This window comes from Salmo salar, chromosome ssa15 (assembly GCF_905237065.1).
Source record: "Salmo salar chromosome ssa15, Ssal_v3.1, whole genome shotgun sequence".
Lineage (NCBI taxonomy): Eukaryota > Metazoa > Chordata > Actinopteri > Salmoniformes > Salmonidae > Salmo > Salmo salar.
The window spans coordinates 60,051,932-60,528,633 of NC_059456.1; the positions used below are offsets into that span (position 1 = coordinate 60,051,932).

General features: G+C 45.8%; 6 protein-coding genes across 21 annotated transcripts; 5 read left to right on the forward strand and 1 right to left on the reverse strand.

Moving 5' to 3' along the window:
* The first annotated feature begins 15,822 nt into the window (after nt 1-15,822).
* On the forward strand, nt 15,823-81,348 carry LOC106571828 (T-complex protein 1 subunit alpha-like). The gene is made up of 5 exons (XM_045696079.1): nt 15,823-15,861; nt 16,120-16,217; nt 19,271-19,381; nt 23,210-23,391; nt 81,158-81,348. Exons 1-5 carry the CDS (start codon nt 15,823-15,825, stop codon nt 81,346-81,348), a joined length of 621 nt encoding a protein of 206 aa, XP_045552035.1.
* A 6,365-nt stretch (nt 81,349-87,713) lies between these two features.
* Nucleotides 87,714-227,678, forward strand: LOC106571792 (serine/threonine-protein kinase WNK2). 12 transcript variants are annotated; one of them, XM_014145239.2, is made up of 31 exons: nt 87,714-88,007; nt 88,821-89,614; nt 151,912-152,084; nt 152,392-152,612; nt 152,738-152,895; nt 155,998-156,086; nt 156,660-156,879; nt 168,665-168,944; nt 169,209-169,324; nt 169,711-170,694; nt 171,743-173,128; nt 177,468-177,506; nt 178,055-178,216; nt 178,521-179,051; nt 188,507-188,860; nt 189,128-189,177; nt 211,733-211,895; nt 211,993-212,109; nt 214,410-214,580; nt 214,866-214,917; nt 215,515-215,613; nt 215,979-216,781; nt 217,193-217,244; nt 217,377-217,441; nt 217,682-218,313; nt 218,597-218,817; nt 219,071-219,298; nt 220,059-220,157; nt 221,596-221,640; nt 222,301-222,581; nt 222,747-227,678. In XM_014145239.2, exons 2-31 carry the CDS (start codon nt 88,985-88,987, stop codon nt 223,068-223,070), a joined length of 8,745 nt encoding a protein of 2,914 aa, XP_014000714.1. In that variant the 5' UTR covers nt 87,714-88,007; nt 88,821-88,984; the 3' UTR covers nt 223,071-227,678. The 12 variants fall into 12 exon arrangements, with proteins under 12 accessions (XP_014000714.1, XP_014000718.1, XP_014000715.1 ...); XM_014145243.2 differs by having other exon boundaries at nt 219,086-219,298; XM_014145240.2 differs by having other exon boundaries at nt 188,510-188,860.
* Nucleotides 227,679-229,060: 1,382 nt separating this feature from the next.
* On the forward strand, nt 229,061-399,798 carry LOC106571880 (peregrin). Its single transcript, XM_045695903.1, is given in 18 exon segments — nt 229,061-229,466; nt 230,740-231,521; nt 389,987-390,176; nt 390,649-390,936; nt 392,764-393,281; nt 393,448-393,646; nt 393,965-394,096; nt 394,225-394,353; nt 394,438-394,837; nt 394,987-395,295; nt 395,522-395,604; nt 395,606-395,650; nt 395,652-395,754; nt 395,870-396,017; nt 396,157-396,290; nt 396,596-396,711; nt 397,335-397,489; nt 398,027-399,798. Coding segments are annotated over 17 exon segments (3,870 nt in total). The 5' UTR covers nt 229,061-229,466; nt 230,740-230,784; the 3' UTR covers nt 398,211-399,798.
* Nucleotides 399,799-414,108: 14,310 nt separating this feature from the next.
* LOC106571879 (uncharacterized) lies at nt 414,109-425,712 on the forward strand. The gene is made up of 17 exons (XM_014145400.2): nt 414,109-414,499; nt 414,735-414,750; nt 414,911-415,027; nt 415,966-416,060; nt 416,410-416,490; nt 416,577-416,688; nt 416,856-417,025; nt 418,700-418,768; nt 418,896-418,962; nt 419,243-419,439; nt 419,539-419,586; nt 419,687-419,732; nt 420,980-421,131; nt 421,216-421,284; nt 421,384-421,435; nt 421,553-421,660; nt 421,990-425,712. The coding sequence occupies exons 1-17, from the start codon at nt 414,386-414,388 to the stop codon at nt 422,859-422,861; spliced, it is 2,385 nt and encodes a 794-aa protein (XP_014000875.1). The 5' UTR covers nt 414,109-414,385; the 3' UTR covers nt 422,862-425,712.
* An 11,773-nt stretch (nt 425,713-437,485) lies between these two features.
* Nucleotides 437,486-446,227, forward strand: LOC106571877 (protein disulfide isomerase Creld1). 2 transcript variants are annotated; one of them, XM_014145398.2, is made up of 11 exons: nt 437,486-437,671; nt 438,399-438,521; nt 438,727-438,809; nt 439,234-439,344; nt 443,466-443,557; nt 443,675-443,854; nt 443,977-444,072; nt 444,176-444,259; nt 444,374-444,469; nt 444,893-445,033; nt 445,142-446,227. In XM_014145398.2, exons 2-11 carry the CDS (start codon nt 438,411-438,413, stop codon nt 445,360-445,362), a joined length of 1,215 nt encoding a protein of 404 aa, XP_014000873.1. In that variant the 5' UTR covers nt 437,486-437,671; nt 438,399-438,410; the 3' UTR covers nt 445,363-446,227. The 2 variants fall into 2 exon arrangements, with proteins under 2 accessions (XP_014000873.1, XP_045551860.1); XM_045695904.1 differs by having other exon boundaries at nt 437,486-438,521.
* Nucleotides 446,228-447,849: 1,622 nt separating this feature from the next.
* mbd4 (methyl-CpG binding domain protein 4) lies at nt 447,850-454,403 on the reverse strand. Of its 4 annotated transcripts, none has more exons than XM_014145394.2 (15): nt 454,151-454,403; nt 453,472-453,965; nt 452,474-453,306; nt 452,226-452,285; nt 451,977-452,111; nt 451,745-451,894; nt 451,433-451,536; nt 451,211-451,272; nt 450,736-450,839; nt 450,469-450,597; nt 450,200-450,333; nt 449,986-450,113; nt 449,784-449,843; nt 449,498-449,687; nt 447,850-448,837 (listed from the first exon to the last, which is right to left on the reverse strand). In XM_014145394.2, exons 2-15 carry the CDS (start codon nt 453,828-453,830, stop codon nt 448,727-448,729), a joined length of 2,559 nt encoding a protein of 852 aa, XP_014000869.1. In that variant the 5' UTR covers nt 453,831-453,965; nt 454,151-454,403; the 3' UTR covers nt 447,850-448,726. The 4 variants fall into 4 exon arrangements, with proteins under 4 accessions (XP_014000869.1, XP_014000872.1, XP_014000871.1 ...); XM_014145397.2 differs by having other exon boundaries at nt 453,472-453,961; nt 454,189-454,382; XM_014145396.2 differs by having other exon boundaries at nt 454,189-454,382.
* Between the last annotated feature and the right edge of the window lie 22,299 nt (nt 454,404-476,702).

Sequence of the window (476,702 nt, forward strand, 5' to 3'; positions counted from 1 at the left end):
ATTATATAAAGAATTATAGATAGACTACTCCTGGATGCAACCGCTTTGTCAGATTTTAACATAGCTTTACAGAGAAAGCAAATCTTTCAATATTCTGAGTACATAGCTCACCATTACAGCAAGCTATACAGACACCCGCCAAGTTTGGGCAACCTAAACTCAGAATAAGTATTAGAAATATTGTCTTACCTTTGCTGACCTTCGTCAGAATGCACTCCCAGGACTGCTACTTCCACAAGAAATGTTGTTTTTGTTCAAAATAATCCATATTTTCGTGCGTACAGATCACTTATCCAAAGGCATAACGCGCGAGCGCGGAACCAGAGACAAAGTCAAAATGTTCCATTATCGTACTTAGAAGCATGTCAAACGCTGTTTTAAATCAATCATTATGGTATTTTTAACATAAAATTGCGATAATATTCCAACCGGACAATAGCGTATTCATTCAAGGAGAAAAAGAAGGAACGGCGTTCTCGCGTGACTGCGCATATCCAATCCCTTTGTCCACAGGCAGTCCACTCAGTAACTGAGCTCCTATTATCTGCCCAGTAACAGGAGAAGGCTGAAACAACTTTCTGAAGGCTCTTGACAGCCAATGGAAGCCTTAGGAAGTGCAACCTAACCCCACAGATACTGTAGTTTTGAAAGGGACTAGAAAGAAGAACTACAATTCTCAGATCCTCCACTTCCTGGTTGACTTTTTCTCAGGTTTTTGCCTGCCATATGAGTTCTGTTATACTCACAGACACCATTCAAACAGAAACTTCAGAGTGTTTTCTATCCAAATCTACTAATAATATGCATATTCTAGTTTTTGGGCCAGAGTAGTAACCTGTTTAAATTGGGTACGTTTTTCATCCGGCCGTGAAAATACTGCCCCCTAGCCCAGACAGGTTAACAAATGGGTCTATATGTTGGCTAGGCCTTCTATAAGTCAATAAATTCACCTTATTAGCCATGGTCGGGTCCATTTGGGTCCACTCGGGTCTACCAGCTGAAGTTCCATAGACCCGAAATCTGATGACAATCAAACAAGACCCCACTCCGACACAGACCTAAGGTATAAGTTAGAATTTCAGATCCGAACCCGATATGTGTATTTCTCCAAAGCTCAGTTATCCTGAGTGTGCACAACACTGCCAGGACCTAGGATCAAGGGAGACACTCAAGTTTTTTAATACTATATCTCTTGACACACTGATGAAAATAGTCATCGCCTCTAAACCTTCAAGCTGCATACTGGACCCTATTCCAACTAAATTACTGAAAGAGCTGCTTCCTGCACTTGGCCCTCCTATGTTGAATATAATAAACGTCTCCATATACACTGGACGTATAACAAACTCACTAAAAGTGGCAGTAATAAAGCCTCTCTTGAAAAAGCCAAACCTTGACTCAGAAAATATAAAAAACTATCAGCCTATATCAAATCTCCCATTCCTCTCAAAACATTTTTAAAAAGCTGTTTGCGCAGCAACTCACTGCCTTCCTGAAGACAAACAATGTATACGAAATGCTTCAGTCTGGATTTAGACCCCATCATAGCACTGAGATTGCATTCGTGAAGGTGGTAAATTACCTTTTAATGGCGTCAGAGCAGGGCTCTGCATCTGTCCTCGTGCTCCTAGTGCTGCTTTGATACCATCGATCACCACATTCTTTTGGAGAGATTAGAAACCCAAATTGGTCTACACGTACAAGTTCTGGCCTGGTTTAGATCTTATGTGTCAGAAAGATATCAGTTTGTCTCTGTGGATGGTTTGTCTTCTGACATATCAACTGTAAATGTCGGTGTTCCTCAAGGTTACGTTTTAGGACCACTATTCTTTTCACTATATATTTTACCTCTTGGTGATGTCATTCGGAAATATAATGTTAACCTGTCTGGGCTAGGGGGCAGTATTTTCACGGCCGGATAAATAATGGACCTGATTTAAACTGGTTACTACTCTTTCCCAGAAACGAGAATGTGCATATTATTAGTAAATTTGGATAAAAACACTCTGAAGTTTCTAAAACTGTTTGAATGGTGTCAGTGAGTATAACAGAACTCATATGGCAGGCAAAAACCTGAGAAAATTCCAAGTAGGAAGTGGCCTGTCTGAGAAATTGTAGTTCTTCTTTCTAGTCCCTTTCAAAACTACAGTATCTCTGGGGTTACGTTGCACTTTCTAAGGCTTCCATTGGCTCTATAAAGCCTTCAGAAAGCAGATTGAGGCGTCTCCTGTCTGTGGGCAGAGTATACTAGCACAGTTTGTCAGTGGTCTGCCTAGTGACAAAGAGATTGGAGATGCGCAGTCCCGCGACCATGCTGTTTTTTCTTTTTCTCTTTGAATGAATACAACATTGTCCGGTTGGAATATTATCGCTATTTTACGAGAAAAATATCATAAAAATTGATTCTAAACAGTGTTTGACATGCTTCTAAGTACGGTAAAGGAACATTTAGAATTTTTTGGTCTCGAAATTCGCTCGCGCGTTACCCTTTCGATAGTGACCTGAACGCACAAACAAAACGGAAGTATTTGGACATAACTATGGATTATTTGGAAGAAAAACAACATTTCTTGTGGAAGTAGCAGTCCTGGGAGTGCATTCTGACGAAGATCAGCAAAGGTAATACCATTTTTCTAATAGTAATTCTGAGTTTAGTGAGCCCCGAAGTTGGCGGGTGTCAAAATAGCTAGCCGTGATGGCTGAGCTATGTACTCGGAATATTGCAAAATGTGCTTTCGCCGAAAAGCTATTTTAAAATCTGACATAGCGATTGCATAAAGGAGTTCTGTATCTATAATTCTTAAAATAATTGTTATGTATTTTGTCAACGTTTATGGTGAGTAATTTAGTAAATTCACCGGAAGTTTTGGGTGGGAATGCATGTTCTGAACATCACATGCTAATGTAAAAAGCTGTTTTTGGATATAAATATGAACTTGATTGAACAAAACATGCATGTATTGTATAACATAATGTCCTAGGGGTGTCATCTGATGAAGATCATCAAAGGTTAGTGCTTCATTTAGATGTGTTTTGGGTTTATGTGACATATATGCTTGCTTGGAAAATGGCTGTGTGATTATTTGTGGCTATGTACTCTCCTAACATAATCTAATGTTTTGCTTTCGCTGTAAAGCCTTTTTGAAATTTCTGAGGTTGTGTATTTCGCGCCACGCTCTTCCACTGGCTGTTGAATAGAGTGGGACAGTGACGTGCCACCTAGCCCATAGAAGTTAACTTTCACTGCTATGCGGATGATACACAGCTGTACATTTCGATGGAACATGGTGAAACCCCAAAATTGCCCTCCCTGGAAGCCTGTGTTTCAGAAATAAGGAAGTGGATGGCAGCAAATGTTTTACTTTTAATCTCAGACAAAACAGAGATGCTATTTCTAGGTCCCAAGAAACAAAGAGATACTCTGTTGGATCTGAAAATTAAACTTGATGGTTGTACAGTCATCTCAAATAAAACTGTGAAGGATCTCAGCATTACTCTGGACCGTGATCTCTCTTTTGACAAACATATCAAGAATATTTCAAGGACAGCTTTTTTCCATCTACGTAACATTACAAAAATCAGAAACTTTCTGTCCAAAAATGATGTAGAAAAACGTATCCATGCTTTTGTCACTTCTAGATTAGACTACTGCAATGCTCTACTTTCCGGCTACCCGGATAAAGCACTAAATAAACTTCAGTTAGTGCTAAACACGGCTGCTAGAATCTTGACTAGAACCAAAAACTGGCTTCCTGTTAAGGCTAGGGCTGATTTCAAGGTTTTACTGCTAACCTACAAAGCATTACAATGGCTTGATCCTACCTATCTTTCTGATTTGGTCCTGCCGTACATACCTACACGTACACTACGGTCACAAGTCACAGGCCTCCTTACTGCCGGTAGAATTTCTAAGCAAACAGTTGGAGGCAGGGCTTTCTCCTATAGAGCTCAATTTTTATGGAATTGTCTGCCTATCCATGTGAGAGACACAGACTCGGTCTCAACCTTTAAGTCTTTATTGAAGACTCATCCCTTCAGTAGGTCCTATGATTGAGTGTAGTCTGGCCCAGGGGTGTGAAGGTGAACGGAAAGGCACTGGAGCAACAAACTGCCCTTGCTGTCTCTGCCTGGCCGGCTCCCCTGTCACCACTGGGATTCTCTGCCTCTAACCCTATTACGGGGGCTGAGTCACATGCTTACTGTTGTTCTTCCATGCCGTCCCTAGGAGGGTGCGTCACTTGAGTGGGTTGAGTCACTGACGTAATCTTCCTGTCCGGGTTGGCGCCCCCTTCGGGTTCGTGACGTGGGGGAGGTCTTCGTCGGCTATACCCGGTCTTGTCTCAGGTTAGTAGGTTGATGGTTGAAGATATCCCTCTAGTAGTGTGGGGGCTGTGCTTTAGCAAAGTGGGTGGGGTTATATCCTGCCTGTTTGTCCCTGTTCGGGGGTTTCGTCGGACAGGGCCACACTGTCTCTCAACCCCTCCCGTCTCAGCCTCGTTATAATATATATTTCACCATATACAGTCTTATGTATATATTGGGTTCGTAATGAAAAACGATGTCTGTATTGTTTTAAAGTTTAATTTAATTCTGGAACATTCCGGTCTCTTCTCGCGTCTTAATCTTTACCCAGAAGCCCCACCGGGTTTCCCCATAGTTAATTACTTCGGTTCCTTTCTTCTGTGTCTTTAGTTTGTCCAAAATGTCGTTAATGGATGGAGCGTTGAATGTGTTCGGCACGAGAACGACCGGCGAGTCCGTTCGTTCTCAAAATGGTGAGCTATTTGTTGTTTCCTCTTGTGCCGCAGTTTGTGTTTGTGTGCTTATTGGTCTTGGAAGGAACTTTTGCAGGCGGGATGTATAGTTACTTAGGTCTCCGCACGCAGCACGTGCTGAAAACATATTCGCCTCTCTTTTCCTTGCAAAATATCGAACGGTAACGTTAATCAACTAACATTAAACATTATGTGTTGGCCACGTTCATATAAAAGGCAGGACCCTGGTGATTCCAGCTGTCCAAAAATGTTGCATTGCTAATGCAATAGCCTACTAGTTCGTGCTAACTAGGCTTGCTACCGCTAACGTTGGCTAACAAGCGTCTGTCGTTAGAGAGTGTCGCTAAATAGCTTGCTAACGTAGTTAGCTAGCTATCCCTGTGTTAAGTTGTTTAACCTGTTAGGGCTAGGGGGCAGTATTTACACGGCCGGATAAAAAACGTACCCGATTTAATCTGGTTATTACTACTGCCCAGAAACTAGAATATGCATATAATTATTGGCTTTGGATAGAAAACACCCTAAAGTTTCTAAAACTGTTTGAATGGTGTCTGAGTATAACAGAACTCATATGGCAGGCAAAAACCTGAGAAGATTCTGTACAGGAAGTGCCCTCTCTGACCATTCCTTGGGCTTCTTGACTCTTTTTATTGAAAACTTAGGATCTTTGCTGTAACGTGACACTTCCTACGGCTCACATAGGCTCTCAGAACCCGGGAAAAAGCTGAATGATGTCGAGGCAGCCCCTGGCTGAAAAACATTAGCGCCTTTGGTAAGTGGTCTATCAGAGGACAATGAGACTGAGGCGCGTGCACGAGGCGACCCCATGTTTTTATTTTCTCTCTCTTTGTACTAAAACACAGATTCCCGGTCGGAATATTATCGCTTTTTTACAAGAAAAATTGCATAAAAATTGATTTTAAACAGCGGTTGACATGTGTGATTAGATTAACGAGAGTCTTGTCTTTAAAATGGTGTAAAATAGTCATATAAATGCTGTTTAAAATAATTTTTTTATGCGATATTTCTCATAAAATACCGATAATATTCCAACCGGGCGACGTTGTATTCATTCAAAGGCTGAATGGAAAAAAATTTAGAATTCTCATGAACGCGCATCTCCAGTGTCACTGTTCCCAGCCTGACCACTCACAAGCAGAGCTCCTGTACTTCGCCCAGAGACTGCAGACACCCCATTCCACTTTCTGGCGGCTTTAGAGAGCCAATGGAATCCTTAGAAAGTGTCACCTTACAGCACAGATGCTGTATTTTTGATAGAGATGCAACGGAAGGACAACAAATTGTCAGACAGGGCACTTCGTGCATGGAATCTTCTCAGGTTTTGGCCTGCCATATGAGTTCTGTTATACTCAGACACCATTCAAACAGTTTTAGAAACTTTATAGTGTTTTCTATCCAAATCTACTAATTATATGCATATTCTCGTTTCTGGGCAAGAGTAGTAACCAGTTAAAATCGGGTACGTTTTTTATCCGGCCATGCAAATACTGCCCCCTAACCCAGACAGGTTAATTAACAAACACATTGAGCATCTTCTGGCTTCTACGCATAGCCTACAAGCCACTGATGCAGACCTTTAGAACATCTACATTTTAAAAAGTCTTATCAATTTAATATAGCCTACACCATTACAATAAATCCATTATTTTAGACGGGTCTAAAGAAACATGAAATTAAGAATTTAATATATTTCAGAATAACAGAATAGCATACTCTGAGTTGTCCTTATGGTTGGCACTAGTTCATTTAAGCAGACCAGATTTGCTTAGAATTCCATGACATTATTTTAAAGTATGAAGAATACAATATAGAAAGGATGTTTTCCCCAAACGTTTTCTGAGAGATTGTGCACACGTGGCTGTTTTGAGCAGTTGACAAAGAAACAGGTCCTCCTATATGCTTCATTTAGAGTTATTTCAGCAACTTTAATTGTGATGCAAATGTTGGGCTATATGTTTTGATTTTTAATACATTCTAAGGCTGTATGATGCAACTCCTAATGATTTGAAAAAAGTTGCATGAAAGGCATGAGCTCTGCTTTGTTTCTTGCACAGGCTGCACACACTTCATCAGTCTCTCATTCACAAGTTGACAACCACTTTGTAATGCCTCGAATTTCCGCCTGGCATCCCCCTAGTGTGGCCGTAATGCCCCATTAAAAAAAAAAAAAAAACATGCCTTTTGTGGCCGTTGTGCCTTGGGCTGACTATAATAATTATAATTCCCTTCTCCCGGCGTGTTCCGAAGCACCTCTCACTCACTTGGCTCTCTCAGATCTCAATTCTTATTAGCCAATACCCTTCAGGTGATCGGGTCCTTCTCACAGCCATCTCAGCTCTGAAGTAGACTACAAGTGAAGACCGACACAGCAGGGATGCAACTGCACGTGTTCTTATTGAATTCTGAGGGGCATGTTAAAAGATATTAGAACTGTCCACATTTACTTTTCAGCCAACTAGATGAGTCGGCCTAACAAACAACATAAGCACTAGCCTATGTCAATTTACTATCCCCCATAGTACACAATTTGACCTATTCTGTTGGTCAACATGTCCTTCTGTGCGAGAAAGAAATATTCACAACATGGTCTGGAACAGTTGTGGGATGCGATATATCCCAAATGGATACAACCACTCCAGGGTTGCAAAGGGTCGGAAACTTTCAGGTAAATTTCCTGTTTCTATTAGAGGAAGCCTAGCTTGATTTTTAGCCATTTACAAAGTTCGTGAACATGCATTTTAACAGACAGTTTATCATCCAACCATATCCGTAAGTATTTATATGCAGAGACCTGATTAATTCAAGAGCCATCTAAGCTCATGTGTATTGTCAACCAACTTTTTAGAACTATTAAAAATCATAATGTGTTTTCTTTGCATTTAAAACAAGTTTCAGCTGTTGAAGCAATAGAGTACATGAGTGTCATCAGCATATACAGTGGGGGGAATAAGTATTTGATCCCCTGCTGATTTTCTACGTTTGCCCACTTACAAAGAAATGATCAGTCTATAATTTTAATAGTAGGTTTATTTGAACAGTGAGACAGAATAACAACAAAAAAATCCAGAAAAACGCATGTCAAAAATGTTATAAAATGATTTGCAATTTAATGAGGGAAATAAGTATTTGACCAATCTGCAAAACATGACTTAGTACTTGGTGGCAAAACCCTTGTTGGCAATCAGAGGTCAGACGTTTCTTGTAGTTGGCCACCAGGTTTGCACACATCTCAGGAGGGATTTTGTCCCACTCCTCTTTGCAGATCTTCTCCAAGTCATTGTTTCAAGGCTGACGTTTGGCAACTCGAACCTTCAGCTCCCTCCACAGATTTTCTATGGGATTAAGGTCTGGAGACTGGCTAGGCCACTCCAGGACCTTAATATGCTTCTTCTTGAGCCATTCCTTTGTTGCCATGGCTGTGTGTTTTGGGTCATTGTCATGCTGGAATACCCATACACGACCCATTTTCATTGCCCTGGCTGAGGGAAGGAGGTTCTAACCCAACATTTGACGGTACATGTCCCCGTCCATCGTCCGTTTTGATGCGGTGAAGTTGTCCTGTCCCCTTAGCACAAAAACACCCGCAAAGCATAATGTTTCCACCTCCATGTTTGACGGTGGAGATGGTGTTCTTGGGGTCATAGGCAGCATTCCTCCTTCTCCAAACACGGCGAGTTGAGTTGATGTCAAAGAGCTCCATTTTGGTCTCATCTGACCACAACACTTTCACCAGTTGTCCTCTGAGTCATTCAGATGTTCATTGGCAAACTTCAGACGGGCCTGTATATGTATTCTTGAGCAGGGGGACCTTGCGGGCACTGCAGGATTTCAGTCCATCACGGCGTAGTGTGTTACCAATTGTTTTCTTAGTGACTATGGTCCCAGCTGCCTTGAGATCATTGACAAGATCCTCCCGTGTAGTTCTGGGCTGATTCCTCACCGTTCTCATGATCATTGCAACTCCACGAGGTGAGATCTTGCATGGAGCCCCAGGCCAAGGGATATTGACAGATCTTTTGTGTTTCGTCCATTTGCGAATAATCGCACCAAATATTGTCACCTTCTCACCAAGCTGCTTGGCGATGGTCTTGCAGCCCATTCCAGCCTTGTGTAGGTCTACAATCTTGTCCCTGACATCCTTGGAGAGCTCTTTGGTCTTGGCCATGGTGGAGAGTTTGGAATCTGATTGATTGCTTCTGTGGACAGGTGTCTTTTTTACAGGTAACAAGCTGCGGTTAGGAGCACACCCTTTAACCTCTTACATCTAGACGTTCCGCTAGCGGAACACCTGCTCCAATATCCAATGATAGGCGTGGCGCGAATTACAAATTCCCCAAAAATACAAAAACTTCAATTTTTCAAACATATGACTATTTCACAGCATTTTAAAGACAAGACTCTCGTTAATCTAACCACACTGTCCGATTTCAAAAAGGCTTTACAGCGAAAGCAAAACATTAGATTATGTCAGCAGAGTACCAAGCCAGAAATAATCAGACACCCATTTTTCAAGCTAGCATATAATGTCACAAAAAACAAAACCACAGCTAAATGCAGCACTACCCTTTGATGATCTTCATCAGATGACAACCCTAGGACATTATGTTATACAATGCATGCATGTTTTGTTCAATCAAGTTCATATTTATATCAAAAACCAAAAACCAGCTTTTTACGTTCAGAACTAGCATACCCCCCGCAAACATCCGGTGAATTTACTAAATTACTCACGATAAACGTTCACAAAAAACATAACAATTATTTTAAGAATTATAGATACAGAACTCCTTCGTGCAATCGAGGTGTCCGATTTTTAAAATAGCTTTTCGGTGAAAGCACATTTTGCAATATTCTCAGTAGATAGCCCAGCCATCACGGCTAGCCATTTAGACACCGACCAAGTTTAGCCCTGATCAAACTCCGATTTACTATTACAAAAGTTTCATTAGCTTTGTTGTCTTCGTCAGAATGCACTCCCAGGACTGCTACTTCAATAACAAATGTTGGTTTGGTCCAAAATAATTCATCGTTATATCCGAATAGCGGCGTTTTGTTCGTGCGTTCCAGACACTATCCGAAGTGGTAAAGAAGGGTTGTGCGCATGGCGCAATTCGTGACAAAAAAAATCTAAATATTCCATTACCGTACTTCGAAGCATGTCAACCGCTGTTTAAAATCAATTTTTATGCCATTTTTCTCGTAGAAAAGCGATAATATTCCGACCGGGAATCTCCTTTTCGGCAAACAGAGGAAAAAATCACAAAGACGGGGGCGGCCAGGTCACGCGCCTAAGCCCACAGTCCCTTGATCGGCCACTTGAGAAAGGCGATAATGTGTTTCAGCCTGGGGCTGGGATGACGACATTCAGGTTTTTCCCGGGCTCTGAGCGCCTATGGACGACGTAGGAAGTGTCACGTTTGAGCAGAGATCCTTAGTAAAAGATAGAGATGGCAAAGAAGTTCCAGAAATGGTCAGACAGGCCACTTCCTGTAAAGGAATCTCTCAGGTTTTGACCTGCCATTTGAGTTCTGTTATACTCACAGACACCATTCAAACAGTTTTAGAAACGTTAGGGTGTTTTCTATCCATATATAATAAGTATATGCATATTCTAGTTACTGGGTAGGATTAGTAACCAGATTAAATCGGGTAAGTTTTTTTATCCAGCCGTGAAAATACTGCCCCCTAGCCATAAGAGGTGAAGAGTGTGCTCCTAATCTCAGCTCGTTACCTGTATGAAAGACACCTGGCAGCCAGAAATCTTTCTGATTGAGAGGGGGTCAAATACTTATTTCCCTCATTAAAATGCAAATCAATTTATAACATTTCTGACATGCGTTTTTCAGGATATTTTTGTTATTCTGTCTCTCACTGTTCAAATAAACCTACCATTAAAATTAGACTGATCCTTTTTGTCAGTGGGCAAACGTAGAAAATCAGCAGGGGATCAAATACTTTTTTCCCCCACTGTAGATGAATTTTACACTTTCTTACCCTATCATCGATTTTGTTTATGTAGAGTGAAAAGTAATGGACCAAGTATAGAACCTTGTGGGACCCCTTTAACCAACTTCAATGGCTCCGACTGGATGCCGTCGACTCTAACAGCCTGACTTCTAACCTTTAGATGGTTATGAAACCAATGACAGTCATCTGATCCCAGTCCTATTAACGACAGCTTCACAAAGTATCGCATGGTCTACAGTGTCAAAGGCTTTAGACAAATCTAAAGGCGGCACAGTACTTTCTATAATCTAGGGCATCAGTAATATAATTTACAACACGTACAGTGGCCGTAGTGGTACTGTGTTTAGGTCTGAAGCCAGATTTATTGTTAACAGTTAAAAATTATTGCAGTTTCCTATTCACCAATGACTAGAATTTTTGCCGAACAGGAGAACTTAGAGATGGGCCGATAATTATCCAATTCACTACCATCACCTCCCTTGAGGAGTGGGAAAACAAAAGCTGTTTTTCCAAGCTTTAGGAATCTTTGCTACAACTGTTTGATTGAAGATGTGCGTCACTGCATTAGCAATGATGGATGCCGCACACTTGAGTAAATATGGATATGGATTATCAGCACCTAACGATTTCTTAGAATCTATAGCAGATAGTCCAGATAAGACCTAATCTTGTATGACTTTTTGGAAATGAAAAACTGGCTTACTGTTTTCCACATCAGTTGAAGGCAGAGGGGCTGAAACAATAGACCGGTCAGGATCATGTTGGCCATTTTTCTTTCAAAAAGAAAACCAGCAGAAATAAAGGGCTTATTAAAAACATCACATTTTATTTTGGTCACTGATGCCAGATTCTGATGTAATTTGCTTCGGCAGTGACGTCGAAGTTTCTTCGTTTAAGTGAGTTAACATCTCTGGGATTTGTGGGGCTAGTGTCCCACCTCGACAACAGCCAGTAAAATTGCAGGGCGCCAAATTCAAACAACAGAAATCTCATAATTATAATTCCTCAAATATACAAGTATTATACACCAGTGTCCGATTTCAAAAATACTTTATGGCGAAAGCACACCATGCGATTATGTTAGGACAGTGCCTAGCCACAAAAAACCATACAGACATTTTCCACCCAAGGGGAGGGCTCACAAAAGTCAGAAATAGCGATTAAATTAATCACTAACCTTTGATCTTTATCTGGTGGCACTCCCAGGACTCCATGTTGCACAAATGTTTGTTTTGTTCAATGAAGTCCCTCTATGTCCAAAAATCTCAGTTTAAATTGCCGCATTATGTTCAGTAATGCATTGTCTCAAATAACATCCGGTGAAATTGCAGAGAGCCAAATCAAATTACAGAAATACTCATCATAAACATTGATGAAAGATACAAGTGTTATATATGTACATAGGTTTAAAGATAAACTTCTTGTTAATCCAGCCGCTGTGTCAGATTTCAAAAAGGCTTTACGGCGAAAGCAAACCATACTATTATCTGAGGATAGCTCCCCATCAAACAAACACAGACAATCATATTTCATCCCGCCAGGCGCGACACAACTCAGAAATAACGATATAATTCATGCCATACCTTTTGAAGATCTTCTTTTGTTGGCACTCCAATATGTCCCATAAACATCACAAATGGTCGTTAATTCTGTCGTTATATATCATAAATGTCCATTTATTCCGTGCTTTTGATCCAGAAAAATACTGGTTCCAACTCACGCAACATGACTACAAAATATCTCATAAGTTACCGGTAATCTTTGTCCAAACATTTCAAACAACTTTCCGAATACAACTTTAGGTATTTTTCTTACGTAAATAATCGATAAAATTTAAGACGGGATATACTGCGTTCAATACCGGATGAAAACAAAGTGAAGCGTGCTTTCAGGTCACACGCCTCTAACAAACAGTACACTTCACTCGACCCTCGTTCTGAACAGCAATACTTCTTCATTACACAAAGGAAAAACATCAACCAATTTCTAAAGACTGTTGACATCCAGTGGAAGCGATAGGAACTGCAAGCAAGGGCCTTAGAAATCTAGATCTCCATAGAAAACCCATTGAAAAGAGTGACCACAACAACAACAAATGTTCCTGGTTGGTTTGTCCTCAGGGTTTCGCCTGCCAAATAAGTTCTGTTATACTCAGATATCATTCAAACAGTTTTAGAAGCTTCAGTGTTTTCAATCCAAATCTACTAATAATATGCATATCCTAGCTTCTGGGCCTGAGTAGCAGGCAGTTTACTTTGGGCATGCTTTTCATCCAGACATGAAAATACTGCCCCCTAGCCTAGAGAGATTAACCTGTTGGGGCTAGGGGGCAGTATTTTCACGGCCGGATAAAAAAACGTACCCGATTTAAACTGGTTACTACTCTTGCCCAGAAATGAGAATATGCATATAATTAGTAGCTTTGGATAGAAAACACTCTGAAGTTTCTAAGACTGTTTGAATGGTGTCTGTGAGTATAACAGAACTCATATGGCAGGCCAAAACCAGAGAAGATTCCATGCAGGAAGTGTCCTGTCTGACAATTTGTTGTCCTTCTGTTGCATCTCTATCGAAAATACAGCATCTGTGCTGTAACGTGACACTTTCTAAGGCTTCCATTGGCTCTCTAAAGCCGCCAGAAATGACTATTTTACACCATTTTAAAGACAAGACTCTCGTTAATCTAACCACACTGTCCGATTTCAAAAATGTTTTACAACGAAAGCAAAACATTAGATTATGTCAGCAGAGTACCCAGCCAGAAATAATCAGACACCCATTTTTCAAGCTAGCATATAATGTCACATAAACCCAAACCACAGCTAAATGCAGCACTAACCTTTGATGATCTTCATCAGATGACAATCCTAGGACATTATGTTATACAATACATGCATGTTTTGTTCAATCAAGTTCATATTTATATCAAAAACCAGCTTTTTACATTAGCATGTGACGTTCAGAACTAGCATACCCCCCGCAAACTTCCGGTGAATTTAATAAATTACTCACGATAAACGTTCACAAAAAAACATAATTATTTTAAGAATTATAGATACAGAACTCCTTTATGCACTCGCTATGTCCTTTTCGGTGAAAGCACATTTTGCAATATTCTGAGTAGATAGCCCGGCATCACAGGGCTAGCTATTTAGACACCCACCAAGTTTAGCCCTCACCAAAGTCAGATTTACTATAAGAAAAATGTTATTACCTTTGCTGTTCTTCGTCAGAATGCACTCCCAGGACTTCTACTTCAATAACAAATGTTGGTTTGGTTCAAAATAATCCATAGTTATGTTCAAATATCCTCTGTTTTGTTCGTGCGTTCAAGACACTATCCGAAGTGTAAAGAAGGGTGACGCGCCCGACGCGTTTCGTGACAAAAACATTCTAAATATTCCATTACCGTACTTCGAAGCATGCAACCGCTGTTTAAAATCAATTTTATGCCATTTTTCTCGTAAAAAAGCGATAATATTCCGACCGGGAAACCGTGTTTACGTTCAAAGAGAGAAAATAAAAACATGGGGTCGCCTCGTGCACGCGCCTCAGTCTCATTGTCCTCTGATAGACCACTTACCAAAGGCGCTAATGTTTTTCAGCCAGGGGCTGCAAAGACATCATTCAGCTTTTTCCCGGGTTCTGAGAGCCTATGGGAGCCGTAGGAAGTGTCACGTTACAGCAAAGATCCTACATTTTCAATAAAGAGAGTCAAGAAGCCCAAGGAATGGTCAGAGAGGGCACTTCCTGTACAGAATCTTCTCAGGTTTTTGCCTGCCATATGAGTTCTGTTATACTCACAGACACCATTCAAACAGTTTTAGAAACTTTAGGGTGTTTTCCATCCAAAGCCAATAATTATATGCATATTCTAGTTTCTGGGCAGTAGTAATAACCAGATTAAATCGGGTACGTTTTTTTATCCGGCCGTGCAAATACTGCCCCCTACCCTCAACAGGTTATTTTGAACCGGTGCAAATATCTATACACATGAAAGCCTCTGAGTCAAAATGACCCACAACATAATGTTTGTATACAAAATCTACAGATATCCCACAAGGGTCCACATTTTAAAATTAGGTTCATGACCATAAAATGAGGGAAAGTCATTTAATTTCATGGAGAAAAGGTTAACTAGTATTTTAGACAACTCAAAAGTGGAAATGGGTCAAATTGGCCTGCAACATAATAGGAGGGTTAAGTTGTGATACAAGCCTGATCAAAACATATAGGCCTATGGGCTAGGCTACATGAGGTGTGGGACTGATTTGAAAAATTCACAAAAGACACGTGCTGTTTCTTGCCTTACTGCACACAAGCTGGGCATCATTAACAAGTGGTGAAAGACCATTCACATGTGGCGATGGACTAAAATTGTCACCCGTCAGACTATTCTTAATTTGTCTTTACATATACTAAATAGGTGTGATAGGTGTTAGAATAGACCATTATCATGCACAAGTCTCGGGGCAGGGGGGAAATATACATGTCATCTATGCACTTAAATAGCGAATGGAGGACACTTTTCCCATGGTCAATTTTCATGACCGCCAGGTTGGCTATAATCCTGTTGTAAAGCGAAGCAATATGCTTAATATTAGGAAAGTTATGTAAATATAGTAGGCCTAGCCTATTGAAAGCTGATGGGATCTTTTTAATAGAGGCAATCAACTGTTTCTCATGCAACTGCATAGCCCATAGAAATGTTGCGTAATGTGAGCTCATGAAGTATTTGATTTTCGATCACATTTGCGTTGACGTCAGCGTGATTAGAGGGACAATAGAGTGCTGAATACCAGGCAGTTAGTAAGTTTGGTAGGCTACTAAGGACCATCAGCAGCATCAGAGCTTGGAGAAGCCTAGTTACCGTGACTAAATCATGTGGAATTTTACTGCGATCATGACTCGTAACTGCCGGTGTGGCGGTAATAGTCACCGTAACAGCCGTAGGTGAGTACTGCCAACAGCTGCTCAGAGGTCAAGGGAAAGGACCTGTGGCCACTGACCTGAATGTTACAGCTTCTGAATTAGTCCAAGCTGAAAGACCATCTTCAAAATGTTTGATCTTGCATTGAGGAAATCACATAAGGTGAAGGTTGGACTGAACCTGCTTATTCACACTAGTGGTTCAAATGACCTGTTTCCTGATATTAGTACACATTAGCCCATCTTCCTCCTCCAGATGTTCAGCTATGCCAGCAGGATAGTCTGTCCGTCATTGTCTGAAGGGGTTGGACCGCCTCCATGCCGACACCTCTGAAATGACAGACAACAAAATATTTTGTTAGCAATTTTTTTATATCATAAAAAATAATCTTCCTTGGCTTGTTCATCACTTTCTTTTGTTTTATAGGTGATCATTGCAGCAGAGTTTCTGAAGAGCGCAGATGAACTGGTGAAGCAGAAGATCCACCCCACGTCAGTCATCAGTGGATACCGTCTGGCCTGCAAGTAAGAATCTGTCCCTTTTCCCCCAATGTTATGAACGTTGCATCATTTCTGGATTATCAAGCTTTTGAGATCCTTTTCCCCTCCACACTCTTGACTCTTGGTTTAGAAGTACACGGTTGTTTGCCTTTGTTCCTTTTTCACTGTCTCCAGAGTGAATTAGGTGTCAATCAAGGCATACAGTCAATTTGGAAAGTATTCAGACCACTTCCACATTTTGTTACGTTAAATAAAGCCTTATTCTAAAATTGATTAAATAAATAAATGCTCATCAATCTACACACACTACCCCATAATGACAAAGTAAAAACAGGTTTTTAGAAATTTGTGCAAAATGAATTGCCTTATTTGCATAAGTATTCCGACCCTTTGTATGAGACGTGAAATTGAGCTCAGGTGGATCCTGTTTCATTTTTTTTCTCCCTTATCAATCTGCACCCCATAATGACAAAGCAAAAACAGGTTAGAATTTTTTGCAAATGTATTAAAGAAAAAAATTGAAATATCACATTTTTATTTTATTTGACCCTAATTTGACCAATTCGGTTGATTGAGAACACATTCTCATTTACAGCAACGACCTGGGAGATGAAGGATCCATTTGTAAACTGGGGATGATTAGGTGATCATGATGGTATGAGGACCAAATACGAAATTTGGCCAGGACACTGGGGTTAACATCCCTACTCTTACGATAAGTGCCATGGGCTCTTTAGTGACCACAGTCAGGACACCCATTTAACGTCCCATTACCAATTTTTCTTTAATACATTTGCAAAAAATTCGAACCTGTTTTTGCTTTGTCATTATGGGGTGTAGATTGATAAGGGAAAAAAACGTAAATTGTAGAATAAGGCTATAATGTAACAATGTGGAAAAGGTCAAGGGTTCTGAACTTTCTGGTGTGTGTGTGTGTACACTCACTCACTACCGGTCAAAAGTTTTAGAACACCTACTCATTCAAAGTTTTACTATTTTCTACATTGTAGAATAATAGTGAAGTCAACTATGAAATAACACATCTTCAAATAGCCATTTGCCTTGACAGCTTTGCACACTCTTGGGATTCTCTCAACCAGCTTGATGAGGTAGTCAACTGGATTTCAATTAACAGGTGTGCCTTAAATGTTAATTTGTGCAATTTATTTCCTTAGTTGTTACAAGGTAGAGGTTTTATAGAAGATAGTCATATTTGGTAAAATACCAAGTCCATATGGCAAGAACAGATCAAATAAGCAAAGAGAAACGACAGTCCATTACTTTATGACATGAAGGTCCGTCAACATGGAAAATGTCAAGAACTTTGACAATTTCTTCAAGTGCAGTCGCAAAAACCAAGCGCTATGATGAAACTGGCTCTCATGAGGACCGCCACAGGAAAGGAAGACCCAGACTTACCTCTGCTGCAGAGGATAAGTTCATTAGTTACCAGCCTCAGAAATTGCAGCCCAAATAAATGCTTCAGAGTTCAAGTAACAGACATCATGGCCTGCTCACCTCCCTACCTCTGCGGAAGCACAGTTCCCGCTCAGCCCAGTCAAAACTGTTCGCTGCTCTGGCACCCCAATGGTGGAACAAGCTCCCTCACGACGCCAGGACAGCGGAGTCAATCACCACCTTCCGGAGACACCCGAAACCCCACCTCTTTAAGGAATACCTGGGATAGGATTAAGTAATCCTTCTAACCCCCCCCCCCCAAAAAAAGATATAGATGTACTATTGTAAAGTGGTTGTTCCACTGGATATCATAAGGTGAATGCACCAATTTGTAAGTCGCTCTGGATAAGAGCGTCTGCTAAATGACGTAAATGTCAATCTCAACATCAACTGTTCAGAGGAGAATCAGGCCTTCATGGTCGAATTGCAGCAAAGAAACCACTACTAAAGAACACCAATAATAAGAGACTTGCTTGGGCCAAGAAACATGAGCAATGGACATTAGACTGGTGGAAATGTGTCCTTTGGTATGGAGTCCAAATTGGAGATTTTTGGTTCCAACCAAAAAATGGGGTGAACTGATCTCCACATGGCTATTTCCCACCGTAAAGCATGGAGGAGTTGTTATGGTGTGGGGGTGCTTTTCTGGTTACACTGTCTGACTTATTTAGAATTCAAGGCACACTTAACCAGCATGGCGACCATGGCATTTTGCAGCAATACACCATTCCATCAGGTTTGGGCTTAGTGGGACTATAATTTTGTTTTTCAACAGAACAATGACCCAACACACCTCCAGGCTGTGTAAGGGCTATTTGACCAAGAAGGAGAGTGATGGAGTGCAACATCAAACCTGGCCTCCACAATCCCCCAACCTCAACCAAATTGAGATAGTTTTGGATGAGTTGGACTGCAGAGTTTAAGGAAAAGCAGCCAACAAGTGCTCAGCATATGTGGGAAGTCCTTCAAGACTGTTGGAAAAGGATTCCCAGGTGAAGCTGGTTGAGTGTGCAAAGCTGTCAAGGCAAAGGGTGGCTACTTTGAAGAATCTAAAATATATTTTGATTTTGTTTAACACTTAAAAAGAAGAAGTTTATGATTCCATATGTGTTACTTCATAGTTTTGACATCTTCACTATTCTACGATGTAGAAAATGGTAATAAAGAACCCCTTGAATGATTAGGTGTTCTAAAACTTGTGTGTGTGTAGATCTCTCTTGTGGTTGTCTTTGAAAGGAATCACAACTGATTCCTTTCATTGAGATCTGCAAGAATACACAACTGTAGCTAGCAATTATAGAACTTGGACACAAATTGGGGGTTAATTAGTGCTCTGTTTCTGTGAATAATGGTGAATGTGTTGGTATTAAAAACATGAACTGATCTGTGTTCATTCAGAAAGCAACCAGTTGGGGAGTGACTGTTCATTTACGATCTGACTTGTCTGTGCTGTGTATTTTGAGTGGATCTTTTTGTATAAAGAAAAATAACAAATGCTGTGTCTTTGGCTAGAGGGTAATCTTGTGCTGGTTCTCCACTACAAGGCCGAACCAGGCTGAACTGTGAAATCCCTCATTCTGTTAACACAGAACTCCTAACGGCTCTTTCTTTCCCACCAGGGAGGCAGTGCGCTACATCAATGAGAACCTGACCATTGCAACAGACGACCTGGGCAGGGAGTGCCTGGTCAACACAGCCAAGACCTCCATGTCCTCCAAGATCATCGGAGTGTATCCTTTCTTCTTCCTCACTGACTAACCTGAAACCTTCCGTGTGTATCATTTGCTATAAAGGATCACATCAGTAGGAAAGGCTTTCTCCCGGTAGCTTTGGTCGAGTCTCTGCCCGACTAGATGCGCATCAACCAATGGTTGTGTGCCACATTTTCTACTGTATAGTTGGGTACTGTCATTATTGTTTACCTTTGGCCACACCAACATGCGCAGTTCAAGACTATACTTTAACAACAAACTACCTAGTTAGCTATTAAACATTTATAAGTTTTCCTATTCATATCTGGATCCTGCGATGCAGTAAACGTTAACGCTGGTACTGCTGATATAAACTCGTCCTTTTTTCAGGACCTTGTGTTTCAAAGATAATTCGTAAAAATCCAAATAACTTCACAGATCTTCATTGTAAAGTGTTTAAACACTGTTTCCCATGCTTGTTCAATGAACTATCAACAATTAATGAACATGCACCTGTGGAACGGTCATTAACCTCTCTAGGGTAGGTGGCACCAAATCGTCCCACCTACGCAACAGCCAGTCTAATCCCGTGGCGCGATATTCAAATACCTTAGAAATGCTATTACTTCAATTTCTCAAACATATGACTATTTTACACCATTTTAAAGACAAGACTCTCCTTTATCTAACCACACTGTCCAATTTCAAAAAGGCTTTACAACGAAAGAAAAACATTAGATTATGTCAGCAGAGTACCCAGCCAGAAATAATCAGACACCCATTTTTCAAGCTAGCATATAATGTCACATCAACCCAAACCACAGCTAAATGTAGCACTAACCTTTGATGATCTTCATCAGATGACAACCCTAGGACATTATGTTATACAATACATGCATGTTTTGTTCAATCAAATTCATATTTATATCAAAAACCAGCTTTTTACATTAGCATGTGACGTTCAGAACTAGCATACCCCCCGCAAACTTCCGGAGAATTTACTAACAATTCACTAAATTACTCACGATAAACGTTCACAAAAAGCATAACAATTATTTTAAGAATTATAGATACAGAACTCCTATGCACTCGATATGTCCGATTTTAAAATAGCTTTTTGGTGAAAGCACATTTTGCAATATTCTAAGTACATAGCCCAGCCATCACGGGCTAGCTATTTAGACACCCACCAAGTTTGGCACTCACCAAACTCAGATTTACTATAAGAAAAATTGGATTACCTTTGCTGTTCTTCGTCAGAATGCACTCCCAGGACTTCTACTTCAACACCCAATGTTGTTTTGGTCCCAAATAATCCATCGTTATATCCAAATAGCTGCGTTTTGTTCTTGCGTTCAAGACACTATCCGAAGGGTGACGCGCCGGCGCATATCGTGACAAATTTCAAAATATTCCATTACCTTACTTCGAAGCATGTCAAACGCTGTTTAAAATCAATTTTTATGCGATTTTTCTCGCAAAATAGCGATAATATTCTGACCGGGAGACCTTGTTTTCATTCAAACACTGAAAATAGAAAATGGCGTCTTCACATACACGCGCGCACCAGTGTCATTGTTCTCAGAACGACCACTTTCCAAAACCCCTACTGTTTTTCGCCCAGGGACTGCAGAGTCATCATTCCCCGTTCTGGCGCCTTCTGAGAGCCTATGGGAGCCTTAGAAAATGTCACGTTACAGCAGAGATCCTCTATTTTCGATAAAGAGGCTATAGAAGGACAAGAAATGGTCAGACAGGGCACTTCCCATATAGAATCTTCTCAGGTTTTGGCCTGCCATATGAGTTCTGTTATACACAGACACCATTCAAACAGTTTTAGAAACTTTAGGGTGTTTTCTATCCAAATCAAATAATGATATGCATATTCTAGTTTCTGGGCAGGAGTAATAACCAGATGAAATCGGGTACGTTTTTTATCCGGCCATGAAAATACTGCCCCCTATCCTAAACAGGTTAACAAGGTAGGCTAGTTGAGAACAAGTTCTCATTTGCAACTGCGACCTGGCCAAGATAAAGCATAGCAATTCGACACAGAGTTACACATGGAATAAGACATAGTCAATAATACAGTAGGTCAAAAGAAAAAAGATATGCGAAGAAAAATATATATACAAGGGACAGGACAAAGACGTCTGACTGCTACGCCATCTTGGATTCGAATATGTGGTCACCTCGTTCTCTTGCAGCCTTCATAGCTGGTATTAGTTCCTTCCTTTGACAGACTGCATCAGAGAAATCCTAATTGAAGAAGATGTAGGACCCTTTATGGCATTTGGCTTTTTCAAGGAGTGTAAGCTTATCCTTGAACCCGAGGAATTTCACTACAACTCAAGGGTTATTTCTCATTTAATGGTCTGATAATGGGTTTCCAGCATGCATACAAAGGGCATTCTACGAGCACAAATTTACACATTGGTTAGAGTATGAATGACAGGAACTTAGTTGGTGCAGTGTTGCTAGATTTCAGTGCTGCTTTTGATGTAATTGATCATGACCCATTACTAGGTAAATTCAAATGTTATGGTTTTAAGTCTGCTTTCCATCCAGGACAGAGCTGCGATCTATCCAGGAGAAGGCAAAAAGTGTTGTTTAATGGTAGCTTTTCAAACAGTAAAGATATACACTGGTGTTCCTCAAGGAAGCTACTGAGGTACTCTTCTTTATTAATGATTTACCTTCAGGAATGAACAAAGCAAGAGTGGTAATGTATGCAGATGACGCTACAATGTATAGCGGAGCATCAGAATGTAATGAGCTAACAGATGTACTGAGTAGTGAACTAAGAATGGTGTCTGAGTGAGTTGATAAGATGAAATTGGTGTTGAACATTTCTAAAACAAAATGTATTGTATTTGGTTCAAGATATATGCTTGCTGAGCGCCAATTGAATTTGTTGATGAATAGAACGCATGTAGAGCAAGTGAAAACGAAATTACTAGGCGTCATGTTGGATGCAGCGTTATCATGGTCAGAACACAGATACTATTGTTATGGGTAAGGGAATTGCTGTTTCAAGAAAATGTTCAGAGTATGTCACATCTAGCACTCTGAATCAGGTGACTCAATCCCTGGTCCTATCACACTTAAAGTACTGTGTAGTTATATGGTCATCTGCAGCAAAGAAGGATATAAAAAAGCTCAATCGCTCAACGGCTGATAGATTAGCTCTTTATTGCTCTATCCGTATGAATATGATCCAAATGCATCAATCTCTCATGGCTTCACGTTGAAAACAAATTACTATCCAGTCTTCTGATTTTCTTTAGGAATGTTATATTTAAACTTTATTTTATTTTTTTACCGTACTTTTCAGGCCAGTTAGTACATACTAGCAACATGCATAACCACCAAACCAGACGGGTAAATTCATGGCATTGAGGACAATCCAAGCCAAGAACAAATCGCCTTAATCTATATATTTTTTTATATAGAGCCATAGCTGAATGGGACTCTTTACCAATCCATATTTCAGTCAAAAAGTAAATCCACCTTCAAGAAAATAACATCTAATGCGATAGACCGTATGACTGGACAGGAAATAAAGCATCAACTGAATGTTACATGCGTTTCCTGTCAGGTATTTGTAAAATGTTTAATGTCTTAATTGGTTATGGTCCCCAGGAAGATTAGCTAACGTTACAGTGTTAGATAATGGGATCCTAATAAAAATTCACATTCATCAGGTGGTTATATCCATATGTGGTTAGCTGATATGTTAAATACTTATACAGGCTTTGTAAGGTCTGGCATGCGTCTGCAATGTAGTTGGGCAGGAACGTGACAAAGCTGTGGAACACTACTTCAGTCTAATAGAAAAGTGTGAATCCTTGACCTGTGATCCCTCAGTGATGCAGACTTCTTTGCCAACATGGTGGTGGATGCTACTCTGGCAGTGAAGTTTGCGGATCAGAAGGGTGTGGCGAGGTACCCCATCAACTCAGTCAACGTGCTTAAAGCCCACGGACGCAGCCAGAAGGAGAGCTATCTGGTCAACGGATACGCACTCAACTGCACTGTAGGGTCTCAAGGTACGTTTGTGTAAAACATTGATGGCTGTTTTGTGGATGATCACCAGTTTCATAACTACAACCATGAAATGACTCTGATGCAGTTGACCAGCTTCCAATTAAATTTGCTGCTATGCTTATCCTAGTCGTGTACGCGTGGGAGACAGAATGCTGGATTTGAAAAGTAGATGGTTGCTGTGCTTGCATGAACTGTAGCACTTTTCTGTCCAGACATGCCACCCGAGTAACACTTATCAGAATGCCAACGAGTGGTTGGCAGGTACCACAGCTGCAAAAAAATATTATTTACAAAGGTGTATTCCACCTCATTTACCAATGCAGCAATGGCTGCTCCCATTCAAGAAAATGGTCCTTATGTCCAGGGCCAATGTGTCCACTTTGGACACGTGGGGGGAAAAAAGCAGCGGCCAACATTTCAGAATTTTTACGCAACCGACATCGCTATATGATCAGTACAGTCGTGGCCAAAAGTTGAATGACACATTCATTTTCTCAGTCTGCTGCTTCAGTGTCTTTAGATATTTTTGTTAGATGTTACTATGGAATACTGAAGTATAATTACAAGCATTTCATAAGTGTCATGCTTCTATTGACAATTACATGAAGATGATTTAAAGAGTCAATATTAGCAGTGTTGACCCTTCTTTTTCATTACCTTAACTTCTGGGCCACATGCTGACTGATGGCAGCCCATTCTTGCATAATCAATGCTTGGAGTTTGTCAGAATTTGGGTTTTTGTTTGTCCACCCGCCTCTTGAAGATTGACCACAAGGTCTAAATGGGATTAACCTGTCTGGGCTAGGGGGCAGTATTTTCACAGCCGGATGAAAAACGTACCCAATTTAACCTCTTGACGGTCGCCTAGGATAGGGGGCGCCACAGTGCATTTTGAAAAAAATTAGTGCCCATTTTAAACGGCCTACTACTCAAACTCAGAAGCTAGGATATGCATATAATTAATACTTGTGGATAGAAAACACCCTAAAGTTTCTAAAACTGTTTGAATGGTGTCTGTGAGTATAACAGAACTCATATGGCAGTCAAAACCCCGAGACAGATCGAAACAGGAAGTGGAATTCTGAATTGCGAACTCAACTTCATCATGTTGCCTATTAATCACACCGTGAGCTATGGTTCATTGAGCACTTCCTATTGCTTCCACTAGATGTCCCCAGTCTTTACAAAGTGATTTGAGTCTCCTACTGTGAAAACTGACAGAATGACACGCTGTGGAACGTGGTCACACGGAGAGGGCCATCACCATTATGACGCCGGCGCCCCTGGTTACCCTCCCCTTTCGAAATGTTTTGAAACACAATGCAATCGTCCCCCTCGAATCTTATTGGAGCTCTCGTTGAAAAAGGCCCTACAGATTTATGTTATACAATGTTTGACATGTTTGAACAAACCTAAATAAGAAAAAAATGCATTTTGTTGAAAGAGTAGCCCCGCGCACGTCGGAACTTTTGGTTCAGCCTTCAGAACGCGCTAACAACAACAAGCTAATGGAACATAAAGGATGAACTTTTTCGAACGAAAATACATTTGTTGTGGACCTGGGATTCCTGGAAGTGCCTAAGGATGAAGATAATCAAAGGTAAGGGATTATTGACAATAGTATACAAGACTAGATGTGATATGCGATTGTTCCAAGATGGCTAGCCTATTGCTATTGCTAGCCTATTGTTCTGAGTATCGCATCCCCTTTTTATCGCAAAGTGTGATTACCCAGTAAAGTTATTTTTAAATCTGGCATTACAGGTGCTTTCAAGAGATATTCATCTATAAATCTTAGAATGACAATATTACATTTTAAAAATGTTTTCGAATAGTAATTTAGTAAATTGTAGCACTGTTTCACCGGATGCATTTGAGGGAAAATAGTTAGTCAACGTTATGCGCCGATGTAAAATGCTGTTTTTATATATAAATATGAACTTTATCAAACAAAAGAATGCATGTATTGTGTAACATGATGTCCTAGGAGTGTCATCTGATGAAGTTTGTAAAAGGTTAGTGCTGCATTTAGCTCTTTTTTGGTTATTTGTGATGCATGTGGTTGGTCGGAAAATGGCTATGTGGCTACTTTTACGATATACTCCTCTAACATAATCTAATGTTTTGCTTTTGCTGTAAAGCCTTTTTGAAATCGGACAACGTGGTTCGATTCAGGAGAGGTGTATCTATAAAACGATATAATTGGAGTAATTTTTATTTTTTTATTTTTTTTATAACCTCTATGGGGCAGGCGGGACGAATTCGTCCCACCTACGTAACAGCCAGTTGAATCCTGTGGCGCGATTTTCAAAACCTTTGAAATCCTATTACTTCAATTTCTCAAACATATGACTATTTTACAGCTATTTAAAGACAAGACTCTCGTTAATCTAACCACACTGTCCGATTTCAAAAAGGCTTTACAACGAAAGCAAAACATTAGATTATGTCAGCAGAGTACCAAGCCAGAAATAATCAGACACCCATTTTTCAAGCTAGCATATAATGTCACAAAAACCCAGAAGACAGCTAAATGTAGCACTAACCTTTGATGAGCTTCATCAGATGACACACCTACATGCATGTTTTGTTCAATCAAGTTCATATTTATATCAAAAAACAGCTTTTTACATTAGCATGTGGCGTTCAGAACTAGCATACCCCCCGCAAACTTCCGGCGAATTTACTAACAATTTACTAAATTACTCACGATAAACGTTCACAAAAAGCATAACAATTATTTTAAGAATTATAGATACATTACTCCTCTATGCACTCGATATGTCCGATTTTAAAATAGCTTTTCGGTGAAAGCACATTTTGCAATATTCTAAGTACATAGCCCGGCATCACAGGGCTAGCTATTTAGACACCCAGCAGGTTTAGCACTCACCAATATCAGATTTACTATAAGAAAAATGGTCTTACCTTTCCTGTTCTTCGTCAGAATGCACTCCCAGGACTTCTACTTCAATAACAAATGTAGGTTTGGTCCAAAATAATCCATAGTTATGTTCCAACAGCGACGTTTTGTTTGTGCGTCCCAGACACTATCCCAATGGTAAATAATGGTCGTGCGCACAGCGCATTTCGTGACAAAAGATTTCTAAATATTTCATTACCGTACTTCGAAGCATGTCAACCGCTGTTTAAAATCAATTTTTATGCCATTTTTCTCGTAAAAAAGCGATAATATTCTGACCGGGAATCTGCAATTAGATAAACAGCCGAAGGAAAATATATCACTGGGTCGAATCGGGCACGCGCCTAATTCCATTGTCCTCTGATGGGCCACTTGGCAAAGGCGATTATGTGTTTCAGCCTGAGGCTGCCTCATCATCGTTCAGGTTTTTCCCGGGCTCTGAGAGCCTATTGGAGCCCTAGGAAATGTCACGTTACAGCTAAGATCCTGACTCTTCAATAAACAGAAGCAAGAACAACAACACCTTGTCAGACAGGCCACTTCCTGCATGAAACCTTCTCAGGTTTTTGCCTGCCAAATGAGTTCTGTTATACTCACAGACACCATTCAAACAGTTTTAGAAACTTTAGGGTGTTTTCTATCCATATGTAATAAGTATATGCATATTCTAGTTACTGGGTAGGAGTGGTAACCAGATTAAATCGGGTACGTTTTTTATCCGGCGGTGTAAATACTGCCCCCTAGCCCTAACAGGTTAAATGTTGTTATGCTAATGGCGATATGATTTTTCGCTGGATGTCCGTCCCACATACGGGACGGAGGCCGCACAGGGGTTAAACAGGTTACTACTCTGGCCCAGAAACTAGAATATGCATATTAGTAGTAGATTTGGATAGAAAACACTCTGAAGTTTCTAAAACGGTTTGAATGGTGTCTGTGAGTATAACAGAACTCATATGGCAGGCAGAAACCTGAGAAACTTCCAAGCAGGAAGTGGAAAGTCTGAGAATATTTTTTTTTCTTTTTGATTCTCTATCAAAACTACAGTGTCTGTGGGGTGACGTTGCACTTCCTAAGGCTTCCATTGGCTGTCAAAAGCCTTCAGAAAGTGGTTTGAGCATTTTCCTGTCACTGGGCAGATAATAGGAGCTCAGTTACTGAGTGGTCTGCCTGGCAACAAAGGGATTGGATATGCTCGTTCCTGCGAGCGCGCCCCTCCTTTTTCTTCTTGAATGAATATGCTATTGTCCGGTTGGAATATTATTGCAATTTTACATAAAAAATACCATAAAGATTGATTTTTAACAGCGTTTGACATGCTTCTAAGTACGGTAATGGAACATTTTGACTTTTCGTCTCTCGTTCCGCGCTTGCGCGTTATTCCTTTGGATATGTGATCTGTACGCACAAACAAAACGGAGGTATTTGTACATAATCCATATTTATTTCGAACAAAAACAACATTTCTTGTGGAAGTATAGCAGTCCTGGAATTGCATTCTGACGAAGACGGGCAAAGAGAATAGTTTAGGTTGCCCCGAGTTTAGGTTGTCCCGAACTTGGCGGGTGTCTGAATAGCTCACCGTGATGGCTGAGCTATGTACTCAGAATATTGAAAAATGTGCTTTCTCCGTAAAGCCATTTTAAAATCTAACGCAGCGGTTGCATCCAAGAGTAGTCTATCTATAATTCTATAAATTGTTATATATTTTGTCAACGTTTATGTTGAGTATTTTTGTAAATTGATGTGCACATTCACCGGACCTTTTGGTGGGAATACATTTTCTGAACATCACGCGCCAATGTAAAATGCTGTTTTTGGATATAAATATGAACTTTATCGAACAAAACATGTATTGTGTAACATAATGTCCTAGGAGTGTCATCTGATGAAGATCGTCAAAGGTTAGTGCTTCATTTAGCTGTGTTTTAGGTTTTATTGACACATGTCTTTGCTTGGAAAATGGTGTGTGATTTATTTTTGTCTATGTACTCTCCTAACATAATGTAATGTTTTGCTTTCGCTGTAAAGCCTTTTTGAAATCGGACAATGTGGTTAGATTAACGAGAAGTTAATCTTTAAAATGGTGTAAAATAGTTATGTTTGAGAAAGTTGAATTATGACATTTTGTTTTTGAATTTTCCGCCCTGGATATTTCACTGGCTGTGTCCCGCGTCCCACCTAGCCCATAGAAGTTAACTTCTCTGGGGTCTGTGGGACACTACCATCCCACCTGGCCAACTTCCAGTGAAATTGCAGAGCGCCAAATTCAAAAACGGATTCTCATTATAAAAATTCATGATTCATACTAGTGTTATACATTGATTTAAAGAGTAACTTCTTGTTAATCCAACCACGGTGCCAGATTTCAAGAAGACTTTACGGCGAAAGCAAACCATGCGATTATCTGAGAACAGCGCCCAGCAGACAAATCATTAAACAGTAACGAGCCAAGTGGACGAGTAACAAAAGTCATAAATGGCGATTAAAATTAATTACTTACCTTTGATCTTCATATGGTTACACCCACAAAACTCCCAGTTACCCAATACATTTTCATTTTGTTCGATCAAGTCCTTCTTTATGTCAAAAAACCTCCGTTTTGTTAGCACATTTTGTTCAGTTAAACACTGTCTCAAACAGCCGGTGAAATTGCAGAACGTGAAACTCAACAAAACAGAGATTCTCATAATAAATATACATAAAATATACAAATGTTATACACCAGCTTAATAAAGAAATGTATTGTTAATCCAACGGCTGTATCAGATTTCAAAAAAGGCTTTACGGCGAAAGCAAACCATTCGATTATCTGAGAACAGTGTCCAGCAGACGACATCATTACAAACAGTTAGCAGCAAAGAAGAGGAGTAACAAAAGTCAGAAATGGCGTTAAAATGTATCACTTACCTTTGATCTTCATATGGTTGCACTCCCAAGACTCCATGTTAAACAATAAATGTTTGTTTTTGTTCGATAATGTCCCTCTTTATGTCCAATAACCTCTGTTTTGTTGGGGCATTTTGTTCAGCATTCCATTGGAACAAAGCACGGTCAGAAAGGACAGACGAAAAATCAAAAAAGTACCACAAAGGTTCGTAGAAACATGTCAAACAATGTTTATAATCAATCCTCAAGTTGTTTTTGTCATAAATGATCGATAATATTTCAACCGGACAAAAGCTTTGTCAATAGAAAAGGAAAAACAAGAATGTCTGAAAATTTCCTCTGTCCACTCATTGAATGTGCTGTTGCTCCCTCATTTTTCAGAGTAAAAGCCTGAAACAATGCCTAAAGACATGTTGTAGAAGGCAACTGCGTCACAAGTCTTTGTATGGTGGATAGGCTTTCAATGGAAAAACAGGCATTTCAAAATAGAGAGAGATGCGACCTGGTTATCAGAAGGGGAAAGGAGAAGATTAATTGTGTGTCGTCTGCATAGCAATGATAGGAGAGGCCATGTGAGGATATGACAGAGCCAAGTGACTTGGTGTATAGCGAGAATAGGAGAGGGCCTAGAACAGAGCCCTGGGGGACACCAGTGGTGAGAGCACGTGGTGCGGAGACAGATTCTCGCCACGCCACCTGGTAGGAGCGACCTGTCAGGTGGGACGCAATCCAAGCGTGGGCCGCGCCGGAGATGCCCAACTCGGAGAGGGTGGAGAGGAGGATCTGATGGTTCACAGTATCAAAGGCAGCAGATAGGTCTAGAAGGATGAGAGCAGAGGAGAGAGAGTTAGCTTTAGCAGTGCGGAGAGCCTCCGTGACACAGAGAAGAGCAGTCTCAGTTGAATGACCAGTCTTGAAACCTGACTGATTTGGATCAAGAAGGTCATTCTGAGAGGGGTAGCAGGAGAGCGGGCCAAGGACGGCACGTTCAAGAGTTTTGGAGAGAAAAGAAAGAAGGGATACTGGTCTGTAGTTGTTGACATTGGAGGGATCGAGTGTAGGTTTTTTCAGAAGGGGTGCAACTCTCGCTCTCTTGAAGACGGAAGGGACGTAGCCAGCGGTCAAGGATGAGTTGATGAGCGAGGTGAGGTAAGGGAGAAGGTCTCCGGAAATGGTCTGGAGAAGAGAGGAGGGGATATGGTCAAGCGGGCAGGTTGTTGGGCGGCCGGCCGTCACAAGACGCGAGATTTCATCTGGAGAGAGAGGGGAGAAGGAGGTCAGAGCACAGGGTAGGGCAGTGTGAGCAGGACCAGCGCTGTCATTTGACTTAGCAAACGAGGATCGGATGTCGTCGACCTTCTTTTCAAAATGGTTGACGAAGTCATCCGCAGAGAGGGAGGAGGGGGGTGGGAGGGGGAGGAGTCAGGAGGGAGGAGAAGGTGGCAAAGAGCTTCCTAGGGTTAGAGGCAGGCAGATGCTTGGAATTTAGAGTGGTAGAAAGTGGCTTTAGCAGCAGAGACAGAAGAGGAAAATGTAGAGAGGAGGGAGTGAAAGGATGCCAGGTCCGCAGGGAGGCGAGTTTTCCCCTAATACTACTCCTTTTGGCTGGACAAGTTATTTTCATTGATTTGTTCATGCACTCTGTTGCATCTTCATCACAGCTTGAGACACATTTACACAGGGCTGTGGTGGTCATGACATTTTGTCAGCCCATGATTGCCATGCAATTAACTGCCGCTCTCACGGTAATTAACAAACACATTTAGCATCTCCTGGCTTCTGCTCATAGCTTACAAGCCACTGATGCAGACCTTTTGGAACAGCTACATAAAAAATAACTCCATTTAACCTTTCTGGCGCAGGCGTTCCGCTAGCGGCCCACCTCGACAACATCCGGTGAAATTGCAGAGTGCGACATTCAAATGACAGAAATGGTCATATTTAACATTCATGAAAATACAAGTGTCATACATCAGGAAAAAAAGCTTAACTTCTTGTTAATCCAGTTGCTGTGTCAGATTTCAAAAAGGCTTTACGGCGAAAGCACACCATGCAATTATCTGAGGACAGCGCCCCGCACACAAAAGCATTAAATGTTTTTCAACCAGGCAGGTGCGCCACGAAAGTCAGAAATAGCAATTAAAATAAGATTTGAAGATATTCTGTTGGCACTCCAAAAGGTCCCAGCTACATCACAAATGGTCCTTTTGTTCGATAAAGTCCTTTATAGCCATAACTCAGTTTAGCTGGCGTGCTTCATTCAATAATCCACCGGTTTCCCTCCTTCAAAATGCATACAAAATGAATCCCATACGTTACCAATAAACTTCTCCAAACAAGTCAAACAACGTTTATAATCAAACCTCAGGTACCCTAATACGTAAATAAACGATCAAATTTAAGACGGAGAATCGTTATTGTCTTTACCGGAGATAATCAACAAAGAACGCACGCTCTTCCACGCGCATGAAAACACTACAGTCAAAATGGGAACCACTTATAAAAACTACATTCTAGCTCATTTTTCCAAAAACAAGCCTGAAACTCTTTCTAAAGACTGTTGACATCTAGTGGAAGCCCTAGGAACTGCAATCTGGGAGGTTTTCCCTTCATATTATACATGACAGCCATTGGAAACAGTGGTAGGCTGAAATCTTTTTTTTCTGGATGGTTTGTCCTCGGGTTTTCGCCTGCCATTTCAGTTCTGTTATACTCAGACATTATTTCAACAGTTTTAGAGACTTTAGTGTTTTCTATCCAAATCTACCAATTATATGCATATCCTAGCTTCTGGGCCTGAGTAACAGGCAGTTTACTTTGGGCACGCTTTTCATCCAGACGTCAAAATACTGCCCCCTATCCCAAAGAGGTTATTAATATAGCCTACACATCACAATAAATCCATTTATTTTAGACTGGTCTAAGGACATGTATGAGGGGGAAAAATTTACTATTTCAGAAGAACCAAATAATAGCATATTCTGAGTTGTCGTTATGTTAGGCCCTGATATGGCTGTGGGCTACACTAGTTAATTTAGCAGACATTTGCTTAGAATTCTGTGGTATTTTATAGTAAGAATTACAATTGAACATTGGATAATAAAATAGTATTTTCCGCAAATAATTTCCAAGGGAGCTTATGCGGCTATTCTGTTGAGCGGTTAACAAAAACGGGTACTCTTTAATATGCTTAATTTACAATTTATTATTCAAATTTTAGTTGTGATACAAATTGTGTGCGATATGGTTGTTTATACGATCTAAGGCTGCGATGATGCGACTCTAATGGGGGAAAAAAGTCACATTAACGGCATGAGCTCTGGTCTTGTGTAGGCTGCACACACTTCATCACTCTTTCACAATTTGATTTGACAAGCACTTGATAATATTCTCATCCATCAGACTATTTTCAATTTATTCCGGTCTTTGCATATAGCTACTGTGTGGAATTATTTTTTTATTTAGATTGACCTACAAAAAGTAATCCGTAGTCTGCAAGCATTAGCGGCACGTCCATAAGGCTAGGGGAAGCTAAGCTTTCCCTTAAATTCTTACGGATCTTTGGGACGCTAGAGTCCCACCTCGTCAACATCCGGTGAAATTGCAGAGAGCTCAGTTAAAAATACAAAAGTAGTAATATTAAACTTTCATGAAAATACATGTGTTATACACCATTCTTTAGCTTAGAATCTTGGTAATCTAACCGCTTTGTCCAATTTACACAAGGCATTATGGCGAAAGTATGGCATTTGATCGTCTGAGGACAGCGCCTCACCCACTTCCTGCATTAACATAAATTCATAACCTGCACAGGTGTCACAATTCAAAAATAGTGATAAAATAAATCACTTTGAAGATCTTCATCTTTTTGCAATCCAAAGGGTCCCAATTACACAATGAATGGTCGTTTTGTTCGATAAAGTCCTTATTTATATCCCAAAAATGTCAGTTTTATTTGGCATTTGATTCAGAAATCCACCTGTTCCAACATGCCTACAGAGGAATCTAAAAAGTTACCTGTAAACTTCGTCCAAACATTTCTAATCCAACCTCAGGTACCCTAATATGTAAATAATCGATACAATTTAAGGCGGAATATACTGTGTTCAATACCGGAGAAAAAGAACAAGGAGCGTGCGCCAAAAGACTTGAGTCCTTCTGAGGGATACTTCGAAAGAATACGTATACTTCATTTTTCTAAAAACAAGCATGAAACAATTTCTAAAGACTTGACATCTAGTGGAAGCCGTAGGAACTGCAATCTGGGTTTTAATTATTAGACTTTCCTATAGAAAAGCATTAAAGTCCAATGACCTCAAAAGAAAAAATTGTCCTCGGGGTTTTGCCTGCCAAATCAGTTCTGTTATACCCACAGACAATATTTTAACTTTTTTAGAAACTTCAGTGTTGTCTATATGCATATCCTAGCTTCTGGGCCTGAGAAACAGGCAGTTTACTTTGAGCACATTTGTCATCCAAACTTCAAAATACTGCCCCCTAGCCTGAAGAAGTTAACAAACAGTTTTCCATAAACAAGGTCTAAATCATGTTTGATGCACTCTGTAAGTAAACGTTCTGCAGTACTGTTTAAACTAGATGATAGGAACACTGTGGACACTTTTCAGCAAGTTGCAACCATGAAATACATTAACAAACAGTTTTCAATAAACAAGGTTTAAATCATGTTTGATGATCTCAGTATGTCATTTTTTTTACAGTACTGTTTAAACTAGATGATAAGTCCACCGTGGACACTTTTCAGCAAGTTGCAACCATGAAATACAGAAATAAACCGTTTTCCATAAACAAGGTCTAAATCATGTTTGATGCACTCTAAGTAAACTTTCTGCAGTACTGTTTAAACTACATGATAGGAACACTGTGGACACTTCAGCAAGTTGCAACCATGAAATACAGATATAAACAATTTTCCATAACCAAGGTCTAAATCATGATTGATGCACTCTGTAAGTAAACTTTTTGCTGTACTGAATAATCTAGATGATTAGAACACTGTGGACACTTTTCTGCCAACGACAACCATGAAATACAGAAATAAACAGTTTTCCATAAACAAGGTCTAAATCATGTTCGATGATCTCAGTATGTACATTTTTTTTGCAGTATTGTTTAAACTAGATGATAAGAACACTGTGGACACTTTTCTGCCAACTGCAACCATGAAATACAGAAATAAACCGTTTTGCATTAACAAGGTCTAAATCATGTTCGATTATCTCAGTATGTACATTAATTGGAAGTATTGTTTAAACTAGATGATAAGAACCCTGTTGACACTTTTCAGCAAGTTGTAACCATGAAATACAGAAATAAACAGTTTTCCATAAACACGGTCTAAATCATGTTTGATGCACTCTAAGTAAAATTTCTGCAGTACTGTTTGAACTAGATGATAGGAACACTGTGGACACTTTTCAGGAAGTTGCAACCATGAAATACATCAACAAACAGTTTTCCATAAGCAAGGTCTAAATCATGTTTGATGATCTCAGTATGTAAACTCTTTGCAGTACTGATTAAACTAGATGCAGGTTGGTTATATTACAACAGCTTTAGGGTGTTTTTAACCTGTTAGGGCTAGGGGGCAGTATTGACACGGCTGGATAAAAAATTTACCCGATTTAATCTGGTTACTACTCCTGCCGAGAAACTAGAATATGCATATAATTATTGGCTTTGGATAGAAAACACCCTAACGTTTCTAAAACTGTTTGAATGGTGTCTGTGAGTATAACAGAACTCATATGGCAGGCCAAAACCTGAGAAGATTCCATGCAGGAAGTGGCCTGTCTGACAATTTCTTCCCCTTCTTGATTATCTCTGTCCATTACAAAGGATCTCTGCTGTTACGTGACACTTCCTACGGCTCACATGGGCTCTCAGAAGGCGGCAAAAAGCTGAATCGTGGCTTTGCAGGCTCTGGCTGAAAAAAAGTAGCGCGTTTGGGTAGTGGCTGGTTACAGTACTGTGAGACTCAGGCGCATGCCCGCGTCGACCGAATGCTTTGTTTTCTTTCCTCTGTTTACCAAAACGGAGATTCCCGGTCGGAATATTATCGCTTTTTTACGAGAAAAATTGCATAAAAATGGATTTTAAACAGCGGTTGACATGCTTCGAAGTACGGTAATGGAATATTTAGACATTTTTTGTCACGAATTGCGCCATGCTCGTGACCCTGATTTACCATTTCGGATAGTGTCTGGAACGCACGAACAAAACGCCGCTATTTGGATATAACGATGGATTATTTTGGACCAAACCAACATTTGTTATTGAAGTAGCAGTCCTGGGAGTGCATTCTGACGAAGACAACAAAGGTAATCAAACTTTTGTAATAGTAAATCTGACTTTGGTCATGGCTAAACTTGGTGGGGTCTAAATGGCTAGCCGTGATGGCTGGGCTATCTACTGAGAATATTGCAAAATGTGCTTTCACCGAAAAGCTATTTTAAAATCGGACACCTCGATTGCACAAAGGAGTTCTGTATCTATAATTCTTAAAATAATTGTTATGTTTTTTGTGAACGTTTATCGTGAGTAATTTAGTAAATTGTTAGTAAATTCCCCGGAAGTATGCTAGTTCTGAACGTCACATGCTAATGTAAAAAGCTGTTTTTTGATATAAATATGAACTTGATTGAACAAAACATGCATGTATTGTATAACATAATGTCCTAGGTGTGTCATCTGATGAAGATCATCAAAGGTTAGTGCTGCATTTAGCTGTCTTCTGGGTTTTTGTGACATTATATGCTAGCTTGAAAAATGGGTGTCTGATTATTTCTGGCTGGGTACTCTGCTGACATAATCTAATGTTTTGCTTTCGTTGTAAAGCCTTTTTGAAATCGGACAGTGTGGTTAGATTAACAAGAGTCTTGTCTTTAAAATGCTGTAAAATAGTCATATGTTTGAGAAATTGAAGTAATAGCATTTCTAAGGTATTTGAAAATCGCGCCACGGGATTCAACTGGCTGTTGCGTAGGTGGGACGAATTCGTCCCGCCTAGCCCAGAAAGGTTAACTTGGGTCCATAGTAAGGTGCTCCCATAGCGGGCATTGAGGTCTAGATGCCTTCTGAATGCATTTAAAAGTTTTTTGAGTGTTTTGTTCCCATTAAATCACCAGGCCGACAAAAGTATGTGGACACTGACAGACTATGTTTTTTTCAAAACCTCCGTAAATCACTCGTGCCGGCCCCCATTGACTTGAGCCCGTAGTAGGGTGCTACCATAGCGGGCATGGAGGTCTAGATGCCCCCTGAATGCATTTAAAATGTTTTTGAGTGTTTTGTTCCCTTTCAATCACCAGGTCGACAAAAGTATGTGGAAACTGACAGACCATGTTTTTTCAAAACTCCATAAATCACGCACGCCAGCCCCCATTGACTTGAGTCCGTAGTATGGTGGTCCCATAGTTGGCGTGTAGATCTAGATGACACCTATATGTATAAAATATCATTTTGAAAATATTGCTTTCCATTCAATCACCAGGCTGACAAATGTATGTGGACACTGACAGACTATGTTTTTTTTTAAACATCCATAAATCACTCGTGCCGGCCGCCATTAACTTGGGTCCATAGTAGGGTGGTCCCATAATGGGCATGGAGGTCTATATGCCCATTGAATGCATTTAAAACCTTTTTGAGTGTTTTGTTCACATTCAATCACCAGGTCGACAAAAGTGTGTGGACACTGACAGACTATGTTTTTTTCAAAACATCCATTAATCACTCATGCCGGCCCCTTAATACCTTGGGTCTGTAGTCGGGTGGTCCCATAGCGGGCATGGAGGTCTGGATGCACCCTGAATGCATTTAAAACGTTTTTGAGTGTTGTGATCCCATTCAATCACCAGGCCAACAAAAGTATGTGGACTCTGACAGACTATGTTTTTTTAAATCCTCCATAAATCACTGATTCCGGCCCCCATTTACTTGGGTCCGTAGTAGGGTGCTCTCATAGCAAGCACGGACGTCTGTATGCCCACCGAATGCATTTAAAATGTTTTTGAGTGGGTCTGTAATATGGTGTTCAAATAGTGGGCATGGAGGTCTAGATGCCCTCTGAATGCATTTAAAACCTTTTTGAGTGTTTTGTTCCCATTCAATCACCAGGCAGACAAAAGTATGTGGACACTGACAGACCATGTTTTTTTCAAAACTCCATAAATCACGCATGCCAGACCTCATTGACTTGAGTCCGCAGTAGGGTGATCCCATAGCGGGCATGGAGGTGTGTATGCCAACCGAATGCATTTAAAACATTTTTGAGTGGGTCCGTAGCATGGTGTTCCCATTATGGGCATGGATGTCTAGATGCCCACCAAATGCATTTAAACCGTTTTTGAGTGTTTTGTTTCCATTCAATCACCAGGCCGGCAAATGTATGTGAACACTGACAGACTGTTTTTTTCAAACCTCCATAAATCACGCATGCCGGCACACATTGACTTGGGTCCGTAGTACGGTGCTCCCATAGCAAGCATGGAGGTCTGTATGCCCACCGAATGCATTTAAAATGTTTTTGAGTGGGTCCATAATATGGTGTTCAAATAGTGGGCATGGAGGTCTAGATGCCCTCTGAATGCATTTAAAACCCTTTTGAGTGTTTTGTTCCCATTCAATCACCAGGCCGGCGAATGTATGTGAACACTGACAGACAATGTTTTTTTCAAAACCTCCATAAATCACGCATGCCGGCACACATTGACTTGGGTCCGTAGAAGGGTGCTCCCATAGCGGGCATTGAGGTCTGTATGCCCACCAAATTCATTTCAATCGTTTTTGAGTGGGTCCATAGTATGGTGTTCACATAGTGGTCAAGGATGTCTAGATGCCCCCTGAATGCATTTAAAATGTTTTTGAGTATTTTGTTCTCATTCAATCACCAGGCTGACAAAAGCATGTTTTTTTCAAAACATCCATATATCACTCATGCCGGCCCCCATTAACTTGGGTCCGTAGTAGGATGGTCCCAAAGTGGTCATGGAGGTCTAGATGCCCCTTGAATGCATTTAAAACCTTTTTGAGTGTTTTGTTCCCATTCAATCACCAGGTCGACAAAAGTGTGTTGACACTGACAGACTATGTTTTTGGCATATGTTGCAAGAGGTTCAAGAGGTCCCTGGTTAAAACATCTATCATTTTAATCAGTACCTTCAGATTAGTCCCGTGACACTTGTGGGGAACGTAGGGCAAAACTGAGAACATTGTGACAAGTGGGGTCACATTAGTTTGTAGCCCAAAGATTTTGGATTCTACAAACAGATGTTGGCACATAGACGATTCCGAATACAGACGAGTCCCCTGATACTTGTGGGGGACGTAGAGAAAAACTGAGAACACCACCGTGTTGGTCACACGATTTTGTAGGTCAATTGGTTCGGAAGCTACAGATTTTTTGTAAGACCGATTATATGTATGTCTCATGGTTTGACAAACACCGCTCTAGCTCCACCACCTTTCACTGCAGATGCGGAGGTGTAACATTAGCAGTTATGGAGGGTTGAGACGGATATGACGCATCTCAATCTCTCTAGTTGAAAACTGATCGATATTAATGGGGTTTTTTTTACATTAATTTACTTTGATTCATGTACTGATGCGTCAATCGACTCAAAATAAATGAGTTCCATTCTTTTTGAAGTCTTATTTTTTCATTTTCTCATTTAAAATATTAATTGATCTCATTTTGCTCTTTATTCATTTGTCAACACATCATCAGTTTGCTGTCGCGGCTGAAGAAGACAGAATATGAAAGACACAGCAGATGAACTATAGAAGATTTGAACTGAAGCCTGGTCAACAGTTTGGAAGACTGTTATGCTCACAAGTATAGCACAAACACTCACATGAGGTTCAATCTTTACAAGCACCATGGACATGTCAATCGATATCCTCACTATCATTGCTGCAGAGAGCAAAACAATACTGTCTGTTATGAGGCTTGTTGGTCTAGGGGTATGATTCTTGCTTAGGGTGTGAGAAGTCCTGGGTTCAAATCCCCGAAGAACCCTTTTGCAGAGCCTTTAACAAGCTCAGACAGGCAGATCTCGGGCCACTGGTCAGAGCACCAACTGCCACCTCTTAGGCGCAGGATAAGGTGGCTGAATAGTTTAGGCGATGGACTGCTAATCTATTGTGATCTGCACTAGTTCTTTCAATGTCACACAACATTTATTCATTTAGAAAACCTGCAAAATGAAGAAGCAAATCTGACTTCCACGAACAAGGATATTGATTCAAATGTAATACACTTGAAATTTTACATTTTACATTTTAGTCATTTAGCAGACGCTCTTATCCAGAGCGACTTACAGTAGTGAATGCATACATTTCATACAATTTCATACATTTTTTTTTTTTTTTTTGCTGGCCCCCCGTGGGAAACGAACCCACAACCCTGGCGTTGCAAACACCATGCTCTACCAACTGAGCTACAGGGAAGGCTGAAATGACATCCAGCCCGTTAAAACTAGTGATTACTTCATGCTCTGCATTGGCCGGGAATCAAACCCAGGTCAACTGCTATACAAGCTATCTTTAGGCAGATTCAGAGGAATCTAAGGTTGATCAGGCCTGAGAACCTCCCAGACAAATACGATGCCAAGTAGATCATACAACACTTGTCCTCACATCACATTGTCCCTTGACACCACTCTATACATCACTTAGATGGCTTTACATATCTTCTTAAGGGCCGGGGGCAGTGATCGGAAATTTGGATGACTGACATGCCCAAAGTAAACTGCCTGTTACTCAGGCCCAGAAGCTGGGATATGCATATAATTGGTAGTATTTGATAGGAAACACTCTGAAGATTCCAAAACTGTTAAAATATTGTCTGTGTGTCTAACAGAACTGATATGGCAGGCAAAAACTCGAGGAGAATCCACCTGGTAATGGTTTATTTTGAGGTGACAACAATTTAAAATGCCTGTCTATGGTAAAATCAAAGAAATACCTCGCATATTGCAGTTCCTATGGCTTCCACTAGATGTCAACAGTCCTTAGAAAGGGTTTCAGGCTTGTTTTTGCAAAATGAGCTAGAATTTGTAGTTTTTCTAGGTGGCTCATATTTTGACTGGTGTTGTGGCGCGCATGGATGAGGGCGCGCACTTTGTTATTTATCTCCGGTAATGAACATACTATTCTCCGTCTTAAATTTTATCATTATTTACATATTAGGGTACCTGAGGATTGATTAGAAACGTTGTTTGACTTGTTTGGATGAATTTTATTGGTAACTTTTGGGATTCCTTTGAATGCATGTTGAACTGGTGAATGGGTGGATTACTGAATCAAATGCACCAACTAAACTGACTTTTTGGGGATATAAAGAAGGACTGTATCGAACAAAACTTCCATTTGATGTGTAGCTGGGACCCTTGGGATTGCAAACAGAGGAAGATCTTCAAAGGTAAGTGATTTATTTTATAACTATTTCTGACTTTTGTGTCGCCTGTGCTGGTTTGGAAAATGTTTTTAATGCTTTTGTGTGTGGGGCGCTGTCCTCAGATAATCGCATGGTGTGCTTTCGCTGTAAAGTCTTTTTGAAATCTGACAAAGGGGCTGGATTAACAAGACGTTTAGCTTATAAATGATGTAGGACCCTTGTATTTTCATGAATGTTTAATATTCCAATTTTTTATTTTGAATTTGGCGCACTCCGATTTCACCAGATGTTGTCGAATTTGATCCCGCCAGCGGGATCTCCGCACTAAGAGGATAGCCATGAATATTTCTCAGAACAACAGAATAAATAAAAATTTTTTTTTTTTAAAACAGAGTTAGAAGAGACTGGGACTTCTTTCCTAGTTTGGTGGCTAAGCCCTCCATAGTGAATGGTCTCTGAGCCATTGTCTCAATAAGACGACTTACAGATTTCACTACCCTGCCAGTGCGTGTTCTGACCACATCTTGCGAATCACGTGAACCCGGTCTTTTTAATTCTTGGTCACTAGCTAAATCAGCTGGTGCAACTGAGTCAGGAATATCCAAAGGTTCTGTGTCAGGGACTACAGCTACATCTGGGATTTGAAGCTGGGACCTCTCACACCCTCACCAAGAATCATACCCCTTGACCAACGAGCCAATTGACAAAGTATAATTTTTGCTTTCTGTACCAATGACGGTGAGGATATGAATTGACGTGTCTATGGTGCTTGGAAAGATTGAACCTCATGTGAGTGTTCGTGTTATACTTATGGGCATAACTATCTTCCAAACAGTTGACCAGAGTTCAGTTCAAATCCTCTGTAGTTCATCTGCTGCGTCTTTCACACTCTGTCCTCTTCAGCCGCAACAGCAAACACCTTATGATGAGTGTTGACAAATGAATAAAGAGCTAAATTTGATCAATTCATACCCTAAAAGAGAAAATGAAAAAATAAGACTTCAAAAAGAACGGAACTCATTTATTTTGAGTTGATTGATGCATCAGTACGTTAATCAAAGTAAATGAATGTAAAAAAATAACCATTAAAATCAGTTTTCAACTAGAGAGATTGAGACGCGTCGTATCTGTCTCAATCCTCCATAACTGCTGATGTTACACCTCCGCATCTGCAGTGAAAGGTGGTGGAGCTAGAGCGGTGTTTGTCAAACCATGAGACATACCTATAATCGGTCTTCTCACAAAAACATCTGTAGCTTCCGAACCGTTTGACCTACAAAATCGTATGACCACTCTCTGAAAGGGGAGACCCTGACGAACACAGTGGTGTTCTCCAATGTGCTCTTCGTCCCCCACAAGTGTCAGGGGACTTGTCTGAAGTCGGAACCGTCTATGTGCCAACTTCTGTTTGTAGCATCCAAAATCTTTGGGCTACAAACTAATGTGACCCCACTTGTCACAATGTTCTCCTTTTTGCCCTACATTACCCACAAGTGTCACGGGACTAATCTGAAGGTAACCGGTACTGATTAAAATGATACAGTTTTTATCCAGGGACCTCTCGCACCCTAAGACCGAATCATACACTTATATTAATGAGCCGTTTGGTCAAAGAATTTTCGCTTTCCACAAAAAGGCCTGTCGTGTATAGCAGTAACATCCATTTTGGTGACCTTATTTGACCTTTTGTGCTGCTTTTCAGACAGGGTTCGATCCCTCCTTGGGGCACTACTTGATTGAGTAAATAAAACACTAAACAATCCCAATACAGAAACTGTTGGTCACTCTATCATGTATTATTATTCTAATATGTATTCATTATATAATTGGGTCAGTTATTAATGATAAACCTTTTAACTGCACTCTTCCTCCCCTCCCTTATCTCTCCCCATCTCTCTATTTTTCAGCTCCAGATGACAAAACCTACACACATTCCAAGGGTTCCAGGTCTGCTGACTTCCTTCTGGTCACACATTGTATTCAGAGAAATATCCAATAAACCAAAGACATTGCTTTAACTGTGAATGTACTTTTTTGCAAATATTTTCCTCAAATAAAATGGAGCAAACATAAAATAAACATGTTATTACAATGTATTTACATTGCGTCTAGTGTGTGTGTGTGTGTGTGTGTGTGTGTGTGTGTGTGTGTGTGTGTGTGTGTGTGTGTGTGTGTGTGAGGGAGGCATGTTTTTCAACTCAGAAAAAAGCACACAGAATTTCCTCAAACTGTACATATTAAGCGATAGACTTTTACAATATTATCAATCACAATTTTATTTGATAGATCTTTAGAGTAATTATGTATATATTGTGAATGGATATGAAGGAGTAGTTATCTCAAATCCTAAAATTAAAGGGAGCAAACATTAAATAAACAAGTAATTACAACTTATTTACATTGTGGATAATGTGTTTGAGTGCATGTTGTTTTATTTTTTATAGTCAACCAGCCATCTCTGCTTTGTCAGTCTTAATAGGCCCAGTGTATTCATTTCAGGGTGAGGCTGAAAGGCATTGGTGGAATGCATGGCATATCTGAAGTATACAGCTCAACAACATGTCTGTGTGTACATCTGTTGGTGTGAGTGAGCATATGTAATATTATTCTGAATTACCTGTATCCATCTGGGAATCCTCAAAAGTTTCTCCCTTCACGGCCAGTGTAGTAAGAACTGGTGCAGCCGGTAAATTAAATACCACAGCAGAGGACTGCTGTGACTGCAGCTGACCTGCTGGGGGTGGCAGATCTAAGCGAGAGAGGCACAATTTTCTTAACTGACAATAATCATACAACTAAATAAACTGAATGAGTGTTAGGCCTAGAATCAATCAGATCAAGCATTAACTGGCGACAGCCGACTCCCGCGTTGCTGATGTTTTGTTCTTTCTTAAGTTCAAATAATTATACAACAAAACAGAGTGAGTGATTGAGTGAGAGTGTATATGTGTTTTTGATAATTACCTGGACCACATCACACTGCTTCAGGTCTACAAGCCTCTGGAAGTTCCAGCATGCCACTCCAGGCCTGGAACAGCTTGGTGGAAAGACAGTTGCCTATCACCCATGAGCAGGTTGACAGATCTGAAAAATAGACACAATATAATTTTAATGACAAAGCCTTGACTACACACTAACCTAAACAGAACAGACTATGGAAGGCGCACGTACACAAGGATTTTGTGTTGTCGATATGTGGTAGTAGAGCAGTGGCCTGAGGGCACACACTTAATGTGTTGTGAATGTATTGTAATGTTTTTTAAATTGTATAACTGCCTTAATTTTGCTGGACCCGAAGAAGAGTAACTGCTGTCTTGGCAGCAGCTAATGGGGATCCATAATACACTGCTCAAAAAAATAAAGGGAACACTTAAACAACACAATGTAACTCCAAGTCAATCACACTTCTTTGAAATCAAACTGTCCACTTAGGAAGCCACACTGATTGACAATACATTTCACATGCTGTTGTGGAAATGGAATAGACCACAGGCGGAAATTATAGGCAATGAGCAAGACACCCCCAATAAAGGAGTGGTTCTGCAGGTGGGGACCACAGACCACTTCTCAATTCCTATGCTTCCTGGCTGATGTTTTGGTCACTTTTGAATGCTGGCGGTGCTTTCACTCTAGTGGTAGCATGAGACGGAGTCTACAACCCACACAAGTGGCTCAGGTAGTGCAGCTCATCAAGGATGGCACATCAATGCGATCTGTGGCAAGAAGGTTTGCTGTGTCTGTCAGCGTAGTGTCCAGAGCATGGAGGCGCTACCAGGAGACAGGCCAGTACATCAGGAGACGTGGAGGAGGCCGTAGGAGGGCAACAACCCAGCAGCAGGACCGCTACCTCCGCCTTTGTGCAAGGAGGAGCAGGAGAAGCACTGCCAGAGCCCTGCAAAATGACTTCCAGCAGGCCACAAATGTGCATGTGTCTGCTCAAACGGTCAGAAACAGACTCCATGAGGGTGGTATGAGGGCCCGACGTCCACAGGTGGGGGTTGTGCTTACAGCCCAACACCATGCAGGACGTTTGGCATTTGCCAGAGAACACCAAGATTGGCAAATTTGCCACTGGCGCCCTGTGCTCTTCACAGATGAAAGCAGGTTCACACTGAGCACGTGACAGACGTGACAGAGTCTGGAGACGCCGTGGAGAACGTTCTGCTGCCTGCAACATCCTCCAGCATGACCGGTCTGGCGGTGGGTCAGTCATGGCGTGGGGTGGCATTTCTTTGGGGGGCCGCACAGCCCTCCATGTGCTCGCCAGAGGTAGCCTGACTGCCATTAGGTACCGAGATGAGATCCTCAGACCCCTTGTGAGACAATGCTAGACCTCATGTGGCTGGAGTGTGTCAGCAGTTCCTGCAAGAGGAAGGCATTGATGCCATGGACTGGCTTGCCCGTTCCCCAGACCTGAATCCAATTGAGCACATCTGGGACATCATGTCTCGCTCCATCCACCAACACCACATTGCACCACAGACTGTCCAGGAGTTGGCGGATGCTTTAGTCCAGGTCTGGGAGGAGATCCCTCAGGAGACCATCCGCCACCTCATCAGGAGCATGCCCAGGCGTTGTAGGGAGGTCATACAGGCACGTGGAGGCCACACACACTACTGAGCCTCATTTTGACTTGTTTTAATGACATTACATCAAAGTTGGATCAGCCTGTAGTGTGGTTTTCCACTTTAATTTTGAGTGTGACTCCAAATCCAGACCTCCATGGGTTGATAAATTGGATTTCCATTGATTATTTTTGTGTGATTTTGTTGTCAGCACATTCAACTATGTAAAGAAAAAAGTATTTAATAAGATTATTTCTTTCATTCAGATCTAGGATGTGTTGTTTAAGTGTTCCCTTTATTTTTTGGAGCAGTATATATACAATACAACAAATTAATTAAGTTTGTGTGTGTTTGTATATCTGGCAACCCACGCAGCAGACTTCATTTTCCCAACTGCTCATTGTACTTGCCCTTGCAATCTGATGTGTGTGTTTGTGTGTGTGTGTGTTCTGTGTTATTATGACTTAGAAGTGTCGACCTGACCACATTTCTATCAACAGTGTTCAGTAAAAAGGATATCAAATATTCAGATCTGGATTGACAAGAAGGCTATATCATGTGAAGACTAAATCTCTACGGCATAGTCTACACTCAAGTTAAATAAAGGATACAGGACATGAGCTCTAGGACCATGCCTCAGGACTACCTGGCCTGATGACTCCTGGCTGTCACTGTCTCCAGTCCAGCAAGACTTGCTGCTGATCCAGTCTCTGCTGTCACTGTTGTGGGCACATGGAAGATCAGGGTTCAATTCTCTGACAGGGAGGAAGTAGTAGGCTGTCCATGTAAATATGAACTTGTTCTTAACTGACTTGCCTAGTTAAATAAAGGCTTCACAAAGAGCATAATATTTCTACACCATAATTGTAGTCTAACCAATACCCAAATGGAGATTCAGTGAAAATAAAAATCTCATTGGTTTATCAAGACCAGTCCCCATGCTTGTCTCAGAGCAGTGTGAAACAGTGATAAAATAGTTGTAGGCTATTGCTTCTAACTTCAATATGCTCATTAAATAAATAAGACCTACAGCACATTACTCAACACTAGTGAGACTCATGTCACCTTCAGTAGGCCTACAGTATATAGAAAATATGACGTGACTATCCGCCAATAATTACATATAGAGGATTGGAGGATTCTAAATTAAAACCAAAAGCCGCCTCATTGGTCTGAATACAGGCCAAAATAATACTTGTAAAGGCCAAAACATGTATTTCTGTTTTTAGAGGGAGAGAGACGTTGGGCCAATTGTGCTCTGTCCCAATCACAGTCAGATGTGATACATAATAATAATAATACTTAACTTAGAACCTAACTTAAAAATACATTTGACAATAGAATTCTCCCCCTACCCTCCATCTAGGCAAGTCTATTGTCCAGCTACCTGCTTTAACAGCGGGAATGTTTCCCTAGTCAGCACCATTACTAGTACAATGCCCCTTAAAGTGTTGCTCTGTGCTACCCAGTGTGGCGGGGTGGGGGTCCACCCCCCCCTCCCTCCCTCCTCCTTCCTTCCCCATGGGCTAAGTCTGTCTTCTGTGCGCGGCTCTGCGGCCCATTCCGTGCCCCCGTGCCTTGAACCTTGCACGCTTTCAGTGGATACAGCTGGAGAACTGCAAGGCAATCCCATTGTGCGCCACTCGGGAGCCATGACCAATATGACCAATATATATTGTCCTGCTAATAACAGGGTTAATAATATATCTGTGAGAATATCCAAGGGTTTTATATATAATTTAAAATTAATAATAATAATAATAATTGCTTTGTTTAAAAAATAACAATATTTTTGAGATTATTTTGTTTTCAAATAACGTAAAATAAGCGAGAAAAGGGCCATTCTTGAACATGGGGTGAGACATTGTTACTAATTTGTAAATAAAGCCAGTTTGTTATTTAGAATTATTCATTTCTGTTTTTAGAGGGAAAGAAACCAAAAACCTACAGTCATCTTATGGATCTCCCAGTTGAGGACAGCACAGGTAATGTACCAGCATCTGCAGAAACACAGCTTGCACAGCTATGCAGTGTCTTAGACTGTTGCGCCACTCAGGCGCTGTACAATGTGACTGGTCGGGGGGGGGCTACAGTACATTTACATTTTAGTCATTTAGCAGACGCTCTTATCCAGAGCGACTTACAGTAGTGAATGCTTACATTTCATTTAATTTCATGCATTTTTTTTTGATACTACAGTAACTGCAAAATAATCCTAACAACATAAAAGAATAAAAACCTTAGTGTAACAACAGTTTTAATAAGTAATACTGAAGTCGTGCACAATGATCAGTTTCTATTTAGGTTTATGTCGCCCATTCATTGCCAGTTAGAGACACAGTAGGACCCAAAAGCATAATTTGTGCTCTAACTCCCCCTTGTTCTGGTCTGGAGCAATGAAGTGGTGACAGAGGGTACCGCACTAAACCACAAATTACCTCTAATCGTAAAACTTTGAGTGGAGTTACCACTGTATGTGAGCTAGGAGACTACAGGTTGTGTAGGTAGGCTGTCCCTAGGACTGACTAACACTGCAGTTTGGGAAACCTGCCTCGTCCAAACTCTTCCTTGCTTGCTAAGGCTGACCTGGCTGATACAACAGAACGTTAGTGGTATTTTGGTATGGTTGAACAATGGCATAGGTCCAAAGACAAGTGCACACCCAACCCCACACGCGTGCACACACACACTTATTAAAAGTACAGAAAGCAATGACTGACTGACGCAGTGCTGGATCTCTCGATTAAAAAACGCACTAGAACAAAGCATACATTTGCATATGATTGCGTGGATGTTCTCTAACCTCTATGGGCTAGGTGGGACACTTATTGGTGGGACGCTCATTGTTCTCAGATCGACCACTATCCATGGCCTGCAAAGTCACCATTCAACGTTCTGGCGCCTTCTGAGAGCCTATGGGAGCGTTAGAAAATGTCACGTTATGCCAGAGATCCCCTGTTTTGGATAGAGATGATCAAGAAGGCCAAGAAATAGTCAGAGAGAGCGCTTCCTGTTTGGAATCTTCTCAGGTTTTGGCCTGCCAAATGAGTTCTGTTATACTCACAGACACCATTCAAACAGTTTTAGAAACTTTAGGGTGTTTTCTATCCAAATCAAATTGTATGCATATTCTAGTTACTGGGCAGGAGTAGTAACCAGATTAAATCAGGTACGTTTTTTATCCGGCCGTGCAAATACTGCCCCTTATCCCCAACAGGCTAATGGAGAGTCAGTATAGTAATCAATCACTCAGCAACTGCAGGTCCATTGTCATTTTGCCTGACCAAAAACAGAGGGTCCTCATTAAGTCGATAGGATATCTCTCCTGATCATGGTGGGGTTGTTTGATGCTTATTTTATTTTTATGAATTATTCATCTCACAATCTCTGTACAAGTGGGAGGGAGGGAGGTTGTTTTAACAAGCCTATGTTAGGCTATACATTTAAGTGCACAGAGCTTCAGTTCATAATCCATGATATAATAAATGAAAGGAAAACAATAAAGCAAAATGTACAGTTAATTGTCATCCCCACTCTCGACTCATCCACAAAACAAAGTAGTTCATCCACCTCTGAAAAAACAGATCCCATAACATTTTGGTCTCAAAGCCCAAAATATCCTTCAGTGACAGAATATGACAATATCCAGCATAATTCCATCATTAGTCCTTAGAGAACAATCACCACATCCTGCCATTGACCAGACTCAAGTTTGTTTCATGCCTAAACCTAAATACACAGCTGTCTTTGCATGAGAGAGAGAGAGAGAGAGAGAGAGAGAGAGAGAGAGAGAGAGAGAAAGAAGAAGAAGAAGGAAGTGATGGATAAATTCAGAGGTGTCGTTGCAGCAGTCATTTATAATAGCAAGCCGGAGACTCCTGCCCATGTACAGTAGGTGAGTAATAAAGCTCAAAGGAAGTAATGTGGTGTCGCTCTCTGTCTGCACACCTCAACACTGCCTGCCCAACCCACTAGAGTTGGTGTGAATGCCCACTGGGCACAAACTGGTTGAATCAACATTGTTTCAAAATAATTTGTCAACATATTGTGACATGGAATCTACGTCGAAAATACACTGGGTTTGAAAAAGGGTTGTTTTGCAGGTGACATCTGAACCACAGGATTATGTCATCATGGATACCAAATTTCAACATATGTTGAATATGTTGAATTTGTACCTTTAAAACAAAGTCAGATCTTCAAAATTATATCCACTATCAGAAAACAAACTAATAGGCTGGGCAGCACCTCCTACTGGAGAATTGATCTGTCTAAATCTAGCATTTTGTCTCCTATCCAGAATTTTAACCAAGCCCAGCCCTGGTTAGCTATTTGTCACTGACTATTACCAATGTGCTATCACCAATGTGCTATCATGAGAGGGATTGTTGAGAGATCTTCACTTAAAAACGATTGGGGCCTCCCGAGTGGCACAAGAATAGGCTAAATCAAATAAAACTTTATTTAAAGTGCATTTAAGTTTGATTTGATTCAATTTTTCAGTTGAAATGGAGACTTGAATCCAACATATCAATTATACATTTGTAGACAAACTGGAATTAAAGATAGACTAAGTCAGTGGCACAGTGGAACTATCCAAGCAGAAGATACATTTCCTTCAAACGTTTATATTTGGTTGCATTGACAACCAAACACAATTCAATATCACTTTTGAAAATAGCCTATTAAGTTGTTGACAGGTTAATAAATGATATATTGGATTCAGTCTCCAACTCAACCAAAAATAAAAGTTAAATAATGGGATGAGCCAGTGGCTCAGATGGAACTATCCAAGTAGTATATACATCTCCTTTAAATGTTGATATTTGGTTGTGTTGTCAACCAAACACTATTCAATATTACCTTTGAAATACAGTAAATACCCTAAAGTTAAAGTTAGCTTACAAACTAAAGTAACATTCAAAATGAGTAACACATCCAAGGCCATATTTGAGGTTACTGTATCTAAACTGTACATTTCCTCTTATTGAATCATAAAGAGCATGCATGTTCAAGATAGCATGCATAGGTCATAACAGGTCTGTGGAGATCTTCACAATTGCTGTAATAATCTGCGCAGAATCTTGAACGTACTTTTAATGTAATTCCAACTGCAATCCAGGTCATTTGGTTATGCTATTTTAATTAATCACAGTGATAATACATTCGTCTTTGGTATAAGTAAACAAAATATCTGACATTGTATACTGTTTTTTTTATTGGAATTTGGTTGTGCTTTGTGATGGTTTAAAAGCAGAGCCATATAAATGGTTGGGCCAATACAGTTTCTGCATTATGATACATTTACTTGACTCTATTGCAGCCATGTTAGCTCCGCATTAACATTACATGGGGGATATTTAAACAATGCTATAGATGCAGTAAAGGGGTTGATGGAACGCAGACCGTTCCATTTACCCGGTTGGCAAACATTCAACAAATCTGATATAACAAAGTGGATATTCGTCAAATCCATCATGATTTACGTATCCAGACACAAATGAGAGAACATTTGTGTCTGGAGAACACCTCACTCTGACCATTTTACATGCCCTAACAGAGGTGGTTAGACTGTTTTCCTGTTGTCTAGAGCGTTGATGACTAACTGTGCTGCTGGCAACAATTTACTGACACCGGTCATATTCAACGGGTGTTGCGCATTCATAAATTCATCAGTTATTCTGCACTCTGGCACACGCGGACGAGAGTGCCCTGAAATCAGAGTAAATAGCCAGAGTGAATTTACGAACGTGTAGGACCTGACTGACCATAGAGTTCATAGTTTAATTATAGGACTACAATTACCAATGTTCATTAACGGAAGTAACGTTAACATCCGGACTGAGACGGATAGGCTAGTTAAAAGATAGCTTAGCTGACCACTATGGGAGTTAACCATGTACATTTCTAATTCTTATTAAACCCTGTTAAACAATAATACAAGTTGTGATCATTAGCCTGAGACACTCCTATAGAGTGCACCCTTTGTAACAGAATGTTCTTTTTTTCAATGATGGCCTAGGAACAGTGGGTAAACTGCCTGTTCAGGGGCAGAACGACAGATTCATACCTTGTCAGCTCAGAGGATTTGAACTTGCAACCTTTCAGTTACTAGTCCAACACGCTAACCACTAGGCTACGCTGCCACCAGAATGTCTAGAAATAGAACAATATTCAACATTATTGCTTTCAACTCTAGTTGAAAGCATAGTGATCTGGAGGCGAAAGAAACGCACACCTGTTCAGGCGAGGTGCTGGCTAGCGGAGTAGAACACTTGAAAAAGAAAAGGATAGCAGTACACTTGAGGAGCTCAGTTGCAATAATTTTATAACCTAATAACCTATGAAGACAGCTTGTCTGTCGAAATGTTGGATATTAGGATATTCAATTATTGCATCTGAGCTCCTAGAGTGTGCGGCTCTCCATTTCTTTTTGAAAGCATAGTGATAACACATTGGAAATTCAGCTGTCTTTCTGAGTACGTGAATATAGGTTGAAATGTCATTGATCAACGTCTCAACCAAATTTTATCCACGTTGAAATTACGTGGTGTGCCCAGTGGGTGGAATGTGTCGCTGATGGCAGCCCAAGCAGTACCTAGTGATCCCTGATCAGGCCATAAATCCTGTCCTCTTGTGTGTTACAGCACAGTTACTTGATGTGATTTGCAAGACTGCTATGTGGTGAGGAAGCCTGGTCCCAGATCTGTATACTTCAGCCAACTTGCTGGCTCACTCTGCAGCAGATTTTTTGGTTAAAATGTATTATTTGTCTAAAAACATGTATTTTCCTTGATGTGGGTACTCAGACTAGGCTGTAGATAGATACTCTGCACCCTTCAAACTCAACTCCGGACCTCAAAGCCAGTTCCATTTCATTGTCCCCCTCTTAACAGGGACTGATTTAGACCTGGGACACCAGGTGGGTGCAATTAATTATCAGGAAGAACAGAAAGCCATCAGGCCCCAGATACTCGTAGGGTAAGAGTTGAATTCCCCTGGTCTATACATTTACATTACATTTAAGTCATTTAGCAGACGCTCTTATCCAGAGCGACTTACAAATTGGTGCATTCACCTTATGATATCCAGTGGAACAACCACTTTACAATAGTGCATCTAAATCTTTTAGGGGGGGGTTAGAAGGATTACTTTATCCTATCCTAGGTATTCCTTAAAGAGGTGGGGTTTCAGGTGTCTCCGGAAGGTGGTGATTGACTCCGCTGTCCTGGCGTCGTGAGGGAGCTTGTTCCACCATTGGGGTGCCAGAGCAGCGAACAGTTTTGACTGGGCTGAGCGGGAACTGTACTTCCTCAGAGGTAGGGGGGCCAGCAGGCCAGAGGTGGATGAACGCAGTGCCCTTGTTTGGGTGTAGGGCCTGATCAGAGCCTGAAGGTATGGAGGTGCCGTTCCCTTCACAGCTCCGTAGGCAATCACCATGGTCTTGTAGCAGATGCGAGCTTCAACTGGAAGCCAGTGGAGAGAGCGGAGGAACGGGGTGACGTGAGAGAACTTGGGAAGGTTGAACACCAGACGGGCTGCGGCGTTCTGGATGAGTTGTAGGGGTTTGATGGCACAGGCAGGGAGCCCAGCCAACAGCGAGTTGCAGTAATCCAGACGGAAGATGTCAAGTGCCTGGATTAGGACCTGCGCTGCTTCCTGTGTGAGGCAGGGTCGTACTCTGCGAATGTTGTAGAGCATGAACCTACAGGATCGGGTCACCGCCTTGATGTTAGTGGAGAACGACAGGGTGTTGTCCAGGATCACGCCAAGGTTCTTAGCACTCTGGGAGGAGGACACAAGGGAGTTGTCAACCGTGATGGCGAGATCATGGAACCGTCAGTCCTTCCCCGGGAGGAAGAGCAGCTCCGTCTTGCCGAGGTTCAGCTTGAGCTGGTGATCCGTCATCCACACTGATATGTCTGACAGACATGCAGAGATGCGATTCGCCGCCTGGTTATCAGAAGGGGGAAAGGAGAAGATTAATTGTGTGTCGTCTGCATAGCAATGATAGGAGAGACCATGTGAGGATATGACAGAGCCAAGTGACTTGGTGTATAGCGAGAATAGGAGAGGGCCTAGAACAGAGCCCTGGGGGACACCAGTGGTGAGAGCGCATGGTGCGGAGACAGATTCTCGCCACGCCACCTGGTAGGAGCGACCTGTCAGGTAGGACGCAATCCAAGCGTGGGCCGCGCCGGAGATGCCCAACTCGGAGAGGGTGGAGAGGAGGATCTGATGGTTCACAGTATCAAAGGCAGCAGATAGGTCTAGAAGGATGAGAGCAGAGGAGAGAGAGTTAGCTTTAGCAGTGCGGAGAGCCTCCGTGACACAGAGAAGAGCAGTCTCAGTTGAATGCCCAGTCTTGAAACCTGACTGATTAGGATCAAGAAGGTCATTCTGAGAGAGATAGCAGGAGAGCTGGCCAAGGACGGCACGTTCAAGAGTTTTGGAGAGAAAATATACCATACTATACCATACGTGTAAGATTTGACAGACTCCAAAACAATCTTTACACAATATTCTCAGTTTAGGGAAGCCTGATGAAGACAATTTCGATTTTTGTGAAAATTGAAAACATGCATTTTCCTCGCTCTAGGTACTCAGACTATGCTGTAGCCTTCCATAAAAGCATTCACAATTTTGGGCTGACTCTGACTAAAAAAATCCACTCCGTGAGAAGTGATCTCATTTAACCCCAGACCAGCATCAATGAACAGCTATGCCTATTCTCACTGTTTTATGGTGATGGAGTTTTTCAAAGCTGCCAGACAATTGTGGTGCTAGTCCGGGTGTCCCTAGTAGACTGAGGGGCAGTTTGGGCTCTAGGCTATACAAAAGGGACACTCTAGGATATGTGCTGTACACTATGGTTACAATTCTGTCTCTTTAGCCAACTCTATTGTCACGTAAAAGAATGGCAACCATGCTAGGCGACCATATGCTTTCATCCTGACAAGTCCATCCTTATTGTAAGAATACAAGACAACGGGGTATAGCATTTATACAGGACAGGTTGCATTCATCATCGAAATGTATTTTATTCTATTCTTGTTTAACTTGCAGTATGCGTGGTTGCACATCAAGTGAAGAGGAGGCTGCTACAGGATGTGTCCCTCTTTGCTCATCTCTCTTTCTCTCTCCCTCTCCCGCTCCATCAGTACTTCTGTGTTCTCCATCCATCATGTCCCATCAGCCTCCTCGTTTCTCTCTGCTCACCTCAGATTCTGGCCCGTGTCCAGCCCAGAGATCGACCTAACTGTATAAATCTAATTTCCATGATTCTCTGAAGGGCTTTTCCTTTGACAGCCCACTGGAAACTGATGCAAGCATTGCTTTCCCAAAGCACAGTATACACTACCTACATAACAGGGGAAATGTAATGCAACCCAACCTAACTTGTAGCATATAACCTGTAGCTCTCATGCTCACATCCAGACCTCAAGGCTTTGTAGCACTGCTGGAGTACCATATTCCCCTTGAATCAAGGTGTGGCATTAATCAGTCGGTTAACTACCAGGGAGAAAATAAACCCTGCAGCACTGCAGACATTCCAGGCTGGGATTGGAGCTCACACAGTGCAGAGGAAATAAACAGAAAGCAATTTACAAAGCATCCATTGGACATGATTGACTCTCACTGTGGGGAGAAGTATTGTAAATGACACCAATTGCACATTTTATTGAGCGTAAAGATATTCCATGCTGTCCTCCATGACTGGGCTGTGACAGTCTCAGGAGAGTAGCTAGACACATTGGCTAGCAAATACGCAAGTACACATTTTCTCTCTCTCTCTCTCTCATTAAATTGAGCTTATAGGGGGACAGGGACAGACCATTGGGATGACACAGTGAAGCACATTTCCTCATTCTGTAAAGTGTAATTGCTTTGTGAGCAGCACTTAACTACCTCCCAATAACTGGGGAAATGGGTCCTTTGCTTTGCTGACATTGAGGGAGAGGTTGTTGTCCTGGCACCACACTGCATTGATATGTTACATGATTTTGACAATTCAAGTTAGAATTGAATAGTGTTACGCATCTGATATCTGTGCTATAAAAGGGTGTTGTAGGTTGTAAAAAAATGCAGCATTTCCTAAATTGCATCCAATATGGTTACAAATAACGCCTCATGTCCACCAGATGCATCAAACTCTTTGTGTTCTGGTGGAAGTTATTAAATGTCAATGAAGCAGTCCGCAACGCTACGTCGGGGATGCTGCACTATGCTGAGGTGCATTCTGTGTACTGCATGCATTCTATTTTTTCAACTCCTGCATTGCTTTACCATGCAGTAGTACAAACGGAAGTACACACAGACTCCAACAAGCTAACTTTTAGCTAGTTCAAATACAAAGCACATCTGCGTCAAGTTTGGGAAATCCGGGCTAGACATCTGGCAAAACAAGATGCATTTGCATCTGGTGGACATCAGACGTAAGGCAAATTTTTGTAAGGCTAAAGATTTTGTAGACACATAGACATTTAGAAAAAATTATGGTGAACCATATTATAACAGGTCATTTTGTAAGTGTAGATAAAATATTATCTTTGATACTATTTTGTTTTTTTCTTCATATCATGGCATCACCATCAATAATTACATTCCACAGAGTTGGTGAGGCACTTGTCCTGTGTGGGAATCTTACACCCCTGAACTCTTTTATTCCTAATTATATGTACATATTTACCTCAATTACCTCATACCCTGCATATCACCTCGGTACTGGTACCCCTTGTATACAGCCAAGTTATCGTTACTCATTGTGTATCTATTATTATTTTGTGATCATGCGTTTTACTTTTCTATCTATTTTCTTTCTCTCTGCATTGTTGGGAAGGGCCCATAAGTAAGCATTTCATTGTTATTCCACACCACAGGCTGCTGAGGGGAGGACGGCTCATAATAATGGCTAGAACGGATTGAATGGAATGGCATCAAGCAAATGGAAACCATAGCTGTGTTCGAATACTCATACTACCCACACTAACCGTACTATTTGTGATGTGAATTGAGTATATAATATGCTTATTGGTCATAGTATGGATATAGTTAGTATGCCAAAAGTTCCCAGATGTTGTACTAAAATTTGCCAAAATATGAAGTATACATGCAGAGGACACTATTTCCATACTTTAGGGCCCATAATGCAATTCTTCAAGAAATGGCTACACATCGTTTTCAGATTTGAAGAAAATGGCGGAAAATATGCAGCTGAGGTCCAACGATAGCGGATACAAATTCATTGCTTTAAATTATTATGACAAATGTTAACAAAATATTGAGGAATGTAATAAAGTCATTACTTTTCAAATAAGTTACCTTACACGTTATGTTATCTGACAATTTGTTAGCTACGCTGCCCTTAAGAACCACATAACATATCATTACAGCGGTATGTACCAGTATGTTAACTAGCTACCTAACGTTAGTTGGCTACTTATACATCAAACTTGCCAGTATATTAGCTATAGGCTATCTAACTAACTACCCAACGTTTATTTACTTGATTATTCACATCATTCTTAGCTTAGTTAAATGGACATTCTGGTGCTTTCGTAAATTCGCTCTGACTATCTACTCCGATTTCAGAGCACTCGTCTGAGTGTACCAGAGTGCAGAATAATGAATTTACAGCACTCAACACCGGTCAAAAAATAATAATTAAATTGTTGCCAGCAACACAGTTAGTCACCAACGCTCTGGAAAAGTGCTTGCCTAGAGAGCAGCAAGGGGAACCTTCACACCTCGAATAAACCTACAGCTTCATTGCGCAAAATGGTATGCAGCATCATCTGGATATGTGTGGAACAAAAGTTTAACATTCACCTTCTGCTACCATTTCTGTCAAGCCATCTACACATACAATGACGCTGTAGGTGTGATCGAGGCGTCAGGCTATGCTCAAACCCTACATCCCAACCCGAGCACTACGTTCCAACACCTCTGGTCTCTTGACCCTACCACCCCTACTGGAGGGCAGTTCCCGCTCAACCCAGTCAAAGCTCTTCTCTGTCCTGGCACCCCAATGGTGGAACAAGCTTCCCCCTAAATGCAGGACAGTGGTGTCCCTGCCCATCTTTCGAAAACGTCTGAAACCCTACCTCTTTGAAGAGTATCTTAAATGACACTCACGGCACCCCAGACACGGCGCCCCCAACACAGACCCCTGCCTATGTAACCGATGTGAAATGGCTAGCTAGTTAGCGGGGTGCACGCTAATAGCCTTTCAATCGGTGACGTCACTCGCTCTGAGACCTTGAAGTAGTTGTTCCCCTTGCTCTTCAAGGGCCTTGGCTTTTGTGGAGCGATGGGTAACGATGCTTCGTGGGAGGCAGTTGTTGATGTGTGCAGAGGGTCCCTGGTTCGAGCCCAGGTAGGGGCGAGGAGAGGGAGGGAAGCTATACTGTTACACCTAACCTAAGTACAGGGGGTCCCTAATGTAAACTGGATCTCTTTCCTCCATTGGAAATGGCTAAAAGACTTTCCCACTTTAGCTGCTAAATATTGTCCTACTTTAGCTAGCTATGGTTGGTAAAGCGGGACAACTAAAAATGACTGAATTACAAAATGTAAACATAATATTGGCAACTTTTTATGTACTTTGATGCACCAGTACAAAGTATGGACATTTACATCACAATTTGGCCCTGTGCATTATTTATGACAGGTTACAGTTTCTCAATTGCTAAAACACAATTCCTGAAACCTTGCTCCATTTCCTGAAAACATTAAACACAAAACCTCATCTTCAAGCACTATTTACATAACCTCTGACTCCTCAAAACAGTTTTACCTGTGTTCAAAATCAAACACTGCTCTCAAATCAAAAACAAAGTGATCAAAATGATATGCACTCTCAAGCAGTCAGTAAACAATACACCGAAAAATAGAAAACACATTGTTCAAAACATACAATTCTCAGGGAGAAGTACATTTTTAATCTAAAAAAATATTCATCTTTTTCCATCATTGTCTTTTGATGAACGAAAACATGTTCTATCATAGTAGCTCAAAATTGATCAGAAATTACTACTCTGCTTTGCTCTTTGCAATTTTATTTTTTGTTCTTCCTCCCCCTTGTACCCCTATTTTTAGAGTACTGTACCCTGCATCTCACAAACTTGTCCTTTGTCTCTGTGATACTGTAATTCTTGTTCTTTGTTGATATGAACCTGCAACCAGTCAAAATCTATTGAGCAATCAGTCCTGTTAATAAATGGAAAGCACAATGTTCAGGGCCATACAATTTGTCCATTGTTCAGTATACAGCCTACAATGCACTGTACTACAGTATACAATACTAAAAGGGACAAAAAACAAGGGGGTAAACATGTGATCAATGTGCTTCTTCTTGTCTTTGGGCTGAGTCAGGCCAGAGCACTTCGGCAATATCACAAGCAATATTGTCCCTCCTGAGGCAACGGGGGAAGAAGCCCCTTGTGTGCCGTATCCAGCCCTGACATGATTCCTCACCTATATCACCACAGGCTAAATCCATGGCTTGCAGCAGATTTACTCTGGTGTAGGGTTGTATATCATACACTTTCCATCTCCAAGAGGAGAAAAACTCCTCAATCGGATTCAGGAAAGGCGAGTATGGAGGGAGGTACAAGTTCATAAACTGCCCATTGATGTTAAACCATTCCCTTACCTGATCAGCTCGGTGGAAACTGACATTGTCCCACACTATCACATAGGTGGGAATGGGATTCTCATTTAGCTCTTGACCCTGCTGCTCTTGAACCTGTTGCTCAAATAAAATATCTCTTAGATTGGCAATAAATGTTAGAAGGTGCTGGGTGTTATATGGCCCGAGTGTAACATGGTAATGTAGAACACCATGGTTGCTGATAGCAGCACAGATTGTGACATTGCCACCTCGTTGACCAGGGACTTCAACAATGGCCTGCTGTCCAATCATGTTTCGGCCTCTCCTTCTCCTCTTTGTTAGATTGAAGCCTGCTTCATCGACAAAGATGAACTCATGGGGTCTGTCCAAGGATTCCAAGTCAAATATTGTCTGTGTAGAAATACAATATACTGTAGGTAGGATTTTGTAAGTCATACAGAGACAGTGCTATACTGTAGAGTACAATTAGGCCTACTGTATGCACTTCTGATTCACATACATTGTATGTACTGAAGAGTAATGTCATTCACATAGTATGTGTTAGTACTGTAGACAATCTGGATTACAGTAAATGTTTCTGAATGTACACTTACTTGCACATACTGAGCTCGCAGTTCTTTCACCCTTGGTGAGTTGCACTCAAAAGGTACTCTGTATACTTGTTTCATTCGCATCCTGTTACGATGGAGTACACAGTCAATTGTGGAAATGCTCACACTGTTGATTCCATTGAAGTGTGTGTTGTCTTGTGTCACTCGTTCCTGGATTTCTCTGAGTCGTATTGCGTTATCTTGAAGGACAATGCCAACTATAACGGCCTCTTGCTCCCGAGTGAATATAGCTGTCCTTCCACCTGCATGTGGCAGCCTTGCAATTCTACAAAAAGTAGTTGTGCAGTTACAAAACATATTCATGCATATCACATACAGTGATTAACTTTACAAATGTCTATTGAAACAGCTGCATATAGTGTAGTACAGTAAATTTGCAATTACAAAAATACAGTAGTATACTGTACCCGTTCTCTTCTCTGAATGTCCTTACTATGGTGGACACAGAAAATCAGCTGAAATTGGGTTGCACTCTAAGTCCTGCTTCCCTCATTGTCAGTCCATGGACAAGAACATGGTCTATAACTGTTGCTCGAATTTCATCAGATATTTCCACTCTTTGTCTTCCTCTTCATCCTCCTCTTCCTCTTTCTTGCCCTCCTCCTCTTCATCGCCCACCTCGCATACGCACTCGTCCTCTCACATTGTTTCTTCTATCCATTCTCAGACTTTCTCCTTCCCACCTTCAACAACCTGTTTGCTCTCTGAACTGGCTTATATTGGTTGTGTCGCATCATTTGAAACAGGTTAAATAAATTTTGAGTGGTTGTGTTCAATCAATGACATGTGTTCTCTATTTGTATTTCATTGTTGCCACTTGTGTTTACCAGTATGGATGACATGTGCATTAGAGTGCAGAATGTGTTTTGAGAATGAGAATGTGTTTAGAGTTTTGCTGAAAAGTCTAAGTGAGATCTGCAAATTGTGTTTTACCATGTGAAATGGTTTAAGGTATGTCAACAGACTGCATAATTAGCTAAATGTGTCCAGGCAACTGAGAACTTTGTTCAGCCAATGGGTTTTAGTGTTTTAGCAATTGAGAAAAACTGTAATAACCTAAACAGCAAAACAGAAAAAAATCAATGTCACTGATCTTACACTGTGCTTCGTGGGGTGAGCTTCCTGTTTGAAGCTTGCTCTGCCACCTTCTAAGAAGGCACACCAATGAAGTGATGTGATTTTGATTATGTGATTTCTCTGCTTAGTAACAATTGTGACGTTCATCATTAGGAGTAGACCAAGGTGCAGCGTGGTTTGGGTTCATCATATTTATTTCCTTAAATGTGAACCAGCAAAACAATAAACAAAAAAACGTGATGAAGCGTTAACATACAGGTATTCAAAAACCATCTCCCACAAACCCAGGTGGAAAAAACACCTACTTAAGTATGATCTCCAATTAGAGACAATGATGACCAGCTGCCTCTAATTGGAGATCATCCCAAACAAAAACCCAACATAGAAATACAAAACTAGAACATAACAACATAGAAAATCTAAACTAGAAAAAAAAACTATCACGCCCTGACCTACTCTACCATAGCTTTCTATGGTCAGGACGTGACAACAATAGTTTAGATTTGTTCTTGTCAGACCAAGAAATAAATGTGTCAGGATTAGGCAGTCATAGTTTATATGACGTCCCACTCTTTCCGAATTCACCCTATATTTTATGGTCATGTTTGTCACGTCCTGACCAGTAAAAGGGGTTGTTTGTTATTGTAGTTTGGTCAGGGCGTGGCAGGGGGTGTTTGTTTTGTGTGTTTCGGGGTTTTTGGTGTATGTTCTATATTTTCTATTTCTATGTGTTTATCTGGTTTTTCTATTTCTATGTTGGGGTTTTGGAACGACCTCCAATTAGAGTCAGCTGGTTGTCGCTGCCTCTAATTGGAGGCCATATTTAAGTGGGTTAGTTTTCTCTTGTGTTTGTGGGTGGTTGTTTCTGTAACGCCCTGGCCATAGAGAGGGGTTTTTTGTTCTTTATTTTGGTTAGGCCAGGGTGTTACATTGGGTGGGCCAGGCATCCTGCCCAGGGCCAGGCATCCATCATGTCTCCCCAGCCTGGTGAATCCTGGGTCAGTGTCGTCGGAGCCGCCAGGGTCGCCCGCCAGCCGGGCGCAGCCAGGGTCGCCCGCCAGCCGGGCGCAGCCAGGGTCGCCCGCCAGCCGGGCGCAACCATCGCCGGTCGCCAGCCGGGCGCAGTCAGCGTCGCCCACCAGACCTTCGGCGCGGCCAGGTGCGCCACAGAAGAGGGCGACGTCAAGGGTGGAGCAGAGGCCACGTCCCGCACCTGAGCCGCCGCCGTAAGAAGGCCCACCCGGACCCTCCCCTTCAGAGTCAGGTTTTGCGGCCGGAGTCCGCACCTTTGGGGGGGTACTGTAACGCCCTGGCCATAGAGAGTGGTTTTTTGTTCTTTATTTTGGTTAGGCCAGGGTGTTACATTGGGTGGGCGTTCTATGTTCCTTTTTCTATGTTTTGGTATTTCTTGTTTTGGGCCATGTGTGTGGCTCCCAATCAGGCACAGCTGAAGCTCGTTGCTGCTGATTGGGAGTCACACATAAGGAGCATGTTTTTCCTTTGGGTTTTGTGGGTAATTGTTTCTGTTTAGAGTTTTGTACCTAGCAGAACTGTTTGCTGTCGTTTTTGTTCATTTTGTAGTGTTCTCTTGTTTTTTTGTATTAAAATTCTAATGATGAACACATCCTCTGCTGCACCTTGGTTCCCTCTTACATACAGCCGTTACAGTTTCCTGTTTAGTCTGTGCACCTTACGGGACTGTTTTCGGCATTTGTTTTGTGTAAGTGTTTTTTTCCTTCGAATAAAGAAGATGTTCAAAATACCCGCTGCAGTTTGGCCCACTCCATACGACGACTGTTACAGAACCACCCACCAAGAAAGGACCAATCAGGGGAGGAAGGAGCAACAGAGGAGCTAATTGGAGTCATGGACATGGGAGTAGATATTAGATGGTAAAGGACCATGGCACCAGGCTGGGGAGTACAAGCGTCCGAAGGAGGAGCTGGAGGCAGCTAAGGCAGAACGACGGAGGTATGAGGCACTATATCCTCCATTTCAGGAGGAGAGGAGGCAGCCCCCCAAAAACATTTTTTTTGGGGGGGGCACACGGGTAGTTTGGCTGGGCCAAGGGTGAGCCCTAAGCCAACTCCCCGTGCTTATTATGGGGAGCGTTTGGCATGGAGAGCACCGTGCTATGTGGAAGTGCACACGGTCTCGCCCATCCGCACGCACAGTCCGGTGCGGTCGATACCAGCCCCCCGCAAGTGCCATGTTAGAGTGGGCATCCAGTCAGGAAGGAGTATGCCTGCTCAGTACATCTGGCCACCAGTGCGTCTCCTAGGCCCAGGCTACCCTGCGCCTGCTCTACGCACGGCAGCCATCATGCCTCAGCACAGCCCAGTTCGCCCTGTGCCAGCACTCCGCCCGTGCAGGGCTACAGTTACAATCCAGCCAGGACGGGTTGTGCAGGCTGTGCGCTCCAGACCTCCAGTGCATATTCAAGACCCAGTGTATCCTGCTCCTGCTCCTCGCACTAGCCCTGTGGTGCGTGTTACTGTTCTGGCACCTCCAAAGCCAGCCCCACACATCAGGCCTTTAGTGCACCTGCCCAGTCCAGTACATCCTGTTCCTGCTCCTCGCACCAGCCCTGAGGTGAGTGTCACTAGTCTGGTGCCTCCAAAGCCAGCCCCACGCATCAGGCCTACAGTGAGCAGTCCCCGTCCGGAGCTCCCGGCGACAGCGCCCCGTCCGGAGCTTCCGGCGACAGCGCCCCGTCCGGAGCTTCCGGCGACAGCGCCCCGTCCGGAGCTTCCGGCGACAGCGCCCCGTCCGGAGCTTCCGGCGACAGTCCCACAGTCCGGAGCCTGCAGAGACGGCCCACAGTCCGGAGCCTGCAGAGACGGCCCACAGTCCGGAGCCTGCAGAGACGGCCCACAGTCCGGAGCCTGCAGAGACGGCCCACAGCCCGGAGCCTGCAGAGACGGCCCACAGCCCGGAGCCTGCAGAGACGCACCTCAGCCCGGGGTCTCCAGAGACGCACCTCAGCCCGGGGTCTACAGAGACGCACCTCAGCCCGGGGTCTCCAGAGACGTGGTCTACAGCCATGAGCCTTCAATGGGGGTGGGCAGGTTAGAAGGGGGACTAAGGCCGGAGCCTGAGCCACCTCCATAGTTGGAGGATTAGGGAGGGGGGGTGTAGCACGGGAGCCGTCGGTGACGGTGGCCACCCTCCCTTCCCTCCCTTTAAGTTTGGGGTTATTTTTTGTGGGGGTTTTGTGTTTCGGTGCATCCGGGGTCTGCACCTTTGGGGGGGTACTGTCACGTCCTGACCAGTAAAAGGGGTTGTTTGTTATTGTAGTTTGGTCAGGTCGTGGCAGGGGGTGTTTGTTTTGTGTGTTTCGGGGTTTTTGGTGTATGTTCTATATTTTCTATTTCTGTGTTTATCTGGTTTTTCTATTTCTATGTTGGGGTTTTGGAATGACCTCCAATTAGAGGCAGCTGGTTGTCGTTGCCTCTAATTGGAGGCCATATTTAAATGTGTTCGTTTTCTCTTGTGTTTGTGGGTGGTTGTTTCCTGTTTAGTCTGTGCACCTTACGGGACTGTTTTCGTCGTTTGTTTTGTGTAAGTGTTTTGTTTTTTTCCTTCGAATAAAGAAGATGTTCAATATACCCGCTGCAGTTTGGTCCACTCCATACGACGACTATTACAATGTTAGAGTAGCAAATCAATCAATTATAAAAACATAAATATTCATGCCATATTGGTTAGAGTAGCAAATTAATTATATTAAATAATTCATTAATCATATTGATCGCAATAGGGTAACTTGAATCAGTGCAATTTATCTCTCCATGAGAGGGTTCTGAGTGCATTGTCTTTTTGCAGTTTGTTTAATGATTTCAATAGCAGCAGTTAACATAAAAACAAACATTATTATATAAAAGAAATGATGATACCACCTAAAATGTACAGTGATAAATGCACCAATTTGTTTTGTTAATCCATTATAGGCCTACAGAAATTATTGCCCAGGGTGCACCCTTGCAGGTCTGCTTTTAGTGTAGGGTTCAGTGGAAAGTATGCCTCCCTCTGGTTGCTTCCATGTCCAGAAGAGTAGATGATATAAAGACTGCCTAGAAAACTTAATAGAAGACTGCTTTCAGCCATGTTTCTTCTCAAATATGCATATTCAATATGTAAATGAGATTTGATCCTCTCTTGTTTGCTTTATTTGCAGTCATGAGTTTCAAGTTTTATTAGTCGTATGCTCCAACGAAATGCTTACTTGCAGGTTCCTTCTCAACAATGCAACAACGATAATAATAAAAGATAAGAATATGAACATAAATTAAATGGTTCAGTAGAAAATAATACATATTTTAGGCTAAGTATAATACAGGAAGTCACAATTTATAGTACAATATTTACACTTCTATTGGGGAAGGGGTGGGTGGGGGCAGTGTATACACTGAGCAGTATAATAAGAGTCTGGTAGCAGCAGGTGTGTAGCATGAATGTATGTGTATGTATGTCTGTGTGGGTGGGTGAGTGGGTGGGTGGGGGCAGTGTATACACTGAGCAGTATAATAAGAGTCTGGTAGCAGCAGGTGTGTAGCATGAATGTGTGTGTATGTATGTATGTATGTATGTATGTATGTATGTATGTATGTATGTATGTATGTATGTATGTATGTATGTATGTATGTATGTATGTATGTATGTATGTCTGTGTGGGTGGGTGAGTGGGTGAGTGGGTGGGCTGGTGGGGGCAGTGTATAAACTGAGCAGTATAATTAGAGTCTGGTAGCAGCAGTTGTGTAGCATGAATCTGTGTGTATGTATGTATATCTGTGTGTGTGGGTGGGTGAGTGGGTGGGTGGGGGCAGTGTATACACTGAGCAGTATAATAAGAGTCTGGTAGCAGCAGGTGTGTAGCATGAATGTGTGTGTATGTATGTATGTATGTCTGTGTGGGTGGGTGGGCTGGTGGGGGCAGTGTATAAACTGAGCAGTATAATTAGACTCTGGTAGCAGCAGTTGTGTAGCATGAATGTGTGTGTATGTCTGTGTGGGTGGGTGGGTGAGTGGGTGGGTGGGGGCAGTGTATAAACTGAGCAGTATAATTAGAGTCTGGTAGCAGCAGTTGTGTAGCATGAATGTGTGTGTATGTATGCATGTATGTCTGTGTGGGTGGGTGGGTGGGTGGGGGCAGTGTATACACTGAGCAGTATAATAAGAGTCTGGTAGCAGCAGTTGTGTAGCATGAATGTGTGTGTGTGTGTGTGTGTGTGTGTGTGTGTGTGTGTGTGTGTGTGTGTGTGTGTGTATGTATGTATGTATGTATGTATGTATGTATGTATGTATGTATGTATGCGTGTGGGTGGGTGGGTGATCACATGTGTGCTAAGGTGCGGAGAATCAGAGCAAGAGGTCAGTCCAGATCAAATGACAGAATCTGTCTCTGAGCCTGTTGGTATCGGACCTCATGCTTCGACACCGTCCGCCCGATGGTAAAGGAGAGAACAGCTTGTGTCTGGGGTGTGAATCCCAATATATTTTTTCCCCCTATAGAGTTTGAGGGTCCCTTGTGAGTGGTAGTATCTTGAGCTAAGCCCAAGCAATGATTAGGTCTACATATAATTTTACTTCGATGCAAGGAGGGACTGACAATTTGACAAAATAACAACACTTATATGCATTAAGGTAATCAGACGTCATAATTAATCCTATTCAAACGAACTGGGGGTACCGTGCGTAGAGCTGGCGCAGGATAACCTGGGCCGAAGAAACGCACCGGACACCAGGAACGCTGAGCAGGCACAATCCTTCCAGGCTGAATGCCAGCTCTAGCACGGCAACTGTGGGAAGCTTGCACCGAGCGCACCGGGCTGTAGCTGCGCACTGGCGACACAGTGCGCATCCCTGCATAACACAGTGCTTGCTCGATCACTCGCTCCCCACGGTAAGCACGGGGAGTTGGCTCAGGTCTCCAACCTGACTCTGCCAATCTCCCCGTGTGCCCCCCCCCCCAAAGAAATTTGGGGCTGCCTCTCGCACATGCCTCGTGGTTGGTATAGTGCCTCATAATAACGCCGCTCTGCTCTTGCTGCCTCAATCTCCTGCCTCGGGCGGCGATACTCCTCAGCCTGACTCCAGGGTCCTTTCCCGTCCAGAATCTCCTCCCATGTCCAGTTGTCCTGACCACGCTGCTTGGTCCTTTTGTGGTGGGATCTTCTGTGACGTTCGTCAAAAGGAGTAGACCAAGGTGCAGCGTGGTGAGTGCTCATGATAATTTATTATATGTAAACTCAGAACACTATAAATAACGGAAAACGAACGTCACGTTCTGCAGGCTTACTGAGCTGTACAAAAAACAAGATCCCACAACTCAAGGAGGGAAAAAGGGCTGCCTAAGTATGGTTCCCAATCAGAGACAACGATGGACAGCTGCCTCTGTTTGGAAACCACACTCAGCCAAAACAAAGAAATAGAAAAACTAGATTGCTCACCCCACATCACACCCTGATGTCATGACGTTGGCCTGTGGGTAAGGTTTATGACCCCCCCCCATAAATACCTTTCTCCCTTCCCCTCTCTTACTGACCCTACTGAAGGACTGCTGTCCTGTTAAATATAGAGAGTCTGGGAACATCAAACAAATGTGGAAAGGTACCACATATTTTGTTAATAAAACCAGTTGGAAATATGCTTGGGAACGTAATGAGTATGCATGTCAGTTCGGTTGTCATCTGAGACATTATGACTGATGACAGGACGACATAAACTGTATCTGAGAAAGTATACACCCCCTAGTTATCAGAGTCACATGGAATTGTTATGCAATTGAAATGTTTAATATTGAAAATGTTTGTTAGGAGATTAAATGTAATTTTAGCTTCCGAATGAGAGATTTGGGTTTTCATAAGGAAAGTGCCCTGCTCGATCAGTGGCCCAACCCTGTGAAGAGACCAAGGGGTTATAAACGATGAAACACCTCCCTCCCCCTCCCCACTATATAATCCTTTGACGAAAAGATAACCAGTAGTTCCAGTACGGGAGGGCTGCAGCCTCTACGTTAGAAGGACACACATGTCAACTAAGCCAACCTCGGCGTGAGCTATGGTATGAACTGGTATGAACTTTGAGCTTATTCACTACAGAAGTGCTACTTCCTAGCCGTTGAGTTAGCAGCGGCCGCTGTAACGTGGGCTAGGAAAGGACGGACAACGGATCCAGTCTAACAGACGGACGAAGATACCACCACGTATCCAATTGACCACCAGAGACATTCTTCCGAGTAACAGGAAGATCTGTTGGCCAACCCGGCCAGCATCTACGACCAATCTACCGAAGCGCAGCTCAGAGTAAATATTTATTGCATTTTCCTTTTCCAAATGGGCGGTAATTTAGAATGCATAAGATAATGTATTTACGATAGCATAGCTGCTGTTTCTCTGTTCCTAAATCTTCCCGCTCTTTCATTCAAGCCCAACCCCCTTTCCTTTGTGTAACCAGCCGTCATATCTGTTCCGTCTACCGGGACGTTTTCTGTATGACGACATTGTATTTGTGTATTTGTAATTCTGTGTGATTAGTTAGGTATTTAGTAAATAAATAATTAAACCCAATTTTGTATTGCTGATTCAACTTGTTAGCCACGGTTCGTGAAGATAGCCAAGAACTTACAACTTTCATTATGAGACTGAAAATAAGACAAGGGTTAATATTGACTGCTATCGAGGTAAAATATTACTAAGTATTTTAAGAGTTTATTCGGAAGATAACAGCTCTATAAACGTTCTTCCGTGGTGCCCCGACTTTCTAGTTAATTACATTTACATGATTAGCTTAATCAGGTAATATTAATTACAGAGAAATAATTTTATAAGTTAGCATGTCATATCACTTAATCCGGCATAGCCAAAGACACGACACTGACCTAACCAAACTAGAGGAAAATAAACGTCTCTAAGGTCAGGGCGACACTTGTTTTTGTTTATTTCACTTTTGTTGATCCATTTCACTTGCTTTGGCAATGTAAACATATGTTTCCCATGCCAATAAAGCCGCTAAATTGAATTGAACTGAGAGAGAGAGAGAGAGAGAGAGAGAGAGAGAGAGAGAGAGAGAGTCATCTGCCTTTGGCCGAAAGAGCAGGAACCTGGACATCACCAAATAATTCAGAAATACAGACTTTGTCATCCTACAAGAAACATGGTATAGAGGAGATGGACCCACTGGTTGCCCTCTATGTTACAGAGAGCTGGTAGTCCCATCCACCAAACTACCAGGTGTGAAACAGGGAAGGGACTCAAGGGGTATGCTAATTTGGTATACGGCAGACCTAGCTCACTCAATTAAATTAATCAAAACAGGAACATTTTCCATTTGGCTAGAAATTCAAAAGGAAATGATCTCAACAGAGAAAAATGTCCTCCTGTGTGCTACCTTTATCCCTCCACTAGAATCCCCATACAATAATGAAAACAGCTTCTCCATCCTGGAAGAGGAAATAAATAATTTCCAGGCCCAGGGACATGTACTAGTCTGTGGCAACCTAAATGACAAAACTAGACAAGAACCTGACATCCTCAGCACACAGTGGGACAAACAACTACCTGGAGGTGACAGCATTCCCACCCCATAGTCCCCCCTAGGCACAACTACGACAACATAACCAACAAAAACAGGTCACAACTCCTGCAGTTCAGTCACACGCTGGGTATGTACAAAGTCAATGGTAGGCTTCGAGGGGACTCCTACTGTAGGTACACCTATAGTTTATCTGTTGGCAGTAGTACTGTAGACTACTTTATCACTGACCTCAACCCAGTGTCTCTCAGAGCGTTGTTGTGGAAATTCAGTACTGAGAGCGACTTGGTCATTTCTTCAAACAATCATCTTATTTAATATCGATTAATTATTGCAATAATGAGGCTGGTCGACCCCCCACCCTTGAGTGTTGGACCGAGTAACCTAACCTTTACACAAATGCAAAGTACTTTATATAGCTGACACTAACAATGCTCAGTCATGGTTGGTTCAACCCCCTCATGCAGACCAAGTAGCATTATAACCCACTCTGGGTTCATCCTGTCATTATCTGCACATGGGTTGTTGTCTTAACCCCACCCTGGCTTAGTTTCCCAGATGCAAGGATGATTTAAAGACAATGAGGAATTGTTCTATACTCCTCCTGGCTATCTCTATCTCAGTTACATGCACCACATCTTGTCTATGTAATGCAGTCTTTAACTCATTTGTCAGCTCAAACCATCTCTAGTGACCATACGTGCAGATTAGCTGCAGGGAACTAGTGGAGACCATAAAACACAGCATTAGCAGGAAAGAAATATCTTACTGTTTGTTAACCTCTTGACGGTCACCTAGGATAGGGGGCGCTACAGCGATTTTTGAAAAAGATACGTGCCCATTTTAAACGGCCTCCTACTCAAACTCAGAAGCTAGGATATGCATATAATTAATACTTGTGGATAGAAAACACCCTAAAGTTTCTAAAACTGTTTGAATGGTGTCTGTGAGTATAACAGACCTTATATGGCAGTCAAAACCCCGAGACATATCGTAACAGGATGTGGAATTCTGAATTGCGGACTCAACTTCATCACTTTGCCTATAAATCACACCGTGAGCTATGGTTCATTGAGCACTTCCTATGACTTCCACTAGATGTCCCCAGTCTTTACAAAGTGGTTTGAGTCTTCTACTGTGAAAACTGACCCAAAGAGAGGCTGTTGATCTTGGTCACATGGGGAGGGCCGTTACCATTATGACACGGGCGCCCCTGGCTACCCTCCCCTTTCGAAATGTTTTGAAAGACAATGCAACCGTCCCCCTTGAATATTATTGGAGCTCTGGTTGAAAAAGGCCCTAAAGATTTATGTTATACAACGTTTGACATGTTTGAACGAACTTAAATATTTTATTTTTTTGCATTTTGGTGAGAGAGAAGTCCCGCGGACGACGGTACATTTGGAGCGCGCTAACAACGCGCTAACAACAAGAAGCTATTGGGACATAAATTATTAACTTTTTCGAACGAAAATACATTTGTTATGGACCTGGGATTCCTGGAAGTGCCTTCTGATGAAGATAATCAAAGGTAAGGGATTATTTACAATAGTATACAAGAGTAGATTTGATATGCGATTGTTCCAAGATGGCGCTGACCTGTAACGGTAGCCTATTTTTCTGAGTATCGCATCCCCTTTTATCGCAAAGTGTGATTACCCAGTAAAGTTATTTTTAAATCTGGCATTGCGGGTGCTTCACGAGATGTTAATCTATAATTCTTGGAATGACAATATTACATTTTAAAAATGTTTTCGAATAGTAATTTAGTAAATTGTAGCGCTGTTTCACCGGACGCATTTGAGGGAAAATAGTTAGTCAACGTCACGCGCCGATGTAAAATGCTGTTTTTATATATAAATATGAACTTTATCGAACAAAAGAATGCATGTATTGTGTAACATGATGTCCTAGGAGTGTCATCTGATGAAGATTGTCAAAGGTTAGTGCTGCATTTAGCTGTTTTTTGGTTATTTGTGATGCATGTGGTTGGTCGGAAAATGGCTATGTGAATACTTTGACGATATACTCCTCTAACATTATCTAATGTTTTGCTTTTGCTGTAAAGCCTTTTTGAAATCGGACAACGTGGTTCAATTCAGGAGAGGTGTATCTATAAAACGATATAAAATAGTCCTATATTTGAAAAAAAAATATGACATTTTTCTATTGTTCGGTTAGGCGAAATGGCGAAATGATTTTACGCTGGATGTTGATCCCGCATACGGGACGGAGAACTTCAAGAAATAATTGTTTACTATTAATATCAAACAAATCAGGTAAATGTTTAATTTTTCTATCACATTCCCCCATTTTGAGAATTCTCTCAATTTAAAAGTAAAATTACAAGGTTAAAAAAGAAATGTATTATGTTTAGTGCCTAATGAACATGACACAGGACAAGCATCATGATCCCACTATGTATAAGGCATCACCTATGGACTCTATGTCCATTAGCATAAACCTGTGTCGTGTCTTTGGGCACCATTAAACTGAAGACATGTTTATCAATTAACTCCCGGCAATTATTATTACGCGATTAAACTGATTAATCATTTAACTGTAATTAACTAGGAGATCGGGGCACCAAGGAAAATATTCAGATTACAAAGTTATAATTTTCCTAATATAACTTTCCTATATTATAACATTATATATTATATTATAGTATAGGCCGATTATCTTCTGGTTTAAATAGTGTATTTTACCTCACGTCCAGTCTCATTCCAAACGTCGTAAATTGTTGTATCTGCACAAATCCAGCCTTTACTAAAGTCATCCATACATCAATTGTCTTAAAATAATTTATTTACTGAACTAAGTAATTCACAGAAAGCATACAAACAGTAATTATCGTCACAAAGAATTGGTAGAGTAATGTGCCCTAGTGGGCTAAAGAGGCATGGCTGGTGTCTTGTTAAAACAAAGGGTCCTAAAGGGCAGCTGAGAAGGCACACAGAGTTGATAAATATTAACAATTGATATGCTAATCCTTTGCACATGAACGCTCACTCATTCGGAAACAATTGCAATCAATATATATATTTACGCTCAGTGTGTCGTCGTGATCTTCGTTGGAAAGGTCGTTCTGTTGGAGAGTTCTCTCTCTTTCTCTCTCGGTTAGAATGGATCTTTCAAAGCGACATTCATTAATGTCGTTATAGAATGGATGTTTCGTCGGTCTTCACGTTCAATGATATAATTTACTTAGCTGCAGACTAATAATTCATATCAAAGACTTGTTCTTATTCTGTCGGTATTGGTAGTCTAAAAGTTAACTTTCAGTAGAGGAATTGCATGGTCAAACCTATTGGCCAACTCGCAATGGAGTGGAGGCCTGGTCTGAAGAAAGTAAATCAGGGTGGGGTTTTATACGTGAACATAGAACAGGCTTGTCACATGACGCCTGGTCTTGTCTGTGTCCCTGGGGGGCGTGCCGATGACTGATTTAAGCTTTGAACAGAAATACATTCTATCACATTAACATCAGTACATAGCATCTCAACGTATTACAAATAGCTTTATCCTTATTAATACATTTTATACAACCATTTAGATGCAAGTCCCATAGCTGAGGCTATTATATAAACAGTTTTATGGTAATATGGCTATATTGTCTCTTCTGAGTATAACAAAATTGTACCAAGCGGACCAGTTCGTAGCTGGATTCTTCACCAATCTTTTATACCTTCTCCAGAACATAAATGTCGTTCGGTTCCCCAATTCTGTGAGTTGGAAGAATTTCCTGTGTCTCTCTATGAAACCCCTCTGTGTCTCAACTGGGCCAGGCGGCAGGACATTTCCTTTGGAATTTACGACCGTTTTCACAGGGCCTGGGTAGGGAGAGGTAGGTAGGGGGATGGTGCAAGGGGGAGGGGGTCAACTGTGCTCCCTGTTCCCAGAGAAAGGGCAACGTCATGACACCTGCTATGAACTAAACTGTAGTCACAATCCATAATCTCGAAAAAAGGACAGATCAAAACAACAGTTTAGTTCAGTTCATTTCTGATTCAGGAAATCCACAGAAGTATTCAAGAAATCCAAACAAATTTTCTACTGTATGACAAATTATTACTACTACCAATATTCTTAATGCAAATCTCAAATCTCTAAATCACATTCTGTTGAAACAATTTTTCAAATTAGCTTATCACACTGTCAACCACATCGCAGAGTCATAGGATCAGGAAATTATCCCAATCATCCAGCAGACCCAATCTGGTGAGATTTATCAAAACAAAACAGAACAAACAATGCAACAATACACTCCTTCATATATCACTCAATACATACCTATATATCACTCAAGGTGTGTAAACTTCAATCCAAAAACCTAAAAGAAAATGGTAATTCCCCCATTTTGACACATAATTCACATAGTGACTAATGTGTAAAAACAACAGCACTACAAATCAAATTCGAATTACTACCCTTAAGATACATAGGTACTAACCCATATTCATAACCAGTAAATTGTGTGTGCGTGCTGGTGTGTGTGTATGTGTGTGTGTGTGTGTGTTGTAAACCATATGGCAATAACAAACAAAAATGGCCATGCCTTATTTAATTTGGTAACTCCTCTTTACCACCGAATCCGGATACCTATAAAACTGCTGAATTTCACGCATTTCGTGACAAAAAATGTCAAAATATTCCATTACCGTACTTCGAAGCATGTCAACCGCTGTTTAAAATCAATTTTTAAGCCATTTTTCTCGTAAAAAAGCGATAATATTCCGACCGGGAATCTGCATTTAGGTAAACAGACGAAAGAAAATAAAGCATGGGGTCGACTCGGGCACGCGCCTAAGCCCATAGTACTCTGATCGGCCACTTGCCAAAAGCGATAGTGTGTTTCAGCCAGAGGCTTCCTCGATATCTTTCAGCTTTTTCCCGGGCTCTGAGAGCCTATGGGAGCCGTAGGAAGTGTCACGTAGAGCAAAGATCCTCAGTCTTCAATAAAAAGAGCCCAGATGAACAACAACTTGTCAGACAGGCCACTTCCCATATAGAATCCTCTCAGGTTTTTGCCTGCCATATGAGTTCTGTTATACTCACAGACACCATTCAAACAGTTTTAGAAACTTTAGGGTGTTTTCTATCCAAAGCCAATAATTATATGCATATTCTAGTTACTGGGTAGGAGTAGTAACCAGATTAAATCGGGTACGTTTTTTATCCAGCCGTGTCAATACTGCCCCCTACCCCCAACAGGTTAACCCCATTAACCCCACACTATTCAACAGCCAGTGAAAAATCAGAGCACCAAATTCAAATCAACAAAATGTCATAATTCAAAGTTCTCAAACATACGACTATTTTACACCATTTTAAATGTACACTTCTCCTTAAAGTACCCACATTGTCCGATTTCAAAAAGGCTTTACGGCGAAAGCATAAAGTTAGATTATGTTAGGACAGGTACAACACAAGAAAAACCACACAGCCATTTTCCAAGCAGGAGAGGGGTCACATATACCAGAAGTTCAGCTAAAATTAAGCACTAACCTTTGACGATCTTCATCAGATGACACTCCTAGAACTCAATGTTAGACAATACATGTATGTTTTGTTCGATAAGGTTCATATTTATATCCAAAAACAGCATTTTACATTGGCGCGTGATGTTCAGAAAATATTTTGCCTCCAATACTGTCGGTGAACCAGCACAACAATTTACAAAAATACTCATCATAAACGTTGATAAAATATTAAAGTGTTATTCAAAGAATTATTGATAACCATCTCCTTTATGCAACCGCTGTGATAGATTTCTAAAAAGCTTCACGGGGAAAGCACACTTTGCAATAATCTGAGTACTGGCGCTCAGAAACATACACCAGGCAATACAGATACCCGCCATTTTGCAGTCATCTAAAATCATAAATAGCATTAGAAATATTCACTTACCTTTGATGATCTTCATCAGAAGGCACTTCCAGAAATCCCAGGTCCACAATAAATGTTGTTTTGTTCGATAAAGTCCATAATTTATGTCCAAATACCTCCTTGTTGTTTGTGCGTTCAGTAAGCTACTCCAAATGGAAGCGCACCCAAAATTTCACGATGAAAAGTTTAAAAAAAAGTTCTATTTACGTTCGTTGAAACATGTCAAACGTTGTATATTCCAACCGGATTATTCCAATGTCTTGAAAAACGTTTTGGAACAGAGATACCTCATCACGTGAACACGCGCCACAAAACTCACGTCATTTTCTGAGTCACCAACTTCCCGGCCTTCTTGTTCGCTCTGTGTTCACTGTTCACTTCTTGTTCGCTCTGTGTTCAAACTAGGTTCTGAAGACTGTTGACATCTAGTGGAAGCCTTGGGAAGTGCAAAAGGAACTCTAAGTCACTGTGTGTTACATAGGCAATGACTTGAAAAGACTACAAGAACCAGATTTCCCACTTCCTGGTTTGATTTTTCTCAGGTTTTTGCCTGCCATATGAGTTCTGTTATACTCACAGACATTATTCAAACAGTTTTAGAAACTTCAGAGTGTTTTCTATCCAAATCTACTAATAATATGCATATTCTAGTTCCTGGGCCCGAGTAGTAGGCCATTTAATTTGGGTACGTTTTTCATACGGCCGTGAAAATACTGCCCCCTACCCAAGAGAGGTTAAAATAACATCAAATTGATCAGAAATACAGTGTAGACATTGTTAACCTCTCTAGGCTAGGCGGGACGAATTCGTCCCACCTACGTAACAGCCACTGCTATCCTGTGGCGCGATTTTCAAAACCTTAAAAATCCTATTACTTCAATTTCTCAAACATATGACTATTTTACAGCCATTTAAAGACAAGACTCTCGTTAATCTAACCACACTGTCCGATTTCAAAAAGGCTTTACAACGAAAGCAAAACATTAGATTATGTCAGCAGAGTACCAAGCCAGAAATAATCAGACACCCATTTTTCAAGCCAGCATATAATGTCACCAAAACCCAGAAGACAGCTAAATGCAGCACTCACCTTTGATGATCTTCATCAGATGACAACCCTAGGACATTATGTTATACAATACATGCATGTTTTGTTCAATCAAGTTCATATTTATATCAAAAACCAGCTTTTTACATTAGCATGTGACGTTCAGAACTAGCATACCCCCGCAAACTTCCGGGGAATTCGCTAACATTTTACTAAATTACTCACGATAAACGTTCACAAAAAGCATAACAATTATTTTAAGAATTATAGATACAGACCTCCTCTATGCACTCGATATGTCCGATTTTAAAATAGCTTTTTGGTGAAAGCACATTTTGCAATATTCTAAGTACATAGCCCAGGCATCACGGGCTCGCTATTTAGACACCCGGCAAGTTTAGCACTCACCATAATCATATTTACTATTATAAAAGTTTCATTACCTTTTGTTGTCTTCGTCAGAATACACACCCAGGACTGCTACTTCAATAACAAATGTTGGTTTGGTCCAAAATAATCCATCGTTATATCCGAATAGCGGCGTTTTGTTCGTATGCGTTCCAGACACTATCCGAAATAGTAAAGAAGTGTTACGCGCATGGCGCAATTCGTGACAATAAAATTCTAAGTATTCCATTACCGTACTTCGAAGCATGTCAACCGCTGTTTAAAATCAATTTTTACGACATTTTTCTCGTAGAAAAGCGATAATATTCCGACAGGGAATCTCCTTTTCGGCAAACAGAGGAAAAAATCCCAAAGGCGGGGGCGGTCGGGGTCACGCGCATAAGCCAGTGTCTCTTGATCGGCCACTTGAGAAAGGCGATAATGTGTTTCAGCCTGGGGCTGGAATGACGACATTCTGTTTTTTCCCGGGCTCTGAGCGCCTATGGACGACGTGGGAAGTGTCACGTTAGAGCAGAGATCCTTAGTAAATGATAGAGATGGAAAAGAAGTTCAACAAATGGTCAGACAGGCCACTTCCTGTAAAGGAATCTCTCAGGTTTTGACCTGCCATTTGAGTTCTGTTATACTCACAGACACCATTCAAACAGTTTTAGAAAATGTAGGGTGTTTTCTATCCATATGTAATAAGTATATGCATATTCTAGTTACTGGGTAGGAGTGGTAACCAGATTAAATCGGGTATGTTTTTTATCCAGCCGTGTCAATGCTGCCCCCTAGCCCTAACAGGTTAATGTTGTAAATTACTATTGTAGCTGGAAATGGCTGATTTTTAACCTCTCTGGGCTAGTCAACAGCCAGTGGAATCCCGTGGTGCGATATTCAAATATCTTAGAAATGCTATTACTTCAATTTCTCAAACATATGACTATTTTACACCATTTTAAAGACAAGACTCTCGTTAATGGAATATCAACATAGATGTACAGAGGCCCATTATAAGCAACCATCACTCCTGTCTTCCAATGGCACGTAGTGTTAGCTAATCCAAGTTGATCATTTTGAAAGGCTAATTGAGCATTACAAAACGCCACTCACTGTTTTCGTTGTTAATCTTGGCTAGCTTAAATGTTCCAGGCGGTAGCTAGCTAGCACTCACTAAAGTGGCTGCTAGCATCGTCATGAAAAGGGGCATGTGGGAAGACCTACAATATTACGTTTTTCTAAGTACTGAGAACGCTAGGGAGCAGGCAATGTTGTAAAGTAATCTTCAGAGATGTTGTACTTTTCTTAAATGTAGTTTTGTAATTGACTAAAACAAACAGACAAGAAAAAAGTTTTTTTTGCTGTGAGTCATATGGGGCAACCTAGGTCACCACAGGTTGTTTTCCCCACAAGTGGGCAGAGTTGCAACGCTCTATCGAATACCAACTGGGTCCATGGCTGCCTGGTATTGTGATGCAATGATTTCCATGGCTATGTAGAATGTTCATTCAAATGATATTACCTCTCTAGGCTAGGCGGGACGAATTCGTCCCACCTACGTAACAGCCACTGCTATCCTGTGGCGCGATTTTCAAAACCTTAAAAATCCTATTACTTCAATTTCTCAAACATATGACTATTTTACAGCCATTTAAAGACAAGACTCTCGTTAATCTAACCACACTGTCCGATTTCAAAAAGGCTTTACAACGAAAGCAAAACATTAGATTATGTCAGCAGAGTACCAAGCCAGAAATAATCAGACACCCATTTTTCAAGCCAGCATATAATGTCACCAAAACCCAGAAGACAGCTAAATGCAGCACTCACCTTTGATGATCTTCATCAGATGACAACCCTAGGACATTATGTTATACAATACATGCATGTTTTGTTCAATCAAGTTCATATTTATATCAAAAACCAGCTTTTTACATTAGCATGTGACGTTCAGAACTAGCATACCCCCGCAAACTTCCGGGGAATTCGCTAACATTTTACTAAATTACTCACGATAAACGTTCACAAAAAGCATAACAATTATTTTAAGAATTATAGATACAGACCTCCTCTATGCACTCGATATGTCCGATTTTAAAATAGCTTTTTGGTGAAAGCACATTTTGCAATATTCTAAGTACATAGCCCAGGCATCACGGGCTCGCTTATTTAGACACCCGGCAAGTTTAGCACTCACCATAATCATATTTACTATTATAAAAGTTTCATTACCTTTTGTTGTCTTCGTCAGAATACACACCCAGGACTGCTACTTCAATAACAAATGTTGGTTTGGTCCAAAATAATCCATCGTTATATCCGAATAGCGGCGTTTTTGTTCGTATGCGTTCCAGACACTATCCGAAATAGTAAAGAAGTGTCACGCGCATGGCGCAATTCATGACAATAAAATTCTAAGTATTCCATTACCGTACTTGCAAGCATGTCAACCGCTGTTTAAAATCAATTTTTACGACATTTTTCTCGTAGAAAAGCGATAATATTCCGACAGGGAATCTCCTTTTCGGCAAACAGAGGAAAAAAATCCCAAAGGCGGGGGCGGTCGGGGTCACGCGCATAATCCAGTGTCCCTTGATCGGCCACTTGAGAAAGGCGATAATGTGTTTCAGCCTGGGGCTGGAATGACGACATTCTGTTTTTTCCCGGGCTCTGAGAGCCTATGGAAGACGTGGGAAGTGTCACGTTAGAGCAGAGATCCTTAGTAAATGATAGAGATGGAAAAGAAGTTCAACAAATGGTCAGACAGGCCACTTCCTGTAAAGGAATCTCTCAGGTTTTGACCTGCCATTTGAGTTCTGTTATACTCACAGACACCATTCAAACAGTTTTAGAAAATGTAGGGTGTTTTCTATCCATATGTAATAAGTATATGCATATTCTAGTTACTGGGTAGGAGTGGTAACCAGATTAAATCGGGTATGTTTTTTATCCAGCCGTGTCAATGCTGCCCCCTAGCCCTAACAGGTTGATATTAACTGATGTGGCTCACGAAATGGAATGTGTTTTTTGAAATGTCAGTTGAATTGAATTAACAAATCACAGTACATATTGACAGGTATACTTCCTGCTTCGCGTCTTTGGGTAGCCTATTGGTTAGAGCTTTGGGCCAGTAACTGAAAGGTTGCTGGATCGAATCCCCGACCTGACAAGGTGAACATCTGTCATTCTGCCCCTGAGCAAGGCAGTTAACCCACTGTTCCCCGGGAGGCGAAGACGTGGATGTCGATTAAGGCAGCCCCACGCACAACTCTGATTCAGAGAGGTTGGGATGAATACGGAAGACACATTTCAGTTGAATGCATTCAGTTGTACAACTGTCTAGGTATCCCCCTTTCCCTTAGGCCATCATTGACTTGAATGGGGACACCTGCTCTATTTATTCTATTTCTATGGCAGCACATGCAGTCAGGAGCCGAGGAGAAACACAGGTGTCAAAAGTTTGGACACAGCTACTAATGGTGTGTCCAAAACACAACACGTACACACACGTTCAAAAGTTTGGGGTCACTTAGAAATGTCCTTGTTTTTGAAAGAAAAGCACATCTGTCAATTAAAATATAAAATTGATCAGAAATACAATGTAGACATTGTTAATGTAGTAAATTACTATTGTAGCTGGAAATGGCTGATATTCAATGGAATATCTACATAGGCATACAGAGGCCCATTATCAGCAACCATCACTCCTGTGTTCCAATGGTACTTTGTGTTAGCTAATCCAAGTTTATCATTTTAAAAGGCTAAATGATCATTAGAAAACCTTTTTGCAATTATGTTAGCACAGCTGATAACTGTTGTCCTGATTAAAAAAGAAATAAAACTGGCCTTTTTTAGACTAGTTGAGTATCTGGAGCATCAGCATTTGTGGGTTCGATTACAGGCTCAAAATGGCGAGAAACATATAACTTTCTTCTGAAACTTGTCAGTCTATTCTTGTTCTGAGAAATGAAGGCTATTCCATGTGAAAAATTGCCAAGAAACTGAAGATCTCATACAATGCTGTGTACTACTCCCTTCACAGAACAGCGTAAACTGGCTCTAACCAGAATAGAAAGAGGAGTGGGAGGCCCCGGTGCACAACTGAGCAAGAGGACAAGTACATTAGAGTGTCTAGTTTGAGAAACAGACGCCTCACAAGTTCTCAACTGGCAGCTCATTAAATAGTACCCGCAAAACACCAGTCTCAACGTCAACAGTGAAGAGACGACTCCGGGATACTGTCATTCTAGGCAGAGTTCCTCTGTCCGGTGTTTGTGTTCTTTTGCCCATCTTAATATTTTATTTTTATTGGCCAGTCTGAGACATGGCTTTTCCTTTGCAACTCTGCCTAGAAGGCCAGCTTCCCGGAGTCACCTCTTCACTGTTGATGTTGAGCCCCTCTCCATTCACATGGACATTAGAGCACTGTACGGGCACTCTATAGGCCGGGTCACCCACAATACCACCCCCCATCAACCTACATGTGTCAGGGAACTGCAGCGACTGGTCTGCTGATGTCATCATGGGCTGGAGCCCGTTCTGCCACGCCCATTGCCTGAAGTCAGCACAGCCTGCCCCGGGACGTCTTCCTGGGGACTCTGAAGTTGCCCCGGATCTCTTTGCTATTCCCGCGGAGGACCAGGACCTCCGGGAGGGGTTCAGTAAGGCCCAGGCCACTTCGCTTCTGCTGCACCGACCATATGACTGCAGGATGACCTTCTCCCAGGCACCACTCCTCCCTGGGGATGACTGTACTCTCTGTCGGGTCCGGAGACCAAGGCTATGAACTCCCTAGCTGCAGGGTTCATCCGTCCTTCTGCCTCCACCGCCGGCGCATGGTTCTTCTTTGTGGAGAAGAAGGACGAAACCCTGCACCCGTGCATTGACTACCAGGGTCTCAACAACATCACGGTGAAGAACCGCTACCCCCTACCCTTCATCTCCTCTGCCTTCGAGACGCTCCAGCGTCTCCAACGCTTCCTGTAGAACCAGCTTTTTGTAAAAGCAGAGAAGAACGAAATCCATCGCTCCACCATCCCCTTTCTGGGTTCCATCATCGCTGCAGGGAGTGTACAGATGGATCCCGGAAAGATGAGAGCGGTGGTGGATTGGCCCGAGCCTACATCCAGGAAGCAGTTGCAACTTTTCCTGGGATTTGCCAACTTTTATCGTCGCTTTATCCAGGGTTACAGCACCCTGGCTTCCTCCCTGTCTACACTAATCTCTCCCAAGGTTCCGTTCACGTGGTCCCCAGCTGTTGACCAGGTGTTCCGGGATCTCAAACACCGTTTCACCACAGCTCCCATCTTAGTTCATCCTTGTTCAACTTCTCCCTCTCATACCGGCCGGGATCCAAGAATGTTAAGCCGGATGCGCTGTCACCCCGCTATAGCCCCACGGCTTCAAACCCAGAATCCGAGACCATCCTTCCCACCTCATGCCCGGCGACGGCACTCAGCTGGGGAATAGGGAAGGAGGTTTGTGAGGTGCAGCGATCCAAGCCAAACCCCGGGTTGGGCCCAGATAACCGGATGTTTGTTCCTGTCTGCTTCTCAGTCCTGGAGTGAGCCTACTGCTCCAGGCTTATCTGCCACCCAGGCTCCCGGCGGACTCTGGCCTTTGTGCGACAACGCTTTTGGTGGCCTCCCATGCTTCCTGACGTCTACGCATTTGTCGCCGCATGCATGATCTGTGTACAGAACAAGACTCCTCAGCAAGCTCCGGCTGGTCTTCTTCAACCTCTGCCTGTCCCTTACCGTCCCTGGTCTCACATATCCCTGGACTTTGTCACGGGTCTCCCCCCATCTGATGGCAACACCGCCATCCTGACCGTAGTGGATCGGTTTTCCAAAGCCGCCCACTTCATTCCTCTATCCAAGCTACCCTCTGCCAAAGAGACGGCCCAGCTCATGGTGCAGCATGTCTTCCGGATCCATGGACTGCCTGTGGACATGGTCTCCAACTGGGGTCCTCAGTTCTCGTCCCGGTTCTGGAAGGCGTTCTGCACACTCATTAGGTCATTGGCCAGCTTGTCCTCCGGGTTCCACCACTGGTCCAACGACAAGTCGAAGTGAGCCAACCAAGACCTATAGACGACTCTGCGCTGCCTGGTCTCCGCCAACCCCATCCCCTGGAGCCAGCAACTAGAGTGGGTCGAATATGCCCGCAACACCTTTCCTTGCTCTGTCACAGGTCTATCACCCTTTGAGTGTTCCCTGGGGTTCCAGCCCCCGCTCTTCCCTGAGCAGGAGAAAGAGGTCGGCATACCTTTGGCCCAGATGTTTGTCCGCCACTGTCGTCGTACCTGGAAGAGATCCCGGTCGGCCCTTCTCAAGACCACCTCCGGGTATCGACAACAAGCGGCTCGCCACCGGACCCCGGTTCCCCGGTATCATCTCTGGCTGAAGGTATGGCTGCCCACCCGGGATCTGCCCCTCCAGGTGGAACCCCGCAAACTCTCCCCCCGGTTTATCGGCCCTTTCCCCATCTCCAAGGTCATTAGCCCCTCTGCTGTTCGTCTTCTGTTGCCTGTACCCTCCGTATACATCCCATTTTCATGTTTACAGAATTAAACCCATGTCTCACAGCCCTTTGTCTCCTATTTCCAGAACCACCCCTCTCCCCCGGCCAACCGGCGTACACGGTGAGGTGTCTCCTGAAGGTTCGACCTTGGGGCAGGGGGTTCCAGTACCTGGTTGACTGGGAGGGTTATGGCCTGGAAGAGAGGTGCTGGGTCCCTGGTCTCATCACAGATTTCCAATGCCGTCACCCCAGTCAACCAGGAATGCGCCCCCGGGGGAGGGGGGGGGGGGGGGGTGGTACTGTCACAACCTGATCTGTTTCACCTGTCTTTGTGTTTGTCATCCACCCCCCTCCAGGTGTCGCTCAATCTTCCCCGTTTATCCCCAGTGTATTTATACCTGTGTTCTCGGTTTGTCTGTTGCCAGTTCGTTTTGTTTCGTGAAACCTACAAGTGTTTCCCCCCTCTGTTCTAGTTCCTGTTTTCTAGTTTCTCCCGGTTTTGACCATTCTGCCTACCCTGACCCTGAACCTGCCTGCCGTTCTGTACCTTGCCACACCCACTGGATTATTGATCCCTATCTGCTCTGACCCAGAGACTGCCTGCCGTTCTGGACCTTTTGCACCCTATCTGGATTACTGACCTCTGCCTGCCCTTGACCTGTCGTTTTGCCTGCCCATATACTAGTAATACACTTTTGTTACTTCGACACTGTCTGCATCTGGGTCTTACCTGAAATATGATATCAACAAACTGTCAAGGGCACTAGAACAGTATGCAGCACCCGGCCTCACTCTACTAGAATCTGAAGTCAAATGTCTACTGTTTTCTGATGATCTGGTGCTTCTGTCCCCAACCAAAGAGAGCCTACATCTTCTGCACAGATTCTGTCAGACCTGGGCCCTGACAGTAAATCTCAGTAAGACAAAAATAATGGTGTTCCAAAAAAGGTCCAGTTTCCAGGACCTCGAATACAAATTCCATCTAGAAACCGTTGGCCTACAGCACACAAAAAACTATATATACCTCGGTCTAAACGTCAGCGCCACAGGTAACTTCCACAAAGCTGTGAACGATCTGAGAGACAATTCGACACATCAATTAGCATCTGGCTAAAAATACTTCAATTAGCTATAGAACCCATTGCCCTTTATGGTTGTGAGGTCTGGGGTCCGCTCACCAACCAAGAATTCACAAAATGGGACAAACACCAAATTGAGACACAGCATGCAGAATTCTGCAAAAAATCCTCTGTGTAGAGCTTAAAACAATAAATAATGGATGCAGAGCAGAATTAGGCCGATACCAGCTAATTGTCAAAATACAGAAAATAGTCGTTAAATTCTACAACCACCTAAAAGGAAGCGATTCCCAAACCTTCCTTAACAAAGCCAGCATCTACAGAGAAATGAACCTGGAGAAGAGTCCCCTAAGCAAGCTGGTCCTGGGGCTCTGTTAACAAACACAAACAGACCCCACAGAGCCCCAGGACAGCAACACAATTAGACCCAAGCAAATCATGAGAAAACAAAAATTACTTGACACATTGGAAAGAATCAACAAAAAAACCGAGCTAACTGGAATGCTATTTGGCCCTAAACAGAGAGTACACAGTGGCAGAATACCTGACCACTGTGACTAAGCCAAACTTAAAGAAAGCTTTGACTACGTACAGACTCAGTGAGCATAGCCTTGCTATAGATAAAGGTTAAAAAAAATAACAAAATATTGAGAAAGGCAAAGTACACGTAGGCTCTCAAGAGGTGGAAACTGATAGGGGTGTAAAGTACTTAAGTAAAAATACTTTAAAGTTCGACTTAAGTAGTGTTTTGGGGTATCTGTACTTTACTTTACTTTACTCTTTATATTTTTGACTGTTTTTACTTTTACTTCTCTACATTCCTAAAAAAAAGGTACATTTTACTCCATACATTTTCCCTGACACCCAAAAGTACTTACATGTTGAATGTTTAACAGGACAGGAAAAGTGTCCAATTCACACATGTGCTTCGTTTGTAAATTATTTCTGAGTGCCTCTGGCTATCCATAAATTTAAAAAACAAGAAAATGGTGCTGTGTGGTTTGCTTAATATAAGGAATTTGAAATTATTTATACTTTTACTTTTGATACCTAAGTATATTTTAACAATTACCTTTACTTTTGATACTTAAGTAAATTTAAAACCAAATACTTTTAGACTTTTACTCAAGTAGTATTTTACTGGGTGACTTTCACTTTTCCTTGTGTCATTTTATATTAAGGTATCTTTACTTTTACTCAAGTATTACAATTGGGTACTTTTTCCAACACTGGAAACTGAGATGCACTTCCTGCCAAATGTAGGACCATATTAGACGTGCTACCTTGTCCCGGACCTGCTGTTTTTCGAATCTCTCTCTCTACCGCACCTGCTGTCTCAACTGACATTTACTCCTGAGGTGCTGACCTGTTGCACCCTCTACAACCACTGTGAATATTATTATTTGACCCTGCTGGTCATCTATGAACGTTTCAACATCTTGGCCATGTACTGTTAGAATCTCCACCCGGCACAGCCAGAAGAGGACTGGCAACCCCTCAGAGCCTGGTTCCTCTCTAGGTTTCTTCCTAGGTTCCTGCCTTCTAGGGAGTTTTTCCTAGCCACCGTGCTTCTACATCTGCATTGCTTGCTGTTTGGGGTTTTAGGCTGGGTTTCTGTATAGAACTTTGTGATGATGTAAAAAGGGCTTTATAAATACATTTGATTGATATTTGCCTCAGATTACACAGACCCACAAAGAATTTGAAAACAAACCCAAATTTGATAAACTCCCATATCTAGTGGGTGAAATACCACAGTGTGCCGTCAGAGCAGCAACATTTGTGACCTGTTGCCACAAGAAAAAGGCAACCAGTGAAGAGCAAACACCATTGTAAATACAACCCAAATGTACATTTATTTATTTTCCCTTTTGTACTTTAACTATTTGCACATAATATGACATTTGAAATGTCTTTATTCTTTTGGAACTTTTGTGAGTGGAATGTTTACTGTTATTTTTGATTGTTTATTTCACTTTTGTTTTATCTACTTCACTTGCTTTAAATTGCCCTTAAATTGAAATTGAATTGAGAGAGACCTAGTCATGGGAAATAAACTTAGCAAAAAAAGAAACTGCCTCTCACTGTCAACTGTGTTAATTTTCAGCAAACTTAACATGTGTAAATGTTTGTATGAACATAACAACATTCAACAACTGAAACATAAACTGAACAAGTTCCCCAGACATGTGACTAACAGAAATGGATTAATTTGGTCCCCGAACAAAGGGGGTCAAAAATAAAAGTAACAGTCAGTATCTGGTGTGGCCACCAGCTGCATTACGTACTGCAGTACATCTCCTCCTCATGGACTGCACCAGATTTGCCAGTTCTTGCTGTCAGATGTTACCCCACTCTTCCACCAAGGCACTTGCAAGTTCCTGGACATTTCTGGGGGGAATGGCCCTAGCTCTCACCAACCAATCCAACAGGTCCCAGATGTGCTCAATGGGATTGAGATCCGGGCTCTTTGCTGGCCATGGCAGAACACTGACATTCCTGTCTTGCATGAAATCGCGCATAGAATGAGCAGTATGGCTGGTGGCATTGTCGTGCTGAAGGGTCATGTCAGGATAAGTCTGCAGGAAGGGTACCACATGGGGGAGGAGGATGTCTTTCCTGTAACGCACAGTGTTGAGATTGCCTGCAATGACAACAAGCTCAGTCCGTTGATGCTGTGACACACCGCCCCAGACCATAACGGACCCTCCACCTCCAAATCGATCCCACTTTAGAGTACAGGCCTCGGTGTAACGCTCATTCCTTTGACGATAAACGCAAATCCGACCATCACACCTGGTGAGACAAAACCGCGACTCGTCAGTGAAGAGCACTTTTTGCCAGTCCTGTCTGGTAAAGCGACGGTGGGTTTGTGCCCATAGGCAACGTTGTCGCCGGTGATGTCTGGTGAGAACCTGCCTTTACAACAGGCCTACAAGCCCTCAGTCCAGCCTCTCTCAGCCTATTGCAGACAGCTGAGCACTGGAGGGATTGTGCGTTCCTGGTGTAACTCAGGCAGTTGTTGTTGCCATCCTGTACCTGTCCCGCAGGTGTGATGTTCGGATGGACCGATCCTGTGCAGGTGTTGTTACACGTGGTCTGCCACTACGAGGACGATCAGCTGTCCGTCCTGTCTCCCTGTAGCGCTGTCTTAGGCGTCTCATAGTAAACATAGCAATTTATTGCCCTGGCCACATCTGCAATCCTCATGCCTCCTTGCAGCATGCCTAAGGCACATTCACGCAGATGAGCAGGCACCCTGGGCATCGTTCTTTTGGTGTTTTTCAGAGTCAGTAGAAAGGCCTCTTTAGTGTCCTAAGTTTTCATAACAGTGACCTTAGTTGCCTACCGTCTATAAGCTGTTAGTGTCTTAAGGACCGTTTCACAGTTGCATATTCATTAATTGTTTATGGTTCATTGAACAAGCATGGGAAAGTGTTTAAACCCTTTACAATGAAGATCTGTGAAGTTATTTGGATTTTTACGAATTATCTTTGAAAGACAGGGTCCTGAAAAAGGGACGTTTCTTTTTTTGCTGAGTTTAGTTAATTTAGCTGTCTTCAATCAAATGTATAGCCCTGTCATGCACCTCAATAAATTGAAAGAAGTAGGCTAGTATAGGGTTTTGAACAACTGCCATAGCCTATATCCCTATTTCGTGTATCCTTTCGGGACTATATTATTTCAAGCATATGGGCTGGGTCAACACGTCTCCCCTCCTCTGTTGTCACGTAGCAGGAGGTCCAGTCGTTACTAGGGGCGTGGAATCAATGTGTAAAAAGGGGACCTCGCAGTTGGATACATTGTGGGATGCAAAACGTTGGCAATTTAATGCTGAGAATATTCACCTGGACATTCAATCAACATTACAACACTACGTTGAAGATTCATCGCCTCTGAAAGCCGTATGAGACACTCGCGCCGGTAACCTGCAGAAAGCTCAGCAGCAGGGGAAGCTCCCACCACATCGGATGAGACAGCCTGCATAGCCGCTAGTCATTTGGCGGCAACAGGGCTATATAAGACGTAGGCGAGGGATGCAAGGTTGGTGATATTCCGTCCGAAATGGCAACAGTTTTCTCGTTTATGATTTATTAGCTACAGCTCGGACCCATCGAGCGAAAATAAGCAAATATGTATAGACCGATAAAAATAAAATAAAAACTGCACTAATTTTGCTGTCTCGTTGTTGTTTGTCGGACTGAGCTAGCGTCATCAGTCGGCTAGTAGGCGTCAGCCAGCTTCCAGTCATTTCTAGATGGGATACCGCTTTTGTCAAATATATTTTTGTTTCATTTTAGATAACCCTTGCCTAACTTTAATCTAATTAGCCTAACCTGCTGCGTAGTGCGTAAGTTCTCCTAAACCTGCTACGAGCATGTAACGTTACAAGTCAACTTTGACAAGCTGTATCCTAGACAAATCCCAGCTTCTACGCCTGCTCGAAATGTACATAAGCAGCTACAGACAAGCTACCATGAATATTTTTGAATTATTGGAGTGGGAGCTAGTTATTAGCTTTTTTTATGGGTAGTTGGATAAAGTTGTCACTTCATTAACTCCCTCGCTGACGCGAATCTCGACATTAAATTGATGTGCACCTGCTAAATCAGTACTATAGCTAAATGTATACGTTCATTAGCTAAATAGCTAGCAAATTACCTACACCTATTCAGCTATTTTTTTTTTAGTGTTAACCATTTGTTTTTAATTTCTCAACTTTGCTTGCTGATGACAGGAAGCAGAAACCAAGCTGGTTTAGCTAGTTAACATACCAAATGTGTTGCGAAATGCAAGGCCATGTCAATGATTTCATCCACTCCTTTTAAAATATTTTAACTCTTTGCTTTCGTTTAGATTGGATGTGCAGACTGACATCGTTCCTTTGATACCCCCATGCTGGAGAATTGCGTAACTGAGCGGGTGCTGCAGGTCTTCCATCCCCACTCCACCTTAGTGTCCGGAACAACCATATGGCATTCATCATCTAGAAACGTCAGTGATTCAAAAGTGAAATTGCCATGGAATCGGGTACCGAGCACGATGGCTTTAAATATCCATCTGTTCCCAATTCACAATGTGATCTCAACATAAATATTTATGAGACCATCAGTGACGGAAATGTCAATAATATGGGCACTTCGACAGTCGTGAGAAGTGGGAGCGACCCAAGTTCGTATCCTCCATCGAATTATCAGCTGATCGTACGTCAAAGATTCATCAGGAGAAGTTTGTGGTTCTCGGACTCGGATGAACAGGCCTTTGAGGTGCCAGAATGTGACAACAGCAGTAAAATCCTCAACATAAACCTGCGCACGATAGTTGACAGGACACGGGGAGCTTGGTCAGGGCCACAGGAGGGCTCCAGCACAGAGAGTCAAGGGGGGCAGAAAGACAGCGCAACAGAGAGTGCCAGCGCTAAGGAGAAAGCAGGGGATACATTGAACGTTGCATCCACCGACGGCAGTAAAAATGCTATCAGAACTGCCAGCGACGAGAACGAGGAAGAGGCCGAAATGAAAGCTGTTTCCACATCCCCTGGGGGACGGTTTCTCAAGTTTGATATTGAGCTCGGGAGAGGGTCCTTCAAGACTGTCTATAAAGGTCTGGATACCGACACATGGGTAGAAGTTGCCTGGTGTGAACTTCAGGTAAGATGCAGCACCTTTTTTGACCAGAAAGTATCCAGCAGTTTGTTGTGGATAAGAAGGCTTATTCGACCTGCTCAATCTTTTTTATGGTGATGTAAAGTTTAATTTAGACAACTGTAAAATGGGGAAACAATTATGCATGTTCCTATCAAGACTTAAGTCTGATTTTCCCTGAAGGCCTATTATGAATTATTAATGACTATCATAAAATATTAATAGGAATTAGGAATATTAAGTATCAACATGCCTCAAGGCTTTGTCTTCTGACCTTTTACAAATCCCAGCTATCTCTTGGTATGTGTGTGGGTCCTCCTGGACTGGTCGGTTTCAATGAATGATTTCCATTAGAGGGCTGATGCATGATGGCGCTCACAGGAAGTCCTCTCTCTTATGCAGTCAGCAAGCGTTCACACTTCATGACAGCATAATGGTGATGTCTATGGGGAGCTGTCAATCAGCTAGACTATAGGGAATCCATTAAATTATAAATGGGTTTCCATGCAAATTTAAATGGTTTAGAGGACTATAGCATTGACACGCTACCAATAATACAATGCATTTGGAGAGTATTCAAAACCCTTGACTTTTTCCTAATTCCCCCCCCTCCATAAAATAAGAAATATCACATTTATGTACAGTACCAGTTGAAAGTTTGGACACACCTACTCATTCCAGGGTTTTTCATAGTGAAGGCATCAACACTATGCAATAACACATATGGAATCATGTAGTAAACAAAAAAGTATTAAACAAATCAAAATACATTTGAGATTCTTCAAAGTAGCAACCCTTTGCCTTGATGACAGCTTTGTTGATGTACCTTTGGCAGCAATTACAGCCTCGTGTCTTCTCCTGGGTATGACTCTACAATCTTGGCACACCTGTATTTTGGGAGTTTCTCCAATTGTTCTCTGCAGATCCTCTCAAGCTCTGTCAGGTTGGATGGGGAGTGTCGCTGCACAGCTATTTTCAGGTCTCTCCAGAGATGTTCATGTCCGGGCTCTGGCTCCACTCAAGGACATTCAGAGACTTGTCCCGAAGCCACTCCTGTGTTGTCTTGGCTGTGTGCTTAGGGTCGTTGTCCTGTTGGAATGTGAACCTTCACCCCAGTCTGAGGTCCTGAGAGCTCTGGAGCAGGTTTTCATCAGGGATCTCTCTGTACTTTTCTCCGTTCATCTTTCCCTCGATACTGACTAGTCTCCCAGTCCCTGGTGCTGAAAAAATATCTCCACAGCATGATGCTGCCACCACCATGCTTTGCTGTAGGGATGCTGCCAGGTTTCCTCGGGCCAAATAGTTAATTATTGGTTTCATCAGACCAGAGAATCTTGTTTCTCATGGTCTGAGAGTCCTTTAGGGGCCTTTTGGCAAACTCCAAGTGGACTGTTGTGCCTTTTACTGAGGAGTGGCTTCCATCTGGCCATTACCATAAAGGCCTGATTGGTGCAGTGCTGCAGAGAGGGTTGTCCTGGAAAGTTCTCCCATCTTCACAGAGGAACTCTGTCAGAGTGACCATCAGATTCTTGGTAACCTCCCTGACCAAGGCCCTTCTCCCTCAATTGCTCAATTTGGCCAGGCAACCAGCTCTAGGAAGAGTCTTGGTGGATCCAAACTTCTTCCATTTAAGAATGATGGAGGTCACTGTGTTCTTGGGGACCTTCAATGCTGCAGAAATGAAATAGACAGGTGTGTGTGTGTCTTTCCAAATCATGTCCAATCAATTGAATTTACCACAGGTGGACTCCAATCAAGTTGTAGAAGCATGATCAATGGAAACAGGATACACCTAAGCTCAATTTCATGTCTCATATCAAAGGGTCTGAATACTTATGTAAATAAGCTATTGCTGTTTTAGTTTTAATAAATTTGCAAAAAGGTCTAAACCTGTTTTCGCTTTGTCATTATGGGGTATTGTGTGTAGATTGAGGAGAACCAATTTATTTCATCCATTTTAGAATAAGGCTGTAATGTAACAATGTGGAAAAGGTCAAGGGGTCTGAATACTTTCTGAATGCACTGTAGGTCAGCAATTTTGAGTTACCACACTTAGTCCCATTTTGTTTCCGTAAGAACCTACCTGTTGTAAGTGTTAACAGCCACTGGAAAATCACAATTTTGGACCACGCATGGGGTATTAAGTAATTATTTCCAAAGTCTGCAGCGCAGGATTATCATTCCCTCTCGCTCCCTGGAAGTTTAGGCTTAAAGGAACGACAGCTAGTAAGCATGACTGGGCTCCTCATGGACCTAGTGTCATTAGTGCAGACACAAACAAACGAACCCATATGACAATACATAGGTAATCAAGCACACAGGCACATTATGTGATGACAATGTCATACAACATTAACAAATAATAATTCCCTGACCTTTTCACAATATTGGGCTATAGCAGTGAAACAGTGTAGTTTAGGGCAGGGTGTCTGTTTTGACCCAGTAGTAAGACAGTGGGTCGTGAGAAGTAAATGCCCCCACTGTGCAACAGGAGGGCTGCTGACAGGAAGCAGCTGATGCATGCTGGTAGTGGTGTGGTGGCCCTGTGGCCTCGATAAAGCTCTGTCAGCTCAGGGTGCTGCGGCTGCCTGTTAGGTCACTGTGTGTGTGTGCGAGAGGATGAAATGATGTTGCTTGCTTACCTCATGAGTGGTAGGTAGCCTAGCGGTTAGAGCGTTGGGCCAGTAACCGAAAGGTCACTGGTTGGAATACCTGAGCCAACAAGGTTAAAAATCTGTCTGTGCCCTTGAGCAAGGCACTTAACCCTCATTTGCTCCTGGGTTGCTACACTACAATTGCAGGCTGACCCTATAAAACAACACATTTCACTGCACATTTCACTGCACCTATCTGTGACCATAACAAAAAAAAATGTTTTCATGAAAAGTTATCCTGGCAGTGAGTCTCAGGAGTGGCGGTGTATGTCTCCCTCCTATTCAGAGACAATATATTCAACTGCTTGGAGCTGAGAGACAGATTAATCTTTTCACAGTGATGAGGATGTCATGTACGTGATAATGGAATAGAGGAAATCCAATCTCTCCTCCAGCAAGCAGAGTATGACCCATAATTGGACACAGGATGAGGAGAGGACTTGGAATTGAATCATTCATTCTATTGCCTACTTCCCCCATAGACACATGCAAACACTCCCTCTAGTGGACAGTTGTTTGCTTCAATAACAATCAATCACCATTCAACAGGTCATTTTCCAATGACCATTTTCGCCCCCCATTGCTCTCTATGAAGGCCTATTGGGCTGTAGATTTTAACAGTATAAAGAAAGAGTGAAAATGTATGCACTCACTACTGTAAGTCGCCCTGGATATGAGCTTCTGCTAAATGACAAATGTCAAACGGATTGTTCCTTTCAATTGGCATGGTTAAGAAATTCTACCTTGATCAATGGTTTTCACAAGTGCTGATGCTGCCTGGTTCTTCTCTAGCCCCATCGATTGAGTCACATGTTGGTGCTTTTAGTAATTGATTAGAAATGGTAAAATGTTTGTTGTATACCACTATCGGGTTGGTCAATAAGTAAGTGGTCAGGTGTAACTCCCTGTGGTTTTGCTAACTGTTCAGGTAGTAGAGTGGACTGGCTCCTTATATTCAACTGTGAATTTGACAAAATAGGAGCCTGTCTGTTCGTGCTTCAGTCACCGTACTTTGGACGTTGTTGTTCCTCTGGCTAACACTGGCTTTGCGCATCGTTATGTCCATGATGGCAGAATCATAATGTCTGGAATTCATATGATTAGCTATGAGATTTGACATGCATCCTATCCATAGTTTGCACCTCCGTCACTCAGTCGCGTCATGCCATTGTTATGAACCTTCTCAATCTGCCCTCTGCCGGCAAAGCCATAGTGGTGATAGCCTCTGTCCAGAATGACTGGGTTTAACTACTATTTAGTCTAAATTACACCATAGTGCCTGGAAATACAATGACATTGCTAAAGTAGTAAGATATTTATTAGGAAACCACTGCCAGCATTATGTGGTCATATTTACTTTAGACAGATGACAATGTTGTCATTAGCGAGCAAAGTATGTCAAAAATAGCTAGCAATGCTAACGTTAGCTAGTTAAAATCCAGTGGCCTCCCCTCAATCTTAGCTAGCTAGCTAACGTTATACTGCATCTAAAGTCAATCTGGAAACATCAAAATTATGACAAGGTTTTCCTACTAATTATTTGCTTCCTTTTGAATGTCATATTATTTCCAAGAAACTGTAATGCACTTTTGATGCGATCTTCATCAGCGCTCATTGACGATGCATTGAGTAGAATGCTCAGTCGGGCATCATTCCAAAACGAACGTTCAAAACATTATTGTGACGAAACGTGCAACCCATGAATAGGACTTCATTTAGGTGTGTGTAACTTAATTACATCTAGGGCTGTGACGGTCATGGAATTTTGGATGACGGTAATTGGCCAGCCAAATGACCACGGTCTCCGTTTTATATTAGGGCTGGGCGACATATCAATAATTAGAGGTAATTACTTCCCTCAATAACGATATAAAAACATTTAGATACATTTCCTATAATGTCGATATAGAATAATTAGGTACAGCAGTCCATTTCACCTCTGACGCAGCAGGAACGTGTGGAGAAGTGACAATATGCACCTGGAGAGGTATACGCCCACTAAAAATCACTTAGCACCTCGTGATGGAGTAGCCACTATTAACCACGAAAAATTTGTAATGTAGGCAAAAACAGTGGCAGTGATAGCCATGGAGAAGGAGCAGCTTCCAAAGAATAAATTATTGATAAGGGGTTCAACTGTTTGTTATTTGGAAATGGTTTGGCTTTTTGAAGTCCAACAAAGAGCAGAGCAATGTTCAGTGCAAATTGTGCTGTAGACCGGTGGATACCAAGTCTGGTAATACGACAAACCTTTTTCACCATCTGTTGCAAAATCACACTTTGGAACATGCAGGAAGTTTGAGTTTGCGCCACGGTATTGATAAACATCCCTCAAGCACCAGCCAATCTAGGGATGTTCGCCGGAAGCAGTCAATACTGACGGCGTTTATTCCCTACGAGCAAACATCAAAAAGACAGACATTACAAATGCTATTATGCATTGAATTTTTAAGGACATGCTACCAATTAGCACAGTCGAAAAGGAAGGTTTCAAGAGGCTTATCAATTTAATTGACCCCAGGTACGTGCTCCCTGGCCACAAACATTTCTCACACCGCACTGCCTAAACTATATTTGACGTATTTTGCTACTACTACCGATCTGTGGTCTAGTCGCACATCAGAGCCTTATATTAGCCTCACTATCCACTATATTGACAGAGTGGAATCTTCAAAATAAATGCCTTCAAACATCATACTTTCCTGATGACCGCACGGGTGACGCTACAGTATAGCAGAGGGGCTCATTGACGCTCTCGCCTCCTGGGGACTCAGTCAAGACAGACAGGTCTGCATTACAACGGATAGTGGTGCGAACGTGGTGAAGGCTGCTCAAATCAACAAATAGATCTGACTGCAATGTCTGCACTTGGCCATTGGTAAGTTACCTTGTCAATTATGTATATTGAAGTGATTAGTTAGATGAACCTAAATTTGCATATTTGTTTTTCATCAACTCATTAAGTTAAATATTACATTTTGTACATAACTAAATGGATTGTGATTAACATTTTATTAAAATCTTTTGATTTCTCTTAGTGGGTAGAGACAAACGGGTAGATCGAGCAATTGGAGTGTGTAAGAAAGTGGTAGGTGCCTTTTCCTATTAATGGAAAAAGAGAGACCTGGCAGTTGCTCAAAAAGAACACAACCTACCACAGCACAAGTTGGTGACAGGGTTGCCTACCAGGTGGGGATCACGTCAAAAGATGGTGGAAAGAGTACTAGAGCAGGAGAAAGCCATTTCACAGGTCTTGTCCAGTGACAAGAAGACCCGGCACTTAGCTCCCACCCATACAGATATACAGTTGAAGTCGGAAATGTACATGCACCTTAGCCAAATACATTTAAACTCAGTTTTTCACAATTTCTGACATTTACTCTTAGTAAAAATTCTCTGTCTTAGGTTAGTATGATCTTTGTCCCCATGTGTAGTTGCAAATCGTAGTCTGGCTTTTTTATGGCGGTTTTGGAGCAGTGTCTTCTTCCTTGCTGAGCAGCCTTTCAGGTTATGTCGATATAAGACTCGTTTTACTGTGGATATAGATACTTTTGTACCTGTTTTTTCCAGCATCTTCACAAGGTCCTTTGCTGTTGTTCTGGGATTGAGTTGCACTTTTCGCACCAATATACAAAATGGGTCTCCTTCCTGAGCGGTATGACGGCTGCGTGGTCCCATGGTGTTTATACTTGCGTACTATTGTTTGTACAGATGAACATGGTACCTTAAGGCGTTTGGAAATTGCTCCCAAGGGTGAACCAGACATGTGGAGGTCTACAATTTTTTTCTGGGGTCTTGGCTGATTTCTTATGATTTTCCCATGAAGTCAAGCAAAGAGGCACAGAGTTTGAAGGTAGGCCTTGAAATACATCCACAGGTACACCTCCAATTGACTCAAATGATGTCAATTAGCCTATCAGAAGCTTGTAAAGCCATGACATCATTTTCTGGAATTTTCCAAGCTGTTTAAAGGCACAGTCAACTTAGTGTATGTAAACTTCTGACCCACTGGAATTGTGATACAGTGAAATAATCTATCTGTAAACTAGAGGTCGACCGATTAATCGGAATGGCCGATTAATTAGGGCCGATTTCAAGTTTTCATAACAATCGGAAATCGGTATTTTTGGATGCCAATTTGGCCAATTTTAATTATATATTAAAAAAAATTGCACCTTTTATTTAACTAGGCAAGTCGGTTAAGAACACATTCTTATTTTCAATGATGGCCTAGGAACGGTGGGTTAACTGCCTTGTTCAGGGGCAGAACGACAGATTTTTACCTTGTCAGCTCGGGGATTCAATCTTGCAACCTTACGGTTAACTAGTCCAACGCTCTAACCACCTGCTTTACATTGCACTCCACGAGGAGCCTGCCTGTTATGCGAATGCAGTAAGAAGCCAAGGTAAGTTGCTAGCTAGCATTAAACTTATCTTATGAAAAACAATCAATCAATCATAATCACTAGTTAACTACACATGGTTGATATTACTAGTTTATCTAGCCTGTCCTGCGTTGCATATAATTGCTTAGGTACACGTTGCTCCAACGTGTACCTAACCATAAACATCAATGCCTTTCTTAAAATCAATACACAAGTATATATTTTTAAACCTGCATATTTAGTTAATATTGCCTGCTAACATGAATTTCTTTGAACTAGGGAAAATGTGTCACTTCTCTTGCAACAGAGTCAGGGTATATGCAGCAGTTTGGGCCGCCTGGCTTGTTGCGAACTGTGAAGACTATTTCTTCCTAACAAAGACAGCCGACTTCGCCAAACGGGGGATAATTTAACAAAAGCGCATTTGCGAAAAAAGCACAATCGTTGCACGACTGTACCTAACCATAAACATCAATGCCTTTCTTAAAATCAATACACAGAAGTATATATTTTGAAACCTGCATATTTAGCTAAAAGAAATCCAGGTTAGCAGGCAATATTAACCAGGTGAAATTGTGTCACATCTCTTGCATTCATTGCACGCAGAGTCAGGGTATATGGAACAGTTTGGGCCGCCTGGCTCGTTGCGAACTAATTTGCCAGAATTTTACGTAATTATGATATAACATTGAAGGTTGTGCAATGTAACAGGAATATTTAGACTTAGGGATGCCACCCATTAGATAAAATACGGAACGGTTCCGTATTTCACTGAAAGGATAAACTTTTTGTTTTCGAGATGATAGTTTCCGGATTCGACCATATTAATTACATTTACATTTTAGTCATTTAGCAGAAACTCTTATCCAGAGCGACTTACAGTAGTGAATGCATATATTTCATAATTTTTTTCCCGTACTGGTCCCCCATAACCCTGGCGTTGCAAACACCATGCTCTACCAACTGAGCCACACGGGACTGTAATTAATGACCTAAGGCTCGTATTTCTGTGTGTTTATTATAATTAAGTCTATGATTTGATAGCGCAGTCTGACTGAGCGATGGTAGGCAGCAGCAGGCTCGTAAGCATTCATTCAAAAAGCACTTTCGTGCGTTTTGCCAGCAGCTCTTCGCTGTGCTTCAAGCATTGCGCTGTTTATGACTTCAAGCCTATCAACTCCCAAGATTAGGCTGGTGTAACCGATGTGAAATGGCTAGCTAGTTAGCAGAGTGCGCGCTAATAGTGTTTCAAACGTCACTCGCTCTGAGACTTGGAGTAGTTGTTCCCCTTGCTCTGCATGGGTAACGCTGCTTCGAGGGTGGCTGTTGTCGATGTGTTCCTGGTTCGAGCCCAGGTAGGAGCGAGGAGAGGGACGGAAGCTATACTGTTACACTGGCAATACTAAAGTGTCTATAAGAACATCCAATAGTCAAAGGTACAGTGGGGCAAAAAAGTATTTAGTCAGCCGCCAATTGTGCAAGTTCTCCCACTTAAAAATATGAGAGGCCTGTAATTTTCATCATAGGTACACTTCAACTATGACAGACAAATGAGAAAAAAAATCCAGAAAATCACATTGTCGGATTTTTAATGAATTTATTTGCAAATTATGGTGGAAAATAAGTATTTGGTCAATAACAAAAGTTTATCTCAATACTTTGTTATATACCCTTTGTTGGCAATGACACAGGTCAAATGTTTTCTGTAAGTCTTCACAAGGTTTTCACACACTGTTGCTGGTATTTTGGCCCATTCCTCCATGCAGATCTCTTCTAGAGCAGTGATGTTTTGGGGCTGTCGCTGAGCAACACAGACTTTCAACTCCCTCCAAAGATTTTCTATGGGGTTGAGATCTGGAGACTGGCTAGGCCACTCCAGGACCTCGTTGCCCGGGCGGTGTGTTTGGGATCATTGTCATGCTGAAAGACCCAGCCACGTTTCATCTTCAATGCCCTTGCTGATGGAAGGAGGTTTTCACTCAAAATCTCACGATACATGGCCCCATTCATTCTTTCCTTTACACGGATCAGTTGTCCTGGTCCCTTTGCAGAAAAACAGCCCCAAAGCATGATGTTTCCACCCCCATGCTTCACAGTAGGTATGGTGTTCTTTGGATGCAACTCAGCATTCTTTGTCCTCCAAACACGACGAGTTGAGTTTTTACCAAAAAGTAATATTTTGGTTTCATCTGAACATATGACATTCTCCCAATCCTCTTCTGGATCATCCAAATGCTCTCTAGCAAACTTTAGACGGGCCTGGACATGTACTGGCTTAAGCAGGGGGACAAGTCTGGCACTGTAGGATTTGAGTCCCTGGCGGCGTAGTGTGTTACTGATGGTAGGCTTTGTTACTTTGGTCCCAGCTCTCTGCAGGTCATTCACTAGGTCCCCCCGTGTGCTTCTGGGATTTTTGCTCACTGTTCTTGTGATCATTTTGACCCGACGGGTGAGATCTTGCGTGGAGCCCCAGATCGAGGGAGATTATCAGTGGTCTTGTATGTCTTCCATTTCCTAATAATTGCTCCCACAGTTGATTTCTTCAAACCAAGCTGCTTACCTATTGCAGATTCAGTCTTCCCAGCCTGGTGCAGGTCTACAATTTTGTTTCTGGTGTCCTTTGACAGCTCTTTGGTCTTGGCCATAGTGGAGTGTGACTGTTTGAGGTTGTGGACAGGTGTCTTTTATACTGATAACAAGTTCAAACAGGTGCCATTAATACAGGTAACGAGTGGAGGACAGAGGAGCCTCTTAAAGAAGTTGTTACAGGTCTGTGAGAGCTAGAAATCTTGCTTGTTTGTAGGTGACCAAATACTTATTTTCCACCATAATGCTCAGCGACAGCCCCAAAACATCACTGCTCTAGAGGAGATCTGCATGGAGGAATGGGCCAAAATACCAGCAACAGTGTGTGAAAACCTTGTGAAGACTTACAGAAAACATTTGACCTGTCTCATTGCCAACAAAGGGTATATAACAAAGTATTGAGATAAACTTTTGTTATTGACCAAATACTTATTTTTCACCATAATTTGCAAATAAATTCATTAAAAATCCTACAATGTGATTTTCTGGATTTTTTTTTCTTCTCATTTTGTCTGTCATAGTTGAAGTGTACCTATGATAAAAAATTACAGGCCTCTCTCATCTTTTTAAGTGGGAGAACTTGCACAATTGGTGGCTGACAATACTTTTTTGCCCCACTGTATATGAAATAGAAATCGTATAGAGAGAAATAGTACTATAATTCCTATAATAACTACAACCTAAAACTTCTTACCTGGGAATATTGAAGACTCATGTTAAAAGGAACCACCAGCTTTCATATGTTCCCATGTTCTGAGCAAGGCACTTAAACGTTAGCTTTCTTACATGGCACATATTGCACTTTTACTTTCTTCTCCAACACTTTGTTTTTGCATTATTTAAACCAAATTGAACATGTTTCATTATTTGAGGCTAAATTGATTTTATTGATGTATTATATTAAGTTAAAATAAGTGTTCATTCAGTATTGTTGTAATTGTCATTATTACAAATAAATAAAAATCGGTACCGGCTTTTTTGGGCCTCCAATAATCGGTACCGGCTTTTTTGGTCCTCCAATAATCGGTATCGGCGTTGAAAAATTATAATCGGTCGACCTCTACTGTAAACAATTGTTGAAAAAATTACTTGCATCATGCACAAAGTAGATGTCCTAACCGACTTGCCAAAACTATAGTTTGTTAACAAGCAATTTGTGGAGTGGTTGAAAAACGAGTTTTAGTGACTCCAACCTTAGTGTATGTAAACTTCCGACTTCAACTGTAGATGTTCTTGAGTCCATCAACCAGGCATTGACCCCACTCCTAGAATTCACAGATGCTCTGTCTGGTGAGTCTTATGTCAGTGTGTCTTTCTTGAAGCCAGTACTACACCTGTTCAATACAGAGGTCATGTAACCTGATGATGGTGAAACAGAGCTCACCCAAACCATCAAAATGACAGTCAGTGACTATCTGAATGAGAAATATGATGACCTAGCCACAGATGACCTCCTGGACATAGCCTCGGAGGTCGACCCTCGGTTTAAAACATTACATCAAAGAGGAGAAGGTGGGCCACATAAAAGCAAGAGCTGTCTCAGATGGTCAATAAGGGACATGAAAACCAAAGCCCAGCACAGGGAGACATTGCTGCTGATTCACCACAATTGCCAGCTAAAAAGAGAAAGTCACTGGGCAGTTTTTTTCCAAAAAGCCATTCTCCACCACCACAGGTCTTATTGAAATCCAGCTGGTACAAAAGGAACTCAGCTGCTACCTTCAGTCTCCTGATGCTGACAGTGAAACCAATCCACTGGACTGGTGGAAGATCTACCCAAAATACTTTCCCAAAGTCAGCCACCTGGCAAAGCGCTACCTGTGCATTCCTGCGACCAGCTCCCCCTCAGAATGTGTTTTTAGCACAGGTGGCAACATAGTGACCTGCCATAGGGCAGCTTTAAAGCCAGAGACCGTAGACAGACTTGTCTTTGTTGCTTGTAACTTGTAAGACAACAACTACCCCAACTACAACTGTGATGTGCCATTAGGCTAACAGTTATAATGCATATTGATTTGCACAATTTTTTTTAATTTTTTTTATTTCTTGTTCATTCCTTGAGGGTTTATAGCTTTAAAAAAAAGTAGAGTTAATGTGATTTGTGAGTTCTTAAACTTCTGACAATCAATAAGAAACATAAAAGCCTTTTGGTTTGTTCAGGCATTCTTGAGTCTGATGCACCTTTTAAACATAATTTGATTAATATTGTGATAATTATCGTTATCGAATGAAAAAATATATCTATCTCAGCAAAAAAAGAAACATCCCTTTTTTCAGGACCCTGTCTTTCAAAGATAATTTGTAAAAATCCAAATAACTTCACAGATCTTCATTGTAAAGGGTTTAAACACTTTCCCATGCTTGTTCAATGAACCATAAACAATTAATGAACATGCACCTGTGGAACGGTCGTTAATAAGACACTAACAGCTTACAGGTGGGCAATTAAGATAGTTATGAAAACTTTGGACACAAGGGACCTTTCTACTGACTCTGAAAAACACCAAAAGAAAGATGCCCAGGGTCCCTGCTCATCTGTGTGAATGTGCCTTAGGCATGCTGCAAGAAGGCATGAGGACTGCAGATGTGGCCAGGGCAATACATTGCAATGTCCGTACTGTAAGACGTCTAAGACAGTGCTACAGAGGGAGAGGATGGACAGCTGATCGTCCTCGCAGTGGCAGACCACGTGTAACAACACCTGCACAGGATTCGTACATCCGAACATCACGCCTGCGGGACAGGTACAAGATGGCAACAACAACTGCCCGAGTTACACCAGGAACGCACAATCCCTCCATCAGTGCTCAGACTGTCCTCGAGAGGCTGGACTGAGGGCTTGTAGGCCTGTTGTAAGGCAGGTCCTCTCCAGACATCACCGGCAACAACGTCGCCTATGGGCACAAACCCACCGTCGCTTTACCAGACAGGACTGGCAAAAAGTGCTCTTCACTGACGAGTCGCGGTTTTGTCTCACCAGGTGTGATGGTCGGATTTGCGTTTATCGTCGAAGGAATGAGCTTTACACTGAAGCCTGTACTCTGGAGCGGGATCGATTTGGAGGTGGAGGGTCCGTCATGGTCTGGGGCGGTGTGTCACAGCATCATTGGACTGCGCTTGTTGTCATTGCAGGCAATCTCAACACTGTGCGTTACAGGAAAGACATCCTCCTCCCTCATGTGGTACCCTTCTTGCAGGCTCATCCTGACATGACCCTTCAGCATGACAATGCCACCAGCCATACTGCTCGTTCTGTGTGGCTTTTCCTGCAAGACAGGAATGTCAGTGTTCTGCCATGACCAGCGAAGAGCCTGATCTCAATCCCATTGAGCACATCTGGGACCTGTTGGATCAGAGGGTGAGAGCTAGGGCCACTCCCCCCAGAAATGTCCAGGAACTTGCAGGTGCCTTGGTGGAAGAGTGGGGAATATCTCACAGCAAGAACTGGCAAATATGGTGCAGTCCATGAGGAGGAGATGCACTGCAGTACTTAATGCAGCTGGTGGCCACACCAGATACTGTTACTTTTGATTTCGCCCCTCCCCTTTGTTCAGGGACACATTATTCAATTTCTGTTAGTCACATGTCTGTGGAACTTGTTCAGTTTGTCTCAGTTGTTGAATGTTATGTTCATACAAACATGTTAGGTTTGTTGAAAATAAATGCAGTTGACCGTGAGAGGACGTTTCTTTTTTTGTGTGTTTGCATAAAGTTGAAGTCGGAAGTTTTACATAGACTTAGGTTGGAGTTATTACAACTCGTTTTTCAACCACTACACAAATTTCTTGTTAACAAACTTTCGTTTTTGGCAAGTTAGTTAGGACATCTACTTTGTCCGTGGAATAAGTAATTTTTTTAACAATTGTTTATTTCACTTATTCACCATATCACAATTCCAGTGGGTCAGAAGTCTACATACACTAAGTTGACTGTGCCTTTAAACAGTTTGTAAAATTCCAGAAAATGATGTCATGGCTTTAGAAGCTTCCGATAGGCTAATTGACATAATTTGAGTCAATTGGAGGTGTTCCTGTGGCTGTATTTCAAGGCCTACCTTCAAACTCAGCACCTCTTTCCTTGACATCATGGGAAAATAAAAAGAAATCAGCCAAAACCTCAGGGAAAAGAATTGTAGACCTCCACATGTCTGGTTCATCCTTGGGAGCAATTTCCAAACGCCTGAAGTTTCATCTGTACAAACAATAGTACACAAGTATAAACACCATGGGACCACGCAGCTGTCATATCGCTCAGGAAGGAGGTGCATTTTGTCTCCTAGAGATGAACGTACTTTGGTTTGAAAAGTGCAAATCAATCCCAGAATAACGGCAAAGGACCTTGTGAAGATGCTGGAGGAAACAGTTACAAAAGTATCTATATCCACAGTAAAACGAGTCCTATATCGACATAACATGAAAGGCCGCTCAGCAAGGAAGAAGCCACTGCTCTAAAACCGGCATTAAAAAGCCAGACTACTGTTTGCAACTGCACATGGGGACAAAGGTTGTTCTTTTTGGAGAAATGTCCAAAAATAGAACTGTTTGGCCATAATGACCTTGCAAGCATTAGAACACCTTTCCAACCGTGAAGCACGGGGGTGGCAGCATCATGTTGTGGGGATGCTTTGCTGCAGGAGGGACTGTTGCACTTCACAAAATAGATGGCATTATGAGGTAGTACAATTATGTGAATATATTGAAGCAACATCTCAAGACATCAGTCAGGAAGTTAAAGCTTGGTCGCAAATGGGTCTTCCAAAAGGACAATGACCCCAAGCATACTTCCGAAGTTGTGGCAAAGTGGCTTAAGGACAACAAAGTCAAGGTATTGGAGTGGCCATCAAAGCCCTGACCTCAATCCTATAGAAGATTTGTGGGCAGAACTGAAAAAGCATGTGCGAGCAAGGAGGCATACAAACCTGACTCGGTTACACCAGCTCTGCCACGAGGAATGGACTAAAATTCACCCAACTTATTGTGGGAAGCTTGTGGAAGGCTACCCTAAAAGTTTGACCCAAGTTAACGGGATTTGAGCCATAAGAAGTTAACGGGATCGATTTGACAACATCTGGTGAAATGGCAGAGCGCCAAATTCAAAACAAATTTATAAAAAATATTTAACTTTTATACAAGTGCAATACACCAAATTAAAGAAACTTCTTGTTAATCTAGCCACCGTGTCAGATTTCAAAAAGGCTTTACAGCAAAAGCAAACCATGCTATTATCTGAGGACAGCACCCCTTCAAACAAACACAGACAATCATATTTCATCCCGCCAGGCGCGACACAAAACTCAGATATAACGATATAATTCATGCCTTACCTTTTGACGAGCTTCTTCTGTTGGCACTCCAATATGTCCCATAAACATCATAAATTGTCCTTTTTGTTCGATTTTAATTCCGTCGTTTTATGTCCGAAATGTCAATTTATTTGGCGTGTTTTATCCAGAAAAACACCGGTTCCAACTCGCGCAACATGACTACAAAATATCTCATAAGTTACCTGTAATTTTTGTCCAAACATTTCAAACAACTTTCCTAATACAACTTTAGGTATTTTTTTAACGTAAATAATCGATCAAATTTAAGACGGGATAATCTGTGTTCAATACCGGTGGAAAACAAAGTGGAGCGTGCTTTTCAGGTCACGAGCCTCTATCAAACAGTACACTTCACTCTCCCCTCGTTCTGAGCAGGGCTACTTCTTCATTACACAAAGGAAAAACATCAACCAATTTCTAAAGACTGTTGACATCCAGTGGAAGCGATAGGAACTGCAAGCAACTGCCTTAGAATTCTGTATTCTCAATGAAATCCCATTGAAAAGAGTGACCTCAAACATTTTTTCCTGGACGGTTTGTCCTTGGGGTTTCACCAGCCAAATAAGTTCTGTTATACTCAGACATCATTCAAACAGTTTTAGAAACTTTAGAGTTTTCTATCCAGATCTACCAATTATATGCATATCCTATCTTCTGGGCCTGAGTAGCAGGCAGTATACTTTGGGCACACTTTTCATCTGGATGTGAAAATAGCGCCCCCAAGCCAATTGATAGGCAATGCTACCTAATACTAATTGAGTGTATGTAAACTTCTGACCCACTGGGAATGTGATGAAAGAAAGAAAAGCTGAAATCATTCTCTACTGTTATTCTGACATTTCACATTCTTAAAATAAGGTGGTGATCCTAACTGACCTAAAACAGGGATTTTTTATATTTTTTATTTTTTATTGTGGAAAACTGAGTTAAAATGTATTTGGCTGAGGTGTATGTAAACTTCTGACAGGGTCACTTAGAAATGTCCTTGTTTTCCATGAAAACATAGATGAAATGAGTTGCAGAATGAATAGGAAATATAGTCCAATATGTTGACAAGGTTATAAATAATGAAATAAAATTTTTTTTTAAATAATAATTGTCCTTCAAACTTTTCTTTCGTCAAAGAATCCTCCATTTGCAGCAGTTACAGCCTTGCAGACCTTTGGTATTCTAGTTGTCAATTTGTTGAGGTAATCTGAAGAGATTTCACCCCATACTTCCTGAAGCATCTCCCACAAGTTGGATTGGCTTGGTGGGCACTTCTTATGGTCAGGCTGCTCCCACAACAACTCAATAGGGTTGAGATCCGGTGACTGTGCTGGCCACTCCATTATAGACAGAATACCAGCTGACTGCTTCTTCCCTAAATAGTTCATGCGTAGTTTGGAGCTGTGCTTTGGGTCATTGTCATGTTGTAGGAGGAAATTGGCTCCAATTAAGCGCCTTCCACAGGGTATGGCATGGCGTTGCAAAATGGAGTGATAGGCTATCCTTGAAGAAGGAAGGCTTTCTTCTTTACCCTGTGCAAATCTCCCACTTTACCACCACCAAAGCACCCCCAGACCATCACATTGCCTCCACCATGCTTGACAGATGGCGTCAAGCACTCCTCCTGCATCTTAATTTTTTTCTGAGTCTCACGAATGTTCTTCTTTGTGATCCGAACACCTCAAACTTAGGTTTGTTTGTCCATAACACTTTTTTTCCAACCTTCCTCTGTACAGTGTCTGTGTTCTTTTGCCCATCTTAATCTTTTCTTTTTATTGGCCAGTCTGAGGTATTGCTTTTTCTTTGCAACTCTGCCTAGAAGGCCAGCATCCCGGAGTTGCCTCTTCACTGTTGATGTTGAGACTGGTGTTTTGCAGTACTATTTAATGAAGCTGCCGGTTGTAGATTTGTGAGGCGTCAGTTTCTCAAACTAGACACTCTAATAGGGGCTGCAGGTAGGCTAGTGGTTAAAGCATTGGGCCAGTAACCGAAAGGTTGCTAGATCAAATCCCTGAGCTGACAAGGTAAAAATCTGTCGTTCTGCCCCTGAACAAGGCAGTTAACCCACTCACTGTTCCTAGGCAGTCATCGTAAAAAATTATTTGTTCATAACGGACTTGCCTAGTTAAATAAAAAAAAATGTACTTGTCCTCTTGCTCAGTTGTGCACCGGGGCCTCCCACTCTTTCTATTCTGGTTAGAGCCTGTTTTTGCTGTTCTGTGAAGGGAGTAGTACATAGCATTGTACGAGATCTTCAGTTTCTTGGCAATTTCTCGCATGGAATAGCCTTCATTTCTCAGAACAAGAATAAACTTACGAGTTTCAGAAGAAAGGTCTTTGTTTCTGGCCATTTTGAGCCTGTAATCGAACCCTCAAATGCAGTTGCTCCAGATACTCAACTAGTCTAAAGAAGGACAGTTTTATTGCTTCTTTAATCAGGACAACAGTTTTCAGCTGTGCTAACATAATTGCAAAAGGGTTTTCTAATGATCAATTAGTCTTTTAAAATGATGAACTTGGATTAGCTAACACAACGTGCCATTGGAACACAGGAGTGATGGTTGCTGATAATGGGCCTCTGTATGCCTGTGTAGATATACCATTAAATATCTGCCATTTCCAGCTACAATAGTCATTTACTACATTAACAATGTCTACACTGTATTTCTGATCAATTTGATATTTTAATTGACAGATGTGTTTTTCTTTAAAAAACAAGGACATTTCTAAGTGACCCCAAACTTTTGAACGTGTGTGTACGTACGTGTCGTGTTTTGGACACACCATTAGTAGCTGTGTCCAAACTTTTGACACGTGTGTTTCTCCTCGGCTCCTGACTGCATGTGCTGCCATAGAAATAGAATAAATAGAGCAGGTGTCCCCATTCAAGTCAATGATGGCCTAAGGGAAAGGGGGATACCTAGTCAGTTGTACCACTGAATGCATTCAACTGAAATGTGTCTTCCGTATTCATTCCAACCTATGAATCAGAGTGGTGCGGGGGGCTGCCTTAATCGACATCCATGTCTTCACCCCCCGGGGAACAACTGCCTTGCTCAGGGGCAGAATGACAGATTTTCACCTTGTCAGGTCGGGGATTCGATCCAGCAACCTTTCAGTTACTGGCCCAAAGCTCTAACCAATAGGCTACCCAAAGACGCGAAGGAGGAAGTATACCTGTCAATATGTACTGTGATTTGTTAATTCAATTCAACTGACATTTCAAAAAATACATTCCGTTTCTTGAGCCACATCAGTTAATATCATTTGAATGAACATTCTACATAGCCATGGAAATCATTGCATCACAATACCAGGCAGCCATGGACCCAGTTGGTATTCGATAGAACGTTGCAACTCTGCCCACTTGTGGGGAAAACAACCTGTGGTGACCTAGGTTGCCCCATATGACTCACAGCAAAAAAACTTTTCTCTTGTCTGCTTGTTTTAATCAATTACAAAACTACATTTAAGAAAAGTACATCTCTGAAGATTACTTTTCAACATTGCCTGCTCCCTAGCGTTCTCAGTACTTAGAAAAACGTAATATTGTAGGGCTTCCCACATGCCCCTTTTCATGATGATGCTAGCAGCCACTTGAGTGAGCGCTAGCTAGCTACCGCATGGAACATTTAAGCTAGCCAAGACTAACCATGAAAACAGACTTGTACAGCTACAAGTAGTGAGTGGCGTTACAGACTGTACTATACAAGTTAAATGTCTATCCTGTGATGAAATATTTTCCACACACATAGCTACGTGTAGCCTACTTGGACACCGGGACCCCACATTTCCCACGCTGACTAGTCTGAAGCAACAAGGTTGTGGTTACATGTACATTGACCAACACAGCTTTTCGGCATGTTTCGTTATTTCTGTAAAAAATATTAATTTTAAATCGACAACGAAGTTACCTCTTTTACAATAGGGGTCAATTGGAAAGAATGTTAGTTCTCATTTTGTTGGAGTGGTCAAGGGGAATTCCTTTTTACGTGAATACCGACCGGGACTATTGCGAGTATACCTAATGAGGTTACCAGTGAAATTGCCAGGGTTAGAGGTTCCAAGCCGGTTCTATTCATTGTGTTTCTATGTGTGCTGCTGCTGCATTGTGAGGGGTGTTGCCTAAGCAACCAAAGACTTGGAGCAACAAAGTTTCATCACGTCGTTAAGTCCATGTTACCACAGAAACAGATTCGACTGCATGAATGCTCAAACGCCCCGTCAGTCAGCTGTTCATTTCAAAACCGTTAGTTATATGGTAACTGTGCCATCACTAATTACATGTGAGATTTGAACATGGATCCACTTGGCTAATGGCTGTATTGCAGTACATCTGTGAGATTCAGCAGCAATGCTGTCTGCTGGGTACTAGGGATGAAAAATGCCCTGGTGGCCTGTAAAGGCTGTGATTTACAGCTCACTGTCTGAAGGTCCCATCCAAGCCTCTGAAGGAATTGCAGACTGCCCTTCCACCACCCCGATGCCTCATTCACACCCAACCCGAAATCAGAGCGTGCACGTTTTGCCTTCAGCCGAACACATGGGTGGTGCCAGCCCTGTGGTGTTCAGTGGACTGTGGTGCTATGTGAACATTGCTGGAGCTTTTCTTGTTTAGCAGAGAAAGACTGAGAGGGGGATGTGTCTGTGATTTTCCACTGTTTCCCTCCCTCTGTTGGTTACGTGGCCCTTCTGCCTGGAAGTTTAATCTGGTCCCGTGGCCTCTCTCTCCCTGACTATCTCCTTGTTTTTTTTTCTCAACTCTCAAGCTTATCTCTCTCTTGCTTGCACTCAGTCTCTGCTTCTTTCTTTCTAAATTGAACAAAAATATAAAAGCACCATGTAAAGTGTTGGTTTCATGAACTGAAATAAAATATCCTAGAAATGTTCCATATTCACAAAAAGCTTATTTCTCTAAAACATTGTTCACACATTTGTTTACATCCCTGTTAGTGAACATTTCTCCATGACAAAGATATGCCACACCTATCAGATGGATGGATTATCAAGATGCTGATTAAACAGCACGATCACTACATAGGTGTACATTGTGCTGGGGACAATAAAAGGCCACAATGAAATGTGCAGTTTTGTTACACAACACAATGCCACAGATGTCTCAAGTTTTGAGGGAGGATGCAGTTGGCATGCTGAATGCAGGAATGTCCACCAGAGCTGTTCCCATAATTGAATGTTCCTCTACCATAAGCCACCTCCAATGTTGTTTAATAGAATTTGACAGTACATCCAACTGGCCTCACAACCGCAGACCACGTGTAACCACACCAACCCAGGACCTCCATCTGGCTTCTTCACCTGCGGGATCATCTGAGACCAGCCACCCAGAGAGCTGATGAAAGATTTTTGCACAACTGAAAGATTTCTGACAAAACTGTCAAACTGTCTTAGGGAAACTCCTCTGCGTGCTCGTCGTCCTCACTAAGGTCTTGACCTGACTGCAGTTTGGCATCGTAACTGACTTCAGTGAGCAAATGCTCACCTTCAGTGTGCAATGGCATGTTGGAGAAGTGTACTCTTCACGGATGAATCCCAGTTTCAACTGTACCGGGCTGACTGCGTGCATGGCGTTGTGGTTTGCTGATGTCAACGTTGTGAATAGAGTGCCCCTTGGTGGTGGGGTTATGGTATGGGCAGGCATAAGCTACGGACAACTAACACAATTGCATTTTATCAAGGGCAATTTTAAGGCACGGAATCCGTCATGAGATCCTGAGGCCCATTGTCGTACCATTCTTCTGCCGCCATCACCTCATGTTTCAGTATAATGCACGGCACCATGTTGCAAGGATCTGTACGCAGTTCCTGGAAGCTGAAAATGTCCCAGTTCTTCCATGGCCTACATACTCACCAGACATGTCACCCATTGAGCATGTTTGGGATACTCTGGATCGACTTGGGCGACCCAGCGTGTTCCAGTTTCCTAATAAAATACCAAAATATCCACCAACTTCGCACAGCCATTGAGGAGTGGGACAACATTCCACAGGCCACAATCAGCAGCCTGATCAATTCTATGCAAGGATATGTGTTGTGCTGCATGAGGCAAATGGTGGTCACATCAGTACTACTTTTCTGATCCACGCCCCTACTTTTTTTTTTTTAAAGGTATCTGTGACCAACCGATGCATATCTGTTTCCAGTCATGTGAAATCCATAGATCAGGGCCTTATTTCTTTACTTCTTTAACTTGACTGATTTCCTTTATATGAAGTGTAATATCTTTGAAATTGTTGCGTTTTATACTTTTGTTCGGTATACAGCCTCTCTCTCTCTACATCCCTCGCTCAATGTCTGCCTTGGCTCCACACAGATGGCACAGGAAGGGTTGCTGATCTGTGTGCAGAGAGAGGGATGCCCATGGTCCCTTTTCCACTTTTCTTTTTTTTCTATATTTTTTTTGTCAGTCACATGGTATGTTTGTTTACACAGAGCAATTGGAAGTTTCTTGACGTGACGATGCACTGTGAGGTGATGAAGTTGCACTTGAAATTCACTACTAATGTCTGCTTGCTAAATATCTTATAATAAGAAGTTAACTATCTAAGATGTGCAAAACACATTTTCTAGCTTGAAAGATCAAGTTTCTTGGTTAGCCCACAGCAGAGACAATCAATCCATTCCTGGATCAAGTGTGAGTAGCCCTTTTGAGATAGTTGTATAACTGGGTTGTCTGTCCTTGCAATTAGCTTGTTAGCTTGCGCTATTTAGCATTTTGTTAGCGTCTGCTATGGGAATTCACTAGTACTTTTGTTAGCATAATTATACACTGCTCAAAAAAATAAAGGGAACACTTAAACAACACAATGTAACTCCAAGTCAATCACACTTCTGTGAAATCAAACTGTCCACTTAGGAAGCAACACTGATTGACAATACATTTCACATGCTGTTGTGCAAATGGAATAGACAACAGGTGGAAATTATAGGCAATTAGCAAGACACCCCCAATAAAGGAGTGGTTCTGCAGGTGGGGACCACAGACCACTTCTCAATTCCTATGCTTCCTGGCTGATGTTTTGGTCACTTTTGAATGCTGGCGGTGCTTTCACTCTAGTGGTAGCATGAGATGGAGTCTACAACCCACACAAGTGGCTCAGGTAGTGCAGCTCATCCAGGATGGCACATCAATGCGAGTTGTGGCAAGAAGGTTTGCTGTGTCCGTCAGCGTAGTGTCCAGAGCATGGAGGCGCTACCAGGAGAGAAGCCAATACATCAGGAGACGTGGAGGAGGCCGTAGGAGGGCAACAACCCAGCAGCAGGACCGCTACCTCCGCCTTTGTGCAAGGAGGAGCAGGAGAAGCACTGCCAGAGCCCTGCAAAATGACCTCCAGCAGGCCACAAATGTGCATGTGTCTGCTCAAACGGTCAGAAACAGACTCCATGAGGGTGGTATGAGGGCCTGACGTCCACAGGTGGGGGTTGTGCTTACAGCCCAACACCGTGCAGGACGTTTGGCATTCACAGATGAAAGCAGGTTCACACTGAGCACATGACAGACATGACAGAGTCTGGAGACGCCGTGGAGAACGTTCTGCTGCCTGCAACATCCTCCAGCATAACCGGTTTGGCGGTGGGTCAGTCATGGTGTGGGGTGGCATTTCTTTGGGGGGCCGCACAGCCCTCCATGTGCTCGCCAGAGGTACCCTGACTGCCATTAGGTACCGAGATGAGATCCTCAGACCCCTTGTGAGACCATATGCTGGTGTGGTTGGCCCTGGGTTCCTCCTAATGCAAGACAATGCTAGACCTCATGTGGCTGGAGTGTCTCAGCAGTTCCTGCAAGAGGAAGGCATTGATGCTATGAATTGGCCTGCCCGTTCCCCAGACTTGAATCCAATTGAGCACATCTGGGACATCATGTCTCGCTCCATCCACCAACGCCACGTTTCACCACAGACTGTCCAGGAGTTGGCGGATGCTTTAGTCCAGGTCTGGGAGGAGATCCCTCAGGAGACCATTCGCCACCTCATCAGGAGCATGCCCAGGCGTTGTAGGGAGGTCATACAGGCACGTGGAGGCCACACACACTACTGAGCCTCATTTTGACTTGTTTTAAGGACATTACATCAAAGTTGGATCAGCCTGTAGTGTGGTTTTCCACTTTAATTTTGAGTGTGACTCCAAATTCAGACCTCCATGGGTTGATAAATTGGATTTCCATTGATTTATTTTTGTGTGATTTTGTTGTCAGCACATTCAACTATGTAAAGAAAAAAGTATTTAATTTCATTCAGATCTAGGATGTGTTGTTTAAGTGTTCCCTTTATTTTTTTGAGCAGTATATGTATATATATATATATATATTGAATTGTACTACACCGGCTCCGACGCTCGTCAGAAGTGGCAGGGCTTGCAAACTATTTCAGACTACAAAGGGAAGCACAGCCGAGAGCTGCAGAGGGACACGAGCCTACCAGACGAGCTAAATAACTTCCATGCTCGCTTCGAGGCAAGTAACACTGAAACATGCATGAGAGCATCAGGTGTTCCGGACGACTGTGTGATCACGCTCTCTGCAACTGATTTGAGTAAGACCTTTTTAAACAGGTCAACATTCACAAGGCCGCAGGGCCAGACAGATTACCAGGACGTGTACTCCGAGCATGCGCTGACCAACTGGCAAGTGTCTTCACTGACATTTTCATCCTCTCCCTGTCTGAGTCTGTAATACCAACATGTTTCAAGCAGACCACCATAGTCCCTGTGCCCAAGAACACTAAGGTAACCTTCCTAAATGACTACCGACTCGTAGCACTCACGTCTGTAGCCATGAAACGCTTTGAAAGTCTGGTCATGGCTCACATCAACACCATTATCCCAGAAACCCTAGACCCACTCCAATTTGCATACCGCACCAACAGATCCACAGATGATGCAATCTTCATTGCACTCCACACTACCCTTTTACACATGGACAAAAGGAACACCTATGTGAGAATGCTATTCATTGACTACAGCTCAGCGTTCAACACCGTAGTGCCTTCAAAGCTCATCACTAAGCTAAGGACCCTGGGACTAAACAGCTCCCTCTGCAACTGGATCCTGGACTTCCTGACTGGCTGCTCCCAGGTGGTAAGGGTAGGTAGCAACACATTTGCCACTTTGATCCTCAACATGGGGGCCCCTCCTGTACTCCCTGTTCACTCATGACTGCACGGCTAGGCACGACTCCAACACCATCATTAAGTTTGCCGATGACACAACAGTGGTAGGCCTGATCACGACAATGTTGAGACAGCCTATAGGGAGGTCAGAGACCTGAACGTGTGGTGCAAGGACAACAACCTCTCCCTCAACGTGATCAAGACAAAGGAGATGATAGTGGACTACAGGAAATGGAAGACCGAGCACACCCCCATTCTCATCGACGGGGCTGTAGTGGAGCAAGTTGAGAGCTTTGTCCACATCACCAACAAACTAACATGGTCCAAGCACACCATGGTCCAAGCCCCCCCCATTCTACGCTGCTGCTGTTCTGTTATTATCTATGCATAGTTACTTTAAAACCTCTCTAGGATCGGACCCTTTTTTTCAATTTTCGCCTAAAATTACATACCCAAATCGAACTGCCTGTAACTCAGGCCCTGAAGCAAGGAAATGCATGTTCTTGGTACCATTTGAAAGGAAACACTTAAGTTTGTGGAAATGTGAAAGGAATGTAGGACAATGTAACACAATAGATCTGGTAAAAGATAATACAAAGGAAAAAACCAACTGTTCCTTTATTTTTTTTGTATCATCTTTGAAATGCAAGAGAAAAGCCATAATGTATTATTCCAGCCCAGCTGTAATTTAGATTTTGTCCACTAGATGGCAGCAGTGCATGTGCAAAGTTTTACACTGATCCAATGAACAATTGCATTTATATAAAAACAAATCTATTAAGACTTTCCAAATGTGCCTAGTTGGGCACAATTTCATGTTCAAAACTGTGCCCTCTCAAACAATAGCATGTTATTCTTTCACTGTAATAGCTACTGTAATTTGACCAGTGCAGTTAGATTAACAAGAATTTAAGCTTTCTGTCAATATCAGATATGTCCATGTACTGGGAAATGTTCTTGTTACTTACAACCTCATGCTAATCGCATTAGCCTACGTTAGCTCAACGTCCCGCAGGGGACCCACCGATCCTGAAGAATAACTCTACCTACATGTACATATTACCTTGACACTGGTGCCCCCGCACAGTGACTCTGTTCCGGTACCCCCTGTATGTAGCCCAGTTATTGTTATTTACTGCTGCTCATTAATTATTTGTTATTTTTATCTCTTGCTTTTTTTGTATTTTCTTAAAACTGCCTTGTTGGTTAAGGGCTTGTAAATATTTATTTCACTTTTATTTCACCTGTTGTATTTGGCACATTTGACAAATACAATTTGATTTGAGATAGTATATCTCTATCGTACAAGTCAAACATTTGGGGACACCTACTCATTCCAGGGTTTATATATATAATTTGAGATTCTTCAAAGTAGCCACCTTTTGCCTTGATGACAGCTTTGCACATATATTTTTTGTTGTTGAAAGAAATGGCGTCCCATGTGTGCACTGTCGGTAATACCGTATACCCTGGTATGGTTCAGGAAGGGTATAAAGGTATGTAAATCTGGATACCGCCCAATCCTACTGCGCCCACTGAGCTACGAATGAATCAACCAGGTCTACTGTAGGTCTTGGAGTGTTGAAAGTGAGTGAACTATTGAAAATTCTCTGGTTCTGACTCACACTCCTTTCTGTTTTAAGATGGTGTATAATCAGGTCTTGCACACATACAGAGAGTGGAGTGTGTGTGTGTGTGTGTGTGTGTGCTGGTATTTGGCAGGGTGCACACTGCTCTGCAGATAAAATCAGCTGTTGTGCTTCTGAATGTGATGACACCATGGCAGAGGAATGAAGCTCTATCTCTTCTATATCTCTCTCACTCTCTCTGAGTGTGGGCTGAGATATGTACAGTAACTGCACACCGCTCTAACCAGTTCTACTTTGTACTTCCCTGATTTGGATTGGTGGAAATTGTTAAAGGAAATGCAAATAATTGTATGTATATTTGTTTAACTTTGTGTGTGTGCGTGCGCACTGGATGTGATGAAAGCAATCTACAGTACAGGCTCTAGCCCTACAGTACAGGCTCTAGCCCTACAGTACAGCCTCGCACCCTACAGTACAGCCTCTAGCCCCCTCTTGATCCACTGAGGTGGAAATATAAAAACAGAGTTGGTGATGTCCAAGTGGGTCACAGTCTATTGGGCAGTGAGAGAGGTACACATTGACTCTTAACAGGGCCTCATCAGTGTCCTCCAGCATGTTAGAGGTGAAGTGGGCCGAGCCTGTTACAGCTAGCCTCTATTTGGCTGAAGCACATATACAGTGCCTTCGGAAAGTAGTCAGAGCCCTTGACTTTTTACTCATTTTGTTACGCAATAGCCTTATTCTAAAATTGATTAAATTCATTTTTTTTTCTCTCATCAATGTACACAATACCCCATAATGACAAAGCAAAAACAGGTTTAGATTTTTTTTTGCTAGTTTATTTAAAATAAAAAACTGAAATATAACATTTACATAACTATTCAATCCCTTTGCTCAGTACTTTTGCTGAAGCACCTTTAGCAGCGATTACAGCCTCAAGTCTTCTTGGGAATGATGCTACAAGCTTGGCACACCTGTATTTGGGGAGTTTCTCCCATTCTTCTCTGTAGAAGATTGGTTGCTGCACAGCTATTTTCAGGTCTCTCCAGAGATGTTTGATCAGGTTTAAGTCCGGGCTCTGGCTGGGCCACTCAAGGACATTCAGAGACTTGTCCCGAAGCCACTCATTTGTCTTGGCTGTGTGGTTAGGGTTGTTGTCCTGTTGGAAGGTGAACCTTCGCCCCAGTCTGAGGTCCTGAGAGCTCTGGAGCAGGTTTTCATCAAGGATCTCCCTGTTCATCTTTTCCTTGATCCTGACTAGTCTCCCAGTCCCTGTCACTAAAAAACATCCCCACAGCGTGATTCTGCCACCACCATGCTTCACCATAGGGATGGTGCCAGGTTTCCTCCAGATGTGACGCTTGGCATTTAGGCCAAAGCGTTCAATCTTGGTTACATCAGACCCAGAGACTCTTGAGTGTCTTTAGGTGCATTTTGGCAAACTCCAAGTGGGCTGTTATGTACCTTCTACTGAGGAGTGGCTTCTGTGTGGCCACTACCAGAAAGGCCTGATTTGGTGGGTTGTCCTTCTGGAAGGTTCTCCCATCTCCACAGAGGAACTCTGTGAGGAAGAGGAAGCTCTGTCAGAGTGACCATCGGGTTCTTGGTCACCTCCCTGATGAAGGCCCTTCTCTCCCGATTGCTCAGTTTGGCTGTGAGGCCAGGTCTAGGAAGAGTCTTGGTGGTTCCAAACTTATTCCATTTAAGAATGATGGAGGCCACTGTGTTCTTGCGGACCTTCAATGCTGCAGACATTTTTTGCTACCCTTCCCCAGATCTGTGCCTCGACACAATCCTGTATCGGAGCTCTACGGACATTTCCTTCGACCTCGAAAGTCAAGGGGTCTCAATACTTTCTGAAGGCTCTGTTTACCGGGCGGAGGGAGCAGAATCGACAGTTGCATATCGGGATATTCTTTTTGTCTATGTATTGTTTTGACTATCGCAATATTATTTTTGCGCTAGTTGGCTCTAACTGCACCAAATCGTCAATATTTTTCTTTCATAGCTTGTTCTCCGTCTTCTTTTTAAATAGGGAGCCAATTTGTTTTTGGCACTTTTATTTCCATGACTGATCAAAACTTGTTTTTTCATGGCTCTTGTCCTTCTGCAGCTGACATTGTGAGCAATCTATTTGGAACAACGAATTGCAATAAAATCACATTATCGAATCCCAATGCATATAGAATCGCAATACATATCGCATCGGCACCTAAGTATCAGGATAATATTGTATTGTAAGGTCCCTGGCAATTCCCAGCCCTAGTAGCTAGGATGTATGAACTGGGTCCAAGGCACAAAGGTAGTGTGTTAACTATAGTCCAGGTCTTGACTAGTCAATGAAATTGAGTTATTACTTTTCATGGGCCTGCAGGTTTGAGATGGTGTAGCTTAGCAGTTGCAAAGAAATGGTTGGCCTAGTAATTGACCGAGGTTTGTAATGTGGGCTAAACGTATCAAAGAACTGATGTAAATGGGGTAAGTTTAACCTGAGTGACTCTCTGACAGAGATCCTGCAATATACTTTTTTTTCACAAAAGGGATATATTTGCATATCAGAGAACCAGGTGCACCTGAGCGCCTGTCTTCTCTCTCCCTCCCCTGGCTAAGGTATGTGTGATTTTGTATGTGTCATCTGAACAATGCAGCTCAGAAATATGAGACTAAAGCCAGTCTAGCTTGTCAAAACACAGTTCCGGTGCTAATGCCAACAAAAGATCAGCCAATTCTGACCTACTTGTACAGGATGCAAAAGGTGAAAACATTTCTCTGTTTTCATTTTTAGTAAACACTGAGAAGCCATTAGCGGACTGGAGTATTCTAATTTTGGTCTGAACTGTCCAGTTGTTCTTATCCGCCCACAGTTGGATTGTGTATTATTCAATGAAGGGGGAGCCCAAGCTATATTGTGTCCCAGTAAAGAGCTCTATATTTATTATGAAATTAATTATATGGAGGCTGCTGCTGTGTGTACAGTACCTTCAGAAAATATTCACACCACTTGACTTTATCCACATTTATCCACAGTCTTAAAAAAAAGAAATGTCAACAATCTACATAGAAAACTGTCAATAGATGGAAAAATTCTACTTTTCTTCTTAACATTCATGGAAAATGAAACACTAATATCTTGACTAGATAAGTATTCAACCCTTTAAGTCAATACATGTTAATTACCTTTGGCAACGGTTACAGCGGAGTCTTTCTTTCTCTATGTGCTTTGCACACCTGGATTGTACAATATGTGCCCATTTTTATTCTTGAAAAAATTCTTCATGCTCTGTCAAGTTGGTTGTTGGTCATTGCTAGACAGCCATTTTCAGGTCTTGCCATAGATTTTCAAGCTGATTTTTAAGTCAACTGTAACTAGGCCAAGCAGGAACATTCGATGTCGTCTTGGTAATCAACCCACTGTCTGTTGGAAAGCAGACTGAACCGACTGTGCTTAGTTCTTCTGTCCTAAATAACTCAATAGTCCTTACCGATGACTAACTAGCATACCCATACCATATTGCAGCCACCACCATGCTTGAAAATATTAAGTGATGTGTTGGCATTGCCCTGAACAACGCTTTGTGTTAAGGACAAAACGTTAATTGCTTTGCCACATTCTTTGCAGTATTACTTTAGTGCCTTATTGCAAACAGGATGCATGTTTTGGAATATTTCTATTCTGCACAACCTTCCTTTTCACTCTGTCAATTAGGTTAGAATTGTGGAGTAACTACAATGTTGTTGAGCCATCCTTACAGCCATTAAACCCTAGCTGTTTTAAATTCACCATTGGCTAATGGTGAAATCCATGAGTAGTTTCCTTCCTCTCTGGCATCTGAGTTAGGAAGGACGCCTGTATCTTTGTAGACACTGGGTGTATTGTTACGCCATACCAAAGTGTAATTAATAAATGCACCATACTCAAAGGGATATTGAATGTCTGCTTTATTTTTTTTTTTTACCCATCTACCAATAGGTGCCCTTCTTTGCAAATCATTGGAAAACCTCCCTGGTCTTTGTGGTTGAATCTTTGCATGAAATGTTTTTATTTTGTATTTATTTCTCTATTTCACCTTTTTATTTAACCAGGTAGGCCAGTTGAGAACAAGTTCTCATTTACAACTGCGACCTGGCCAAGATAAAGCAAAGCAGTGCGACAAAAACAACACTGAGTTACACATGGCATAAACAAACGTACAGTCAATAACACAATAGAAAAATCTATGTACAGTGTGTACAAATGTAGTAAGATTTAAGGAGGTAAGGCAATAAATAGGCCTTAGTGGCGAAATAATTACAAGTTAGCATTAACACAGGAGTGATAGATGTGCAGATGATGTACAAGTAGAGATACTGGGGTGCAAAAAAAGAGAAAAATAACAATATGGGGATGAGGTAGTTGGGGGGGCTATTTAGAGATTGGCTGTGTACAGGTACAGTGATCGGTAAGCTGCTCTGACAGCTGATGCTTAAAGTTAGTGAGGGAGATATGTCTCCAGCTTCAGTGATTTTTGCAATTCATTCCAGTCATTGGCCGGAAAGGCGCCCAAAGGCGGTGTTGGCTTTGGGGATGACCAGTGAAATATACCTGCTGGAGCGTGTGCTACGGGTGGGTGTTGCTATGGTGACCAGTGAGCTGAGATAAGACGGGGCTTTACCTAGCAAAGACTTATAGATGACCTGGAGCCAGTGGGTTTGGTGACGAATATGTAGCGAGGGCCAGCCAACGAGAGCATACAGGTCGCAGTGGTGGGTAGTATATGGGGCTTTGGAGACAAAATGGATGGCACTGTGATAGACTACATCCAGTTTGCTGAGTAGAGTGTTGGAGGCTATTTTGTAAATGACATCGCCGAAGTCAAGGATCGGTAGGATAGTCAGTTTTACGAGGGTATGTTTGGCAGCATGAGTGAAGGAGGCTTAGTTGCGAAATAGGAAGCCAATTCTAGATTTAATTTTAGATTGGAGATGCTTAATGTGAGTCTGGAAGGAGAGTTTACAGTCTAACTAGACACCTAGGTATTTGTAGTTGCCCACAAATGTACAGCTCGACTGAGGGACCTTACAATTATCTGTACAGTATGTGTGGCATACAGAGATTGGGTAGTCATTTAAAAACTGTTAAACACTTGCACACATCGAGTTCATGCAACTTATTATGTGACTTATTAAGCACAGTTTTACTCCTGAACTTTATTTAGGCTTGCCATAACAACAAAAGGGTTGAATACTTAATGACTCAAGACATTTAGCATTTCATTTAATTAATTTGTAAACATTTCTAAAAACAGTTCCACATTGACATGGGCTATTGTGTGTACATCACAATCTAAATTGTATAAATTTTAAATTCAGGTTGTAACACAACAAAATGTGAAAAAGTCCAGGGGTGTGGATACTTTCTGAAAGCTGTGTGTTTTTTCCAAACCTTTCCCTGGGAAAATAACAGATGAAATGTTGACTGTGATATGTATCGATTGTAATATTTTTCCTACTAAAATAAAATATTTTTGATCTAACCTGGGCCCTGTACTTTTATTTGGATGCTCTAGTCTAGTGCATGTAGAATGTCATTTTCTTGTATAGAGCCACATGATCAGGCAGATCACAGTTAAACCGGATGCAATCTTGAAGATGACATCATTGAGGCAGGACAAGGGAGGGTAAGGGCTGGGATAGGGCTGGTCGATGTGAACAGGCTGTATTCACTAGCTACGTTTGCTCTGACTTTTAGCGGGCTAGCTAGCTTGCTAAATGTACTAACTAGCGATTAGCAATACACATTATTTTAGCCACACCTTGCCAAGAAAAGACAAACTAGCAGACAGTAGTTTGCAGACACTAGCTAGGTTTCTATCCAATTGGCGACAGATTTTCATGTGACTATTCCAAAATCTGCATAAAGACAATATGCACATTTTCCCACCAGTGGTGCGTTTCCGCCAAACGGACAAGATACAGTGGGGGAAAAAAGTATTTGATCCCCTGCTGATTTTGTACATTTGCCCACTTACAAAGAAATTATCAGTCTATAATTTTAATAGTAGGTTTATTTGAACAGTGAGAGACAGAATAACAACAAAAAAAATCCAGAAAAACGCATGTCAAAAATGTTATAAAATGATTTCCATTTTAATGAGGGGAAATAAGTATTTGACCCCTCTGCAAAACATGACTTCATACTTGGTGGCAAAACCCTTGTTGGTAATCACAGAGGTCAGACGTTTCTTGTAGTTGGCCACCAGGTTTGCACACTTTCGATTAAGTTTTCATGTACCGAATAAAAATCTAAAGTTCAATGTTTCCATCGCATTTTCAATTCTACTGACTTTAGTTTTGTCACCACTGTTATGTTAAATAGCAAATCTACTTACTCTGGTGTAGGCATGTGCGCTCTAGCCAACAGCTTGTGGATATTGTGCGGGTAGGCTAGTTTACATGATGATATTATTATGGATAAAAGTGAGAATATTTTTATTTGTAAAAGCATCAATCAGCAGAATAAGACCCTCAATATTTATTGGAAAGGAGCATCAACATCTCCATGCACTTTCACAACCATTTGACGTTCATGATAAGTTATTTCATCTGTAGCTTAAATACTGAATGGTAACCTGAGTCATAGTGGGAGGACCACGCACCATGTCTTCACGTTACTCCAAGTTTACTCCGATATGATTGTTGTTATATCAATATTTGCACATAAATAATCTCAAATAATATATTTTCGACACAAAAAGAACAAATGATGTCTCGCCATTTTATAAAATTGTACCGACACTTCCTGTTTCCATCACAGCTGTCATGATAACTGGATAGAAACGTGGTTAGTAAGATGCACAAACTAATCGTGTAATTATAGAACACTTGTGGAAAGCAGCATCGTTGCATCTATCTGACCACGCAGAGTGAATGGCAAGAAAGTGCTCGTGACTGTGGTCGGGCAACTGCTCTCTCCTTGAGTGACTGGGCAGGACTTGGTGTGGGAAGCGGCATGCTGCAGGAGGAGAGGGAGAAAGAGGACTCAAACGGAGTAAACTATCAAAACTGACGTTGCACGTGCTGGAGTTGCGTATCACATTTAACAAACCAAACATTGAAATACCGTTATAGAAGGTAAAGTGAAAGGCTAATGGGTATGTATGGGCCAGGGGTGTCTCCTAGCGACAGTCAGGCGGTAGCTGGCTGTCTCTGTTTTGCTGCAGTCAGTCAGCTTCTACAGATCAAATATCAGGCACATGTGCACTGACTGAACACACGTGTGATGGACACGACCAGAGACTGAGAACACAGGAGACACACCCAAATCCTGCAGCAGTCCCCTCCCCCACTCCAATCACCAGCTCGCTCGCTCTCTTCCCCCCCCTGCAGGCCCATGGCATGATGTTGTTAGGGGACTCTAGAGACACACCACTCAACCCTCATCGCAGACCCACACACACTCTAACCCCCCCCCTTCCAGCATAGACCCACACACTACAGCCATACACTAATCCTCTCCATCGCAAACCCCTCATCAAACTCACCTCACAGATCATTCATCAACCCTCCACATCATATAGGCCTACCTGTATACCACCTGACTGCCCTATCACAAGTAGAGGTTGACCGATTAATCGGAATGGCCGATTTAATTGGGGACGATTTTTCAAGTTTTCATAACAATCGGTAATCGGCATTTTTGGACACCGATTGTGGCCGATTACATTGCACTCCACGAGGAGCCTGCGTGGCAGGCTGACTACCTGTTACACGAGTGCAGCAAGAAGCCAAGGTAAGTTGCTAGCTAGCATTAAACTTAGCTTATAAAAAACAATCAATCTTAACATAATCACTAGTTAACAACACATGGTTGACGATATTACTAGTTTATCTAGCTTGTCCTGCGTTGCATATAATCGACAGTGCCTGTTAATTTCTCATAAAATCACAGCCTACTTCGCCAATCGGGTGATGATTTAACAAGCGCATTCGCGAAAAAAGCACTGTCGTTGCACCAATGTGTACCTAACCATAAACATCAATGCCTTTCTTTAAAATCAATACACAAGTATATATTTTTAAACCTGCATGTTTAGTTAATATTGCCTGCTAACATGAATTTCTTTTAACTAGGGAAATTGTGTCACTTCTCTTGCGTTCCGTGCAAGCAGTCAGGGTATATGCAGCAGTTTGGGCCGCCTGGCTCATTGCGAACTGTGTGAAGACCATTTATTCCTAACAAAGACCGTAATTAATTTGCCAGAATTGTACATAATTATGACATAACATTGAAGGTTGTGCAATGTAACAGCAATATTTAGACTATCTAACGGATGCCACCCGTTAGATAAAATACAGAACGGTTCCGTATTTCACTGAAAGAATAAACGTTTTGTTTTCGAAATGATAGTTTCCGGATTTGACCATATTAATGACCTAAGGCTCATATTTCTGTGTGTTATTATAATTAAGTCTATGATTTGATATTTGATAGAGCAGTCTGACTGAGCGGTGGTAGGCAGCAGCAGGCTCGTAAGCATTCATTCAAACATTACTTTCGTGCGTTTGCCAGCAGCTCTTCGCTGTGCTTCAAGCATTGAGCTGTTTATGACTTCAAGCCTATCAACTCCCGAGATTAGGCTGGTGTAACCGATGTGAAATGGCTAGCTAGTTAGCGGGGTGCGTGCTAATAGCGTTTCAATCGGTGACGTCACTCGCTCTGAGACCTTGAAGTAGTTGTTCCCCGCGGCTTTTGTGGAGCGATGGGTAACGATGCTTCGAGGGTGGCGGTTGTCATTGTGTTCCTGGTTCGAGCCCAGGTAGGGGCGAGGAGAGGGACGGAAGCTATACTGTTACACTGGCAGTACTAAAGTGCCTATAAGAACATCCAATAGTCAAAGGTATATGAAATACAAATGGTATAGAGAGAAATAGTACTATAATTCCTTTAATAACTACAACCTAAAACTTCTTACCTGGGAATATTGAAGACTCATGTTAAAAGGAACCACCAGCTTTCATATGTTCTCATGTTCTGAGCAAGGAACTTAAACGTTAGCTTTTTTACATGGCACATATTGCACTTTTACTTTCTTCTCCAACACTTTGTTTTTGCATTATTTAAACCAAATTGAACATGTTTCATTATTTATTTGAGGCTAAATTGATTTTATTGATGTATTATATTAAGTTAAAATAAAAGTGTTCATTCAGTATTGTTGTAATTGTCATTATTACAAATATTTTTTAAATCGGCCGATTTAATCGGTATCGGGCCACCAATAATCGGTATCACATCGGCGTTGAAAAATCATAATCGGTCGACCTCTAATCACAATCCCATAGAAAACTCTGTCAACCCTATTGTAAGGGACTCTGGGCCATAATATTGTTCAAATAGGTCTAGACCCAACAGTAGTGTTACAGTACAAAAACAGTGTTACAGTACAGTATGACTGTTGATCCACTCAGTGACGATTTGAGGCATTTTTGGGAGCACGAGCCTAATTTATGTAATGCATCCTCCACACACTCAAAGTCTCCCGCTGTCAGGCCTGGTATTGTGGCAAGGGTTGCTTTGCTCGTGGCTTCTGCTGCTCAGTAAGTCCTTTATGTAATACCATGTAGCCTAGTGAATGGATGGTTTTAAAGGCACTGTACAATATATTACTAATCCTTTATTTATATTGACATACATTAGTCTGCCTGACATACATTAGTCCGCCTATGAGCAGATTATTTTCTCTTCTAGGGGTTTCTAGGAAGGTCAGGTGTTCCAGAGGCTTTGTTTGCTACTGTAGCAGGGGCAACAGCTTGGGGGCCCTACCCCTAACTGGACTACCGTAGCCAATATTGCATTCTTTCTCCAACTACCTCCCAGTTGTACTGGGTGACTCAAAGACATTTAGGGTAATAATCACTAGGGATGTAACGATTGTATGATACGCATCGGTTCCCGATTCATATGTTTAAGATACAAGTGCATCAGTCCGTAGACCCCCAAATCAATCCAAATGTAGCATGCATCGGTCAGAAAATCTATTAAAATGTACGAATCGCCAGTTCACATTTTTTGTTGTTGCTTATATTACGTTATTTTCTACCTTCCGAAAATACCTTGTGACAACTGATGCGTCCTCTCCTTCAGTGTCGAACTGCATGTAACTGTGTTGACAGTCGTTTTGCATGCCGAACAACCCCAGGCAATATCAGTAGCTGAGTCAAACTGCGCACTGTGCCCAGCTTTGCGCACTGACCAACGCAAGTTAAGTGGCCTGTTCTTGATCTTGCACATCTGCACTCCAGATACTCAACTAGTCTAAAGAAGGACAGTTTTATTGGTTCTTTAATCAGGACAACAAATTTCAGCTGTGCTAACATAATTGCAAAAGGGTTTTCTCATGATCAATTAGTCCTTTAAAATGATAAACTTGGATTAGCTAACACAACTTGCCATTGGAACACAGGAGTGATGGTTGCTGATAATGGGCCTCTGTACGCCTATGTAGATATTCCATAAAAAAATCTGCCGTTTCCATCTACAATAGTCATTTTCAACATTAGCAATGTCTACACTGTATTTCTGATAAATTTGATGTTATTTTAATGAACAAAAAATGTGCTTTTCTTTCAAAACAAGGACATTTCTAAGTGACCCCAAACTTTTGAACAGTAGTGTACATCATTCTCACACACACAGCATATGTTTTTATATCTTTGTGGGGACCTAAAATGTATTTCCATTTAAAGTCCTATTTTCCCTAATCCTAACTTCTAACCCTAATTGTAAGCCTAAACCTAAAATAGCCTTTGTCTTCGTGGGGTCCTGGGAAATGTCCCCACAAGGGCGAATTTTCCTTTTTTACTATCCTTGTGGTGACATTGGCGGATTTCTGGTACCACCCCACACACGTCAGCTCAGACAGATCCAGCTCAGAGAAGCCCAGCTCATGAGTTCCATCAGTAGCAGATTTGAATTTTGAATGGAAAAGGAATGTGTTTAATGCATCAAATGTTAGTGCACTGACTCGTATCACATCGATTCGTTCTCTAATCAAACCGAATCGCACCCAATCGTTTCAAACTAAAACATATCGTTACTGTATCGTATCAGAACCCATGTCTATATAGATACCTATCGAATAATCTTGAAAGGGAAAGATGCACATCCCTAGTAAACCCCACTAAAATATTCAGCTGAAAATTAATAATAGCAGGATGGGGGGCAACAGAGGTGGGCTGTTAATTAATTGTGTGTGTGTTTTATTCTGGGCCAGGTAGTGTTGGTGAGTCAAGCCCGTCTCTCTGGCTCTGCCGCTTCACTGCAGTGGGCGATAAAACCGGAGAGAGGGAGGGAACGGGGAGTTAGTCTGTGGTTCAGCTTAGGACAAGTCCCCAAAGCCCCAGTAGCGCTCTGACAGCCTCAGACCAGGACAATGTCCCCCAACCATCCTGACTCCAGACTATTTTCTGTCATAAAGGCTTCAGGATCTGAAAGGTCTTGACAGACCGTGACACCACAGTGAAATCCTTTCAAGACCTTATGGCAATTTTGACTCCAGCTAGGTCTCAAAGATAACTGACCTGGAAGCGGGGTTCAAGAGCTCTCTGTGTGCCCTGTCCCACTGTCTGGTTTTCACTGGTTTGACTGGTTTCAGATTGTTCATATTCACTTTGTAGGCTGAGCATCCTCCTACCTGAGACTGAGTGGGTCCCGAACAGATGGCTTTCTCTAAGCTCCAACTAAGGCCTCATAAGGGTTTCATAGTAACCCAGTTATTCCCTGTTAACTGTGTTTATCTTGTGTTTATTATGTGTGTTTGGTTAACTTTAGTACCACCAGCTGTTCGGTTGGTGAGAAATGCTGTGATACACGGCTGTACACATCCAGCTCTCTGGCTCCTGTTCCCCAGCTGTCCAGTGGGTTGGCAGTGGCATGGTGGGCTTTGTGTTGCTGGTGTTGTGTTCCTCCAGCGTGGAGCCTGGAGCTCTTATTAAAGGAACTTGAGCTGGCCGCTGAGAATCATGGAAAAACAGCAGAACCCCATGGGTACGGTCATCGGCCTCTGTCAATCAATTGTTCAATCATCAAGGTCTCCCTCCATCACTAGTTAACTCATTGAGGTGTAGCCTATAGGATGCATTACACCATTCCTTTCTAAATAGATGCCCACGGCTTGTCCAGTGCGCCAGGAATGAGAAGTAGCACCTATGACCAATGGAATACTTCAAAAAGAGACTGCCTACCAGGCAGGCTGATTTGATCTGGTGCCCAGCTGCTGCTCAGCAGAAGAGCAGTGGAGAGGGTGGGAGTGGAGCCAGCTAATTTGGGTCTCTGAGGCCTGCTGCCCTCTTGTCCACTGACTCTAATCCTCCCATAGAGGATGGAGAAGAGAGTAAGCCCCTGGCCTGTTCTGTACTGTAGAGAGACTGACCGCCTGGGGAATGGCGACGTGATTTGCCCTCCTCTCTGACCAAGTCCAAGCACTAATTGAAGCATGGCTGCTCTCTAGGCCAAATGACCCCACTGTCCTCAGCTTTGTGTGTTACCAGTATTTTTCCACTCTGTCACTCTCGCCCCCTCATTGTCTGTCAAAAGCACTGCAAGCTGTCAGACTCCATCTCTTTTTCTCTGACACGCATAGACCTAATAAGGTGGAATTTCTGCGACCCTGTCGTTGTCGGGCCCATTATATAATCAGTATTAGTCTGGGGAGGAAGGGGGATAAAGCTTATTATCACACATTTTTAGCAGTTTGTCTCTGTCAAAGGCAGTACTTGTTTGTCAGCCTCCAGGTTTAGTCTGTGACAGGAAAGAGGCTTATTGGGAGGGTTGCGTGTCGTAATCTAGGCTATACACACTTTCGCACACGCTCTTTCCCCAAGCGGTCTGTGTGCGTCATTGGACTGACACTGGTCAGTGTTATTTACCTATTTAGGTTCAGGCGTTGGATTTCGGAATGTGTGTGTACTGCATCTCTGTCCACATTTGACAGGATGAATGTGCCGGTATGCACGTGTTTGGATGCTCACACTCCTGGCCTTTTCCTGCTGCTGGAGTCGGCCCGACCATCTCATCCCTGTCTTCAATAATTCACCGCACCACCCTGGATGCCAATGTGCCAATTATAGAGGAGCCCTCAGCCCAACTCCACTGAAATAGAGATAACAGGCACATTGTTGCTGTTGCTGGCCAAAACTTTCTGCACTGGATGACTGATGGGACAGAATGCAGGGGCGGCTAGCTGTCTGCTTACTCATAGCTGGTCCAGGAGTAGGCCTACCACTCTCTGAACTGGTCTGAGCTCAAATTTAGTATAGCCTAACTACAGAGTGTTGATACAGTATTGCTTGTCACTGCATGTTTTAGCAGTGTCAGTTATGTCATTTTAAACCATTTCCTCTTTTCAAAATATTGTGGCATAGGCTAGTTGACTCCCAACCAGCGTTTAGTGAAGTGCTCTAGTGTATTTCATGCCACTAATATTACAAGAGGTGTGTGTGTAATCGTTTTTACACTATTGTTCTGATTTAAAAGCAGCTAATCTGTCTCTCGTGGTCAAAGCAGGATCAAACCGGAGCACGATGTTAATTGGGGCTTAAGAGCAAATGATGACCAGGCAGAAAGCCCTGTGATGGTGGTGGTGATGAAGAATTTAAAGGCCATGTGAGGTATTGATGTTTGGATGTGTAATAGGCTAATTAAACAAACATGATGTCATAAGTGATCTCCGTGTCCCCTTTCCTCTATATCTTATCCACTGACCTGAAGGCTCTGAAGTAAGAGAGACACTGGCATAACATCTGTGCCATCAATTATTTAGAAAATAGGTCTACTTGTCTTTGAGAGTTTGGGGCCTAATGCTTTACATTGGAATGAGCTGTAGGCTAGATCAGTATTAGTGAACTAGAAATGTGCTGTTAAGGTTAGAGAAAGTATTCAGGTAAATTGTGATTTCTAGAGGTCAGTTTCTTCATCGGCTGTGCAAATCTATCCTAATTCCACTCTGTAACCTGAACATGCACAGAGATTTTAAAAATTATTTAATTTCCGCTGTGAAATGAGGTGGATTCATCTTGGTAAATGACAGTACACGTCTTTTATCGCCTTCACAAAGCAATTGTGTGACTGTTTTCTTGGAGGTAAGCACGATTAAGTACTTCCTCCACGCCCTTAAATACACAACCCACATTTCCCCAGCCCCATGGCAGTATTCATTAAGATCTTTCTGCCACAGAAAGCCATTCATCACTGCTTGTGTGTGCGTTCGCATGCGTTATCTGAACATTGTCCCCACGATGGATCCTCCAGCGGGACGGCCCAGGCCTACCTCCAACGGAGTCCACACCCACAGACAGCCCTCTCCCTGGGTTAGTCGTGACTATCAGTGGATAGTTCAATTGGATTTCAGTAAGACTTAATGTATCCAGCTTTGTGATGGGCAAAATAGTGCAAATTTGATAAATTTGCATTATGAAAGGTTACATGCATTAATAAAAGCTGTTAACCACCAAGCAACTTTGCCCAACTGAGCTATGTTATTGTAGCCTCTCTGACCCTGTGGTGGTCTTTAGACAATGGGATGACATACTGGAGTCCACTAGAGACTACAGACTACGTTCTCCCACCAGGGTTTTAGTTCCCCCTTCAAATCACACTGTCAGGGGCTCAGAGGGCAGGCCTACTCTTTGTCCAGCCAGTCTGGGACAGCTATTGATTAACTTGGACAGTGGGAAGAATAACCACCCCGGACAGTAGGGAACAACACCGAATGCAAATTGGCTTGTTCAGGTCCTAAAGAAACATTTTTTTAAAGTACTTTCCATTTAGTGGTGGAAAAATACCTTTGGTATCAGAAGCCTTAGAAAAAGTAACGACCTCTGGAAAGTACTGTGGGGTGCCCTGTTCTCGAAACAGAAAGCCTGGGACACCACTGGAAGGGTTTTCACATGAGGACTGTTTGTCACGGCTCTTTAGAGCCCACCTCGTTACAGCGTTCCCTTTCTGTGTGTGTCAGTGTAGCTCCAGTTCCTCTGATCTTTACGTGACTCGGGTGGGTCACTAATCATTGCTTACATCATGTGATCTTCTCATGCACCCACTAATATTCTAAGCAGTTACATAATATGGCCCATTCACAAGTAACAGCTTAGAATAGTAGTGGGTGCATGAGAAGATCACATGATGTAAGCAATGATTAGTGACCCACCCGAGTCACGTAAAGATCAGAGGAACTGGAGCTACACAGACACTGACACAGGCATGGCATGGCTCGGTCACTACACATTGAGACCCATAATATGGGCCTATTCACGAGTGTCTCAATGTTTAGTGACCCAGCCATGCCATGCCTGTCTCCAGGCAAAGCCTGTGTTTTTGTGGTGATAAGAGTTCAGTAACTGAACTTTATCCTTCAATGTTCCAGTTGGACAATCATTTGAATTGTTCGACACAAAGCACTGGACATTGGCCTGGTTAAGCTGGTGGTGATGATTTAAAGGCGTTATGTAAGGGCTTTGCCGTTGTAAAAGTTCTACTGGTAGTTTTCCATGTTTCACCTACTTCTGCAGTTCTGGGAAACCAGCAGAGTTCGTTCCATAAGTGAGAACAATTACGCCTTCACTACCATGAAGTGTTATCGCTGATGAGAGTCCAATGGTTATGCACAACACACATGTACACACTCAGTGTGTGCTAGTCTCTGTTCCGTAGCCAGACATTCGGCCTTGGCCCCAATCTGTAATAATGGAGTTATACATACAGCCTCTAGTCGGGGGCGACCGAGTGGAACAGCTTTATGGATTACTTCCTGCTAATGTCACAATCCATTTTTCTGAGAGGGAGCACGGACCGATGGGATGGCTCGGTGTGCCTTCAACTCTGCCTGGCTCCCTCTGGGGTCCCCTATACAGCCTGTTTTGGAGGATAGCTAGGCTTACATTAGTTGGACCTCCCTCCTCACATGCGTGCTCACACACACACACACACAGGATGTTTACAGCACAGCTTTTAGAAAATGGCAGAATGATGAGTTTAATTCATGGCTGTATTGGAGGTTACAATACAATTTAGGGGACTATCTACAGTCCTATAAAATAACTAGACACTGCTGTTTTTGTAATGAATTGTTTTCATGATAACTGTGTGTCACCATGTGTGTGCCAGCGTCTTTGTGTATGCTCCCATGTGGTGTACAACACCTCAGAGCGTGTATGTGATTCCAGAATTATGCAGTAGCTCCTATGTCTGCTAAAAGGGAATGCAGAGAAAAGGGAGGGAGGAAATTAATGCGAAGATGGGTAGCAGGGACTTTTCCTGACACAAAGGGTATGACATTGGTGGGGGGGAAAGGGGATGAGAGCAGGGTTCTAAAGTGCGACCCTTTTGGTCGCATATGCTCCTAAATATTTTGCTCTGCGGCCTGGAATTTTCATTTGGGAGCACCAGTGTGACTAGGGAAAAAAAATTGTCATGATTTAGGCTTTGCTTTACTTCAGCCTCCGAGTGCCATAGAGTCCCCTCGCTCCCTTCCCGGCTGCTTGCTTGCAGTTCCCAGGCTACACACACCAAGCCCCGCCCCCTGTCACTCAAGCAGGCGCCACATGTTTTCTCCACGCTGTTTATTCTCTCAGCATGCTGTCAATTCATGCACCACAACACAGATTCTTCCAAAACAAGAGTGATGCTGCTTTCCACATTGCTTCTAGATATGAATCCAGATAATGTATCTATTATACTATTAGTTTGTGTATATGCTCTCTGCAAAATGTGAGTTAATTAGTCTAAGGACGCTGGCATACATGTGTCTAACATAATGCTAATTGTTAACTAACTACTGTAGCTGGCTAAATGCCATTTATTTAAATGCACAAGATGGGGCAAAGAAAAAGTTAACTATAATACAGGTTGCTACCAGTGGTGGTTTAGATCAGCATGTTTGTGCAACTACGTGTTCTGAATCAGATGGCCTATTCTAAAATCTTTGTCTCAATGCAACATCTATTCAAATGTGATTAGAGTCCCCTGGGAAACACTGACCAACGCTTTGGCTCCTACCCTGTCATAACTCCTACCTGGCTTTTTCATTTGTTGTCATGCCAAACAACACCAAACATATAATTATATTATTATGATTCCCACAGTTCACCCAAGTGTTTTGATCTGTATCGCAAGTCAAATCGCAATATTTGGTTGGAAAATGGCAGTTAGATGTTTTGCGCATATCGTGCAGCCTTACTAACAACCTGGGAACTTTACCAGTTTATGCAAACATTTGGTAGCACAAAAATAAAGTAAAAGTGATATTTTCTTCTTCTTGCTTCAAAAGTAAGTAGAATTCATATAGGCCCAATGTTGTCTGGATCTCAAACAATTTGAAAATATATTTTTCTGCTGCTCCTAAATTGTATATGGTGCTCCTAACTGTTTTAAGTGAACCAGTGCTACCAATGAACATTTTTAATTTAGAGCCCTGGATGAGAGGGGGGGGGGCTAGTGAGCAGGGTGAGGGAGAAGGAGGGATGTATAGCCTAAAGGGAGGGATCCTCCTGTGCAGTAAGTGCATTTGCGGACTGCCCAGCCCAACTCAGCCCTGCCTGGTGCCCACTGCTTACCATAGTTCAGCTCAGTAGAATTGCCTCTGCAGCTCTGAATTATTTATTGGACTTCAGAGTGCAGTGAAAAATCCCACCCCCCACACACAGACACACAAACCCTCCATCACCAGATCACTCCACCTCATTGCGCATTATATTGCATCACAGCTCATCTATTACTAAAATACCTTCAGTTTTTTTCTGACTCACACACAGCCTCTATTTTTAACAATCTCTGTTTCTCTTTGTTTTACTAGTCTCACACTCGCTCATTGAATTCCTCCTCTCTGTTCTCACTCTCCAATCTCCAATCAGCTGGTTGAATAATTGAATGGATTTTGATCTCCCTGGGTTTTTTGTTCATCAGATCCTAGTGTTAATTGCGCTGGGCTGGGTAACTGCGCTCACTATGTTACATAAGCCTCAGTACCAGTATTTATTCATATTTTTTCAATGCCAATAAATCCCATTGAATTGAATTAATGGGGTGATTCTCATGAAGCCAAGTTTTAACCATGGCAGTAGCAAATTGAGTTTGAAAACTATGATGCATCTGCAACAATCAACTATCATTCTGAAGACTAAGATGCCTAGTTTATGGTACATTGTCTTACTTTAAATGTTCACCCCAAATTCTCATTACCGAAAGATTACATTCTCGGGTCATTTTATACTATTTTACTTTTGAAAGGTTTGTCCATAAGTCATACAAATTGGATACTGGTGGAAATTTACATTAAACTAATATTGATGTAACAACGGTGTCTGTGGACTTGTTTCTCATTATGTAACTTTTTCAATTTGCTGTAAAAACTCCATTTTTTATGAAGTTTTATTCACCCATGATGCATCATCTAGAGAAGAAGTCCTTAGATGAGCACAAGTTCATTCAGTTTCTTCACTTACAGTGCCTTCAGAAAGAATTCATACCCCTTGACTTATTCCACATTTTGTTGTTACAGCCTGATTTCACCCATCTACACACAATACTCCGATTTATAGCTGTGAGCCTTTCTTGGTAAGTCTCCAAGAGCTTTGCACGCCTGGATTGTACAATATGTGCACATTATTTTTTTTTAAATTCATAAAGCTCTGTCAAGTTGTTGATCATTGCTAGACAGCCATTTTCAAGTCTTGCCATAGATTTTCAAGTAGATTTAAGTCAAAATACATGCATATAATTACAGTACTTATGCTATAACAAGGGTTATTTTAGTCAATTGCAGTAGGATCTTTGATTTTAGTATTATGTAAGTCATAACAAACGACACAGTTTGTATTGGGTTACTGAATCTCTATTAGAGCTCAGTACAGTTTTTCAGTAGCAAACTATGCAACACTCATTACCAAAACATGCATTCTCATATCCGAAACCTGCTCATCATTAACGTAATGCACCAATATTTATAAAGGATTAGGAAAAATAAAACTTGTCCATTAGTAATTTTGGCTCGATCTGACAGTGTGCCTTTTTGTTCTTTCTCCAAATATGTGTACATAAAAATAGCATGTATACACAAGTAATTATGACAAAAAAACAAGATTCAGAAAAGTGTTGCGGTAATGAGAGAAATTACAAAATACATTTTAATATTTGTTTTCATTATTATGTTTAACTCCAGCCTTTTAATTAGGTGAGAAATGTAAAAAATATACATTGATTTGTTAACTTAACAGGTCACAGTTGTAAATGAGAACTTATTCTCAACTTGCCTACCTGGTTAAATAAAGGTGAAATAAATGTTAAATACATTTTAAAAACTTCAAGTGCCAGTTCCGTGAGAATCACCTAACACGGAACCCAAACTGGCTGCGTGTGTGCGCGCCGCACACCAAACGCGATCACGACACACGTTAAAATATCAAAACAAACTCTGAACCAATGACATTAATTTAGGGACAGGTCGAAAAGCATTAAACATGTATGGCAATTTAGCTAGCTAGCTTGCACTTGCTAGCTAATTTGTCCTATTTAGCTAGCTTGCTGTTGTTAGCTAATTTGTCCTGGGATATTAACATTGAGTTGTTATTTTTCCTGAAATGCACAAGGACCTCTACTTCGACAATTAATCCACACATAAAACGGTCATCCAAATCGTTTCTAGTCATCTCTCCTCCTTCCAGGCTTTTTCATCTTTGAACTTATATGGTGATTGGCATCTAAACTTTCATAGTATTACCACGACGACCGGCAAAACAGTTCGTCTTTCAATCAACCACGTGGGTATAACCAATGAGGAGATGGCACGTGGGTACCTGCTTATAGAAACCAATGAGGAGATGGGAGAGGCAGGACTTGCAGCGCGATCTGCGTCAGAAATAGGAATGACTTCTATTTTAGCCCATGGCAACGCAGACGCTCGTTGGCGCAATAATTGAATAACATGGATTTTTAAATGTATTTTGTAACGCTCGCGCATGCGACGTGTCCGGTCTGGTCAGCATGTAATGGTGCTTCTTTCTCTGTGGTCAGCAGTCAGCATATGGAGGCATAGGGAAGAATGGGTTGAGAGAACAGAAAAGAATGTTGATAAGTGATGGTAGAGGTATGGGAGTGAAGAGAGGAGCAGAAGGGAGTGGTTGATGAAAAGGTGGAAGCATGGAGGGAAATGGAATGCAGAGGAGAGGTGGGGGGAGGTGTGGGGAGAAGAGAGTAGGAGGGTGGACAAGAGAGAGGGGAGAGCGATCGATTAATGGCAACCTTTTCTCACCCCTGCAGTGTGATGTGGGGTGTGTCTGCCTGTATGCATGCACTTGTGTACTCAACCCCTCTGTGTGTGTGTGTGTGTGTGTGTGTGTGTGTGTGTGTGTGTGTGTGTGTGTGTGTGTGTGTGTGTGTGTGTGGAAAAGTATGCAGTTTACTAGGCTACAGATGAAATTAGTTATAATGAACTTCACAGGGTGGTGAACGTGCATGGTATGAGCATGATGCTCCTTTCCATTAAATATCAAGGGTCTTATTCTGGTGACATGATGATGGTTCTTTTGTCCATGATAATCTCATCATTGTAACGGATTTTCTTAGAGAAGTGGAGGTGTCAGGCGCAGGACACAGGGATGAAGGTAAACAAAACGTGTTTACTAAAATGTATCAATCCATCTTCTCATAAAAAATACATAGTTAGGAGAAACACCTCCAACTACACAAAACAGACAAACAATCACCGACAAGACAAACAGGAAATGCAGAGGTGTAACGATCGTCGTCGGGTGACGAGGAAGCGGACCAAAACGCAGCTGGGAGCGAACACGTTTATTCTTTACACTGAAATAAACACGTACACAAAAACAAGACAAGGCCGATACGTTAACTTACTCAAACACAAAGAGACAACACCCCACAAACAGCTTGGGGGAAAAAGGAACTTAAATGTGATCCCAATCAGAGACAACTAGCGACAGCTGTCTCTGATTGGGAATCGACAGAACCCAACATAGAAATAACCCACATAGAGCTAACACAAGGCTATAACGCAAACATAGAAAACCAACCAAGGAAAAATACCCAACCTGACACACCTTGACCAAAATACCCGAGTTCACCTGGTCAGGGCGTGACAAGAGGTTTAAATAATGAACATAATTAGGGAAACTCAAAACAGGTGTACACAATAAAGACAAAACCAAACGAACAGTGAAACATCGATCGGTGGCAACTAGTAAGCCGGTGACGTCGACCGCCGAACGTCGCCCGAACAAGGAGAGGGGTCGACTTCGGCGGGAGTCGTGACAGTACCCCCCCTGGCCGACACCGGCCTCGGGGACGACCCGGAGGACGGGGAGCAGGGCGATCCGGACGGAAGCGATGAAAATCCTGGATTAACGATGGATCCAGGATGTCTTCCGCCGGTACCCAGCTTCGCTCCTCCGGGCCATACCCCTCCCACTCCACGAGGTACTGAAGGCCCCTCGCCCGACGCCTGGAGTCCATAATGGCTCGTACGGTATATGCCGGGGCCCCCTCGATGTCCAGAGGGGGCGGAGGAACCTCCCGTACCTCCGACTGCTGGAGCGGACCAGTTACCACCGGCCTGAGGAGAGACACATGGAACGAGGGGTTAATATGATAATCAGGGGGAAGTTGTAACCTATAACAAACCTCGTTCAATCTCCTCAGGACTTTAAATGGCCCCACAAACCGCGGACCCAGCTTCCGGCAGGGCAGGTGAAGGGGCAGGTTTCGGGTCGAGAGCTAGACCCGATCCCCCGGTGCATAAACCGGGGCCTCACTGCGGTGGCTGTCGGCACTCGCCTTTTGCCGCCTGATGGCTCGTTGAAGACGTACATGGGCAGCGTTCTATGTCTCCTCCGAGTGCCGAAACCATTCATCCACCGCAGGAGCCTCGATCTGGCTCTGATGCCATGGTGCCAGGACCGGCTGATACCCTAGCACACACTGAAAAGGGGTAAGGTTAGTGGAAGAGTGGCGTAAGGAATTTTGGGCCATCTCCGCCCAAGGGATAAATGATGCCCACTCTCCCGGCCGGTCCTGGCAATAGGACCGCAGAAACCTACCCACCTCTTGGTTGACTCTTTCCACCTGCCCATTACTCTCGGGGTGGAACCCTGAGGTAAGACTGACCGAGACCCCCAGGCGTTCCATAAACGCCGTCCAGACTCTAGACGTAAATTGGGGACCCCGATCAGAGACTATATCCTCAGGCACCCCGTAGTGCCGGAATACATGGGTAAATAGGGCCTCCGCAGTCTGTAGGGCCGTAGGGAGACCGGGCAAAGGAAGGAGACGTCAGGACTTAGAAAACCGATCCACAACGACCAGGATCGTGGTGTTCCCCCGTGACGGTGGAAGATCCGTCACGAAATCCACCGATAGGTGTGACCACGGTCGTTGCGGAACGGGAAGGGGTTGTAATTTCCCTCTGGGCAGATGTCTAGGTGCCTTGCACTGTGCGCATACCGAACAGGAGGAGACATAAATCCTCACGTCCTTGGCTAACGTGGGCCACCAGTACTTCCCCGTAAGGCAGCGCACCGTCCAACCTATACCAGGATGACCAGAGGAAGGTGATGTGTGGGCCCAACAGATCAAACGATCGCGAACATCAAACGGCACGTACACGCGCCCAACGGGACACTGGGAGGGAGTGGGTTCTGCACGTGACGCCCGTTCGATGTCCGCGTCCCTTCCCATACCACCGGTGCCACCAGGCATGAGGTTGGAATTATGGGAGTGGGCTCTGTGGACCGCTCCTCTGTATCATACAGCCGGGACAGTGCGTCTGCCTTGACGTTCTGGGAACCTGGTTTATAAGAAAGAGTGAAAGAAAAGCGTGTGAAAAACATAGCCCACCTAACCTGGCGAGGGTTCAGTCTCCTCGCTGCCCGAATATACTCCAGATTTCGGTGGTCAGTCCAAATGAGGAAAGGGTGTCTAGCCCCCTCAAGCCAATGTCTCCACGCTTTCAGAGCCCCGACAACAGCTAACAACTCCCTATCCCCCACGTCATAGTTTCGCTCCGCCGGGCTGAGCTTCTTCGAAAAGAAAGCACAGGGGCGGAGTTTTGGTGGGTTACCCGAGCGCTGAGACAGCACAGCCCCTATTCCAGCCTCGGATGCATCCACCTCAACTATGAATGCTAAGGAGGGATCAGGATGCGCCAGCACTGGAGCCGTGGTAAACAGAGCCTTCAGGTTACCAAAAGCTCTGTCCGCCTCAGCCGACCACCGCAACCGCACCGGTCCCCCCTTCAGTAAGGAGGTAATGGGAGCCGCCACCTGGCCAAAGCCCCGGATAAACCTCCGGTAGTAGTTGGCAAACCCTAAAAACCGCTGCACCTCCTTTACCGTGGTTGGAGTCGGCCAATTACGCACGGCTGAAATGCGGTCAGTCTCCATCTCCACCCCTGACGCGGACAAACGGTACCCAAGGAAGGAGACGGATTGTTGAAAGAACAGACGGATGGAGCATTCATTAACCCATACGGCATGACGAGGTACTCATAGTGCCCAGATGTAGTGCTAAATGCCGTCTTCCACTCATCCCCTCCCCTGATACGCACCAGATTGTACGCGCTCCTGAGGTCCAATTTTGTGAAGAAGCGCGCCCCGAGCAATGACTCTGTCATACTGGCGATCAGAGGTAGCGGGTAACTGTATTTCAGAGTAATCTGGTTCAAACCTCGATAGTCAATGCACGGGCGTAAACCTCCATCCTTCTTCTTCACAAAAAAGAAGCTCGAGGAGACAGGTGAAATGGAGGGCCGAATGTATCCCTGTCCCAGAGATTCAGCAACATATGTTTCCATAGCCGCCGTCTCCGCCTGTGACAGAGGATACACGTGACTCCTGGGAAGTGCAGCACCCTCCAGGAGATTTATCGCACAATCCCCCAGGTCGATGGGGTGGTAATTGAGTCGCCTTCCTTTTACAGAAGGCGATTGCCAAATCGGCATATTCGGGGGGAATGTGCATGGTGGAAACCTGGTTTGGACTCTCCACCGTAGTGGCACCTAAGGAAACACCTAAACACCTCCCTGAACACTGACAGGACCATCCCTTGAGAACCCTCTGTTGCCACGAAATAAGAGGATCATGAGAAGCCAACCAGGGAAGCCCCAATACAACGGGAAACACAGGAGCGTCAATCAGAAAGAGACTAATACTCTCTTCATGACTCTCCTGTGTCACCATAGCAATGGGAACTGTGACCTCCCTAATCAGCCCAGACCCCAAAGGACGACTATCTAGGGCATGTATAGGGAAGGGAACATCAACGGGAACAATAGGAATCCCTAATCTATTGGCCAAAGACCGATCTATAAAGTTCCCAGCTGCGCCTGAATCTACTAGCGCCTTATGCTGGGAATGCGGGGAAAACCCCGGAAATCTTATAGATAACCACATGTGAGCAACAGGGGAGTCTGGGTGAGTCGTGTGCCTACTCACCTGAGATGAACCACCAGTGTTCCGCCTACCACCTCGACTACCTGGAAAACCTCCCCAGCACCGACCAGCAGTGTTTCCTCTGCGGTCACCTCTGGTGCATGGAACGGTTTCCCCTCCGGTCTCCCTAGTACCAGCCCCGCCCAACTCCATTGGTGTTGGGTCTAAGGGACTGGAGGATGGAACCAACGGACCCCGATCCGGACGTCCGCGGGAGGCCAGCAGGTTATCCAGCTGGATAGATAAGTCCATCAGCTGGTCCAGGTGGATGGTGGTGTCCCTGCAGGCTAGCTCCCTACGAACGTCCTCTCGCAAACCACACCTGTAGTGATCGATCAGGGCCCGCTCATTCCATCCTGCACCAGCCGCCAGAGTTCTAAAATCCAGTGCAAACTCCTGAGCGCTCCTCATCTCCTGCTTTAAATGGAACAAGCGCTCTCCCGCCGCTTTTCCTTCTGGTGGATGATCAAACACTGCCCAAAAGCGGCGGGAGAAGTCCTCGTAGTTTTCCCGAGTCGGGTCTTCCACCTCCCAGATAGCGTTGGCCCACTCTAGGGCTTTACCAGTCAAACAGGAGATGAGGGCGCTCACTCTCTCGCGTCCCGAGGGCGGCGGCTGGACAGCCGCCAGGTAGAGCTCTAGTTGGAGTAGGAACCCCTGACACCCGGCAGCTGCTCCGTCATACGCTCCCGGGAGCGAGAGCCGAATCCCACCGGATCCAGACGGCGGTTGGATAGGATCCAGAGTTGTGCCGGGTGGTGGCGTGGCTGGGTCGACGGGACAGCCTTTCCTCTCCACTCTCTCCATGGTCAGCAGCACGCAATCCATGGCCGACATTAGATCCTGGATCATTTTAGCCTGCTGCTGAACGTGCTCCTCTAGATGACTAGGAGAACTGGCTGCTCCTGCTGACTCCATTTGTGGTCGGTGATTCTGTAACGGATTTTCTTAGAGAAGTGGAGGAGTCAGGCGCAGGACACAGGGATGAAGGTAAACAAAACGTGTTTACTAAAATTTATCAATCCATCTTCTCATAAAAAATACATAGTTAGGAGAAACACCTCCAACTACACAAAACAGACAAACAATCACCGACAAGACAAACAGGAAATGCAGAGGTTTAAATAATGAACATAATTAGGGAAACTCAAAACAGGTGTACCAATAAAGACAAAACCAAAGGAACAGTGAAACATCGATCGGTGGCAACTAGTAAGCCGGTGACGTCGACCGCCGAACGTCGCCCGAACAAGGAGAGGGGTCGACTTCGGCGGGAGTCGTGACAATCATGTAGTAGGCTATAGCTACCCGCACTATACAGTGCATTCAGAAAGTATTCAGACCCATTGACTTTTTCCACATTTTGTTACGTTACAGCCTTATTCTAAAATGGAATTGTTTTTTCCCCCTCATCAATCTATACACAATACCCAAAGCAAAAACAGGTTTGCTTTTTGCAAATGTATAAAAAACAAACTAAAATATTACATTTACATAAGTATTCAGACCTTTACTCAGTACTTTGTTGAAGCATCATTGGCAGTAATTACAGCCTCGAGTCTTCTTAGGTAGTGTAACGATCGTCGTCGGGTGATGAGGAAGCGGACCAAAACGCAGCTGGGAGCGAACACATGTTCGGAACTTAAATGTGATCCCAATCAGAGACAACTAGCGACAGCTGTCTCTGATTGGGAATCGACAGAACCCAACATAGAAATAAACCACATAGAGCTAACACAAGGCTATAACCCAAACATAGAAAACAAACCAAGGAAAATTACCCAACATGACACACCCTGACCCAAAATACCCGAGTTCACCTGGTCAGGGCGTGACAGTACCCCCCCCCCAATGGTGCGTACTCCCGGCGCACCAAACTTAAGTCTATTAGGGGGGGGGGACCTGGGTGGGCGCCTCACCCTCGGTGGAGGCTCTGGCCCCGGGCGTGTTCTTTCCCCCGCCTCCACCTTAGCCCTACCCCTCTGGCCCGGACTGGACCACTGTGGAGCGGCATGCTCAGGCTCTGGAGCGGAGCCATCGACCGGAACAGGATTGGGCACCGGTGGACTGGACACGGGCCGTGCCGGACTGGGAACACGCACCACTGGCTTGGTGCGGGCAGCAGGAACGGGCCGGGCCGGACTGGGGACACGCACCACTGACTTGGTGCGGGGAGCAGGGACGGGCCGGGCCGGACTGGAAACACGCACCACTGGCTTGGTGCAGGGAGCAGGAACGGGCCGGGCCGGACTGGGGACACGCACCACTGACTTGGTGCGGGGAGCAGGGACGGGCCGGACAGGACTGTGGACACGTACCGTGGGCTTGGTGCGGGGAACAGGAACGGGCCGGACAGGACTGTGGACATGCACCGTGGGCTTGGTGCGGGGAACAGGAACGGGCCGGACAGGACTGTGGACACGCACCGTGGGCTTGGTGCGGGGAACAGGGATGGGCCGGACAGGACTTGGGACACGCACCACTGACCTGGTGCGGGGAGCAGGGACGGCCGGGCCGGACTGAGAACACGCACCACTGGCTTGGTGCGGGGAGCAGGAACGGGCCGGGCCGGACTGGGGACACGCACCACTGACTTGGTGCGGGGAGCAGGGACGGGCCGGACAGGACTGTGGACACGCACCGTGGGCTTGGTGCGGGGAGCAGGGACGGGCCGGACAGGACTGTGGACACGCACCACTGACCTGGTGCGGGGAGCAGGGACGGGCCGGGCAGGACTGTGGACACGCACCGTGGGCTTGGTACGGGGAACAGGAACGGGCCAGACAGGACTGTGAACACGCACTGGTGAACTGAAGCGTGGAGCCGGTTTAGCCACTCGTCCTGGCTGGATTCCCATCCTAGCACGGCATGTGCTGGGCATGTCCACCGGACGCACCGGGCTGTGCGGGCGCACTGGCGACACAGCGCGCAATTCCGCTTCCCATGGCTTGGTGCGGGGAGCAGGGACGGGCCGGGCAGGACTGTGGACACGCACCGTGGGCTTGGTGCGGGGAACAGGAACGGGCCAGACAGGACTGTGAACACGCACTGGTGAACTGAAGCGTGGAGCCGGTTTAGCCACTCGTCCTGGCTGGATTCCCATCCTAGCACGGCATATGCTGAGCATGTCCACCGGACGCACCGGGCTGTGCGGGCGCACTGGCGACACAGCGCGCAATTCCGCTTCCCATGGCTTGGTGCGGGGAGCAGGGACGGGCCGGGCAGGACTGTGGACACGCACCGTGGGCTTGGTGCGGGGAACAGGAACGGGCCAGACAGGACTGTGAACACGCACTGGTGAACTGAAGCGTGGAGCCGGTTTAGCCACTCGTCCTGGCTGGATGCCCATCCTAGCACGGCATATGCTGGGCATGTCCACCGGACGCACCGGGCTGTGCGGGCGCACTGGCGACACAGCGCGCAATTCCGCTTCCCATGGCTTGGTGCGGGGAGCAGGGACGGGCCGGGCAGGACTGTGGACACGCACCGTGGGCTTGGTGCGGGGAACAGGAACGGGCCAGACAGGACTGTGAACACGCACTGGTGAACTGAAGCGTGGAGCCGGTTTAGCCACTCGTCCTGGCTGGATGCCCATCCTAGCACGGCATGTGCTGGGCATGTCCACCGGACGCACCGGGCTGTGCAGGCGCACTGGCGACACAGCGCGCAACTCCGCATCCCATGGCTCCTCCTCCAGATCTTCCCTCAGCAGGTCCTCAATCAACCGCCTCATCTTCGTCTCCTCCTCCGCCGTCATCCCCCACGAGAGCAGTGGTCTGGGCTCTTCCTCTGCCCTTCCGGACCACCCCATTAGCCCCCCAAAACATTTTTATTGGGGGTGTCTTCCGGGCCTCCTCGACCGCCGCCTGCGACTCCGTCCACCGGCTGGCATTACCTCCTCGACCTGGGAATCCTTTCGCCAGGGTCCTTTCCCCGACATGATCTCCTCCCAGGTCCAGAACTCCTTCCCCTCGCGAGCCCATCTCTCGCGCTCCTTATCCTCCCGCTACTTGGTCCTGGTTTGGTGGGGTGTTCTGTAACGATCGTCGTCGGGTGATGAGGAAGCGGACCAAAACGCAGCTGGGAGCGAACACATGTTTATTCTTTACACTGAAATAAACACGTACACAAAACCAAGAAAATGCCGATACGTTAACTGCTCAAAACAAAGAGACAACACCCCACAAACAGCGTGGGGGGAAAAGGAACTTAAATGTGATCCCAATCAGAGACAACTAGCGACAGCTGTCTCTGATTGGGAATCGACAGAACCCAACATAAAAATAAACCACATAGAGCTAACACAAGGCTATAACCCAAACATAGAAAACAAACCAAGGAAAATTACCCAACATGACACACCCTGACCCAAAATACCCGAGTTCACCTGGTCAGGGCGTGACAGGTAGGATGCTACAAGCTTGGCACACCTGTGTCATGACTTTCCCACTTAGGTGAGGATCATAGGCGCCAGGTCAGCCCCCCCCCCCCTCTCTCCCACCAGAGTTTTATGACTTAACAACCGGGTCGTAAATACCTTGCAGGAACTCTCTCCCCCATCTGCAAAAATCAATTTGTTACCACAGAGAGAGACTTTGCAGTACTGTAACATAAAAAGGTTGGACATTTCTAATGTAAATAATGTGGTAAATGGTTCGTGGGGCTCGAAACAATAATCATGTCAAATAAATTGTTGTTTGATATCATTAAGGACGGTATAACCAAATAACGGTAACTCTACAAATGTATACGTCCCAGTTGTGGAACTTCTATGATTTAATATAAAACTATTTGTGAGAAGATGAAATGTGATTTTAGCCTTCTAAATGAGATAATACTGTCATCAAAAGACTTGCCAAGTTAGTAACTTCGCCCACGTGAGCACAGACGTGGCAATGTGATGGGACCGCCCTCCAAGGCGAGGGCATAAAAGGTCTGCTAACGATATTTACATTAGACCAGAAAACGTGGAGCTGTGGCTACATGTTGAAATGGTTGCCATTTAAAAAGAGACCAGTGTGACCGACAGCGTGAGCTTGAAAGGTACAAAATGGTTAGAAACTCTGAAACTTTCAACAGAGAAGAAGAAAATCTCTACCAGACCAGACAGCGTGAAGCGGTGGCTACACGGCTGAGAAATGCTTTAAAACTAAAGACCAGCCAAAATACAGCACGAGCTGGATATGGCAAAATGGTTTGAAACTACAATACCAGAAAATAGTAAGATCCTCTGAAACTCTCTCTCTCGAAGAAGACTATACAGGAACATTGTCTGCAGCTGTTTATTCATTGTTAGCCTAGGAAATGCGACCGAAGACGAGAGACAAAGAACAATTTCCTCTCACCACTATAGGTATCTCTAGGGTAACTATTCTAAACAGAGTGAAGAATAAGGCCTGCTGAACACCGCGTGGTACACCTCTGGAAGATCCATTCTAACAGACACTCCGAGACCAACCTACTACAACTACTAAGGACATGGTGACCTCTGGTGGACAACCAGAGACTTCTGATGATCCATAGATGGACCGGTTCATTTCAACAAAGAGACAACAAGGACATACAAGCATAAATATGTGTTGCATTTCTAAATCCGAATGAGCGGTTGTTAGGGTGCTAAATATCCATATTTACGATGAGCGTATTATTCAACTGTATGTACGATTAGTTGAATTCCTCTCTCTTCTCCCGCCCCCCCTCCCCTTTTCATTGTGTAACAAGCCTGTCATATCGGGTTAGTCCACCAGGGACTTTTCATTGCATCATTTACATTTAAGTCATTTAGCAGACGCTCTTATAGTAACCAATGTATAATCTATCCTGTGTATGTGTTTATGTAATTCTGTGTGATTATTTAGCCAATTTGTGTATCACTGATTCATCATGGAGACTAGGGTTTGTGCAGATTTGAAGTCAACAATGTTCAGAATGAGACTGAGGTAACAATGATAATTAATGAATGACTAAGATGATAACTCTACAGATATAAATATATTGTTAATTCGAGAAACGGTAACTCATTAAACAAACTTTTTCCGTGGTGCCCCAAGATTGCTAATGAGTTAATTGTTACATGATTCATTTAATCATGTTAATAATTAAACAGTTAATTGACTTGATAAAATAATTAGTGATGCACCGATATGACATTCTTGGCCAATACGATATCCGATATTTTCCTTGCCAAAAAAATGTATACCGATAACCGATATTTAAACATTTTTGCGGCCTTTTAAGCATTCTAGTACAGTTAAATAGTTAACACACACATGGACGCAGCGGTCTGAGGCACTGCATCTCAGTGGAAAAGGCGTCACTACAGTCCCTGGTTCGAATCCTGGCTGTATCACATCCGGACGTGATTGGGAGTCCCACAGGGTGGCACACAATTGGCCCAGCGTCGTCCGGGTTTGGCCGGGGTAGGCAGTCATTGAAAATAAGAATTTGTTCTTAACTGACTTGCCTAGTTAAATAAAGGTTACACACACGACCCAAAAATATTTTGTTGGCATTTACGTATGTCCCCATTACCAGTAAAACATAATCAAAACCTTAATTTTGTTCAGTTGTTTCATTCTCAACCAGGATTTCTACGGAACGCCGTTTGGGTCTTGCGTGTCAAAAAAAAAGATACTCGTCAAATAACACTATTTGACATGTCAAATAAGCTTGTTGACCAATCATGACCTGAATATGACTGCACGTCACATTATAATTGAATGTGTTTTTTTATGTAGTTATTACACAGTGTAATCAATATCACTCGTATTTCATGTCACAACGATTCATCGATACGTATGCTATGATGCTGGTAAAGTTGTCTCGCGCACCTACAGTGCAGGTCATAAAAAAAGCTAGTTAGCTCATGGATGAAAACAATGATCTTCCCCAAAAACATAGAAAAAACGACAATCTGTTTCAGTTGCTGTAGTTAGCTAGCTAACTATATAGCTAGGTGTCATCATATAAAATAATCCTAATTTATAAGACAGTTCTTATTTGATTAATGGTGGTTGGAACCATCTATGTGAAGCTAGCCACAATAAGTTTTAGCCAAGGATTTGCGGTTAGCCTTCAAAATAAAAGTATGGCATAATTCTACTATTTGTATTCATTGCATCACTGTCAATGCCATACTTTTATTTTGAAGACAAACCACAAATTCCACTATTGCGCCTAATCCTTATTGTGGCTAGCTTCACAACACATAAACCGGTCCGGTCGAGTGTCAGTAGCCAGATGAAGCTAGCTGGCTTCATCTCATTGCAACCCCACGAGGTGAGATCTTGCATGGAGCCCCAGGCCGAGGGATATTGACAGTTCTTTTGTGTTTCTTCCATTTGCGAATAATCACACCAAATGATGTCACCTTCTCACCAAGCTGCTTGGCGATGGTCTTGTAGCCCATTCCCGCCTTGTGTAGGTCTACAATCTTGTCCCTGACATCCTTGGAGAGCTCTTTGGTCTTGGCCATAGTGGAGAGTTTGGAATCTGATTGATTGATTGCTTCTGTGGACATTTTACAGGTAACAAGCTGCGGTTAGGAGCACTCCCTTTAAGACTGTGCTCCTAATCTCAGCTCGTTACCTGTATAAAAGACACCTGGGAGCCAGAAATCTTTCTGATTGAGAGGGGGTCAAATACTTATTTCCCTCATTAAAATGCAAATCAATTTATAACATTTTTGACAAGCGTTTTTCTGGATATTTTTGTTGTTATTCTGTCTCTCACTGTTCAATTAAACCGACCATTAAAATTATAGACTGATCCTTTCTTTATCAGTAGGCAAACATACAAAATCAGCAGGGGATCAAATACTTTTTTCCCCCACTGTAAGGATTGGGGATCAATGAAATGGGGTAACAGTCTACTCAAAACCCAATATATGTTTTCCCAACGTCCTCCTCAGAACATCCAGACAGTATTGTTTTTCCTCTGGAATAGTGTTCAATACACATAGGTTGACAATACATGTGGCTCAATTCAAAGTTGTTACAGAGTCCCGCAATAAGAGCTATGATATTAATGTTCTCTGGGTGTCACTGAGTAGACTGATACCCCATGTCATTGATCCACAATCCATAGGTAAGGCTTTACAGTGAAATAAGTACGCCCCCAATGCAATTCTAAAGTATAATACATCCAGTGTGAATTCAACAGATTTTTGTCAAATTAACAAATTATTGTCTTTAGTTGATTTTATATAACATTCCAACCTCGTTTAGCATGATCTAGTCAATTATGGCATAATTCTACTATTTGTATGCATTTGCATCACTGTCAATGACATACTTTTATTTTGAAGGGTAACCGCAAAGTCCACTATTGTGGCTAATCCTTATTGTGGCTAGCTTCACATAGATGGGTCCGACCACCATTAATCAAATAAGAACTGTCTTATAAATTAGGGTTATTTTAGATGATGACACCTAGCTATATAGTTAGCTAGCTAATGAAACAGATAGTCGTTTTGCTATGTTTTTAGGAAAGAAAATTGTTTGCATCCATGAGCTAGCTAGATTTCTTTTTAATGACCAGCACTGTAGGTGCGCGAGAAAACTTTACCAGCATCATAGCATACGTATCGATGAATCGTTGTGACATATGAAATACAAGTGATAGTTATTACACATTGATTACACTATGTAAAAAAAATTATGAACGAGTTAAATTATTATGTGACGTGCAGTCATATTCAGGTCCTGATTGGTCAACAAGCTTATATGACACGTCAAATAGTGTTATTTGACGTATCTTTTTTAACATGCAAAGACCCAAACGGCGTTCCATAGAAATCCTGGGTGAGAATGAAACGACTGAACAAATGAACAATGAAACAGCACAGCAAGTAAGTGAAAGAAATAGGTTTTGATTATGTTTTACTGGTAATGGGGACATACGTAAATGCCAACAAAAGAACTTTTTGGTCAGTGTGGTGTGTGTGTGTAACCTTTATTTAATAACTAGGCAAGTCAGTTAAGAACAAATTCTTATTTACAATGACGGCCCAGACGATGCTAGGACAATTGTGTGCTGCCCTATGGGATCCCCAATCACACCCGGATGTGATACAGCCTGGATTCAAACCAGGGACTGTAGTGACGCCTCTTGCACTGAGATGCAGTGCCTTAGACCGCTGCGTCCATGTGTGTGTGTTAACTATTTAACTGTACTAGAATGCTTAAAAGGCCACTAAAATTGTAACTATCGATTATCGGTATCGTTTTTTTGGAAAGGAAAATATCGGCATCGGCCAAAAATGTCATATCTATTGCATCTTAGCCGCTCTGTCACTGCTCATCCATATATTTTATATTTATATATTCTTATCCCATTCCTTTACTAGATTGTGTGTGTTAGGTTTTATTGTGGAATTGTTTGATATTACCTGTTAGATACTGCTGCACTGTCGGATCTTGACGCATAAGCATTTCACTACACTAACAATGACATCTGCTAACCATGTGTATTTGACCAATAAAATTTGATTTGATCCGGTTCAAGTACGGGCTCTGGCTAGGCCGCTCAAGGACATTCAGAGACTTGTCCCGAAGCCACGTTGTCTTGGCTCTGTGCTTGGGGTCGTTGTCCTGTTTGAAGGTGAACCTTCAACCCAGTCTGAGGTCTTGAGCGCTCTGGAGCATGTTTTCATCAAGGATCTCTCTGTACTTTGCTCCGTTCATCTTTCCCTCGATCCTGACTAGTCTCCCAGTCCTTGTCCCTGAAAAACATACCCACAGCATGATTCTGCCACCACCACGCTTCACGTAGGGATGGTACAAGATTTCTTCCAGACGTGACGCTTGGCATTCAGGCCAAAGAGTTCAATTTTGGCTTCATCAGACCAGAGAATGTTGTTTTTCATGGTCTGAGAGTCTTTAGGTGCCTTTTGGCAAACTCCAAACCGGCTCTCATGTGCCTTTTACTGAGGAGTGGCTTCCATCTGGCCACTCTACCATAAAGGCCTGATTGGTGGAGTGCTGCAGAGATGGTTCTCCCATCTCCACAGAGGATCTCTGGAGCTCTGTCAGAGTGACCATCGGGTTCTTGGTCACCTCCCTGACCAAGGCCCTTCTCCCCAATTGCTCAGTTTGGCTGGGCAGCCAGCTCTAGGAAGAGTCTTGGTGGTTCCAAACTTCTTCCATTTAAGGATGATGGAGGCCACTGTGTTCTTGGGGACCTTCAATGTTGCAGACATGTTTTGGTTCCCTTCCCCAGATCTGTGCCTCAACACAATCCTGTCTCGGAGCCCCACGGACAATTCATTCGATCTTATGGCATGGTTTTTGCTTTTTGTGTGTGCCTTTTCACAGGTGTGTGCCTTTTCTAAATCATGTCCAATCAATTGAATTTACCTCAGGTTGACTCCAAGTTGTCGAAACATCTCAAGGATGATCAATGGAAACAGGATGCACCTGAGCTCAATTTCGAGTCCCATAGCAAAAGGTCTGAATAATAATGTAAATAAGGTATTTTTGTTTTTTATTTGTAATAAATTAGCAAACATTTCAAAAGAACTGTTTTCGCTTTGTCATTATGGGGTATTGTGTGTAGTTGGAGGATAATTCTTTTTAAATTCCATTTAAAAATAAGTCTGTAACATAACAAAATGTGGAAAATGTCAAGGGGTCTGAATAACTTCCGAATCCGATTTATTTGCGAGCTGTTGCTAGAGCGCACGTGCCAAGACCAGAGTGGCACATTTGCTAAATAACAGTGTTGTTTTGTAAATTAACAACCCATCAGTACAGTTAAATGCGATGGAATCCATTTACATTCAGGGCCTAACATTACATTTACATTTACGTCATTTAGCAGACGCTCTTATCCAGAGCGACTTACAAATTGGTGGATTCACCTTATGATATCCAGTGGAACAACCACTTACAATAGTGCATCTATATCTTTTTTGGGGGGGGGGTAGAAGGATTGCTTTATCCTATCCCAGGTATTCCTTAAAGAGGTGGGGTTTCAGGTGTCTATGGAAGGTGGTGATTGACTCCGCTGTCCTGGCGTCATGAGGGAGCTTGTTCCACCATTGGGGTGCCAGAGCAGCGAACAGTTTTGACTGGGCTGAGCGGGAACTGTGCTTCCGCAGAGGTAGGGGGGCCAGCACGCCAGAGGTGGATGAACGCAGTGCCCTTGTTTGGGTGTAGGGCCTGATCAGAGCCTGAAGGTACGGAGGTGCCGTTCCCCTCACAGCTCCGTAGGCAAGCACCATGGTCTTGTAGCAGATGCGAGCTTCAACTGGAAGCCAGTGGAGTGTGCGGAGGAGCGGGGTAACATAAGGACAGCTCAGAGTATGCTATTCTGCTATTCTGTTCTTCTGAAATAGACTACATTTTCTTTATATCATCTTTCTTTAGACCTGTCTAAAAGAAATCATGGATTTATTGTGATGGTGGAGGCTATATTACATGGATTTATTAGACTTTAAAAAATAGATGTTTCAAAGGTCTGCATCAGTGGTTTGTAGGTTATGTGTGGAAGCCAGGAGATGCTAAATGGGTTTATGTTCATTAACAGTCAAGAACCATGATACTGGCAGTTATTTGCCTGACAATCACCGGCTCACAAAATGAAATGACCGCCACAGCCTACTAGTGACTCCCACTGACATGCATAATGTGAAAGATCCTCTGCTCCTACTGAAGTAGACCACATTGTGCCTTGCAGCCAGTGCCTGTGTGATCTGAGCCATGCTTGCACCACTGATTTTCCACAGTACTGGTCCTCACTTCCCAAAGTAATCATTGCTCTGGGGGCTACTCAATTGCAAGTTCCTTTCGAGGGTGACCAGCTGGGTCAAACATATGGTCCAATTAGTGAGCTGAATATGGCTCTCAGACAGACACACTAATACCAGACAGACAAACAGGCACAGACAGAGATCAATGGAAGAGCCTCCTGCACACGGTCCCTCTCTCCCATCTGTTTGTTCTGCTTATAGGTCCCTCTCAAAAAAGCTCTGATATTAATTATCTCTTCATTTCACATGATCTCTGAAGTGTTTCCTTCCCTTTGTACCATATATCCATTGCTTTGAAAGAGTGCTTCACAAATAATTCTGTATAACATTGAAAATGATCTAGGTCCAACCAGGTATATTTTCCCTCATCATCTTTTGTCTCCTGACCACAGCCCTGGATTTAGTGTAACTTCTCTGTCCTCTCCCTCAGGACCGTAAGCTGACCAAAGTAGAGCGTCAGCGGTTTAAGGAGGAGGCAGAGATGCTGAAGGGGCTGCAGCACCCCAACATCGTCCGCTTCTACGACTTTTGGGAGTCACCCCTCAAAGGGAAGAAGTGCATCGTCCTGGTAACAGAGCTCATGACCTCAGGCACGCTCAAAACGTGAGTGTGCTGTTATACCTGCTGGAAATAGTCAAAAGAAGAGGCTATAATTGGGCAATGCGTGATCTAGTCATAAATGCAAAGCAACACCCTTTTTTTATATGCATTCCCCCTAACAAACTAGTTAACGTGTGCTGGAGTATTATTTATCATTGAGATTACTAAGCAATGTAGTACTGCAAAAAGAGGCAATGGAGTGATATGCACATGAATATTTGCTCTAAATTACCTAATTTTTGACTGGATTATCAATCCCAAAACTCTGAATATATGAATGGTGATACTGATGTCCTTTTCCCACCTGTAGGTATCTGAAGCGCTTCAAGGTAATGAAGCCCAAGGTTCTGAGGAGCTGGTGTAGGCAGATCCTGAAGGGCCTTCACTTCCTCCACACCAGGGCCCCTCCCATCATCCACAGAGACCTGAAGTGTGACAACATCTTCATCACGGGCCCCACCGGCTCCGTCAAGATTGGAGACCTGGGGTTGGCCACGCTCAAGAGGGCCTCCTTCGCCAAGAGTGTCATAGGTAGGAGATCCAATCAGACTGCATCAGTAACACCTGGTGTAGCATCTTTATCTTTCTAAAATTGACAACAGTCTCCAGATTCCAAAAATGTCCTGCTGTCTAACCTTTGACCCATGTCCTCCCAGGCACCCCAGAGTTCATGGCCCCAGAGATGTATGAGGAGCACTATGATGAGTCAGTGGATGTCTATGCCTTTGGGATGTGCATGTTGGAGATGGCCACCTCAGAGTACCCATACTCGGAGTGCCAGAACGCTGCACAGATCTACCGCAAAGTCACCAGCGTGAGTCCACATTTAATATGTAAACCAATTTAGCTCATATAGAGGTAACACTCACAACTAGGATAGACACAAAATTACCAATTTCAGTCATTCATGTTAGCACTGTGATTTCTATGAATGGCAGCCACAGATCTCAAGTAACCAGGGGTATTCAGCATTAACGATTTAAAGGCCGGAATCATTAGATCATTTGTTTTGGTACTGTCCATAAGTAGCTTGTTTTTGGTCGCATGTTCAGGAATGGCTGAAGAATTGCAGCATTTACCTTGAGTTAACTCTGCAAATAGCACTGCTGGATGGGGTGGTAGGTAGCCTAGTGGTTAGAGCGTTGGACTAGTAACCGAAAGGTTGCAAGATCGAATCCTCGAGCTGACAAGGTAAAAATCTGTCGTTCTGCCCCTGATGAAGGCAGTTCCTAGGCCTTCATTGAAAGTAAAAATGTGTTCTTAACTGACTTGCCTAGTTAATTAAAGGTAAAATAAAAAAAATTGAAAAGTCATAGTCAATTTATCAATAATATAATACTCTTAGAAAGAAAGTATATATTTAATTTACAATCTGTAGAAACTATTAGAATAGAAAGGTTCAGAACTTTTGTGAAAAATCACAGCACCGATGAAAAATATATGGCAAATAGAAATCGAAACTCGATGGTCTACAGAGATAGATGGGAGGGGTTGAGTGTAGCTGAAGGATGGGACTAAAAACGAACAAAAAATAACTAATGTAGAATATACTGTGTCTGTAAAATGTTTATAGTACGTTTCTCTCTCCAATTATTAGTAAGGTTTTCATGGTACGCTATTCCTCAATGGAAGTGGAGGGTAAGGAGATACAAGACCTTTCCATGGTAGGGGTATGTTACCAGAGCCCCATGGTTCTTGATACTTGAATAATTCCCTAGTTTACTGGACAGTAAAGATGGTCATGACGTGCCATATGGCACTGCTCAGGGAGTCCAGAACCCCCCAGTTCTTCACTTATATAGCCTTGTATTCCACTCTATGCCAGTGAGGAAAAGGGCATCACAGTAATGAATGCGGCAAACTGTTTTTAGATCAGGGGGTGTCCGGAGTCATGATATATTTGATTAAGGGTATTGATTTTGCACTCTTAAAACTTGGCAGGCACTGCTGAAGTAGGATGACTCATCTTAGCCTGGTCCCAGATCTGTACTTTAGCCAACTCCGCTGACTAGCATCGTCAATGATAATCAGAGGACTTGGCACTAAAGCACATGCATATATTTGCATGGTATGGTAAGGATAGTCAGAGGTGTTGGCTTTTGGCTAAAGCATATACAGTTGAAGTCGGAAGTTTACATACACTTAGGTTGGAGTCATTAAAACTCGTTTTTCAACCACTCCACAAATTTCTTGTTAACAAACTATAGTTTTGGCTAGTCAGTTAGGACATCTACTTTGTGCATGACACAAGACATTTTTCTAACAATTGTTTACAAACCCATTATTTCACTTATAATTCACTGTATCACAATTCCAGTGGGTCAGAAGTTTACATACACTAAATGATGTCATGGCTTTAGAAGCTTCTGATAGGCTAATTGACATCATTTGAGTCAATTGGAGGTGTACCTGTGGATGTATTTCAAGGCCTACCTTCAAACTCTGTGCCTCTTTGCTTGACATCATGGGAAAATCTAAAGAAATCAGCCAAGACCTCAGAATAAAAATTGTAGACCTCCACAAGTCTGGTTCATCTTAGGGGAGCAATTTCCAAACGCTAGAAGGTACCACGTTCATCTTTACAAACAAAGGTACGCACGTATAAACACCATGGGACCACGTAGCCGCCATACCGCTCAGGAAGGAGACGTGTTCTCTCCTAGAGATGAACGTACTTTGGTGCGAAAAGTGCAAATCAATCCCAGAACAACAGCAAAGGACCTTATGAAGATGCTGGAGGAAACTGGTACAAAAGTATACATTTTCACTGTAAAACAAGTCCTATATCAGCATAACCTGAAAGGCTGCTCAGCAAGGAAGAAGCCACTGCTCCAAAACCTCCATAAAATAGCCAGACTACGGTTTGCAACTGCACATGGGGACAAAGAGCATACTTTTGGGAGAAATGTCCTCTGGTCTGATGAAACAAAAATATAACTGTTTGGCCATAATGACCATCGTTATGTTTGGAGGAAAAAGGGGGATGCTTGCAAGCTGAAGAACACCATGTCAACTGTGAAGCACGGGGGTGGCAGCATCATGTTGTGGGGGTGCTTTGCTGCAGGAGGGACAGGTACACTTCACAAAATAGATGGCATCATGAGGTAGGAAAATGATGTGGATATATTGAAGCAACATCTCAAGGCATCAGTCAGGAAGTTAAAGCTTGGTCGCAAATGGGTCTTCCAAATGTACAATGACCCCAAGCATACTTCCAAAGTTGTGGCAAAATGGCTTAAGGACAGTAAAGTCAAGGTATTGGAGTGGCCATCACAAAGCCCTGACCTCAGTCCTGTAGAAAATGTGTGGGTAGAACTGAAAAAGCTTGTGCAAGCAAGGAGTCCTACAAACCTGACTCAGTTACACCAGCTCTGTCAGGAGGATGGGCCAAAATTCACCCAACTTTTATTGTGGTTTTTTTCGCTGTCTACTTTACTCTATGAATATCGGCATGCCCTGGAGAGACCACTGAAGTCTATTTATTTATCATTTCTCCACGGGAAACTTTCATAGCTATAAACCAGAATGCATACAGTGTATAAGTATCTGTATAAATGTGTCAGTTCCTGAAAATACTATTTTTAGTCCACAGAGTTTCAGAAAGGGGCTTGTTTAAAGCATTAACGATCTGACGTTGACACGAAGTGATGTTGACACCTCTTGAAATGTGATCAAGGTTTTTAATGAGTTGTTTGCGCATTGTTCAGAAAACTACTAAAGTCAGAATGTCATAACACTAACAATTTATGAAGTGTGCAAACAAAAACATTTGGAAAATTATGACAACTTTTGGTAGGCTATGTGAATACATGTGGCCATCTCTCTCCGTCTCCCTTTTTATTTCCTCCACCATACTTACTCATGGCTTCCGGCCATCCCTCTGAACTGTTTTTTTCACTTCCTTTTCTGTTATCAGGGGGTGAAGCCTGCCAGCTACAACAAGGTTGTGGATCCTGAAATCAAGGAGATTATTGGCGAGTGCATCTGCCAGAAGAAAGAGGAGCGGTGAGTGACTGTACCTGCGTTTCTGCCCACCGCTTGGCCATAGGGCCACCAAGGTGCTCCGTCACCCCTCCATACCTCGCTTCATCTGCCCACACCCTATCACCACATCGATGACATTAGGGGCTCTCAACAACATTCCAATCTCCCCTCCCGATCTGTAGGCCATCCTCTGTTAACTTGAATAATAATGGGTTTAATACAGAGGAGAAAATAACCCTTAAAACCGCCTCTGTGGCAGGTTTTCATACTGAGAGGTGATTGTGTACAGTTCTCTCTCATTCCTTGTCCTGGCAGCTAGTAAATGGAGGGTGTTCTTAGATAAGGGCTTATACTGTTCTTATGGCTCAGTCCAGACCGGAACACTGAGAACATTGGTGCTCAGGAGAGTCTTTCAGCTCCTGCATGACATAACTACTGAATTAGGTGGAGGGCATTAGGTCACTGTACTTGGAGTTGATATGACTAATTTGAAGATAATTTAGGCTAAATCTGTAAAATGACAGAAGGTCAAGTTGGAGCCATGCCATGTTAGCACAGTGATAAAGGGTTGTTTTTATTTTTCGTTCCTCCCAGGTACTCCATAAAGGACCTGCTGAACCACGCCTTCTTTGCGGAGCACACAGGGGTGCGGGTGGAGCTGGCCGAGGAGGATGATGGGAAGAAGACGGCCATCGCCCTGAAGCTGTGGGTGGAAGACCCAAAGAAGCTGAAGGGAAAATACAAGGAGAGCGGAGCCATTGAGTTTACCTTTGAACTGGAAAAAGAGAGCTCGGAGGGCGTGGCCCAAGAGATGGTAAGATGGATGGTGGGTGGATGGATGGATGGATGGATAGTTTGATGGTTGAATACATGGGTGGAGTGTAGCATTAGACTGGTTGAACAGACATTGCAATCCAAGGTGGGGTTTGAATTTGTCCTGAATAATGTAAATACTTGAGTAAATGCTGGTTCATGTCGGCTCTGTTATGGTGTGGGTTGCATTTTCCAGGCATGGTTTAGGTCTACTCAACCTCTTAGAGGGCAAGGTAAATGCCAGTAAATGCACAACCATTCTGAGTGATCACCTTCAACCTACAGTGCCTAGTGAAAGTCTACACACCGCTTGGACAGTCTTCACATTTTGCTGCTTTACAATCTTAAAAGGGATTAAATTAGATTGAAAATGTGTAGATCAGTAAGAAAACAAAGTGAAAGAATGTTTTAAAATTTTATATAACTAAGATGTCTTGATTGTATATGTGTTCACACCCCAGAGTTAATACGTGGGTGGAAGCACGTTTGGCGGCCATTACAGCAGTAAATCATTTTGAATAGTATTCCACCAACTTTGCACAACTCTTTGGGCAACATGTACATTGTTTTGGTCAAAATTGCTCAAGCTCAGTAACTTTGGTTGGAAATCATTGGACAGCATATTCAAAGTTTACACACAAGACAACACAATATAAATAATATATGCTCAACTAGAAAAACGTATTTCAACTATAAAGATACCGTACTTTAGACAAGTTAAACACACTGGGCAGAAAAGTACAAAGGTTAAAGGGCAATCTGTAGTTAATACAGGAACAGAGCGGTCACCTTGCCATTGTTCCCGTAAACAGACGAGGGATAGGGGTGAAGAAATGCAACCACTCACAGACAGTCATGGCCACAGACTGACCATCCATCTGACCAAAATTAAAGTTTACAATGCTATTTTAAAAAAAAACTATTTTTCTATACTTACATTTTTTACAAACAGGGCAAAACAAGCTCACATTTTAGGCTTTGACAGGGCAAGAAGAATAAGGCATCCACAAGTCACATTCAATAAGAATCAATAGGCACATCGCCAACCTCAAGGTCCTCACAGAAAAACACACAGAAATGCTCCTCCAACCAGTAAATCACAGGGGTGTCAAATACAGATTTATTTTGTTTTAATGAGAATGCCATCAGAGGGTGGTGGACTGTACAAAGTAAGACCGGAATGGAGACCAAGCATCATATAACAGTTTGGAGTTCTCATGTGTATTGAATTACATTTTTTTTTTACATTTCAGAGATTACAGCACACTTCCCACTAGGGCTGGGCGGTATACCGTATTTTACTATATACTGGTATTTATGCACGGACCTGTTTGGGTTTTTACTTTACCTTCTATGACAATATTTTAATGTTTGGTTTGTTAAATGTTAAATATTAGTTTGTGTTTCTTACATCTGCAAACAGCTAGTTTGTGTTTTCTTAGCAAGTTAAGCTAAATCGCTGGTTAGCTAACTAACTAATAAAAGTACTGAGTACTGATACCAGTACTGGTGGAGGCTTAAATCAGCATGTTGTTTGTGCAACAGTATCTTCTAAATCAAAGAGGAGTAGGCGAAGCATGAATATGTTGGCTATATGAATAAAGATTTAATGTAGCCAAAGATTATAGGGTCCCCTAGGAAACACAGAACATCACTTTGGTTCCTACCCTGTCACAATAACTCGTCCATGGCATTTTCATTCGTTGTCATGTCAAACACTGTATTCATAGTGCCCACTATTATTTATATTCATTCTATTTCCATGATTCCAAAAGTTCACCCAAGTGTTTTGATCTTCATCGCAATTACAACATTTGGTTAAAAATAAGGACTAGTATTTTTGCCCATTCCGTGGCAGTGTGGAAATGATCTCAAATGAGTGCAGGAAATGCAGAAATTGTTGAATTGAACAGTATAAACCAATCAGAATGGAGAAAGACCCATTGAAATTATTTAGAATATATGTGTTGCCACCCTCGGGTCACGCACTACTCATAAAGCAAATGTAAAACTTTTATTAATAAAAAAAAATTAAAAATACTGTCAAAAATTTGAAAAATACCATGATATGATTTTTTGGCCATATCGCCCAGCCCTATCTCCCACCCAATATTTATAAGATGGGGGAACTACACCTGTGTAATGATCATGCTGGTTAATCAGCTTCTTGATATGCCACACCTGTCAGGTGGATGGATTATCTTTGCAAAGGAGAAATGCTCACTAACAGGGATGTAAACAAATTCATGCACAATATGAGAGAAATTCGCTTTTTCTGCGTTTTATATTTTTCTTCGATATATACAGTTGAAGTTGGAAGTTTACATACACCTTAGCCAAATACATTAAAATTGTTCACAATTCCTGACATTTAATCCTAGTAAAAATTCCCTGTTTTAGGTCAGTTAGGAATACCACTTTATTTTAAGAATGTGAAATGTCAGAATAATAGTAGAGAGGGATTTATTTCAGCTTTTATTTCTTTCATCACATTCCCAGTGTTTCAGAAGTTTACATACACTCAATTAGTATTTGGTAGCATTGCCTTTAAATTGTTTAACTTGGGTCAAATGTTTAGGGTAGCCTTCCACAAGCTTCCCACAATAAGTTGGGTGATTTTTGGCCCATCCTCCTGACAGAGCTGGTGTAACTGAGTCAGGTTTGTAGGCTACCTTGCTCGCACAAGCTTTTTCAATTCTGCCCACAAATTTTCTATAGGATTAAGGTCAAGGCTTTGTGATGGCCACTCCAATACCTTGACTTTGTTGTCCTTAAGCCATTTTGCCACGACTTTGGAAGTATGCTTGGGGTCATTGTCCATTTGGAAGACCAATTTGCGACCAAGCTTTAACTTCCTGTTTCATGTCTTGAGATGTTGCTTCAATATATCCATATCATTTTCCTACCTCATGATGCCATCCCTGTGCTTCACTGTTGGGATGGTGTTCTTCGGCTTGCAAGCCTCCCTCTTTTTCCTCCAAACATAATGATGGTCATTATGGCCAAACAGTTATATTTTTGTTTCATCAGACCAGAGGACATTTCTCCAAAAAGTACAAACGTTTTTCCCCATGTGCAGTTGCAAACCATAGTCTGGCTTTTTTATGTTGGTTTTGGAGCAGTGGCTTCTTCCTTGCTGAGCGGCCTTTCAGGTTATGCCGATATAGGACACTTTTACTGTGGATATAGATACTTTTGTACCTGATTCCTCCAGCATCTTCACAAGGTTCTTTGCTGTTGTTCTGGGATTGATTTGCACTTTTCAAACCAAAGTACGTTCATCTCTAGGAGACAGAATGCGTCTTCTTCCTGAGCGGTATGGCGACTCCATGGTCCCATGGTGTTTATACTTGCGTACTATTGTTTGTACAGATAAACATGGTACCTTCAGGCGTTTGGAAATTGCTTCCAAGTATGAACCAGACTTGTGGAGGTCTACAATTTTTTTTCTCCGTTTTTGGCTGATTTCTTTTGATTTTTCCCATGAAGTCAAGCAAAGAGGCACTGAGTTTGAAGGTAGGCCTTGAAATACATTCACAGGTATACCTGCAATTGACTCAAATGATGTCAATTAGCCTATCAGAAGCTTCTAAAGCCATGACATAATTTTCTGGAATTTACCAAGCTGTTTAAAGGCACAGTCAACTTAGTGTATGTAGACCTCTGACCCACTGGAATTGTGATACAGTGAAATAATCTGTCTGTAAACAATTGTTGGAAAAATGTCTTGTCATGTACAAGGTAGATATCCTAACCAACTTGCCAAAACTATAGTTTGTTATCAAGAAATTTGTGGAGTGGTTGAAAAACGAGTTTTAATGTCTCCAACCTAAGTGTATGTAAATTTCCGACTTCAACTGTATGCCTTGGCCAACTGTTACCAGAACTAACCCAATTGAACACTTATGGGAGATTCTGGAGCAGTGCCTGAGACAGTGTTTTCCATCAACAGTAAGCCAAATGATGGAATTGTTTTGTGGAAGAATGGTGTCACCTTCCAATAGAGTTCCAGACACTTGAAGAATCTATGCCAAGGCGCATTAAAGCTGTTCTGGCGGCTTGTGGTGGCCCAACACCCTATTTAGACACTTTTTTTTATTATTTCTCATTATGCTCCCAAACATTTCGTTGGTATAGCAACCAACGTTTCGGCACGTAGTCCCTTTTTCAGGGTTGTCATTGTTCATCAAATATAAACATGTTGGGGTTTAGTCTAGTAGCTAGTTGTAGAGGGCAAGAGGTCTGTGTGTGGCGTTCAGGCAGACCGTGTGCCAACAGTGCTCCAATCTCATCATCAGGGAATGTGCCCTCTTGCAGATTGGCAGGGATACGCTCTGCACTTCCAGGAATCCAGTGATTGCGGTTTTATTTTTTCTTCCTGTTTACTTCTTTTTGCCCAACAAACGCCCACCATCAGATAAGACTTCTGTGTACTTAATCTACAATAAAGTGTTCCGGAGCTTTGTGCAGTTTTATCTAACACTTTCTGATGGACCCAGCTACTATTTCCCCCTCCAGATTGTTCTCAGACCTCAAATCTAACTTGTTTCAGATTTTGTCCAAGTTGTTTAACTGTAAACAGATATGGGCTTTATGCCCGTTTGAAGAGCACTGGGCTGAGACCCTGCCTCTGAAGTGAAAATCGAGATCTGCTCACTGGCGAAGAGGGTTATAGAGTACTAAAGTGGGGTTGGCAGTGGCACCGCTTGAGATCCCTCTGTTGTTTATTTTAGACAAGGAATTACCTTTGTCTTTGTTTTGCCCTGTCTTAGCTTAGTATGTTTGCCCTCTTCTGTTGTGTCTTAAGTGTTCAAAACAGCCCATAGCAGACGTCTTGATATCTGATCATGTCTAGGTGACCTGCATTTTATGGCTGTCTGTGTTTGTATTAGTGAGCTTGTGTATTTGTGTATGGTGTTTAAGCTGTAAATAGATTATTGAATGTTTATTTTACCCTTTAGGCTATTTGTGGGAGTGGGACAGGCTTGGCTTTGTGTGTTTTCAGTGTGTAAAGCTTTCCTTTTGTCAAAGGGGTCAGGCTGTCAAAAGTGTGTAACTTTATTGGTTTATTCGGATCCCCATTAGCTTTTGCCGAAGCAGCAGCTATTCTTCCTGGGGTCCACACAAAACAGCATTCATGACATGTTTAATCTCTTTATTTGTAAGGTAAATTTGCTGTTTGCTTGATTAATTGTAGATGGAAGGGAGTTTCATGCCATCATGGCTCTGTATAATACTGTGCGTTGCTGTGAATTTGTTTTGGACTTGGGGACTGTGTAGAGTCCCCTGGTGGCATGTATTGTGGGGTATTCAGAAAGTATTCATACTCCTTGATTTATTCCACATTTTGTTGTTACAGCCTGACACTTTTTTCTCAATGATCCACACACACAATAACGACAAAGTAAAACCATGTTTTTAGACATTTTTTAAAGTGAAATACAGAAATATCTCATTTAAATAAGTATTCATACCCATGAGTCAATACATTGTAGAAGCACCTTTTGCGGCGATTACAGCTTTGAGTCATCTTGGGTATGTCTGTATCAGCTTTGAACATCTGGATTTGGGGATCATCTCCTGTTCTTCCTTGCAGATTTTCTCAAGCTCAATTAAGTTAAATGGGGAGCTGTGGTGAAAAGCAATCTTCAAGTCTTTTCACAGAAAGCATCCCCCATAGCATGATGCTGCCACCACCATGCTTCACGGTAGAGATGGTGTTAGATGGTGATGAGCAGGGCCAGGTTTTCTCCAGAAATAGCGCTTTGCATTTAGGCCAAAGATTTACATTTTGTCTCATCAGACCACAGAATATTTTGCCTTATGCTCTTGTCTATCAAATAAAATTGTATTTGTCACATGTGCCGAATACAGGTGTAGACCTTACCGTGAAATGCTTACCTAACCAACAATGCAGTTAAAGAAATAGAGTTAAGGAAATATTTGCTAAGTAAACAAGTGTAAAATAAAAAGTAACACAATAAGATTACATAACAATAACGAGGCTATATACAGGGGGTACCGGTACCAAGTCAATGTGCGGGGGTACAGGTTAGTCAAGTTAATTTGTAGATGTAGGTATGGGTAAAGTGACTATGCATAGATAATAAACAGCAAGTAGCAGCAGTGTAAAAGCAAAGGGGGGTGGTCAATGTAAATAGTCTGGGTGGCCAGTTGATTAATTGTTCAGCAGTCTTATGGCTTGGTGGTAGAAGCTGTTAAGGAGCCTTTTGGACATAGACTTGGCGCTCCGGTACCATTTGCCGTGCGGTAGCAGAGAGAACAGTCTATGACTTGTGTGACTGTAATCTTTGACAATTTTTTGGGCCTTCCTCTGACACCGTCTAGCTTTTTTTCGTCTGGTAGGCTTCCGTCACTTGGCAGCTCGTGGCTGTGCTTCCCTTTGTAGTCCGTAATAATTTGCAAGCCCTGCCACATCCGACGAGCATCAGAGCCGGTGTAGTAGGATTGACGCTTTGCCTGTTTGATGGTTCGTCTGAGGGCAGAGCAGGATTTCTTATAAGCATCCGGATTAGTGTCCCGCTCCTTGAAAGCGGCAGCTCTAGCCTTTACCTCAGTGCGGATGTTGCCTGTATTCCATGGCTTCTGGTTGGGATATGTACGCACGGTCACTGTGGGGACGACGTTGTTGATGCACTTATTGATGAAGCCGGTGACTGAAGTGGTATACTCCTCAATGCCATTGGATGAATCACCGAACGTATTCCAGTCTGTGCTAGCAAAACAGCCCTGTAGCATAGCATCCGCATCATCTGACCACTTCCATATTGAGCGAATCACTGGTACTTCCTGCTTTAGTTTTTACTTGTAAGCAGGAACAAGGAGGATAGAATTATGGTCAGATTTCCCAAATGGAGGGTCAGGGAGAGCTTTGTATGTGTCTCTGTGTGTGGAGTAAAAGTGGTCTAGAGTTAGTTTTTTTCTCTGGTGGCACATGTGACATGCTGGAAGAAATTAGGTAAAACAGATTTGTTTGCCTGCATTAAAGTCCCCGGCCACTAGGAACGGTGCTTCTGGATGAGCATTTTCTTGATTGCTTATGACCTTATACAGCTCGTTGAGTGTGGTCTTAGTGCCAGCATTGGTTTGTGGTGGTAAATGGACGGCTACGAATAATATAGATGAGAACTCTCTTGGTAGATAGTGCGGTCTACAGCTTATCATGAGGTACTCTACCTCAGGCGAGCAATACCTCGAGACTTCTTTAATATTAGACATCGGCACCAGCTGTTATTGACGAATAGACACACCCCGCCCCTCATCTTACCAGACGTAGATGCTCTGTCCTGCTGATGCACAGAAAACCCCGCCAGCTCTATATTATCTGTGTCGTCATTCAGCCACGACTCGGTGAAACAAGATATTACAGTTTTTAATGACTCGTTGGCAGGATAGTCTCGACCGTAGATCATCCAGTTTGTTTTCCAGTGATTGCACGTTGGCCAATAGAACCGATGGTAGTGGTGATTTACTCACTCGCCTACGAATCCTCACAATGCACCCCGACTTTCGCCCCCTGTATCTCCGTATTTTCTTCACGTGAATGACTGGGATTTCGGCCTGGTCTCCAGGAAGCAGTATATCCTTCGTGTCGGACTCATTAAAGAAAAAATATTTGTCCAGTTCGAGGTGAGTAATCTCTGTTCTTTTCGGTCATAAGATACATTAGCAGCAACTTTATGTACAAACAATGCGAGGAAAAAAAAAACTAACAAAATAGAACAGTTGGTTATGGGCCCTTAAAACGGTAGCCATCCCCTCCGACGCCATTATATAATTGGCGCCATTTCACGTGCCTTTTTGCAAACTTGTGCTGTCGTGTCTTTTTCTCAGGAGTGGCTTCCGTCTGGCCTCTCTCCCATAAAGCCCAGATTGGTGAAGTGCTGTAGAAACTGTCCTTCTGGCAGGTTCTCCCATCTCCCTCAAGGAACTCTGTGGTTCATTGGGTTCTTGGTCACCTCTCTGAACAAGGTCCTTCTTGCCCGGCTGCTCAGTTTGGTCGGACAACCAGCTCTAGGCAGTCTTGGTAGTTTAAATGTATGCATTTCAATTTCCCAATGATGGAGACCACTGTGCTGTTGGAAACTTACAACACTCAAGAAATTGCTTTATACCCTTCCACAAATGTATGCCTCATCAAAATTCTACACTACATGACCAAAAGTATGTGGACACCTGTTCATCAAACATCTCATTCCAAAATCATGGTCATTAATATGGAGTTGGTCCCACCTTTGCTGCTATAACAGCCTCCACTCTAGTGGAAAGCCTTCCCAGAAGATGTTGGAACATTTCTGCGGGGACTTGCTTCAATTCAGCCACGAGCATTAGTGAGGACGGACACTGATGTTGGGCGAATAGGCCTTACTCGCAGTCGGCGTTCCAATTCATCCCAAAGGTGTTTGATGGGGTTTTAGGTCAGGGCTCTGTGCAGGCCAGTCAAGTTCTCCCACACCGATCTTGACGAACCATTTCTATATGGACTTCGCTTTGTGCACAAGGGCATTGTAATGTTGAAACAGGAGAGGGCCTTTCCCAATCCTCTTTGTTAACATGTCAGGCATTTCACACACAGTCTGTTACTTCTTGGTGACCTATAGCAATACACTAAAATAATAGACTTTACATGAGGCGGGTGAACCTGCAACCACAACACTTCAATAATACTGGACATGAGATCTTCCTTAAGATTTACAGGGATATGGCTCTGATATGGTGCCTATGGAAAGAAACCTTGACTTTTTCCACATTGTTGCATTACAGCCTTATTCTAAAATGTATTAAATAGATTTTTTCCTCATCAATCTACACACAACACCCTATAATGACAAAGCAAAAACAGGCTTTTAGAAACTTTTGCTAATTTATAAAAACATTTAAGTAACGTAAATGTCACATTTACATAAGTATTCAGACACTTTACTCAGTACTTTGTTGAAGCACCTTTGGCAGTGATTACAGCATTGAGTTCTCTTGGGTATGACGCTACAAGCTTGGCACACCTGTATTTGAGGAGTTTCTTCCATTCTTCTCTGCAGATCCTCTCCAGGTTGGATGAGGAGCATTGCGGCACAGCTATTTTCAGGTCTTTCCAGAGATGTTCGATCCGGTTCAAGTCTGAGCTCTGGCTGGGCCACTCAAGGACATTCAGAGACTTGTCCCGAAAGCAACTCCTGCGTTGTCTTGGCTGTGTACTTGTCCTTGTCCTGTTGAAAGGTGAACCTTTGCCCCAGTCTGAGGTCCTGAGTGCGAAGTTTCTTCCAGACGTGATGCTTGGCATTAAGGTCAAAAAGAGTTCAATCTTGGTTTCATCAGACCAGAGAATCTTGTTTTTCATGGTCTAAGAGTCTTTAGGTGCGTTTTTGCAAACTCCAAGCGGGGTGTCATGTGCCTTTTCCAGAGGAGTGGTTACCATCTGGCCACTCTACCAGAAAGGCCTGATTGGTGGTGTCGCAGAGATGGTTGTCCATCTGGAAGATTCTCCCATCTCCACAGATGAACTCTAGAGCTCTGTCAGAGTGACCATCAGGTTCTTGGTCACCTCCCTGACCAAAACCCTTCTCCCCCGATTGCTCACTTTGGCCGGGCAGCCAGCTCTAGGAAGAGTCTTGGTGGTTCCAAACTTCTTCCATTTAAAAAAAGATGGGGACCTTCAATGCGGCAGAAATGTTTTGGTACCCTTCCCCAGATCTGTGCCTCGACTCAATCCTGTCTTGGAGCTCTACGGACAATTCCTTTGACATCATGGCTTGATCTTTGCTCTGACATCCACTGTCAAATGTGGAACCTTTATATAGACAGGTGTGTTCCTTTCCAAATCATGTCCAATCAATTGAATTTACCACAGGGGACTCCAATCAAGTTGTAGAAACATCTCAAGGATGATCAATAGACACAGAATGCACCTCAGCTCAATTTTGAATTTTATGGGTCTGAATACTTATGTAAATAAAGTATTTAAGTAAAAACATTTTGCAAAAAAAACAAACTGTTTTCACTTTTTCATTATGGGGTATTGTGTGTAGATTGATGAGGAACATTTTCTATTTAATATACATTTTAGAATAAGGCTGTAACGTAAAAAAATGTGGAAAAAGTTAAGGGGTCTGAATACTGTTCATGTACTCTGTGTGTGTCACCCACTCACTCACACACCCACCTCCCCGTAGGCATTCCTGTCTCTTCTGTAGTTGTTATATCCTTGTATTGCTACTGCTGTATCAAAGGAATTATCTAAGTGTCTCTGAAATGGCTAATATATTAATTAGAGGTCGACGGATTAAATCGGTCTATGAAATACAAATGGTATAGAGAGAAATAGTCCTATAATAACTACAACCTAAAACTTCTTAACTGGGAATATTGAAGACTCATGTTAAAAGGAACCACCAGCTTTCTCATGTTCAGAGCAAGGAACTTAAACGTTAGCTTTTTTACATGGCACGTATTGCACTTTTACTTTCTTCTCCAACACTGTGTTTTTGCATTATTTAAACCAAATTGAACATGTTTCATTATTTATTTTCAGACTAAATTTATTTTATTTATGTATTATATTAAGTTAAAATACAAGGGTTAATTGTTCATTCAGTATTGTTGTAATTGTCATTATTACAAATATATATATAAAAATCGGCCGACTAATCGGTATCAGCATTTTTTGGTCATCCAATAATCGGTATCGGTGTTGAAAAATCATAATTGGTCGACCACTAATATGAATGCTATCTGATGTTAGCAAGTTATTGATTTCATGAACCGTACTTCTAAGGCTACTTGAAAACATTTTTTGCCCTTTCCCGTGTAGCTTATCAGAGATGGACTTAATATGGAAAAAAAAATATATACATTATTCAGCACTCCATGAATCAGTTGTTAGTGTGTGTGCCCTGTGAGGTTGACTCTATGAAACCTCAGGCTTGGCTCTCTCATTCCTTCCAGAGTGATCATTTTTGTTGTGAATGGGTCAGGCTGCAGTGCTTAGTGTTACTGAGAATCAGGGCCATCGATTATTTTGGCAGACAGCTAGCTGACCTGCTTTCTTCCCTCTATGGTGACATCTCCATCTGTCTGTGCTGGGTCAAGATAAGCTGGGGAAAATGTAAGGTCTTGCTGTAATGATAGAGAGAGGAGGAATGTGGCCCACAGCTCCCCATCTCCGATCACCCCTCGCCACTTTCGATGACTCATTTCTTCACAGACGGGCACCATGGGAGATGCAGTTTATCTTTATCGACGGGGCTGATGTGTCCATTCATGCACTATGCTACTTAGCGAGCGGAAACGCTGCTTCTTTGCTTTATTATTCATGTTTTATGACATGTTTTATTACGTTTGGGTTGATTAAATGACTACATTTTACATTGTGAACGACGGTCTTAAAAGCAAAGATCATGTTAAAGATATGGGACTCATACTCCGTGAAATAAATACATTTGTCAGGTTGTGCTAAAACAGAAACCATTTAAACATTCCATGGAAGGTTCAGGCCATAATGCCTATTAATGACTCCAAACCCCCCAAAAATCTAAACATTATTTCAGATGTATCTCTTCCCATGGTCTAAATGCACCTGTCCTGTATCCTGTCTCCAGTGCTGTTGTCCCAGACAGAGGCGGACTATTCTCTCTGAACCCAGCTGCTGCCCTCCTCAAGAAATTATTCTCTCTCCCTCCCTCTTCCTGGCTCTCTCCTGTTTTCTCTCTTCCTCTAACACATTGACTCTAAAAATACTCCTCTTCCCACACTCCTCCTCTCCCCGACAGGTGGAATCAGGGTTCTTCCATGAGAGTGATGCTAAGATCGTGGGGAAGTCGATCCGGGACCGCGTAGCACTGATTAAATGGAGGCGGGAGAGGACTGTGTCGGCCAGAACCCCAGTGAACCAGGGAGAGGCAGGACTCAGGGCCCAGGCCACCCTAGCCCAGGGGACCTCTGCTGGGGCTACACAGGCAGGACAGCCCCCTTTGATTGAGCCCAACGAGCCAGAGGCAGACCAGCACACCAGGCTATGTAACCTTCCGGCCAGCGCAACCTCTGTCACATGTGAGACACCACTGACACGCACATCATGTGGAAAGACACGCAACATTTAAAACCCCACAAGACATCTCCTTCCTGTCACACATTCGCATACATTTGATACAGTGGTCTCTGTGTCATGCGGTTGAATTGATCTTTGACAGTAGTGTTTATATTATGGGGGTTTGTACTTGTTTATTTGTGTCTAATGTGTAATCGCTCTTTGTCACTTTGTTCTAGTTGCCTGTGTGGTTAAAGACTAACCTCCATCTCTGTTTGTCTATGTAGCAGACAGTACCTTTGACAGCGGCCTGGGCTCCACTGTGTTTTCTGACTCCCACAGCAGCCAGCACAATGTCCTCTACCAGTCCCAAGTGGAGCCCATCACCATGGCAATGCAGCAGGTCTGTACCATACACATACAGATGTACACTTCATGTACACTCAACACATGTGAACTGCGCAGATATTGGACACATGCACATACACATGCACATCTCATTTACATAGAGATATGCATTACATGCACATGTATGTTACATATGCGCACAAACATGGTTATTTACCTTTATCCATAAATCTGTATCAATTTACACATCTGCTAACATTGGCACATGTATGTTTATGCGCAATGTATACTGATTTAATGCACACACACACACACACACACACACCTGTATCTCATTTACTCATCCCACTTCATTATCATGTTTTTGTTGTGCATATGTGTTTTGGTTGTGTGCCTTTTGAGTAAGGTATGTTTTGCCTGTGGGTCCCTGTATGGGCTCAGCGTCAGTGTTTGGCTTCAGCACGTCCCCGGTCCTGTGAAAGGGGCGAGGGGTGGAAAGCAGCCCTGGGGCCGGAGTTCCGAGTGGGTGCAGGGACACGGAGAGGGAGTGCCTCGGTCATTGACACTCTTAGGGACAACAACGACATCCCTCTTCATATGCTCCTGCAACCTATTACATCTGGGTCCTGCAACCAACAGAGAGCTTCCAGTCCCACCCCCACATCACCAGACGACCAATCAGAGAGCAGCCCCTCTGAGTTCCGCTCTGAGGCTGAGGACGGCTTCCCTTCCCTGAGTGCATTTCCTGCCCCCATCCTCCTGGCACCCCCATCCCCCACGTACTCTGAGGCCCGACGTCATAGTGACTCTTCTATAGAATCTCCGACGTTGGAAGCCACCAATGGAAGCAGGTTGAAGTCTGTGTCAGTGGAGGCAGCGGTGGGGCGGAGGCACTCGGACCTTAGCACGCTGCAGAGCCTAAACTCTGCCCTTCAACACCACCATCATCATCACCAAGGCGTGCCCAGAAGCCACCTGTGCCAGGCCTGCCTCTCTCTGCTGCTGCTGAAGTCACGAGAGGGGGGGCACAAGAAGCACACTGCTTTTCCCTTTCCACCACACCCCTGTGCTTGCCCCTACCGGCACCACCACTTCTCCAGTGGGATGACAACAACTGCAGGGTCAGGAGGGATGAAAGGACCAAGTCATACAGGAAGTGACTTCTCTGACCTCTCCTTACTACAAAAGAACCTGATGAACATCATCAGCCGTAAAACCACCCCATCCAACCAGGGCCAAGACTCCCTCCTCCACCTGTCTGCAGCCCAGCAGCCTGTACGGAGCTATGGGGATGGTAGTCTGAAGTTAACCCAGAGAGGCAGCTTCAGTGGTGACCACACAGCACCCCCTCTAGCCAGGCCCACACAGGACCACAAGGCCAGCTACTGTGCTGGGGAGCACCGAGCCACCGGTCCTCCGGGAGTGGTAGGTCCCACAGGGAGACTAGGACTGCATCTCAATGGTCTGAAGTGTCTTTCTCTCCATGTCTCCTTTCCTTCATCTGTACTGAACTGACAACAAAGGATAGGTGAACTTACTGTTGATACCAACAATGATTGTGCTTTCACCTGTCCAGTTCCTTGATGTCAGTGCAGATTTTGGTAAAGCAGATGAGAGGGGTCTGCTTTAGACTACTGAGAGGCTCCCAGACCCCTACCCTCAGCTCAAACTCTCACCTGTACAGCTGACTCCTCCCAGCTTATAGAAGGCACTACTTTGCATAAGATGGAGCTGATGATTGCTCTAGACCTCACTCCCTCCTTAGGCCAGTAGAGGGCGCTCTGTTTTAATGCAGCCATGGGACTGGACCCTGCTCTCTCTTTTCCGCTCAGCTTCAAACTACCATAGAAGTCCATGGTCCCTCCACTGATTCTGTTTGTGCGCTTTGGGACAAGCTGGTTCTCTGGAGGGCCATAGATGCTGCTGTCTACACTAACTCTCTAACCCTTTGCCAATTTCAGCTAGACTGTTTTAATGTCAGCGTCTTCTGTTTCTACTTCACTGACCAAATGCCAATACGCAAAACCCGCCTTTTTACACCCACTCATATCTCCCTGCCCATGGAATGTCCTCAGTGAATTGACAGATGGCTGCTGCAAAAGAAGGGAATGAAAGATGGCTGTGTCCCCTCTTCCCCATCCTCTGCCTCCTTATTTTAGTGCACACCTGCTGCCTCTTCTGTTAACCCTGCTCATTGTTTGGGTGTTTTTACAACTTTATTTTAATCCTTCATCCACGCATTATCATTGACATCCTTTGTTTTTGTCAACTGAACATTTTGGCTCGTGTTTTTCTCTTGTACAGGATGTCTAGCTATTATTGTTCTAGTTTGTAGATTTAGATATTTGTGTTCATTCAGAATATTTTTGCATCACTGTCAAATACAGAAACTTTTAACGGGGGCCTAAAAGCGCCGCCCAGAAAAGTGACTATCTCTGTCTGTCCTCTAACATGTCTCCATCTCTCCTCTCAGCCCAGTGCTGTGCATGCATTGCTCCAGAACCAGTCATCTCTCCAGGGCCAGCCTGCCTCTGCCCCAGCCCTGTACACGCCCCTGCAGTACCTCCAGCCTGGCCACAGCTATCCCGCCAGTCCCCTGGCAGCCCAACAGACACCTACCGCAGCCAGCTACTCAGCTGCAGCTCTACAACACACCCCAGCCTCAGCAACTTACTCAGCCTCAAACATTCCTCTGCAACATAACCATACTGGACATAGCTATCCAGCTCCAGCTCTGCAAAAGATAGCAACAGCAGCAAGTCATTCAACTGCAAATGTACCACTTCAACAGCCTGCAGCAAGCTTTTCAGCAGCTACCCTGCCCCTGCAACAGCCACACACTGCAGCAAGCTACACTGCAGCAACTATGCCAATCCAACAGACACCAACTCCACAGAGCTACATTGCCCCAACTCAGCAACAAATGACTCAAACTGCTGCAAGCTACCCAGTTCCAATTCTGCAACAGACCCCAACAGCAGCAAGCGTCTCAGCAGCAGTAGCCATGTCTGTCCAACATACTGTATTGGCAGCTAGCATAGGAACTGCAACAATACCCTCACAACCAGCTGCACAGAGCTACCCAGCTCCAGTGGAGCATCTGCAACATCTCGCTCCCCCACAGAGCTATGCATCTGCAGCCCCAACTGTGGTCAACACCGTACCTATTCCCAGTCTCCCTACTCAGGCTCCCAGTGTCGCAACACAGCCTCTAGCTGCTGCTGTGCTTCCCCCAATCCAGCCTTGCCCAGCGCCACACAGCCTCCCAGCCACAGCCAGCCTCCCAGCCACAGCCATGCCTCCCAGTCTGCAGCCAGGCCAGTCTAGTCCCATGCATCACAGCCAACAGACTGTGCCGGTCCCCATTCAACAGCAACATAGCCAGCCAATGCCACAGCCCTCAGCACAACATAGCCAACAGCCTGTGCAGGCCCCCATTCAGCAGCACAACCAGCAAACTGTGCAGGTCCCCCTACCCAAACACAGCCAGACTATGGCCCAGCCCACTGTCCAACAGGCTCCAGTCGTCCAGAGCTATCAGTCACCTGCCCATACTGTGCAGCAAGGTTCAACCCTCCAGAGTTACCCCAACGCTGCACCCCTAATGGGGCAACCGAACGCTGCTTCACAGAGCCACCCACCCACAGCCCCACACATAAAACAACAGGCTCCACCGGTACAAGGCTGCACGCCAACGAAACCCAGTGTGATGGGTCAGGCCTATCCATCTGCTCTGACTCCACAGCAGGCTGCAGCCCCTCAGACCTACCCAGTGGCCCCCATAGTGCAACAACAGACTGGGACTGCCACTCCACAGCACAGCCAGGCCCAGGCAGCTACACTACCACTAGGCCAACAGGTGAGTTTCGATATAGGAGTCAGTCTGAGGTTGACGCTGTGCACTTCTAACACTTTAACATCAAGGATCTGTTGATGCTCAGTTGCAGATCTTTATAGATCAAATAATCTATGAAGTACCTTGCTCAGGCTGACCTGAAAAGTAGTGCCATTCCCATCGAACCTGGTGGAGAGTAACATTTACATTTACATTTAAGTCATTTAGCAGACGCTCTTATCCAGAGCGACTTACAAATTGGTGCATTCACCTTATAATATCCAGTGGAACAACCACTTTACAATAGTGCATCTAAATCTTTTAAGGGGGGGGTTAGAAGGATTACTTTATCCTATCCCAGGTATTCCTTGAAGAGGTGGGGTTTCAGGTGTCTCCGGAAGGTGGTGATTGACTCCGCTGTCCTGGCGTCGTGAGGGAGCTTGTTCCACCATTGGGGTGCCAGAGCAGCGAACAGTTTTGACTGGGCTGAGCGGGAACTGTGCTTCCTCAGAGGTAGGGAGGCGAGCAGGCCAGAGGTGGATGAACGGAGTGCCCTTGTTTGGGTGTAGGGCCTGATCAGAGCCTGAAGGTACGGAGGTGCCGTTCCCCTCACAGCTCCGTAGGCAAGCACCATGGTCTTGTAGCGGATGCGAGCTTCGACTGGAAGCCAGTGGAGAGAGCGGAGGAGCGGGGTGACGTGAGAGAACTTGGGAAGGTTGAACACCAGACGGGCTGCGGCGTTCTGGATGAGTTGTAGGGGTTTAATGGCACAGGCAGGGAGCCCAGCCAACAGCGAGTTGCAATAATCCAGACGGGAGATGACAAGTGCCTGGATTAGGACCTGCGCCGCTTCCTGTGTGAGGCAGGGTCGTATTCTGCGAATGTTGTAGAGCATGAACCTACAGGATCGGGTCACCGCCTTGATGTTAGCGGAGAACGACAGGGTGTTGTCCAGGGTCACGCCAAGGCTCTTAGCACTCTGGGAGGAGGACACAAGGGAGTTGTCAACCGTGATGGCGAGATCATGGAACGGGCAGTCCTTCCCCGGGGGGAAGAGCAGCTCCGTCTTGCCGAGGTTCAGCTTGAGGTGGTGATCCGTCATCCACACTGATATGTCTGCCAGACATGCAGAGATGCGATTCGCCACCTGGTTGTCAGAAGGGGGAAAGGAGAAGATTAATTGTGTGTCATCTGCATAGCAATGATATGAGAGACCATGTGAGGATATGACAGAGCCAAGTGACTTGGTGTATAGCGAGAATAGGAGTGGGCCAAGAACAGAGCCCTGGGGGACACCAGTGGTGAGAGCACGTGGTGCGGAGACAGATTCTCGCCACGTCACCTGGTAGGAGCGACCTGTCAGGTAGGACGCAATCCAAGCGTGGGCGGCGCCGGAGATGCCCAGCTCGGAGAGGGTGGAGAGGAGGATCTGATGGTTCACGGTATCAAAGGCAGCAGATAGGTCTAGAAGGATGAGAGCAGAGGAGAGAGAGTTAGCTTTAGCAGTGCGGAGAGCCTCCGTGACACAGAGAAGAGCAGTCTCAGTTGAATGCCCAGTCTTGAAACCTGACTGATTAGGATCAAGAAGGTCATTCTGAGAGAGATAGCAAGAGAGCTGGCCAAGGACGGCACGTTCAAGAGTTTTGGAGAGAAAGGAAAGAAGGGATACTGGTCTGTAGTTGTTGACATCGGAGGGATCGAGTGTAGGTTTTTTCAGAAGGGGTGCAACTCTCGCTCTCTTGAAGACGGAAGGGACGTAGCCAGTGGTCAAGGATGAGTTGATGAGCGAGGTGAGGTAGGGGAGAAGGTCTCCGGAAATGGTCTGGAGAAGAGAGGAGGGGATAGGGTCAAGTGGGCAGGTTGTTGGGCGGCCGGCCATCACAAGACGCTAGATTTCATCTGGAGAGAGAGGGGAGAAAGAGGTCAAAGCACAGGGTAGGGCAGTGTGAGCAGGACCAGCAGTGTCGTTTGACTTAGCAAACGAGGATCGGATGTCGTCAACCTTCTTTTCAAAATGGTTGACGAAGTCATCCGCAGAGAGGGAGGAGGGGGGAGGAGGATTCAGGAGGGAGGAGAAGGTAGCAAAGAGCTTCCTAGGGTTAGAGGCAGATGCTTGGAGTTTAGAGTGGTAGAAAGTGGCTTTAGCAGCAGAGACAGAAGAGGAAAATGTAGAGAGGAGGGAGTGAAAGGATGCCAGGTCCGCAGGGGAGGCGAGTTTTCCTCCATTTCCGCTCGGCTGCCCGGAGCCCTGTTCTGTGAGCTCGCAGTGAGTCGTCGAGCCACGGAGCAGGAGGGGAGGACCGAGCCGGCCTGGAGGATAGGGGACAGAGGAAATCAAAGGATGCAGAGAGGGAGGAGAGGAGGGTTGAGGAGGCAGAATCAGGAGATAGGTTGGAGAAGGTTTGAGCAGAGGGAAGAGATGATAGGATGGAAGAGGAGAGAGTAGCGGGAGAGAGAGAGAGCGAAGGTTGGGACGGCGCAATACCATCCGAGTAGGGGCAGAGTGAGAAGTGTTGGATGAGAGCGAGAGGGAAAAGGATACAAGGTAGTGGTCGGAGACTTGGAGGGGAGTTGCAATGAGATTAGTGGAAGAACAGCATCTAGTAAAGATGAGGTCAAGCGTATTGCCTGCCTTGTGAGTAGGCGGGGAAGGTGAGATGGTGAGGTCGAAAGGGTAGAGGTGTGGAAAGAAGGTTGCAGAGAGGAATCAGTCGAAGGTAGACGTGGGGAGGTTAAAGTCACCCAGAACTGTGAGAGGTGAGCCATCCTCAGGAAAGGAACTTATCAAGGCGTCAAGCTCATTGATGAACTCTCCAAGGGAACCTGGAGGGCGATAAATGATAAGGATGTTAAGCTTGAAAGGGCTGGTAACTGTGACAGCATGGAATTCAAATGAGGAGATAGACAGATGGGTCAGGGGAGAAAGAGAGAATGTCCACTTGGGAGAGATGAGGATTCCAGTGCCACCACCCCGCTGGCTCGATGCTCTAGGGGTATGCGAGAACACGTAGTCAGACGAGGAGAGAGCAGTAGGAGTAGCAGTGTTATCTGTGGTAATCCATGTTTCCGTCAGCGCCAGGAAGTCTAGGGACTGGAGGGTAGCATAGGCTGAGATGAACTCAGCCTTGTTGGCCGCAGACCGGCAGTTCCAGAGGCTGCCGGAGACCTGGAACTCCACGTGGGTCGTGCGCGCTGGGACCACCAGGTTAGAGTGGCAGCGGCCACGCGGTGTGGAGCGTTTGTATGGCCTGTGCAGAGGAGAGAGAACAGGGATAGACAGACACATAGTAGACAAGCTACAGAAGAGGCTACGCTAATGCAAAGGAGATTGGAATGACAAGTGGACTACACGTCTCGAATGTTGAGGAAGTTAAGCTTACGTTGCAAAAATCTTATTGACTAAAATGATACAGTACTGCTGGCTGGTGGAGTAGGCTAGCTAGCAGTGGCTGCGTTGTTGACTTTGAACGTGTAGCTGGCTAGGTAACCTCGATAGTTTCAGTACTACACCTTGTCATGATACAAAGCAACTTTGTAGCTAGCTAGTTAACATAACACTAATCAAGACGTTCCTTGTAATGTATTTAGTTTCTACAATGCTGCTCGTCGGTAATAGTTGGCTGGGTTAGGAAAAATGGCGTCGCGGGGGACGGAAATAGCTGGCTAGCTAACCTCGATGGCTGGCTAGCTAACAATTATCAAGCTATGACAAAGACAACTAAGTAGCTAGCTAGGTAACACTGCACTAGTCAAATCGTTCCGTTGTAAAGTATTAGTATCTACAGCGCTGCTAGTCGGTAACGGTTGGCTAGCTGGCAGTGGGTTAATGATGACTAGGTGTGTTGAGTAAGTCTGGCGCCGCGTCGCGGCTGGCTAGCTCACCTCAATAATACTCAAACTCAAACTACACAATTATCTTAGATACAGAGACAACAAAGACAACTATGTAGCTGGCTAACTAACACTAACACCACACTAATCAAGTCGTTACGTTGTAATGTAATAGTTTCTGCAGTGCTGCTAGTCCGTAGAAGTTGGCTAGCTAGCAGTGATGACTAGCTAGCTAGCAGCTAGCAGTGTTGACTACGTTAGGAGGACGAAGATAGCTAGCCTCGATAATTACTCAATTACTCTAAACTACACAATTATCTTTGATACAAAGACGGCTATGTAGCTAGCTAAGAAGAATTGCTCAGATCAAACAAATCAAGCCGTTGTAATGTAGTGAAGTGTAATATTACCTGTGGAGCGAAGCGTGGTGCGACTGCTCGCTCCAAACCGAAGGGCTAACCGTACAGTAGTACAGTGTTCCCCTTTTGAGTCAAGTTTCAGTTCTCTGACCCTGTGTTTTCATTCTTCATAGAACCAACCCTATCTCTACAACACAGTTTTCCTGAACCAGGTAGATCTCCCTTCCTCTCAATACACACTGTCTAAATAACACTGTCAGAGGGAGATAAAACGAATACACGTTCTCTGTCAGATAAACATTTATTTATGACAAAGCTGTTGGTTTGTTTTGGTGCTCCTGGGATGAGGACCAGCTGTGTAAGTGTATTGTATGTTAGGTGAATCACCAAACTACTAGTAGCCTAATAAACAGGAGTTTCCTCTGAGCGTGGCCAAATGGAGAGATATTGGAAACTATAATGAAAACAATAATAGTTGTTTTATCCGCTGCATCCGCCAGCCCCTCAGTCCCTCAGGCCTGTTTTGTCTGTGGAGTGTGCAGCAGTAACAGTAGCAGATGCTGGCTGACTCCTGGCACAGAGACAGGGACAGGATGGGAAATGTAAGCCTGATTTCTGATTTGGGTCAATAGCAGGAAAAGCAGATGTCCAATTGAGAGATGTAACCAGAGACCTAGCCTTATCCCACTTAATTTCTCCCCTCTCTTTCTCTCTCGCTCTATTTTTCTATCTTACACTCCCTCGCTTGTGCTGTCTGTAGAATTTTCCTGCTGCTCAAAGCCTTTCCCAGCACCACCAATCATCATCTAGTCTGCCTTCCCAGGCATCGCCTTCTCAGCAGCTATTGGCTCAGGCCTCTGTCCTTCAGCAGCTGCAGCCACTGCAGGTCTCCACATCTCTGCCACCAACACACCTTTCCCAGGTAACCCCTCCCCTCTCACTTTTACTGCTACCTGTGATGGATCATTCTTTATTCCCTGTCTTTCTTTTTGGTACCATATGTAGCCAACTCTATGTAGGTAGATGTGCTTATTGCATTTGACCACTAAAAAGTATCAAGGACTTTGGTTCTTAGTTGAGCACAAAAGTTGTGCACTGTATTAGAAATATGCAATTTTTTGCAATTTGCCTTTTGCTTGCCTGATCGGTCTGCAGTATGGAGGTTCCATACTCCAAACCCTGGTCTCTGATTGCTTTCTTAGTCTACCCTTTTCTTATCTTCCCAGTTTTCCTCACCGTATCCCAACATTCAAGTGGTGACCTCTCTGACTGGATGTGACACCTACCCTCACCCCTGCCCTGTTCCCCAGTCCTACCCCTCCTCTCTGCCCCCTCTCTACGTCTCCCCAGGCCAGCCAGCCACTCTGCCCCCCTCTGTCTCGTCCCTCGCCCCCTTGCATATAGAGAATGCTCTGGCGCCCCCCACCTCTGTGCCCCCGATATCCTCACACACACCCCTGCTGGCCATGACAGCACCCACACTGCCACAGCATCAGCAGATGTACCCCGCTGCTCTGCAACAGAGTGTTATGACACACACACACCCTCACACACAGCTCCCCACTCTCACACACCCGGTTCACTCACACCTTGCCTCACTGCCTGGACAACAGAACACACAACCACAGAATACACACCACATGCACCCAAACCCTGCTGCTGTACGCCTACCTTTTCAACACGTCACACACCCCACATACTCACACCCCGCTGCTGCACCTGAACTTGCTCTGCCCAGCTTTCTGCCCTTAAGACAGGTAAATATAAGAGGAGGACAGGAATGGAACAAAGGTTTTTGTGTACATAGCTATTATTTTTCTGTTTTTATAGACATGATAATATGTAACTGAGTTTATGTATACAATACACTTACACAAACCAATGCCTAGGTTTACCTCCACCGTACCACATCCTACCATACCCTTATCTGTACATTATGCCTTGAATCTATTCTACCACGCCCAGAAATCTGCTCCTTTTACTCTCTGTTCCGAACGCACTAGACGACCAGTTCTTATAGCCTTCAGCCGTACCCTTATCCTACTCCTCCTCTGTTCTTCTAGTGATGTAGAGGTTAACCCAGGCCCTGCAGCGCCTAGCTCCACTCCCATTCCCCAGGCACTCTCATTTGTTGACTTCTGTAACCGTAAAAGCCTTTGTTTCATGCATGTTAACATTAGAAGCCTCCTCCCTAAGTTTGTTTTATTCACTGCTTTAGCACACTCCGCCAACCCGGATGTTCTAGCCGTGTCTGAATCCTGGCTTAGGAAGGCCACCGAAAATCCAGAAATTTCCATCCCTAACTATAACATTTTCCGACAAGATAGAACTGCCAAAGGGGGTGGAGTTGCAATCTATTGCAGAGATAGCTTGCAGAGTTCTGTCATACTATCCAGGTCTGTGCCCAAACAATTCGAGCTTATACTTTTAAAAATCCACCTTTCCAGAAACAAGTCTCACACCGTTGCCACTTGTTATAGACCCCTTCGTTGGTTGGCCCTCGCTTCATGCTCATCGCCAAACCCACTGGCTACAGGTTATCTACAAGTCTCTGCTAGGTAAAGCCCCGCCTTATCTCAGCTCACCAAAGCAGCACCCACTTGTAGCACGCGCTCCAGCAGGTATATCTCCCTGGTCACCCCCAAAGCCAATTCCTCCTTTGTTTATCTTTCCTTCTAGTTCTCTGCTGCCAATGACTGGAACGAACTGCAAAAATCTCTGAAGCTGGAGACTCATATCTCCCTCACTAGCTTTAAGCACCAGCTGTCAGAGCAGCTCACGGATCACTGCACCTGTACATAGCCCATCTGTAAAGATCCCATCTATCTACCTACCTCCTCCCCATACTGTATTTATTTATTTATTTATTTATCTTGCTCCTTTGCACCCCAGAATCTCTACTTGCACATTCATCTTCTGCACATCTATCATTCCAGTGTTTAATTGTATGTGTCGAATTGCTATGCTTTATCTTGGCCAGGTTGCAGTTGCAAATGAGAACTTGCTAATGACAACTAGCCTACCTGGTTAAATAAAGGTGAAATAAAATTTTAAAAAATAGACCCCCTTCAGCCCCCAGCTATGCCCTGGACACCATATGTGAATTGATTGCCCCCCATCTATTTTCAGAGTTCGTACTGTTAGGTGACCTAAACTGGGACATGCTTAATACCCCAGCTGTCCTACAATCTAAGCTAGATGCCCTCAATCTCACACAAATTATCAAGGAACCTACCAGGTACAACCCTATATCCGTAACCATGGGCACCCTCTTAGATATCATCCTGACCAACTTGCCCTCTAAATATACCTCTGCTGTTTTCAACCAAGATCTCAGCGATCATTGCCTGCATGCGTAATGGATCTGTGGTCAAATTATCACCCCTCATCACTGTCAAACGCTCCCTAAAACACTTCAGCGAGCAGGCCTTTCTAATCGACCTGACCAGGGTATCCTGGGAGGATATTGACTTCATCCCATCAGTAGAGGAAGCCTGGTTGCTCTTTAAAAGTGTTTTCCTCACCATCTTAACCTCTCTTGGGGAGGTGGGACGCTAGCAGTTCACACTATTCAACAGCCAGTGAAAAATCAGAGCGCCAAATTCAAAACCAAAAAATGTCATAATTCAAAGTTCTCAAACATACGACTATTTTACACCATTTTAAAGATACACGTCTCCTTAATGTAACCACGTTGTCCGATTTCAAAAAGGCTTTACGGCGAAAGCATAAAGTTAGATTATGTTAGGACAGTTCCAACACAAGAAAAACCACACAGCCATTTTCCTAGCAAGGACAGGCGTCACAAATACCAGAAATGTAGCTAAAATTATGCACTAACCTTTGACGATCTTCATCAGATGACACTCCTAGGACATCATGTTACACAATACATGCATTTTTTGTTCGATCAAGTTGATATTTATATCCAAAAACAGTATTTTACATTGGCGCGTGATGTTCAGAAAATATTTTTCCTCCAATACTTCCGGTGAATTAGCACAAAAATTTACAAAAATACTCATCATAAACATTGATAAAATATTAAACTGTTATTCAAATAATTATAGAGGAACATCTCCTTTATGCAACCGCTGTGACAGATTTCAAAAAAGCTTCACGGGGAAAGCACACTTTGCAATAATCTGAGTACTGCGCTCAGAAAAATACACTAGGCAATACAGATACCCGCCATTTTGGAGTCATCTAAAATCATAAATCGCATTAGAAATATTCACTTACCTTTGATGATCTTCATCAGAAGGCACTTCCAGGCATCCCAGGTCCACAATAAATGTTGTTTTGTTCGATAAAGTCCATAATTTATGTCCAAATAACTCCTTGTTGTTGCTGCGTTCATTAAGCTACTCCAAGTGTAGGAAGCGCGGCCAAAATGTCACGTCAAAAAAAGTTATATTTACGTTCGTTCAAACATGTCAAACGTTGTATAGCATCAGTCTTTAGGGCCTTTTTAACCTCTTGACGGTCGCCTAGGATAGGGGGCGCCACAGTGCATTTTGAAAAAAATGTGTGCCCATTTTAAATGGCCTACTACTCAAACTCAGAAGCTAGGATATGCATATAATTAATACTTGTGGATAGAAAACACCCTAAAGTTTCTAAAACTGTTTGAATGGTGTCTGTGAGTATAACAGAACTCATATGGCAGTCAAAACCCCGAGACAGATCGAAACAGGAAGTGGAATTATGAATTGCGCACTCAACTTCATCATGTTGCCTATTAATCACACCGTGAGCTATGGTTCTTTGAGCACTTCCTATTGCTTCCACTAGATGTCCCCAGTCTTTACAAAGTGATTTGAGTCTCCTACTGTGAAAACTGACAGAATGACACGCTGTGGAACGTGGTCACACGGAGAGGGCCATCACCATTATGACGCCGGCGCCCCTGGCTACCCTCCCCTTTCGAAACGTTTATAAAGACAATGCAATCGTCCCCCTTGAATCTTATTGGAGCTCTGGTTGAAAAAGGCCCTAAAGATTTATGTTATACAACGTTTGACATGTTTGAACGAACCTAAATAAGAAAAAAATGCATTTTGTTGAAAGAGTAGCCCCGCGCACGTCGGAACTTTTGGTGCAGCCTTCAGAACGCGCTAACAACAACAAGCTAATGGAACATAAAGGATTAACTTTTTAGAACGAAAATACATTTGTTGTGGACCTGGGATTCCTGGAAGTGCCTAAGGATGAAGATAATCAAAGGTAAGGGATTATTGACAATAGTATACAAGACTAGATTTGATATGCGATTGTTCCAAGATGGCGCTGACCTGTATTGCTAGCCTATTGTTCTGAGTATCGCATCCCCTTTTATCGCAAAGTGTGATTACCCAGTAAAGTTATTTTTTAATCTGGCATTACAGGTGCTTTCAAGAGATATTAACCTGTTGGGTCTAGGGGGCAGCATTTGCACGTCTGGATAAAAAAAATGTACCCGATTTAATCTGGTTACTAATCCTACCCAGTAACTAGAATATGCATATACTTATTATATATGGATAGAAAACACTCTAAAGTTTCTAAAACTGTTTGAATGGTGTCTGTGAGTATAACAGAACTCATTTGGCAGGCAAAACCCTGAGACATTTTCTGACAGGAAGTGGATACCTGATGTGTTGTATTGACTTTAAACCTATCCCATTGAAAAACACAGGGGTTTAGGAATATTTTGGCACTTCCTATTGCTTCCACTAGATGTCACCAGCCTTTACAAAGTGTTTTGAGTCTTCTGGAGGGAGATCTGACCGAACAAGAGCCATGGAACGATGATGTCCCATTAGACACCTGGCGCGGAGTTCATGTTGGGTACCCTCGTTCCAATACGTTATAAAAGAGTATGCATTCGTCCACCTTGAATATTATTCATGTTCTGGTTAAAAAGGCCCTAATGATTTATGCTATACAACGTTTGACATGTTTGAACGAACGGAAATATATTTTTTCCCCTCGTTCATGACGAGAAGTCCGGCTGGCTTACATCATGTGCTAACGAGACGGAGATTTTTGGACATAAATGATGAGCTTTTTTGAACAAAACTACATTCGTTATGGACCTGTGATACCTGGAAGTGACATCTGATGAAGAGAATCAAAGGTAATGGATTATTTACATAGTATTTTCGATTTTAGATCTCCCCAACATGACGTCTAGTCTGTATCGCAACGCGTATTTTTCTGGGCGCAGTGCTCAGATTATTGCAAAGTGTGATTTCCCAGTAAGGTTATTTTTAAATCTGGCAAGTTGATTGCGTTCAAGAGATGTAAATCTATAATTCTTTAAATGACAATATAATATTTTACCAATGTTTTCTAATTTTAATTATTTAATTTGTGACGCTGACTTGACTGCCGGTTATTGGAGGGAAACGATTTCCTCAACATCAATGCCATAGTAAAATGCTGTTTTTGGATATAAATATGAACTTGATAGAACTAAAAATGCATGCATTGTCTAACATAATGTCCTAGGAGTGTCATCTGATGGAGATTGTAAAAGGTTAGTGCATCATTTTAGCTGGTTTTATGGTTTTGGTGACCCTGTCTTTGACTCGACAAAACATTACACACAACTCTTGTAAATGTACTGTCCTAACATACTCTAAATTTATGCTTTCGCCGTAAAACCTTTTTGAAATCGTAAGACGTGGTTAGATTAAGGAGATGTTTATCTTTCAAATGGTGTAAAATAGTTGTATTTTTGAAAAATTTGAATTTTGACATTTATTTGGATTCAAATTTGCCGCTCTTGAAATGCACCTGCTGTTGATGGAGTGCACCACGGGTGGCACGCTAGCGTCCCACCTAGCCCCAAGAGGTTAATCTATAAATCTTAGAATGACAATATTACATTTTAAAAATGTTTTCGAATAGTAATTTAGTAAATTGTAGCGCTGTTTCATCGGATGCATTTGAGGGAAAATAGTTAGTCAACGTTACGCACCGATGTAAAATGCTGTTTTTATATATAAATATGAACTTTATCGAACAAAAGAATGCATGTATTGTGTAACATGATGTCCTAGGTGTGTCATCTGATGAAGATTGTCAAAGGTTAGTGCTGCATTTAGCTGTTTTTTGGTTATTTGTGATGCATGTGGTTGGTCGGAAAATGGCTATGTGGCTACTTTTACGATATACTCCTCTAACATAATCTAATGTTTTGCTTTTGCTGTAAAGCCTTTTTGAAATCGGACAACGTGGTTCGATTCAGGAGAGGTGTATCTATAAAACGATATAATTTGAAAAAGAAATTGAAAACATTTTTTTTATTAAATTTTGTTATGCTAATACGGGACGGAGGCCGCACAGGGGTTAACTTAGAACTTCAATAATATTCCAACTGGACGAAATTTGCATCCTGTAGCACTAATTCCAAAAAGTTTTGGGACACTGTAAAGTCTATGGAGAATAAGAGCACCTCCCAGCTGCCCCCTGCACTGAGGACAGGAAACACTTTCACCACCGATAAATCTACGATAATCGAGGGGTAGGGGTAGAAAAATGCTTATTGAAATGATCGATTATCGTAGATTTATCGATGGTGAAAGTGTTTCCTGTCCTCAGTGCAGAGGGCAGCTGGGAGGTGCTCTTATTCTCCATAGACTTTACAGTGTCCCAAAACGTTTTAGAATTAGTGCTACAGGATGCAAATTTCTGTTTGAAAAAGCTAGCCTTAGCTTTCCTAACTGACTGAGTATATTGGTTCATGACTTCCCTGAAAAGTTGCATATCGCGGGGGCTATTTGATGCTAATGCAGAACGCCACATGATGTTTTTGTGCAGGTCAAGGGCAGTCAAGTCTGGGGTCAACCAAGGGCTATATCTCAGTGTACCCCCTGCAGCAACTTTCCCAAGACCCCCCCCCACCGCTTCTCCTTCACCCAAATCCAGACAGCTGATGTTCTAAAAGAGCTGCAAAATCTGGATCCCTACAAATCAGCTGGGCTAGACAATCTGGACCCTCTCTTTCTAAAATTATCCGCCGAAATTGTTGCAACCCCAATTACTAGCCTATTCAACCTCTCTTTCGCATCGTCTGAGATCCCCAAAGACTGGAAAGCTGCCCCGGTCATCCCCCTCTTCATAGGGGGAGACACTTTAGACCCAAACTGTTATAGACCTATATCCATCCTGCCCTGCCCTGCCCTTCTAAAATCTTCGAAAGCCAAGTTAACCTCTTGGGGCTAGGTGGGACGCTAGCGTGCCACCCGTGGTGCACTCCATCAACAGCAGGTGCATTTCAAGAGCGGCAAATTTGAATCCAAATAAATGTCAAAATTCAAATTTTTCAAAAATACAACTATGTTACACCATTTGAAAGATAAACATCTCCTTAATCTAACCACGTTTTACGATTTCAAAAAGGTTTTACGGCGAAAGCATAAATTTAGAGTATGTTAGGACAGTACATTTACAAGAGTTGTGTGTAATGTTTTGTCAAGTCAAAGACAGGGTCACCAAAACCATAAAACCAGCTAAAATGATGCACTAACCTTTTACAATCTCCATCAGATGACACTCCTAGGACATTATGTTAGACAATGCATGCATTTTTAGTTCTATCAAGTTCATATTTATATCCAAAAACAGCGTTTTACTATGGCATTGATGTTGAGGAAATCGTTTCCCTCCAATAACCGGCAGTCAAGTCAGCGTCACAAATTAAATAATTAAAATTAGAAAACATTGGTAAAATATTATATTGTCATTTAAAGAATTATAGATTTACATCTTTTGAACGCAATCAACTTGCCAGATTTAAAAATAACCTTACTGGGAAATCACACTTTGCAATAATCTGAGCACTGCGCCCAGAAAAATACGCGTTGCGATACAGACTAGACGTCATGTTGGGGAGATCTAAAATCGAAAATACTATGTAAATAATCCATTACCTTTGATTCTCTTCATCAGATGTCACTTCCAGGTATCACAGGTCCATAACGAATGTAGTTTTGTTCAAAAAAGCTCATCATTTATGTCCAAAAATCTCCGTCTCGTTAGCACATGATGTAAGCCAGCCGGACTTCTCGTCATGAACGAGGGGAAAAAATATATTTCCGTTCGTTCAAACATGTCAAACGTTGTATAGCATAAATCATTAGGGCCTTTTTAACCAGAACATGAATAATATTCAAGGTGGACGAATGCATACTCTTTTATAACGTATTGGAACGAGGGTACCCAACATGAACTAGCGCGCCAGGTGTCTAATGGGACATCAACGTTCCATGGCTCTTGTTCGGTCAGATCTCCCTCCAGAAGACTCAAAACACTTTGTAAAGGCTGGTGACATCTAGTGGAAGCAATAGGAAGTGCCAAAATATTCCTAAACCCCTGTGTTTTTCAATGGGATAGGTTTAAAGTCAATACAACACATCAGGTATCCACTTCCTGTCAGAAAATGTCTCAGGGTTTTGCCTGCCAAATGAGTTCTGTTATACTCACAGACACCATTCAAACAGTTTTGGAAACTTTAGAGTGTTTTCTATCCATATATAATAAGTATATGCATATTCTAGTTACTGGGTAGGATTAGTAACCAGATTAAATCGGGTACATTTTTTTTATCCAGACGTGCAAATGCTGCCCCCTAGACCCAACAGGTTAACAGATCACCGACCATTTCGAAACCCACCGTACCTTCACTATGCAATCTGGTTTCCGAGCTGGTCATGGGTGCACCTCAGCCACGCTCAAGGTCCTAAACGATATCATAACTGCCATCCATAAAAGACAGTACTGTGCAGCCGTCTTCATCGACCTGGCCAAGGCTTTCGACTCTGTCAATCACCGCATTCTTAACGGCAGACTCAGTAGCCTTGGCTTCTCAAATGACTTCCTCGCCTCGTTCACCAACTACTTCTCTGATAGAGTTCAGTGTGTCAAAACGGAGGGCCTGTTGTCCGGACCTCTGGCAGTCTCTATGGGTGTTCCACAGTGTTCAATTCTCGGGCCGACTCTTTTCTCTGTATATATCAATGATGTCGCTCTTGCTGCTGGTGATTCTCTGATCCACCTCCGCAGACGACACCATTCTGTATACATCTGGCCCTTCTTTGGACACAGTGCTAAGAAACCTCCAAACGAGCTTCAATGCCATACAACACTCCTTCCGTGGCCTCCAACTGCTTTTAGATGCTAGTAAAACTAAATGCATGCTCTTCAACCGATTGCTGCCCGCGATGTCATTTACAAAATAGTCTCCAACACTCTACTCAGCAAACTGGATGTAGTCTATCACAGTGCCATCCATTTTGTCACCAAAGCCCCATGTACTACCCACCACTGCGACCTGTATGCTCTCGTTGGCTGGCCCTCACTACATATTCGTCGCCAAACCCACTGGCTCCAGGCCATCTATAAGTCTATGCTAGGTAGAGCCCTGCCTTATCTTAGCTCACTGGTCACCATAGCAACACCCACTCGTAGCACGCGCTCCAGCAGGTATATTTCACTGGTCATCCCCAAAGCCAACACTTCCTTTGGCCGCCTTTCCTTCCAATTCTCTGCTGCCAATGACTGGAACGAATTGCAAAAATCACTGAAGCTTGAGTCTTATATCTCCCTCTCCAACTTTAAGCATCAGCTGTCAGAGCAGCTTACCGATCACTGGACCTGTACACAGCCAATCCAACTACCTCCTCCTCATATTGTTACTTATCCTCTTGCTCTTTTTCACCCCAGTATCTCTGCTTGCACATCATCATCTGCACATATATCACTCCAGTGTTCATGCTAAATTGTCATTATTTTGCCTCTATGGCCTATTTATTGCTTTACCTCCCTACTCTTCTACATTTACTTCCCTTTGGAAGTAAAACAGCCCCACAACATCACAGATCCACCACCATACTTCAGTGGATCACCATGTCTCTTTTTATGCCAAACCCACCTTTGGTGTTTGTTGCCAAAAAGCTCTATTTTAGTCTCATCAGACCATAGAACCTGGTTCCAATCTAAGTTCCAATGACATTCCAGTGACATAGGTTTGTCTGTTGTGTTATTGACTGTACGTTTGTTTATGTCTACCTATGTGTTGTTTTTGTCGCACTGCTTTGCTTTATCTTGGCCAGGTCGCAGTTGTAAATGAGAACGTGTTCTCAACTGGCCTATCTGGTTAAATAAAGAATAAATAAATAAATGTTGAGTCCTCCACCAATATAATATATGTCCCTCCCTACATCAGCAGGTCCAGCAGCAGGCCAAGGCCCAGCTTCCAGATGCCGTCCCCTTTGCACAGCCTAATCAGCCTTCCCAGCCTGCAGTTTTTTCCCCTCCAGTACAGACTGTGCCGGACCCTGGCACAGGTACTGCCGCAACCCAGCTTGACCTCAACCAAAACCCCAGCCAAACCCAGTCCCAGCATCAGGCCCAAGGACAGAGCCAACCACAGGCTCCAGCTCCACTACCCCCTGACTCCCAGACAGCAGCCCCTTGGCCTGCCAGCACCAGCCTGACTCAGCAGAACCAGGCCAGTGCCAGCAGCTGCTCAGGGACCACACTCACCTCGGGACAGGCTCAAACAGAGTCCAATCTGGAGGTATGGAGGACTGACCTGACCTATACGTCCCCTCCCTAAGCCCTTGAATCTCAGTCCCTCAATTCTCCCCTTTCTCAGCCCCTCCCTGACCCTCCCTCTACTTTTTCCTAAAACAGCATCACCAATATCTCTGCACCCCAAGTATCCTCCCCAACTTTCCCTGCACACTCATCTCCGTTTATGACTTCGCTAATAATGACACAATCCATGTTTACGTCCCAACCCTTCTTTCAAAGCATGAACATACTCACTTTGTTTTGTCTGCAGGATCCTGGTGTAGAGAAGCAGGCTTCATGGGCCAGCTACTCCTACGACAGGTATGAGCTGACTCAACTCTTCAGATGGCTATCTGGTGCAGAGATTTGGTGGTGTTTTAGGAGAGACCATGGAGAGTTCAGTGATGCCTATCAATCTCGTCTCTCAGGATGAGGGTAATATAACAACCTCAGACATAAAGGCATAATTGGGCAACACGGAACCTTGGTAAAACCACGGCCAAACCGTAGGCACGAATGGTGAACTGACAGTGCATACAGCTCACTCACTCGCTTTGCGGACATAAGGGCAACCAGTAAAGCGGTCTTAAAGGAGAGATATTTAATCTCATTTTCCAGCAGCTCAAAAGGCTGCTGTAAAATAGCCTCAAGCACAATAGACAAATCCCATGACGGGATTAAAGGCTTTGGAACTGGATATAAGCGACATAATGGGGTGTTTTCCCAACATGTTATTGTTGAAGCCTATATGACCGGCCGAGATAGCGGCAAGGTAGGCCTTAACAGTGGAGAAAGCCTTCCTTCTGTCCATAAGGTTCGTCAGAAAGCATAAAACCTTGGATACAGAGCATTGGTAAGGAATTATCTGTTTTTGGTCACACCACTTCTCAAAAATGCACCACTTGTTTCCATACAGTGAGTGTGTAGAAGGAGCCCTGGCACTCTGGATAGACTGACTCCAAGAGGCAGGCCTGTCACATCCAGGTTTAACTTCTCACAGGCCAGACCCGGAGGGCCATCGAGGGACTACCAAAATGAGGGATGAGCCTTCTTCCTTCACTCTGGCTAGAGTGGGGGAGTATGAGGCTTAGAAGAGGAAAAGCGTAAAGCAACACCCTCGACCATGGGTGTGCCTGTGTGTCCACCCCCAGTGGTGCGTCTCCTGCAAGTGCAAAGAACAACGGGCAGGGCAGTGCACGTTTTCTTGCGCTGCGAAGAGCTCGACAGATGCTTGACCGTATCTCTCTGAGATCTGTTTCACCACTTGGGGATGAAGTTTCCATTCCCTTTTAAGGGGATTCCCCGTGGACAATAAGTCCGCTGCTACGTTCAGTACGCCCCAGGACATGAGTCACGTGGTGTGCTCTGCTTCACAGAATAATCCTGACGGCTAGTCTGTAAGCGCAGGGAGGGAGTGCCCCTCTGGCGGCTGATGTACACCACCACAGTCTTATTGTCCGTTCTAATCAAGACGTGACTATTCCGAAGGGAGGGTCAAAAGTGTCTCAGGGAAAGAAACACTGTCAGCAACTCAAGGTCATTTATGTGAGCAATGCGGAGATGTGGGGTCCACACTCCATTTATTGTCTTCTCCATGTGAACTGCGCCTCTTCCAGTGACGGAGGGCCGAGAGACATTTGGAGGTCACCTTTATCTGACAATTGAGGTGACGGCGTGTACACAGAAGTTGGGAAAACACCCAGCGCTGGAAATCTCTCAGCCTCAGTAGGCCAAGAGGGGTACTACTGAGATGGTGGACACAGTCAACCCTAGCACTCGGAGGCATGCCCTGAACGTGACTGAGCGCCCCTGTGGAACAGGGAGAGGCACTGTCGGAAACAACTCGATGCGGTCGTCTGAGAGTGTTGCATCATAAGAGAGAGAATCCAGCATAATGCCTAGGTATTCTATTCTGTGTGATGGCACCAAACAGCTCTTTTTCTGATTGATATTGAACCCTATCTCGGAGAGGTGGGTTACTAGGGAAGCCGTGTCTCGCACCGCTTGCTCTCGGGATGGGGAGCAAAGCAGGTAATCGTCTATGTAGCTGGAGATTCTCAGACCCTTGTTTCTCAGGGATATGAGAGCTGCCTCTACACATTTGCTGAACATTTGGGGAGCTAGCGCTAGCCTGAATGGAACAGCGAGGTATTCGTCGGCTGTACCTTGAAATGCAAACCTTAAAAACCTCCTGTGTGCTGGCAGGATGTTTGTGAAAATAAGCATCCTACAGGTCAACTGAGGTTAACAGCCGCCTCGATAAATAGAGCGAGACACCTCTACATTTGTTGGGAACCAGGAAGTACCGGGAATAAAAGCCTAGGTGGCTCTCTGCCGCTGGAATCGCCCTGATAGCGCCTTTACTTAATAGAGAGGAGATTTCCTGCTCTAGTATTCGTGCTGAGTTGCCAGCCACTGCTGATTCCCAAATTCAGTTGAAACGGGTGGTTTCAGAGCGAACTGCAGTCTGTACTTCTTCATAACAGTGGACCAGACCCAGGACTGGACTGCGCATGCAGGCCAGTTCCCTGCTCTTGTGGCGAGTAGCCCAGACTCGATCACCAGAGAGCCCGTGGCACGGGGGCCCCTCGGGTAGAGTGTATTCCCTCCGTCTTCCTTGAGAGCGAACCCATGCGAATGGGTTGCTGCACAAAGGGAAGGGTTCTAGGAGCACATACAGTGCTCTCCTGAATTATTGCCACCCTAGGTAAATATTAACATAAAAGGCTGTAAAAAATTTAATTGTTGTTTATCAGCTTTATCTTACACTCAAAATATCATGAATCTAACCTTTGAGTTAAAATTCTGCAAAGAAAAAAAAATCGTCATAAAAAAAATATTTATTTTATTCAAAAACCTGCATGTCACAAATATTTGCACCCCTGCATTTAGTACTTTGTGCACCCTCTTTTTGCCAAGATAACAGCTCTGAGCCGTCTCCTATAATGTTTGATGAGGTGGAAGAACACATAGGAAGAGATTTGACACCATTCCTCCATACAGAAACTATCCAGATCTTTCAGAGTCCTTGGTCCTCACTTGTGGACTCTTTTATTCAGCTCACCCCACAGAGGTTTAGGTCAGGGGACTGGGATTGCTATTGCAAAAGCTTGATTCTATGGTCAGTGAACCATTTTCGTGTGGATTTGGTGGTATGCTTTGGATCGTTGTCCTGCTGAAAGATCCAATGACAACTCAGTTTTTTCCAATGACAACTCAGTCCATGATGCCTATGTATCCTAGCAATCTTCCCAGGGCCTTTGTAAGTAAAATCAGCCTCCACCACCATACTTCAGTGGATCACCATGCATCTTTTTATGCCAAACCCACCTTTGGTGTTTGTTGCCAAAAAGCTCTATTTTAGTCTCATCAGACCATAGAACCTGGTTCCAATCTAAGTTCCAATGACATTTAGAAAACTCCAGACGGTTTCTTCTGGCAACCCTTCCAAATAACTTGTGTGCCTGGAGGTGGTGTCTAATAGTCGTTTTGGACACCCCAAGATGTAACCAACTTCTGCAATTCTCCAACTGTGATCCTTGGAAATTTTTTGGCCACTTGAACCATGCTTCTCACGGTGCGAGGGGGCAAAATACACTTGCGTCCTATTCCAGGCAGGTTCATCACAGCTTCAGTTTTACATTTCTTAATTATTGCCCTAATAGTGTAGATGGGTAGTTTCAGGCATGTAGATATCTTTTTATAGACATTGACCTTTACAAATCAGGCAACAACCATTTGTCTCATTTCATTTGTGTGTCCTCTGGCCTTTCCCATGCTGATAGATGACTAAGGGAGTTTAGCCTGTGTGTCACATTTACACTCCAGTGAAACAAAAAGTCATGGATGACCTTTTTAAATGTTCCCAAAGACTCAGATTAAATCGGAATATACACTACCGTTCAAAAGTTTGGGGTCACATAGAAATGTCCTTGTTTTGTGTTAGGCAGAGTTGCAAAGAAAAAGCCATATCTCATACTGACCAATAAAAATAAAAGATTAAGATGGGCAAAATAACAGACACTGGACAGAGGAACTCTGCCTAGAAGGCCAGCATCCCGGAGTCGCCTCTTCACTGTTGACATTGAGACTGGTGTTTTGCGGGTACTATTTAATGAAACTGCCAGTTGAGGACTTGTGAGGCGTCTGTCTCTCAAACTTGCTCAGTTGTGCACCGGGGCCTCCCACTCTTTCTATTCTGGCCATTTTGAGCCTGTATTCGAACTCACAAATGCTGTTGCTCCAGATACTCAACTAGTCTAAAGGCCAGTTTTATTGCTTCTTTAATAAGGACAACAGTTTTCAGCTGTGCTAACATAATTGCAAAAGGGTTTTCTAATGATCAATTAGTCTTTTAAAATTATAAACTTGGATTAGCTAACACAACGCGCCATTGGAACACAGGAGTGATGTTTGCTGATAATGGACCTCTGTACGCCTATGTAGATATTCCATTAAAAAAATCTGCCGTTTCCAGTTACAATAGTCATTTACAACATTAACAATGTCTACACTGTATTTCTGATCAATTTCATGTTATTTTAATGGACAAAAAAAAGGAAATTATAAGTGACCCCAAACTTTTGAATGGTAGTGTACATCAATTCGATTTTGTTCATAAGAATTTCTAGGGGTGCCAATAATTGTGACACGCATGTTTTTGATAAAACAATTATTTCTTGATGACAATTTAGTTTTGTTTTTTCACTCAAAGGTTAGATTCATTAAATCAAATTGTGTTTCTAGCTCCAACAGTGCAGTAATATCTAAAAAGTAATATCTAACAATACACACAAGCTAAAGTAAAGGAATGGAATTAAGAATATATAAATATTTGGATGAGCAATGTCAGAGCGGCATAGACTAAGATACAGTAGAATAGGATAGAATGCATATATACACATATGAGATGAGTAATGCAAGATATGTAAACACTATTAAAGTGACTAGTGTTCCATTATTAAAGTGGCCAGTGATTTCAAGTCTATGTATATAGGGCAGCAGCGTCTAACGTGCTAGTGATGGATATTTAACAGTCTGATGGCCTTGAGATAGAGGCTGTTTTTCAGTCTCTTGGTCCCAGCTTTGATGCACCTGTACTGACCTCGCCTTCTGGATGATAGCGGGGTGAACAGGCAGTGGCTTGGGTGGTTGTTGTCCTTGATGATCTTTTTGGCTTTCCTGTGACATCGGTTGCTGTAGGTATCCTGGAGGGCAGGTGGCTTGTCCCCGGTGATGCGTTGGGCAGATTGCGCCACACTCTGGAGAGCCCTGCGGTTACAGGCGGTGCAGTTGCCATACCAGGCGGTGATACAGCCCGACAGGATGCTCTCAATTGTGGATCTGTAAAGGTTTGTGGGTTTTCAGTGCCAAGCCAAATTTCTTCAGCCTCCTGAGGTTGAAGAGGCGCTGTATCACCTGACCAAACAATCCTTCTTCTCGACAGGAACGTCAAGGAAATAAGGAAATCTGCTTTCTCGACAGGCTGGACAAGTTGAGCCACAAAGCTCTTTTCCCCACCACTACAAGGCTCATGGCACGGTGACAGCCTTTGACGACAGATCTCTTCCCAAAGATCTGGGTTAGGCTTGCTGATAGTTAGGAGATTGTGCAGCTCAAGCATCAAATTGGCCTGGTAAGCCAGCAGTAGGGACGTATTATTCAACGCGTGTACAGAACGTGCCATAGACACGTAGACCTTTTGATAGATGGATGCAGAAAAGTGGTCATTCTTACCAGGGAGAGATGTGCTTGTCAGCGACAAGGCACTGAGGTTGAGGTGGTTGGCCAGTGACTGCTCGACCACTGGTGGCTTGCCGATGCCTAGCTCCTCCATGTCCTTGACATTCATGTTGGCAAAAAGTCTGGTTTGGACTTTGCTGGTCAAGGGTTTGTCCCTTGGGCTGAGCAAGCAGGCTCCATGGTGCCAAAAAACTGCTAATCCTTTAACAATGTTAGCAATGTAGCTAGCGTTCACCTCGTGAGCTAGTAGCCTAGCTAGTTAGCACAATCTTACACCAAACAAAAGCATGGCTCTAGACTGATAAGCAGTGACGCTAGGATGGTTTGGTCTAGTCCAGTGGTTCCCAAACTTGTTATAGTCCCATACCCCTTCAAACATTCAACCTCCAGCTGCATACCCCCTCTGGCACCAGGTTCAGCGCACTATCAAATGTTGTTTTTTGCCATCATTGTAAGCCTGCCACACACACACACGAAACGATACATTTATTAAACATAAGAATGAGTGTGAGTTTGTCACAGCCCGGCTCGTGGGAAGTGACAAAGAGCTCTTATAGGACCAGGGCACAAATAATAATCATTATATTTAGCCATTTACATATAAAACCTTATTTGTTCATCAAAAATTGTGATTAACTCGCCACACGTTAATGAGAAGGATGTGCTTGAAAGGATGCACATAACTCTGCAATGTTGGGTTGTATTGGAGAGAGTCTCAGTCTTAAATCATTTCCCACACTGTGCCTGTGTTTAGTTTTCATGCTAGTGAGGGCCGAGAATCCACTCTCACATAGGTATGTGGTTGCAAAGGGCATCAGTGTCTTAACAGCACGATTTGCCAAGGCAAGAAACTCTGAGCGCAGCCTTATCCAGAAATCTGGCAGTGGCTTCTGATTAAATTCAATTTTCACAGAACCGCTTGTTGCAATTTCGATGAGGCTCTCTTGTTCAGATATCGGTAAGTGGACTGGAGGCAGAACATGAAAGGGATAACGAATCCAGTTGTTTGTGTCATCCGTTTCGGGAAAGTACCTGTGTAATTGCGCACCCAGCTCAGTCAGGTGCTTCGCTATATCACATTTGACATTGTCCGTAAGCTTGAGTTAATTTGCACACAAAAAAAAATCATACAATGATGGAAAGACCTGTGTGTTGTCCTTGTTAATGCAGACAGAGAAGAGCTCCATCTTCTTCATCATAGCCTCAATTTTGTCCAACACATTGAATATAGTTGCAGAGAGTCCCTGTAATCCTAGATTCAGATCATTCAGGCGAGAAAAAACATCACCCAGATAGGCCAGTCGTGTGAGAAACTCGTCATCATGCAAGCGGTCAGACAAGTGTTAATTATGGTCAGCAAAGAAAACTTTAAGCTCGTCTCTCAATAAAAAAAAAAAAAGGTCAATACTTTGCCCCTTGATAAGCAGCGCACTTCTGTATGTTGTAAAAGCGTTACATGGTTGCTGCCCATATCAGTGCATAATGCAGAAAATACACGAGAGTTCAGGGGCCTTGCTTTAACAAAGTTAACCATTTTCACTGTAGTGTCCAAAACGTCTTTCAAGCTGTCAGGCATTCCCTTGGCAGCAAGAGCCTCTCAGTGGATGCTGCAGTGTACCCAAGTGGCGTTACTACTCCACTATGTCTCCCTGTCATGGCTTTTGCGCCATCAGTACAGATACCAACACATCTTGACCACCAAAGTCCATTTGATGTCACAAAGCTGTCCAGTACTTTAAAATATCCGCTCATATTGTCCTGGTTTCCAGTGGTTTGCAGAAGAGGATGTCTTCCTTAATTGACCCCTCATAAACGTAACGGACATTTACCAAGAGCTGTGCCAGGCCCGCCACGTCTGTTGACTCATCCAGCTGTAACTCATATAATTCACTGGCTTGTATGCGAAGCAGTAATTGTTTCAAAACATCTCCTGCCATATCACTGATGTGTCGTGAAACGGTGTTGTTTGATGAAGAAATTGTCTGTATAGTTTTTTTGGCCTTTTCCCCCAGCATTGTCCCAGCCATATCTGCGGCAGCAGAAAGAATTAAGTCCTCCACAATAGTATGGGGCTTGCCTGTCCTGGCCACTCGGTAACTCAGCATATAAGACGCTTCTAGCCCCTTCTTATTAATGGAATCTGTTGCTTTTATACACGTCTTTATTCTCACTCAAAAACTCCCGTGGCTTATTTTTTAAATGGTCATGTTTCGTTTCTAAATGTCTGCACAAGAGTGAAGGTTTCCCGCGAGAGAGTAACAGTTAATTTGATTGGATGTTAATTATTTGACTAGGCTACCTGTATTTGACATTGTGGTGTTACCACACCAGATGGTTTAATTTTATTTTTGGCAGTAAAACGAGGCTACTCCGGCGAGAAAAAAACCTCACCCAAATGTTGGAAAATATAGATGTACTGTTTGAAAATGTCAAGAAAACAAAATCTAGTCAATGCGGCACGGTAGTGGGTTGAGCTAAACGAGAGAGAAAGCTAGTGATTCTACCCTTCCAAGTAGAAAAGCTTAAGCCTTGCAGCTTAGCTAGCCAAGTTTTGATGCTAGCTACCGCAGCAAACAAATGGCAAGGAAAAAGTGGAAAAATGTATTCTTACTTGATGCAAACACTTTCCTTTCAGTAAAGTCACCCAACACAGAAGACGAGAGAGGAAAAACCTGCACTTAGCGGCATAACTTTGCAGCACACCTGTGAACAGTTGAACAGGAAAACAAATCAAGTTGTGCTGAGGAGAGCTTAGAGTAGTACTCTTCGTGAGGAAGAGAAGGGAGAGTGATCAGAGGGTGGCCAACTGGCTCTCTATGATGAGGGGAGGGGCTCACCTCATTCGCCACTTGACCTGTCTGTCTCCGACAGACGTGTGAGTTTCTGATGAATCCCTCATGTGAGATATCGAAATGAATAATTGAAAGAAAGAGAACTTCCCCTGTTATGTCGTTTTATGAAGGGAGAGCATCGTTTATGCCCAGTATCCAAACCTTTAGCCCTGTCTTCGGTCCTGTCTATTGTGCTTGAGGGTATTTCACAGCAGTCTTTTTAGCTGAAAAATATGTGGACACCTGCTCGTCAAACATCTCATTCCAAAATCATGGGCATTAATATAGAGTTGGTCCCCCTTTGCTGCTGTAACAGCCTCCACTCTTCTGCGAAGGCTTTCCATTAGATGTTGGAACATTGCTGCAGGGACTTGCTTCCATTCAGCCATGAGCGTTAGTGAGGTCGGCACTGATATTGGGGCGATTAGGCCTTACTCGCAGTCAGCGTTCAATGGGGTTGAGGTCGGGGTTCTGTGCAGGCCAGTCAAGTTCTTCCACACCTATCTCGACAAACCATTTCTGTATTGACCTCAATTTGTGCACAGGGTCATTGTTATGCTGAAACAGGAAATGGCCTTCCCAAAATTGTTGCCACAAAGTTGGAAGCACAGAATCGTCAAGAATGCTGTAATGTGAATGCTGTTATGCTGTAACGTTAAGATTTCCCTTCACTGGAATAGCCCGAACCATGAACAATAGCCCCAGACCATTATTCCTCCTCCACCAAACTTTACAGTTGGCACTGTGCATTGGGGTAGGTAGCGTTCTCCTGGCACCCGCCGAACCCAGATTCGTCCGTCGTACTGTCAGATGGTGAAGCGTGATTCATCACTCCAGAGAACGTGTTTCCACTGCTCCAGAGTCCAATGGCAGTGAGCTTTACACCACTCCAGCCGACGCTTGGCGTTGCGCATGGTGCTCTTAGGCTTGTGTGAGGCTGCTCAGCCATAGAAACCCATTTCATGAAGCTCCCGACTAACAGTTCTTGTGCAGTTTGGAATTCTGTAGTAAGTGTTGCATTCGAGGACAGACTATAATTACACGCTTCAGCACTTGACTGTCCCGTTCTGTGCTCTTGTGTGGCCTACCACTTCACGGCTGGGCCGTTGTTGCTCCTAGACATTTCCTCTTCACAATAACAGCACTTACAATTGACCGGGGCAGCTCTAACAGGGCTGAAATTTGACAAACTGACTTGTTGGAAAGGTGGCATCCTATGACGTTGCCACGTTGAAAGTCACTGAGCTCTTCAGTACGGGCCATTCTACTGCCAATGTTTGTTTATGGAGATTGCATGGCTGTGTGCTCGATTTTATACACCTGTCAGCAACGGTGTGGCTGAAATAGCCGAATCCACTCATTTGACAGGGTGTCCACATTCTTTTGTGTATATATAGTGAATCTCTCCTTCATGTTGCTTCACTAAAAAGTTTCTAAGCCTTTAGTCCTGTCTTGTGACCTGTCTATTGTGCTTGAGGTCTTTTCACAGCAGCCTTTTTTGAGCTGCTGGACTACTACATGCCCTGAGATCTGCAATGCGAGTGAGTGAGCGGCTCGCATTGTCAGTCCACCATTAATGCTTACAGTTTGCCCCGGGGTTATCCAAGGTAACCTTACCTAACCTCACCTTCATGCCTAAGGTCAGCAATGATGTATTGTCTCGCCTTAGAGCTTGTGGCTTTCCAAACAGCAACAACGAGTGTTGCAAATTCCATTCTGTGAACAGGCCTAGGCTACCAGCCACACAGACAGCGAGAGGGGAGCAGGGAACTGTCCATTATCATTGCATGCTAGGAATATGGGACCAAATTCGACACTTTTTATTATTTTAATACACATATAAGTATCAGCCTCACGGCCTTCGTCAGAGCTTTTGTGAGTAAAAAAAAAATTGCACCCTTATGTAGACCAAGCCCCACCCACATCCGTTCCACGCATCGAAAGGGGTTGAGGCGAAGGAAAAACTAGTAAGTGCTTCCAAATATAACAATATACCGTGGCAAACTTCTTCAAGGTTAGGAGCTTTTGTCACAAATTAAGTGGGGAAAATGTCACCAAAATCAGCCCAGAATGAAAGTTATTTCGAACATGACAGTACCTGTGGGTTTGTTTCTCCGTCCTGGTCCACCCAGGCCGCAGGCAAGGTCAAGGATAGCAGGGTTCGGTACACAAATCTGGTTCTCGGTAGGTCCAGGTCTAAACGCCAACAGGTAAGTCTAAAACAGTCCAGCTCATACACGGTAAATCCAGCCAATATCAATTGTCTTTTTCTCTATGGTTCATAGATCCTTCCAGCCCTCTCTCGCCCTTCCTGGTTTGTCTTGACCCTTTATCTGTGGGTCGGCTCCACCTTCTGAGGGTTCCCCTTGCTTCTGGGAATTGTAGTTTTGGTGATCGGGCAGGGCCCGTTTATTAGTTCTGCTCTCACATATCTGCCATTTATCACTCGACCCCCTTCGTTGCCACAATACATTTCATAAATATTCGAATAAAGTGTGTAAATAAGACGTATTAAACACATCTGTAAAACCACAATGAGGACATAGACCTACCGAGCAAGTTTTCATTAATCATTGGGTACACACAGACATAGATGACACTATCAATCAGTCCATTGAGAAATACAGAGACTTTCTACAAGCAACAAAGATCAAGAAATATCAGCAAGACACAGAGGACTACTAGCTCAACCAGGTGTACGCATGGGAAGGCCCAAGGACAGGAGCACGGCGAGGCCGACTTAGGGACGCACTACTGACCGGGGGACGCAGAAGCGGGAGGACATGGAAACTTGGACACAGAGGCATCCACTGAGAGCGAATTCCCTACAGACAGCGACTCCAGCTATCATTGCACACAGTCTGGGTTTTTTTTTGCCCAGAAGCAACACAAGGCTCCACGAAAGAAAAGAAACGATGTCGGAGAGGCAAGCGGTCGAAGAGGGGACCAGGAACACAGGCCGTGGACACGGAGCTACAGCAGGACGCGGTAATTAACCTCTCCAAAAAAGACCTTACTGAGGCGCAAGTCTCAGTCTTATCTAAGGGCCTCTCTTTTGTACCTAAATGTACAGATAAACCATTCGATACGAAAGTAGATCTGTTTAAATTCTTTCGCAAGATTAAACTTAAGCATGTTTTTTCTCAAAACACTGTTTCGGGCCTAGGAACAGATCAAAGAACCGGTACCCATTTTAAGCCCAAAAGCAAATTCTGTCCTATGGTTAACAACTCCTCGATTAATACCTATTGTAGGTTAGTCGAACAAGAAGCCATGTCAGTGTATACGAGACAAACAAACCACATTCAGAAGAATCTCACTAGAACAGAAGAACAGGCACTTGAATTAATGAAAGATTCATCTTTGGTTATTTAACCTGCAGACAAGGGGGGTGCTGTGGTTGTTTTACACTATGAAAGATATAAAGAAGAAATTCAGAGACAACTCTGTAATGAACGTGTCTATAGAAAACTGAGTCTTGATCCCACACAGGTGTTCCAAGGGAAATATGCTCTAATCTGGAGCAAACCCTATTAACCAACCTTATCACACCAGAATATTACCGGAATATGAATATGGCAAAAATGTGCCATATGTCCATGCCTGTAGATTTTGTTGAAATTACACAAACCTAAAACACAACAAGGCAATTATCCAGGCAGACCAGTTGTTGCAGGAATAGGCTCAATGCTAGAGCCGTTGACAACCATCGTAGACTCTTTTATTAAATCTCATGTGCAAGAATTGCCATCATATGTGAAAGACTCTATAGACATCATTAACAAGATTTCACCAATAACGGGATTAACAGAAGACTGCATTTTGATCACATTAGATGTCAGGAGTCTATATACCAGCATTCCCCATACGGGGGGCTGGCAGCCCTAGCTCACTATTTGAGAGATAGAGATACTAACAAATATCGACCAACAAACTTTATTCTAGAGCTGGCTGAATATGTTTTGACGTATAACTATTTCAGATTTGATGATGAATACTACCTCCAAACGAATGGAACATCGATGGGCTCCACATTCGCTCCTTTATGTGGGTCTTTTTGAAGAACGTTTTGTTAATAATGAAAACTAAATCCATTTTTGATTAATGTCCTGAAGTGGTATCGATATATTGATGCCATTTTTTGCATATGGGAAGGAACGGAAAAAGAGCTGTCAGACTTTATGGCTCTACTCAATGACATTGACCCCAATCTCAAATTCACTATTGAATGTGACACTCAACGTGTTCATTACATCGATATGTGGATTGAGAAATCAAATGGAACCCTGTTTACAACTCTGTATAGAAAAGAAACGGACAGAAATACTCTATTACAGGGGGAAAGCTTCCATCCTGAGCCTTTAAACGGAGGACTTCCAAGAAGCCAGTTTTTCAGACTGCGTCGTATATGCCACTCCACAGAGGATTATCTAGAAAAAGCAGCGGAGATGCGCACTAGGTTTCTAACACAGAACCCAAACCGGCTGCGTGCGTGCGCGATCATGCATACATTTATTTTGTCCCCCATACCAAACGCGATCACGACACGCAGGTTAAAATATCAAAACAAACTCTTTACCAATTATATTAATTTGGGGACAGGTCAAAAAGCATTAAACATTTATGGCAATTTAGCTAGTTAGCTTGCACTTGCTAGCTAATTTGTCCTATTTAGTTAGCTTGCTGTTGCTAGCTAATTTGTCCTGGGATATAAACATTGAGTTATTTTACCTGAAATGCACAAGGTCCTCTACTCAGACAATTAATTCACACAGAAAACGGTCAACCGAATCGTTTCTAGTCATCTCTCCTCCTTCCAGGCCTTTTCTTCTCTTGACTTTATATTGCGATTGGCAACTTTCATAAATTAGGTGCATTACCGCCGCTGACCTTGTTCATCTTTCAGTCACCCAACCAATGAGGAGATGGCACGTGGGTACCTGCTTTTATAAACCAATGAGGAGATGGGAGAGGCATGACTTGCAGCGCGATCTGCGTCAGAAATAGAACGGATTTCTATTTTAGCCCTTGGTAACGCAGACGCTCTAGCAGTGTGGGTGCATAATTGAATAACAGATTTCTAACTGTATTTTGCAATGCTCGCGCACACGACGCGAGCGGTGTGGTCAGCCTGTCAGAAGAGGCTATTCGCCACAATGTGTGGATGAAGCTCTTAATTTGGCATTGGGAAAAAAAACGAGATGAACTGCTACAAAAAAGAACCGCTAAAGAACACTCCGTAATGTTCACAACCACATATACTTTGAACTCGCGAAAAGTGGGAGATGCGGTCAAGAAACACTGGCATATTTTATCATTGGACCCAGCTTTGCCGGCTGAATTAAAAAATCCACCACATATTGTGTATAGGAGAGGTCGCAATTTACGCGATAAATTGGTTCATGCCAACTGCCAGCCACAAAAGAAAATCAGCCAGGCTCTTTTACGCCCTCTTCCGAATGGTAGCTATAAATGCAGAGGATGCGCACAGTGCAACAAAATGATGAAGTGTGAATATTTCTGCCACCCACATACAGGAAAACTCTTCTAAATTATGTTTTCATTTTAATGACCTGAAGCATGACATTTCTACCTTTTTAGATTTTGTGGCATAGAGAAAGTTAAGATATCAGACAGGGGAGGTGATATTAATAATACTCTGAGTAAAAGAGAATGTTTTGGGATTTTCACCTTCCAGACATGATTTCCTAAAGGTCTTAATGATGAAATTCCTATGTATGTTATGTTGTGAATTTGAACATGAATTATGCTCCTATTTAAGATTACTCTGCTTTTCGTACGATGTACCCAATGATTAATGAAAACTTGCTCGGTAGGTTTATGTCCTCATTGTGGTTTTACATATGTGTTTAATACGTCTTATGTACACACTTTATTCAAATATTTATGAAATGTATATTGTTATATTTGGTAGCACTTATTTGTTTTTCCTTCGCCTCAACCCCTTTTGATGCGTGGAACGGATGTGGGTGGGGCTTGGTCTACATAAAGGTGGTCATTTTTTTTAAACTCACAAAAGCTCTGACGAAGGCCGTGAGGCCGATACATAAAGCTTATTAAAGATCAGTGATACTATCAAGAGCAGTGTGCGGTTTCCTTTTTAATTCATCTTGTTCAACTGTTACCATGCACCTGCAAAAAGATTGCGCAGATGTGTGATTGCCTTTTCAATTTTGAAATACACATATAAGTGAATTTGTCCCAATACTTTTGGTCCCCTAAAATGGGGGGAACTATGTAAAAAAAGTGATGTGATTTCTAAACAGTTCACCCGATATGGATGAAAACAACCCTCAAATTAAAGCTCACAGTTTGTAGTTTAACCTCAGTCATTGTGCTGGAGTACAGAGCCAAAACAACAAAATATGTGTCACTGTCCCAATACTTTTGGAGTTACCGAATGTCATTTTTGGTGAGTTTGTGCATTTACAAGAAAATGTGAATGAGAGACATTGTGCAAATGAACAAAGTTTTGATGCATTCTTGTCTGAAGGAAGAATAGTACTGGCTCTGGAGGAGCATGTGTACTCGCTGTGTCTGTGTGGAGTCTAGAGTTGCTAGGGCAACAGGCCTGCCTGCTCTGCTCGGGGAAGATGGGGGAGGAGCAGACTGGCCAAGAACAGAGAGGAGAAAGAAACGCAAGGAAATTAAAGATAGCAGTGGCAGCTGTACAGATTACTCATCCAAAGGGCTTTGACTTCTCATTTTATTAATTTAGCAGATGATCTTATGCAGAGAGATGTGGTTTGTGCATTCACCTTAAGACAACTAGGTGGGACAACCACATCACAGGCATACTATACTGACTCTGTTTTATAAATCTTTCATTGAGTGTATTTTAACTTGTTGTATTGTTTGTTGGTATGGTAATGCCACTGTCAGCCAGAAAAATATGCTGAGAATGATTATCACCACTGCAAGCAAGGTACTTTGAGTCAAACAGACAGGTTTGAATGAGATCTTTAAGGTCAGGACCCTTCAAGGCTCACAAAATAATTTTAGATCCAAGCCCCACCCATTGTACCCAGACTTTGAACTACTCCCCTCTGGGTGCAGGTAAAACAGAACTAGATAATAATTTGTGCCATGTGTGATATCCCTCCTAAATAGCTCGGGCTAATGTTCCTATCGACCCAGTATGGCCAGTCTCTTTTTAGTGGTATGTAACTGTTCTGAAAGTTGTATTGTCAATTTGTTTTGTATTTAAAACACCACTTTAAACGTGTACATGACACTGCAACAAAATTTCCCCCAGGGGACAATAAAGTTAGTAAAGTACAAAGTACATTAGCTATCAGTAGAGTCTGAACTGGAAGGGGAGTGGGGGTCGAGGTTAGGAGGAGGATTATTTAAGATACTGTTTGAAGAGGTAGGGTTTCAGATGTTTTCGGAAGATGGGCAGGGACTCTGCTGTCCTAGCTTCAGGGGGAAGCTTGTTCCACCATTGGGGTGCCTGGACAGAGAAGAGACTGGGCTGAGCGGGAGCTGCCCTCCCGTAGGGCCAGGAGACCTGAGGTGGCAGAACAGAGTGCTCGGGCTGAGGTGTAGGGTTTATTATAGCCTGAAGGTAGGGGGGGGCAGTTCCTCTTGCTGTTCAATAGGTGTGTACCATGGTCTTGTAGTGGATGCGAGCTTCGACTGGAAGCCAGTGACGTGTGTGGAGGAGCAGGGTGAGATGAGAGAACTTGGAAAGGTTGAAAACCAGGCGGCCGCAGCTTTCTGGATAAGTTGCAGGGGTTTGATAACACAAGCGGGGAGTCCAGCCAACAGCGAGTTGAAGTAGTCCAGACGGGAGAGGACAAGTGCTTGGATTAAGACCTGCGTCGCAGAAAGCTAACACAATACAATGCCCTGTCACCTTATTAATTCAACCACTTATTTGGATAACTAGCAAGTTAAATTTAGGTTTTGTGTTAACGCAGAATTGTTTGTTTTTCACGCTGGAAAATATAATCAAACCCATAAGAAATATCTTGTTTATAAACGCAGATCTAAAATGCTTAGTATTGTAATTTCTGCTCGGCATCAGACTAATTTTGTTCTTCAGTGAGACTTCTCCATTCGGTTGAGAATTCACTAAAGGGCATTCTATCAGCAGACAGCGCTCTGACTGATGAATAGCTACTTTTATCCGGTACTTTTCTTGATGTAGCCAGCCTACTTTTCTCCAGTGAAATGCAAGATTAACTTTAAGCAAAGCTGGCTACATAATTTTTATGGTAAATATTAGAAATATGATGTCCATGCATCGTTTTTGCAAAAAAATACCTTGCTTTTTCATTGTAAGCTAATTCACTTGTGTGGCTGCCAGCCAAATAGTGCATCACTTCTGTCATATGATGAAAAATTAAGTTATTTTCTGCCGAATGTGTTGCACTAATGTATTTTCTGTGAAGGAAAACTATAGTGCACGTCCCTGATCACTCAATTGAAGCAGAAAAAACTGTTGACTTTCAATAAAATCGCGACCCCTGTCAATACACAGCTGGACTCACCTGCTCCTGCTTTCTCCCGTTGTGCCCATTTACAAACAAACATGTAACTGGCTCAACTGTTTTAGCAAACTATGGTAAGCTTCATACACTGGTGTAAAGTACTTAAGTAAAGAAGAAGTTTTGGGGGGTATCTGTACTTTACTATTTATATTTTCGACTACTTTTACTTCACTACATTCCTAAAGAAAATAATGTACTTTTATTCCATACATTTTCCTTGACACCCAAAAGTACTTTTTGAATGCTTAGCAGGACAGGAAAATGGTCCAATTCATGCACTTATCAAGGGAACACGTGGTCATCCCTACTGCCTCTGGACTAGTGGACTCACTAAACACAAATGCATTGTTTATAAATGATGTCTGAGTGTGCCCCTGGCTACCAATGCATTTTCAAAACAAGAAAATGGTGCTGTCTGCTTTGCTTATAATAAGGAATTTTACATTATTTTTTACTTTTGATATTTAAGTATATTTAGAACCAAATACTTCTACACTTTTACTCAAGTAGTATTTTACTGGGTGACTTTCACTTTTACTTGCGTAACTTTCTATTAAGGTATTTATGACAATTGGGTACTTTTTCCACCACTGGCTTCATAATGTAAAATAATGTGACAGGTGAAACTAAGCACGCAATCTGCTTTATCGCCTAACGTATTGCATAAATTGACTGCAGCTATTTACTTAAAGTAGCTACAAATATATTTTGTTTTTGAAAAAATGTGAAGAAATAGTTTCAACGGTATTGAAAAACCATACCGGGTATTTGGAAATAGCTACGGGATATATGATATACCGCACAAGCCATTTTTCCTCCATCCCAACTGAGGGGCCTTTGTCAATGGCAAACTGTAAATCTTGGCCGGGAAGGGGCATGACTTCACTCGTGGGCTCTTGTTACAACATTAGGTTAGAAGGCTCTTTTTCAAAGCGATTTCAGTTGTCAGTGTGCTACGTTGTGAAAATAAGAAGATATCATTCTTAATTCATGGCATGGTTTCTTTTTATCTAAATGTTGAATAGACATAGAGAAATTCATTCATGGAAGAAAGGGGAATAGCCTATACTATTCTGGAGTCATAAAAACAAATCAATTAATTTTATTTGGCGGCGCACAATTCGGCTCTCAGAACAATTCTATGCGGGTGGGTCGGGTTGCGGAGAATAATCTGCCCTGTTGTCCAGTATCGGGTGGGGCTCGGAATTGATGTGGTAGGCACTGGGCGGGTGCGGCTTAAAAACACTGACCTGTGCAGGACTCTACCCTGGAGGGTGCATGTTCAAATTGATAGCTAGCTATGTTTGCTATTCGCTCGTATCTGATATCTTAGCACCATGTTTATCTAGCCTGCTAGCTAGCATAGTAGCTAATATAGCTAGCTAGTTAACACCACAGATAAAAGGATTAGTTATTGTAATCTTTGCTAACAGGTCACATAGATATCTGTTTAGCTAGCTTTCTTATTGCATGCATGTCTGGGCACATTGGCACAAGCCTTATTATTGGTGAATTAGCTAAGCAAATATTTTCAACAGGAGTTCAATTTTGGTCGCTGTGTCAATTAATCCATTTCTCAATACTGCACCTTTCTGTTGGAGAATTTGCTAGCTTGCTGCTTCTGATTTTCCCAGCTAGACATTCCTCAGCATTGTGCAGTGCTCGTGGCTCAGGCGGTGAGTGGCGGCTGGCATAGCAGCTATGTAGCGGGACTATCGGCAAAACCCATAGAGAAGGGCCGATAGACTAGAAAAAGCCAATATTGGCCCGATATATCAGCTAGGCCGATTTATGGGTCATTCTCTAGTTTAGGATATACTGTAGGCCTACCAATTTGGCTACTTAACCTACCAAATCTGGATACTGTTTCTTCAACCTAATATAAGTGTTAGAACGATATGGGTTGTAACAAGACCCTTGTATCATGTTAGGATAAACCATTTCCTATGAGTGTGTGCGGGCCTACATTTATCTTGACCTTGATCAACCACCTTGTTAAGCTTTTATTTTGATATGCACATACTGTTGTCAATATCAGCCAACCCTGATAATTGAGCATCCGAGAAGTGCATACACTTTTCAAGTGCATTTCAGTTTACCATGTTCAGGCATTCAGGACTATCTCAAGCCATTGCATTTATAATTTACATTTACATTTACGTCATTTAGCAGACGCTCTTATCCAGAGCGACTTACAAATTGGTGCATTCACCTTATGATATCCAGTGGAACAACCACTTTACAATAGTATATATTTTGGGGGGGGGGGGGGGAGGGAAGGGGGGGGAGGGTTAGAAGGATTACTTAATCCTATCCCAGGTATTCCTTAAAGAGGTGGGGTTTCAGGTGTCTCCGGAAGGTGGTGATTGACTCCGCTGTCCTGGCGTCGTGAGGGAGCTTGTTCCACCATTGGGGTGCCAGAGCAGCGAACAGTTTTCACTGGGCTGAGCGGGAACTGTGCTTCCGCAGAGGTAGGGAGGCCAGCAGGCCAGAGGTGGATGAACGCAGTGCCCTTCTTTGGGTGTAGGGACTGATCAGAGCCTGAAGGTACGGAGGAGCCGTTCCCCTCACAGCTCCGTAGGCTAGCACCATGGTCTTGTAGCAGATGTGAGCTTCAACTGGAAGCCAGTGGAGTGTGCGGAGGAGCGGGTTGACATGAGAGAACTTGGGAAGGTTGAACACCAGACGGGCTGCGGCGTTCTGGATGAGTTGTAGGGGTTTAATGGCACAGGCAGGGAGCCCCGCCAACAGCGAGTTGCAGTAATCCAGACGGGAGATGACAAGTGCCTGGATTAGGACCTGCGCCGCTTCCTGTGTGAGGCAGGGTTGTACTCTGCGAATGTTGTAGAGCATGAACCTACAGGATCGGGTCACCGCCTTGATGTTAGCGGAGAACGACAGGGTGTTGTCCAGGGTCACGCCAAGGCTCTTAGCACTCTGGGAGGAGGACACAATGGAGTTGTCAACCGTGATGGCGAGATCATGGAACGGGCAGTCCTTCCCCGGGAGGAAGAGCAGCTCCGTCTTGCCGAGGTTCAGCTTGAGGTGGTGATCCGTTATCCACACTGATATGTCTGCCAGACATGCAGAGATGTGATTCGCCACCTGGTTATCAGAAGGGGGAAAGGAGAAGATTAATTGTGTGTCGTCTGCGTAGCAATGATAGGAGAGACCATGTGAGGATATGACAGAGCCAAGTGACTTGGTGTATAGCGAGAATAGGAGAGGGCCTAGAACAGAGCCCTGGGGGACACCAGTGGTGAGAGCACGTGGTGCGGAGACGGATTCTCACCACGCAACCTGGTAGGAGCGACCTGTCAGGTAGGACGCAATCCAAGAGTGAGCCGCGCCGGAGATGCCCAACTGGGAGAGGGTGGAGAGGAGGATCTGATGGTTCACAGTATCAAAGGCAGCAGATAGGTCTAGAAGGATGAGAGCAGAGGAGAGAGAGTTAGCTTTAGCAGTGCGGAGAGCCTCCGTGACACAGAGAAGAGCAGTCTCAGTTGAATGACCAGTCTTGAAACCTGACTGATTTGGATCAAGAAGGTCATTCTGAGAGAGATAGCAAGAGAGCTGACCAAGGACGGCACGCTCAAGAGTTTTGGAGAGAAAAGAAAGAAGGGATACTGGTCTGTAGTTGACATCGGAGGGATCGAGTGTAGGTTTTTTGAGAAGGGGTGCAACTCTCGCTCTCTTGAAGACAGAAGGGACATAGCCAGCGGTCAAGGATGAGTTGATGAGCGAGGTGAGGTAAGGGAGAAGGTCTCCGGAAATGGTCTGGAGAAGAGAGGAGGGGATAGGGTCAAGCGGGCAGGTTGTTGGGCGGCCGGCCGTCACAAGTCGCAAGATTTCATCTGGAGAGAGAGGGGAGAAAGAGGTCAAAGCATAGGGTAGGGCAATGTGAGCAGGACCAGCGGTGTCGTTTGACTTAACAAACGAGGATCGGATGTCGTCAACCTTCTTTTCAAAATGGTTGACAAAGTCATCCGCAGAGAGGGAGGGGGGGCGGGGGGAGGAGGATTCAGGAGGGAGGAGAAGGTGGCAAAGAGCTTCCTAGGGTTAGAGGCAGATGCTTGGAATTTAGAGTGGTAGAAAGTGGCTTTAGCAGCAGAAACAGAGGAAGAAAATGTGGAGAGGAGGGAGTGAAAAGATGCCAGGTCCGCAGGGAGGCTAGTTTTCCTCCATTTCCGCTCGGCTGCCCGGAGCCCTGTTCTGTGAGCTCGCAATGAGTCGTCAAGCCACGGAGCAGGAGGGGAGGACCGAGCCGGCCGGGAGGATAGGGGACATAGAGAGTCAAAGGATGCAGAAAGGGAGGAGAGGAGGGATGAGGAGGCAGAATCAGGAGATTGGTTGGAGAAGGATTGAGCAGAGGGAAGAGATGATAGGATGGAAGAGGAGAGAGTAGCAGGAGAGAGAGAGAGAGCGAAGGTTGCGACGGCGCAGTACCATCTGAGTAGGGGCAGAATGAGTAGCGTTGGAGGAGAGCGAGAGGGAAAAGGATACAAGGTAGTGGTCAGAGACTTGGAGGGGAGTTGCAGTGAGATTAGTAGATAACAGCATCTAGTAAAGATGAGGTCAAGCGTATTGCCTGCCTTGTGAGTAGGGGGGGACGATGAGAGGGTGAGGTCAAAAGAGGAGAGGAGTGGAAAGAAGGAGGCAGAGAGAAATGAGTCAAAGGTAGACGTAGGGAGGTTAAAGTCACCCAGAATTGTGAGGGGTGAGCCATCCTCAGGAAAGGAACTTATCAAGGCGTCAAGCTCATTGATGAACTCTCCAAGGGAACCTGGAGGGCGATAAATGATAAGGATGTTAAGCTTGAATGGGCTAGTGACTGTGACAGCATGGAATTCAAAGGAGGAGATAGACAGATGGGTCAGGAGAGAAAGAGAGAATGTCCACTTGGGAGAGATGAGGATTCCAGTGCCACCACCCCGCTGACCAGATGCTCTCGGGGTATGCGAGAACACGTGGTCAGATGAGGAGAGAGCAGTAGGAGTAGCAGTGTTTTCTGTGGTAATCCATGTTTCCGTCAGCGCCAAGAAGTCGAGGGACTGGAGGGTAGCATAGGCTGAGATGAACTCTGCCTTGTTGGCCGCAGACCGGCAGTTCCAGAGGCTGCCGGAGACCTGGAATTCCACGTGGGTCGTGCGCACTGGGACCACCAGGTTAGAGTGGCAGCGGCCATGCGGTGTGAAGCGTTTGTGTGGCCTGTGCAGAGAGGAGAGAACAGGGATAGACAGACACATAGTTGACAGGCTACAGGAGAGGCTACGCTAATGCAAAGGAGATTGGAATGAAAATTAACTAAACAACTGGGGAAGCGAGAGAGCAGGGCCTCCCTCCTAACCATTCACTGAAACACTCAAATATAACTTTTCCAACTTCCACTTTAGAAATTATAATTGATGTAAACTACAGTGGTTCAGTTTTTCCAGGAATAGGCTCAAAATTAGTTTATTCAGCTAGATAACTTGGTACAGTATTCTTCCGTGAAACCCACCCAGTGCACCGTGTCCTATGACGCCGTAGCTAACTAGCATGCTAGCATCCAATAACACAGTTAGCACCAATACTTGGTTACAACAAACTAACAATGGATCATTCGTGTCCGTGTCTAGTTCCTTTCATAACGCAGAAGTAATTAAACGTTGGTTAGCCAACACAAAGACAGTCCTGCTAGCTACACAAGTGGACTACACAACTCGAAAGTTCAGAAAGTGAGTTGGACTGTATAGTTGGACTGTATAGTATGTCTCGTTTACATTTTTTTCATCTTTCATGAACCAGTGTGAACTCCGACGCCACCTCAGGGAAGGAGATGAGCGATGGTAACGAGGGGACGCATGGATCAGGGAAGGGCGAGGGGAAGGTCCGGAAACACCACCGCCGCTCCACGCGCACCCGCTCACGCCAGGACAAGATCAACAAGCCCAAACTCAGCATGCTCAATGTGAGTACCGCACATCCATTTATAGTAGTGTTAGTAGATCAATCGGCACACATTCATGTCTCTGACACCTGTTCCTCTCTGGTTTCTCCCTGGACAGGTGTATTATACAGGGGATAAGATGGTGGAGTGTCAGCTGGAGACACACAACCACAAGATGGTTACCTTCAAGTTCGACCTGGACGGAGACGCACCTGAGGAGATAGCCACTTACATGGTATGGTTAGAGTACAGTCGTGGCCAAAAGTTTTGAGAAGGACACAAATATTAATTTTCACAAAGTTTGCTGCTTCAGTGTCTTTAGATATTTATGTCAGATGTTACTATGGAATACTGAAGTAGAATTACAAGCATTTCATAAGTGTCAAAGGCTTTTATTGACAATTACATGAAGCTGATGCAGAGTCAATATTTGCAGTGTTGACCCTTCTTTTTCAAGACCTCTGCAATCTGCCCTGGCATGCTGTCAATTAACTTCTGGGCCACATCCTGACTGATGGCAGCCCATTCTTGCATAATCAATGCTTGGAGTTTGTCAGAATTTCTGGGTTTTTGTTTGTCCACCCGCCTCTTGAGAATTGACCACAAGTTCTCAATGGGATTAAGGTCTGGGTTTCCTGGCCATGGACCCAAAATATCAATGTTTTGTTCCCCGAGCCACTTAGTTATCACTTTTTCCTTATGGCAAGGTGCTCCATCATGCTGGAAAAGGCATTGTTCGTCACCAAACTGTTCCTGGATGGTTGGGAGAAGTTGCTCTCTTTATTCATGGCTGTGTTCTTAGGCAAAATTGTGAGTGAGCCCACTCCCTTGGCTGAGAAGCAACCCCACACATGAATGGTCTCAGGATGCTTTACTGTTGGCATGACACAGGACTGATGGTAGGGCTCACCTTGGCTTCTCCGGACAAGCTTTTTTCCAGATGCCGCAAACAATCGGAAAGGGGATTCATCAGAGAAAATGGCTTTACCCCAGTCCTCAGCAGTCCAATCCCTGTACCTTTTTCAGAATATCAGTCTGTCCTTGATGTTTTTCCTGGAGAGTAGTGGCTTCTTTGCTGCCCTTTTTTGACACCAGGCCATCCTCCAAAAGTCTTCGCCTCACTGCCTGCTGCCATTCCTGAGCAAACTCTGTACTGGTGGTGCCCCGATCCCGCTGCTGAATCAACTTTAGGAGACGGTCCTGGCGCTTGCTGGACTTTCTTGGGCGCCCTGAAGCCTTCTTCACAACAATTGAACCGCTCTCCTTGAAGTTCTTGATGATCCGATAAATGGTTGATTTAGGTGCAATCTTACTGGCAGCAATATCCTTGCCTGTGAAGCCCTTTTTGTGCAAAGCAATGATGACAGCACGCATTTCCTTGCAGGTAAACATGGTTGACAGCAAATTGCCATCATACAAACTGAGGCAGCAAACTTTGAAAATGAATATTTGTGTCATTCTCAAAACTTTTGGCCACGACTGTAGACCCTACTCTAGCACAGAAGCAAGCTGCAGTTTCCATGCCACTAATGGGAGGGGTGGGGGACGTTTTTCTTCTCTTCACACACCTCCAAAGACTTGTGAAAACCTCCACAACCAACGGAACCCCCCCACACAAACTTTGGAAATCTTGAATATCTGTCACAATCTAAACACCTACACAGATGCCCACTTAGCAACAAACACCCCAGAAAACCTCTGTTACCCCTTTCCACCTGCCTCCTAAATTCGGTGTGTGTGCTCTCTATGCCTGCTAGCTCTAAGTGAGGGAGATGCTCTTTGATGTTCCAGGGTACTGAAACTCTGTGTAATGCTGTTCTTCACTGCACTGCAGCAAAAACTCTCCCCTCTCTCAATACAAACCCCAGCCCTGTTCATTTTGGACCGGTATGCTTTTTTGTACGTGGATTACACATTTTTTGTTTCATTCCCCCAAAATCTAAATATCTTTCCAAAACTGGTGCCTCTTGCCGTGCTTTGGATAGGCAGGTTTCAAACACTTTCACATACTTTCACATAGCCCAGTTTTATTTATTATATATTTTACCCCCTTTTTTCTCCCCAATTTCGATCTTGTCTCATCGCTGCAACTCCCCAACAGGCTCGGGAGGCGAAGGTCGAGTCATGCGTCCTACGACAGATGACCAGCCAAACCGCGCTTCTTAACGCCCGCCCGCTTACCCCGGAAGCCAGCGTTCACCTGACAAACGAGGTCAGCCTACAGGCGCCCGGCCCGCCACAAGGAGTCGCTAGAACGCAATGAGCCAAGTAAAGCCCCCCAGACAATCCCTTCCCTAACCCGCTGGACCAATTGTGCGCAGCCCTTTGGGACTCCCGATCACGGGCAGTTGTGATACAGCTCGGGAACGAACCAGGGTCTGTAGTGACGCCTCTAGCACTGCGATGCAGTGCCTTAGACTGCTGCGCCAAGGCCTAGCCCAATTTTTACCGAAGGACAGTCCAGACGGGACTGTTTTATTATACATTTTTCAGGGGATTTGACATTGATGGATGTTGTCTATTTTTGTCTTTTAGGTGGAGAATGACTTCATCCTGCTCCTGGAGAAGGAGATGTTTATAGAGCAGTTAAAGGATATTGTGGACAAGGCTGAGGACATGCTGAGTGAGGACACGGAGGGGGAAAGGATCTCTGACCACGTGGGCAGTCCCCAGCAGAGCCACGGAGCAGTCATACTGGGGGGAGAGGTGAGGGGGGATGAAGGGATTTTGAAGTAACAGAGTTATGGGGGAGAGGTGCAGGTGGCCAGTCTCAGATGCATCGTCCAACACTCAAGATTACTTAGTGAACAGGGCAGCCAACAAACCACTGCCAAGATAGAAACGTTGTTGCTGATGGGACACTTTTGGCTAACCTAATTTGTCAGCCGGGGCCAACACAGTGACATTGTTGAGAGAACCCTTTCAAGCTTCATTGTCTCCAAGTTATACTCTTGAGTGCCAGCCATTTATAACGATTCTCTCCCTTTTTAGGGTTCAAAGACGGCTACACCTAATTCACCACAACTTGTGTACCAGCAGAACGGTAGGGCTTCGCTACCTCCTGGCGTGAAGGTGAAGGCTTTTGCTCTAGCCCAGCTGTAACATCGATACAGAAAATTAACTAATCATGGTCTTCAAATGAGTTTTAATGATGCATGTAACAGATAAGTTGTAACAAATGGTCTTGCAGGACCCCTAATATACTATCTTATCTCCAACCCACTACAGATACATTACATAGTACATTACAGCCTCTCTGTGACTCTGGTGAACCTCAGACACAGCAAATTTCCTGCCTCAGTAGATTTGTATGCTCTGGGAGGTTATTGTGGTCAGGAGTGATGGAGAGGAGGATTAGAGGATGACTGGGTTATATCTCTCTCTAGCTCTCAATTGCTCTTTCCTTTTACATCTCTGTCCTATCGTCCCTCAGTCCTATCTTTTGCGTCTCCTCCAATCAATCTCTCTATCCCCCATTCTCTTCCTCTAAACATAATTTGATAGTTGATATGAATTTGTGAGCATCTCTATCTGTAGATCATCTGCATTTGAGTGCATATGTCTTTCTCTATAGAGCTATCTTACTGTTGCTACTAGATCTGTATCTATGAGTGTGTTTCTTTGTCTGTGTCCTTGGCAGTCCTCCACACTGGAAAGCGCTGGTTCATCATCTGCCCCGTGGCCGAGACGCCCACGCCAGACAGAGAGAGGACTTCATCAGACACCTCTACAACCAAGGGTGCGCACACACACCCATCCATACACACACGTACACACAATCAAACGTACGTACACACACACGCACGTATGTACGAGTATGATCACACACACAGCAGAGTGGGTGAATAAAGCTGTGTATGAGTGTCTGTGTGTCTGAGCTAATGTGTGTGTTGTATGTGTGCGTAAGGGTCAGTTATGTAATGCAAGTGCTGCAGTGGCTGTGGTGAAAGGTAGGCTTTGCACTCCAACTGACAGAGCTCTGATTGGGGAAGACAAGTGATGATGCAATACCATCACACACCAACAGGACATCCATCTCCTTGACTCCACTCTTTTATTTAATCTCTCTTTAACTCCTTCTCTTCTCACCTCTCTCCCCTACAGAGACTCCTGTCACATCATTGTCTAGGTCCAGTTGCAGTACTACTCCGCCAGTGTCTGCCCCAACTCCTGTTCTTGCCCTGACCACCACATCCCCTACTCCAGGCCCCTCTGCACCTCAAAGCTCTGCCCAGTCTCAGGACACCAACGTGGGCAAGGCCAGAGTTCAGCAGCCCCAGGCCTCTGGAACCAAACCCTCCACCACCAGTGCTACGACTGCTTCCATGGGCCGCCACGACTCTCTTTCAGGCAGCGAACCCTGCATCTCCATGGTAACAGACATCCCATGCTGCCCCATCGTCCCACCTGTGTCCCTGGATGTGAATGGGGTGGGACATAAAGGGGTGAGTGGCACTTCCTCATGTCTACCCAATCAGGAGACCAGCCTGTCAGGAGACCCGCCCCCTCCGCTGGCCTCCCACCAGCCAGTGGTCCTGCAGCAGCCCTATGCCATGCCAAGCATGGTGGGTGGAGGAGGTGGAGCCACAACACCATCACAGCCCCAGAGTCCCGCCCACCAGGCTTCCCAGCAGCAGGATGGACCTGGGGGGTCTGGGAGTGGAGGTGGTTGCGGCCTGGGGGAGTCTGATGGAGAGGGCCCACCCAGGGTGGAGTTTGTGGACCGTACCATCAAGACTCTGGATGAGAAGCTGAGGAACCTGCTGTACCAGGAGTACGCCCAATCTGCTCCCTCCAGCACCGCCTCAGACCTCCAGGGCTCCAACACAGAGGGGGTCAGCTCTCCCCCTGTCTCTGACTGCCAGACCACCTCTGGGGGGGGGCTCCCCAGGAAGGGAGAGGTCCTGGTAAGGATGCACTGTGTGTCTGTGTCTCTGTGTCCGCCAGATATTTGGATTGGGGCAGCAGCAGCGTTTTATCTGATGGAGGGGTGTGTGTTTGTGTGAATCCTTGCTGTAATATTGATTCAGCCATTGAATGTAATCACTGGCCTTTAGTGTGACTGATACTGCATTTAGCAGAGGAAGTAGAGGTCAGGGCTGCTGGCCAGATAGTCCATTATACTCTGCACCCCTGGCAGTTTGATCTCTGATGCGGGTTGAGTGGTGTGTGTGTGTGGGCGCCGATATGTTTAGACAAAGCAGGCGTCATAGAAGGATAATGGCTAGACTGATTCACAACCTGTAACACTGATGTACCATTTGACTGAATTTAATGTTGTAGTTTTTTTTCTTTCAATATTTATTTCTCGTTTTCAGCCTCAGATTCCTGAGCGTACTGATAGTTTGGGTACACTGAGTGACACTGCAGGTAAATTACATCACAAACACAATTTTATATGCTTTATTATGTATTGTGGAGTATTCATTTGTACTATTTAGGATAAACCCCCAAAGAGATTCCCACTTTTTAAATGTTGACCTTGAATTGTAATTTGTTAAGGATTGTTGAACAGGAGAGACTTTGTGGGCAGTTCCAGTTCCTATGGCTCCAAGAGCCGCTTTCAGGTAACCATCTACTTTAATCCCTCTCACTTAAACAAAGACAAACATTCTGAAATACGACAAACTCTCTTGAATAAACTACATTTGACTGTGATTAAATTAAACACATTTTATGTAACCGTTTGTCCTCAAGATTTAGATCTATTAAACAATTAAATCAGTTAATTGAGAATTATTCAGTTTTACTCCCTAGTTTTTTTGGAGTTTATTCGGATTCTATTTGATCACTATGTCCTTCTCCAGATCATCCCCACTCCTCCGGACGTCATCCGTCGTTTAGAGAAGGGCAGAAGTTGCAGCTCCCCGGCTCCCTCTAGTGGTTCGGGGGGCTCTCGCGCCGCAGCCGAGGGGGGCGGCCCACGAGACCAGGGGTGTATGGTCGTGGGTAGGTTCTCAGTGATGACCACTGAAGAGGGTGCGGAAAACGCCCCCAAACCCCCCTGTAGTAACCGCTACTCAGCCCCCCCAGACTTGTACCAGGACACCACCGCCTCTAGCCCCAACGCCACCCCCAGGCTGCTCCCACGTGCCCACACTGCTGACGCTGCCACCAACCACTCCTTTCACTTCGACTCTGACTCGGGGGAGGAGGACACCAGTAGTTTAGCCCCTCCCCTTGCCTACCACAAGCCTCCGGCTCATGCCCTCCCGGAACACAGCGGAAGTGACCTCATGAAGAGGGCGGTGGCCTTCCTGCGCCGCACTGGCCGCAGCAGTGTGCAAAGCTCTGATTCGCCGAGCCGGCAATCCGTGGTAGCGAATGGCCATGCCATCTCGCCGCCTGGACCCGGCCATGTATCATACGTCAGCAGTGACAATGACTCTGAGTTTGAGGATGCGGACATGAGGAAGGAGCTGCAGAGGCTGAGGGAGAAGTATGTGCACACACACACATATGCATTCATAGTCATACACACTCACAAAGGGTCAAAGTCAACCCATTGATATATAGCAAACTATCAACCATTGTAACCTTCATAGCCCTGGATAGGTTTGTAGCCCATACACTGCAGAGTGGTTTAACTGCTAGTTAGTGAACTTTTACAATTGTACGAGACAATATAAATGACAGTTCCTGTCCCAGTTAAAGAGAGAAATAGAATACATTGTAGTATGCAGATTTTCCCTTTCTCAATCTCTCTCTTTTTTTCTCCTCAGACACATGAAGGAGATCTCTGAGCTGCAGGCGTTCCAGAGGAGTGAGATAGAGCGTCTGTATAAAGAGCTGGGGAAAGCCGTGCCGCCTGGTGTAGGCCTGTTGCACGCTGCTCCCCCTAGTGGCCGCAGACGCAAGGTCAGCAAACACAAGCTGAAGGCAGGCAAGCTGCTCAACCCCATGGTGCAGCAGCTGAAAAACAACCTGAATATCACCACCACCGGTGAGAGGAAATGTGTCAGAGTGGTGAGAAGAGGGTAGAGGGGTGTGTGGTGGACAGAGTGAAAGGTGGGGTGAGGAGGAAAAGAGTGACATGTCTCTGTGAGAGAGGGGGAGGGAATGGAAGAGAGAAAGGTGTTTGTGAGCAGTCCTGAGAAAGGGGAATTGAGTGAGGAAGATTGAGAGGATTGGAAATGTGGTAATAACAAGAAATTAATCACCAATTCACCCTAAAGCTGTTTCTGTGGCTTATCCAGTATTTCCCTCTGAAGGTGAGAGCGCACCGAGCTCGTCTGGCTCTCCAGCTAAGAGCTCCATTGTGTCTGACGGCTCGGCCCGCTCCAGTGGCAGCAGTACCAGTGGCACTCGGCCCAGCAAGGCCCCAGAGCCTGTCCAGACCCAGCAGCCCTGCTCTCTCAAGGGCTCGTTCTCTTCTGACAACATCTACGGTGGGGGCATGGCCACACACGTAGGCCCAGGGCAAGGTACCTGCACACACATGCATGCATACAGGACAAGTTATACACACACTGTGGCATACCACACACACTACACTTCCACAGTGAGGAGTACCACACACATTTGGTGCTTAGTAAGATTCAAACACACACATAGGATTCACGCAGTATACCAAATGCAAATACACCCAAACACGTGTCACTCACTGAGATGTGGACACGTATTCAAACACCCATTTGTACTGGGGAACAACCAACAGCTCAGCTTAATCTGCTGTAGAATTCTAAACTCTCTAATATTCTAAGTTGTGTCTAAACCGGAGGTCTCATTAGTCTCATAAGGGGACGTGGAAACTGCCACATTGAAAAAAAGTCATGATTGGCAGTCTTTCGAAAGCAATTTTGTTTAGGCGAACGTATACAAAGGGGTGCCCCTCATCACACATTTCTCTTCCAAAATACCGCCACGATACTGCATGACTTCTGAGGTGTCAATGGAAGCTGTCTTCAAGCACTGGTCACAGATCAGTTTAACAGTCCTCATGGTGAAGGTCAGGATGAATTTGGGAAAGTAACCTGATCTTAGACCAGTGCATAGTGATAACTTGTCCATTTAGTGAATGTGAGGGCTGTCTCCTGGTGCTGGTTTAGCCCATGTGACTGTACCCTATACTGGTGCTGCGGCTGTTATTGGTGGGGGTTTCTCATCCCAAGTCTCTGTGCACTTTTACAGAAGTGTTTCTCTCTTTGTTTCTTCTCTTCTTCCCTCTTATATTCATTTTTACAGGCTGGACGGTATACCACCAAACGTCAGAGAGAGTGACCTATAAATCTAGTAGCAAACCGCGTGCTAGATTCCTCAGTGGACCCGTGTCTCTGTCCATCTGTTTGTATTTGTTATTTTCTACTTTTCTCACTCATCTCATCCCTCTCTCTTCTCTTTATTTCACTTCTATCTCTTCCATCGACCAGACTGTTTCTTTGTGTTTTAGATAGTGGTCCTCCCCTCCTCCCCCTCCGTGTCCCCCAACACAAGCATATGTCAGCTATTATGTATGTCCACATAGCTTTCTCCCCCTCAGCCCTAAGTTGTTCTGGGTTTAGACATCCCTCCATGCAAACGCTTTGTGCACTGCTTCTGGCTTTAAACAGACTCCAAAAGCATAGTGTATGTCATAAAGCTCGTCTTCTCCAAAGATTGGCTATGCTAAACCCGAAACCTGAGCGAGTGTGTGTGTCCGCCAAAGCTTTTGTATCCTGTGTGTTTTAATTTACTCACTTCCTTAATTGTGAGGCGCATCAGCTCAAGTCTACAACCCCTCTGTATACCAAGACTAAAGCCAGCTCTCCCCTGATAGACCAGCCAGGTTCCATTGAGGCTTGCTGTGGTAGAGGAGGTCCCTCTTTCTCGGTCTCATGTTTGGACTGGGAGGACATGCATGGTGCAGACAGGCAGAGGGCAGGGCACTGTTGGAGACTGGCTCCTGCAAAAAGGCTGTATCATCAATACTATCTACTTCTGTCTCCTTCTTCTCCTGCATGTCTTGATAAGCGCTGACTCTGATGTGCTCAGGCTATAGTATCTCTGTGCTCTTCAGTTCAGATTTTTGGGGTTCCTTTGTTATGTTTCACAGGCATTCTTGTACTTACTGGTAGTTGAACTGTTCTATGTTTAGAAATGAGCTTCAGGGATCTCGTTACTCTACTACTTACAGCATTGATCCTTCACTAATTTGTGTCTCGACTCATTTAAAATGATTATATGCAAACAGTATAGTTTTACTTTCAACACTGCCATTGTACAGTTGGGTTATCCATTGAAACGTTTAACATACCATGTACAAACTGAAGTAAAAGGAGCCTGAAATATTGACTGTATTACTGAAACAATGACTTATTCCAAGTAGGTTTTTAAAGGAAAGTTCTAGACATGAAAATAGGACATGACAGTGTTACTAGGACCATATTATAGGAAGGTCTGAGTGACCTATGAGAGTGTTGACATTCCCCACCTTACCAGTCTTCACCAAACCCCCTGTACTGTACTGTGTACCAGCATACCCAGGGCCTAGGCTTCTCTTTATTTTCTAGGCCTAATACATTTTCTTTTGTTTTGGAGTGACAGCACAATTTAAGAGAGTCTTTCCCCCACTCCCATTACTTCTCACTGATTTTAAACCCCCTTCTCCTCCTTTCCTTTTTTCCTCTTGTCTCTCTCCCTAACTGATTTGATAGCTGTGTGTGGCTTTTCAGCAGCTTGTCCACAGACCAGCAGTGTGTCCCGGCCTAACTGTTTCTGTCTCTGCTGTTTTACCTTCTTATAGGGTCCACACTGAAACGACTATGTCTTGGCAAAGAGCGCAGTAGTAGTAACTATCTCATTTACTTTCTTCTTTCTCTGTCTACTTCGCTCTCTTTTTCTCTCTGTTGGCATGAGCAGCCTTGGTTTATATTCACGTGTTGAGTTTGGCAGTCTGAAAAAAACATGCCAGGTGTTGTTGGAAAGGTGTTGTTTTGGGCACTGTTGCACGAGGAGTGTCACTTTCATGAATTTATTTGATTTAGTTTTTTTTGGTAGTGCATGGCGGTGTTTGTCCTAAATGTCTGAGTGCTGAATAATGTGACGTGTGGTTGTTTGTATCAGCATTAATGGTTTCTGTTTGTCTTACTGTGGTCTTACTGTGGTGGAAGGGGGTTGGTTGGGTGGATTGTTGGGATTCAACCATGCTGTAATCCTTTGGCTGCTAGGTTTGAGAACCTACACATTTGCTGACCAGTTAAATGAGATCACATGTCAAATCCACATTTTTTTTCAGCTGATCTTTTTCCACAAAACAATTACCACTCAAAGTGACATTTTAAGGTCCACTTTTAGTTGACCTGTTTGATATTTTAATGAATATGCAGGCTCTATAGAGGCTGATGGTGGTTAAAGTGCCATAGATAACTGTAAAAGGCCTAACCGCAGCCAATCGATTCCATCGGACGGGTCTAACTGGACAGAGTTTACAAATCTTTCTGTGTTCTAGGGTCTTCTCATGGCGCCAGTGCAACTCAGACGGCATCCAATCAGCAACAGCCACCAGCTGTCCCCAATCCTTTGCCATCTCCTCAACCAATGACGGTGCTAGCTCAGGCCCAAACAAACAACAGCAACAACAAGAAGCCAGGTACTTTCACGGACGACCTGCACAAGCTGGTAGATGATTGGACGAAGGAGACGCTGGCGGCCACACAGCCACGGCCCTCTCTGAACCAGATCAAACAGCAGAGACGCATGCAGGACCTGGAGGGTCAAGCCATGCAGGAGGTAACTGGCACTGATAAACACATCAAAAGTCTAAAGAAGACTATCACCAGTGTGAAACACTTTTGGGAGCTGCATCCCTTCTCGCTCTCTTTTACCTGATCATGTGAAAAACAGTTGACAGAAGTCCATGTACACAATGTTAAACATCCCCTCTGGTTCTTCCAGGTGAGATGTCCCATCCCTCCAAACAAGTTCCAGCTGTCATTGTCGTGCCCGTTGACAGCTGCTTTAGGCCCAGCCATGCCCACTGCCCTGAGCTCCAACCCCTCTGCCATGCTCCAGCCCGGGTACATGGTACCAGCAGGCCCCTACGGAGGGGTGGTGCCCGGCCCCCTATACCCCCAGCAGTGGTCTGGTATGCCCAGCCCTGTGGGGATGATGGGGGCAGCGGGAGGGATGCCCTACCCCACCATGGCCAACCCAGGGGTGCAGGCCTACCCCCTGACCCTGCACAGCCCTAAGAACGTCCCCAACACCAGGACTACCTAACGTGACAACTAGCACCTCCCTGCACCCACTAAACCCCCATCTTACCCCATCACCCATGATGCTCAACACAGACTGCCCCCAGATGTTCCCCTCTATCCCAGCACACTCACATCAGGACTGCCTGACTAAAAGGTTAGCAACACAGGATTAGTTAAAACCTAACTCCACTCTGTCCCCCCTGGTTCTCACTCCAGGGTTACAATTGTAACGAAATCAAACTCTTAAAAACTTTAGAGTGATGGGCTGAAAAATAGAGTAAAGTAGGGCCCACACAATTAAATGCTCCAACAAATGGCTTATGGGTCATTCCACGTCATAGCACAAGAAAGATGATTTCGACACCCACCATCTGATTGTGCTGAAATATTTTCTGTAGTTAGAAACCGATAATATTAGCATTCCTGAAAATGTTTGTTGAGATATAATTTGATATCTGAGAAATTAAACTAATTGCACAAAAATGAGCTATTTTAATTTATATGATACATATAATCTTCAATAAAAATATAGTACCTAACATCCGATTTGGACCATAATTCTTCATGACAATTAGTAAGACGTGGTATCCAATAAAATGATCAAAAGCCATCCACGGACCCATGTGAATCTGGTGACAGTTTTTTTCCCCTTTTCACACCCCTTTTCACAGAAATTAGCCCTTTGAAGTCTCTTGCATTATTTGAATTTTATATTCCTCTTTTTTTCCATTTAACCTTAACTTAACGAGGCAAGTCAGTTAAGAACAAATTCTTATTTACAATGACGGCCTACTGGGGAACAGTGGGTTAACTGCCTTGTTCAGGGGCAGACCGACAGATTTTTACCTTGTCAGCTCGGGGATCCTTTCGGTTACTGGCCCAACGCTATAACCACTAGGTTACCTGCCGCCCCATTTACCATCGATTTAGTGTGAAAGTACCCTGTTTTGCCCACTACATGACACTGTTTCTGCTACTGCCACACCCTTTAATCAATTTTGCTGGTCTCAATTTTGCTGGTCTCTCTAGTACAATCTTCTGTCATGTGCGAAACCAAGCAAGAAAGGCGTTGCACACTGTGGTGTGTGTGTGTACATGCGCATGTGTGTAAGTGTGTGGTCATGTTGGTTTTTTATACTATTATAAATAGTATTCTCTACATTTTAATCTAGCACAAATGGAAAAAATATTCACCCATTTGTTCAGCTTTGTTTTTTTTCCCTCCCCGAATCATCATTCTGTTATTCTTTATACATTAGAGGGAATCTTCTTAAATGTGAATAAATAAATTGTAACCCCGGAATAGATCAGGTGTAACCCACACTCAAACACACTCAAATGCTTACACACACACATAGTGTTTTGCAATGGTATGGTGTTGGGTTGTAATGGTTAATGTCACTTATCACACTACATATAGAGATGTTTTCTAATATTATTTTTTAACATACAACTGCAATGGTTTAAAATGGTATTTTATTAGGATTGTCACATTTGCATCACCAGCCAATTTCTCAAGTTTTGGGCTTGTAGGAAAAGTCTTCATATTGCACCATAAGGAGAGCCCTCTCAGGGAGCTTGTTGGACCATTTGTTGGACTATTCAAGAAGAGTTAGGTTGAAGCATTAGGTTTCTAAGAGAAGGACAAACTGAATTGCTTTCATGGAGGACTGGCTTGAAGGATGACCACACAATCTATTTTCATCATGAGTAAAAGCTATTGGTGTTCTACCCAAAGTTGCAAAAGAAAATGTTGTGATCCATTTAATAAACACGAGAAACCAGCAAAATTGATAAAAAAAAGGGTATGGCAGTAGCAGGAACAGCGGCATCTAGTGGGCAAATGCTGGTACTTTCACACTAATTTGTGGTAAGTAATGCAGGCTACTTCAATGGCTAATTTCTCTGAACAGATTCACAAGGAATACATTACATGGGATGAAGAAGCAATAATCCAAGCCGCAGCTCCATACTACTTGTCAGACATAGAGAACTGATACTTTATACTTGTTGTTGGGGTGAGATTGGTGTGGGGGGGTCTTGTGGGTGACTTTAGACCATGTTATTGGATTCCTCGTCTTACTCAATGATAGGTAGAAGTTTGGTCCAAATCGGATGTTGGGTACTATATGTATTGAATATTATGTGAATCCTATCAATTAAAAGGGCTAATTTGGGTGCATTCAATTAGCTTAATTTCTCAGAGATCATTTTTATTAACAAAATAGTGTTGTGGGTATGCTAATATTATCTGTTTCTAACTACAGAAACTATTTCAGAACAATCTGGGATGGTGGGTGTCATGGCTTGCTGAAATGACATGGAACGACTCTTATGTGCTGGAGCATCTGAGTACTGGTCCCTACTTGACTGTACTTCTCACCCCCTCCAGTGTTTCTATATGCAGGATAATCCTGCTCCACTCTTCTCAGATTGTGGTTTGATGCTTTATTAAAGAGCAACGCACGTGTAAATAGCCTGTGAGCTTGTAAATATCCAGTGTGCGTGTCAATATACTTTATACAGCACCGGTAGTTTTCCTGTGTGTACAGTATAAATGTTCTGTGTGTGTCTGAGTACCTACTGCTTTTAGCTTTGGTCTTGTCTAAACTCACAGCCATACTTTATAATATCAGTGGTCACAAATGTGATGTTTTCACCAAATCCGTCATAAACGATAAGTAGTCATGTTTTCACATTGATTTTTATCGTTTACTAATGTTTTGTCAACATTAAAGCACTACATTAGAAATCAAAATACAATGGTTTGACATGATGGGGCAGGAGACCTGTATTTAAGGTGAAGTTCTCTGGAGGAGTGTAGTGCCTTGAACATTGATTTTTCTGTCCGCATCCAAGAGATTTTATTTCAGGATGGCTTTGTCTTTTTTTTCTTGGTTTACATTTGAATGCCCTTGAAGCACTGCACTATTAACACAGTATATGCTTTAATTTAAGTAATAAAATCATCTTTTTAATCTTTGTTTACTCCCCCACCCCTGTGACATTTAGAACACCATAGAGGTGAGATGTACAGTTGCCCAGTTTGAACAGACAGTTGATGTACAATTTTTAAAAGTCAAAACCCACTCATTGGGCAGTGGGTAGTGTCCTAGGCATAGTTAGAATTCTTAGAATGAACATACCTATTCAAGTAAGCGTTCCCCAGTGGGTGGACCAATTGAATTCTCATTCTATATTTCTAGAATGAGGGGAACCCGTAGTGTCCAGCTCAGAATGTAGCAGAGAGACAGGTTTGCTGAGCAAGACTTAAAGTGCAATTTCACCTATCCACCTAGCTTTCGTAGCGGCCTTCCCACAAGCCTTACCCAGGAACCTGCAACAGGAGCTAGTTTCTTTTGTTGCCGTTTAGTTGAACATAAGTTACAAATCACATTGAAAACAATAACAGCAGTTACAACTGCTAAATATTTTCTGTTGGGGCAAGAACATGGTTCTCCTTTTATTAGGCACATTATGTTATTTTTTTAGTGCAGTCACCAGTTATTATTTACTTGTCTAAAGTATTGCCATTGTTTTATGTTTCTAAGCTTGATTTTGATGCTGCTAGTGTGTCTGAGGTGGATCCACTAAGTATGAAAGGGGAGTTGATGTGTTTTATCTGGACACATGATGATACAGTGGAGTCCCTCCAGTAATAAAAACCTTTGTCAGAGGGTGAGTTGTTTTCTCAATGAGATTATGTTCATGTGAAGCAGTGTTATTATATTGCCTTGTTGAAATTAATAAATGATGTATCATTTCCTAGGTGGTTATTGATGATAGCCTTGCTTTTCAGTGTTGTTTTGAGTGTTTGATTTCTCTGTTCAGAATGAAGCATGCAAACTCCAGATGGATACTTGATTTGCACAACATGACCTGTGCTCTAACTATAACCCATAATATCAGTTCCAACACACCTATACATAATGAGGTTAACCTCCCCCACCCTATATCCTCCTGACCACTGAAGAGCATGTGTGTTATTTTCCATACAGCCGAGATTAACATTACTATACCGCCATTTAGAAATGTCACAGCCACCACACCAGTGAAAGGTTGCAGCACCCCAGTCCTGCCAAGATGTGAATTGTACAGTTTTCCTGTCATTAATATTCATATATTTTGTTTAACTGTTTTGGGATTTCACGTCGGTGTATATTATTCCATCAATTCGGTTTGAATTGGACTTTTTATAGGATATAATGCAGAGTTGTCTGCTTTGGTGAAATACTTGCAGTAGTAAGAGATTTCTGTTCTCTGTTACTCGTATCTGACATTACTGCTACACCTCCCTGTCTGTTACACTTAGTGAGCAGATTTGGAAATAACTCTGTTCGAATATTCACTGGGAGGCAACATTCAGATCCATAGAAACTGATCGTATAGAGCAGATGTGGTTCTCTGTGAGGAATAGAGAATAATGCCTGTTCTGATCATTGCATTTCTATCAGTTCTGAGTAACATTGCCTCATTGAATATGCCTGTAATAGTGGAAGGCTTGCACTAAAGCTCTGTGTCGGATTGCTTCTGCCTGCTGTGTATCACTAGGTTACCTTACCAACCCAGTCAGCGCACTCATCACAGACTGTACATGTTTAAAGAGAAATAAACATTATTTTGTGCTTGATGTTGATGTCTCCTTTGTTCCTCAAGAATCTAGATCTATTTAATATCTCTCATGCTATTTTTTTGTAAAGATTAAAGAATGAACCCATTTTTCTGTACAGATGTGATCAATTATTGGGTTCCCTCCTTAACCTCCATTAACACTTTATTGGGGAAAGTGCACTATATTATGCACATTGCTTTTTTCCCCAGGTTTGTCCAACTGACACAACCATTTCTCTCTGCATTGTGGAAACCGTTCCACTTCAAATCCTTCACCAATGACTTCAATTCATGATGATAAATATTTCAATGCCTAATTATCTTTCCTCCAGAAAAGTCTGATTTTTAAATGGTCCTCCAGTGAAAATTCAGCCCACCTCCAGTTTTTGATAGTCAGACCTATTATTTTTGTATTAGCACCATGATAACATTAGTTACATTTGGCCTACATTACAACTTAATACAACATTACTATGTATATATGATTGGCCCTATTTTTATTTAACTAGGCAAGTCAGTTAAGAACAAATTCTTATTTACAATGACAGCCAACGCTGGGCCAATTGTGCACCGCCCTATGTGACTCCCAAACACGGCCGGTTATGATACAGCCTGGAATCAAACTTGGGTCTGTAGTGACACCTCTAACACTGAGATGCAGTGCCTTAGACTGCTGCGCCACTCGGGAGCCTATAATAAACATATTTTCCAAAAGACATAGCCTATAGTGACCAATGAAAATGTATACTGAACAAAAAGTTGCTGAGGAGTATTTCTGGTTGTGATAACGCCCTTTAGTTGTGAAAAACGAATTCCGATTTGCTGGGCCTGGCTTCCCAGTGGGTGGACCTGGCTCCCAAGTGGGTGGGCCTATACCCTCCCAGCCCACCCATGGCTGTGCCCCTGCCCAGTAATGTTAAATCCATAGATTAGGGCATAATTGATTTATTTCATTTGACTAATTTCCTTCAATGAACTGTAACTCAGTAAATTCTTTTGAAATTGTTGCATGTTGCATTTATATTTTTGTTAAGTACATATTTGACTGTAGCACTATGATATTTAATAAATAATGTCCCTTTGCCAGGCTAGACTGATCAAATAATAAATTTAAAACTATCAGGCACGTGTGAACTGATGTATGATTTTTCATATTCAAATTTATGGCGCAAACCCTCCCTATATGATTCACGTTTCCATATTGGCAGATTCGCAAATGACAAAAATAAATACGAAATAAAAAATACATGATCTTAGACATGTTAATAAAATATAATACAGCCTATTTTATCCCCATGTTTTTCGTCTTTGGACATTCTTTAAAGTGCATATTTATCCAGATGTGTATTAAAAGGTGCGAAACGGATCATTAGATTCGCCACACAGAAAAAGAACAACAAAACCAAGCGAATTACCTTTTAATGGTGAAAATGTGACGCCACTTGACTAGGCGTCCATCGAGTTTCAAAATTGCATCTTCCTCAAACACAAAAGAATGGTACACATCGAAATTAGGGCCTTATTTCGACAAAAACACCAAAGAACAAATACTCTATTTGACGAAAGTGCCCACACGCGCCTATGGCGTACAGCAATGACTGCCGCATTTGTTCATTGGAGTTCCAGAATTAACAAAACAATATCATAATGAAATAACTAGGATATTGTGTTGTTCTTAAACCATTTACCCCACATTTCTCATGATCAGATTGGGTTTTATAGGATTAATACATCGATCTGCAATCGTCCCATTTACCGAGCTAGAGTGAGAGATTTTGCAGCACCCAAGCTTCAGGAGCCCTGAGTAGTAAGTGTTTATTAATTCAAAGCTAGATTGGCTATGTATTCGTGGTGTCTAGAGATAAATAGGCATACATCCGTAAGGTGTTTCATGAATTTTGTAAATTGTAATTATTTGTGCTTTGATTTTTGTTACAATTTGCTTTTCGAATCGTTTCAGATCCTTTAGCAAGATACGAAGACCCAGGATTCTGAGTGCCACCTTATCATAATGATTGTCTATTTATCTTTCCCTAGTAGTGAATGTAGAACTGTAGGTTTTTCTTTAGTTACATGAATAGTTAGCGATCAGGTGACCACATAGTGTTATATTGTAGTGGCTGATCAGGGTGAGGTCTAAACATTGTGGAGGGAAACATTGTAGCAAGCTGAATGTGTCCCATAACTGGAGCTGTCTGTTACAATGCATCACCTCGGGTTGTTGTAACCTATAAGATTGGTTACAATGTTTCTCAGGCTTCTATACATACAAAAGTATCATTTTGCTGAAAACGACCAACAATAGTTGCAAGCTAACTGCTACACATTCCTTGGATCTTTGAGCACGTGAATGGAACATGTCATGAGAATACGCTATCCAAATCATGGACTAATCAAACAAAAAGAGACATTCATATCATTGATTATCTTATACGTTGATTAGTTTGCCATAGTTGTATATGGTACTTCAGGTAAATATTTTTCTTCCGTGAGAGTGGAGGCTATGTCCAGGTGTTTAGAAGTTTGCTTTTTGATTGATAAACAGCTTCTGGTTGAATCAACCTTGAAATGCATCTGTTATCTGTAATCCAACATTCCAAACGTGTATCTCAGCTGTCAAGTCGATCAGGTAGCTATCTAAATAGCTTTTTTATGTCTTCAGTTTAAGATTTAAATCTGTTTTATTTGAAAAGTAAGTGGTATGATGAGAAATATTGCAAGTAAAATGTAATTTGCAATAATTAAAACTAGCAAGAAAAATGGATGCAGCTGTTGGTGCCATGGTAAAGTTGACTGCTCTCCAGCCACGTGCCTGCTGTTGACAGCGTCTTGTTTCCTTGAAATCGGCAAGACAACATGGCATAGCTTTTAGGATTCCAAAGGGCTGAAGGCAATGGACACATTCTTTGTTGTTTCCTGCATAGACTGACTACTTTATGGACATAATACTACCCACTGGCATGTCTGTGTTTCAATAATGTTGGAGACAGAGATGGCAAAAAGAAATTGGTGCAAAATTTACATCAGGGTGCATCATCTCCCCTCCGCTCTCCCTCTGTCTATCTATCTGTGTGTCTCAGATGTAAGCTTGAACAGCTCCTGTCCCAGCAGTGGCCATCTGCACAATGGGGCTGGACTTTGACGTGAAGACTTTCTGCCACAACCTCCGGGCCACCAAGCCCCCTTACGAGTGCCCCGTGAAGACCTGTCGCAAGGTCTACAAGAGCTACAGCGGCATCGAATACCACCTCTACCACTACGACCATGACAACCCAACGCCTGCGCAGGCCATGCCCCAGAAGAAGAGGAAGGGGCGCCCGCCTCGAGCGTCCCTGGTTGGGGACGGAGAGGGAGGGGTGGGAAAGGGAGGTGGACTGGGTGGGCAGGGAGCGAACACCCCGGGGAGTCCTAACCGGTCTGAGCACTCCCACTCCCCAGGCAGGGAGACGATGACCTACGCCCAGGCCCAGCGCATGGTGGAGCTGGAGATCCATGGTCACATCCACCGCATCAGCATCTTTGAGAACATTGACGTGGTGTCGGAGGACGACAGCGGGGCCGAAGACCCTCCATCCTCGGGTGGAGGGGGATGTGGGGGAGGGGCGTGTAATGGGGGAGAAAGCGGGGGAGGAGGGAGTGAGGCGGGTGGCAACGGAAAGGACAGGCATGACACACCTGCTGCTAACGCAGGGAAGGCCACATCTAAGTCTGGGAAGCACAAGAGTAAAGAGAAGAAGAAGGAGGTATCATCGCACCACCACAGTGCTTCCTGTGGCCCGGCGGTCAAACTGCCTGAGGTGGTGTACAGAGAGCTGGACCAAGAGAGGCCTGACGCACCCACAAGACATTCCTCCTACTACAGGTCAGTTGCAGTACCACACGACACTCATCCAACTACAGGTCAATCGCAGTACCACACGACACTCATCCTACTACAGGTCAATCGCAGTACCACACGACACTCATCCTACTACAGGTCAGTCACAGTACCACACGACACTCATCCTACTACAGGTCAGTCACGGTACCACACGACACTCATCCAACTACAGGTCAATCGCAGTACCACACGACACTCATCCTACTCCAGGTCAGTCAGTAACAGTACCACACGACACTCATCCTACTACATGTCAGTTGCAGTACCACACGACACTCATCCAACTACAGGTCAATCGCAGTACCACACGACACTCATCCTACTACAGGTCAGTCACAGTACCACATGACACTCATCCTACTACAAGTCAGTCACAGTACCACACGACACTCATCCTACTACAGGTCAGTCACAGTACCACACGACACTCATCCTACTACAGGTCAGTCACGGTACCACACGACACTCATCCAACTACAGGTCAATCGCAGTACCACACGACACTCATCCTACTCCAGGTCAGTCACAGTACCACATGACACTCATCATACTACAGGTCAGTCACAGTACCACACGACACTCATCATACTACAGGTCAGTCACAGTACCACACAACACTCATCCTACTACAGGTCAGTCACAGTACCACACGACACTCATCCAACTACAGGTCAGTCACAGTACCACACAACACTCATCCAACTACAGGTCAATCGCAGTACCACACAACACTCATCCTACTACAGGTCAGTCACAGTACCACATGACACTCATCCTACTACAGGTCAGTCAGTCACAGTACCACACGACACTCATCCGGCTACAGGTCAGTCACAGTAGCACACGACACTCATCCGGCTACAGGTGAATCGCAGTCCCACACGACACACATCCTACTCCAGGTCAGTCACAGTACCACACGACACTCATCCTACTACAGGTCAGTCACGGTACCACACGACACTCATCCAACTACAGGTCAATCGCAGTACCACACGACACTCATCCTACTCCAGGTCAGTCACAGTACCACACGACACTCATCATACTACAGGTCAGTCACAGTACCACACGACACTCATCCTACTACAGGTCAGTCACAGTACCACACGACACTCATCCTACTACAGGTCAGTCACAGTACCACACGACACTCATCCGGCTACAGGTCAGTCACAGTAGCACACGACACTCATCCGGCTACAGGTCAATCGCAGTCCCACACGACACACATCCTTCTCCAGGTCAGTCACAGTACCACATGACACTCATCCTTCTACAGGTCAGTCACAGTACCACACGACACTCATCCTACTACAGGTCAGTCACAGTACCACACGACACTCATCCTACTACAGATCAGTCACGGTACCACACGACACTCATCCAACTACAGGTCAATCGCGGTACCACACGACACTCATCCTACTCCAGGTCAGTCGCGGGTACCACACGACACTCATCCTACTCCGGTCAGTCACAGTACCACATGACACTCATCATACTACAGGTCAGTCACAGTACCACACGACACTCATCCAACTACAGGTCAGTCACAGTACCACACGACACTCATCCTACTACAGGTCAGTCACAGTACCACACGACACTCATCCTACTACAGGTCAGTCACAGTACCACACGACACTCATCCGGCTACAGGTCAGTCACTGTAGCACACGACACTCATCCGGCTACAGGTCAATCGCAGTCCCACACGACACACATCCTACTCCAGGTCAGTCACAGTACCACATGACACTCATCATGCTACAGGTCAGTCACAGTACCACACGACACTCATCCTACTACAGGTCAGTCACAGTACCACACAACACTCATCCTACTACAGGTCAGTCACAGTACCACACGACACTCATCCTACTACAGGTCAGTCACAGTACCACACGACACTCATCCGGCTACAGGTCAATCGCAGTCCCACACGACACTCATCCAACTACAGGTCAGTCACAGTACCACACGACACTCATCCTACTACAGGTCAGTCACAGTACCACACGGCGCTCATCCTACTACAGGTCAGTCAGTCACAGTACCACATGACACTCATACTACTGCAGGTCAGTCACAGTACCACACGACACTCATCCTACTACAGGTCAGTCAGTCACAGTACCACACGACACTCATCTTACTACTGGTCAGTCAGTCACAGTACCACACGACACTCATCCTACTACATGTCTGTCACAGTACCACACGACACTCATCCGACTACAGGTCACTCACAGTACCACACGACACTCATCCTACTACAGGTCAGTCACAGTACCACACGACACTCATCCAACTACAGGTCAGTCACAGTACCACACGACACTCATCCAACTACAGGTCAGTCACAGTACCACACGACACTCATCCTACTACAGGTCAGTCACAGTACCACACGACACTCATCCTACTCCAGGTCAATCGCAGTACCACACGACACTCATCCTACTTCAGGTTAGTCACAGTACCACACAACATTCATCCTACCCCAGGTCAGTCACAGTACCACATGACACTCATCCTACTACAGGGCAGTCACAGTACCACACGACACTCATCCTACTACAGGTCAGTCACAGTACCACACGACACTCATCCTACTACAGGTCAGTCACAGTACCACACGACACTCATCCTACTACAGGTCAGTCACAGTACCACACGACACTCATCCTACTACAGGTCAGTCACAGTACCACACGACACTCATCCGGCTACAGGTCAATCGCAGTCCCACACGACACTCATCCAACTACAGGTCAGTCGCAGTACCACACGACCCTCATCCTACTACAGGTCTGTCACAGTACCACACGACACTCATCCGGCTACAGGTCAGTCACAGTAGCACACGACACTCATCCTACTACAGGTCAGTCACATTACCACACGACACTCATCCTACTACAGGTCAGTCACAGTACCACACGACACTCATACTACTGCAGGTCAGTCACAGTACCACACGACACTCATCCTACTACAGGTCAGTCAGTCACAGTACCACACGACACTCATCTTACTACTGGTCAGTCAGTCACAGTACCACACGACACTCATCCTACTACATGTCTGTCACAGTACCACACGACACTCATCCGACTACAGGTCACTCACAGTACCACACGACACTCATCCTACTACAGGTCAGTCACAGTACTACACGACACTCATCCAACTACAGGTCAGTCATAGTACCACACGACACTCATCCAACTACAGGTCAGTCACAGTACCACACGACACTCATCCTACTACAGGTCAGTCACAGTACCACACGACACTCATCCTACTCCAGGTCAATCGCAGTACCACACGACACTCATCCTACTTCAGGTTAGTCACAGTACCACACAACATTCATCCTACCCCAGGTCAGTCACAGTACCACATGACACTCATCCTACTACAGGGCAGTCACAGTACCACACGACACTCATCCTACTACAGGTCAGTCACAGTACCACACGACACTCATCCTACTACAGGTCAGTCACAGTACCACACGACACTCATCCTACTACAGGTCAGTCACAGTACCACACGACACTCATCCGGCTACAGGTCAATCGCAGTCCCACACGACACTCATCCTACTACAGGTCAATCGCAGTACCACACGACACTCATCCTACTACAGGTCAGTCACAGTACCACACGACACTCATCCGGCTACAGGTCAATCGCAGTCCCACACGACACTCATCCAACTACAGGTCAGTCGCAGTACCACACGACACTCATCCTACTACAGGTCAGTCACAGTACCACACGACACTCATCCTACTACATGTCTGTCACAGTACCTCACGACACTCATCCGGCTACAGGTCAGTCACAGTAGCACACGACACTCATCCTACTACAGGTCAGTCACATTACCACACGACACTCATCCTACTACAGGTCAGTCACAGTACCACACGACACTCATCCTACTACAGGTCAGTCACATTACCACACGACACTCATCCTACTACAGGTCAGTCACATTACCACACGACACTCATCCTACTACAGGTCAGTCACTGTACCACACGACACTCATCCTTCTACAGGTCAGTCACAGTACCACACGACACTCATCCTACTACAGGTCAGTCACAATACCACGACACTCATCCTACTCCAGGTCAGTCACAGTACCACACGACACTCATCCTACTACAGGTCAGTCACAGTACCACACGACACTCATACTACTGCAGGTCAGTCGCAGTACCACACGACACTCATCCTATTACAGGTCAGTCAGTCACAGTACCACACGACACTCATCCTACTACAGGTCAGTCAGTCACAGTACCACACAACACTCATCTTACTACAGGTCAATCGCAGTCCCACACGACACACATCCTACTCCAGGTCAGTCACAGTACCACACGACACTCATCCGACTACAGGTCAGTCACAGTACCACACGACACTCATCCTACTACAGGTCAGTCACAGTAACACACGACACTCATCCGGCTACAGGTCTGTCACAGTAGCACACGACACTCACATGGCTACAGGTCAATCGCAGTCCCACACGACACACATCCTACTCCAGGTCAGTCACAGTACCACATGACACTCATCCTTCTACAGGTTAGTCACAGTACCACACGACACTCATCCAACTACAGGTCAATCGCAGTACCACACGACACTCATACTACTGCAGGTCAGTCACAGTACCACACGACACTCATCCTACTACAGGTCAGTCAGTCACAGTACCACACGACACTCATCCTACTACATATCTGTCACAGTACCACACGACACTCATCCGACTACAGGTCAGTTACAGTACCACACGACACTCATCCTACTACAGGGCAGTCACAGTACCACACGACACTCATCCTACTACAGGGCAGTCACAGTACCACACGACACTCATCCTACTACAGGTCGGGCAGTCACAGTACCATACGACACTCATCCAACTACAGGTCAGTCACAGTACCACACGACACTCATCCTACTACAGGTCAGTCACAGTACCACACGACACTCATCCTACTCCAGGTCAGTCAGTCACAGTACCACACGACACTCATCCTACTACATATCTGTCACAGTACCACACGACACTCATCCGACTACAGGTCAGTCACAGTACCACACGACACTCATCCTACTACAGGTCAGTCACAGTTCCACACGACACTCATCCTACTACAGGTCAATCGCACTCCCACAAAACACACACCCTACTAGAGGTCAGTCACAGTACCACATGACACTCATCCTTCTACAGGTCAGTCACAGTACCACACAACACTCATCCTACTACAGGTCAGTCACAATACCACACGACACTCATCCAACTACAGGTCAATCGCAGTACCACACAACACTCATCCTACTACAGGTCATTCACAGTACCACAGGACACTCATCCGGCTACAGGTCAGTCACAGTAGCACACGACACTCATCCGGCTACAGGTCAATCGCAGTCCCACACGACACACATCCTACTCCAGGTCAGTCACAGTACCACATGACACTCATCATACTACAGGTCAGTCACAGTACCACACGACACTCATCCAACTACAGGTCAGTCACAGTACCACACGACACTCATCCTACTACAGGTCAGTCACAGTACCACACGACACTCATCCTACTACAGGTCAGTCACAGTACCACACGACACTCATCCTACTCCAGGTCAATCGCAGTACCACACGACACTCATCCTACTTCAGGTTAGTCACAGTACCACACAACATTCATCCTACCCCAGGTCAGTCACAGTACCACACGACACTCATCCTACTACAGGTCAGTCACAGTACCACACGACACTCATCCTACTACAGGTCAGTCAGTCACAGTACCACACGACACTCATACTACTGCAGGTCAGTCAGTCACAGTACCACACAACACTCATCTTACTACAGGTCAGTCGCAGTACCACACAACACTCATCCTACTGCAGGTCAGTCACAGTACCACATGACACTCATCCGACTACAGGTCAGTCACAGTACCACACGACACTCATCCTACTACAGGTCAGTCACAGTAACACACGACACTCATCCGGCTACAGGTCAGTCACAGTAGCACACGACACTCACATGGCTACAGGTCAATCGCAGTCCCACACGACACACATCCTACTCCAGATCAGTCACAGTACCACACGACACTCATCCAACTACAGGTCAATCGCAGTACCACACAACACTCATCCTACTACAGGTCAGTCACAGTACCACACGACACTCATACTACTGCAGGTCAGTCACAGTACCACACGACACTCATCCTACTACAGGTCAGTCAGTCACAGTACCACACGACACTCATCCTACTACATATCTGTCACAGTACCACACGACACTCATCCGACTACAGGTCAGTCACAGTACCACACGACACTCATCCTACTACAGGGCAGTCACAGTACCACACGACACTCATCCTACTACAGGGCAGTCACAGTACCACACGACACTCATCCTACTACAGGTCGGGCAGTCACAGTTCCATACGACACTCATCCAACTACAGGTCAGTCACAGTACCACACGACACTCATCCTACTACAGGTCAGTCACAGTACCACACGACACTCATCCTACTCCAGGTCAATCGCAGTACCACACGACACTCATCCTACTACAGGTCAGTCAGTCACAGTACCACACGACACTCATACTACTGCAGGTCAGTCACAGTACCACACGACACTCATCCTACTACAGGTCAGTCAGTCACAGTACCACACGACACTCATCCTACTACATATCTGTCACAGTACCACACGACACTCATCCGACTACAGGTCAGTCACAGTACCACACGACACTCATCCTACTACAGGTCAGTCACAGTACCACACGACACTCATCCTACTACAGGTCAATCGCAGTCCCACACGACACACATCCTACTCCAGGTCAGTCACAGTACCACATGACACTCATCCTTCTACAGGTCAGTCACAGTACCACACAACACTCATCCTACTACAGGTCAGTCACAATACCACACGACACTCATCCAACTACAGGTCAATCGCAGTACCACACAACACTCATCCTACTACAGGTCATTCACAGTACCACACGACACTCATCCGGCTACAGGTCAGTCACAGTAGCACACGACACTCATCCGGCTATAGGTCAATCGCAGTCCCACACGACACACATCCTACTCCAGGTCAGTCACAGTACCACATGACACTCATCATACTACAGGTCAGTCACAGTACCACACGACACTCATCCAACTACAGGTCAGTCACAGTACCACACGACACTCATCCTACTACAGGTCAGTCACAGTACCACACGACACTCATCCTACTACAGGTCAGTCACAGTACCACACGACACTCATCCTACTCCAGGTCAATCGCAGTACCACACGACACTCATCCTACTTCAGGTTAGTCACAGTACCACACAACATTCATCCTACCCCAGGTCAGTCACAGTACCACATGACACTCATCCTACTACAGGGCAGTCACAGTACCACACGACACTCATCCTACTACAGGGCAGTCACAGTACCACACGATACTCATCCTACTACAGGTCGGGCAGTCACAGTACCACACGACACTCATCCAACTACAGGTCAGTCACAGTACCACACGACACTCATCCTACTACAGGTCAGTCACAGTACCACACGACACTCATCCTACTCCAGGTCAATCGCAGTACCACACGACACTCATCCTACTACAGATCAGTCAGTCACAGTACCACACGACACTCATACTACTGCAGGTCAGTCGCAGTACCACATGACACTCATCCTACTACAGGTCAGTCTGTCACAGTACCACACGACACTCATCCTACTACAGGTCAGTCAGTCACAGTACCACACAACACTCATCTTACTACAGGTCAGTCGCAGTACCACACAACACTCATCCTACTGCAGGTCAGTCACAGTACCACATGACACTCATCCGACTACAGGTCAGTCACAGTACCACACGACACTCATCCTACTACAGGTCAGTCACAGTAACACACGACACTCATCCGGCTACAGGTCAGTCACAGTAGCACACGACACTCACATGGCTACAGGTCAATCGCAGTCCCACACGACACACATCCTACTCCAGGTCAGTCACAGTACCACACGACACTCATCCAACTACAGGTCAATCGCAGTACCACACAACACTCATCCTACTACAGGTCAGTCACAGTACCACACGACACTCATCCTACTCCAGGTCAGTCACAGTACCACACGACACTCATCCTACTACAGGTCAGTCAGTCACAGTACCACACGACACTCATCCTACTACATATCTGTCACAGTACCACACGACACTCATCCGACTACAGGTCAGTCACAGTACCACACGACACTCATCCTACTACAGGTCAGTCACAGTACCACACGACACTCATCCTACTACAGGTCAGTCACAGTACCACACGACACTCATCCTACTACAGGTCAGTCACAGTAACACACGACACTCATCCGGCTACAGGTCAGTCACAGTAGCACACGACACTCACATGGCTACAGGTCAATCGCAGTCCCACACGACACACATCCTACTCCAGGTCAGTCACAGTACCACACGACACTCATCCAACTACAGGTCAATCGCAGTACCACACAACACTCATCCTACTACAGGTCAGTCACAGTACCACACGACACTCATCCTACTCCAGGTCAGTCACAGTACCACACGACACTCATCCTACTACAGGTCAGTCAGTCACAGTACCACACGACACTCATCCTACTACATATCTGTCACAGTACCACACGACACTCATCCGACTACAGGTCAGTCACAGTACCACACGACACTCATCCTACTACAGGGCAGTCACAGTACCACACGACACTCATCCTACTACAGGGCAGTCACAGTACCACACGACACTCATCCTACTACAGGTCGGGCAGTCACAGTACCATACGACACTCATCCAACTACAGGTCAGTCACAGTACCACACGACACTCATCCTACTACAGGTCAGTCACAGTACCACACGACACTCATCCTACTCCAGGTCAATCGCAGTACCACACGACACTCATCCTACTACAGGTCAGTCAGTCACAGTACCACACGACACTCATACTACTGCAGGTCAGTCACAGTACCACACGACACTCATCCTACTACAGGTCAATCAGTCACAGTACCACACGACACTCATCCTACTACATATCTGTCACAGTACCACACGACACTCATCCGACTACAGGTCAGTCACAGTACCACACGACACTCATCCTACTACAGGTCAGTCACAGTACCACACGACACTCATCCTACTACAGGTCAATCGCAGTCCCACACGACACACATCCTACTCCAGGTCAGTCACAGTACCACATGACACTCATCCTTCTACAGGTCAGTCACAGTACCACACAACACTCATCCTACTACAGGTCAGTCACAATACCACACGACACTCATCCAACTACAGGTCAATCGCAGTACCACACAACACTCATCCTACTACAGGTCATTCACAGTACCACACGACACTCATCCGACTACAGGTCAGTCACAGTACCACACGACACTCATCCTACTACAGGTCAGTCACAGTAACACACGACACTCATCCGGCTACAGGTCAGTCACAGTAGCACACGACACTCACATGGCTACAGGTCAATCGCAGTCCCACACGACACACATCCTACTCCAGGTCAGTCACAGTACCACACGACACTCATCCAACTACAGGTCAATCGCAGTACCACACAACACTCATCCTACTACAGGTCAGTCACAGTACCACACGACACTCATCCTACTCCAGGTCAGTCACAGTACCACACGACACTCATCCAACTACAGGTCAATCGCAGTACCACACAACACTCATCCTACTACAGGTCAGTCACAGTACCACACGACACTCATACTACTGCAGGTCAATCGCAGTCCCACACGACACACATCCTACTCCAGGTCAGTCACAGTACCACATGACACTCATCATACTACAGGTCAGTCACAGTACCACACGACACTCATCCTACTACAGGTCAGTCACAGTACCACACGACACTCATCCTACTACAGGTCAGTCACAGTACCACACGACACTCATCCTACTCCAGGTCAATCGCAGTACCACACGACACTCATCCTACTTCAGGTTAGTCACAGTACCACACAACATTCATCCTACCCCAGGTCAGTCACAGTACCACATGACACTCATCCTACTACAGGGCAGTCACAGTACCACACGACACTCATCCTACTACAGGGCAGTCACAGTACCACACGATACTCATCCTACTACAGGTCGGGCAGTCACAGTACCACACGACACTCATCCAACTACAGGTCAGTCACAGTACCACACGACACTCATCCTACTACAGGTCAGTCACAGTACCACACGACACTCATCCTACTCCAGGTCAATCGCAGTACCACACGAAACTCATCCTACTACAGATCAGTCAGTCACAGTACCACACGACACTCATACTACTGCAGGTCAGTCGCAGTACCACATGACACTCATCCTACTACAGGTCAGTCTGTCACAGTACCACACGACACTCATCCTACTACAGGTCAGTCAGTCACAGTACCACACGACACTCATCCTACTACAGGTCAGTCACAGTACCACACGACACTCATCCTACTCCAGGTCAATCGCAGTACCACACGACACTCATCCTACTACAGGTCATTCACAGTACCACACGACACTCATCCTACTACAGGTCATTCACAGTACCACACGACACTCATCCGGCTACAGGTCAGTCACAGTAGCACACGACACTCATCCGGCTACAGGTCAATCGCAGTCCCACACGACACACATCCTACTCCAGGTCAGTCACAGTACCACATGACACTCATCATACTACAGGTCAGTCACAGTACCACACGACACTCATCCAACTACAGGTCAGTCACAGTACCACACGACACTCATCCTACTACAGGTCAGTCACAGTACCACACGACACTCATCCTACTACAGGTCAGTCACAGTACCACACGACACTCATCCTACTCCAGGTCAATCGCAGTACCACACGACACTCATCCTACTTCAGGTTAGTCACAGTACCACACAACATTCATCCTACCCCAGGTCAGTCACAGTACCACATGACACTCATCCTACTACAGGGCAGTCACAGTACCACACGACACTCATCCTACTACAGGGCAGTCACAGTACCACACGATACTCATCCTACTACAGGTCGGGCAGTCACAGTACCACACGACACTCATCCTACTACAGGGCAGTCACAGTACCACACGATACTCATCCTACTACAGGTCGGGCAGTCACAGTACCACACGACACTCATCCTACTCCAGGTCAATCGCAGTACCACACGACACTCATCCTACTACAGGTCAGTCAGTCACAGTACCACACGACACTCATACTACTGCAGGTCAGTCACAGTACCACACGACACTCATCCTACTACAGGTCAGTCAGTCACAGTACCACACGACGCTCATCCTACTACATATCTGTCACAGTACCACACGACACTCATCCTACTACAGGTCAGTCACAGTACCACACGACACTCATCCTACTACAGGTCAGTCACAGTACCACACGACACTCATCCTACTACAGGTCAGTCACAGTACCACACGACACTCATCCTACTCCAGGTCAGTCACAGTACCACACGACACTCATCTACTACAGGTCAGTCACAGTCCCACACGACACTCATCCTACTTCAGGTTAGTCAGAGTACCACACAACATTCATCCTACTACAGGTCAGTCACAGTACCACATGACACTCTTCCTACTACAGGTCAGTCACAGTACCACACGACACTCATGCTACTACAGGTCAGTCAGTCACAGTACCACACGACACTCATCCTACTACAGGTCAGTCACAGTACCATACGACACTCATCATACTACAGGTCAGTCACAGTACCACACGACTCTCATCCAACTACAGGTCAGTCACAGTACCACACGACACTCATCCTACTGCAGGTCAGTCACAGTACCACACGACACTCATCCTACTACAGGTCAGTCACAGTACCACACGACACTCATCCTACTACATATCTGTCACAGTACCACACGACACTCATCCGACTACAGGTCAGTCACAGTACCACACGACACTCATCCTACTACAGGGCAGTCACAGTACCACACGACACTCATCCTACTACAGGGCAGTCACAGTACCACACGACACTCATCCTACTACAGGTCGGGCAGTCACAGTACCATACGACACTCATCCAACTACAGGTCAGTCACAGTACCACACGACACTCATCCTACTACAGGTCAGTCACAGTACCACACGACACTCATCCTACTCCAGGTCAATCGCAGTACCACACGACACTCATCCTACTACAGGTCAGTCAGTCACAGTACCACACGACACTCATACTACTGCAGGTCAGTCACAGTACCACACGACACTCATCCTACTACAGGTCAGTCAGTCACAGTACCACACGACACTCATCCTACTACATATCTGTCACAGTACCACACGACACTCATCCGACTACAGGTCAGTCACAGTACCACACGACACTCATCCTACTACAGGTCAGTCACAGTACCACACGACACTCATCCTACTACAGGTCAATCGCAGTCCCACACGACACACATCCTACTCCAGGTCAGTCACAGTACCACACGACACTCATCCTTCTACAGGTCAGTCACAGTACCACACAACACTCATCCTACTACAGGTCAGTCACAGTACCACACGACACTCATCCAACTACAGGTCAATCGCAGTACCACACAACACTCATCCTACTACAGGTCAGTCACAGTACCACACGACACTCATCCGACTACAGGTCAGTCACAGTACCACACGACACTCATCCTACTACAGGTCAGTCACAGTAACACACGACACTCATCCTACTACAGGTCAGTCACAGTAGCACACGACACTCACATGGCTACAGGTCAATCGCAGTCCCACACGACACACATCCTACTCCAGGTCAGTCACAGTACCACACGACACTCATCCAACTACAGGTCAATCGCAGTACCACACAACACTCATCCTACTACAGGTCAGTCACAGTACCACACGACACTCATCCTACTCCAGGTCAGTCACAGTACCACACGACACTCATCCAACTACAGGTCAGTCGCAGTACCACACAACACTCATCCTACTACAGGTCAGTCACAGTACCACACGACACTCATACTACTGCAGGTCAATCGCAGTCCCACACGACACACATCCTACTACAGGTCAGTCACAGTACCACATGACACTCATCCTACTACAGGTCAGTCACAGTACCACACGACACTCATCCTACTACAGGTCAGTCACAGTACCACACGACACTCATCCTACTACAGGTCAGTCACAGTACCACACGACACTCATCCTACTCCAGGTCAATCGCAGTACCACACGACACTCATCCTACTTCAGGTCAGTCACAGTACCACACAACACTCATCCTACCCCAGGTCAGTCACAGTACCACATGACACTCATCCTACTACAGGGCAGTCACAGTACCACACGACACTCATCCTACTACAGGGCAGTCACAGTACCACACGACACTCATCCTACTACAGGTCGGGCAGTCACAGTACCACACGACACTCATCCAACTACAGGTCAGTCACAGTACCACACGACACTCATCCTACTACAGGTCAGTCACAGTACCACACGACACTCATCCTACTCCAGGTCAATCGCAGTACCACACGAAACTCATCCTACTACAGATCAGTCAGTCACAGTACCACACGACACTCATCCTACTACAGGTCAGTCGCAGTACCACATGACACTCATCCTACTACAGGTCAGTCTGTCACAGTACCACACGACACTCATCCTACTACAGGTCAGTCAGTCACAGTACCACACGACACTCATCCTACTACAGGTCAGTCACAGTACCACACGACACTCATCCTACTCCAGGTCAGTCGCAGTACCACACGACACTCATCCTACTACAGGTCATTCACAGTACCACACGACACTCATCCTACTACAGGTCATTCACAGTACCACACGACACTCATCCGGCTACAGGTCAGTCACAGTAGCACACGACACTCATCCGACTACAGGTCAATCGCAGTCCCACACGACACACATCCTACTCCAGGTCAGTCACAGTACCACATGACACTCATCCTACTACAGGTCAGTCACAGTACCACACGACACTCATCCAACTACAGGTCAGTCACAGTACCACACGACACTCATCCTACTACAGGTCAGTCACAGTACCACACGACACTCATCCTACTACAGGTCAGTCACAGTACCACACGACACTCATCCTACTCCAGGTCAATCGCAGTACCACACGACACTCATCCTACTTCAGGTTAGTCACAGTACCACACAACATTCATCCTACCCCAGGTCAGTCACAGTACCACATGACACTCATCCTACTACAGGGCAGTCACAGTACCACACGACACTCATCCTACTACAGGGCAGTCACAGTACCACACGACACTCATCCTACTACAGGTCGGGCAGTCACAGTACCACACGACACTCATCCTACTACAGGGCAGTCACAGTACCACACGATACTCATCCTACTACAGGTCGGGCAGTCACAGTACCACACGACACTCATCCTACTCCAGGTCAATCGCAGTACCACACGACACTCATCCTACTACAGGTCAGTCAGTCACAGTACCACACGACACTCATCCTACTGCAGGTCAGTCACAGTACCACACGACACTCATCCTACTACAGGTCAGTCAGTCACAGTACCACACGACACTAATCCTACTACATATCTGTCACAGTACCACACGACACTCATCCTACTACAGGTCAGTCACAGTACCACACGACACTCATCCTACTACAGGTCAGTCACAGTACCACACGACACTCATCCTACTACAGGTCAGTCACAGTACCACACGACACTCATCCTACTCCAGGTCAGTCACAGTACCACACGACACTCATCTACTACAGGTCAGTCACAGTCCCACACGACACTCATCCTACTTCAGGTTAGTCAGAGTACCACACAACATTCATCCTACTACAGGTCAGTCACAGTACCACATGACACTCTTCCTACTACAGGTCAGTCACAGTACCACACGACACTCATGCTACTACAGGTCAGTCAGTCACAGTACCACACGACACTCATCCTACTACAGGTCAGTCACAGTACCATACGACACTCATCATACTACAGGTCAGTCACAGTACCACACGACTCTCATCCAACTACAGGTCAGTCACAGTACCACACGACACTCATCCTACTGCAGGTCAGTCACAGTACCACACGACACTCATCCTACTACAGGTCAGTCACAGTACCACACGACACTCATCCTACTACAGGTCAGTCACAGTACCACACGACACTCATCCTACTACAGGTCAGTCACAGTACCACACGACACTCATCCTACTCCAGGTCAATCGCAGTACCACACGACACTCATTCTACTTCAGGTTAGTCACAGTACCACACAACATTCATCCTACTCCAGGTCAGTCACAGTACCACACGACACTCATCCTACTACAGGGCAGTCACAGTACCACACGACACTCATCCTACTACAGGGCAGTCACAGTACCACACGACACTCATCCTACTACAGGGCAGTCACAGTACAACACGACACTCATCCTACTACAGGGCAGTCACAGTACCACACGACACTCATCCTACTACAGGTCAGTCAGTCACAGTACCACACGACACTCATCCAACTACATATCTGTCACAGTACCACACGACACTCATCCGGCTACAGGTCAGTCACAGTACCACACGACACTCATCCGGCTACAGGTCAGTCACAGTAGCACACGACACTCATCCGGCTACAGGTCAATCGCAGTCCCACACAACACACATCCTACTCCAGGTCAGTCACAGTACCACATGACACTCATCCTTCTACAGGTCAGTCACAGTACCACACAACACTCATCCTACTACAGGTCAGTCACAGTACCACACGACACTCATCCAACTACAGGTCAATCGCAGTACCACACAACACTCATCCTACTACAGGTCAGTCACAGTACCACACGACACTCATCCGGCTACAGGTCAGTCACAGTAGCACACGACACTCATCCGGCTACAGGTCAATCGCAGTCCCACACGACACACATCCTACTCCAGGTCAGTCACAGTACCACATGACACTCATCATACTACAGGTCAGTCACAGTACCACACGACACTCATCCTACTACAGGGCAGTCACAGTACCACACGACACTCATCCTACTACAGGTCGGGCAGTCACAGTACCATACGACACTCATCCAACTACAGGTCAGTCACAGTACCACACGACACTCATCCTACTACAGGTCAGTCACAGTACCACACGACACTCATCCTACTCCAGGTCAATCGCAGTACCACACGACACTCATCCTACTACAGTTCAGTCAGTCACAGTACCACACGACACTCATACTACTGCAGGTCAGTCACAGTACCACACGACACTCATCCTACTACAGGTCAGTCAGTCACAGTACCACACGACACTAATCCTACTACATATCTGTCACAGTACCACACGACACTCATCCGACTACAGGTCAGTCACAGTACCACACGACACTCATCCTACTACAGGTCAGTCACAGTACCACACGACACTCATCCTACTACAGGTCAATCGCAGTCCCACACGACACACATCCTACTACAGGTCAGTCACAGTACCACATGACACTCATCCTTCTACAGGTCAGTCACAGTACCACACGACACTCATCCTACTACAGGTCAGTCACAGTACCACACGACACTCATCCAACTACAGGTCAATCGCAGTACCACACGACACTCATCCTACTGAAGGGCAGTCACAGTACCACACGACACTCATCCTACTACAGGGCAGTCACAGTACCACACGACACTCATCCTACTACAGGTCGGGCAGTCACAGTACCATACGACATTCATCCAACTACAGGTCAGTCACAGTACCACACGACACTCATCCTACTACAGGTCAGTCACAGTACCACACGACACTCATCCTACTCCAGGTCAATCGCAGTACCACACGACACTCATCCTACTACAGGTCAGTCAGTCACAGTACCACACGACACTCATCCTACTACAGGTCAGTCAGTCACAGTACCACACGACACTCATCCTACTACAGGTCAGTCAGTCACAGTACCACACAACACTCATCCTACTACAGGTCAGTCGCAGTACCACACAACACTCATCCTACTGCAGGTCAGTCACAGTACCACACGACACTCATCCGACTACAGGTCAGTCACAGTACCACACGACACTCATCCTACTACAGGTCAGTCACAGTAACACACGACACTCATCCGGCTACAGGTCAGTCACAGTAGCACACGACACTCACATGGCTACAGGTCAATCGCAGTCCCACACGACACACATCCTACTCCAGGTCAGTCACAGTACCACATGACACTCATCCTTCTACAGGTCAGTCACAGTACCACACGACACTCATCCAACTACAGGTCAATCGCAGTACCACACAACACTCATCCTACTACAGGTCAGTCGCAGTACCACACGACACTCATCCTACTACAGGTCAATCACAGTACCACACGACACTCATCCTACTACAGGGCAGTCACAGTACCACACGACACTCATCCTACTACAGGGCAGTCACAGTACCACACGACACTCATCCTACTACAGGGCAGTCACAGTACCACACGACACTCATCCTACTACAGGTCAGTCAGTCACAGTACCACACGACACTCATCCAACTACATATCTGTCACAGTACCACACGACACTCATCCGACTACAGGTCAGTCACAGTACCACACGACACTCATCCTACTACAGGTCAGTCACAGTACCACACGACACTCATCCGGCTACAGGTCAATCGCAGTCCCACACAACACACATCCTACTCCAGGTCAGTCACAGTACCACATGACACTCATCCTTCTACAGGTCAGTCACAGTACCACACAACACTCATCCTACTACAGGTCAGTCACAGTACCACACGACACTCATCCAACTACAGGTCAATCGCAGTACCACACAACACTCATCCTACTACAGGTCAGTCACAGTACCACACGACACTCATCCGGCTACAGGTCAGTCACAGTAGCACACGACACTCATCCGGCTACAGGTCAATCGCAGTCCCACACGACACACATCCTACTCCAGGTCAGTCACAGTACCACATGACACTCATCATACTACAGGTCAGTCACAGTACCACACGACACTCATCCTACTACAGGGCAGTCACAGTACCACACGACACTCATCCTACTACAGGTCGGGCAGTCACAGTACCATACGACACTCATCCAACTACAGGTCAGTCACAGTACCACACGACACTCATCCTACTACAGGTCAGTCACAGTACCACACGACACTCATCCTACTCCAGGTCAATCGCAGTACCACACGACACTCATCCTACTACAGTTCAGTCAGTCACAGTACCACACGACACTCATCCTACTGCAGGTCAGTCACAGTACCACACGACACTCATCCTACTACAGGTCAGTCAGTCACAGTACCACACGACACTAATCCTACTACATATCTGTCACAGTACCACACGACACTCATCCGACTACAGGTCAGTCACAGTACCACACGACACTCATCCTACTACAGGTCAGTCACAGTACCACACGACACTCATCCTACTACAGGTCAATCGCAGTCCCACACGACACTCATCCTACTACAGGTCAGTCACAGTACCACACGACACTCATCCTTCTACAGGTCAGTCACAGTACCACACGACACTCATCCTACTACAGGTCAGTCACAGTACCACACGACACTCATCCTACTACAGGTCAGTCACAGTACCACACGACACTCATCCTACTCCAGGTCAATCGCAGTACCACACGACACTCATCCTACTTCAGGTCAGTCACAGTACCACACAACACTCATCCTACTACAGGTCAGTCACAGTACCACACGACACTCATCCTACTACAGGTCAGTCACAGTACCACACGACACTCATCCTACTACAGGGCAGTCACAGTACCACACGAGACTCATCCTACTACAGGTCGGGCAGTCACAGTACCACACGACACTCATCCTACTCCAGGTCAATCGCAGTACCACACGACACTCATCCTACTACAGGTCAGTCAGTCACAGTACCACACGACACTCATACTACTGCAGGTCAGTCACAGTACCACACGACACTCATCCTACTACAGGTCAGTCAGTCACAGTACCACACGACACTCATCCTACTACATATCTGTCACAGTACCACACGACACTCATCCGACTACAGGTCAGTCACAGTACCACACGACACTCATCCTACTACAGGTCAGTCACAGTACCACACGACACTCATCCTACTACAGGTCAGTCACAGTACCACACGACACTCATCCTACTACAGGTCAGTCACAGTACCACACGACACTCATCCTACTACAGGTCAGTCACAGTACCACACGACACTCATCCGACTACAGGTCAGTCACAGTAGCACACGACACTCATCCTGCTACAGGTCAATCGCAGTCCCACACGACACACATCCTACTCCAGGTCAGTCACAGTACCACATGACACTCATCCTACTACAGGTCAGTCACAGTACCACACGACACTCATCCTACTACAGGGCAGTCACAGTACCACACGACACTCATCCTACTACAGGTCGGGCAGTCACAGTACCATACGACACTCATCCAACTACAGGTCAGTCACAGTACCACACGACACTCATCCTACTACAGGTCAGTCACAGTACCACACGACACTCATCCTACTACAGGTCAATCACAGTACCACACGACACTCATCCTACTACAGTTCAGTCAGTCACAGTACCACACGACACTCATACTACTGCAGGTCAGTCACAGTACCACACGACACTCATCCTACTACAGGTCAGTCAGTCACAGTACCACACGACACTAATCCTACTACATATCTGTCACAGTACCACACGACACTCATCCTACTACAGGTCAGTCACAGTACCACACGACACTCATCCTACTACAGGTCAGTCACAGTACCACACGACACTCATCCTACTACAGGTCAATCGCAGTCCCACACGACACACATCCTACTACAGGTCAGTCACAGTACCACATGACACTCATCCTTCTACAGGTCAGTCACAGTACCACACAACACTCATCCTACTACAGGTCAGTCACAATACCACACGACACTCATCCAACTACAGGTCAATCGCAGTACCACACAACACTCATCCTACTGAAGGGCAGTCACAGTACCACACGACACTCATCCTACTACAGGGCAGTCACAGTACCACACGACACTCATCCTACTACAGGTCGGGCAGTCACAGTACCATACGACACTCATCCAACTACAGGTCAGTCACAGTACCACACGACACTCATCCTACTACAGGTCAGTCACAGTACCACACGACACTCATCCTACTCCAGGTCAATCGCAGTACCACACGACACTCATCCTACTACAGGTCAGTCAGTCACAGTACCACACGACACTCATCCTACTACAGGTCAGTCAGTCACAGTACCACACGACACTCATCCTACTACAGGTCAGTCAGTCACAGTACCACACAACACTCATCCTACTACAGGTCAGTCGCAGTACCACACGACACTCATCCTACTGCAGGTCAGTCACAGTACCACACGACACTCATCCTACTACAGGTCAGTCACAGTACCACACAACACTCATCCTACTACAGGTCAGTCACAGTAACACACGACACTCATCCGGCTACAGGTCAGTCACAGTAGCACACGACACTCACATGGCTACAGGTCAATCGCAGTCCCACACGACACACATCCTACTCCAGGTCAGTCACAGTACCACATGACACTCATCCTTCTACAGGTCAGTCACAGTACCACACGACACTCATCCAACTACAGGTCAATCGCAGTACCACACAACACTCATCCTACTACAGGTCAGTCGCAGTACCACACGACACTCATCCTACTACAGGTCAGTCACAGTACCACACGACACTCATCCTACTACAGGTCAGTCACAGTACCACACGACACTCATCCTACTACAGGTCAATCGCAGTACCACACGACACTCATCCTACTACAGGTCAGTCACAGTACCACACGACACTCATCCTACTACAGGTCAGTCACAGTACCACACGACACTCATCCTACTACAGGTCAGTCAGTCACAGTACCACACGACACTCATCCTACTACATATCTGTCACAGTACCACACGACACTCATCCTACTACAGGTCAGTCACAGTACCACACGACACTCATCCTACTACAGGTCAGTCACAGTACCACACGACACTCATCCTACTACAGGTCAATCACAGTACCACACGACACTCATCCTACTACAGGTCAGTCACAGTACCACACGACACTCATCCTTCTACAGGTCAGTCACAGTACCACACAACACTCATCCTACTACAGGTCAGTCACAATACCACACGACACTCATCCGACTACAGGTCAATCACAGTACCACACAACACTCATCCTACTGAAGGTCAGTCACAGTACCACACGACACTCATCCTACTACAGGGCAGTCACAGTACCACACGACACTCATCCTACTACAGGTCGGGCAGTCACAGTACCATACGACACTCATCCAACTACAGGTCAGTCACAGTACCACACGACACTCATCCTACTACAGGTCAGTCACAGTACCACACGACACTCATCCTACTACAGGTCAATCGCAGTACCACACGACACTCATCCTACTACAGGTCAGTCAGTCACAGTACCACACGACACTCATCCTACTACAGGTCAGTCAGTCACAGTACCACACGACACTCATCCTACTACAGGTCAGTCGGTCACAGTACCACACAACACTCATCTTACTACAGGTCAGTCGCAGTACCACACAACACTCATCCTACTGCAGGTCAGTCACAGTACCACACGACACTCATCCGACTACAGGTCAGTCACAGTACCACACAACACTCATCCTACTACAGGTCAGTCACAGTAACACACGACACTCATCCGGCTACAGGTCAGTCACAGTAGCACACGACACTCACATGGCTACAGGTCAATCGCAGTCCCACACGACACACATCCTACTCCAGGTCAGTCACAGTACCACATGACACTCATCCTTCTACAGGTCAGTCACAGTACCACACGACACTCATCCAACTACAGGTCAATCGCAGTACCACACAACACTCATCCTACTACAGGTCAGTCACAGTACCACACGACACTCATCCTACTACAGGTCAATCACAGTACCACACGACACTCATCCTACTACAGGGCAGTCACAGTACCACACGACACTCATCCTACTACAGGGCAGTCACAGTACCACACGACACTCATCCTACTACAGGGCAGTCACAGTACCACACGACACTCATCCTACTACAGGTCAGTCAGTCACAGTACCACACGACACTCATCCAACTACATATCTGTCACAGTACCACACGACACTCATCCTACTACAGGTCAGTCACAGTACCACACGACACTCATCCTACTACAGGTCAGTCACAGTAGCACCCGACACTCATCCGGCTACAGGTCAATCGCAGTCCCACACAACACACATCCTACTCCAGGTCAGTCACAGTACCACACGACACTCATCCTTCTACAGGTCAGTCACAGTACCACACAACACTCATCCTACTACAGGTCAGTCACAGTACCACACGACACTCATCCAACTACAGGTCAATCGCAGTACCACACAACACTCATCCTACTACAGGTCAGTCACAGTACCACACGACACTCATCCGGCTACAGGTCAGTCACAGTAGCACACGACACTCATCCGGCTACAGGTCAATCGCAGTCCCACACGACACACATCCTACTCCAGGTCAGTCACAGTACCACATGACACTCATCCTACTACAGGTCAGTCACAGTACCACACGACACTCATCCTACTACACGTCGGGCAGTCACAGTACCATACGACACTCATCCTACTACAGGTCAGTCACAGTACCACACGACACTCATCCTACTACAGGTCAGTCACAGTACCACACGACACTCATCCTACTCCAGGTCAATCGCAGTACCACACGACACTCATCCTACTACAGTTCAGTCAGTCACAGTACCACACGACACTCATACTACTGCAGGTCAGTCACAGTACCACACGACACTCATCCTACTACAGGTCAGTCAGTCACAGTACCACACGACACTAATCCTACTACATATCTGTCACAGTACCACACGACACTCATCCTACTACAGGTCAGTCACAGTACCACACGACACTCATCCTACTACAGGTCAGTCACAGTACCACACGACACTCATCCTACTACAGGTCAATCGCAGTCCCACACGACACACATCCTACTACAGGTCAGTCACAGTACCACATGACACTCATCCTTCTACAGGTCAGTCACAGTACCACACAACACTCATCCTACTACAGGTCAGTCACAGTACCACACGACACTCATCCTACTACAGGTCAGTCACAGTACCACACGACACTCATCCTACTCCAGGTCAATCGCAGTACCACACGACACTCATCCTACTTCAGGTTAGTCACAGTACCACACAACATTCATCCTACCCCAGGTCAGTCACAGTACCACATGACACTCATCCTACTACAGGTCAGTCACAGTACCACACGACACTCATCCTACTACAGGGCAGTCACAGTACCACACGACACTCATCCTACTACAGGTCGGGCAGTCACAGTACCACACGACACTCATCCTACTCCAGGTCAGTCGCAGTACCACACGACACTCATCCTACTACAGGTCAGTCAGTCACAGTACCACACGACACTCATACTACTACAGGTCAGTCACAGTACCACACGACACTCATCCTACTACAGGTCAGTCAGTCACAGTACCACACGACACTCATCCTACTACATATCTGTCACAGTACCACACGACACTCATCCTACTACAGGTCAGTCACAGTACCACACGACACTCATCCTACTACAGGTCAGTCACAGTACCACACGACACTCATCCTACTACAGGTCAGTCACAGTACCACACGACACTCATCCTACTACAGGTCAGTCACAGTACCACACGACACTCATCTACTACAGGTCAGTCACAGTCCCACACGACACTCATCCTACTTCAGGTTAGTCAGAGTACCACACAACATTCATCCTACTACAGGTCAGTCACAGTACCACATGACACTCTTCCTACTACAGGTCAGTCACAGTACCACACGACACTCATCCTACTACAGGGCAGTCACAGTACCACACGACACTCATCCTACTACAGGTCGGGCAGTCACAGTACCATACGACACTCATCCAACTACAGGTCAGTCACAGTACCACACGACACTCATCCTACTACAGGTCAGTCACAGTACCACACTACACTCATCCTACTCCAGGTCAATCGCAGTACCACACGACACTCATCCTACTACAGTTCAGTCAGTCACAGTACCACACGACACTCATACTACTGCAGGTCAGTCACAGTACCACACGACACTCATCCTACTACAGGTCAGTCAGTCACAGTACCACACGACACTCATCCTACTACATATCTGTCACAGTACCACACGACACTCATCCTACTACAGGTCAGTCACAGTACCACACGACACTCATCCTACTACAGGTCAGTCACAGTACCACACGACACTCATCCGGCTACAGGTCAGTCACAGTAGCACACGACACTCATCCGGCTACAGGTCAATCGCAGTCCCACACGACACACATCCTACTCCAGGTCAGTCACAGTACCACATGACACTCATCCTACTACAGGTCAGTCACAGTACCACACGACACTCATCCTACTACAGGGCAGTCACAGTACCACACGACACTCATCCTACTACAGGTCGGGCAGTCACAGTACCATACGACACTCATCCAACTACAGGTCAGTCACAGTACCACACGACACTCATCCTACTACAGGTCAGTCACAGTACCACACGACACTCATCCTACTCCAGGTCAATCGCAGTACCACACGACACTCATCCTACTATAGTTCAGTCAGTCACAGTACCACACGACACTCATACTACTGCAGGTCAGTCACAGTACCACACGACACTCATCCTACTACAGGTCAGTCAGTCACAGTACCACACGACACTAATCCTACTACATATCTGTCACAGTACCACACGACACTCATCCTACTACAGGTCAGTCACAGTACCACACGACACTCATCCTACTACAGGTCAGTCACAGTACCACACGACACTCATCCTACTACAGGTCAATCGCAGTCCCACACGACACACATCCTACTACATGTCAGTCACAGTACCACATGACACTCATCCTTCTACAGGTCAGTCACAGTACCACACAACACTCATCCTACTACAGGTCAGTCACAGTACCACACGACACTCATCCTACTACAGGTCAGTCACAGTACCACACGACACTCATCCTACTCCAGGTCAATCGCAGTACCACACGACACTCATCCTACTTCAGGTTAGTCACAGTACCACACAACATTCATCCTACCCCAGGTCAGTCACAGTACCACATGACACTCATCCTACTACAGGTCAGTCACAGTACCACACGACACTCATCCTACTACAGGGCAGTCACAGTACCACACGATACTCATCCTACTACAGGTCGGGCAGTCACAGTACCACACGACACTCATCCTACTACAGGTCAGTCACAGTACCACACGACACTCATCCTACTACAGGTCAGTCACAGTACCACACGACACTCATCCTACTCCAGGTCAATCGCAGTACCACACGACACTCATCCTACTACAGGTCAGTCAGTCACAGTACCACACGACACTCATCCTACTACAGGCCAGTCACAGTACCACACGACACTCATCATACTACAGGTCAGTCAGTCACAGTACCACACGACACTCATCCTACTACATGTCAGTCACAGTACCACACGACACTCATCCTACTACAGGTCAGTCACAGTACCACACGACACTCATCCTACTACAGGTCAGTCACAGTACCACACGACACTCATCCTACTACAGGTCAATCGCAGTACCACACGACACTCATCCTACTACAGGTCAGTCAGTCACAGTACCACACGACACTCATCCTACTACAGGTCAGTCAGTCACAGTACCACACGACACTCATCCTACTACAGGTCAGTCAGTCACAGTACCACACAACACTCATCTTACTACAGGTCAGTCACAGTACCACACGACACTCATCCTACTACAGGTCAGTCACAGTACCACACGACACTCATCCTACTACAGGTCAATCGCAGTCCCACACGACACACATCCTACTACAGGTCAGTCACAGTACCACACGACACTCATCCTTCTACAGGTCAGTCACAGTACCACACAACACTCATCCTACTACAGGTCAGTCACAATACCACACGACACTCATCCAACTACAGGTCAATCGCAGTACCACACAACACTCATCCTACTGAAGGGCAGTCACAGTACCACACGACACTCATCCTACTACAGGGCAGTCACAGTACCACACGACACTCATCCTACTACAGGTCGGGCAGTCACAGTACCATACGACACTCATCCAACTACAGGTCAGTCACAGTACCACACGACACTCATCCTACTACAGGTCAGTCACAGTACCACACGACACTCATCCTACTACAGGTCAGTCACAGTACCACACGACACTCATCCTACTCCAGGTCAATCGCAGTACCACACGACACTTATCCTACTACAGGTCAGTCAGTCACAGTACCACACGACACTCATCCTACTACAGGTCAGTCAGTCACAGTACCACACGACACTCATCCTACTACAGGTCAGTCAGTCACAGTACCACACGACACTCATCCTACTACAGGTCAGTCGCAGTACCACACAACACTCATCCTGCTGCAGGTCAGTCACAGTACCACACGACACTCATCCTACTACAGGTCAGTCACAGTACCACACGACACTCATCCTACTACAGGTCAGTCACAGTAACACACGACACTCATCCGGCTACAGGTCAGTCACAGTAGCACACGACACTCACATGGCTACAGGTCAATCGCAGTCCCACACGACACACATCCTACTCCAGGTCAGTCACAGTACCACATGACACTCATCCTTCTACAGGTCAGTCACAGTACCACACGACACTCATCCAACTACAGGTCAATCGCAGTACCACACAACACTCATCCTACTACAGGTCAGTCACAGTACCACACGACACTCATCCTACTACAGGTCAGTCACAGTACCACACGACACTCATCCTACTACAGGTCAGTCACAGTACCACACGACACTCATCCTACTACAGGGCAGTCACAGTACCACACGACACTCATCCTACTACAGGGCAGTCACAGTACCACACGACACTCATCCTACTACAGGTCAGTCAGTCACAGTACCACACGACACTCATCCAACTACATATCTGTCACAGTACCACACGACACTCATCCGACTACAGGTCAGTCACAGTACCACACGACACTCATCCTACTACAGGTCAGTCACAGTACCACACGACACTCATCCTACTACAGGTCAGTCACAGTACCACACGACACTCATCCAACTACAGGTCAATCGCAGTACCACACAACACTCATCCTACTACAGGTCAGTCACAGTACCACACGACACTCATCCTACTACAGGTCAGTCACAGTAGCACACGACACTCATCCGGCTACAGGTCAATCGCAGTCCCACACGACACACATCCTACTCCAGGTCAGTCACAGTACCACATGACACTCATCCTACTACAGGGCAGTCACAGTACCACACGACACTCATCCTACTACAGGTCAGTCACAGTAACACACGACACTCATCCGGCTACAGGTCAGTCACAGTAGCACACGACTCTCACATGGCTACAGGTCAATCGCAGTCCCACACGACACACATCCTACTCCAGGTCAGTCACAGTACCACATGACACTCATCCTTCTACAGGTCAGTCACAGTACCACACGACACTCATCCAACTACAGGTCAATCGCAGTACCACACAACACTCATCCTACTACAGGTCAGTCGCAGTACCACACGACACTCATCCTACTACAGGTCAATCACAGTACCACACGACACTCATCCTACTACAGGTCAGTCACAGTACCACACGACACTCATCCTACTACAGGGCAGTCACAGTACCACACGACACTCATCCTACTACAGGTCAGTCAGTCACAGTACCACACGACACTCATCCTACTACAGGTCAGTCAGTCACAGTACCACACGACACTCATCCAACTACATATCTGTCACAGTACCACACGACACTCATCCTACTACAGGTCAGTCACAGTACCACACGACACTCATCCTACTACAGGTCAGTCACAGTACCACACGACACTCATCCAACTACAGGTCAATCGCAGTACCACACAACACTCATCCTACTACAGGTCAGTCACAGTACCACACGACACTCATCCGGCTACAGGTCAGTCACAGTAGCACACGACACTCATCCGACTACAGGTCAATCGCAGTCCCACACGACACACATCCTACTCCAGGTCAGTCACAGTACCACATGACACTCATCCTACTACAGGGCAGTCACAGTACCACACGACACTCATCCTACTACAGGTCGGGCAGTCACAGTACCATACGACACTCATCCAACTACAGGTCAGTCACAGTACCACACGACACTCATCCTACTACAGGTCAGTCACAGTACCACACGACACTCATCCTACTCCAGGTCAATCGCAGTACCACACGACACTCATCCTACTACAGTTCAGTCAGTCACAGTACCACACGACACTCATACTACTGCAGGTCAGTCACAGTACCACACGACACTCATCCTACTACAGGTCAGTCAGTCACAGTACCACACGACACTAATCCTACTACATATCTGTCACAGTACCACACGACACTCATCCTACTACAGGTCAGTCACAGTACCACACGACACTCATCCTACTACAGGTCAGTCACAGTAGCACACGACACTCATCCTACTACAGGTCAATCGCAGTCCCACACACACACATCCTACTCCAGGTCAGTCACAGTACCACATGACACTCATCCTTCTACAGGTCAGTCACAGTACCACACAACACTCATCCTACGACAGGTCAGTCACAGTACCACACGACACTCATCCAACTACAGGTCAATCGCAGTACCACACAACACTCATCCTACTACAGGTCAGTCACAGTACCACACGACACTCATCCTGCTACAGGTCAGTCACAGTAGCACACAACACTCATCCGGCTACAGGTCAATCGCAGTCCCACATGACACACATCCTACTCCAGGTCAGTCACAGTACCACATGACACTCATCATACTACAGGTCAGTCACAGTACCACACGACACTCATCCTACTCCAGGTCAATCGCAGTACCACACGACACTCATCATACTACAGGTCAGTCAGTCACAGTACCACACGACACTCATACTACTGCAGGTCAGTCACAGTACCACACGACACTCATCCTACTACAGGTCAGTCAGTCACAGTACCACACGACTCTCATCCAACTACAGGTCAGTCACAGTACCACACGACACTCATCCTACTACAGGTCAGTCACAGTACCACACGACACTCATACTACTGCAGGTCAGTCGCAGTACCACACGACACTCATCCTACTACAGGTCAGTCAGTCACAGTACCACACGACACTCATCCTACTACAGGTCAGTCAGTCACAGTACCACACAACACTCATCTTACTACAGGTCAGTCGCAGTACCACACAACACTCATCCTACTGCAGGTCAGTCACAGTACCACACGACACTCATCCTACTACAGGTCAGTCACAGTACCACACGACACTCATCCTACTACAGGTCAGTCACAGTAACACACGACACTCATCCGGCTACAGGTCAGTCACAGTAGCACACGACACTCACATGGCTACAGGTCAATCGCAGTCCCACACGACACACATCCTACTCCAGGTCAGTCACAGTACCACATGACACTCATCCTTCTACAGGTCAGTCACAGTACCACACGACACTCATCCAACTACAGGTCAATCGCAGTACCACACAACACTCATCCTACTACAGGTCAGTCACAGTACCACACGACACTCATCCTACTACAGGTCAATCACAGTACCACACGACACTCATCCTACTACAGGTCAGTCACAGTACCACACGACACTCATCCTACTACAGGGCAGTCACAGTACCACACGACACTCATCCTACTACAGGGCAGTCACAGTACCACACGACACTCATCCTACTACAGGTCAGTCAGTCACAGTACCACACGACACTCATCCAACTACATATCTGTCACAGTACCACACGACACTCATCCGACTACAGGTCAGTCACAGTACCACACGACACTCATCCTACTACAGGTCAGTCACAGTACCACACGACACTCATCCGGCTACAGGTCAGTCACAGTAGCACACGACACTCATCCGGCTACAGGTCAATCGCAGTCCCACACAACACACATCCTACTCCAGGTCAGTCACAGTACCACATGACACTCATCCTTCTACAGGTCAGTCACAGTACCACACAACACTCATCCTACTACAGGTCAGTCACAGTACCACACGACACTCATCCAACTACAGGTCAATCGCAGTACCACACAACACTCATCCTACTACAGGTCAGTCACAGTACCACACGACACTCATCCGGCTACAGGTCAGTCACAGTAGCACACGACACTCATCCGGCTACAGGTCAATCGCAGTCCCACACGACACACATCCTACTCCAGGTCAGTCACAGTACCACATGACACTCATCATACTACAGGTCAGTCACAGTACCACACGACACTCATCCTACTACAGGGCAGTCACAGTACCACACGACACTCATCCTACTACAGGTCGGGCAGTCACAGTACCATACGACACTCATCCAACTACAGGTCAGTCACAGTACCACACGACACTCATCCTACTACAGGTCAGTCACAGTACCACACGACACTCATCCTACTACAGGTCAGTCACAGTACCACACGACACTCATCCTACTACAGGTCAGTCACAGTACCACACGACACTCATCCTACTGCAGGTCAGTCACAGTACCACACGACACTCATCCTACTACAGGTCAGTCAGTCACAGTACCACACGACACTCATCCTACTACATATCTGTCACAGTACCACACGACACTCATCCTACTACAGGTCAGTCACAGTACCACACGACACTCATCCTACTACAGGTCAGTCACAGTACCACACGACACTCATCCGACTACAGGTCAGTCACAGTACCACACGACACTCATCCTGCTACAGGTCAATCGCAGTCCCACCACGACACATCCTACTACAGGTCAGTCACAGTACCACACGACACTCATCCTACTACAGGTCAGTCACAGTACCACACGACACTCATCCTACTACAGGTCAGTCACAGTACCACACGACACTCATCCTACTACAGGTCGGGCAGTCACAGTACCATCACGACACTCATCCTACTACAGGTCAGTCACAGTACCACACGACACTCATCCTACTACAGGTCAGTCACAGTACCACACGACACTCATCCTACTACAGGTCAATCGCAGTACCACCCGACACTCATCCTACTACAGAGTCAGTCACAGTACCACACGACACTCATCCTACTACAGGTCAGTCACAGTACCACACGACACTCATCCTACTACAGGTCAGTCAGTCACAGTACCACACGACACTCATCCTACTACATATCTGTCACAGTACCACACGACACTCATCCTACTACAGGTCAGTCACAGTACCACACGACACTCATCCTACTACAGGTCAGTCACAGTACCACACGACACTCATCCTACTACAGGTCAGTCACAGTCCCACACGACACTCATCCTACTACAGGTCAGTCACAGTACCACATGACACTCATCCTTCTACAGGTCAGTCACAGTACCACACAACACTCATCCTACTACAGGTCAGTCACAGTACCACACGACACTCCTCCTACTACAGGTCAGTCACAGTACCACACGACACTCATCCTACTCCAGGTCAATCGCAGTACCACACGACACTCATCCTACTTCAGCTCAGTCACAGTACCACACAACACTCATCCTACTACAGGTCAGTCACAGTACCACATGACACTCATCCTACTACAGGTCAGTCACAGTACCACACGACACTCATCCTACTACAGGTCAGTCACAGTACCACACGACACTCATCCTACTACAGGTCTGGCAGTCACAGTACCACACGACACTCATCCTACTACAGGTCAGTCACAGTACCACACGATACTCATCCTACTACAGGTCGGCAGTCACAGTACCACACGACACTCATCCTACTACAGGTCAGTCGCAGTACCACACGACACTCATCCTACTACAGGTCAGTCAGTCACAGTACCACACGACACTCATCCTACTACATATCTGTCACAGTACCACACGACACTCATCCTACTACAGGTCAGTCACAGTACCACACGACACTCATCCTACTACAGGTCAGTCACAGTAGCACACGACACTCATCCTACTACAGGTCAATCGCAGTCCCACACAACACACATCCTACTCCAGGTCAGTCACAGTACCACATGACACTCATCCTACTACAGGTCAGTCACAGTACCACACAACACTCATCCTACGACAGGTCAGTCACAGTACCACACGACACTCATCCTACTACAGGTCAATCGCAGTACCACACGACACTCATCCTACTACAGGTCAGTCACAGTACCACACGACACTCATCCTACTACAGGTCAGTCACAGTAGCACACAACACTCATCCTACTACAGGTCAATCGCAGTCCCACACGACACTCATCCTACTACAGGTCAGTCACAGTACCACATGACACTCATCCTACTACAGGTCAGTCACAGTACCACACGACACTCATCCTACTACAGGTCAATCGCAGTACCACACCGACACTCATCCTACTACAAGTCAGTCAGTCACAGTACCACACGACACTCATCCTACTACAGGTCAGTCACAGTACCACACGACACTCATCCTACTACAGGTCAGTCAGTCACAGTACCACACGACACTCATCCTACTACAGGTCAGTCACAGTACCACACGACACTCATCCTACTACAGGTCAGTCACAGTACCACACGACACTCATCCTACTACAGGTCAGTCGCAGTACCACACGACACTCATCCTACTACAGGTCAGTCGCAGTACCACACGACACTCATCCTACTACAGGTCAGTCACAGTACCACACAACACTCATCCTACTACAGGTCAGTCGCAGTACCACACAACACTCATCCTACTACAGGTCAGTCACAGTACCACACGACACTCATCCTACTACAGGTCAGTCACAGTACCACACGACACTCATCCTACTACAGGTCAGTCACAGTACCACACGACACTCATCCGGCTACAGGTCAGTCACAGTAGCACACGACACTCACATGGCTACAGGTCAATCGCAGTCCCACACGACACACATCCTACTCCAGGTCAGTCACAGTACCACATGACACTCATCCTACTACAGGTCAGTCACAGTACCACACGACACTCATCCAACTACAGGTCAATCGCAGTACCACACGACACTCATCCTACTACAGGTCAGTCACAGTACCACACGACACTCATCCTACTACAGGTCAGTCACAGTACCACACGACACTCATCCTACTACAGGGCAGTCACAGTACCACACGACACTCATCCTACTACAGGGCAGTCACAGTACCACACGACACTCATCCTACTACAGGGCAGTCACAGTACCACACGACACTCATCCTACTACAGGTCAGTCAGTCACAGTACCACACGACACTCATCCAACTACATATCTGTCACAGTACCACACGACACTCATCCTACTACAGGTCAGTCACAGTACCACACGACACTCATCCTACTACAGGTCAGTCACAGTACCACACGACACTCATCCGACTACAGGTCAGTCACAGTAGCACACGACACTCATCCTGCTACAGGTCAATCGCAGTCCCACACAACACTCATCCTACTACAGGTCAGTCACAGTACCACACGACACTCATCCTTCTACAGGTCAGTCACAGTACCACACAACACTCATCCTACTACAGGTCAGTCACAGTACCACACGACACTCATCCAACTACAGGTCAATCGCAGTACCACACAACACTCATCCTACTACAGGTCAGTCACAGTACCACACGACACTCATCCTACTACAGGTCAGTCACAGTACCACACGACACTCATCCGACTACAGGTCAATCGCAGTCCCACACGACACACATCCTACTACAGGTCAGTCACAGTACCACACGACACTCATCATACAACAGGTCAGTCACAGTACCACACGACACTCATCCTACTACAGGGCAGTCACAGTACCACACGACACTCATCCTACTACAGGTCGGGCAGTCACAGTACCATACGACACTCATCCAACTACAGGTCAGTCACAGTACCACACGACACTCATCCTACTACAGGTCAGTCACAGTACCACACGACACTCATCCTACTACAGGTCAATCGCAGTACCACACGACACTCATCCTACTACAGTCAGTCAGTCACAGTACCACACGACACTCATACTACTGCAGGTCAGTCACAGTACCACACGACACTCATCCTACTACAGGTCAGTCAGTCACAGTACCACACGACACTAATCCTACTACATATCTGTCACAGTACCACACGACACTCATCCGACTACAGGTCAGTCACAGTACCACACGACACTCATCCTACTACAGGTCAGTCACAGTACCACACGACACTCATCCTGCTACAGGTCAGTCACAGTACCACACGACACTCATCCTGCTACAGGTCAATCGCAGTCCCACACGACACTCATCCTACTACAGGTCAGTCACAGTACCACACGACACTCATCCTACTACAGGTCAGTCACAGTACCACACGACACTCATCCTACTACAGGTCAGTCACAGTACCACACGACACTCATCCTACTACAGGTCGGGCAGTCACAGTACCATACGACACTCATCCAACTACAGGTCAGTCACAGTACCACACGACACTCATCCTACTACAGGTCAGTCACAGTACCACACGACACTCATCCTACTCCAGGTCAATCGCAGTACCACACGACACTCATCCTACTACAGTTCAGTCAGTCACAGTACCACACGACACTCATCCTACTACAGGTCAGTCACAGTACCACACGACACTCATCCTACTACAGGTCAGTCAGTCACAGTACCACACGACACTAATCCTACTACATATCTGTCACAGTACCACACGACACTCATCCGACTACAGGTCAGTCACAGTACCACACGACACTCATCCTACTACAGGTCAGTCACAGTACCACACGACACTCATCCTACTACAGGTCAATCGCAGTCCCACACGACACACATCCTACTACATGTCAGTCACAGTACCACATGACACTCATCCTTCTACAGGTCAGTCACAGTACCACACAACACTCATCCTACTACAGGTCAGTCACAGTACCACACGACACTCCTCCTACTACAGGTCAGTCACAGTACCACACGACACTCATCCTACTCCAGGTCAATCGCAGTACCACACGACACTCATCCTACTTCAGGTCAGTCACAGTACCACACGACACTCATCCTACTACAGGTCAGTCACAGTACCACACGACACTCATCCTACTACAGGGCAGTCACAGTACCACACGACACTCATCCTACTACAGGTCAGTCACAGTACCACACGACACTCATCCTACTACAGGTCGCAGTCACAGTACCACACGACACTCATCCTACTACAGGTCAGTCACAGTACCACACGACACTCATCCTACTACAGGTCGGGCAGTCACAGTACCACACGACACTCATCCTACTCCAGGTCAATCGCAGTACCACACGACACTCATCCTACTACAGGTCAGTCAGTCACAGTACCACACGACACTCATACTACTACAGGTCAGTCACAGTACCACACGACACTCATCCTACTACAGGTCAGTCAGTCACAGTACCACACGACGCTCATCCTACTACATATCTGTCACAGTACCACACGACACTCATCCGACTACAGGTCAGTCACAGTACCACACGAGACTCATCCTACTACAGGTCAGTCACAGTACCACACGACACTCATCCTACTACAGGTCAATCGCAGTCCCACACGACACACATCCTACTACAGGTCAGTCACAGTACCACATGACACTCATCCTTCTACAGGTCAGTCACAGTACCACACAACACTCATCCTACTACAGGTCAGTCACAATACCACACGACACTCATCCAACTACAGGTCAATCGCAGTACCACACAACACTCATCCTACTGAAGGGCAGTCACAGTACCACACGACACTCATCCTACTACAGGGCAGTCACAGTACCACACGACACTCATCCTACTACAGGTCGGGCAGTCACAGTACCATACGACACTCATCCAACTACAGGTCAGTCACAGTACCACACGACACTCATCCTACTACAGGTCAGTCACAGTACCACACGACACTCATCCTACTACAGGTCAGTCACAGTACCACACGACACTCATCCTACTCCAGGTCAATCGCAGTACCACACGACACTCATCCTACTACAGGTCAGTCAGTCACAGTACCACACGACACTCATCCTACTACAGGTCAGTCAGTCACAGTACCACACGACACTCATCCTACTACAGGTCAGTCAGTCACAGTACCACACAACACTCATCTTACTACAGGTCAGTCGCAGTACCACACAACACTCATCCTACTGCAGGTCAGTCACAGTACCACACGACACTCATCCGACTACAGGTCAGTCACAGTACCACACGACACTCATCCTACTACAGGTCAGTCACAGTAACACACGACACTCATCCGACTACAGGTCAGTCACAGTAGCACACGACACTCACATGGCTACAGGTCAATCGCAGTCCCACACGACACACATCCTACTCCAGGTCAGTCACAGTACCACATGACACTCATCCTTCTACAGGTCAGTCACAGTACCACACGACACTCATCCAACTACAGGTCAATCGCAGTACCACACAACACTCATCCTACTACAGGTCAGTCACAGTACCACACGACACTCATCCTACTACAGGTCAATCACGGTACCACACGACACTCATCCTACTACAGGTCAGTCACAGTACCACCACGACACTCATCCTACTACAGGGCAGTCACAGTACCACACGACACTCATCCTACTACAGGTCAGTCACAGTACCACCACGACACTCATCCTACTACAGGTCAGTCAGTCACAGTACCACACGACACTCATCCTACTACATATCTGTCACAGTACCACACGACACTCATCCTACTACAGGTCAGTCACAGTACCACACGACACTCATACTACTACAGGTCAGTCACAGTACCACACGACACTCATCCTACTACAGGTCAATCGCAGTACCACACAACACTCATCCTACTACAGGTCAGTCACAGTACCACACGACACTCATCCTACTACAGGTCAGTCACAGTACCACACGACACTCATCCGACTACAGGTCAATCGCAGTCCCACACGACACACATCCTACTCCAGGTCAGTCACAGTACCACATGACACTCATCCTACTACAGGTCAGTCACAGTACCACACGACACTCATCCTACTACAGGTCAGTCACAGTACCACACGACACTCATCCTACTACAGGTCGGGCAGTCACAGTACCACACGACACTCATCCAACTACAGGTCAGTCACAGTACCACACGACACTCATCCTACTACAGGTCAGTCACAGTACCACACGACACTCATCCTACTCCAGGTCAATCGCAGTACCACACGACACTCATCCTACTACAGTTCAGTCAGTCACAGTACCACACGACACTCATACTACTACAGGTCAATCGCAGTACCACACGACACTCATCCTACTACAGGTCAGTCAGTCACAGTACCACACGACACTCATCCTACTACATATCTGTCACAGTACCACACGACACTCATCCGACTACAGGTCAGTCACAGTACCACACGACACTCATCCGGCTACAGGTCAGTCACAGTAGCACACGACACTCATCCTACTACAGGTCAATCGCAGTACCACACAACACTCATCCTACTACAGGTCAGTCACAGTACCACACGACACTCATCCTTCTACAGGTCAGTCACAGTACCACACAACACTCATCCTACTACAGGTCAGTCACAGTACCACACGACACTCATCCAACTACAGGTCAATCGCAGTACCACACAACACTCATCCTACTACAGGTCAGTCACAGTACCACACGACACTCATCCGGCTACAGGTCAGTCACAGTAGCACACAACACTCATCCGGCTACAGGTCAATCGCAGTCCCACACGACACACATCCTACTCCAGGTCAGTCACAGTACCACATGACACTCATCATACTACAGGTCAGTCACAGTACCACACGACACTCATCCTACTACAGGGCAGTCACAGTACCACACGACACTCATCCTACTACAGGTCGGGCAGTCACAGTACCATACGACACTCATCCAACTACAGGTCAGTCACAGTACCACACGACACTCATCCTACTACAGGTCAGTCACAGTACCACACGACACTCATCCTACTCCAGGTCAATCGCAGTACCACACGACACTCATCATACTACAGGTCAGTCAGTCACAGTACCACACGACACTCATACTACTGCAGGTCAGTCACAGTACCACACGACACTCATCCTACTACAGGTCAGTCAGTCACAGTACCACACGACTCTCATCCAACTACAGGTCAGTCACAGTACCACACGACACTCATCCTACTACAGGTCAGTCACAGTACCACACGACACTCATACTACTGCAGGTCAGTCGCAGTACCACACGACACTCATCCTACTACAGGTCAGTCAGTCACAGTACCACACGACACTCATCCTACTACAGGTCAGTCAGTCACAGTACCACACAACACTCATCTTACTACAGGTCAGTCGCAGTACCACACAACACTCATCCTACTGCAGGTCAGTCACAGTACCACACGACACTCATCCGACTACAGGTCAGTCACAGTACCACACGACACTCATCCTACTACAGGTCAGTCACAGTAACACACGACACTCATCCGGCTACAGGTCAGTCACAGTAGCACACGACACTCACATGGCTACAGGTCAATCGCAGTCCCACACGACACACATCCTACTCCAGGTCAATCGCAGTACCACACGACACTCATCCTACTACAGGTCAGTCAGTCACAGTACCACACAACACTCATCTTACTACAGGTCAGTCGCAGTACCACACAACACTCATCCTACTGCAGGTCAGTCACAGTACCACACGACACTCATCAGACTACAGGTCAGTCACAGTACCACACGACACTCATCCTACTACAGGTCAGTCACAGTAACACACGACACTCATCCGGCTACAGGTCAGTCACAGTAGCACACGACACTCACATGGCTACAGGTCAATCGCAGTCCCACACGACACACATCCTACTCCAGGTCAGTCACAGTACCACATGACACTCATCCTTCTACAGGTCAGTCACAGTACCACACGACACTCATCCAACTACAGGTCAATCGCAGTACCACACAACACTCATCCTACTACAGGTCAGTCACAGTACCACACGACACTCATCCTACTACAGGTCAATCACAGTACCACACGACACTCATCCTACTACAGGTCAGTCACAGTACCACACGACACTCATCCTACTACAGGGCAGTCACAGTACCACACGACACTCATCCTACTACAGGGCAGTCACAGTACCACACGACACTCATCCTACTACAGGTCAGTCACAGTACCACACGACACTCATCCAACTACATATCTGTCACAGTACCACACGACACTCATCCTACTACAGGTCAGTCACAGTACCACACGACACTCATCCTACTACAGGTCAGTCACAGTACCACACGACACTCATCCTACTACAGGTCAGTCACAGTAGCACACGACACTCATCCTACTACAGGTCAATCGCAGTCCCACACACACACATCCTACTACAGGTCAGTCACAGTACCACATGACACTCATCCTTCTACAGGTCAGTCACAGTACCACACAACACTCATCCTACTACAGGTCAGTCACAGTACCACACGACACTCATCCAACTACAGGTCAATCGCAGTACCACACAACACTCATCCTACTACAGGTCAGTCACAGTACCACCCGACACTCATCCTACTACAGGTCAGTCACAGTAGCACACGACACTCATCCGGCTACAGGTCAGTCGCAGTCCCACACGACACACATCCTACTCCAGGTCAGTCACAGTACCACACGACACTCATCATACTACAGGTCAGTCACAGTACCACACGACACTCATCCTACTACAGGTCAGTCACAGTACCACACGACACTCATCCTACTACAGGTCGGGCAGTCACAGTACCATACGACACTCATCCAACTACAGGTCAGTCACAGTACCACACGACACTCATCCTACTACAGGTCAGTCACAGTACCACACGACACTCATCCTACTACAGGTCAATCGCAGTACCACACGACACTCATCCTACTACAGTTCAGTCAGTCACAGTACCACACGACACTCATACTACTGCAGGTCAGTCACAGTACCACACGACACTCATCCTACTACAGGTCAGTCAGTCACAGTACCACACGACACTAATCCTACTACATATCTGTCACAGTACCACACGACACTCATCCGACTACAGGTCAGTCACAGTACCACACGACACTCATCCGGCTACAGGTCAGTCACAGTAGCACACGACACTCATCCGGCTACAGGTCAATCGCAGTCCCACACAACACACATCCTACTCCAGGTCAGTCACAGTACCACATGACACTCATCCTTCTACAGGTCAGTCACAGTACCACACAACACTCATCCTACGACAGGTCAGTCACAGTACCACACGACACTCATCCAACTACAGGTCAATCGCAGTACCACACAACACTCATCCTACTACAGGTCAGTCACAGTACCACACGACACTCATCCTACTACAGGTCAGTCACAGTACCACACAACACTCATCCGACTACAGGTCAATCGCAGTCCCACACGACACACATCCTACTACAGGTCAGTCACAGTACCACATGACACTCATCCTACTACAGGTCAGTCACAGTACCACACGACACTCATCCTACTACAGGTCAGTCACAGTACCACACGACACTCATCCTACTACAGGTCGGGCAGTCACAGTACCATACGACACTCATCCTACTACAGGTCAGTCACAGTACCACACGACACTCATCCTACTACAGGTCAGTCACAGTACCACACGACACTCATCCTACTACAGGTCAATCGCAGTACCACACGACACTCATCATACTACAGGTCAGTCAGTCACAGTACCACACGACACTCATACTACTACAGGTCAGTCACAGTACCACACGACACTCATCCTACTACAGGTCAGTCAGTCACAGTACCACACAACACTCATCCTACTACATATCTGTCACAGTACCACACGACACTCATCCGACTACAGGTCAGTCACAGTACCACACGACACTCATCCTACTACAGGTCAGTCACAGTACCACACGACACTCATCCTACTACAGGTCAATCGCAGTCCCACACGACACACATCCTACTCCAGGTCAGTCACAGTACCACACGACACTCATCCTACTACAGGTCAGTCACAGTACCACACGACACTCATCCTACTACAGGTCAGTCACAATACCACACGACACTCATCCAACTACAGGTCAATCGCAGTACCACACAACACTCATCCTACTACATGTCATTCACAGTACCACACGACACTCATCCGGCTACAGGTCAGTCACAGTAGCACACGACACTCATCCGGCTACAGGTCAATCGCAGTACCACACGACACTCATCCTACTCCAGGTCAATCGCAGTACCACACGACACTCATCCTACTTCAGGTTAGTCAGAGTACCACACAACATTCATCCTACTACAGGTCAGTCACAGTACCACATGACACTCATCCTACTACAGGTCAGTCACAGTACCACACGACACTCATCCTACTACAAGTCAGTCACAGTACCACACGACACTCATCCTACTACAGGTCAGTCACAGTACCATACGACACTCATCATACTACAGGTCAGTCACAGTACCACACGACTCTCATCATACTACAGGTCAGTCACAGTACCACACGACACTCATCCTACTACAGGTCAGTCACAGTACCACACGACACTCATCCTACTACAAGTCAGTCACAGTACCATACGACACTCATCATACTACAGGTCAGTCACAGTACCATACGACACTCATCATACTACAGGTCAGTCACAGTACCACACGACTCTCATCATACTACAGGTCAGTCACAGTACCACACGACTCTCATCCAACTACAGGTCAGTCACAGTACCACACGACACTCATCCTACTACAGGTCAGTCACAGTACCACACGACACTCATACTACTGCAGGTCAGTCGCAGTACCACACGACACTCATCCTACTACAGGTCAGTCAGTCACAGTACCACACGACACTCATCCTACTACAGGTCAGTCAGTCACAGTACCACACAACACTCATCTTACTACAGGTCAGTCGCAGTACCACACAACACTCATCCTACTGCAGGTCAGTCACAGTACCACACGACACTCATCCGACTACAGGTCAGTCACAGTACCACACGACACTCATCCTACTACAGGTCAGTCACAGTACCACACGACACTCATCCTACTACAGGTCAGTCACAGTAGCACCACGACACTCATCATGGCTACAGGTCAATCGCAGTCCCACACGACACACATCCTACTCCAGGTCAATCGCAGTACCACACGACACTCATCATACTACAGGTCAGTCAGTCACAGTACCACACGACACTCATACTACTGCAGGTCAGTCACAGTACCACACGACACTCATCCTACTACAGGTCAGTCAGTCACAGTACCACACGACACTCATCCTTCTACATATCTGTCACAGTACCACCCGACACTCATCCTACTACAGGTCAGTCACAGTACCACCACGACACTCATCCTACTACAGGTCAGTCACAGTACCACACGACACTCATCCTACTACAGGTCAATCGCAGTCCCACACGACACACATCCTACTCCAGGTCAGTCACAGTACCACATGACACTCATCCTTCTACAGGTCAGTCACAGTACCACACAACACTCATCCTACTACAGGTCAGTCACAATACCACACGACACTCATCCAACTACAGGTCAATCGCAGTACCACACAACACTCATCCTACTACATGTCATTCACAGTAACACACGACACTCATCCGGCTACAGGTCAGTCACAGTAGCACACGACACTCATCCGGCTACAGGTCAATCGCAGTACCACACGACACTCATCCTACTCCAGGTCAATCGCAGTACCACAGGACACTCATCCTACTTCAGGTTAGTCAGAGTACCACACAACATTCATCCTACTACAGGTCAGTCACAGTACCACATGACACTCATCCTACTACAGGTCAGTCACAGTACCACACGACACTCATCCTACTACAGGTCAGTCACAGTACCACACGACTCTCATCCAACTACAGGTCAGTCACAGTACCACACGACACTCATCCTACTACAGGTCAGTCACAGTACCACACGACACTCATACTACTGCAGGTCAGTCGCAGTACCACACGACACTCATCCTACTACAGGTCAGTCAGTCACAGTACCACACGACACTCATCCTACTACAGGTCAGTCAGTCACAGTACCACACAACACTCATCTTACTACAGGTCAGTCGCAGTACCACACAACACTCATCCTACTGCAGGTCAGTCACAGTACCACACGACACTCATCCTACTACAGGTCAGTCACAGTACCACACGACACTCATCCTACTACAGGTCAGTCACAGTACCACACGACACTCATCCTACTACAGGTCAGTCACAGTACCACACGACACTCATCCTACTACAAGTCAGTCACAGTACCACACGACACTCATCCTACTACAGGTCAGTCACAGTACCATACGACACTCATCATACTACAGGTCAGTCACAGTACCACACGACTCTCATCCAACTACAGGTCAGTCACAGTACCACACGACACTCATCCTACTACAGGTCAGTCACAGTACCACACGACACTCATACTACTGCAGGTCAGTCGCAGTACCACACGACACTCATCCTACTACAGGTCAGTCAGTCACAGTACCACACGACACTCATCCTACTACAGGTCAGTCAGTCACAGTACCACACGACACTCATCCTACTACAGGTCAGTCACAGTAACACACGACACTCATCCGGCTACAGGTCAGTCACAGTAGCACACGACACTCACATGGCTACAGGTCAATCGCAGTCCCACACGACACACATCCTACTCCAGGTCAGTCACAGTACCACATGACACTCATCCTTCTACAGGTCAGTCACAGTACCACACGACACTCATCCAACTACAGGTCAATCGCAGTACCACACGACACTCATCCTACTACAGGTCAGTCACAGTACCACACGACACTCATCCTACTACAGGTCAGTCACAGTACCACACGACACTCATCCTACTACAGGTCAGACACAGTACCACACGACACTCATCCTACTACATGTCAGTCACAGTACCACACGACACTCATCCTACTACAGGTCAGTCACAGTACCACACGACACTCATCCAACTACAGGTCAATCGCAGTACCACACAACACTCATCCTACTACAGGTCAGTCACAGTACCACACGACACTCATACTACTGCAGGTCTGTCACAGTACCAATGGACACTCATCCTACTACAGGTCAGTCAGTCACAGTACCACACGACACTCATCCTACTACATATCTGTCACAGTACCACACGACACTCATCCGACTACAGGTCAGTCACAGTACCACACGACACTCATCCTACTGAAGGGCAGTCACAGTACCACACGACACTCATCCTACTACAGGGCAGTCACAGTACCACACGACACTCATCCTACTACAGGTCGGGCAGTCACAGTACCATACGACACTCATCCAACTACAGGTCAGTCACAGTACCACACGACACTCATCCTACTACAGGTCAGTCACAGTACCACACGACACTCATCCTACTCCAGGTCAATCGCAGTACCACACGACACTCATCCTACTACAGGTCAGTCAGTCACAGTACCACACGACACTCATACTACTACAGGTCAGTCACAGTACCACACGACACTCATCCTACTACAGGTCAGTCAGTCACAGTACCACACGACACTCATCCTACTACATATCTGTCACAGTACCACACGACACTCATCCTACTACAGGTCAGTCACAGTACCACACGACACTCATCCTACTACAGGTCAGTCACAGTACCACACGACACTCATCCTACTACAGGTCAATCACAGTACCACACGACACTCATCCTACTACAGGTCAGTCACAGTACCACACGACACTCATCCTACTACAGGTCAGTCACAGTACCACACGACACTCATCCTACTACAGGTCAGTCACAATACCACACGACACTCATCCTACTACAGGTCAGTCACAGTACCACACGACACTCATCCTACTACATGTCAGTCACAGTACCACACGACACTCATCCTACTACAGGTCAGTCACAGTACCACACGACACTCATCCTACTACAGGTCAGTCGCAGTACCACACGACACTCATCCTACTACAGGTCTGTCAGTCACAGTACCACACGACACTCATCTTACGACAGGTCAGTCAGTCACAGTACCACACGACACTCATCCTACTACAGGTCAGTCGCAGTACCACACGACACTCATCCTACTACAGGTCAGTCGCAGTACCACACGACACTCATCCTACTACAGGTCAGTCAGTCACAGTACCACACGACACTCATCCTACTACAGGTCAGTCAGTCACAGTACCACACGACACTCATCCTACTACAGGTCAGTCGCAGTACCATACAACACTCATCCTACTACAGGTCAGTCACAGTACCACACGACACTCATCCTACTACAGGTCAGTCACAGTACCACACGACACTCATCCTACTACAGGTCAGTCACAGTACCACACGACACTCATCCTACTACAGGTCAGTCACAGTACCACACGACACTCATCCTACTACAGGTCAATCACAGTACCACACAACACTCATCCTACTACAGGTCAGTCACAGTACCACACGACACTCATCCTACTACAGGTCAGTCACAGTACCACCACGACACTCATCCTACTACAGGTCAATCGCAGTACCACACGACACTCATCCTACTACAGGTCAGTCACAGTACCACACGACACTCATCCTACTACAGGTCAGTCACAGTACCACACGACACTCATCCTACTACAGGTCAGTCACAGTACCACACGACACTCATCCTACTACAGGTCGGCAGTCACAGTACCATACGACACTCATCCTACTACAGGTCAGTCACAGTACCACACGACACTCATCCTACTACAGGTCAGTCACAGTACCACACGACACTCATCCTACTCCAGGTCAATCGCAGTACCACACGACACTCATCCTACTACAGTTCAGTCAGTCACAGTACCACACGACACTCATACTACTACAGGTCAGTCACAGTACCACACGACACTCATCCTACTACAGGTCAGTCAGTCACAGTACCACACGACACTCATCCTACTACATATCTGTCACAGTACCACACGACACTCATCCTACTACAGGTCAGTCACAGTACCACACGACACTCATCCTACTACAGGTCAGTCACAGTACCACACGACACTCATCCTACTACAGGTCAATCGCAGTCCCACACAACACTCATCCTACTACAGGTCAGTCACAGTACCACATGACACTCATCCTTCTACAGGTCAGTCACAGTACCACACAACACTCATCCTACTACAGGTCAGTCACAGTACCACCCGACACTCATCCAACTACAGGTCAGTCACAGTACCACACAACACTCATCCTACTACAGGTCAGTCACAGTACCACACGACACTCATCCTACTACAGGTCAGTCACAGTACCACACAACACTCATCCGACTACAGGTCAATCGCAGTCCCACACGACACTCATCCTACTACAGGTCAGTCACAGTACCACACGACACTCATCCTACTACAGGTCAGTCACAGTACCACACGACACTCATCCTACTACAGGTCAGTCACAGTACCACACGACACTCATCCTACTACAGGTCGGGCAGTCACAGTACCACACGACACTCATCCTACTACAGGTCAGTCACAGTACCACACGACACTCATCCTACTACAGGTCAGTCACAGTACCACACGACACTCATCCTACTACAGGTCAATCGCAGTACCACACGACACTCATCATACTACAGGTCAGTCAGTCACAGTACCACACGACACTCATCCTACTACAGGTCAGTCACAGTACCACACGACACTCATCCTACTACAGGTCAGTCAGTCACAGTACCACACGACTCTCATCCAACTACAGGTCAGTCACAGTACCACACGACACTCATCCTACTACAGGTCAGTCACAGTACCACACGACACTCATCCTACTACAGGTCAGTCGCAGTACCACACGACACTCATCCTACTACAGGTCAGTCAGTCACAGTACCACACGACACTCATCCTACTACAGGTCAGTCAGTCACAGTACCACACAACACTCATCCTACTACAGGTCAGTCGCAGTACCACACAACACTCATCCTACTGCAGGTCAGTCACAGTACCACACGACACTCATCCTACTACAGGTCAGTCACAGTACCACACGACACTCATCCTACTACAGGTCAGTCACAGTACCACACGACACTCATCCTACTACAGGTCAGTCACAGTACCACACGACACTCATCATGCTACAGGTCAATCGCAGTCCCACACGACACTCATCCTACTACAGGTCAGTCACAGTACCACACGACACTCATCCTACTACAGGTCAGTCAGTCACAGTACCACACAACACTCATCCTACTACAGGTCAGTCACAGTACCACACAACACTCATCCTACTACAGGTCAGTCACAGTACCACACGACACTCATCCTACTACAGGTCAGTCACAGTACCACACGACACTCATCCTACTACAGGTCAGTCACAGTACCACACGACACTCATCCTACTACAGGTCAGTCACAGTACCACCACGACACTCATCATAGCTACAGGTCAATCGCAGTACCACACGACACTCATCCTACTACAGGTCAGTCACAGTACCACACGACACTCATCCTTCTACAGGTCAGTCACAGTACCACACGACACTCATCCTACTACAGGTCAGTCACAGTACCACACAACACTCATCCTACTACAGGTCAGTCACAGTACCACACGACACTCATCCTACTACAGGTCAATCACAGTACCACACGACACTCATCCTACTACAGGTCAGTCACAGTACCACACGACACTCATCCTACTACAGGTCAGTCACAGTACCACACGACACTCATCCTACTACAGGGCAGTCACAGTACCACACGACACTCATCCTACTACAGGTCAGTCAGTCACAGTACCACACGACACTCATCCAACTACATATCTGTCACAGTACCACACGACACTCATCCTACTACAGGTCAGTCACAGTACCACACGACACTCATCCTACTACAGGTCAGTCACAGTACCACACGACACTCATCCTACTACAGGTCAGTCACAGTACCACACGACACTCATCCTACTACAGGTCAATCGCAGTCCCACACGACACTCATCCTACTACAGGTCAGTCACAGTACCACACGACACTCATCCTTCTACAGGTCAGTCACAGTACCACACAACACTCATCCTACTACAGGTCAGTCACAGTACCACACGACACTCATCCTACTACAGGTCAATCACAGTACCACACAACACTCATCCTACTACAGGTCAGTCACAGTACCACACGACACTCATCCTACTACAGGTCAGTCACAGTACCACACGACACTCATCCTACTACAGGTCACTCACAGTACCACACGACACTCATCCTACTACAGGTCAGTCACAGTACCACACGACACTCATCCTACTACAGGTCAGTCACAGTACCACACGACACTCATCCTACTACAGGTCAGTCACAGTACCACACGACACTCATCCTACTACAGGTCGGCAGTCACAGTACCATACGACACTCATCCAACTACAGGTCAGTCACAGTACCACACGACACTCATCCTACTACAGGTCAGTCACAGTACCACACGACACTCATCCTACTACAGGTCAATCGCAGTACCACACGACACTCATCCTACTACAGTTCAGTCAGTCACAGTACCACACGACACTCATCCTACTACAGGTCAGTCACAGTACCACCCGACACTCATCCTACTACAGGTCAGTCAGTCACAGTACCACACGACACTCATCCTACTACAGGTCTGTCACAGTACCACACGACACTCATCCTACTACAGGTCAGTCACAGTACCACACGACACTCATCCTACTACAGGTCAGTCACAGTACCACACGACACTCATCCTTCTACAGGTCAGTCACAGTACCACACAACACTCATCCTACTACAGGTCAGTCACAGTACCACACGACACTCATCCTTCTACAGGTCAGTCACAGTACCACACAACACTCATCCTACTACAGGTCAGTCACAGTACCACACGACACTCATCCAACTACAGGTCAGTCACAGTACCACACAACACTCATCCTACTACAGGTCAGTCACAGTACCACACGACACTCATCCTACTACAGGTCAGTCACAGTACCACACGACACTCATCCTACTACAGGTCAATCACAGTACCACACGACACTCATCCTACTACAGGTCAGTCACAGTACCACACGACACTCATCCTACTACAGGTCAGTCACAGTACCACACGACACTCATCCTACTACAGGCCAGTCACAGTACCACACGACACTCATCCTACTACAGGTCGAGTCACAGTACCACACGACACTCATCCTACTACAGGTCAGTCACAGTACCACACGACACTCATCCTACTACAGGTCAGTCACAGTACCACACGACACTCATCCTACTACAGGTCAATCGCAGTACCACACGACACTCATCCTACTACAGGTCAGTCAGTCACAGTACCACACGACACTCATACTACTACAGGTCAGTCACAGTACCACACGACACTCATCCTACTACAGGTCAGTCAGTCACAGTACCACACAACACTCATCCTACTACATGTCTGTCACAGTACCACACGACACTCATCCTACTACAGGTCAGTCACAGTACCACACGACACTCATCCTACTACAGGTCAGTCACAGTACCACCCGACACTCATCCTACTACAGGTCAATCGCAGTACCACACGACACTCATCCTACTACAGGTCAGTCACAGTACCACACGACACTCATCCTACTACAGGTCAGTCACAGTACCACACAACACTCATCCTACTACAGGTCAGTCACAGTACCACACCGACACTCATCCAACTACAGGTCAATCGCAGTACCACACAACACTCATCCTACTACATGTCATTCACAGTACCACACGACACTCATCCTACTACAGGTCAGTCACAGTACCACCACGACACTCATCCTACTACAGGTCAATCGCAGTACCACACGACACTCATCCTACTACAGGTCAGTCGCAGTACCACACGACACTCATCCTACTTCAGGTCAGTCACAGTACCACACGACACTCATCCTACTACAGGTCAGTCACAGTACCACACGACACTCATCCTACTACAGGTCAGTCACAGTACCACACGACACTCATCCTACTACAGGTCAGTCACAGTACCACACGACACTCATCCTACTACAGGTCAGTCACAGTACCACACGACACTCATCCTACTACAGGTCAGTCACAGTACCACACGACTCTCATCCTACTACAGGTCAGTCACAGTACCACACGACACTCATCCTACTACAGGTCAGTCACAGTACCACACGACACTCATCCTACTACAGGTCAGTCACAGTACCACACGACACTCATCCTACTACAGGTCAGTCACAGTACCACACGACACTCATCCTACTACAGGTCAGTCACAGTACCACACGACACTCATCCTACTACAGGTCAGTCACAGTACCACACGACACTCATCCTACTACAGGTCAGTCACAGTACCACACGACACTCATCCTACTACAGGTCAGTCACAGTACCACACGACACTCATCCTACTGCAGGTCAGTCGCAGTACCACACGACACTCATCCTACTACAGGTCAGTCAGTCACAGTACCACACGACACTCATCCTACTACAGGTCAGTCAGTCACAGTACCACACAACACTCATCCTACTACAGGTCAGTCGCAGTACCACACAACACTCATCCTACTGCAGGTCAGTCACAGTACCACACGACACTCATCCTACTACAGGTCAGTCACAGTACCACACGACACTCATCCTACTACAGGTCAGTCACAGTACCACACGACACTCATCCTACTACAGGTCAGTCACAGTACCACACGACACTCATCCTACTACAGGTCAATCGCAGTACCACACGACACTCATCCTACTACAGGTCAATCGCAGTACCACACGACACTCATACTACTGCAGGTCAGTCAGTCACAGTACCACACGACACTCATCCTACTACAGGCCAGTCACAGTACCACACGACACTCATCCTACTACAGGTCAGTCAGTCACAGTACCACACGACACTCATCCTACTACATATCAGTCACAGTACCACACGACACTCATCCTACTACATGCCAGTCACAGTACCACACGACACTCATCCTACTACAGGTCAGTCGCAGTACCACACGACACTCATCCTACTACAGGTCAGTCGCAGTACCACACGACACTCATCCTACTACAGGTCAGTCACAGTACCACATGACACTCATCCTTCTACAGGTCAGTCACAGTACCACACGACACTCATCCTACTACAGGTCAGTCACAATACCACACGACACTCATCCAACTACAGGTCAGTCACAGTACCACACAACACTCATCCTACTACAGGTCATTCACAGTACCACACGACACTCATCCTACTACAGGTCAGTCACAGTACCACACGACACTCATCCTACTACAGGTCAGTCGCAGTACCACACGACACTCATCCTACTACAGGTCAATCGCAGTACCACACGACACTCATCCTACTGCAGGTCAGTCACAGTACCACACGACACTCATCCTACTACAGGTCAGTCACAGTACCACATGACACTCATCCTACTACAGGTCAGTCACAGTACCACACGACACTCATCCTACTACAGGTCAGTCACAGTACCACACGACACTCATCCAACTACAGGTCAGTCACAGTACCACACGACACTCATCCTACTACAGGTCAGTCACAGTACCACACGACACTCATCCTACTACAGGTCAGTCGCAGTACCACACGACACTCATCCTACTACAGGTCAGTCAGCACAGTACCACACGACACTCATCCTACTACAGGTCAGTCACAGTACCACACGACACTCATCCTACTACAGGTCAGTCACAGTACCACACGACACTCATCCTACTACAGGTCAGTCACAGTACCACACGACACTCATCCTACTACAGGTCAGTCACAGTACCACACGACACTCATCCTACTACAGGTCAGTCACAGTACCACATGACACTCATCCTACTACAGGTCAGTCACAGTACCACACGACACTCATCCTACTACAAGTCAGTCACAGTACCACACGACACTCATCCTACTACAGGTCAGTCACAGTACCATACGACACTCATCCTACTACAGGTCAGTCACAGTACCACACGACTCTCATCCAACTACAGGTCAGTCACAGTACCACACGACACTCATCCTACTACAGGTCAGTCACAGTACCACACGACACTCATCCTACTACAGGTCAGTCACAGTACCACACGACACTCATCCTACTACAGGTCAGTCAGTCACAGTACCACACGACACTCATCCTACTACAGGTCAGTCAGTCACAGTACCACACGACACTCATCCTACTACAGGTCAGTCACAGTACCACACGACACTCATCCTACTACAGGTCAGTCACAGTACCACACGACACTCATCATGGCTACAGGTCAGTCGCAGTCCCACACGACACTCATCCTACTCCAGGTCAGTCACAGTACCACACGACACTCATCCTTCTACAGGTCAGTCACAGTACCACACGACACTCATCCAACTACAGGTCAGTCACAGTACCACACGACACTCATCCTACTACAGGTCAGTCACAGTACCACACGACACTCATCCTACTACAGGTCAGTCACAGTACCACACGACACTCATCCTACTACAGGTCAGTCACAGTACCACACGACACTCATCCTACTACAGGTCAGTCACAGTACCACACGACACTCATCCTACTACAGGTCAGTCACAGTACCACACGACACTCATCCAACTACAGGTCAATCGCAGTACCACACGACACTCATCCTACTACAGGTCAGTCACAGTACCACACGACACTCATCCTACTACAGGTCTGTCACAGTACCAACGACACTCATCCTACTACAGGTCAGTCAGTCACAGTACCACACGACACTCATCCTACTACATATCTGTCACAGTACCACACGACACTCATCCTACTACAGGTCAGTCACAGTACCACACGACACTCATCCTACTACAGGTCAGTCACAGTACCACACGACACTCATCCTACTACAGGGCAGTCACAGTACCACACGACACTCATCCTACTACAGGTCGGCAGTCACAGTACCACACGACACTCATCCTACTACAGGTCAGTCACAGTACCACACGACACTCATCCTACTACAGGTCAGTCACAGTACCACACGACACTCATCCTACTACAGGTCAATCGCAGTACCACACGACACTCATCCTACTACAGGTCAGTCAGTCACAGTACCACACGACACTCATCCTACTACAGGTCAGTCACAGTACCACACGACACTCATCCTACTACAGGTCAGTCAGTCACAGTACCACACGACACTCATCCTACTACATGTCTGTCACAGTACCACACGACACTCATCCGACTACAGGTCAGTCACAGTACCACACGACACTCATCCTACTACAGGTCAGTCACAGTACCACACGACACTCATCCTACTACAGGTCAATCGCAGTCCCACACGACACTCATCCTACTACAGGTCAGTCACAGTACCACACGACACTCATCCTACTACAGGTCAGTCACAGTACCACACAACACTCATCCTACTACAGGTCAGTCACAATACCACACGACACTCATCCAACTACAGGTCAATCGCAGTACCACACAACACTCATCCTACTACATGTCAGTCACAGTACCACACGACACTCATCCTACTACAGGTCAGTCACAGTACCACACGACACTCATACTACTGCAGGTCAGTCGCAGTACCACACGACACTCATCCTACTACAGGTCAGTCAGTCACAGTACCACACGACACTCATCCTACTACAGGTCAGTCAGTCACAGTACCACACGACACTCATCCTACTACAGGTCAGTCACAGTACCACACGACACTCATACTACTGCAGGTCAGTCGCAGTACCACACGACACTCATCCTACTACAGGTCAGTCAGTCACAGTACCACACGACACTCATCCTACTACAGGTCAGTCAGTCACAGTACCACACAACACTCATCTTACTACAGGTCAGTCGCAGTACCACACAACACTCATCCTACTGCAGGTCAGTCACAGTACCACACGACACTCATCCTACTACAGGTCAGTCACAGTACCACACGACACTCATCCTACTACAGGTCAGTCACAGTACCACCACGACACTCATCCTACTACAGGTCAGTCACAGTACCACACGACACTCATCCTGGCTACAGGTCAGTCGCAGTACCACACGACACTCATCCTACTACAGGTCAGTCACAGTACCACACGACACTCATCCTTCTACAGGTCAGTCACAGTACCACACGACACTCATCCTACTACAGGTCAGTCACAGTACCACACGACACTCATCCTACTACAGGTCAGTCACAGTACCACACGACACTCATCCTACTACAGGTCAGTCACAGTACCACACGACACTCATCCTACTACAGGTCAGTCACAGTACCACACGACACTCATCCTACTACAGGTCAGTCACAGTACCACACGACACTCATCCTACTACAGGTCAGTCACAGTACCACACGACACTCATCCAACTACAGGTCAATCGCAGTACCACACAACACTCATCCTACTACAGGTCAGTCACAGTACCACACGACACTCATCCTACTACAGGTCTGTCACAGTACCACACGACACTCATCCTACTACAGGTCAGTCAGTCACATTACCACACGACACTCATCCTACTACATATCTGTCACAGTACCACACGACACTCATCCGACTACAGGTCAGTCACAGTACCACACGACACTCATCCTACTGAAGGGCAGTCACAGTACCACACGACACTCATCCTACTACAGGGCAGTCACAGTACCACACGACACTCATCCTACTACAGGTCGGGCAGTCACAGTACCATACGACACTCATCCAACTACAGGTCAGTCACAGTACCACACGACACTCATCCTACTACAGGTCAGTCACAGTACCACACGACACTCATCCTACTACAGGTCAGTCGCAGTACCACACGACACTCATCCTACTACAGGTCAGTCAGTCACAGTACCACACGACACTCATCCTACTACAGGTCAGTCAGTCACAGTACCACACGACACTCATCTTACGACAGGTCAGTCAGTCACAGTACCACACAACACTCATCCTACTACAGGTCAGTCGCAGTACCATACGACACTCATCCTACTACAGGTCAGTCGCAGTACCACACGACACTCATCCTACTACAGGTCAGTCACAGTACCACACGACACTCATCCTACTCCAGGTCAGTCACAGTACCACACAACACTCATCCTACTACAGGTCAGTCACAGTACCACACGACACTCATCCTACTACAGGTCAGTCACAGTACCACACGACACTCATCCTACTACAGGTCAGTCACAGTACCACACGACACTCATCCTACTACAGGTCAGTCACAGTACCACCACGACACTCATCCTACTACAGGTCAGTCACAGTACCACACGACACTCATCCTACTACAGGTCAGTCACAGTACCACACGACACTCATCCTACTACAGGTCAGTCACAGTACCACACGACACTCATCCTACTACAGGTCAGTCACAGTACCACACGACACTCATCCTACTACAGGTCAGTCACAGTACCACACGACACTCATCCTACTACAGGTCAGTCACAGTACCACCCGACACTCATCCTACTACAGGTCAGTCACAGTACCACACGACACTCATCCTACTACAGGTCAGTCACAGTACCACACAACACTCATCCTACTACAGGTCAGTCACAGTACCACACGACACTCATCCTACTACAGGTCAGTCACAGTACCACACGACACTCATCCTACTACAAGTCAGTCAGTCACAGTACCACACGACACTCATCCTACTACAGGTCAGTCACAGTACCACACGACACTCATCCTACTACAGGTCAGTCACAGTACCACACGACACTCATCCTACTACAGGTCAGTCACAGTACCACACGACACTCATCCTACTACAGGTCAGTCACAGTACCACACGACACTCATCCAACTACAGGTCAATCGCAGTACCACACAACACTCATCCTACTACAGGTCAGTCACAGTACCACACGACACTCATCCTACTACATATCTGTCAGTACCACACGACACTCATCCGACTACAGGTCAGTCACAGTACCACACGACACTCATCCTACTGAAGGGCAGTCACAGTACCACACGACACTCATCCTACTACAGGGCAGTCACAGTACCACACGACACTCATCCTACTACAGGTCGGGCAGTCACAGTACCATACGACACTCATCCAACTACAGGTCAGTCACAGTACCACACGACACTCATCCTACTACAGGTCAGTCACAGTACCACACGACACTCATCCTACTACAGGTCAGTCGCAGTACCACACGACACTCATCTTACTACAAGTCAGTCAGTCACAGTACCACACGACACTCATCCTACTACAGGTCTGTCAGTCACAGTACCACACGACACTCATCCTACTACAGGTCAGTCAGTCACAGTACCACACGACACTCATCCTACTACAGGTCAGTCGCAGTACCATACAACACTCATCCTACTGCAGGTCAGTCACAGTACCACACGACACTCATCCTACTACAGGTCAGTCACAGTACCACACGACACTCATCCTACTACAGGTCAGTCACAGTACCACACGACACTCATCCTACTACAGGTCAGTCACAGTACCACACGACACTCATCCTACTACAGGTCAGTCACAGTACCACCACGACACTCATCATGGCTACAGGTCAATCGCAGTCCCACACGACACACATCCTACTCCAGGTCAGTCACAGTACCACACGACACTCATCCTACTACAGGTCAGTCACAGTACCACACGACACTCATCCTACTACAGGTCAGTCGCAGTACCACACGACACTCATCCTACTACAGGTCAGTCACAGTACCACACGACACTCATCCTACTACAGGTCAGTCACAGTACCACCCGACACTCATCCTACTACAGGTCAGTCACAGTACCACCACGACACTCATCCTACTACAGGTCAGTCACAGTACCACACGACACTCATCCTACTACAGGTCAGTCACAGTACCACACGACACTCATACTACTGCAGGTCAGTCAGTCACAGTACCACACGACACTCATCCTACTACATGTCAGTCACAGTACCACACGACACTCATCCTACTACATGTCAGTCACAGTACCACACGACACTCATCCTACTACAGGTCAGTCACAGTACCACCACGACACTCATCCTACTACAGGTCAGTCACAGTACCACACGACACTCATCCTACTACAGGTCAGTCACAGTACCACACGACACACATCCTACTACAGGTCAGTCACAGTACCACACGACACTCATCCTTCTACAGGTCAGTCACAGTACCACACGACACTCATCCTACTACAGGTCAGTCACAGTACCACCCGACACTCATCCTACTACAGGTCAGTCGCAGTACCACACGACACTCATCCTACTACAGGTCAGTCACAGTACCACACGACACTCATCCTACTACAGGTCAGTCACAGTACCACACGACACTCATCCTACTACAGGTCAGTCACAGTACCACACGACACTCATCCTACTACAGGTCAGTCGCAGTCCCACACGACACTCATCCTACTACAGGTCAGTCACAGTACCACACGACACTCATCCTACTACAGGTCAGTCACAGTACCACACGACACTCATCCTACTACAGGTCAGTCACAGTACCACACGACACTCATCCTACTACAGGTCGCAGTCACAGTACCACACGACACTCATCCTACTACAGGTCAGTCACAGTACCACACGACACTCATCCTACTACAGGTCAGTCACAGTACCACCACGACACTCATCCTACTACAGGTCAGTCACAGTACCACCGACACTCATCCTACTACAGGTCAGTCACAGTACCACACGACACTCATCCTACTGCAGGTCAGTCACAGTACCACACGACACTCATCCTACTACAGGTCTGTCAGTCACAGTACCACACGACACTCATCTTACGACAGGTCAGTCAGTCACAGTACCACACGACACTCATCCTACTACAGGTCAGTCGCAGTACCATACGACACTCATCCTACTACAGGTCAGTCGCAGTACCACACGACACTCATCTTACTACAGGTCAGTCACAGTACCACCCGACACTCATCCTACTACAGGTCAGTCACAGTACCACCCGACACTCATCCTACTACAGGTCAGTCACAGTACCACACGACACTCATCCTACTACAGGTCAGTCACAGTACCACCGACACTCATCCTACTACAGGTCAGTCACAGTACCACCACGACACTCATCCTACTACAGGTCAGTCACAGTACCACACGACACTCATCCTACTACAGGTCAGTCACAGTACCACACGACACTCATCCTACTACAGGTCAGTCACAGTACCACACGACACTCATCCTACTACAGGTCAGTCACAGTACCACACGACACTCATCCTACTACAGGTCAGTCACAGTACCACACGACACTCATCCTGCTACAGGTCAGTCGCAGTACCACACGACACTCATCCTACTCCAGGTCAGTCACAGTACCACCCGACACTCATCCTTCTACAGGTCAGTCACAGTACCACACGACACTCATCCTACTACAGGTCAGTCACAGTACCACCACGACACTCATCCTACTACAGGTCAGTCACAGTACCACACGACACTCATCCTACTACAGGTCAGTCACAGTACCACCACGACACTCATCCTACTACAGGTCAGTCACAGTACCACACGACACTCATCCTACTACAGGTCAGTCACAGTACCACACGACACTCATCCTACTACAGGTCAGTCACAGTACCACACGACACTCATCCTACTACAGGTCAGTCACAGTACCACACGACACTCATCCTACTACAGGTCAGTCACAGTACCACACGACACTCATCCTACTACAGGTCGCAGTCACAGTACCACACGACACTCATCCAACTACAGGTCAGTCACAGTACCACACGACACTCATCCTACTACAGGTCAGTCACAGTACCACACGACACTCATCCTACTCCAGGTCAGTCGCGGTACCACCCGACACTCATCCTACTACAGGTCAGTCTACAGTACCACACGACACTCATCCTACTACAGGTCAGTCACAGTACCACCCGACACTCATCCTACTACAGGTCAGTCGTCACAGTACCACACGACACTCATCCTACTACAGGTCAGTCACAGTACCACCCGACACTCATCCTACTACAGGTCAGTCACGGTACCACCACGACACTCATCCTACTACAGGTCAGTCGCGGTACCACACGACACTCATCCTACTCCAGGTCGGTCACAGTACCACCACGACACTCATCCTACTACAGGTCAGTCACAGTACCACACGACACTCATCCTACTACAGGTCAGTCACAGTACCACCACGACACTCATCCTACTACAGGTCAGTCACAGTACCACACGACACTCATCCTACTACAGGTCAGTCGCAGTCCCACACGACACTCATCCTACTACAAGTCAGTCACAGTACCACACGACACTCATCCTACTACAGGTCAGTCACAGTACCACACGACACTCATCCTACTACAGGTCAGTCACAGTACCACACGACACTCATCCTACTACAGGTCAGTCACAGTACCACACGACACTCATCCTACTACAGGTCAGTCACGGTACCACACGACACTCATCCTACTACAGGTCAGTCACAGTACCACACGACACTCATCCTACTACAGGTCAGTCGCAGTACCACACGACACTCATCCTACTACAGGTCAGTCAGTCACAGTACCACACGACACTCATCCTACTACAGGTCAGTCACAGTACCACACGACACTCATCCTACTACAGGTCAGTCACAGTACCACCACGACACTCATCCTACTACAGGTCAGTCACAGTACCACACGACACTCATCCTACTACAGGTCAGTCACGGTACCACACGACACTCATCCTACTACAGGTCAGTCACAGTACCACCACGACACTCATCCTACTACAGGTCAGTCACAGTACCACACGACACTCATCCTACTACAGGTCAGTCACAGTACCACACGACACTCATCCTACTACAGGTCAGTCACAGTACCACACGACACTCATCCTACTACAGGTCAGTCGCAGTACCACACGACACTCATCCTACTACAGGTCAGTCACAGTACCACACGACACTCATCCTACTACAGGTCAGTCACGGTACCACACGACACTCATCCTACTACAGGTCAGTCACAGTACCACACGACACTCATCCTACTACAGGTCAGTCACAGTACCACACGACACTCATCCTACTACAGGTCAGTCACAGTACCACCCGACACTCATCCTACTACAGGTCAGTCACAGTACCACCCGACACTCATCCTACTACAGGTCAGTCACAGTACCACCACGACACTCATCCTACTACAGGTCGTCAGTCACAGTACCACACGACACTCATCCTACTACAGGTCAGTCACGGTACCACCCGACACTCATCCTACTACAGGTCAGTCACAGTACCACACGACACTCATCCTACTACAGGTCAGTCACAGTACCACCCGACACTCATCCTACTACAGGTCAGTCACGGTACCACCCGACACTCATCCTACTACAGGTCAGTCGCGGTACCACCACGACACTCATCCTACTACAGGTCAGTCACAGTACCACACGACACTCATCCTACTACAGGTCAGTCACAGTACCACACGACACTCATCCTACTACAGGTCAGTCGCGGTACCACACCGACACTCATCCTACTACAGGTCAGTCGCGGTACCACACGACACTCATCCTACTACAGGTCGGTCACAGTACCACCGACACTCATCCTACTACAGGTCAGTCACAGTACCACACGACACTCATCCTACTACAGGTCAGTCGCAGTCCCACCCGACACTCATCCTACTCCAGGTCAGTCACAGTACCACCCGACACTCATCCTACTACAGGTCAGTCACAGTACCACCGACACTCATCCTACTACAGGTCAGTCACAGTACCACACCGACACTCATCCTACTACAGGTCGTCACAGTACCACCCGACACTCATCCTACTACAGGTCAGTCACAGTACCACCCGACACTCATCCTACTACAGGTCAGTCACGGTACCACACGACACTCATCCTACTACAGGTCAGTCACAGTACCACACGACACTCATCCTACTACAGGTCAGTCACAGTACCACACGACACTCATCCTACTACAGGTCAGTCACAGTACCACCCGACACTCATCCTACTACAGGTCAGTCAGTCACGGTACCACACGACACTCATCCTACTACAGGTCAGTCACAGTACCACCCGACACTCATCCTACTGCAGGTCAGTCACAGTACCACCCGACACTCATCCTACTACAGGTCAGTCACAGTACCACACGACACTCATCCTACTACAGGTCAGTCACAGTACCACCGACACTCATCCTACTACAGGTCAGTCACGGTACCACCCGACACTCATCCTACTACAGGTCAGTCGCAGTCCCACCCGACACTCATCCTACTCCAGGTCAGTCACAGTACCACCCGACACTCATCCTTCTACAGGTCAGTCACGGTACCACCCGACACTCATCCTACTACAGGTCAGTCGCGGTACCACCCGACACTCATCCTACTACAGGTCAGTCACGGTACCACCCGACACTCATCCTACTACAGGTCAGTCACAGTACCACCCGACACTCATCCTACTACAGGTCAGTCACAGTACCACCACGACACTCATCCTACTACAGGTCAGTCACAGTACCACCACGACACTCATCCTACTACAGGTCGTCAGTCACGGTACCACCCGACACTCATCCTACTACAGGTCGGTCACAGTACCACACGACACTCATCCTACTACAGGTCAGTCACAGTACCACCCGACACTCATCCTACTACAGGTCAGTCACAGTACCACACGACACTCATCCTGCTACAGGTCAGTCACAGTACCACCACGACACTCATCCTACTACAGGTCAGTCACAGTACCACCCGACACTCATCCTACTCCAGGTCAGTCACAGTACCACCCGACACTCATCCTTCTACAGGTCGGTCACAGTACCACCCGACACTCATCCTACTACAGGTCAGTCACAGTACCACCCGACACTCATCCTACTACAGGTCGGTCGCAGTACCACCCGACACTCATCCTACTACAGGTCAGTCACGGTACCACCCGACACTCATCCTACTACAGGTCAGTCACAGTACCACCCGACACTCATCCTACTACAGGTCGGTCACGGTACCACCCGACACTCATCCTACTACAGGTCAGTCGCGGTCCCACCACGACACTCATCCTACTCCAGGTCAGTCGCAGTACCACCCGACACTCATCCTACTACAGGTCGGTCACGGTACCACACGACACTCATCCTACTACAGGTCAGTCACAGTACCACCCGACACTCATCCTACTACAGGTCGGTCGCGGTACCACACGACACTCATCCTACTACAGGTCAGTCGCAGTACCACCCGACACTCATCCTACTGCAGGTCAGTCACAGTACCACCCGACACTCATCCTACTACAGGTCAGTCACGGTACCACCCGACACTCATCCTACTACAGGTCAGTCACGGTACCACCCGACACTCATCCTACTACAGGTCAGTCACAGTACCACCACGACACTCATCCTACTACAGGTCTAGTCACGGTACCACACGACACTCATCCTACTACAGGTCAGTCAGTCACGGTACCACACGACACTCATCCTACTACAGGTCAGTCGCGGTACCACCCGACACTCATCCTACTGCAGGTCAGTCACAGTACCACCCGACACTCATCCTACTACAGGTCAGTCACAGTACCACCCCGACACTCATCCTACTACAGGTCGGTCACAGTACCACCACGACACTCATCCTACTACAGGTCAGTCACGGTACCACCCGACACTCATCCTACTACAGGTCAGTCACGGTACCACCGACACTCATCCTACTACAGGTCAGTCACAGTACCACCCGACACTCATCCTACTACAGGTCAGTCACAGTACCACCACGACACTCATCCTACTACAGGTCGGTCACGGTACCACCCGACACTCATCCTACTACAGGTCAGTCACGGTACCACACGACACTCATCCTACTACAGGTCGGTCACAGTACCACCCGACACTCATCCTACTACAGGTCAGTCACAGTACCACCACGACACTCATCCTACTACAGGTCAGTCGCGGTCCCACCCGACACTCATCCTACTCCAGGTCGGTCACAGTACCACCCGACACTCATCCTACTACAGGTCAGTCACAGTACCACACGACACTCATCCTACTACAGGTCAGTCACAGTACCACCGACACTCATCCTACTACAGGTCAGTCACGGTACCACACGACACTCATCCTACTACAGGTCGGTCACAGTACCACCCGACACTCATCCTACTACAGGTCGGTCACGGTACCACCCGACACTCATCCTACTACAGGTCAGTCGCAGTCCCACCCGACACTCATCCTACTACAGGTCAGTCGCGGTACCACACGACACTCATCCTACTACAGGTCAGTCACAGTACCACCCGACACTCATCCTACTACAGGTCAGTCACAGTACCACCCGACACTCATCCTACTACAGGTCGAGTCACAGTACCACCCGACACTCATCCTACTACAGGTCAGTCGCGGTACCACCCGACACTCATCCTACTACAGGTCAGTCACGGTACCACCCGACACTCATCCTACTCCAGGTCAGTCGCGGTACCACCCGACACTCATCCTACTACAGGTCGTCATCACAGTACCACCGACACTCATCCTACTGCAGGTCAGTCACGGTACCACCCGACACTCATCCTACTACAGGTCAGAGTCACAGTACCACCACGACACTCATCCTACTACAGGTCGGTCACGGTACCACCCGACACTCATCCTACTACAGGTCAGTCACGGTACCACCCGACACTCATCCTACTACAGGTCGGTCGCGGTCCCCACGACTCCATCCTACTCCAGGTCGGTCACAGTACCACCGACACTCATCCTTCTACAGGTCAGTCACGGTACCACCCGACACTCATCCTACTACAGGTCAGTCACAGTACCACCCGACACTCATCCTACTACAGGTCAGTCACGGTACCACCGACACTCATCCTACTACAGGTCAATCGCGGTCCCACCCCGACACTCATCCTACTACAGGTCAGTCACGGTACCACCCGACACTCATCCTACTACAGGTCAGTCGCAGTACCACCGACACTCATCCTACTACAGGTCAGTCACGGTACCACCCGACACTCATCCTACTACAGGTCAGTCACGGTACCACCCGACACTCATCCTACTACAGGTCAGTCACAGTACCACCCGACACTCATCCTACTACAGGTCGGTCACAGTACCACCACGACACTCATCCTACTCCAGGTCAGTCACAGTACCACCCGACACTCATCCTACTACAGGTCAGTCACGGTACCACCCGACACTCATCCTACTACAGGTCGGTCACGGTACCACACCGACACTCATCCTACTACAGGTCAGTCATCGGTACCACCGACACTCATCCTACTACAGGTCAGTCACGGTACCACCACGACACTCATCCTACTACAGGTCAGTCACGGTACCACCCGACACTCATCCTACTACAGGTCAGTCACGGTACCACCCGACACTCATCCTACTCCAGGTCGGTCACGGTACCACCCGACACTCATCCTACTACAGGTCAGTCACGGTACCACCCGACACTCATCCTACTACAGGTCAGTCACGGTACCACCGACACTCATCCTACTACAGGTCAGTCACGGTACCACCCGACACTCATCCTACTACAGGTCAGTCGCGGTCCCACCACGACACTCATCCTACTCCAGGTCGGTCACGGTACCACACGACACTCATCCTACTACAGGTCGGTCGCGGTACCACCCGACACTCATCCTACTACAGGTCGGTCGCAGTACCACCACGACACTCATCCTACTACAGGTCAGTAGTCACAGTACCATCGACACTCATCCTACTACAGGTCGGTCACAGTACCACCCGACACTCATCCTACTACAGGTCAGTCACAGTACCACCCGACACTCATCCTACTCCAGGTCAGTCGCAGTACCACCCGACACTCATCCTACTACAGGTCAGTCAGTCACAGTACCACCACGACACTCATCCTACTACAGGTCAGTCACAGTACCACACGACACTCATCCTACTACAGGTCGTCAGTCACGGTACCACCCGACACTCATCCTACTACAGGTCAGTCACAGTACCACCACGACACTCATCCTACTACAGGTCAGTCACGGTACCACACGACACTCATCCTACTACAGGTCAGTCACAGTACCACCCGACACTCATCCTACTACAGGTCAGTCACAGTACCACCACGACACTCATCCTACTACAGGTCAGTCACAGTACCACCCGACACTCATCCTACTACAGGTCAGTCACAGTACCACCCGACACTCATCCTACTACAGGTCAGTCGCAGTACCACACGACACTCATCCTACTACAGGTCAGTCACAGTACCACCCGACACTCATCCTACTACAGGTCAGTCACAGTACCACCCGACACTCATCCTACTACAGGTCAGTCACAGTACCACACGACACTCATCCTACTACAGGTCAGTCACGGTACCACACGACACTCATCCTACTACAGGTCGGTCACGGTACCACACGACACTCATCCTACTACAGGTCAGTCACAGTACCACCCGACACTCATCCTACTACAGGTCAGTCACAGTACCACCCGACACTCATCCTACTACAGGTCAGTCACAGTACCACCCGACACTCATCCTACTACAGGTCAGTCACAGTACCACCCGACACTCATCCTACTACAGGTCAGTCACGGTACCACCCGACACTCATCCTACTACAGGTCAGTCACAGTACCACCACGACACTCATCCTACTACAGGTCAGTCACAGTACCACCGACACTCATCCTACTACTCAGTCGGTCACAGTACCACCCGACACTCATCCTACTACAGGTCAGTCGCGGTACCACCCGACACTCATCCTACTACAGGTCAGTCACAGTACCACCGACACTCATCCTACTACAGGTCAGTCACAGTACCACCCGACACTCATCCTACTACAGGTCAGTCACAGTACCACACGACACTCATCCTACTACAGGTCAGTCACGGTACCACACCGACACTCATCCTACTACAGGTCAGTCACAGTACCACCGACACTCATCCTACTCCAGGTCAGTCACAGTACCACCGACACTCATCCTACTACAGGTCAGTCACAGTACCACCCGACACTCATCCTACTACAGGTCAGTCACAGTACCACCCGACACTCATCCTACTACAGGTCAGTCACGGTACCACCACGACACTCATCCTACTACAGGTCGGTCACAGTACCACCCGACACTCATCCTACTACAGGTCAGTCACGGTACCACCGACACTCATCCTACTACAGGTCGGGTCACAGTACCACCCGACACTCATCCTACTACAGGTCAGTCACAGTACCACCCGACACTCATCCTACTACAGGTCAGTCACAGTACCACCACGACACTCATCCTACTACAGGTCAGTCACGGTACCACCCGACACTCATCCTACTACAGGTCAGTCACAGTACCACCGACACTCATCCTACTACAGGTCAGTCACAGTACCACGACACTCATCCTACTACAGGTCAGTCGCAGTACCACCACGACACTCATCCTACTACAGGTCAGTCACAGTACCACCGACACTCATCCTACTACAGGTCAGTCACAGTACCACCGACACTCATCCTACTACAGGTCAGTCACGGTACCACCCGACACTCATCCTACTACAGGTCAGTCACAGTACCACCCGACACTCATCCTACTACAGGTCGGTCACAGTACCACCACGACACTCATCCTACTACAGGTCAGTCACGGTACCACCCGACACTCATCCTACTACAGGTCAGTCACAGTACCACCACGACACTCATCCTACTACAGGTCGGTCACAGTACCACCCGACACTCATCCTACTACAGGTCAGTCACAGTACCACCCGACACTCATCCTACTACAGGTCAGTCACAGTACCACCGACACTCATCCTACTACAGGTCGGTCACGGTACCACCCGACACTCATCCTACTACAGGTCAGTCACAGTACCACCGACACTCATCCTACTACAGGTCAGTCACGGTACCACCGACACTCATCCTACTACAGGTCAGTCACAGTACCACCCGACACTCATCCTACTACAGGTCGGTCACGGTACCACACGACACTCATCCTACTACAGGTCAGTCACAGTACCACCCGACACTCATCCTACTACAGGTCAGTCACGGTACCACCGACACTCATCCTACTACAGGTCAGTCACGGTACCACCCGACACTCATCCTACTACAGGTCAGTCACGGTACCACCCGACACTCATCCTACTACAGGTCAGTCACAGTACCACACGACACTCATCCTACTACAGGTCAGTCACAGTACCACCCGACACTCATCCTACTACAGGTCAGTCACAGTACCACCCGACACTCATCCTACTACAGGTCAGTCACAGTACCACCCGACACTCATCCTACTACAGGTCAGTCACAGTACCACCCGACACTCATCCTACTACAGGTCAGTCAGTCACAGTACCACCCGACACTCATCCTACTACAGGTCAGTCACAGTACCACCGACACTCATCCTACTACAGGTCGCAGTCACAGTACCACACGACACTCATCCTACTACAGGTCAGTCACGGTACCACCCGACACTCATCCTACTACAGGTCGGTCACAGTACCACCCGACACTCATCCTACTACAGGTCAGTCACAGTACCACCCGACACTCATCCTACTACAGGTCAGTCACAGTACCACCCGACACTCATCCTACTACAGGTCAGTCACAGTACCACCGACACTCATCCTACTCCAGGTCAGTCACAGTACCACCCGACACTCATCCTACTACAGGTCAGTCACAGTACCACCCGACACTCATCCTACTACAGGTCAGTCGCGGTACCACACGACACTCATCCTACTACAGGTCAGTCACAGTACCACCCGACACTCATCCTACTACAGGTCAGTCACAGTACCACCGACACTCATCCTACTACAGGTCAGTCACAGTACCACCCGACACTCATCCTACTACAGGTCAGTCACAGTACCACACGACACTCATCCTACTACAGGTCAGTCACAGTACCACCCGACACTCATCCTACTACAGGTCAGTCACAGTACCACACGACACTCATCCTACTACAGGTCAGTCACAGTACCACCCGACACTCATCCTACTACAGGTCAGTCACAGTACCACCCGACACTCATCCTACTACAGGTCAGTCACAGTACCACCCGACACTCATCCTACTACAGGTCAGTCACAGTACCACCACGACACTCATCCTACTACAGGTCAGTCACAGTACCACCCGACACTCATCCTACTACAGGTCAGTCGCAGTACCACCGACACTCATCCTACTACAGGTCAGTCGCGGTACCACCCGACACTCATCCTACTACAGGTCAGTCACGGTACCACACGACACTCATCCTACTACAGGTCAGTCACGGTACCACCCGACACTCATCCTACTACAGGTCAGTCACAGTACCACCACGACACTCATCCTACTACAGGTCAGTCACAGTACCACCCGACACTCATCCTACTACAGGTCAGTCACAGTACCACCGACACTCATCCTACTACAGGTCAGTCACAGTACCACCCGACACTCATCCTACTACAGGTCAGTCACAGTACCACCGACACTCATCCTACTACAGGTCAGTCACGGTACCACCCGACACTCATCCTACTACAGGTCGGTCACGGTACCACCCGACACTCATCCTACTACAGGTCAGTCACGGTACCACCGACACTCATCCTACTACAGGTCAGTCACGGTACCACCGACACTCATCCTACTACAGGTCGGTCAGCACGGTACCACCACGACACTCATCCTACTACAGGTCAGTCACAGTACCACCGACACTCATCCTACTACAGGTCAGTCACGGTACCACCCGACACTCATCCTACTACAGGTCAGTCACAGTACCACCGACACTCATCCTACTACAGGTCAGTCACAGTACCATCGACACTCATCCTACTACAGGTCAGTCACAGTACCACCACGACACTCATCCTACTACAGGTCGGTCACGGTACCACACGACACTCATCCTACTCCAGGTCAGTCACGGTACCACCCGACACTCATCCTACTACAGGTCAGTCACAGTACCACCCGACACTCATCCTACTACAGGTCAGTCACAGTACCACCCGACACTCATCCTACTACAGGTCGGTCACGGTACCACCCGACACTCATCCTACTACAGGTCAGTCACGGTACCACCCGACACTCATCCTACTACAGGTCAGTCACAGTACCACCCGACACTCATCCTACTACAGGTCAGTCACAGTACCACCACGACACTCATCCTACTACAGGTCAGTCACAGTACCACCCGACACTCATCCTACTACAGGTCGGTCACAGTACCACCCGACACTCATCCTACTACAGGTCAGTCACAGTACCACCCGACACTCATCCTACTACAGGTCAGTCACGGTACCACCCGACACTCATCCTACTACAGGTCGGTCACAGTACCACCCGACACTCATCCTACTACATGTCAGTCACGGTACCACCGACACTCATCCTACTACAGGTCAGTCACAGTACCACCCGACACTCATCCTACTACAGGTCGGTCACAGTACCACCCGACACTCATCCTACTACAGGTCAGTCACGGTACCACCACGACACTCATCCTACTACAGGTCAGTCACAGTACCACCCGACACTCATCCTACTACAGGTCAGTCACAGTACCACCACGACACTCATCCTACTACAGGTCAGTCACAGTACCACCCGACACTCATCCTACTACAGGTCAGTCGCAGTACCACCCGACACTCATCCTACTACAGGTCAAGTCACGGTACCACACGACACTCATCCTACTACAGGTCAGTCACGGTACCACCCGACACTCATCCTACTACAGGTCAGTCACAGTACCACCCGACACTCATCCTACTACAGGTCAGTCGCGGTACCACACGACACTCATCCTACTACAGGTCGGTCACAGTACCACCCGACACTCATCCTACTACAGGTCAGTCACAGTACCACCGACACTCATCCTACTACAGGTCAGTCACGGTACCACCCGACACTCATCCTACTACAGGTCAGTCACGGTCCCACGACACTCATCCTACTCCGGGTCGGTCACGGTACCACCCGACACTCATCCTACTACAGGTCAGTCACGGTACCACACGACACTCATCCTACTACAGGTCAGTCACGGTACCACACGACACTCATCCTACTACAGGTCAGTCACAGTACCACCCGACACTCATCCTACTACAGGTCAGTCACGGTACCACCCGACACTCATCCTACTACAGGTCAGTCACGGTACCACCACGACACTCATCCTACTACAGGTCAGTCACGGTACCACCCGACACTCATCCTACTACAGGTCAGTCACGGTACCACCACGACACTCATCCTACTACAGGTCAGTCACAGTACCACCCGACACTCATCCTACTACAGGTCAGTCACGGTACCACCACGACACTCATCCTACTACAGGTCAGTCACAGTACCACCCGACACTCATCCTACTACAGGTCAGTCACGGTACCACCCGACACTCATCCTACTACAGGTCAGTCACAGTACCACCCGACACTCATCCTACTACAGGTCAGTCACAGTACCACCACGACACTCATCCTACTACAGGTCAGTCACGGTACCACACGACACTCATCCTACTCCAGGTCAGTCACAGTACCACCCGACACTCATCCTACTACAGGTCAGTCACAGTACCACCCGACACTCATCCTACTACAGGTCAGTCACAGTACCACACGACACTCATCCTACTACAGGTCAGTCACAGTACCACCCGACACTCATCCTACTACAGGTCAGTCACAGTACCACCACGACACTCATCCTACTACAGGTCAGTCACAGTACCACCCGACACTCATCCTACTACAGGTCAGTCGCGGTACCACCACGACACTCATCCTACTACAGGTCAGTCACAGTACCACCCGACACTCATCCTACTACAGGTCAGTCACAGTACCACCCGACACTCATCCTACTACAGGTCAGTCACGGTACCACCACGACACTCATCCTACTACAGGTCGTCACAGTACCACACGACACTCATCCTACTACAGGTCAGTCACGGTACCACCCGACACTCATCCTACTACAGGTCAGTCACAGTACCACCGACACTCATCCTACTACAGGTCAGTCACAGTACCACACGACACTCATCCTACTACAGGTCAGTCACAGTACCACCGACACTCATCCTACTACAGGTCAGTCAGTCACAGTACCACCCGACACTCATCCTACTACAGGTCAGTCACAGTACCACCCGACACTCATCCTACTACAGGTCAGTCACGGTACCACCACGACACTCATCCTACTACAGGTCAGTCACAGTACCACCACGACACTCATCCTACTACAGGTCAGTCACAGTACCACCCGACACTCATCCTACTACAGGTCAGTCACAGTACCACCACGACACTCATCCTACTACAGGTCAGTCACAGTACCACCACGACACTCATCCTACTACAGGTCAGTCACGGTACCACCCGACACTCATCCTACTACAGGTCAGTCACAGTACCACCCGACACTCATCCTACTACAGGTCAGTCACAGTACCACCCGACACTCATCCTACTACAGGTCAGTCACAGTACCACCACGACACTCATCCTACTACAGGTCAGTCACGGTACCACCGACACTCATCCTACTACAGGTCAGTCACAGTACCACCCGACACTCATCCTACTACAGGTCAGTCACGGTACCACCCGACACTCATCCTACTACAGGTCAGTCACAGTACCACCACGACACTCATCCTACTACAGGTCAGTCACGGTACCACCCGACACTCATCCTACTACAGGTCAGTCACGGTACCACCGACACTCATCCTACTACAGGTCAGTCACGGTACCACCCGACACTCATCCTACTACAGGTCAGTCACAGTACCACACGACACTCATCCTACTACAGGTCAGTCACGGTACCACACGACACTCATCCTACTACAGGTCAGTCACAGTACCACCGACACTCATCCTACTACAGGTCAGTCACAGTACCACCACGACACTCATCCTACTACAGGTCAGTCACAGTACCACCACGACACTCATCCTACTACAGGTCAGTCACAGTACCACCGACACTCATCCTACTACAGGTCGGTCACAGTACCACCCGACACTCATCCTACTACAGGTCAGTCACAGTACCACCCGACACTCATCCTACTACAGGTCAGTCACAGTACCACCCGACACTCATCCTACTACAGGTCAGTCCAGTACCACCACGACACTCATCCTACTACAGGTCGTCGGTCACAGTACCACCACGACACTCATCCTACTACAGGTCAGTCACGGTACCACCCGACACTCATCCTACTACAGGTCAGTCACGGTACCACCCGACACTCATCCTACTACAGGTCGGTCACAGTACCACCCGACACTCATCCTACTACAGGTCAGTCACAGTACCACCCGACACTCATCCTACTACAGGTCAGTCACAGTACCACCGACACTCATCCTACTACAGGTCAGTCACAGTACCACCCGACACTCATCCTACTACAGGTCAGTCACAGTACCACCCGACACTCATCCTACTACAGGTCGGTCACAGTACCACCCGACACTCATCCTACTACAGGTCAGTCACAGTACCACACGACACTCATCCTACTACAGGTCGGTCGCGGTACCACCACGACACTCATCCTACTACAGGTCAGTCACAGTACCACCGACACTCATCCTACTCCAGGTCGGTCACAGTACCACCCGACACTCATCCTACTACAGGTCAGTCACGGTACCACCGACACTCATCCTACTACAGGTCGGTCACGGTACCACACGACACTCATCCTACTACAGGTCAGTCACAGTACCACCGACACTCATCCTACTACAGGTCAGTCACGGTACCACCCGACACTCATCCTACTACAGGTCGGTCACAGTACCACCCGACACTCATCCTACTACAGGTCAGTCACAGTACCACCCGACACTCATCCTACTACAGGTCAGTCACAGTACCACCCGACACTCATCCTACTACAGGTCAGTCACAGTACCACCACGACACTCATCCTACTACAGGTCAGTCACAGTACCACCACGACACTCATCCTACTACAGGTCAGTCACGGTACCACCCGACACTCATCCTACTACAGGTCAGTCACAGTACCACCACGACACTCATCCTACTACAGGTCAGTCACGGTACCACCCGACACTCATCCTACTACAGGTCAGTCACAGTACCACCCGACACTCATCCTACTACAGGTCAGTCACAGTACCACCACGACACTCATCCTACTACAGGTCGGTCACAGTACCACCGACACTCATCCTACTACAGGTCAGTCACAGTACCACCGACACTCATCCTACTACAGGTCGGTCACGGTACCACCCGACACTCATCCTACTACAGGTCAGTCACAGTACCACCCGACACTCATCCTACTACAGGTCAGTCACAGTACCACCCGACACTCATCCTACTACAGGTCAGTCACAGTACCACCCGACACTCATCCTACTACAGGTCGGTCACAGTACCACCCGACACTCATCCTACTACAGGTCAGTCACAGTACCACACGACACTCATCCTACTACAGGTCAGTCACAGTACCACCCGACACTCATCCTACTACAGGTCAGTCACAGTACCACCACGACACTCATCCTACTACAGGTCGGTCACGGTACCACCCGACACTCATCCTACTACAGGTCAGTCACGGTACCACCCGACACTCATCCTACTACAGGTCAGTCACAGTACCACCCGACACTCATCCTACTACAGGTCGGTCACGGTACCACCCGACACTCATCCTACTACAGGTCAGTCACGGTACCACCGACACTCATCCTACTACAGGTCAGTCACAGTACCACCCGACACTCATCCTACTACAGGTCAGTCACAGTACCACCCGACACTCATCCTACTACAGGTCAGTCACGGTACCACACGACACTCATCCTACTACAGGTCGGTCACAGTACCACCCGACACTCATCCTACTACAGGTCGGTCACAGTACCACCACGACACTCATCCTACTACAGGTCAGTCACGGTACCACCCGACACTCATCCTACTACAGGTCGGTCACGGTACCACCGACACTCATCCTACTACAGGTCAGTCACAGTACCACCGACACTCATCCTACTACAGGTCGGTCACAGTACCACCCGACACTCATCCTACTACAGGTCAGTCGCACGTACCACCCGACACTCATCCTACTACAGGTCAGTCACAGTACCACCCGACACTCATCCTACTACAGGTCAGTCACAGTACCACACGACACTCATCCTACTACAGGTCAGTCACAGTACCACACGACACTCATCCTACTACAGGTCAGTCACAGTACCACCGACACTCATCCTACTACAGGTCAGTCACAGTACCACCACGACACTCATCCTACTACAGGTCAGTCACAGTACCCCACGACACTCATCCTACTACAGGTCAGTCACAGTACCACCCGACACTCATCCTACTACAGGTCAGTCACAGTACCACCGACACTCATCCTACTACAGGTCAGTCACAGTACCACCCGACACTCATCCTACTACAGGTCAGTCACAGTACCACCCGACACTCATCCTACTACAGGTCAGTCACAGTACCACCCGACACTCATCCTACTACAGGTCAGTCACAGTACCACACGACACTCATCCTACTACAGGTCAGTCACAGTACCACCCGACACTCATCCTACTACAGGTCAGTCACAGTACCACCCGACACTCATCCTACTACAGGTCAGTCACAGTACCACCCGACACTCATCCTACTACAGGTCAGTCACAGTACCACCCGACACTCATCCTACTACAGGTCAGTCACAGTACCACCCGACACTCATCCTACTACAGGTCAGTCGCAGTACCACCCGACACTCATCCTACTACAGGTCAGTCACAGTACCACCCGACACTCATCCTACTACAGGTCAGTCACAGTACCACCCGACACTCATCCTACTACAGGTCAGTCACAGTACCACCGACACTCATCCTACTACAGGTCAGTCACAGTACCACCACGACACTCATCCTACTACAGGTCAGTCACGGTACCACCCGACACTCATCCTACTACAGGTCAGTCACAGTACCACACGACACTCATCCTACTACAGGTCAGTCACAGTACCACCCGACACTCATCCTACTACAGGTCAGTCACAGTACCACCCGACACTCATCCTACTACAGGTCAGTCAGTCACGGTACCACACGACACTCATCCTACTACAGGTCAGTCACAGTACCACCCGACACTCATCCTACTCCAGGTCAGTCACAGTACCACCGACACTCATCCTACTACAGGTCAGTCACGGTACCACCACGACACTCATCCTACTACAGGTCAGTCACAGTACCACCCGACACTCATCCTACTACAGGTCAGTCACGGTACCACCCGACACTCATCCTACTACAGGTCAGTCAGTCACAGTACCACCACGACACTCATCCTACTACAGGTCAGTCACAGTACCACCCGACACTCATCCTACTACAGGTCAGTCACAGTACCACCCGACACTCATCCTACTACAGGTCAGTCACAGTACCACCCGACACTCATCCTACTACAGGTCAGTCACAGTACCACCCGACACTCATCCTACTACAGGTCAGTCACGGTACCACCGACACTCATCCTACTACAGGTCAGTCGCAGTACCACACGACACTCATCCTACTACAGGTCAGTCACGGTACCACCCGACACTCATCCTTCTACAGGTCAGTCACAGTACCACCCGACACTCATCCTACTACAGGTCAGTCACAGTACCACCCGACACTCATCCTACTACAGGTCAGTCACAGTACCACCACGACACTCATCCTACTACAGGTCAGTCACAGTACCACCACGACACTCATCCTACTACAGGTCAGTCACAGTACCACCCGACACTCATCCTACTACAGGTCAGTCACAGTACCACACGACACTCATCCTACTACAGGTCGGTCACAGTACCACCGACACTCATCCTACTACAGGTCAGTCACGGTACCACCACGACACTCATCCTACTACAGGTCAGTCACAGTACCACCCGACACTCATCCTACTACAGGTCAGTCACAGTACCACACGACACTCATCCTACTACAGGTCGGTCACAGTACCACCCGACACTCATCCTACTACAGGTCAGTCACAGTACCACCCGACACTCATCCTACTACAGGTCAGTCACAGTACCACACGACACTCATCCTACTACAGGTCAGTCACAGTACCACCACGACACTCATCCTACTACAGGTCAGTCACAGTACCACCACGACACTCATCCTACTACAGGTCAGTCACAGTACCACCCGACACTCATCCTACTACAGGTCAGTCACAGTACCACCGACACTCATCCTACTACAGGTCAGTCACAGTACCACCACGACACTCATCCTACTACAGGTCAGTCACAGTACCACCACGACACTCATCCTACTACAGGTCCAGTCACAGTACCACCGACACTCATCCTACTACAGGTCAGTCGGTCACAGTACCACCCGACACTCATCCTACTACAGGTCAGTCACGGTACCACCCGACACTCATCCTACTACAGGTCAGTCACAGTACCACCCGACACTCATCCTACTACAGGTCAGTCACAGTACCACACGACACTCATCCTACTACAGGTCAGTCACAGTACCACCCGACACTCATCCTACTACAGGTCAGTCACGGTACCACCGACACTCATCCTACTACAGGTCAGTCACAGTACCACACGACACTCATCCTACTACAGGTCAGTCACAGTACCACACGACACTCATCCTACTACAGGTCAGTCACAGTACCACCCGACACTCATCCTACTACAGGTCAGTCACGGTTCCACACGACACTCATCCTACTACAGGTCAGTCACAGTACCACCCGACACTCATCCTACTACAGGTCAGTCACAGTACCACACGACACTCATCCTACTACAGGTCAGTCACAGTACCACACGACACTCATCCTACTACAGGTCAGTCACAGTACCACACGACACTCATCCTACTACAGGTCAGTCACAGTACCACCACGACACTCATCCTACTACAGGTCAGTCACGGTACCACCCGACACTCATCCTACTACAGGTCAGTCACAGTACCACCCGACACTCATCCTACTACAGGTCAGTCACAGTACCACACGACACTCATCCTACTACAGGTCAGTCACAGTACCACCACGACACTCATCCTACTACAGGTCAGTCACAGTACCACCGACACTCATCCTACTACAGGTCAGTCACGGTACCACCACGACACTCATCCTACTACAGGTCAGTCACGGTACCACACCGACACTCATCCTACTACAGGTCAGTCGCAGTACCACACGACACTCATCCTACTACAGGTCAGTCACAGTACCACACGACACTCATCCTACTACAGGTCAGTCGCGGTACCACACGACACTCATCCTACTACAGGTCAGTCGCAGTACCACCCGACACTCATCCTACTACAGGTCAGTCACAGTACCACACGACACTCATCCTACTACAGGTCAGTCACAGTACCACACGACACTCATCCTACTACAGGTCAGTCACGGTACCACCCGACACTCATCCTACTACAGGTCAGTCACAGTACCACACGACACTCATCCTACTACAGGTCAGTCACAGTACCACCACGACACTCATCCTACTACAGGTCAGTCACAGTACCACCACGACACTCATCCTACTACAGGTCAGTCAGTCACAGTACCACACGACACTCATCCTACTACAGGTCAGTCACGGTACCACACGACACTCATCCTACTACAGGTCAGTCACAGTACCACACGACACTCATCCTACTACAGGTCAGTCGCAGTACCACCCGACACTCATCCTACTACAGGTCAGTCACAGTACCACACGACACTCATCCTACTACAGGTCAGTCGACAGTACCACCCGACACTCATCCTACTACAGGTCAGTCACAGTACCACACGACACTCATCCTACTACAGGTCAGTCACAGTACCACACGACACTCATCCTACTACAGGTCAGTCACAGTACCACACGACACTCATCCTACTACAGGTCAGTCACAGTACCACACGACACTCATCCTACTACAGGTCAGTCACAGTACCACCCGACACTCATCCTACTACAGGTCAGTCACAGTCCCACCACGACACTCATCCTACTACAGGTCAGTCACAGTACCACCCGACACTCATCCTACTACAGGTCAGTCACAGTACCACACGACACTCATCCTACTACAGGTCAGTCGCAGTACCACACGACACTCATCCTACTACAGGTCAGTCACAGTACCACCACGACACTCATCCTACTACAGGTCAGTCACAGTACCACACGACACTCATCCTACTACAGGTCAGTCACAGTACCACACGACACTCATCCTACTACAGGTCAGTCGCGGTACCACACGACACTCATCCTACTACAGGTCAGTCACAGTACCACCCGACACTCATCCTACTACAGGTCAGTCACAGTACCACACGACACTCATCCTACTACAGGTCAGTCACAGTACCACCCGACACTCATCCTACTACAGGTCAGTCACAGTACCACACGACACTCATCCTACTACAGGTCAGTCACAGTACCACACGACACTCATCCTACTACAGGTCAGTCACAGTACCACACGACACTCATCCTACTACAGGTCAGTCACAGTACCACACGACACTCATCCTACTACAGGTCAGTCACAGTACCACCCGACACTCATCCTACTACAGGTCAGTCACAGTACCACACGACACTCATCCTACTACAGGTCAGTCACGGTACCACACGACACTCATCCTACTACAGGTCAGTCACGGTACCACCCGACACTCATCCTACTACAGGTCAGTCACGGTACCACACGACACTCATCCTACTACAGGTCAGTCACAGTACCACCACGACACTCATCCTACTACAGGTCAGTCAGTCACGGTACCACCACGACACTCATCCTACTACAGGTCAGTCAGTCACAGTACCACACGACACTCATCCTACTACAGGTCAGTCACAGTACCACACGACACTCATCCTACTACAGGTCAGTCAGTCACAGTACCACACGACACTCATCCTACTACAGGTCAGTCACAGTACCACCACGACACTCATCCTACTACAGGTCAGTCACAGTACCACACGACACTCATCCTACTACAGGTCAGTCACAGTACCACACGACACTCATCCTACTACAGGTCAGTCACAGTACCACACGACACTCATCCTACTACAGGTCAGTCGCAGTACCATACGACACTCATCCTACTCCAGGTCAGTCACAGTACCACACGACACTCATCCTTCTACAGGTCAGTCACAGTACCACACGACACTCATCCTACTACAGGTCAGTCACAGTACCACACGACACTCATCCTACTACAGGTCAGTCACAGTACCACACGACACTCATCCTACTACAGGTCAGTCACAGTACCACACGACACTCATCCTACTACAGGTCAGTCACAGTACCACACGACACTCATCCTACTACAGGTCAGTCACAGTACCACACGACACTCATCCTACTACAGGTCAGTCACAGTACCACCACGACACTCATCCTACTTCAGGTCAGTCACAGTACCACACGACACTCATCCTACTACAGGTCAGTCACAGTACCACACGACACTCATCCTACTACAGGTCAGTCACAGTACCACACGACACTCATCCAACTACAGGTCAGTCACAGTACCACACGACACTCATCCTACTACAGGTCAGTCACAGTACCACACGACACTCATCCTACTACAGGTCAATCGCAGTACCACCCGACACTCATCCTTCTACAGCTCAGTCACAGTACCACACGACACTCATCCTACTACAGGTCAGTCACAGTACCACACGACACTCATCCTACTACAGGTCAATCACGGTACCACACGACACTCATCCTTCTACAGGTCAGTCACGGTACCACACGACACTCATCCTACTACAGGTCAGTCACAGTACCACACGACACTCATCCTACTACAGGTCAGTCGCACGTACCACACGACACTCATCCTACTGCAGGTCAGTCAGCCAGTACCACACGACACTCATACTACTGCAGGTCAGTCACAGTACCACACGACACTCATCCTACTACAGGTCAGTCAGTCACAGTACCACACGACACTCATCCTACTACATATCAAATCAAATCAAATCAAATTAATTTTTATATAGCCCTTCGTACATCAGCTGATATTCTCAAAGTGCTGTACAGAAACCCAGCCTAAAACCCCAAACAGCAAGCAAAGCATGTGAAAGAAGCACGGTGGCTAGGAAAAACTCCCTAGGAAAAACTCCCTAGAAAGGCCAAAAACCTAGGAAGAAACCTAGAGAGGAACCAGGCTATGAGGGGTGGCCAGTCCTCTTCTGGCTGTGCAGGGTGGATATTAAAACAGAACATGGTCAAAATGTTCAAATGTTCAAATGTTCATAAATGACCAGCATGGTCAAATAATAATAATCATAGTAGTTGTCGAGGGTGCAACAAGCACGTCCGGTGAACAGGTCAGGGTTCCATAGCCGCAGGCAGAACAGTTGAAACTGGAGCAGCAGCACGGCCAGGTGGACTGGGGACAGCAAGGAGTCATCATACCAGGTAGTCCTGAGGCATGGTCCTAGGGCTCAGGTCCTCCGAGAGAAAGACAGAAAGAGAGAAAGAGAGAATTAGAGAGAGCATATTTAAATACACACAGGACACCGGATAAGACAAGAGAAATACTCCAGATGTAACAGACTGACCCTAGCCCCCCGACACATAAACTACTGCAGCATAAATACTGGAGGCTGAGACAGGAGGGATCAGAAGACACTGTGGCCCCATCCGATGATACCCCCGGACAGGGCCAAACAGGCAGGATATAACCCCACCCACTTTGCCAAAGCACAGCCCCCACACCACTAGAGGGATGTCTCCAACCACCAACTTACCGTCCTAAGACAAGGCCGAGTATAGCCCACAACGATCTCCGCCATGGCACAACCCAAGGGGGGGCGCCAACCCAGACAGGAAGACCACGTCAGTGACTCAACCCACTCAAGTGACGCACCCCTCCCATGGACGGCATGGAAGAACACCAGTAGGCCAGTGACTCAGCCTCTGTAAAAGGGTTAGAGGCAGAGAATCCCAGTGGAAAGAGGGGAACCGGCAAGGCAGAGACAGCAAGGGCGGTTCGTTGCTCCAGCCTTTCCGTTCACCTTCACACTCCTGGGCCAGACTATACTTAATCATAGGACCTACTGAAGAGATAAGTCTTCAGTAAAGACTTAAAGGTTGAGACTGAGTCTGCGTCTCTCACATTGGTAGGCAGACCATTCCATAAAAATGGAGCTCTATAGGAGAAAGCCCTACCTCCAGCCGTTTGCTTAGAAATTCTAGGGACAATTAGGAGGCCTGCGTCTTGTGACCGTAGCGTACGTGTAGGTATGTACGGCAGGACCAAATCGGAAAGATAGGTAGGAGCAAGCCCATGTAATGCTTTGTAGGTTAGCAGTAAAACCTTGAAATCAGCCCTTGCCTTAACAGGAAGCCAGTGTAGGGAGGCTAACACTGGAGTAATATGATCAAATTTTTTGGTTCTAGTCAGGATTCTAGCAGCCGTATTTAGCACTAACTGAAGTTTATTTAGTGCTTTATCCGGGTAGCCGGAAAGTAGAGCATTGCAGTAGTCCAGCCTAGAAGTAACAAAAGCATGGATTAATTTTTCTGCGTCATTTTTGGACAGAAAATTTCTGATTTTTGCAATGTTACGTAGATGGAAAAAAGCTGTCCTTGAAACAGTCTTGATATGTTCTTCAAAAGAGAGATCAGGGTCCAGAGTAACGCCGAGGTCCTTCACAGTTTTATTTGAGACGACTGTACAACCATCCAGATTAATTGTCAGATTCAACAGAAGATCTCTTTGTTTCTTGGGACCTAGAACAAGCATCTCTGTTTTGTCCGAGTTTAAAAGTAGAAAGTTTGCAGCCATCCACTTCTTTATGTCTGAAACACAGGCTTCTAGCGAGGGCAATTTTGGGGCTTCACCATGTTTCATTGAAATGTACAGCTGTGTGTCGTCTGCATAGCAGTGAAATTTAACATTATGTTTTCGAATGACATCCCCAAGAGGTAAAATATATAGTGAAAACAATAGTGGTCCTAAAACGGAACCTTGAGGAACACCGAAATTTACAATTGATTTGTCAGAGGACAAACCATTCACAGAGACAAACTGATATCTTTCCGACAGATAAGATCTAAACCAGGCCAGAACTTGTCCATGTAGACCAATTTGGGTTTCCAATCTCTCCAAAAGAATGTGGTGATCGATGGTATCAAAAGCGGCACTAAGATCTAGGAGCACGAGGACAGATGCAGAGCCTCGGTCTGACGTCATTAAAAGGTCATTTACCACCTTCACAAGTGCAGTCTCAGTGCTATGATGGGGTCTAAAACCAGACTGAAGCGTTTCGTATACATTGTTTGTCTTCAGGAAGGCAGTCAGTTGCTGTGCAACAGCTTTTTCTAAAATTTTGGAGAGGAATGGAAGATTCGATATAGGCCGATAGTTTTTTATAATTTCTGGATCAAGATTCGGCTTTTTCAAGAGAGGCTTTATTACTGCCACTTTTAGTGAGCTTGGTACACATCCGGTGGATAGAGAGCCGTTTATTATGTTCAACATAGGAGGGCCAAGCACAGGAAGCAGCTCTTTCAGTAGTTTAGTTGGAATAGGGTCCAGTATGCAGCTTGAGGGTTTGGAGGCCATGATTATTTTCATCATTGCGTCAAGAGATATAGTACTAAAACACTTTAGTATCTCCCTTGATCCTAGGTCCTGGCAGAGTTGTGCAGACTCAGGACAATGGAGCTTTGGAGGAATACCCAGATTTAAAGAGGAGTCTGTAATTTGCTTTCTAATGATCATGATCTTTTCCTCAAAGAAGTTCATAAATTTATTACTGCTGAAGTGAAAGCCATCCTCCATTTGCGAAGGCTGCTTTTTAGTTAGCTTTGCGACAGTATCAAAAAGAAATTTCGGATTGTTCTTATTTTCCTCAATTAAGTTGGAAAAATAGGATGATCGAGCAGCAGTAAGGGCTCTTCGATACTGCACGGTACTGTCTTTCCAAGCTAGTCGGAAGACTTCCAGTTTGGTGTGGCGCCATTTCCGTTCCAATTTTCTGGAAGCTTGCTTCAGAGCTCGTGTATTTTCTGTATACCAGGGAGCTAGTTTCTTATGACAGATGTTTTTAGTTTTTAGGGGTGCAACTGCATCTAGGGTATTGCGCAAGGTTAAATTGAGTTCCTCGGTTAGGTGGTTAACTGATTTTTGTCCTCTGACGTCCTTGGGTAGGCAGAGGCAGTCTGGAAGGGCATCAAGGAATCTTTGGGTTGTCTGAGAATTTATAGCACGACTTTTAATGCTCCTTGGTTGGGGTCTGAGCAGATTATTTGTTGCAATTGCAAACGTAATAAAATGGTGGTCCGATAGTCCAGGATTATGAGGAAAAACATTTAGATCCACAACATTTATTCCATGGGACAAAACTAGGTCCAGAGTATGACTGTGGCAGTGAGTAGGTCCAGAGACATGTTGGACAAAACCCACTGAGTCGATGATGGCTCCGAAAGCCTTTTGGAGTGGGTCTGTGGACTTTTCCATGTGAATGTTAAAGTCACCAAAAATTAGAATATTATCTGCTATGACTACAAGATCCGATAGGAATTCAGGGAACTCAGTGAGGAACACTGCATATGGCCCAGGAGGCCTATAAACAGTAGCTATAAAAAGTGAGTGAGTAGGCTGCATAGATTTCATGACTAGAAGCTCAAAAGACGAAAACGTCATTGTTGTTTTTTTTTTGTAAATTGAAATTTGCTATCGTAAATGTTAGCAACACCTCCGCCTTTGCCGGATGCACGGGGGTATGGTCACTAATGTAACCTGGGGGTGAGGCCTCATTTAACACAGTAAATTCATCAGGCTTAAGCCATGTTTCAGTCAGGCCAATCACATCAAGATTATTATCAGTGATTAGTTCATTGACTATAACTGCCTTGGAAGTGAGGGATCTAACATTAAGTAACCCAATTTTGAGATGTGAGGTATCACAATCTCTTTCAATAATGGCAGGAATGGAGGAGGTCTTTATACTAGTGAGATTGCTAAAGCGAACACCGCCATTTTTAATTTTGCCCAACCTAGATCGAGGCACAGACACGGTCTCAATAGGGGAAGCTGAGCTGACTACACTGACTGTGCTAGTGGCAGACTCCACGAAGCTGGCAGGCTGGCTAACAGCCTGCTGCCTGGCCTGCACCCTATTTCATTGTGGAGCTAGAGGAGTTAGAGCCCTGTCTATGTTCGTAGATAAGATGAGAGCACCCCTCCAGCTAGGATGGAGTCCGTCACTCCTCAACAGGCCAGGCTTGGTCCTGTTTGTGGGTGAGTCCCAGAAAGAGGGCCAATTATCTACAAATTCTATCTTTTGGGAGGGGCAGAAAACAGTTTTCAACCAGCGATTGAGTTGTGAGACTCTGCTGTAGAGCTCATCACTCCCCTAACTGGGAGGGGGCCAGAGACAATTAATCGATGCCGACACATCTTTCTAGCTGATTTACACGCTGAAGCTATGTTGCGCTTGGTGACCTCTGACTGTTTCATCCTAACATCGTTGGTGCCGACGTGGATAACAATATCTCTATACTCTCTACACTCGCCAGTTTTAGCTTTAGCCAGCACCGTCTTTAGATTAGCCTTAACGTCGGTAGCCCTGCCCCCTGGTAAACAGTGTATGATCGCTGGATGATTAGTTTTAAGTCTAATACTGCGGGTAATGGAGTCGCCAATGACTAGGGTTTTCAATTTGTCAGAGCTAATGGTGGGAGCCGTCGGCGTCTCAGACCCCACAACGGGAGGAGTAGAGACCAGAGAAGTCTCGGCCTCCGACTCCGACTCGCTTAATGGGGAGAACCGGTTGAAAGTTTCTGTCGGCTGAATAAGCGACACCGGTTGAGCATTCCTACAGCGTTTCCCTCCAGAAGCCATGAGAAAGATGTCCGGCTGCGGGGACCGTGCGAGGGGGTTTATACTAACGTTACTATCTGTACTTACTGGTGGCACAGACGCTGTTTCATCCTTTCCTACACTGAAATTACCCTTGCCTAACGATCGCGTCTGAAGCTGGGCTTGCAGCACAGCTATCCTTGCCGTAAGGCGATCGTTCTCCTGTATATTATAAGTACAACGACTGCAATTAGAAGGCATCATGTTAATGTTACTTAGCTTCGGCTGTTTGAAGTCCTGACGAACCATGTCCAGATAAAACCTCCGGGGATGAATGAAAAAAGTTGAGTGAGGAAAAAAGTTGAGTGAGGGAAAAAGTAAAAATATACGGTAATGAAAAAGTAAAAAACCGTCAAGTATCAAAGTAAGATCGGCAACAAAAACGCACAGCAGCGTAAACAAGTCTGCAAGTTGTGACCTATATCTTATACTGTATGATCACATATCTGTCACAGTACCACACGACACTCATCCGACTACAGGTCAATCGCAGTCCCACACGACACACATCCTACTCCAGGTCAGTCACAGTACCACATGACACTCATCCTACTCCAGGTCAGTCACAGTACCACACGACACTCATACTACTGCAGGTCAGTCACAGTACCACACGACACTCATCCTACTACAGGTCAGTCAGTCACAGTACCACACGACACTCAACTTACTACTGGTCAGTCAGTCACAATACCACACGACACTCATTATACTACATGTCTGTCACAGTACCACACGACACTCATCCTACTACAGGTCAGTCACAGTACCACACGACACTCATCCTACTACAGGTCAGTCACAGTCCCACACGACACTCATCCTACTTCAGGTTAGTCACAGTACCACACGACACTCATCCTACTACAGGTCAGTCACAGTACCACACGACACTCATCCTACTCCAGGTCAGTCGCAGTACCACACGACACTCATCCTACTTCAGCTTAGTCACAGTACCACACAACATTCATCCTACTCCAGGTCAGTCACAGTACCACATGACACTCATCCTACTACAGGTCAATCACGGTACCACACGACACTCATCCTACTACAGGTCAGTCGCAGTACCACACGACACTCATCTTACTACAAGTCAGTCAGTCACAGTACCACACGACACTCATCCTACTCCAGGTCAGTCACAGTACCACATGACACTCATCCTTCTACAGGTCAGTCACAGTACCACACAACACTCATCCTACTACAGGTCAGTCACAGTACCACACGACACTCATCCAACTACAGGTCAGTCACAGTACCACACGACACTCATCCAACTACAGGTCAGTCACAGTACCACACGACACTCATCCTACTACAGGTCAGTCACAGTACCACACGACACTCATCCTACTACAGGTCAGTCACAGTCCCACACGACATTCATCCTACTTCAGGTTAGTCACAGTACCACACGACACTCATCCAACTACAGGTCAGTCATAGTACCACACGACACTCATCCTACTACAGGTCAGTCACAGTACCACACGACACTCATCCTACTACAGGTCAGTCACAGTCCCACACGACACTCATCCTACTTCAGGTTAGTCACAGTACCACACGACATTCATCCTACTACAGGTCAGTCACAGTACCACACGACACTCATCCTACTACAGGTCAGTCACAGTACCACACGACACTCATCCAACTACAGGTCAGTCACAGTACCACACGACACTCATCCTACTACAGGTCAGTCACAGTACCACACGACACTCATCCTACTCCAGGTCAATCGCAGTACCACACGACACTCATCCTACTTCAGCTTAGTCACAGTACCACACGACATTCATCCTACTCCAGGTCAGTCACAGTACCACACGACACTCATCCTACTACAGGTCAATCACAGTACCACACGACACTCATCCTTCTACAGGTCAGTCACGGTACCACACGACACTCATCCTACTACAGGTCAGTCACAGTACCACACGACACTCATCCTACTACAGGTCAATCACGGTACCACACGACACTCATCCTTCTACAGGTCAGTCACAGTACCACACGACACTCATCCTACTACAGGTCAGTCACAGTACCACACGACACTCATCCTACTACAGGTCAGTCAGTCACGTACCACACGACACTCATACTACTGCAGGTCAGTCAGTCACAGTACCACACGACACTCATCCTACTACAGGTCAGTCACAGTACCACACGACACTCATCCTACTACAGGTCAGTCAGTCACAGTACCACACGACACTCATCCTACTACATATCTGTCACAGTACCACACGACACTCATCCGACTACAGGTCAATCGCAGTCCCACACGACACACATCCTACTCCAGGTCAGTCACAGTACCACATGACACTCATCCTACTCCAGGTCAGTCACAGTACCACACGACACTCATACTACTGCAGGTCAGTCACAGTACCACACGACACTCATCCTACTACAGGTCAGTCAGTCACAGTACCACACGACACTCAACTTACTACTGGTCAGTCAGTCACAGTACCACACGACACTCATTATACTACATGTCTGTCACAGTACCACACGACACTCATCCTACTACAGGTCAGTCACAGTACCACACGACACTCATCCTACTACAGGTCAGTCACAGTACCACACGACACTCATCCTACTACAGGTCAGTCACAGTACCACACGACACTCATCCTACTACAGGTCAGTCACAGTACCACACGACACTCATCCTACTCCAGGTCAATCGCAGTACCACACGACACTCATCCTACTTCAGCTTAGTCACAGTACCACACGACACTCATCCTACTACAGGTCAGTCACAGTACCACACGACACTCATCCTACTACAGGTCAATCACAGTACCACACGACACTCATCCTACTACAGGTCAGTCGCAGTACCACACGACACTCATCCTACTACAAGTCAGTCAGTCACAGTACCACACGACACTCATCCTACTACAGGTCAGTCACAGTACCACATGACACTCATCCTTCTACAGGTCAGTCACAGTACCACACAACACTCATCCTACTACAGGTCAGTCACAGTACCACACGACACTCATCCAACTACAGGTCAGTCACAGTACCACACGACACTCATCCAACTACAGGTCAGTCACAGTACCACACGACACTCATCCTACTACAGGTCAGTCACAGTACCACACGACACTCATCCTACTACAGGTCAGTCACAGTCCCACACGACACTCATCCTACTTCAGGTTAGTCACAGTACCACACGACACTCATCCTACTACAGGTCAGTCACAGTACCACACGACACTCATCCTACTACAGGTCAGTCACAGTACCACACGACACTCATCCAACTACAGGTCAGTCACAGTACCACACGACACTCATCCTACTACAGGTCAGTCACAGTACCACACGACACTCATCCTACTCCAGGTCAATCGCAGTACCACACGACACTCATCCTACTTCAGCTTAGTCACAGTACCACACGACATTCATCCTACTACAGGTCAGTCACAGTACCACACGACACTCATCCTACTACAGGTCAATCACAGTACCACACGACACTCATCCTTCTACAGGTCAGTCACGGTACCACACGACACTCATCCTACTACAGGTCAGTCACAGTACCACACGACACTCATCCTACTACAGGTCAGTCAGTCACGTACCACACGACACTCATACTACTGCAGGTCAGTCAGTCACAGTACCACACGACACTCATCCTACTACAGGTCAGTCACAGTACCACACGACACTCATCCTACTACAGGTCAGTCAGTCACAGTACCACACGACACTCATCCTACTACATATCTGTCACAGTACCACACGACACTCATCCTACTACATATCTGTCACAGTACCACACGACACTCATCCGACTACAGGTCAGTCGCAGTACCACACGACACTCATCCTACTACAGGTCAGTCACAGTACCACACGACACTCATCCTACTCCAGGTCAGTCACAGTACCACACGACACTCATCCTTCTACAGGTCAGTCACAGTACCACACGACACTCATCCTACTACAGGTCAGTCACAGTACCACACGACACTCATCCTACTACAGGTCAGTCAGTCACGTACCACACGACACTCATCCTACTACAGGTCAGTCAGTCACAGTACCACACGACACTCATCCTACTACAGGTCAGTCACAGTACCACACGACACTCATCCTACTACAGGTCAGTCACTCACAGTACCACACGACACTCATCCTACTACATGTCTGTCACAGTACCACACGACACTCATCCTACTACATATCTGTCACAGTACCACACGACACTCATCCGACTACAGGTCAATCGCAGTCCCACACGACACACATCCTACTACAGGTCAGTCACAGTACCACACGACACTCATCCTACTACAGGTCAGTCACAGTACCACACGACACTCATCCTACTACAGGTCAGTCACAGTACCACACAACACTCATCCTACTACAGGTCAGTCACAGTACCACACGACACTCATCCTTCTACAGGTCAGTCACAGTACCACACGACACTCATCCAACTACAGGTCAGTCACAGTACCACACGACACTCATCCAACTACAGGTCAGTCATAGTACCACACGACACTCATCCTACTACAGGTCAGTCACAGTACCACACGACACTCATCCTACTACAGGTCAGTCACAGTCCCACACGACACTCATCCTACTTCAGGTCAGTCACAGTACCACACGACATTCATCCTACTACAGGTCAGTCACAGTACCACACGACACTCATCCTACTACAGGTCAGTCACAGTACCACACGACACTCATCCAACTACAGGTCAGTCACAGTACCACACGACACTCATCCTACTACAGGTCAGTCACAGTACCACACGACACTCATCCTACTCCAGGTCAATCGCAGTACCACACGACACTCATCCTACTTCAGCTTAGTCACAGTACCACACGACATTCATCCTACTCCAGGTCAGTCACAGTACCACACGACACTCATCCTACTACAGGTCAATCACGGTACCACACGACACTCATCCTTCTACAGGTCAGTCACGGTACCACACGACACTCATCCTACTACAGGTCAGTCACAGTACCACACGACACTCATACTACTGCAGGTCAGTCAGTCACAGTACCACACGACACTCATACTACTGCAGGTCAGTCACAGTACCACACGACACTCATCCTACTACAGGTCAGTCACAGTACCACACCACACTCATCCGACTACAGGTCAGTCACAGTACCACACGACACTCATCCTACTACAGGTCAGTCACAGTACCACACGACACTCATCCGGCTACAGGTCAGTCACAGTAGCACACGACACTCATCTGGCTACAGGTCAATCGCAGTCCCACACGACACTCATCCTACTCCAGGTCAGTCACAGTACCACATGACACTCATCCTTCTCCAGGTCAGTCACAGTACCACACGACAGTCATCCTTCTACAGGTCAGTCGCAGTACCACACAACACTCATCCTACTACAGGTCAATCGCAGTACCACACAACACTCATCCTACTACAGGTCAGTCACAGTACCACACGACACTCATCCGGCTACAGGTCAGTCACAGTAGCACACGACACTCATCAGGCTACAGGTCAAGCGCAGTCCCACACGACACACATCCTACTCCAGGTCAGTCACAGTACCACACGACACTCATCCTACTACAGGTCAGTCACAGTACCACACGACACTCATCCAACTACAGGTCAGTCACAGAACCACACGACACTCATCCTACTACAGGTCAGTCACAGTACCACACGACACTCATCCTACTACAGGTCAGTCACAGTACCACACGACACTCATCCGGCTACAGGTCAATCGCAGTCCCACACGACACTCATCCAACTACAGGTCAGTCACAGTACCACACGACACTCATCCTACTACAGGTCAGTCACAGTACCACACGACACTCATCCTACTACAGGTCAGTCACAGTACCACACGACACTCATCCTACTACAGGTCAGTCAGTCACAGTACCACACGACACTCATACTACTGCAGGTCAGTCACAGTACCACACGACACTCATCCTACTACAGGTCAGTCAGTCACAGTACCACACGACACTCATCTTACTACTGGTCAGTCAGTCACAGTACCACACGACACTCATCCGACTACAGGTCAGTCACAGTACCACACGACACTCATATCCTACTACAGGTCAGTTACAGTACCACACGACACTCATCCGGCTACAGGTCAGTCACAGTAGCACACGACACTCATCCGGCTACAGGTCAGTCGCAGTACCACACGACACTCATCCGGCTACAGGTCAGTCGCAGTACCACACAACACTCATCCTACTACAGGTCAGTCGCAGTACCACACGACACTCATCCTACTACAGGTCAGTCGCAGTACCACACGACACTCATCCTACTACAGGTCAGTCACAGTCCCACACGACACTCATCCTACTTAAGGTTAGTCACAGTACCACACGACATTCATCCTACTACAGGTCAGTCACAGTACCACATGACACTCATCCTTCTACAGGTCAGTCACGGTACCACACGACACTCATCCTACTACAGGTCAGTCACAGTACCACACGACACTCATCCTACTACAGGTCAGTCAGTCACGTACCACACGACACTCATCCTACTACAGGTCAGTCAGTCACAGTACCACACGACACTCATCCTACTACAGGTCAGTCACAGTACCACACGACACTCATCCTACTACAGGTCAGTCAGTCACAGTACCACACGACACTCATCCTACTACATATCTGTCACAGTACCACACGACACTCATCCTACTACATATCTGTCACAGTACCACACGACACTCATCCGACTACAGGTCAATCGCAGTCCCACACGACACACATCCTACTCCAGGTCAGTCACAGTACCACACGACACTCATCCTACTCCAGGTCAGTCACAGTACCACACGACACTCATCCTTCTACAGGTCAGTCGCAGTACCACACAACACTCATCCTACTCCAGGTCAGTCACAGTACCACATGACACTCATCCTTCTACAGGTCAGTCACAGTACCACACAACACTCATCCTACTACAGGTCAGTCACAGTACCACACGACACTCATCCAACTACAGGTCAGTCACAGTACCACACGACACTCATCCAACTACAGGTCAGTCATAGTACCACACGACACTCATCCTACTACAGGTCAGTCACAGTACCACACGACACTCATCCTACTACAGGTCAGTCACAGTCCCACACGACACTCATCCTACTTCAGGTTAGTCACAGTACCACACGACATTCATCCTACTACAGGTCAGTCACAGTACCACACGACACTCATCCTACTACAGGTCAGTCACAGTACCACACGACACTCATCCAACTACAGGTCAGTCACAGTACCACACGACACTCATCCTACTACAGGTCAGTCACAGTACCACACGACACTCATCCTACTCCAGGTCAATCGCAGTACCACACGACACTCATCCTACTTCAGCTTAGTCACAGTACCACACGACATTCATCCTACTCCAGGTCAGTCACAGTACCACACGACACTCATCCTACTACAGGTCAATCACGGTACCACACGACACTCATCCTTCTACAGGTCAGTCACAGTACCACACGACACTCATCCTACTACAGGTCAGTCACAGTACCACACGACACTCATACTACTGCAGGTCAGTCAGTCACAGTACCACACGACACTCATACTACTACAGGTCAGTCACAGTACCACACGACACTCATCCTACTACAGGTCAGTCACAGTACCACACGACACTCATCCTACTACAGGTCAGTCACAGTACCACACGACACTCATCCTACTACAGGTCAATCACAGTACCACACGACACTCATCCTTCTACAGGTCAGTCACGGTACCACACGACACTCATCCTACTACAGGTCAGTCACAGTACCACACGACACTCATCCTACTACAGGTCAGTCAGTCACAGTACCACACGACACTCATACTACTGCAGGTCAGTCACAGTACCACACGACACTCATCCTACTACAGGTCAGTCACAGTCCCACACGACACACATCCTACTCCAGGTCAGTCACAGTACCACATGACACTCATCCTTCTCCAGGTCAGTCACAGTACCACACGACACTCATCCTTCTACAGGTCAGTCGCAGTACCACACAACACTCATCCTACTACAGGTCAATCGCAGTACCACACAACACTCATCCTACTACAGGTCAGTCACAGTACCACACGACACTCATCCGGCTACAGGTCAGTCACAGTAGCACACGACACTCATCCGGCTACAGGTCAATCGCAGTCCCACACGACACACATCCTACTCCAGGTCAGTCACAGTACCACATGACACTCATCATACTACAGGTCAGTCACAGTACCACACGACACTCATCCAACTACAGGTCAGTCACAGAACCACACGACACTCATCCTACTACAGGTCAGTCACAGTACCACACGACACTCATCCTACTACAGGTCAGTCACAGTACCACACGACACTCATCCTACTACAGGTCAGTCGCAGTACCACACGACACTCATCCAACTACAGGTCAGTCACAGTACCACACGACACTCATCCTACTACAGGTCAGTCACAGTACCACACGACACTCATCCTACTACAGGTCAGTCACAGTACCACACGACACTCATCCTACTACAGGTCAGTCAGTCACAGTACCACACGACACTCATACTACTGCAGGTCAGTCACAGTACCACACGACACTCATCCTACTACAGGTCAGTCACAGTACCACACGACACTCATCCTACTACAGGTCAGTCACAGTCCCACACGACACTCATCCTACTTCAGGTTAGTCACAGTACCACACGACATTCATCCTTCTACAGGTCAGTCACAGTACCACACGACACTCATCCTACTCCAGGTCAATCGCAGTACCACACGACACTCATCCTACTTCAGCTTAGTCACAGTACCACACAACATTCATCCTACTCCAGGTCAGTCACAGTACCACATGACACTCATCCTACTACAGGTCAATCACGGTACCACACGACACTCATCCTACTACAGGTCAGTCGCAGTACCACACGACACTCATCTTACTACAAGTCAGTCAGTCACAGTACCACACGACACTCATCCTACTCCAGGTCAGTCACAGTACCACATGACACTCATCCTTCTACAGGTCAGTCACAGTACCACACAACACTCATCCTACTACAGGTCAGTCACAGTACCACACGACACTCATCCAACTACAGGTCAGTCACAGTACCACACGACACTCATCCAACTACAGGTCAGTCATAGTACCACACGACACTCATCCTACTACAGGTCAGTCACAGTACCACACGACACTCATCCTACTACAGGTCAGTCACAGTCCCACACGACACTCATCCTACTTCAGGTTAGTCACAGTACCACACGACATTCATCCTACTACAGGTCAGTCACAGTACCACACGACACTCATCCTACTACAGGTCAGTCACAGTACCACACGACACTCATCCTACTACAGGTCAGTCGCAGTACCACACGACACTCATCCTACTACAGGTCAGTCACAGTCCCACACGACACTCATCCTACTTAAGGTTAGTCACAGTACCACACGACATTCATCCTACTACAGGTCAGTCACAGTACCACATGACACTCATCCTTCTACAGGTCAGTCACGGTACCACACGACACTCATCCTACTACAGGTCAGTCACAGTACCACACGACACTCATCCTACTACAGGTCAGTCAGTCACGTACCACACGACACTCATACTACTGCAGGTCAGTCACAGTACCACACGACACTCATCCTACTACAGGTCAGTCACAGTACCACACGACACTCATCCTACTACAGGTCAGTCACAGTACCACACGACACTCATCCTACTACAGGTCAGTCAGTCACAGTACCACACGACACTCATACTACTGCAGGTCAGTCACAGTACCACACGACACTCATCCTACTACAGGTCAGTCAGTCACAGTACCACACGACACTCATCTTACTACTGGTCAGTCAGTCACAGTACCACACGACACTCATCCGGCTACAGGTCAGTCACAGTAGCACACGACACTCATCCGGCTACAGGTCAGTCGCAGTACCACACGACACTCATCCTACTACAGGTCAGTCGCAGTACCACACGACACTCATCCTACTACAGGTCAGTCGCAGTACCACACGACACTCATCCTACTACAGGTCAGTCGCAGTACCACACGACACTCATCCTACTACAGGTCAGTCACAGTCCCACACGACACTCATCCTACTTCAGGTTAGTCACAGTACCACACGACATTCATCCTACTACAGGTCAGTCACAGTACCACACGACACTCATCCTTCTACAGGTCAGTCACAGTACCACACGACACTCATCCTACTACAGGTCAGTCACAGTACCACACGACACTCATCCTACTACAGGTCAGTCAGTCACGTACCACACGACACTCATACTACTGCAGGTCAGTCAGTCACAGTACCACACGACACTCATACTACTGCAGGTCAGTCACAGTACCACACGACACTCATCCTACTACAGGTCAGTCAGTCACAGTACCACACGACACTCATCCTACTACATATCTGTCACAGTACCACACGACACTCATCCTACTACATATCTGTCACAGTACCACACGACACTCATCCGACTACAGGTCAATCGCAGTCCCACACGACACACATCCTACTCCAGGTCAGTCACAGTACCACATGACACTCATCCTACTCCAGGTCAGTCACAGTACCACACGACACTCATCCTTCTACAGGTCAGTCGCAGTACCACACAACACTCATCCTACTCCAGGTCAGTCACAGTACCACATGACACTCATCCTTCTACAGGTCAGTCACAGTACCACACAACAATCATCCTACTACAGGTCAGTCACAGTACCACACGACACTCATCCAACTACAGGTCAGTCACAGTACCACACGACACTCATCCAACTACAGGTCAGTCATAGTACCACACGACACTCATCCTACTACAGGTCAGTCACAGTACCACACGACACTCATCCTACTACAGGTCAGTCACAGTCCCACACGACACTCATCCTACTTCAGGTTAGTCACAGTACCACACGACATTCATCCTACTACAGGTCAGTCACAGTACCACACGACACTCATCCTACTACAGGTCAGTCACAGTACCACACGACACTCATCCAACTACAGGTCAGTCACAGTACCACACGACACTCATCCTACTACAGGTCAGTCACAGTACCACACGACACTCATCCTACTCCAGGTCAATCGCAGTACCACACGACACTCATCCTACTTCAGCTTAGTCACAGTACCACACGACATTCATCCTACTCCAGGTCAGTCACAGTACCACACGACACTCATCCTACTACAGGTCAATCACGGTACCACACGACACTCATCCTTCTACATGTCAGTCACGGTACCACACGACACTCATTCTACTACAGGTCAGTCACAGTACCACACGACACTCATACTACTGCAGGTCAGTCAGTCACAGTACCACACGACACTCATACTACTGCAGGTCAGTCACAGTACCACAAGACACTCATCCTACTACAGGTCAGTCACAGTACCACACGACACTCATCCTACTACAGGTCAGTCACAGTACCACACGACACTCATCCTACTACAGGTCAATCACGGTACCACACGACACTCATCCTTCTACAGGTCAGTCACGGTACCACACGACACTCATCCTACTACAGGTCAGTCACAGTACCACACGACACTCATACTACTGCAGGTCAGTCAGTCACAGTACCACACGACACTCATACTACTGCAGGTCAGTCACAGTACCACACGACACTCATCCTACTACAGGTCAGTCACAGTCCCACACGACACACATCCTACTCCAGGTCAGTCACAGTACCACATGACACTCATCCTTCTCCAGGTCAGTCACAGTACCACACGACACTCATCCTTCTACAGGTCAGTCGCAGTACCACACAACACTCATCCTACTACAGGTCAATCGCAGTACCACACAACACTCATCCTACTACAGGTCAGTCACAGTACCACACGACACTCATCCTACTACAGGTCAGTCACAGTACCACACGACACTCATCCGACTACAGGTCAATCGCAGTCCCACACGACACACATCCTACTCCAGGTCAGTCACAGTACCACATGACACTCATCATACTACAGGTCAGTCACAGTACCACACGACACTCATCCAACTACAGGTCAGTCACAGAACCACACGACACTCATCCTACTACAGGTCAGTCACAGTACCACACGACACTCATCCTACTACAGGTCAGTCACAGTACCACACGACACTCATCCGGCTACAGGTCAATCGCAGTCCCACACGACACTCATCCAACTACAGGTCAGTCACAGTACCACACGACACTCATCCTACTACAGGTCAGTCACAGTACCACACGACACTCATCCTACTACAGGTCAGTCACAGTACCACACGACACTCATCCTACTACAGGTCAGTCAGTCACAGTACCACACGACACTCATACTACTGCAGGTCAGTCACAGTACCACACGACACTCATCCTACTACAGGTCAGTCACAGTACCACACGACACTCATCCTACTACAGGTCAGTCACAGTACCACACGACACTCATCCTACTTCAGGTTAGTCACAGTACCACACGACATTCATCCTACTACAGGTCAGTCACAGTACCACACGACACTCATCCTACTACAGGTCAGTCACAGTACCACACGACACTCATCCAACTACAGGTCAGTCACAGTACCACACGACACTCATCCTACTACAGGTCAGTCACAGTACCACACGACACTCATCCTACTACAGGTCAATCGCAGTACCACACGACACTCATCCTACTTCAGCTTAGTCACAGTACCACACGACATTCATCCTACTCCAGGTCAGTCACAGTACCACACGACACTCATCCTACTACAGGTCAATCACAGTACCACACGACACTCATCCTTCTACAGGTCAGTCACAGTACCACACGACACTCATCCTACTACAGGTCAGTCACAGTACCACACGACACTCATCCTACTACAGGTCAGTCAGTCACAGTACCACACGACACTCATACTACTACAGGTCAGTCAGTCACAGTACCACACGACACTCATCCTACTACAGGTCAGTCACAGTACCACACGACACTCATCCTACTACAGGTCAGTCAGTCACAGTACCACACGACACTCATCCTACTACAGTGTCTGTCACAGTACCACACGACACTCATCCGACTACAGGTCAGTCGCAGTCCCACACGACACACATCCTACTCCAGGTCAGTCACAGTACCACACGACACTCATCCTACTCCAGGTCAGTCACAGTACCACACGACACTCATCCTACTACAGGTCAGTCACAGTACCACACGACACTCATCCTACTACAGGTCAGTCAGTCACAGTACCACACGACACTCATCTTACTACTGGTCAGTCAGTCACAGTACCACACGACACTCATCCTACTACATGTCTGTCACAGTACCACACGACACTCATCCTACTACAGGTCAGTCACAGTACCACACGACACTCATCCTACTACAGGTCAGTCACAGTCCCACACGACACTCATCCTACTTCAGGTTAGTCACAGTACCACACGACATTCATCCTACTACAGGTCAGTCACAGTACCACACGACACTCATCCTACTCCAGGTCAATCGCAGTACCACACGACACTCATCCTACTTCAGCTTAGTCACAGTACCACACAACATTCATCCTACTCCAGGTAAGTCACAGTACCACACGACACTCATCCTACTACAGGTCAATCACGGTACCACACGACACTCATCCTACTACAGGTCAGTCGCAGTACCACACGACACTCATCTTACTACAAGTCAGTCAGTCACAGTACCACACGACACTCATCCTACTCCAGGTCAGTCACAGTACCACACGACACTCATCCTTCTACAGGTCAGTCACAGTACCACACAACACTCATCCTACTACAGGTCAGTCACAGTACCACACGACACTCATCCAACTACAGGTCAGTCACAGTACCACACGACACTCATCCAACTACAGGTCAGTCATAGTACCACACGACACTCATCCTACTACAGGTCAGTCACAGTACCACACGACACTCATCCTACTACAGGTCAGTCACAGTCCCACACGACATTCATCCTACTTCAGGTTAGTCACAGTACCACACGACATTCATCCTACTACAGGTCAGTCACAGTACCACACGACACTCATCCTACTACAGGTCAGTCACAGTACCACACGACACTCATCCAACTACAGGTCAGTCACAGTACCACACGACACTCATCCTACTACAGGTCAGTCACAGTACCACACGACACTCATCCTACTCCAGGTCAATCGCAGTACCACACGACACTCATCCTACTTCAGCTTAGTCACAGTACCACACGACATTCATCCTACTCCAGGTCAGTCACAGTACCACACGACACTCATCCTACTACAGGTCAATCACGGTACCACACGACACTCATCCTTCTACAGGTCAGTCACGGTACCACACGACACTCATCCTACTACAGGTCAGTCACAGTACCACACGACACTCATCCTACTACAGGTCAGTCAGTCACGTACCACACGACACTCATACTACTGCAGGTCAGTCAGTCACAGTACCACACGACACTCATCCTACTACAGGTCAGTCACAGTACCACACGACACTCATCCTACTACAGGTCAGTCAGTCACAGTACCACACGACACTCATCCTACTACATATCTGTCACAGTACCACACGACACTCATCCTACTACATATCTGTCACAGTACCACACGACACTCATCCGACTACAGGTCAATCGCAGTCCCACACGACACACATCCTACTCCAGGTCAGTCACAGTACCACATGACACTCATCCTACTCCAGGTCAGTCACAGTACCACACGACACTCATCCTTCTACAGGTCAGTCACGGTACCACACGACACTCATCCTACTACAGGTCAGTCACAGTACCACACGACACTCATCCTACTACAGGTCAGTCAGTCACGTACCACACGACACTCATACTACTGCAGGTCAGTCAGTCACAGTACCACACGACACTCATACTACTGCAGGTCAGTCACAGTACCACACGACACTCATCCTACTACAGGTCAGTCAGTCACAGTACCACACGACACTCATCCTACTACATATCTGTCACAGTACCACACGACACTCATCCTACTACATATCTGTCACAGTACCACACGACACTCATCCGACTACAGGTCAATCGCAGTCCCACACGACACACATCCTACTCCAGGTCAGTCACAGTACCACATGACACTCATCCTACTCCAGGTCAGTCACAGTACCACACGACACTCATCCTTCTACAGGTCAGTCGCAGTACCACACAACACTCATCCTACTCCAGGTCAGTCACAGTACCACATGACACTCATCCTTCTACAGGTCAGTCACACTACCACACGACACTCATCCAACTACAGGTCAGTCACAGTACCACACGACACTCATCCAACTACAGGTCAGTCATAGTACCACACGACACTCATCCTACTACAGGTCAGTCACAGTACCACACGACACTCATCCTACTACAGGTCAGTCACAGTCCCACACGACACTCATCCTACTTCAGGTCAGTCACAGTACCACACGACATTCATCCTACTACAGGTCAGTCACAGTACCACACGACACTCATCCTACTACAGGTCAGTCACAGTACCACACGACACTCATCCAACTACAGGTCAGTCACAGTACCACACGACACTCATCCTACTACAGGTCATTCACAGTACCACACGACACTCATCCTACTCCAGGTCAATCGCAGTACCACACGACACTCATCCTACTTCAGCTTAGTCACAGTACCACACGACATTCATCCTACTCCAGGTCAGTCACAGTACCACACGACACTCATCCTACTACAGGTCAATCACGGTACCACACGACACTCATCCTTCTACAGGTCAGTCACGGTACCACACGACACTCATCCTACTACAGGTCAGTCACAGTACCACACGACACTCATCCTACTGCAGGTCAGTCAGTCACAGTACCACACGACACTCATCCTACTACAGGTCAGTCACAGTACCACACGACACTCATCCTACTACAGGTCAGTCACAGTACCACACCACACTCATCCGACTACAGGTCAGTCACAGTACCACACGACACTCATCCTACTACAGGTCAGTCACAGTACCACACGACACTCATCCGGCTACAGGTCAGTCACAGTAGCACACGACACTCATCCGACTACAGGTCAGTCACAGTACCACACGACACTCATCCTACTCCAGGTCAGTCACAGTACCACACGACACTCATCCTACTACAGGTCAGTCACAGTACCACACGACACTCATCCTACTACAGGTCAGTCACAGTACCACACGACACTCATCCTACTACAGGTCAGTCACGGTACCACACGACACTCATCCTACTACAGGTCAGTCACAGTACCACACGACACTCATCCTACTACAGGTCAGTCACAGTACCACACGACACTCATCCTACTACAGGTCAGTCAGTCACGTACCACACGACACTCATACTACTGCAGGTCAGTCAGTCACAGTACCACACGACACTCATCCTACTACAGGTCAGTCACAGTACCACACGACACTCATCCTACTACAGGTCAGTCAGTCACAGTACCACACGACACTCATCCTACTACATATCTGTCACAGTACCACACGACACTCATCCTACTACATGTCTGTCACAGTACCACACGACACTCATCCTACTACAGGTCAGTCGCAGTCCCACACGACACACATCCTACTCCAGGTCAGTCACAGTACCACACGACACTCATCCTACTACAGGTCAGTCACAGTACCACACGACACTCATCCTTCTACAGGTCAGTCACAGTACCACACGACACTCATCCTACTACAGGTCAGTCACAGTACCACACGACACTCATCCTACTACAGGTCTGTCAGTCACAGTACCACACGACACTCATCCTACTACAGGTCAGTCAGTCACAGTACCACACGACACTCATCCTACTACAGGTCAGTCACAGTACCACACGACACTCATCCTACTACAGGTCAGTCAGTCACAGTACCACACGACACTCATCCTACTACAGGTCTGTCACAGTACCACACGACACTCATCCTACTACAGGTCAGTCACAGTACCACACGACACTCATCCGACTACAGGTCAGTCGCAGTACCACACGACACTCATCCTACTCCAGGTCAGTCACAGTACCACACGACACTCATCCTACTCCAGGTCAGTCACAGTACCACACGACACTCATCCTTCTACAGGTCAGTCGCAGTACCACACGACACTCATCCTACTCCAGGTCAGTCACAGTACCACATGACACTCATCCTTCTACAGGTCAGTCACAGTACCACACGACACTCATCCAACTACAGGTCAGTCACAGTACCACACGACACTCATCCAACTACAGGTCAGTCACAGTACCACACGACACTCATCCTACTACAGGTCAGTCACAGTACCACACGACACTCATCCTACTACAGGTCAGTCACAGTCCCACACGACACTCATCCTACTTCAGGTCAGTCACAGTACCACACGACATTCATCCTACTACAGGTCAGTCACAGTACCACACGACACTCATCCTACTACAGGTCAGTCACAGTACCACACGACACTCATCCAACTACAGGTCAGTCACAGTACCACACGACACTCATCCTACTACAGGTCAGTCACAGTACCACACGACACTCATCCTACTCCAGGTCAGTCGCAGTACCACACGACACTCATCCTACTTCAGCTTAGTCACAGTACCACACGACATTCATCCTACTCCAGGTCAGTCACAGTACCACACGACACTCATCCTACTACAGGTCAATCACGGTACCACACGACACTCATCCTACTACAGGTCAGTCACAGTACCACACGACACTCATCCTACTACAGGTCAGTCACAGTACCACACGACACTCATCCTACTACAGGTCAGTCAGTCACAGTACCACACGACACTCATCCTACTACAGGTCAGTCACAGTACCACACGACACTCATCCTACTACAGGTCAGTCACAGTACCACACCACACTCATCCGACTACAGGTCAGTCACAGTACCACACGACACTCATCCTACTACAGGTCAGTCACAGTACCACACGACACTCATCCTACTACAGGTCAGTCACAGTACCACACGACACTCATCCTACTACAGGTCAGTCGCAGTCCCACACGACACTCATCCTACTCCAGGTCAGTCACAGTACCACACGACACTCATCCTTCTACAGGTCAGTCACAGTACCACACGACACTCATCCTTCTACAGGTCAGTCGCAGTACCACACAACACTCATCCTACTACAGGTCAGTCGCAGTACCACACAACACTCATCCTACTACAGGTCAGTCACAGTACCACACGACACTCATCCTACTACAGGTCAGTCACAGTACCACACGACACTCATCCGACTACAGGTCAGTCGCAGTACCACACGACACTCATCCTACTCCAGGTCAGTCACAGTACCACACGACACTCATCCTACTACAGGTCAGTCACAGTACCACACGACACTCATCCAACTACAGGTCAGTCACAGTACCACACGACACTCATCCTACTACAGGTCAGTCACAGTACCACACGACACTCATCCTACTACAGGTCAGTCACAGTACCACACGACACTCATCCGACTACAGGTCAGTCGCAGTCCCACACGACACTCATCCAACTACAGGTCAGTCACAGTACCACACGACACTCATCCTACGACAGGTCAGTCACAGTACCACACGACACTCATCCTACTACAGGTCAGTCACAGTACCACACGACACTCATCCTACTACAGGTCAGTCAGTCACAGTACCACACGACACTCATCCTACTACAGGTCAGTCACAGTACCACACGACACTCATCCTACTACAGGTCAGTCAGTCACAGTACCACACGACACTCATCTTACTACTGGTCAGTCAGTCACAGTACCACACGACACTCATCCGACTACAGGTCAGTCACAGTACCACACGACACTCATATCCTACTACAGGTCAGTTACAGTACCACACGACACTCATCCGGCTACAGGTCAGTCACAGTACCACACGACACTCATCCTACTACAGGTCAGTCGCAGTACCACACGACACTCATCCTACTACAGGTCAGTCGCAGTACCACACAACACTCATCCTACTACAGGTCAGTCGCAGTACCACACGACACTCATCCTACTACAGGTCAGTCGCAGTACCACACGACACTCATCCTACTACAGGTCAGTCACAGTCCCACACGACACTCATCCTACTTAAGGTTAGTCACAGTACCACACGACATTCATCCTACTACAGGTCAGTCACAGTACCACATGACACTCATCCTTCTACAGGTCAGTCACGGTACCACACGACACTCATCCTACTACAGGTCAGTCACAGTACCACACGACACTCATCCTACTACAGGTCAGTCAGTCACGTACCACACGACACTCATACTACTGCAGGTCAGTCAGTCACACTACCACACGACACTCATACTACTGCAGGTCAGTCACGGTACCACACGACACTCATCCTACTACAGGTCAGTCAGTCACAGTACCACACGACACTCATCCTACTACATATCTGTCACAGTACCACACGACACTCATCCTACTACATATCTGTCACAGTACCACACGACACTCATCCGACTACAGGTCAGTCGCAGTACCCACACGACACATCATCCTACTCCAGGTCAGTCACAGTACCACACGACACTCATCCTACTCCAGGTCAGTCACAGTACCACACGACACTCATCCTTCTACAGGTCAGTCGCAGTACCACACAACACTCATCCTACTCCAGGTCAGTCACAGTACCACATGACACTCATCCTTCTACAGGTCAGTCACAGTACCACACAACACTCATCCTACTACAGGTCAGTCACAGTACCACACGACACTCATCCAACTACAGGTCAGTCACAGTACCACACGACACTCATCCAACTACAGGTCAGTCATAGTACCACACGACACTCATCCTACTACAGGTCAGTCACAGTACCACACGACACTCATCCTACTACAGGTCAGTCACAGTCCCACACGACACTCATCCTACTTCAGGTTAGTCACAGTACCACACGACATTCATCCTACTACAGGTCAGTCACAGTACCACACGACACTCATCCTACTACAGGTCAGTCACAGTACCACACGACACTCATCCAACTACAGGTCAGTCACAGTACCACACGACACTCATCCTACTACAGGTCAGTCACAGTACCACACGACACTCATCCTACTCCAGGTCAATCGCAGTACCACACGACACTCATCCTACTTCAGCTTAGTCACAGTACCACACGACATTCATCCTACTCCAGGTCAGTCACAGTACCACACGACACTCATCCTACTACAGGTCAATCACGGTACCACACGACACTCATCCTTCTACATGTCAGTCACGGTACCACACGACACTCATTCTACTACAGGTCAGTCACAGTACCACATGACACTCATCCTACTACAAGTCAGTCACAGTACCACACGACACTCATCCTACTACAGGTCAGTCACAGTACCACACGACACTCATCCTACTACAGGTCAGTCACAGTACCACACGACACTCATCCTACTACAGGTCAGTCACAGTACCACACGACACTCATCCTACTACAGGTCAGTCACAGTACCACACGACACTCATCCTTCTACAGGTCAGTCACGGTACCACACGACACTCATCCTACTACAGGTCAGTCACAGTACCACACGACACTCATCCTACTACAGGTCAGTCGCAGTACCACACGACACTCATCCTACTACAGGTCAGTCGCAGTACCACACGACACTCATCCTACTACAGGTCAGTCACAGTACCACACGACACTCATCCTACTACAGGTCAGTCACAGTACCACACGACACTCATCCTTCTACAGGTCAGTCACAGTACCACACGACACTCATCCTACTACAGGTCAGTCGCAGTACCACACGACACTCATCCTACTACAGGTCAGTCGCAGTACCACACAACACTCATCCTACTACAGGTCAGTCACAGTACCACACGACACTCATCCGACTACAGGTCAGTCACAGTACCACACGACACTCATCCTACTACAGGTCAGTCGCAGTCCCACACGACACTCATCCTACTCCAGGTCAGTCACAGTACCACACGACACTCATCCTACTACAGGTCAGTCACAGTACCACACGACACTCATCCAACTACAGGTCAGTCACAGAACCACCACGACACTCATCCTACTACAGGTCAGTCACAGTACCACACGACACTCATCCTACTACAGGTCAGTCACAGTACCACACGACACTCATCCGACTACAGGTCAGTCGCAGTACCACACGACACTCATCCAACTACAGGTCAGTCACAGTACCACACGACACTCATCCTACTACAGGTCAGTCACAGTACCACACGACACTCATCCTACTACAGGTCAGTCACAGTACCACACGACACTCATCCTACTACAGGTCAGTCAGTCACAGTACCACACGACACTCATCCTACTACAGGTCAGTCACAGTACCACACGACACTCATCCTACTACAGGTCAGTCACAGTACCACACGACACTCATCCTACTACAGGTCAGTCACAGTCCCACACGACACTCATCCTACTACAGGTTAGTCACAGTACCACACGACATTCATCCTTCTACAGGTCAGTCACAGTACCACACGACACTCATCCTACTCCAGGTCAGTCGCAGTACCACACGACACTCATCCTACTTCAGCTTAGTCACAGTACTACACAACATTCATCCTACTCCAGGTCAGTCACAGTACCACACGACACTCATCCTACTACAGGTCAGTCACAGTACCACACGACACTCATCCTACTACAGGTCAGTCGCAGTACCACACGACACTCATCTTACTACAGGTCAGTCAGTCACAGTACCACACGACACTCATCCTACTCCAGGTCAGTCACAGTACCACACGACACTCATCCTTCTACAGGTCAGTCACAGTACCACACAACACTCATCCTACTACAGGTCAGTCACAGTACCACACGACACTCATCCAACTACAGGTCAGTCACAGTACCACACGACACTCATCCAACTACAGGTCAGTCACAGTACCACACGACACTCATCCTACTACAGGTCAGTCACAGTACCACACGACACTCATCCTACTACAGGTCAGTCACAGTCCCACACGACACTCATCCTACTTCAGGTTAGTCACAGTACCACACGACATTCATCCTACTACAGGTCAGTCACAGTACCACACGACACTCATCCTACTACAGGTCAGTCACAGTACCACACGACACTCATCCTACTACAGGTCAGTCGCAGTACCACACGACACTCATCCTACTACAGGTCAGTCACAGTACCACACGACACTCATCCTACTACAGGTCAGTCACAGTACCACACGACACTCATCCTACTACAGGTCAGTCACAGTACCACACGACACTCATCCTTCTACAGGTCAGTCACGGTACCACACGACACTCATCCTACTACAGGTCAGTCACAGTACCACACGACACTCATCCTACTACAGGTCAGTCAGTCACGTACCACACGACACTCATCCTACTACAGGTCAGTCACAGTACCACACGACACTCATCCTACTACAGGTCAGTCACAGTACCACACGACACTCATCCTACTACAGGTCAGTCACAGTACCACACGACACTCATCCTACTACAGGTCAGTCAGTCACAGTACCACACGACACTCATCCTACTACAGGTCAGTCACAGTACCACACGACACTCATCCTACTACAGGTCAGTCACAGTACCACACGACACTCATCCTACTACAGGTCTGTCAGTCACAGTACCACACGACACTCATCCTACTACAGGTCAGTCACAGTACCACACGACACTCATCCTACTACAGGTCAGTCGCAGTACCATACGACACTCATCCTACTACAGGTCAGTCGCAGTACCATACGACACTCATCCTACTACAGGTCAGTCGCAGTACCACACGACACTCATCCTACTACAGGTCAGTCGCAGTACCACACGACACTCATCCTACTACAGGTCAGTCACAGTACCACACGACACTCATCCTACTACAGGTCAGTCACAGTACCACACGACACTCATCCTACTACAGGTCAGTCACAGTACCACACGACACTCATCCTTCTACAGGTCAGTCACAGTACCACACGACACTCATCCTACTACAGGTCAGTCACAGTACCACACGACACTCATCCTACTACAGGTCAGTCAGTCACAGTACCACACGACACTCATACTACTGCAGGTCAGTCAGTCACAGTACCACACGACACTCATCCTACTACAGGTCAGTCACAGTACCACACGACACTCATCCTACTACAGGTCAGTCAGTCACAGTACCACACGACACTCATCCTACTACAGGTCAGTCACAGTACCACACGACACTCATCCTGCTACAGGTCTGTCACAGTACCACACGACACTCATCCGACTACAGGTCAGTCGCAGTACCCACACGACACTCATCCTACTACAGGTCAGTCACAGTACCACACGACACTCATCCTACTACAGGTCAGTCACAGTACCACACGACACTCATCCTTCTACAGGTCAGTCACAGTACCACACGACACTCATCCTACTACAGGTCAGTCACAGTACCACACGACACTCATCCTTCTACAGGTCAGTCACAGTACCACACAACACTCATCCTACTACAGGTCAGTCACAGTACCACACGACACTCATCCAACTACAGGTCAGTCACAGTACCACACGACACTCATCCAACTACAGGTCAGTCACAGTACCACACGACACTCATCCTACTACAGGTCAGTCACAGTACCACACGACACTCATCCTACTACAGGTCAGTCACAGTCCCACACGACACTCATCCTACTTCAGGTTAGTCACAGTACCACACGACATTCATCCTACTACAGGTCAGTCACAGTACCACACGACACTCATCCTACTACAGGTCAGTCACAGTACCACACGACACTCATCCAACTACAGGTCAGTCACAGTACCACACGACACTCATCCTACTACAGGTCAGTCACAGTACCACACGACACTCATCCTACTCCAGGTCAGTCGCAGTACCACACGACACTCATCCTACTTCAGCTTAGTCACAGTACCACACGACATTCATCCTACTCCAGGTCAGTCACAGTACCACACGACACTCATCCTACTACAGGTCAGTCACAGTACCACACGACACTCATCCTTCTACAGGTCAGTCACGGTACCACACGACACTCATCCTACTACAGGTCAGTCACAGTACCACACGACACTCATCCTACTACAGGTCAGTCAGTCACAGTACCACACGACACTCATCCTACTACAGGTCAGTCACAGTACCACACGACACTCATCCTACTACAGGTCAGTCACAGTACCACACGACACTCATCCTACTACAGGTCAGTCACAGTACCACACGACACTCATCATACTACAGGTCAGTCACGGTACCACACGACACTCATCCTACTACAGGTCAGTCACGGTACCACACGACACTCATCCTACTACAGGTCAGTCACAGTACCACACGACACTCATCCTACTACAGGTCAGTCACAGTACCACACGACACTCATCCTACTACAGGTCAGTCACAGTACCACACGACACTCATCCTACTACAGGTCAGTCACAGTACCACACGACACTCATCCTACTACAGGTCAGTCACAGTACCACACGACACTCATCCTACTACAGGTCAGTCACAGTACCACCCGACACTCATCCTTCTACAGGTCAGTCGCAGTACCATACGACACTCATCCTACTACAGGTCAGTCGCAGTACCACACGACACTCATCCTACTACAGGTCAGTCACAGTACCACACGACACTCATCCGACTACAGGTCAGTCACAGTACCACACGACACTCATCCGACTACAGGTCAGTCGCAGTCCCACACGACACTCATCCTACTCCAGGTCAGTCACAGTACCACACGACACTCATCCTACTACAGGTCAGTCACAGTACCACACGACACTCATCCAACTACAGGTCAGTCACAGAACCACACGACACTCATCCTACTACAGGTCAGTCACAGTACCACACGACACTCATCCTACTACAGGTCAGTCACAGTACCACACGACACTCATCCGACTACAGGTCAGTCGCAGTACCATACGACACTCATCCAACTACAGGTCAGTCACAGTACCACACGACACTCATCCTACTACAGGTCAGTCACAGTACCACACGACACTCATCCTACTACAGGTCAGTCACAGTACCACACGACACTCATCCTACTACAGGTCAGTCAGTCACAGTACCACACGACACTCATCCTACTACAGGTCAGTCACAGTACCACACGACACTCATCCTACTCCAGGTCAGTCACAGTACCACACGACACTCATCCTACTACAGGTCAGTCACAGTCCCACACGACACTCATCCTACTTCAGGTTAGTCACAGTACCACACGACACTCATCCAACTACAGGTCAGTCACAGTACCACACGACACTCATCCTACTCCAGGTCAATCGCAGTACCACACGACACTCATCCTACTACAGCTTAGTCACAGTACCACACAACATTCATCCTACTCCAGGTCAATCACGGTACCACACGACACTCATCCTACTACAGGTCAGTCGCGGTACCACACGACACTCATCCTACTACAGGTCAGTCGCAGTACCACACGACACTCATCTTACTACAAGTCAGTCAGTCACAGTACCACACGACACTCATCCTACTCCAGGTCAGTCACAGTACCACACGACACTCATCCTTCTACAGGTCAGTCACAGTACCACACAACACTCATCCTACTACAGGTCAGTCACAGTACCACACGACACTCATCCAACTACAGGTCAGTCACAGTACCACACGACACTCATCCAACTACAGGTCAGTCACAGTACCACACGACACTCATCCTACTACAGGTCAGTCACAGTACCACACGACACTCATCCTACTACAGGTCAGTCACAGTACCACACGACACTCATCCTACTTCAGGTTAGTCACAGTACCACACGACACTCATCCTACTACAGGTCAGTCACAGTACCACACGACACTCATCCTACTACAGGTCAGTCACAGTACCACACGACACTCATCCTACTACAGGTCAGTCGCAGTACCACACGACACTCATCCTACTACAGGTCAGTCACAGTACCACACGACACTCATCCTACTACAGGTCAGTCACAGTACCACACGACACTCATCCTACTACAGGTCAGTCACAGTACCACACGACACTCATCCTTCTACAGGTCAGTCACGGTACCACACGACACTCATCCTACTACAGGTCAGTCACAGTACCACACGACACTCATCCTACTACAGGTCAGTCAGTCACGTACCACACGACACTCATACTACTGCAGGTCAGTCAGTCACAGTACCACACGACACTCATCCTACTACAGGCCAGTCACAGTACCACACGACACTCATCCTACTACAGGTCAGTCAGTCACAGTACCACACGACACTCATCCTACTACAGGTCTGTCACAGTACCACACGACACTCATCCTACTACAGGTCAGTCACAGTACCACACGACACTCATCCTACTACAGGTCAGTCGCAGTACCACACGACACTCATCCTACTACAGGTCAGTCACAGTACCACACGACACTCATCCTACTACAGGTCAGTCACAGTACCACACGACACTCATCCTACTACAGGTCAGTCACAGTACCACACGACACTCATCCTACTACAGGTCAGTCACAGTACCACACGACACTCATCCTACTACAGGTCAGTCACAGTACCACACGACACTCATCCTACTACAGGTCAGTCACAGTACCACACGACACTCATCCTACTACAGGTCAGTCACAGTACCACACGACACTCATCCTACTACAGGTCAGTCGCAGTACCATACGACACTCATCCTACTACAGGTCAGTCGCAGTACCACACGACACTCATCCTACTACAGGTCAGTCGCAGTACCACACGACACTCATCCTACTACAGGTCAGTCACAGTACCACACGACACTCATCCTACTACAGGTCAGTCACAGTACCACACGACACTCATCCTACTACAGGTCAGTCACAGTACCACACGACACTCATCCTTCTACAGGTCAGTCACGGTACCACACGACACTCATCCTACTACAGGTCAGTCACAGTACCACACGACACTCATCCTACTACAGGTCAGTCAGTCACGTACCACACGACACTCATCCTACTACAGGTCAGTCACAGTACCACACGACACTCATCCTACTACAGGTCAGTCACAGTACCACACGACACTCATCCTACTACAGGTCAGTCACAGTACCACACGACACTCATCCTACTACAGGTCTAGTCACAGTACCACACGACACTCATCCTACTACAGGTCTGTCACAGTACCACACGACACTCATCCTACTACAGGTCAGTCGCAGTACCACACGACACTCATCCTACTACAGGTCAGTCACAGTACCACACGACACTCATCCTACTACAGGTCAGTCACAGTACCACACGACACTCATCCTACTACAGGTCAGTCGCAGTACCACACGACACTCATCCTTCTACAGGTCAGTCACAGTACCACACGACACTCATCCTACTACAGGTCAGTCACAGTACCACACAACACTCATCCTACTACAGGTCAGTCACAGTACCACACGACACTCATCCAACTACAGGTCAGTCACAGTACCACACGACACTCATCCTACTACAGGTCAGTCACAGTACCACACGACACTCATCCTACTACAGGTCAGTCACAGTCCCACACGACACTCATCCTACTTCAGGTTAGTCACAGTACCACACGACATTCATCCTACTACAGGTCAGTCACAGTACCACACGACACTCATCCTACTACAGGTCAGTCACAGTACCACACGACACTCATCCAACTACAGGTCAGTCACAGTACCACACGACACTCATCCTACTACAGGTCAGTCACAGTACCACACGACACTCATCCTACTCCAGGTCAATCGCAGTACCACACGACACTCATCCTACTTCAGCTTAGTCACAGTACCACACAACATTCATCCTACTCCAGGTCAGTCACAGTACCACATGACACTCATCCTACTACAGGTCAATCACGGTACCACACGACACTCATCCTTCTACAGGTCAGTCACGGTACCACACGACACTCATCCTACTACAGGTCAGTCACAGTACCACATGACACTCATCCTACTACAGGTCAGTCACAGTACCACACGACACTCATCCTACTACAGGTCAGTCACAGTACCACACGACACTCATCCTACTACAGGTCAGTCACAGTACCACACGACACTCATCCTACTACAGGTCAGTCACAGTACCACACGACACTCATCCTACTACAGGTCAGTCACAGTACCACACGACACTCATCCTTCTACAGGTCAGTCACGGTTCCACACGACACTCATCCTACTACAGGTCAGTCACAATACCACACGACACTCATCCTACTACAGGTCAGTCAGTCACAGTACCACACGACACTCATCCTACTACAGGTCAGTCACAGTACCACACGACACTCATCCTACTACAGGTCAGTCACAGTACCACACGACACTCATCCTACTACAGGTCAGTCACAGTACCACACGACACTCATCCTACTACAGGTCAGTCACAGTACCACACGACACTCATCCTACTACAGGTCAGTCGCAGTACCATACGACACTCATCCTACTACAGGTCAGTCGCAGTACCATACGACACTCATCCTACTACAGGTCAGTCACAGTACCACACGACACTCATCCAACTACAGGTCAGTCACAGTACCACACGACACTCATCCTACTACAGGTCAGTCGCAGTACCACACGACACTCATCCTACTCCAGGTCAGTCACAGTACCACACGACACTCATCCTACTACAGGTCAGTCACAGTACCACACGACACTCATCCAACTACAGGTCAGTCACAGAACCACACGACACTCATCCTACTACAGGTCAGTCACAGTACCACACGACACTCATCCTACTACAGGTCAGTCACAGTACCACACGACACTCATCCGACTACAGGTCAGTCACAGTACCACACGACACTCATCCAACTACAGGTCAGTCACAGTACCACACGACACTCATCCTACTACAGGTCAGTCACAGTACCACACGACACTCATCCTACTACAGGTCAGTCACAGTACCACACGACACTCATCCTACTACAGGTCAGTCACAGTACCACACGACACTCATCCTACTACAGGTCAGTCACAGTACCACACGACACTCATCCTACTACAGGTCAGTCACAGTACCACCCGACACTCATCCTACTACAGGTCAGTCACAGTACCACACGACACTCATCCTACTACAGGTCAGTCACAGTACCACACGACACTCATCCTACTACAGGTCAGTCACAGTACCACACGACACTCATCCTACTACAGGTCAGTCGCAGTACCACACGACACTCATCCTACTACAGGTCAGTCACAGTACCACACGACACTCATCCTACTACAGGTCAGTCGCAGTACCATACGACACTCATCCTACTACAGGTCAGTCGCAGTACCACACGACACTCATCCTACTACAGGTCAGTCGCAGTACCACACGACACTCATCTTACTACAAGTCAGTCAGTCACAGTACCACACGACACTCATCCTACTCCAGGTCAGTCACAGTACCACACGACACTCATCCTTCTACAGGTCAGTCACAGTACCACACAACACTCATCCTACTACAGGTCAGTCACAGTACCACACGACACTCATCCAACTACAGGTCAGTCACAGTACCACACGACACTCATCCAACTACAGGTCAGTCACAGTACCACACGACACTCATCCTACTACAGGTCAGTCACAGTACCACACGACACTCATCCTACTACAGGTCAGTCACAGTCCCACACGACACTCATCCTACTTCAGGTTAGTCACAGTACCACACGACATTCATCCTACTACAGGTCAGTCACAGTACCACACGACACTCATCCTACTACAGGTCAGTCACAGTACCACACGACACTCATCCTACTACAGGTCAGTCGCAGTACCACACGACACTCATCCTACTACAGGTCAGTCACAGTACCACACGACACTCATCCTACTACAGGTTAGTCACAGTACCACACGACATTCATCCTACTACAGGTCAGTCACAGTACCACACGACACTCATCCTTCTACAGGTCAGTCACGGTACCACACGACACTCATCCTACTACAGGTCAGTCACAGTACCACACGACACTCATCCTACTACAGGTCAGTCGCAGTACCACACGACACTCATCCTACTACAGGTCAGTCGCAGTACCACACGACACTCATCCTACTACAGGTCAGTCGTCACAGTACCACACGACACTCATCCTACTACAGGTCTGTCACAGTACCACACGACACTCATCCGACTACAGGTCAGTCGCAGTACCACACGACACTCATCCTACTACAGGTCAGTCACAGTACCACACGACACTCATCCTACTACAGGTCAGTCACAGTACCACACGACACTCATCCTACTACAGGTCAGTCACAGTACCACACGACACTCATCCTACTACAGGTCAGTCACAGTACCACACGACACTCATCCTACTACAGGTCAGTCACAGTACCACACGACACTCATCCTACTACAGGTCAGTCACAGTACCACACGACACTCATCCTACTACAGGTCAGTCGCAGTACCACACGACACTCATCCTACTACAGGTCAGTCACAGTACCACACGACACTCATCCTACTACAGGTCAGTCACAGTACCACACGACACTCATCCTACTACAGGTCAGTCACAGTACCACACGACACTCATCCTACTACAGGTCAGTCACAGTACCACACGACACTCATCCTACTACAGGTCAGTCACAGTACCACACGACACTCATCCTACTACAGGTCAGTCAGTCACAGTACCACACGACACTCATCCTACTACAGGTCAGTCACAGTACCACACGACACTCATCCTACTACAGGTCAGTCGTCACAGTACCACACGACACTCATCCTACTACAGGTCAGTCACAGTACCACACGACACTCATCCTACTACAGGTCAGTCACAGTACCACACGACACTCATCCTACTACAGGTCAGTCACAGTACCACACGACACTCATCCTACTACAGGTCAGTCACAGTACCACACGACACTCATCCTACTACAGGTCAGTCACAGTACCACACGACACTCATCCTACTACAGGTCAGTCGCAGTACCATACGACACTCATCCTACTACAGGTCAGTCGCAGTACCACACGACACTCATCCTACTACAGGTCAGTCGCAGTACCACACGACACTCATCCTACTACAGGTCAGTCACAGTACCACACGACACTCATCCTACTACAGGTCAGTCACAGTACCACACGACACTCATCCTACTACAGGTCAGTCACAGTACCACACGACACTCATCCTACTACAGGTCAGTCACAGTACCACACGACACTCATCCTACTACAGGTCAGTCACAGTACCACACGACACTCATCCTACTACAGGTCAGTCAGTCACAGTACCACACGACACTCATACTACTGCAGGTCAGTCACAGTACCACACGACACTCATCCTACTACAGGTCAGTCACAGTACCACACGACACTCATCCTACTACAGGTCAGTCACAGTACCACACGACACTCATCCTACTACAGGTCAGTCACAGTACCACACGACACTCATCCTACTACAGGTCAGTCACAGTACCACACGACACTCATCCTACTACAGGTCAGTCGCAGTACCACACGACACTCATCCTACTACAGGTCAGTCGCAGTACCATACGACACTCATCCTACTACAGGTCAGTCACAGTACCACACGACACTCATCTTTCTACAGGTCAGTCGCAGTACCATACGACACTCATCCTACTACAGGTCAGTCACAGTACCACACGACACTCATCCTACTACAGGTCAGTCACAGTACCACACGACACTCATCCTACTACAGGTCAGTCACAGTACCACACGACACTCATCCTACTACAGGTCAGTCACAGTACCACACGACACTCATCCTACTACAGGTCAGTCACAGTACCACACGACACTCATCCTACTACAGGTCAGTCACAGTACCACACGACACTCATCCTACTACAGGTCAGTCACAGTACCACACGACACTCATCCTACTACAGGTCAGTCACAGTACCACACGACACTCATCCTACTACAGGTCAGTCACAGTACCACACGACACTCATCCTACTACAGGTCAGTCACAGTACCACACGACACTCATCCTACTACAGGTCAGTCACAGTACCACACGACACTCATCCTACTACAGGTCAGTCACAGTACCACACGACACTCATCCTACTACAGGTCAGTCGCAGTACCACACGACACTCATCCTACTACAGGTCAGTCACAGTACCACACGACACTCATCCTACTACAGGTCAGTCACAGTACCACACGACACTCATCCTACTACAGGTCAGTCACAGTACCACACGACACTCATCCTACTACAGGTCAGTCACAGTACCACACGACACTCATCCTACTACAGGTCAGTCACAGTACCACACGACACTCATCCTACTACAGGTCAGTCACAGTACCACACGACACTCATCCTACTACAGGTCAGTCACAGTACCACACGACACTCATCCTACTACAGGTCAGTCACAGTACCACACGACACTCATCCTACTACAGGTCAGTCACAGTACCACACGACACTCATCCTACTACAGGTCAGTCACAGTACCACACGACACTCATCCTACTACAGGTCAGTCACAGTACCACACGACACTCATCCTACTACAGGTCAGTCACAGTACCACACGACACTCATCCTACTACAGGTCAGTCAGTCACAGTACCACACGACACTCATCCTACTACAGGTCAGTCACAGTACCACACGACACTCATCCTACTACAGGTCAGTCACAGTACCACACGACACTCATCCTACTACAGGTCAGTCACAGTACCACACGACACTCATCCTACTACAGGTCAGTCACAGTACCACACGACACTCATCCTACTACAGGTCAGTCACAGTACCACACGACACTCATCCTACTACAGGTCAGTCACAGTACCACACGACACTCATCCTACTACAGGTCAGTCACAGTACCACACGACACTCATCCTACTACAGGTCAGTCGCAGTACCACACGACACTCATCCTACTACAGGTCAGTCACAGTACCACACGACACTCATCCTACTACAGGTCAGTCACAGTACCACACGACACTCATCCTACTACAGGTCAGTCACAGTACCACACGACACTCATCCTACTACAGGTCAGTCACAGTACCACACGACACTCATCCTACTACAGGTCAGTCACAGTACCACACGACACTCATCCTACTACAGGTCAGTCGCAGTACCACACGACACTCATCCTACTACAGGTCAGTCACAGTACCACACGACACTCATCCTACTACAGGTCAGTCACAGTACCACACGACACTCATCCTACTACAGGTCAGTCACAGTACCACACGACACTCATCCTACTACAGGTCAGTCACAGTACCACACGACACTCATCCTACTACAGGTCAGTCACAGTACCACACGACACTCATCCTACTACAGGTCAGTCAGTCACAGTACCACACGACACTCATCCTACTACAGGTCAGTCACAGTACCACACGACACTCATCCTACTACAGGTCAGTCACAGTACCACACGACACTCATCCTACTACAGGTCAGTCACAGTACCACACGACACTCATCCTACTACAGGTCAGTCACAGTACCACACGACACTCATCCTACTACAGGTCAGTCACAGTACCACACGACACTCATCCTACTACAGGTCAGTCGCAGTACCACACGACACTCATCCTACTACAGCTCAGTCACAGTACCACACGACACTCATCCTACTCCAGGTCAGTCACAGTACCACACGACACTCATCCTACTACAGGTCAGTCACAGTACCACACGACACTCATCCTACTACAGGTCAGTCGCAGTACCACACGACACTCATCCTACTACAGGTCAGTCAGTCACAGTACCACATGACACTCATCCTACTACAGGTCAGTCACAGTACCACACGACACTCATCATACTACAGGCCAGTCACAGTACCACACGACACTCATCCTACTACAGGTCAGTCACAGTACCACACGACACTCATCCTACTACAGGTCAGTCACAGTACCACACGACACTCATCCTACTACAGGTCAGTCACAGTACCACACGACACTCATCCTACTACAGGTCAGTCACAGTACCACACGACACTCATCCTACTACAGGTCAGTCACAGTACCACACGACACTCATCCTACTACAGGTCAGTCACAGTACCACACGACACTCATCCTACTACAGGTCAGTCACAGTACCACACGACACTCATCCTACTACAGGTCAGTCACAGTACCACACGACACTCATCCTACTACAGGTCAGTCACAGTACCACACGACACTCATCCTACTACAGGTCAGTCACAGTACCACACGACACTCATCATACTACAGGCCAGTCACAGTACCACACGACACTCATCATACTACAGGTCAGTCACGGTACCACACGACACTCATCCTACTACAGGTCAATCACGGTACCACACGACACTCATCCTACTACAGGTCAGTCATAGTACCACACGACACTCATCCTACTACAGGTCAGTCACAGTACCACACGACACTCATCCTTCTACAGGTCAGTCACAGTACCACACGACACTCATCCTACTACAGGTCAGTCACAGTACCACACGACACTCATCCTACTACAGGTCAGTCACAGTACCACACGACACTCATCCTACTACAGGTCAGTCACAGTACCACACGACACTCATCCTACTACAGGTCAGTCACAGTACCACACGACACTCATCCTACTACAGGTCAGTCACAGTACCACACGACACTCATCCTACTACAGGTCAGTCACAGTACCACACGACACTCATCCTACTACAGGTCAGTCACAGTACCACACGACACTCATCCTACTACAGGTCAGTCACAGTACCACACGACACTCATCCTACTACAGGTCAGTCACAGTACCACACGACACTCATCCTACTACAGGTCAGTCACAGTACCACACGACACTCATCCTACTACAGGTCAGTCACAGTACCACACGACACTCATCCTACTACAGGTCAGTCACAGTACCACACGACACTCATCCTACTACAGGTCAGTCACAGTACCACACGACACTCATCCTACTACAGGTCAGTCACAGTACCACACGACACTCATCCTACTACAGGTCAGTCACAGTACCACACGACACTCATCCTACTACAGGTCAGTCACAGTACCACACGACACTCATCCTACTACAGGTCAGTCACAGTACCACACGACACTCATCCTACTACAGGTCAGTCACGGTACCACACGACACTCATCCTACTACAGGTCAGTCACAGTACCACACGACACTCATCCTACTACAGGTCAGTCACAGTACCACACGACACTCATCCTACTACAGGTCAGTCAGTCACAGTACCACACGACACTCATCCTACTACAGGTCAGTCGCAGTACCATACGACACTCATCCTACTACAGGTCAGTCGCAGTACCACACGACACTCATCCTACTACAGGTCAGTCACAGTACCACACGACACTCATCCTACTACAGGTCAGTCACAGTACCACACGACACTCATCCTACTACAGGTCAGTCACAGTACCACACGACACTCATCCTACTACAGGTCAGTCACAGTACCACACGACACTCATCCTACTACAGGTCAGTCACAGTACCACACGACACTCATCCTACTACAGGTCAGTCACAGTACCACACGACACTCATCCTACTACAGGTCAGTCACAGTACCACACGACACTCATCCTACTACAGGTCAGTCACAGTACCACACGACACTCATCCTACTACAGGTCAGTCACAGTACCACACGACACTCATCCTACTACAGGTCAGTCACAGTACCACACGACACTCATCCTACTACAGGTCAGTCACAGTACCACACGACACTCATCCTACTACAGGTCAGTCACAGTACCACACGACACTCATCCTACTACAGGTCAGTCACAGTACCACACGACACTCATCCTACTACAGGTCAGTCACAGTACCACACGACACTCATCCTACTACAGGTCAGTCACAGTACCACACGACACTCATCCTACTACAGGTCAGTCACAGTACCACACGACACTCATCCTACTACAGGTCAGTCACAGTACCACACGACACTCATCCTACTACAGGTCAGTCACAGTACCACACGACACTCATCCTACTACAGGTCAGTCACAGTACCACACGACACTCATCCTACTACAGGTCAGTCACAGTACCACACGACACTCATCCTACTACAGGTCAGTCACAGTACCACACGACACTCATCCTACTACAGGTCAGTCACAGTACCACACGACACTCATCCTACTACAGGTCAGTCACAGTACCACACGACACTCATCCTACTACAGGTCAGTCACAGTACCACACGACACTCATCCTACTACAGGTCAGTCACAGTACCACACGACACTCATCCTACTACAGGTCAGTCACAGTACCACACGACACTCATCCTACTACAGGTCAGTCACAGTACCACACGACACTCATCCTACTACAGGTCAGTCACAGTACCACACGACACTCATCCTACTACAGGTCAGTCAGTCACAGTACCACACGACACTCATCCTACTACAGGTCAGTCACAGTACCACACGACACTCATCCTACTACAGGTCAGTCACAGTACCACACGACACTCATCCTACTACAGGTCAGTCGCAGTACCACACGACACTCATCCTACTACAGGTCAGTCACAGTACCACACGACACTCATCCTACTACAGGTCAGTCACAGTACCACACGACACTCATCCTACTACAGGTCAGTCACAGTACCACACGACACTCATCCTACTACAGGTCAGTCACAGTACCACACGACACTCATCCTACTACAGGTCAGTCACAGTACCACACGACACTCATCCTACTACAGGTCAGTCACAGTACCACACGACACTCATCCTACTACAGGTCAGTCACAGTACCACACGACACTCATCCTACTACAGGTCAGTCACAGTACCACACGACACTCATCCTACTACAGGTCAGTCACAGTACCACACGACACTCATCCTACTACAGGTCAGTCACAGTACCACACGACACTCATCCTACTACAGGTCAGTCACAGTACCACACGACACTCATCCTACTACAGGTCAGTCACAGTACCACACGACACTCATCCTACTACAGGTCAGTCACAGTACCACACGACACTCATCCTACTACAGGTCAGTCACAGTACCACACGACACTCATCCTACTACAGGTCAGTCACAGTACCACACGACACTCATCCTACTACAGGTCAGTCGCAGTACCACACGACACTCATCCTACTACAGGTCAGTCACAGTACCACACGACACTCATCCTACTACAGGTCAGTCACAGTACCACACGACACTCATCCTACTACAGGTCAGTCACAGTACCACACGACACTCATCCTACTACAGGTCAGTCACGGTACCACACGACACTCATCCTACTACAGGTCAGTCACAGTACCACACGACACTCATCCTACTACAGGTCAGTCACAGTACCACACGACACTCATCCTACTACAGGTCAGTCACAGTACCACACGACACTCATCCTACTACAGGTCAGTCACAGTACCACACGACACTCATCCTACTACAGGTCAGTCACAGTACCACACGACACTCATCCTACTACAGGTCAGTCACAGTACCACACGACACTCATCCTACTACAGGTCAGTCACAGTACCACACGACACTCATCCTACTACAGGTCAGTCACAGTACCACACGACACTCATCCTACTACAGGTCAGTCACAGTACCACACGACACTCATCCTACTACAGGTCAGTCACAGTACCACACGACACTCATCCTACTACAGGTCAGTCACAGTACCACACGACACTCATCCTACTACAGGTCAGTCACAGTACCACACGACACTCATCCTACTACAGGTCAGTCACAGTACCACACGACACTCATCCTACTACAGGTCAGTCACAGTACCACACGACACTCATCCTACTACAGGTCAGTCACAGTACCACACGACACTCATCCTACTACAGGTCAGTCACAGTACCACACGACACTCATCCTACTACAGGTCAGTCACAGTACCACACGACACTCATCCTACTACAGGTCAGTCGCAGTACCACACGACACTCATCCTACTACAGGTCAGTCACAGTACCACACGACACTCATCCTACTACAGGTCAGTCACAGTACCACACGACACTCATCCTACTACAGGTCAGTCACAGTACCACACGACACTCATCCTACTACAGGTCAGTCACAGTACCACACGACACTCATCCTACTACAGGTCAGTCACAGTACCACACGACACTCATCCTACTACAGGTCAGTCACAGTACCACACGACACTCATCCTACTACAGGTCAGTCACAGTACCACACGACACTCATCCTACTACAGGTCAGTCACAGTACCACACGACACTCATCCTACTACAGGTCAGTCAGTCACAGTACCACACGACACTCATCCTACTACAGGTCAGTCACAGTACCACACGACACTCATCCTACTACAGGTCAGTCACAGTACCACACGACACTCATCCTACTACAGGTCAGTCACAGTACCACACGACACTCATCCTACTACAGGTCAGTCACAGTACCACACGACACTCATCCTACTACAGGTCAGTCACAGTACCACACGACACTCATCCTACTACAGGTCAGTCGCAGTACCATACGACACTCATCCTACTACAGGTCAGTCACAGTACCACACGACACTCATCCTACTACAGGTCAGTCACAGTACCACACGACACTCATCCTACTACAGGTCAGTCACAGTACCACACGACACTCATCCTACTACAGGTCAGTCACAGTACCACACGACACTCATCCTACTACAGGTCAGTCACAGTACCACACGACACTCATCCTACTACAGGTCAGTCACAGTACCACACGACACTCATCCTACTACAGGTCAGTCACAGTACCACACGACACTCATCCTACTACAGGTCAGTCACAGTACCACACGACACTCATCCTACTACAGGTCAGTCACAGTACCACACGACACTCATCCTACTACAGGTCAGTCACAGTACCACACGACACTCATCCTACTACAGGTCAGTCACAGTACCACACGACACTCATCCTACTACAGGTCAGTCACAGTACCACACGACACTCATCCTACTACAGGTCAGTCACAGTACCACACGACACTCATCCTACTACAGGTCAGTCACAGTACCACACGACACTCATCCTACTACAGGTCAGTCACAGTACCACACGACACTCATCCTACTACAGGTCAGTCACAGTACCACACGACACTCATCCTACTACAGGTCAGTCACAGTACCACACGACACTCATCCTACTACAGGTCAGTCACAGTACCACACGACACTCATCCTACTACAGGTCAGTCACAGTACCACACGACACTCATCCTACTACAGGTCAGTCACAGTACCACACGACACTCATCCTACTACAGGTCAGTCACAGTACCACACGACACTCATCCTACTACAGGTCAGTCACAGTACCACACGACACTCATCCTACTACAGGTCAGTCACAGTACCACACGACACTCATCCTACTACAGGTCAGTCACGGTACCACACGACACTCATCCTACTACAGGTCAGTCACAGTACCACACGACACTCATCCTACTACAGGTCAGTCACAGTACCACACGACACTCATCCTACTACAGGTCAGTCACAGTACCACACGACACTCATCCTACTACAGGTCAGTCACAGTACCACACGACACTCATCCTACTACAGGTCAGTCACAGTACCACACGACACTCATCCTACTACAGGTCAGTCACAGTACCACACGACACTCATCCTACTACAGGTCAGTCGCAGTACCATACGACACTCATCCTACTACAGGTCAGTCGCAGTACCATACGACACTCATCCTACTACAGGTCAGTCACAGTACCACACGACACTCATCCTACTACAGGTCAGTCACAGTACCACACGACACTCATCCTACTACAGGTCAGTCACAGTACCACACGACACTCATCCTACTACAGGTCGGTCACAGTACCACACGACACTCATCCTACTACAGGTCAGTCACAGTACCACACGACACTCATCCTACTACAGGTCAGTCACAGTACCACACGACACTCATCCTACTACAGGTCAGTCACAGTACCACACGACACTCATCCTACTACAGGTCAGTCACAGTACCACACGACACTCATCCTACTACAGGTCAGTCACAGTACCACACGACACTCATCCTACTACAGGTCAGTCACAGTACCACACGACACTCATCCTACTACAGGTCAGTCACAGTACCACACGACACTCATCCTACTACAGGTCAGTCACAGTACCACACGACACTCATCCTACTACAGGTCAGTCACAGTACCACACGACACTCATCCTACTACAGGTCAGTCACAGTACCACACGACACTCATCCTACTACAGGTCAGTCACAGTACCACACGACACTCATCCTACTACAGGTCAGTCACAGTACCACACGACACTCATCCTACTACAGGTCAGTCACAGTACCACACGACACTCATCCTACTACAGGTCAGTCACAGTACCACACGACACTCATCCTACTACAGGTCAGTCACAGTACCACACGACACTCATCCTACTACAGGTCAGTCACAGTACCACACGACACTCATCCTACTACAGGTCAGTCGCAGTACCACACGACACTCATCCTACTTCAGGTTAGTCACAGTACCACACGACACTCATCCTACTACAGGTCAGTCACAGTACCACACGACACTCATCCTACTACAGGTCAGTCACGGTACCACACGACACTCATCCTACTACAGGTCAGTCACAGTACCACACGACACTCATCCTACTACAGGTCAGTCACAGTACCACACGACACTCATCCTACTCCAGGTCAGTCACAGTACCACACGACACTCATCCTACTACAGGTCAGTCACAGTACCACACAACACTCATCCTACTACAGGTCAGTCACAGTACCACACGACACTCATCCTACTACAGGTCAGTCACAGTACCACACGACACTCATCCTACTACAGGTCAGTCACAGTACCACACGACACTCATCCTACTACAGGTCAGTCACAGTACCACACGACACTCATCCTACTACAGGTCAGTCACAGTACCACACGACACTCATCCTACTACAGGTTAGTCACAGTACCACACGACACTCATCCTACTACAGGTCAGTCACAGTACCACACGACACTCATCCTACTACAGGTCAGTCACAGTACCACACGACACTCATCCTACTACAGGTCAGTCGCAGTACCACACGACACTCATCCTACTACAGGTCAGTCACAGTACCACACGACACTCATCCTACTACAGGTCAGTCACAGTACCACACGACACTCATCCTACTACAGGTCAGTCACAGTACCACACGACACTCATCCTACTACAGGTCAGTCACGGTACCACACGACACTCATCCTACTACAGGTCAGTCACAGTACCACACGACACTCATCCTACTACAGGTCAGTCATCACGTACCACACGACACTCATCCTACTACAGGTCAGTCACAGTACCACACGACACTCATCCTACTACAGGTCAGTCACAGTACCACACGACACTCATCCTACTACAGGTCAGTCACAGTACCACACGACACTCATCCTACTACAGGTCAGTCACAGTACCACACGACACTCATCCTACTACAGGTCAGTCACAGTACCACACGACACTCATCCTACTACAGGTCAGTCACAGTACCACACGACACTCATCCTACTACAGGTCAGTCACAGTACCACACGACACTCATCCTACTACAGGTCAGTCACAGTACCACACGACACTCATCCTACTACAGGTCAGTCACAGTACCACACGACACTCATCCTACTACAGGTCAGTCACAGTACCACACGACACTCATCCTACTACAGGTCAGTCACAGTACCACACGACACTCATCCTACTACAGGTCAGTCACAGTACCACACGACACTCATCCTACTACAGGTCAGTCACAGTACCACACGACACTCATCCTACTACAGGTCAGTCACAGTACCACACGACACTCATCCTACTACAGGTCAGTCACAGTACCACACGACACTCATCCTACTACAGGTCAGTCACAGTACCACACGACACTCATCCTACTACAGGTCAGTCACAGTACCACACGACACTCATCCTACTACAGGTCAGTCACAGTACCACACGACACTCATCCTACTACAGGTCAGTCACAGTACCACACGACACTCATCCTACTCCAGGTCAGTCGCAGTACCACACGACACTCATCCTACTACAGGTCAGTCACAGTACCACACGACACTCATCCTACTCCAGGTCAGTCACAGTACCACACGACACTCATCCTACTACAGGTCAGTCACAGTACCACACGACACTCATCCTACTACAGGTCAGTCACAGTACCACACGACACTCATCCTACTACAGGTCAGTCACAGTACCACACGACACTCATCCTACTACAGGTCAGTCACAGTACCACACGACACTCATCCTACTACAGGTCAGTCACAGTACCACACGACACTCATCCTACTACAGGTCAGTCACAGTACCACACGACACTCATCCTACTACAGGTCAGTCACAGTACCACACGACACTCATCCTACTACAGGTCAGTCACAGTACCACACGACACTCATCCTACTACAGGTCAGTCACGGTACCACACGACACTCATCCTACTACAGGTCAGTCACAGTACCACACGACACTCATCCTACTACAGGTCAGTCACAGTACCACACGACACTCATCCTACTACAGGTCAGTCACAGTACCACACGACACTCATCCTACTACAGGTCAGTCACAGTACCACACGACACTCATCCTACTACAGGTCAGTCACAGTACCACACGACACTCATCCTACTACAGGTCAGTCACAGTACCACACGACACTCATCCTACTACAGGTCAGTCGCAGTACCACACGACACTCATCCTACTACAGGTCAGTCACAGTACCACACGACACTCATCCTACTACAGGTCAGTCACAGTACCACACGACACTCATCCTACTACAGGTCAGTCGCAGTACCACACGACACTCATCCTACTACAGGTCAGTCACAGTACCACACGACACTCATCCTACTACAGGTCAGTCACAGTACCACACGACACTCATCCGACTACAGGTCAGTCACAGTACCACACGACACTCATCCTACTACAGGTCAGTCACAGTACCACACGACACTCATCCTACTACAGGTCAGTCACAGTACCACACGACACTCATCCTACTACAGGTCAGTCACAGTACCACACGACACTCATCCTACTACAGGTCAGTCACAGTACCACACGACACTCATCCAACTACAGGTCAGTCACAGTACCACACGACACTCATCCTACTACAGGTCAGTCACAGTACCACACGACACTCATCCTACTACAGGTCAGTCACAGTACCACACGACACTCATCCTACTACAGGTCAGTCACAGTACCACACGACACTCATCCTACTACAGGTCAGTCACAGTACCACACGACACTCATCCTACTACAGGTCAGTCACAGTACCACACGACACTCATCCTACTACAGGTCAGTCACAGTACCACACGACACTCATCCAACTACAGGTCAGTCACAGTACCACACGACACTCATCCTACTACAGGTCAGTCACAGTACCACACGACACTCATCCTACTACAGGTCAGTCGCAGTACCACACGACACTCATCCTACTACAGCTCAGTCACAGTACCACACGACACTCATCCTACTACAGGTCAGTCACAGTACCACACGACACTCATCCTACTACAGGTCAGTCACGGTACCACACGACACTCATCCTACTACAGGTCAGTCACGGTACCACACGACACTCATCCTACTACAGGTCAGTCACAGTACCACACGACACTCATCCTACTACAGGTCAGTCACAGTACCACACGACACTCATCCTACTACAGGTCAGTCACAGTACCACACGACACTCATCCTACTACAGGTCAGTCACAGTACCACACGACACTCATCCTACTACAGGTCAGTCACAGTACCACACGACACTCATCCTACTACAGGTCAGTCACAGTACCACACGACACTCATCCTACTACAGGTCAGTCACAGTACCACACGACACTCATCCTACTACAGGTCAGTCACAGTACCACACGACACTCATCCTACTACAGGTCAGTCACAGTACCACACGACACTCATCCTACTACAGGTCAGTCACAGTACCACACGACACTCATCCTACTACAGGTCAGTCACAGTACCACACGACACTCATCCTACTACAGGTCAGTCACAGTACCACACGACACTCATCCTACTACAGGTCAGTCACAGTACCACACGACACTCATCCTACTACAGGTCAGTCACAGTACCACACGACACTCATCCTACTACAGGTCAGTCACAGTACCACACGACACTCATCCTACTACAGGTCAGTCACAGTACCACACGACACTCATCCTACTACAGGTCAGTCAGTCACAGTACCACACGACACTCATCCTACTACAGGTCAGTCACAGTACCACACGACACTCATCCTACTACAGGTCAGTCACAGTACCACACAACACTCATCCTACTACAGGTCAGTCACAGTACCACACGACACTCATCATACTACAGGTCAGTCACAGTACCACACGACACTCATCCTACTACAGGTCAGTCACGGTACCACACGACACTCATCCTACTACAGGTCAGTCACAGTACCACACGACACTCATCCTACTACAGGTCAGTCAGTCACAGTACCACACGACACTCATCCTACTACAGGTCAGTCACAGTACCACACGACACTCATCCTACTACAGGTCAGTCGCAGTACCACACGACACTCATCCTACTACAGGTCAGTCACAGTACCACACGACACTCATCCTACTACAGGTCAGTCACAGTACCACACGACACTCATCCTACTACAGGTCAGTCGCAGTACCACACGACACTCATCCTACTACAGGTCAGTCACAGTACCACACGACACTCATCCTACTACAGGTCAGTCACAGTACCACACGACACTCATCCTACTACAGGTCAGTCACAGTACCACACGACACTCATCCTACTACAGGTCAGTCACAGTACCACACGACACTCATCCTACTACAGGTCAGTCACAGTACCATACGACACTCATCCTACTACAGGTCAGTCGCAGTACCACACGACACTCATCCAACTACAGGTCAGTCACAGTACCACACGACACTCATCCTACTACAGGTCAGTCACAGTACCACACGACACTCATCCTACTACAGGTCAGTCACAGTACCACACGACACTCATCCTACTACAGGTCAGTCAGTCACAGTACCACACGACACTCATCCTACTACAGGTCAGTCACAGTACCACACGACACTCATCCTACTACAGGTCAGTCACAGTACCACACGACACTCATCCTACTACAGGTCAGTCACAGTACCACACGACACTCATCCTACTACAGGTCAGTCACAGTACCACACGACACTCATCCTACTACAGGTCAGTCACAGTACCACACGACACTCATCCTACTACAGGTCAGTCACAGTACCACACGACACTCATCCTACTACAGGTCAGTCAGTCACAGTACCACACGACACTCATCCTACTACAGGTCAGTCACAGTACCACACGACACTCATCCTACTACAGGTCAGTCACAGTACCACACGACACTCATCCTACTACAGGTCAGTCACAGTACCACACGACACTCATCCTACTACAGGTCAGTCACAGTCCCACACGACACTCATCCTACTTCAGGTTAGTCACAGTACCACACGACATTCATCCTACTACAGGTCAGTCACAGTACCACACGACACTCATCCTACTCCAGGTCAGTCGCAGTACCACACGACACTCATCCTACTTCAGCTTAGTCACAGTACCACACAACATTCATCCTACTCCAGGTCAGTCACAGTACCACATGACACTCATCCTACTACAGGTCAATCACAGTACCACACGACACTCATCCTACTACAGGTCAGTCGCAGTACCACACGACACTCATCTTACTACAAGTCAGTCAGTCACAGTACCACACGACACTCATCCTACTCCAGGTCAGTCACAGTACCACACGACACTCATCCTTCTACAGGTCAGTCACAGTACCACACAACACTCATCCTACTACAGGTCAGTCACAGTACCACACGACACTCATCCAACTACAGGTCAGTCACAGTACCACACGACACTCATCCAACTACAGGTCAGTCACAGTACCACACGACACTCATCCTACTACAGGTCAGTCACAGTACCACACGACACTCATCCTACTACAGGTCAGTCACAGTCCCACACGACACTCATCCTACTTCAGGTTAGTCACAGTACCACACGACATTCATCCTACTACAGGTCAGTCACAGTACCACACGACACTCATCCTACTACAGGTCAGTCACAGTACCACACGACACTCATCCTACTACAGGTCAGTCACAGTACCACACGACACTCATCCTACTACAGGTCAGTCACAGTACCACACGACACTCATCCTACTACAGGTCAGTCAGTCACAGTACCACACGACACTCATCCTACTACAGGTCAGTCACAGTACCACACGACACTCATCCTACTACAGGTCAGTCACAGTACCACACAACACTCATCCTACTACAGGTCAGTCACAGTACCACACGACACTCATCCTACTACAGGTCAGTCACAGTACCACACGACACTCATCCTACTACAGGTCAGTCGCAGTACCACACGACACTCATCCTACTCCAGGTCAGTCACAGTACCACACGACACTCATCCTACTACAGGTCAGTCACAGTACCACACGACACTCATCCTACTACAGGTCAGTCACAGTACCACACGACACTCATCCTACTACAGGTCAGTCACAGTACCACACGACACTCATCCTACTACAGGTCAGTCACAGTACCACACGACACTCATCCGGCTACAGGTCAATCGCAGTCCCACACGACACTCATCCAACTACAGGTCAGTCACAGTACCACACGACACCTATCCTACTACAGGTCAGTCACAGTACCACACGACACTCATCCTACTACAGGTCAGTCACAGTACCACACGACACTCATCCTACTACAGGTCAGTCAGTCACAGTACCACACGACACTCATCCTACTACAGGTCAGTCACAGTACCACACGACACTCATCCTACTACAGGTCAGTCACAGTACCACACGACACTCATCCTACTACAGGTCAGTCACAGTACCACACGACACTCATCCTACTACAGGTCAGTCACAGTCCCACACGACACTCATCCTACTTCAGGTTAGTCACAGTACCACACGACATTCATCCTACTACAGGTCAGTCACAGTACCACACGACACTCATCCTACTCCAGGTCAATCGCAGTACCACACGACACTCATCCTACTTCAGCTTAGTCACAGTACCACACAACATTCATCCTACTCCAGGTCAGTCACAGTACCACATGACACTCATCCTACTACAGGTCAATCACGGTACCACACGACACTCATCCTACTACAGGTCAGTCGCAGTACCACACGACACTCATCCTACTACAAGTCAGTCAGTCACAGTACCACACGACACTCATCCTACTCCAGGTCAGTCACAGTACCACACGACACTCATCCTTCTACAGGTCAGTCACAGTACCACACAACACTCATCCTACTACAGGTCAGTCACAGTACCACACGACACTCATCCAACTACAGGTCAGTCACAGTACCACACGACACTCATCCAACTACAGGTCAGTCACAGTACCACACGACACTCATCCTACTACAGGTCAGTCACAGTACCACACGACACTCATCCTACTACAGGTCAGTCACAGTCCCACACGACACTCATCCTACTTCAGGTTAGTCACAGTACCACACGACATTCATCCTACTACAGGTCAGTCACAGTACCACACGACACTCATCCTACTACAGGTCAGTCACAGTACCACACGACACTCATCCAACTACAGGTCAGTCACAGTACCACACGACACTCATCCTACTACAGGTCAGTCACAGTACCACACGACACTCATCCTACTACAGGTCAGTCACAGTACCACACGACACTCATCCTACTACAGGTCAGTCACAGTACCACACGACACTCATCCTACTACAGGTCAGTCAGTCACAGTACCACACGACACTCATCCTACTACAGGTCAGTCACAGTACCACACGACACTCATCCTACTACAGGTCAGTCACAGTACCACACGACACTCATCCTACTACAGGTCAGTCACAGTACCACACGACACTCATCCTACTACAGGTCAGTCACAGTACCACACGACACTCATCCTACTACAGGTCAGTCACAGTACCACACGACACTCATCCTACTACAGGTCAGTCACAGTACCACACGACACTCATCCTACTACAGGTCAGTCACAGTACCACACGACACTCATCCTACTTCAGGTTAGTCACAGTACCACACGACACTCATCCTACTACAGGTCAGTCACAGTACCACACGACACTCATCCTACTACAGGTCAGTCACAGTACCACACGACACTCATCCTACTACAGGTCAGTCACAGTACCACACGACACTCATCCTACTACAGGTCAGTCACAGTACCACACGACACTCATCCTACTACAGGTCAGTCAGTCACAGTACCACACGACACTCATCCTACTACAGGTCAGTCGCAGTACCATACGACACTCATCCTACTACAGGTCAGTCGCAGTACCATACAACACTCATCCTACTACAGGTCAGTCACAGTACCACACGACACTCATCCTACTACAGGTCAGTCACAGTACCACACGACACTCATCCTACTACAGGTCAGTCGCAGTACCATACGACACTCATCCTACTACAGGTCAGTCACAGTACCACACGACACTCATCCTACTACAGGTCAGTCACAGTACCACACGACACTCATCCAACTACAGGTCAGTCACAGTACCACACGACACTCATCCTACTACAGGTCAGTCACAGTACCACACGACACTCATCCTACTACAGGTCAGTCACAGTACCACACGACACTCATCCTACTACAGGTCAGTCACAGTACCACACGACACTCATCCAACTACAGGTCAGTCACAGTACCACACGACACCCATCCTACTACAGGTCAGTCACAGTACCACACGACACTCATCCTACTACAGGTCAGTCACAGTACCACACGACACTCATCCTACTACAGGTCAGTCAGTCACAGTACCACACGACACTCATCCTACTACAGGTCAGTCACAGTACCACACGACACTCATCCTACTACAGGTCAGTCACAGTACCACACGACACTCATCCTACTACAGGTCAGTCACAGTACCACACGACACTCATCCTACTACAGGTCAGTCACAGTACCACACGACACTCATCCTACTACAGGTTAGTCACAGTACCACACGACACTCATCCTACTACAGGTCAGTCACAGTACCACACGACACTCATCCTACTCCAGGTCAATCGCAGTACCACACGACACTCATCCTACTTCAGCTTAGTCACAGTACCACACAACATTCATCCTACTCCAGGTCAGTCACAGTACCACACGACACTCATCCTACTACAGGTCAATCACAGTACCACACGACACTCATCCTACTACAGGTCAGTCGCAGTACCACACGACACTCATCCTACTACAAGTCAGTCAGTCACAGTACCACACGACACTCATCCTACTCCAGGTCAGTCACAGTACCACATGACACTCATCCTTCTACAGGTCAGTCACAGTACCACACAACACTCATCCTACTACAGGTCAGTCACAGTACCACACGACACTCATCCAACTACAGGTCAGTCACAGTACCACACGACACTCATCCAACTACAGGTCAGTCACAGTACCACACGACACTCATCCTACTACAGGTCAGTCACAGTACCACACGACACTCATCCTACTACAGGTCAGTCACAGTCCCACACGACACTCATCCTACTTCAGGTCAGTCACAGTACCACACGACACTCATCCTACTACAGGTCAGTCACAGTACCACACGACACTCATCCTACTACAGGTCAGTCACAGTACCACACGACACTCATCCAACTACAGGTCAGTCACAGTACCACACGACACTCATCCTACTACAGGTCAGTCACAGTACCACACGACACTCATCCTACTACAGGTCAGTCACAGTACCACACGACACTCATCCTACTACAGGTCAGTCACAGTACCACACGACACTCATCCTACTACAGGTCAGTCACAGTACCACACGACACTCATCCTACTACAGGTCAGTCACAGTACCACACGACACTCATCCTACTACAGGTCAGTCACAGTACCACACGACACTCATCCTACTACAGGTCAGTCACAGTACCACACGACACTCATCCTACTACAGGTCAGTCACAGTCCCACACGACACTCATCCTACTACAGGTCAGTCACAGTACCACACGACACTCATCCTACTACAGGTCAGTCACAGTACCACACGACACTCATCCTACTCCAGGTCAGTCGCAGTACCACACGACACTCATCCTACTTCAGCTTAGTCACAGTACCACACGACACTCATCCTACTCCAGGTCAGTCACAGTACCACACGACACTCATCCTACTACAGGTCAATCACGGTACCACACGACACTCATCCTACTACAGGTCAGTCGCAGTACCACACGACACTCATCTTACTACAAGTCAGTCAGTCACAGTACCACACGACACTCATCCTACTCCAGGTCAGTCACAGTACCACATGACACTCATCCTTCTACAGGTCAGTCACAGTACCACACAACACTCATCCTACTACAGGTCAGTCACAGTACCACACGACACTCATCCAACTACAGGTCAGTCACAGTACCACACGACACTCATCCAACTACAGGTCAGTCACAGTACCACACGACACTCATCCTACTACAGGTCAGTCACAGTACCACACGACACTCATCCTACTACAGGTCAGTCACAGTCCCACACGACACTCATCCTACTTCAGGTTAGTCACAGTACCACACGACATTCATCCTACTACAGGTCAGTCACAGTACCACACGACACTCATCCTACTACAGGTCAGTCACAGTACCACACGACACTCATCCTACTACAGGTCAGTCGCAGTACCACACGACACTCATCCTACTACAGGTCAGTCACAGTCCCACACGACACTCATCCTACTTCAGGTTAGTCACAGTACCACACGACATTCATCCTACTACAGGTCAGTCACAGTACCACACGACACTCATCCTTCTACAGGTCAGTCACGGTACCACACGACACTCATCCTACTACAGGTCAGTCACAGTACCACACGACACTCATCCTACTACAGGTCAGTCAGTCACGTACCACACGACACTCATCCTACTACAGGTCAGTCAGTCACAGTACCACACGACACTCATCCTACTACAGGTCAGTCAGTCACAGTACCACACGACACTCATCCTACTACAGGTCAGTCAGTCACAGTACCACACGACACTCATCCTACTACATATCTAGTCACAGTACCACACGACACTCATCCTACTACATATCTGTCACAGTACCACACGACACTCATCCGACTACAGGTCAATCGCAGTCCCACACGACACACATCCTACTACAGGTCAGTCACAGTACCACACGACACTCATCCTACTACAGGTCAGTCACAGTACCACACGACACTCATCCAACTACAGGTCAGTCACAGTACCACACGACACTCATCCTACTACAGGTCAGTCACAGTACCACACGACACTCATCCTACTACAGGTCAGTCACAGTACCACACGACACTCATCCTACTTCAGGTCAGTCACAGTACCACACGACACTCATCCTACTACAGGTCAGTCACAGTACCACACGACACTCATCCTACTACAGGTCAGTCACAGTACCACACGACACTCATCCTACTACAGGTCAGTCGCAGTACCACACGACACTCATCCTACTACAGGTCAGTCACAGTCCCACACTACACTCATCCTACTTAAGGTTAGTCACAGTACCACACGACATTCATCCTACTACAGGTCAGTCACAGTACCACATGACACTCATCCTTCTACAGGTCAGTCACGGTACCACACGACACTCATCCTACTACAGGTCAGTCACAGTACCACACGACACTCATCCTACTACAGGTCAGTCAGTCACGTACCACACGACACTCATACTACTGCAGGTCAGTCAGTCACAGTACCACACGACACTCATACTACTGCAGGTCAGTCACAGTACCACACGACACTCATCCTACTACAGGTCAGTCAGTCACAGTACCACACGACACTCATCCTACTACATATCTGTCACAGTACCACACGACACTCATCCTACTACATATCTGTCACAGTACCACACGACACTCATCCGACTACAGGTCAATCGCAGTCCCACACGACACACATCCTACTCCAGGTCAGTCACAGTACCACATGACACTCATCCTACTCCAGGTCAGTCACAGTACCACACGACACTCATCCTTCTACAGGTCAGTCGCAGTACCACACAACACTCATCCTACTCCAGGTCAGTCACAGTACCACATGACACTCATCCATCTACAGGTCAGTCACAGTACCACACAACACTCATCCTACTACAGGTCAGTCACAGTACCACACGACACTCATCCAACTACAGGTCAGTCACAGTACCACACGACACTCATCCAACTACAGGTCAGTCATAGTACCACACGACACTCATCCTACTACAGGTCAGTCACAGTACCACACGACACTCATCCTACTACAGGTCAGTCACAGTCCCACACGACACTCATCCTACTTCAGGTTAGTCACAGTACCACACGACATTCATCCTACTACAGGTCAGTCACAGTACCACACGACACTCATCCTACTACAGGTCAGTCACAGTACCACACGACACTCATCCAACTACAGGTCAGTCACAGTACCACACGACACTCATCCTACTACAGGTCAGTCACAGTACCACACGACACTCATCCTACTCCAGGTCAATCGCAGTACCACACGACACTCATCCTACTTCAGCTTAGTCACAGTACCACACGACATTCATCCTACTCCAGGTCAGTCACAGTACCACACGACACTCATCCTACTACAGGTCAATCACGGTACCACACGACACTCATCCTTCTACAGGTCAGTCACGGTACCACACGACACTCATCCTACTACAGGTCAGTCACAGTACCACACGACACTCATACTACTGCAGGTCAGTCAGTCACAGTACCACACGACACTCATACTACTGCAGGTCAGTCACAGTACCACACGACACTCATCCTACTACAGGTCAGTCACAGTACCACACGACACTCATCCTACTACAGGTCAATCACAGTACCACACGACACTCATCCTACTACAGGTCAGTCACGGTACCACACGACACTCATCCTTCTACAGGTCAGTCACAGTACCACACGACACTCATCCTACTACAGGTCAGTCACAGTACCACACGACACTCATCCTACTACAGGTCAGTCAGTCACAGTACCACACGACACTCATACTACTGCAGGTCAGTCACAGTACCACACGACACTCATACTACTGCAGGTCAGTCACAGTACCACACGACACTCATCCTACTACAGGTCAATCGCAGTACCACACAACACTCATCCTACTACAGGTCAGTCACAGTACCACACGACACTCATCCGTCTACAGGTCAGTCACAGTAGCACACGACACTCATCCGGCTACAGGTCAGTCGCAGTCCCACATGACACACATCCTACTCCAGGTCAGTCACAGTACCACATGACACTCATCATACTACAGGTCAGTCACAGTACCACACGACACTCATCCAACTACAGGTCAGTCACAGAACCACACGACACTCATCCTACTAACGGTCAGTCACAGTACCACACGACACTCATCCTACTACAGGTCAGTCACAGTACCACACGACACTCATCCGGCTACAGGTCAATCGCAGTCCCACACGACACTCATCCAACTACAGGTCAGTCACAGTACCACACGACACCTATCCTACTACAGGTCAGTCACAGTACCACACGACACTCATCCTACTACAGGTCAGTCACAGTACCACACGACACTCATCCTACTACAGGTCAGTCAGTCACAGTACCACACGACACTCATACTACTGCAGGTCAGTCACAGTACCACACGACACTCATCCTACTACAGGTCAGTCACAGTACCACACGACACACATCCTACTACAGGTCAATCGCAGTACCACACAACACTCATCCTACTACAGGTCAGTCACAGTACCACACGACACTCATCCGTCTACAGGTCAGTCACAGTAGCACACGACACTCATCCGGCTACAGGTCAATCGCAGTCCCACATGACACACATCCTACTCCAGGTCAGTCACAGTACCACATGACACTCATCATACTACAGGTCAGTCACAGTACCACACGACACTCATCCAACTACAGGTCAGTCACAGAACCACACGACACTCATCCTACTAACGGTCAGTCACAGTACCACACGACACTCATCCTACTACAGGTCAGTCACAGTACCACACGACACTCATCCTGCTACAGGTCAATCGCAGTCCCACACGACACTCATCCAACTACAGGTCAGTCACAGTACCACACGACACCTATCCTACTACAGGTCAGTCACAGTACCACACGACACTCATCCTACTACAGGTCAGTCACAGTACCACACGACACTCATCCTACTACAGGTCAGTCAGTCACAGTACCACACGACACTCATCCTACTACAGGTCAGTCACAGTACCACACGACACTCATCCTACTACAGGTCAGTCACAGTACCACACGACACTCATCCTACTACAGGTCAGTCACAGTACCACACGACACTCATCCTACTCCAGGTCAATCGCAGTACCACACGACACTCATCCTACTTCAGCTTAGTCACAGTACCACACAACATTCATCCTACTCCAGGTCAGTCACAGTACCACACGACACTCATCCTACTACAGGTCAATCACGGTACCACACGACACTCATCCTACTACAGGTCAGTCGCAGTACCACACGACACTCATCTTACTACAAGTCAGTCAGTCACAGTACCACACGACACTCATCCTACTCCAGGTCAGTCACAGTACCACACGACACTCATCCTTCTACAGGTCAGTCACAGTACCACACAACACTCATCCTACTACAGGTCAGTCACAGTACCACACGACACTCATCCAACTACAGGTCAGTCACAGTACCACACGACACTCATCCAACTACAGGTCAGTCACAGTACCACACGACACTCATCCTACTACAGGTCAGTCACAGTACCACACGACACTCATCCTACTACAGGTCAGTCACAGTCCCACACGACACTCATCCTACTTCAGGTTAGTCACAGTACCACACGACATTCATCCTACTACAGGTCAGTCACAGTACCACACGACACTCATCCTACTACAGGTCAGTCACAGTACCACACGACACTCATCCAACTACAGGTCAGTCACAGTACCACACGACACTCATCCTACTACAGGTCAGTCACAGTACCACACGACACTCATCCTACTACAGGTCAGTCACAGTACCACACGACACTCATCCTACTACAGGTCAGTCACAGTACCACACGACACTCATCCTACTACAGGTCAGTCAGTCACAGTACCACACGACACTCATCCTACTACAGGTCAGTCACAGTACCACACGACACTCATCCTACTACAGGTCAGTCACAGTACCACACGACACTCATCCTACTACAGGTCAGTCACAGTACCACACGACACTCATCCTACTACAGGTCAGTCACAGTCCCACACGACACTCATCCTACTTCAGGTTAGTCACAGTACCACACGACATTCATCCTACTACAGGTCAGTCACAGTACCACACGACACTCATCCTACTCCAGGTCAATCGCAGTACCACACGACACTCATCCTACTTCAGCTTAGTCACAGTACTACACAACATTCATCCTACTCCAGGTCAGTCACAGTACCACACGACACTCATCCTACTACAGGTCAATCACAGTACCACACGACACTCATCCTACTACAGGTCAGTCGCAGTACCACACGACACTCATCTTACTACAGGTCAGTCAGTCACAGTACCACACGACACTCATCCTACTCCAGGTCAGTCACAGTACCACATGACACTCATCCTTCTACAGGTCAGTCACAGTACCACACAACACTCATCCTACTACAGGTCAGTCACAGTACCACACGACACTCATCCAACTACAGGTCAGTCACAGTACCACACGACACTCATCCAACTACAGGTCAGTCATAGTACCACACGACACTCATCCTACTACAGGTCAGTCACAGTACCACACGACACTCATCCTACTACAGGTCAGTCACAGTCCCACACGACACTCATCCTACTTCAGGTTAGTCACAGTACCACACGACATTCATCCTACTACAGGTCAGTCACAGTACCACACGACACTCATCCTACTACAGGTCAGTCACAGTACCACACGACACTCATCCTACTACAGGTCAGTCGCAGTACCACACAACACTCATCCTACTACAGGTCAGTCACAGTCCCACACGACACTCATCCTACTTAAGGTTAGTCACAGTACCACACGACATTCATCCTACTACAGGTCAGTCACAGTACCACATGACACTCATCCTTCTACAGGTCAGTCACGGTACCACACGACACTCATCCTACTACAGGTCAGTCACAGTACCACACGACACTCATCCTACTACAGGTCAGTCAGTCACGTACCACACGACACTCATCCTACTACAGGTCAGTCAGTCACAGTACCACACGACACTCATACTACTGCAGGTCAGTCACAGTACCACACGACACTCATCCTACTACAGGTCAGTCAGTCACAGTACCACACGACACTCATCCTACTACATATCTATCACAGTACCACACGACACTCATCCTACTACATATCTGTCACAGTACCACACGACACTCATCCGACTACAGGTCAATCGCAGTCCCACACGACACACATCCTACTACAGGTCAGTCACAGTACCACACGACACTCATCCTACTACAGGTCAGTCACAGTACCACACGACACTCATCCAACTACAGGTCAGTCACAGTACCACACGACACTCATCCTACTACAGGTCAGTCACAGTACCACACGACACTCATCCTACTACAGGTCAGTCACAGTCCCACACGACACTCATCCTACTTCAGGTTAGTCACAGTACCACACGACATTCATCCTACTACAGGTCAGTCACAGTACCACACGACACTCATCCTACTACAGGTCAGTCACAGTACCACACGACACTCATCCTACTACAGGTCAGTCGCAGTACCACACGACACTCATCCTACTACAGGTCAGTCACAGTCCCACACTACACTCATCCTACTTCAGGTTAGTCACAGTACCACACGACATTCATCCTACTACAGGTCAGTCACAGTACCACACGACACTCATCCTTCTACAGGTCAGTCACGGTACCACACGACACTCATCCTACTACAGGTCAGTCACAGTACCACACGACACTCATCCTACTACAGGTCAGTCAGTCACGTACCACACGACACTCATACTACTGCAGGTCAGTCAGTCACAGTACCACACGACACTCATCCTACTACAGGCCAGTCACAGTACCACACGACACTCATCCTACTACAGGTCAGTCAGTCACAGTACCACACGACACTCATCCTACTACAGATCTATCACAGTACCACACGACACTCATCCTACTACATGTCTGTCACAGTACCACACGACACTCATCCGACTACAGGTCAGTCGCAGTCCCACACGACACACATCCTACTCCAGGTCAGTCACAGTACCACATGACACTCATCCTACTCCAGGTCAGTCACAGTACCACACGACACTCATCCTTCTACAGGTCAGTCACAGTACCACACAACAATCATCCTACTACAGGTCAGTCACAGTACCACACGACACTCATCCAACTACAGGTCAGTCACAGTACCACACGACACTCATCCAACTACAGGTCAGTCATAGTACCACACGACACTCATCCTACTACAGGTCAGTCACAGTACCACACGACACTCATCCTACTACAGGTCAGTCACAGTCCCACACGACACTCATCCTACTTCAGGTTAGTCACAGTACCACACGACATTCATCCTACTACAGGTCAGTCACAGTACCACACGACACTCATCCTACTACAGGTCAGTCACAGTACCACACGACACTCATCCAACTACATGTCAGTCACAGTACCACACGACACTCATCCTACTACAGGTCAGTCACAGTACCACACGACACTCATCCTACTCCAGGTCAATCGCAGTACCACACGACACTCATCCTACTTCAGCTTAGTCACAGTACCACACGACATTCATCCTACTCCAGGTCAGTCACAGTACCACACGACACTCATCCTACTACAGGTCAATCACGGTACCACACGACACTCATTCTTCTACAGGTCAGTCACGGTACCACACGACACTCATCCTACTACAGGTCAGTCACAGTACCACACGACACTCATCCTACTGCAGGTCAGTCAGTCACAGTACCACACGACACTCATCCTACTACAGGTCAGTCACAGTACCACACGACACTCATCCTACTACAGGTCAGTCACAGTACCACACGACACTCATCCTACTACAGGTCAATCACAGTACCACACGACACATCACGGTACCACACGACACTCATCCTTCTACAGGTCAGTCACGGTACCACACGACACTCATCCTACTACAGGTCAGTCACAGTACCACACGACACTCATACTACTGCAGGTCAGTCAGTCACAGTACCACACGACACTCATACTACTGCAGGTCAGTCACAGTACCACACGACACTCATCCTACTACAGGTCAGTCACAGTCCCACACGACACACATCCTACTCCAGGTCAGTCACAGTACCACATGACACTCATCCTTCTCCAGGTCAGTCACAGTACCACACGACACTCATCCTTCTACAGGTCAGTCGCAGTACCACACGACACTCATCCTACTACAGGTCAGTCACAGTACCACACGACACTCATCCTACTACAGGTCAGTCACAGTACCACACGACACTCATCCTACTACAGGTCAGTCACGGTACCACACGACACTCATCCTTCTACAGGTCAGTCACGGTACCACACGACACTCATCCTACTACAGGTCAATCACGGTACCACACGACACTCATTCTTCTACAGGTCAGTCACGGTACCACACGACACTCATCCTACTACAGGTCAGTCACAGTACCACACGACACTCATACTACTACAGGTCAGTCAGTCACAGTACCACACGACACTCATCCTACTACAGGTCAGTCACAGTACCACACGACACTCATCCTACTACAGGTCAGTCACAGTACCACACGACACTCATCCTACTACAGGTCAGTCACAGTACCACACGACACTCATCCTACTACAGGTCAATCACGGTACCACACGACACTCATCCTTCTACAGGTCAGTCACGGTACCACACGACACTCATCCTACTACAGGTCAGTCACAGTACCACACGACACTCATCCTACTGCAGGTCAGTCAGTCACAGTACCACACGACACTCATCCTACTGCAGGTCAGTCACAGTACCACACGACACTCATCCTACTACAGGTCAGTCACAGTCCCACACGACACACATCCTACTCCAGGTCAGTCACAGTACCACATGACACTCATCCTTCTCCAGGTCAGTCACAGTACCACACGACACTCATCCTTCTACAGGTCAGTCGCAGTACCACACGACACTCATCCTACTACAGGTCAGTCACAGTACCACACGACACTCATCCTACTACAGGTCAGTCACAGTACCACACGACACTCATCCTACTACAGGTCAGTCACGGTACCACACGACACTCATCCTTCTACAGGTCAGTCACGGTACCACACGACACTCATCCTACTACAGGTCAGTCACAGTACCACACGACACTCATACTACTGCAGGTCAGTCAGTCACAGTACCACACGACACTCATACTACTGCAGGTCAGTCACAGTACCACACGACACACATCCTACTACAGGTCAATCGCAGTACCACACAACACTCATCCTACTACAGGTCAGTCACAGTACCACACGACACTCATCCTACTACAGGTCAATCACGGTACCACACGACACTCATCCTTCTACAGGTCAGTCACGGTACCACACGACACTCATCCTACTACAGGTCAGTCACAGTACCACACGACACTCATCCTACTGCAGGTCAGTCAGTCACAGTACCACACGACACTCATACTACTGCAGGTCAGTCACAGTACCACACGACACTCATCCTACAACAGGTCAATCGCAGTACCACACAACACTCATCCTACTACAGGTCAGTCACAGTACCACACGACACTCATCCGGCTACATGTCAATCGCAGTCCCACATGACACACATCCTACTCCAGGTCAGTCACAGTACCACATGACACTCATCATACTACAGGTCAGTCACAGTACCACACGACACTCATCCAACTACAGGTCAGTCACAGAACCACACGACACTCATCCTACTACAGGTCAGTCACAGTACCACACGACACTCATCCTACTACAGGTCAGTCACAGTACCACACGACACTCATCCGGCTACAGGTCAATCGCAGTCCCACACGACACTCATCCAACTACAGGTCAGTCACAGTACCACACGACACTCATCCTACTACAGGTCAGTCACAGTACCACACGACACTCATCCTACTACAGGTCAGTCACAGTACCACACGACACTCATCCTACTACAGGTCATTCACAGTACCACACGACACTCATCCTACTACAGGTCAGTCAGTCACAGTACCACACGACACTCATCCTACTGCAGGTCAGTCACAGTACCACACGACACTCATCCTACTACAGGTCAGTCACAGTACCACACGACACTCATCCTACTACAGGTCAGTCACAGTACCACACGACACTCATCCTACTACAGGTCAGTCACAGTCCCACACGACACTCATCCTACTTCAGGTTAGTCACAGTACCACACGACATTCATCCTACTACAGGTCAGTCACAGTACCACACTACACTCATCCTACTCCAGGTCAATCGCAGTACCACACGACACTCATCCTACTTCAGCTTAGTCACAGTACCACACAACATTCATCCTACTCCAGGTCAGTCACAGTACCACATGACTCTCATCCTACTACAGGTCAATCACGGTACCACACGACACTCATCCTACTACAGGTCAGTCGCAGTACCACACGACACTCATCTTACTACAAGTCAGTCAGTCACAGTACCACACGACACTCATCCTACTCCAGGTCAGTCACAGTACCACATGACACTCATCCTTCTACAGGTCAGTCACAGTACCACACAACACTCATCCTACTACAGGTCAGTCACAGTACCACACGACACTCATCCAACTACAGGTCAGTCACAGTACCACACGACACTCATCCAACTACAGGTCAGTCATAGTACCACACGACACTCATCCTACTACAGGTCAGTCACAGTACCACACGACACTCATCCTACTACAGGTCAGTCACAGTCCCACACGACACTCATCCTACTTCAGGTTAGTCACAGTACCACACGACATTCATCCTACTACAGGTCAGTCACAGTACCACACGACACTCATCCTACTACAGGTCAGTCACAGTACCACACGACACTCATCCAACTACAGGTCAGTCACAGTACCACACGACACTCATCCTACTACAGGTCAGTCACAGTACCACACGACACTCATCCTACTCCAGGTCAATCGCAGTACCACACGACACTCATCCTACTTCAGCTTAGTCACAGTACCACACGACATTCATCCTACTCCAGGTCAGTCACAGTACCACACGACACTCATCCTACTACAGGTCAGTCACGGTACCACACGACACTCATCCTACTACAGGTCAGTCACTGTACCACACGACACTCATCCTACTACAGGTCAGTCACAGTACCACACGACACTCATCCTACTACAGGTCAGTCAGTCACAGTACCACACGACACTCATCCTACTACATATCTGTCACAGTACCACACGACACACATCCTACTACATATCTGTCACAGTACCACACGACACTCATCCGACTTCAGGTCAATCGCAGTCCCACACGACACACATCCTACTCCAGGTCAGTCACAGTACCACATGACACTCATCCTACTCCAGGTCAGTCACAGTACCACACGACACTCATCTTACTACAGGTCAGTCGCAGTACCACACGACACTCATCCTACTGCAGGTCAGTCACAGTACCATACGACACTCATCCTACTACAGGTCAGTCACAGTACCACACGACACTCATCCTACTACAGGTCAGTCACATTACCACACGACACTCATCCTACTACAGGTCAGTCAAGGTACCACACGACACTCATCCTTCTACAGGTCAGTCACAGTACCACACGACACTCATCCTACGACAGGTCAGTCACAGTACCACATGACACTCATCCTACTCCAGGTCAGTCACAGTACCACACGACACTCATCTTACTACAGGTCAGTCGCAGTACCACGCAACACTCATCCTACTACAGGTCAGTCACAGTACCACACGACACTCATCCTACTACAGGTCAGTCACAGTACCACACGACACTCATCCTACTACAGGTCAGTCAGTCACAGTACCACACGACACTCATACTACTACAGGTCAGTCAGTCACAGTACCACACGACACTCATCCAACTACAGGTCAGTCACAGTACCACACGACACTCATCCTACTACAGGTCTGTCACAGTACCACACGACACTCATCCTACTACAGGTCAGTCACAGTACCACACGACACTCATCCTACTACAGGTCAGTCACATTACCACACGACACTCATCCTACTACAGGTCAGTCAGTCACAGTACCACACGACACTCATCCTTCTACAGGTACCACACAACACTCATCCTTCTACAGGTCAGTCACAGTACCACACGACACTCATCCTACTACAGGTCAGTCACAGTACCACACGACACTCATCCTACTACAGGTCAGTCACAGTACCACCCGACACTCATCCTTCTACAGGTCAGTCACGGTTCCACACGACACTCATCCTACTACAGGTCAGTCACAATACCACACGACACTCATCCTACTACAGGTCAGTCACAGTACCACACGACACTCATCCTACTACAGGTCAGTCACAGTACCACACGACACTCATCCAACTACAGGTCAGTCACAGTACCACACGACACTCATCCTACTACAGGTCAGTCACAGTACCACACGACACTCATCCTACTACAGGTCAGTCACAGTCCCACACGACACTCATCCTACTACAGGTCAGTCACAGTACCACACGACACTCATCCTACTACAGGTCAGTCACAGTACCACACGACACTCATCCTACTACAGGTCAGTCACAGTACCACACGACACTCATCCTACTACAGGTCAGTCACAGTACCACACGACACTCATCCTACTACAGGTCAGTCGCAGTACCACACGACACTCATCTTACTACAGGTCAGTCAGTCACAGTACCACACGACACTCATCCTACTACAGGTCAGTCACAGTACCACACGACACTCATCCAACTACAGGTCAGTCACAGTACCACACGACACTCATCCTACTACAGGTCAGTCACAGTCCCACACGACACTCATCCTACTTCAGGTTAGTCACAGTACCACACGACATTCATCCTACTACAGGTCAGTCACAGTACCACACGACACTCATCCTACTACAGGTCAGTCACAGTACCACACGACACTCATCCAACTACAGGTCAGTCACAGTACCACACGACACTCATCCTACTACAGTTCAGTCACAGTACCACACGACACTCATCCTACTCCAGGTCAATCGCAGTACCACACGACACTCATCCTACTTCAGCTTAGTCACAGTACCACACAACATTCATCCTACTCCAGGTCAGTCACAGTACCACATGACACTCATCCTACTACAGGTCAATCACGGTACCACACGACACTCATCCTACTACAGGTCAGTCGCAGTACCACATGACACTCATCCTTCTACAGGTCAGTCACAGTACCACACAACACTCATCCTACTACAGGTCAGTCACAGTACCACACGACACTCATCCAACTACAGGTCAGTCACAGTACCACACGACACTCATCCAACTACAGGTCAGTCACAGTACCACACGACACTCATCCTACTACAGGTCAGTCACAGTACCACACGACACTCATCCTACTACAGGTCAGTCACAGTCCCACACGACACTCATCCTACTTCAGGTTAGTCACAGTACCACACGACATTCATCCTACTACAGGTCAGTCACAGTACCACACGACACTCATCCTACTACAGGTCAGTCACAGTACCACACGACACTCATCCAACTACAGGTCAGTCACAGTACCACACAACACTCATCCTACTACAGGTCAGTCACAGTACCACACGACACTCATCCTACTCCAGGTCAGTCGCAGTACCACACGACACTCATCCTACTTCAGCTTAGTCACAGTACCACACAACATTCATCCTACTCCAGGTCAGTCACAGTACCACATGACACTCATCCTACTACAGGTCAGTCACGGTACCACACGACACTCATCCTTCTACAGGTCAGTCACGGTACCACACGACACTCATCCTACTACAGGTCAGTCACAGTACCACACGACACTCATCCTACTACAGGTCAGTCAGTCACGTACCACACGACACTCATCCTACTACAGGCCAGTCACAGTACCACACGACACTCATCCTACTACAGGTCAGTCAGTCACAGTACCACACGACACTCATACTACTACAGGTCAGTCAGTCACAGTACCACACGACACTCATCCAACTACAGGTCAGTCACAGTACCACACGACACTCATCCTGCTACAGGTCTGTCACAGTACCACACGACACTCATCCTACTACAGGTCAGTCACAGTACCACACGACACTCATCCTACTACATGTCAGTCACATTACCACACGACACTCATCCAACTCCAGGTCAGTCACAGTACCACACGACACTCATCCTTCTACAGGTCAGTCACAGTACCACACAACACTCATCCTACTACAGGTCAGTCACAGTACCACACGACACTCATCCAACTACAGGTCAGTCACAGTACCACACGACACTCATCCAACTACAGGTCAGTCACAGTACCACACGACACTCATCCTACTACAGGTCAGTCACAGTCCCACACGACACTCATCCTACTTCAGGTTAGTCACAGTACCACACGACACTCATCCTACTACAGGTCAGTCACAGTACCACACGACACTCATCCTACTACAGGTCAGTCACAGTACCACACGACACTCATCCAACTACAGGTCAGTCACAGTACCACACGACACTCATCCTACTACAGGTCAGTCACAGTACCACACGACACTCATCCTACTCCAGGTCAATCGCAGTACCACACGACACTCATCCTACTTCAGCTTAGTCACAGTACCACACGACATTCATCCTACTCCAGGTCAGTCACAGTACCACACGACACTCATCCTACTACAGGTCAATCACGGTACCACACGACACTCATCCTTCTACAGGTCAGTCACTGTACCACACGACACTCATCCTACTACAGGTCAGTCACAGTACCACACGACACTCATCCTACTACAGGTCAGTCAGTCACGTACCACACGACACTCATTCTACTGCAGGTCAGTCATTCACAGTACCACACGACACTCATACTACTGCAGGTCAGTCACAGTACCACACGACACTCATCCTACTACAGGTCAGTCAGTCACAGTACCACACGACACTCATCCTACTACATATCTGTCACAGTACCACACGACACTCATCCTACTACATATCTGTCACAGTACCACACGACACTCATCCGACTACAGGTCAGTCACAGTCCCACACGACACTCATCCTACTTCAGGTCAGTCACAGTACCACACAACACTCATCCTTCTACAGGTCAGTCACAGTACCACACAACACTCATCCTACTACAGGTCAGTCACAGTACCACACGACACTCATCCAACTACATTTCAGTCACAGTACCACACGACACTCATCCAACTACAGGTCAGTCATAGTACCACACGACACTCATCCTACTACAGGTCAGTCACAGTACCACACGACACTCATCCTACTACAGGTCAGTCACAGTCCCACACGACACTCATCCTACTTCAGGTTAGTCACAGTACCACACGACATTCATCCTACTACAGGTCAGTCACAGTACCACATGACACTCATCCTACTACAGGTCAGTCACAGTACCACACGACACTCATCCAACTACAGGTCAGTCACAGTACCACACGACACTCATCCTACTACAGGTCAGTCACAGTACCACACGACACTCATCCTACTCCAGGTCAATCGCATTACCACACGACACTCATCCTACTTCAGCTTAGTCACAGTACCACACGACATTCATCCTACTCCAGGTCAGTCACAGTACCACATGACACTCATCCTACTACAGGTCAATCACGGTACCACACGACACTCATCCTTCTACAGGTCAGTCACGGTACCACACGACACTCATCCTACTACAGGTCAGTCACAGTACCACACGACACTCATCCTACTACAGGTCAGTCAGTCACAGTACCACACGACACTCATCCTACTACAGGTCAGTCACAGTACCACACGACACTCATCCTACTACAGGTCAGTCACAGTACCACACGACACTCATCCTACTACAGGTCAGTCACAGTACCACACGACACTCATCCTACTACAGGTCAGTCAGTCACAGTACCACACGACACTCATCCTACTACAGGTCAGTCAGTCACAGTACCACACGACACTCATCTTACTACTGGTCAGTCAGTCACAGTACCACACGACACTCATCCTACTACATGTCTGTCACAGTACCACACGACACTCATCCGACTACAGGTCAGTCGCAGTACCACACGACACTCATCCGGCTACAGGTCAGTCGCAGTACCACACAACACTCATCCTACTACAGGTCAGTCGCAGTACCACCCGACACTCATCCTACTACAGGTCAGTCGCAGTACCACACGACACTCATCCTACTACAGGTCAGTCACAGTCCCACACGACACTCATCCTACTTAAGGTTAGTCACAGTACCACACGACATTCATCCTACTACAGGTCAGTCACAGTACCACATGACACTCATCCTACTACAGGTCTGTCACAGTACCACACGACACTCATCCAACTACAGGTCAGTCACAGTACCACACGACACTCATCCTACTACAGGTCAGTCACAGTACCACACGACACTCATCCTACTCCAGGTCAATCGCAGTACCACACGACACTCATCCTACTTCAGCTTAGTCATAGTACCACACAACATTCATCCTACTCCAGGTCAGTCACAGTACCACATGACACTCATCATACTACAGGTCAATCACGGGACCACACGACACTCATCCTTCTACAGGTCAGTCACGGTACCACACGACACTCATCCTACTACAGGTCAGTCACAGTACCACATGACACTCATCCTACTCCAGGTCAGTCACAGTACCACACGACACTCATCCTACTACAGGTCAGTCACAGTACCATACGACACTCATCCTACTACAGGTCAGTCACAGTACCACACGACACTCATCCTACTACAGGTCAGTCACATTACCACACGACACTCATCCTACTACAGGTCAGTCACGGTACCACACGACACTCATCCTTCTACAGGTCAGTCACAGTACCACACGACACTCATCCTACGACAGGTCAGTCACAGTACCACACGACACTCATCCTACTCCAGGTCAGTCACAGTACCACACGACACTCATCTTACTACAGGTCAGTCGCAGTACCACGCAACACTCATCCTACTGCAGGTCAGTCACAGTACCACACGACACTCATCCTACTACAGGTCAGTCACAGTACCACACGACACTCATAATACTGCAGGTCAGTCAGTCACAGTACCACACGACACTCATCCAACTACAGGTCAGTCACAGTACCACACGACACTCATCCTGCTACAGGTCTGTCACAGTACCACATGACACTCATCCTACTACAGGTCAGTCACAGTACCACACGACACTCATCCTACTACAGGTCAGTCACATTACCACACGACACTCATCCTACTACAGGTCAGTCAGTCACAGTACCACACGACACTCATCCTTCTACAGGTACCACACAACACTCATCCTTCTACAGGTCAGTCACAGTACCACACGACACTCATCCTACTACAGGTCAGTCATAGTACCACACGACACTCATCCTACTACAGGTCAGTCACAGTACCACCCGACACTCATCCTTCTACAGGTCAGTCACGGTTCCACACGACACTCATCCTTCTACAGGTCAGTCACAGTACCACACAACACTCATCCTACTACAGGTCAGTCACAGTACCACACGACACTCATCCAACTACAGGTCAGTCACAGTACCACACGACACTCATCCTACTACAGGTCAGTCACAGTACCACACGACACTCATCCTACTACAGGTCAGTCACAGTCCCACACGACACTCATCCTACTTCAGGTCAGTCACAGTACCACACGACACTCATCCAACTACAGGTCAGTCACAGTACCACACGACACTCATCCTACTACAGGTCAGTCACAGTACCACACGACACTCATCCTACTCCAGGTCAGTCACAGTACCACATGACACTCATCCTACTACAGGTCAATCACGGTACCACACGACACTCATCCTACTTCAGGTCAGTCGCAGTACCACACGACACTCATCCTACTCCAGGTCAGTCACAGTACCACATGACACTCATCCTACTACAGGTCAATCACGGTACCACACGACACTCATCCTACTTCAGGTCAGTCGCAGTACCACACGACACTCATCTTAATACAAGTCAGTCAGTCACAGTACCACACGACACTCATCCTACTCCAGGTCAGTCACAGTACCACATGACACTCATCCTTCTACAGGTCAGTCACAGCACCACACGACACTCATCCTACTACAGGTCAGTCACAGTACCACACGACACTCATCCAACTACAGGTCAGTCACAGTACCACACGACACTCATCCTACTACAGGTCAGTCACAGTCCCACACGACACTCATCCTACTTCAGGTTAGTCACAGTACCACACGACATTCATCCTACTACAGGTCAGTCACAGTACCACATGACACTCATCCTACTACAGGTCAGTCACAGTACCACACGACACTCATCCAACTACAGGTCAGTCACAGTACCACACGACACTCATCCTACTACAGTTCAGTCACAGTACCACACGACACTCATCCTACTCCAGGTCAATCGCAGTACCACACGACACTCATCCTACTTCAGCTTAGTCACAGTACCACACAACATTCATCCTACTCCAGGTCAGTCACAGTACCACACGACACTCATCCTACTACAGGTCAATCACGGTACCACACGACACTCATCCTACTACAGGTCAGTCGCAGTACCACACGACACTCATCTTACTACAAGTCAGTCAGTCACAGTACCACACGACACTCATCCTACTCCAGGTCAGTCACAGTACCACATGACACTCATCCTTCTACAGGTCAGTCACAGTACCACACAACACTCATCCTACTACAGGTCAGTCACAGTACCACACGACACTCATCCAACTACAGGTCAGTCACAGTACCACACGACACTCATCCAACTACAGGTCAGTCACAGTACCACACGACACTCATCCTACTACAGGTCAGTCACAGTACCACACGACACTCATCCTACTACAGGTCAGTCACAGTCCCACACGACACTCATCCTACTTCAGGTTAGTCACAGTACCACACGACACTCATCCTACTACAGGTCAGTCAGTCACAGTACCACACGACACTCATACTACTGCAGGTCAGTCAGTCACAGTACCACACGACACTCATCCAACTACAGGTCAGTCACAGTACCACACGACACTCATCCTGCTACAGGTCTGTCACAGTACCACATGACACTCATCCTACTACAGGTCAGTCACAGTACCACACGACACTCATCCTACTACAGGTCAGTCACATTACCACACGACACTCATCCAACTCCAGGTCAGTCACAGTACCACATGACACTCATCCTTCTACAGGTCAGTCACAGTACCACACAACACTCATCCTACTACAGGTCAGTCACAGTACCACACGACACTCATCCAACTACAGGTCAGTCACAGTACCACACGACACTCATCCAACTACAGGTCAGTCACAGTACCACACGACACTCATCCTACTACAGGTCAGTCACAGTACCACACGACACTCATCCTACTACAGGTCAGTCACAGTCCCACACGACACTCATCCTACTTCAGGTTAGTCACAGTACCACACGACATTCATCCTACTACAGGTCAGTCACAGTACCACATGACACTCATCCTACTACAGGTCAGTCACAGTACCACACGACACTCATCCAACTACAGGTCAGTCACAGTACCACACGACACTCATCCTACTACAGGTCAGTCACAGTACCACACGACACTCATCCTACTCCAGGTCAATCGCAGTACCACACGACACTCATCCTACTTCAGCTTAGTCACAGTACCACACAACATTCATCCTACTCCAGGTCAGTCACAGTACCACATGACACTCATCCTACTACAGGTCAATCACGGTACCACACGACACTCATCCTACTACAGGTCAGTCGCAGTACCACACGACACTCATCTTACTACAAGTCAGTCAGTCACAGTACCACACGACACTCATCTTACTACAGGTCAGTCAGTCACGTACCACACGACACTCATACTACTGCAGGTCAGTCAGTCACAGTACCACACGACACTCATCCTACTACAGGCCAGTCACAGTACCACACGACACTCATCCTACTACAGGTCAGTCACGGTACCACACGACACTCATCCTTCTACAGGTCAGTCACAGTACCACACGACACTCATCCTACTACAGGTCAGTCACAATACCACGACACTCATCCTACTCCAGGTCAGTCGCAGTACCACACGACACTCATCCTACTACAGGTCAGTCAGTCACAGTACCACACAACACTCATCTTACTACAGGTCAGTCGCAGTACCACACAACACACATCCTACTGCAGGTCAGTCACAGTACCACACGACACTCATCCTACTACAGGTCAGTCACAGTACCACACGACACTCATCCTACTACAGGTCAGTCAGTCACAGTACCACACGACACTCATCCTACTACAGGTCAGTCACAGTACCACATGACACTCATCCTACTACAGGTCAGTCACAGTACCATACGACACTCATCCTACTACAGGTCAGTCGCAGTACCACACGACACTCATCCTACTACAGGTCAGTCACAGTACCACACGACACTCATCGTACTACAGGTCAGTCACAGTACCACACGACACTCATCCTACTACAGGTCAGTCGCAGTACCACACGACACTCATCCTACTACAGGTCAGTCACAATACCACACGACACTCATCCTACTACAGGTCAGTCACAGTACCCTGCCTCGGCTGGTGGTTTTGAAGGTATCCATGTCCAAACTCTATCTCAGTCTAATCCTTTCTGCATCTTTCTACCCCCACACTTTCCCCTCCCACAGGTACATAGATAAGTCGGTAGAGGAGCTGGATGAGGAGGTGGAGTATGACATTGATGAAGAGGACTACATCTGGCTGGACATCATGAATGACAAGCGGCGTAGTGACGGGGTGACGCCCATCCCCCAGGAGGTGTTTGAGTACCTCATGGACCGGCTGGAGAAGGAGTCCTACTTCGAGAGCCACAACAAGGTGATAAACACTAGATACACTCTGTCTCTCGCTCTGAGTGACAGCTTTTGTGTCAGTATAATAGACTACCAGTGCAGCAAGTGCCACTGGCTGCTGTTAAGCTTTCTTGACTTGGACATGCATGGCTAACCTTTGTCTAACCAGCTGCTCTTAGCGAAAATGTTTTTGGAGTACCTTTTCAAGCTAATAGTTTATGTTTAGAGTTTACACTTCCTCTTCCAATTCTATTGTGGGGAGGTCAAAATAATGAAAAACTATCTACCAAATATATTTATTTAAAAATGATGATTCATTCTCCTTGCCATTATCATTCACTTGATGATAAGACAAGACGTGAACACATTTTTCTTTGCTAAGGTATGATGGGGTCCCTGGGTTGCCGGTTTGCCTGGGCAAGAAAAGGTTCAAGACCTAAATGGTTATCCCCTTACCCTCTTCTCTTTTCTTCTCCCCCTTTTCCATTCTCTCCCAGATGGACCCCAGCGCCCTGATCGACGAAGATGCCGTCTGCTGCATCTGTAACGACGGCGAGTGTCAGAATAGCAACGTGATCCTGTTCTGTGACATGTGTAACCTGGCCGTACACCAGGAGTGTTACGGTGTGCCCTACATCCCTGAGGGCCAGTGGCTGTGTCGGCGCTGCCTCCAGTCCCCTAGCCGGGCCGTCGACTGTGCCCTCTGCCCCAACAAGGGCGGAGCTTTCAAACAGACGGATGACGCACGCTGGGCCCATGTGGTGTGTGCCCTCTGGATCCCTGAGGTGAGAGTGTGTGTGAGGGTAGGAGTGTGTGCCCTCTGGATCCCTGAGGTGAGAGTGTGTGTGAGGGTAGGAGTGTGTGTGAGGGTAGGAGTGTGTGTGAGGGTAGGAGTGTGTGAGAGTAGGAGTGTGTGTGAGGGTAGGAGTGTGTGCCCTCTGGATCCCTGAGGTGAGAGTGTGTGTGAGGGTAGGAGTGTGTGCCCTCTGGATCCCTGAGGTGAGTGTGTGTGTGAGGGTAGGAGTGTGTGCCCTCTGGATCCCTGAGGTGAGAGTGTGTGTGAGGGTAGGGGTGTGTGAGAAGGGTAGGAGTGTGTGTGAGGGTAGGAGTGTGTGTGAGGGTAGGAGTGTGTGCCCTCTGGATCCCTGAGGTGAGAGTGTGTGTGAGGGTAGGAGTGTGTGCCCTCTGGATCCCTGAGGTGAGTGTGTGTGTGAGGGTAGGAGTGTGTGCCCTCTGGATCCCTGAGGTGAGTGTGTGTGTGAGGGTAGGAGTGTGTGCCCTCTGGATCCCTGAGGTGAGAGTGTGTGTGAGGGTAGGAGTGTGTGTGAGGGTAGGAGTGTGTGTGAGGGTAGGAGTGTGTGCCCTCTGGATCCCTGAGGTGAGAGTGTGTGTGAGGGTAGGAGTGTGTGTGAGGGTAGGAGTGTGTGTGAGGGTAGGAGTGTGTGCCCTCTGGATCCCTGAGGTGAGAGTGTGTGTGAGGGTAGGAGTGTGTGCCCTCTGGATCCCTGAGGTGAGAGTGTGTGTGAGGGTAGGAGTGTGTGCCCTCTGGATCCCTGAGGTAAGAGTGTGTGTGAGGGTAGGAGTGTGTGTGAGGGTAGGAGTGTGTGCCCTCTGGATCCCTGAGGTGAGAGTGTGTGTGAGGGTAATAGTGTTTCTGAGGGTAGGAGTGTGTGTGTGAGGATAGGTGTGTGTGTGAGGGTAAATGGTGTTTGTGAGGGTAGGAGTGTGTGTGAGGGTAGGAGTGTGTGTGAGGGTAGGAGTGTGTGCAAGGTTATTTGTTTTTTAAACAACTAATTGACCGATGTCGGTTCAATTATTTGAATTCCATTTAATTCATTTTTGTGAGCTCAATGCGCAGTTTCTCTAGAGATAAATCAGCTCAAGCCCGAACTGTGCGATGTCATAGGGAGTTGTAGTTTTCAACAGGCCAATATTCAACATAATTACCCCGTTTTCTGTACTAAACTAACTACAATGACCACAATCCGTTGCGCACCTACTTGTCCGGTCTGTGTGGGGAATACACAGAAATGGAGAGAAGAGACAGAAGAACACACAATCGAGAGGGATAGAGAGCAGTTGCTTGGTGAGGTATCCTACCTGAAAATACATGATCTATGTGACTGATAGTTGGTATTTAGCAGTCATAAAAGTATGCCTTATTTACTTTGAAGAACTACAACCATTTTTTTTCTTTCAGACAGCATAAGCAGTAGCTCTATAAAGATGATATTAAATAATAAAGTCATCAAATAAAACAAATGTAATAAACACAACTGAAATATTTTATTGAAGTACTATGAATACATTATGGTTAAATGGTAAGCTGTAATGGGTAGTCATGCCCGTTATGGGACTTTTATTCATTGTTTTATTCTGTGTTGTTCAGCCCACATAATGCATACATTTCATGTTTTTTTTTTTGGGGGGGGGGGGTCAAAATTACCTCAAAACACTAATTTCTGAGCACTAGTGCAAGAGTAGGAGTGTGTGAATGCTGTGAGCTGTGTATTGACAAACCGTATGATAGTTTTGATGTCTGTCTGTCCTGTTGACAATCCTGTTGCAATGAATGTGACTGATCTCCTCACCCCTTTTTCTCTCTCCCTAAGGTGTGTTTTGCCAACACTGTCTTCCTGGAGCCCATCGACAGCATAGAGCACATCCCCCCGGCGCGCTGGAAGCTCACTTGCTACATCTGCAAGCAGCGCGGCTCAGGCGCCTGCATCCAGTGCCACAAGGCCAACTGCTACACAGCCTTCCACGTGACCTGTGCCCAGCAGGCCGGCCTCTACATGAAGATGGAGCCTGTCAGGGAGACCGGTGCCAACGGCACCTCCTTCAGCGTCCGCAAGACCGCCTATTGCGACATCCACACCCCGCCCGGCTCTGCACGCCCCATCGGGGGGGTGGGAGGGGCTAGCATGGGCTCCTCCCACAGTGAGGGCGAGCTGGAGGAGGACGATGAACCCAGTATAGGTCACGATGACGACTCCAAGGGCTGGAGCTCAGAGCGGGCCAAGAGGGCCAAGGCTAAGTCCAGACTGAAGATGAAGAGAGCCAGGAAGATACTGGCTGAGAAGAGGAATGCCGCGCCTGTGGTATCTGTGCCTTGTATACCCCCACACAGGTACACACACACACACACAGTGTATACACACACATACACACACACACACACAGTGTATACACACACACACACACTCACTGCAGATACAAAGGCATTACAGATTCAGACATCACATACTCTCCCAGTCTCTTCAGTCCTACCATCTCCCCTGTGTGTTCCTCCCCAGGCTCAGTAAGATCACCAGTAACCTGACAGTGCCCAGGAAAAGCCAGTTTATGCAGCGACTGCATAGCTACTGGACCCTGAAGAGGCAGAGCCGAAATGGAGTCCCTCTGCTGCGCCGGCTCCAGACCCACCTGCAGTCGCAGCGCAACACAGAGCAGCTACATCCACAGCCACAGGCGCCAGAGTCACAGGTTACCACGGTAACCACCACACAGTCTCTGTCTGGTGTTGTTATCTCAGCGGTAGGGAGAATACTACTGGAAACTCTGCATGTGTTTGGACTGATGTATGTGTGTGAGAGAAAGTTATGTAAATGAGAGGCTTGTTTGATTGTGGTGTGAGTGTGCTGCTGCATCCTGATTAACTGTGTTACACTCCCAAACTAACCTGTGTGTGTGTGTGTGTGTGTGTGTGTGTGTGTGTGTGTGTGTGTGTGTGTGTGTGTGTGTGTCTGTTCATTTTGAGTGTTGTGTTACATTGCAAATGTGTGTGTGTGTGTGTGTGTGTTGGTGCCCCAGAGGGACAGTGAGGAGAATAACTTGGCTCTGAAGGAGCAGCTGAAGGCATGGCAGAGACTGAGACATGACCTGGAGAGAGCCAGACTACTGGTGGAGCTCATCCGCAAGAGAGAGAAACTCAAGAGGGAGACGGTGAGACACACACACACACACACTCCTCACATCCACACTTCAAGCACACATTTCTATGACACACAAACTTAACATCTGGCAGTTTGCACAGTGAGCAGTTTTTTTTACAGTGTGTGTGGAATGTGTAGATTAAGGTGCAGCAGATGGCTCTAGAGATGCAGCTGACTCCCTTCCTGGTCCTACTGAGGAACACCCTGGAGCAACTACAGGACAGAGACACCAGCAACTTCTTCACTGAACCTGTCCCTCTGGCTGAGGTAACACACACGCACGCACACACAAACGTTATTTGCACACACAGTGGCTGGTGTGCTTTAACCCTGACCTCTTTTTCTCCTCAGGTGCCAGACTACCTGGACCATATCGAGAGGCCTATGGACTTCCAGACCATGTGGAATCTACTTGAGTCTCACTGCTACCTCAGTTTCGAGGCTTTCGAGGCAGACTTTGGCCTCATTGTCAACAATTGTCTCAAATACAACGCCAAGGACACCGTGTTCTACCGCGCCGCTCTGCGCCTCCGGGAGATGGGCGGGGCCGTGATCAGGACCGCCCGCAGACAGGCTGAGCGAATCGGCTTGGACTATGACACAGGCATGCACCTCCCCCGAGAGCCCAGCCCGGACAGCCAGCGTGACAGAGAGCGAGACCGAGAGAGGGAGCGGGAGAGAGAAAGGGACAGGGACCGAGAACGAGAGAGGGACCGAGACGGAGACAGGCCGCTGTCTTCCAATGAGGAGGGTGAGTGGCTTGGAGTCCTGTTTTACCTCCAGCTTTTCTACTTCCGCCTCTCCCCCTTTCTCCTTTTCCTTCAGTTGCGCTCTTTCAATGAAGTTATGTTGCTGTATATTTGGGATTCTGTACTTGCGTTAAATCTCTCTCTCTCTTAGACCTGCTCTTACAAGAGAACCGGCGGCGGCTGCCATTGGAGGAGCAGCTGTGTTTTCTGCAGGCGCGCTTTGATGAGGTCAGCTCGGGGAAGCACAGCATCGGTCGGTCACGGCGGGCCAAAGCCCTGAGGAAAGAGATGACGGTCATCAAGAGGAAACTGGCCCACCAGAGAGAGGGGGGTTCGGGCATGGGAGGCAGGGACTCAGGGGCCGGAGGGGACAGGGGACCATCCCTCCCCCATCACCCCTCCTCCACGGGACGCCATGACGAGGGGGAGGAGAGCAGCAGTCAGGAGATCAGTGGCAAGGGTGAGACTGAGTGTATATCTAAACTAACTCACAGTAAATACACTCTATGCATTCATATGAATGCATGAATAACTGTTCATAACTATCTCACACTGGCCTACCCCTACCATACTGGTAATTAATGCCCAACTCTCCTTTTACGAAGGAGGGATATATAATATACTGTACTTCCATTTTCTCTTCCTCGTTCTCTCTGTAGATCTAAGTGCATCGTCCTCGGCTCTAGCTCCAGAGGTGGGACGTCGTACCTCTGTCCTCTTCTCCAAGAAGAACCCCAAAACGGCCGGACCCCCCAAGAGGCCGGGCCGCCCCCCCTAAGAACAGAGATGCGGGGGTAAGCCCTAGTCCGATAGGTCCCCCCCCAACTGCCCCTCCTGTCCCCCCCTCGGCAGAGGAAGAGACCCCGCAGCCCTCACAGCAGCTCCAGCTCCGAGAGTGACAGTGACGACCTTCTTCCGAGTGAGACACACGCACAATCACACTTCTTACATTGTTATATTGTCATTACTCTTGTTTTTGAAGTAATGACTCAGGTCAGTCTAGTAACTGTAATGGTTATGACTCTGTCTCCTAGGTCTGCCCACTAATGGTTTTGTTGGGGGCAACCAGCCGGTGACAGAGAGTTTTCGGGTGTACAGGAATGAGAGGAGCCTCCCTCGATCCAGCTCTGACTCTGAATCCACCACTAGTAGCAGCAGCAGCGCTGCCTCTGACAGAACCAGGTAATTATAATCCACACACAATGGCATTCATACACAGTCACATAGTCAAACACAACTGAACTTTTAATGATACACACATTTTGGTTTAGGATGAATAAATTACTATTTTATTGTCTTTCTCTTTATCTCTCTCTCTCAGTACCACTCCGTCTAAGCAGGGCCGGGGGAAGCAGTCGTTCTCTCGTTCCGCCTTCCAGGAGGACAGCAGTGAGGAGACATCAGGGACAGAGAATGACTCCTACTCTGTGGGAGGGTCACGTAGTGTCTCACACTGTGAGTGACACACTACACACACACGTATAGGCATGCACTTATCTTCATCTGTTGCTTCACCTCTACCTCTTCTTTTCCCAAAGTGTGTGTGTGTGTGTGTGTGTGTGTGTGTGTGTGTGTGTGTGTGTGTGTGTGTGTGTGTGTGTGTGTGTGTGTGTGTGTGTGTGTGTGTGTGTGTGTTTAGGAGGTGAAAATAGTGTTTTGTGTGTTTCTGTGCTAAAGAAAATGTATCACCTTTTTGGGCCCTCAAACAGGGATGCAAACTGGTATGTGTGTGATTCTGGTGTATCGTGTGTTTCTCTCAGCAGGGTGGGGCCGGGGCCGATCAGGTTGTAGGATGCCATCAGATCACTACTCTTCCCTTGATGCTCTGGACCTGGTGTGGGCCAAGTGTAGAGGCTACCCTTCATACCCTGCTCTGGTAATCCAGCAATGGATGGACACACACACATTAGGATACACCATGGTTGAAATATCTGTTCGGCCACAAAGAGGCAGAACATCATACTTCTCACGCCATATTCATTTAATTTAACCCCTTTTTCGTGGTATCCAATTGGTAGTTACAGTCTTGTCTCAACTCTGCAACTCCCGTACGGACAGGGGAGAGGCGAATGTCGAGAGCCGTGCGTCCTCCGAAACACAACCCAACGAAGCCGCACTGCTTCTTGACACAATGCCCGCTTAACACGGAAACCAGCCGCACCAATGTGTCGGAGGAAACACCGTACACCTGGCGACCGTGTCAGCGTGCATGCGCCCGGCCCGCCACAGGAGTCGCTAGTGCGCGATGGGACAAGGACATCCCTGCCTGCCAAACCCTCCCCTAACCCGGACGACACTTGGCCAATTGTGCACCGCCCAATGGGTATCCCGGTCGCGGCCGGCTGCGACAGAGCCTGGACTTGTATCCAGAATCTCAAGTGGCTCAGCTAGCACTGCAATCCAGTGTCTTAGACCACAGCGCCATTCGGGAGGCCCCTTCGCACCATATTCATGAAACTATCATATATCTACCTCTAACCCTCCTCTTCCCCCCTGTAGATCATAGATCCTAAGATGCCCAGGGAGGGGGTATTCCACCGAGGGGTCCCCATCCCCGTGCCCCCCCTGGAAGTCCTGAAGCTGGGGGAACAGATGACCCAGGAGGCCCGGGAACACCTCTTCCTGGTTCTCTTCTTCGACAACAAGAGAACCTGGTCAGTACACTGTTTCTTCTCTTGACACTGTCAATCTTTTTGTTATGTGTTTTCTCTCTCTCTTTATCTCTCATTGTTCCCACTCATTTTCCTCTTTCTCACTCCACTCAAACCTCTATCCCTCTCACACTCTGGTAGAGAAGTGGTGATTTGAAGACCTCCCCTTCTACAGCTCAGGTTCTTACTCAGTGGAGGCAGCGGAAAACCCAGAATCAGAGTGTATCAGCAAACCTCTGGCTGTAGTCAACAACGTGTAGCTCAGCAGATTTTCACTAGAGCATATCAAATGGCTGTATTCAAGTAATACAAGAACAAAGGGAACTTTTCTTGACATATAAATGCAAGAAAGCCAAAAAAGCCATCGCTCGTCAGCCGAAGTGGGTCAGGAGTGGTTGATGAGGATGCTTTGCGAGAGAACAAAGAGAGAGAGAAAAACCTTGTTTTAGGTCACAGCTCACACAGTAGTTACTATTATATCTGCAGAAGCTACTACCCTGTACTGTATGTCCCTGTGTGTGTTTCTGATCATGTCTGTAGGCAGTGGCTGCCGCGCTCTAAGCTGGTTCCTCTGGGGGTGGACCAGGAGCTGGACAAGGAGAAGATGCTTGAGGGAAGGAAGTCCAACATCCGCAAGTCAGTGCAGGTGGCCTACCACCGTGCCATGCAGCACCGCAACAAGGTCCAGGGAGACCCCAGCAGTGACACCAGTGACAGCGACTGAGCACACACACACACGCGTCTTTGCTGGCCTCCCGTTATATTGATAGGTCTGTGTGTTGATTGATATACCCTGTGGCCTTGGAGAGCAATACTCTAGCACCCAGCACACAGGAGAATCAATGTGCCGGTATAACCTATTGGAAAGCACATGCAACATCCTTTTCTCTCTCACTCACACACACACACGTATGTTGTTGACACACACAGTGGTATTTAATATGAGATGTAAAATATGTATTTAAGAGAATTGAAACAAAAAGGCTATTAAGAGGATGGAAGACAATGCTATGCCTAGAATCATGATGGAAAATTGTCCTTGTATGTGGTTGATATGAGTGTTTACCAGCTCCTGAAAAACAGGATCTGCAAACAGAGGGTTGTATCACGCAAATATGCGCATACACACTTGTATACAGTCAGGTCCAAAGTGATTGCCACCCTTGATAAAGATTAGCAAAAAAGACTATAAAATAAATAATACAAATACTCTGCTATATTGTATGCAAAAATATTCAAAAACTAATTATTTTATACTAATACAATTCCTCAGAGAAAGAGATTTTGATGGTGGGGGTAAAAAGTATAGGCACCCCTATTTTCAATTCCTGACCTTGCGAGGATAATGGCACTGAGCCTTTTTCTAAAATGTTTTCTGAGATTGGAGAACACATTGGGAGAGATCTTAGACCATTTTGTTATTTTATGTTCAATTGACCATTTCTTTGTGGATTTTGATGTGTGCTTGGGGTTATTGTCTTGCTGGAAGATTCACTTGCGGCCAAGTTTCAGCCTCCGGAGGCAACCAGGTTTTTGGCTAAAATGTCCTAGTACTGGGTAAATTTGACCGTAACAAGGGCCCCAGGACCAGTGGAAGCAAAATAGCCCCGTACAGTCGAAGATCCACCCCCATATTTTACAGAAGGTATGGGGTTCTTTTCTGCTCACGCATCCTTATTTCGATGCCAAACCCACCACTGGTGTGCGTGGCTAAAAACCTCTATTTTACTAATCTTTATCAAGGGTGCCAATCATTTTGAACCTGACTACATTCAAACAGGGAAATGCATACACACTCACACAAAGCTCTTCTCATAGGAAAATATACACACACATCCACACACCCCATTGTGTGCACTTATGGTTTGAAAGTACCACTGGTCCAGCAACCCCTCTGCCGCCGCCCCCTCTTACCCCATGTCCAATCACGGCCCAATGGAGCACGAGGTCGGATGGCATGGCCAATCAACTGAGCAAAGCATCTTCCTCTGTTATTTATTCCGTCTCCCAAGGACCTCCAGTCTTCTTCTTCTCCACTAGTCTAACTGACCGTCTTCACAACACTGCATTGTGCAGTCGTTTCCTCTACTCTTCTGTATATGATTTTTTTGGTCGCCTCTGTTTACATCTCCTTTTGTTCTTGTCTGTTGTACAATTCTGGCTGCTGGTGAATAATGAGGACTAATGTAAATGTGGACATGATGAAACACGCCAGCCTCACTGTCTGTTCTAGTCTCAGGCCAATGGCTTTAGAACTTTTATATATACAGATTACATAAGATAGAAGTTTAATAAAATAATTGAGTTTTGTACACCTTTGTTCTGGTCTGCTCTCTTTGGCCTGTTAATGTGTATGTCTGTGTATGTTTGTACAACATTGCCACCTTTCCCTATTAAATTCAAAAGTTCTCTCAATCAAAATATTTTAGCAGAAGGCAGTGATCACATCTAATCACATTTAATTACATGAGTACATACTTGACATTATACAAACAGTGGTGAACAGCAGGACCAGAGGGGGGTACTACAAAGCAGGATCAATGCGTTAGCCAGCTAACTATGATAAACAACCAGAAATAACTAGATTTTCTGGTTCATTAAGAAAGACAAAGTTATGTGTTTTTTGTTTTTGAATCAATTAGACCAAGCCCATTTCAAGCTTGTTTTTAAGAAAAATAAGTTATTTCATTATACACTGCTCAAAAAAATAAAGGGAACACTAAAATAACACATCCTAGATCTGAATGAATGAAATAATCTTATTAAATACTTTTTTCTTTACATAGTTGAATGTGCTGACAACAAAATCACACAAAAATAAATGGAAATCCAATTTATCAACCCATGGAGGTCTGGATTTGGAGTCACACTCAAAATTAAAGTGGAAAACCACACTACAGGCTGATCCAACTTTGATGTAATGTCCTTAAAACAAGTCAAAATGAGGCTCAGTAGTGTGTGTGGCCTCCACGTGCCTGTATGACCTCCCTACAACGCCTGGGCATGCTCCTGATGAGGTGGCGGATGGTCTCCTGAGGGATCTCCTCCCAGACCTGGACCAAAGCATCTGCCAACTCCTGGACAGTCTGTGGTGCAACGTGGCGTTGGTGGATGGAGCGAGACATGATGTCCCAGATGTGCTCAATTGGATTCAGGTCTGGGGAACGGGCGGGCCAGTCCATAGCATCAATGCCTTCCTCTTGCAGGAACTGCTGACACACTCCAGCCACATGAGGTCTAGCATTGTCTTGCATTAGGAGGAACCCAGGGCCAACCGCACCAGCATATGGTCTCACAAGGGGTCTGAGGATCTCATCTCGGTACCTAATGGCAGTCAGGCTACCTCTGGCGAGCACATGGAGGGCTGTGCGGCCCCCCAAAGAAATGGCACCCCACACCATGACTGACCCACCGCCAAACCAGTCATGCTGGAGGATGTTGAAGGCAGCAGAACGTTCTCCATGGCGTCTCCAGACTCTGTCACGTATGTCACATGTGCTCTCTGTGAACCTGCTTTCATCTGTGAAGAGCACAGGGCACCAGTGGCGAATTTGCCAAACTTGGTGTTCTCTGGCAAATGCCAAACGTCCTGCACGGTGTTGGGCTGTAAGCACAACCCCCACCTGTGGACGTCGGGCCCTCATACCACCCTCATGGAGTCTGTTTCTGACCGTTTGAGCTGACACATGCACATTTGTGGCCTGCTGGAGGTCATTTTGCAGGGCTCTGGCAGTGCTTCTCCTGCTCCTCCTTGCACAAAGGCAGAGGTAGCGGTCCTGCTGCTGGGTTGTTGCCCTCCTACGGCCTCCTCCACGTCTCCTGATGTACTGGCCTGTCTCCTGGTAGTGCCTCCATGCTCTGGACACTACGCTGACAGACACAGCAAACCTTCTTGCCACAGCTCGCATTGATGTGCCATCCTGGATGAGCTGCACTACCTGAGCCACTTGTGTGGGTTGTAGACTCCGTCTCATGCTACCACTAGAGTGAAAGGACCGCCAGCATTCAAAAGTGACCAAAACATCAGCCAGGAAGCATAGGAACTGAGAAGTGGTCTTTGGTCACCACCTGCAGAACCACTCCTTTATTGGGGGTGTCTTGCTAATTGCCTATAATTTCCACCTGTTGTCTATTCCATTTGCACAACAGCATGTGAAATTTGTCAATCAGTGTTGCTTCCTAAGTGGACAGTTTGATTTCACAGAAGTGTGATTGACTTGGAGTTACATTGTGTTGTTTAAGTGTTCCCTTTATTTTTTTGAGCAGTATATTTAGGCAAGTTAGCTGACTAACTCCTTGATCCTGATTATAGTATACCCCCCTGGGCTCTTATCTTGCTCCTCAACCTTCATTTCCCTGTTGTAAGCAGGAAGTTAGAACATGTGGAATACCCCTGTGTGTTCTTCAAAAGCCCTGTTCTTCCCTTCGGTGATCCTCAACCAGGATTATTAATGAGTGAGTGTACTTACCGCCATGCTTGACCTCCATCTCTAAATCTGACTGCCTTGGCTGTCTCTCTCACACACTGACAACAAAACCATCTTCCTGCAGCCATGTATGGGGGTGTTGAGTGAGGTGGTATGAACAGGGTGTGTCAGGTGTTGAAATTGGACACAGTCAACGCTCTCTGGTGGATTATTTTTCATCATGACTCCTTTCTGCAGAAGGAGGGTGTAACTGCCAGGACATAAAGACAACACTCCGGTTCTGCAGGTTCCTAATCATGAAACCTAGATCCATCATAGGCCTACATGACATACACACTGACAAGGTCTCATTTCACAAACACACTTACTACTCTTACACATAATTACTGATTTATGTTGTGACACTATCACCTCCTGCTTACCCTCTTGAAAACAGTAGATCCTGTGAGTTACGTGATACAATGTGTTTTTCACTGTGGGGGAGGGCAATGTAGAAAAATATATATTGAGTGTGTGACCTTTCCCAGAAGACTTGAAAAAGCCTTTCAGTGAAAATATTTGTGGAAAAGTACGTAAACATGCAACAACATGGTGGGCCCTGATGGTGAGGTTTTCATGAATAGCAATGCTGGGGTGAATTTGATAAGAGACTGCATCTGTGAAGACAGATGACCCACTCTTCTGAAGATGACCCACTCTTTCCTGCCCTAAATCCCCCACCCCTGTTTACAGTCATAGGGAGGATGAGTGGGAGCTGAAAGAACTGATAGATATCACCCAGTGGTTTGGTCAAAGAACAGATGAGATGAAAGAGCTGTGTTGACACTGATGTTTTTCTTCAGTTGACAGTTCATGAGTTCTTTGATATCTCTCTATGATCTCTCTAAGCAAACCCTGCTACTGTTTCCACAACAGTTCTCTCTGTACTATACCTTATTGTACACAGTGTGTGTGTGTGTGTGTGTGTGTGTGTGTGTGTGTGTGTGTGTGTGTGTGTGTGTGTGTGTGTGTGTGTGGCTGAGGTCTCATTTGTTGAGGTAGATGTTGAGGTAGTTGTGCCTTCAGAAAGTATTCATACCCCTTGACTTATTCCACATTAAATTACTACACAATAATTCCACAACATTTTTGTTGTGCCTGAATTTCAAATGGATTAAATTGTTTTCTCTCACCCATACACATACAATACCCCATAATTACGAAGTGAAATCCTGGCTTTAGAAATGTTAGCAAATTTAGTGAAAAAGAAATACAGATATATCTCATTTACATACTGTAAGTATTCGCACCCTTGAGTCAATACATGTTAGAATCACATTTGGCAGCGATTACAGCTGTGAGTCTTTCTGGGTAAGTCTCTAAGAGCTTCACACACCTGGATTTGCAACATTTGTCCATTATTATTTTCAGAATTCTTGAAGCTCAGTCAAATTGGTTGTTGCCATAGATTTTTAAGTAGATTTAAGTCAAAACTGTAACTCGGCCACTCAGGAATCTTCACTGTCTTCTCCAGTGTATATTTGGCCTTGTGTTTTAGGTTCTTGTCGTGCTGAAAGGAGATTTTGTCTCCCAGTGTTTGTTGGAAAGCAGACTGAACCAGGCTTTTCTCTAGGATTTTACCTGTACTTACCACTATTCTGTCACTAGTCCTTGCCGATTACAAGCATACCCACAACATGATGCAGCCACCAATGTGCTTGAAAATATGAAGAGTGACCTCCCAAGTGAAGAGTGGCCTCCCAGTCTTAGGCACTGCATCACAGTGCACAACAGACCCAGGTTCGATCTCGGGCAGTATCACAACCGGCTGTAATCGGGAGTCCCATAGGGTGGCGCACAATTGGCCCAGTGTCGTCCGGGTTAGGGGAGGGTTTGCCCGGGGGGGTGGCGGGGGGGGCTTTAATTCGCTCATTGCGCTCTAGCGACTCATTGTGTCGGGCCGGGCCCCTCCAGGCTGACCTCTGTTGTCAGGTGAACAGTGTTTCCTCCAACACATTAGTGCGGCTGGCTTCCGGGTTAAGCGGGTGGGTGTTATGAAGCACAGTTCGGCGGTTCGCATGACTTGACCTTCGCCTCCCGAGCCCATATAAATATATATATTTTCAAAAATATGAAGAGTGGTACTCAGTTATGATTTGGATTTTCCCCAAACATAAATCATTTTTTTTATTTTATATAAAAAAAAAAAAAAAAATAGATCAGCTTTAGTATTGCAGATAGATTGTAGCTTCCATCAAAGTAATTGTCTGCATCACTGTAACGATGTGTGCTGAGCGTCGGGAAGCAAGTTCAGGGAGTGAGTGATTTAATCAACAAATGAAACATAATACAAAACGAGAAACACGAACAATGCACAGACCAGAAACAATAACGCCTGGGGAAGGAACCAAAGGGAGTGACATATATAGGGAAGGTAATCAAGGAGGTGATGGAGTCCAGGTGAGTGTCATGAGGCGCCGGTGCGCTTGACCATGGTGACAGGTGTGCAGGATAATGAGCAGCCTGATGACCTAGAGGGAGCACAAGTGACAATCACTTCCAATCCTCCATATATTTTCTGGCAAATATATATATACATACATACACATATAAATACATACATACAAATCTTTTTTTATTAGATATTTCCTTTATTACCCTCCAACCCTACCACCGCTCCCCCAATTGGAGCAAACTAGTGAACAACGCTTAGGTCTGTATTTCCAGCTTAAACATACTATATACATTTGATGGACACAGTCTATTTTACAATAGTTTGTTTTTAACCCTCTACCCATCCCATACATCCGGTTTGATTTATATTTGCCGTATCTTTCAAACTGTGCTCTTTCAAAAAAGTTAACCTATATACAGGTATGTTTTACGGCACAGTACATTTTACATTAGTTATCTTATTAGTCCCAACCTTCAGCTCCATTCAACCCCTCCCATCTATCTCTTAACACCATCCATATTGGATTTATATTTGCCAATATTTTTCAACTGCGCCGCTTCACAAAATTTCTGAACCTTTATTCTCATTGTTGCGACGGACTAAATTGAAATTAACAATTTTTGCTAAAAGTATATTGATCGATTGACTATGACTTCTCAGATTGCCCAGTACTGCTATCTGCAGGGTTAGCTCCAGGTAAATATTGCAATTCTTCAGCCATTCCTGGACCTGTGACCAAAAACAAGCTACATATGGGCAGTACCAAAACAAATGATCTTGTGAGGACAGATGCTGGGAGATGAGAAGCAAGTACAGGGAGTGAACATTTAATAAATAACGGACTTGAAACAACACGGACAGCGTCTGGACAGGGGGAACAAAACGGTATTAATGCGGACACGGTGAAGAAACTGAGGAAGTGACAGATATAGGGGAGGCAATCAATAAAGTAAAATAGTCCAGCTGAGTCCCATGAAGGGCTGATGCGCATAACGATGGTGACAGGTTTGCGTAAGGATGGGCCGCCTGGCGCACTCGAGCACCAGAAAGTGGGAGTAGGCGTGACAGTACCCTCCCTCTAGGGGCGCCACCCGGTGTCCCACCTGGGCGAGCCTGACCGGCCGGCCGAGGGAGCCGGACGATCCGGCTGAGGCATGACGTGGGATGGGAGCCTGATGAGCCGGCTGAGGCATGACGTGGGATGGGAGCCTGCCGAGCCAACCGAGGAAAGAAACCCTATCGAGCCAGCTAAGGCATGGAAGCCCAAGTCCCTTCGGCAGCAGCACACGGATCCGTCACCAATCCCAACAAAACAACTCCCTGATGCTTCCATTAGTGATGTCTGCATTCTGTGAGGACAGATGCTGGGAGATGAGAAGCAAGTACAGGGAGTGAACGTTTAATAAATAACGGACATGAAACAAACCACAGCCAGCGTCTGGACATGGGGAACAAAACGGCATTAATGCGGACACGGTGAAGAAACTGAGGAAGTGACAGATATAGGGGAGGCAATCAATAAAGTAATTGTCCAGGTGAGTCCCATGAAGCGCTGATGCGCATAACGATGGTGGCAGGTGTGCGTAATGATGGGCCGCCTGGCGCACTCGAGCACCAGAGAGGGGGAGCGGGTGCAGGCGTGACAGATCTAATGATTCTGCCTCTTCGCAGCAAAATCTGCAGAGCTGGGAAGGTTGTATGCCTCATATAAATAACATTATGTTGGTTGCAATAATTTAAATTGAACAATTTAAAGTTTTGAATCCGGCGTCGTTTTGCATATCAGTTCATAAACCATGTGCCATGGAATCGGTACGTCAAAAATCTCTTCCCAACTATTTTGCAATATATATGGCACAGCTGTCAATATTTTGGTTGTTACATTTTTTGGTTGTTAATTGGGTAGAGCAGACACTTCCATATGTTTTAGTTAGCTGCATGTATGACATAGCTCCACCAGTCGCATTTATGATATCATTTACGAAGATTATACTTTTTTTTTTTTTACATTTCAAAAAATTATGTTTTTCTAACAATTAGTATATTTGAGTTTAACCACAATATTCATTTATTTATTTTGGGATATGTATACCGAGTATATCAACATCACCATCAGATCATTTCATTGGTAAACCACATGGTAAAATAAAAGTCGTATTTTTTTGTAATCCAATACATAACATAGTACACTATAGTGCATCATTTGGTTGTAATCCAGAGAGGTTAAAATAATTATCTAGATCCTTTATGAGGCTGTGGAGGGATCCAAGCTGTGGATTTAAAAGAAAACATGAATCATCAGCATACAATGACACCTTTGTTTTTAAGCCCTGTATTTCTAATCCCTTGATATTATTGTTGGATCTGATTTTAATAGCTAACATTTCGATGGCCATAATGAATAGATATGCCAATAGTGGACAACCTTGTTTTACTCCTCTTGACAGTTTAAAACTTTCTGAGATGTAGCCATTATTTGCTATTTTACACCTAGGCTTACTATACACAATTTTAATCCATTTTATGACATTCTCCAAAATTGAAATGGTCAAGGCATTTATGTATAAACTCCAGTCGTACTTTATCAAAAGCCTTTTCAAAGTCCGCTATGAATAGCAGGCCTGGTTTCCCAGGTTTACAGAGTGTTCTATTGTTTCCAGTACTTGCCTTATATTATCTCCAATGTATCGTCCATTTAAAAAACCTGTCTGATTAGAATGAATAATACCTTTTTAATTCTACGTGCTATACATTTTGCAATAATCTTTGCATCACAACATTGAAGTGTAAGGGGCCTCCAATTTTTTTAAATGAACTGGATCTTTATATTTCCCACTTGCATCCTGTTTCAGTAATAATGAAATCAGACCTTCTTGTTGAGAGTCTGATAATCTACCATTTACATAGGAGTGGTTAAAACATGCTAATAACGGTCCTCTGAGTATATCAAAAAAAGGTTAGGTATCCCTCAACTGGTATGCCATCCAGCCCTGGAGTTTTCCCAGCCTTAAAGACTTTAATTGGACCAAGAAGTTCCTCCTCTCTAATTTCACCTTCACATTAGTTTTTCTGTATGGCTGTTAATTTTACATTATTAATATAAAAAAATCCATACTGAACAATTAGCGTCGGTTAGAGGAGAGATGAGACTGAAACAAAAACATATGCTTAAAGTACTTTGCTTCCTTTTCAAAATATAATTTGGTGAATCATAGGTGACTCCATCATTTGTAACAAGTTTCAGTAAATTATTTTTGGTCGCATTTCTATGTTGAAGATAAAAAAATAATTTGGTGCATTTTTCCCCATATTCCATCCAGTTTGCTTTTTTTATTATAATTTATATATTTACTGTTCAAAAAGTTCCGCCATTTCTTTTTGTTTTTCCTCTAACTTATTCTGAGCCTCTATGGTACAGTTTGCATTGCTATCTACTGTATCTGTTCTGTTAGACCTTATTTTTCCTTTGTTAGTATGGACTCCTTTGACCTAAATTGCTTTTGTTTTACTGAATTGCATGGCCCATACAATAATCGGATTTGCTGTACCTATGTTGTTGGAAAAATGATGTTATAAATTCCTCTGTCCTAGTTAAAAACATGTTATCATCCAATAGGCTTTGATTAAATTTCCAATATCCTTGCCCACGTGGAAATGCAGCAACAGTCATGTATATGCCAATTATCTGATGGTCTGACCGCATTCTATCCCCTATCAACACTTTTTTCACTTTTGGTGCTAGAGAGAATGACATAAGAAAGTAGTCAAGACCACTAGCTTGATTGAGCCTCCTCCATGTATATCTCATTAGGTCAGAGTATTTCATCCTCCATATATCCACTAGTTCCAATATATCCATGACATTCATGATTTCCTTAAGAGCATGAGGGTGATAGTTTGTAGTGTGATTTCCTTTACGGTCCATTGAGGTATTTAAAACTGTATTATAATCTCCCACCATAATAATAGTCTTGTATTGCTTACAGGATTGATCATTTTATATATATATATATATATTTTCAAAGAAGCGTGGCTCATCATTATTTGGTCCGTAAAGGTTAATGAGCCATATCTGTTTATGGTCCAATAACATATATTAAATCATCCATCTACCATGTGGATCTGTTTGGACAATTTGCACAATCAGATCAAAATTACTGTTAATTAATATCGTCACCCCTTTTGAGTTTCTTTGCCCATGGGAGAAGTATATTTCATCCCCCCAGTCCATTTTTCACTCACCTTCATCTAAAATTGTTGAATGAGTTTCCTGTAAACAGTAGAATGCATGTTTTGGAATATTTGTATTCTGTACAGGCTTCATTCTTTTCAATCTATCATTTAGGTTGGTATTGTGGATTAACTACAATGTTGTTGATCCATCCTTAGTTTTCTTCTATCACAGACATTAAACTCTCTAACTCTTTAAAGTCACCATTGGCCTCATGATGAAATCCCTGAGCGGTTTCCTTCCTCTCCGTTGACTGAGTTAGGAAGGACGCCTGTATCTTTGTAGTGACTGGGTGTATTGATACACCATCCAAAGTGTAACTAATAACTTCACCATGCTCAAAGGGATATTCAATGTCTACTTTTTAATTTTTACCCATCTACCAATAGGTGGCCTTTGCGAGGCATTGGAAAACCTCCCTTGTCTTTGTGGTTGAATCAGTGTTTGAAATTCACTGCTCGACTGAGGGACGTTACAGATAATTGTATGTGTGGGGTACAAAGGTAGGGTAGATATTCAAATAATGTTAAACACTATTATTGAACACAGACTAAGTCCATGCAACTTATTATGTGACTTATTAAGCAAATGTTTACTCCAGAACGTATTTCGACTTGCCATAACAAAGGACTTGAATACCTATAGACTCAAGAAATGTCACCCTTTCATTTGTTATTTATTTGTAAAAATGTAAAAAAATATATAAAAAAATTTAACTTTGACATTATGGGTATTGTGTGTAAGCCAGTGACAATTTAATAAATGTTTAGTTCAGGTTGTAACACAACAAAATGTGGAAAAAGTCAAGGGGTGTGAATACTTTCTGAAGGCACTGTACGTTTGTTGATCCCTCAGAGTGTTAAGGAGATGTAAATGTGTCAGAGAGGGTACAAGACATCCTGTTACTTCTTACAGGCAGAATGTGTGTGTGCGTGTGTGGACGTGTTTGACTATACTTGTGGGGACCAGAAGTGTGTGTGTGTGTGTGTGTGTGCATACACTGCCGTAGCGCAGATTGTAAAATGAATTTTCTACGTAACAGCATACTATTCAGTTAACCAATAGATATTTTATATATACAGTATACAGTATTTAACAGGTAGCCTATTTATATTAGGCTACACATTGGAACCCGGACTCACTATCTGGGCTATCCATCTCATCACTCAGAGACTGTTCACAGAAGGAGGAAAGTTACTCTCACTAGAGGAACAATCACTACACTCTTAGAAAAAAAGGCTTCCAAAGGGATTCTTCGGCTTTTTGTATCCAAGTAGAACTCTTTTGCGTTCCATATAGAAACCTCTGTGTAAAATGTTCTACATGGAACTCAAAAAGGTTTGACCTAGAACCAGAAAGGGTTCTTCAAAGATTTCTCCTATGGGAACAGCTGAAGAACCCTTTTATGTTCTAAGAATGTATTCTTAAGGCCATTGCCAGGCCCAGGCAGTGCAGCCTTGTCTCATAGATGAGACGTAATATAGTAAATGTAAATCCGGGACACTCAAATTAGTATGTTATGTTTGATATGGTTACATAAGACAGAAGATTTCCTGGTTGCTTAAATTGTAATAGTTAATTAATAATTTCAGTTTATATCACAAGACAAGCAAGTATAGTGTAAAGAATCATTGTACCATCTAAACCGCTGTGAAATATATTTTCGATAACCAAAAATATTGTATTTTCATCTGTTTGAAGCTGGTGTGCAAAACTGAAAGTAAAAGATGCAAAAACTAAACTTAAGAATGGGAAGCATAGAAATGGCACACATTGAACAGATCTACCGCTTCTTAGACTTGCGTTCAATGAGAATGATAGATCTATAATGCACATTTCTATGTGAATTTGGTCAGGTCTCCTAAAAAGTTATATATTACAGCGTTAAAGCAAAAGCAAAAGTAGGATGGTTGGTCAGGGTGGATGGGTACGTATATAAATGCTAATTAGGTTGCGTCTTCAAATCTCACCACCAACAACTTTAGAATTTTAGCTAATTAGCAACTTTGCAAATACTTAGCATGTTAGCTAACTCTTCCCCTTAACCGTTTAACATAACTCCTAACCTTAACCCTTAACCCCTAGCCTAGCTAAAGTTAGTGTTAGCCACCTAGCTAACGTTAGTGACAACAAATTGGAATTCGTAACATATCATACATTTTGGAAATTCATAACATAATGTACAGATTGCAGTTCATAGCATATTGTAGGAATTGCAATTCGTAACATATCATACACATTTTAATTCGTAACATATCATATGAAATGGATGATGGACATCCACAAATTAATACATTAATACAAAACGTAACATATGATACTAATGGTTGTGTATTTACATTTACATTTACTATGTTACGTGGGTGGCTGCTAGTGCTAGATGCAGCACAAGTAGGTCTACTAGTTTTTTGCAGTGTTTTTGTGCATCATTTGGTCTTGCCTTTTGTTTCTCCATCTTGAACAACGCACTCACCCTCCATCTGAATCTGACCTGATTCACCTAACTTTTTTTTTACTGCTGCCAGCACCGCTGAGAAATAAGGTAATTAGATGCCACTCAGTGTCAAGTTTATTAGGTACACCACCCTATTCACGAAAATGGCTCGCTCCTACACATACATGGTCATGGCTTGCTATATACAGCAGGCACACAGGCATCAAGGCATTCAGTTACTGTTCGATTGAACGTCGTATGATCGTTTGTTCTCAGAAATGTCTGGCCTCCTAGGCTTTTCACACATGACAGTGTCTATGGTTCACAGAGAATGGTGTGAGAAACAAAAAACATCCAGTCAACGGCAGTCCTGTGGGTTTAAACAGTTCGTTGATGAGAAGTCTAAGGAGAACGGCAAAAGAATTGTGCAAGCTAACAGGCGTACCATAAACGGGCAAATAATGGCGCAGTACAACAGTGGTGTGCAGAATGGCATCTTGGAATGCACAACTGGTTGGTCTTTGTCACAGATGGGCTATTGCAGCAGACGACCACACCTGTTCCTTTCCTATCTAGCTAAAAACAAGAAGAAACGGATCTAGTGGGCACGCAATCACCAACAGTGGACAATTTAGGAGTGAAACACATTGCCTGGTTTCACAAATCCCGGTTCCTATTGTGTCATGCTGATGGCAGAGTCCATTTTTGGAGTAAACAGTATGGCCCCATCCTGCATTGTGTCAATGGTACAGGCTGGTGCCGGGGTGTAATGGTGTGGGGAATGTTTTCCTAGTACACGTTAAGTCCTTTGATACCAATTGAGCAACGTTTCCATGCCCCGAAGAATTCAGTCTGTTCCAGAGGCAAAGGGTGGTCCGACCCTCTACTAGATGGGTGTACCTAATAAACTATTGTCTGACTGACTTGCACACTACCCATGTAGATTGGACAATACAAATGGTCCCGTGTGGCTCAGTTGGTAGATCATGGTGTTTGCAACGCCAGGGTTGTGGGTTCGATTCCCACGGGGGACCAGTACGGAGAAGAAAAAAAATGTATGAGATGTATGCATTCACTACTGTAAGTCGCTCTGGATAAGGGTGTCTGCTAAATGACTTAAATGTAAACAAACACTTTGCTTGCTACATGTGGAAACAAATAATTAGACACTCCAATGCTTCCTACAGTTGGGTCTGGATGCCCTTTGGGTGGTGAACCATTTTGATTCACACAGGAAACTGTTGAGCCTTAAAACCCCAGCAGCATTGCTGTTCTTGACACAAACCAGTTTGCCTGGCACCTACATCTTTGTACTTTAGCAGACACTCTTTTCTGGAGCAACTTACAGTAGTGAATGCATATATTTTCATACTGGTCCCTCATGGGAATTTAGCCCACAACCCTGGCGTTGCAAGTGCTATGCTCTACCAACTGTGCCACACGGGACATGCACTTATGTCTTTTGTCTTGCCAATTCACCCTCTGAATTGCACACATACACAATGTCTTAATTGTCACAAGGCTTAAAAATGTTTCTTTTAACCTGTCTCCTCCCTTTCAACTACAATGATTGAAGTTAATTTAACAAGTGAAGTCTGTGTGTGTGTGTGTGTGTGTGTGTGTGTGTGTGTGTGTGTGTGTGTGTGTGTCCTCAAGGGCACAGAAGGGATAGAGGTAAAAGCATGAAGTCTCTGTCAGGAGGAAGTATCTGTTCAGGGTTTTTACCCTCTGTAAAACACACACACAAAGACACATATTGTGAGAATTAGCACCTTGGACTCAAAATGAAACCTTGACCCAGTTAGAGAGCCCACTTACCGTCAACTACATTCAACAATTTCTGAGCATTATTGTGTGTGTGTGTGTGTGTGTGTGTGTGTGTGTGTGTGTGTGTGTGTGTGTGTGTGTGTGTGGTTTGAGAGAGATATAGCACAACTGACAGAAACTTTCCACCACGTCTGACACATGCATGCACACATACAGACAGACTTACTGTATAATAACGTTGGAAAACAACATGTGAGCCTAACCAGAAACTGCTACAGACATGGGGTGAATATTACCCTATCCAAATAACCAAGGCTGTTCAAAGTCCATAACTGAATTTAATAAGGACCACATTTCAGAGGTCCTTCCCCTAGCTTTGTAGGATGTGAATAGAGACAGTTTTGAATAGAATCCAACAATAGCAATAGAATAATCGTTTTGTGGTGATAAAAGGAATAGATGTGACCTGATAATAACCTATAAACATTACGGTATCAGATATCTGACTAATCTACCGCTGTTAACGCTATCTTTACACCTCTGAGACGTTGTTCAGATTAGTCCTGGGTTCAAATATATGCATACTCTGAGTATTTGAGTATTTTCAAATAATATGGTCCGAATCAACTACTTCTATTGGAAGTATTTGACCACTTAAAAAAAAATGTATAGGCTACTATACTACAACCTAGCATAGGCTACTATTTTAACTATTTTCAAATACTTATTTCCAAATACATTATTTCAAATACCAAGCAGGCCTGGGGTAATACAATATTTGCATTTGAAAATATAAGTTTCTGTGTATTTGAGTAAGTTCAAATACATGCCAATATTTTCTAAGTGTATTTTAAAATACATTCCAATATTCAACTACTTGTATTTTCAAATAAATAATATCCAAATACTTGGCCTACTTCCAAATGTCTTCGAAAGTAATTGAAATACCAAAAATAGTAGGCCTCAACACTAACTGTGCAGGGGACTGCAATGTTTGGCAGCAAACTTTTCCGTCCTTCCCGCAGTTAAATAAAATGTTCTTTCTCAGTATAGGCTGACTATTATTTCCCTACTGTTAGTTAAAGCAAAGTTCACACTCGGCAATCCAAGACGTAGAGAAGCAACAGCACTAGCGTGAACATTTGGCTAGTTCGTTTTGCATGGCCCGATGACTCGGGGAGTGGAGATTTCTCTTAAGGACCAATGGAACGGTCTAAAATGTACACACTCCGCCTACCCGGGGCACCGGGCCATACAAAACGTATATTGTGGGAGGTAACTACTGATGTAACCTGTCTGTCTAGAGTAGGCGGCTGGAGAGGTGGAGCTGTATGTCATAAACAAGTCAGCGATTACGCACTCTCCCAAGACACAATTTAACCCGCAGAGAACTATTCGAACAGTTCTTAGGAACATACAAAAACATCATGGCACTGGAAGATAACATGTTGGCCTACCTACTTTTCAGTTTGATTGAATTACATTTATTTGGTTTTGAAATACACTCTGTAGTGTAAACATGTATGTGGACTGTCGGTCCACTGGATTTTGCGTTTGTTGGCTGCCTGAGCTTTGTTCTAGCAACGTCTGGTGTAAGTACTGATCAATGTTCATGATGAGTTGCGGAAATGGACCAGCACGTGCTGTGCTCCTGTTGTCTTTGCTGCTGCTCCTGCACGCCGCGGAGGAGAAACCACGCGCTAAACTAACTGTCACCGAGGTAAAGGAATGAATCATACCATCTTTGAGGTTAATCTTCATGGAGATAATGTAACTAATAAGCAATGGAGACATTATACTCAGACTGTAGCCTATAGATAATGGAAATGATGTATTGGAAATGCATTAGGCTATGTGAACCTGCATCAATATTCACTTCACATGTCAGTAACAAACTCAACACAGCCATGCTCTGTTTCTTCTCTTCCTTTCCCTGTCTCCCACTTTATCCACAGATTCAACACCATAATGGTAAGTGTTACTTTAGTCCATGGTCCCTTTGGAGAGCTGATCTTATACACAATATGAAGAGGAACAGTTTATTTGGAATTCTGAGACTTCACGTGTATATATATTTTACTTCATAAGTTGTACAGTTTTGAATGTTCTGTGGCATTTGTTTTTTCTTTAGGTTCCACCTGGAACTTGGAGAGTCTTCCCCAGCTGAGTCTGTCCACCTTCCGGTTCTCTCCATCACAAGGCTCCTGTTCTGCTTGTGTCCATGTCCGTGTCAGAATGAAAGCTGCAGGTAAGGCCTTAAGCACTGTCTCCCATCCACAACCAATCTCACTCTCCACATCATCCTCTTCCCCTTCAGAACCTTCTTCCAGCTTACTTTTATCCAAAGTCTTCATCTCAGTTTCCCTTTCTCTGACCTTGTGTTTGTTGTCCCCCATGATGAAATTGGGTAGGGGACTGTGGATTTGTCTCTGTACCTTAGTACATTAGTCACACACGATATCTCAGACACCACTGGCCCGATTTTTGATGAAACTTGGGTGAATGATGCGTCTTGTTATAGAGATCCAGCATTTACACAATTACACTGATTGTCCAGATGGTGGCGGTATAACAAGAGATTGAAAATGCTTACTTTGTTAGGCCATGCCCCTATTCCTGTTTGACCTAAAGTCATGAAATTCGGTACATAGGTCCCTCTCCTCACAAGGAACAAATATATCTCAGGGACCCATAAGACTCAACATATGCAAGAACATTCATATCAACCACACAGTGGCTCTATAACGGGCACATGTTTATATCGCTTGATCTGTTTGAAATTTGGCACATATGCTCAGGAATATTAGTCTAGCCAACCCATGCGATATCTCAGACACCACTGGTCCGATTTAGATGAATGAATGATGCGTCTTGCCATAGAGATTCGACATTTACTAAATCACATGTTATTGACCCAAGGGGGGCGCTATAGTAATCAACTGTACGTATGTTGTCACACATGATATCTGACACACCACTGGCCCACTTTTGATTAAACTTGGGTGAGTGATGCATCTTGCCATAGAGACCAGTCATTTACAAAGCTATATTGATTTTGCAAATCCGTGGGGGGACGACATGTTTACTGTTGCCTTGTTTGTCTATCTTTCTTCCTTAACATGACTTTCTCTCGTTCTACCTTAACTGCCATGATTCCTTAATCTGTCCTCTGTTTTTCCTCTGTAGACTTTACTGGGACACTGACTATTACCTACCTGGAGCTGTCAACTAGTACTCACAGAATCATCTCCATAGAAAATGTCAAAAATCGCACTTTACAGGTAACAACTTCCCTTCATTCCACTGACCAGTGAATATTCCTTAGCTACCAAAGTTATCAGCTGGATAAGATAGATGGATAAAATTAAGTAAACTTTCTTATCTATTAATTGCCCCCCACGATGAAATCGTGGAGGGGACTGTGGATCTATCTCCATCAGTTAGTGCGTTCGTACGTTAGTCACACACGATATCTGTGACAGTACTGGTCTGATTTTGATTAAACTTGGGTGAATGATGCGTCTTGCCGTAGAGATCTGTCATTTACAAAATTCCACTGATTTCCCAAGGGTGGCCCTGCATCATTCGTGGGGGATGACATGTTTACTGTTGCCTTGTTTTTATTTTAAGTGGAGAGGCCCGCTTCCATTCAACGGAGGAAAGACCAAAATCAAACGTTTACGTCTCCATAATATTGGGCATCAAATTTTGGTAAGATCTGATATTTTCATGCGCGCACACATTAAAACAGGTGAACGTGTGTTTCTGATTATGGTGCTGTCTCTGCTGCCCTCCAGTGGGAGTTGGTGTATGACTGTTTCCCGGCCGATGCAGGGCGACAAGTGTATGTGTCTTTGTCCTCCAAACCAAAGAGAGAAGACAGGTACATCGTACAAGACATCTGTCCAGGTAATGAATCTCAAAACCTAACCTTTCACATCCATCACTTATCCCCACCTATCCCCTTCCCACTTACCTTTCACATCCATCACTTATCCCCTTCCCCTTATCCCCTTAATTGATTACATTTCTATAGTAATTTTGCATACTATGACTCTCTGTCTGTGGTGATTCAGATCCAGTGCCGGAGTTTGACCTGTTTGTTGATGAGCTGGCTCGATCCCTCACTGTAACTGTAGCAACTGGGGACCACATATACCAGCCGGCTCTCTCACCTGAAGTATACACCAGGCTGTGCTACAGACAGACAGACTCAGAATGCTCCAACCTTTCTAATCTTACTACTGTAAGGTCATTGTGTGTGTAGACGTGTTTCAAAAGGTGAAAGTTTTGTACAAAGATGTACACTGCTCAAAAAAATAAAGGGAACACTTAAACAACACATCCTAGATCTGAATGAAAGAAATAATCTTATTAAATACTTTTTTCTTTACATAGTTGAATGTGCTGACAACAAAATCACACAAAAATAATCAATGGAAATCCAATTTATCAACCCATGGAGGTCTGGATTTGGAGTCACACTCAAAATTAAAGTGGAAAACCACACTACAGGCTGATCCAACTTTGATGTAATGTCCTTAAAACAAGTCAAAATGAGGCTCAGTAGTGTGTGTGGCCTCCACGTGCCTGTATGACCTCCCTACAACGCCTGGGCATGCTCCTGATGAGGTGGTGGATGGTCTCCTGAGGGATCTTCTCCCAGACCTGGACTAAAGCATCCGTCAACTCCTGGAGAGTATGTGGTGCAACGTGGAGTTGGTGGATGGAGCGAGACATGATGTCCCAGATGTGCTCAATTGGATTCAGGTCTGGGGAACGGGCGGGCCAGTCCATAGCATCAATGCCTTCCTCTTGCAGGAACTGCTGACACACTCCAGCCACATGAGGTCTAGCATTGTCTTGCATTAGGAGGAACCCAGGGCCAACCGCACCAGCATATGGTCTCACAAGGGGTCTGAGGATCTCATCTCGGTACCTAATGGCAGTCAGGCTACCTCTGGCGAGCACATGGAGGGCTGTGCGGCCCCCCAAAGAAATGGCACCCCACACCATGACTGACCCACCGCCAAACCGGTCATGCTGGAGGATATTGCAGGCAGCAGAACGTTCTCCACGGCGTCTCCAGAATCTGTCACGTCTGTCACGTGCTCAGTGTGAACCTGCTTTCATCTGTGAAGAGCACAGGGCGCCAGTGGCGAATTTGCCAATCTTGGTGTTCTCTGGCAAATGCCAAACGTCCTGCACGGTGTTGGGCTGTAAGCACAACACCCACCGGTGAACGTCGGGCCCTCATACCACCCTCATGGAGTCTGTTTCTGACCGGTAGAGTAGACACATGCACATTTGTGGCCTGCTGGAGGTCATTTTGCAGGGCTCTGGCAGTGCTTCTCCTGCTCCTCCTTGCACAAAGGCGGAGGTAGCGGTCCTGCTGCTGGGTTGTTGCCCTCCTACGGCCTCCTCCACGTCTCCTGATGTACTGGCCTGTCTCCTGGTAGCGCCTCCATGCTCTGGACACTACACTGACAGACACAGCAAACCTTCTTGCCACAGCTCGCATTGATGTGCCATCCTGGATGAGCTGCACTACCTGAGCCACTTGTGTGGGTTGTAGACTCCGTCTCATGCTACCACTAGAGTGAAAGCACCGCCAGCATTCAAAAGTGACCAAAACATCAGCCAGGAAGCATAGGAACTGAGAAGTGGTCTTTGGTCACCACCTGCAGAACCACTCCTTTATTGGGGGTGTCTTGCTAATTGCCTATAATTTCCACCTGTTGTCTATTCCATTTGCACAACAGCATGTGAAATGTATTGTCAATCAGTGTTGCTTCCTAAGTGGACAGTTTGATTTCACAGAAGTGTGATTGACTTGGAGTTACATTGTGTTGTTTAAGTGTTCGCTTTATTTTTGAGCAGTGTATATAATTTGTTTATGGATAACGTATGTTTTCACCAGATTGACACCAATCAGGCATTGTCAGTGACTCTCAGGTTCCCCTACCTGCTTCGCTGTGTCTGTGTACAGGTAAGGTCTCACTCAACTACATATCAGACAATGTGCAATGGACAGTGACATTGCTGCATTGCTCAAACTATGTCTCATGTAAGTGTCCTTACTTGTCTTTGTCTGTTTGTATGCCTGCCTGCTACAGGTATATTACACACACCTGGATGCAAGGCGAACCACAGTTTGCCCATTTGTGAACAGCTCATTAGATGGTGAGTATTCTGTTTTTTTTTATGTCTCTTAGACTTGTGAGATGCAGTAGTTGATGATTAGCTTCAGTCTCTGCATGTGGTACCTGTAAATTGCCCTGTGAATCTGATCTGGGAAACCAGGGGCTTTCTGCTGGATTTATTATTATTATTATTATTATTATTATTATTAGTCACAGATAAACCAGCAGAGCATGCAGTCCTTAGAGACCGAAGTCATCATGGAGCATTCACTCCTCACACTACTATCTGTAATAATACACTGTCTGTGTGTGATCTGAAGAGGGCAGAGACGTGTGGCGCTCCAGTTCTGTGACTCTGTATGGTGAGTTGGGTTCGAACCTGGCATGGAGCTCCCCGTGTCCTACTGCTTACCTGAAGCTCTCTGCCTCCCTCTGCTGGCAACACCAGAGAAACACATCCCACTGCACTCCCATCCTCAACTCCACACTGGAGGACATAGTGGAGAAGAGAGATCTGGTAAGGGTTGGTGATAACTACGATGATGATGATGATGATGATGATGAAGAAGAGGAGGATAATAATGATGATTATTCCCTTCCACTCTCCCACTGACAGAAATATAATGTTTCTGCTGTGGATAAACACCCTCAGATGTGTGTGCAGGTAAGACTGTGAGCCAATACATGTATAATATCAACAGTTAACTGTATAATACATGATACATGTGGGTTTCAGTCGCTGATGTTCTCATGTCTCTCTGTAGTTGTCCTTTAGAAGCAGCTTTGATGTCCACTGTCCATTCCTGCCAGGTGAGAGACCACAAGACCGCAGTGATATAAATACTGCACTTGATATTATAATTGATTTATTTAACCTTTTATTTAACTAGGCAAGTCAGTTAAGAACAAATTCTTATTTACAATGATGGCCTACACTGGCCAAACCCAGACAACGTTGGGCCAATTGTGCACCGCCCTATGGGACTCCCAGTCACGGCCAGTTATGATACAGCCTGGATTCAAATCTGTAGTGACACCTCAAGCATTGAGATGCAGTGCCTTAGACCGCTGCGCCACTCGGGAGCTCATAAACACATCTTCTGTGCCACTAAGAGCGGTAAAACTCCATACCACTTTTAGTCTACCCAAATGCATGCAAGACACTCCCTTCGGCAAATCCGACCATGAATCTATAAACCCTTCTTTCTGTTTACAAACAAAAGCTCAAACAGGAAGTACCAGCAGACCCGAGGCTACAATACTATTTTGCTAATACAGACTGGAATATGTTCCGGGGATCAACCGATAGCATTGAGGAGTTTACCACATCAGTCACAGGCTTCGTCAATAAGTGCATAAACGATGTCGTTCCCACAGTGCCTATATAAGCGTGTAAACCAAAAAACATGGATTACAGGCAATATCCATGCTGGGCTAAAGGCTAGAACTACTGCTTACAAAGAATGGGACACGGATATGGGTGCATACAAGAAAGACTGCTACGACCTCCGAGACATCAAACATGAAAAAGGACAATATAGGAGGAAGGTGGAATTCTATTACACCGGCTCTGATGCTCGTTGGATGTGGCAGGGCTTGCTGGGGCAGCTCTAGCAGGGCAGAAATTTGATGAACTGACTTGTTTCCATCCTGTGACGATGCCATGTTGAAAGTCACTGAGCTCTTCAATAAGGCCATTCTACTGCCAATGTTTGTGTATGGAGATTGCATGGCTGTGTGCTCGATTAAAAAAATCTTTTTTTTTTTTTTTTTAAACACCTGTCAGCAAAGGGTGTGGCTGAAATAGCCTAATCCACTAATTTGAAGGGGTGTCCACATACTTTTGAATATGTAGTTTATCTACCTCAAATACCTGGTACTGTATATAGTTTAATTCCTTGTGTTACTATTTGTATTTATCATTTTTTTTAAACTGCATCCTTGGGAAGGGCTTGTAATCAAGCATTTCACTGTAACGGTAAAGTCTACATCCATTCGGCGCATATGACAAATAAAATGTGATTTGAACAACATCTCTCTCTCCCTCCTTCCCTCAGGTATGTCTAAGTGGGAGGCATATGTTGGTCCTGGTTCACAGAGTCTCCGTGTCTATCTCACCTCCAATATCCCAGCATCCTTTGCTGCTCAACTCTGTGTATGGCAGGACAAGGGATGTGTGTCCAGAGGAGCTATCTACTTAGTAAACATGGTAAGGTAAGAAGACACTATTACTGTATTATAGAGCTATACACACTGGTCCATGCTGTTAAGAGTGCAGTTTTCTGTTGTACAGGGTGGGGGCACCAGAGAGACACAGCTGAACCTGCCCTTATCCTTCCTAACTGAGGGACTATGTGTGCAGGTATGACCTAACAATGAATGTTTTTTGTATTATGTGAAAGGATATCTTATCTTACTGTTGACTTTCTTTTCATTTCACGCTCTCTTTAACTCTCTGAAGGTGTGGCGGTCAGATCCTCCACAGTATGGGAGGAGAATACTCTGTCCTGACTGTGAGTTCACACACACACACACACACACACACACACACACACACACACACACACACACACACACACACACACACACCTTCCAGCACTTATAAGTAGTATCCTCATATGCCTTCTCAGATTCCCACAGGAGATGGGGTCTCTATGCTGTTGCAGCCTTGACACTTCTGGTTATTGTGACAATGCTGGGACGCCTCATCCACTATGTGACCAAGAATGGAGTCACAGGTCAGTTTTTCTTGTACTGTACGTAGACCTATGTAGCCCCTTCTTGTGTCCTCAGTCATATTATATTGCATTAACAATGTTTTCAATATTATGTACTGTCTTTGACCTACTTGTCTGCTCTGTCTGTGTGTCTTTGTATCACCTTATCCTTCAAACCTAATTTAATCCACATTTGATTTGATCCTAAAGGCTTAATGGCCATCAGTGAAATAATTGAGAAATCAAGCAATAACTGACAATCATTTCCAATCTTTTTTGTTGTTGTCTCATCCCCGTTACCCTCTCCTTTGTGTGTGTGTCTGCCTCGCCCCTTCTCTCGCTCCCTGCAGGTTGGCTGTTCATCCAGAGGCCTGTGTTGTTGGTGTGTTCCTCAGAGCTGTCAGCCCATGTGTCTCCCGTGTGTGCTTTGGCCTCCATTCTACAGGGGGAGCTGTGTGCTGAAGTGCGCATGGCTCTGTGGGCCCAGATCTCCAATGGGGATGGTCCTGGGGCTATGGAGAGGTCTGGGGCTGGTGTGGCTGAGCTGGGCCCTGTGCCCTGGATGTATGGACAGTGGGAGGCAGTCAGAGAGGCAGGAGGCCGGGTGCTGATCATATGGAGCCCAGAGGCTAAGGAGTCCTACAAGAGTTGGAGAGAAGAGCGAGATGGAGGGAGTAGGAGAGATGGGAAAAAGACAGGAGGGAGTAAAGGAGAGGAGATGCGACAAGGGGAGAGTGGAGGAGAAGAGCTGAAAGGACTTGAGAAAACAAGAGATAAACAGGAGCAAGCAGGAATGAAGAAAGGAGTGGAATGGAAAGAGGAAGGTAGGAGCGGAGAGGAGGAGAGGGAGCCATCCTCAGTGACGGGGCCGGTGTTCAGGGCTGCCCTGTCTTGTCTGCAGGGGGCACTACAGGGGACAGGCAAGAGCCACGGCTTTGCCCTTGTCTACTTCCAGGACCTCTGTCACAGCCGAGACATCCCCAAAGACCTCAGAGGTGTCCCGCGCTACTGCCTGCCTCGGGATTTTGGGGGCCTGATACGAGAGCTGGGCGGGATGGCTAGAGGAAGGAACAATGTCATTGGCAGCTGGCACTGCTGGCCCAGACTCCTCTCCAAAACATTGTCGCTTTGGTTGGCACGACGACTAACTCACAAGATGAGTTGCCACGGACGCACCCACAGGAAGAAGAGGGTCCAAAACCGAAATTGTCGCAGAAAGTGATGTCAGAGAGGACACTAAGCAGGCATGTGTCGCCACTGTCAACCAATGAAGAGAGGACAGAGCCAAGCACTTTGCAGGAGAAGTCACTCAGCGGGCCACCGTGGGGATGAGGCAGGGCATCTCAGGTTTTACCTTTATACAGGGGACAGTTTTTTGTTGTTGTTGTCTTGACTGTAACATGAGGCATGGGTGGTGTAGTGACCCCAAACAGTGTAGCAGAGACAACGAACATTTATGCCTAAAGTCAATAGGGGGTAACACTTCACCACTAAGATAGCTTAGCAAATCAAGTGGTAAGGTAAGTAAATATGGTCATCTGGGTACATCCCACGTATGGCCACAGTTTGTTCTTTGTGTACTGAGTGCACTGTTCGAACCTGACCATGAAGCCACACACATCAGCCTTATCTTTGTGGGTTTGCCTGAACAAAGGAGACACCTTAATCTAGTGAATATCTCCAACAAAATCAACCACCCTCTGTTAATACAAGATTTAAATTCACTACATTACTCTGAACAATCTTGGCTAATTATTTTGTTTTGATTATATAAGTGATTTTTGACATAATATAGTGAAATCAGAACAAGTCAACATGGCAGAGTGCATGGAGGCTGCCACATCAAGCAGCATTAAGGGAAGTGCTAAAGAAAAGGAGGCTTGGAGTACAGTTGCCGGGCGCAACACACCAAAGGAAACGGTTCACCCTATCTTCATCTTGGAGAGAGAAATCCTTACAACGGAGGAGGCCATAGCTAACCCCCTGAAGGAAGAATAGCTCTACCATAGCATACAGGTAATCCACCCAAGCCACTTGAGATTGGTACAGAGAGTGCACTCTGGCATATCTATCTAAGTGAAAAGGAGGCAACTCCTTATTGGAGGAATATCTGTCTGTGGAAAGCATGTACTGTTCAAGGAAAACAACCCTGTCAGTCTGAAGTCACGCATGGCCAATCAGAACTCAGTTCAAGTTACAATCAAAGAGCTGCCTGAATCAGCAGATGACAGTGTTGTGACAGAGTTTCTGACCAAAGCAGGTTGCAAGATTGGGGAAAGTTATGAAACGCATGATTTGATGCAAGAACCAACTCACTAACTGTTCTAATGGAGACCGCTTTGTTTACATTGAAGCAGTGCCCCCCAAACCCAGACCGCGCTCTGCAAAGATGGGTCCACACTGGGTCAAAATATTATTCTATGGATCGTACAATGGACAGCGTCAAGACGAGCCGGAACAAAAGCCTGCACTGAGCCCAAAATGCATTCCAGCCACTGAAGAGAACTTTAATTACATAGAGGAGATGTACAGTATAGCTAGTCTGTGCTGGATGACAATGCCCTGCCTGAAAGTGGAACAGAGCTATCAGAAACACCAGCAGAATCTGGAGAAATTCAGAGTGAAACTGAAGATCAGGCCACTTCTACACTGAAGAATAAGGGGGATGAGCCTGGAGAAAACAGTGAGCCAGACCCAACTATACATTCTAATGACCAGAGAAAGAAGAAGAAATGAAGTAGCAAAAGAATGTGAAGTGACAAAAGCACAGTAAAACAAGAAGAAAGGCAAGACCGAAGATGGTAAGATGAACAGAAGGCGGTGCAACTCACTTGGGAGGGCAAAAGAAGGGAATCCATCCTTTTAATTATCTTATTCCCTCTGTGCTCTGTCCCTCTGTTCTCTACAGGCAAGTAAGAGACCAAGGGAAAGATTCAAAGTTAAGTCTGGAACAGAAGGCAAAGAAATACTACCTGAGTTAGATGATAACTAACTCACTGGGCACACCACGTTATTTCAACGTGGAAATGTGGGTAATATTTGGGTAAGACGTTGATCAATAAGATTTCACTGTGCTTCGTCTAATACCATAACCAAATTACCTGGATTGCAGTTTAGATTACATTAAAAGTACATAGTGTAAATGATCAATGTTTGAGATTCTGCACAGATTATTATAGCAATTGTGAAGATCTCCACAGACCTGTGATGACCTTTGCATGCTATCTTGAACAGGCACACTTTCTATAATTACATAAGATATTTATAGTTACAGTAGGCTAACCTCAATGTGGCCATGGATCTGTTACTTATTTTAAGGTAGAATAAATACTGTTACATTAGCCTTATTGCTATATACTGTATTACAAAAGTAAATGGAACTATCCAAGCAGAAGGTACATATTCTTCAAATGTTGATATTTGGTTGCCAAATGCATTTCAATATCCAGTTTGTCTACAAATTAATGATTTATGTTGAATTCACGTCTCCATCTTAACCAAAAATCTAAGTTAAAGAATTGTCACTAGAGCCATGTGCTGAAAATCCTGGACACATCCTGTACAATGTACTGAGCTTTGAACACTTCATCTGATTTTTCAAATGTGAAGCTTGTCTTCAAGTGTCTCTCAATGGTCTTTCCCCTGAACCCCCTGACCAAACGGATGCAGAAGCTGCAAAGGCCTGGAATGTCCACCAGGGAACACTGCAGGGTCTTTCTACTGCATTGTTTCCCAACAGGCTGCTACTGCTTCAGCAGCGCGATCATGTATGAACTGTTGTGTGTTATCCAACAGACCCATTGAGACTGTATGTCCAAGTTGTAAATATTAGTGCTATGAGATTTGCTTAGGTGCATCTAATTGAAGGCTGGCATTGTGGATATAATTATGATAATGTACAGATGTGATATTTTCATTGATTACGTATTTCTTTACTTTTGTTTTCATTAAAGTCTATTTAGGGACGGGTGTTGAAAATTTGCTTGAGCTAGACTCACTAGTGCAATGCATCGGACGATTGTTTGTTCATTGTGTCAATGTGTTTGTCCCCAATAAACTCAACTATTATTGTATGAAACTGAATGTCCTTGATGTGTACCCTCACCACAGGTGCTCACGTCATCACAACATTCGCAGAGTACGACCCTGCCTTACACAGGAAGCGGCGCAGGTCCTAATCCAGGCACTTGTCATCTCCCGTCTGGATTACTGCAACTCCCTGTTGGCGGGGCTCCCTGCCTGTGCCATTAAACCCCTACAACTCATCCAGAACGCCGCAGCCCGTCTGGTGTTCAACCTTCCCAAGTTCTCTCACGTCACCCCGCTCCTCCGCACTCCACTGGCTTCCAGTTGAAGCTCGCATCTGCTACAAGACCATGGTGCTTGCCTACGGAGCTGTGAGGGGAACGGCACCTCCGTACCTTCAGGCTCTGATCAGGCCCTACACCCAAACAAGGGTACTGCGTTCATCCACCTCTGGCCTGCTGGCCCCCCTACCTCTGCGGAAGCACAGTTCCCGCTCAGCCCAGTCAAAACTGTTCGCTGCTCTGGCACCCCAATGGTGGAACAAGCTCCCTCACTACGCCAGGACAGCGGAGTCAATCACCACCTTCCGTAGACACCTGAAACCCCACCTCTTTAAGGAATACCTGGGATAGGATATAGTAATCCTTCTTAACCCCCCCCCCCAAGAAACATATAGATGTACTATTGTAAAGTGGTTGTTCCACTGGATATCATAAGGTGAATGCACCAATTTGTAAGTCGCTCTGGATAAGAGCGTCTGTTAAATGACGTAAATGTAAAAAAAATCACAGGTTACAGAAACTCACTGCATCATTCTCAATGTCAACAGCAGTAGTTGATTTAAAGTATGTGATATCTTTGCTCTTCGGGCACTAACTATACATCCAAAGTGTTGTTTTACCCAAGCCTCCACTTGCCACATGACTGTCAGAACCTTTCTGGAACATGTAACGATGTAGTTCTACTGAAGTGCGCAGCATCAACATGCCCTATCTTGAACCAGTACCTGTCCATCTCTAACTGGTTGGCAGTAGAACTGCCTGGGTATGCACAGTGCCATAAAGATGATATACAATGTCTGGGTATAGAGACCACACCTACATTGTAATGAGCTGAACTGGACCGGGATAGGTCAGCTCCAATGAGCTCATATGGACTGTGTACTGTAACCTAAGGTGTATATAAGAAATAGACACCTTAGTAAATTATTCTCTGGTCCAAGGACGACATGGTCTTAGTTTAAAATTTAAATTATTCAAGACTTTCTTTTCAGAATATTTCACTTTGCAATATGTAGTTATTATCAACTATCACACCCTGATCTGTTTCACCTATCTGTGTGCTTGTCTCCACCCCCCTTCAGGTGTCGCCCACCTTCCCCTGTGTATTTATACCTGTGTTCTCTGTTTGTTGCCAGTTTGTCTTGTTTGTCAAGTCAACCCTGCTCCCCGGTATTGTCTCGGGCAGAAGGTATGGCTATCCACCCAGGATCTGCCCCTCCAGGTGGAATCCCGCAAACTCTCCCCCCGGTTTATGGGCCCTTTACCCATCTCCAAGGTCAGTAGCCCCTCTGCTGTTCCTCTTCTGTTGCTCCGTACCCTTCTTAACTTAAGGATCGGCGTCCCTTCAAGAGGACAGTTGTAAATCATGCAGTGCGTTATGTCAAGATTGCAGATTTGAGAGAAACAACAAATGTCGGTACATATTAGTGTCTTATATCGTCTGAAAGCTTAAATTCTTGTTAATATAACTACACTGTCCAATTTACAGTAGCTATTACTGCAAAAAATGCCATGCTATTGTTTGAGCGCTCCTAACAACGAAACACTTTTTTTCACAGCAATTAGGTTTGATAAATTCACCTCTGAAGGTGAAATGTGTACTTAAATCAGAGCAAGATTCAGAATGTATCATCCAAAGGGTCCCAGAGATCACATGAAGTGTCGTTTTGTTAGATAAAATTATTTTTCATATCCTAAAACGGTCCATATTGCATGCACGATCGATTTTGTATTTCCATTCGTTCAATTTGCGACGAAAGGAATTTGTGAATCTCACCCTAAACGTTGTTTCAAACGAGTCAAATCACATTCGTATGTATTCCTCAGATCCTAGAAGGATCACTATATCATTAGGGGTGTAGTATATCCTATAGGATACCATATTTGGTCAGAACGACGCCTTCATGGCATGCCGATGACACGGGCAGTCATCTCTTGAACGACTATCTTTGTCAAATAAGCACCAATCAGGGTCAAACAAAGCTAGTTAGATAGCCAATAAGCTGGGCTTTACAGGAGTATCCAGAAATCATGTATATGTCGTAAAATGTAGCTACTAACCTTGTATGACAGCATGCCTTTTCAATTTGTACAAAATATATAAGAATATTCAGAGTTATGAAAACTGGTTGTTTAGCAAATGTTGAACTTATATGGCTACTAATACTTGGAAAGCTAAATCAAAGTCCAAGTATACAGATTTGACAATATTCTAACATAAAAATGTAATATGAATGCAAATGGCTCCTTCACGATTTTCCCAAATGTACCTGGGGACTTCAGTCTTGAAGTTCACTCATACTTCAAGTTATCCATCAAACGTTGCACACACACTGCTGCCATCATGTGGACACTATCGGAATTACAATCAGCGTGATGGCTAGAACTGTGCCCTTTCTCTTGTGTTTCAAAGACGGTGGTAGAAAAATACTTTTTTTCCCCTCCCTTTTCTTCTACCAGATCTATTGTTATTCTACTTCATTCAAAGTGTTTCCTTTCAAATGGTACCAGGAATATGCAAATCCTTGCTTCAGTTCCTGAGCTACAGGCAGTTAGATTTGGGTATGTCATTTGGGCCAAAAAAAATTAAAAGGAGGCTATCCCTAAACATCCCACCTTTCATGTGTCACTGTCACACCCTGATCTGTTTCACCTGTCTGTGTGCTTGTCTCCACCCCCCTCCAGGTGTCGCCCATCTTCCCCATTATCCCCCTGTGTATTTATACCTGTTCTGTTTGTCTGTTGCCTGTTTGCCAAGTCAACCAGCGTTTTTTTTGTTGTTGTAGGGGATCAGTTCCTGCTTTTCCCCAGTCGCTCTTTTCTCATGCTCCTGGTTTTGACCCTAGCCTGTCCTGACTCTGAGCCCTCCTGCCTGACCACTCTGCCTGCCCCTGAGCCGTCCGGTACCGTTGCCCCAACTCTGGTTTACTGACCTCTGCCTGTCTTGACCTGTCTATTGCCTGCCCCTGTTGGAATATTAAACCATTGTCAATTCGACGTGTCTGCATCTGGGTCTTACCTTCATTCCTGATAATCATCAAAGAGAAACTTCTGTATCAATGTGTTTTCTCCCCACTGGGCACAGATGTCAGTTCAATGCCTATTCCACGTTGGTTCAACATAATTTCATTGAAATGGTGTGGAAACAATGTTAATTCAACCAATGTGGGTCATCACACCTTATTAATTCAGATAGCATTTAATTCAATTAAAACGAGGATTTAAGCATTGATTTACTAAAAATACAGTGTCATACTTAGATCCTGCTACAGTTTTAAAGCCTGTTATTGTTTTATTATTAAACAACTGGTTTGTGAACCCCTTCAGACTGACAGTGAACCAGTATTATTCAAATATCCCCAATGACTCACATTGCATACTCAGTATGCCAACTGAAGCGTAGTCAGTACGTCCACTGGAGTCAACAGTAAACTGTATGCAAAGCATCTGGAACCTTATAGGGTGACTTCCCTTTCTGAAAGAAAAAATCAAGGGTAGGTAAGATTTACAGTAGATATGGGCTATCCTTAGGCAAACACATTTTTAAGGGGGGGGGAATGTTGTTCAATAAAAACAAAGTTTCAAATGGGGGGCCGTTTTGCTAAAATCCATTTTGATACTTTTGTAGTCATTAGTAATTAACCCCTAAAAGCTGAAGCCTAGGTAAATTATTTTACTCAAATCGAAACAAAATGACATTGCACATCTCACTATGATGAGGTCTTGATGTATAGACCCTCTTTTCATTTTTGAATTTTTTTCTATCCAAATGATTCTATACTTAAAAAAAAGATATCTTAAAGTAGTATAATTAACTGATCTTTAGGTTTCCTTTGTGTATATATAACGTTTATAGATGTAACTTCATTAGACTAAATGACAAAATATTACATCAATGTACCTCAATCGTTTTGTTTGGAGTGACTTAAGTTGACGAGACCGATACAAATTTTAGCTGAGCAAGACTAGTGGCATTCATGGAAAGTGTTTAAAAAATGGGGACAAAGTAAAGTGGTTTCTGTGAGAATTACAGGAGGGGAGTGCTTAACCCTGGGGGTCGTTTATCCCCAAGCCACCCTACCATAAGACAATTGTTCTACCCAGAGAAGTAAGTAATGTTTGCAATTATATGCAGTAAACAGAGGCAGATCAGTTGTCATTGAAGGTTTAAATGAACTGTATTCTGTGTTTAATGACTTTACCCTATGTACCATTGTGTGGACTTATTGCATACACTTTGAATGCTATTTTGTACATTAGTAAAAATGTGTATTCTCTTGTAAATGTCCTTGATGTTTATCCTTGCTTTCTACAGACTCTTTATGTGTACACTGTATTGGTAACAGAACAGATCTGAGAGAGCATGTGCCCTTGTTTCCCCTATGGGTATGACGCCTTTGTAAATCAGAACCACTGCACTGTCATGGTTTACTAAAAAAGCGAAATTGCATTGATCATGGAAATCTAACTGGCAACTCCATGCAGCACAATTGAGCCACCTTTTCAGGTAAACATGCCTCCCTCTGTCGTCCTCCTGACTGTCACACTCTCCATTCACTGTTATTTCCAGGAGATTGGATTGAAGTGCCACAGAGCATCCGCGGGACTAGCTAAATAACTTCAAATTTACAAGAAACAACAGGTGCACACAACAATGTGAAATTGTAATATGAATTAATTGCAGTGCAACAATAGGCCTATACACACATGTATTAGTTATTCCTGTGCGTGAGAAATGTATCTTAAGTACAGAAATGTACCATGTTACATTTTGTTGTATCCTACTTCAGCTTGCAGTTTATTAGCTTACCTTTAATTGATGACAAGGAAGAAATCACTGAGAAACACTGTGCCTTTGGAGGACTGCCAGTAAACGTCAGGATGTGACGAGTATATGATTTTTTTGGCCTCTAGATAAAGATGTGGGAATCCGTGTGATCAGTGCAACCAGCTCTTCAAGACAGACTTCGTTCAGAGCGCAGAAAAAGGAAGCGCAGACCTGGAGGCAGAAGCGCTCAGGGTGCTGTAGAGCCAATGGCTCGCCTACTCTTACTGCTGCAGCTAAGGTCCCCATCAGCAGGTACACTGGAGATGATACACGGTGCACGTCGTGTATTGACATTAGGCCTCTTAGGTTTTCTTAAATTGTTTATCGAGTGTGTTTCAAATAATTTCAATTCTAAAGATAATATCGCAAGTGTTGTAAATACTGATAAGGTATGGATAGCGATTGTATAGATATATTGTTATTTGTTTGTGTGCATGCTTGTGGCTTTCTTTACCACATGCAAATTCATGTTGGTTGTGTGTGGGGAGGGCACGTGCAAAAACCTAACCACACAGACAAGCTTTAGTTCACTTGCATGCACCATGCACAGTAATTTGTCTTATCTAGTCAGAGGCTGTCAGAAAGAACATCACAAAGAACCTTAACCTGCATTAACCAAATTTCTGATCTAGTCTTTATTTATCCTTTATTTAACTAGGCAGGTCAGTTAAGAACAAATTCTTATTTACAATGACATTGTAAATACTGCCAAACCAGGACAGCGCTGGGCCAATTGTGCACCACCCTATGGGACTCCCAATCACAGCCAGATGTGATTCAGCCTGGATTTGAACCAGGGACTGTAGTGACACCTCTAGCACTGAGTTGCAGTGCCTTAATCTGCTGCGCCACTCAGGAGCCCAGTCTGATGTATGTGCATTAAGTCACTGGTTAGAGGCTTGATCCGTTTGAGTGAACAGATTAATGTTTTTATTGACATGCTGTAGCTCAGTCTGTACTGTAGAACAGAGTTTACCAAACTCCATCCTGCCTGGTCTGTATGTTGTAGGAAATCAATCTCTCTGTGCTCTCTCCTTACACTGACTGCAGTGTAAAAGGTGAGACCATTCAAAGAAAGCATAATACATATAGCATTTATATGCCAAATTTAACTGAACAAAAATATAAATGCAACATGTAAAGTGTTGGTTTCATGAGCTGAAATACAAATTCCCAGAAATGTCCGTACGCACATTAAAGCTTATTTCTCAAATGAGTTTACATCCCTGTAAGTTTAGCATTTCTCCTTTGCCAAGATAATCCATCCACCTGACAGGTGTGGCATATCAAGAAGCTTATTAAATGGCATGATCATTACACAGGTGCACCTTGTGCTGGGGACAAAAGGCCACTTTAAAATGCTGACTGCAGGAATGTCCTATCGGGGTTGGGGGTGCTGAGGAGTATTTCTATCCGTAATAAAACCCTTTTGTGGGGAATGCATTCTTATTGGCTGGGCCTGGCTCCCCAGTGGTTAGATTAGGTCCTATTACATTTATTTCAATTGACTGAATTCCTTATATGAACTGTAACTTATCACAATTTCAAATATTTTACTGAGTTATCTCTCTCTCAGATGTTGCCCTTTATGCCATGAAAGGTCCTGTGAATGTTATGTGGTTGGAGCTTAGAGTGTTTCTGTGTTGCACCAACAGACACTACTGCAAACCCTGCCTGCAAGTCCAGGTCTTATTCACAATCAAAGGTAACCCGTACAGCTTCAAGCATTCAGCTGCAGCAAACTCTCTCTTTCGTCCTAGACACTGATTAGTCCAGTAAACCCTAGCCTTGATATATTGTGGGAGGCAACACGCCTGCCTAGGGAGACTACACTGTGATGCATTATTCTGCAGTCCTTAACCATAACACTACATCTAACAGGACTAACGTAAACTCCAACAGGACGTCACTGTGCCTGCGACTTTTGTGTGTCTGCTGTTCTCAGCACATGACATGGTGTTGCTGTTTCTGCAGTCCCAGATCAGCATGAGGACCAGGAAGTGTCTGCTGACCACAGTGACAAAGAGTACAACTCTAAGCAGAAGAAAGTGGGTGAAAGGAGTGCCCTAGGGATGCCACCCAGCCCAACAGGCAAGAAAAAATATTGTGCCAAAAGAGAGAACACACACTCATTCATTGGGGGAACCGTATACGGTCAAGTAAAATAAATGGTCTCAATGTGTTTGCTAACTTTATAACTGAATGTCTTTCAACCTTTTGACTATGTTTTGCACTTTCTCATGGTAAAGTACAATTCTTGCTCTGCTGTCTCTCCTACTGTATGTGTTCCAGAAGCTTCTGTAACATTTTGTTACAGCTACCCACGCATCATTGATTGCTGCAAGAAAGTGACATTTACATTGAGCCATTCAGCTCTGGGGGACCAGAACTATCCTGAAGTAAATTCCCTCTATCACCTGTCTTTGAACTGTTGTCTATTAAAAATATGATGGTTATTTGGGGGAACTTTAGAGTTGTTTAGTGGACAGGACATATAGCCCAATATGTAATAGTTTATGTTTGATTCGTGCAGATGTGGCTATCCTTATTGCTGGCGCCAGTACCCTATGGCAGTCCAGTCAAGGTCTATACATTATCTACCTCAGGGACCACCCCAATCCCCTCCTTACAGAACGCTAAGAATAATATACATCATACATTTATACCACAACTGTACTGTAGGCTATGCATTTTATTCATCAGATCATGCATTTTGATGACCACTCTCTCCCCCTCTTTCTGTCTCAAAGTTTGTTCCCCAAACCTAGATGGTGTTGTGAAAGAATGTGATGGTGAGTCACTATCATTTTAAATTGCAATCATTTTCATTAGTCTTCTGTTCTCTACACCCACACTGAGCCTGCTTTAGTTTTATGCCACCATTTAAACCCCTGATTGACTGACATCTGACTGATTCATGTCTCAGTGACCAGGCTCCAAGCTGTGATTGATGAGGAGAAAGGTGTGGCTGTGCTCCAATTAAACAGTTCTAACAAAACACTGACCAGTAGGATGAGGATGAGTCAGATGCACAACCACAAACACACCGGGTGGACGGTCACTCTCCACGGACATTGGGTAATGCCAACCGTGTCAAAAGTCGACTTACCCATTACCTTTAATAGTGTGTATAATAATATACTGCTCAAAAAAATAAAGGGAACACTTAAACAACACAATGTAACTCCAAGTCAATCACACTTCTGTGAAATCAAACTGTCCAATTAGGAAGCAACACTGATTGACAATACATTTCACATGCTGTTGTGCAAATGGAATAGACAACAGGTGGAAATTATAGGCAATTAGCAAGACACCCCCAATAAAGGAGTGGTTCTGCAGGTGGTGACCACAGACCACTTCTCAGTTCCTATGCTTCTTGGCTGATGTTTTGGTCACTTTTGAATGCTGGCGGTGCTTTCACTCTAGTGGTCGCATGAGACGGAGTCTACAACCCACACAAGTGGCTCAGGTAGTGCAGCTCATCGAGGATGGCACATCAATGCGAGCTGTGGCAAGAAGGTTTGCTGTGTCTGTCAGCGTAGTGTCCAGAGCATGGAGGCACTACCAGGAGACAGGCCAGTACATCAGGAGACGTGGAGGAGGCCGTAGGAGGGCAACAACCCAGCAGCAGGACCGCTACCTCCGCCTGTGTGCAAGGAGGAGCAGGAGGAGCACTGCCAGAGCCCTGCAAAATGACCTCCAGCAGGCCACAAATGTGCATGTGTCTGCTCAAACGGTCAGAAACAGACTCCATTAGGGTGGTATGAGGGCCCGATGTCCACAGGTGGGGGTTGTGCTTACAGCCCAACACCGTGCAGGACGTTTGGCATTTGCCAGAGAACACCAAGATTGGCAAATTCGCCACTGGCGCCCTGTGCTCTTCACAGATGAAAGCAGGTTCACACTGAGCACATGTGACAGACGTGAGAGTCTGGAGACGCCATGGAGAACGTTCTGCTGCCTGCAACATCCTCCAGCATGACCGGTTTGGCGGTGGGTCAGTCATGGTGTGGGGTGGCATTTCTTTGGGTGGCCACACAGCCCTCCATGTGCTCGACAGAGGTAGCCTGACTGCCATTAGGTACCGAGATGAGATCCTCAGACCCCTTGTGAGACCATATGCTTGTGCGGTTGGCCCTGGGTTCCTCCTAATGCAAGACAATGCTAGACCTCATGTGGCTGGAGTGTGTCAGCAGTTCCTGCAAGAGGAAGGCATTGATGCTATGGACTGGCCCGCCCGTTCCCCAGACCTGAATCCAATTGAGCACATCTGGGACATCATGTCTCACTCCATCCACCAACGCCATGTTGCACCACAGACTGTCCAGGAGTTGGCAGATGCTTTAGTCCAGGTCTGGGAGGAGATCCCTCAGGAGACCATCCACCACCTCATCAGGAGCATGCCCAGGCGTTGTAGGGAGGTCATACAGGCACATGGAGGCCACACACACTACTGAGCCTCATTTTGACTTGTTTTAAGGACATTACATCAAAGTTGGATCAGCCTGTAGTGTGGTTTTCCACTTTAATTTTGAGTGTGACTCCAAATCCAGACCTCCATGGGTTGATAAATTGTATTTCCATTGATTTATTTTTGTGTGATTTTGTTGTCAGCACATTCAACTATGTAAAGAAAAAAGTATTTAATAAGATTATTTCATTCATTCAGATCTAGGATGTGTTATTTTAGTGTTCCCTTTATTTTTTTGAGCAGTATATTATTAGCTATCTCTGAAGTTATGTAATCACATGTACTGAAATGAATATAATACTACTAGCCTGGAATTCAAGCCTGAGATTTTTATTTTGAGTGTGTGAGGCAAATTTCTCAGATTGGCACTGAGGCTAGGTCAGCACACACATCTCATCGTAATGCCATAATTACGATGTGTGTCTGTCCACAGGATACCTGTGGAGATGGTTGAAAGACGATGACATAGGAGGTAATGATTTGCCCCTTCTATTCATGGACTCTAATATGAGTCCAATTAAACACTTTCTTCATGTTTTGGACATTCTGGGGACTATCTGCAGGGCCGTGCTGGCGAACACTTCACCCTGTGGCAGTTTGAGTCTCTGCCACCCCCCCCCCCAGCCTCCTGGTGGCGGCCGCCCCCTGCCTGAGCTCTACAGGGGGCTGCCGCTCTTCAGCCTCCCCTCCCAGAGCCTGGGCTTCCTGACTGAACTGGCTTTGGGGCAGCCTCATGGGCACTGGCAGGGGCCTCAGGGCAGCCTCACGGGTACTTGCTGGGGGGCTGAGAGGGTTTGCGGGGGGTTCAGCAGTGTTACGGCTTGCAGGGCTGCCACAGGACAGTGTTGGTGCAGGTGGAGGACCCTGGGAGTCTGTGCCTCTGGAGCCATGTCTCAGTACCCCACCGTCTAGTCTTGACACCAAGACCAGCAGGATAGACTGGGTCTGAGAGGACATGAGAGGCTAGGAAGGACCCAGGGGCTTTTGCTACAGGACGGTAACTGTGGCACTTATACAGTATACTATAATCAGATACTGGACATAAGGACTTGCGGACATGGTGGCTTGTTGAAACTGTATCTCATCATGCACTTGTAGAGCTACTGTCCAAAGTTGAGTATGACTTGTAAATATTGTGATTGACTTTTGTGCTCCTGAAACACTACTGTCAACCCCAGCTTGGTGCTCATCCATGAACTGTAAATGTGTGACATTGTTGTACTCAACCATTATCTTCATTTCTAAATGTTATATGGTTGATTTGTAAAGTTTTTTATTTTACTAAGTTATTTGTTAAGTTGTTGAACGCCAGTGTTGGGGAGTAGTGAACTACATATAGTTCAACTACTATTTAAACAACATTTTGTCATAGCTTGGTAGTAGTTTAACTAAATCTAAATCTTGGTAGTGTTTTCAGTAGTTTATTACTTTCTTATTAGCTAATTACTTGCTCAAATAATATGGGTGAAGTAGGCAAGAATTTCCTCACTTGAAATGTGTTTAATAGGCTAAATGACACTTTCTGTTAACATCTGACTCCAGAGCGATTTGTTCTTGCAATATTTAGTCTGACATTTCAGATTTAGATAGGATCATTTTTCACGAAGTAGCTAGGATTTAGTGAACCACTTTTTCAAAATAACTTAACTAAAGCTAATAATTTGTTTTATTAAAGGTAGCTATAGTGTAGCTTAACTTCTTCCAGTGTGAAGTAATTGGTAGTTTGGTAAACTATGATTTCAGAGGAGCTTCCCCAACACTGTTAAATTCTATTTTATACATTTGTGCATTACTGTGACTGGGTGATCCATAATCAGTCATTGGTCTACAGTGGTTGTGACTAAATTAAGCACAACTACGGACGGAAGTAACTTTTCGTAGCAGGTTAGGAAATCATTTTAGCTAAGCCTATTCTTAAACTTAACCTAATTATCCTAACCTGCTACATTAATTATCCTAACCTGCTGCATAAGTTTTCCTAACCTGTTACGAACAAGTTACTTCCGGCCGTAGCTGTGTATCACCTAGTCAATACCGTCTACAGTGGTTTGATTCATGTTCGTGTATTTGTAAAAAAGAAAATAAGTGTGAGTGATTTTGTTGTCTTCTAAATAGTCTCAGGATAAACGATCCATTCATGTCGTTTAGGATCAAGGCACGCCCTTCTTGGTACTCGGCGAGTCATGATTGGTTTAGACTGAGGTCCCAGTGTGATTGGGCGGTATCCTGCCAGCTGCGTCTCAACCAAAAAGAGGCAGTAAAATGCTCCCAGAACCCCTGCATCAGCACCGGTCAGGAAACTACCGTAGATCATAACATGGCTGGTCAATGAATGGCATGGTTGAAGAACTAAACCGGTGAACGACCGTGTAGTTGCATTACTGTGCTGAGGACGCTCCCAGTCTATTGCCTGCAAACTGCTGGTAGGATTCAGCGCAGCATCATTCTTCAGAAGCAGAAAATCTTTGTTGAAGCTAGGTGGCTAACATTAGCTATCCAGCTAGCTAAAAACCCCTTAAAAAGTGCATTAGTTAGCAGCTAGCTAGTTAGCATAGTACATTTTCTATCCTGCAATGTACAGTAGGCAGCATCTCATATTACTTGCACTGATCTGATGGGATTGAGGGTTATCAGATGTGACTGCGAACGGGACCTTGGCTAACGTTAACTAGCTAGAATGATGATGATCCTCTGGACCACAGCCTAGATGGCTCAGTCAGGACAACAACGTTAGTGAGCTCCGTACCTAGCTAAGAATTTAACTAGCTAGCTATGTTTTTGCTAAGCAGCAGAAGCGATGTAAAATAATCATCATTAATTAGGCTTATCCTTATTAACAGGATCCATCTAGATTTGGATTTGGCAATACATAGCTATGATTAGAGATAAAGATACAGGAAGTGGCACTGCATTGTTTACTAAAAAAGTATATAACTCATCCTCCTTTCTTTTCACACACTTTATTTAATCCTGCTGCCCGTCATTGTACACAGCAGTTCTCAAAGTATGATAAATGACTAGGTTGATTGAAAGACACAGTAACAAATCGTGACATAACCACTGTGATGAAGAAATATCGGACTGTGTATCAGTAGTTAGGGTCAACTACTTTGTACTGAATCTCCTCTGTCCTCCGTGGCTGAGTGGTAGGTAGTCCAAGCCATGTTGTGGCCCCTGCTCCCTGCCCTGGTGCTCTTTTCTGTGTTGTCTGTGGTTCAAGTACAGACTGCACCATGCCAGACCTGCCGCAAGCTCACTGACAGCTTCATCAAGGTAGAAGTTGTCTGTCTGTATGTCTCTGTCTGTATGTCTCTCTCTTCCTGTACTCCCTCTTTGTTAGTTTGTCGGTCATATTGTGCGTTTTTTGTATCTGTTGGTATCTCTTTTGCTTATTACTCATGTCTCTGTCAGTAGCTGCTATTTTACTCTCCTTGTTGTTATGTTTTTGTCTTCACCTGATGGTCTTTGTTTTTCCCAGGGACTGGATAAAACATCCAATAAGAATTTTGGGGGTGGCAACACTGCTTGGGAGGAGGAAAATCTGGCTAAATATGCTCGCAGGTACTATTGGCCCCACTATGCCTATGTTTCTAGAGTCTCTACAAATAAGCAGTCTTTAGGACCTACAGTCTAACATCTGTTTTTACGCAGAGGCAAGTCCACTAGGCCTACTAATCTCTGACAAGCCTAACCATGTAGTTGAAGGGACAATGCACCATTATTGTCGCTATAAAGGCTTGAATTTGATGCCTCTGATCTGAATCTGTTGTCCTTCTGATTAAGCCAAGGCAGACAAGACAAGAGCTTAGTACCCCCTATGTTCTTACACAGTATGATAGCCTCTCAAAATTTTGTGTGTGTGTGAGTGAGATACTCCTTGAGTGCATAATGGAGGATATAAGGGTCTAGTATTTGTTTTACCTGTGCTATGTCCGCTAGTGAAGTGTACTATATTACTCACCCCCCCCCCCATCCTCGTTCTCAGTGAAACCAGGTTGCTGGAGATAGTGGAGGCAGCGTGTGAGAAATCTGACTTTGACTGTAACAAACTGCTGGAGCAGATAGAGGACCAAGTGGAGACATGGTGGTTCCACCGGTATGTATGCCACAGCGTGTCTGTTTTGTATCTGACTGTAAATGCGTTAAATGCAGTACCAGTCACACTTAATCATTCAAGGGTTTTTCTTTAATTTTACTATTCTACATTGTAGAATAATAGTGAAGACATCAACTATGAAATAACACATGGAATCATGTAGTAACCAAAAGAGTGTTAACCTCTCTAGGGGAGGTGGGACGAAATCGTCCCACACTATTCAACAGCCAGTGACAAATCAGAGCGCCAAATTTAAAACCACAAAATGTCATAATTCAAAGTTCTCAAACATAGGACTATTTTACACTGTTTTATAGATACACTTCTCCTGAATCGAACCACGTTGTCCGATTTCCAAAAGGCTTTACAGCGAAAACAAAACATTAGATTGTTAGGAGAGTACATAGACACAAAAAACCACACAGCCATTTCCAAGCAACTAGCATGCATCACAAATACCCAAAACACAGCTAAATGCAGCACTAACCTTCATCAGATGACACTCCTAGGACATTATGTTATACAATACATGCATGTTTTGTTCAATCAAGTTCATATTTATATCAAAAACCAGCTTTTTACATTAGCATGTGATGTTCAGAACTAGCATACCCACCGAAAACTTCCGGTGAATTTACTAAATTACTCACGATAAACGTTGACAAAATACATAACAATTATTTTAAGAATTATAGATACATAACTCCTTTATGCAATCGCTATGTCTGTTTTAAAATAGCTTTTCGGCGAAAGCACATTTTGCATTATTCTGAGTACATAGCTCGGCCATCACGGCTAGCTAATTTGACACCCACCAAGTTTGGTACAACCTAAACTCAGAATTACTATTAGAAAAATTGGATTACCTTTGCTGTTCTTCGTCAGAATGCACTCCCAGGACTTCTACTTCAACAACAAATGTTGTTTTGGTTCCAAATAATCCATAGTTATATTCAAATAGCTCCGTTTTGTTTGTGTGTTCAGGTCACTATCCGAAGGGTGACGCACGAGCGCATTTCGTGACAAAAAATGTCTAAATATTCCATTACCGTACTTAGAAGCATGTCAAACGCTGTTTAAAATCAATTTTTATGAGATTTTTCTCGTAAAATAGCGATAATATTCCAACCGAGCAATGTTGTATTCATTCAAAGGCTGAAAGAAAAAAATGGAGGAGTCTCGTGAATGCACATCTGTGTCACTGTCCCCAGGCTGACCACTAACAAATTCTGCTGCTGTTCTTTGCCCAGAGACAGCAGACACCCCATTCCACTTTCTGGCGGCCTTAGAAAATGCCACGTTACAGCACAGATGCTGTATTTTCGATAGAGATGCAACAGAAGGACAACAAATTGTCAGACAGGGCACTTCCTGTATGGAATCTTCTCAGGTTTTGGCCTGCCATATGAGTTCTGTTATACTCAGACACCATTCAAACAGTTTTAGAAACTTTAGTGTTTTCTATCCAAATCTACTAATTATATGCATATTCTAGTTTCTGGGCAGGAGTAGTAACCAGATTAAATCGGGTACGTTTTTTTATCCGACCGTGAAAATACTGCCCCCTATCCCAAAGAAGTTAAACAAATCAAAATATATTTTAGATTCTTCAAAGTAGCCACCCTTTACCTTGATGACCGCTTTGCACACTCTTGGCATTCTCTCAACCAGCTTCACTTGGAATGCTTTTCCAACAGTCTTGAAGGAGTTCCAACATATGCTGAGTACTTGTTGGCTGCTTTTCCTTCACTCTGCAGTCCTACTCATCCCAAACCATCTCAATTGGGTTGAGGTCAGGTGATTGCAGAGGCCAGGTCATCTGATGCAGTATTTATATCACTCTGCTTCTTGGTCAAATAGCCCTTACACAGCCTGGAGGTGTGTTGGGTCATTGTCCTGTTGAAAAACAAATGATAGTCCCAATAAATGCAAACCAGATGGGATGGTGTATCGCTGTACAATGATTCACAGTCTCCTCTGAACAGTTGATGCTGAGATGTGTCTGTTACTTGAACTCTGTGAAGCATTTATTTGGGCTGCAATCTGAGATGCAGTTAACTCTAATGAACTTATCCTCTGCTGCAGAGGATAACTCCGTGTCTTCCTTTCCTGTGGCGGTCCTCATGAGAGACAGTTTCATCACAGCGATTGATGGTTTTTGCAACTTCACTTGAAGAAACCTTTCAAAGTTCTTGAAATTTTCCATATTGACAGACCTTCATGTCTTAAAGTAATGATGGACTGTCGTTTCTCTTTGCTTATTTGAGCTGTTCTTGCCATAATATGGACTTGGTCTTTTACCAAATAGGGCTATCTTCTGTATACCACCCCTACTGATTGGCTCAAACGCATTAAGAGGGAAAGAAATTCCACAAATTAACTTTTAACAGGGCAAACCTGTTATTTGAAATGCATGAAGCTGGTTGAGAGAATGCCAAGAGTGTGCAAATCTGTCATCAAGGTAAAGGGTGGCTACTTTGAAGAATCTCAATTTTGATTTGTTTAACACTTTTTTTTGGATACTTCATAGTTTTTAAATGTCTTCACTATTATTCTACAATGTAGTAATTTTTACTATTTATGAAAAACCCTTGAGTGAGTGTGTCCAAACTTTTGACTGGTACTGTACATACACTCCCCTCCATATGCATTTGGACAGTGAAGGAACATTGTTATTTGGCTCTATACTCCAGTTTCTTTTTATTTGAGATCAAATAATTTCACCTTTTATTTGAGGGCATTTTCATATCTGTTTTATAAATCAAAGCACTTTATGTATCTAGTCCCCACATTTGGACAAATTCACTTATGGCGTATTAAAGTAGTTAAAAGTTTAGGATTTGGTCCCATATTCCTTGCACTCAAAGACTATAACAAGCTTGTTGGATGGAGTTGCAGTTTGTTTTGGTTGTTTCGGATTATATTTAGCCTAATAGGAACTGAATGGTGAACAATACATCTATTGTGTCATTTTGGAGTCACTTTTATTGTTGTTTTTATTTTTACTTCTACATTCATGTGGATGCTACCATGATTATGGATAATCATAAATGAATTGTGAAAATGATGAGTGAGAAAGTTAGATGCTCAAAGATCATACCCCCTCAAAATGCTAACCTTCCGTTATTGGTAATAGTGAGAAGTTAGCATGTTTCTCACATCATTATTCAGGATTTTTCTTAGTCTTGGCATTATCATGATTAGTTTAGAAGTGTTCAGAAACATTTTATTTACTCACTTAGAAAGAAATTACTCCAGTTATTTACCATTCAGTTCCTATTGGGCAAAACAACCCATAACACAACCAAAACAAACTTCAAATGCATCCAACAAGTTTGTTATCACAAACTTGATGTAGTCATTGTGTGCTATGAATATGGGACCAAATACTAAACTTTTGACTACTTTAATACAATATAAGAGAATTTGTCCAAATACGTATGACTAAATACACAAAGTGCTATCATGTCTAAATGGTAAAACAGATATGTATTAAAATATCTTCAATTAAAGGGTGACATCTGTAATGTCATCTCATGAAACATTTGATCTCAAATCCAAAATGCTGGTGTATAGTCAGATTTTAAATTGTAGCTTCACTGTCCAAATATCTATGGAGGAGAGTGTATACAGTGCCGTGAAAAAGTATTGCAAAGACCCAAACGGCGTTTCATGCTTTCTACTTTTGAATGCAAGAGTGGGCCAAAATTCCTCCACAGCGATTTGAGAGACTGATCGACAGCTACATGAAGCATTTGTTTGCAGTCATTGCAGCTAAAGGTAACAAAACCAGTTATTGCGTGTAAGTGGGCAATTACTTTTTCACACAGGGGAATTGGGTGTTGCATAACTTTGTTCATTAAATAAATCAAATAAGTATCACTTTTTTTTGTTATTTGTAAACTCCGGTTCCCTTTATCTAATAATAGGTTTTGGTTGAAGATTTGATATTATCAAAAATATGCAAAAATAGAGAAAATCAGAAACGGGGCAAATACTTTTTCACAGCACTGTAACTGTTCTGTGTCAATGTACGTACACACTTAAGCAGTATGTTATTTGTGTGTGTGCTTGTCCTTCCTCTCATCACTGATCTTGTCACTGTCTCTCTGTGTGTGTAGGCAGCAAGAGGCTCCAGACCTATTTGAGTGGTTGTGTATAGAAGAGCTCCCGCTCTGCTGTCCCCCGGGACGTTTTGGACCAGACTGCAAAGGTACTGAACACACACACACACACACACACACACACACACACACACACACACACACACACACACACACACACACACACAGTCACTGTATTAACCATGTGTGTTGTTGTTGTGCTGCAGAGTGTCTGTCTGGTCCTGGAGGGGTGTGTGGTGGTCTGGGCCGCTGTGAGGGAGAGGGCACGCGTCTGGGAGATGGAGAGTGCGTGTGTGACCCGGGGTACTTCGGTCAGCTGTGTCAGAGCTGTGCAGACGGCTATTACAGAGAGAAGAGCTCCAATCACAGCACACCAGCCTGCGCAGGTACCCATTCAGAAACAGTTTGCCTGTCTGATCATCAACCAGACAGCCTGGCTTATATATTATCAAGCAATCTCATGTAGAACGCTCACAAACCAATCATTTCTCCTCTGTGATGTCTGTAGCATGCTACCACTCTTGTAAAAAGTGCTCAGGGCCAGAGAACTACAAATGTCTGGAATGCAAACCTGGGTGGCTCTTCCATGACAACAAGTGTGTTGGTGAGTATTTGGCTTCTGTGTGTGTTTTTGTTAAAGCGTAATGTCGTCCGTTGGTTTTCGTACTGTGCCTGTGTTTAACTCCTGCTGTGTGTGTTGTTTCCAGACACTGATGAGTGTGGCACAGAGCTGGCTCGATGTTCCTCCAACACCTATTGCCACAACACAGATGGATCGTACGAGTGCAGAGGTACTGTTGGCTCTCCCTCTACTATCTGGTAGTAACAGAGTAATGACTAATCCTGTTTGTTGTTGGTAGACCTGTGTGCTGACCCAGTTCTCTGTCCTCTCTTCTCTGTGCCAGGCTGTGACCAGGCATGTGTGGGCTGCATGGGCAGTGGTCCAGCCCGCTGTAAGAAATGTGCTCGGGGATACAAGCTCAGAGGAGCCAAATGTCTCGGTGAGGGAACCCGGCAGTGTCTTCATTTACTGTCTGTCTGTGTGGCTCCCTTTACTATATGATTCGGCTCAGGTGCGCAACCTTCACTGGGGACGGGGTGGACATGTCCCCCCACATTCTGAAATTGCATTTTTGTCCCAGTTTTATCATTGGAATGTGATACAAAACGAGGCAACGGAGTGCTTTAGGAACATGCGGATGCCTCCGAGTGGTCGGGTAGGCTGTTTGGAGTGTTTATCCGACTGAATAAAATAAATAAAACAATTATGTCCCCCTCCCCCACTTCTAAAACCAAAGTTGCGTCCCTGATTCAGCCAATCAGATTAACCTTTTATTAAAGCAGTCTGACTTTCTCACCTATTTGTATTATACACTCTTGTCATGGGGGTCACTCTGTCCAGCTTTTCTTTCTCTCCCTCCTAGATGTGGATGAGTGTAGTGAGCGGGCGATAGCATGTCCAGGGCTGAATGAGGCGTGTTTCAATGACGAGGGGTCCTTCCGCTGTGAATGTGCTGACGGCTTCATTCGTAGAGACAGCATCTGTGTGGAGAACCAGCCGCTGAGTAAGTGACACACACATACACAAACACGTGATAGCTATGTCTGCATGACCTCCACCCCACAGCATTACAAACATGATATTTCTCTCTTCCTTGCGATCGCTCCATCAGGTGGTCCAGAGAAGGGTCTGTTTGATGACATGACTGATGACGAGGTCCTGGTCCTGCAGCAGATGTTCTTTGGCGTGGTCATCTGTGCCCTAGCAACGCTCGCCGCCAAGGGCGACATGGTCTTTACCGCCATCTTCATCGGGGGCGTGGCCGCCATGGCCGGATACTGGCTGTCAGAGAAGGGCGACCGCATGCTGGACGGCTTCCTAAAGGGACGCTAGCCTATCAGGAGCTAGGGATACAGGAAAGAACTCTTGAATGCAAGCCAATGAGGGCGACAAAGACTGAGGGGTGGGACGGCTACAGGAATGCTAGCCAATCAGGGATGTACTATACTACTTTGGCTTGGGATGATTGTGGGTCTTCTGAATTGTGAATCTTTAAGATGATAGAGGGAGATGAATAAGAGACCTTGGAGCTTAGTCAAATTAGAGCTCAATGGAGGAATGAATATAGAAGACCGGGTACTACTTGATCCAAGAACACTGAAAAGACACTAAGGACACTGGACTGTCTTTCTGCACTGATATGGGAGACCAAAACCCAAGCCTCTTGCCTCAACTCATGGGGTAGAAAAGGGAGGGAGTGCAGGTCGGATAAGACCACTACTGATTGTTACCAAGTTATTATGCATTTGTATCTTCTACTGGGCAAAAATATTGCTCCAAAATGATGTCTGTCCATTTCCACACATCCTAACCCAAACTTCTTAGCTACCCCTTTTCCCTCATCAGTATTCTACTGTTCATCATTTCACCTTATACTGAGGAACAGAGGTGTTTCCCTGGTAATGGAAGGTGATATGGGATGGTCAGTGGGGTGTTGAAGCACTAAAGACTGCTGCTATAGTGGACATGGGATACGTTTAGGAAAGGACAGATGTGTCCTGTTGCACCAGTGAAATTATGTCCAATGTTATAACACTATTTATAATCGCGTCCCTAGTATGACTGTTTTTGCACAAACTTATTCTTACTGTATGAATGCATGAGAAAGGTGATACTGTATGTATTTATTATCCTGATAGGCATGAAAGACTGAACTTTATAGAGCTGCTTGTTTCCCCCTTAAACTGTTCAACCAGGATACAAGGATCATCACTTCTGTGTCACCACCCCAAACCCTACTGCCTGAGCAGTGTGCATGAGAAAGCAAGAGAGTAAAAGGCAGCAGTCCTAGTGAAGATGTCACCCATTTTATTGGTTTGCAATAATTCATTTCTGAACATCTTTTTTTGCATCTGTTTGATATGTGTGTGTGATGAGCACCAAGTAAAATGGGGTACTGTATAGTCATGGCCAAAAGTTTGGGGAATGACACAAATATTATTTTTCACAAAGTCTGCTGCCTCAGTTTGTATGATGGCAATTTGCATATACTCCAGAATGTTATGAAGAGTGATCAGATGAATTGCAATTAATTGCAAAGTCCCTCTTTGCCATGCAAATGAACTGAATCCCAAAAAAACATTTCCACTGCATTTCAGCCCTGCCACAAAAGGACCAGCTGACATCATGTCAGTGATCCTCTTGTTAACACAGGTGTGAGTGTTGACAAGGCTGGAGATCACTCTGTCATGCTGATTGAGTTCGAATAACAGACTGGAAGCTTCAAAAGGAGGGTGGTGCTTGGAATCATTGTTCTTCCTCTGTCAACCATGGTTACCTGCAAGGAAACACATGCCGTCATCATTGCTTTGCACAAAAAGGGCTTCACAGGCAAGGATATTGCTGCCAGTAAGATTGCACCTAAATCAACCATTTATCGATCATCAAGAACTTCAAGGAGAGCGGTTCAATTGTTGTGAAGAAGGCTTCAGGGCGCCCAAGAAAGTCCAGCAAGCGCCAGGACCATCTCCTAAAGTTGATTTAGCTGCGGAATTGGGGCACCACCAGTACAGAGCTTGCTCAGGAATGGCAGCAGGCAGGTGTGAGTGCATCTGCACGCACAGTGAGGCGAAGACTTTTGGAGGATGGCCTGGTGTGAAGAAGGGCAGCAAAGAAGCCACTTCTCTTCAGGAAAAACATCAGGGACAGACTGATATTCTGCAAAAGGTACAGGGATCGGACTGCTGAGGACTCGGTTAAAGTCATTTTCTCTGATGAATCCCCTTTCCGATTGTTTAGGGCATTCGGAAAAAAGCTTGTCCGGAGAAGACAAGGTGAGCGCTACCATCAGTCCTGTGTCATGCCAACAGTAAAGCATCCTGAGACCATGTGTGGGGTTGCTTCTCAGCCAAGGGAGTGGGCTCACTCACAATTTTGCCTAAGAACACAGCCATGGATAAAGAATGGTACCAACACATCCTCCGAGAGCAACTTCTCCCAACCATCCAGGAACAGTTTGGTGATGAACAATGCCTTTTCCAGCATGATGGAGCACCTTGCCATAAGGCAAAAGTGATAACTAAGTGGCTCGGGGAACAAAACATCGATATTTTGGGTCCATGGCCAGGAAACTCCCCAGACCTTAATCCCAATGAGAACTTGTGGTCAATCCTCAAGAGGTGGGTGGACAAACAAAACCCCACAAATTCTGACAAACTCCAAGCATTGATTATGCAAGAATGTGCTGCCATCAGTCAGGATGTGGCCCATAAATTAATTGACAGCTTGCCAGGGTGGATTGCAGAGGTCTTGAAAAAAAGGTCAACACTTTAAATATTGACTCTTTGCATCAACTTCATGTCATTGTTAATAAAAGCCTTTGACACTTATTACATGCTTGTAATTGTACTTCAGTATTCCATAGTAACATCTGACAAATATATCTAAAGCAAACTTTGGAAATTAATATTTGTTCCATTCTCAACTTTTGGCCACGACTCTACAATGCACAAGTGTATTTTATCAGAACTGTGTCAACATTTGCATCCACTCAATAATCCCAACACATTGTTCCACCCTCATCCTGGGTAGCTACTAAAGCTAGTGCGCTTAGAATTAAAACATTTATTCAAATGATATTTTTTCATTTTCAATAATCTAAAAAAAATGTTTTGTTAATCATGTCCTTAGGTTCCAGAACCAGTATGTGTGTGTTTATGTTAGGCCTAAGATTCCCAGCTGCACTTACTTGCATTATCACCATTAAATAAAAATTAAAAAAATTCCAGAGTGCTATTTTGTTTACAATATCCTTTCACCATTTTTATTTGACATGTTGAAATGAACTAAAAGCAATTTAATTTGAACTGCTGCTGCTCATTGCTGAAGACCTTACTAAAACACTGCTGTTGCATGTAGATGATAGATGAAAGCCATTCAAGGAAACAGACCGCTGCGCCACTCAGGAGCTACTATCTAAGGCACTGCATCTCAGTGCTAGAGGCATCACTACAGACCCTGGTTCGATTCTGGCCTGTATCACAACCGGCCGTGATTGGGAGTCCCATAGGGTGGCGCACAATTGGCCCAGCGTCGTTAGGCTTTGGCTGGGGTAGGCCGTCTATTGTAAATAAGAATTTGTTCGTAACTGACTTGCCTAATTAAATAAGCCTAACCCTAAAAATAGTGAAGTCCCCTATAAAGCTAGCTATGGAAAAATAGAAAATGTGTGAACATTTGTGAGCAGAGGTGTGTGCTTCTATTTCAGTGTGCCGCTCCAATTAATGGGGTTGTGGCGTAGCATTTCTCTCTCCATCAGGGCCTCCTGAGAGCGAATCAGTGCCCTGTCCCTCCAGCTCTGCTCCATCAGCTACACCAGACACACAAAAGAGAAGAGTATGAGTAAAATAAATATCACATTAGGACGAAGTCAGTGGAGGCTGCTGAGGGGAGGACAGCACGTAATAACGGCCGGAACAAAGCAAATTAAATACCATGGAAACCATGTGTTGGATACCATTCCGCTCCAGCCATTAGTACGTAGTGTGTTACAGGGTTCCCCAACTGGCGGTCCTCGGGTTGTTTTATTTGGCCCCCCAAGTATATTGATAGACATAGACTGTAAAAACACCAGGAAATCAGCTCCAAGTGATTTTAATATAAGAAATCTGTTCAAGTATTCCCACACATAAGAGACATGTGGATCGTATACAAATATAAGCAAGGTTTGAAATAATTGTTTTAGTCAAACATCTGTTTGGGCTTCTTGCGGTCAATATGCAGTCTACAACGTATTTGTAATTATGTTTATATTTTACATTTTAGTTGACACGCTTACCCAGAGCGACTTACATGAGCAATTAGGGTTAAGTGCCTTGCTCAAGGTCACATTTACAGATTTTTACCTAGTCGGCTCTGGGATTCAAACCAGTAACCTTTGAATTACTGGCCCAATACTCTTAACTGCTAGGCTACCTGCCGACCCTGCCTGTTCCGACCATCCGCTAGTTGATGATCCCTGGTGTATTACCTTCTTGTTCTCATCTCTGTAGTGGCTCATCGCTCTGCTGTGCTGGATCCTCTGCTGTTTCTCACTGGACAGAGCCAAGCGATCCGCTTCCTGTAAAAACTCAGCCTCCTCTGCCTTACTGGTCAACTTCAGCATCAGCCCCGCCCTCTTCTCCTCCATCTGCCTCTTCAGATGCTGACGTACCTCCGATCTGGAAAATCGAGAGATTTATAAACAATATGACAGAAGCCAGAATCCCACCTAGATATGGGAGGGAAATGGATAATTCAGACGAGGATGCTTTTACCTGTACTCCTCTCTTTCAGTGCAGGATCCGTAGAATGGCTTCCGCCACACCTGGTGATACCTACCAAAGCCCCAGAGAAAAAAAGATTAATTGGCAAAAATTGGACATGTCATATTATTGGATATTATGTAGTTTTCTCCAAAGTGTCACAAAACGCAGAAACAGACTGGCAGCAGGGTTTATGTTTTACTACTGGAGTCACCTATAATGCTCCTTTCTCTGCATAACCAGTGCCCTCTGGTGGTTGTGGTGATGCACAGCAGGGGTCTCCAGGCTGACAGTCCGTCTATGGGCCAGAGGAGGATGGAGGGGGTCCAGTCTGGGGACAGACTGCCGACCAGATAGGAAGTTCACACGAAGGCAGGCAAAAATATTTATAACACTTGAATTTGCTTTATCTTAGAGTCAATGTACACCTGGCTGACTGGCAGTGCTGCCGAGGCAGGTGAGATGATGGGCAAGGTCAGGGGAGTGACCATAAGGTAGCGACTTTGGCGGACAGGTGTGGATCGAGGAATAGACAGAGTTGTGGAATTCAAGCGAACAGCAGCTGTGGTAATGAAAAGAAGAATGCACAGTATAAACACTGAACGGTTTAAATAATCCAACATGCAGTTCAAACTGATAGAAAACCATTCATTTAAAACTATTTAAAACGTCAAAGCTGTTTTCAAAGTTTTCTTACGAAGTTTCATTCCGTAGACTGGGCTGTGTCTTGTGTTTCCCCAGCAGTGGAGTCCGGTCCTTGTGCATTGAAAAACTTCTAAAGGGTCTGTCTTAACTTTTACACTAAGCTCTCTTCTTACTACTGTCACTGTCAAAACAGTAAAGTTATTTTTCATAACAGTAAAGTTGAATTAATTACATGCGAACTACTTCCTTTTCAAATATTTACTTTAATGACTATGAAGACTTGGATTCAAATAGAAATAGTACAAACAAATGCACTCACTTGGGTGTGTTGCGGTGGCAACTGTTGACCTGGGAATCAGGTTACTCGTGTGCAGACAGAGAATAAATCTGGAGCCTAACGTAGCTAAATGCACTGGTGCTCTCCTAAAGAAATGTATTAGCATGTGAAATAGGGCTGGGTGAGCTATTGTCAGAGCATGGCTACACAGCTAGACAGATGGAGACGATTCAATACACGCAAGGAAGGAACACCAATCTCCAATAGACAAAGGGGACACGGTTTATCTGTTGCTTTTCCAGAGGCACAACATCAAAGTTAAATTCAATGTAAATGAGTCATTAGGCTTTTAAAACATGAAACAATTTCTTTAATACAATCATGTTGACTAACAATTGTTGTCCAAGAGAGATACCGATATGTCAGGTTATAAGCCTAATGATTTAAGAACTAGAACATTCTTCCACTGATAAAACATGTTGTGACATTGCAGTTCCTCATGGTTCAGATTCCCAACCTCTCGTGGTTCTCCCACAGCCAAGCATGGTACTTGTTCAGCATGTGGTCCTGGGGTTCAACCTATGTAAATACACACACACACAAGGGCAATATCTCTAGTTGACTATATCTGGATCTATTATTTAAATGTTGGTGTAACAATAGTTGTCATTTTTGCTAAAGGGAAAATACACTATAAACTGTATGTAACAACCTACTATGGGGTCTGTGACTCACTCACCTGTCTCCACTCCTCTACACAGAAGATCCTGTAGGAGTCATTGCCGTACTTCCCAATCCCATGCAGCTCTATAGGGTAGCGCCACTGCTTGGTCAGGTATTCATCTGCATAAGAGATGCATAACATAACATCTGCATAACATACCCATTATTTCTCAGGTGCTGGCAAAAACAAACACACCTCTAACACTTGGAGGATTGGATAACCCAGTCGTCATCCTCGATTCAACTAAAACTAAAATCTCACTTTCTAGGAGGGAAATCAGTGGATCATCTCTTGGATCTACAGGTGGAGATGGGAACAGTGACTCACCAGAGAACCTGATGATGATTTTGGCTCGCAGTTCATACAGGCCCAAAGACCTCAGCAGCACAGACAGGGGCTTCCACTCTGCCCCCCTGGTCTCCTCCGCTGATGGGTAAAGCTTAAAGAACTGCCACAACACCGGGATGGCCATTTTACCTGAAAAATAAGACCGAACAGAGACTGTGTGAGATCATTCCAATGCTTTTATTGTAGATGTGTGTGTGTTTGTGTGTCTCACCGCTGGTCTTGTTGAGAAACACGGTGGCTACCAGGAGCTTCCAGGGGTCGTGGAAAAGGGTCTCCTGCACCAGGTGGAAGGGGGAGCGAGGAGGGGTCCACTTCCTGAAGGCTTTCCTCCTAGGGGGGCTCAGACCTGTGTGTGGACATAAGGGGTTTTGGACATAAATCAACAATTTTTTTATTTGACTTACATTTTTCTCCAAGAATGGCAAGTTCTGTTAAGTTCTACCATTTATGAAATGATTACCATCTCTCAATGACTTCCGGCTGAAATAAGGACTGGTCTTCCGTTTCTCTCCTAACAGTTCTGGGCAGAACAGGAACAACAGGCACCACTACACACATTAAACATGTTATTCTCTTGGGTCAGTACACAGTAACCATGGAGGTCCAAGAAGATGATTACGTTTTTCTCTATCTAGGCATCACAGTCAATGCACATTATGCATCATAACTCAGTTAGCACAATGCACAGTAGAGGAAATTGATACATACTGCTCTGGGAATCTTTCAGTGGTGTACAGCACCCTTCAGTGGTCTGGGGAGATGGCAGCTCTTCGTCATGCACCTCGGCCTCTATATTCTCCACTCCCTCAGTCTCCCCCACTCCCACACCCTCAGACTTCCCCTCGCTCTCAGAAGCAGACTGCACCCTAAGGACTGGGACAAGTAACAGTGACACAGGAGGCTGTTCTCCTCGACCAATGTGAGCATCTTGTAGATCAGTGGGCGGGGCTAGCCTGAGCAGCTTTTCTCTCAGCAGCCCCGGCCTCCTCTGGAGGCTCTTCTCCAGTATGACATCGTCAACGACCGCCACGACCTTCAGACGCCTCTCAGTCTCATCATCCTCACCCCTTCTCACAGAGGCTTGCATGTTTGTCTCTTTGATGTCTTCATTTGTGTCTGATGGGTGGCCCGTTTCTGTGCCTCTCCCAGCTGCCGGTCTGTGATTCCCCCTTGCCAAGGGAGGCATGTCAGGCCTCTGAAGAGTTGATATCGTTCTCTTGTCTCTGGGTCTGGTCCTCTGCTTGCAGGATTTTGCGGAAGAGGCTATTTTTGTGTTATTTGGAGGCAGGCTTAATATTCTACCCTCTTCCATATTCTCCTCTGTGTTCTGCCTGTCTTCTTTGATATTGGCCTCTGAGGCATGACATGTGTGTTCCTGATTAACTTTCCTCTGTCTCTCCTGGCTTGGCAGTGGAGTCACAGCTACACTGCCACTCTTGACTTTGGTGAAGTCAAAGTCATCTATCTGTAGATCCCCTCCTGCATCTTTGAGAAGGAAGGCTTGAAGAGACGCCCTGGACCGGAACCTCTGTCCCTGGGGACTACAGAGGCAGACATATCAGTTACTTCATGTAGAATCATTGCTCATAGGATATCTGCAATGCACTTAGCCCCTAGCCCTGACAGTAAGATACACACACTTCTGGGATGTCTACATGCAATGAGAGAATGAGAGTAACTAGTGAAGAAGCAAAAATCAGAATCACCTTGTTATATAGATGTCCATTTTGCCTGCAGTCTTCCCACTTTTCCTCTGCCTCACCACTCTCACCCAGCCCAGCGGCATACTAGAAGGCTGGCACGACTCCTCATCCTGTCTGGTCCGCTGTCTCTTTACTGCATTGGGATCAGCCTCTTTGTTAACTATCATATATGAACCTGGAACAGCCATAGTGTCTGTGTCAGAATTAGGATTAAAATGTGTGTCAGTGATGGGGTTCTCTGTGTTGAGGTTATTGTTTTTGAGCCTGGTTGTGACTGTGTTGTTGTCAGTAGGGGAAGCACAGGTTGTATCAACAGTAGGCTCAGTTTTAGCCTGATACATATGATAATCCAGTGATAGCATATTGTCCACACTCTGGAGCGCAGAGGATGTCTGTCTCAGACAGGTGTCACAAGCTGGGTTTCATGAGGCTGAGATCCTGCTCCGGTCCTCTTATCTGCTAACATCTTCCTAAGACATCAGGAGCTCTATACCTTGCTGCGACAAACAACAAGATGGATCAGAATAGTCAACTCAACCTGTCTATCATATCATATTTAAAAAAATGTTCACAACAAAATCTTATTTATATGGAAGAGTATGGTTTGGGCAAATAGGTGACTATTAGCTAGCTAGCTCCTAGTTAGCTAGCTAAGTAGCTAAACAATTGCAGATTGGTTTACCTTCTTGATAGTCGATTCAACTGTGCTTGTTTGCGTACCTCGTGATCACGTGCTGTTCTGGATGAATAGTTCATCTCTGTTAGCATATTACTTGAAGATCGGAATTGAATAAAATTGTCGGAGACGTAACATCAACCTCTTTGGATAAATTGTATTTGCCGCTGGGCTGTGAAGTGTGTGAACTAGCTTGTGAGCGATTCTGCTTGACTCACACATGCCATGCGCAGAACGCAGCACAAGAGACAGGAAACAGAGGACGGAGTCTGCGCACAAGCGAACAGATCCTGTAAACAGCCCTCCACGACAACAACCTGTTGAACATCAACTGCGCAAACGGAGAGGAAATCTGACAAAATAGGCATAATTGTGAGTGCGGTTGAGAGTTTTTTTTGGGACATCAGAAGTCCAATGTATTTCCTGTAGACAGCCAGTAGGTGTCAATGTTTGACCAGGCGAGCTCTGACAGGGACTGGTGGAAGTGGATGCCGTTCTGTGAGGAAGAGGATGAGGCAGTGGATGTGGACAGCAGCATGCCAGAGCCCCTGTGCCTGCTTACCGACGCCCCCTACAGCCAGAGCAGGCAGAGCTGCAGCAGCAGGGTAGAGCGCCTGGGGCTGGGCTAGGCAACTGGAGAAAGAGAGGCAGGCAGGGAGAGGAGGAGAGCCCCTGCTGCAGGGAGTGCTCTCTGATTATTAAGACCACTGCATGCATGAAGGAAGGGAGGTAACATCAAAACTCAGGGAAAGACTCATTGTGGCGTGTCTCTCTCAGAGATGAGCACAATGACCGGCTGAAAGAAATTATGTGGAAATTATAATGGATCTATATACACTGCTCAAAAAAATAAAGGGAACACTTAAACAACACAATGTAACTCCAAGTCAATCACACTTCTGTGAAATCAAACTTTCCACTTAGGAAGCAACACTGATTGACAATAAATTTCACATGCTGTTGTGCAAATGGAATAGACAACAGGTGGAAATTATAGGCAATTAGCAAGACACTCCCAATAAAGGAGTGGTTCTGCAGGTGGGGACCACAGACCACTTCTCATTTCCTATGCTTCCTGGCTGATGTTTTGGTCACTTTTGAATGCTGGCGGTGCTTTCACTCTAGTGGTAGCATGAGACGGAGTCTACAACCCTCACAAGTGGCTCAGGTAGTGCAGCTCATCCAGGATGGCACATCAATGCGAGCTGTGACAAGAAGGTTTGCTGTGTCTGTCAGCGTAGTGTCCAGAGCATGGAGGCGCTACCAGGAGACAGGCCAGTACATCAGGAGACATGGAGGAGGCCATAGGAGGGAAACAACCCAGCAGCAGTACCGCTACCTCCGCCTTTGTGCAAGGAGGAGCAGGAGAAGCACTGCCAGAGCCCTGCAAAATGACCTCCAGCAGGCCACAAATGTGCATGTGTCTGCTCAAACGGTCAGAAACAGACTCCATTAGGGTGGTATGAGGGCCCGATGTCCACAGGTGGGGGTTGTGCTTACAGCCCAACACCGTGCAGGACGTTTGACATTTGCCAGAGAACAGCAAGATTGGCAAATTCGCCACTGGCGCCCTGTGCTCTTCACAGATGAAAGCAGGTTCACACTGAGCACGTGACAGATGTGACAGAGTCTGGACACGCCGTGGAGAACGTTCTGCTGCCTGCAACATCCTCCAGCATGAACGGTTTGGCGGTGGGTCAGTCATGGTGTAGGGTGGCATTTCTTTGGGGGGCCGCACAGCCCTCCATGTGCTCGCCAGAGGTAGCCTGACTGCCATTAGCTACCGAGATGAGATCCTCAGACCCCTTGTGAGACCATATGCTGGTGCGGTTGGCCCTGGGTTCCTCCTAATGCAAGACAATGCTAGACCTCATGTGGCTGGAGTGTGTCAGCAGTTCCTGCAAGAGGAAGGCATTGATGCTATGGACTGGCCCGCCCGTTCCCCAGACCTGAATCCAATTGAGCACATCTGGGACATCATGTCTCGCTCCATCCACCAACGCCACGTTGCACCACAGACTGTCCAGGAGTTGGCGGATGCTTTGGTCCAGGTCTGGGAGGAGATCCCTCAGGAGGCCATCTGCCACCTCATCAGGAGCATGCCCAGGCGTTGTAGGGAGGTCATACAGGCACATGGAGGCCACACACACTACTGAGCCTCATTTTGACTTGTTTTAAGGACATTACATCAAAGTTGGATCAGCCTGTAGTGTGGTTTTCCACTTTAATTTTGAGTGTGACTCCAAATCCAGACCTCCATGGGTTGATAAATTGGATTTCCATTGATTATTTTTGTGTGATTTTGTTGTCAGCACATTCAACTATGTAAAAAAAAAGTATTTAATAAGATTATTTATTTCATTCAGATCTAGGATGTGTTGTTTAAGTGTTCCCTTTATTTTTTTGAGCAGTATATTTTCAAATAACTGTGCTTTTTCTGATCCACATAGATTTTGACAGACAAAACAACCCCCCAAAAATCTGTGGCCCTTCATTGAATTTCAAAATACCGATGTGGCCGTCAAGCAAAAAAGTTTTCCCACCCCGGGTCTAAAATGTAGTAAATGTTTCTGCCTTCTACTGGCCCTCTGGATATTGGTTACATATGAGATAAACATTTAGAGTTTGTTTCCACAGCAAATTAATAGATAGACTACTTGTCTAACATAGCATATCTAGTAGAACATGCAGTGGTGAAGATTTTTTTTTTTTGCTTCATAGAAGTATCATAGAAAATACTCTGATAATTGACAATCCAAAGTATATCAGTGTGTAGCACAGCAATACACCCCATGGTCGTTATGTAGAGATCAAAAGGCCTATGTTTATGACCACAGGGGTTGAGGCTCTGCTCCCAGGTGGGCACCGGTGATTGGTCAATGGCCTGGGTGTTATCACACTTACCCATTGCTGTGGCAACGAGCGATAACACATAAACCACAGGCCACCATAATGTATTGATAACACTTCATTATGCCTTTAAGGCCTGTATGCAATCAGCCTGTCAGGCACTATTGAAACCATAACACTGGACTGGAGGTGATCCTGTTTAGCGTTTAATAATGATCCCCTCACTACTCCTCCCCCATATCCCCCTGGGTAATACTGTAAGTACAGACAAATATGCACTATTTCATTACCCTGCCATGGAACCTTAGTCTCATGTGTTGTCACTGGGCTGTTCATCGGTTTCAGTGAACATGCTGGTTTGATTACCATGCTGGGAATAATCTGTAATAAAAAAAGGGAGGTTGTCCAAAATGGTTTTATTTCAGGGCAAAAGAATGGACTGTCAGGCGGTTATTTTTCAGAGTGAGGAGAAACAGATGCACAGTCGGGAACTGATATGACGTTGCGCAAATGGACTTCAAGTGCCAGAACAATAGAGCCCATTTAGAAACAAGAGAGTGTGTATGTGTTTTTCCATCTGTTTGGTCAGGCGCTTAATGGGATTGCTAAGGACTGTAAGCTTTGATGTGTCTACTAGGTCGTGGTCTGGAGAAAGCCTTGGCTCAGACTTTGTGGACCATAAATATGAGAGAAACTTCCCTGTTGTTTTAATGGGTGAGACCACATTTCAAATGATGCCATATTCCTGATACAAAGATATGACCCAGGATGACAGCCTCATGCCCAAACCACCCCATCCCCCTGACCAGCGAGTTCAATACAACCTTCAGTACTCGCCACTTGGCAAATAGTTCGACCACATCATAAAAAAACACTGGCACATCTTGAGCACTGATCCACAACTGGAGAAGACATTTATAGATCCCCGCGGGTAGTCTTCAGACACACCCCCAACATCAGTCACATGATGGTGAATCTTCCACCAGTACCACGTAGCACCTTCCTAGTCAATGTGGCCGACGTACCCACTGTAACTTTACGAAGAAACGCACAATGTTCAATCACTCTATCATGGGCAAGGCCATTAAGATTAAGGCCATCATTAGGTGTTCTACAAACAATGTGGTATGCCTAATCAAGTGTATTTGTGGTCTATGCTATGTAGGAAAAAAACTAAATGAGCTCTGAAAACAAGGATAGCAGAACACAGGAGTTATATAGGGACTCTTGACCAGAGACACCCTGTGGCTGCACATTTCATGGAGGCTCGTCACAACATCAGCTCTCTGAGATGAAGAACATTGGTATCGAACATGTTAAGACTCCTAGGAGTAATAATAATAATTTAATCCATTTTAGAATCAGGCTGTGACGTAACAAAATGTGGAAAAAGGGAAGGGGTCTGAATACTTTCCGAATGCACTGTATATATTTTATTTTCTGTAATTAATACATGTCCCCATCTCATTAATATCACATTATTAGAAGTACTCAAGTTGTTTTTAAAATACACTACATGACCAAAAGTATGTGGACACCTGCTCGTCGAACATCTCATTCCAAAATCATGGGCGTTAAGATGGAGTTGGTCCCCCCTTTGCTGCTATAACAGCCTCCACTCTTCTGGGTGTTTGATGGGGTTGAGATCAGGGCTCTGTGCAGGCCAGTCAAGTTCTTCCACACCGATCTCGACAAACCATTTCTGTATGGACCTCGCTTTGTGCATGGGCGCATTGTCATGCTGAAACAGTAAAGGGCCTTTCCCAATCTGTTGCCACAAAGTTGGAAGCACAGAATCATCTAGAATGTCATTGTATGTTGTAGCGTTAAGATTTCCCTTCATTGGAACTAAGGGGCCTAGCCCGAACTATGAAAAACAGCCCCAGACTATTATTCCTCCTCCACCAAACTTTACAGTTGGCACTATGCATTGGGGCAAGTATCGTTCTCCTGGCATCCGCCAAACACAGATTCGTCCGTCGGACTGCCAGATGGTGAGGGCGTGATTCATCACTCCAGAGAATGTGTTTTCACTGCGCCAGAGTCCAATGGCGGCAAGCTTTACACCACTCCAGCCGACGCTTGGCATTGCGCATGGTGATCTTAGGGTTGTGTGCGGCTGTTCGGCCATGGAAACCAATTTCATGAAGCTCCTGACGAACAGTTGTTGTGTGAGTGTTGCAACCGAGGACAGACGATTTTTAGGACATTCATATGAGACTTGCTCCCAGTCAGGGGAAAATATTGACCTAGACAAGTATATCCCAGTTAAAGGTCAATAAATATGAAGTAGAATTCCTTGTTATTTCAATGTCTGTTCCTCTGTCTCTCTCAGATTGGGAAGGACAGAACTCTCTATGACTCTTGCTGCGTCAGCTACTTCTCCAAGGGGGAGTACATTGTGATCGGCGGCTCGGACAAGCAGGCCTCCCTCTACACCAAAGACTGGGTGCAGCTCGGCACCATCGGGGAACAGAGCTCCTGGGTGTGGACCTGTAGAGTCTATGTGGTGTGTCTCTTTTAGTGTGTGTGTACATTTGAGTAACTGTAAGAGTGTATGAGAGAGAGTGGTGTATGTGCGTGTGTCTGAAGGGAACTGTATTGGAACGCTGTAATTTAAAACAGCGCTGACATGGTGTCGAGACATGCTGTGAAGAACGCGGAATGGAAATGATAAGATGAGACTGACGTAAACGCTATAGATGTCATGCTGTCAGATCAAGTGTTGATGCGACATATCAAGTTGGGATAAATTCACAGATCAGTTAATTTTAACTTGTGGAAAAAGTATCTGTGATCACCCATAGAGTACATGAAAGGAATATCAATGTAGGTTTATTTTATATCTTTAATATTTTATATTATATTAATACTAGTGACTCACACGAGAGAGCATTAGGTTCTACCTTGCTGACATCTCCACATTGTCTTAGACGGGGATCTAACAATAGGAACACTTTGTCTCTCTGTATTTTCATGGAAGTGTTAATGGGAACCAGTGCTACATTGTTCTCTCTTTGTCTTCTGTAGGTGTTGGGCTTCCAGGACGGACCATAGCCTTCTTTCAGCTCAACTTCAGCACGATGCATGGCCTGTACAAAGACCGTTACGCCTACAGAGACGGCATGACCGACGTCATTGTCCAGCACCTCATCACTGAACAGAAAGGTGGATTGACTTAAACAGTACATTGTACTTCCCTTAGCTCCCTTACATCGTCAGTGTTAGCAGATCTGATGGAAATGGATGGCAGAAGCTCCCTGAAGAAGTCCATTGGAAGGCTATGGAGAGTCCTGCCCATATGCTCAGATCTATCCAGTCCCTTCAGATCTGTAAACACTAAGGGTGTAGGAGTTAAGTGAAGCTAGGGCTAGTGGTTCTTTTTTGACTGGACTTCCTGTGCTTACTATACCTGCTCTCCATGCCCAGTGAGGATGAAGTGCAGAGAGCTGGATAAGAAGATAGCTATCAACAGGAACCGCCGGGCCATCCAGCTGCCTGAGAAGATCCTCATCTACGATTTCTGACGACTCCTCCTACATGTACAACCGCATCAAGGAGAAGATCTGCAGGAAGTTTGAGTGCAACCTGCTCGTGGTCTGCTCAGAGCACCTCATCCTGGGTCAGGTGAAACTTATACCCAGTCCAAAATCATACCCTATCCCCTACTACCCCCAAACACATTTACACTGTGGTAGTAGATGGTCATAGTATTTGTACAGTTATATAGAGCTGTTTTTAGACTAAATACTTTGATTAATAACTGTTTTCTACGGATTTGCTTTTGGCTTCAGGCTTTTCTCAAACACTTGGTGACAAACAACTCCGTAAAGTGCCATAACAACGCAACACAGGAGGCTGCTGAGGGGAGGAAACCATGTGTTTGATGAGTTCGATACTATTTAATTTAATCTGTTCCAGCCATTACTATAAGCCCGTCCTCCCCAATTAAGGTGCTACCAACCTCCTGTGCAACACAAACTATTTGGCCTGAGTCAATAACACTGACCTGCAGCGTCTTCAGCTTATGTAAATTATACTAATGCATTGGTGACAGATTGTGAAAGACCCCCCCCCGAAAGACATTATCATGCTATTAAGATGATGGAAAGCCAGTGAATTAGTGTTTAGTGCTGCATTGCTGTTCTAAAACATCCCAGAGAAAGGCCAGAGGAATACAGGCTTCAGCTGTATTCCTTAACGGGTTCTGTCTCTGAGTCTCTCCCCAGCCTCCTCAGCCATTAGACAGCCTAAGTGAGACAGGGCAGAGTGAGTGGTTACCACCACAGCATTGTGGAGCCTGGCTGGATGTATCTGGTGGTTTCCTCCCTGGTTTGTGTCTGGGGTTTGACAGAGAAGGGAGGGGGAGCAGTCTAGAGTTAACTGTGACAGAGATGCTTTAGATCTCTCTCTAAAAGCCCTGTTACAGCTTCACCACTGAGGCTGATCGTTTCTCTGGTATGACTGTCTAACCTCTGAATGGGCTGTGTCAAATACAATCAGACTTTTATCTTCACAGAGCATTGAACGAGAATGAAACATATTGAAAGAATTGAAAGAGTACTATTTATGAGATTCAACAAAAAGTGACTAACAAAAAAAGAGTTGTCACATTTACCACGTTGGTGACCCACTTGAATTTCATGCAACACTATAGAATGTTTAGGTTTTCAATATATCACAAATTGTTTCTGCATATTGGTTAGATTAGAAGGATATATTAATGGACAGCCATACAAAAATGCCCCCCCGTACGTCCGTTCAAAAAGAACAATAACTGTAGCGACCCTGTGTTTATAAATGTGGATATCAACTTCGCCACTTCAGCATGCTTTTGTGGGACAGTCAATGCCACACAGGGCTACGGGCCAGAAGGTTGAGGGTTTGCCGACCACCACGGAGCTCACTCTCCCTGCCTGTTTCATAACACAACAATCAGAGCCTTCTGCAGACAATGATCAGCTAGGGGGAAATCAGATTTCAAAAGTTTTACCCTATATTTCGAATCATATAAATATATGCAACAAATTTTCCACCAACAGGTTTCTTTGCCAATGCTCCTGAGTGGCGCAGTGGTCTAAGACACTGCATCTCAGTACATGAGGCATCACTGCAGTCCCTGGTTCAAATTCAAGCTGCATCACATCCGGCCGTGATTGTGAGTCCCATAGGGCAGCACACAATTGGCCCAGCGTCGTCCGGGTTAGGGGAGGGTTTGGCTGGGGGAGGCCGTCATTGTAAATAAGAGTTTGTTCTTAACTGACTTGCCTAGTTAAATAAAGGTTAAATAAATAAAATAAAACAACCAACAAGCAAAGCATGCCAACTTTTGGCACTTCAAAATCATGGTTTGCATTTTCAACACTACTATCAAATAGACTATGTCAATCTCAACAAAAATACATTTGATCCCTCTCTACCTTGTACTCGGTGTCGAATGCTTGACTTGACAATTTCCAAATGTCATTAAACTTTTGGGTGTTTTGTAACAGATGTCTCTTTCCATTCATCAAATGGTACAGTTTGGAAGCTGGAATTATATTTTTGATGAATATGTGCAGGTAGCCTATAGGAGACTTTTGAAGTAGCCTAATCAGATTAAAACCTTGTGACTGCTTGTGTTTATGCCACACATAAAAGGTAATACATTTGAAAAGTGAAATTACAAATATTGAAGCTGTATTGAAGTGTTAGGTTCTAGGTTCGCAAGGAACAGCCGCTCGAATCACAGAATTTTAGCCTAGAGTAGAAGTTTGTACTCACTTAAAAACAATAATGCAATTATTCATTGTTGTAGGCTAGTCTAGGTAGGATCATTGTATTGTCCCTAAACAAGATCAATAGGGGAGCCTTTTAAGCTGCATGTCTCATGTCTTCAACCTGGCCTCTGCTGCTTATCAGCTATTCCTCCTAGTTCTTGTGGATTTACAGTATATTGAAAATTGGTTCAGCTTTAAATGATTTTATATGTGGTGTCTGTCCTTCACCATGCACTGTCTGTCCTTCACCAGTACCAAGGAATAGTGGCTCATGGAGTCTTTGGTTCTCTACATCAAAGTCATTGGTGGCCGACCGGACAGCGAGGGCCTACTGGTGGGGCTAAAGAATGGAGCAGATACAAACACTTCTGTCTTAGCTAACTTGTATTTATCTAGGTTAGTCTTATTGAGATGCTATCTCCTGCGGCTCAATTCAATCCAACTTTCACCAATGGTATTCATTTTCTCTTCAGATCCTGAAGATCTTTGTGGACAACCCGTTTGCCATCAATCTGCTGAAGCAGTCTACATCTGTGCGTTGTCTGGACATGAGTACTTCCCGCAGCAAGCTGGCAGTGGTGGACGAACACAGCATCTGCCTGATTTATGACATCCACACCAAGGAGCTGCTCTTTCAGGTCAGAGGGCAGGTGTCAAGCGTTATTAAGTCCAAGGTTGAGGTGGCTTCACTTTCAAATTAGTGTTCAAAGGTTGTCCCACTGCTCCTCCTTTTTCCTTCACCTACTTTTCCCCTGACTGCCCTCGTTCTATGAGCATCCTTCCCTACTCCCCAGGAGCCCAATGCTAACAATGTAGCATGGAACACTTAATGTGAGGGCATGCTGTGTTTGTCAGGCAGCTGCTACCTCAACGTCAAGGCCAGTAACCTCCCAGTGCACCAACAGAAGCTGCAGGGCTTTGTGGTGGGCTACAATGGCTCGAAGATCTTCTGCCTGCATGTCTACTCCATGTCCACCGTGGAGGTGCCGGTGGGTGGGAAGAATATTACTTAAAGAACTGAGCTTTATTATCCGCTATTTAGTTCTGTTTCTACGTTTTCTTATTGTATGTTGAATTGACTGGTTTCCCCTTCCTTCCCATCTCTTCTCCACAGTTGGCTCCTATGTACCAGTGTCTGGAGAGAAGGATGTTCAAGCAGGTCTATCAGATCTCCTGTCTGGGTGTGACTGACAGTGACTGTAGGGATCTGGCCACGGATGCCCTGGAAGGGCTCGACTTTCACTGTTAAGAAGGTCATACAAGCACATACTCCCACGGAAGCACACACACACTTTTTTCACTGCAGTGCTAGTGTTCATCACTAGATGGTGCTGCCTGATGCTATTTGTATGAAGTACCTCTCTCATGCTTGTTTGACCAATGTGATAGAATAGCTTAAGTATGTGGTGTGAGTGGATTCTCTGGCTTCCCCATTTTTGTCGTGGCCCCGGACAAGCACACCTCATTCTACTTGTCAACTCATCATCAAGCCCTTGACAAGTTGAATCAGGTGTTTTTGTCCGGGGCTACTACAAAAATGTGTGCTGTTGGGGATACCCGAGGACTGGAGTTCCCTTTTGTTTCTCTCTCTCAGGCCTTCATCCGAGTACGAGACCTGCGCTGCCTGGAGCTCATCAACAGCATTGAGGTACAATATGGCACAGACACACTCCCCTAAAATGCATAATGGATTAGTCCAAATGGTATTATTCCAAGATCAAAGAATTTGTAAGGGTAGAAAACAGAACAGACCACATAGCTTTAATCAGGGTGGATTTACTGGCTGACCAGAGAACTCCACATGACATCATCAAAGCGAGACAGAGGAGGGGAAACTTGGGATCGCATGGGTTGCCCTCATTTAAGCATTTTCTTACTGGCCCAACATATGACTGTACACACACACACACACACACACACACACACACACACACACACACACACACACACACACACACACACACAGACACACACACATACACACACACACACACACACACACACACACACACACACACACACACACACACACACACACACACACACACACACACACACACAGAGACTCAAGCACGCAGTCACACACAAAGGGCTAGTAAAGGGAGGAAAGCGTTATTTTATGTGAACTTAACTGATCTGGAAATATTTGGGAATATAAATACATTCATGTGTTTTCATGGACATTCTTTGTGATAAGATTTTTTTTTGCATGTTGACGGTAGATGTGGAAACAATGGATCATTGAATTCCACAAAACAGGCTTTGTGTCTGTGTGTGTGCATACTGTATGGAATACGTGCAACAATGGGCAGATAGTCCAGGGTCAGACTAGGGTGAAACTGACTGAGCGGCTGATATTAGCTCATTTCTCTCTTTCTTTGCATGTGCGTGTGGTGCGTGCATACAAAAGTGGTTGTGTTTGTGTGTGTGTATATGTGTGTGTGTTTGTGTGTGTGTACTGATGGATTTCTAGGAGAGAAAGAAGAGGGGTGAGAGCGACAAGGAGCTGTTCCTATCGGACGTCTATGCCTACCAGGGGAAATTCCACCAGGCTGCCAGGCTCTGCAAGAGGACTGGCTTCCACTCCAGAGTCCTCAGCTTGTACACTGTGCGACTACTGATTGACTCACACACACTCTCTCATACCCTAGACCTGTACATGTTCAAGACAATAGACATTCACACACATAGACTTTACATAAATGTTTGAATATGCCTATACACCCACACACGCATGCATGTGAGACCTGTGCCTGTTTGAGTCAGCCAAGATACTATCGGTACACACACACACACACACACACACACACACACACACACACACACACACACACACACACACACACACACACACACACAGCTCTTGGTTTTCCTCCCTTCTTCCCTCCTATGAGTCATGGGAAAGCGTTATGGATGTGTGTGGTTGGGAGGCAGGCAGATGGCTAATGCTGGGTCCTGTGGCTCTATCAGAGCTCCCCATGGGCCGCTCTCTCTGTGTCTGCTGCTTGTCGATCACACACCCACTCTGGCCCAGACCACCTAGGCTAAGGCAGCCTCAGCATAACAAACACAGGGAAAGACTGGTTGGCCTCGTCAAGCTTTATCAGGCATGACAGCTGACATTCGGGTGTGAGTGAGTTCGGCCTCATTCCTAAGTGTGGTGTGATAGGAGATATGTGATTTGTAAGGGGTCCTCTACGAGGCCTGACCCACACACACACTTGGACACACACACTCAACCCCCACCCCCCACACACTCCGTCTGATCGCTTCTCTTCCCACCCCCCCACCAGGCTGATTGACATAGCCCGTAAGCTGGATAAGGCGGAGCACCATGGCTACTCCTCTGAGACCTACTCCAAGATGGGAGACCTGCAGGCCCTGATGCAGCTGCACGTGGAGGCACGATACTGGGACCAGGTCAGTCAGAACCATTCACATTTCACTTATGGTCCTTCCACCTGTTGGACACAGCTACAGTATTCTATCTTACTTGGCTCATCAGAAAGTTTACCTCATAGGTCCCACCCAGAACACAGAAAATTTAACTGCATATTTACTGGAACAAGACAAACTGAAATGATGTTCTATTAAAACCAGAGCAACATTTCCAGCCAAGCCAGAGATTTCCTCTGAATCTCTGCCTACATTATGACTAGAATGTGAGAAGCACCCAACAGTCCAAAGCAATAAAGAGCCTTAGCTCAACCACCCCCATCAGAGCAGCTCATACTACAGAGACATGAAGAAAACACTACATTTCCTAAATCCATCATTAGTGTTTCATCAATTACAGGCGGTACTGAGAGCAAACTGTCGATTTCCACGGTGAAACAGAGAGAATGCCAAAAAACTAGAACCTTTTATCACATTCATATTGTATGAATCTGGCATGGCGTTAGCAGTTATGTTTTATATCCCTTTCTTGGGGAGGTGGACATTGAGAGAGGACAGAACACAGCCTACAGTACAGTATGAATGGGCCATATGGATGCTATTCACTGCACTCACTCTTATCTTGGGCCTAGCCTGGGTTTAGTCTGCTTAGACTCAGAGGCTGATTGGACTGTGCAGACGAGGGCTTTGACATTACTGTGACACACAGTTACACATATTAAGAGGAGTGTACTTAACAAAATTCTTGCTATGGGACATTTAGGTTAATCAATCAACATGACAGGCAGGTATGCCTCCATAGGGTACTGTCACACTACTCAACTACAGACAAACACCAGTTACTCTACTACAGACAACACCAGCTGCACACTAATTGACCATGACATAAAATCAGTCTAATATACTGTAGTAGGGTGGCTACTTTGAAGATATATACAATACAAATATACAATACATTTTGATTTGTTTAACACTTTTTTGGTTACTACATGATTCCATATGTGTTATTTCATAGTTTCATGTCTTCACTATTATTCTACAATGTAGAAAATAGTAAAAATAAAGAAAACCCCTTGAATGAGTTGGTGTTCTAAAACTTTTGACCGATAGTGTACCTATTTTCATATTTTGTACTTTCTTTTCTTTCAGGCCCACGGGGAAGGGGTGGTATAGGGAGGGTTGCTCTCTGTTCTCCAGGAGCGGGGCAGGAGGGTGGATCTATGTACCTTTTGAAGATCATCTGTGATTTGAACACTTCTTCCCCTCTCTCCCCCAGGCTTTCTCTCTGGTGGAGAAACATGCCCAGTTTAAAGATGAATTCTATGTGCCCTACGCTCAGTGGTCGGATGAGAACAACCTTTTTGAGGATGGAACAGAAAGGTGAGGATGAAAAGGGAGTGAAGAGAGAATATACTCGTCCCAATATGTTACAGGATCTCAATGTTTGATGTTCCCAAATGTTATAGTAACTTTTACAAGACCATGTCTGTTGAAACTTCTTAGCACTAGATTTTTTTTATCACATTTTGTGCACCTTACATTGACCAGACATATCTCAGATCCTTCTGGAATCAGAACTACATCAACGTATCACAGAATACCACAGATGGCTAGAAGGCAATGTCAGTTCCTAACATGGGGTACATATGGAAACCATATAAAGGTTGGCCCGTGTTGTTTTTTACTACTTCCTCTTCACTGCTCTCTCTGTTCACTGTAAAACATGATCCACAGCTAGACAGAGCAAGTCCTGACTGCTAACAGTATTACATGCCATGCATGGTTCCAATCAGCACTACAACAAGAATTCCTAATTATGACTTGAAGAACTATAATCACCACATGGATTTAGAATTAGGATCCCTGCATGCATATTTATGTACTGAACCGTATCCAATCGATCTTGCACAATATTCTTCTCTGTGTCTGGCAGTAATCTGGTGTTGTGCTGTCTGTATTGTGTTTTCGTAATGGTGTATTGTGTTACCACCATAGTGATTGTAATTGCCTTTAGGCCCATGTAGCCTGGTAGTTCCTCACCTGGCTAAGGCTGACTGGCGACTGTAACTCCTCACAAACTCAAACGTGTGGTGTAACCAAGCTACATCACAGAATTATGTGGGCCCAGACCACAGCCCATGTTAATCATTGTTAGCGTAGTGTGTTTGGGGGAGGGTATGTGGTTTGTGTGTGTGCCTGTATAGTGTTCGTGTCCTTACACTAAGCAGCAGCAGCTGACTGTGTTTTTATCCGCCTGGCTGCACTGATAAATATTAGCCACTAATATGTCCTGACCTCCTGTACATCTAGCAGGACAGACAGGGTCACCCGAGGGGCTGTCTCCCTGAAGCTGGCTTTAATTAGCCACAGATAGCAACATGAAGAATAGGACATATGTTTACTGGCGCTCTGCTTGCTAAGTGCCATGCTGTTTGACATTTGGGAGTGGGTTCGTTTAAGAAGACGTCTGTTTGTAGTTAGTGAAAATATTGTCTCGTATACGTTAAGTACAAATTGCCCTTGGCGTGTAGTGAGAGAGAGAGTGTGTGTGTGTGATGCTGTTAAACTCTGGCAGCCTGAGAATGAGACAGAGTAATGGGAAAGGTGTTGGCTCCTATAAGATTGAATCTCAAGGAGATTTCTTAGACTTGTCAAAGCATATCTCTGTTGTTGCAATAGAAGCAGTGTTAAGGGCTGTCCAGACAGGAAGAGATGGGGCGGAGCGGAGTTCTCCAAAATAGAGCAGATTCCTATTTTCTCCATCTCTGATATTACGTGCACGATCACCACCAATCACTCCGCCTGGATATAATTCTGCCCCCTGACTAGCTCTGTTGGAAATGTATGGGCAGCTCTGCCCCGCTTCATGTCCGGAAAGCCCTTTTAAAGGTAGACTCAGTGAAATGATGTTGCCATGAGCAGTAACGGAGATTTTGAGATGAGCGAGATGCAACACTTCGCACAGTATCTGTGCAGGTGCACAGGTCTGCTTCACGCTGTGGACAGCGTGGTAGCCAGGGGACCAAAACAGCAGAGAAGTTGAGCCTCACGCTTCAACGCTCTTAGTTGCTGTGGAAATTAACCCACTATGCTGTTTACTTTCTGCATCTACGTCATATTGCGTGATAAGTCTACCTTTAGGCGCCACTCAAGCTCACTTTTCCTCCTCCATCGCTACAATTAAGTCTCTTCACTTCCTTCTCTCCTCCCCCCACAGCGTTCCACAAGGCAGGCCTTCAGAGCGATGCTGTGAAGCAGCTTACCCACAATGCCGTGGTGGAGAGCAGGTTTAATGAGGCCGCGTATTATTACTGGATACTATCTATGCGGTGTTTGGACATCACTAAGGGTAAGGGAGTCTACCTAGTGAAAGTCTTCACATTTTCCTGCCTCAAAATTACATTTAAAAAGGGGGGAAGAACAGAAAATTAGGAGAGGAAGGAGTAGATGCTGAAGAAGTTCAAGCGTTTCCAGCACCTGGCTGAGCTCTACCATGTTTACCACTCTATACAGCGCTACACTGTAAGATGCTAACTGTGCCTAAAGGTAGAGTAGAGCCCAGTAAGTACAGTTAAGAGTAGGTTAAGGTTGAGTTAAGAAAAGCTAAGAAGTTAAGAATAACAGGTTTGAGAAAGTTGAGAATGATAGCCTACAGTACGGCCAGACAAAAACTGTGGAGGCTAAATTCCCTTCAGTTCCTTAGTTGAACTACAAAATGCTTTTGGAATCCATTCCAATTCAGCAATATACTGCTGCAAAGCATAAGTTAGTTAGACATACAGAGCAAAGCCATCAATGAGAAACATTCCTGGAGATTCTGTCCCGATAACCATTGCTACAACCCAACTTATGTCATCCATGACGTCAACTCTCTGAACCCACTATGACCTCTGTTTCTATAGTAACCAGTTAATTAAATTATATTTTATTATGATAACCCCTCCCACCAGCACCCTTTCTTGAGGGGTACACTATATATACAAAAATATGTGGGACACCCCTTTAAATTAGTGGTTTCGACTATTTCAACCAAACCCGTTGCTGACAGGTGTATAAAATCGAGCATAATCTCCATAGACAAACATTGGCAGTAGAATGGCCTTACTGAAGAGCTCAGTGACTTTCAACGTGGCACCGTCATAGGATGCCACCTTTCCAACAAGTTAGATCGTCAAAGCTGCCCCGGTCAACTTTTTAAGTGCTGGTATTGTGAAGTGGAAACATCTAGGAGCAACAATGGCTCAGCCGTGAAATGGTAGGCCACACAAGCTCACAGAATGGGACAGATAAGTGCTTAAAATCTCCTGTCCTCAGTTGCAACACTCACTACCGAGTTCCAAACTGCCTCTTGAAGCAGCATCAGCACAAGAACTGTTCATCTGGAGCTTTATCAAATGGGTTTCCATGGCCCACGCAGCCGCAAATAAGCCTAAAATCACAGTGCGCAATGCCAACGTCAGCTAGAGTTGTGTAAAGCTCGCCGCCATTGGACTCTGGAGCAGTGGAAATGCGTTCTCTGGAGTGATGAATCACGTTTCACCATCTGGCAGTCTGACGGACGAATCAGGGTTTGGCGGATGACTTCAACCCCATCGAACACCTTTGGGATGAATTGGAAAGCCGACTGCGAGCCAGGCCTAATCGCCCAACATCAGTCCCAAACCTCTCTACTACTCTCGTTGCTGAATGGAAGCAAGTCGCCGCAGCAATGTTCCAACATCTAGTAGAAATCCTTCCCAGAAGAGTGGAGGTTGTTATAGCAGCAAAAGGGGGACCAACTCCATATTAATGCCCATGATTTTAGAGATGTTCGACGAGCAGGTGTCCACATACTTTTGGTCATGTAGTGTATGTCTGGTTATAAGCACCCTGTCTCTTTAGGCTGGTATGCAGTGGCTTCACTATCCCTGGCCAGTGTCAGTGTGCTCTCTCTCTCTGTTTGTTTTTACAGTACTCTACCCTGGTCACACCCCTGAAGTGAGGGACCCCTGTGATTGAATCCAGAGCAGGAACCTTATATATCTCACTTTAACTCTCCCAGGCAAAGGGCTTTGATGAGCCATCAAACACTGTGGGAGCTAGCTGGCGCTACACGCTAATAAACACACCCTGCCTCTTAACCTAGCTCATGTGAGCAAAGTGCTCTGTGCTGTGAAGGGAGGATGTGGCGCAGCTCAGGCTATTCTTTATCTTCAGACTAGTGTTTAGGCAAGAGAGCGAGGAAGAGAAAAGAAGTGGAGGGCAAGGGAGGAAGAGAGGGGGAGGGGCAGAGACGGAGTCATTGTGCCTCTGTGTCCTTATAGAGATGCCCAAAGATGTGTGTATCTGATGGATGTTGTGTGCCTTCTGTCTCTCTCTGCCCCCTTTCCCTGCCGTCCATCCTTACATTTTAGTCATTTAGCAGATGCTCTTATCCCGAGCAACTTACAGTTAGTGCATTCATCTTAAGAAAGCTAGGTGGGACAACCGTATAGTAAGTACACCTTTCCTCAATAAAGTAGCTATCAGCAAATTCAGAGCTGGAAAGGGGGGGGGGTCAAGTGCAAATGTGAGGAGGAGGATTATTTAAAATACTCTTTGAAGAGGTAGGGTTTCAGGTGCTTTCGTAAGATGGGCAGGGACTCTGCTGTCCTAGCTTCAGGTGGAAGCTGGTTCCACCATTGGGGTGCCAGGACAGAGAAGAGATTGCACTGGGCTGAGCAGGAGCTGTCCTCCCGTAGGGGGGACCGGAGGTGGCAGAACAGAGGGATCGGTTTGGGTTGTAGGGTTTGTGCATAGCCTGAAGGTAGGGAGGGTCAGTTCCTCTTGCTGTTCTGTAGGTAAGCATCATGGTCTTGTAGTGGATGGGAGCTTCGACTGGAAGCCAGTGGAGTGTGCGGAGGAGCGGGGTGACATGGGAGAACTTGAAAAGGTTGAAAACCAAGCGGGCTGCAGCGTTCTGGATAAGCTGCAGGGGCTTGATGGGGCGAGTTGCAGTAGTCCAGACGGGAGATGACAAGTGCCTGGATTAGGAAATGCTCCGCTTCCTGTGTGAGGTAGAGTTGTTCTCTATGGATGTTGTAGAGCATGACCTGCAGGAGCGAGTCAGTGCTTTGATGTTTGCAGAGAACGATAGGGTGTTGTCCAGGGTCACACCAAGGTTCTTTGCACTCTAGGAGGGAGACACTGTGGAGTTTTCAATCATGATGGAGATGTTTTTGAGCAGGCAGGCCTTCCCCGGGAGGAAGAGTAGCTCCGTCTTGTCGAGCTTCCTGCTTCCTTTCCCTCCCTTTATTTCCCTCCTCTCTCCCTTCTCCTCTCTCCAGGATGAACCCTTCAGCTCTCATATGCCTGAGACGCTCTTTAACATCTCCAGGTACCTCCTGCACAACCTCACCAAGGACGTACCACTGGGCATTTCTAAAGTGTATTCTTCCAATGTGGGGACTACTTCTGCGACTTGTGTTGCAACGGTCTAAAGCAGAAGGCCAAATCCATGTGTCAAATGTCACCTTTAAATGTGTTGTTTTAGTTGATACACAGAGAGGGCGAAGGTAAAGTAGAAAATAGTAGAAAAAAGAGAGAGTGTTGGTGCCAGTGAACAAACAGATTAGAGGAAACAGCCCAGCGCAGCCAAGTGAAGTAAAAGGGAGATGGGCAGGAAGAGAAGACGCCAGGAAGAGACACATCCTCACTAACCAAAACAAACCCACTGATTACCACACACACACACACACACACACACACACACACACACACACACACACACACACACACACACACACACACACACACACACACACACACACACACACACACACACACACACGTAATGTTAGAAAGGGGTAGAAGTACAGGGAAGGAAATCCAGGCCTTCCAGAAGGAAATGGGGCTCTGCAGCTGGAATCCTCTATGGCAACATGGTGCCGCTTGGAAAACTTTGAACTGGGATTTCTGAGTTTAGTGGGCTCTGGACGGAATAACACGGCACAATGTCATGGAAAGCCTTGCTAAACAACACACAACAGGAGGAGATAACTTGATGAACAATTCCAATACTGACGCTGGGACAGAGGAGAGGAGAAGAGAGCTGTTGGAGCTAGTAGATGAATATCAGTTATAGGGCTTCTGCAGCTGCAAGTCATTGACCTAGTGTTGCCTTTCTTAATTGTCCCTCAGTGCACAACAATTTTCATCTATACAAATACAAACAGGCAGCAATTTCCTCTGCTCAAACACACACATGCAAGGATGAATACACAAACACTTACACACAAGTATATATTCCTCTACTCACAGCACTTTTAAACCAAAAAGCCAAGGTAGTTATTTTAGAAAGGATCAGTGCACCCATCACAGAGCCAAACAGAGTATTGACTGGGACTTGTGGTTGCTGGCAACAATGGCGATGTTTAGCTACATACACAGCTCTGATGAGTGTACAGTATGTACTATCAATTGCGTGCCCAGTTCTGTCTCTGATCTACAGTTCCTGTTCTGGAGTTCTGAAGAAGTTTCAAGTAGGCACTGATCTAAGTTCAGTTTGGCATTTCCTAGCCTAATAGGGTATAATTTGAAGAGGGTAGGCTGACCCCAGATCTGTTGCTAAGGGCAATTTCTACCTGTAGCACCTTGTTGTCCTTGATGGTGGGTCTCAGTAACACTCTGTATACATTGGCTAAGCAGAGCAGAACCCTGGGAGAGTTTGAGCTGGCCAGACATGCCTATTAGAAGCTCCTGGACCTCCACGTTCCCTCTCGCTTCCAGGAGACCATGGACCTGGGCAGCCTTACCGTCTGCTCCAAACCATACCACTTCAACCAGGTGTGAGTGTTTTTGCATGCGTCCATACCAAGGTTTCTGTTAGGAAAATGTGGCGCTGGACAACGTGACCGGTAAGATTTTAATTTACCGGCCATTTGAGAAATTTACCGGACCCATATGCTTTGGGGTGCTTAACAGAACATGTACCTCATGTATTGAAGCAGCCAATAATGTGATTCGGGGGAAAACACAAACATTCTGCACAAATATAGTGATTCCAAATGTGACAAAGATTTAAATCTCTGTTAGAAACTTAGAAAGAGGGGGGGGGATCTAAAGATGCAACAACTGGATGGGTTGTATATATGACTAGAATTGTGCCTTTCGCTTCTGGACAACAAAATAAAGTTGATATGAAAACCAATAGAACAGGAGAGAAATGGCATAGCGGTGGGTCCAATAGGGAAGTATACTGAAGAAAAATATAAATGCAACATGCAACAATTTCCAAGATTATACTGAGTTACAGTTAATTTAAGGAAATCAGTCAATTGAATTGAATTCATTGCTAATCGATGAATTTCACATCACTGGGAATGCATTAAGGTCACAGATACCTTAAGAAAAAGTGTGTGACCACCATTTGCCTCATGCAGTGCTACACATCTCCTTCGCATAGAGTTGATCAGGCTGTTGATTGTGGCCTGTGGAATGTTGCCCCACTCCTCTTCAATGGCTGTGCGAATTAGGTAGATATTGGCAGGAACTGGAACACGCTGTCGTACATGTCGATCCAGAGCATCCAAAACATGCTCAATGAATGACATGTCTGGTGAGTATGCAGGCCATGGAAGAACTGGGACATTTTCAGCTTCCAGGAAGTGTGTACAGATTCTTGCGACATGGGGCTGTGCATTATCAGACTGAAACATCAGGTGATGGCGACGGACGAATGGCACGACAATGGGCCTCAGGATCTCGTCACAGTATCTCTGAGCATTCAAATTGCCATAGATAAAATGCAATTGTGTTTGTGGTCCGTAGCTTATGCCTGCCTATACCATAACCCTACCGTCACTATGGAGCACTCTGTTTACAACGTTGACATCAGCAAACCTGCTCACCCAACAACGCCATACACGTGCTCTGCGGTTGTGTAAAACGATGTTGGAGGCGGCTTATGGTAGAGCAATTAACATAGAATTCTCTGGCAACAGCTCTGGTGGACATTCCTGCAGTCAGCACGCTCCCTCAACTTGAGACATCTATGGCATTGTGTTGTGTGACAAAACTACACATTTTAGAGTGGCCTTTTATTGTCCCCAGCACAAGGTGTGCCTGTGTAATGATCATGCTATTTAATCAGCTTCTTGATATGCCACACCCGTCAGGTGGATGGATTATCTTGGCAACGGAGAAATGCTCACTCATAGGGATTTAAACAAATTTGTGCACAACATTTGAGAGGAATAACCCTTTTGTGCATATGGAACATTTCTGGGATTTTTTATATCAGCTCATGAAACATGGGACCAACACTTTGCATAATATAATTACTCCTATACAGAAATACTTCACCAGAAAGCATGACTTAGCCACAGAGGAATCGAAGATAATTAGCTTCCTTAAAAAAATATTTATTTAAATAATTTAGCAGACACTTTTTTATCCAAAGCGACTTACAGGAGCAATTAGTGTTGAGTGCCTTGCTCAAGGGCACATCGACAGATTTTTTGACCTAGTCTGCTCAGGGATTCAAACCAGCAGCCTTTCAGTTATTGGCTCAACGCTCTTAACCGCTAGGCTACCTGCCGCCCTATGAGCATGTCTGATTTCTCTGTCCTGATAATGTTAAGGGGGCGTGCGAACCTGATTATGCATAGAAGTACCTGGCCTGCTGCGCAGAAATGTAGGAAAGTGATTCTTTTTTTTTTTACATCCAAATTCGAATAATAATATATTAAAACTATAGTTCCTCACAGTAAGCTATTTATAAATCTTTCCAACAATCTCCCCCTCAATGATCACCAATCCTTAGTGTAAAAGATGGACGTTATAGGCCTACTGCTGCATTGGCCTATAGGCTATGAGTTCCATGCGCTCATTTCTTTAGCCACCAATGGATCCCGGTGTATCAGTGTGCCAATATGGCAGAGGCTGGTGATCTCGCTTTAGTTGACTTTGAACATTTTGTGATTAAACGCGTGACAATGATTTTGAGAAACTAAAATGTTATTATTGAAATTAATCTGTTCCAAGAAAAAGCACATATGAAAATCATAACTGGCACGCAGAATGGTAGAAATGGTAGGATAAATTGCAAGCTTCCCCAAGCTTCAAACTCACACACCGCCTATGAAGTCTTAATAAATGAATTGCCTCCACATATTCATGGTCAGATTTTGCCCATAGACATGCGTCATAATATGAAATAAAACATTCAGGTTTCAAACAATTAAGTATGTTTTTAAAATGGATACTGCCTTCAGCACACATTGTAAAGTTGTGGGTGAAGTGCTTATAGCCTGTTGCCTATGCTTGAATGGTGAATGGGAGACGCGCTTCAATTACCAGTTGAGAAATAGAAATAGTAGCTCTTTTTAATCATGCACCAAAACAGTTAACACGCAATTGCATTGAGAATTGTTGCGCAATGAATGTACTTATAAAAGCACATGTTTTACTCCAGCAACAACCAAATGAGGAGCTGCAGGAGAAATCCTGCACAAAATAACCTCTGTATGCTTTGCACATGTGATAGTTTTGTTGGATAAATAAAATACACACAGGCCAATTTAATTCCACTAAAT

Excerpts from the sequence above, each read along its gene's own strand:
- LOC106571828 (XM_045696079.1), top strand. The coding sequence starts at position 15,823 with ATGTTTGATCTTGCATTGAGGAAATCACATAAGGTGAAG. Across the intron at positions 16,218-19,270 it reads GGATACCGTCTGGCCTGCAA|GGAGGCAGTGCGCTACATCA; the intron begins GTAAGAATCTGT and ends CTTTCCCACCAG. Across the intron at positions 23,392-81,157 it reads CTGCACTGTAGGGTCTCAAG|CTGCAGGGTTCATCCGTCCT; the intron begins GTACGTTTGTGT and ends TGAACTCCCTAG.
- LOC106571792 (XM_014145239.2), top strand. The coding sequence starts at position 88,985 with ATGGAATCGGGTACCGAGCACGATGGCTTTAAATATCCATCTGTTCCC. Across the intron at positions 189,178-211,732 it reads GCCAGCTACTCCTACGACAG|TGTGAACTCCGACGCCACCT; the intron begins GTATGAGCTGAC and ends TTCATGAACCAG. Across the intron at positions 212,110-214,409 it reads AGGAGATAGCCACTTACATG|GTGGAGAATGACTTCATCCT; the intron begins GTATGGTTAGAG and ends TTTGTCTTTTAG.
- LOC106571879 (XM_014145400.2), top strand. The coding sequence starts at position 414,386 with ATGTTCATGATGAGTTGCGGAAATGGACCAGCACGTGCTGTGCTCCTG. Across the intron at positions 418,769-418,895 it reads TTCGCTGTGTCTGTGTACAG|GTATATTACACACACCTGGA; the intron begins GTAAGGTCTCAC and ends TGCCTGCTACAG. Across the intron at positions 419,440-419,538 it reads TAGTGGAGAAGAGAGATCTG|AAATATAATGTTTCTGCTGT; the intron begins GTAAGGGTTGGT and ends TCCCACTGACAG.
- LOC106571877 (XM_045695904.1), top strand. The coding sequence starts at position 438,411 with ATGTTGTGGCCCCTGCTCCCTGCCCTGGTGCTCTTTTCTGTGTTGTCT. Across the intron at positions 443,558-443,674 it reads TTTTGGACCAGACTGCAAAG|AGTGTCTGTCTGGTCCTGGA; the intron begins GTACTGAACACA and ends GTTGTGCTGCAG. Across the intron at positions 444,260-444,373 it reads TGGATCGTACGAGTGCAGAG|GCTGTGACCAGGCATGTGTG; the intron begins GTACTGTTGGCT and ends TCTCTGTGCCAG.
- mbd4 (XM_014145394.2), bottom strand. The coding sequence starts at position 453,830 with ATGCTATCACTGGATTATCATATGTATCAGGCTAAAACTGAGCCTACT. Across the intron at positions 452,112-452,225 it reads CCGGAAGTCATTGAGAGATG|GTCTGAGCCCCCCTAGGAGG; the intron begins GTAATCATTTCA and ends GTCCACACACAG. Across the intron at positions 448,838-449,497 it reads ACAGAGATGAGAACAAGAAG|CTGATGGAGCAGAGCTGGAG; the intron begins GTAATACACCAG and ends TGTCTGGTGTAG.